This window comes from Carassius gibelio, chromosome B17, assembly GCF_023724105.1.
Source record: "Carassius gibelio isolate Cgi1373 ecotype wild population from Czech Republic chromosome B17, carGib1.2-hapl.c, whole genome shotgun sequence".
Lineage (NCBI taxonomy): Eukaryota > Metazoa > Chordata > Actinopteri > Cypriniformes > Cyprinidae > Carassius > Carassius gibelio.
The window spans coordinates 17,432,965-17,932,944 of NC_068412.1; the positions used below are offsets into that span (position 1 = coordinate 17,432,965).

At 37.5% G+C, this 499,980-nt stretch overlaps 31 protein-coding genes and 3 non-coding genes across 54 annotated transcripts in view; 10 read left to right on the plus strand and 24 right to left on the minus strand.

Annotated features, from left to right (window-relative positions):
* The window catches only part of LOC127976406 (hydroxymethylglutaryl-CoA lyase, mitochondrial-like), a 5,346-nt gene extending 1,460 nt beyond the window's left edge, over positions 1-3,886 (plus strand). For both annotated transcript variants that reach the window (XM_052580803.1, XM_052580804.1), the window contains exons 6-8: positions 1-29; positions 242-367; positions 2,895-3,886. The exon at positions 1-29 is cut by the window's left edge and continues 224 nt beyond it. In XM_052580803.1, the coding sequence (XP_052436763.1) occupies positions 1-29; positions 242-367; positions 2,895-2,996 (257 nt within the window). In that variant the 3' untranslated portion in view covers positions 2,997-3,886. The remainder of the gene's footprint in view (positions 30-241; positions 368-2,894) is intronic.
* A 1,065-nt stretch (positions 3,887-4,951) lies between these two features.
* On the minus strand, positions 4,952-8,154 carry gjb3 (gap junction protein beta 3). Its single transcript, XM_052580805.1, has 2 exons — positions 8,006-8,154; positions 4,952-7,066 (listed from the first exon to the last, which is right to left on the minus strand). The coding sequence occupies exon 2, from the start codon at positions 6,966-6,968 to the stop codon at positions 6,036-6,038; it is 933 nt and encodes a 310-aa protein (XP_052436765.1). The 5' UTR covers positions 6,969-7,066; positions 8,006-8,154; the 3' UTR covers positions 4,952-6,035.
* A 2,066-nt stretch (positions 8,155-10,220) lies between these two features.
* Positions 10,221-14,041, minus strand: gjb10 (gap junction protein beta 10). The gene is made up of 2 exons (XM_052580757.1): positions 13,949-14,041; positions 10,221-13,226 (listed from the first exon to the last, which is right to left on the minus strand). The coding sequence occupies exon 2, from the start codon at positions 13,180-13,182 to the stop codon at positions 12,385-12,387; it is 798 nt and encodes a 265-aa protein (XP_052436717.1). The 5' UTR covers positions 13,183-13,226; positions 13,949-14,041; the 3' UTR covers positions 10,221-12,384.
* Positions 14,042-14,858: 817 nt separating this feature from the next.
* wdr43 (WD repeat domain 43) lies at positions 14,859-22,641 on the minus strand. The gene is made up of 18 exons (XM_052580756.1): positions 22,374-22,641; positions 21,336-21,470; positions 21,017-21,138; positions 20,816-20,936; positions 20,611-20,729; positions 19,834-19,936; positions 19,678-19,742; positions 18,978-19,140; positions 18,812-18,898; positions 17,830-17,955; positions 17,545-17,688; positions 17,331-17,417; positions 16,840-16,871; positions 16,677-16,740; positions 16,414-16,527; positions 16,256-16,325; positions 15,824-15,882; positions 14,859-15,749 (listed from the first exon to the last, which is right to left on the minus strand). Exons 1-18 carry the CDS (start codon positions 22,572-22,574, stop codon positions 15,597-15,599), a joined length of 1,965 nt encoding a protein of 654 aa, XP_052436716.1. The 5' UTR covers positions 22,575-22,641; the 3' UTR covers positions 14,859-15,596.
* Positions 22,642-23,800: 1,159 nt separating this feature from the next.
* On the plus strand, positions 23,801-27,035 carry trmt61b (tRNA methyltransferase 61B). The gene is made up of 7 exons (XM_052581414.1): positions 23,801-24,873; positions 25,602-25,704; positions 25,863-26,053; positions 26,159-26,250; positions 26,376-26,572; positions 26,693-26,776; positions 26,906-27,035. The coding sequence occupies exons 1-7, from the start codon at positions 24,193-24,195 to the stop codon at positions 26,938-26,940; spliced, it is 1,383 nt and encodes a 460-aa protein (XP_052437374.1). The 5' UTR covers positions 23,801-24,192; the 3' UTR covers positions 26,941-27,035.
* A 45-nt stretch (positions 27,036-27,080) lies between these two features.
* On the minus strand, positions 27,081-30,226 carry spdya (speedy/RINGO cell cycle regulator family member A). Its single transcript, XM_052581415.1, has 7 exons — positions 29,861-30,226; positions 29,353-29,579; positions 29,113-29,171; positions 28,908-28,993; positions 28,094-28,265; positions 27,698-27,995; positions 27,081-27,548 (listed from the first exon to the last, which is right to left on the minus strand). The coding sequence occupies exons 2-7, from the start codon at positions 29,555-29,557 to the stop codon at positions 27,487-27,489; spliced, it is 882 nt and encodes a 293-aa protein (XP_052437375.1). The 5' UTR covers positions 29,558-29,579; positions 29,861-30,226; the 3' UTR covers positions 27,081-27,486.
* Positions 30,227-38,608: 8,382 nt separating this feature from the next.
* LOC127975991 (antimicrobial peptide NK-lysin) lies at positions 38,609-39,734 on the minus strand. Its single transcript, XM_052580086.1, has 4 exons — positions 39,666-39,734; positions 39,101-39,204; positions 38,931-39,002; positions 38,609-38,848 (listed from the first exon to the last, which is right to left on the minus strand). The coding sequence occupies exons 1-4, from the start codon at positions 39,712-39,714 to the stop codon at positions 38,675-38,677; spliced, it is 399 nt and encodes a 132-aa protein (XP_052436046.1). The 5' UTR covers positions 39,715-39,734; the 3' UTR covers positions 38,609-38,674.
* Positions 39,735-42,039: 2,305 nt separating this feature from the next.
* stac (SH3 and cysteine rich domain) lies at positions 42,040-65,613 on the minus strand. 3 transcript variants are annotated; one of them, XM_052581152.1, is made up of 13 exons: positions 65,185-65,613; positions 62,467-62,503; positions 61,025-61,379; positions 56,484-56,513; positions 54,011-54,111; positions 49,301-49,382; positions 49,075-49,181; positions 47,883-47,964; positions 47,213-47,280; positions 46,224-46,318; positions 45,239-45,290; positions 43,650-43,787; positions 42,040-43,569 (listed from the first exon to the last, which is right to left on the minus strand). In XM_052581152.1, the coding sequence occupies exons 2-13, from the start codon at positions 62,470-62,472 to the stop codon at positions 43,471-43,473; spliced, it is 1,215 nt and encodes a 404-aa protein (XP_052437112.1). In that variant the 5' UTR covers positions 62,473-62,503; positions 65,185-65,613; the 3' UTR covers positions 42,040-43,470. The 3 variants fall into 3 exon arrangements, with proteins under 3 accessions (XP_052437112.1, XP_052437110.1, XP_052437111.1); XM_052581150.1 differs by lacking the exon at positions 62,467-62,503 and having other exon boundaries at positions 65,185-65,612; XM_052581151.1 differs by lacking the exons at positions 56,484-56,513; positions 62,467-62,503 and having other exon boundaries at positions 65,185-65,612.
* Positions 65,614-75,716: 10,103 nt separating this feature from the next.
* mtfr1l (mitochondrial fission regulator 1-like) lies at positions 75,717-80,447 on the minus strand. Of its 2 annotated transcripts, XM_052581232.1 has the most exons (8): positions 80,279-80,447; positions 79,595-79,724; positions 79,392-79,499; positions 79,036-79,145; positions 78,703-78,914; positions 78,167-78,521; positions 77,468-77,613; positions 75,717-77,331 (listed from the first exon to the last, which is right to left on the minus strand). In XM_052581232.1, the coding sequence occupies exons 2-7, from the start codon at positions 79,607-79,609 to the stop codon at positions 77,502-77,504; spliced, it is 912 nt and encodes a 303-aa protein (XP_052437192.1). In that variant the 5' UTR covers positions 79,610-79,724; positions 80,279-80,447; the 3' UTR covers positions 75,717-77,331; positions 77,468-77,501. The 2 variants fall into 2 exon arrangements, with proteins under 2 accessions (XP_052437192.1, XP_052437191.1); XM_052581231.1 differs by lacking the exon at positions 75,717-77,331 and having other exon boundaries at positions 77,372-77,613.
* A 277-nt stretch (positions 80,448-80,724) lies between these two features.
* Positions 80,725-92,745, plus strand: si:ch211-15d5.11 (oxidation resistance protein 1). Of its 2 annotated transcripts, XM_052580641.1 has the most exons (15): positions 80,725-80,964; positions 81,846-82,069; positions 82,168-82,331; positions 82,842-82,909; positions 84,643-84,795; positions 84,969-85,100; positions 85,202-85,383; positions 85,627-85,946; positions 86,058-86,205; positions 86,345-86,513; positions 90,801-90,911; positions 91,006-91,158; positions 91,345-91,440; positions 91,539-91,612; positions 91,707-92,745. In XM_052580641.1, the coding sequence occupies exons 2-15, from the start codon at positions 82,008-82,010 to the stop codon at positions 91,840-91,842; spliced, it is 1,968 nt and encodes a 655-aa protein (XP_052436601.1). In that variant the 5' UTR covers positions 80,725-80,964; positions 81,846-82,007; the 3' UTR covers positions 91,843-92,745. The 2 variants fall into 2 exon arrangements, with proteins under 2 accessions (XP_052436601.1, XP_052436602.1); XM_052580642.1 differs by lacking the exons at positions 80,725-80,964; positions 81,846-82,069; positions 82,168-82,331; positions 82,842-82,909 and adding an exon at positions 83,037-83,181.
* On the minus strand, positions 92,736-99,322 carry selenon (selenoprotein N). The gene is made up of 12 exons (XM_052580643.1): positions 98,925-99,322; positions 97,739-97,856; positions 97,425-97,555; positions 96,973-97,185; positions 96,626-96,750; positions 96,306-96,443; positions 95,810-95,891; positions 95,440-95,628; positions 94,995-95,100; positions 94,687-94,799; positions 94,482-94,583; positions 92,736-94,397 (listed from the first exon to the last, which is right to left on the minus strand). Exons 1-12 carry the CDS (start codon positions 99,114-99,116, stop codon positions 94,227-94,229), a joined length of 1,680 nt encoding a protein of 559 aa, XP_052436603.1. The 5' UTR covers positions 99,117-99,322; the 3' UTR covers positions 92,736-94,226.
* A 2,548-nt stretch (positions 99,323-101,870) lies between these two features.
* On the minus strand, positions 101,871-104,533 carry znf593 (zinc finger protein 593). Of its 2 annotated transcripts, none has more exons than XM_052580547.1 (4): positions 104,394-104,533; positions 103,644-103,846; positions 103,457-103,519; positions 101,871-102,255 (listed from the first exon to the last, which is right to left on the minus strand). In XM_052580547.1, the coding sequence occupies exons 2-4, from the start codon at positions 103,841-103,843 to the stop codon at positions 102,129-102,131; spliced, it is 390 nt and encodes a 129-aa protein (XP_052436507.1). In that variant the 5' UTR covers positions 103,844-103,846; positions 104,394-104,533; the 3' UTR covers positions 101,871-102,128. The 2 variants fall into 2 exon arrangements, with proteins under 2 accessions (XP_052436507.1, XP_052436508.1); XM_052580548.1 differs by having other exon boundaries at positions 104,399-104,504.
* A 20-nt stretch (positions 104,534-104,553) lies between these two features.
* morn2 (MORN repeat containing 2) lies at positions 104,554-106,444 on the plus strand. The gene is made up of 5 exons (XM_052580553.1): positions 104,554-104,637; positions 104,766-104,816; positions 104,918-105,024; positions 105,402-105,538; positions 105,643-106,444. Exons 1-5 carry the CDS (start codon positions 104,631-104,633, stop codon positions 105,743-105,745), a joined length of 405 nt encoding a protein of 134 aa, XP_052436513.1. The 5' UTR covers positions 104,554-104,630; the 3' UTR covers positions 105,746-106,444.
* A 264-nt stretch (positions 106,445-106,708) lies between these two features.
* On the plus strand, positions 106,709-114,475 carry arhgef33 (Rho guanine nucleotide exchange factor (GEF) 33). The gene is made up of 15 exons (XM_052580552.1): positions 106,709-107,024; positions 107,247-107,281; positions 107,665-107,829; positions 108,454-108,551; positions 108,980-109,086; positions 109,179-109,268; positions 109,387-109,513; positions 109,794-109,926; positions 110,016-110,117; positions 110,427-110,519; positions 110,652-110,863; positions 110,934-110,999; positions 111,366-111,972; positions 112,196-112,332; positions 112,422-114,475. The coding sequence occupies exons 1-15, from the start codon at positions 107,003-107,005 to the stop codon at positions 112,537-112,539; spliced, it is 2,112 nt and encodes a 703-aa protein (XP_052436512.1). The 5' UTR covers positions 106,709-107,002; the 3' UTR covers positions 112,540-114,475.
* Positions 113,018-129,929, minus strand: map4k3b (mitogen-activated protein kinase kinase kinase kinase 3b). 3 transcript variants are annotated; one of them, XM_052580549.1, is made up of 33 exons: positions 129,675-129,929; positions 127,207-127,264; positions 126,859-126,949; positions 125,676-125,740; positions 125,519-125,574; positions 125,376-125,423; positions 125,058-125,100; positions 124,913-124,985; positions 124,687-124,818; positions 124,427-124,489; positions 123,703-123,784; positions 123,488-123,604; positions 123,031-123,109; positions 122,858-122,916; positions 122,733-122,773; positions 121,827-121,865; positions 121,579-121,632; positions 120,694-120,748; positions 120,335-120,608; positions 119,276-119,346; positions 119,087-119,128; positions 118,822-118,906; positions 118,627-118,706; positions 118,289-118,349; positions 118,060-118,177; positions 117,529-117,587; positions 117,277-117,380; positions 117,018-117,189; positions 116,853-116,921; positions 116,228-116,320; positions 116,073-116,143; positions 115,783-115,838; positions 113,018-115,705 (listed from the first exon to the last, which is right to left on the minus strand). In XM_052580549.1, the coding sequence occupies exons 1-33, from the start codon at positions 129,768-129,770 to the stop codon at positions 115,618-115,620; spliced, it is 2,694 nt and encodes an 897-aa protein (XP_052436509.1). In that variant the 5' UTR covers positions 129,771-129,929; the 3' UTR covers positions 113,018-115,617. The 3 variants fall into 3 exon arrangements, with proteins under 3 accessions (XP_052436509.1, XP_052436510.1, XP_052436511.1); XM_052580550.1 differs by having other exon boundaries at positions 120,434-120,608; positions 129,675-129,928; XM_052580551.1 differs by lacking the exon at positions 121,579-121,632 and having other exon boundaries at positions 120,434-120,608; positions 129,675-129,927.
* A 931-nt stretch (positions 129,930-130,860) lies between these two features.
* On the minus strand, positions 130,861-135,828 carry thumpd2 (THUMP domain containing 2). The gene is made up of 10 exons (XM_052580682.1): positions 135,190-135,828; positions 134,871-135,003; positions 134,309-134,526; positions 133,945-134,022; positions 133,708-133,760; positions 133,549-133,636; positions 133,088-133,162; positions 132,876-132,990; positions 131,362-131,482; positions 130,861-131,269 (listed from the first exon to the last, which is right to left on the minus strand). The coding sequence occupies exons 1-10, from the start codon at positions 135,274-135,276 to the stop codon at positions 130,948-130,950; spliced, it is 1,290 nt and encodes a 429-aa protein (XP_052436642.1). The 5' UTR covers positions 135,277-135,828; the 3' UTR covers positions 130,861-130,947.
* A 170-nt stretch (positions 135,829-135,998) lies between these two features.
* On the minus strand, positions 135,999-137,787 carry commd9 (COMM domain containing 9). The gene is made up of 6 exons (XM_052580685.1): positions 137,654-137,787; positions 137,421-137,546; positions 136,956-137,095; positions 136,839-136,873; positions 136,610-136,713; positions 135,999-136,423 (listed from the first exon to the last, which is right to left on the minus strand). The coding sequence occupies exons 1-6, from the start codon at positions 137,702-137,704 to the stop codon at positions 136,286-136,288; spliced, it is 594 nt and encodes a 197-aa protein (XP_052436645.1). The 5' UTR covers positions 137,705-137,787; the 3' UTR covers positions 135,999-136,285.
* A 703-nt stretch (positions 137,788-138,490) lies between these two features.
* On the minus strand, positions 138,491-140,760 carry rpl13a (ribosomal protein L13a). Its single transcript, XM_052580684.1, has 7 exons — positions 140,656-140,760; positions 139,918-139,990; positions 139,702-139,767; positions 139,494-139,595; positions 139,200-139,285; positions 138,967-139,026; positions 138,491-138,742 (listed from the first exon to the last, which is right to left on the minus strand). Exons 1-7 carry the CDS (start codon positions 140,674-140,676, stop codon positions 138,533-138,535), a joined length of 618 nt encoding a protein of 205 aa, XP_052436644.1. The 5' UTR covers positions 140,677-140,760; the 3' UTR covers positions 138,491-138,532.
* LOC127976855 (small nucleolar RNA Z195/SNORD33/SNORD32 family) lies at positions 138,847-138,925 on the minus strand. The gene has a single exon (XR_008157977.1). It is a non-coding gene; the product is annotated as a small nucleolar RNA Z195/SNORD33/SNORD32 family (small nucleolar RNA).
* On the minus strand, positions 139,370-139,445 carry LOC127976856 (small nucleolar RNA SNORD50). The gene has a single exon (XR_008157978.1). It is a non-coding gene; the product is annotated as a small nucleolar RNA SNORD50 (small nucleolar RNA).
* LOC127976854 (small nucleolar RNA Z195/SNORD33/SNORD32 family) lies at positions 140,069-140,156 on the minus strand. Its single transcript, XR_008157976.1, has one exon. It is a non-coding gene; the product is annotated as a small nucleolar RNA Z195/SNORD33/SNORD32 family (small nucleolar RNA).
* Positions 140,761-141,333: 573 nt separating the features above from the next.
* atp5if1b (ATP synthase inhibitory factor subunit 1b) lies at positions 141,334-143,102 on the minus strand. The gene is made up of 3 exons (XM_052580686.1): positions 142,954-143,102; positions 142,341-142,453; positions 141,334-141,706 (listed from the first exon to the last, which is right to left on the minus strand). Exons 1-3 carry the CDS (start codon positions 143,020-143,022, stop codon positions 141,565-141,567), a joined length of 324 nt encoding a protein of 107 aa, XP_052436646.1. The 5' UTR covers positions 143,023-143,102; the 3' UTR covers positions 141,334-141,564.
* A 1,244-nt stretch (positions 143,103-144,346) lies between these two features.
* zmpste24 (zinc metallopeptidase, STE24 homolog) lies at positions 144,347-149,563 on the minus strand. The gene is made up of 10 exons (XM_052580341.1): positions 149,215-149,563; positions 148,836-148,982; positions 148,669-148,755; positions 147,633-147,749; positions 147,384-147,536; positions 147,156-147,297; positions 146,862-147,040; positions 146,677-146,781; positions 146,354-146,497; positions 144,347-145,767 (listed from the first exon to the last, which is right to left on the minus strand). Exons 1-10 carry the CDS (start codon positions 149,320-149,322, stop codon positions 145,543-145,545), a joined length of 1,407 nt encoding a protein of 468 aa, XP_052436301.1. The 5' UTR covers positions 149,323-149,563; the 3' UTR covers positions 144,347-145,542.
* Positions 149,564-149,767: 204 nt separating this feature from the next.
* On the plus strand, positions 149,768-151,188 carry LOC127976140 (dynein light chain Tctex-type 1). Its single transcript, XM_052580342.1, has 5 exons — positions 149,768-150,254; positions 150,378-150,419; positions 150,573-150,696; positions 150,795-150,872; positions 150,986-151,188. Exons 1-5 carry the CDS (start codon positions 150,228-150,230, stop codon positions 151,054-151,056), a joined length of 342 nt encoding a protein of 113 aa, XP_052436302.1. The 5' UTR covers positions 149,768-150,227; the 3' UTR covers positions 151,057-151,188.
* Positions 151,189-151,358: 170 nt separating this feature from the next.
* Positions 151,359-161,465, minus strand: rlf (RLF zinc finger). 2 transcript variants are annotated; one of them, XM_052580340.1, is made up of 9 exons: positions 161,143-161,450; positions 158,840-158,994; positions 158,584-158,665; positions 157,600-157,735; positions 157,126-157,328; positions 156,894-157,030; positions 156,579-156,720; positions 156,401-156,487; positions 151,359-156,310 (listed from the first exon to the last, which is right to left on the minus strand). In XM_052580340.1, exons 1-9 carry the CDS (start codon positions 161,356-161,358, stop codon positions 151,550-151,552), a joined length of 5,919 nt encoding a protein of 1,972 aa, XP_052436300.1. In that variant the 5' UTR covers positions 161,359-161,450; the 3' UTR covers positions 151,359-151,549. The 2 variants fall into 2 exon arrangements, with proteins under 2 accessions (XP_052436300.1, XP_052436299.1); XM_052580339.1 differs by having other exon boundaries at positions 151,359-156,487; positions 161,143-161,465.
* A 3,154-nt stretch (positions 161,466-164,619) lies between these two features.
* Positions 164,620-176,481, plus strand: aftphb (aftiphilin b). Its single transcript, XM_052580647.1, has 9 exons — positions 164,620-164,795; positions 169,132-170,560; positions 170,710-170,870; positions 171,183-171,303; positions 171,616-171,672; positions 171,943-172,041; positions 172,209-172,239; positions 174,948-175,071; positions 175,235-176,481. Exons 2-9 carry the CDS (start codon positions 169,172-169,174, stop codon positions 175,365-175,367), a joined length of 2,115 nt encoding a protein of 704 aa, XP_052436607.1. The 5' UTR covers positions 164,620-164,795; positions 169,132-169,171; the 3' UTR covers positions 175,368-176,481.
* Positions 176,482-176,573: 92 nt separating this feature from the next.
* Positions 176,574-199,740, plus strand: abch1 (ATP-binding cassette, sub-family H, member 1). 2 transcript variants are annotated; one of them, XM_052580644.1, is made up of 20 exons: positions 176,574-176,906; positions 179,368-179,507; positions 180,711-180,870; positions 180,979-181,133; positions 182,720-182,827; positions 184,682-184,775; positions 186,283-186,357; positions 186,452-186,623; positions 186,821-186,917; positions 187,192-187,360; positions 188,004-188,104; positions 189,057-189,127; positions 189,464-189,513; positions 189,603-189,659; positions 189,896-189,966; positions 190,144-190,232; positions 190,650-190,753; positions 193,975-194,134; positions 194,676-194,780; positions 197,968-199,740. In XM_052580644.1, the coding sequence occupies exons 1-20, from the start codon at positions 176,850-176,852 to the stop codon at positions 198,072-198,074; spliced, it is 2,142 nt and encodes a 713-aa protein (XP_052436604.1). In that variant the 5' UTR covers positions 176,574-176,849; the 3' UTR covers positions 198,075-199,740. The 2 variants fall into 2 exon arrangements, with proteins under 2 accessions (XP_052436604.1, XP_052436605.1); XM_052580645.1 differs by lacking the exon at positions 176,574-176,906 and adding an exon at positions 177,998-178,136.
* A 4,869-nt stretch (positions 199,741-204,609) lies between these two features.
* peli1b (pellino E3 ubiquitin protein ligase 1b) lies at positions 204,610-236,156 on the plus strand. Its single transcript, XM_052580532.1, has 7 exons — positions 204,610-204,974; positions 223,208-223,413; positions 226,947-227,076; positions 228,835-228,936; positions 229,183-229,380; positions 229,914-230,102; positions 232,809-236,156. Exons 2-7 carry the CDS (start codon positions 223,334-223,336, stop codon positions 233,385-233,387), a joined length of 1,278 nt encoding a protein of 425 aa, XP_052436492.1. The 5' UTR covers positions 204,610-204,974; positions 223,208-223,333; the 3' UTR covers positions 233,388-236,156.
* Positions 236,157-240,202: 4,046 nt separating this feature from the next.
* ugp2b (UDP-glucose pyrophosphorylase 2b) lies at positions 240,203-262,232 on the minus strand. Of its 2 annotated transcripts, none has more exons than XM_052580811.1 (10): positions 262,070-262,232; positions 256,793-256,926; positions 254,086-254,193; positions 247,658-247,843; positions 245,919-246,052; positions 244,567-244,864; positions 243,970-244,167; positions 241,919-242,161; positions 241,582-241,686; positions 240,203-241,500 (listed from the first exon to the last, which is right to left on the minus strand). In XM_052580811.1, exons 1-10 carry the CDS (start codon positions 262,215-262,217, stop codon positions 241,393-241,395), a joined length of 1,662 nt encoding a protein of 553 aa, XP_052436771.1. In that variant the 5' UTR covers positions 262,218-262,232; the 3' UTR covers positions 240,203-241,392. The 2 variants fall into 2 exon arrangements, with proteins under 2 accessions (XP_052436771.1, XP_052436772.1); XM_052580812.1 differs by lacking the exon at positions 262,070-262,232 and adding an exon at positions 261,289-261,689.
* Positions 262,233-263,173: 941 nt separating this feature from the next.
* mdh1ab (malate dehydrogenase 1Ab, NAD (soluble)) lies at positions 263,174-267,836 on the minus strand. Its single transcript, XM_052579752.1, has 9 exons — positions 267,685-267,836; positions 266,974-267,072; positions 266,672-266,768; positions 265,752-265,927; positions 265,541-265,663; positions 265,274-265,450; positions 264,926-265,039; positions 263,983-264,072; positions 263,174-263,826 (listed from the first exon to the last, which is right to left on the minus strand). The coding sequence occupies exons 1-9, from the start codon at positions 267,685-267,687 to the stop codon at positions 263,704-263,706; spliced, it is 1,002 nt and encodes a 333-aa protein (XP_052435712.1). The 5' UTR covers positions 267,688-267,836; the 3' UTR covers positions 263,174-263,703.
* Positions 267,837-268,452: 616 nt separating this feature from the next.
* Positions 268,453-329,813, plus strand: wdpcp (WD repeat containing planar cell polarity effector). Of its 4 annotated transcripts, none has more exons than XM_052581189.1 (20): positions 268,479-268,601; positions 268,708-268,822; positions 283,366-283,457; positions 288,070-288,152; positions 289,206-289,250; positions 295,460-295,510; positions 297,647-297,717; positions 298,083-298,142; positions 299,308-299,422; positions 301,700-301,836; positions 306,834-307,025; positions 312,007-312,652; positions 317,462-317,650; positions 317,950-318,073; positions 318,226-318,289; positions 323,232-323,334; positions 325,663-325,765; positions 328,498-328,583; positions 329,302-329,330; positions 329,625-329,813. In XM_052581189.1, exons 4-20 carry the CDS (start codon positions 288,092-288,094, stop codon positions 329,670-329,672), a joined length of 2,124 nt encoding a protein of 707 aa, XP_052437149.1. In that variant the 5' UTR covers positions 268,479-268,601; positions 268,708-268,822; positions 283,366-283,457; positions 288,070-288,091; the 3' UTR covers positions 329,673-329,813. The 4 variants fall into 4 exon arrangements, with proteins under 4 accessions (XP_052437146.1, XP_052437148.1, XP_052437149.1 ...); XM_052581190.1 differs by having other exon boundaries at positions 268,570-268,601; positions 268,749-268,822; XM_052581186.1 differs by lacking the exon at positions 283,366-283,457 and having other exon boundaries at positions 268,453-268,601; positions 268,749-268,822.
* Positions 329,814-335,087: 5,274 nt separating this feature from the next.
* otx1 (orthodenticle homeobox 1) lies at positions 335,088-340,679 on the minus strand. The gene is made up of 4 exons (XM_052579897.1): positions 340,337-340,679; positions 338,627-338,818; positions 338,028-338,179; positions 335,088-336,964 (listed from the first exon to the last, which is right to left on the minus strand). Exons 2-4 carry the CDS (start codon positions 338,721-338,723, stop codon positions 336,242-336,244), a joined length of 972 nt encoding a protein of 323 aa, XP_052435857.1. The 5' UTR covers positions 338,724-338,818; positions 340,337-340,679; the 3' UTR covers positions 335,088-336,241.
* Positions 340,680-344,357: 3,678 nt separating this feature from the next.
* On the minus strand, positions 344,358-467,232 carry LOC127976287 (EH domain-binding protein 1-like). Of its 6 annotated transcripts, XM_052580606.1 has the most exons (27): positions 466,832-467,232; positions 465,286-465,748; positions 449,523-449,580; positions 447,613-447,708; positions 446,388-446,441; positions 430,767-430,948; positions 426,844-426,983; positions 425,468-425,560; positions 424,623-424,745; positions 423,934-424,198; positions 422,002-422,248; positions 407,343-407,521; positions 405,847-405,895; positions 398,295-399,173; positions 396,790-396,831; positions 396,564-396,704; positions 387,791-387,829; positions 385,918-386,086; positions 380,617-380,799; positions 377,688-377,839; positions 373,153-373,291; positions 372,680-372,780; positions 370,418-370,541; positions 352,174-352,273; positions 351,135-351,208; positions 345,847-345,961; positions 344,358-345,534 (listed from the first exon to the last, which is right to left on the minus strand). In XM_052580606.1, exons 2-27 carry the CDS (start codon positions 465,387-465,389, stop codon positions 345,444-345,446), a joined length of 3,939 nt encoding a protein of 1,312 aa, XP_052436566.1. In that variant the 5' UTR covers positions 465,390-465,748; positions 466,832-467,232; the 3' UTR covers positions 344,358-345,443. The 6 variants fall into 6 exon arrangements, with proteins under 6 accessions (XP_052436566.1, XP_052436567.1, XP_052436569.1 ...); XM_052580607.1 differs by lacking the exon at positions 387,791-387,829 and having other exon boundaries at positions 370,418-370,544; positions 466,832-467,231; XM_052580609.1 differs by lacking the exon at positions 387,791-387,829 and having other exon boundaries at positions 466,832-467,230.
* Positions 467,233-480,049: 12,817 nt separating this feature from the next.
* LOC127976516 (N-acetyllactosaminide beta-1,3-N-acetylglucosaminyltransferase 2) lies at positions 480,050-493,995 on the minus strand. Of its 2 annotated transcripts, XM_052580976.1 has the most exons (4): positions 493,723-493,995; positions 485,341-485,403; positions 485,099-485,228; positions 480,050-483,849 (listed from the first exon to the last, which is right to left on the minus strand). In XM_052580976.1, exon 4 carries the CDS (start codon positions 483,829-483,831, stop codon positions 482,641-482,643), a length of 1,191 nt encoding a protein of 396 aa, XP_052436936.1. In that variant the 5' UTR covers positions 483,832-483,849; positions 485,099-485,228; positions 485,341-485,403; positions 493,723-493,995; the 3' UTR covers positions 480,050-482,640. The 2 variants fall into 2 exon arrangements, with proteins under 2 accessions (XP_052436936.1, XP_052436935.1); XM_052580975.1 differs by lacking the exon at positions 485,341-485,403.
* Positions 493,996-499,980: the final 5,985 nt, after the last annotated feature.

Consider the following 499,980-nt stretch of genomic DNA (forward strand, 5'->3'; position numbering starts at 1 on the left):
CACTCGCTAACATACTTGTAGCATTACAGGTATGGAAGTGTGTGGAATAAATGCCTCTTACCTCTCTGCCTGCCTGTATTGATTTATATTTTTACTATATTCATATTGGTTTACTGTCACTTTAGTGACACATGCCTTGAGTGCATACTATCCATTCTTGCCTCTTCATTTTTCACATTCTTAAAATGAGCAACCGGTTTTTAAATACAACACACCTTTTTTTTCATGTGTTCTTTTCTAGAATGGGGTAAGTGTTGTGGACTCATCCGTTGCTGGGCTGGGAGGCTGCCCTTATGCCCAAGGGGCTTCTGGGAATGTTGCAACTGAAGATGTGGTCTATATGCTGCATGGACTGGGAATCCATACTGTAAGTACAGGACTGTGTCTGTCACATTTAAATCTTAATCTCACAGTCAAATTTATCGGCAGTCTGGATTCTTTCAGAAGATTCTGATCTGTACATGCATAATCTCACCAGTCTGACCTTAAACAGCTTCCTTTAATGGGGAACGTCACTCATAAATCATGACCGATTTTGCGGGATTATGGTTTAACTTCTCATAAATTCACAGGCTTTCTATAAACTATGCTATTATTAAAATTTTGGGATTGGTAAGAGTTAAAAAGCCTTCTGCTCACTAAGGCTGCATTAATCAGAATAAAAATTCTGGTCCAAGACACTGAATCCCTGCTGTTTTCAAGGCAGAAGTTTCTGAATCTACCAAAGACTGTTAGTAATATTAATAATATTATGTAGTAATAGTGATATTATGAAATAGTACAATATAAAATAACTGTTTTCTACAAACCCGATTCCAAAAAAGTTGGGACACTGTACAAATTGTGAGTAAAAAAGGAATGGAATAATTTACAAATCTAATAAACTTATATTTTACTCACAATAGAATATAGATAACATATCAAATGTTGGAAGTGAGAAATGTTGAAATGTCATGCCAAATATTGGCTCATTTTGGATTTCATGAGAACTACACATTCCAAAAAAGTTGGGACAGGTAGCAATAAGAGGAAAAGATAAATGTACATATAAGGATCAGCTGAAGGACCAATTTGCAACTTCTTTTTGCAACGTTAATTGACAACATGATTGGGAATAAAAAGAGCCTTTCAGAGTGGCAGTGTCTCTCAGAAGTCAAGATGGGCAGAGGATCACCAATTCCCCCAATGCTGCAGTGAAAAATAGTGGAGCAATATCAGAAAGGAGTTTCTCAGAGAAAAATTGCAAAGAGTTTGAAGTTATCATCATCTACAATGCATAATATCATCCAAAGATTCAGAGAATCTGGAACAATCTCTGTGCGTAAGGGTCAAGGCCGGAAAACCATACTGGATGGCTGTGATCTTCGGGCCCTTAAGACAGCACTGCATCACATACAGGAATGCTACTGTAATGGAAATCACAACATGGGCTCAGGAATACTTCCAGAAAACATTGTCGGTGAACACAATCCACCGTGCCATTCGCCGTTGCTGGCTAAAACTCTATAGGTAAAAAAAGAAGCCATATCTAAACATGATCCAGAAGCGCAGGTGTTTTCTCTGGGCCAAGGCTCATTTAAAATGGACTGTGGCAAAGTGGAAAACTGTTCTGTGGTCAGAAGAATCAAAATTTGAAGTTTCACCCATAGAAAACATTTGGCGCATCATAAAGAGGAAGATGCAACAAAGAAGACCTAAGACAGTTGAGCACCTAAAAGCCTGTATTAGACAAGAATGGGACAACATTCCTATTCTTAAACTTGAGGAACTTGTCTCCTCAGTCCCCAGAGGTTTGCAGATTGTTATAAAAAGAAGAGGGGATGCCATACAGTGGTAAACATGGCCTTGACCCAACTTTTTTGAGATGTGTTGATGCCATGAAATATAAAATCAACTTATTTTTCCCTTAAAATGATTAATTTTCTCAGTTTAAACATTTGATACCATAATTCCTCAAATAATAGCCGGGGCCTTTATTTACCTGAACTGCAGAAGGTCACAGGCTTTAATTAGAGGCAGGCCTTTATTTCCAGTTCCATCTGTTTGATAAGTAATGGTTTTAAATAACCTGTTTTAAATTAAATCTTTATTTTTAAAAGATAGCATCCAGTGGACCGAGATCATAACATTTAGCACAGAATCAGTTTAGAATCAATCACCAAAATAATCAGTTCGGTTCAGATGCGCTCTGTGTCAGTCTGCTTCACGCTGAATCACGCATGCGCAGTATCATCAGCTCGGATGCGTCCGACAGAAACTGTTCTCAGTTCAGTGTACTGGTGATCCGAAAAACCGATGCAACCGGTTCTTGACTCGAGAACAAGAAACGCTCCGGCAGTGTTCGTTCGTTATCTGGCTCTGCTGCACAAATTTTCCTCCGGCCTTTATTTGTCCGTGTCGACCATGCCCCCAGCCACTATAAGAGGCCCGGCGTTTATTTGAAACTGGTTTTTATTTGAGGAATTACAGGGTATGTTATCTATGTTGTATTCTGAATAAAATATTGAAATTTGTAACTTCCACATCATTGCATTCTGTTTTTATTCACAATTTGTACAGTGTCCCAACTTATTTGGAGTCAGGTTTGTATTTTAATAGATTTGAAAATGTAAATGTAATAAAATTAAAAATGTAGTTTCTGTGATGCCAAAGCTGAATTTTCAGCAGCCATTACTCCAGTCTTCAGCGTCATATGATTCTTCAGAAATCATTCTGATATGCTGATTTGGTGCTTGAAAAACATGTGGGGTCAGAGAAGGAATGGAAAGTGGTTGTAAAATAAATTTCATAGAAATGTCACAAATACATTACTGGGCTTCAGCATATAAAACTAAATAATCATGTAAAAAAAAGGAGTTATGCCACACATTTAAGCTGTAGTTTCTTTGTTTCAGGGAGTGGATCTGCCCAAACTGTTGGACGCTGGCTCATACATCTGTCATTCACTCAACAAAAAGACAAATTCAAAAGTAGCTCAGGCCTCCTGCAAGCTCTGAACTCTTCTTTCTCTTTATAGAGATTGTAGTCTCTGGTATGATGACATTACTCTTTTGGAGCTCACACTACATTACCCTTTCGTACGCAGTGAAATCTCTTCATTTCTAACATTTTTCAAGTATTTCTAAACACAGCGGAGCTGGACATTGGGGATCAGCGCATCCATACTCTACTGTGAATGTGTGACAAGGGTGCTTGTGAGCTCACATCAACCAATATTCACAGCCACAGACCCAAACTGTTCTCTTGTGTCTTGATTTCTGGCAGGCAATCTTTATATATTTATATTTCTAATTAATTAAATATTTTACATAGTGCTGAAGCAATAAATGCAAGGGACTTAATTTGACTTGGCAGAGTATTAAGAATCTAGAATGAAAATGTTTTTCTGGTTACATTTACTAGCGTCATTGTCTTTCAGAATCAGATGTCACAAATAGTTTTAAATATGACATCCTCATACTTGTGTCTTGTGACTCATTTTGAAGACAGAAATATCTGTCATTATCAGACAAAAGCATTATGCTGGTAATCATAACAAAAAAGACTCACAGAACTTTAGATAACAGAGTAATGTACCATTAGGACTACTGATTAATTTTGTTTCTTTCCAGGAAAAAACATGAATAATACATGCTATTTCCATGCTAAGGAAAATCTCTTACCCTTCAAGTTTGCTGATGCCTGTAAATGACCTTAAATTTATTGTAGAGGCATGTCTTTTCATGTGTGCAACAACTTATTGTTTGTATTTGTATTGTTAACTGACATTGTTTTTTTGTTTTTTTGCTTCACACTTTATCTTTAGTGTGTATGATGTTTAATAGAGGATTATTAATTTGAATGATTAAAGACAAGATCAGGAGAAATGTGAACTTATGCATCCTTATGCAATGTGCCAAACTTCTTTTTTACCGGTTAGGCTGACACCTGAACTTTTCATAAAAGTAACAAACATAAAACTGCATCCTTTTGCCAAAAGGAAAGTAACCATTTTAGTTACATAAAGCACTTCTGTTAGCAGTTGAAGGCTGATCAACAAGTCTACACATTTACGCATTTTGTTTGACGTCACACAGCCACCCTCAAAAACATGTTTTACAAATGTATGCATGAATAAGACAAAAAACAGAGTTATTCAGAAGTGAATAATAGTTTTTGTACACTGATCAGGAAGTGACATCCTGTCTATGCATGTTTATATTTGTATTTAGGGAAAAAATTGTATTTAGTAGTTGTTTTTTAAAGTAGTTCTCAGTATATTAATATGACTTTTTATGAATAAAAGAATTAAGTTTATATGTCAGATGCTAACTGTAATAGCAGGTAAACTGTTTTAAATCAGTCAAAACGAATTAAATGGACGCATGGACAAAGAATCCCACTGTCATTCCAAAGTTTGGGGTCAGTAGGATTGTTTAATGTCTGTGAAAGACATGTCTTGTGCTCATATAGGCCATCAGTCACATGATCCTTCAGAAAACATTCTGATATGCTTATTTGGTGCTCAAGAAATATTTTTCAGTACTGTTGGCAACAATTCAACTGTGCAGTGTTGTTGCATACCATGTAAAATGTTTCTCACAGTATTTTGTATCCATATGAAAGTATTTACTTTGATCCAATTAATGCATCCTTGCTGAATGAAAGTATTAAAAATCTCAGTGACCCCAAACATTTGAATGGTTTTGCAAAGATATGAAATGGATCTGTGAAAATTGATCAGTATTCCACAATTTCCGACAAATGATAGTGAATAATGAATAAAAGAGAATACAAATTTAAGGAAGTGGATAAACAAATTCATTTTGAGAAGGTGGAACATGTTCCATGTTCTCAAAGTTAATTTGTTTATCCACTTCCTTAAATCTGTTTCCTCTTTGATTTAAATCTGTTCATAATTTAAGCTATTCCTTTTTCACATCACGATGATCTTTAAAAATGTAACAAAATGTTTAATTTTTTACTTTATTTGTACAGTATCAGAATGAATAAACTTTAAAAGCTTGTAAAAAAAGTTTAATATTATATTACATACAAAAAAAGAACTCCATTCTGACAATTTTATGAAAATCATGAAAGAAATTCACAAGGTAATTTGTCAGTGTGTAGATTAATTTTTGATACAAAGTCAGGGTGTGCAGTATAATGAGACAGACCCGTGCAAATGGTTGCCAAGTGTAGATCAGATGAGGTTTGTCCACAGTCTACAGTAAAGTTACCACAAATAATGGAAAACAAAAATACCCTGATTGCCCTTATGGACATATATTCTATATACCTCTCATTTTTCCAGTATAAGAATTTAAGTCCAGATAGAGTTTGGCTGTGTTTGCATATAAACATCCACTATGATCTCTATGAAACTCAAAGTTGAAACAGCTTCAACTTTAAAAATGTGTTCTGATCTTTGTAACAAATACCAGGACATTGAGAAATGAGACAGCGTAAACAATGACACCCATGAGGCATTTATGACGTCTTCTAACATACAATGAACTCCACTCTTCCTCCTATCTTTTAGTGTGCTTGTGAAGCTTGAAGTGGGTTTTGTATGCAAGGTGTGTTCTCCATGAATGCATTCTTGGTTACTTGATCACTCTTTAGCTTTTTCATGGGTTTTCACCTTTGTTCTTTTTAAGAAATGTATGAGAGAGCAATGCATTCAGTCCCCATTAATTCTTAGGATCATGGCTGGTACTTTGAGCTGGAGTTGAAGCCTGAAGGAACTAGGCTCTTAATCAAAAGACTCCAGGTTTGGACCCAGGTTCCAGTGACATCACAATCCTGATTGATCTCCACTGCTCCATTAATCAAGACACTTAATCCCTACTGTTTCCCAGGAAAAAGTTTCTGAAATCTGGCATACAGAATGTCACAAACCATCTGCCAAATAACAAACACCCACTAGATCGGCAGTTTTATATGTCTTGATGGACGATGAACTACTTTGAGACTGTTCAGATATTCAAAGCTTGTTTTATGTCCCCCGATCCCTCTGTAAATACTTGATGGAGAATGAAACGTGGAAACATTCTTCAAATTATATCAGACTGCATCTTGTACATGGGAACTGAGAGGTTTGGAGCAGAAGCTATCATGTCTCCACTCGATCTATAGGCTGGCTTAAATGTTGGCTTGAGCTCAGATTTAAACTGTGGTTTAGTCCCAGGTTTATACTCAGGCTTAAAGTCTGGTTTAGACTCAGATTTAAACTCGGATTTTCTGCCCAATTCATGCAAGGGAATGGTGCAGTTGCTGTCCTCGTCTTGGTATCGTCCATTAAGCGGTGTGCTGCTTCTTTGGTGCCTCTTACACTTGTTGGCACATCGAATGACACGTTTTGAGATCAGGTAGATGATCTCACAGACACTGAGCACTATGCAAAGGGCTGAAGCTCCAACCATGAAGTAGGTGAAGACTCTTTTCTCTGTGGGTCGTCCAATGTAACAGTCCACAACGTTGGGACATGGCTGGACCTCACACTTCACCAGCCGTGGCAGGTAGAAACTGTCATAAATGTGATGGAGGATGTACAGGAAGGTGATCTCGATGCCGGTCTTGACAAAAAGGCTGATCAGGTACGTCCACCACAGTCCACCGTGTTTCTTCCCTGTGTTGTCATAGAGCTTGGCTTTTTCGCCGTGCTTCTCTCGGAACTTGCGTTCGCGCTCGTCCCGGTACTTCACGTGCATGACCACCATCAGCGATGGACAGGTGACGAAGATGAGCTGCAGGGCCCACAGTCGGATGTGGGAAATGGGGAAGAAGTAGTCATAGCAGACGTTTGCGCAGCCCGGCTGCTTGGTGTTGCAGTCAAAGTCTTTCTGCTCATCGCCCCAAACTCTCTCAGCCGCTACAACGTAAACCATCACCCTGAACACAAAAACCACTGAGAGCCAGATCCGGCCAAATGCAGTGGAGTATTTATTCACCCCGCTGAGCAGGGCTTGAAAAGTCTTCCAGTCCATGGCTCAGAGCAAGGCCAAGTCACACTTGGTGTCCTCTGATCCTCTTTAACACTGAATATGTCTGATGAAGAATACGGCAGCCTGAAGATGGAAAAAAACTGAAGCAGAAAAAAAAATCACAATGATGGAACTCATTCCAAACAACTTCTATAAGTTTTTATTTTTGAGGATTAAAGTTAATAATTACTTAATTTTCTTTCTGTTAGTCACAGAATACAATCGCCTGAATTCAGAAGACTTGAAGTATATAATAGTCATATGGATCACTTTTATAATAAATTCATGGTTTCTTTTATTTTATTTTGAAGCTAATCAAATCAAACAGATTTAGATGGACATGAAGGTGTGTGAAGGATGACAATTTTATTTAGTTGAGTGTAAACTATACCTTTAAATGCTTTAGAATGGTGTATGCTTAAATAATAAATTGCTAATTGTAAGATAGGCCATCACACCATTCATCATCTCCATCATCAGAAAAGGCAATAATAATAATTGCTCTATAATTTTTATATAAGTTTTAGAGCTTTACCTTTAATACACATCCTCCATATTATTATTATTTATTATTAGTATCTACGTCTGAGTCCTGCTGTTTTGTGTAAACTACAGTGTCAACCAGTGCCTCTCTCTTTCTCGCTACTTTGTCTTCAATTTCTTTGTCCATCGGCGGTTGTCGTTTTTAATTGCCAGTGACAGTTAAGTTGTTCTCCAGCACTGTAATTATCAAATATTTCGATTTCTTTTGTAAAAACAGGCATATTTGTAATAATGTACCATATTAAACAGCGCATAAAATCGCAACTAAATATATATTTCACATTTAAAAACAACCCGCAAGTTTGCTACCTCAGGATATACTTTTAAAAAGTTCAACCACTTGCCTTTAAATACTTATCAGAAAAATCGATTCGATCGAGTAGAAATGACAGCTCAAAGTGAACGGAAACAAGGATGTTCTCATGTAAACATTTCTATAGCGCGAATGTGAATGTGAATCGCTTCTAAAATTGTACAAAACAATGTTTATTACTTACTTTGTATGTATCTTTTCTCTTGTAAATGAGCGGTGTTAATCTCTTTTCCGTAAATAGTTTCTCTGAAGTTGGGTTTCTCTGTGGATCTGGTTTGGTAACACGCCTCAGTGAGGGTGGAGTTCAGTCTCCAGACTAGAGGACAGCTTGGCCATAAACCCCGAACTTTAAGATAGCAAGCTAACAAAATACATATTTGTATGTAAAAAGCTCTCTCAAAATTATCATGCTTTTCTGTGTATTGTCTAAAATGCCCAGTGTAGGGAACAGAGGACTGTTTGGTTTGTAAAGTTACTGTGTAAAATTATTGTAATGTGACTCCATAAAAGTTTTTAGTATAATGTTAATATTATTGTACTGCATTGTCTTTGCAACAAAATAGTAAACCCTTGCCTGTGCAGCCTAGTTACATTCTCCATCTTGTTGTACAATAAATAAGACTCCTTTGTTTGGACAGCTCTGTCAAGTATACACTGTGTGTTAGTGGTCTGTGGTGTTGCCAACGTCTGCAGGCGGCTTCTCCATGTTCAGACTTGTCCTTGAAAGTCTGCACTCCATAGTCACGTAAAAAAGACCACACCTTGTCCTTAACAACAGCTTTAGAAATGTTTTTGTTGCTTAGAAACTTGTTGTGGGTCTCTGTGCTTTAGCCTTTAGTGTTGTGCCAAGAATCCGGTACTAATTATTTTGTGTAATTAAAGTTAATGTGTTCCCAGTAACTCGTGGATTAGTTCTGGGATGCAGGAAATCCTTGTTATAAGCTCTTTGGTGTGGATATGAATCTATGTCAGCTTGATTATGTGCATCAGTTTTAGTTATGGGAATCTAATGGTTAATGATTTGTGCTGGTAATTCTAAAGATATTCGGTTTGATTCCAAGTATCCCAGAAGTAAAGTTTTCCAGAGGAAAAGTCTCTGTGGTTCTTTCTCATCAAAGCTTCAGAAATTGTCGGTCACACGTGTGAAGTCCTATGACTCACTGCCAAAACATCTGCAGGATGATTCATTCTCTGAATCAGGCATTAAAAGAGCTGTGGTTTTATAATTTTCTCTCTATAATGTTGTCATGAGGATCACCAGTCTTCCTCTCAGTGTGTTTTTAAAGTCTTACAGGAACTCATGCTTTAAACTATTCAGGGTATGTGTACTGTCTGAACTTGTTTTTTCAGCAAGAGGAAACATTATGAAACATTGTGGAAGAAACACTGAACCAGATCGGGCAGGTCTGTTGTAAAGTTGTTGTTGTTGTTTTTTTTAACTGGTCTACACTTGTTTATGTGGGGGAATGGTTAACTTCAATCTTCAATCAATCAAACTTTTGCGATAGATTTTTAAACAAAGTGCCTATACAGTACATATGGTTAGGAATTGTAGATGTTGATATTTATGGATTAAAGCAAAGTTAACGATGATGAAAAGAGAGAGAGAGGAAGTAAAAAAACAATGAAGAGGGTGTGGAATGTTGGTTGTGGAAGAAAAGGAAAGGGTACTACTCGTCAGATCGGTTTCCATGCCTTAGGAATGTAGATGTGACTCACAAAACCTGCTTCAACACGAATTAACTGCATCTACCCTTCCTTTTACTGCACAGAGGTTATGGAGATATCACGATACAGAGAGACAGGCAAAACCTTTGATCACGAAACAGGGAGGGATGTTTTTGTTGTCTTGGGGCGCTTTTTTTTTACTGAAAAGAGTGAAGACTGAATAGTGCAACAGAAATACAATCCAGACAAGAACCTGAAATACAATCCAGTTGCAAAGCAGCCCAAGGGTTAGTTTAAGAAAAGTGGTTTATTATTCCACAGTGCAACAGGAATCTGAAAATGTATAGACAGGATTGGCCTAATGCCCCAACATAACCATTGTTATAAATTAAGAGTGTATATATATATATATATATATATATATATATATATATATATATATATATATATACACACACACACATATGTGTATGTTGATTTTTTTTTACTGAAAAGCATTCAAAAATTCAATAAGAACCTTTGTTTTTCCATTTTTTCTTGCATTTTTTCAAACTTGGTGTGAATCCATATAAAATGTCATGCTGACAAAGCACATAATGTTTATCTTTGCTATTTTCATTCTTGTCATTTTCTTGTTCTACAATAACATGCAGAACAAATGGTTTCATAACTAACAGTTTTCATCTGCATCCTGATTTTAACAGACATCACTGATTGAAACGAGCAGCAGATTGTACGAAAATAAAAAGCAGATTTTAATGTATCTCAAAATGTAAACAACTCTAAACACAGTAATTAGGAAAGAATGCTGAAAGGTTAGCGTACAAACAGAGGATTTCTATCCTCGGAGGATGTTTACTTTTCTGGATATGTTTATCAGTGAATGTAAAACTCTCATACACACACACAGTGGCAAAATTGCCTTATTTGAATTTGATCATCTGGCAGTGTTGAGCATTTATCAATAAGTTCTTGATGTTTTAAATACTGCAAATTCTTGGAAGACATTAGATTGGAGCACCAAAGTTTAAGTACACATTAGCACAAAAACACACACACACACATATACACACACACCAGCTAATATACAAAACAGTAACTCAGCAAAAATGATGACAAAATATTGAATAGTAATAAAAAAAATTAAATACAGTACAATCTCTTTTGTACAAAGTTGTAAACAAACAAATTTCAATTTACATTCAAATTGAAGTATAAATTAGGGTTCACTATCTAGGTGGATTTGGGGAGCCTGTTTGTAAAAATGTGTTGATTTTAACAGCATTGACTTAAATATATGGAGAAAAAATATAGAATCTTTGTGTGATGTATCTTTGCATCATGTTTTCACATCCAAAGGAAAGATATCATTTTAAAAGCATAATTTATTTTCCACTATGGAAGCCTGTTTCCACTTCAGCGAAATAATAAAAATTGATTGTCAGATAAAGTTTAATTCAACGAGAACTAAAGCTATATGAAACATAGTCTCATTGCAGGGTTGCAGCAACAAGATGTGTCACACTGCACCATAAAAAGTCACATTGTGAGTCACAATTTTGAAAATTAAATGGACAATTTACCGGAAAAAAAAAAAATTCTTTCATCATTTGCTCACTCTAACATCAGTGCAAACCTGTGAAAGTCCACGTATACCGTGAAAGTCATCAGTGTTGTTTTGCCCCCCAATGACTTTCACTGGGTGGACAAAAACTGTTGAAACATTATTCAGAATATGAAAAGAAAGTTTACAGGTTTGGAAAGACTTGAGGATGAGTAAATGATGACAGAATTTTCATTTTTGTGTGAACTATTTTTTTTTAAGTCACATTGTGAGTTATAAGGTCCCAATTGCTCAGTGTATTTACCCAGAGTTAAAAACAGGCTTCTATAGATAATAGATTCTTCCATCAATTAATTATACTACCTTTGGTTTCTTCTAAAAAATGAAGTATAAAAATGTGAAGCAAAGAGTGATCACGTTTTGCTTGTGCACAACTATGTAATAATTAGTAATTATTTCTAATTACCTGTGCTTATACGATCTGTTTTGTATTTGTTTAGTTTAAAGTGTCCGTTGGTGTTGGTGTTCTGGGTCTTGGCTTAACACAGTGGTTTTCAAACCGGTCCTGCAAGCACCCCAATCACCATTTGTGTATGTCTCCTTATATCTGACACACCCATTTAAAGTGAATAATACAGCCAAGTATGGTCTCCCATGCTAACAATTCGTGCTCTGCATTTAACCCATCCAAAGTGCACGCACACACACACACACACACACAGCAGTGAACACACACCCAAGGCAGTGGGCAGCCATTTATGCTGCAGCGCCGGGGAGCAGTTGGGGGCCAGTGCCTAGCTCAAGGGCACATAAGTCTTGTTATTGCCAGTCAGAGACTCGAACCCACAACATTTGGGTTGGGAGTCAAACTCTCTAACCATTAGGCCACGACTTCCCCATTTCAGGTCTTGCCAGTCTCTACAAATGAGCTGAAGAGTTGAATCATGTGTGATAGAAAATGGAGACACATAAAATGTAGTGCTGGAGGTGCTCGCAGTACAAGTTTGAAAACCACTGCCCTAAAAGAAGCCACACCACACCCAAATCCCTGAGGAGACTTGGTTTAGTCAAACTAAAGACTGCATCATCCTGGATGTTGGCATTCTGACCCCTAAAAACTTTTCAAATATACAATGTTGTTTATCAGGCCACAACTTTCCAGCAAAAAGATCCAGTGGATATAGGGTTAGCATACAAGCTGCTTCCTCTACTGCCAACCGTCCACTGAGTTGGTCATGTTTGAGTTCACATCGTGGTGAATGAACATGAGGAAAATTTTCCATCTCTCCGAGTCCCACTCTGAGTGGAAGTATTTTCCAAGCTCATGTTTTTTAAGATGAGATGACCGTACTGTATGCTGGCGCTGGCTGGCTGGTGCATGCCAGTTTCTTGCTGTTTGAATCTAAATGAGTATTTGAGCTCCTCATGTTAGCGATGGACCTTGCCTTGTTTATCTGCCGTGAGCCCCGCATCCTGTGAATACATTCAAAGCAGCGTTTGCCCACCAGGTAGAGGATTTCGCAGAGGGAGAGCAGGATGCACACCACACTTGTCACCACCATGAAGATGGTGAAGATACGCTTCTCTGTGGGCCGCGAGATGAAGCAATCCACCACATTAGGGCAGGGACTCTCAGAACACTTCACCAGGGTGGGGAAGTCATAGCCCTCATAGATGTGATACAGGAGATACACAAAGGTCGCATCCACTCCCATTTTAAAAACCAGCGAGAGGACGTACGTCCACCAAAGACCACCGCGTTTCTTCCCGGTGTTGGCATACAACCGCTGACAGCCCTCGCCGAATTTGATACGATGCTTCCGTTCACGCTCCTCACGATAGGCCACATGCAGCACCACGAGGAACGATGGACAGGTGACGAAGATGAGCTGCAGAGCCCACAGACGTATGTGGGACACCGGGAAGAAGTGGTCGTAGCAAACGTTATGGCAGCCAGGCTGAGCAGTGTTACATGCAAAGTCTTTCTGCTCGTCACCCCATACCTTCTCCGCAGCTACGACGAAGACCATGACCCTGAACAGGAAGACTATGGACAGCCAGACACGGCCGAATGCGGTGGAGTACTTGTTGACCCCACTCAGGAGACCCTGAAGAAAAGCCCAATTCATGGCACCCGTGAACACTCAGGTTATCACACCTGAACACCTCTCACCTGATAGGGAGGGGAGCAGAGAGACAAAGAGAGAGACAAAAGAAACTTAAAGTTACATAAAAAATCTTTGGGTAGTTTCTGTTATACAGTTCAACTACACACTTCTGTGATGCTTCAAAGTTTTATTAATCTTTATCCCTTTAGAAAGATGGAGAAGGGACCACTGTTATAAAATGTATACAATTTTCAGTCTATCTTACAACATGCAGTGCCTTAATATATTTACAACCATTACGTACAAAGTGTTTTAAAATCGTTAGTGATACACACATTCAATTACATATTATTTTACTAAATACATTTCAATGAGGGATGTATAATTAAGCATTTTGGTTAAAGTTTACGTAACTTTGCATATTTTATCAGTTTTCAAAAGATATAAGTAGCTATGAACAAACATTATTTAGGTCTAGATCAAAGAAGACGATTTAGAATCAAACATAAAAACAACCCTTGTGTTAAAGTTTCCACATTCAGCCAAGTTGTTCTGGTTAAAAAAATATTATAATAATAATAAAAATATTTTTTTTAGGAATGATGTCAAACGGATTAAATATATTTAGAAGCATATTTTATAACGATGTTTTACTAATTCCCGAGCATTTTAAACTGTCAGTTACTAAGCTTAAAAAACACTTACGGAAAGTAAAACATAATCTATATATTTGTACTAAATGTATTCGTCGAACAAGCAAACGTAAGATTATTTAGAGTATACTTACAGTCCGAGAACTCGCAGTTGTCTACAGTGAGATCGGAACGCCGTGATTGTCTCGTTTGTTGCAGTTTGGTGAACTGCGGGCGTTAAACACAACTGACACGTGTGATGAACTGAACACAGCGACGCCACCTGCTGGACAAACTCATAAGAGACGCTTGGACGCCACCTACAGGAGAGCAGCAGTTCTGCTTTGAGCTGAACACTACAGCAAAGTTGTGCTTATTAAAAACTATTATTAACCCATTTAGTCCTTGTATTTATAATCAATACATTTACACAACCTTTGGTTACGCATTTAGAAAACGACAAACATCAATTTCTATCTGATGAAATTGTTTAGTCAATCATAGAGAGAGAAGTCATCTTTCTATTGCAATATAGTTCAGTTGATCAGTTTTAACTATTTGAAAAGTTATCTGAATCTACACTAAAAATAAATGTTACAAATACAGCACAATAAGCAGTAGTTTCCCCTCATGTATTTTCCCCCGTGTGTTTTACTTGTATTTTGAACTGCATTGGGTTGTGCTTTAGGGTTAACAGAAATGTTCATAATATTTATGGATAATGTCCTGACAGAAAACATTCCCAGTACATTGTGCAGTGTTAGTTTGTATTTTATACAGTATTTCAACATTAAGGGAAATAGTTCTAGTAGCAAAATAGATTTAAAAATAATCTTCAAATATTTTTCAGTTAAATAAACACTACTTTAAAAATCAAGTATGGAGAAAGGGTGATTTATGTTTTTTTTAGTATCTAACTGTAGAAGATACTAAATGTATTCAGTCAGCACAGATTTTTGTTGTTTGCTATGGCTGGTTTGCATATGGCTGATATCCATTTTGACTTAATGTTCTGATATTGAAAGCCAGGAAAGAAAATATTAAAGTGTGAATCCAAACAAGAGATGAGAACAAAACAGTATTTATTTCATTTAAACTGTACAACAGTCGCTGATATATTGTTTGCATGAAAAGTTTTGGTTGCCGCTCACCGCAACCACTGTATAATTAAACATATACGCCTCTGGGACTGTGTTTTAAGATTCATGTTGTACTGGGAGAGGTTCACATTTTCTGTTCTCAAGACCGAGAACCGGGTCATGACTGCAGAGGGTGTTTAAAAAAAAAAAAAAAAAAAAGGTACCCTCATCTGAAAATCACACACACAGGACACGGTATCAAACATGAGAAATGACTGCGACAGAGAGTAATGACAACATAAATTAAAGTTGTGATCAGAGGACAGTGCTGAAGGGCATGATCATGATATTGTCATATGCTCAGACCTCAGGGATGTCGGACGCCGGATTATGGATGCAATCGGGCGCAGGGGGGTTGGGTTTGGGAATCAATCCCACAGAATCATATAGAAGCTGGTTGACAACACAGAGGCAGTTTCAAGTCAAAGGAAAGTGACTCGAATGGACCTCAAACGCGGGTGTGTGCTTTCCGCACTAGCTCTCAGTCTGGGTCAAGGGTCACACACCCTTATGACTGTTCCGAAAAAGTCCAGGCCGCAAAGGTTATCAAAATTCTATAAAACATAAACTTTTGTTTTGTTACAATAAAATTCAACAAAATGAAAAATAAAATGAAATCATATATAAAGAGTCCTTATTTTTTATCCTGCGGCCAGATTGGGTTTTATTCTTCCTCACTCTCATTTTCAGGGTCCAGATCTGAATCACCATTGGCTTTAGATTCATCATTCATATCTTCCTCTTCATCGTCCTCCTCGTCTTTGTGGTTCTTTTTGTCTTCCGTCACTTCCATTGCTGCCTCATCCTCCTCCCAGTTCTGAAGAGACAATCAACATGAGAACAACCCCATAACTCCACATTATATAGACAAGAACTGAGAGGATCTCTTACATCCGAGTCATCTTCAGGACGCCCTTCATCTCCTGACCCTTCCTCCTCATCTGAAGACTCTGTAGAAAAACAAAGAATTTATTCATTTATTTTTTGCCACGTCAGCATTTAAGACGATGAGGAAATTAGTTCAAAAACAGGTCAATTAATGAAAGATAAAGGTTAGACGAGATAAATAGTTCACATACAGAACAGTAAAATGTCTTTAGTTCATTACATTTGTGTATTTTGCAGCAATAATTGGTGCTGGTTAGTAAAAAAAAAAAAAATTATATATATATATATATATATATATATATATATATATATATATATATATATATATATATATATATATATATATATATATATATATATATATATATACACACACACACACACACACACACATATATACATATACATATATACTAATTAAAGTCAGTTCTTTACCTTCTTCATAAACCAGCTGTGCTTTGTGAGAAATATTACCAACTTTCACAGCACTGTTGTTTGTCGCCACCTAGAAGAGAAAAAAAAAACAAGGAAATGAGCACACCGAAAAATCAAAGCAGTGATCTGTTCTAGTTGTTTGCGTTTGAGCAGCTCACCTGTGTCATGAGCAGGTACAATTTGCCATGGAGTCGGGTGAGCTGCTGATACAACTTCACCCTGCTCTCAATCATATGGTAGATTGAGCCCAACTGAGACACTAGATCCGGCAGCTGTGGGGAAACAAGATGAAGAGATCGAATGAGGAACCCTAAAATAAAGATCTAATGTGGATTCAAGACTAAAGATGCACTGTCACAACATTAAGAGCTTGATTATGTGTGTGTGTGTGTGTGTGTGTTAAAGATGCACACAGACTTACCGAGGATAAGTATGATGTGTGCTGTGTAAGTACAGCCTTAAACCACTGAACTATAAGCAGAGCCCTGCACAGAGAAAAACAATCATGTTACAAAAGGTTTAATGCCTTTAAAATATTTAAACATTAAAAGTATCAAAAACCAACAGAAGTGAAAAATACTTACGCAAATGGATGCCCCTGCAGCCTTCTGGACAGCTACGAAAACAACCCAAAAATTATACATTTTTTAATTAAAATTAAAATGCCATTCAAAGTTCTGGGGTCAGCAAGGTTTTGAAAGACTTATGCTCACCAAGGCTGAATTTATCAAACACGCACACACACAAAAAAAAAACTGATACAATTGTAATTTATTCCTTTCATGCAATGCTGAATTTGACTAGTATTTTACTAAGTGTTTCAAATCATTGACAAATCATGCTGATTTGGTGCTCAAGAAACATTTCTTATAAAAGTTGAAAATAGCATATAGTTAGAAACACAGCAGTATAAAGAACTGAATTTATATTAAATATATCAGAAATACTATTGACAATATAATGTCTTTACAGTCACTTTTGGTCAATTTAATAAAAAAAATTATCTTACTGATCCTGAACTCTGAATGCTAATATACACACACACTACATATTTAATGTCAAAATGACAAAATACCTCTTCCAGCAATGGCAGGACAGCCGGAGGTGGTAACCGGGCAACTGTGTTCTTTATCAACATTTCTTTTTTGGTTTGAAATATTTTCTGTTAGGAATAATTAAATTACATGATAATGTTAACAACATGCATAGACGAACACTAAATATCATAATCTTCAAACATTCAACAGATGATCATATTTCATAATTCTGTAGCAAGATGTGTGACTTACGGTAAGGATCCGCTCGTCATTGCTCTCCAGTCCCTGCACAAGCAGTACAGCAAAACTGTCTGTCTGCAGAGAGGATGAGCCTTTCCCAGCAGCCCTGCCTTCGACACTCAACTCAATCTGCTCTAACCGCTCCTCGATAGAAATCTACAATAAGATGGAGAAGTTTTTGCATGTATTCGATTGCAGAAATTCTTTAGTTTAACTATTGATGGGGGGGGGGGGGGGGAATCATAGCATGACTTTACACAAAGTTAATGTACTCAGTTGGGAAGTGTTGAGTCTTACCTCTGTGGTACTGTCCGTTTTTTTCCTCTTCTCTGCTTCATTGGGAGTTAATTTGATTGGTGCTTTGTGTCCCGGAAGTCCTGGTACTAAAACCTTGCTCTGTTTATTAACAACCGGTGTCTTCACCTAGAAGATGATGTGCAAATGAATGCATTGAACAGATTTTTAACATCAAGATTTGAGGCTTACTTTTTTTTTTTTTTTTTTAAATATGTACACACACTATTCAAAACTTCGGGGTCAATAACATTTAAGAAATTAATACTTTTTTCAAGGTGGCAGTAATTTAAACAAGTTCTAAAACATTGGCATGGTTACAATATATATATATATATATATATATATATATATATATATATATATATATATATATATATATATATATATATATAAAATGTAATGTAAAGTAATATTTCAAAAGATGCTGTTGTTAAAAAAATTAAGCAGAACAGCTATTTTCAACATTGAGAACAAGAAATAAATGTTTCTTGAGCACTAAATCAGCAAAACGGAATGATTTCTGAAGGACCATGACACTGAGGACTGAAATTTCAGCTTTACGGTCACAGAAATAAATTACATTTAATAATACATTAAAATAGCACAAATATTTTATATTTCTGAACAAATAATGCAGCATTGGTGAACATAACAGACTTTATTCTTTTAAATCTATCTGATCCCAAACTTTTGAACAGTAGTGCATATACACTAAGTTTTTTATTATATATCTTACATGCTGTAACTTGTTTCCATTTTTCTACATATTTCTATATTTTTGTCTACTTAAATGTTCTAACAGTGTCACAAAGAAGTGTTGAAATATCAAATATTCTAGGTAGTCACACAATTTGTGACAAAACCACATTATACAAATATAAGCTGCTTTTAATAGATGCTGCTGGAAACTAAATGTCAAGTGCCTAATACTCAATAAATCAAAAAGGTAAAGTATATATTAAAGATACAGATGAAGTCTTACCTTGGAGACAGCCGTGTCTACAGAGAGAGAAAGAGTGCCATGTACATCTCTGATTAAGCATACGTGTCTCTCTGACGTGTTAAAAGGCTGTGGGAAGAGACGGCATGTCAGTATAACTGATCAACTGAATAACCTAGTAAAATCAATGTGTTTCTGCTGAACTTACAGTTTTCTCCATGACAGGCTGCAGGTGATGTCCGTATGCCAGCATCAGGTTCTGTCTGTCAGCACACAGAGCTGCTGCGAGCAGAGGCACAGGCACAGGCGAGTCTCCCTTCACAGTGGACACCTGCAGGGAACACACTGGGGACAGCGGCTTCTTACACGGCCTGAGAGAGGAAAATATCAACATGAGCTTCACTGAGCTGTTTTAAAGGGGTATCTCACCCAAAAATGAGAAGTCTGTCATTAATTACTCCCCCTCATGTTGTTCCACACCTTCAAACCCTTCGTTCATCTTCAGAACACAAACTGAGATATTTCTGATGAATTTTGAGAGCTCTCTGGCCCTCCCATGTTAAACAAGGATCCTAACGCAATCAAGATCCACAAACGTAGCAAGGAGATATTTTATTATTTTACTGAAAGTTAATATTTTTGCTTCTGCACAAAAAGTTTTTTAATTTTTTAATGAAGCCCTTACTATCTTTCTTGACCTTGATGGTGATAGTATCCTTGCTGTCTATGGGAGGGTCAGAAATCTCTAGGAATTCATCAAAAATATCTCAATTTATGTTCTGAAAACAAATGAAGGTCTTATAGGTGTGGAACGACATGAGGGGGGAGTAATTAATTACAATTTTTTTTTGTGTGTGAACTAAGAATTTAACAAGTCATACTAATTAATACAAGATGGACAAACTCACCCATTGAGAAAGTGCTCAAAGAGATGAAGCTGACCGTCCTTACACACCACTGCTAACCTCACAGCCTGAGAAACACAAAGGCAGGCGTCAGATTTCCATAAACCACAATGACTGATAATTACAGCAGAAGCACAATCCGGCTCAATAAATCCTGACCTCATCTTTGGAGTTGGATGTCTGAAGGTCTATGTGTTGGGGTTCATCTGTCAGAGTAAAAGACACCACAGAGTTCTTGTCTTTGCCGTCAGACCGTACCTGCCTGGTGAACACAGGGGGTAGCAAAGAAGATTTCAGTTTAATCAATTCTCAGATTTCATTTTTTAAAATCAATTCTAATTATGTTTTACAATAAGAAAAAATAGAGTTCAAAATATTAGGCAAAGAAAAGGGAAAACTAAATATGTAGTATGAAAACTAAATAGAATATATAATACACAAGTCACACGCATATAAAAACTGTATGCTCACAAAGACTGCAGTTGAAATATACTTTAAAGATAAGTGATAATTATAAATAAACATTTCAAACAAAATTCATAACCTAGTTAATATGATTTTAAAGAAAGTTTCTTTGCAAATTTGACATCAAAATACTTCATATAAATTCATAAGCCAATAACTAGAAAATAGGTTCTACACAAACTTGCCAAAATGAAGACATTTTGCACAACACTGATAAAAAAAAATTCATTACACAAATTGTTTATTATTCATTATAGCTGTCAGTAAAAATTTAAATAGCAGAGAGATGCTTTGACCGTAATAATCTCAAAACGGACAAATAGCATTCAGACTTTTCTGATATTTACTTGATTCAGGTTCCTTTATGAGATATATATATATATATATATATAGTGTACGGTAATGATAAATAATCATTATAGATTCATTTCTTTCAGCAACTTAAAACTAAAAAAAGACAGTATAACATACCACACACTGAGGAGCCTGTCATGAGCTGCCCCTGACAAGAAGTACATCCCATTACTGTCTGGGGGTCGTGTTGTAGCGAAGCATAGAGTCGTTACCATGGTAGAGTGACCTGTGAATTTCTACAAGTATGGGACATCCCATTGTTAAATCTGAAACTTTTCTGTTTTCATTTATCTGAGGCCAGAAACACAGAGGTCAGACTCACCCTGTACACTTCCTTAGTCTCCAGGTTCCACATCTTGATGGTCATTCCTGCCGAGAGCAGCAGCTTTCCATCTGGACTTATACACAGGCTGCTGACGGCCGATCTGTCTGCCTTCCATTTGCTGAAAAACAGAATGTCATGTTTGTAAAATCACATACAACAACTTCACGAAGTGAAGAAAAATCCGACACAGAGACTCACCAACGAACTTTTCCTGTCTGCAGGTCCCACTCAGCTATGTGTGTGTCATCTGAGCCGCTGTATAACACAGAGTCCTCTGGATGCCACTGAACGCTGTTCACCGGTCCACTGTGACCTCCCTCCTGACAGGTTAAGACATCATTAACATTCCTAATTTCACCTGCATTATCGGAAGTCACTTTAGAAGTGACTTGGTAATGTGTGTCTGTTTGCTTGGCAATTTCAAGTAAACTGTTTTGCAAAAAACTAAAAACCCTTGAATTTTTGAGTTGCATCAGTCGAATATCATAAGAAGCAGCTGTTGGTGATGAATTCTTACCAGAGTGCAATGCAGGTCTCCCTTCACTGTACTGTAGATGAGGACGGACCCAGCAGCAGTGCCCAGAGCCAACAGATCTGACCGCTCAGGTGCCGACCCGGCCTCACATTTCCTCCTCTTCCTCTGTGGCACCTCCTAAAGCACACACATAAAGTAAAATGTATCCTTTTAAAACAATTAAAGTCCTACAGCAGATTCATGAAAAATGTATTATTCAGTTTAAAAAAATGTCAGTAATTTCCATGAACAAGACTTTAATGCACATCACTTATCAAGAGCTATTTTAAAATACTCAAAAACAGAAAAGAATTCCGAGGCAAATTTTTGCTGTTACTAGTAACTATGGAAGAATGACTTGTCAAAGCTGTTTATGCCCTAGCTACTTTATACAACACTATCCAGAATCAACGAAGTTCTGTTTGTTATTAATATTAACCTGATCGAAAGCCTGTAGCTTAAACTTTGAAGGACACTTTACGAAAGAGCAACAAGTTATAGTTGTGTAAGAGTTGAGCAGCCATGACGGGACCATGTGTTTTCTAAAGTAGAGTTAAATATAAATACAAGTGGTTATTAATAAAACTACAAAAATGTGCATCATATTACAGACATGTTGACATGATTTTTGATAAAAAACTTTTTTTTTGTTAACTTCACATCAACTTATTGTTCCTAACTTATGTTATTAGCCACCGACAACCAACAAACGAATATAACAATGTTAACAAACCACAAAACGCGCATGCAGCCGCACTTTTTACATCCGTCTAGTGATTTTACAGGTTTTAATAATGAATTTAGTGTTGGATCAGCGGAACTTGCGGCCTGTGTCTGAACATGTGCCACACGCAACATGTGCGCAGCGCGCTCCACGAGCACAGGTCTAAAACATCCAAAATAGATATTCCTAAACAGTCCGTGTTTAGTTTTATGATCACATTCAGGATAAATGCAGAGCCAAAGCCACCAGTAACCCCTAGAATGATGCACTGCGTTCCCAGGCCGTATCCCCGCCTGCCCCCGAACACTGTGCGCTACCTGAACAGCTCGGCACGGTCCCCATGTCACACAGGTACAGGCTGCGCTCAGGTGCGCGGAAGGCACGTATTCCTGTTGCAGAGTTTTGCTGTCGGTGTTCCAGATGCGCAGTCGCCCGTCCTGTGCGCAGAGAGCCAGGAACTGCTGTGATTTAGCGCTGAAGGAGCACGGTAGCACGGCTCGGCCTCCGTCTGCCGCCATCTTACCATTCCGCGTGCGTCCGTCTGCTCCACGGGAAACACGTGTGAGAGAAAATTGAACAGGGCGCATGCGCAGCTGCACAGACGCATTGGAAACGCTAATTGGCCGCGCTCGATTCAGTGGGCGTGCCATTATTGTTATTAACCAATCACTGATGGATACGGAAGTTTTATGCTCGAGTTTGTTTTCTAGTGGAATTTGAAATTGAAATTTATATTTGGTTATACAATGTATTGCCAGTATCATATACTCTCTGAATAAGAAAGCTGTAAGAACTTTTAAAGTTTGTGAACTTTACAGTATATGTATTTGATTTTATATATGCGTATATGCCTCCCCCTGGCAACTGTTTTTGTTCGTTGTAATTTGTCTTTCTACCTTTTTTCTTTTCCTTTTATTATTATTTTTTTGTTGTTGTTGTTTTGATAACATATTGTTACTTGAATAAAATAATAATAATAACTAAAAAAACTATAACAAGTATGGAAGTTGTCAAATGCAAATCTAAAGTAAAAACGTTACCACAAAATGTTAATTCTGTAACATTTACTGGAAACGGGTGCACTTTTTTTTACCTGTTATTTCTTCAAAGGCCACTGTGGGTCATATATATTTTTGTGTATATTTAAAACTTAAAAAAATATAAATCTCTTCATATAAAAAAATAATTCATTTGTTGTTTTAACACTGGCTTTCTCAGAATTAATACAATTATTAATTGTATTATAAAAGTTAATGTCTATTAAACCTTGTTTAAGTTATTTGGCACACCTTAAAGATGCTTCAAGACTCCCTCATTATTACTCTGATCCCTGATAACATATTTTCTTTTAAAAAGCCTAATTTATTTTATTTAAATATAACAAATGTATTTTTAAAAAGTTCAATCATTAGTTTGTTTTTGCAAACGATTTACATATTTTGATTTGTTATTTTTAATTATGTTTTAATATTGTATAATACAATAATACCCTAGACTAATAATTTAAGCCTCATAAATAGCTATATTTTCTCCTTTAACGATATATATATATATATATATATATATATATATATATATATATATATATATATATATATATATATATATATATATATATATATATATATATATCATAAAGGAACCTGAATCAAGTAAATATCAGAAAAGTCTGAACGCTATTTGTCAAGTTTATTACAGTACTAATGAAAACAAAGAACGAAGCCATCTACCGGTGACCAGGTGGTACTGCATTTGTCAGTGACGTCCTTTCCATTATGGCGGCGCCCAGCGAGTATCATGCTTGTACTGATAAATAGTTTTTCTTCAAACATAAAGGACTCAAGCTAAGTTGCCTCTTAAACTACTATTTAGCCAGTAAATAATTATATCTCGATTTTACTATTATATTACTTTGGTATTATGACAGGTTGTTGAAATAATCTATTTACCATAAAATTTGTTTGACTTTATATTTAACAAAGGTTATTGAATAGAGGTGAATTATATGCATGCTTTATCTGTTTCTACCAATATGTATATTCTGGTCAAGTAGCAGCTGTGTATGTTGTTTTTGATCACTGTGTGGTGATCTTCAAATCTTCACCCCTCCAGTCGTTCTTTGCTGAGCTAAAAACCATGACAGTTCCTCTACATTTGGGTCTCTCATTCATGACCCGTAAATTTGCCAAAGCCTTTGTCATATGTTTGGAGAGACATAATGTGGTTCGCAATAAACCATTTGTCTGTGCTCTGAGGAACTTTGGGACTGGCCCAAATGATTCTGACAGAGAGGACAGTAGTTCAAATGCTCCTGCATCCACTATCCCACAGTTCTCCCGAAGAGCTGCTTTGTTTGGAAGACGTCGACCTCTGTCCCCACTGGAGAGGGTCAGTCAGCTTCTGCCTGAAGACACATTAAATCAAGAGGTTTGGGCTCTACGGGACACTAGAAACACTGAGGTGGAACAGGACAGTCCGAGTCTGGGAAAGGAGCTACAAGAAGCAATAGAGGAACCTCAAGGATCTTTTGCACCACGTCATGTGTGTGTTCCTGGGGAAAGGCCACTATGTTTTGGAGAGACTCTGCTGGCCGAGTTCAGTCGAAAGAGACGTTTAGAGTTTCGGAAGATGTTCCAGCTAAAGGAAGGACTGAAGCTCCATAGCAACTGGGGATTAATAGCTCATAATGACATGGAGGGGCGACCTTCTGGAAGCATCTTACGCACTTCAATGGCAATCCCGATTGTCATTCGTCGACCCAGCCTGGATGAGTTCACACTCTTCATGAAGAGAGGGCCAGCTATTGCATACCCTAAAGTAAGAAATACACATCACAAAACAGCAGTCAGTCAGCCAGTCATCTGCACATCAATGAATTATTAGTATCTGCACTCTTATCATGCAGGTCAATGATGTGATGTTTATTAAATTGATTCGAAAATTAAATTCATACATGCAATGACTTAAACATACCTTTTCTATAATGAACATGCTTTCACTTTCTATATTCAATAAGTTTTGGTATTTGTTTTATTTAGTTCCAGTTGTAAAAAGTCACATGATGGGAAACTCACAAAATATTTTCAGGTATATAAATGAATATTTCATGATATTTGTGAAATAACTTGGAAAATGAATTTAAAAACAATTTAAAAATGATTACACATTTTAGTATTTTAATAATTTTACTCACCAGTGATGTTTATTAAAGCATTTTAAATTTGTACAAAAATATGTTAAATAAATGCCGTTTTGAAGTTTCTATTAAAAAGGCATTATGGTTTTAAGCAGCACAACTGTTTTAACTCTCATGACAAAAAGAAATGTTACTTGAGCATCAAATCAGAATATTAGAATGATCTCTGAAGGATCATGTGACACTCAAGACTGGAGTAATGAATATTTTACATAAATAACATTTTTAAACACATTGAAATAGAAGACAGATCTATTAAATTATAGTTTAATTTCATATTATGAACTTGCATTTAAGGTTTGGGGGGGGGGGGGGGGGATTACTATTAATTTATCTCGTCCCTCTGCAGGATGCTAGTGCGATGTTGACCATGATGGATGTGACTGAAGGAGATTGTGTTCTGGAATCAGGCTCTGGATCTGGAGCAATGAGCCTCTTCCTGTCCAGGGCAGGTGTGTGATTCTTCCACGGTCTTCTATGTATTCATAAACAGCAATATAATGATGAGTCACCTGATTATGAGGTTATGGGAGATATTGTCCTGCACAAGTATGTTACAGATGTGCTATTGTGATAATCACTCCGCATTCATGTATGTCTGTGTCATCAGTGGGTTATAAAGGAAGTGTTTTGAGCGTGGAGATAAGAGAGGACCATCACAGATGTGCTGTATTAAACTACCAGCGTTGGCGGTCCTCATGGAGTCTTCGGCGAGGAGAGGAATGGCCTGATAATGTTCACTTTCACCATGGAGATCTCATATCTGCCGGACCTCTTCTGGCAGGGCGAGGTTTCAACTCGGTGAGGAGCCAAGTCCTGTGACGTTTTTTTTTATTTTTTATTATTATATATAATTATATCAGAATCATTTGCTTGTCTGTATATGAAAGATGTTTTGTGTGTTAGGTTGCTCTGGATATGGTTAATCCACATTTAGCTTTACCTGCTGTGGTTCCTCACCTCCATCCTGGATCTGTGTGTGCCGTTTATCAAGCAAAGTAATGCAAAAATCTGTTCCTTTTGATCAATTTAATGTGCCGTGGCTGAATTAAAAAAATAAAATGTACTGACCACAGCATTTTTGAAGGGTGAATTTTGAATGTTTTCCCGACTTTGTCACCAGTATAACACAGGTTATTGATCTGATGGAGGGTCTGCGATGCTCTGCCCTTCCTCTGGTGTGTGAACGCATTGTTGAGGTTCAGTACAGGGACTGGCTTGTTGGCCCATCACTCAAAAAAGATGGTACATTTAACAAACGAAAAGCTCCCATTGAAGATGATGAAGACGAAGAAAGTGAACCAAATGAAGACACAAAAGGTGACTTTTAACTTTTGATTGGCTTCACAGAGTAGAATCAGATAGTGTTGTTTATTACACAAAAATCCAAGCATCAGTGCGCAAATCATTCAGTTAGATTTAAATCATGCTCTTTTTAAGGGGGTTTGAATTGTCAAGATCCGGTGCCGTTTGGAGATGTCCCATACATTGCACGCCCTCATCCTGAACAGAATGGCCATACAGGTGAGTCAGCTCTTCATTTTTGGATGAACACTAGTAATCCTAAACCCTTTTTAACCACTTTGTATGTAATTGTGCATGGAGATATTTTTAAGAATCCTATTAATGTTTGATTTTAATGTTTCTTTTCAGCCTTCCTCATAAAACTACGAAAGATCTTGAAATAGAGGTTCCACATTTAATGGTATGTGCAGGAAAACGACAAAGCAACTGTGTCTGACGTCTATAAACATGTACAATAAAAAGACAATATATTATTGCACATTTTCCTTTCATGCTTTTGAGTATTTAAGTTCCATTCATGGACTACATTTCATAGGTGTTTATTTTATTTATATCAGCCAAATGTTATGCTTATTTAAGACAGACTTAACCCTGCCATGTTTAACATCTAAAGATTTCATTCACACTTACGTCTAAGATGTAAGAGAGTAACAAAATGCACACCAAAGAAATAGCAAAGTACTTTGTACAACAACAAGGAATAAATAGTGATGAGGATTATGATAGTAAAATACATGTCACATAGTATTTTCTGACATATTCTTTTCAACTTATATGTTAACAATGTACATGACTATTACACAATTCACACCAACCCTGTACATTTCTCATAAGGTCAGTTTAGAGACACTCTCTTCTGGCCCTCAGACAAGTGAAGTGCATTTTATATATCAACGTGCATATATGATCTGTTTAATGTTGTAATCAAGCTACTCCTCACTGATCCAGTCCATTGAATGATCTTGACATGCATCACTTCCTGTAAATGTACCTGTAAAAAAAAAAAAAAAGAAAAAGGAAGAAAAGCCAATGGTTAATATTTCTACAGATTCACTGTTATGTATCATATGAAACTATTTCACCTGAGGCCAAGGTGAAAATTCTTGTAACACCACAAGAGGGCACCACGCACTCATTCACCTGATTTAGTCATACAGTTACAGGTATGCTGAGCTTTGGGCATCTTGGGCCTGTGTGAAGCTTGGGCCTTGTGTGCAGTTGCCTTCAGAGGCACAAATGAAGAGCAGGTTCCAGTAGAGGATGGACGAGGCACAGGAAGAGCAGAGGTCTTGGCACAGAGAAAACAAGGTTCTGGGGAAGCAGAGGGCCCGCGGGGTATGAGGATCTCCTCACGGTTTTGGTACAGTCTCTGAGCTCCACTGTGATGCTCTGCACGCTCACGCTGCCAGATGAAGTGAGATGGCACAATAGCCATAACCTGAAATCATGCATCAAGCACAACTTGACTTCGTGCTATTTTTTCAGAACCAGCCACCTATGAAATGCATTATATTGCATGTTTAGTGAACTGTGTACCTCCTCACAGCATCGTCTGCTGACAGCCGCTCTGTACTCTATGCGTGCCCACAACTGGTCTCTTTGCTTTAGGAATCGTGGGAAATGTTTCCTCCAGCTCTTTCCCAGAGCCCAGGGGAAGATCTCATATTTGGTTTCCTCCTCATCCTCTTCCATAGTGTTTGCCAGATAGCTAGAGTATGAAAAATTGAGCACTTGGACTGTAGAAATTAAGGCAGTATTCACGAATAGGACTTTTTTTGTCACGCTCATAACATATTGCATTTCAACTGAAGAACTTTAAAATCAGCATCTCCAAAACCATGTGCAACCCCTATACATTGTAAATATAGAAAGATTCTGTAAAAATGCAACGGTAAAAACCTGTTCATTGGTTAACTCAAAGTTACTTATTGTAATGTAAATACTACCAGTAGTAGTAGTAGTACAGAATAGTAAAGAATTATGAATTACCATTATATTTAGTGAAAAACTGTAAAAAAGAATAAGTCCTTGCATGACACATTAACATATGATTATATCTTATAAAAAAAATAGTTTTGTTAATTTTTTTTGAACATATCATTTTGAACATTTCTTTTTTTAATTCATTTTTTAGGGTGTTTTGGGTCATTTTATTTTTTTTAGCATTGTGTGTCACATGGTACCCTGATGGTGTTTTTTGTTTGTGTGTGAAGTTGTAAAACATACAGACTGTCAGTTAAACTTGAAACAGTTTTTTCAGTGAATTTCTGGCAACCAGAGCTGCCAGATTTTCACCATAAATGTAACCTTTTTTTTGATGTACAGAACATCCACAGAATGATCGACTCACAGGGCGAGGAAGAAGTTCATTCTGCTGTGTTCAGTGATTCTGAAGCGAGCCCTCCTGAAGTACACGAATGTCATGGCCAACAAATACTATATGAAATAAAGACACAGATTATAGAGGCACAGCTGCCTATATTCAAAATTCAAAACTGACCACGATGAATCATAAAACCACTAAAAATTAAATACTAGAAAGTAAGTCTTGCTACCTTGTCTGTAAGTTTACAGCAGCAGTCCATCCACAGAAAGTCCTGTATTAGATCATCATCTGAGCCACATAACAAATCAAAAAGTTTTTATTCTACAGAATTATATCTAGATATACATCTTGAAATTTCTTAATCAAGCTAGTTAAATAAAAAAGTCGGTATAAAAGTGATCTAGTTTAGTGTTTTGTTATGGGATACATAAGGTGACATTGAGTTTGGCAGCTGTTCTGCTGAACTCACCGAACAGTCTGAAGAAGGCGGCCATCTCCTGCCTCTGGATCAGCAGGGTCGGCCCGGGGTTGTTTCTGCCCGGCTGCTGAGAGGAGTCTGCCTGGTTCCGAGTCGCTGGGGTCGGCCTCGGTCTCCGCTGACCCCGCCGGATCTGCAGACTGTGAGCAGCGCCAGACGGGGCGCTTTCTGCCCATGGTCGGCTCAGTTTAATCATATTTCAATGATTGAATCAGCCACTGTGTACATATTATAATTAAATATTACTGACATGCGTATTTTAACATGTTATTCCTGTTTGTTTATAATTAACGTTAGATATATTCTACCAGATATATTTAAAATACAATTAAACGGAACGTCTTAAAATCTATCAACTAAATAACGATAACAAAAGACTCTAGAACTTCTATATAACTAAACTTTAAGATTAAATGTTTCTATGCTGAACTCCATGTGGTTATGATATTTTTTTAGCCTTATATGAGCGAGTCTTCACTGTAAACAAGATTTAACTTACCTCAGTTTAAAAAAAACCGCGACTTAGTAATTATGACACGCGCATCATTCCACGCGCTCTCCCAAAGGTGTTTAGATCGACTGCTGGAGAACGTAAGATTTAAGTTTCGCTGATGTGTATAACATTAACGATAATTTTAAGGTAACTTAAAATGAAAATGTTAAATATTTCAAACGGGAAGTCACGCTATTCGCGCGAGCGCGCACGTGCACTTCCTCTCCCTTGGGTTGCAGAGCGGGAATTGAGTCAGCAGTCACATGGTCAAATATTCTTCAATCAGAAGTAAAAACACTATATATATACCGGTATATATATGTATATTTATAACAGGGGCAAGATCGGTGTTGGTTACCCCCCCAACCCCGTAATTATAGTAGCCCATAGCACTAATTCCCGCAGAAAAGTATCTGCAAGTCATTGAGCAAAAGCACCTTCACTAACTTAGCTTATGAAGATATGTCTGCATGTCCTACTTAAAAAAAGAATTGCTGTTTTACGTATAAAAATATTTTTTAGCAAATGCTAACAGCACCAACGTTTTATCATTTATGTGTTTAGTGAACAAAATATGCACGTGAGAAACAGTAAATTATCCAATAAACAAATTTATTGCATCTTTGTTGGTTATGATTGTTTACACAGCATATAATGCACAAAGTAAAAATAACCCTGTATTGACTGCATTGAGAAAAAAGAAAAGAAAAAAGCAACATCAAACAGGCCACAGGCTGATTTATTAAAAGTATGTGGAAAATAATTTGGTTCCCACAGCAGAGCAATACATTTATTTACACATGCTCAAATGGTGACAGGTTTGTTCACTATTACCAGGAAACAGTAGATGAATTATCAATAATTGGTATTTGTAAGCATTGTGCTCACAGATGTGTTCAAGAATTTTCATTGCTTTGCACAATGTCTCTATTTCCTGAAAGAAAAACATTTAATTAAAGATTGAGCAGGCCAAATAAAAGCAAAATAAAGAAGAAAGAATTCTAGAAGAATGAGTTTTAGTTCACCTTTTTAATCTCATGAAGAATCACACCCTTGATCTCATGAATTGACTTCTTGCAAACCCAACACAAAATGGCATTCATCTCAGAGTTCTGAGGATAGTTAAAATGTCAAAAATGCAAGGGAAACTTTTTATAATTAACTTTCAATATATTGCATTACATTGTGCATCAATTTACCTCTGTGTCCAATTCATGACTCATTTTGAATTCTTGGGGAAGGTTCAGTTTTTTCCTTTCCAGCATGCTCTTCCATTGTTCCTTGTTAATGCTGCTACACCCAACAAGAACTGAACCACAAGAACAGATAACACTTGTGAACAGAATTTGATGAATATGATTCTAATAATTCAGTAAATGCAAATCAATAAACAAGCCATAGAAAAAAAATCTAACTTGAATTCAATTAGTTCTTCAAACTCACCTGAGCATGTGATAAGCAGTCCGAAATAAACAACATGTGACATTTTCTTCTTTTTTTCTTGCTTAAAGACACTTAACTAACACATATGCTTTCTTCAAGAGTTCAGTTGAAGTGATACGTCTCACACAATATCTCTCTTGTGTTTGTCTGTGCTCCTCTTCTTCACAGTTATGAAGAACACTGAAGATAAATGTCTATGCAAGCGTTTTGGAGTGCTGATGTTCAAGTCACCAAAGCCACGGTGGACAGAAGTGTCAAAGTGTTTTAATGAGAGCTTCTGTCAGCATTTTCTACACTGACTGTCTCTTCCCTAACCATCAGTAATATTGTACCTGAATTCTTAAATTGATTAATTGATTTTTGATGTATTGAATTTAAGTTGGTTTTGAGATATTAAATCACTTAGTGACAGTGTAATATGGATAAAAGGGATAGTCTTGGGAAAACCTTTTTTTTTTTTCTTTTTTTTTGGCAAGCAATTTACATGGTGCCCAGAGAAATGGGTTGGCACGGCATAGCATTTATTTTCTGAGTGAGGAAATAGACAATAAGATGGTTTTAATAAAGTAAACTTAAATCACTACATCATGTACTGTGAACAGTTTCACGGAGACAATTCAAAATAGAACTTTGAATGACTAATAATAACATGATATGATTTTAAAATAAATATATGACTAACTTGCACAAATATTGAGAATCAGAAATTAAAAATGCGAAAAAAGTAAAAATGTACCTTGTCGATTATGGGTAAATATTTTGTTAGCGTATACAACATTTTATGGGCATCTAGAAAGAGAGATTACAGTTAGATGCAAATAAAAATTATAAAAGGTGTTGATCAAGATGAATGTATTTCACACTAATCGTATAGTATACAACATTTTATTTTTTAAGCATGATAAAGACTTAAAAGATGACAACATACTGACAGATAGTATCATCCTCATTTAAATGTGAGGTGACTGCCTAGCTGTAAAGTATCATGAATGGCCTCATATGGAGAACTCTCAGCAGCAGCTGCACAAAATATAATTTCATATAATATAACTACACGATAAATGTTACATTCTGATAAAATGCAATCCTGGTTTAAAAGAACACTACACTTTTTTTTGGAAATATGCTAATTTTCTAACTCGCCCTGAGTTAATAAATTAAGTTTTACTGTTTTTGAATCCATTAAGCCGATCTCCGGGTCTGGGGATAGCACTTTTAGCGTAGCTTTTTGACCATTTTCAGGGACTGCGTAATATCACTGCGCCTGTTGTGACCATGTTATGGCAGCACAGTTCCTTGATTATGACGACGGATTTGAAGTATAGTTCCTAATCATATCGGCTTAGAAAATCACAACTTTTCATTTTTCCGCTGGTCCATGATATTACCACAGAAGAGTCAAGTCTTAAATAGGAAAAATATAGCAACTAATTTTTGAACACAATGCTACTGGTCTAATAGGGTCTATGTTACACATGCTATCCCAGACCCGGAGATCAGCTGACTGGATTCAAAGACAGTTGTAATGATAAAATCTTCCTATTCATCCGGAAGAAGGAGGCGGGAACCGGCGCACAATCAAAACATCATTTTAATAATAACAAAACAAACAAAACAGCGCATCAGCCCCTCACAGACGGCTGATGTGCACAAAATAAAAAGCAAAACATAAAATATGGCCCAGGCCTGGTCCTCTCTCGTCCTTCACTATAGTCGCTCCAGTTTTATATCCTTCCATCTCCTACGTGGGACTCGATACCGGTGGTGGGGCGCAGGTGCAGCTCATCTCCAATCACTACACCTGGCCTCACTCCTCGTTCCCACGCCTCTCGGCCCCGCCCCACTCGCCACAACAGTAAAACTCAAAGTGCTTAAACATTTGTAATATCTTACGAAAGAGAATCATGAATAATCCCAAAATACTGGCTAGATACATTGTAATTCCTTTTTTGTTTTTGTTTATTTCAAAGTGAGTTTTTTTTATTTTTTTTTGTCTTTGGTTTTGCTGATGTGAGCACAGATAAAGCTGTTAAATTTTAGTGTGAAGCAAAGTCAGTTAAACCCACATTTAACCCTGAACCAACACTCCATGTTCTAATGATGTTACAAAGTATTCAGATGCAGAACACTTATTGTATAAGCCTGTTTGCATTCTTAGTCAAATTCTTTGTAGTATAATGTTAAACCTAATTTGCATGAAAACTGTAATCCTGTCTGTTTAGTGCTAAATTTCCAAGGTCAGAAACTTCAACAGTGATAATATGATAATACTATAATTTTACTCAGTGGTGAATCTCTTTTAAATAACTCAACATAAATTCTAAAGTTCAATGCCCAAATTGGATCTATGTGTCTGAGAAGGACGAGTAACAAAAATAATCAAGTTTAAAGTGCAAAACAACTTAAAATGTTTATAAAAAGTCACAGAATTGCATATTTTTTGCATAGATTGTTTTATTTATATATGTACTGTACCCTCTTTATAAATCATTTGGCTAATATGGCATGAATTATTGGAGCGCAAACATGATCTGTTTGTTATGTCTTTACGAAATGAGAGACAACAACTTTTATAAACAACATTTATGAACAAAATGCCTTTTACTAGCAACAGAATACAACCATAATGAGAAAATGACATGAAAATTATTTGTATTTGATGTAAAACACCACAATCATACACCTTACAGAGGACCCCCCAAAACACGATCAATAAACATCCATCTATTGGAACATTTTAAAGGCATTTCTGATTAACTGCATTTTTTGATCTTATCATTTCTGCGCCCACATAACTTCAGCACTCTGCAGGTGCCCATAATAGTACGTCCAATAAAAATCTGCCTCATTATTGCATATTTGTATCTGTTGGCTACAGAATAGCAGAGGGATTGTAAAAACCGTTTCCATTTACTGCATGTTTCATAGACTTTCTGAAAAGCAGAAATAAAAACAGTAAACTCAACATAGCATTCAAAGGACTCATTTTAGGAAACATTAAATCAATGAAAAAAATGTATGCACACTCAAAATACAAATACACATGGCAATGGATTGATATCAGCTAACACTAAAATATTTTCTCCCAAAGATTGAAAAACATCTTTGTTAAAATGAGCTGGTAACAGTCAATGTAAATGTATCCCGTCAACAGCCATTGTCACAGTTGTTATTAACATAACTTTATCTTCAAACATGTGGCTCTTGGATTGCCACCAGGAAAGAGCTTGTGCAGTATGATGTCCCGATAATTCACTGCACGCTGAAGGCAGATCTTTCGAAAAGCGTCTATGAATTTGTAACAGACATGGTTTATCTTCTGTAAAACAACAGGAAAAATGAACAGAATAAATCTTTAGAATTCAGAAATTAGGAAAACAGACTCAACTTTTTGGTTAGCCAATAACTATATTTAAACATTTTCATTGTCTTTTTTATTAAACAATTGTCTTGAACATTGTCTTTCACAAATGTTATTAAAATAATGCCCTTTCGTGACAAGCTGTTGAGTGAATACCTTCACAATGATGTTACTACTTCTCACTATTATAACACTCATTTGCTGTAATACTCAAAGTGGTTAAACACAAACTTTACATCAGATTAAGATTGAGCTTTTTCTCAATTATTGTAAAGTTAGGTTTGTATTGTTGTAAATCGTTATTCTGACTCATTATAACTGTGTAAATGTCATGATGATCCTGCTTTATATTACAATAAACTGTCATTAAAGCCATTAGAAGCATTAGTAGTTAAACAACTGAATGTTACCTGTGTCAGCTTTTGATTGATCGCAGCCCTAGCCCGTTTCATAGCCTCTTGGCACACACAACAGAAGATGATGTTCGGCCGAACTTTCTGAATGTGTGGCATGGGGAATGAGGTCAAAAAATCAGAAAAATTATATTCAGTGATTTGAACGACATTTAAGTCTTATGCTAAATGGCCATATTAATGAATGGGAAAAATGGCACAGTGTGGTACAAACCTGTAGCTCATTTCCAGGGTCGTCCATCAAACCGTCAAAGCTTTCAGAATGTGAAGGAATCTCTGGATCCCACCAAACAGAAAGAGCTTCATTTTCACTCTTTGCTAGGGCTTTTCAAGAAACAAACATTTTAATTCACATAAACTGAGGACAGTATATAAATCAAAGATTTTATGTAGACCTAATATTTTTTTTAGGAATATTGCAATGGTATCTTACCTGAGCAAGAGATCAGAAAAAGAAAATATATTGGGAACATTTTTTCAGATGCTTTTAAAATCATCAGGTACTGATTCTTTCTCACTTTCCTTATCGCTTTCTTTAGCTCACCAGCCCCTCTCTCTCTGTCTCTCTGTCTCTCTCTCACTTCGTCTCTCTCTCTAATCCCTTCTCTAAGAAAAGCCACAAGAACAGCCTGACCATTGTCAAAGAGCTGAGTAAAACAGTGTGAAACTGTTGTAACTGAGTACACATCTTATGAAACTTCATGAAATCATGCCTTTAAAATCACAGTAAAGTGATTAGGATGCCAATTCTTGCATGTGTGACAGTGTTTAGGCCTATATTAAATAGAATACAAGAAAATCTGCACTTTAAATATGCAATTTTTAAAGACTGAAAATTGTAGCTGTTCTTTTCACCTGGAAAGTTAAACTGCTTACTCGTGTCCTGTAAGGTGCTGACAAAAAAGTTAAGCAATCCCACAACACCACAGTGCTAAACAGCTGCATTTTTGTTGCTGTGTTAGACAGACATTTGTTTTTTTTCTTTTAGAATAACTGTATTTTCTGTTTTTCTTTTAGCAAGCAATTAACAAAAGAAAAATGCAGCAGAGCCAACAAATCCACTGGACAAAACAATACAAGAAGTGTATCTGCTGCAGTAACATATAAAACATTAGTCTTTTTCAATTTTAAATTCTAAAAGTTCTAGCAATCATGAAGTGTTACACAACAGCTACAAAGAGCTGCTAACTTAACTCCTGTAACAGTTCTTCTAGTGTAAAGTTGCTGATAAGCGATAAGTTCAATGAGAGCAGATCATTTTCCCATTGGTGTGCAGTTGAGGTGGAAGTGGCTAATGATTTATCATGTAGTTCCTAAACATTTTGGATGACTTAGGATGAATGTTTAGGTTTCTTTCAGGTCTAACTGTAGTATGTTCAGTTGGATACATTCTAAGTTCTGATAAGTTCTGATTTCTCTAATCAAGAGTTTTTTTCTGCTGATTACAAAGCAATTTTTTTTTTTTTTTTTTTTTTTTACAAATACCACAATCTTTTCTACTTTGCAAAATGTTTAGTGTCAATAAATTACAAATATTTAAAGAAATGACTCTCCACATTATTGCTTTACCATCTGTCTGGAATTTGTTAATCTTTTTAATTTTAAAAGACTGGAATTCTGCATATTTTGAACATGTTTTTACCATAGCACATATTTCCTGAAATGTACATGCATTGAACTGATGGTGGAACTGAAGTGATTTTCTCTTGATGAGAAAAATATTTATTTGATCCCCTGATGATATTGTAAGTTCGCCCACTTACAATATCAAGGGTCTGCAATTTTTATGGTAGGTTTATTTTAACATACAGAGGAAGAATATCATCATCAAAAAAAAAAAAAAAAACACATTATGTAAAGGTTAGAAATTGATTTTCATTTCAGTGAGTGAAATAAGATTTCAATCCCCAAGCAAAAAAAACTTAGTGCAGAAACCCTTGTTGATAAGCACAGAATTAAGACGTTTTTTGTAGATTGGTCCACTCCTCTTTAAAGGTTTCTTGGCTGTTATTTGGCAACTCGAGGATTCAGCTCCCTCCACAGACTTTCTATTTGCATGATTATATGGATTGTGTTCTTGAGGTCATAGTCAGCATTTCTCTCCCTCCAAACACGGCGAGTCGAGTTAATGGCAAAATGCTAAATTTTGGTGTCATATTACCACAGAACTTTCTCCCAAGCCTTTTCTAAATCATTTAGATGTTCTATGGCAAACTTTAAACGGGCCTTTACATGTGCCTTGCAAGTGGACAAGTGGACCTTGCGGGCACTGCAGAATTTCAGTCCATTGTGGTATAGTGTGTTACCAATGGTTTGCTTGGTGACTGTGGTCACAACTGCCTTAAATGGGTCAGATTATGCTTTTTTAAAGATCATTATTTTGTGTATTTGGTGTAACAGAATATGTTGACATGCTTTGTTGTATAATAAAAAAAAAAAACATTATTTTTCAAATATTGTACATTATTGTATGTTCTTTATGCCTCGCCCTCTCTCAAACGCGTCATTTTCTACAAAGTTCCTCCTTCTGACAAGTGCAGTCTTCTCTGATTGGCCCACTGACCCAGTGCATTGTGAGCTTCTTCTTTCCAAATAAATGTAATGACAGTTAATAATGTCCTTAGTTTTACCATCAGTTCAAGCCCGTAAGGGGAACAGAGTCACGTGACAGATACAGTGATGAAGCTCGTATTTGTTTGCAGTACACGAGCCACTGACGGTTAAGACAGCTGACTCTCTTTCTCCCTCTCTCTCTCTCTCTCTCTCTCTCTCTCTCGCAAAACTCCTCTCTGGAACATTCAATAGCAAATACTTAAACTAATAACAAAACATTCTTACAGCAGCTAATTGAGAAGTTAGTGAAGTCAGAATTACCTTCTCTCCTATAGGTTCACGAAACGGTTGTCCATAAAATGAGTTGCTGTTCTGTTGTAAGTAATCTTAAAATTTCCTAAATGGATCTACTTTCGGAATGCCAAATAAAGTGCTTTTGCTTTCACCTATACACACAGCATCTCCCTGACATGGCTGCTTCTACTCTAACTGTGGTTACGGAAACCAAGCCTTCTTTCTTTGTGTGAAAATTTGGGTGGCAATATGCAAACATTCCCACATAGTGACATACACATAGAGGCATGTTTAAATGAGCAAATATTTATTTCACTCACTGAAATTCAAATCAGTCTCTAACCTTTAAATAATGTGTTTTCTTTTTCTTTTTGGTATTCTGTTTCTATTCTTTAAAATAATCCTACCATAAAATAACAGACCCTTCATTTCTTTGTAAGTGGGCAAACTTACAAAATCTGCAGGGGATCAAATCAATATTTTCCCCACTGTATTTAATGAATGTGTTCACTGTATCAGTTAAATATGCTAAAACACCCTATATTAACCTACATAAGCACCGTTATAACAATAAAAACAACTTGTTTGATATTTGCTCCCAGAATCACCTGTAGAGGACACTCTTAGTTATTCCAAGAAAACTGAAAAAAAAAAACAATTCACTAGAACTGATTATTATTGAGCTTTAATTTTATTGTCATGTGTAACAAATTATAACATAAATGACAATGCATTTCTATGCTTGAAGCATTCACATTAGGTTTGCATGTCCATCTGTTTGCACAATTGTAATTTGATACAGATGGTCCCTGCCTTGTCTCCAGAGAGCAGATAAGTGACCAGTTTTGTTTTATATTTCTGCAAAAAATTTTTACAACCCCTTATTCTTATTTTTTCACAGATTTTATCAAGCTGCTGATTTATCTTCTCCTGTGAAAAGATGAGAACAAATCAAGAACAGGGGAAAACATTAAACTAGTATGCTTAATGTGTAGAAATATGTTTTACAAACCTTAGAAGCTGTTTTTCCAATATATCCTATCACTTTTCCAAGGATCATCTTACAAACATTGCAAATTATTAACTGAGGGAGAGATAAAGGGAGAAAGTAGAATATTGATCATGGAAAGAAATTTGTATTTTACATTTTTCCTCTGAGTAAGTGAATACACTTTATTTAACCTGTTTGTTCTCCGTTGCTTTGTCATGATAACCGAACTCCATCTCCCTCACAGGATTCAGATGGTCAAAGTGCTGAGACATTCCCATCTGAACATGTGAAATGCCTTGACATCACAATATGTTAAAAGTTTGTTACATAAAAGGAAGTATGACAATTACATTCATATTAGGGAACACTAGATGATTTTTATAGGAATTGGCATTGCAACAATTCAGTTTATTTGCATATAAAATCATCATGTTGTATAATACAATGTACAATGTTTGTAATTGTTGTCTAAATATGAAATGTTTTGTGTAAAAGGATATCAAAATAAGAATGAAATAACAATACCATTTAAAAGAACTGTGGGTATACCACATTTAAAATTTATTCATGCAAATAAACTTGGCAGTTACTCAAGTGAAAACAAAAGTTTACCCTGATTAATAATTTTTTTTTATTACATCTGACTATTATGAATGAGCTCTTCAAGTTTTTTTTTTTTACATTTGGAATTCTGGGTTTTAATGTGTTACTAGGTAAGTGTTAATTTTACACTCCGAATACAAGAGCGAATCTCACCTGAACAGAACAGAAGAGTCGCCAGAAGAAAAATAAGTGATTTTGTCATCTCTGTGTCACAGTCTTCAATAATCAATAGACAACTGCCTGCTGTTATGCCCAAATACTATATTTATATGGGAAATAAAGGGAAGTTATAGAGAGGATGTTCTGGCTGCTAATCTTGATAGACTGTTGTCAGCTTATTTCACATGAAGCAATTTTTCACACTTACACCTCATGCCGCTTTTGAAAAAGTGAGCTTATTTTTTTAAAAATGTGCAGCTGTTGTGTATTTCATATCTTAAAAGTATTATTTTTAAGTTATACTTAGATATGCTTTTAAAAGGCCACTTTATTAGAGAACACATTCATGACCGTTTCTTTAAGTAGGCAATAAATTTTATTCACTTAATTCAGTTATCAAATAAACATTCAAATGGCATAGCAGTTGTTTAACTCTCTTAATCAAATATTATGATAGTGATGAATGCGACTAATCCGTAAGTCTCTCTTCTCACTTTACCACATTCCATTGCTAATTAAATTAAATTTGCATGCTTGCATGATTTAAAGTCATTTAGTTCTGTATCTATTGAACAGGCACTTGTTGTTACCATATTTCGTCTATGCTTTCAAATGCAAGATGTTATATAAAAATCCATGTGGCTCCTAAACACTGGGAAACATCAGTTTATGTATGTTAATATTCTCCCCTGAGCATGAATAATATATTATCTGCACATAAACAAAGCAAAATTACTTTTAAATTAGTGCATTCTCTCCATAGAAACCCCAAATACTGCCTTCGGGGATTTTAATCATGCTTCGATCTCTTTCACCATCCTTTTTTTTTTTTTCTTGGTTTGTAGACAATTGGACCAAAGATGCCCTGGAGAATTTATATTCCAGTGTCAAGACAGAACAGCATAAAGGTGGAACTTGCACAGTACATGTAAACCTGGCATTGTTTTAAACAGCACCAGCGATCCCACGGAGACGTTCTACCAGTCTGTAATGAGCACTGTGTGTTAGCTGGATGAACAACAACAGCTCAGACCTTTCCAGGCATCTGCTCAAACTAATAAAGGAGGCCAACTCTATTACCAGATGCACATCAGTCTCGCTAACGGCAGTGACACAGAACAGGACGATGGCAAAACTGGAGTCAGTGATGTCTGCACTCAGCTCATTTAGCCAATTCCACCTGCTGCCGTCAGATAGTACAGCACCTAGTTTTGTACTGAATCATTGGTGTAATGATGCTGAACATGATTTTATCTAACACAGATTCTGCTCTGGTAGCATACTACCTTATGCACTCATATGATAAACAAATTTTATTTTGATCAGTCACAGCATTCACTTACTGTATTAGTTGTGGTAAAAAAAAAAAAACATTCCAGCATTAATATTATTGTAAAATGTTGTCTTTGTCTCATTGCTAGGCCAATTATTTTTTACACTGTAATTTAACAATTTGTTCTTAGCGGTAGCTTTAAGATTATATATATATATATATATATATATATATATATATAGGTATTTTCAATTAATGTTTCATATCTGTTTGTCTATTAAATGTAGTGGTTTCCAACCCTGGTCCTGGAGGCAACCCAACACTGCATGTTTTGCATGTCTCCTTAATCAAACACCCCTGATTTAGGTCATCAGCTCATTAGTAGAGACTCCAAGACCTGAAACTGGTTTGTCTGAGAAAGGAGACAAGCAAAATGTGCAGTGTTGGGGTGACTCCAAGACCAGGGTTGGGAGCCACTGGTCTATTAAATGACTTATTTTAATTGTTTGAAACCTACCTGCAAAGCTACAGTACTGTTAAAAGTTTTAGGCTCATGTGTAAAAATACTGTAAAATGAGGATGCTGTCAAAAATATTGTCATAAATGGATTTCCTTTATCAGTTAACTTCTATCAACTAAATTAAATCAACATTTGGAATGGCAATTCTTTGCGTTTTAAGCAGCTTTTGCCCTAGGTGCATAGTTTTTCAGGTAGATTTACAGGTAGGTGGGAGAAATTGGCACTGTTCTTCTGGATTTAGTCCGTCTCAGTTTGTTCTGTTTCTTCATGTTTTTTTCAGACAGACTGTATGATGATGAGATCAGATCTCTGTGTGGAGCACCGGCAGACAAAAATCTCTCTGGATTATTACAATTAATGGCAAATGAATGCTTGGGAATGCAAACTGATATTTTCTACTTAGAGACAAATATAGAAATAACTGACTTAAAACCATTTTTAGCTGCTGAAAACACTTGGTTTTTTAATCATTTTGTCCACCATCTTGAATGGCTTGTGGGTGAGCTCATTTTCAACATAAATTTATTTTTTTGGTTGAACAATTCCTTAAATACACAAAGGCACAGGACAAGAAATAGATCAATAAATAAACTTTAATTCTGTACATAAAGTATATACAGCGCAATATCATGCTGTACAATAAGCCAGCTTCAGTGAGCTCAAATTAAAATATCAAAAGACTTAGACATGATGAGTTAAATGATCTTATAAAGAGACAGATATTATGTATCATAAATGGGCACAACATGATGCCTATGCTTCCATGACTAGACTCAAATAAATAATAATAACGATAAGAATAATAAAAACAGTAATTTAATTGTTTTTTACTGTAACCATTTTCTTCAGTCATACCTGCTTTAATGGTGTAAATTTGCTTTATTTAGCACAATGATTCTTTTTCTAAAATAAAATGTCTTAATAATAAAAGATAATTAGAACAGATGACATATAGCACATCTATGTTTGAGAGACATCTGAAGACATAAAAGACAAAAACGATCTGTTTGCATAAACCCTTGTCCACATGCTTTTATCATAGCCCAGAGATTGTGTTTGACCAAGGAATGTGTATTTTCTGCTATGGATTAAAAGTAACATCAGCAGAGATCTGATCATTCCTGTTCTGTTCTCAGAAGCATGAGTGGAAAATACAATTTTGGGACTGCAAGTTTAAAGTAATTGTCAAAGAACAAAATACACCTGCACATTAATTGAAAAGAATGGGTTAAAATAGAACATATATCACACAGCATTAAACATGTATTGGATTGTATAGAAATATATGAAGCATTACATAAGTTGTCTTAACAATTAAGATATTTCAAAACAATGTGAGTTTTGATGCTACAGTATATTGAATAGATGATAGTGAAAAGTGTTGTGGTTGACGACCCCCTACACCAACATTCAATAAATTAAATACAGAAAACACAATTCTCTCGAGACGGAAACATGACACTGACATTCAGCAGTTAATGAAACACACAAACAATGGCCCCAAGAAGTATTTGGACAATTAAGCTCAATGTGAAAATGGTTAGATATCAAAATACCAAACCAAAGGGCATTTATTTGAACCTAATACAAGTTTAGGTTTTAAATGATAACTATCTTTAAAAAAATAAAGAAAAACAGGCACTATGTTTGGATTCATCACCTCAACTTAGCAAGAAACAAGTATTCGATTTCATTCAGCATGTTTGACGGGCTGAAAAAATAGCTTTGAAAAGTAGCGTTAGTTCTCTGGCAGCATTTGTTTGCAGATGGTTTGGTTTTGTTAGTAAATGAGATTAAATATACACATTTTTAGGTCCAACTTAGATGTCCAAATACTCTTTGAAATCATTGTCCATTCTTCTTTCTGTCACTGAGGGAGACACAGAGTCCTGACGAGCCCTCCAGCGTCTGCCCACACTAAAGGTAGATCCATAGATCATTCAAACAGTGCTGGAAAGTCTTTCCTTTTCTCTAAATGAACCATCTCTTCTCTCTGTTCTTTCACTTCATATATTCTCCAGGACATCACAGGGCACGAATCCTCTCTTTTTCCCACTCGCTACTCTGATGAAGCCATTGTGTTCGTCCTCACCGCTGACACAAATCTGAAAGTGTGTCGATACAGCAGCATTATCAAGCTGTCTGTGACGAGAATCCGGGTTTGAAATTATTAGAGGCTACTCACTTGTCCCTCCTTCAGGTTGATCTGCCCTTGCTCCTTACAGCCAATGAAGGTTCGGTTACATCTGAACACCCTGTCGCCCGCCCTCACCTGATGCGCAAAGGATGCTGGGAAATAACCTATTCTATCTTCAATCACACCCTGGAAAATGTTGGCAAAATACACAAGAGCAAAAATCTAAACCCACAGTCACTCGTCTTGAAAAATACTGTCAATAATTTAGACATAAATGTTAGTCTGTTTCTCACACAAAAGCTTTAAACTTTTGGAATATAGCACACACATACCATAAAATACATGTAGACTTCATTTATTTTTTTATGGTGCTTTTGTGTCCTTTTTAAGCATGAAAGTTTCAGTCCTCATGAAATTGTAAATGCTTGGAGAAGAGCACTGAAATGGTTTTTCACATTTTCTGTATTTGACTAATCCATTAGAGTTTCTATGTATTCGGTTTTGAAATATTTTAAAAGAACCAACCAAATCTCAAGTTGCCGATGTATTGGTGGTGAACTCCATATTAAATAGTATTATAGCTCTATTAAAATTACATGATGATTTATGTATTGCTTTTTATGTATTTGTGAGCTTTGCCCAGATTCTTTCCCCGGTTTACAGTTTGGAGGAAGTCAGAGCCAGTTTGCAGATTTTCTAGCTTCAGACTATACTATAGTCTTGTTCAGATTGTCAGTCCAAATCCAATTTTTGAAATCATATCCGTTTGGAATGCGATCTTATTAACAAGTGTGAATACCAAAGAATTAAAATCAAGATCTGTTTCAGTCTGACCGCTCAGATCAGATTTTGTGACTTTCTCGTGCCATGTAAAATGTAAACACATCAGATGTTGTTTGTAGAAAACATGCTGAATGTCCTTGCAGAAACAAGGTTGTGCTGTTGCAAAGTGCAAGTAAAGCAGAAAATGACAATATACTGCTGGTCTACACACCTCTTTGAGATGACAGACAGCAGCATAGAATAAAGCCACACATTCCAGCTTCCTAAGTTTCTGCTGCTGCCTCATAAAACGTAATATAACCCAGTGCGATGGCATCACGTTGTCATTGTTGTTATTGTTGTTATTAGCATAGCCATACCAACACAACATCATTGCTATAGAAATCAATGCAGACACTAAAATAAAAGAGCACCATGGGATAATCATATCTGAACAGTTGCGATACAAAGTGTGGACAGTCAATCAATTAACTCAAATTCACAAAAACAGGATATGGACTGACAGTCTGAACAAAGCTAAAAGATTCCATCCGGTCAGAGAATATCAAATATGTTATATATTTTTCAACCAACACAATGTTTTTACATGAGTTTGCTGTGTTCTGAACAACTTTAAAGTCTGGAAATGTGTGGTCCTCAGTCATTTAGTACTGTATGTGATGCCCAGTGTTTATCTGTAACCATTTGTAAAGTCGGCAAGTGTATAATGCCTAGTAAAATCAGTTCAGATTTGAAAAGTGGTTTAAAAGTTTCCAGCCTTCATTGATGTCGACTGTCACATTTTGGAGACAATCAAGGTTTAACCATTGAAGTCTTTTTTCATCAAATATTCTGCAAATGTGTAATAATTGTACCTTCCACCAGTCATCATTGGAATCATCTGCCAGGATTATTCGATCTCCGGGTCTGTAAAGAGAGAAGTATGCATTAGGACAGACATTAAGACCTAACATCCCTTTCAATAGTAGGAAATAAAATTTGAAATTAATTTATGATTATGAAAGCCTTGATGAGGCTGCACTGAAATTCTGCGATAGCTTCATGCCATTACATAAGGCCAGAATGAAACTATGTTATGAGAAAACATGTTATGTTATGAGAATCAGACCTGAACCTAAAGAAACAAAAGTGCTGCTGTGTGAATGATTGTAAAGAGAAGTGTGTGTGAGCAATCAGAATCAGTCTCACAGCGGTCACAATCAAAGTACCAGAACAAGCTGTTCCTCTGGCAGATCCACAGGTTTAAATGTTCATGGACTTTTAACTTTATAATGCTATTCATTTATAGCACTGTATGTCTAAGTCCACATTCAGCCTGTTATGAAGAACCAAAACAGACTGCATTTATTGCAAATTTACATTGGTAATACTGTGCACCATTCACTTTCATTTATTCATTATCTTTTTATTATTAAAATAGAAAACCTGTTCTATTGCCGTATTCATAACAAAAGCTGAAGCAAGTTTGACTGCACCTTAATCACAAGGTCAGCATCTAAACTTTTAAAACATTTTTTCATCAATATTCATGTTTAAACAAGAGCGTGCAGTGTAGGTAAGCACACAGTATGTGTTCTGCATATTAAGAAATGCTGAGTGAACTGTTATCACCGGGATATTGTCCAGCAGACAGCGCTTTGCCATGACAACTAATTGGGTTGGAAAAGGGAAATGACCACATGATACAGGTGTGAAGACTCAAATCAGCGTGACACTGAATAACTTGGTGCTGCTCTAGTGAGTGTGTATTCGTAATAGCTGTTACTAAATAAAATACTAGCATCTTCTGTTGATACCACAAAATAAATAAAACAGCAGCTAAAAATGTATTCTTCTCACCTCATTTCTAGGTCTTGGTTGTCTTGGGGGGTAAATTCAAACAAAGCCACATAAGTACTGAGCTGCAGAGGGTCCCTCTTCAGCTCTCGGTTTGACTACAGTTTAAACACACAGGGACAAAAACAGGAAGAGACATCACAAATCAACACACTACTTCTGAAAATGTGTGCAGGGGACAGCGGGGCTAGTTACTCTCTTTACAGTGAATATTTCTCAGTCTGATATAAATACAAGCCTTTATGTGCAAAAATGAATTCAGGAGCCAGGAAGATATAGTTATGGTTAAAGATTTATTCCACAATCCAAACATTACTAGGATTTAAATATTGGCTAAGGTTGGGGTGTTACTTAAATTTTGGCTTTTTCCACCAGCTCCTGGGAAATCTTGAGTTCAGATGTCATTAAATCCTCACACAGAATCATGAGTGAATGAAGTGAAGCTAGCTGCTTCATATTAACATCAGAAAGAATCGACACCACACAATTAAAATTCTGACTAAGCATCATTATAAAAAGCATAATTCTCCTCAGGCCCGAAATATCATGACCTCTGTCTCAAGCAATGGTGCTACACAGAAATCTCCATAAAAAATGTTTATTTTAAGAAGGAAACAAACAAGGGACACCAGGACTAGTTGTTAAGACTTCTGTCTAAAGCTCAGTAGCTATTAGGTTTTTGTTTTCTTTGATGAATAGAAAGTTCAGAAGAACAGCATTTATCTGAATTAGAAATCTTTCGTAACATTATAAATGTCTTTATCACTTGTTTAGCATCCTTGCTAAATAAAAGTATTCATTTCTTTTTTTTTTATGGAATAGTGTATAATGTTACAAAAGTTTCATTTAAAAGGCGATCTTTATATCTTTCTATTCATCAATGAATCCCGAAAACTGGTAGTGTAGGCTGATTATAGACACAGGATAATGGCTTAGTAAATGTTATGTATCTTATTCAAAAGTGTTACATAAAGAGATGTTATAATGCTTACAGGTGATTCTTCTGTTTTCCTTTCAGCAATATGAAAATGTTCTGTTCCATTCTCCACTGGTGCAAAAACTAAAACACACAACACAAGAAAAATCAAGGAGTAAAAACTGTTGATCGTGACAGAATAAACCTTGCATGAGGTTAATTTAAATGAATGATGCAGTGGGTCATTTTTCAGAGTGGTGGACTGATTACCCAAAAATACCAGTTTCTCGGTCATGCTGGCACCTATGTGGCACCAGAGATTACATTTCTTTCTCTCTTCCCAGAGCACACAGTCGTGGGCATTCACTGAAGCTGGGGTCAATCTGTGATGAACCAGAGACCACCCGGATCAAGACCATTCATCTCCCTGATACTATCACAGTCCATCCAATTCGGTCTGTTATGTTATATGAAGCACTAATGAGTTGCAACAATGTGTCTGATCAGAAGCTAGCAGTTTGGAGTCAAAAGAAGGATTGTGGGATAGAAGATCAGATTCACAAGAGCTCCGTCTGTTGGGTCAGTTTTATCATAGGTGGGGTTATTTTAGACACACTTTAACAATAAGTAGTGCTTATAAATGAATATAACATGTATTTGATTAGGAAATTGTAGAATTTAATTATTGAATATAATTATTTTACTATGAATCTTTTTTTTTTACATAACTCGAACAGGGATCTTACCGTTGTCACTGGGTTTCCTGGTGAGTTGAGCTCGACTGCTGTGGGCCATCTTTTCTTCTGGCACCTGAGCCACGTCACTGGTCTGAACAAATGATAACAACACATGAATTCTCTCACATACACATGTCCTAAGAAATGTCTTTGTCTGATAAACATGAAAAGATTAATATTAACGGCTTATTATCCAGAGAGTTACATCTATTAAATGCCAAACAAACTTATCTTTATTTTGTAAATAATTTGATTTATTTCATCCTAGCTTCATTCTGTCATGTTGTGTCCTCTGTCTTTTCTCTCTCTCTTTCTTCTTATTCTCTCCCTTTTTTGGTCATATTTGCTTTAGAGGGGCATTATCTGAAGCTGACCATCACTTCCTTCCAGGGTGTGTTTGTGTGCCTGTGTTTGTTTCAAGCAGTAAAACATTACATCTGGGCCCCTTAGATTCCCTTACAACCGTAGTAACTGCATATTAAATGGTTTAAACATTCACATGCACACACAGATAAAATCAATGTGAGTACAAAAAAAAAATGTAAACTTTGTATTAACATACTACAATTGCGAAAAACAAACAAAAAAAGGACCAAATACATTGCTATAAATAAAATAATGGTGACAACATTTTTGTTTTATAACAGAAACTGCGAACTGTGATAATGCCTCTAATAGAAGAACAAAAAAAGTATTGTGTAGAGAGGAAATAATGGACCTGATTCTGAATTAAGACTTGAGCAGAGAGCAGCTCAAGGAGATTAAATTTAATTTTCTTGAGTGTTTTATTGAATGAATCATAATAATCATCACCATTTTTACCACAAGCGCTTCACTCTCTGCACAAGCAGCCAAGCAGAAACACATTTTAAAATGCATTATCAATCTTTTTAAAAGCCTAAACTGAAGCAGATTGCCTGCAGGTAAATGATGGATTCATGTTTACTATGACCAGTCTCTCTCTCTCTCTCACACACACACACACACATACACTATTATATTTATTCAAACTGCCACATGCACAATCAAATAAGAGTATGCAACTTCCAAAAAATACATATTATTTGACTATTTGAAAAATTCAAGTCACAAAAACAGTTTAAAATGATATTTTAAATAATTAATTTAGAAACACTAACTGGAGCGATGTATTTTTTAAAAGGTAAGAAAACTGTGAGAGTCCTGAACAAGCGTTTCTTACAGAGTTTCTCTGTGGTGACTCTGATCCACTGGTCCGCTTGGTCTTTTGTGCCAGAGAGGTTCCAAATCTCAGAGTCTCATACACCGGGTCAACTTTACTGCAACAGGCTAGGACAAAAGATATGTCAAAATACTACAAAATATCAGTGAACAGGATATTCAAGCTGGTGATGCTATGGCATACTGTGCAGAAGTAAAAGAATGAATAAATGTTGCATGTTGCTCACCAATAGGCATCACCTCCCTAATACAGCCAAACTGTTCCTGAATCAGCAGAGGGGAGCTCGAGTATCTCCGGAAACCTTTAGGCTGCAATCACACAAACAGGATCAATGGATTTCATTTACTTTTTTATACCCAGAGTTGATTTCCATGGGAATTTTTGTAACCTCACTGGGAGCATGTAAATCATACAACAGATAAAACACTATCTATTAATGCTAAATAAATACGAGTAAATGTAAAAAGGTCAAATAAAATAAAAATAAAAATTTAAATAAATACGAGTCTGCTTACAGACAGGAGGTTAAAGAGCTGGCTGTCTGGTGCAGTCTTAACACGCTGTGGAGATGATCGTGGACTTGAGGAGGAACCCCCCTGCTCTCCCCCCACTGACCATCATGGACAGCACTGTGGCTGCAGTAGAACTGTTTTCCTATACTTCGATTTCAGTATGTAGTACATTTTTTAATTTCAGGTTGTTATTTTTATCTTATATTAGTGTTTCAGGCTATTCCATACCTATGGTGTTATCCCTATGTATGTCTGCACTATCATGTATGTCAGCACTATGTCTGTACTTTTTTCTACACTGGAAGCTCCTGTCGTCAAGTCAGATTCCTTGTGTGTAAACATCCTTGGTTATAAAGCTCTTCTGATTCTGATTCTAAAGAAGGGAATCAAATATTTAAAACACTAGTTATTCTCAATCTGAAAAATGTTAGCTGTATATTATCATGAAATAAAACTAACATCAAATACAGATGTAAAGTAAACAAGATATGTTTGTTTCTTTCATTGGCACTGTAGACTCTAAAAAATAGTTTCAGGTTAAGTGCCTCTCTTTGTTTAATCTCAGCTAGCATGCTGAAATTTCAAGACGATTCAAACTGAAAGGAGTGAGAATCACATCTGACACAAGCTTCAGACACACACAATACCACATCAAATTTAATGTGCTTTTTGGCCATTGGAATTCATACAGATTGTCAGTAGACAGTTTTGCCATTCAAACACTGTTCATACAGAGATGACTAAACAACTAATGTGTCAGATTAATTTCAAACTGGTCGTTGCAGTTAACTGATTCAAAGTCTTATTTAAAAAATTAATTTGCATCATCACTCATCTCTGCATCTATTAAAGTGCTTTAGCAATAATAGTACATAAATACCGTAGTTTGTAAATATTGCTATTCGTTATGTATTGTCATTGATGCATAATATAAATTAAAATGATTAAATATAACTCTTCATTTGTAAAGAACTGCTGTGATTAAAGTGAAAGTGAAGTAACATTCAGCCAAGTATGGTGACCCATACTCAGAATTTGTGCTCTGCATTTAACCCATCCGAAATGCACACACACAGAGCAGTGAACACACACACACACACACACACCCGGAGCAGTGGGCAGCCATTTATGCTGCGGCGCCCGGGGAGCAGTTGGGGGTTCGATGCCTTGCTCAAGGGCACCTAAGTTGTGGTATTGAAGGTGGAGAGAGAACTGTACATGCACTCCCCCCACCCACAATTCCGTCCGGCCCGAGACTAGAACCCACAACCCTTCGATTGGGAGTCCAACCCTCTAACCATTAGGCCACGACTTCCCCCAAACCATCATATTATGATATGATGTTTTGGTTCCATTTAATAGCAAATACATATATAATAGAAAAAATATTGAGGTGTATTTTTACCTATATATTTCTCAGCCATATACACTAGTATATACACAGATAAATGTCCCTAGTTGTGTTCTCATGTAAGGTCAGGTGTCCTGTTTTACTGCTGCATTACTAGTGTATATTTGATTCAAGTCTGGTCAAACTCCTGCTTTGTCATGCCTTAAGGATAACAACACTTTAATGATGAATACATCATCAGTCTGATAGCAGTCAATAAGTTCATATAAATGACTGGTAATGAGGCAAATGATTTTATACCCTTTAAGATATATTAACACTGGGATTCAGTGGTTCAAATCAATAAAAAAAGAGCTCCTATGGCTTAATTAGCATTCAGGAGCACACATACACACAGCCCTAAGAAAGAAGCCAGGCTCAATATTCCCTTATTTGTATTTGTTGTCTTGAGTCCTGGCAGGGTGTCTACGCCATCAGCATTACAAATCTACTTGAAGACTTCTTCGTTAGGTTGGGGACTAATTTAAGTACCACTCGAACCCAGAGAGAAGCTCTCTAGTGCTGCTACAGTACGTCACATTTCTCCATGAGCTCGCTGAGAAAGCGTGTAAAGAGACATGTTCAGTGCTGAAGTAGATGCTAATAAATGCATTTGACAAGAGTGCACCATGTCTGTGAGCGCCCTAAAATATCAAGTGACTCCACTGAAAAACTTCCATGTGATTAATTTGCTTAACCAACTAAAAGAACAATAATAGCTACACCATGCGATGTTCACTTGCACATAATGGGAGTTGTAACGGTTGACTGACAATCAGGACTCAGCTCATGTCATGCTGGTAGTTAAGCACTCTTTTCTGAAAAGCACTCATAGCTCAATGGTTCTCACTGCTCAGACAAGCCAAGAGAAATAAGCAGAGTTTAAAAATAGCAACTTGTCCACTTTAGAGCAAAAGTGGAATTAGAAGCGAATCCTGTGGGGAGTTGTTCTCTTTTTAATCCTGACCCCCCCAGAGCTAGATTTTCCATCTGTGAGAGCCCACTACATCATTGGGAGACTTGTTGTCTCAACCCACCAAATGGTCTGAAGTGCCATCACAGCATTTTTTTCCACTTCCTGTGTTGATGAGCTCATACTATAGTACTAGAACCAAAAGTGCTGGACTCTAAGAATAAAAAAACGCTGGTCAAAGGCCATTCTACCCACAGCTCTGTTGTGTTCTTCTTTCAAAAATCAATAAAATGATCATAAAAATGCACATTAGAATGATTTCTATAGGACCATGTGATATAAGTAACATTTCAAATATATTAAAAAGTAATTTTTAACTGTTATAACATTTCACAATTAGGGTTTCAAAAATGCAAAAAATAAAAACTTACAGACCCCAAACTTCTGAACAGAGGGGTCAAAACATGAGAAATCAAAATTGTCTTGATCTTTTGCCATATAAGAGATCTTTGTACCAGCAAGACACTGACGAATAGTCACCTTCTCAACATAGGCCCCGCCCACTGGCATTCAGCCTCTCAACGGCTTGACACTTGATTATGCTGAGAGTGTTCGCGTCTTTGTATAGATATCAGAAGAATCCCAACATAAGGAACAAGTGGATAGTAAAGACGGTATACTATACAAAGCACTGTCCTTCAGATGAGACGTTAAACCGAGGTCCTGACTCTCTATGGTCATTAAAAATCACAGGATGTCCTTAGAAAAAGAGTAGACGTGTGACCTCGGCATCCTGGCCAAATTTGCCCAATGGCCTCTGACCATCATGGACTCTTAATCATCCCCATACACTGATTGGCTTCATCCCTCTGTGTCCTCTCCACCAATAAGCACCCTGGATCGTGTCAGAGGACTGATCAGAGCATTTTGTTTTGTTAACGAGGCACAATGTCATAGAGAATTCACAAAGAAACATTTGTTGAAAGATGAAGTGGTACTAGATCTGACTGCAGATGCATCACAAACCACAAGTAAATTATTTCATAATGCATTGTCAGGAAATGACCATTTTATTTTGATCATGATGTCAAAACACCTAAAAGCAATGGGGGGGGGATGGGGGCATTGATACCGCTTCCTATGCAATGACATCAGCCAATCATAAGATTGGTTATTGGTTATTGGCTGATTATTGAGAAGGCTTAAAGGACACGCCCCTTAAAAACAGAGGGTTGAAAATAATCATTTTTACACATTTTTTTTTGCAAAAAAACTATTAACATTGTAAGTAAACAGGTCAAACATCCATGTCATGGCCCCTTTAAACATTTTATTCTGCACATATATAAATATATCTTGATGTCATTATTAATCCAATCTTTTATTTTAGCAATTCTGTCTTTAGCATTATGGCTTCTTTCTACATAGGAATAGGTTTTTGAGAAAGCTGAACTTGTTCTCAAGGTCACTCAGTCCTTCTCTGAGAAACCTGACTCACTCCGGTACTGCACTGAAGCCATGGGAAAAGCAATGGAAATTTTAGCACTTTTTCCTTTTTGCCATTTTTTTCCCTGTGTGTGGAGGGGGCGTGTGAATTTCCCAGAAGAGTCTTGACTTGTGGGTCCCCTGAGCAAAGCACAGAGGTGTTTACTTGATAGATGAATCTTGATATTCTGTATCAACTTTCCCATATTTCTTCTCTCTCACTTTCTCTAGTTCACACCGGAGAATCACTAACATTCATTCTCACACATAAATTCATGGAAGGAAAAGAGACTGATGAATCACACCTTCAAATCACCAAAAATAACACTGTGAAGAGTATCATATCTTAACACTCACACTAAAAATCTTCACCTACTGCCAGAGGAACACCAAGAAAGTGATATTGCAAATTATAAGTATGGACTTGGTTTCTCCATCAGTGGAGACCGGAGAAGTGTGTTTTCATTGCAGCACTATCTGTTATGTAATGTCTTAATTAGCCTCTTCATATGATAAACAAATATTGGACAACCTCATTAACAAACGAACAAACACTGAATACGTTTAGTTCCACATTCAATTTCAAAGTGAGGGAAAAAGCACTCAATTCAAATAAAGTAAAAAAAAATATCTCACCAATTTCCCCATGCATCTCTGCTGTCCAACTCGATCCAGGCACTTGTTGTGGATGCCCATCTTGCAGGCTTTGCACCGGAGGCCCAGCTTAGCATTGGTGCCTAGCAGTTGAGGTCAAATTCAGTTAATATCAGATTTAAATGTCTTTTGAGAGCAAACTTATTGAATATAAAGGTTATTTGTACAAAGCAATGGTATATTACTGCTAAACAACAGATAGTGATCAACAAATACAGGTCAAAGTTTCCACAAGTGCAGTTTTGTTGGGAAATTCTATTATCAAAAGCAATAGTTTGTTTACTATCATCCACAATAAATTCATAAACAGCAGTTTAACATGACATTCCATATAATTCTGTCAGAAGTTCTTAGTGAAGGGTTAGAATATCAAACACTTGGGAAAATGTTCCAAAAGTGCACTTTTTTTCTTAGTGTGAAGAACATTCAAGTTATCTAAAGAGTGTTTTCCCAAAGAAAACTATGGAAAGGTTTAATGGATTTTGAAGGTTTTTCATGGAACATTTATTTTTAAGAGTGTGGGGAGCAATTCTGCAAGTGTTCAGGTTGTTGGTCATCATTCTGGCCTATATTTCCTTTTCCTAAAAAGAAGATTGCTTATAAGAATATTCTTAAATTCCACTTCACAGAAACACTTGCAGAATTCACACTTATTGGTAGTACTGGAAACGGGAAAATGCAGGTGTTAATGCTAAGCTGAACAGAAACAGCTGAAGACAAACGAGAGCAAAGCGAAGATTTGAGAACGAATGTGCAAGACACTATCCAATAAAACCTACTCCAAGAAATCCTACTCTTATATTTGCTCAGTTTCACAATTTGATATCCCAACACCTGATGCTCAGAACATGCATTCAGAGACACGGTTTCATTGATTTAGACACTTAGAGGGAAAAAGAATGTAGAAGGAAGAAAGACAGAAGAAAGCTATATGTGTATGCTTTGCCTGATATCGATATTTGTGCATAACATTTGAGTTCACTTGAATTCAGAGAATGTAGATCTCCACCACAGAAGTCACAATGTGCAAGCTGTAAAACTCTAAGGTTCTGTCAATCATACTGCAAACAAACTGTAAACAAAATAGGGCTGCACGATTAATCAAACATGATTAATTGCGATTGTCATGCTCATTTAGTCAGTAAAGCCGGTTCTGTGATTAGCAGTAAATTTCCATCACCTTCTTTAAGGTGGAGCAGCATTTACTAAACAGTCATAGTTTTCTGACAAGCTATGAAAAATCACATTCATCGAAGATGATTTAATTGTAGGATTATGAAATCAATAAACTCGTTCTCCATAATTACAGCTGTTTGCGTATCTTCGTGAACTACGGCACTGTGTAGTAAATACTGCTCCATCTGAAAACGTGAAAATACCACATTTAAAAATTTTAACTCCAAATTCACTTCATAACTGGCCTTTGGATGGATATTTTCTACTGATCATAGAACCGTGCTTCACTGAAAGATAAGCATGACCATCGCAGCTTCTGCCTAATCATGATTTATTGCCTTTGCTATTTAATTTCGATTCATTGTACAGCCTTAAAAAAAATTGCTAAAATAAATTCACCAAGAGCATGTTATATATAACAATCCATTTTCTGCTCCTTCCAGTAACAACACTCTTGTTCCATAAAATAATAATAAAAACTTCTTTAATCCATAGATGCCTCTGACTCCTCCCATTATGATAACTCAGGGGTGAACTCAAGGTAAAATTGCGTTTATTTCTTACAGATAGAACTGAATGTTTCATTAACCAAAATAAACAGCTTTTCCCATGGCAAATTATGCAACACTTTGATGCATGCTTCTTTGGATGATCTTTGGGTAATGGAGAATTAATCAGGCTTAATTGCTTTCAGAAATTAAAAAACTGCCTTTGTGCAGCAGCAGGATAAACATAAACAGATTTTTTGTTGTGGTAAGACAATAAATACTAATTACTGTATGTTAAAGTCACCTTTCCAGCTGCTTCCCAAAAGCGAGCAGCACTTTATTGAGATTTAAGCCAAATACTGGTAAAAACATCTGTATCTTCCACTATATCCAAGCACACAAAATAGATGTTTTAATTAACATTTAACCACCAGAACAAAGTAAACCATCATCTACAGTATATAACAACAGCATGCATAGCAAAGCTCTGGAAAACAGCACACACAGAGTAACACAATCTATATTCCTGTGACAGTAATGAGAAACAAAAAACAATCCCATCATAGAATAAGGGTATTGATATTGACCACTCTGGGGGAAAATTCTATTAAGCATTGGTCTGGAAAGCATATGAGGAGCCTCTTCATCATATGCATTTCCTAATGGTTGCTGAACAAGTCATTATGAGCACAGAAGCGGGAAGAGGGTGGGTTGGAGGTGGGTGAAGGAAGTTATCTATATTCATTCAGTTTCTAAAGAGTTCAATTCATCATCAAACAGAACAGACTTACCGAACACCTTGCCTGCTCCCCCTTGGCAAGCTAAAAAAAAAAAAAATTACAGGAGAGAATCCCTCTTGCATTACAATTATTTCTTGAAATATAAAAATAAAATGGTGGTCAAACAAGGCAACACGGCATTAGTTACAGCTCATTAAAGGTTTCCATTTTCAAAACACGTATCTCTGAACTCTTTGTTGTAATACTATTTAAAGGATTGTTCACCAAAATTCTGTCATCATTTACACTCCTAGGTCATTCGCTTTACGACTTTCTTTTGTGGAACACAGAAGAAGATATTTTGTGGTGTGTAGTTTTTTTGTCCATTCAATGGAAGTTTATTGGATCTAAATCTGGCCTTTCATTATGAAAAAAGAAAAGGATATTTTGAGAAATAGCTTCTTTTATGTTCTCTCATTTTTGGCTAAAGCAGAATATCTTCTGCAGAACATGTGCAGAAGATAGAATTTACATTTTGGGTGAAATATCCTTTTAACTACACAAGACAAAATCATTGAAAATAATATATTTCTCTTCTGGAGTGACTTTAAGATTTAAAATGATGAATGAAAATGTTGTTTTAAATAATAAAATATGAATGTGAAATGATTAATAGGGTGAAAACATCAGGTCCCGGTGTTGAATCACTGGGCTCATTCGCCCCTGTCTGCTACAACAAGCTGCTTCCAGCCATCCATCGATTAATCAAAGATCACATGCTCGGTCCAGACTCTCTTATGCCTCCCTGTGCTGATCACTTCAGCAAAAAATCTTTAATGTGTTTAATGATTGAGTATTTATGTGTTGAGTACTTTGTCTTGGGTTGAGAGGTGATGCAGGGCAGAACATTTCGAATGAAAACGACATCAACTAAGTTCTAGTTCAGGCAAAGTTTCACTAAAATGCATGAAAGGGCTATTAGAATATTTGATCAAAGTCATAAAATGTTTGGTCTTCATTTTGGACTTGTGTGCCCTAAGGGAAAAAGAGGAAAATGATTGCATCATTCATCAACACTTGCAAAAGCTGCAAAAGATGTTATGTGGACTTCATTTCAATGTTGTTAATGTCATCAGTTGCCCAATGGGATTGAGAATCCACCCACACAGACAGCCAACCATATTCCCAATATGCTAAGCCTCCTTTTATACTTTGAAATACAGCATGGCTTCTGTGTCTTTAGAAATAGATGCCTCTGCTTTAGCCAAACATGAGAGAACATCAGCATGAAAAACGTGTTGCTCTCCGATCCAGAAAATGCTATGTAAATTGCTGACTGACATTTTGAAATGAGCTCAATACGAAGTATTATTAATACAGAACACACTTGTTAAATGTTCATTCTGAATGAAATGCATCTTGCAAATATCTTTACAGCTGCACAAAATGACCATTAAAACATTTCTTAAATTCCTTTAGTTTTTACCCACACAGTTAAGTGGGTGTTTAGTGGGAGTTTCTTTAATTTTGGCATTTTAGAAGAGACACATTTTACACAGACCCTCTACTTAATTTATACACTAAAATTGTGTAAACACATGCAACCAAAATAATTTAAATTTTTGTAAAATATTTTTATTTTATTTTTGGAACTGGAAATGGACACCGATAAGAAAAATATTCGGTAAGCAACTGACTTAAAGAAAGTTAACATTAGTAATAGTGGTGGACCGATATATCGGCCATGGCTAAACTATTACTAAAGTTATTTAATATTTAATCCGATATTTAATCTAATAGAACAGTTAAACAAACATTAAAATTAATGTATACAGTAAGTATTAGAATGATTGCTTTTATATTAGGCCTATTACTAATAGAAAGGCAAACATTATAATATTTTCTCGTTTACAGTCAGCATTAAGCAAAGATGCATTTACATAATTTAAACAAATCTTTGAATGATTAATGAACATTTCATTTCACAAACCTTACAAACTCTAATCCAGGTTTGAGATCTTGTGAAGTGTGCATTTTTATCCAGCATGATCGTGTGTTCTTTGTGTGATGGTCAGTCCATGTGAATTGAATGCTTTAAACTTTAAACTTGTGATTTCAAATTGTGCTGCAGTTTATGCAAATGCATATTCATGTCATTTTCACTGTGTGCTGTATGTAAAATGAGTGCTGTGTTACCCTGGCTTTATATGAAAAATATGATTCCCAGTGCAAACAAACTTCCCAGAATACTGAGTGCCCTGTTGGCTACGGTGTTTACTTACTTTTTAATTATATTTTTATTAATTATTTATTTATGTGTGAAAAACACTGTAATCTAAAGTATAATCATGTTTCTTTTACACATTTATTTTTTAATCCATTGTCAAATTATTTAACATTTCTTAAATATTAATAATAATAATGAAAAAAATCATATTGGCTTTATATCGGCCCCACTGCCATGTCAATTCCAAGATATCGGCATCGGCTGTCAAAAAAACAATATCGGTCGATCTCTATTTAGTAATACTGAAAACTCCAAATGCTAGTTGTAGTGGTTGTGATTCTTTATTTTATAAAATTTTTTGTATATGTATATAAAATATGTATAGTTTTCACAAAATAAATACTGAAATGGTTTATGTTTATTTTACTCTTAAATATATATAGATTTCTATTTAACAATGGATTTTCATAGTTTAAGATTAAAAGTCAAGGAGAGTCTCTGAGACCAGTTAAACAATAAAATCTAAAAGTTAAAGTAAAAACATATATAATCAAAAATAAATGATGCCATGATAAAGAAACAACAACAACAACATAGCAACAGGTCAGGTATCTGTATCACCCCACTACTGGCTATCACAAACAAGCATGGAACAAAGGCACGTGATGCTGAAACCCAGTTCATTCCGGTGTCCTGATATCTGATCCAAAGGCAGAGATTTGGGTCAACAGCACGTGGGCTCATATTTAATCAACCTGTGGAGATTTGGGTCACACACAGGTGTCATGACATCCGATCCATATGAGGAGATTTCACACTTTGTTATTTAGTAATGACCCATTAGTCACAGCAGGAAATTGAGACTCCACACATAAGCAGAAGAACTACAGCTTCAACTCTGTATTTTTTCCAGACAACTGGTGAGATCTCATAAAACTCACCTTCATGCATGGCAGTAATTAGAATGCTGTGGGATAATGAGCCGACAGATCGTTCCTCATCTAATGCTGTGTAAGCTCAGGTTTCTCTAAATTTAGTACAAAGTTTTGAAATGCATGATTTGGCCTCTTGATGTCCTTTTCATAAGGATGTGCCAGGATGGGATCTGGAGCCCTGCCCTCATTAGTGTGCTCTTCTGAGGGAGTGTTAGTGAGGTAAAGAGGTGATGAGGCCTGACAGATCCATATGCCAGTCACAACCAGACACACACTCTTCTTCTTTCTCACACACATTGTACATTCAAAACATAAAACACTATTCAGAATATATTACAGACTAATATGTGCTTTAAGTACTATTAAACAATTTGCATTCTAATAACCAACTAGATAATAGTGAGAACTGGTCCCTAATAAAGTGTTGCCATACATTGTGTGTGTGTGTGTGTGTGTGTGTGTGTGTGTTTGTTTGTTCACCCTTAAGCTATGGGTTAGTATTCGATTAGTTACATTACACCTCAGTTTGATTTACTTCTGTCTTGACTACCCTTTCCAACAATAAAAACACATTTTGGTGACAGACTTTAAAAAAACATTATAACCCATTTAAAAACATTTTCAAAAAATCAGAAAAGAGTTGAGAGGTCCCCATAAATCCTATTTTGATGCACTTGTATTAAGCAGGACTTGTAGGTGGGACTATTCCTTTTTGTTTAAATAGCCACTGCCCACAGAAACATATATTGCTAGAATTTTATTATAACTATGCATTTTTTTTATTTGTTTGATTTGTTTTTTTTACATTTTAATTTAGTTTTCATGTTAAGAAACATATTTCGACAATTCACATTTCAAAAGAAATGTGCAGCATTTTGTCCAAGCAATAATAAAAGGTCACCTTTTAACTTATAAATTGTCTTAAATCTATTTATTTTTTTATGTGAATAAATTGTATCGTGAAATCAGTATTGTGAATCGTATCGTGAGTTGATCATTACAACCCTAATTTTTACTGTATTTGTGAACAATTGACCTTTTTACTTACAGACCACAATCCAGTGAACAGTAGAGTATATGTGCTACAGGTTTTGTAAGCTTTTAGGAGTGCTCTCACATATGGCCTCAAATCTAATTGACCTACAGCCACAATCATTCGATTTTTATCTCATGGAGTCTTTAACTCATTACGTCGTGCCACTCTGTCATTGTTCACCGCTCTCTAAATCCTCAAATCATTGTGTTTTGGCGTCGTCCACAGTAACAAAACTTTAGCGTCTGGAGGCTGGACAACAGATGGGTAATAGAATATTTTAGATTATGCCTTCAGTCATCTAATCTACAATCATTATGTTAGAGATCAAAATAGCCCCCCCTGTCTAAATAAGCATTATCTGTAATGAGATTGCAAAGCTGTCGTCAGTCACATAAAGATAAAAACGTCCGCTTACCTACAATCATGTGGTTGCAGACGTCACAGAAATGGGGCTTTTTGAAGATGTGCTCTAGAAACGTGTGTGCGTTGGGGTCCGCTGGGCGTGGGGCACGGGATGGAGAACAGATTGTGATGGGCAGGTTGCCCGGGATGACGGTGGGCAGTGGAGGGGGTGGTGGAGGAAGTGACATCGCTGGGGATGCTGAGACGGACATGCCGATGGTGCTCAGATGACCTGTGCTGCTGCTGACATCAGAGAGCAGTTCGGTCTGAAACTTCACATCCTCCATCGGCCGCTGGAAAAAATTATCTGCACTTTTGCTGCGAAGACTCTTGGTCTTGAAGGATAGTGATCGCTTTAGCCTCTGCAGCTGAAACAAACATAAAACATTAGCATCTGATTTAGACAAATGCTCAACCCCATATGACGTAAACAGCCCCCGGAGCATTAAACTCTGTGAGTGGGTGATTTTTGACGCTTGGCAGGTGTCAAATGAGGGCATTCTCACTGAAACAACCTCCAGATGATTATACCATCTCTCCAGCAATCAGATGTTAACCTAACTCAGCAAGGCTAAAATTACAGATTATGTATGTTCTGTTAATGAAAGAGAAAAGAGGAAACGAAGAGAAAGATGAGCTGTCATGTCTCTTGGTACGTGACATCTTTGTGCGGTGCACATTACCCATGATATCAGTCATACACTGACAGCCCTCTAAATTAGCTGACAACACCCACCAGGCTCATCCTTGCCTACTAAAAATGTCCTCTAGGCCACAGTAACCTGCACTACTTCCCAAAGTACTGTGCACAGAAATCTTATTCAAATCAGAAAACATATATAAAGTGCCCAATACTAAAGGTTAGACAAGGGTAGACATGCAACTCCACAAATCACATGTGACATAGACAGCTATGAATTCACAAACACACTTTTGCTGAAAAACAGTGACAACATTTTCAACCCCTGCTATCGGTTTTAGTTTGCAAGATATAAAAAACATGTAAAAGAACAACAAATGTAAGGTTTCGTGACACTGCATTACTGGCCTGATCATGCAAGTGATTGTTCTATTAGCTGGCATGATAACTCTCCTTATGGTGGGGGCCCTATATATGTTTTTTTTTTGTGTATGTACTGTATGTGTGTGTTATATATATTGCCCATTTGGACAGTCCTCTGACATTATGTATCCACCAATAAGAGCAGAGGATCAGTGCAGTGTGTTTAGTGAGCTGCATGCCTGTGTATGACGATGACCTATTGATCTCTGATGGCCAATGGAGAGTGATTGATCGATTAGTCCCTCCCTCACCGCTCCTGTCCATCAGTGCTCATAGTTCACTGTCAACTTACAGGCACAAGCAGCTCTTCTGCCTGAAATCCCTGTAAATAACATCAAATGAGTTATTAGGGTGCAAATACTGTTTGTTAAAAAAATATTTTAAGTACTTACTGACATTTACAAGGCACTTGCTTTGTGGCAGAACTAACTGTAAACAACAGAAAGAAACATTGACATTTAGCTCAAGTCTCACTATGACTGACAGTTACAATAAAATTAATCAAACAGGAACTCACACACACACAAAAATCAATACCTGAGACTAATGCTTGAAAATGCATATGTCTAGGATTTCATTTTAAGATTTTGAGGCTAGGTTCCTAACATATTAGAAATGAAGCTATATAACTGTCAACAGATGTTCCCTTTTGCACAGATCCAAATGGTTAATGAGAGAAATATGACCTAAATATGGACATTATAAAAGACCAACTAAATAATTTAAAGAAATTTCACACAGGATATGAAGGTTTAAATTAGAAAGGCACTGAAAGTACCACTTCCAAAAATAATGGGCAGTTCCAGCAGAAAATCGCGAATCTTATACATCTATTAGAATTCAATTCTGCTGCTGTCAGCACCAAATGTGCGTCCTGCTCTACCCTGAAGGACAAATCTGAGATATGGAGCTGATTAAGGTGGAAGTCAGGTCTTTTTCAGCACAAGATTGCTGTCTTTAGAGAAGGAGGGACACATTTTATTAGGCCCGCTTTACTCGAAACACATTTTTATCTAATCAAACACAAATGAATACAGAGCAATAAGTCACACTGGAGACCAGAAACACTGAGAGATTAAAAATTCACTTTGGGTTTTAGTCATAAAAGGTGTTCCTGGATCAGTTCAAGGTGCCATGTGCTCATGAATATGTTAATTGGGACAGATATGGTCTGATTTTAGTAATTTAGCTCTAAGATGGTTGATAGCAAATAAAATCCCTCATAAATAATGATGAAATTCTCTGATTATTGGGACCAAGTTCTTCTCTAGAAGTAACATCTTCATTATTAGTCTAGAAATAGGTTCAAACGAGATGTACAACCCTGCAGGATAGTTTGGCTTCTTACTAAGAGCCTATTGCTTCTTGGAAAACTGTGAAATGCAACCAGCACTGGAGATTAAGTTATGAATATATTTTTTATTTTGCATTAAAGTCTCCCATTAACAAATAACGAGTCATATTCTTTTTAGCAGTCTATTACATCCTTATTTTTGCATATTTTCAAGTGAATACTGCAATGGACATCCAAAAGAACTGACATGAAAACTAGCCTTTGGTCATAAATCAAATATAATGTGGTTTCAGATTCTTTCCATTTCAAAAGGAAATGTCCTTTTTCAAACAACTTATGATCGGATTAAATACATTTCCACAGGGCTTCAGTAAATAACATCAAATTGTAAGTGATCCCACTGCTCAAAGTAACAGCTCTCAATTACACACAAATCCCTCAAGACTCATCCGATGAGTGAAAGCAATATTTAACAACTTAATGCCATGGATAATGTACACATTTAAAACTTTCACACTCAGTGCACACAGTTTGACTGAAACAGCATTTTAGGGAAGGAGGGGAATGACACAAAGTCAATTTAAATAATGAATCTGTTTCTGAATAACTACATTAATAAATAAAGCACTACTTACCGCCTTGCAGAACTTAATCTCTTCTGATTTAAAGACAATAAATGTACAAAAATCCCAACTGGTATAGAGCTCTAAAAGCACAGTGACCGTCCAACATTTGAGGGCTGAATGTAGAACTATGGGCAACAGATGACCCAGAAAAACAGATGAGCTCGAACTCCATGACAAAAAAACCCCACCTGCTATGACCTCACACATCAGATCTTAAAATCACACACAACAAATCAACTGAAACTAAATAATAATTAAAAAAATTACTGCAGTATTACACATTTTTTTATGTGTACATATCTTTTGCAAAGGTAACTTCAACTAGGCCACATATTAGCCCTATTGCAAATAAACAATTTAATATTAATGATAATATCGCCAGTGTATGGGGTGGTTTCTGAATTTAGATTATTTTGGAGATGTGCACAGTGTTATTGGTAGACATAAAGCAACAGATGCATAATTTATAAATATTATCAAAGGTCATTTGAGTCAAATATTTCATTCTACTTTCACAGGATAGGTGAATACCTGACCGAAAACTGGACAGTATGAGTGTCGTTGTAATAACCTACACAGTAAGCTGTAAAAACCATGTATTAACCATAACCATTTAGAAATAAAATACAGGGGTGAACATGACAGCAGAAATGACTCTGTGGAAATAAAAAAAACTGACGTCGCAAAAGAAAAGAAAAGAAATTTCACCTATGTCTAATATGTAAATGACAGAACTGGTCCATCTGTTGCTTTTGTTAGCCTATAGTCTTATGCAGGCCCATAAAACTTGTTTACAATGTAATTTTAATGTTACTGATGTTTGTTCACCTTTTTTTAAATTAACGTACTTTAAATAAAACAAGGTTGAGCAAGGTGATGGGGTGACATAATTATTTGTACAAGTAAATCTGTTTGGCCTGCCATAATAAATGTACTAAACTAAATGTAAAGCGCCCACGTTTACGGTGAATGTTGTTAGTAGTCTACACCTCTCAGTGTTTCAAGATGTGTAACGACGACACTCTTTGTATTTAACACAGAGGTAAGTGCTAGCCTCCAAATAATTCAATTTGCAGTAGACGAGTAAATTAACATCATGTCAAAGTTTAAGACACAGCGGCAAAATCAGACGCTAAAAGGAGTATAATAATCTCTGTGAGTGATGTTTCTATGAGATGTGAGTTTCAAACCTTTGACTCGTGCTGGCTGATGGATGTGGGTGACTGGGGCTCACGGTCCTCCCGTTCGCTCTCCTTGCCCATCATGTCCTCCTGGATCATGTTCGCTGGCGGAATCATGTTGATCACAGTTGAGCAGCACCAGTCTGTGTCTGGGCACCCGTCGCGCTTTACATGTTGAGTTGAGCTGGAAGTTCAGAACTGCCGATGCGCGGAGAATAAACGGTGTACTATTACCGCACTCGTCTATAGACTTTCCATCAGTTTGTATGTTGCATAGTGGAGACGCAGTCAGCTCGAGAGGAACTCACCTCATTAGTCAGATTCGTCCAGCAGACTTACTGGATTTGACTGTCAGGCTGTGGATCAGCCAATCAGAAACCGCTATAGGAGGAGTTCAGATCTGATAAAATTCCAACCTTTTTTTTTTTTTTAATGGATCCAATTTAGATTTTTAGTGAGCGGGCGGGCTGTTGTCACCTCTGTTCCTATCTCCACAATTATCCATTAATTGTGAATCTAAAAATAATACTGTTAATGGTAGTGCTACTGTTTTTGTTTTATTTCTGGATCTAGTGCTGTTTATAGGGGTTTTGGAGAGGATCTGCCTTTGTAGAAAAGAAGAAATTCTAAACAAAATTTGGGGGGTGGAAAAGAGACGTAGATAGGCTGTTCTTTTTACTTATGTAGGATTTATATATGTAGTAGCAGCTGTGGCCTAATGGTTAGAGAGTCTGACTTGTAACGTGAAGATCACAGGTTCAAGTCTTACTGCTGGCAGGAGTTGTAGGTGTGTGTGTGTGTTCCTTATTCACTGATACGTGTGTGCACTGGATGGGTTAAATGCAGAGCACCGATCCTGAATATGGGTTACCAGACTTTTCAAATGTCATGGCTTGCACTTTATAGTCAGGGGTGTTTCAAACAACATTCTGTACATGCTCAAATTAATGTGCATCCCAGTTTATGCACTATTCTTTGTTGTTTTATTGTATAAATAGTGTGAGTAATTTGTTCACATTGAAAAGCCCAAAAAGAAAATGTGCACTTTAAATACCAAGATGATGGGTGAGCAATACACAAGTAGGCCTACATATCGTATAGTGTATATTTGGGATGCAACTTTTGAATACAGGTTTATTCAGAGTAATGTAAATTGAGAATTTGCTTTACTCTATAACAATAAAATAGAAATATTATGCATTCATAAAATGTCAATTTTTGTAACTTTTTTTAAAACAAATATTTCACAAAAAAATTTTATAAAGTCTTTTAGACAATGATATTTGAGTGCCAAAAGTTCACTTTATGAATTTTAAAACATGAAATTAATGAAAAGAAAAATATAATATTACAAAAAAATTAACATGATTTTACTGTATGTAAATGGGCCACAGAGCTGCTCAGAGCAGCCTTAACTCAGCTGTGTAAAGACACCAGATGCAACTGTTTGGAGCATTCTGGAGTTTTGTATATTTCGTAAATATTTGTCAAGTTTGTTGGTCTGATTAATTCCCATCATTATTTAATTAGTCTCACCATATGTGAGAGATTCTTACATCAATATCCTGTGAGCTGTTGGATCCAGGGCTCACAAACATTCTGCCGTTTTCATTCATTCTAGAAATCTCCTGTGTCAAATCCACTTAATCCCACCATTTATTTTCACGGATTTGGCAAAAAAATAAGCAAGAATGACCAATGTGTTACAGTGACATCAGATGTAGAAAAAAATGATCCATCAGTTGTGATGGCAACAGATGGCATCTCATTTATATGAGAGAAAGAATAAGAGAGCAGTGTAGGAGAGTGAGGAAGGGCTGTAATTTTCACCCCCAGCTGCAGAAGAGGAGTGAAGGCCATGGGGAAGGAAAGCAGGGTCTTAATTATAGAGGACAGAAGGGTTTTACTCTATTAGTTAGTTCAAGATCTTGCACAGTGACCCCAGTATTTACCAGCATCATATTCTCCTGGAGATTTCAACTTTAGTCTGTCATGATCTGACTGCTGTTGAATCTCAAATATTTTAATAAGCCACATATGCCAGACACATTTCTATAAGATGATTTGCAATTCTCTAATAGTAACAGGGTTTCAAGTTGAAAGGAGGGTTAAATTATTATTGTACTTACACATCATGGCTCAGCCTCCCCCCATACTGACCATAATATTGTTAATATTTGTATTTTAGGACTTTTAAGGGAGTTAATTAGGTGAGAGTCCTTCTTAGGTTAAACCAATCAAAGCAAGGTCAGATCAATTCCAGAATGATAAGCCCATTTTAGACGAAGGAGGAAATCTAGCACTTCTTCAATCATTTCTCAATCAAACATTACTCAGGGAATCATGATGTACTTTTCAGACTAATGAATTACATCAGCTGTGAACACGCTTCGGTCTCTTTCAGCAAATTCCTCCTCGGTCTAAAATAAGCGCTTCATCTGTTGGTTACAATATGACATATGCAATCACTGCTCAGACATTTTCCCCAGTGCTGAGTCTATACCAAGAAAGTAATCGGAGGCAGATTTGGCATTGCTTTGAAAATAAAATGGCTTCGAATCAATCACATATTCAAGCATAAATAACTGTTTTTTGATCTATGCACTTCCCTCTGAGCCGTTACCTTAAAATAGTGTTGATCCGTCTCTAAATATAACTATGGCTCACGTTATATATGGATTCAACAATATCTTTTCTTGTCATCTGTTTTACCTCTGATCCCTGCTAAGTTTAGCATCTGAATAATGGACTGAGGTAATTGCACTCGCTGCTTGTTTGTCAGATGACTCAACATAAACAGAGAAAGAGAGAGAGACAGAGAGACAGACAGAAAGAAATCCACTAGGACACTGAATATTTAATGGCATCCCACATGAGGTGTGACAGCAGCATCATAAAACAAGAGATGATTGGTACAGTATCTCAATAGTCTGATCAGTAGAGTATCTTCATGTTCTGTTAGCCTAATGAATCATGAATCATGCTTTTGAATATCGTACTTTCTCATCCTCAAATCAGTTTAATGTGACATACGAAATGATGGTCATTTGTTAGATTTCATGCCAGTTCAGTGCACAGCCTCATTGAACCGTCACTCTTCCATCTACCGTTGAAACAAAAACTGTGGGAAATCTTAAACTCTCGGTGCAAGAGTGTGATGAAACTGCTTTCCGTGTTTTCCATCTGTTCTGTTCGAAGCTCCACATGAATCATGGAGTCACAAACATTTGTTAAAATGCCTTCAAGGGAAAACACACACACACACACACACACACCTCTGCCAGTAATGGCATTTTACTCTAATCGTTTTCACCAGGGCTGAGAGATGAAACAGGTCGCCATGCTTCTGCTCTAAACACTTCTGGATGAAACAAAGTACATCAAAGCAGGGAGCAGAAAACAAGAACATTTTAATGTAAACATACTAATATTAAATGCCACATGCATATCCAGATGCCAAGAGAAAACATAAAATGCTAATTCTTTGATGCAGTAGAATAAAAATTAAAGAAAGCATTTAATCTAAAGGTACAGTTAGAAAAAAGAGCGATACTGCAAAAACATTAGCTGCTCATCCACAAACACCTGCAACACAATCCCAACACACAATCCAACGGCCTCAGTGTACAATGCAATTCAATGAACATTAAAAACCTAAACACACAACTAAACAACCCCGACACACATTTAAAGAAGCTGAACACACAATACAACAACCCCAACACATCATATCCTCTAAAACAGGTGAAGGTCTGGCCAGTGTGCATAGATGAGATCCTCAAATCTGAGAAAGACACAGCACAGCAGATATTTCTGGCTCCACCAGAGGGCGCTAGTCCTGTGGACTCATTGACCCACAATCTAAAGATTTGTTGATTTGATTGAACATACACTGACTCCCTTCTCTAATTGTGAAAAATGATTTTGCATAGATTACTGTTTTCAGAGATTAACAAAATAATGACTTCACACATGTGTTTCACAAAGAGCATGAAATTAAACAGTTTAGATGTTAAGCTTGGCTCGATAAGAACCCAAAACAAGACGCCCACACGGTGAACAGGGTCCTCTAGTATCACTAGGGAGTCGGAACAGCAGGAATACTCGGGAATGTGCTAAATGGATTTCCTGAGAAGTTCTCCAAAGCATTAGTACCAATTAAACCGCCCCCTAATGAGGGATTAAAGCCTGCATCCCAGCAGGAAACAGAGCAAGAGAACGGGGGAACGGAGGCTGGGAGTCATGACTAACACTGTAATGATTCTTCAGGTAAAGTTCTTCGCTTTCAACGGCCATCTCTAAATCTCAATATGCTGGGGGTATTCTTTTCATTTTAGGGCAAGTTAATATATTTTCAGATTGCTTGCAGATACGCGTGGGCTTGTGATGTCCTATCATGTAAAATAAGTAAAAAATCCCATTCATCTCTTTTACACTACTTTTATATTATCTATATGTTTAAATTTAAATTTATTAATTTATGTCATTCACAATGCTTCATTTAGGATTTTAGGTCTTTCTCTCATTAAAGCCTTTCTTTGTCTTTTTTTTTTTTTTTTGCTTCAAATCAAAATGTAGGCTATAATGCTGGTTGATTTGATTCATCACTGATAACCCTTAAAATGAAGACTTTTTAAAATCACTGTGGGAAAATTGAATGAGAAAAATATTTCTGGAATCAAAGTAGCTGGAAAAATGGGCAGAATCTATTTTAATTACATTTCTTATATTGTTTATAATTAAGGCTACCTCAAGCCTTCAAGCTGTTACCTTAGTTGTGCAATTTTAATTGTAAAAATAAATGTATGATCTGCTGAACTTGGATGGTTCGCATATGTTTGTTTCTCAACTATTTTGTTATTTGTATCATCAAAGCACCTTAATGAAGCACATCATTTCCTGTTCGGTGGACTGAGTCAGGGAGTAAAGAATGTTTCCTCCTGTCTGGGGAGTATGAGCGCTACTCTGACGCACAATGAACCCCTAAGACCGCTCTGCTTGTTCAGGCCACCGCTAATGAGACTGGAGCTAAAAACAGCACTCTGTGTGTCTACCAGAGGGACATCCTTTCTGTCACACATATGTTCTTGGCAGAGGCTTTTTCACAAACTTGCATCCATGCACATTTGCGACAGCTTGGAACCACCTGTGCAGTATGGATTGCTTTTATCCCACAGTGCACTCTAGCCTTTAGAAGCAAGTTACACTCAGATAGAATCCCAAAGGAGCGGGGATTATTTTTTATTGTGACTTGATGATTCATTTATTTTGTGCATTTGTTATCTAAAATGCTTCTAAAAGGCATGAGCTAATGCGTCAGAATCCAACAGGCCCCTAAAGACTTACTGTAAGATCTATTTGTTTTATTAGCGCAGATAAGAGCAAGACCCACAGCTGGCTCATTAATGGCACAGCATGACTGTAAAGATTATGCATTCAGAATTAGACTCCAATTCCTGGTTGCTTTTTGCTTCCTGTGAAATATTGTGCAGCTCTCAGGGTCTACAGTACAGTTGAATAAAAAGCAAAAAAGATGGACAAGGTTTATCGGTAATGGTTTCTGTTTATTGATTAGAACTGGAATCTTTGATGCTGGTATAATCCATAATCCAGCGAATTTCCAATTGTTATTAACATATTAAAATAATTTAATTCTAATCTATAATGCAAAAAAAAAAAGAATACATACACATAAAATCAAGAAATCCTTATCCTTATCAAACAGCTAAAATCTGTTGTTCCCAGAAACACATTTCCATCTGATTTTCCTATTTTTCCTATTGATTTATCCACCCTTTCTCATAGATGTTTTCCGATTCTGTTTCAACCGGTCTAATGGAAAGATTCTCAGTTACACCATTACAATAATTATACTATGAACATTACGTCACTTCTCAAAATGCATCATTTATTCGAATGAAGTACATCTGTTACGGTTGCCGCAGCAGTTATTGGAAAACTTTATGCAGCCCTGCTGCAGGCTAAACCAATACCATAACAGTGTTAATTAAGTTTGAACTCTTGATCTGGACCGTCTGGCTTCAGAGCAAAAGCACTGCAACAGAGTGTTATGCTGTAGCTCAGCAGAGTTTTAGGTCTTGTATTACTTAACATGCTTGTGAAATTTCTGATTCGGTAAGTCAGTTTGCATTTTAAAGCCTGGTTTACAGTACGCATAATATTTCACAAGAAGATGCCGTGTACAGAGAGTTTTCTAGAATGCACTTAGACATGTAAATATTTCAAATGTTTTGCATTTGTTTCATCACTGGTACATAAATGTAGCATTGAGTACTGCATATGCATGTGTGTACAGTATATGGTGGAAGTGAGTGGGTGACTCTGGGCACAATTACATAATGATTATGACTACTGCTTGAATTGTTTTTTTTTTTTAATTGCATTTCCGTCTGATTTTTTTTTTTTTTTTTTTTTAACAAAGCACAGCTGTCAGCTCTAATGGAAAGACTGACTCACGGCACAGTCTGTGATTTTATAGCAGGTTGGAAAATATATATGTGATGATTAAGTGTCATTTAAAATTAACTGCTTAAACAAATGAACTGACTAAACATTTTATTGCAGTTGTTTCAATCTTACGGAAGACCTTAAATGCTATGGGTTATTATTACTTTTCTTGTGATCACGACTTCAGTTGTTTTTCATTGTCATGACTCAATATTCTTCTGATCTCAACACAACAAAGTTGTTTTCTTGACATGTCCGACCTCTTATCCGACAGCAGCAGTAACTGTAGGCTAACTAAAAATAACATTGAAAATTGAAAATGCACAAATATCATTACGTTTCTGTTTAAGTAAACAAGTAGTTATTTCATCAAATCATGAGTCTGTTGAGAAAATTGGCTTGTAATAATTAGAAAACTATTTTTATGTTGGGAACTTTTTATCTCAAGAACATGCTTCTGTAGAATTTTGACTGTAAACCTGTGTTATGTTCCAATCCCAAATCCAAAATCTCCCATTCCCTCCTTTGCTCTAGAAAAGCAATAACACCCATTGTGAAATGATCCCAATATCTCTCACTCCAATACACTGAAAGAGGGAAGATAAATGTGACACTTTCAGAAGGCATTTGATGATGCCATCCAAAGATCAGATCAGCTTGAAGCTTCATGGCAAGCTTTGATCTTCTAGAGCTGTTTGTCGGTTTCGAAACTTGATCAGGAACAATAAAAATCTCGAAGCCAGTAATTCATAATAACATGCCAAGAAAATCACCTAGTTTGTTTTCACCCTCTCCGTCTGTCTCTCCTTCCTCCTCAGATGCATGGGTGGAGGCAGATGGCTGAATTCAAGGATGAAAGGAGGTTTAATCATGCAACTGACTACAAAAGGTGTGAGAGTCAAATTTAGACGTATGTGTTTATAAGGCAAGCAAAAAAAAAAACAGTATCAAGATCAGAAAACTGTCCAATAAATCACAGACATGTGAAACTAGGACATATAGTATGTTTTCTAAACACTGTCTGGGACTGTTGACGTCTCTTAATATAACACACACCTCCACATCAAACACATATCTGCTAACACACACTTGGAACGCTTTGAAAGCCAAAGTGTTTATCGTTTCTATTTAGTGCACAAGACAAACCCATATGAGACTGTTGATATCTCCCAATGTAACACACACCTCCGCATCAAGCACATATCAGCTGAACAACACTTGGAATGCTTTGAAAGACAAAGAGTGTTTATCGTTCTATTTAGAGCAGCAGACTAACCTCTTTATCCTTATGTCTAGTGATGCATCATGAGAAACAAATACATGACATTTGTACATGGCAACAATTCTCCTCCAGTGCACAAAGAACATGTTTGCACTGATTGTGTTGTTGACGCACCAGCGTCTACAAGGCCATTCACAGTCAGGGAGATAAAACATGTTGGATTCATGCATGCAAGGATTAAACCTTGTGCAGCTATAAGGATGCCGGACTGACAAGTGTGTTTGGTGTGAATGTAAGCAAAGACAATTTTTTGTGTAGGTTACTGTAATCTTACAGTGTATGGATACACACATATTGATTCAGGGTAAAAAAACAAAAAACAGTGGAGTACAAAAATATAAGATGACTAATAATATTTCTTCTGTATGCATTTTTAATATTTTATTTTTATGTATAATATCAGTAAAATAATATTAATAAAAAATGAAAAATAGAAAAAAATTCAATTTAAATAAATATTACAAAGAACATTCAAATGAATTTCAGAATATCTTCTGGTTTGTTTCACTTGATTTAATTACGTTTGTACTCAAACTCCCAAAGTTTTGTGTAAAAAAATTTAATAATGTTCTCCAGCATGATTTGAGATGATCCAAAAAACATTCATCAGTGGAGGAAGTGCATCTGTTTTTACAAAGGAGTTTACGGTGTAAATAAATATATTGATTTGATTATAGATCTAGAAATAGTAAAGAATCTTAGATACTTGCAAATAATCATTAAACTTTGTTTATTTGCAGGGTTAAACTGGATTTTAAATCAAAGATTTTTAACGTGGTCTCAGACCTAACAGAACATAAATCTTTTTGTAATTTCACAGACAATGGAAAATGTATCTGTGTATGATGCAAGCCTTTGAAAAAGAAAACTGGGTAAAAAAATTTAGAAGGAGAGAATCTGATCAAGGTCTCAATCAGGCCATCAATTCACACATATGAGCACACACACATTTGTGTTTCTCTGTAAAGAAACTCTTCTGCTCATGAGGTCTTGCAATGTACAGCCATAAAAGAGCCTTCCTGAACTGTTCAAAAATGCATAATGTATTATTGAAGACTTTTACATTTTTCATACAGAAGGCGCATAGGAAATTGGAGTCTTTTCTTCTGGGCCCATTACACTACTTACATAGGCCTCTATGCCACTACTGGCACATTTAAAAGCATAAAGCCAGCATTCGGACCCCGTTCTGTTACTAAGGAAATGGTTTTATTGGTTTGTATTCTTGGAGCTCCATTTTAAACCATACAGACTCTGTGCTTCATCAATGTTTCAATAAAGGTACCTACCTGCATTGTTGAATCACCAGCTCATTATGGGTGAAAACTACTCCATTGGCAACATGAGACCACAAACTACTCATCTGAATCCAAAGACACACTCTGGTCTTAAAACGGATAAAAAATTAGCTATACTTGTGACTGAAGTAAAGAAAAAAGATGCTTTATTTGTTGTTCTTATCAAATCTGTAGAGATTTATTATATTGTACAGTAATTAATTTTCTTACTAGAAAGTTTTGAGAGAGCTGTTCTGACAAATTCCCTCTTAGCAACATAACAATAACTGAAGTTAATCGAATTTGACCAGTATGTTACATTGTAAAAGTTTCAACATGTAGATTTAGCAGCCGGGAAATGATCTGTGAAACTTTTAAGCAACAGGCTAAATTAGTGTGTCAATGTCACACAAAGGTCAATATTTATAGTCTCAAACAATGCCACTGTGTCACTGGACTCCATTTAACAAAATCTCCACAGACGTCTAAAAATCCTCTCTGATCTAAAATAGACAGAATCTGCTTTCCAGAGGTGAGGTGTAATAAAGTAGGCCAAGGACTGCCACAGAAAATAGACTGAACACTGAAACTGGCCTGAATCAAATCAGGTCTTTGAGAAAAAAATTAAAAAAGGAGGTTAACTAGCATCTTCGAAGTCATGGGTGTCCCTGGAGAGTAATGCGAGGCCCCACGTGCACTGATGAGCGCAGGAGATTCAGTAGTAGAGGTGGAGCGATCTCATCATTTCACCTGACAGAACTCCTAGCTGGCATATTTATCAGTGTCAGTATCACAGAAGAGAAACCGTTTGTCTTAACAACAGGAAATGTGGCGTTTTAGTAACTGTGGTATTCAAGGAAGATCTCGAGACTTGAGAAATCATAAACAATTCATTACAACCTTGAAAATGTCTGACTATACACCTTGTCTGTGAGCATTACCATAAATAATGCAACTTATTACCATGAACTGCAGAACTACAATTACAGTATTGTATCACGTCAAAAATCCTTGGTTGAGTTTTTATAAAAGCATAAATGATTTAATAAAAAATGCAAAATAAGTTTTTGGTTGCAGGTTTGGGCCAGAGACATGATGACACAGAGTTGTGTTGTTTTCTGCTGTGGTCTCGAATGTCACAGACAGAGCATTCGGTGTTTACCTGATGGCAAGAGCTTTTTAATACATCTACGCGGGAAAATGATCTGATTAGATAAAATGGGTCTTTTTAGATGTTTTTGAAAGTAGTCTCTTATGCTCAAGTATGCATTTGTTTCATCAAAAATACAGTATAAACTATTTTAAATATGTATTCTATTTCAATATATTTTAATGCCATTTTTAAAATACTCCAGTAATGTTGTACTCCTGTCTTCAGTGTCACATGATCCTTCAAAGTCCTAAAAGTACTTGCTTAATGCAAGTATTGTAAGGTTGTATAAATGTTTCCCTTTTAATACTGTAGAGAATGTCGCCCCCATGTGGCTGATGATCGTCAATGAGGACAAAGTAAATGCTTTTAAACCATTTATTTCCTCTTGTGCATAAACAGGAGTCAATAGAATTCTCTTATTTGACAATAAGAAAACACAAGTACACAAGTTTCTGTTTTCTAAAAAAACATGGCACTGCAAAACTGGCCTGAATCAAAGCAAACTTGCAGTGTTTTCTATGGTTGAAAATATAAATGAAACCGCAGTCAGAATGGAAGAGCAGCACACACACATTTTACCTGTTACTGACAGGTACACGGACATACCTTAGTATGTGAAGTGTGTGATATATAACAGTTGATATTACAGCTCTATTCACCTATTAGCATTGACTGTAACAAACTTGTTTATTAATGTAACTCTGAAAAAAGCCATTTGTACTGTAAACTAGAAAAAAAAAATTTAGGTAGTCATAGCTTTTATTGATGTTATGAAGGTAACTATAAAAGCATTTCACTGCACTGGAGCATTGTGGAGTTAGAAAAAAACGTTTAAAAACACCAAATTTCTCTTCTAATGCAATGTGTAAGACTGATGGAACCAGGCTGCAGGCATGTCTAAAGAATGTGAAACAAATAAAAAACACATGTTGGGCTTGATTCCCACTTTAGCGAGCAACCGTGGCACAAAGCAACGTATGCATTAAAATAGCTTCTTGTTACACTTTGCAAAAGGAAAAAAAGCATCCTTCATCGTCATATAAAACATGAGGCATCCTCAAAACTGGCTTCTAGTCACACCCAACACCACATCACACATGCTATTCAGATTTTACAGAAACATTTACAACCTGCCTGACAAGCAAAAACCAACAATATTTTATTTCCCCATGTACTTCCTGAACATAAAGCACACACATTATGAATTCAAACTTATGTTGCTAAACCACACCAGTGTTCTGGTACAATATACACTTCAAAGGTCTGTAGGGTAAAAGGGAACATCACAGAGCGCTAATTACAGGTGAACGCAATACAAAGTCTTCAGTGCACATGGACACACCAAAAACCCTTTAAATAGAAGAACCTCTTTTTGTTTAGTCTCTAAATAGAGGCAAACGCATGTCAGTATTGTAACATCAGATCACGCATCAAAATGGTTTCAAGTATTACAGGGTTTATATGAGGGAACGTGTAAGGCAAGAGAAACACTGCTACAGCTCCAACTATACATCTACAAGTAGATACACTGGGACTGGGCACCTCCAGGACTCTTCTGTGGTTTCATGGCTTGAATAGTATAGTGTGGAATTGCACGCTTGTTAAAGGGTCTAAAGATATTACTGTCCTATTGAAATTGACAAAAAAAGATTAAGGGTAAACCAGGAAGTAGTGCTTGGATTTCACAAAGTCTATGATGGAACAAAAAAGGCTCAGTGATCACTGATCAAGGCTATGCTTATGGACCACACACACACACACAAACTCTCCAACTTGCACTGAGTAGCCAACAAATTTCTAATGTGTGTGTGTGTGTGTGTGTGTGTGTGTATGAGCTGACGAGAACTGCTTCTTTTCCTTCCAGACGTGTCACCACAGTGCAGCATTGTGGGAGCGCTGAGGAACACAAAAGTTGTCCATTGGGTTTATTGAGAGGCTTTATGGGGTTTTCACGGCAACGGTCCACAGGCATGGGACTATTGACCCAGTAGGAAAAAAAGATAAGATTCAAGTACATAAAAATTCAAAAGCCATGTTTTATTCTCTTGGATTTGTATCTCAATCTCCAACTTTAAACCAAAGAGAAAAGCATTCCATGCAGTTTAGCCTTACATGGAGAGTCTGCTGTGAGGGTTTGGATGATTGATTATTTCCTCACACTGATGTCATCATCCTTCAGAATGAATTTCTTCCGCAATGCTTCAGATATAAGAGAGGCAGAATCTACCTCCATTAGTGAGGTGCACCCACGGTTATATCTAAAGAAAATACACAAAAATGCAATAACATAATTTACTATATTTATTCATAACAAAGAACATTCATATTAATACACTATGTATATTCATTAAAATTATTATTAGTATTATTATATCAAATGTAATAGATGGTATAACATTAGTTACTATATTAATAATATCAATCAATCATTAATAAAAAAATAATATGCATTAATACACCATTATCATTATTAACACCGCTATTTATTCTATTAATAACAATAATAGATATTAATATATTATTAAAGCCATAACAATACATTATATACATGTTAAAAAAAAACATGTATAATCCACAGAAATTATATTTATCGTATATCAATATATCTTGTTTTGATATCACACAACACAATAACAATTTACTATATTAATAAATAAAGACAATAAAGAATAACAAACTAATAGATAATAGATCATCATTATTCATTTATAATAACATAAATGTTACACTCAAAGAATGAATGAACTTTACAACAACAAAATTTTTTTTTTCAAAAACATTCTAAAGAACAGCACAGAAAACTGCACTCACCGGTCCTTGCTCATCTTCATGCGGTTCATATCTTTCAGGATGTCCATGACATCAGCGAAGCTTGTTGATTTTGAAAGGGACACAGTATCCTCCTCTGGCTCTCGGAAGTCCATAGTAGGACGATCGAGATCAAAAGTTGCAGATGCAGTCATGGAAACTGGTGGCACAGGATCAGGCACTAGCTCTGACACTTCCTCCTCCTCCTCCTCTTCTTCCTCCTCTTCCTCTGTGACATCACTGATGACAAAGGAGGCTGTGGGGGCAGGCTGGTAAGCAGCGGTCTCAAAAGGAGCCATGGAAAAGCCCACACTAGTGTCATCAGGGGACAGCAGGTCAGGGGTAATGGGGTTCGAATCTGAAACGATTCAAACTTTTCATGAGGGACTACAACACAAAACATTTACAAGCAAATACATCAAATTGTCTACATTTCTATTGCCACAGACACATCCTAATTTTAAGACTGAAGGCAAATTCCAATTGTAAACTAATATTTTTTTTTTTAAATGATAGATAATAAATGAGCTTTAGTCAACCTGATTCTGTAGCGACAATCTTGGCGATCTGGGCTCGGAGTCGACTCAGCTCATCTTGTAAAGCTGTTGTCCGGTTAAAAGTGGTTACACCTGGTTTCCTCAGACCCTCGACTCGCCTGCCTTCACGTCTGAAGTTTGGCACAGACGAGTTCCTGTGCATAACCAGCAGCGGCGTTGGCCTCCACTCATGCCTCAGGGGACGCGTGTCACTCCTGACAAATAGCACGACAGCACTGGTTTAAGATTAACTCCCATCTGAGGATCCAATACTGCTTTATATCTTACATAAGACCAAATATAAATTCAGAAGAACCAGCACAACAGACTGCTTACCTGACTCTGGCATATGTCTCCTGCTCGTCATCTGCGATCCAGGCAATATCTGCCAATGTAGGCACCATAGGACCGTCCATAGAACGCATTGGCGGAAGCCCTGGGAGTTCCTGGAGAGCACAAACAAGAAATTCTTGACCAATTTCATTTTTGTCTTTGCTATAGAGAGTGGTTTAAAACTTAGCATTATGTTTCATAAAAAAAAAAAAAATTGCATTTTTAATGTACATGGTCAAGAAAGACCACAGACAGCTAATGTGTTTTGGAAAAGCTTATGAGAACTAATTTACAACATTAACTGTCTTGAGTGCTGTGCATCATGTGTGTTTATATGAATTTTTTTTTTTTTTTCATACCTGGAAACAAGCCCTGGTACAGGGTTTAAGAGGCAGTGTGGAGCCGATTCGTCTAACCACACTACGAGTTGATCCATGTGGTTTATTTTGCCAAATAGGGATTACCTCCTGAAGAGCAAGCAGAAGAAAATAAATATTCGAAAATATACATAAACATTGACAAAACATGATTACAAAGGCTTTTTAGACGTTTATCTACTTACAGCTTCCGTTTCCATTTTGCTGAGAGTGAAGAGAGAAAGCACAGATGCCTTGGATTGTATAGTAGTGTTTCGATTATTATTTTTATTATAGGACACAGAACATGGTCATCTGGGATAAGAGTTCCTTTGCCTTGAAACACGAAAAAGAAAGAAAAATGTAAAATATTCTCTATTTCATGGGCAAAACCACCGTGAATGCTGGTCAAGAAATCATGTAGGCCTATAGTATAAAAGACTACAGTTTATGTTTTTGCAGCTGTTGCACACTAAGTGCTCCCTTTATGGTACAGTTTGTGAATAAAGTAAATAAAATGTTAAGCACAGTGTAACTTAATTTTTTAATGAAGCTAAATCACTATTATACAATTTGTCTATACACATAACGTTAATCAACACTATAAACCAAGAAGTAAATAATCAGATAAAGTAGACTGATACAATTATATACATAAATATAAGATTAAACAAGAAAATTGGCAATTACATGAACAGACGATTATTGTATATAGGCTAGAAAAAAATCAACAGTGCAAACTGGGAACAGAAATACGATAAAACCCTAAACAAGGTAACTAGACCAAAGGCTTTCTGTGACCCTCATTCGTCAATTTAGCATAATAGCTAACAAACGATCTTATAATGGGCAGCTTTTAATTATGCATTTAGAAGAACTATAAGACATACCGTTTGTGGTCAGATTATATCAGTTGTTTACACTAGGGCAGATTACTCTGGTTTACTGTGTGTTGTGAATCGTCCGGCTCTGTTTATCCCTGCTCCGCTAGCTGATTAGCTGTTAGCAGCACAGTCAGCGCGCCCCCGGCTGAATGAGTTCATGAGTCGGAAGTGCATTTGGTAATATCGTCCTCTGATTGGTTCGAATTCTGCATTTATTACCTCACAGTCCAATAAAATTTGGTCTTTAACCAGTATTTAAATACAAAATAAAAGTAAACAAGCACATAAAGTTCAAATATACCGTTTTAAACAAATGTGTTTATATAAATATAAATAGATTTTATGCTTTTAAAATTTTAAAGACGGAAGAGTCTGGTTTATGCATTTTTTAAAATAAATATATACAAATATAATATAATAAAATAAAATAAAAGTCACCTTGCAGATAAAGTTGATATAAATGCTTAGCCATACTACACTGAAACAAATGTAGATATATACATTCAAATAGAGGGGGGACTTTTCTGGCGGTGCATTTTACAACGGCATTTGGCTTATAATGGGAATTCAAGAGAGTTCTGTTATCTAATGGCTGGTGACAGATTCACTACAGCGGCATCAAAACACATGACAGAGCATCATGCGAAGTCTCCCGATCGGCTGGTCGTTATATCGCATTATTAAAGACCGAGGTAAGACAAATGCATATATTTAATGCTTTTTTATATCTTTATAACTCAAGTTTAGTGACAAGTTTAGAGGAATACATAAATGCTTTCGCAGTAAGCGGTCCATCATTAGGATTACTGCTGTGCTGAAGAATTTTAATCAGGACGCATAACAATTATCTATAAAGGATGTGGCAATAGTGGGTGACATCGGACATTAAAGTGTTTATTATTAATGTTTATATGTGTGTTAATGTGGCTGCTAGACACAGAAGTGCGACATTGATTGTGTTGCAGCTCGGGCCTGCAACAGCACATTAGACAATAACAATCCACAAATTGCTTCTGCATTAAATAACAGAAGCTGCTTTAAGCATCTGTTTTTAGAATCTTGTGTATCGTGGATGAACCACATAATTACTGGAACTGGCATTTGCTGTAATTTTGAGCTCAAGTAGGCCAGTATGCATAAATATGCCTACCTGTGCCTTTTGATAGACTGTGGCCCGGTTTCATATAGACAGACATTTAGCTAAAACAGGATTAGGCCTTAGTTCAATTAGGACATTTAAATTATATTTATAAACATGCCATAGAGAAATGCATTACTGGTGTGCATTTTAAGACAAAACAAAGGCACTGACATGTTTTAAGATCAGTCAGTAAAAGTTTCTTGCAGTTGAAACGGCTCAGATTTACATTTAGTCTAGGACTAGGCTTAAGCTTTGTCTGTGAAGCTTGGATATAAATAGAGAATTTCTTTCAGTCAGCATGGCATGGCATGTTTTTTTACCCTTTACCAAATTGCAGATGCATATATATCAACTAAATATTAAAATAGTACATTAAATAAATAAGGTGAAGTAAACCAAATATAAATTTCCCTTCTCCCTCCAATATTGCAGGTTTTCTGTAGAGTTTAGAGAATGCTGATGAGGATGGTGAGAAGAAGGAGGAGCATTTCCAGATGCCGACACAGCAGTGGGCAATCGTTCTGTCACTGATTCTTGCCCTGGAAGGGTAAACATTTTCGACTGGCCATTTTTCAGTTTCAGCAGTCAAACCTCATGGACCACAGAGCTCAGAGAAACAAGAGCAGGGCCAGCTACTTTGGAAATGTTAAGAACAGGTAGGGTTTGGCTTCATCTAAAGGAATAGATGGATAAAATAAATCATCAATATTTAGATCAAGCTCATAAAGAAACCTGTGTCATTATTTTTCTTTAGATTGGGATCAAAGCTGCCGGCTGGAATTTCGCAGCCTCCAGGCTTCATAACTGCTCAGTGTCCCATTGGCACACAGGTTGCACTGGGGAAGAGTGTTGGGCAGGAGTGTGTCACAGGACATCACCAAATCCGGAACCCCAAACTGAGACAGTACTATCTAAAGGGTATGTGAATGACCATTTACAATGATTGGATATTAGCTGATTTGAAAGGCACCTAACCATATTATACCTTAATAGTGTTGATTTTAAAATGATTTTTTTATTATGGCAAACAGAGTTAGGATTAAAGTGTAAGGATTTGCATTACTGTTCAAAGTTTTGGAGTCAGTAAGATTAGTTTCTAAAGAAATTAACACTTTTATTCAGAAACGTTGCATTAACTGATCCAAAGTGACAGTCAAGACATTTATAAGGTTACAAAATATTTCCATTTAATAAAAACATTATATTAAATGAATCCTGAAAAATGTATCGCAGATTCCACAAAAATATTAAGCAACAAAAAAAGTCAACATTGATAATTCAACTGTTACTGTCACACACAGGTTTAAAATGAGTTACTTCTTGCTGTGTGTCTTTAGTTTAAACAGCTGAAGAAACAAACTGAGAAACAAACACATCTGCTTTCACTCAAGTCGATGCAACTTGTGTTTTTGCTTTTTCTCTTCGTAGAGGCTGCGTTTCCTGCTAAAGATCCAACAGCGAAGACTTTGGAGTCATGCAGGGACAATGAAGATGGAGTGAGTAAAGTTTTTAAGCTTATTCACACACTCCATCGCCTTCATATTCCTGTTGATAAATGATAGAAGTCACCATAAATATAACAGCCAACGTTATGTCATACATTACTGTCATCTACAGATAACTTTAGTACAAAGGTTACTGAAACACCCCACGCTGTCTAGTCAAACTGTAAAATAACTCGAGTGGAACTGTCTGAATGGATCTTTCAGGGAGAACATGGAAAGATTACGACAAATATATTGGGAGAATATCGACTGCAAAGAATTTGGTAACTAATATTTTATTAATTAAAATAAATTAATAAACCTAGCACAATAACCTTGGCTAAATCTGATGACCCAACAAATTCTCTTCTCTTCTCTTCTCTTCTCTTCTCTTCTCTTCTCTTCTCTTCTCTTCTCTTCTCTTCTCTTCTCTTCTCTTCTCTTCTCTTCTCTTCTCTTCTCTTCTCTGTCCATTTAGTTTCTTATGTGCGAGATGAAATATTGTATGAATATTTCTGCGTTCCACAGAGATTCAATGTTTAAAAATGTAGTTTATTCTGTCCATGGTTATTGAAGCTCCACCAGATGTGTTGCAACACTCCTCAATTTAATATTCTCAGTTTAACTTTTTTGCCATTTGGATACGAACTGCCCTGTATTATGCTATCAAGTAAGCTGGGTTTAAACAGTTTCAAGTCTAGAAATCATTGTCAAAGTGCTGAAAGTTGTGCTGGAGGTTTAAAGTTAAAATTTGAAGTTAAAGTTGAAACTATGCAAATCATTAGGGACCAGTATAAGAACAACAGACGTTTGTGTCGATTTGTGATTTGCATGTTATCAACAATATTTTGCATGCTTGGATACAGTTGGTCTGTAACAAAGTGACAGAAACTGAAAAAATGTGAGTTTGGATGATCATATATTATTACACTCTGCGCAGAGTTCATTGATCTATGTGACAAAGACCAAAAAGAACTCCACCTTTCCGTTCATGGAAAGAATAAAAACAGAAATATAATAATAATAACTGATTTGCAGACGTTTTATTTATGTTGTCCCTATTAATTTTTTGTTATGCATATTAAATCATATTTTATTATATTTACTTTTATTACACACCACTGTTTTTTTTTAGAAGTTTATTGACACCAAGGTTGTGATTCTTTGATGAAAATACAGTAAAACTTTAATATTATTAAATATTTTGCCTTTACTGTATTATTACTGTTTATTGTAATACATTTAAAAATGAAATGTATTACTGTAGTGGCAAAGATGAATTTTCAACAGCTATTACTCCAGACTTTAGTGTCACAAGATTCTTCAGATATCTTTCTAATATTCTCTCAGTTTAATAAGTCTCCACCACTCAACCTCACAGGCCCATATACTGTCACTACTTTTAATGTTCTTTGAAAAAAGTGACAGTTAAGCCCATATTCATTTTGTGCTTTATTTATGAGATCTGTCAGGACAGTTCTGCTATTTACTTAAATACAAAGGAAGACAATAATCTAGGAAAATTATTTATGACAGGAACTGTCAGCGTTCCTGTGATCCCATTTGCATGAATTCTGCTTCTGTGTGATTGGCTCATAGTTTCTGGTTGCTGTGACTCCATCCAGTCATCTGGTGTCACGGGGCTATGAGTAAGGAAATGTGGGGGTGTACAGTGGTTTGGAAGGAAGGGAAGTTAAACCGTTTTCAGTGTGACTATGTCTTTCCTTATGAACCACCTCAAACAGTTACCCAAGAACAAGGCCTCAACTTCTGCGGAAACTGCTTCTTACCCGTGTTCTAGACAAGAGCACAGCCTCGATCCTGCGCTCGACGCTGGTGTTGTGGGAACCGCAACTCTTGTGTCTCCTTCCACAGATGCAGAATATGACAAGCTGACGGTAAGAGAGTAAAATGTTAAGAAACTGTAAATGTTGTTAATGCATAAGCATGGTAAATCTCAATATAGCTGGTCTGTAGACATTTTATGCTCTTTGTGATGCCATTGTGTGGTGGTTCACAATGGCTTTTTCTGTGAGGTTTGTTTTGTGTGAGGTTTATTCATCTCTCTTAGGATGTGGAGGCGGTTCCTTTACCTGATGGAAATGTATGTCTATTGGCTCTCCCATCTGAATGCTCTCAGGGGGAGGGGCCAGCTGGTTTGTCTTGCCTCAAACTATTCTCTCGTTACATCACAGACAGAAAGGTGAGAATGTTGTGTTTATGTTATGCTCTTCTGTATTCCCAGTACATTTCTTAAAATACAGCATGCTCAACTTCTAACTCTCCGTGCTGTTTGTCTCACAGGGTGTGGTCGCTGGAATATTACTGGTGACGTCCAGTAAGATCTTCTTTGACCCTCAGAAGTCTCAACCACTTGTTCAGGAGAACGGCTGTGAAGAATATGTATTCTCCTGCTCTGTGGATGATCTTACCTCAGTGTCCTTCTACACGGACATCTCTCACATTCACTTCAACAAGACACACAGGTGCTTCCCGCTTTACTGCTTGGATGCGGTTTCCAAAATGAAACAATTGGCTTCCTGCCATTTTATTACAGCACATACTTGAGATTTACTGAGATTATTTCATACTTTTTAACATTTTAACATTACACACACCGATATATTATATATAGCACCCCCAGGCTACATTTTAAAATTCCACACCTTGATTATTTTTTTGTCTTCCCTTCACTGCACAAGCACGTTGATCATCACTTTATTTTCCAGATGTAACCGTTGTAAGCCATCAGAGAGCAAAAAAGAGCACAAGAAAACCCATCAGTCAGCGTTAGAGGCCGTTCTTGCTCCCAAGTCCTCTGTTTCACATGGTCCGACAAAAAATCCTGAGGAAGAAGATGAGGAAGGTGGAGAGGCAGGGGACATGGCTGAAACTGAGAGACAGCTGACTTCATCAGAGTCCGGGGGAATGCTAACAGCGGCTGCTACTTTCTGTTGTGGAGGACAAGACAGCATTATGAGAGGGAACAAAGAATACGGACACATGGAGAAAGCAGAACAGAAATCATATTTGGAAAGGCAATTGTTAGGTAATCATTTTATTCAAAAAATTTGACATTGAACTTGTACTAAGTACAAATAAAAACAAAGATTATCTCTTTTTATCACTTACTATAGTTATAGCTCTTTTTACTCATCAGGTACTTGTGCTGCTACATCTAGCAGTGGTGTAAACGGATCTCTGATGTTTGTGAGAATTCGACAGAAGCTTCAGCATGCAAAGAAAAAGGCTTTCTCTAAACCTAAAATCTTCTCCAGGGATGCCTGGTTCACCATGCAGCAGGAAAGGTACTTAAGCCTTACCAAGGCTACACGGGCCGCCTGGTGAAATGAACAGCAATAAAAGCCAGAAATGTGGTAATAATGTCATAAAGCACAAGCTGCTTCATCTCAACCTCTTTTTTCTGTCTGATATTTTGTGCTCTAGGTCAGATGAGCTCCTCGCCTACCTGAGCCAGCATCGGCCAGACCTGTGCATTCTGGAGGGAGGAGAAGAGGACGAAGCAGATGAAGAGGATTTTGTGCTTCTGGATGAGGAGGAGCAGGAGGAAGAGGAGGGATCTCCACGAGAAGGCCAGGCTGGGGAGGAATGGGAGGTCAGTCATTTACTAAATGTATGAATTGAACAAACAGCTCATACTTTGCACTTTGCAAATTTGCGAATGATGTGTTAATGTCATAATTCACTTGTTGAGCTCCTGAGGTAATTGCTCAAATATGTTCGTGGACCTGTAGTGTTGCTTCTCTGACAATGAAGTCACAAAAAAAAACTGAAATAAAATTACCTTTTAAAAATTTGTAATAATATTTTATTAATATTACTGTTTGATTTATTTTTGATTAAAATGAGTGCAGCCTTGGTGAGTTTAAGAAACGTAAAAAAAAAAATTAATAAAATAAAATCTTACCAACTCTAAGCTTTTGAAAAGTATTTTAAGTCTTTATGTATATAAATGATGTAAATAACTTTAGTTTTAACTCCGCTTTAGATCTTGTGGTTATTAACCAGCAATCTTGAGTTTGCTCCTACATACGTGCTAAACATTTATTTTCACAAAAGTTAGTTAGAAATATTTATATGATAGGAATAAGGAATAAACATTCACACATTCATCTGTAAAATCACAGTTTTGAAATGTTCATCTCTTTAGCTCACTTGTATTTATTAACAACTTGGTGTTGTTTTGGTGGCCTTAAACACAGACTCTATACACTTGAAAATGTCATTTAAAGGTGTAGTCTAGTCATATAAAAAAATTTTTTTAAAGCTGTTTTATACTACAACACCAACAGCCATGAATGTCAAGCACTTAAATCTAAAGTTTGATCTGATATCTTGATTGTTTTTTTAGAGTTGGGTTTGCTTGCAGTATCACTTTCTGTTAGGTGCCTAGAAAGCATACAGGTGCTTCTCAATAAATTAGAATGTCAATGAAAAGTTAATTTATTTCAGTAATTCAACTCAAATTGTGAAACTTGTGTATTAAATAAATTCAGTAAACACAGACTGAAATAGTTTAAGTCTTTGGTTCTTTTTAGGGATGCACCGGTTGACCGGCCATAAATCGGAACCGGCCGGTTTTTGCTTAAAATACGCGATCGGCAATCGGCCGGTTTTTGGTCTTCTTTAGGCTGATTTTTCCGGAAGTGCGGCCGCGTACACAGACTACATTGTAATCGTTCGCTATGTCATTTGTGTGGAAGTATTTCGAAATCTGTGCACAGGACACGGGCAGCCGATCAGTACTGGAAATGCAGAGCTTCATGTCTGAGGCACAGATAGCAGGAAGCGATCAGCCAGATCCCTTTTCTGCGCGCACTAAAGCTGCGCAAGCTTACTGTTACCGGTCCGCGCCCTGAACACGAGTAGACCGTGAAGAGATGTTCAGATCAACTTCTCACGTGTTGGATGAGAAACGAATGGATGTTTTTTCTTTCTTTTTTGTAAAGTGGAACTTGCATACACGTTTGAAAAGCCAGAAGTAAACGACAGTTGATTATTTTTATTTTACCTTAAAATTACATCGACTTAATTTGATTTAAAAATCACCTGCTGTAGCACACTGAGAAAAAGTGTTTCATTCATCCAATTAAAAAAAGGGTAATGATTCACATCTATATTTTTTTTACTTGAGACAATAAGTTATGTATTTTTCATTGGCTCAAGTGAAAAAAATATAGATGTGAATCATTACCCTAATTTTTTTAATTGGATGAATGAAAACACTTTGCATCTTTGTTTTATTCGCACCAAAATTATTTGATTTTAACATTTTGGAATAATCTATTTATATAGCATACATTTATTTAGTCTGTAAATAAAGACACTGGTAAAGACCTTTTTTTTATTTAAAACCAAATTTAAAAACTAAAATACTGAATGCTGATCAAGAAACATCTTATTGAATGTGTGTTGATTGTGTTGTTTGAATTGTAGAACTATGCAGTTATTGCCTTTAATTTCACATGGTTACAGTTAATCTTTAAATTTAAGGCCAGTTCTCTGTAGTTTCAACCCAATTCAAAAACAAAAGCTAAATGCTGATGTCTGTAATGTAGCTGTTAATTTCAGATGGTGGCAGTTATTGTTTTCAATAGCCAAAAGCCAGTTTGGCCTATTAAATAACAAATAAACATCTTGTTTATGCACACTTTCATTCTTTCTTGTTTGTTGCTTAAAGATAAAAAATTAATTAAAAAAGTCGGAAATCGGTATCGGAATCAGCCAGTTTATTTGTAAAAAATCGGTATCGGAATCGGCCATGAAAAATCATGATCGGTGCACCCCTAGTTCTTTTAATTGTGTTGATTTAGGCTCAAATTTAACAAACACCCACCAATTCACAATCTCAACCAATTAGAATATGGTGACATGCCAACCAGCTAATCAACTCAAAACACCTGCAAAGGTTTCCTGGGCCTTCAAAATGGTCTCTGACAATAATTGACACCCTTCACAAGGAATGTAAGTCACAAAAATTCATTTCCAATTAGCTGGCTGTTCACAGAGTGCTGTATCCAAGCATGTTAACAGAAAGTTGAGTTGTCGTATTCCTCTTGTTAAGCCATTCCTGTACAACAGACAATATCATAAGCATCTTACCTGGGCTAAGGAGAAGAAGAACTGGACTGTTGCCCAGTGGTCCAAATTCCTCTTTTCAGATTAGAGCAAGTTTTGTATTTTATTTGGAAAAAAAGGTCCTAGAGTCTGGAGGAAGGATGGAGAAGCTCATAGCCAAAGTTGATTGAAGTCCAGTGTCAAGTTTCCACAGTCTGTGATGATTTGAGGTGCAACGTCATCTGCTGGTGTTGGTCCATTGTGTTTTTTAAAGTCACTGCACCTGTTTACCAAGACATTTTGGAGCACTTCATGCTTCCTTCTGCTGACCAGCTTTTTGAAGATGCTGATTTCATTTTCCAGCAGGATTTCACAACTGCTCAAACTGCCAAAAGCACCAAAAGTTGGTTTTAATTGACCATAGTGTTGGTGTGCTTCACTGGCCAGCACTCACCAGACCTGTACCACATAGAAAATCTTTGGGGTATTGTCAAGAGGAAAATGAGAAACGAGACTAAAAAATGAAGATGAGCTGAAGGCCACTGTCAAAGAAACCTTGGCTTCCATACCACCTCAGCAGTGCCACAAACTGATCACCTCCATGCCACGCCGAATTGTGGCAGTAATTAAAGCAAAAGGAGCCCCTACCAAGTATTGAGTACATGTACAGTAAATAAAGATACTTTCCAGAAGGCCAACAATTCACTAAATGTTTTTTTTTATTATTATTGCTTTTATGAAGTATTCTAATTTGCTGAAATCTCGAATTGGTGGGTTAAATGTGAGCCAAAATCATTACATTTAAAAGTACCAAAGACTTAAACTACTTTAGCCTGTGTGCATTGAAATTATTTAATACATGAGTTTCACAATTTGAGTTGAATTACTGAAATAAATGAACTTTTCCTCGACATTCTAATTTATTGAGAAGCACCTGTATAACTGGATTATGTAAATGTGGGAATATTGAAACAGTAGGTCATGTTTTCTTGGAATTTAGGAAGCGTTATTTTGAAAGAAAGGCATTTTTTTCTAAATTGGGATATCTTGGAGTTTTTTTCTGTTACTTTTTTTGTATACATAAACTGATCTCTGAAGAAGTTAATCAGTTCTTGCATAATACAGGACTATATAAGAATTTAGTTCAAACTTTGACCTGTGGAGGCCAGTAGCGTCTACACTGCCGGAAAGATATAAGAAGAACAATGTCAAACAACTGTAGCGCTGCCAGTGCCTACCATAAACTGTATAAAACATTTTATTTCAAAATGGAAATTTAACGAATGTGCTTATAAGCATCAGCTGTTCTTGTTTCTTTCACACATGGCAGTGTTGAAAGTGCGGCTAAAGGTCATCTTTATAAGAGCAGCACATTTTTGTGCAGGATCTGCAAGATTTTTTTTTAAAGATCAAATTACTGTAAAATATTAAGTATAACAGTTTAAAATGAATGTTTTTATAAATTGTATTCATTCCCAAAGCTGAATTTTCAACAGCCATGACCTCAGTCTTCAGTGTCACATGATCCTTCAGAAATCATTCTAAGATGCTGATTTACTGCTCAAGAAGAATTTCTTATTATTGTTTATGGTTGAATGGAAACATTGATACTTTTTTGGGGAATCTTTGATGAACATAAAATGTAAAAGAACAAAATTTATTTATGTCATTATCACTTTGTTATCGATCAATGTAATGCATCATTACTGAATAAAAGTATTAATGTCTTTCAATAAATAATAAAAAATAACAAAACATACTGACCCCAGACTATTAAACAGTAATGTATGAGTTGGTGAGTCATACACCTGTTGTTCCTGTACAGATGGTGTCAGTGGAGGAGAGTGCGCCGAAAGCTTCTGTCTCTACTGAACCAGAAGGTTTGAGTCACATTCTGAACCAGAGTGTCATCCTGGATGCCCAACAAGTTAGAGAGGTCAGGTCACAATAGCATATATGAACATTAATGCATAGCTAAATTCATGCAGCGTTGACCTGTGTTTAATCAGTAGTAAAATGCTTTCTCTCAGATCTCTAAAGAGCTGCCTCCTCGTACAATCGGATACACATGGCAGCTGTCCTACAGCACGGACAAACACGGGGCCAGCCTCAAGACTCTTTACAGGAAACTCAGCACCACCGACTCGCCTGTGCTGATTCTCATCAAGGACCACAACCAGCAGGTCATACATTTTTTCACAGCCCTAATCAGAATGGACATCTAAAGGTCGATGATCACTGTTCATGTGATGTTAATTTCCCACAATAAATGTATATATTGGATCCACTTGTAATTTTGACCTAAGACAGATGTTTTACTTTTGTAAGTCTGTTTTGGTTAGTTATTAAGTGGTTTTGCTACTACTCAGGTTTTTGGGAGCTTTCTCTCACATCCGCTGCATCCTAGTGAAGCATTTTATGGTACTGGAGAGACCTTCCTGTTCCTGTCTCATCCACGCTTTAAGGTAAATTCCAATAAAGACATATTTATTATCATTGAGGAAAACAGATAAGACTGGTTCACAATGACAATACCTTCAACTTGACATTTGTTTCCTTGAAGTGTTTCCGTTGGACTGGAGAAAACTCATTTTTCATCAAAGGAGATTTGGACTCTTTTGCCATTGGAGGAGGAAGGTACATATTAGTACTCAATGTTAATGTGCAAATCTGAATACTACTTATTCAAAATTTTAGACTCATGAATGGAATTTGTTTCTTTTCATCCCAGTGGTCACTTTGGTTTGTGGGTGGACGAGAGGTTGTTGTTGGGCAGAAGCAGCCCCTGTTTCACCTTTAATAACTGCAGCCTGTCTGAGACCAACGACTTCACAGTTCTGGAGTTGGAAGCCTGGACATTCGGCTGATACTACAAGCATTGAAAATTATCTAAAACATCATGATTTAGTGGAAATATGGCCATTAACAGATAAACTAATTTTCCATTTTACTGACACCTGTAAATCAAAGGAAAGAGACTCTGAACGCTGAATAATCTGCCGGAAGGGAATGAAAGCTCACCTAACATCTTTACCATCATGATGAAAAAAATCAGTTTCATCTTGTGATTAGGATGCATTTGGGTCGTTCATTGTTTAAATGTGTGCACTTCATGTACAAGAAATAATATCTTTAGGTGAATTTTGGGACAGAATGGAGGACATTTATCGGAGCGGTACATGTTTGTACTGGAGAGGTTGATCGTGGATCCTGCAATGTTACTGCAGCTCTGGTTACAGCTTAGATATTATTGTAATAAGGGACTTTTTTTATCTGTGTTACTTCAATGCTCTGACTAAATAGCACTGATTAAAGCCTAGTCCGCTGTTAGTAAGCACAGCATCAGCTATAAACACTGGTTTAGGCATTAGTTTAAACCCACAGCTGTACTTTTACACACGGAAAAGGTTTCTCATCACTCAAGCCAAAACAAAACCAAGACTGAAATGGCTTTGGGTTGAATACCATGCCCATAAACATCACACAAACCCCAGATTTGCATGTTTCAAGTCTTGAGAGGCTTTTGGTCCAACAAACCTTTCCTAAGACATCGACAAAAATTATCAATACCCATGTGGATGCATTCCTAGCCTGTAGGAAAATCTTCTTTCTGTAAATAACTCTTACAATGGTAATAACATCAGTTCACAAAGTCAAAAAAATTACAGTCCAACAAAACAATGCAATATTTATACATGTGAGAATGCAGTCACTTGATACTGAAAGTGTTCATTAAATCATTACCTAATAAAACATCAGATTAACAACAACAGTTTTATTTATATGTAAAATATCACATTGTATTTATTTGACGCCAGTATAGAATTGCATTACACAAACTGCAGTTATAGGGATGGTATTTCATGCACTACCATTCAAAAGTTTGAGGTCAGAACAATACTAATTTTTATTCAGCAAGGACACATTAAATTGATCATAAGTGACAGTAAAGACATTTATAACTTTACAAAAGATTTCTATTGAACATTCTAGTCATCTATTTCACCCATTTAAAATTTATCACGGTGTCTTCAACTATTTTCAACATTGATATGGATGTTTTTGAACAGAAAATCAGCATATTGGAATGATTTCTGTAGGATCATGTGACACTGAGATATTTTCAATTGTAGTAATATTTTAAAATACTTCTGTATTTTAGATCTAATTAATTGTCAGGATAAGGGACTCATTTTTAAAACATTTAAACAAATCTTACAGATCCCAAACTTTTGAACAGTAGTGCAAAAGTTATTTGCTGAAAAGATTAACAACCTATTGCACCATTTAAAGACAATGAACAACATGCCAGCTTACATTTTAAATCTAGTATTCCGTCATGTTTCTACTCTGGTTTCAGCTTAAATGTGGTAGAAAGAATCAGAAGTGAGGGCATGTAAGCTTTTTGCATTGTATTTAATTTATAAAAGACAAAAATGTGATGTTCCTAACTGACCATTGCGTACCTCCACCCTTAGACAAAAGTGGATTTCAGGCGTGATATATTAGAGCCCATGGCAGCTTTCCTGCAGCTGTGTGGTTGAGCTGTAATCCAAAGCTTCACTTTGTGTGTGTTTTAGCATAGTGCCAGTATTCTGTTCAGACACGGAAAAGCAGACGTTGCTTCCACAGACTTAAACAACAACATCAGGTCTGCTCTCACCCTGATTGGGCTTTCAGACCAGACCATCACAAACTGCCTAACCGAGGAAGCGACAGCCAGCAAAGTTCTGTGTCCTACAGGAATATCTGGAATAACAAACAAAAATGATGCAGCAAAAACATAAGTGGCTTTTATGTATGAAACAAAGTATAAAAGTGGTTTTATCAGATCAGTATACAACACATAATGCTGTTTCAGTTCATTAGTCTGAACAATGGATCAGACTAATGACATTCGTCACTCAGGAAGTGTTAAGGTTTGCACAAAATTGGCAAATTTTCTATATAAAAATATGACTAAATTGAGATTTTGTTATTGTGTAGAGTTAAACACCCTTTATGGTTCACTGTGTGACATATCACACTCTTGTTATAACGATGTTATATTGTGCACTTTTTACATGGAATGTGTCACTCTTAAGACGTGGCCACCAGCTGCCTACTCAATTAAGAAATTGTGTCAGCTCCTCCACATTCCGTTCCTAAAATCAGACACGGGGGAACAGAGCTGATATCAGTGCTTCCTTTCTTTCTCCCTCCTATACTCCCCTCATTTATCTCTAATGTGCACCAATGGAGAGAAATAGTTTTATGATTCCAGGTAAGGTCTGGCCTTTTCTAGTCCTTCCTGTAAGAAGCGAATGTATGTGGACGTTGAAGGATCCTCAAAACCTGCTGAGAAACTGATAGCAGGCCCCTCTTCCTCTTCTGGTTTCATGGATGTCTGGTCCAGGAAATTATTAGCGTTGATGTGATGGACCTGGAGAAGTTAGAGTGATATCCATTGAAACAAGCAGTTGGCACAGACTGACTCAGCTGGTTAGGAGAGCTAAAGAAGACTCACCACAGTGCCGTTGGGTAGCGCCACCATCATCTCCACTGGAAAAGTATACTCTTCCAAATGTAAACGGGCCTTTTTACTCAAGTCCAGATTCTTCTGATCACCCTACATTAGGTCAAACAAGGTTAACCACTTAATTAGTCTAAATAAGGACAACTTCTTTTAACTTAACAACATGTGACCACTAAATGCACAAATTCCTCCCCACCTGCAGATCCTCCAGCTCTTTGACTAGAGACCAGCTGCTGATGAAGCTCTGGTTGAGCAAGGTCAAAACGGGCGAACTCTCGAGGACTGTCTCTCGAAGAGTCCGCCCCGAACCTAGCGCAGATAAGGCGGAAGAGAAGTGCACAGAATGCAAATTAGAGAAACATCTAATCTAGCTGAAAGAACCATAGAGTTCTAGCTATAACACTGTCAGCAGATATCAAGATAACGATATACAGACCACTGTGGCCAAACTTGCCTGCTCCAGTAGTTCATATTCTTTGTTATTCCCATTTTTGGGTGTCTTACCTCAGCATGACTGGTCATCCAGGGCGCCCCAGAGCAGGATGGAGTGAACCAGCTTCTTCTCTGCATCAGCTCTGCTAAAGGCCTCACTGAATGGTAAATATGGTACCTTCCAAAAATAGAACCAACTGATGAGATTGATAAATGACAACAACAAAAAAAATGTATATCTTGAAAGAACATCTGTTCACCCTGTTGAAAAATCCAGCATATGCTGGTTAGGTGTGTTGTGAAGCATGGCTGCTGGTTTGCACTGGTATAAACTGGTCCTAAGCAGGAGCTAGTTTCTTAGGATGAGCACATGACCAGCTTAAACCAGCAGCCATGCTTCAAAACATACCTAATCAGCATATTTAATAGGGCAGACTCTTAACAACAAATTTCAAGATGTTTAAGTATGAATCTGTGATACAGAAAAGGTATGTTGATTGATAGTCAGGGGACTCACCTTTTTAAATGGGTACATTGTGACCTCCAGATGTCTGGATGCTTCTTCTCTACTCAGCTCTGCACTCCAGACAATCTCCTCAAAGACAAACTGAATGGGCTCTCCTCCCTCCCCTCGGCTGTCAATCATGTTCCCCTGCTCGTCATAGATCACTGAGGGAGTGGAGGGACCTTCTGCCCTCAGCTCCATCTGTAAACATATACAGCCCATTTACTTTGTGTATTTCAGGTAAGAATACAATGCATGGCTTTGATTTATCAAAAAGCTGACTAAAAAGCGTACAGGAAAAAGTCAGGAGAAGCACTTCTGTATTATGCATACCACAAATCAAAACCCTCAGATGATGTTCTGCATAAACATGAGCACACACCTGAGGCAGGTATCCAATATCCACCTCCATGTTGCTGCTCTCACTGGCCCCATAAAGCCACTCCATGTCCACATTCAGAGACCTGCCACATGAAACACTCAGTCAGCTAGGGCTGCAGAATAATGGTTACATTATTATTTTGCACAAAAGGTTAACTGCAATTATTAAAATCATAAATATTGATCAATTTCCTTTTACATTTTAATCTGAATAGTTATTGCACTTTTACAAATGAAAATGAATGTCAAGTCATATTATATTTGTCATATTATTTAACACTGTCTCTACATTATTAAGAACTAATACAGTTAAATGATGCCAATGTTTTTCTATTTTCTATCAACATGGATGGATTTGGAACCAGAGGGCAAATATTGCAGGCAATTATACTAAAATAGTCTCGAGAAATAGAAATCATAATCACGATTAATTACGCAGCCCTACATTTAGCACCTTAAAAGTGTTTATACTTAGGAATAGTGGAGGGAAGACTGACTTGTCATTTGGGACGTAGAGGTGAAACTCTCGGACATGAGAAGCATCTTTAGAGAGGATGATGTTACCAGCAAACTGCCCAGGAGTGAACCAGAATGGAAAGCCTGGAACATCATTTAGCTGGAACTCAGCATGGATTCTGTAATTAGTGACACAATAAGATAAGATTCAGTTGGAGGCTCAAAATTAAAATAAAGTTACAATCAGATATTCTTTAAGTGACATACAAAGTAAACTTCTACTTGATTTTAAGAAAATCTAATTTATTCTGGATCACAAAAACTTTATTCAAACATGACAGTATGTTTTATTTTAACTCACCTGAAAACAATGTCATAATAGAAATCACTAGCAGCCCGAATACAAGCCACAGCTCCCTGTGGAGCGAAGCGGGATTTCACAAAAGGCCGTGGGTGGAACATACTCAGCAGAGAGTGGATCAGTACCTGCAGGGAAATTAAATAATCACATCATCTATCCACCAACTAAACAGAAATGATATTAGTCTCCTCAAATCAAATAGCTCGACACCCTCAGATCATTCATTTTTCAATAATGTGGTTAAACCAAAGTAATATTAAATGAAAAATGTTTTGTTGATGTGATTCAGCTCAAGCATTGAAACTAATTTGAACTCATTTAAAAGAAATTAAAAGGTATATTTGTACCTCTTTGCCTCGTGGTGTGGGAGGATGATAGCGGTTGTTGGGAAGGTAGCCGGTGAAGATGTTCAGTTCGCTGGGAATGATCCACCAAGTGTCACCTAGGGCCGATTTACCACTGGGTGGCAGGAAGATCTTGAACTGACTGGCATAAAACATGGATGAAGAAACAGCTGGACGTTTCCAAGATCTCAGCCCACTAAGAGAGCTGTGTGAAACCTGATGAGAAAGACACTGCTCTCAATTTACCTTATAAGCTCATTTTGGGTATGCAACTTGTAACAATCCACATTCTATAATTTGTACAATTATTTTAAGCTTAGAAACTTCATGTACATTTAATTTTTTTATTATTGGTATTTGTATTTTTTGTAAAATATTTTTTTTATTCATCACCTTGTGTTTATAACCTTGTTAGCAGTTCAGATTAATTTATTCATTTGTAATGTTTAAATTACCCCTAGAAAGCCATCTTTGCTCTTAGTCATGCTTTCCAGTAGTAACGGCTGCATTTTAGCATGCAGGGTCAGCGTCTCTCCATTCGGGTCATGTGGTATCTCCTCTTCAAACTCTGGGGGAGGTGCCACACCTTCAGGCAACAGAGATGGATATCAGGCATTGCAACAATGCTTTAAAACTCTCAGCAGGAATTCTGTTTTTTACAGTGATTGAGAACATAGCCTTGAAGCATCTTAACTCTGCTTCGATAGACAATATCTACTTGTGAAAAGACGTTAATGCTCTGCAAGTGCACAGACACCAAAAATAATACCTGTGAGTTTTTCTGCAATAGGTTTGAATTCCTCTGGACTGAGATAAAGATCATGATCGGTATCCAGGGATGAGAAGAAAAAGAGTCCGTCTGCTCCCAGCGCCTTCAATCCTGCCTCCTGCAACAGAAAATAAATCATCTGTTATCAGGTTGCTCCAGTGATGAAAAACAGAATCATCTTGGAATTAGTTCTTTTGAACAAAGAAATGGTTCAACAAACAATTCAGCAATTATTTTACCACAGGATGTATTTGTTCCCTAACGTTGTGGCATTTTATTTAATATTAAAAATGTCAAGGACCACGGAATAACAAATACATGATGAGGTAAAATAACTGCCTTAATAAAATGCTTTTTATATGTCTTTGTGTTTTTTTTAATAAATACATTTAATTTGTATGGTTTAATGAAATTGCTATTTACTTACTTTCATAAAAACTGCAAGATTTTAGTACTTTTCATTTTTACCATTTCTGCTATTCGGCTTATCAAAAATAATTTGCTTTAAGAATTATTTTTTCTTCTCGGTTCACGAATCAAACATGTTCGGAAGAGGCGATTCTAGGTTCAAAGTGGCTTGCTGACTTCAGAACTACTCGAATTCAGTCCTATTCGTGAACGAATCATTCAGATAGGTTCTGTGAACCGATTCATCGAAAAGATTCGACTCAAAAGAACGAGTTGTACTCTAGAAAGGACAGCAGGACTTGCCCCAAGGCAGCGGGACACAATGAAGTCTACCGTTTCTATTTTTAACTAGATCCCTGACATACTTTTTATGTTGTGTCTGGGTATATTATCGGTCTGAGTAGGAGGGCAGCCCGGAAAATCTGGTTAATATAGGAAGCGACACAGAAGTAACACAAATATATGAGAAAGAGGGGGGTTGCTGTTCTAACAGTCTTGCCCAGCGGTGGCAATTATACAACCCTAATAAAACAGCGGGCAGCTGGAACACCAGATGTAAGTTTACTGTTCACATATAACAAAAGAAGACGTGGCAAAGACAGTTAAAATGTATCTTAAAAGAGCATTGTTTAAAACTGAATGAACATATTGCATTTTAACAAACTGCAAGGACTACATGTGGCTTGAACAGCTGCAGGATCTCTCACGGCTCTGAGAAGCATCCCTCCTTCACGGGTCAAACTGCGATGAAATTCTGACCAAACTGGTGTTAACTTACATGTCGTTTCACAAGCTGGGTGTCCTGGTAATATTTAATGCAAAAGCCGAAGAAAGGAACAGCAGCGATTAGAAATAAACTGGAGAGCTGCTTGAAACGTGAGCGGGCGCGTCTGCTGGATGGAGTCGCGCAATCTTCACCATGATCATCCTTTGGTTCTCCAGCAGGAGCTTTATCCACGTCTGCGGCCATCCTCTAATAAACGTCTCTATCTGCTCTGTAAATCACTACTGGGCCACAAAAATAGCACAGGGTGATATAAAAACTCTTAAGGGAAGTCACTCTGTAGTCACAGGCTCGTCTCGAGTATAGAGTGAGCCGTTACATCGTAGCAAGGCAAGAGGAAATCACTCCTGCTTCTCCTGCTTGTGGATCACGTCCGTCGCTCTTAAAGGGCCAGTGCGCACATTCATGACTTTGTACTCGATGGGTGTATGTTCAAATCTAGTGAGCTCGTTCGGAACGCGACTAAGTTGGCTAAAATGCTTTCTAGCAAGGCAGCCAAGTAGGTTTTGAAACGGCTTATAATGTACGACCGTAATTACACGTTTCGGGGCCAAAGAATGTACTGGATCTGTCTTCTTGTCCTTCGTGCTAATAGTTAAATATGTGTTATGTCCACGAAAAGGACATTTCAACCACACGCAAACAAGGCGTGTATACTTGATGTACAATTATTTCTGTTAATATTAACTGAGAACGGGATAATTAAGATAAAATATTATTAATGATTAGGAAACGATGAATAAAGGACCAGGGAAAGGATCTATACATTACAACTGTTGTAATTCCAAGCATAAAACCATAATTGAGGGTCCCACACTCTTTACTCAACACATTTTCATGTTTTTCCCATGACATATTACTGGATTAAGTTTTATGCTTTCATATCAATGACAGTTTACTAGCATAGACTTAATTTTAGAATTTACACATATGTGTCATTGTTCCAGAAGTGCACATGACAGAAAAAAAAAAAAAAACAACAACAACAAAAAAAGCTTACAATGCATTGGACATTAAAGAGACCTTTCTACTGATTTAAAAAACACCAGAAGAAGCCCAGGGTCCCTGATCACCTGCATGAACATGCCATGTTTCTGTTGCAGAGAGGCATGAGGACTGCAGATGTGGCCAGAGCAATTAAGTGTAATGTCCCTAATGTAAGAGGCCTACAGCAGTGCTACAAGAAGGACAGCTTATCTTGTAAAACCATGTGTAACCATGTACAGTGCTCAGCATTAATGAGTACACCCCACTACATTTGTCAGAAAACCTTTAGTTTCCTTTCAGAATCAACATTTTCTATGAGATAATATACTACAAAATTGATTGCAAACAAGATTTGTTAATTTGCACACAGAAAAAAGTTATTTTCCTAACAAATTCATTCAAGCCCATGTTGCAAAAATGAGTACACCCAAAATTATAGTCTTAGGAGAAAAGCTACACTTAAGACTACAACACTCTAATTAACAGGCATTCAACCACAGGTGAGTGTAATGATTCATTTAAGAGGTGTCCAGCAGACAGGTGACTTTAAAAGGGCATTACTTAAAGGAAAGCATTTCATGCTGTCAGCAATGGCTCCCCATGGAAAAGAAATTTCACAAAATCTGAGAAGGGAAATAATTTCTTTACACAAAAAAGGTGAGGGCTACAAGAAGATCAGCAAAGCTTTACATATCAGTCAAAATACTGTAGCAAAAGTGATCCAAAAATTTAAGAAAGCTGGATGTGCAACCATCTTACAGAGACGTACAGGCCATCCATGGAAGCTAACATCTCGACAGGAGCGTCTTCTGATGAGAAGGGTTGAAGAAAATCGCCATGCCAATTCACTGCAGTTAGCTAAAGCAGTAGAAAGCCAAACTGGAGTGACCATTTCCCGTGACACCATACGACGCACACTGCAGAGGAATGGCATGCATGGGTATCATCCACGAAGGAAGCCTCTCCTAAAACCCATGCACAAAAAAGCATAGCTAGAATTTGCTAGGGCCCATGCTGAAAAAAATGAATAATACTGGGACTCTATACTCTGGAGTGATGAGACAAAGATCACTGTTTTTGGAACTAATGGTTTAAAAACCGTATGGCATCGTAAAGTTGAGGATTTCAAAGAAAAATGCATGGTGCCTACAGTGAAACATGGTGGTGGCAGTGTCCTTATGTGGGGCTGCATGAGTGCTGCTAATGTTGGGGAACTAAATTTCATTGATGGTATCATGAACTCAACAATGTACTGCTCTATACTGAAGGAGAAGATGCTGCCATCACTCCGTGCACTTGGTCGTCGTGAACTTTTCCAACACGACAATGATCCAAAACGCACATTTAAAGCTACGGTTGCATTTCTGAAGAAGAACCGGGTGAAGGTGATTGAATGGCCAAGTATGTCTCCTGATCTGAACCCAATCAAACACCTGTGGGGAATTCTGAAGCAACAAGTTGAGAATCACTCTCCATCCAGCATCCAGGCTCTAAGAGGTTATTCTTGAAGAATGGAAAAAGATAGATGTTGCAATATGTCGCCAACTTGTTCGTTCCATGCCTAGAAGACTCATACAAAATACTAGATTTCGTAGTTTTTGTTGTGGGGTGTATTCATTTTTGCTTCAACTAATTTGAGTAAAACTGAAGATTTTGTGATCTAAGTTAGATTATTAACCTTTAATTTCATGTTATGGAGTTAAATAAGTGTTCCATAAAACTCAGCCTTGTGAAAAGTTTGGAAATTGTTCTTTTGTTCATTGAGCTACTGATTGAATTTGTACTTTTTAAAGGGGGTGTACTCATTTATGCTGAGCACTGTATCCACGCCGACATGTTCAAATTTTAAGTTTCTTGGTGGAAGAGTGCGGTAACAACTTACAGCAAGAGCTTTCAAATCTGGTACAGTCCACAAGGATGAGATGCATTGTAGTACTTAAAAGCAGCTGGTGGTTATACAGAATATTCAAAGTGACTTTTATTGTTGAAAGCAAACTTTACAAATTTAATTTCACAACAAGAATGAAACCGTAGCCACCTGTTCCAGGACTTCTCCAAAATCAAACAAGTCAGAATTTACAGAGAATTGTCTATGAACATTCATAAAAATAATATCAATTTTATATTTTCAAGAGTGTTTTTTTTTTTTTCTCAAGAGTATATTTTTCCAGAAAATCAAGAGTCTACAGCGAGAGAGGCCAAAGTCCTCTTTCAGTCCATATCTTCCTCGACCTGCTGTGTGTGAACCTCTACAGTTTTGGGTGGGATGTAGGAGCCCATTCCTGCTGCCCGCTCTGCCTCGGCCTGTGTATATGGCTCTTCCTTCAGCTTCTTCAATCTTAAATATATAAAAAAAAAAGCTTTTACAATGACAATTATTTTAAATACACATGGAAATCCCAGACCTATTATTATTTGCATTTATGCAGGTAATGTATTTTATTTTATGCAAAAGCTTTGGCACCCCTCTGAGGCTGGATAATACTTTGTTCTTTCTTTATAAGAAAAGATCGTAGTGATATTCCATTCACTTTCTAGAGAAAGTAGCATAATGTGATTTTTTTCAGACATAAATTCTTAGTGTAGCAGTATTGAGTTGTATGGAATAAAGATGAATATAAAAAAGGGCTGTGCAAAAGTAAATTGTGTTGATTTAATACCTGTAGTCTCTTACTGCTTATTTATTACAACATGATATTGATTTGATTAGCTCAGTGAACCTTAACGCTGCAAACAGTCATGAAAAAGTATTTGTTTAAGGCAGCTAATTGCTAGATTTGCTTTTCTCCACTTAAAATAAACAACATAGGAACCTCTAATGACCTGAAAGCTAGGATAATTCATACATTTGAATTAGAATTATACAAAAATAATATGAAAGGTTTAAAGTCTCTGCCTCCACAGTTAGAAATATAGTTCGAAAATGAAAGGCGACGGGAACGGCACTGGAAACCTTGTCAAGAGTTGATGGTTGCTGATTCCATCCAGTATCAGCAGATTCTCAAGAATAATGTTTAAGAATCAGCCAAGAGGTTGAAGTCATGCCTGGGTTATTTGTTTCAGCAGGACAATGACTCAAAGCATTGTTCCAAATCTACCAAGGAGTTCATGCACAGACTCGGATGCAATGTTCTAGAATGGCCATCCAAGAACCCAGACTTGAACATCATCGAAAATCTATGGAAGAATTTGAAGCTGTCTGTTTTTGCTCAGCAGCCATCAAACCGGACTGAACTAGTGATATTTTGCAAGGACGAATGGTTCTAAATGCCCAAATTTTTGCACCTGTGTGTTTTTGGTATGATTCACATTGCATTGTTGTTGTTGATTCATATTTTTTTATTTCAGAACTGAAAAGGTATTGTCTCCATAAGGTTTAAAATATATCCAAATGAAGTTGCTGCTTTGAAAGCCCAGCAGATTATAAACTAAGATTATGATAATTATCAGGGATCCCCAAACTTTTGCATAAAACTGTGTGATCCAAATATTCAACATTAAGAGAAAAGAGAAAATTATTTAAAAATGTTCAGACTCACCGTTTTTTATGAGGTTTTGACTTGAAATGCTCCTTCAGGGTTTTCAAATTGACAAAATATCTCCTTTAGGAAAGGAAGAAAAAAATTCAAATGAAAAGCTGTATATTCTAAAAAGCTGATATACAAAATGCAAGCAGTTTAAAAAAAAAAAAGTGTCATGTTATTGGGGTGGTGAGGTGTGACTTACGCGCAGTGCAGACAATAATGCTGAGCACATCCTGTAACATCATAATCTACATCTTGCTTTAGTAACTTGACAGCATTCACAGGGATCATGTCTGCATGGATCTGGTCAAGGTCCTTTGTCCTGCGTTTAGTCTTCCATGTCTTGGAAATGTTCTTCTTCTTGCCTTTACTGTGCTTTCCAACCTGTTTGGACTTTCCCATGATCTAAAAACAAAAGGAGAAACTAGTTTCCACAGTTTGTGGACGTATTTTGAACTTAAATATAAATTAAGGTCTTCGACTTCCCCAAAAGTAAACATGCACTAAAAGATGTAACTTTAATGACATCACAACTAAAATATGCTGTCTGAATTATCCCTAAATCTGACAACAGAAAAACTGAGCTGTCAACTCGCACATTATAACATGTAAAACCAGATTCAATTAAATCTCCAGTTGAAAACATGGGAAATGGGGTCTCTTTTAAAATGTCTCAAAGAGAAAATCAGTTACGTTACTATGACACTGATGGTGTGACTCAAAACGAACAGTAAACACATACACACATACATACATACATACATACATACATACATACATACATACATACATACATACATACATACATACATACATACATACATACATATATATATATATATATATATATATACACACACAACATGACGACAAAAGATGTTTAACAATAATATGGTTTCAATCTCACAGTATTACCACTTTAAACAATGTGTAAAGTCTGTACATTTATTACCTTACTCGTGTTAACTCGCAGCTGCCTCGCCACACACACGTTGGGAACCCACTGGAATAACTTCCGGGTCGGCAGAGTGCGCTAGATCCGTGGCGCGTTCACCACCAGATGGCAGTATAACTATAAAGGCCAGACAGCACATGACTCAAAAAGAATCCGACGAAGCGTAGTTGTTGAGCCGTTGCTATGGAGATCCTACAGCAACTTTCCTGAATGACGTGATGTAAACACAGCATCATGTCCGGTAAATATGTTAATAACAATTATTTCTATCATTCATAATATACATTCTAAATATAAATACGTTACTTGTTGAACAACTTAAACTTCCGTTTCTTTTCTCTTTTTGGCTGTCCCAAAATTTTGTTGCAGAGACTACAATTCTTAAAATTTTATATATTTTTCCAAATGGAGACCAATATGGTAAGTTAGTTGCCAGCTTTAAACGTGTCTGTGAATGTTATCGTTTATTTTATTTTATTTAAGCCCATTAAACAGGTGTGTACTCGTGTGTTTGTGTTTAGAGGGCGAATGTTGTCGTACTTCAGATGGTGTGCTGCTGAGGAAAGGGTCAGGCACACACACATCAGCCTCTGGAATTATGTACACTGGAGAATGGGACAATGATAAGGTTTGTGGGATTTTTATTTTTTAAAATAATAATAACTACAATATTTAAGTAAGTAAAAACTTTAGTCACATGTGCACTAAAGCTGTCATCTGATCTCCTTTCATAGACTCACACTGAATTATTCATTCATTGTTAGGTAAAATTTTTTAGCCTGAATGCACTGTAAGTCGCTTTAAATAAAAGCGTCTATTAAATTCATACATTTTATTAATTTTAATTTAATTTTAATGCATTTATCACAGTTTTGAGTGCATTATGCAACAAATGAGATGAAATGTAAATTCAGTCATGTGACAACTACCTTGGATAAATATATTACTTATCTTAATATGGTTCTAGTAATTGTGTCTTGGTTGCTGGTGTTATGTGTCCTGCAGATGAATGGCAGAGGAACTCTAACGCACCCTTCAGGGGCATTTTACAGCGGCCTGTTCCGAGACAACATGTATCATGGCAAAGGAACTTATCGATTTCCTGATGGGACAGAATACACAGGAACTTTTAACAACAACAGGTGATACATTATAATCAGTCCTGCAAACATACGCAAAGCTGGAATTGGCTATATTGTCATACGGAAGGCTTAATTGTCTGAACATAAATTTGCTTTTTTTGCAGATTTGAAGGTGAAGGGGAGTTCACAGATTCACAAGGACTTGTGTGGAGGGGGATGTTCCATAACAAAGCCGCACTGGGACTGAAGCTCAAAGTCAACGTGTGACTTGCACACAAACACACACCATTTAAATGTATACGGAAAAACATTTTCTGTCTTTTTTCTTTATTAGATGGCATTCAGTAAGTGCTCTATTGTTAAGTATCCAATCACTAGACCAAACTGAACTTCAAAAGTTATTCTGAAGCACTGAATTTAGTGAAAATAAGTACAATTTGAGCATTTTATCAAGATTATGAAGCAAGCTTCTGAGTCAACTTGAAGTTAAAAGAATTACCACCCGTGAAACTATTGAAAGAGATCTTAGATACACAGTGATGCATTACCACAGTTAGCAGCCCTGAGGCACTGATGAGCTCCAATGAAATAACTTCAGTTCCAGCAGCATCCACTGAACATCAAGACCACATGTTCCCACACACTGCACTTCTGAAAGAATCACTACTTTGTTTTAGTGCAAAGGGTGAGAGGAATGTGATTCTCTGTGTACGCTTCAGCCATTGGTGGAGCGCATCACCAAAATACACGAGCACGCACAGCAGCAGAGCTCATGACTGCGGTGAAAAGTCAGGAGTTTTTCAAGACCGTAAAGCTCAATTTCCTGTCCTCTGGAGTGAGAACGTGTTTACTGTGGATCAAGAGCACAACTGGAGATCTACCACCCTTCAGTTCACTTGTAAATCTGCATTAAATGAAACTGAAGCTCCAGTGCATGATTCCATTTGAAACTCATTAACTTCTTGAGGGTGTTTTATTTGTTTCATTGTTATAGCTCAATTAAATTGGGTATGACTCAATGTTCACTTTCGAGTTTATGAAAATAATTTTGTGGGTGTTTCTGTTCATATGCCTAGTAGATCCTTTCCAGAGCCCATACAGAGTTCATTGTAAAATAGAAAATTGGTCTTAAAGGTTGAAGAGGAAATTTAATCGTCTGATTCTGAACCATAAATATGCTAACAGACGTCTCTGTCTTTCTCTCTCTCTTCCTTCATCCATCCACTTACTGTAAAACAAGGCCTCTTTTTGTCCTCGACTTCATCAGACTCACATGTTTCAAAGAGGAGGGGAAGAGATAGGTGGGACAGATGAGAGAGAGAGAAAGACAAGTGATAGAAAAACAAAGTCACAGAATCGGAGAGCTCTCCTGTTATTTCTAACCATATCAAAACGTAGAAGTGTCACATTTAATTGTTTTGTAAAATTAATTAGTTTGAGCAAAGAAACTCTACTAGAAAGGATCCAAACCACAGAGGATCTGAAACGACAGTCCTGGATTTGAACCTGGAAGACTGTCGGATCATGGAGAATGGTAAAATAGAGGGTAAACCATCTTTGATTTTAAATCTGCAAAAATTATTATTTTTTAAATGCTTTTTTAATTATATGATTAATTGGTCATTAACAGTGAAGTTAACTTTCAATTAAGAGTTCAATGGATGACTTTTTGGAAACATTTCTTTCTTTCAGGTGCATGTTTCTGTCAAATTTTGTTTGAGAAAGTCTGTATTTCTGCATGAAATTATATTTTTGTGTGTTTTTGCAGGTACAGGTTATGACATAGATGCCATAGACCTTCAGGTAATCTAAATTGCCCTCTCTCTTACTCACTTCCAGTTTGTGAGAGCTTTTTTTCCTTATGATTTTGTATACTTGGTGTGTGTGTGTGTGTGTGTGTGCGCGCGTCTGCGACAAAATAGGTTTTCTGTTTTAAGTTCTCTGTTTCATCAATCTCTAATTACAATCACACACACCCACACAGATTAATGCTATTAGGAAAATAATAGTCATTGAGACACTAAATTGCTAATAGGAAGAGCATGACAGAACTCAGGCCACATTTAGCTTAACCCTCTCTAATGCTATTGAGACTGATCTGAAGCTCCTGTCCTCCTGTTTAACTTTCAACACTCTATGGGTTTGTCTCTTATTGAGTATTGGTGACCTCTTACATGTTGCTTTAGTTGCAGGCGATGTGGGTGGAGCTAAAATCGGGAGTTGGAAGTGTGGTTGAAGATTTTGCCACACTACGGCAAACCTACAGCCGACTAGAGGAGAAAGTCTCTACCTATCAACAAGAAACCAATGAAAAGATCCTGTCTCTCAGAAACACACTTAACACATTACAGGTTCCAACAGTTATATTGTGAGATATAAAATGAGCGGTTAAAAATATATAATTTTAATAATATACACAATCGTTTAATAGTTTGGGGTCAGTATGATTTAAATGATTGAAATTTCTATTCATAAAAGAATCATGAAAAAAGATCAGTTTCCACAACCACAAGTTTTCAAAGTAGATAATAATATTAAATATTTATTGACCACCAAATCAGAATGATATCTGAAGGATCATGTGACACTGGAGACTGGAGGAATGGCTGCTGAAAAATCACCATCACCATCACGGCAATAAATTAAATTTTAAAATATATTAAAATAGGGAAAAGTTATTTTTAACTGCAACAATATTTCACAATATCATAGTTTTTACTGAGCATAACAGACCTATTTCAAAAAAAGTAAAAACATCTTATCAACCCCAAACTATTGAAAGGTATTGTATATTACTCAGAAAGTAAATTATATATATAATATATATACAATAGTATAATATTGCAGTTATCTTCTAAAATTCATGTTTTTTAAATTGTACTTCATGTATTTTTCCATGCATTGTCATTTTGAAATGTTGCTTTTATTCTGATGATATTGTTTTTTTGTTTTTGTTATTGTGTATGTTTATGAAGGAGGACATGAGCACAGCTCTAACGCAGCTCTCTGAGGTTAGGAGTAACCAAAAAGACCTGCAGAGAGACCTGGACCTTATGCAGAGCACACAACACAGGTGATACACTGTGGCTAATAAACTGCTTTTTTTCTTCCTCTTTTCTTTCATTCTTTTATTTATTTTTATTTTTTTTTACATTTTAAAAATCAGGCCCAATTTAACACATTTGGGATTCAGTCTGCACATAACTTCTTTTGAAATAATTTTTTCATTTTCTAACTGCTTATTTTCTTAAAAAAAAGGCATCTAATACCAGATTTCTTTTCCATTCTATCTACTTGTAAATAACATTAAAAACCTTGCTACGTTTACTGCCTTTGGCTAACCAAGACTTATCATGGCCCTTGCATATTATTGATCTTTTGTTTATTTTGATAGCTTCTATTGTCCTCATTTGTAAGTCGCTTTGGATAAAAGCATTTGGTAAATGACTAAATTTAAATGTAAAGTCTGAATATATATACATGTGGTATTATTATTGATAGGAAAGGCTCAAGGGGGGAGGGATCAGTGGATGGCCACGCCTCTCTAAACAGCCAAACAGAACTCAGTCTCATTCAGCATTACATAAGCAGCCTGTCAGCTAATCAGAGTGAGTATTACAGTTTTTCTAAAAACACATGTATGTGGAAATGATATCATGGTAGTGTATAAGATGATAATATGTTGTGTTTTTGCGGTTAGACTCTTATCTTGAGCATGACGGTCAAAAGAAGTTTCCAGTGTGGAGGGAGAGAAAAAACAACCGAGATTTGAAAGAACAAAATAACTCAAGTGAGTGATATGCAGCAGAATAAAAGTGAAAATGGCTTTATTTTTGATTTGTCATGATAATTTAAGTGAAAAGAACTGAAAAATGAATGAGCAGTTTTAAAATCCTGCATTTTTTCAGCTCAGAGGCAGACTGCCGCGCTGGAGCTGTTGGAGTCTGAGAGAGCGTATGTGTCGTATCTCTCACTCCTGTTAAAGGCCAACATCAGTTTTAATGGATCGGAAAACATCAGCCTCAAAGACAAACGGTAAATATGTATCACTCTCACACTCATGTAGTGTTGTCCCAATGTTAAATGTTAACTGGCCTCTACAATAGCGCAGATCATCACACAGGCAACAACAATGATTCAGTTCAGTGCTAAACAGAGACTGTGAATTGTAATAGTCTGCTGTGGAACAGACATAATATAAAGCATATTTTTCATGTAGATCTTAGTAATTATAGATTTTAAGGAAGAAAATGTATTGTAAAACAGTGATTTCAGGCGCATGATGCTGTTTTTTATTCTCTTTTCTAACTCTCAGGCCTTTCCCTCCCTCTCTACGCTTCTTGATTCAGCAGCATCTGGAACTCCTTCACCTCCTTCAGGAGAGAGTTCTTAAGAGCCACTGGCAAGGAATCATGGGAGATGTATTTCTAAGGCTCACTAGCAAAGAAGTAAAATACTATAGAGCGAAAATGAGCTAAACTTAACATCCTACCATACCCTAAAGTGCACAATGTAATCTCAAATGTGTGCTTTGCAGAGTGATTTTCTGGATCATTACGTATCATACCTACGGGACCTGCCAGAATGTTTGACAGTTGTTAGTCTGTTCTCCTCTTCAAAATCAGCCAGCTTACTGGAGGTATACATACACACATTTTATATTTAATAAATGCAAGATTAAAAATGTAATTTGTTTTAATATGCTGATATTTGAGGCATATAGAAAGTGTTATGCAAGATAAATGACAGAAATAGTTTATTATGTTCCTATGAATTAAATTTTCTATTTCATTTAAACCATATTAATAAATAATATTAATTATATCATAATAATATAATACTGAAATCATATTTTTAAATAAACCCAGATCAGTTTAGGTTACTTTGGATAAATTTGAGATGAATCTATATAACGGCTTTGTAATTTGTTGTATGTGTTCAAATCCAGGGTGATATCACAGGGGATGAGACATGTCCATCTCTGCATTCTCTGCTTCTACAACCTGTCCAACGTATCCCAGAATACCATACGCTCCTCCAGGTAGTCAAACACATCAGGCATCTTTATTAGTTGTGCAAGTTTTATACTTGTGATGGTATCACCTTGGTCAAGCTTTGCTACATAAAAGAAAGTGCATATATGTATCCATTTGTATGTTGCTGTGTTTTACAGAGTCTTCTGCAGCAGACAGAGTCAGAGCATCCAGACTATTACCTGTTACTGGTGTCTGTGCAACAGCTCCGAGCTTTCATGTCCCAGTTCAGCCATCTGCTACAGCACAACCAGGAGCTCCTCACACACAGTCATGCCCTGCGAGAACACACACACAGCCTGTGCACACAACAGCATGAGCGGCCCTCACACACCCGAAAAGAGCTAAGCAGGTAATGTCCAATGAACAAATGTGTATGTTTTTGTGTTGTACGATTTACTGGCTCTTGTTTTTAATGTCAGGTCTACAGTTAGACAGCTGTATAAAGTCGACTATGAGAAAAATTACAGCAACACCAGCGCACAAAAGTGAGTGAATAGATACACCAACCAAATATATCACAAAGTGAGCTCTCTATGAATTTATGGGTGTTTCTACTTAAGGCACTATTATGTAATTTTAACCATGATTCATTATGTCCTTTATGGATTTATGGTCATTAAAACTTATATAAGTAAATCAAAATATATATTTATTCCATGTTCCACATTTGTGGTGTTATTTCCAACACACTAACAAATTTCCTACTAAATAGTCTATTTAGTGAGTAGTGTGATTGAGATTAAGTATGAGATACACACAATCATGCAAAAGCTCTCTTCCAAAAACATTAAAAAGTGCCCAGAATAGAAGAAATACCCTTATGCATTTTCTATGTCTTTTTTTATTTTAAGTGATCCCTCTCGACGTAACAAACGCTACCCTGACTATGAAACAGCACCCTATCACTACGACCCAGAAATCCCATCCCCTGTCTCCTTCCTGTCTGACTCTGACTCTCGTCACAAAGCCATCTCAGTTCCTCTGCGCAGCATTCCAGAGTCAGAGGGAGCGGGATCTGTCCTCTCTGATGCTCTGGGTGCGCTCTTTCCCTATGGAGCCGGCGGCTCTCGCTGCTCAAGCCCGTCTCATTCCTCGGACTCCAGCATTGATATTGCCTTTGTGCGTTGTAGTCCTTCTCATAGTCCACCTCGACAGTCCCACAGTAGGGGGAGAAGCGCTGGGGGTGTGGTTTATAGGTCCAACAGAGCCTGTGTGTCACCTGACTCAGCAGATATTGTGAGACCACGCCCTCTACAGGCAGTGCAGAGAAAGAGCAAATCACTGAACGGCCTGCAGATGGACAGTATTGATAGCCACGCCCATCAGTCAAAAACTCCCGCCCACCCGAGGCTAGAGCGCCAGTCAGGTGTCAAATCAAGACTGAGACCGAGCAGTCCAAAGCACAGATATGAGACACACACTGACACAGAGGAGCAGCCACGGCTAATACATCAAAAGGTACACACTCATGCACATTTACATACACACACATATATAAACTGATTATTGGTGGCTATTATTAGCACCTTAGCAACTGTATTGCATAGGGTTGCAAAGAGGCAGAAAATTTAAATTCCTTTAAGATTCCAGAAACATTGCTTTCACACACACTCACATTTAAATAAATTCATACTAAAACAATTTAGCTTTTCACTAAAAGCTCATTGTGCTTGCTCCTCAGGATCCTAGAAGCCTGGTGTGGGAGGAGCTCAAATTGAGGGGTGTGTCGGATGATTATGACCACACCCCCTTGAGTGAACACAGTAGGAAAGAAGGAAAAGGATTTAGGAACTCCTTCAAAAAGCTCTTTAAGAAAAAGTGAGTTAATAAGAGGAGACATACCGCTGCTTTGCACATACAAAATGTCCTCACATTTAAAGCTGTGATACTTTCTGTGTTTGTGTCAGGTCTAGTGGTGATGGAAAGGAGAAGACAACAGTGAAAGCTGAGTGTCAAAGCAGCGGAGAGCATGAGTCCACCAAAGCCCCTCACACAGCAGACATTGACAGAGGAACTGCTGTTTAAAGTGGTTCTCTGCTGGTTTTGCTTCAGGGAGTGAAGTGTTTGCTCTCTAAATATCTCTTGAATGTCCAAGGTTTCATGCATTCAGACATAAAACACTTTACATGATAAATTAATCATATTAGCAATATAATTTTGGGCAGAATTTTGAGAATCGCTGGTTTTTGCATTGTTTAAGCAAATATATACATGCACATATAAAGAAACAGACACACTTATTCATCTTTTGTTCAGTTTATGCTGGGCCACTCTGACAGGATGCATTCTATATCTGATCCAATGTATATTATCCAATGTATGTTAATTACTCATAAATAAATACATGCTGTATACAAATAAAAATGTAAATATATTTGAATGCAAATGTAAATGGTAGCAATTAAAATAATAATAATAAAGCAAATCTTATTTTTAGGTAACATTTCTTTTTATGTGTATAAATGTGTGTATATATATGACACAAATAACAACACCATTCAGATGTATTTGATTTTTTTTTTCACCTTGGTTTAATGTGTTAAATCTCATAAAAGAGTTTCACATTTGAAACAAAATATTGGCTTTATACAGTCTGTAAAACTCAAATTATTTTACACTATATACAAGACATATGCATCACATCACACAAGAAAACGCTGCTGTAGTGAACATGGAGTAGTTTGACACACACTGTACTCAAAGCATCCAATAACACAATTATGAGCTTTCAAACATATAGAGTAAATGTTACTGGAGATTAGGCTCAGACACGGTTTCATTTGGGTCTTGACAAAAATCTAGAGCATGGATCATGTGACAAGCCCAGGGTTTAAAATGCTGCTAGGGAGATACTTAATTTGCATTAGGGTTTTAATGGCGTATGATCTTATGTAGTTTTTAAATGCATGTTAGAGGTAGACACGACATGCTAAATTGGCGCATTCGGCTGAACGAAACATAACTTCGCTATTTTGACACGAAAAAAACAGTTCGTATTCAGATATGTTATTCGAACTGATGAAAATGCTAGCTTCACAGACGGCTACATTCTAAACGTCCCATTTCATATTTACACATACTGCATCCATAAGACGTTATGTTATCTCTAATCTTCAGTTTTCGATGAGCCTGATAAATAGGATTTCTTTATCTGTTCAACTCTTACTACTGACATTACAGCCTGTAAGTGCACACACAGCACACGTGAGCAAATGTAGTTAATAATAGTGCTTGATAAGGAACTAAAACATGACACTTGGCCTTTCTGCATAAATAATGAAATAGAAAAACTCTAAAAATCACTCCATTGCCATTAAGTGACTCAAGATGTTGTTACAGATGTTGTTATTGTGGTATTTTCGTGATTTCTTGGACATTGCACTATGGTAATACCATGGTATTGTTTGAAGCACCTTGAGTACCATGTAAATACCATGGTATGTCACTAGGGTAATCATTCAGAACCATGATATACTGTATATGGTGTTGCCATCTGATACCACTATACCATGATACAGCCACAGTACTTTTTTAATAATAAAAAAGAAGTTAAGGATACCACTACAGTATGAATGAATTAGCATCATTCATGAATAATTATACTTTGATGAAAATATTTATATTGGCTGTAATTAATTTCATACTTCAATGCTTAATCCACTAGATGTGTTAATTAAAAATCCTTCAGGACTTTACCTCAGTTTGAGTAACACGAGTTGCCGAATAATGTCATGATAACATGGCGCCCCCTAGTTTATATTTATGCAATCCAAACAAACATTGTATTTGGCAACTAATTAGCCTGGTAATACCAAACTATGCTACTTCGTTTTGCTTTGTAGGCTTTGTAGAGTACAGAAGCGAACTAAAATTGAGCGGAAGTACAAAGTCTGACGTAGTCAGGCTAGCAACTAATAAGCAAATATCATTAAACCTTAAAAATCATTTATTCGCAAAATCGTTCACTGCAGGAAACATGTTTTTGTATTTCTCTCCACAGCTTATTCATTGTTTTGTGTGTAAACATATGCTAGATTGACTTGACCTTTACTCTTGCACCTCTGGTAGTGTCTTGTAAATGACATTCGGTTCTAAAAATTTGGTTCTCAAGTTAAAAGAAGGTTGATTTTTGTTGATTTCGTAAGTGTCTCTGGACTTTTTTTTTTTTTCAATGCCCTGGGTCGCACATTTTTTTAATGCAAAAATGCATTCTGTTTGAATAGCCTATTAGCTCATTAACACTCATAATTTACAAAACAACAGAAACACCTGTGCTGCTAATAAGGAAACATAAAACTTACTGAAGCCTTAAAGTGCAGTTACATTAACAGATATTTAGCAAATTTCTCATTTGGGTGAAAGATTTTCGCACAAAGATTTCACTTCGGGGTAAAATTAGTCACATTAATTTGCTGCCCTGACCAACAGAAAATTGCCTGGTTTGAAAGTGACATTGAAATGACAATGGACTTTGTTTTGCCCGCAAAATTTCATAGAAATTTTACTAAAACAACATCACCAAAAGCGGACGCCAAAAGAGAGAAATGTAGAGAAAGAGAAGCAGAAGAGTTGTTAGACTTACAGTTGGTTCACACAGAGCGTGCTTTTGCGTTAAATTCTACTAAATGTTTTTCTATGTAAACACATTCTTGTGTTCTTCTATTTTTAAATGCGAGAATGCGTTCCATGTGAACTGTTATTAGCATGACAGAGAGGAGCCGTTTACAAGGCAGTACTGAAAGCTACAAAGCTAACAAGATGGTAAAACACCTGCATATCATGTCTGATATAAAAAGCCATGATATTTTGTACTAGACTGCTGTGTTTTCACATTAGTTATCTCAGTCGCACAGAACTGATGGTTGTGTATCAAGGTCTCTGACACTGAAATGCATCTATATTAATTTCACGCAGTTTGGCAGTACCCAAAAATGACGTTAAACCTGTACGATACCAAAAGATATAATGTATTGAGTTGATTTGCTGTTTTTTTGTTTGTAGTGTTTTGTTCAGTAGCTTCATAAATGAACATGAGGCGTTTAAGTCTCAGGAGCATGTACTTTGTAGCATGCATTATGTAGTGTGTGTTAAGGCAGTGTGTTGTCAGTAGCTGTTCTCGTGGCCCGCGAGGATGTACAGATTACTTTGAGCTGTAGGATCTTCTGTCGGTTTGCTTTCCAACACCACCACTCTGAGAAAGAGAGAAAAATGTTAGTAAGAACAGTGCTGACCCATGGAGGTACAATGTGTGTTCTGGCGAGCTCTCACCTATCCGCACCCAGCAGCCTGTAGATCCGCGAGTTATCAGAGATCTCCTGAGTAATCTAAAGCAGAGAACAGTTGTTGACAAAGGACCTTAACCTTGTTTTGCCCACAAAATATACCTAATGTTACTGAACTTTAAAGCTATGTTACGGGCTATGAATGTATAATCTAGATCAGTGGTACTTCACGTTGGAAGCATTAACCAATCAAAATTCAAGCTATTTTGATCACCTGTTTCCTAAAGCAAAGCTAGTTGAATTTAGAAAACCGAAGACACACCACACACCACACACCTCACTGTTTTTAAAGCTTCTTCCCTGCATTCCATGCTTCCAGAATGCCAAAACACTGTCCTGCAGACATACTGGAAAGAGAGAAAAACGCATTGTTATTAATCAAAGCGCACAATGAAATCCCCACCTCAGGCTTGTATTAATTCAGTTCTTACCTATCGCCTCAATCTGGAAGTTAAATGTGAGTTCAGTTGACAGCTTTCTGTTGGATTTTAACCTGCCCTGTAAATTCACCAACTTTATACACCCTGCAAAATACAGAAAGCAATGATGAGCAATGGCTTCCTAGAGCTGGAACTACTGGATAAAGAAAATGCAAGAGACTGTGCAGATCCTTGAACATGAATCTGCGCTGCAGGTAAAAACAAACACCAACAGAAAAAGATTCTGTGTGAATTACGAAACCATTACAGCTTTATCAGGAGACAGGTTAATGTACACGTGATTTATCATATTGTAGTTAAAAATAGCTATAACTGTGGTTTTGTAAAAATTAAGTGGATTTTTATTTGTATTGTATGCATTATTTATTGTTTATCCTAATAACAATTCACTTATATAATTTAACCTTTCTGTAATATGTATTTATGTACATGATCTATATTTAGAAGAATAGATTATACTATTATAATGATTATAACCAATTGTTCTAAATAATATAGATAAGTGAATATTATTATTTAAACTGTTCTAAAAATTTTATTTTAGCAGAGTATTATATTCAATAGAAACATAATCATATTGTTATAGGATTTATTATATTAAAAAGAAATGACTTACGATCTAGACACACTAGGACGGTATCTCTCTCCAACTGAGTCACATGAATGACACACGTCTGAGGTGTTTCTGGAAAAGCACAACACAACAAAAGTTCCTACAGGTCCCAAGAGCAACACTCTTTTTGAAAATACAAACCAAGTCAAATTTTGAACAGATACTGACCGGGCTCTGTGAACGCTGGGTTGGCGGCATTGGGATCAACTGTGCCAAACGTGACCACCTGATCAGGATGGCTTCCTTTACTGACTGCCACACACACCAGTGGATAATGCTGCTCAGGAACCACCAACATCTCAAAGACTTCTAATGGACACGGCAGGGTGAGGTCTATGCTCTGGACACACACAAAAACCCAGGATTGTCGTCTTGTGCATGGATGCACTTTGTGTTTCTCAGTGTGATTTCTCATTCTCTCACTTACTTTTATTAGCATGAAGCGCTGCATGGCTTCCACCCATTCAAACAGCATTGCGCTGGACTGGAAAGCTCCACATAAGTACTTATGACCGGTGTATGGGTTTCGCACTATACATACACATACAGAAGCATGTTTCATTTTTGACTGCATTTATAATAAATACAATGTATTATTTCATGTGCAAATCCTAAAAACTATGCAGCTTTCTGATCATACAATAGAATATCAAAAACATGTGGTTGCATTTGTACTGACCTACACAACATTTCTGACAACCCCTCGTATCTGGTATTTTATTGGACACAGTAAACTTCCTGAAAGAAAGGCATTAACATGACAAAATGCAAATGATATGATTTAATAGGATTTACAGTAAAAAAAAAACAGTCTTAACTGTCAATCTGAAAGCTGGATAAATATGCTTTCCATTAATGTATGGTTTATTAGGATTGGTCAATATTTGGCAAAAAAATCTAAATACTGAGAAAATCGCCTTTGAAGTTTTCTTTGTATTCTTAGCAATGTATATTCATAATCAGAAATTACGTTTTGATATATTTACAGTAGGAAATTTACAAAATATTTTCATGGAACATGATCTATACTTAATATCCGAAAAATCGATAATTTTGACCCACACAATTTTTTTTCCGCTATTGCTAAAAATATACCCCAGCGACTTAAGATTGCTTTTGTGGTCCAGGGTTACATATATATTTGAAAATACAAATGACGATGGACTAAACAGCTACACATAAATGTAGATAAGATTAGTCTGAATCAAACCGTGGGATGATTTTGTCTGGGAGTTTGTGTGTTGGGATGGCAACAGGTAACTTCTGCATTTGTCGAGCTTGCTCAAAAAGCATCGTCAGGTTGTAAGAGTACAGCTGAGATGCTTTACCTGTGGAAAACAGCCATTTATGCACATAGATTGCATTATGGGAAAGCTAAAACATTAAAATGTACTTCAAATGGTACATGGTAAATCTTTTCCTTCTTGGTTTTTTCTCACCTGATATTGAAAGCAGCCAGTTGTTCATTACATACACCCATGTACACCTCCGTGGAACCAGCTGTATGTGATAAAAGATAAATACATTTCAAATGATGGTTCATTCGATTAATTTTCTTTCAGAGGAAATACATAAAAATTGATTACATATATAAAATACATTTATTATTTTTATTATCCATTATGCCATTTTTCCATATTTTTTGCATTTTGAAATACAGATTTAAAATGCTAAAAATATGATATGATTTTTCATATCTATATTGCCAAGCATGCTTAAATTATTCTTAATTTTGAACCTCAATGCCAAAAAGAAACCATAACAAAAAGGCCCTGACCTGTTCCATTGAGCTCTCATGGATTTCATTCAGATTGAGGGTGTAAATTCCTTCCTCTGCACCAAAAATCAGATACTGATCTGAAAAAGAGGCATAAGGGAAGCTTATAAAGCTGAAAAACATAATTATTATAATTATGTTATTCAGGAGCATGTGATCTGAGAATGCATGAGCTCTACATGAACTGTTTCTTACCTCTGGTGTTTGGGTTTATCCAGGAACAGGCACAGTGAATCTTCAGTGGACAGCCGTTAAACACTTTAGAGAAACAAGCTCCCATCTACAAAGCAGAAACTAAGATCAACACTGTGGCAGCAGAGCTGAGTTTGAACGGTCTAAATTTAGTTGCTATGACATTTGTGTTAATCCAGGTGTGCTGATACATCTTTCAATGTTTGTGTGTATGAAAGAGAAAAAAAAGGAAAAATTGTGAAAGATGAGAGATAAAGAAAAAACTCACGTGTACTTTAGGGGTCGGTGGAAGGCCATTACTAAAGGGAAACTACAGAAAGACAAACCGATCAACGCTGTAATCAAACTATTTTTGCTTTCCCATGTCACATGGCATGGCATATATATATATATCCCATGTCATGTATATATATATATAGAGAGAGAGAGCGATAGAGAAAGCGAGCATTAACCATACCTTTAGATTAGGTGAAGGAAGGGAGGCAAGTTTTTCTTTCTCTCCATTCTCCTGGACAGAAACTCCATTACCTGCACATAAACACTCACAATATATCATCTGTCCTTTGAAAACTGAAACCAAAAAAACAAAGACACACCTATGTAAATTAGGTTCTTTATATGAACCTATTAAAAAAAACACACACAAAAAAAAACATGCTATTTGCTTGATAATGTTTGCACTTATACTACTTGAAGAAAGCAAGCAGTACATAGAATTTGTGTTTTTTTTTAATACAGCTGTTTTTGAGGAAATTTTGTAACTAATTCAGGTGTCCAGAAGTTGCAAGACTTCAGATTCATTTGCTAATAAAACAGTATGCACATGTACATGATAATAAATAAAATTTATGATAATAAATATCATTTTGCAATTACTACCCCACTCAGAGCTGGATGGCTGGTCTTTCAGCCTGGTCACAGATGGTTTTGACAACTTTTGAGCCTGGGAGAACAGCTAAAACCAAACATCAGCTTGGCCAAGCCAGTAGACCAGGCCATCTAAAACCAGCTACTTCCAGCTTTAACCAATCTAGCCAACGAGCTTAAGCATTTTTTAGCATTTTTTTCAGTAGTGCAAGCAAAATAGCTAAAATAACTGGAAGTGAATAAAAACCATAAGCCTTGCAAATTCAAATAAAAAATGTTCATGTCCGTTCTTAAGCTAAAAATAAAATGGATTTTCCCATGTACATCAGACGCAGCTGGCCTGCATCCTAAATAACTAGGCAATGAAAATTACTTGGACTGTACAAAGTGTATTCTGCGCTACAATTCTGGGCACGATAGTTAACTTATTTGCATAAAATATTACGTGAATTAGGTTGTCAAACAACACAATCTTACTACTATATCACACTGATTCATCTACGAGGCTCTCAGCTAACACACAGCTTTCTGTGTTGGGTAACTGAACAAATGGCAATATTATTTTAAAAGCACAAGGAATAGAGGAAGACTGGCGGGGCTGTCTACCAATCACAGAAGAGCACGCTCAAGTTGGCGGTGCTTAGCTTACTTTGTTCTTCCTGTTGTTCATCATGAAGCCATTCCCAGAACCTATAAATCCCATCATCCCCTGCTGGCTCTGTCTGAGCATGCTCAGATGGTTTGTTACCTAAACTACTACGCCGGTGTGGAGGCAGGCGAGGAGGTGGTGGTCTGGGGGGCACACAGGAAGCAGGCCGAACAGGAGGGGTGGAGCTTGCAGAAGCTGGGGAACGTTTAATGGTCCCTTCTCCAGTATTGTCCTCTGAGGTGCTACTGTTCTGACCGGGAGACAGAAGCTTCGGCTAGGAAGTGATAGAGGGAAAAAGAGAGATGTGAGGGGGAGTTACACATTATGTTTTGCATAAGAAAAGTGTGTGTAAGTTTTACCTTGGGTGGCAGAGGAGGTGGCACTCTAGGCCTCATGGTTGAAGTGGAGTTACTGCTGTAGAGGCAAACACACAAAAATCATTGTAATGATTTATATTACTGCTAATCATGACGTGGTGACACAAAACCAGGATGCAAGGATCAACAGCAGTTACTTTGAAAGGTGGAAACACATAAAGGGATACAATCAGATGAAGAAAGAGACCTCATATGCAATGTCAAAAACAGTAAAGAAAGTAAGAAAAAAAGGTCATGTGGACACAAGACACACAAACTGAGTGCTAAATATGCCTACATACACATAATCAAGCTAATTTAGAGCAAAGCCTGAGAATATGTTAAACTTCTTAGAGTCTGAAGTTCCAAGAAACACAATTTGCAATTGTCCTATGTTTGGACTTTGAGCTACAAAGCTTCAAAGCTTTAAACGGACTGAAAATGAAAGTATTACTATATATATTGTGCTCATCACATTAAACAAACCAAAACAATTGTCGGATCAAATTACCACAGCATACACATAATGTTTACACTGGAATTGATTGGCTCATTGTCAAGTTGCTGTAGAGGAGACTTTATTGCCTAGCCTTCGCGCCAAAGCACACTTTAGAGAAGATATTGTTGTTGCGAGGGTGATGGGAGGTTAAAGTTTTCCAATAAAGATTACGACGAGGGCACATGTATTCAAAAATAAGGATGTGCATTTCAATAACGATCATGCATCTGTGCACCAGCAAGCAACTACAAACCAGACACACTACAAAACAAAGCGAGCGCATCGATCTGAGTCTCACATCTGGTTGACACGAACAGACAGGGAGTCACGGATGATCACAGGTGTCTTTGAATGATACACATCTCACATCACATATTCCTCTCACTTACTGCAAATCATCACCTTCATCCTCCTCCTCATCCTCTAAATGTGTCACATGACCCCTGAGAGAGATGAAGAGGGTGAGGCTAAGAAGGTACAGGGGCCAGAGAAGAATACAGAGAACACACACACACACACAGACTCAGCAGTAAGAGCTTCTCAGTGCCAAGCAGAGGAGATGAGACTGACTGAAGAAGCGATTAGATTGCATAGAGGTTTGGCTGACCAATCAAAGAGACAATAGGAGGGGCTGTACCTTTGACTGAGCTCCTCAGCAACAGATTTTAATAGACTCCTACAAAAATAATGAATAAAAGACAGAACAGAACTTGTTTTACACATATATACAAAATACACAAACATATTTGTTATGAAAATAAAACATTCATCCAACTATATATATATATATATATATATATATATATATATATATATATATATATATATATATATAGTTGGACGACTGCCCTGGGATATATATATATATATATATATATATATATATATATATTATATATCCCAGGGCAGTCGGGAAGACTGTAAGCAGTAATCAACTTGACATTAAATGAGAGAGAGAGACAAGAATTAGTTGTTTCCTTAACGGTCCTCTTTGTTGTCTTTTAATACCACCATGTTTATGAATCATTTTGTGATTCAAAGTGTCTTACTGACTCTGAAATACATATATATACACAGTATATATATATATATATATATATATAGACACACACACACACACGTTAATGTGGGTGATTAATTTTTCCAGTTTAATGACATTAAAAATATTTAACACAGTTAACCCAGGGCCGAAGCTATGGTTGGCCAACCCACTCATAACTCCTGCCTCTCTTTTTTTTTTCTTGAAAATAATTGCATTTATTTAGACGCAGAATGTCTTTACGACCACATCGAACAGAAGACTTTTCAAACGCGTACTCCACCTCACCTCAGCACCAGGTGCTAGGAGTCAAACGAGCACAGAAATGGTACAGCTGACGAGGAGCTTCAGTAGATTTTGTTATTTTAAACTAGGAATGGATTCAGACAGATGACTAATGACCTATTCATATATATATCAGCTACCTTGTTGATTAATGAGGTCAAAGCTTTTCCTTATTCATTCCTTATTTTGATAAACTTGCAAGTAAAGAATAACACTTACTTGTTATTTCCCAGAAGGCTTTGGGGCTCTAATGGTAGATCCTACATGAATCAAAAAGGCAGTCAGACACGTCATCCAAACAAACACACTAAATAGCAATAAATCAATTGCATAATGTCACAAACCATCTCATGATGCGGTTCGGTTTCTTTTCTCAAAGGTGGGTCGAACTTCACCTTATCAACTAGGAGAGGGACACATACAGATTTCAGATTTCTCTCTGCGCTTTTAAGTAGGCTGAGAATTCTTGTGCTTATTTCGGTTCAGTGAGTCAAAGGCTAATCGAGACATGACTTACAGTTAATCTCAGACAGAGTCTTTCCATCTCGTGAGCTCCTGCTAGTTGAGCGGATCCGATGCGGAACAGACACGGGAGACTGAAAACACAGAGAGCACAGGTAAAGTTTTTAAACTTGAAAGCAAAAAAGGCTTAGCAACATAAAGTACATACATTTTCTGAATATCTGTTACAAGTCCCTAATCTTCCCTCAAGACACCACTGCAAGCCACTGACATTATGTGTTAAAACCGATAAACTCTCATGCATTCACATACACACACAATCGCAAATGCACACTGCAGCATTGGTAACCGGACACACTTGTACCTGGCAGCTGGCAGAGCCAACTGTCTGCCCTCACTTAGGATCTACATCTAAAGAAACAACCAATTAGAGATCAGTGCTTCAGTGTAAAGCCCTAACATGGTTTCCCACTGGATAAAAGGTAAAGAACGAGTCAGATATATGACATCACCTCTGGATCAATGTCATCCTCCTCTGCATCACTGTGGGTGCTGTGGTCAGGGTTGTTAGCTTTGTCCAGTAGTTCAATGGCAAGAGTCCGGCTGAGCGGTTGGGTAACGAATGGGTGCTGCAGAAAGAGAGAAGCGATGCAATGAAAAATTATTGAACGATGGTGGATAACTGGAGCTAATCATAAATGTTCTCTAAAAGGAGGGTGGATCTTACCTGCAGTAATCTGTCAGCCGTTGGTCTCTTCTTGGGGTTTTTGATCAAAGCCATTTTCACAAAGTGGTGGAAATTATTTGTCCTTCATGAGCCAAAACAAAACAAATGAGCGTGTTTTTCAATCATAAAGTATTTATTTTATTTATATTTATATTTTGTGGTAAATTACATTTTTCCACACATTCTATCAATAGAGCTTAAGCTGCATTGAACCCATCCCACTCAAAATACACAACCATTTATAAGTTTAGGGTCAGTAAAAAAAAACTTAGTTACTTTTATTCAGCAAGGAGGCATTACACTGATTACTGACAAAGACATTTATAATGTTGAAAAAGATTTCAAATGATGTTGCGCCTTCTATTCACAAAAGAATCCTGAAAAAAATGCACCACTTACAGCAACTGTTTTCATCATTAATAATGATAAGAAATGTTTCTTGAACACCAAATCAGCATATTAGAATAATTTCTGAAGAATCATGTGACACTACAGACTGGAGTAATGGCTGCTGGAACTTAATCTTTGCCATCAGAGGATAAATTTTAAAATATATTAACATTTTATTAACGTTGCACAGTATTACTGTATTTACTGTATGTTTGAATAAATAACTGTACCCTCGCTATGTAAAAGACCTCTTTAAAAACCATCTACAACAATCTTACCTTCCCCACACTTTGGAATAAACCATACTTTAAATTAAATACATTTAAATACTTACCACTTTACTTTGTCTTTCAGCTTAGGTGGCTGGAAACTGCTCTTGGTCATTAGGAAAAGTGCTCTGAGAAGGGCAAACACAGCAGAATGGACAAAAAGAACAAATGTTGAAAAGCAGGAGAAAGCGAGAGTGTAAACATACTGACGGTGTCCTGTGTGATATGTATTATTTACTAAACTAATTAATTTTCATGCGCTGCACCAAACTATTCATGATGCAGCATAGTGACATTTAGTCAATACAAGACACAGGACACACACCTCATGGGGTGCAAGTCGAACATTGGCGGCTCTAGCTCTGCCAGCTCAATAGCTGTGATGCCCACGGCCCAGATATCACACAGCTGATTGTATCCACCTTTCCGTTCAACTGCTGCCACCTCAGGTGCCATCCTGCAGACAAAGACATAATGAGAAAGAAATTCATACAGCCCAGTGACTAGAATCAAACTATTAACACACAAAAGACAAAGGAGGACTGACATACCAATATGGAGTTCCAATGAAGGACTTTCTTTTTGCTAAAGTGGCTGATATCTGCGCTGAAACGCCAAAATCAGCTGGAGACAGACAAACAGCAGGTGTGAGAGTGGAAGTCTTATTAAATGCAAGCTCACAAAGTGTTTTCTTACCTAGCTTTACGTAGCCGTTGTCAGTCAACAGTATATTTGCACCCTATAAAGCAAGAGAAGAGCCACAGTGAGCAACTGTGAAAGATAACAACAAATGACAGCAGCTTTGAAACAATCCTGGTCTCAAGAATAGCATTTTCCAAAAAAAAAAAAAAAATCTTAATCTATGTCAGACTTCAGAGAAAAAAAAAACAACAATAAAAAAAAAACTTTTGCATAATATCTGTCAAGTGGGACATGAGTGCTAATTATGTCAACACTGTGTGGAATGGCCTCCTTTAAGTGAGATTTAATTGTGATTTGACGTCCAGTCTGTACCTTTATATCTCGGTGGATCTTGCCTTTGTTATGGAGATAGTAAACACCCTGAAATGAACACCAAAACCCATTTTACCACTTGAATCAATTTAAATGGTCACATATCAGTATTTTTAAACATTAGTAAATGTGTATGTGTATACCTGCAGGGTTTCACGGCATACATAAGCAATTTGGGATTCCGCCAACGGCCCAGTAACTGTTAGAGATAGATATACAAGTATATGAGAGATACTGCTGAACAGCTCAACATGATAAATGCATTATAAACTCCTGTTTTTGGTGACAGTAGTTAGTTACCATGGTAAATATCCTGGAGTGAGCCTCCACCGCAGTATTCCATGCTGATCCATAATTTATCTCTCCTGAAAGAGGGATGTTAAGACATCTATTATCAAGTCTTGTCAGACCAACTCTGGCCACAACAGCTTAAAAGCGGTGCTTGTATTAATTGGGTTGTGGCGTGTACTACAACAGTTAGGAAGAAATATCAACAAAGATGAAGAAAGAGAAATCAAATATTCAAAAGTGTAGGGGTCAGTAAGATATTTTAATATTTTTTTGAAAGAAATCTCTTATGTTTGTCAAGGCTGCATTTATTTAATTGAAAATACAGCAAAAAAAGTAATTGTGTGAGCTATTATTACAATTTAAAGTGACTGTTTTCTATTTTTCCATTTTATATTTTAAAATGTAATTTATTTCTGTGAAGGCAAAGCTGAATTTTCAGTAGCCATTACTCTTGTCCTCATAGTCACATGATGCTTCAGAACTAATTCGAATATTTAATATTTAAGTTAATTTTTGTCGTTGTTGTTGTTATTATCAATGTTGAAAACAATAATTGTTACATTGGAAGTCTGTTAAATATCCTTCTATCTCCCGTTGGCTCAGAGACATCATGTATTTTTTTTAAACTTGAGAAAATGAAATACACGTTGAGAGGATGTAGAGTCAAAATTTTCCATAAATGGCAACCCTTTATTTCCCATTTCACTAATTTAGTGGTACTACCCAATTGAATGTGTGCCTGTTATTGTTGTACTGTTTGTATTGCATATATAACCGTTAATATGTGTGTTGGTCGTGGTGAGCTGAGTCTGGGAGTGGGTGGGGGGTTGTTCATTGTTTAATACACGGTTCTTTGTGATATAATTTAATTATTTTCTCCCACTTTCTTATCAGTGTTTTTATTTTATTCTTAATTTTTTATGTGTATATGCATCTGTGTACATATGCATATATGTTTAAAAGAAAAAAGGAAGGAGGGGGGAAAGAGGAAAAGGGATAAATTGTATTTGTGAATGGAAAAAGTGTTTCTTTTTTTCTTCTCTCAATAAAAAAAGACATAGAAATCTTTTGTAAGATTACAAAATCTTCACTGCGACTAAAAAACGACTGCTGAAATGTACAACCAAAAGCTTGTACTACATTATAAAATGTATAAAACATATTTAAAAAACCTGCATGTGTGTACATGTACCTGAGGTAACTGCCAAAATATGCAACAATGTTTGAGTGTTTACAATCTTTCATCATAATAATCTCCTGCTGCACCACGTCAAAGTCCTCTCCTGCAAAAATCAATTGAAAAAAAAATAATTAGATAAAGAAATAAGTCAAGTGCAAATAGACCCAAACATGGAAACTTTGATTCTGCACTAAAAAGAGTGTGAACATGCTGCCTGTATTTAAAATGCATGCACAGTCAGACCATTACAATGCATCAACACACCACGATTGTAATATTTAACTATTCAGGTACAGATTGACAGTGATAGGGCACTATCTAGAGGTAGTGTGTGTGTGCAGCAGCATTAGGATGGCTTACCTGGCTCTAGTTTGATGACTTTGATAGCAGCCAGTTCTCCAGTGTTGACATTACGCGCCTGGAAATGGAAAGCATAAGAGTTGTGAGTACATAAGCACAAAAGTTGTGCAATAACATGATTATACTTGTTATATAGATCTGACTCACTATAAAGATGTATCTGTTTCAGCCAATCATTAAAGCTAAGAGATATCAAACAGGTTTCCAAAAGCACAGACAGTCTCACCCTAAATGAACACCACTAGTTGGTTAATATTGACCGCAAAAAAAAAACAATGTTGAAAGCAATGTTGTTGTTTAGACTTTTTGGAAAAATTAACCCACGTGCCATATATACAGATGTCTATGCACATTGAGTTGGTAATTACCAGAGTGGACTAATGCTTCAAATGCTACCAATCCAGTGGCTGACATACAAAATTACATGTAAAGACAGCAAATGAGATTGTTTAAACGAAAAAAGCACTTATTTTAGAAAATGTTGACTGCCTCAAAGAACATAGAACAGAAATAGTTCAATATACAATGATATGTCTGTCACAGACTAGTAGAAAGATAAGAAAGATGCCCAAATATATTTCCAGATTAAAGCACATGATCGACATATATCTATTCAATTTAATTACAAAAAAAGAGATATGTTTGTTATATGCAAATACATGCACTACTGTTGTCAGATCAAAGATCAGAAAGATTTTCTTTTTATCCATTAAAGAAATGAATACTTTAATTCAGCAAGTACACATCAAATTAATGAAAAGTGACTAATAAAATGTTACAAACTATTTTTATTTCAAATAAATGCTTTTCTTTCTAATTTTCCACTTTTCCTTCACAGTTTCCAAGATATTAAGACATACCAAATATCATGGAGCACAACTTTGGTGCTCAAGAAAGAAATGTATTTTAAGCATCAAATCAGCATATTAAAATGATTTTTGAAGGATCATGTGACACTGAAGACTAGAGTAATGGCTGCTGAAAATTCAGCTTTCTAGAATTTTCTAGAAACACACTCACACTTACACACACACACACACACGCACACACTATTTTGCATGTTCTCTCACAAGTTAAAGCACAAACACACTCACAAAGGCTTCATCTATAAGACCGAACTGAGAGACATCTGTCTGCCAAACAGAAGTGAGGATGATGTCATCAGAGACACAAAAGAGAAAGAGAAAGATTTCCAACACTTTATCTCAGTTTTATATGGAATTCCATTCAGCATTCCAAGTAATACAGAACAGAAGCAGCTGGTGAAATATGTGCATTGATGTTCACACTGCTGTGATGGCTGTCAAAAGTAGGACAAGGAGAACATCAAATAAATTTCACATGCATGCACACACACACACACACACTCACTCACACAGTGCCTCTCTGATCGCAGTGAGGCATTTCACTGTCCTGTAATAAATAAGCTCAGGGTTGTTTCTACTTTATTAAAATAGCTAACTGATCAATCTAATCAGGAGGACTGTAAGCAATCAAAATTATATTGCAAGAATCAACCAGATTTCATAACTGACTACTACAGAGGTAAACCTGGGCATACGCTGCCAGGGAATTTGTGAAACCACATCATATTTTCACACCTTTGGGTAGAGCTAAGGCCCAACTTCAGGTCTAGTTTCAGTAGAGTTGGCAGAAAAACATTTTGCTTGTTGGTTTAGTTATTAAGGTCCTACATTTCAGACAGGTCAAGATGAACCCATTCAATTCTCCACCTACATCAAGGCTCTGATTGAGTGAACGTGTGTGAATTACATGGCATTCACCCAACACACACTCTCACCCACGCAACACTCCACTAAAACCCCAGGAAGAGGGAACAATTACGAACAAACAGGATGGACATAGCTGTGGGCAAACACGCTCACACAGACACACTTGCAGCTTAAAGTTTAGCCACTTCCTGTCACCAAAGGAAGTAGGACACATTTAATATTTCTTAAGACCATGATTGCAACCTTCCTCCCCCTTAGATACTAAACACCTTGCAACAGCCCTCAGTAGTGACCGTCTGCCAGTGCACAAGCGCTCTACAACATATTGGTCTATTCTTGCCTTTGTTTATGTCACATAAAGAGATGCAGGACTTTGAGTGTGACATCCCTGCTGCACTGGCTCTCTCTGGTGAAACAGATCTGCTAGGCCCTGTGCTGTAAGAAAACAAAGATCTGTACACCCTTTCAGGATATTACACCATATCCGAGTGGCAAACTCGCAGCAAAACATAGATACACTCGGGTTTAGAATAAATATACATCTGTTGTCTCCCGCATTCACTGGTTACATCGTTCAGTTAATTGGCTGTGTCTTAATCCCTAGTGAGATGTCTACCTAGACAGCATTTTTGTACACCATATGCGTATTCTGACGTTTCGAAAAGCCTATGTGATGCTCAAAAATGCAGTCTAGGTAGGTAGCCTGCTAGGTTCTGAGACCCAGTTGATGTTTACCTTGTACACATCCCCATAGGTTCCGCTCCCGATCCTCTGAATCAGCTCAAAATCCTCCTGAGGGTTTCTGCGCGACAGATCCAGGCTTAAATTCATTGTGCCAGTCACCGTTTGAGCACTCCGGTTTATTTACTTGTCCCCGATGTCAAAAACGGGAGGGGAGTGATGATCGCAGAAACATACAGTAACGGAGGGATATGACGGTCCAGTCCCACAGAACTACAACAACATGGCCTCCTGTGCGCACGCGCAATGCGATTACCTGACAACAACAAACACGCTGAGGACCCGAGGATGGAGAAATTACGCATAATATAACAGAAACAGCTTGAAAACGTAAACCACGCTAAAATGTGTCGATTTAATTTCAATAGACGGCAAAAAAAAAAAAAAAAATTAACAAGCTTTCTTTTCAGGCAAAACATTTAAAACAAAACATAACAGTTTGAATTATAATGAAATAGATTTAGCCCGTAGTATAAAATTTGGACGAAAAGTGAGTCCAGAGTTGTCAAGGTAGAGGACTGTTGTTATTTTTAACTAAATTATACATAAATAAAACCAAATAATAATAGTAATTTAAATAAAGATGAAAACAATGTGCAGTAAATATTACATGGAAAAAAACTAAATACTAAACTTCTAAATTAATTAAACCTATATGGAAATGTAAAAAACAATAAAAACTAAATCAAAATCAAATTTATAAAAAAAAGCTAATTTACTTATAAAAGGAAAAGCTAATTCACAATAATAATTAATACTATAGTATATAAATAATGATAAAATAACAGTTTATAAAGTCTACTTATATAAAGACTTTTGATGCTAAATTGATATTGCAATATTATAAACTCAATGGCAATTATTAGAAACAAAGATAAAAAATCAAACTTGTGAAATATAAAGATAATCATCAGCAATGAAAAACAGACTTTTTGAATAACCAATGATCTATAACAATTATGCGTAAAAGCTGCAATGAAGGTGTTTAAAAAGGCACTGTTAATTTTGAAGGAATACGATTTTTGTTAATCATCATCATAACCTCAAAAAAAACTTCACTTGATTAAAGTACAGTGTGAACCAGACTCTCTCATCTATACAAACCACAACCATATCATAATCACTTAAACTTGTAATTTTTATTAATAACAAAGTTATTTTTAATGAAAGACAATATGAGGATCTTTTAAATAGATTTTATTAGCACCTTGCTCATTTGTTGTTAATTCTCTGATTGTCCACAAAAGCGTATCAGGGTTATCTTATTTCAGTGTGAGAGTGTTTGAGTTTTTATTTTGGTGTAGGTGTGTATAAATGCGTCTGTGCTGCCCAGACTAACCCTGTGTGTCCTCTGTGCTTGTAATAAGCTAATTAATAACGGTGAATTTGACATTTCAGAGCTTGATTTGTGAAACATTAAGGGTTTTGGTGTTTCTGTGCTTTCGTTGTGTGTATTTGAGGCGTCAGTGTGAAGATTATTTGTGTCTGAGGAATTTTGTTTGTGTTCGTGTGTGCAAATTGTCTTCTTAAGCTGTGCAGAAAGCTGCAAACTCAGTAACAGAACAAGATGTCCACCAACACGAAGTACCCTGAAAAAAGAAAAACACACTGACTATACAACTACAGCCCAAAAACACGGGTATTTGTAGAGAAGTTATAGACATATGATCATAAAAGAGACCTCTCCATCTCTCTTAGTATGCGTGGCAGTGCAGTTCGCATGTCAGAGCTGCAGCTGAACTTCCTGCCAAAAGGAACATCACACAGCACTGCATCAACTGCCCCATCTGCAAGAGGGATGTCTGAGAAACAGAAAAAGGAGACAAGTCCATTTTAGTTTATATACAGTTACATGCACACATTGGTGTCCCAAAAATGCTGGAAATTTACTCACCCTCATGCCATCCAATATGTAAATGTGTTTGTTTCTTCACTGGAACAGATTTGGAGAAATTTAACATAACATCAATTGCTCACTAATAGATCAGTTTAGCATGAGTGGGTGCCGTCAGAATGAGAGTCCAAACAACTGATGAAAACATCACAATAATCCACAACTTGACTCCAGTCCATCAATTAATGTCTTGTGAAGTGAAAAGCAAAATGTTTGTAATGAACAAATCCATCATTAAGATGTTTTACTGTAACTTCAAACCGGTGTGTCTGGCCAAAACAAGATAACACTGTTTTCTCCAGGGAAAAAGTCATATGTGACCCTGGACCACAAAACCAGTCTTAAACGTAAATTTTTCAAATAAATAAGTTTTCCATTGATGTATGGTTTATTAGGATCGGACAATGTTTGGCTGAGATACAACTATTTGAAAATGTGGAATCTGAGTGAGCAAAAAAATCAAATACTGAGAAAATCACCTTTGAAGTTGTCTAAATGAATTCTTAGCAATGTATATTACTAATCAAAAATTAAGTTTTGATACATTTATGGTAGTCCAAGTTCACATATTGTCTGAATTAAGAGAGAAATACAGATCAAGCACTGTTTACAAGTGAAAACAATACAGAACCATTCTAAATGAATATGAAGGTGGATTTTGATGTGAGAGAACACCAGAGGATGTATTTACACTGGGGGAGGCATTACTAAGGATTATGGACTGGTGTTTCGGCCAGAAGCGAAGGATTAAAATAATGCTCCTTAATGATGGATTTGTTTCTTAGAAATACACAGCTTTTCACTTCACCAGACATAAACTGATGGACTAGAGTTGTGTGGATTACTGGTGGATTATTGTGATGTTTTTTATCAGCTGTTTGGACTCTTATTCTGACTCCACCCATTTACTGCAGAGGAAGCGTCGGTGACCAAGTGATGTAATGCTACATTTCTCCAAATCTGTTCTGATTAATAAAGAAACTTACATACATCTTGGATGGCCTGGAGGTGGGTAAATTTTCATCAAATAATCCCTTTTGGATGAGCTACTCCTTTAAAGCTCTAGTTTTAGTGCAGCTAGGCGGTGCTTTCCTGTTATCCAGACGGCATCAGGATGCAATAGCATGAACATTAACAATATAGTCACACAAATTTCTGAACTGATCACAAAATGTTTTCAAACCTGTTTACAGCTGATTTTATTACTGTTTACATGTGCACAGAACACCTGAAAGCCGACACAAATTTAAGTAGGCTAAACAGGGTCAGAGATGATGAAAGGGGAGAGAATTTGTCCAAACCCATGGCAGAAGACTGAATTAGCTGCACTCTTCCTTCCATTCCAGATGATTTGACGTTATCTGCAGCTTTCTGCAACTGCAACAAGTCTGTATCCATGCCTAGAAATACAGCATTCTGAAGCCAAACACAATGTATAAAGTTAGTCAGATGTGAATGGTGTGTGTGAGAATTTGCATGTGATATTTAGAGTATGTGATTTGTGTTTACATACTGAATACTCCTGAGCTGCTTCTAACAACACAGCACCAACTCCACACATTGGGTCTAAAATCACACAATCATTCAGCTGTGGAGAGAGAGTGAGAGAGAAGAGCACTGAAACTATGAAATGCTAAAGTTTCATAGCTTTAATTCAACAAATCGATTCAACACAAAAGAGATATTCATAATGTTACAAAAGATTTATATTTCAAATAAATACTGTTCTTTTGAAGTTTCCTTTCATCAAAATGTATCATTGTTTCCACAAAAATATTAAGCAGCACAAGTGTTTTGAGCTTTTGAATGGTAATGTATATTCTTAATATGCTAGTCAAGATAAGGACTTGTCAGGTATGAACACATTTCCACTTTCACTCTAAGGAACTAGAGATACTGTGCTAATGCTGCTGATTTAATGATTCTACTGTGTATGTGCGCATTTGCCTACTACAAGTTCATTCTAGACCTCACCTTTTTAGGGCAAAGAGAGCTCATGGCCCAGGCTATCGTAGAACGTAACCCGTTGTGTTTCATATAAGATCGACTAGACAGAGGATGCCTGAAGAAACCACACACTGCATTAGATTTTAAATTGACAGACTTCCAAATGTTATATGGGCAGTTACTTACTTCAAGAGAGGGATGCCTACAATGCAGTGGTCATCGCTTAAATACACATTTACCTAGTTAAACAAAGAGACAACCAAAATAGTAGCATTTAAACCACCACAGCTAAAGTAATTGTAAACATATTAGTGCATATGTAGTATTTGTTTGCATGCATTTATGCATAAACATTTGAATGCCATGGTTCAGTGTGTTTATGCACTTATTGTATTTTATATTTTATTATGTAAGTGTGCATACCTCAAAAACAGGATCTCTTAGGTCCACCTTCCACCCAAGATCTTCTTTGATGGCCATCCCAATGATACGACTCAGTCTCTACACATACACACAGAAACTGAATAAGTCAGGATTATAAATGGATTAATATTTTCATCAATATATAATCAAATTTGAGACCACTGACGAAAATGCTTATTTTTAGCATTTGTTTTTACATTTTATAATTGATATCATTGATATTGCATAACAATTTGCATGTAAAAATTAGCTTAAATCCTTTATGATGTCTGTTTATTACAAGGTTTAAATTAGACTGCATTTTAGATTGCATTATACAGAGCACATTAAAACATACCATGAAAAAATATTACAAAATAAACACCTGAGAGGTATAAGAGCGGGCAATGACTCCACTACATCGGCAGCTCACTCTGAAGGATGGTGTGTTCATACACTCTTCTTCATCCTCTCTCTTTCTCTTCTGTCCACGCTGCTTGCTGCTCTGAAGCTCTTGTTGCAGGGCTGTCCAGGTTAAGAAGGTCTGCCTCCAAATGTCTGGATCTCCCACAACTCTCTGCTTTATAACAGCAGCTGCCTTTGCTATTAAAAGAAGAAAAGGGAAGATCAGTCAGTAAAATGGGCTGCATGTCAGTATAATGTAGTACACTGGTTCTGATCTCTTGAATGCCTACAGTAAATAGGCAAATGATCTACTGAAAGTCTCTCACAACCTGCTGACTGAAGTGTGATTTCCATTAAACAAATAAGACTTAATCGAAGGTTCACAGTACATTCACTAAAATGTTTTCATGACAGCATGGGCAGTGATTATTTGCACAAGTAGATTTTTGTACACTAAATAAAAGTTGCTGGTTTTTTTTTTACTCTTTACTATGTCACCTGTTTTAAACCAATCAGAACAGTGAATTCTCCTTCATTCACACCTGGGTTGTTGGGGAGTGAGAGGGCTTCGGATTTGCGTAGGAGGATAAACAGTCTCTCTGCTGACTTGAGTTGTGTCACGGTTTGTAGATCAGCATTGCTGCAGAAAAAAACTCTACCTGGAATCTGCTCCACCTGACACAAACAAAGCACACGACAAAAACACAAATAACACATCATCATGGGAAAGTTGAGATATAACAGGTGGATGAAAATACACATGCAGAACATCTTTAGAGTAAATTATCTAGTTATTTACTTCTGCATTTCATTCTTGGTGTGAAATAGTGAATAACCTCAATAAAATGCCGTATAACGTACTTGAGTGGCGCAGAGTTTGTGCTGTAGCTCCTCGGCCAGCAGCTCCTCCATCCCCGCTCCTGCAGTGCAGTACAGCCGTCTCATCATCACCACGAGAGCGTTATAGTCACTTTCTTCTTCTTTTTCTGTGGATTTAATTGCGGGTTGAATCTTACAGTCAGTTTTTATAAAAATAACACAATAAATACAAGCGGCATGCGACTGTAAACACTAATTTGCTCTTCCGGGTTCACCCGCGTGTCAAAATTAAACCTCCTGTTCCTGACTTTCTTAATATAGGTATGAAACTTTGACAACAAGCAATATTCTTAACACAATGTAATTTTTCTAAGTGTCTTGATGTTTCAATTCATTTTTCGCTCTTATTATTTAGTTACTTATTTTTTATTGTCCCCACTTGTTTTTTATTTACATTTTATTTATCGTATTTAAAGAATTCAGCCTAGTCTTCATTTCAAAAACAATATTGTGAAGGGTTTTGTGGTATTGCCACCCTACACTTTTATTTTGTCACATTTCTCACTTTCAGGGAAGCTATTAAGTATACAGCGCCTCTCATGGCCATGCACACAGTTATCAGATAACACCGAGAATGACTTCCCATGTCGTAGACTAGATCATCTCTTTTAACTCACATGTAACAGAAACAGTATTTAATGTACCTCGGTGGTAAATATGCTAAAAACACACCAACCTTTCACATATATGCGAACCCACTCAAGCTATTAGCCCCCAGCGGTATGTCGTGCAAGTAAAGTAAAAGAACATAGCAGGTTCATCGAGTAAATTTATTAAACAAAGAAACATGATAAGGATTTTGTTCAGTTTATTGCTGTGAATATTTTCCATGACCATAAAAAGTAGTTTTGCAATGGAAAAATGTCTAGTAGGGACAATTTTCATATAACAATGTTTAATAAATGAAAAACAAACCACAAATCAAAACGAGCAAACTCATTTACATACTGAATCAGTTAACCTAGTATACATTTCTTTTTTTATTTAACGTCCATTTTGTTTTGTTTTGACATCTTTCCCATGTCCATCAGTCTGTATGTCCACAGACAGGTGTCCGGGCAACATCTTTTATTCAGATCTACTTCCTTGCCACTGTACTCAGCTGGTCCCTGATGCGACCCAAACCGTCTATCATGGTGTCCAGTGTCTCTTTGCTCAGCTCCATTGTAACTGTGGACTCACTTGGACCGCCGCTAATGCAAGGAGTGTCCTGGAGCTACACATAAACAGAGTTGTGAGAGTGATTTTGAAGTTTTATTAAAACATTACTTTAAAACTTGAATAAAATATTTAATATCAGTTGAAAAAAACAATATTTTATTCTTATTACAGATAACTATCTTTATACATATCCGATTAGCAATAAATGTAAATTACAGCATATAATATGGCTGTATCTTACTTTCATTTGCAACAGACAAGTTGGCACAGCCATACGACTCAGGGAGTCTGAAGCCGTTTTCATGTCCACTCGCCACTCCAAATCCACCAGCTTTGGCAGTGAAACTATAAAAAAAATACATATGTTATAACTTCACAGCACCAAAATGCTTTCATTATGGATCAGATGCAAAGAATAAATGTCATCAACCATCTTGTGATACGATGAACTGTATTATCATCTCACTCACTTTGACTGGACAAAGCTTCATTTCTCCATGTGACACTAAAAATATTAACACCAAAAATCAGTTAGCAGGGTAAATTACTCAAGCAGATTTCTGTAAAAATATTACAGATATATCCACCTGTTTTCCAAAAGAATTTTGGTGATCAGATTCTTCAGGTTCGAGTGGAATGATTCTGGGAAAATTGGCAAGATCTGTTCTGGAGAGGTTAAATTCTGGTACACAACATGATGCGAGAGCATGTGAAAAGCTGTCAGCAACTGTAGATTAATAAAAATAAAGGAAATATTAGCACAAGCAACATTTAAATGAATTTGTATGCTTTACATTAACATTAATCCATTCAATCCCACCATCAGTAACATTTGTGACTACAATTTACTTTTGAGTTAGGTTAAATTTATGACCAGTAAATATGTTGAATAGATAACTAATTGAGTAACATAAAACACACATACACTTTGATTATGGTACACTTCTTGAACCAAAATACAACCGATAACAATTGTAAACAAACAGAGCTGTTTACTGTTGTCTCGGAGCTGGAATATTTGTAATCAAATAGACTAAATGACACGAACCCACCTGCATCGCTTCACTATTGGACACAGAGAGAGCATTCGCAGTTTTTTCTACTGTAGACTGACACTTGGAGGCTCCGGCTGGGTAGCTCTCTGTGCAGATCTGCCGAACTGCATCTTTAGACGGAGCCTGAATGAAGAGTAAATAATGACAGAATACACTAAAGCTCAGTCTAGTTAACGGACATTTACACAATCTATATGGATAAGTAACTGATAATGTATTATATTGCATACCTTTAAAAGCAGCTGTAAAGCAGTGAACTGATCCTCTGTAAGAAAAGCCATGTTTCCGTCTGAAAGTCGCTGTCACGTGAATTCACGACAGAACCCAGTGTCAAAATAAAAGACCCACTACACGGAAATACCTAGTAATTTGTTGACGCTCATGTCATTACCAATACTAATTTAGAGCTAGATTTTCTGTCAGGCTTTTAAAATATCCTTTCATAGCTTTCTAATGTCCTCGAGGGGCACAAATGCTCCAGAAGTTTCCCCCTGACTGAAAAGATTTTAAAATTAAGTAATAGAAACATTGTTCAACTAGTCGTGACAGCGTAAAAATAAAAACCTTTTTAGTTACAATGCACAAACATACAACACAAATAGAGAGGTGATATTATGAACTAGCACATTCATCATAGGCATTAAATATTTTTATAGTATACACATGCATAGTAATGCCCAAACTCAGTCCTGGAGGGCCGAGGTCCTGCAGAGTTTAGCTCCAACCTGCCTGGAGGTTTCTAGTATGCCTAGTAAGAGCTTGATCAGCTGCTTCAGGTGTCTAACTGCAGATGGATCTAAACTCTGCAGGACAGCAGCCCTCCAGAACAGAGTTTGGGCACCTCTGGTGTAAATAAACCAAATACTCAACATGGATGTTGTATCAACTTTTAGAAGAACAGAATTTGAGTAAATACTGAACCATTTTCAAAGGAATTGATCTTTAAAAAAAATAATAATAATAATCTTTTATAAAGGAGCCACAAATATTTAATCATGACACCAATTTATAGAAAAAAAACAGCACTTCTAGATTGTTAATCCAATGAAACAACCAACTCAAGACAATAGTTTCTATAAACATTTATTTTGACTGACTGCATGGACAGCTCAAACAAGGACACCATACTGTTTAAGAACTTCAGTATATTTTGCAATCTTGCTCTCCACATTCTTTTCAGCCTGCTTGGTTAGCTTGATCTCAACTTTCTTCTTTGTGTAGCGCAGCTTGGCCTTCTCCTTTCTCTTCTCCTCCAGAGTGGCGGTGATGGCCTGGTACTTCCAGCCAACTTCATGGGCCAAACGTCCAAGCACGGCAAACTACAATGAACGAGAGATCAGAAATACAATGTTTTTAAACCAAAAACAATGCAGAAATCTACAGGTTTTAAGCATTCAAGCAGGATAAAAGGAATCTGATGCTTTTTGTCTCAGCTGGTAGTGCATGAAGTGGACTCATGGTCGTTAAACTCATAATTATTGTAGAAAAACATCACTGACAAAAAGCAGTTTCAAATATTGAAGAAAATTCCACAAAGACTCACTCTGCGTGTTGGCTTCAGACGCACAATCTTGAGAGCAGCTGGGACGACCATACGCTTTCTCTGTGGAACACAGATGCAGATGAGATGCAAGAAAAGGACAAGTTCTCAACTCTAGAAGCAAAGAGGTCTCAGTTTTGAATAGAATTTGTTCTCAGCCAACAGTCAAACAAGGCGGTTTATAGTCATCATCGACAGTATTTATTTGTGAAATAAGTAAAGTCAGAATAAGCTACCTTGTCATAAGGAGGAGGGATGCCATCAAACACCTTCAGCCTGTCCAGAGCAGCCTGACCCCTCTTGGTTTTATGTGGAAGCATACCTGCATACCATAAAAAGTCAATATTCAATCATCTACCCATTGGCTGAAAGGGTGAAAATTATAACTGATGATTTGTGACATTCAAACTCAGTAGTCAGATCCGTAGATTGCTATCATCAAACTGGAGTCAGATTCGGGATAACGGTATTCATCATTGTTTAAAGTGTCACCACTGCAAAGTGTGTGATAAACAAAAAAAAGATCTCACCTCTTACGGTCCTCCAGAAGATTCTGCTGGGAGCTCTAAAGTGATACGGTCCACGGGAAGGGTTGGTGTTCATCCTCTTGCGGAGGAAGGCCAAGTACTTCACTGTGCAAACAAAACATCTTGTTTACCACCAATTTTCAATGGTTTCACATTCATAAAGTCAGTGCATTGAAAACACAACATACTTATAGGTGGTCAACAAACTTACGTTTGTTGCGGTAGAAGTTGCCAGAGATGTTGATACCCTCACACCTCACCACCACAATTTTGTGGCCTGTAAGGAGAACATTATAAAAAAAATTAAAAATTCTTAAAACATTCCATCTAATGTTAACCGATTCAAAACAATGATGAACTGTTCTTATTTATGCGATATGGCTTTTTAAACACTAGACCATTAACCTCTTAAAAAGCATAAACTTACCCAGCAGCACTTGCTTGGCCACAATAGCGGCAAGACGACCGAGTAGATGGCCTCTGCCATCAAGGATCAGAACCTAAGAAATAAAACCACATTTCTCTTATTAGTAGGGGTTAAATTCATAACTCCATATGCGTTCATCACAACGTTGCTTTTTGTCTCAGATGGTAGTGCACGTAAAGTATTCTCATGGTCGTTAAACTCGAATACTAAACTGTGGTTGCGAACTCGTCACCGACAAGAAGCACATCTGACATGCGTTATCAATTTAACGCAATCAACAATTTTTTTAAACATTGTGGTAATTTCGTGTTAATACAGCAGGCTGTGAGCTTCGCTCAAAGGTGCAGTAATTCAGCCCACTACGGTAAAACGGGCGTCTATTTAATTAGGCCTAAACGATTTCATGAATCCCTAACGTTACTTAATTAACGTAACATGTTCTGAGGACACACGCAGTTTGTTTTTAGGAGTACCGGAGTATGGACAGCAACTCAAGTGCTGTTTTAGTAGAACCACGAGTGTTACGCTCACTACAGGCCTGTAACTTCCAGCAAGACAGCATGCGCGATTACACACGCATTTCTCTCCCAAAAATAATAGCTCTACCGGGTCTAATGGAGTAACACTATAACGCATATAGCTTCAGGTAACGTTACCTACACATTATCCCTCAAATAGTACATTCCTCACTAAATAAAAGCGAGATATCACAATATAAATCGCACCGCTCGAACGCACCTTATTGAACCGGTCCGCCATGATGTGGGAAAAGAAAGACACGCGGGGCCGCCCGATCTAAAAGTCAGGGGCGTGGGCGGGGCTTCACGCGTCATCGGAAATGACGCAACAGACTCTCTGCTCTTCAGAGGACGTTTGTAATCCGATTATTTATTTCTACTGCCATCAGCTGGATGGCATATGTGCTACAATGGCTCTTCAAATGGAGCAAAATTAAAAAAGGACCAATAATACTGCATGTTTTGGATGTTCCTATAATTTAACACACCTAACTAAGCCTAACTGGCTCATTAGCATAAATACATGATATGGGTCTATCAGAAATACAAATATCTAAAACAGGTGTCACCAAACTTGGCCTTGGAGGGCCAATGTCCTGCGGAGTTTAACTCAAACCCTAATCAAACACCTCTGAACCAGCAAATCTATATCTTACTAGGTACACTTGATGTTTAGGCAGGTGTTGATAAGGTCTGCAGGACACCAGCCCTCCAGGACCGAGTTTGGAGACCCCTGATCTAAAATATATATTGCAGGAGACCTCCAGGAATAGGGGATGAACATTATTTTATTTGGTACAGTTTGCTCTAAATACAGTGTAAACTATAAGTATCTTATATTTATTATTGGTACTTAAATGAATATTTGTTCAGTAAACATTATTCATACCAAAACATATTTCATATGAGACACCATTTCATGTTTATTGTCAAGAGGAGAAAATGTACTGATTTAATACAAATGTATATTTTCAGTGTTCCAGCCATATCTGTATAATAACATGCTTTCATACGTGAGAGCAGAGATCACAAATGCTTAATAAAAATAAAGCATCTATAATTATTTAATCACATTTCAAACATGTGTGGGATATTTGTCTATGAAATGTAATGTAACGATTCGCCGATCTCAGTCGTCTTGTTTAAGTTTTCTGATTTTGCCCTCATGGCGACTGATTTCCTGTTGTAATCTCTCAATTTCCTTTTGGTGGTGGTCGATTTCTTCCCGGTGGTGTTTTCTTAGAGCAGCCAATTGTTCTTGCTCTTTTTTCCTATGAGGGTGATAGAGGGGGGAATAAGACATGCAATAAACTTTTAAGCAGCTTTCAAATTGTTAAATAACTCCAAATAAAACCTTCTTAAGTAAAAAAGTGCATACAACACTGTTTGAGCTTTTTATCTGCACATAGGAGAATCAAATATTGAGGGCTGATTTTGCTAATAGTACGCTGGCCGAGAGAGCTCAACACACTGCAAATAGAAAAAAACACCTGCAAATTAAGAAACTATCTTCATCAATTTGACAACATGTGCACTGCAAATGCTCACAACACAACCAAATAAACCACTTCAAAATACACGTAAAATTTTTTTTTATTTGGTTGTCTTGTGACCATTTGCAGTGCGCATGTTGTCAAATTGATGAAGTTGTTTAATTAATTTGTAGGTGCTTTATTTATTTGCAGTGCATTTCTTTTTTTTATTATTATTGTGAGCGTTTGCAGCGCGTGTGTTGTCAAATTGATAAAGATGTTTTCTTGATTTGCTGGTCCTTTTTCTATTTGCATGTGTTTTCTGAAGTTGCAGCGCTTTGAGCTCTCTCGGCCACCGTAAAATAGCCATATCAGCAGTAGAGATCTAGTATGAGCGATACAATTCACAATGGGCTCAAGCAAAACCACTCACTTGAAGTACATCTCCTCCTCAGCTGCTTGTTTCTTGCCAAACGCACCTCCTGCCTCCCTCACCGCACCTCCACCGCCGCCTCCTTTCCCAGCACCTTTACCCAGTTCTCCTAGCTTCATCAGAGGGAGAGAAATTGCACAAGATAGAATAGTTTATTACTAAATAGTAACTAGTTCATTGATTGACCTTCAGAAATTAATACATTCTTTGAGCTATATTTGTGTGTGTGTGTGTGTGTGTGTGTGTGTGTGTGTGTGTGTGTGTGTGTAAAGTATATGCTGACTCTACTGCTCCAAAAAGTTTGCAAGCTCAAAGAATGGATAATTATCCTGAATGTAAACAGAGGGGTCATAACACAAGGGCATACTGAAAGCGCTCCAGTTGTGTTATTGCGTTAAAACCATAGACTATATTATAAAAACAGGTAAAAACGGTTGATAGCTACTTGTAATCGACGCTGTACGTTAAAAAAACATATAACGTGTTTAAAAACAAACACGTGTGACGAAATACATTGGTAACAGACTGACATTGCGCGGTACAGGTAAAATAATTATATTTTAACTTTCGTAGGCTAAAGAAAGACAAAAATGTTCAAGAAATTCATATCTACCTGGTCGGACGACATCCTGATCTGTGTGGCCAAAAAAGTCCTTACATTACGGTTTAGAAATCTAGCCATTCTCTCTTCAGGCGATCATGCATGTAGTGACATGAGTGTGCGCTCCTGTCACTGTAACTGGCTCAAAACAGGACCGTACCATTATTATGGAAAATAAGTGAACGCTGGGGAAAAACACTAACATACAATGGTATTATGGTGTTATTAATAAGGTTTGTTTATTCTATTTTTTTAATACTGTACAAAATAAGCTTATACATTATATTTATTTACAGGAACTGACAGTGGTACAGTCCATAACCGCTGAATGCGCGCTGACGTGCGCTGACCCTTTCTTTTACTGTCTATGGCGCTGACAGACGAGTACAACCGCAAACAGGAATTTCACATTGTTCTATATGTATATATATATATATATATATATATATATATATATATATATATATATATATATATATAAATAGCAACTGGCAAGCCGTTTTAGCCTAAAATACTCCCAGCGTTACTCGTCGCAATTGCATTAGAGAGATCTGTAATTCAGTTTCTACTAGTAGCAATTATCATATAGAGAGCTCTACTTTACTAGTAATTCCTATTAGAGAGCTCTCTAATTCAGCTGTTAGTAATAATGCAATTGCTGGTAAAAATGCAATTACAAGTGACCCTTGGAATCATTTAAGCAAAAATGGCTTGCCCTATATGTCTATGCAACTTCGCAAGCATGTACAGTTGCAATCAAACATATTCAACCCCTTTGACCTGCAAGACATTCTGCTGGCATGAAAAAAAAAAAAAAATCAAATACAAATAAAAAGTGAAAACAATTTAAACAAGGCATTAGAAAACTATATTAAGAAGTTTATTAATACCATTTGAGTAATTCGGAGTAACCAAAAATATTCAAACACTTACGTACAAATGTATTAATTCCCCGAACATTACATTTTGTATATAATTTTTTATTCTTGATAACCTACAATAAACCATGCCTCCAACCAAATATTTTAATGAGTTTTAAATCTCTGAAGACCTAACAGCCACTCGAAAACATTGACAATATCACTTTTAATATACAACTATGCTGTTATAAATGCAAGAAGAAAAAAAAGGATGATCAGAAAAGCTAAGATTTGTAAAATATTAGTCTCAGGGTTTAATGTTGTATTGCAGTTGTATGTATCTTTCTATGCAGATTAATAAAAAGCAAATATCTCAGTTGAAAAACAAAATTATGTAAATCAACATTCATATTTGCAACGTAAATGTACAAATGTTTTTCTCTTAGATAATTGTGTACCCCTAAAAGATGTGAATAGAGCAATTAAAGAGCCTGCGGATAAAAAAGAAAGATTAAATGGAAACATAAACAAGCTTAAAGCAAAGCTGTTGTGATCTGTTTTATTCATAGTGACAAAAGTTAATCTTTCCAGTCCAAACATTCCATATGTCACAAGACATATTCCTTGTGGAGAAAGTTTGAACATATACAGCCAATATAACTCTCTCTAAGGATTTATTATGGTTTAGGGCATATTTTCAACAGGTGGGCATTCTATGGACTATTCAAGCCACTTCTACTCCACATTAATCCATTTACATATCGGTCACATTAAAAGCTGTGAGAGTTCTACATTTTGACAGGATTGCATGCCAAATGTAACATTCTTAATGTGAAAACTCACAGAATCCTCATGAATGCAGTTTCCGCTAGTAGAACTGTTACTATTAAGGGCTTCAATTCTCTGAGGAAAATGTGACAGTATAATTTTTCTACACATATTCTCATAGCAACATCTTGCACATACAGGCACAGAAATAAAATTAACTAAATTAAACATTTCTAACCACTTATTAAATATTATAACCTGGCCCTTGCATGTTGCTTATATTTCACAAAAATTAATATATACACAAACGTTCAAACACCTTTAATTGGTAAAAAAAAAAGTACAAAATAATTTCAAAAGTTTGAAAGAACTCAAATTGAAATAGACATTTTAATTGGCCTAACTGAGCCAAGTGAGTTCAGAATAGAAGTCTAATTGGGTAGTCCATAACATCTGTCATCTGATCCATTTCACTTCACTATATTCTGGACAGTCTTCATTCCAGTTCCAGACATTAAAGTACACCAGCTGGCACTCAGTATTAAACCTCTTGGTAAGAATCTCTTGGTTTCATACATTACTAAAAGCCCCTCTGAGATGTTTAACCTCCCCTCTCTCACGGTTCAATCGGATGACACAAAATTAAAGTAAAAATGCATGGATCTAAAGAACCGGAGGGGGTAATTCACAGTTAAAATGTATAAACAAATTAAAACAGTCAAAACTATATCAAGAACAACTTCAAAAGACTCAAAAATCATTAACATCTTGATAATCTGAAGCCATCTTAAATCAATTTAGACTTCTTTCCAGGAGATGATAACAAACAAACGGCAAAACCCAAATATTTAAGAAGAGGAATGGAAATAAAAGAGAAAGAAGGAGAGAGCAATAGGCATTGATATCAGAGGGCCATTAGAGGCCGACAGAGACCCTTTCTCGGGGGAGTGAGTGGCGCCCCCTTGTAAAGCCGTCAGTCTTGCTTGGGTCCAGTGAGGGCTCTGAGCCGCTCCAGCAGGGGAGGATGGGAGTAATGCCACATAGAGAAGAGCCAATCTGCTACAGGGAAGCCTAGGTTGTCCTTATTGAGCTTGATGAGAGCAGAGTACAGCTCAGACGATCGGCCCATATTGCGCGCAAATGCATCTGCCTGAAATTCAAACCTCCGGCTCAACACCGTCAAACAGAACGACAGCAGCTGAAGAGGGAAAAAGAAGGTGAATTGGATCAGACACATCTGAATACCCAGAAAAGGGTTGTATTTAGATTTCTTTACATTTATTACCATATCAGCATCACAGCTATTACATGGCAGGCAGATACAGATTGAACAAATGATAAAATAAGTACAGATATTTACTTGGAGGAAAAAAAGACTACATTTTATATATCCATCTTTATCAATTATTCTTTAAATGTACTTGTGATAAATACTTTGTTTTTTTCTGAACCCATTTTAGACAATAAGTACTTCAAAGTTTGTCTTGATAAAATTCTTTGTCTCATGACAAGTTTTACTGACAAGCTAGTGCTACAAAATTATATTTTGTACTTTTAATAAATGCCAATCTCCTAGATTTAATCTAGTATATCTATACGACACCTTGTATACACTACTTGATTACCCTAAACACTGACCGTGTAGTTTGCAAACGTACTGTAATGTCCTGCATGTAATTCTAAGCAAAGATATTCACATAGAAGTTAGAATAAACATTCTTATCAAACAAATCCTCATGCATTTTTCAGAGAGACAGAAGAAAGGACAGAAATGCAAGATGTACCTCATTGTAAGGGGAGAAGATAAACTGAAAGATGATCATCAGCCCGATAAGAGTTGGTTGGGTGTCATGAAAGCCAAATGCAATGAAGAGCTCTTTACGACCAATCAGGACAGCAAAAAGGAAGAAACACAGGAAGGAGTTCATCTGTAAAGAAACAGGGAGCCGTTAACATCCTCAAATTTTGGTCCTCGGATCACGCGCCCTTAAAGTTCTGTGCCTTCGATGTGTTATGTTTTTTATCAGCTACTGTCAACCTGATAAGATTCTACTTGGACAACATTGCAGAAATGTGCGGTGACAAAACTACTGATATAGCAGCTCACCTGGCTGATGACAATGTTCTTGACTGTATGGCCTAGTTTCCAATGCCCCAGTTCATGTCCAAGAACTGCCAGAACCTCAGGGTTACTGCAGCCCTGTTTCTTGATCTGAATACAGACAAAAAATGTAAAAAAATAAATAAAATGTTTAATCTAATTTGTTAGTGTTCTGGCTCTGACCCTCTGACCTTTGGTTTGGACTTGCTCTCATTGCCTGCTGCTTCATTCTCCTCTCCCGTTCCTGGCTCTTTCTCTCCAGATTTATTTAAAGGAGAGTAATCTTCCAAAAGAGTGTCGAATAGCACAATGCGCTTGTTTTTGAAGAAACCATAGAAGTACGCATTACTATGGGAAGATCTCTTTGAACCTAGAAAAAAAAAAAAAGAGCACAGATATATTAGTAAAAGGGTGATTATATTCACATACATTTATAGTTCTATAGAAAGTAATACAAATGAAAAGACGAGTATAGTTTGCTGTACCTTCCACTACATAGATCTTGGTGAGGGGGAAGTAGATGGACTTTGACATGCTCTCAATCTCACTCTTCAACTCTCCATCTGGCAGCGGAGTGAATTTATCAAACAGAGGGGCGATGTAGTCTGCATAGATAGTCACCAGAATCTGTAGAGCAAAATGAGAAGGACAGTGTAAATCTCTTTTAATTTTTCTCACGGATAACACATTCAGCAAAAGCCAGGAGAACTGACCAGGGAGACGATGAGTGTGAAGAGCCAGGCATAGATGAAGAAGTAATCACCACCGATCTTGATGATGTAAAGGAGCAATGATGTCACTGGCAACAAAATACACTGAGTCACAGCAAACTTCTTGAGAGCGTCTTTCAGGAAGAAACCCACTGTCTATAAAGTAGGGACAATAGAGACATTTCAGTACATCTTGCCATTAGTTTTATTCCAGCTATGACAGAAAATATATATGAGCAAGCCTTTATCTACCTGCTGGTTGAATCCATGCTTCTCCTCAATAACAAAAGTGCTGTAGAGACTCCAGGGAAGGCCAGTGAGAGCACTGAAGAGAGTCGCCAACATCAGGAACACCAAAGACTGGGAGATCTGAAGGAAAGAAAACCATCTGAAATAATGCAGTACCTTCTGAAAATGTTCAGAATAGTATGCTAGTATAATACTCCTAAAGTACAGCGAACAATCTATTTTTTTTTTTGACTAATAATTTGATTGGACTGCCAAAAAGCAAGACATTTACACACAAAAGCCTTAAAAATGAAAACAACCACTATTGTTTTCAAAATGTTAACAGGACACCAATCACAAGCTGAATGATGAGGTCATGTGATAATAGGATAATACCTACTGCTTCACAGTGTATACTGTACACTATTCAGCATGTAGTATGATGGGGTTTCATTCCGAAACATACATAACATGACTTTTACCTAGAAGTCAATGCCATTTGCTGAAAATCAGAGCAGGTCTGCAGATTTGGCCTAGACAGAAACCTGCATATTGTATGATTAGCTCCAAACTACGATTCCATCCAGTTGGAGAGTATCAAACATGTTTTGAGCCAGTTTAAGGACACGTTATTTTCATTTGCTATGCATCAGTTAGCAACAAGTCACATGTTTCTGCATGAGTCTGTTGTGTTTGGAATAACTTGAAAGTCTGGAGGTGTGTGATGATGCCTAGATTTTTCTGTCACCATTTGCAAAGTTGACAAGCGTAACATGCATAATGTTTTTAAAGTTGTTCAAAAGTGGTTTAGTGTATTGCAGCCTTCAGTTTCACAGAGTCTAATTTAGCTGAAGTTACATGAAGAGGAGTAAAAGCACCACATAGACATGAGAAAAAAGCATACTGACAATTGAGAACAAAACGGATTACCAGTTAGAACTAGGACATTGAACAGGAAAAATTTGGCTGGCCAAAATTGACACAAATTCTAGATAGATTATCTAAACACACACACAAGAAGAGTATTTTTCACCAAAATGTTTCCAGAGAATAAACATACCTCATACTCTGGACCAAAACCAAAACGAGCGGTGAGAATCCCTGACACTTTCCAGAGGAACGGGATTCCTCCCAGGAGCAAAATCAGCTACAAAACAGAAATAAATTAAACAAGAGGAAGCAACAGTTTAATTTTAATTGAAACATTTAATTTGACATGAAGCTCACCGTGCCCTCTGCCTCGGAGTAGAGTCCAGACCAGAAGCCAAAGTTGCTCTTGTCCAACTGATAGAGGCGAGACTTTTCAAAGGTCTCTGAATCCATTATCTTGCCCAGCTCAGTGGGCACATGCATTGTAGTCCTGTAGATTTTCCTCTGTGAAAAGTGAAATATGTCTGTTTATACAAGAGTATAGTACATAGAGTAGTGCATCATTGCAGTACATTACTCTTCATTTGCAAAAAGCTCTAAGATGAGATGGGTTTTGATATATAAATTTGGATTTTTACAAAAAGTCTACAAATTAGAATAGAAAATCATAAATGAGTATCTGCCTTTAAATGCTTTTCGCAAACACAACCAAGATAAACAATAACGATATTCTCACCTGTCTATATGCGAGGTAGGCCTCCCAAATATACACCGTCCATGAGAAGACCAGGACAGCGTAAAAGATTTTGTCTTCAACTGGTAATTTAAGAATTTCCATCAGCATTATTACGACTTGGTGTTTATTATTTGTTGGCACCGTTAACTAGATCCGGGATATCCAGTGATTCCGCTGTCTGTCATTCAAGGCAACAGATAATCTTCGTACCTATTCTAATCCAATACGAGACTTGAACCTTACGAGACTGTGTATGTGGTAAGTCCATATATTGAACAACTACAAACAGTAATTCACAAATAATGATAACTCATGCTCTATTACTTCCTTTCCCATTCATGGGAAATAAGGTGTAACCAGAAACTGTGTTCGACCGGACACAACATCAGAACGAAACGCGTTCCTGAAATGCACGGTTCAGAGATTTAAAATTCACCTTTTATGAGATACCGGTTATAATTATAGATAAACTCAATTTACACAAGCAAATATTAATCAAATCCTATGTTTATATAATTAAACTATTCTAATACAGTACAAGATTGATAGTCATGGCTAAATAATAAATACACAGAAATTATTAAGAGTAATCATAAAAAGAACATTTCTCAGACACTTTCGAAATATAAATGCACGAGTGTGTTCCTTTTATCTTTGGGCACTTTTATGCAACCAGGTTTTTATACTTATTTTGTTTGTTTTCTTCAACTATCACTAAACTTTGATGCAATTTGTATGAGTTATCTGTTAGTTTACAGTATCATTCATGTACGAAAGCTAAATAAAAGTATTTCCAATATTTTCCAGTTTTGCAATGTGTTGCAAACGTCAAAGCGTTCAGTTCAAAACTGTTGAATTTGCTTCCACATCCTCGACAAAAACGTCGTTGCTTTGTTAGACAAAAACAATGAAGAACAGTGTGAGCAGCGAGTCTGTGGCCGTGATTACTATCCAGGGAGTGACCCTGGTCTGTTTCCATAGACACTACAAAACACTCTGGATAAAACCGAGCAATGGACGAGGATCCGTCTGCTGAGGAGGTAACTCGCACCTAAATTATAATAGTAACTTGTGATTCCTACTTCTAAATGTACGCAGTAGAGATACTCAATTTTTTTCAAACATACTGCAAAGCTGCGACATAAATTACTTTTCATTCACAGACTACATTTGTTGTGGATGAGATTACCACAGTTATCAAAGAAGTAAGAATCTACTACATCACCACATTGTGTAGACATGGAATCAGTCTTCGACAGTAAATTAAATTACTTTAATTTCAGGAGTAAATACTTGTAAATGATCAATATTTTACTTTGCAATAATCACTTTTGTTTTATGGGTTATTTTGACAACAGGCTGTTGAAAGCACCATAGGTAACAGCTCTTACCAGCACAGTCAAATCAACCAGTGGATGTCAAGCATTGTAGAGTCAAGTCTAAGCCAGCTAACTAAATTAGGAAAGCCTTTCAAGTACATAGGTATGGTAAGAGGCCGTTAAAACTACAATAATACTTATGCAAAAGGTACATACCTGTAATTTCCCCCCAGATTTAATCTCTTATGTTTGTTCACCCAGTGACATGCATCATACTCCAAAAAAATGGGGCAGGTTTGCACACTGCCAGCTCGTGTTTCTGGGACAACAGTACAGATGGTAAGACATATTGTAAGACTGGGCAAGTATTTCAGATTTCATTTTCTTACAAAATGGCCCAAATCCAAGCATAATCGAGAAATTGCTTTGAATGAGTGTTTGTTTTTCTACAGGGAGTTGCACGATACGATGGGAGAATAAAACCATATACTGCATAGTTAGTGTTTTCGGGCTTGCCATTTGAGGATGAATATCAGCATGCAGGCCTGTCTCCTGTTCAGTGGTTTCCAAACAATTTTTTTTAAGCCTCATAAACAAGCAATGATGTCGCGGTTTAATTTGAATAAAACTTGAATAAATTTATCTGAAATTCTAATTCTGCATATGCATTTTCTTAGTGTGTGCATGTATATATCTATATCTATATATATATATATATATATGTATATATCTATCTATATCTATATATATATATAACATAGATCTTGTGGTGTCATTTACAGTGATTTCTCTGATGTGTATACAACACAATTAATAGAATATGAATTTTCAAAATCATTTGTCATTTTTTTATTTTACCTTATGTACAGATATAAACATTCACAACTTCACAATCAAGGTACCTAACCCTGGCATCAAAGAACCAAAATTGTATCATCGATATAAAAAAATACTATGAAAGTCTCTCAAATAAAAAAACTGGGCCAGTTTTAACTGCCTTGGCGCAAAGCAGAAGCTTATGCTTTAGTTTCAGAGGGTAAGAGATCGAGAATGGAGGCAAAGGACTTTGGCCTCTCTAGAACAACCACAGGCTTCAAGAACTGAAGTTGTTTTATAGCTTGGTCCCCACAGCCCCCTAAAGCTCTCTCCAAAATCAGACGGAGATTCTGGATAGAGGTACACTCTCCTTTAGAGATCAAGTGCCTCAGAGGGGATGAGTGAAACTTGCGGCTTCGGGAGATTGGGGCTCCTCTTTGAGTATTTTCCTTAACCGAGCAGTTTCGTCGGAAACAATCACGCCGTCGAGGAGGATCAGGTTTATTAACTACAGCAGTCCACGGCTTTTCAATTTGGATCTCATCCTTCTCTTTAATGAACTTCAAGAATGATGACTCAAAGCCCATAGGTTTGTAAGTTGCGAAGTCAAAAGCTCGTGGGGCTAGACTGTGAGTTACAGGATCCTTTGAGATTGGTAAAAGAGGGACAGGAGGTGGTGGTTCAGAGAGTTCATTCTTCCGTCTGAGGGGCTGCCGAGTTGGGGTGGGAGCTGATATGGAAATGGTAGAAGGAATGTTAATAGACTTACTGTCTTTACCAGAGGGTTCAAATGAACTTTCATCCACAGCAATTCTGAGGGTAGATGGTGGAGAGAGGTCCAGCGGTGGAGGGCGAATTAGGGGAGGTGCAGTTGACTCCAACTCTGAACTGTCTTTGTGCCTTTGACTCTCCTCGGTAACTGACTCTTCGGGGTGCCCGCTTGACTTCGGGGAGCCATAGAGCAAATCCTCAGCAGCAATAAGCAAACTTCTGTCAGGGAGTGGCTCCCCAGAAAACTCGATCACTTCCTGCCCCTTTGATTCAGTTTTGATTGAATGGAGGCTCATTGGCAGTGATGGGCCACCTGGGGTCGCAGGCTCAGACTGATACTCCATTTTAAGGACACCATTTGGAATTCGTGTTAAATCAGGGATAGCAGACACAGCAGATTTCTTTTGTATTATCTCCTCTAACTTTTCAGCTGTGTAACATAATTTCTCCTCATGCTCAGTCAACTGTTTGCGTCTTACTTTGTGAACACTAATATAATGTCGATTTAAACTACGCATGCTCATGACTACAGAGTCACAATTTTGTACCATGCAAGGGAAGGCCACAGGAAAGCAGCGGTCCTGGCACATCTGCAAAGCCTCCTCATGCGTTCGGAAGACAATCCTGTCAAATCCTCTTTTTAGTTTGATTTTTGGTTTCTTAGGTACTTCTTCCAGCTCCTCTTCTGCGGTTTCTTCCATTGACTCAAAGTTCTTGTCTGAGCGAGAAATTTCCTGATCTTTGAGGCAGCACCTCAAAGGCAGCTTTTGGGAATCTTTCGACAACTGGGAAGAAGGTGAGATGATTAACTTGGTTTGGCATCCACTATTGGACTCATCTTTTTTAGGTGTACTCTGGAGACGCACCACAAGGGAATCAGATGGATCACAGTGCCTATAGAAAACATGCTTTTTATAGCTTGATTTAAACTCTCTGTTCACAGATGTAGCAACTGGATTCAGGGGAGTCTGGTTCTGGTGAAACTGACTTGTGTGACGCAAGAGGCTGCTGTTGAGATGGTAGGACTCATTGCAGTTCGCATATGTACACTTGAACCTCGGTATGGGCTCCTCTGATGAAGTCATTTGTCTTTTTGCTATGTTCTTAGACTTGCAAGGCATTTTCGATGTGATTTTCTTGTTGTGCTCTCTATGGTAATGTTTAGTAAGACTAGACAAGTTGTTAAACTGCTTATCGCATCCTTTGTGTTCACATGGGAAGCACAACTGTGAGCGGTTATAGTGATGCACCAGCTGAAGATGGCCAACAAGTGCATTCTGAGTATTGAATGCAGCACTACAGTTTTTATGCACGCAATGAAAGGGTTTATTGTATTTACTGAGGATATAGCTCAGATTCCCTTTAGCAACCAAGCGGCGACTTCCCCTTACATCAACATTTGAGTGGTTTACATGCGCATCAGTTTTAGAAGGGACTTGGCTCTTCTCTTCAGCTTGTCCATTTTTTCTATGAAGCTTGCGCTTCCACAACCGATAATCTTGTTTTTGACATTTTTGTTGCCACGGGTGTTTTTCTCGTCTTTGGGTTTTAACATCATCCCTCTTCAAAGACTGCGACTTCTTCCTGGTCCTTACCTTAGATGATGACACCACAGGTGCTTTTTCAGCTAGCTTTCTTTTAAAAGAGCAGCTCATCTGTTCAACAACGGCTTTATTTATGTGATGCATACGTATATAGTGGACCCTCAATGCTTTTTTGTTTTTGTAGCTCTTGGAGCAGAGATGGCACTTGAAAGGCTTGAATTTTTGAGACTGAAACACCTCCATCTCTTTCACCTCTTCCTCAGAGTAAGCATGAATCTTAATATAGTGCTTCATTAAAGCATAACTAGTAACACTCTGGTAGTGGCAACTTTTAGCTTCGCAGGTGTAAGGTTTCGTTGTGGCCTGCACAAGGAACTCGCTGTGTGGTTGATCGTCCTCCAAGACCGAGTTTCCAGTGCTGTCAAGCATTTTGGAAGGTTTGAATGTTTGAGACTGGAACACTTCCATCTGTTTAACCTTTTCCTCAGAGTAGCCATGAATGTTAATGTAGTGCTGCATTAAAGCACAAGTGGTAACACTCTGGTAGCGGCAGCTTTTGGCTTCGCAGGTGTAAGGCTTGGTTGAGAGCTTGCTTTGCAGTTGCTTTTTCTCAGGGTCTTTACTGTTGTCACGTTTTTGTGGTGATTCTGGCTTGTCTGGCAGCTTTTTTGAATCACTACTCGATACACGAGATCTCATCTCATTTTTGTTGTTCGATGCTTTGGCAGGTGACCTTGCTTTCAAGGTAGGCATGCAAGTGCTCTGTGAATTACGTGTAGCATATCTGGTGCTGGGAGAATTAAGGCTTAGTTGACTCAATCCAAGCATGATCTCACTTAGTGCTGCACCAATTTCCACGCTTGAAAGGGTTGTGTCACAGTCTTTGGACTCAGGAGCAGGTGAGGGAGCTTTTTCGTCATTCAATTCCTCCGTTGATGACCTTCTTACGGTGTTATCCTGACCACTTTTACTTAATTCATTGGCTTGAGTCTTAGAATGCTTTGCTTGTACTTTCTTCTTGCATAATTGCTCCTCATTAAATTTGTCTGGATGAGCAATTCTCAAGTGCTTCTGAAGTTCTCTGACAGTAGTAAATGTCCTTCCACACCTTTTTAAACCACACGTAAACTTCCTACCATCAAAGCAGACAGCAACACATGTCAATGAGACCTTAGATTCCCTGTTGGCCAACAGCTGTGAAGAACCTGAACCTTTTTGGACACCATTTTCTACTTCTGCCTTTGACTCAGAGCTTTCCACAACTGGGAGCAAGAGTTTCCTTTTCATTTTTCTCTGTGTCTCAAAGTCTTTCTCTGTAAAGGTGATGTCATGGGTTGCCATGTGCTGAAGAAATTCTTTGCGAGAGTAGAAAAAGTTCTTGCACCCTGGACTGGTGCAAGTGTAAGCAGCATCGCGGAAGTGCTGCGCCTCATGGTGGTAGAGCTGCCCGAGGTCACAATAGGAGAAACTGCAGCCTTTCAGCTCACAGCCATAGGACAAACGGAACCCATGACTATGCTTATGTGCTATAAGTCCATTGGTGGTCTCAAAACGGGCACCGCATCCTGTGACCAGACACATGAAGGGATTATCTCCATAATGGACCCAACGGTGCTGGCGATGGTGAAAGGCAGTCATGAAGGTCTTCCGACAGAATGTGCACTTCTCCCGACGGTCTTTCATCTCCAGATAATGTTTCATGTTGGGATCTTCACTATCATGTTCATTTTTGATGTGCACACCCAAATATTTGAAAAGTTTAAAATTTTTTGAGCAGTTACTGGCTGGACACTGGTAAACATCACGATTCTGTAACTTATAGTGTGTTTTAATGTAGTCAAATGTAATATAGTCATTTTCTACTTGCTTATCTGGCACACTAGCAGCTTTCTCTAATATATGTTCTAATACTACAGGGTCATGGGTGGACTGATAATACATAGCAAGAGAAGGATCTAAAGGAATTTGACCTGGCTCTAACTCATCAATACTATCCTCCTTGAAATACTGTTTTGGGTCCACCTTCTCTTTCACTTTTTTCTTTTTCCAGTGACCCTCTGCAGGAATCTGAATGTGTGTTTTTGTGTGTGTCTCAAATTCCTTTTTACTTTTAAACCTTTGTAGACACACAGGGCATGTCCACACATCATCTTCCATGTGTTTTCTGGCATGGTGACAGATTCGTGTCTCAACCACTTCTTTATGGCATATCTGACAGAAAAATTTATTCTTCTCTTGCTTGTCGAATCTCCTAGAGACATCCACAGAGTCTTTTTTCTTTAAGACTTTTTGGCCCATTTCGGTTTCTGTTTTTTCCACTGTCTGCTCTTGCGCCGTGCTGCTAAATACATTAATTTCACTTTCACCTTCTTCCTCTTTCCAAGCCTCTTCATTCACAACTGCTCCAACATTACACAGCTCCTCTGATACTGCTTCATCTTCTACTTCTTCCTCCGGTTCCAGCCCCAGTAACTGACTGCAGTAGCGCTTCAATGTCTTCCAGTCCCAGAATTCAGGATCAAAGGGCCAATGTGCTTTCAGAGAAAGTAGCAGCTCGCAACGCAGGGAATTTGGTATAATGGCATTTTCCTCATCATATTTTTGATCAGGACGGGTGTAGAGCTCCTCAAGGACATCAAAGGCTTCCTGAGCAGGACATAAGAGGAATTGTGTGAGCTGACAAGCCCGTATAACCTCCAAATCCTCAGGGAGGAGACAGGCAACAGCTTTGCAGACCATTGTTTTTGAGTCTACATCTTGATTTGGAAGCCGAAGAGCCTTCACACACAGTTCAACTGAAACTGCTAAACCAAGCTGCACTGCCTGAAAAAAATTTAAAAGACAAAGTCAGGAACAGCATAGCATACATTAAAAGGACTAAACAAGTAACACAGGAGAAAACAGGTCTATTCACCTCTGTCTGAATTACACGAATGAGGAATAGAAGATGGTAGATAGTCCTGGCAATGGCTCCAAACTGAAGGCACCGTTCAATAAATGATTCAATGGACACATCAATTCTTCTCTGCAGTTTGCTCCAAAGCAGGGTTAACTCCCTGACAAACACAGGAATTAAACCACAGGAAAACAGAAACTTCATTAGAAATGCCATTCACATGGAAATTCAGATCTGGTATTAGCATTATCTCCTGTGATCCCTTCACAAGTGAACAAAGCTAAATACAAGTACAAAGACATCCAGTGTATTTTGAATATAACAGGTCCTCACCAGGAACAATCCAAGTTGTCTTGCTGTAGCTGCTGTGTAAAATACGTTGTGCACAGAATGAAAGCTGTGCTCTCTTCCCCCTCAGCATCCATGTTGCAAATAATGTCCAGGACATCTTTTGCATCTATTCTAGAAATCTAAAAGACAAAGGGAGAGATAGTGAAATAATTTTGTTTATTATTAAAACATAACATGATCAGAGTCAATCACTAGAGAAAACTGGGTACTTTACCTCTAAAATTGCTTCCTCACTAGGCAGCAGCTGGCAAAGTTGGGTGACAAAGGTTTGGCGAAAAGTAGCTTGGTTAGGCAGGAGGCTACAGTTAGCACAGGCTTTGTTGAGGATCAGCGCTTTCTCTACCTCCCCTACTTTCTCCAGGTGTTTGATGCGCATTTCCATGAAACCTTCTCCCTCCAAAGCAAGATAGGCATTCACTGTTCCAAAGAAAGACAATCATAAGTAACCAGCTGAATTTGTTTATCTGCAGATATCAACTCTTTCTTAAGGTCTGACTTTAGATATCACGTTATCTGTCAAAACTTAATTTTACAAAACATAATATATTTTGTAATAAAATGTCAGCCTGTCCACACAGATGAATAACAACAAACTGTTCAACCACTCTCTACATGAAAGCAGTGAAATGCTTGTTTGTTTACATTTATTGTGGGTATAATGGACAAAGTTATATTAATGGAGTGTTACCTTCTTCTTGATCTGTTGACTGGCCGGTCAGAAGCGAAACTAGGACAGGATTATTCCAAGCTCCACCTTCACCTGTAATGTTCAGTAGGGCATGCAAATCTGTACTGCCATACTGCAGCATGGCCTCATGGGCCGCCTGTACAAAGAGTCAAACCACACTAAGTAAAATGATATGTACATCAAAAATCTTATATGTGAAACTGGTCCGCAACACCAGTCATAAGTAGCATGGACATATTTGTAGCAAAAGCCAACAACAATGGGTTAAAATGATAAATGTTTCTTTTATGCCAAAAATCATTAGGATATTAAGTAAAGATCATGTTCAATAAAGACATTTTTTTTATTTCCAACAATAAATATCTCAACATTTTTTAAATAGTAATAGCATTGCTAAGGGATTCATTTGGACAACTCGAAAGGCAATTTTCCTTAATATTTTTTATTTGTTTGCACCCTCAGATTCCAGATTTTCATATATTTGTATCTCAACCAAATATTGTCCTATCCTTACAAACCACACTTCAATGGAAAGCTTATTTATAAAACTGACTGGTTTTGTGTTCCATGGTCACATATATAGAGACACATCTGTATACTGCTTGCATTTCATGTGCAGCAAACACACTGATTGTTAGGCAAAATGCCACTACAGTTTTTCAGTATTGTTTAGAGTGATTGTAAATTTTATTTCACATTGGGAATCTATATAGCATGTCCCTCTTTCTGTTTAATACACCAAGAGTACATGCCTAATCTAATGTCCTTGAACAACAGTACAGACTGACCATCATCTGTGACAAGCGTCTGGCAATTATGGTTTGACCCCTAAAAATAGGTTCCTCTAATCTTCACAATAAAAATTATTTTAGGATCCAGAAAATTTACATTTACCTCTTTTGTTGAGAATTTTTTTTTAACTTTTGTTCTATCTCACACAATAAATTTAGTTTGGAACATAAAAACACAATAATTTGATCTTACCTGAACTGAACCATGGAACTGCAGCCATGCTTCCAAAGGTATTTCATTTTGAGGCACTGATAACAGCAATTCAAGGCAACTCCTGCAGATGATCACAACATTTGGGAAAAAAATCAATATGGATTTAATGCTCTTTGATCAGTTCAGGATTTTAATTGTTTCAATTGAGAAAAGAATGAAGTATCTGCAGAGACAAATTATGGGTATTATGTTATAGGCTACCTTTATATATTAGCATCCTTAAAGTTGCACTTACAATGCAAGTCTTTTGAGCACAAGGGCAACGTTGGGGGAGTCGCCTGTGAGATGTGGCCGGGCAGCAGCAAAACAGTTGATTGACAGACAGTAGACCTCCAAAAGAGGTAATCCGTGTTCCACTGAATTCCTGCTCCCAGCGTAATGCATTAAAGCCTACAAGAATAAGTGAAATGAACAAGATCATTAAAAAACAATACATTAAGCTATTTAAACACCACACAGATACAATTTAAGAGTCAACTGCTCTTCAGATATCTAACATATAGGCCTATTAAAATTCACTAATAACAATAAAAGTCTGTATATCCTAATCCATTTTACAAATTCTGTGCAGGTGCACACAACCATTCAAAATCCTCTTCTTTGAACTTTTCATTCATAAAATCATGACAACGTATCAGTGTTTCCATAAAAATATTAAGCAATATAACTGTGCCATTTTTGGTCAAATAGCCTACATGCAGCTTTTGTGAGAAAAAAAACAAAACTTCTCAACCCTAAACTTCTGAGCGTTAGCGCTTTATGATCAAGAAACAAGACAAAGATCTAAGAGTTTTGACTTCTTCAGAGAGCCAACAAGGGTCTTTGGAGAACCTGGATCCAACACACGGTCTCTACTGCAAACCTACATGTCCACACAAGGGAGGATGTGAGGAGAAACCCCTGATACAACACTTTCACAGCACTCCATCTGTGCTGAGGCGCTCTGATTGGACCGTAGGGATGGAAGCAGGTATAACTGGAGCATAGAGCAACTCCAAATAACATCCTTGTTCTTCATAGTTCATACACATTCAAACAACCCTTTAACAAAACTCAAGCCTATGGGATGTTAAATCCCAGCTAATATTTTATTATAAAGAATGAGTGAGGAAACATGCCATATTTAACCTATAAATCTAAGGTTAGGAGAGCTTCTTCTGGATAACTGGGTATAGCCCTGTTAACCAGACTCACCCCAGACCAACTGGGTGCTTCCTTCTGAGACTTTTCATTATCTTGATGACATCATTAATTTGGGGCTCAGAAAAATTTATCATCATCACTGCTGAAAACAGTTGTGCTGCTTTACCACATTTGTGTTTTTAAGAATTCTTTGATTAATAGAAAGTTCAAAATATATATATTTAAATCGAAATCTTTTTTGAGTTTAAAAGTTTTTACTGTCACTTTTGATCAATTTAATGTGCCTTGTGGAATAAAAGTATACATTTCTTTCAAAATAAAAAAATATTGCTGACCCCAAACTTTTTAACAGTAGTGTAAAAAAAACTATTGTACTACTACACTTATATACAACTCAGTGTGCACCCAGCAGACAAAATGAAGATTTGAGGGTTCAACAGAACTTTGTTGAAATACTCAAAAATTGGAGTAGACTAAAAAAGTATTAATATTTTTGTAGCAAAGAGTTTACAATGCAGCACTGAAATTTGACTCTACATAAACCTAGTTTGTGTAGTTAAATTAAATCAACAATCTTTTGTTGATGCCAACCATATTACTGAAAGCAAACAAGTAGGCCTACTGTTACCTGGCTAAAAACAGCTCTACTCACCATCAATAATAATATATAACAAATATATTCAAGTGGACTGATTCCACAAAAACAGTGTGAAATGGAAATCAAACCAAATCATAACTAAAAATAGATCGGAGTGTGAATGCAAAGAGAACTGGACCTCTTCAAATGGGTCTGAGTTTGAACTCAAGCATGCAAACACTGCCCAGGTTGATTAGAAGTGACACATGACAGAGGTATCAAAGTTATTAGAGACCGAATACATGCATGAGATAAACACAACCGAGCCCCACCTCACTATCGTGCTGGACCCCTCCCAGTTCAAGATAGTTCCCATAATGCATGGAAATGCCGTTCCAAGCAGGCCGTATGGGCCAAATCTCATATATGTAATTTTATAGACCACAGATAAGCAATTTTAAATAAGATTAAATCCGCCGCAAATACCAAGGGAAAGGGGAAGCCGTGCAACACGCTATATGCAGTATCAGCTAGCTAATGTTACCGACAACCGAATACAGCTTGCTACTTGAATTTATTAATTTAAAGCTTGCAACGCCTCCAAATTAGCTAGTTATTGGGCGTGCATGCCAACACAATTAGCTTGTGGTAGTTCTGCGTTTACATGGCTCTCTAAACGGCCCACGCGTTGAGATAGCATCACGCATGGTTGGTTTCAGCCACAACTTGCATCTTGGTCAGCTAATGCTAGCCACCACAGCTATGAAACGTTGCATATAAACAATTCGCATGCATGCAGCGTTTTCGGCAGCGCGTACCTGGCAGAAGTTATTGCAGTACTCCGTGGACGAATCTTCAGAAACGTCTTGCTGCCGAAGCTCGGCTTCGAGTTGCTGAAAGGTGGCTTGCAGAGCCTCCATAGCAAAAAATGTGTCCTCGTCGAGCAGCAGGCTCTGTCGGCCGCTCCAGTCGAGCTCCGCTTCTGCGCTCTCATCCGCCATGTTCACTGGCATCCACGGCGCGTACGCACACATGCAGTCATGTGATAGTGAAGAAGGGCCTTCTGCTCCAGGTGGATTGAAGAGAGGAACTCCCCCTGCAAACGTGCACTCTCACACAACACGCTGACCCCGCTGCTCTGAAGATTTATTCTGCACAAAACAAGTGGATTTATACAAAAGGAGCTGAATTTATATTTACTTTAAGACAAAGGAAGGCATGAATAGACTAACTTCCTCAAACACATTTTTCAGAGTAATTATGAAATTCACAAAAATTAGCAAAATATAAACAATTTTCTGTAAATTTCTGATTTTAGATTCTATCTATCTATCTATCTATCTATCTATCTATCTATCTATCTATCTATCTATCTATCTATCTATCTATCTATCTATCTATCTATCTATCTCTTAAAACAGTAATCAAAATAAAAACGTTTTTGGATTGTTTAGTAGTAGTAGTACACTAAAACATAATTTATTTTACCCAGAATGAGTACATTTAGTAGGATAGGAAATTTGGGGCCAAATGTTGAGGAAAAGTCTTCTCTATCTTGCAGAAATAATTTATTGGACAAAGCAGCAAAGCAGAGAAGACAGCAGACCCATATGAATTGCCCTTGTTCAGAACTCCATCTTTTTCTAATCAATAGCTGACAAATTATTGTATAGCCTGTAGTTTTTTGTAAATTTTACTCCTCATACTTTTCACAATTGAATATCACTCCCATTTGTCTTTAGTTTAATTGTGGAGTTTCATCACTTTTGTCGACTAAAAAAACAGCCTGTATTTTTAAACCTTTACTCAGAGTATTAGTAGACTGTCTGCTTATATAACTTTTTATTGTGATTGTCTCCCAACAGACATTCTACTAAATATAATTTTGCAAGTACATGTGAAACTTCTTCTAACCCTACCATTCTAATACACTTCTAATACTCTGATGTTACTTATAGCTAAGAGAATGTGTTAAAGGGACCATCAAATTGAAAGTGAAACCAATTTTACTTTCACTATCCCCATCACCCATCTGTTGTTGTGTGGGAAATGGAAATCACCTTAAATCACAGTTAGCTACAGTCATGTAGGCTTCCATAATAATTACTTCTATAATTGTTTATTACACAGAAGCATATATTTGGACACTGACACAATTTTCATAATTCTGGTTCTGTATGCCACCAGAACAGAACAACAACAACAAAAATTAATACCATTTCTATACACATTCCCCAGTGTCTGTTTGTGGGTTTTTATGCCTTTAGTTTTGTCTTCAGCAAGTGGAAATAATCCACAACTGGGTTGAGATCAGGAGATTAACCTGGCCATTGCAGAATATTTCACTTTTTACTTTCAAAAACTCTTGGGTTGCTTTTTCATCCATTTTTACTAGGAAGCCAGACAGTATATCCCTATACACATCAAATTAATCCAGCTGCTTCTGACTTCTGTCACATCATCAGTAAACACCAGTAACCCAGTGCCAGAAGCAATGCATGCTCATGCCATTACACTGATCCACCATGTTTCACAGATGATGTTGTATGCTTTGGATCATGAGCCTTTTCTATACTTCTGTCTCAAGCCTTTTCTATACTTTTTTCTTCCCGTCATTCTGATACAAGTTGATTCTAATTTCAGCCATCCAAAGAATGCTTTTCTAGAGGTGATCTTGCTTTTTTAGATGTTTTTTTTTTTTGGCAAAGTCTATTCTTCCCTTGTTTGCACTTTGTGGTGAACCCTCTGTTGCTCTTGTGTAGTCTCTTGATTGTACTAAACTTGTATAAGTAAACTGTATAAATTAACATTCCTGCCTCCTGGAGAGTGTTCTTCACTTGACTGGATGTCGTGAAAGGGTCTTTCTTTACCAGGGAGAGATTTTTCCAATCATCCACTACTGTTGTCCTCCATGGACATCTATGTCTTTTTATGTTGCTGAGTTCACTAGTGCGTTCTTTTTTTCTCAGAATGAATCAAAACAGTTTATTTGGCCACACTATAGTGTTCCTGCTATCTCTCTAGAATTGTTCAATTCAAATATCACACTTATTAGAATAAACTCCAGACCTTTCACCTGCTTAATTGATGTAGAAATAATGTATTAATAGCCCACACCTGTCCATGAAACAGCTTTAGAGTCAACTGTCCAATTATTTATGGTCCCTTAAAAAAGGGAGAGGTACATATTATAGAGTTGTAATTTCTTATGCTATACTCCAAATTTGTGATGAGGATACCCTGAAATTAAACTATGCGCACTTTAAGCCCATATTCATTATATTACTGTAACTTGAATATGTTTTGGTCAACAGCTAAGATAATAAAAAGTGTCACTGCATCTTCCAAATATACAGTATATGGATCTGACTGTATGTTAGACAGAGATCTACCATCATTAACACAGGGTTTGCAATTTTGAGCAATAATCATGGCCTAGTGGTTAGAGAGTTTGACTCCTAACCCTAGGGTTGTAGGTTTGAATCTCGGGCTGGCAATACCATGACTTAGGTGTCCTTGAGTAAGGCACTAAACCTCCCTGCTCCCTGGGCGCTGCAGTGTAAATGGCTGCCCACTGCTCTGGGTTTGTTCACTGCTGTGTGTGCACACATCGGATGGGTTAAATGGAGAGCATGAATTCTAAGTATGGGTCACCAAGTGTAAGGTTGGGGGTTCGATTCCACAGGAACACATGATAGGTAAAAATTGATAGCCTGAATGCACTGTAAGTCGCTTTGGATAAAAGCGTCTGCTAAATGCATTAATTTATTTTAATTTAATTTTACTTGGCTGAATGTCACGTCACTTTCACTTTTTTAAACATTGATGTAACCAGGTTATACACAACATAAAGGACACTGAATATCATGTTTTTGGTGATTAGAAATGAGTGAAAAAATTATTTTGCAACAAGCTCCATTTTTGACAGGCAAAAAATAAATAAATAAATAAATAAAATATATATATTGATATATATTATCGAATTATTGAATTAATATATATAATTCATAAATAAAAAAAATTTTTTGGGTTAATTATCATGCTAAATTCATACTTTACATACTTTAAGGTATTTCTAATGCGACACAAAAGGGCAGCACATTCATTAGATGTCTTTCGAACTCTCTGAGCTTCAACTATCAGCTATGATTTACATATACAAATCTGTATAATGCTATGATAAAGATTTTGTTTCTGTTTTTTTAACCCATACATTCTTTGTTGTCTCGTGTCATGTTGCACCTGCTCCGTACCGACAGGGGTCGGTAGATTACTGTTTGATCTGGCAGAGTGATAATAAAGGTCTGGCTCTCCGGTTGCATATTGTTGGACACGGAACTCCGGATGAACGTAGACACTGGCAGCGAGAGCCGGTTTAACTTTACTTAGACAAGACAACACGGGACTGTGCTTGTCCTCTCGCTGAGCAGGTTCAATGGACGTCCTAATCCTCCATAGCGGATAGGTGAAGGTAAGAATAATGTGCTGCATGCGATGTTATCAAATCACTTAGATCGCAGGACAACAGCGTCTCATAAACAATTCTGTGAACCACGTAGATGGTATAACTAACTTTATTATTACTTTTATAGTTTAGTCCTAATACATGTTATTCTGAGCGATTAAGTGGATTATAAACCACACCGGTTTATGACAGTGTCGTGTCATAATGCCAGAAGAGATGTGACAGCTCGCGCAAAACACTTCCTCTAGTTGAAGTGCACGTTAAAATAATGTTTTATATAAAAATGAAAGATTTTTCATATTTTTTTCGACACTCATATTGTTTAAAACATGTATGACTTTCATGGAAAAATGAATGTCAAAACAAGATGTCAGTCACAGTCACCATTCACTGTCATGAATGGAGAAGAGATGCAATTTGTTTTACCTTTATTGCAATTTTTCCCAATCCGATTAATAGTTTATTATAAATACATTTTAATGTTTATTTCTCTGTATTTAGAAATTAAGCTAGGAGGTCGAAAGATATCTGGTTTGCATTATTATAGTATCTATATGTGTTTTCCAGCCAGATGCACTTAGAGTTAAGGTCTGTTTTCACTGGAATTACTTTAATAAAAATAAATAAATACAAATAACTTAATAAAGTTGGATTAATTTCCCATAGTCATCGACAACCTTGATTTCCAGGTCTGGAATAGTCATGGGAATGAATGAATTTGTAACCATTATTGAAATTGTCATAGTGAATGTAATTGTTTACTGTTTATACAAGAAATTATTTTTTGTGAGTGTATTAACTATAAAAATGTTCTTAATCCTTGAATGAATGAAAAAGTCCTGGAAATTCATTGGTCAATGTAAGGTTTTGGCATCCTGTAACAGGTTCATACTTGACTTCATTGCTTTTTTTAACATCCTTATTTTTAGCATAAACATTTAAATGTTTCTGTTACAAACAAGCATAGACTGATTAATCTCAGTTATGACCACTTCAGCAGTCTTTCATAAGGGTTAAAAAATTCCCTCTAAACTGGTTTTGTGAGTTGTGCTGGACAATACCATTCTAGCTGTTTTCAACTGAAAGTTATTTTTAATGTTGGATTAGGTTAAATCTTGGTTCTTAATGGTTGAAGTCTAAATGGATGGAGTTTTTGTCCCTCGATGTTTGGTCTCTGTCTCTGAGTCTGTGCTGTTTGTCTGAGAGCACAAAGGAAGTGGATTGGGTTTCCTCATCAGTTTACGCTCCCTTCAAAGAGGACATATCAACGTTTACACAGTGAGCATGTGTATAAAAGTGTGTCTGTTTGCATGAGGCAAACTAAATACTGTCGTATGTGGGCTAGTAGGCAAAATATTTCAAATCATAAATGCCCAAACTCACATCAGTCTATTGTGTGCTTGTGTAACTGACTGAAATTTGTAAACTGTGGTTTTCCAGAATCAAAGAGCATCTGTGCAATTTACTTTTTAGGTATGCGTGAACAGAAAAACATGATGTCTCTCTCTCTCACACACACACAAACCACAGTATATGCTACTGTTCAAAAGTTTGGGGTCAGTTAGGTTTAGGTAAATTAGGTTTTTTATTTATTTTTGTTGTAATTGTTTATTGAAGAAAAATTTTATACTTTCATTCAGCAGGGATGAATTAAATTAATCAAAAGTGATGGCAAAGACATGTATAATGTTACAAAATAGTTATATTTCAGACAATTATATTTATTAATCAGAGAGTCCTGAAAAATGTATTAAGGTTTTCACAAATTATTAAGCAGAATGAGTTTTTTCAAAATTGATTCGAAATATTAGAATGATTTCTGAAGGATCATGTGACACTAAAGACTGGAGAAATGACTGCTTAAAATTTTAGCTTTGCAAACAAATAAATAAATAGCATTTTAAAATGGAAAATAATTATTTATAAATTGTATGAATAATTTACAATATTTCTGTTTTACTGTTAATGAATGCATTCTCTGTAAAGAGATTTACAAACCTCAAATGTTTGAATGTTAGTGTACAGTATGTTGGTTAATGTGGGACCTAATTAAGTTTTTCCACAAGTCAGATTACACTGTGTCCATTATCATGCTGACTTTAAAAGTTTTTGCTCCCAGGCCTTTCTTGCTGGAAAAGTAAAACAGGACGAAGGAAGCATAAAGGAGTTGCTGACCTCAACACATGAATTGTTTGAAACACTAATCATGTTGGTCACAGAGGGTTTCAGGGCTTAATCAAATGTAATTGACGGCATTGCATTGATATGGATAAATCATTAATTTCAGTGCTTGGTCTCTGTGAGGTTCATCTTCGAAACACAAATTAAGATATTCTTGATGAAATCGGAGAGCTATCTGACCCTCCATAGACAGCAACGCAACTGAAATGTTCCAAGGTCCATAAACGTAGTAAATACTTCGGTAACGGTCCATGTGACGTCAGTGGCTCAACCTCAGTTTTGCGATGCTACGAGAATATTTTTATTAAAATTGTAATTGTTTGGTATGAGAATACTTGTTTTTGCACAAAGAAAACAAAAATAACATAATTTACTCAACCAATCTTCTCCTCCAAGTGACGATTAGTGCCATTTTCAAGAGTATCTAGACATAATTAGCGTTCTTTACGTTCAGGGGGAAAGCGGGCACATGATCTGTGTAATAAGCATTGTTTATGCTTAGGGGAAAGCATGCATATATGCATTGTTATACTCTCTAAAATGGCAGAAGATGTAACTCGGGGGAGAAGAATGGTTGAGTAAATTGTGTAATTTTTGTTTTCTTTGTGCAAAAAAAAAAAAAAAAGTATTCTCGTAGCATCGCAAAATTTAAATTGAGCCACTGAGGTCACAGGGACTGTTTTACTGTTGTATTTACTACGTTTTTTGGACCTGGGAAATTTCAGTTGCATTGCTGTTTATGGAGGGTAAGATAGCTCTCTGATTCATCAAAAATATCTTAGTTTGTATTCCGAAGATGAAAGGTGTTACGTGTTTGGAACGACATGAGGATGAGTAATTAATGACAGAATTTTCATTTTGGGGTGAACTAAGCCTTTAATGTTTTACAAGTGCTATCTTGAGCTCTAGAATTATTATCCAGCTGTCATCTATTTAGTTTAAACTAAGTGTAGATCAGCTAGCCGTGTAAACTAGGGCCGATTTTTGCAATTTGACAAACTTGCAACTTGCTTTTACTTTTACAATGGTGACCATGTCAGAAACTCGCATAAACAAGGAAACATGAGCCTACTTGAAACTACTGAAAGAGATTTAGCATATGACCACTATTATTACATTTCCTCATTGCACCACCATTTAACTCTACACCAGTCAAGTAATGAGTCTGCAGACAAACTGTTAAATATTTGTAGCTGTTGCTACTTTAGCCGTCATGTGAGACCTGTCAGATCCTTTGAGCTTGGAGGACCTGTCAATACTGTAATTGCAAGTCATCTTACTACACGTACACAAGCTAAAAAGTGTTGTTATTCTTTGCAGCTTTGTTTAAACCGTGCCCTAGATTTAGCCCATGAAAGAAGGGTCACATCTAAAGTGCTGGTAAATAATGAATGGTCTGCTCTCTGATCTAGCAATGCTGACTACTTTAGCCTTAAGCCTTTTTTTTTTTTTTTTTTACTTTTGTGTTATTCCTGCTTTTAGTGCTCAGTCATAAACTATACTACATGACCTAACTTCCAAGCAGTGCACTATTATATTTATTAAAGGTGCAATAGGTGATTGTCTTCAGAATTTTTTTTGTTATGCTGGTTTAAAGTCTCTTCACATCCTGATAGCAATTTCATTTAGTCAAGTGGTCTAAATGTATTTATATATTCTGTGGACGGCGTAGGACCAAGAAATGTTCGTCCAATCAAAATGCTCGGTCCGTGTGTTTTAATTGGCTTTTCTAGCTTTCTGTCAACGTATGTATCTGCATACCTCTGCGCACCCCTTTCGCATAGACAGAATACATCATCAGCAGGAGGAAATCCAATCAAGTTTACTTCACTCCAGAACATGGACTGGAGTTGGGAACCACTGATGTAGCTTGCTGAAGTAATGTGGTCTCTGGTTTTCTTGTCTGTGAGCATATATGGGTTCAGGGGGCGTGGCTTTGGACAGCGATTGCAGGGAGGGTGGGACGTTTGCTTTCAGTGCTTTAAGGCTAAAGTTAGCATTTCCAAGATCTCCTACTGCACCTTTAAATATTAAGTAAAGTGATGTAAAGAAACGTGATGCCAATTGAAGAGAGTTGATCGTTATAGTAATTTAAAATTCATGTCTCAACATCACGCTTTGTGTTTTTGTCTTTCTGTCTTTTCTATTTTTAATTTTCCAGGGGTGTGTGTGCATGTGGCCACAGGTGGCGCAACAGGACCATGGAGCCTGATGTCATCCGTCTGTACTCTTCCTCTCCGCCTCCACTGGATGCGGCTGGAGAGGAAGAAGAGGAGGATGAGTTTGGTGAGTTCGGGGGTTTCGATGGTGGAGGGGTGTCAACCAGTTTCAGCTTCTCAGAGCTTGACACGCCCACAACATTCAACCAGTCAAACGCACTGGAGGACTCCCCACCTGACCTGTACATCAAATCCGTGCAGAATGTCACTGTTTCGGGGAGTGGATGGGATAATGATAATAAAATGGAAGGAGAATCAATCCACAATGTTGAGAAAACAGAGAAGGAATCGTCTGACATCCTCACAGATGGCATTGAATCCTCTGACCTACAGATGGAGATCTCCGTCGAATATGGTCAGAAATCTCACTCAATAATTCCTGATGTCCAAAAGAGCTGTATGGGTGATGGACACGGCCTCAGTAACGGCTACAGTGTGTCTTGTGCAAATTCAGAGCAGGACAGTGCTCTTTCCACCTGCTTACACAGCACAGACACCGAGGAACACTCTGGACTAGACGTAAACATAGCTGATGTGTTTGACAGAAAGCAGTTAATTAACCAAACGGACAACCTGCCAGACTCAAACGGTCAGTCATTGCATGAAGAAGAATCTGAACCTGGAGAGACGGAAACGAGACTGGAGTTATCTGGTGACTCCCAGTCATTTACTACCAGTAGACATGCAAAGGAGGCTGAAGGTGAGCAGGATCAAATAGAGAACTTTGTTGTTTGTGGTGACGCAGGCTGTCTAGACAGGTCAGAGGACTCTGTTGACATAGCCGAAACAGAGAAGGACCCCTCAAAGGATGTGGATCTAATCTCTGACACACAGCTGAGCAGAGACACAAGGGAAATTCATGGATCATCTGTAAAGGCAGGGGTGGAAGTAAATGAGGAAGTTGAGACAAACATAGACCCCACAGCTGATGAGGATTTTGGAGATTTCAGAGATGCAACTCAGGGTTTTGCAGACTTCAGCCGAACTGAATCTATAACCCAGGACGGATTTCCTGAATTTGTCACAGCGATGTCCAGGTGCTCCACGGATGATGAGTTTGATGACATGGACAGCCTGAAGGACTTCAAGGATGACCTTGAGCTGGCTGAGGAAACAACGGACAATGAAGTAGCTTTTTGTTCTGAGTTGCCTCCTAGTGACAGTTTTGCCGACTTCAGTTCAGCTCCGTTTGTAAGTGTGGCGGTGGGAGAGGAGGACAACTGGGCTGCGTTTGGACCACCTGAAGTCACTGAAGAGGGTCAAGGTTCATGGGCCACATTTGGGATCGAACAGAGTACTTCCCTGGGTAAAGAAGTACAAGATTTTGAGACTTCAGCAGCACCCTCTAGTGACAACCTCCAGAGTAGCACTGTGAGTTGTTAGATGTTAAACACCGTAACATACTTTTGTTAAAATGAATTGCAGTGCATTAATACATTTTATTTTGACTAAAATCAAACATTTAATGTGTATGTAAGAAGTTTAGATGAACTGCAACCTATGTTTTGTGTCTCTCTCAGGCTGATTTCAGCTGCAAAACACAGCATCTCTTCAGAACTGCCTTCCCTTCAGAGATCCCTCCTGAGGTCAACGGGGTCACTGAGGTCTTGCCCCTCCACAAATTCCTACAGGCTCAGGATCTTCAGGAGCAAAGGGATCCAAGCAGCTCTTTTGCACAGGAGTAAGAGTTTCATCTTGGCTACAAACCTCTCAACAATCAAGATTCACTGGCTTAATTTGCTTTTAATTGCAAATGTCGTTAAATTCAATTGACATTATATCTCAAAGAGACTTTGTTGTAATTGCATCTTCAGATCTCACATTGCGGATTTTCTTTATGAATTTAAACTTTATTTCACAATTAATTGCTATATTTTTTAACCTGAGGCGACTTCAGTAAATAAACTAATGTTTAAATATATCCTTTGTGTTTAGTTTGTCTGTAGTTTCAGAGAAAGAACTCTTGGTCTTGGTTCTACTTTTATCTGTGCAGGAATGCATTGGCCATGTGGCGCCACCTTCAGGACATCCACGGCAGTCATGGCCTTAAGTACAAGTGGGCTGGTTCGCATAGCAACAGAATACTTCTGGATTGCCTAGGAATCAGGAATATTGTGAGTTCTTCAAAGTACATACTGCACAGACATGCAGTATTGTTAAGTCTGGAATACACCACATGATTTTCCCCCTGATTTCCCAAAGATACACATTGTGAAGAAGTTAATGTTAGTTGCCGAAAGTAAAAGCCAGTCTGCAGATTTGAGTTGACGGATTACATAGAAAAATCGCATTGTGTATGATGGTCACAGACTCAGATTTTTTGCTTCCGACTTTAAATACACCCAGTCCAAGATATTAAATATGTTTGATTACTTTTTTTTTATTGATTTGACTTTTATTGATTTGACTTCTGATTCCTCTCATAGTTGTTCACTGGAGATAAGAAGCAGCCGGTGATCGTGCCTATGTTTGCTGCTGGACTGGTCAGTAAAGTCCTAACATGCACTCCATTCAAAAGTAATAATCTGTATCTATCTGTATTTTTATGCTCTACTGTTATTTGTTATCTGTGTGCACCAAGGGTCTGAGAGTAACACAATTTAAATTCTCAGTATGTATGTGCTGTACATGTGGAAGAATTGACAATTAAGAAGACCTGACTTGACTTTGTGTGCAGGACTTTTTTTTGTTTTGTTTTTTTAACAATAAAATAAATATTTTATTATTAATTTTTTTCTGTCCCTTCTTCTTAGGGAATGCTGGAACCCACCAAAGAGTCTCAAAAATCGCCAGCCTCCCCTGCACTTTCCCTTTCTGATCCTGTGGAGAGTGGAAATATTCTATGCACTCAGGTGAAAAATGCAGAAATGCACATAGATATATGGATACAGATATATTAGTGATCTAACCTTCAGTCTTTAGATTTTCTGTATTTTTTCATATTCTCTTTCTATGTCGATTGAAATAGCACTTTGAATGTTCGCTTTGAATGTTCGCTAACTCCAGTGTTGTCCTGCAGGTGGCATCCTCTTTGGCCATTAGTACTGACGGTATGTCTATTCGCCGTGCCTCCTTCTCTAGAGTTCAAGAAAAAGCCACTCGTCACTCACGGCAGAAATCCTACTCCTGATGCTGCCTCACTTTCCCCTGTCTGAGCACTTCCTTCCTCTCTCATGACACACTTTTCTTCTCTCCATTTTTCAAACTTCCCGTTCCTTCAAAATTCCAATACCACTTAGGAAACTTTCTGTCCTGGTACTTGTTTTATCAGTGTTGATTTAAAACAACATCAAACTAGCATTCGCTGAACAATTTGAGAAGTAGCCATCAAATTCTTGTTTATTATCCAAAGAACAGGAAACTTTTTTTCCCCCAGTTTTTGTCTTTCTTCTTGAAACACTATTAAGTCAGCAAAGATATAAACCCATTCATCTCAGTTTCCTTTTTAAATGTTCATTTATGTTTATATCTTACCTCTCTCCCCTCTTGTTCACTGTTAAAGTCCAGGCTCATGCTGGCTACACACAGAGGCTGAAATATACTACCTCAGACTAGTATGAAGTATGCAGCTTCGACTGTGATTTCTTACCTTGCCATTATATGCAAGACTTGAGATAAAGAGAACTATACCCATTATCAAGTATGTTCTCAGTTGTGTTGTAAAAAAAAAAATACAATCAAATTGGTCCCTGTGCATCAGCTTCTGTCTCAGGTTTGACTAAAAAAGAGATTGCAAATCTTTTTTTTGGAATAGCTGACGTTTTTGCTGGTGCTTACTTGAAGCCATTGTACAGCTTGGCTGCAAATTAAAGGGGAAACACCACCACATTTTACATATAGATGCTACAACATATTGGAATGCTATTTTACAATTGTGAAGGTATAATTAGCTGGTCATTTCTGTAACTCAGTCTATGTAAATGTTTCATTCTGGTTTCATTTATTCTTGCTGTCTCAAAACCCACTGTGACCTGCTTTTGCTTGATCTTAAAGGGATAGTTCACCCAAAAATGAAAATTCTGTCATCATCTACTCACCCTGATGTCGTTCCAAACCTGTATGAGTTGCTTTCTTATATTGAACATAAAAGAAGATATTTTGAAGATTGCTGGTAATCAAACAGTTGGTAGGAAAAAAAAAATACTATGGGAGTCAATGGCAACCACCAACTGTTTGATTATCAGCGATCTTCAAAATATCTTCTTTTATGTTCAACATAAGAGAGCAACTCATACAGGTTTGGAACGACATGAGGGTGAGTAAATGATGACAGAATTTTCATTTTTGGGTGAACTATACATTTAATTGAATGTTCTGGGTTCAATACAAGTAAAAAAAAAAACTAAATTTGCTTCATAATGTTGATTATCACAGAAAATTATTTTGACTTTTCTTCTTCTTTTTCTTAGTTAATTTTTGATAAAAAAGGAAAAAGTTTACAGTTTATGGCTGTATTTTTTTAAACATTGTGTATTTTAAGATTTTTTCCCAGTGCAATTGCCTTGATATTTAGTTTTTTTATTGAGGGATGAGTCAATTCTTTTTAGTGATAATCAGAATTATGCTGCAAATGCTGTCAACGTTAAATTAAGAAATTCAGAATATTCCTTTAACCAAAATTATTGACCTTAATCTCATTTTCTGGATAATTATTTCTTTTCCAGTTTTGTTGCACCAAATTGTCAATAAATATATTATACTACAGTATTCTGTATATCACTTGCTTTTCTATCCTTTCTCATTCTCTTAATTTTTTCTTGCCCTGTCACTACTAATACAAATTCCCTGGTGCTGATCTGTCTTTTTTCTACATGCTTCTTATACATATACACTACCATTCATAAGTTTGGGGTCGGTAAGTTTTATTAATATTATTATTATTATTATTATTTAAAGAAAAATTATTTAAAACAGCTTCAGATTTTTGTGGAAACCATGATAATTGTTTTAGGATACTTTGATAAATAGAAAGTTCAATGGAATAGAAATCCTTTGTAACATTGTATTAGTCTTTAATGTCTCTTTTGATCATTTTAATGCATCCTTGCTGAATAAAAGTAATATTAATAAAAAAAAACTTACAGAAGCTTTGAATGGTAGTGCATTTAATTCTGTTAATATATTGTGGTTACGTTTAACTAACAACATACTAACCCTCCATGTCCTGCTGTCATTGCTGTGGCTCTCATGTGAAGCACAAGATGGAGGAATATCAGAGCTAAATTTGGATTATTTTGGCCCTGTGGATGAATGTAGCTCAGATAGTGGAACTGACACCCCACTACCAGGTTAGAACAGAAAGGGTTTTACTCCGAGAAGTGAGTGGTTTGCTGTGAAACCTTTGTTTTCTTCCTTTTCCCTTGTGTCTGTGATTTCAAAATCAGGCTTTAGAGAAGCTTTTCATCTTTAGCATTTGTTTTTAGTCTAGTGTTCTGTCCCTGGTTTCCTCTCTCTGGACTTTCTTACAGTATCTGCCTCTGTGAGTATCTCTTTTTTTTCTTCCTTTAATCTAATGCACTAGTGATTTGCGTGATTTGCTTCTCCGTTTCTGGGAAATTATCTTTAAATTTCCCTAGGCAAGAGTCTTGCATGACTTTCATACCTCATGTAAGGTTTTTCTACAGTGCTTCTGAGATCCTGTTTACATAGTTTCACTGTCTTTATCATGATGAACTGTAAGTTTTAAGCATGACAAAGAAATGAAAACAACATGTCTGCATATTTGTGTCTCTTTTAATTTTTATTCCTGTTTATTTAGGTGTTGATCCAGAGATATATGAACTGACTACAGCTAAAATGGAAAACAACGCCACTGGGCGCTACATTGCAGATGCATTTACAAAACTCATGGAGTCTATGGAGAGAACCAGAACAACAGCCAGGTTAGACATGTGTGTGCATACTTTTAACATGCATGTTGAGGACATCTACATGCCTACTTTACAGTGAGAGCGGTTTAGAAAGGTCAAATAATGTGTGACTCTGCTGTTATTACTGAAATGTTATGTTATTAAAAAAAATGCTCATTCTTTCTGTGCTTGACAGGAAGCCAGAAAAAGATGAAAAGATGAGCAAAGAAGCAGCAAAGGTGATCTCTCTTCTCCCTGACCTATCCTTCATGCAGTCCAGGGTCCTAATGTTCCCCTCCATCCTAACTCCAGCAGCCAATCACATATAACCGAACACGGCATCAGCCAATCACCTTCCAGCCTCATCATTCACTGGTTTTATAGACAGCTCCAAAAACAATTCAAGTCACCCTTTATTCCATATTTAATATAACAATTTAATATTTTAAAGGCTGCCTATTTCTTCACTTCCTCAGTTGTTCAATGTTTTTAACTGGATTGAATCATACAGCTATATGTGAAAACATCCCTGATGATTTTTTCTTTAGCAGTAAAGACACTTTATCTGATATACACACAGTATTTACAGTATATTCACCCTTTATGTCTGATACATGACTATGGTTTTATTTTTGAGTGCTGTTTGTGAAAATCTAAGTCCTTTTAAATGGCACTTCTCACTCAGTGAGGTGAAATGCAGAATTGCACATTTTACTACTTGAAACCAGAGTCTGTAAATAAAAACTGATCCCTGGTTACTTTATAAATACAAATGTATTAGTATGTGCTTTTTTATGTTATTTGTCTGTATTGTTTTAAATATCATTCAGTTCAGTGCTTCCTTTAACTGATTTATAACTACCTTTTTTTTCTAACCATCCTTAACTTTTTACTTCTAATAGTTGTTTTATTTATTTGTTTTACCACAACTGACAAGCACACAAGAAAAGACTATATTAATAATGTGGTTTTGATAAGGGAGGTTTTATTAAGGGAGCTGCATCTTTTTGCATGTCTGCTTTTTTACTTGTTTGTTGTTTGTTTTATTAATATGTCTTGTCACTGTATTATTTTAAGGTGAAGCTTATGCACAATCAGATATACTATGAATATGACAGCAGTGCTATAACGTCTTAAAGAAAAGATGGTTTGCAGCTACTGTTCCTGTGGGAAAAAATGTATAAAGGATGCTTTGTCTGTCTTATGTTTTAAATTGTATTTTAAAGTTTAACAATAATAATTAAAAAAGGCACAGAATTTAGTCCTATTTCTTTTTGGATGGTTTACAGCATTTAAGATCTCTTCACATACTGTGTGTGGCCTCTGTTTGTGTCTGAAACGTCTAGCTTCTCTGGTGATTTGTTTATCCGAAGGGAGCTGCTGTTTATCTGTTTTCTGTTCTTTTCTCCTGTTTGTTCACATTAGTGCTACTAGCTATATCAGTTTAATCTTTAAATATATGTGACTTTTCTTTTCTCCTCTCTCCTATAGCCTACTTGTTATGCGTATCTATATTTCATTCAGATAAACATGTTTCTACTCCAGAGTGGTTTTCTCTCCCAGATGGAAACGACCTAAGATTGTTGCTCAGCTACACTAATCACACCGGTCTGAATAAAAGACACTCCACTGGTGAAAAGTCCCACAAGTGATCAGAATGCTATGTGATGCTGTTTAAACGTTTATAAGTTGCAGTTCAAATTTGATCTGGAGCAGAATGAGTTAAACGGCTCGTCTGCGCGCACTGAACCGAGCGCAGCTCCTCTCAGCAGCATCTCGATCTCCGGTGTTGTATCACCGGCACGGTAATCATGTCCGGTAATGGAACCAAAGAAGCGCCTGACGACAGCACGGAGATGGAGCAAAAAGTGAGCTGTTGTTTTTATTCTTAATTTGTATGTCTATGCTTTTTAACTGAGCATGCATGAGTGGATACGATACGTCCAATGTGTAAACCATATAATGTACGATATGTTCTGATGGCGGTGTCCTTTTGAGACTCGAAACATAAACCGATTTTTGACAGGCGTTGTGCATGGTTATTACGTTAATATAGATGCGGAGCATAAAAGACGGATTGGTTTTGTACTGCAGTGTCTCTCTATGACGCAGAAGCTGAATGTAACTAGAAATGACCGAGCGAATTGTTCTTTTGAGTCGGATCTTATAATTGAATCGTTTGAACTAGCTTTAAACGACGGTGAAATAAAAAGCAGAAACGACAGCTTACAATGCAGAAACAGTTATAGCATTTTATGACAACGAATAAAAAAATAACCTACTTCAACGAGGTAAATTAATTTTAATATTGCTTTATTTTAAATGCGAATTATATTAGGTTCTAACTGACATTATAGTTTATGCGCTGAATAATGGCTGCAACAAATTGATCAAAAACCCTTACAATTAACACGTAATAAACGGGGTTTTGTGGTTACATATATGAATTATAAATATTATGACTATTGGATTAAGGACGTGTAAATTTGCCACATGGTGGCGTAATTGCGGCAGGACGTAAAATAATGTCTGAATAATGGTTTGAGACAGATATTTAAACGGACTGTTCAAAAGAACCGATTCGCGAAAATGAATCGGACTCTCCATCACTGAAAAGAGGAGAACGATTTCAACAAACCTCTTAAATTAGAAGAAAAAAAAAATTAATTGTAAGTTGTTAACACTTAGGGATTTCTTTCTTTAAGGTGTTTGTTTCATGTGTCTGAAGAAATGCAGCATGCAGACATCGTAATTTCCCACCTGTATTTCGATATAGCTCCTGCCCTTTGCTGTACCACTTTTGCTATGATTGCTATGGCTATTTGAGCGACTTCTCAACTGCCCAATCACAGCCTGCTTCTGTACAGCGTCTCGGAATCGGATTGGTTAGTGAGGGAAGACAAACCACTCAGGAGGCGGGGCTTGTCGTTAAACTGGTAGAAGAGACAAAAAACGCGCAGCTGCTGTCAGCCTGTGGCCGGCGGTTATAAGCGCTGCGCATCGCTGCACCTGTCATGAAATAACGCCGCGACAACCGGACAGCCGGACTGTTAAATTAATCGACGTGGTTTTCCTTCAAGGATTGTAAAGCCGTATTGGTATAAAAACATTTTTTCTTACTAAAGTTTATATAGATAGGTTTTTAACCGTTTAAACAGCTGTGCAGGATATAGATCATTTGAACTTGAATTATAATTTCATTTTATGGTATCTTGTGCTTTGTAAACTGTTGTAATTTATCTTTAAAATTGAATTTATTCGATAAATGATTATCAAAGAATAGATGGTTACACGTAAATAGCCAAGTAGTTGTATAGTTTGTCTGAAGGACCCAAACAGCTCGTGAAGCTCCTGCCAGGTGCAGTGACAGCTAGGGAGGCGCTTCCTCCAAAACAATTAAGAAATAGAAATAGAAAACCAGTTCAGCTGCTCAAAATTGCTGTTGTAACGAAATTGTCAGCTGATTTCCACGTTGTCTCCATCCGACCGGTTCGTGAACAGTTTTCTTTTCACATCAGGACCTTAAATCTCAGAGTGCGATTTAAAGTATACAATAGGTCGATGACAAATCAAAATGTACCGAATGTCCTCCGAAAAGTAATCTCTTAGACTAAATACTAAATAAATAAAAAAATATACTAATATTTTATTTATTGAACCTAAAATTTAAATTATGAAATACTAAGAAACTTAATTCAAAACTTTACTTAAAGTAAGTGCATATTTTAGTTTTATCATACTGATGTTGATGTGTTGATGTAGCTGGCAAGATATTATAAAAAAAAAAAAATATATATATATATATATATATATATATATATATATATATATATATATATATACAATATACTAATTACAAATAATAATAATATTTTAAATAAATAATATACAATGTCAGACTACAGCATTTTAATAAAAAGACTAATCGTTTTTTTTCTTTTCTTTTTTTATTGTTTTTTTTTTAAATCTGTTTTGTGATGAAACATTTGGGATTAAGTGAGCAGAGATTGAGTGACAGAAAGAGATTCTGTGTAAAGAAAGAGATTACAGATTACAGTTCAGATGACCCAGTTTGCTCCTTCAGTAAAGGGGATACTGAGCTTTTGCTAAGAAACCAATATAAGGATCACAAATGAGGCATCATATTTTGTTTAATGTTAACAATGTAAGTCATGTAGTGTATGTTATTATAGACAACGCAACAAAGACATTTCCTTTGCAGTATTTTTTTGTAGCTCATGTGAATGTCTTCTGTTTCATGCTGAATTGGATGCTCATGTTTTTTTTTCTACTTTTATTTTGAGCTGATTTCAGTGTCTTTATATGTAGAGCTTGAAGAGCGGTACAATGAAGACTGACTTGGAGGCTGGGAGTTGCAGCTCTGCAATACACTGTCAAGATGTGTGTCGTTCATATGGGAAACTTAAAGTCCTCAACAATCTCAACCTGACAGTGCCTCAGGGCCAAATGTGAGTCCACGATTTTGGCTTTCTAAATATGTTTTGAATATGTTATCAGGTTACACCAATCTTTAATGCTCACCAAGAAAACATGCCCAAATGCTGACCTGATGTTCACGTGACATGTCACGCACAGGCATGCATATATCTCCCCTACCTCATCCCTTAGATGTTCTGCACAAGTAGCACAACAAACCTCTAAATCTTGTGATGCTACTGCAGTGCACAGTTCACTGACTTTTACATCAACTTACGCCTGACTATCTGTCCTCTTATCCCCTGTTTATGATCTGATAAGTCTTATCAGAACGATATTTTAAAACTTTGTTTCTTTTTTCAAAAATAATGTGTAGTTTCCAGATGTGCAGAAGTGGATCACATTATGTTTGTGAGACTGCAGTTTTTCTGAAAGTCTGTTCAAAGTATTGTGACCAGCTTTTCCCGACAGTAGTTGGAATAATATTTTAGAGAAAAGAAATAGTTTTAAGCCACTTTTAATTCCATATCTGCTGTCTTATTTTGATGATGAGTGTATTGAAAAGCATTTAGTAACTCTTTTGCTGTTCTGAGCTTGACATCTGTGTCTGTATTTAACATTTCTCACTTCCTATTTCTAATTCCTCTCACAGACATCTAAATCACCCACATGTCATTTGATAATTTTTTGTCTGCATTTTAGTTGCTTGTTTAGAACTTTACATGTTAAAAGGTTTGGAGTCCGTACCATGTTTATAAAAAGATGTCTCTTGTGCTTAAAAAGGCTGCATTTTTTTTAAATAAAAAATACAATAAAAACAGTAATACTATAAAACAACAATTTTCTAATTTGATAAATTTAAAGTATAATTTATTCCTGTGATGGCAAAGCTGAATCTTCAGTAGTCATTACTCCAGTCTTCCAATATTCCAGAAATTATTTTAATATGCTGATTTGATTTGATGCTCAAGAAATATTTTTCTATCAATATCAATGAGCTTCTGAAAATATCTGTGAAAGCCGTGTTCCTTTTTACAGGTTTTTAATAGTTAAAATGAACAGCATTTAGTTTGAATGGAAATATTTTTTATATTTCTTTACTGTCACTTTTGATTCAGTTGAATTTATATTGAAATTGAAATTCTGTATTTAAAAAGGATTTGAATTACTCATTGTACTAGATGGGCTGTGGAGGATTGACTGGATCTTTGCTTATGTTTGTTTCCCTTGCTTAGTTATGGGCTGCTAGGGCCAAGTGGCTGTGGGAAGACTACGTTGTTGAAATGCATTGTAGGAACTCTAAAGATCTCACATGGACATATCACAGTACTGGGGAAACCACCTGCTTTCCCAGGACATGAAGTGCCAGGAAGGATGGTGGGATACATGCCACAGGTGAGAGATTGTTAGAGACTGTTGTTTACCCACAAAGCCTATTGTATAATGAATCCTCTTGAGTTTTATATATTTTCCTCTTTCTTTTTTCATTCTTTCTGCCTTCAGGATATAGCTCTGTACAATGAGTTCACTATCTGTAACACACTATGGTTTTACGGTCGGATTCATGGCCTTTCATCTAAAGAAACAGAAGCCAGGATGAATTTCCTTGTTGACTTCCTTGACCTGCCACAAAAAAACAGCCTTGTGAGAAATCTCAGGTAGAATGACATTTCATTTCATTTGTTTTTGTTTTTTTCATTGCAGTGATTTTTTTCAAAGGTGTAGTTTACCTAGAAATGAAAATTCTGTCATCATTTGTTCACTCTTACGCCGGTTCAAACCATGTGAGTATTCCGGAGTGTTACAGTAGCTATTTGTGAGAAACGGACACAAATTTAAGTTTGGTGTTTCACAGAAGAAAGGAAATCAGATTTTGGATGTTTTGAACGTAAAGCATGAAACAAATGAGGCTGAGTAAATGATGACAGAATTCTGAAAGAGACAGAGAGGAGGATAAAACAAAAGGAGGCATCATGTGTGACCCAGTTTTCTTTGTTGACACTTCTGTTAGCAGCGTTTTCATCAGAGCTTCGCTAATGACATTATGCAGTCCAAACATTTGGGAAAACCTGTGTCAGTTTATCTGGCCCCTCTGCTCTGAAACTTCGCACACTTCCTCTGTAGGGGTCTTAAGCGTCAAATGGTCAAATATTCGAAGTGGCTTTTATATGGAGAGAATCTAAAAGATCTGTTTAATAATTAATTGACAATGATTATTGGCATGATTTGTTTGCTGTCTGACATAGATGTCATATTGGCAGATGAAGGTACAGATTATATTTCTACACTACTGTTGTGTGTGCACTGTTCGTAGGACATAAGGTTTTTTATTATTCTTATTCTTATTATTTTATAATGAAACAAAGTGCCTGTCTACAAACCAGATTGTCTTTCACTAAGGCCAAGGAATGTGAAGCATGAGACTTTTATTTCTGTGTAGAAAGGCATCTTATGTCCTGCCGTCCTCTGGATGTAGTCTGTCTGGTTTTGTTTTCACAGTGATGAGCTGGCTTTAGGCAGGGCTCATCTATCTGAAAAGTAAGACAATGGCCCTGAAAGTCTTAAAGATCACATTAGTTTGTTAAGGTCAATTTCTCTTTGACAAGTTAGGTTATTGAATTTGTGGTAAGTCTTGTTTCTCTAATATTCATTTGATTAATTTAAATATTAATGTAATTTTTTTCTTATTTGTTGTATTGTAGTGTAATAGTTGGCTGTTCAATTTGTTAGTAATTAGAATAATTTCTTGTGCCAAATAGTTTATATAAAAAATAATAATTGAAACTGATTTTGCTTTTAGAGTGAACACTATTTACAGTCCATTGCTCCACACATCAGTATTAGCTAAAGAAAATCCTTAGACCTAGCATAAACCTGTTCTGTATCTATACTACAATATGAATGATTTTTTGTTAACTTATTTCTTTTAATAATTTATTTTAATATTTACTATAAATTGGAGCTTGTAGAAAGATTCAAATTTCATTTCATCAGCAAATACAGGTTTTTGTAAATCCCTGATTCCACCACAGGTTAAAAAAATCTCACAATTCAGATTTATATCTCACAATTGTGAGTTTATATCTTGCAACTCTGGACCTTTTTTGTTCACTGGTAAAAAATGGGCTTCCATAGATGTCTGCAATCTTGTTACTCATTTGGCAAATAAAACATTGGGTTAATTTATGTATTTTTATTATTAATTAATTCATTTATTTGATGAATTTTTATTTGCTTTGTTCAGTGGAGGCCAGCGGCGGCGTGTCTCACTTGGAGCTGCTCTTCTTCAGAACCCACAACTTCTGATCCTGGATGAGCCCACTGTAGGAGTGGACCCTGTTTTACGAGCCAAGTATGCACAACGTACCTCTATCTCCAGTATCTATCCGTCTTTACCTTTCATTGTGTTCCCATTACCTTTATTAACCTTCTATGTACCCATACTACTACCAGCACTACCAGTCTGTCTCTCCTGTATGCGCTTGTGGATGAACCTTGTTCTGCATTCTAAAAGGATGAGTTTTTTTTTGCCCTGCACCACTCCTTTCTCTTATTCTCTCTCTCTCTCTCTCTCTCAGACATCTCAACTTAACATTTTAGCTTGCATTCATAACTGTGCAGTTACTTTCCTCTAAAGTTAAAGGCTTTCCTAGTATCTTGTGTTTTCATCACACTTTGAAATCCATTTCATGAACCTATTCCCTTGTTCGTTGTAAATACCATAATTATTCAAGTGGCCTTTTCAAAGATTTGCCTCAATGAATTGGTAGAATCAAGATCTTTCACAAATCCCAGTGAACTCTTTTGCATGCCTTTGTTTGATCTTACCATGTGAGTGCATCCTGAGTATGTGGCTTGCTGAAGATTATACTGCTTTCTATAGACTCAAGATTACAACTCATTATAAACTTTTCAAGAAAAGAAGCTTTATGCTGTAAATTCTGAGTGTAAATCTTAATTTATTCTTGAGTTTGAGTATTTCATGAACAAAAAGGAGATAAGGAACATGTAGAAGGAGCAGTAGCCATGAAAGGAATGAGCCTGTATGGTTGAAAAGAGGGTCACTGTGTCACAGTTTTGCATATGATGCAGCATTTACTAAGCTGAATATAAATGCAGGTTTGTGAAATCTAGAAATATATTATTTTTAACAACAGCCCTCTGTTATTGGTGGTTTTATTACTTCAGAATGTTTTATTGTTTAGAAAAGCTCATATCCAGAGAAACACATTTTCTGCATTCCTATATTTCATTTGTAGGTTAAATTAATTCATTTTTATGCTGAGATCACATAGGTTCCAGTCAGACCTCGTTGAACCCTGCTGAAATCCTCTTACATAACAGACTATGGGCCAAGCCTGTCTAAGCCTTGAAGCATTTTGGGGTGCTTTAATTTGTAAGATACTAACCTATGCATTGTGTTCTATGCTAAAAATGTTAATTGACCAGACCACATACACACCACTGAGCTAAAGTTTGTGGTCAGTAAGACATGCTCACAAAGGCTACATTTATTTATCAAAAATAAAGTAAAAAGAAAATATTATGAAATAATACAATATTTAAAAAACTTGTCTATCTTCACTGTCACAAGAACCTTCAGAAACCATTCAAATATGCTGATTTGGTGCTCAGGAAACATTTCTAATTATTAAAAATGTTGATCAAAAGTTTAATTTTGTGGAAATATACTTTTCCCCCTCTAAATTCTTTAATGAATTGAAAGATAAAAAGAACAGCATTTATTTGAAACAGAAATCTTTTTTAATATAAATGTCTTTACTGTCCCTTTTCATTCGTTTATGTCCTTGAAAAAGTATTAATTTCTTTCTGTCTTTTTTTTTTTTTTTAATCTTACTGACCCCAAACATTTCAGTGGTGGCGTAAATCATTGCAATTTCTGTGACATAAAAGTGTTCATGACATAGTTGTGTTCATAGGAATTTGGGCTCAAATATCACATGATTTTATTTCCTGATCACGTTTCTCCCCCTCTGTCCTGACACTTTACAATTTATAAGAGTTTGTGTTATCCCATGCCACTTGTGGATTCATAGTTTTAATTTCCAATTAATGTTTGTACTAATAATAAGTATATGCACTAAAGGTAGGTTGCATCAGCCAAATGCAAATGTGTAAATCTCATAAAGTCAAAGTTCCATTAAAAAAGCACAGCACTCATGCAACAAACTTTCCACTTCTACAGGATATGGCAGCACCTGGTTGACATTGTAAGAGGAGGACAGGTTTCTGTCATTATTACGACTCATTACATTGAAGAAGCCAGACAAGCCAATACGGTAAGATACCTTCCTGTTCTGACCACAAACCTGTATCAAAATTCACTCCCACTCTTGTTAAAATATAAAGATGCTCAGTTTAAATGTAAAGCTATAGAACAGGACTGCATGATTTAATAGAGTCATTCTTAGGTTTCTTGAACAGACAAACCTCTCAACTCAATACTCATACAGATTTGTTTCTGTAATCCCTTATTATAGTTGTGACTCATTTGCCAAATGTACTTTGTACTGTAGCCTATTACATAACTTTAAATTAGCTTTTGGCAAAAAAATAAAAAAAATACAGGTGAGCTTTCATTTTTGAATTAGCAGACATTTTCTTAAAAATAAATGCTGGAGTTTTAGAGTTTTGATTAGACTATTTCATGGTATTGAGACCACTGACAAACTTATTTCATGCAATAATTAGGGTGTATTACTGTATATTGTGTCAAAAAAGGCACTAGTATACATCAGACGAGAGATTAGGGCTGTAAAATTAAGAAAGATTTAAGTCCAGTGACTCTATTGTTTCATTTTATTTCTCTTCAAAATGTTGTTTTACCAGTTTTTCTTGAAGGCATAATGCCTGTTGTCTTCAAAGTTGCACATAATTTTGTCTGACTGTATAACGTCAACCAGACAGTTGCTACATCCTGTTGATATATTACTCCTGAGTCACATGCACAGAGTGAAACCAAAGACACATTCACAACATGCTTTCTAACAGTACACTCACTGATCCAGAACAGTGACGTGAATTTCTCAAAATGAGCAGTATTCTTTAAACAACAGTACTACGAACTCCTTGCTCTGTCTGCCATCATTCTCTATTTGTAGGTAATGAGATATCTCTTGTTTCTCTTAGACTTAGTTTTGCTTCAGTTTTCAGCTTCTATGATTTTCCCCCCTGAAAAACAGACCTTGGTAATCTCACGTGTCTTCTTTGGAGTTTCAAAAGACTGTTACAAACTGTGCTCACATTTGACAAGTCAGTGGTCTCAAAATGTACTCCAATATCTTTCATCAAATTTCTACAAGACCAAATCATGTGAGCCATGCTGTCCAAATTAAATCATAGTTCTGCTCATGCTTCAAGTCAACAAATGTTTCATTTTTTTCTATTTTTATTTCTCCTTGAGGAAATTTGTAAGTGAATCATCTTAGACTGATTTATACGTGAATAAATAACTAGTAATAGTCCACCCAAAGATTAATATTTGCTGAAAATGTCCTCACCCTCAGGCCGTCCAAGATGTAAAAGCGTTTTTTTTTTTCCCTTCATCAAAACAGATTTGGAGAAAAGTAGCAATAAATCACTTGCTTACCAGTGGAATTTTTGCAGTGTATGGGTGCCGTCAAAATGCCAGTTCAGATGGCTGATAAAAACATCGCAATAATCCATCCCCTATCCATCATGTTTTGGCCAGAAGCTACGGTTTAAAGTTAAATTGCCTTACTGATGGATTTGTTTCTTACAAACACACATCTTTTCACTTCACAACATATAAATCTGTCTCTTTAGGTGGGTTTGATGAGGAATGGTCAATTGTTAGCTGAAGGTCACCCGGATGCTGTTATGAAGCAACACAATGCAGCAGTAAGTGCACACAAACATGCACATGAGATATGAGATACTGTACTGGCACAATGGTTTGGTTAACCTTTCAAATGCATCTATGTGTGTGCATTAGACATTAGAGAGTGCGTTCTTGCAACTTTGTGAGGACTCTGATCAGATGGGCTCCAAACAGAGTCCTCAGGGCCGACTGCTGGACAGCAGCCCATCTCCAGACAGTTTGAGAGATGAGAGCAGAGAGCCCATACTGAGAAAGAGCTCACCAGAGGACATGCACAAATATAAAGGTACAGGGAGAAATTCACTTGCTCTAGAATACTGCATGCAAATGTAAACTAAAATTGAAACAGAAATGCACTTTTTTATTGACATATAATGGCACTGGTTTCATAAACGTACCTAAAAATATGTATTTAGAATAACAGCTTTTGATCACCATTAAGACTGTGATGCTTGCAGTTGAAATGTTCTTGTGTCTCTACAGCTGACTGGAAAGTGCGAGCCAGACACATCATACCAAAATGGCGTAACATTGCAGCGCTGATGATCAAGACGATGGTTCGAATGAGGAGAATGCCAGGGTAATGATGTCTTAAAGTATTTATGGACCCTTTGGATAGACTGTGACTTTTACTAAGTTTTATTTTTTATATTATTTTTTAATATTAAGCAAACTAAATAAATGGAGGACTGCAGTAATAACTAAATTAAACGTAATTACCACTTTCTTAAATGTACATAAATAGCTTACTGTTGTCCTTCACAAACAATCTCTTGCACTGTGCAGATTTCTGCTAATCAAAGCATTTTAACTCAAAACAAAGTTTTGTGTGTGTTCCTCTTGTTTGTGCTCAGGTCCCTTTGTTTCCAGTTCTTGTTGCCTGTAATTCAGATCTGTCTGATGTGCTTGTGTATTGGTGGAGACCCCAAAGGCATTGATGTGGCAGTGGTCAATAATGAAACCAGTCCCAGTGCCTATAGTAGATTACTGCTGTCCTTCCTCGACAACACGAGTGTATACCAGGTAAATTTATAAAATAAAGATTTTGTGTAAATAGTACTAAAATTGTCTTTTGACAATATTTTTTTTCTTTTTTATTCTGTAAAGGAGTGGTTGATCAGATTTTTTCGAAAGCTTGATTGTGTTTATTGGGTGCAGTGTAACGTGTTCATAACATAAAAAAAAAAAAACATTATTTTACAAATGTTTATTTAACTTTATTCTACACAGCTGTTTCCATTATCATCAAAACGGTCTGTTGAGTTCCAGGTTCTATGAAGCCCCTCCCTCAGAATTACTCAGTGGTTCTGATTGGTTGGAGGCCCAGTGTGTTTGTGATTCGCTAACCGGCTAATGCACATTGTCTTGAAATTTCAAGCCCCTTTACCATTATAGGTAGTTGCATGTTCCAGGGGGCAGGGTTTATGTAAACATCGGGTTGATGTCTCAAACCCAAGAAGGAGCTCAATAAAATATCTCGCTTTGCATTGAACTTTGAGCGTCGAAACTTTGTAATTAGCCACCCTCTCTCACTTCCTCTTTCCTTGATTTCACTTCAAAAAATCTGAGAAATGAAAACAGCTTCATAAATAGTCAAGAGAAGAAAATGTACGTTTTCATTGTTAATTTCTAGATCAAAATACAGTTTCCTGTTTCCTTTCTGCAGGTGAGCTTGTCTCATTCTGAAGCATTTGCTGGTATCTATAATGGGGAATACTGGGGCATCATAGAGTTTGGGGAGAATTTCACCAGCTATCTAACCAAAAGGTGAGCTCTTTTGTTTAAAAATGTTTATGAAAATGACCTGAAAGAACATGTTTGGATGTTGTGACCAAAGAATGCCAGCCAAGTTTCATAATCCCTCACCTTGAGAAAGTCACTTATTTGTTCTGTCAAATAAGCTGTCATTTGATCATGGTTGTTTCTAAAAACCTATGTGTACCATGTGACTTGTTTGGCCGGTTCATTTACAACTTCTATTTTAACCAATTAACTCTATTGTTAACCAACACAGCAAGTAGATCTATTTTTGTCCAGTATCTTTTTTGTTCATTAGAGGACAACTTCAGATGAGCTCGTGGTAATGATTTTTCTGCATCTTCTTAAGGTGTCATATATGTTCTTAATGCAATTTTAGACCCATCCCTTGTTTTAAGGGTTCACTTACACCATCTAATCATTCACTCTCAAATATCATACACATAACACAAACACCTGCCTCATAGTCAGACACACATGACTGCATCTCTGCACGCACACACACACAAACACAAGTACATACCAATATGATGGGCAAAAAATGACTGTATGTCAATGTTTTCCCATCTGACATTAAACATTAATCCTGATTATGTCATCAAATACCTGTATGAATACAGCCTAAAACTGCAAGCATTCATTTAAACAACATAACATGTCAGGTGAGAATGAGTGTAGGAGAGCGACTGAAGGGGAGAGTGTTGGGAGAGGCTTCAGGAGTGAATCACAGTGTTCTTAAGGTGAAGAAAAGCAGGTCTGTCCTGCCTTTCTGTGTTAGTCTGTCCATATGTATCATGTTTTGTGCATCTCTGTCCTGACTGGAGCTTTTTGAATATATCACATATATTAATATTCTTCCTATTTGGTATAAAAATGACCCATGTAAGATGTAACATCTGTGGCTTTACATGGAAAATAAGTAAAATGATGTTTAGATGTATGCTTATTTGTGTGTGTGCAGGATGCTGCAGCCCAGAGTCTCCAGAGATGTGGTTGAAGGAGGATCAGTTCATGTTTGGCTGGATCTGACCAGTGAGTTTTATTCACTTTTAGTCCAATCGATATTACTTAGCTTTTGATTTCACTTGACCTCATATTGCTGCCACAAGAGGGTGCCCTTTAAGTCTTGAGGGCATTTATGGATGTGGCTGAATTGAATCTCTGTAGAACTGGTTTGCAGTGAATTTTGCATGAATCTTTGGAAATAAAGTGGGATTCAAATGTCTGAGACCATAAGTAGCTCCGATTTTACATGTTTATAATTAATCAATTTAGATTTTTTTTTAATTACATATATTAGATAAACAATTTTGAGTTAAGCAATTCAGCTCTATTTCAGTATAACAATTGTACTCCTCAACATTTCAGACCGACAAATTGCCCTGATGCTGCAGAAAAAACTCCATGAGGCCTTTGAGGTTAGTTTTAAAGATGTACATTTAAGTTTTTTCCCATTATTTGACCACAACAAGCTGTTTTTCCTTGTCTTATTCTGATCTTTCAAAAGGCTTTTGTCGACAAAAAGCTGGGGAGTTTGTCATACATGGTGGCCGTCCCTATAAAAGTGAGTACGGTTCACTGATGTTCTTTATCAATGGGGAATTTCAAAGCTCGAATGAGTCATACACCTTTGTTCTGAATATTCTTTATGTAACTTTTCCTCTTTTATTTCATTTTTTTTTCTCTGTGTGCCTTTTATAACTATCCTCTCATATATCTGTCTTCCTTTTCTTAATATGTCGCTTTATTCTTCCTTTCCTAAAATACCCTCCTAATTTTTTGTTTCATGTGGTTTCATAGTTTGAAGAACCAATATATGGCAATGAGAACACAGATTTCACAACTTTTGTGACACCAGGAGCTGTTTTGAGGTAAACACACATGCAGTACATTCACATGTATACAATTTATTATATCAATCACACACACACACACACACACACACACACACTTACAGCCATTCAAATATATTAATACACTTTCAGATAATACTACTGCATCATGATGGACTTCTTCCAGTATCATTTATCTTTTCTTTCTCTTTTTAGCATCACATTTTATCTAGCAGTGGGGTTGACCGCTCTGTCCTTTGTGTTAGAGAGAAAGGAGGGTCTGTTGGACAGGTGCTGGGTGGCAGGTGAGACAGCTCACATCAACCAGATGGCCATCATCTGACTTAAGAATACATTCAGTAAAGAATTGTGGCACTTTTGAATGGAGTATTTCAGCATAAACTTCTGTCTTGTTTCCTTACCACACACAAACCAGGTGAATAAAAGCTGTCTCGTTCACAACCCAAAGCTTAGAGCTGTCCTGCAGGATGAGAGATTATGCCTATTTACACAAATAATGTTTAGCTCTAAACTTTTAGATTAGAATAAATGGGCACATTTATTGAATTCAACCCTTACTTTTTCATCAAGACTTCATGAACAAGCAGTTTTAGTGATTTACCAATAGGGGGAGCTGATCACCCACAGCAGCTGAAACACACTTGGTAAGCTTTTCATAGATGTATGTGAATATATGTTTCTTTGTGTGTGTTTCTCTAAAGGCGTAAGTTCTCTGGAGACCATGCTGGCACACCTCTTCTCACAGCTGTTTGTTATCAGTGTTCAGATCATCCTTCTGCTGATCTTCATCCTGCTGGTCTTCAAAGTGAGTGTATGCGTGTGTATGTGTGCGTGTAAGAGAGAGAAAAAGATGTGTGTTTTTCAGCTGTGTGTCTGTCTCTCATTAATACTTTACATATATGTTTCCATCCAAACTAGCATTTTCAAGCATTTTCCATACGTTTCTCATCTACACTGAAATACCAGAAAAAGTTAAATTCGGTTTACTACATGATACAGAGGGAACAGGAATGATACGATTATTCTGGCAGGATAAATTCATTTAGGAAAATATTTCACCATTCACGAACGAGTCCAACTCGCGTTCACTCACGATTGTATGTCTGATCTAAAATCCAACTGCCTTCATGTTTTGCCACAAACAGTAATCGCGAGTAATCATCATCGAGTCATTGATGCAGGACTGTGATGAGTGTACAAAGGAACAGATCTGTAGCAATAGTGTGAAAATTAATAGCATATAACAGACAAATACTAGTATAAACATAGATATCTACCGGTACAATATATGTCACATTACTAAATTTGCGTAATCATTTTCATAAGCCTCCGTTTTCACAGGTCACACTACAACACGAAAACAACATTTTAAAATATATCCACTTCAGACAGCATTTTCAAAAAGTTTAGTTTTGCTTGACAAAAACGCTGTCTCAGTGTGGATGAAAGGCCAAAACGCAGAGAAAACGAAAACGTGTTAGTCCACAGTGAAGTTTGTAGTGTAGTGCAGGACTGTACACAATATTTACAAAAGACCAAAAGCAATCTAAAGCCAAATTTTCAAGCAATCAGATCCTCTCATCTTAGGTTAGGTTTAAGAAGGATATTTAACCAGAATCTCTTTTTCTCCTTTTATTAACAAATAATTAGTCATTTGTGAAAAGGTGTATATTTTTCAAAGTCTCAGCTAGATATATTTATACATTGGCATTCAAAAGTTCATAAGATTTTCATTATTCATGTTTTTGAAAGATGTCTCCGAAGGCTGTATTTATTTAATAAAAAATACAGGGAAAAAAGTACTAAGAAAAGTAATATTACAATTAGAATACTGAAGAAAGAAATTCATACAGGTTTGGAACAACTTAAACGTACATTTTTGGGTGAATTATCTCGTAAAGCGTATGGATTTTAAAAATTATTTGAGATCAATTACTCGCCCTCATGTCATTCCAAACCTTTAAGACCTCAGTTCATCTTTGGAACCCAAATTAAGATATTTTTGATGAAATCCGAGAGCTTTCTGACCCTCCATAGACAAACATAGAAACATTCAAGACCCAAACGTCGTAAGGACAACATAGTACCACAGCGGATGCATTTGATGCTGTTGAAACAGGAGCCAGCCTTGTTTACAACCACAGGAATTCATACACATGTGTCATGGTACTCTTCTAAATAAAGTTACTTTTTGTTTTCTTTGAACATAAAAAGTATTCTTGTCTTCATAAAATTAAAGGGTTAGTTCACCCAAAAATGAAAACGCAATCACAACAGACCTGGAAGAGAAGACAATGCTGAATAAACTCGTAATTTTTTGTATTTTTGGACCAAAATGTATTTTCGGGGCTTCAATAAACTCTAACTGACCCTCTGATGTCACATGGACTACTTTGAAGATGTTTTTCTTACCTTTCGAACCATGAACAGTATACCATACACACAGTTTCAATGGAGGGACTGAGAGCTCTCGGACTAAATCTAAAATATCTTAAACTGTGTTCCGAAGATGAACAGAGGTCCCACGGGTTTGGAACGACATGAGGGTGAGTCATTAATGACATAATTCTCATTTTTGGGTGAACTAACCCTTTAAGGTTGAACCATTGATGTCACATGGACTATTTTAACAATGTCCTTCCTATGTTTTTGGACTTTAAGTGTGGTAGTTGTGTTGCTGTCAAATGGAGGGTCAGAAAGCTTTCATATTTAATCAAAAATATCTTAATTTGTGTTTCTGATGAAAAAGGTCTTTCGTCTCATTTTTGGAGAAACTATCCCTTTAAGTATATCAAGACTGAGCAGGCTGTTGTAGGGGGGAATTAAGGTCTGTGAAATGTCCTGTGCTCTGTGAATGTTAGAAACAGCTCTGGGACTGAGCCATGTAAGTTCATTTATACATAAATAATTCCTTGCTTTGTGTCTAGTGGTTTGTACTTGACCACCGTGGCAACAAAGGGATTGCTTTGGTAACAGACCTAGCTGTAGATAAGCCATTCTATTTCCAATGTGTAACTCTAGCAGTAAAGATGTGACACTGACTAACATGTTCTGTGTAATCAGCCAATAAGAGCTGTGAGCTTCACACAAAATACTTTTCACACTCGCTTATGACACTATAGATTTGAATCACTGTTTAAAAACAACCTATTGTTAAATATTGCACATAAGTATTGTTTTTGCAACATAATGTTAAAATGGTATATTTGACAGTTTATATCAGGGGTGCGAGCTGAAGAACAGCACAGGGACTAAAATAGCACTTCACAGGAAGTGAAGTAGTCATTCTATACTTCTTGAGTACTTTTTTCTCACATATTTTATTCAGTTATACAGTAGTTAATTAACTCTATGATGAAAAAATAAAAAATATGCACATAAAATGATCACTTATATTTTATATTTACACATTATTTTATATCTGAAAGTGCCATCATACCCTGTATGTGTCAGGGTTCTGTCACTTCAGTCTAGTGGTATTCATGGTTTTGTGACAGAGCCCTGATACTCTCCTCATGTCATTGTTTTCATGTGGCTTGCGATTGGTTTGCTGGCCATGTGCTTGTTTTTGTTTTTTGTGAGCACATGGCTTTTGTCTTTGTTCCTATGTGCCATGTGCTCTCGTCGATTGTCTTGACCCCACCCATCTTGTTACCTGATTATTGATGTAATTTTCCCCACATGTGTTCCCTCGTTACCCTCCTCATTAGCTCCCTATTTATTGTCCTTGTGTTTGCAGTCTGGTTGCTAGTTCGTCGTCTAATATTTGTCTGTGCACATCGTGTCTTGCCTTGCCTTGCCAGTCAAGTTTTGTCTGTTTTCCCCTACGGGGTAGTTTTTGTTTGTTTATTTTATTATTATTACTATTAAAGAGCCCTTCTCTCTGCATCATTGAGTCCTCGCCTCATCCCTCTACCCAAACCCTGACAGTATGATTCATATGGATGCTGTGAAGTAGAATACAGCTATTTCATAATATGTTTTATCATTATCACAACATTTTCCATGTCTCTTTCTCTATTACAGATTCCTAATGAAGGATCTCTGGCTTTGGTGATCTCACTGATTGTGCTGCAGGGAGTGACGGGAATCTCCTTTGGACTGGTCATTTCCTCTGCTATCGATGACGAACAGTCGGCCAATCAGGCAGCCCTTGGAATCTTCTACCCCAACCTCATCATTAGCGGTACACTGTTTGATCTCACAGATGTTCAAAAATAAATTAGATAGGATAAAGTTACGCTGTGGCTTATTTTACTTACTATTATTTATATTTAGGTTACCCTTAACCCTCACGTTTTTGTATTGATGCAGCCATGTATGTCATTTCTCCCTCCACCCCAAAATGGTGCAGTCCAGAAAATATAATAAGAGTTATATTAGGGCCATACTATCTGGGTGTGTCCAGTGGGTTAATGGATGTGATTCCACAGCGAGTAAAATTGTGGATTGATAGTGGAGTGGAATAAACAGAGTGAATGATGATTGATGGATGAGATAAAAATGGAAAGGAAATATAAATGATTATTTTAAAGAAATGGAAGGAAATTCTCTTTAGTGAGGACTTGACCCCACTTACCGGTCATAATCCACATGAAAACAAAATGAAAACTAATGGCCTGCTGAAGTAACACAAACACATTAGTAACTACTAAAAATATTCATACGTAGATGATTCTACAGATTAAAGTTTTAAATTAATGAAATGAGTCATCTACCTCCTGCAGGTGTTATCTGGCCGGTTGAGTGTATCCCGTATCCTCTGCGTTATTTGAGTCTAGTCCTGCCCCAGACCTATGCATCTGAAGCCCTGCGCTGTATCATGTACAGAGGTAGAGTATGTGCACTCACGCACGCACACACATTTGATATAGCACCCGTACCAAGAAACTTATGATATAAATCTATTGTTTATACTGTATTATAATAATTATAATAAATATTTATTAGAAATATCTACTTATTTTCACTAATTATTATTATTTTATTTGGTAAGACAACAATAAATGCATCATTTTAATTAAGTTATTTATAATAACATTTAACAAAAGTTTGTCAAAATCTTTTTATTTTATCTAATGTAAAAAATAATACTATTTTATATTAATGCCAACTTGGTATCAAACGTATTTTTGTCATTCTGACATCCCTTTTGGAGACTGTATAATTCACAAACTCAGATGTGTACATAAAGACATGACAAATAGTTGAGTTGCTTATTACGGGTGAGTCTTCTCACAGGAGTGTCTGAAGCATGTCTCTATCATTTCAAATATCACACATTTCAAATAGACTGCCTTACCCGCACACCTCAGATATGTCACATCTCTTGTGTCACACGCACAACAATTCTCTCTGAAATCCCGCTCAGCTAACATTTTCCCTCTGATACAAACGTATTGAGTTTCAGCAGAATTCACAACACCTGACTCCCTTCTCTCTCAATTATTCACGGAGCAGGAGGAGCGTCTGCCTCTTTTCCTAAATTAAACACACAGCTTCAGTGTTGTTTACCTGCTGCCAGCATTGCTCATGAACGGGAACCATTAGTCAGACAGTGAGAGACTCAGATGACGGCACACAAAGTTCCAGTTCAAACGTATTTTTTTATAGTTAATTGACATATAGTTAATTGACTGCTGATTAGTGATACGCAGACGGCGGTTATATCTGCGTACCCTGTGGGTAATTCGCAGCTCGGGTGGGTCGAAAAAATACATTCAAATGAATTATGTGTGGGACGCAAGTGGATGAGATGAATCAATAGTGATCCAAATATTCTCTAAATTATAAACGTGTTTTCAATGCATTGTTTTCAAACAGTCACAAATAAAATTGTGAAACTTTTTGAAGTTCCGAAACGTGCAGCAGCGTGGCTGGTGACGTTAAACACAAGCACTGGCTAGAGTGGAGTGTAACACGCTGCAGATGTATGCTATGATGCACAGATCAGCTCTCATATCACTGAATCTACTCTTAAAAATAAACCATTGAGAAAACCATGGAGAATTTATTTGAAGCAGCGGATTCAGGTGATGTTTTAGCTCATCCACGTATCTCTACTGCTGATACTGTACAGGCTAGATCAGAGCTGAGACTGGTCATGTGACTGGAAATGTACAGACTGTACACAAACCTGGTTTTCCCCTTCATTAATCTACCTGAGCCCGTTGGTTTTTGATTATGACACCACGATGACATTGCTCTGGGGGGGCATTATTGTTAACTAAACCTATTTAAAAAATGTGTTGATTGACATAAAGCTGAAATAAAATCGAAACGTTTGGTGACTTGAACTTGCAAAATATAAATGAACTGTTGCCTTGATAACTAAGTGAAATAAAGTATCCTAAGTTAAAATGGAAGTATTGAAATTGCTAAAACTGGAAAAAAAAGGTTACATAAAAAATTTGACAACATATGTAACCTAGAAAGTATAAAATGTAATGAAAACTGAAAATATAAAAATAAAAGCAAATTTAAACGATTCTCTTATTTCTAGTGCTGTCAATCGATTAAAAAAAATTAACTAATTAATCGCACAATTTTTTAAAATTAATCGCGATTAATCGCGATTAATCGCAATTAAAAGACTGAAACTTTTTGGATATGTAAATGTAAAATGTAAATAATTAATGTAAACTCAAGACAAAGAAACTATTTAAATTCAAAATATGATTGTTTATTGGAATTTTTGTTTAACTTGTAACACAGATTTTCTCATGTAAACAACATACCTGCAATAAACCATCAATATCCTCCAAATTAACTGTTGGCTTGAAAGCCATATTTATTACAGAAATAAAAACACAGGCATGTAAGTACCATTTGAATTTCAAAACAATCAATGCCAATAAAAAACAAAAATGATTTCCATGTTGAATTCTAAGTGGACTGCAAAAAAATTCCAAAGTATAGTCATTGCCAGTGCTTTAAGTGGGCCGGTATGCACCTGTACTCAGTACCGCCACTTCCAAATATAGCTCTTGAGCATACCGCCACCTCTCCGTGCGCCCAGAACGTGCTTTTAGCGTACCGGTACGCTCATTTGGACATCTGTTTTAATAGAGGTTTTAATCTTTTACCTGCACTGCCGATTTTCAGAGCGCCCTTCACAATGCAAGCTTCCTAATTCATCCCACCCAGAGCAGAAACTACATTACCCATTCACCCTTAAGTTATACAAGTGAATAGCGCATGTGTCGCTTTTCCCACTGTTAAGTGTCAACAACTCAACGTGGCCGGAGAAGGTGTGTGAAACTCGTTGTGAGTTATACTAAAGCAAAATCTTGAGTATTTATTGTCTGATAAACATTAAAAACTGTCTGCGGAGGTTGAGTCGTCCTGCAGCCCCCGCTGGCTGTTCATTGGCTGCAGCATCTTTTTTCTAAGTTCTAAAAAAATACCGTAGACGGCAAGGCACAAATTTAGATATTCATTTATCTAATTAATCTATAGCCTATGCACAAAGACAATATGATCTTTTTGTCCCCCTTTTTTTTTTTAAAGCTTGATGAAGAGATAGAGCGCAAGTTGCTGCAGCTGCAAGGAGGACAGTGATGCACGCGTACAGGAGTGATTGACAGTTCGCGGCACTGTGTACAAAAAATACTCCGCTACACAATTATTTCTTTATTTTCGTTTAAGCTTATTAACGTTAGCGTTACAGAAAGGTCTGATTTACGTACTGTTACAGTCATTGTTTTTTTTTTTAAACAATGACATTTGAGTTCATGATTTTAATGTTGCTGTTTCTTGTGGCAGACTAAATGAAGATGTTTCTTGTGGCAGACTGAAGAGTAATCCGGCAGAGTTTTATACTGAAACTTTCCGTCTAAAAGTCCTTCCTTGGTCTTATCCATATTTCTTTGCACGTTGAACACACATAGGCCACAACTGGAAATAAAAAAAACTGCAACCGCGTTAATTGCGTTATTTTTTTTTAACGCGTTAAATATTTCAAATTAATCGAATGCGTTAACGCGCTAATTTTGACAGCACTACTTATTTCACATTCAGGTTGGGATCTGTCCCGTATGATGGTCTGGCGAGGATTTGCAGTCACTCTTGGCTGGAACACATTCTTCCTTATACTGGCAACAGTCATTCTTAAGCTGAGAATGTGAGAGGCTCTGCCAAGGAAAGGTGCTTCAGATTGGGTATAGTGGTGTTCAGCGAAAGCAAAAGATGACTGACACATGGATTTGCCAATCTGAGCCTCTCTCTCCTGGCCTCCCAAGGACCATCAGCGTGAAACTCAGGGCATCCCTCAACCAGCTAAGAGACCTATTCCACGAACAGTTTACTGACAATGTGACATAACACTTCAATTACAACACTTCACGTGGGCTTTAATTATTTAAAAAAATCCATCAACGAAGAAGAAAGCGTGTTGAAGCCAACTGTTGGAACTTTCCATACCCTCTTTCTCCCTGTGGTTTATGTAATGCATCCTGATTTCAAATTCACTGACTAGGTTTTTTAGTGCATGTTCCATATGCCTTGTCTGTGCCAGTAAACCTTAGACTGTGTACAACCAGACACTTAAATTGCTTTAGGGAAACCTACAGTGTTGCCCATCCTTGTACTCCCTCATCCTGAACAGAAAGAGCACTGCTTAGCAAGGATTCTTCACTGGGCACAGTTCACCCTGGCCTATGAGAGTTTTGTTTTCCAAACTGCTGCTTGTTTTTTTTTTTTAATGATAAATGTTTTTAAATGAGCAGTCTGTGTGTTAATAATCCATCAAGTGCCATAAAGAAAATGAAGGAAGGACTGCAATGTTTACATTTGAGCACAAACTAGACCTGCAAGTTGAACTGAAAAGACAAGTATAGTCCTGTCTTTTAATATATATTGTATTTGAGAGACAGCAGCACATACTGCATTACAATGCAAGCCATATGCGTTGTTACTTGTACTATTGAATATAGTTTGATGAATATATTAGCATGCAATATTTGATGAGCAGAATGCATAAAGAATATTTTAAATAGATACTAGGAATTGCTTATTGGTTTGGGTTATAAATCGTATGTGTGTTTCACTGTCCTTCTTAAATGTCAACAAATTGATCATCTGTTCATATTTTCTTCTCTTTGAATCTTAAAGTTCAATATTAGGATACTTGATTTCTACCTTTACCTTCATTGACCAGCTGCAGGTTCAGGTTTAAATTCTCTGAATTCTCTACACCACTGTCAGACTGAACATATCTAGACCCTGCTTAACTCAGTCAAAAGACTTCACATGTTACTAAGAAATAGTTTGTTTAAAACTACATTTACATTTGGTTGACATTATATCCAATATCTGTACTTTGAACAGTTTGAATGTTTCACAAAGTCACAAACATAAAAACTATTTTTTTTTTTCATGTAAATGAAAAATTCAACAGGAAAATGCTGAATTTAAATATTTAAGAATTATGAAACAGGCTTTTCATTGTAGTAATAACGACGCCCACACTGGAATTTCATGGCATGTTTTGATAGGACATAGGCTGACAGTTGATTTTAGGACTAGAGCTTTGTTGGTTCTAGATTTTTTTTGTGTCTGGCTCCAGTTGAGGCTTAGAGACAAATGTTTTGCAAAGGTTTGTTAAGTACTGTGCCATTTTGAAAAGTCATCCTGTGACCTTTACACACACACAAAACCATTATTTGCTACCTCTTGAATTGCTGCATATAAAGCCCTCATAATTGTGCGCATTGACTTACTCTTGGTGTTAAATTATCTTTATGGAATTAATGACATCTTTTTTTCAACAATAAACATTTTTAATAATCTCTTCATATTTGTATATTGACTGTTTTTGTATTTATTCAACAACACCCAACTGCTCCCCTGGCACTGCAGCATAAATGGCTGCCCACTGCTCCGGGTGTGTGTTCACGGTGTGTGTGTGTTCACTGCTGTGTGTGTGCACTTTGGATGGGTTAAATCCAGAGCACTAATTCTGAGTATGGGTCACCATACTTGGACTTTATGTCACTTCACTTCACTTGTCAAAATCCACCACCTGCTCTTTGTGCTCTTGTAAATTTCTTATTCATTACCAGACCATTAGCACATTTCAATATCTGAATTTCAAATCTCTACTAGCTTCAAAAGTTTCTCAATGACAGATATTTTCCTCACAAATTTCATTTGTAAAAGTATTAATGTGAACACATTTCCTGTTTTGTTGAACTAGACGAAATGATTCATCTATGCATCATTCCATGAATGCTAGTCAGAGACAATATCATGGTCAGCTCCAACGTGCTGGAACACACATAAAAACAAAGAAGCTTATTGAATCTGAGAAACTGCTGTTATTAATCTTATCTGATATCCACTGATGTGAATATTGCTGTATTTGAAAGAAAGGTCAGGCAGTCAGATACATCACGTCAGTTTACTATCCATGAGGCAGATGTTATCTTAGTGTAGTTGTCTGAAGTGTTGAACATCACACCATTTGTCAATGTCAACTTCCATCTCTTATGCAACCGGTTCGGAAGATAGTGTTACCTGTTTTGATAACAAATGAGGATTGTTAATTTAATGTTAATTATGTTAAGTAAATGATGTTGTCAAATTGCTCATTTCTACTGAATTGTCTCATTCCACTGTCGGGAACCGAAGATAGTTCTAAGAATAAGCTAAAACTTTACTATGTATTCTTCAGTTCTAGGAACGACTGGAAAAATGCCCATCCTCCCGTATCAGGACACATTTATTAGGAAATCAAACACCACACCCAAGTTACATGATTAGGATTTATAGTTGCTTGAAAAATATAGGCAATCCATTACTGGAAGTCAGCTGATAAAAAATTAAAAAAAAATTGGGAGATTATTCTGATTTTTATTTCTAAGAAAAGTGTTCTTCTCTGGCTTTTAAGTTTGAGAAAAGTTCACAAACCACAGAAATAATTGGGTTATCCAATATTCTGGTTTAATTAACACCACTTCCATCACACCAAAATCACTTTATAATTTTAATAAGAATTGATGCAACTTTTTATAGAAATAAAGGGGTGGAGTAGTTATATCAAGAAGAAAAAACGCATACAGACACAGTATCTAAGTGACTAGATGACATCACCAGCAATTCACCCAGTGAAATCAATGTCTATAAATAGATTTTTGCCAGTGTATCACTGCTGTGTTAGGGCAGGTTTGGAATTAGAAAACAAAATAGCTCATCATTATTCTGTTAAATATATCTGAAAGAGACCTAGATATTTATTTGCACTTTATGTTGATTTTAAGTACTTTTATGCTGCCATTTTGAACATTGAATGATCTTGAACATTAAATAGCATATTGACTCCTGTGCACACGATTCTTCAGATTTGTTTCTCCATATTCTAAACATTCAGAAAATATATACATACATAGTTACAGTCACCATAACAGCTGGGACAACAATCTGAACACCAGCCCCCAAACTGGAGCAAGCTAGTAGGCTATATGTAATATATGGTTAAGCTCTGGTATTTTATCACATGAGGCTGTCAAACTGTCATCTTTCTCCTCAGCTCACTTCTTAACACACCTCTTATGTTTTGAATCTTATCAGCGCAACACTTAACATTGGCACTCAAGTCACCTTTGACATAAAACAATGGACTTTGGTGTCATTTAAAATGTATAATGGCGACTATCATATGACTATCTTTATATTTCTAGATTTATAGAGACTGAATAGGCATGCACAAAGCAAATGGCATCAAATAAATGATTAGTTTGGTGCTGTAGACAAAGCATTTAAAGGGGCAGTTCACATGGAACTTCTTTGTGTTTAAAAATGCTAGACGCAGGGCAGTTGAATGGGAAAAACGAAAACCGTAGAGATTTAAAAAATATATAAAAAATTGACAGTTGCATTTTAGAATTGGTTTTACGTATTAAAATGCAAGATACAACGCAGAGGAGAGAACACAAGCGAGGAGCTCTTGTACTAAATATAAATATAAAAATTAATTTGTGTTAAAGGGATACTACACTCTAAAATTAACATTTTGTCAATAATCATTTACCCCCATGTTGTTCCAAACCCATAAAAGCTTTGTTTGTCTTCGGAACACAATTTAAGATATTTTGGATGAAAACCAGCAGGCTTGTGACTGTCCCATAGACTGCCAAATATAATACACTGTCAAGGTCCAGGAAGTATGAACAGCATCATCATAGTAGTCCATCTGCCATCAGTGGTTCAACCATAACGTTATGAAGTGACAAGAATACTTTTTGTACGCAAATAAAACTAAAATAATGACTTTATGTCTCTCCACATCACCGTAGCATCATTTTGGAGAATATGAGCTGAACGCATAGACAGTAAAAGAAATGGACACAGTGACCCCATTGGAACTCAACTGAGACAAGTGAAGCCCATTTTAAGCTTTTTTTAGCACTTCCGTTTCTGACGCGCAGACTCAAACTAAGCTTGATGACGTCAGCAACCTGTCTGACAGATGTAAATCTTCTAGTAACTGTGCGTGCAAACTGCCATCGTTAATCTTGCAGAGACGGCGAGCTTGAGCGGGGAGTTCTTTGTCGTGAGTGAGCAGGAGTAAGTATTCTGATTAATTATTTTGTATAGTATTTTAAAATGTAAAGCCAGTACGCCATATAAAGTTAATTGCCTGCGAGCTTCTCCTCCTGTCTGTACGGTAATGCGACAGGGAGTCGTGTGGTGATGATGCAATCGTTAGCCTATTTTTACAAAAACTGTTTCTATGGGGCCATAATGTAACATAGAAGGTAATGGAGCCCTTTATACATTGTCATGTATCTTTAGAAATAAGAAACTCATTGATTCACGATTCAAAAATCCATGTTTCAAGTTCGATGCATATGCTTCATCAGGGTTTGTAATTGATGCATTGAGAAAACATCGTTATAACCCTAGTATGAGGTGTCAGTTTCGTTGCCACGATAACATAAACACAGACAACAACTTTAAGCAGATATTAATCAACACCACAGCTCATGATATGTGTGCTTGCAGATGTCTGTGTGCACTGACTAACCTCTAGCCATGCTTATCTCCAAGTTAAGTTTCTACAAATGGATGTGAAATGTGTGCTCGTTATTTTGTTGATCTACCTGAGTTATATTGTTTTTGGTGTGTTATGACTTTATGAGTATTTCAATACATAACTTGTGCCAACATTACACTGTTTTCACAACATTGCTATGAGCTATGAGCAGGCTTGGGCTAGAGCTGAATGATATTACCAGATCATGTCTGAACAGCTCAAAAACTGGGAACCCTTTCCCAAACACTGTTTTGAGTTACATGGCACGGTTAAACCATATTTCTACTGAACATGTTATCTAGTCCAGGACTAGTCATAATGTTTTTTTTTCTTTTAAGTGCAAGGAAAGTCCCATATCATAAAAGAGTGGGTGGAAGAGAGATGATCTGATTGCCTTTAGGTTTATGTAAGCAGGTGATGGAAGTGACATCTATCTCCTGGAAACATGCACAAGTCAAGAACTAAATGTTTTTTGAAAGAGAGAGAATTTTTTGTAGACTCTGAATAACAAGGAAGAATCTGAGCATCTATTTTTCCCGAGTGTAATCACATAATTTATATGATTTCCTTTAGCAGCACTGTCTATATGAAATGGTCTGTGGCTGTGTAGCGTCATTGCACTCAGAATAATCAGATCTACTGATGTCTCTGAATACCTCTATCATCTGGGACAGTTTTGAGATGTTATCTTCCATATCATGTTTATTTTGTCCACATGGCCTCTTTTCTGTTTTTTTTTTTGTTTTTTTCAAAGACAGTACACTTGTATGGGCCTGACAGTAATCTTAATCAGGATGGTTAATGATGAGGCATCATCATGTATTCATAACCCCTAAAAGAACAATACCATAACATTCTTCAGTATTACTCATAAAAAAAATAGCCTAAACTTGTCCTCGCTATACAGGCGTTACAGTCTTGATTGCGGAGTCATGTTTAATTTGCCTTTCCAATAGTACATGCCAAAATAAGGCATTGTTGTGTCAGAAAACAGGAAACCACACAGATGACTTTAATGACTAAGTTAATCAAAGGCTAGCAGCACTCAATTCAGATTTCAGATAGGTTACTCCAACAGTCATACAAATAAAAAATGAATGAATAAATAAATATGACAATAGTAAATAAATAAATAAATAAATAAATAATAACAATGCAGCATACAAATACATAATAAATTAGAAATTAGGTAGCCTAATAAAAATACACTAGTCTGCATTTATGACTAACAATGACAAACAACAAAACTGTTTTCCTGAGAATCCATTATTTAAAAAAAAGATCTCTCTTTCTCACTCTCTCTCTCTCCCTCTCCCTCTTTATGTAGGCTGTTGACAGAGAGATGAATAGCCTACTGGTAGTGTTTAATGAATAATATCTAATAAGGGCCTTACTCCTTTGAACTGTTGTACAGACATCTATTGAATATGGCAATAAATAGTTATTGTTTTCTGTGGGCGTGCCTGCAGCACAAATATGAGATTTGCTGCAAAGACACGTTTGTGATAGACTGTATAACCTAACCCAGAAACATTTGCGAATTCTGACTCCTTCTGAGATTAGAACTACATTACCCAGAATGCTCTTCACCCGATCAGTGACGCGGCAGGTTTTTCTCCGCTCATAGCCACTAAAATACAAAACACCACCACCGTCCGTTTACAGTCTCTCTAGAAGCAGCCGGCGGACAACACCATTTTACAAACGTTATTGTTTGTTCCGACCCTCTATGTTTCTTCCGAGACTGACTGAGATCACGTCGCATTTAACGGGAAAAATATTATTTTTGTTTGAATTTTAAGGATAACTGTCAACACCTGCCTTTGTTAGCAAGTTAGCCTCGCGTGGCTCCTCATCCTTAATTCTCTCTCTCTGTTATATTCTGGTTTGTTTTATTTTCTTTGACCATTTATTCAGTCAAACAGCAGTTGTAGCTACACCCGTGCTAACGGAGCAGCTCTTTGTTCGTGCTTCGGAAAACACCAGCACCGCCGTGAGTACCTCATATTTACTAGAAAAATAAACAACAGGGCTTGTGTTTTATAAAATAACATGAGTCTGGCTTGTTATCACAGTCTTGCATCTTTTGTTATATTTTGTATGTAGACTATATTCTGGCTATCATGTTGACTTTAATTCTAAGAATAATTTTAAGTATAAGTACTCATCTTTTTATGCGTTTTTTACATGGTTTGAGTCTAATGTTATCAGATAAACTGTCATGGGGTTGTTCTGCTTTTCTAAAAGCGAATTAAATGTCTGTAACAGAAGAACATTTATTGTTTAGCAGAGCAAATAAGTGGCATTTATATTTCTCTATGTATTTATGTCACGTACGAATAGGTTTGTTTTGTTAGTTTTTTTGCAATAACATAGCTCTCTACATTATACGTCAAGTCCAGTTATTGACAACAAGCCTTCGTTTTCATGTGTTTGCGAAGACAATGGAGAGTCATACTAACTGAGAAAGCAGTGCACTCCATATACTTTATGAGCAGAATTTGCATTGGCTTTTATGGGCTCGTTACAGACGTGTCATTGTTCTTTGCTTATGTATTTAAACGCTCGGAGTCATTTGCATAGGCAGACCGAGCATCTGGTCCGACCCAATGTGGCCTTTGTCCCGTTCCCGTGCTGACGTCAGGATGTCAATCACATCCCCCCGTTTTTGGTACCAGCCGGTGCTGCTACATCTGAATTATTTATTAGAACAATCAATGGATTAACATGCGTTAATACAGCATTTACTGTCTCTCCATTGTTTCTGCTATCACATGCATGCATGCTGCTAAAAATGGGAAACTTCCAGCTGTCTAATAAATTATTTTAAAGCTTGGAAAATTACTTAATTTGTAGTATTTATTGGATAGAGAGACCATACAAAATTGATTGCTGCATTTTAGGCCTGGCCTGTAAAAACGTGCACAGCAGATTTTAATCTATTTAAATACTTTATGAGCCTTGCATTGCAAAGCAAAAATGGTTATTAGTGATTTTTATGATTTGTCTAAAAATACTTACATTTTACATAAACATTAATCTGAATTGTATATTTGTTTTTGTTTAAAATTAAGTTGTTATTTTTTGTTCACAGTAAAATTTTAATTAAAATAAGTTTGAGATCAATAACCAAAGGGATTTTCTCAGGTTTGTGTGTGGTTTAAACACGTTGAGTGAATTTTGATTTGTGTACTTCAACATGGGTATCTTAGTAGGAGAATTTTGATGCAGAGGATGTTTTTGCAGTTATAAACTGAACTTTCTGAATGCTGGCAATTCAGTGGTGTTGTTTTCTACCTATACAGTTCCTTTTTTGTGGAGTAAAGTTACTGGTAAGAGAGAATATTGTTCCTTCTGAGTTTGTTTTGCCTTGATAAATTACCAGGGAGTCATTTCCTTTAGTTGTTTCACTGCTTTCCTTTAACAAGGGCAAAGGTTACCACCGCTTGACACTTTGTGCCTTGTTTTTTTGCTGTATTGGTGATTTGAGTATGTTGTTTGTCTTTGTGTACACATCACCTTATGTAACGTGTATTACATGTATTCCCTCAAGCATGGTAGCTGCACTGACTCTGCTGTAGTGTAAAATGATCTCAGTCTGTATCACTTTCAGTGACTTAGACTGCAGGTCTAGGATAAATTTTTAGTCTGTGGATCTTATCCAGTGGCATTAACTGTGAAAAACTGTTCCTGGATCAGTGCTATGATGGTGAAATTGGCTGTCTCTGTCCCTGAATTTATCTCAGAGCTCATTGGAGCCATGTTGTCATTCTCTGATAAAGATCGCAATGTTTAGCTCTTTATTTGGTGTTTTGCTTTGCTCAACTTTGATCTTCTCTCAAAGTTAGCTGTCTTTATGATGAATTTTCCATTTATTAAGCGTACATGTTTGAGAATAGATCTTGTAAGGCAATTCAACATAGCATAGTTAAATATTAGTGCAGTGAATCTAATTTACTGATTGTCACCAGTCTTTTTCAATCATGAGAAACACTTTTTGCGGGTTTCACAAGTCTTTGAAGGTTGATAAAACAAGTCGCCCACTTTTGACTGATCACCGCATTTTATATGTTCCAGTGATTTATATTCATTTGAAGAAAAAGCACGGTGCTTTTTTGGAAATTGTGCCATATCTCTGCATTTAAATAGCGCCCCCGGAGACCTTTCACCATATTAACTGCTGATTGTGTCTATTTAATTGAAATTGAGTTATTGACCCAGTTCTACAGTACAGAATCATCTATATCTATGCAACTGTCATGTGATTGATCAGATTTTTTATTTCTCACAAAAGTAAAGATGTACGCTGTCCTTCAAAAAGGGTCAGTAAGATTTTTTCTTTGAAATAAATCAATACTTTTATTCAACATGGACGCATTATAAATGTATTAAAAGCAGTGTTGGGAGTAATGCATTACAGTAATTTATTACTTTTTCCTGTAACGCAGTAGTGTAAGGCATTACTAATTAATTTTCAGTAATATTTTACTCTGTACATTTTCAGCAAAGCGTGCGTTACAAAAAAAAAAAAAAAAAACTTTGCGAGACCGTGAGATTTCATTAATCTCCCTCTTGTTGGTGTAGCTTTGTTATTGCGTGACATAGTCCAGTGAAGGCGGGTTTTACATGAGTGGCGCGAGGCATGATTTCCGCCCCTGCTGTGCTCGCGAGTCGCGCTTGCCAGTGGAAAAGGGGCTAATGAAGAAAGCAGAAGACGACTGTACATTCAAGAGGTGGTAAGCAGTTAGGCTATGTTTAGCCTATATGTTCAGTTCTGTGGACAGAAAAGACTGAGGCTAAGGGGTTGGTCCTCCTACTGCACATTATACTTGAGAAAGCACAGCCTAAGCTATGTTCATCATGTGCACTTTGTGCATGACAGTTCTGTGTTGTGAACCTCTTGAATTCAAAGAGAATAAAGTAAAACAAATGTGCATCTTGTCACGGCATTAGAGTTTACTTATGTTGTGTCTTATATTAATAGACCCAAGCTATTCACGGATATTGCCAGATAATTTTACCTCTACCATACTTTTAACAGACTTTAATCATTTGTGATTTTGTCTGTCATCCTTTTCTTGTCTTGAGCCTTCACTTTGCCAATGATATGCTATATTGTTAGTAGCCTGGATAGCCCAGTCATTATGGAACATCAAATTGCCGCCTTCTGGATTTAAAATTCTCTGTATTACATTTTGTCATTTTAGAATTTTAAGTTCTACCTTGTAGTTATTTTCGTGAAAGTAACTCAAAAGTAATACAGGAGTAATGTAATGTATTACAATTCTGAGACAGTAATATTGTAAGGTAAAGTATTACATTTAAATAACCGTAATAAGTAATCTGTAATGTATTACAGTTTGGAAGTAACTTGCACAACACTGATTAAAAGTGACACTTTTTAAGACACTAAAAATGCAACTAAAAAAAAAAAAAAAAAAACGCCACCCCTTGTGAGCATAAAAAAATCATACAAAACACAACTTTTGGAACAGTTTTGTGCTAGTGAACATACATATAACTATTATATTCTTTAACCACTACTGTCTTGTGGCCACTTTGTTGAGTCTCTACATAATAAAGTTTTTAAGGATGACGTATTGTGGAAACTAGGTCAGACAGTGGGCACCTCAGAGGAAAAGGAAGCAGGAAGAACTCTCTCTTTTTCTCACATGCATGCCTGTGCTGACAGACCACTTCAGTCCTTTGAGTTTGTTTGTAGTTGCAACAGCTGAAAACTAAAGAAATTATGTATATTATATTTTAAATGCCTAGCCTAGAGTTGTCTTTACAGTAAACTAGGAGGTGGAGTTGACGGTAAAGACTTTTACATGTTGGGAAAAAAAAATCATGTGGCACAGAAGACTGGAGTAATGATGTCTGAAAAGGCAACCTTGCCAACACATGCAACATTTCACAATATTTACATTTCTACTGAATTTTTTATCAAATAAATGCATCCTTGGTGAGACTTTTTAAAAAAAAAGAAAAAAAAAGAAAAGAAACAAAATCTTGCAGACCCCAAACTTTTCAATAGTAGCCTGTGTGACCGTAGTCTTCACACTTGATCGGATTGTGTATGTATCTTGATTTATTTCATCTCTGCTCCTGTGTATCTGTTGAACTCTATTTAAATTTCGGCATCTAATGTACCAAATAAAACCTGATTCTGATAATCTGTCCTGCTGAGTCTGACTTTCTGCACGCTTTTTACTCCGAGCAGCTAAATTCCGAGCTGTGTGTGAAAGACGAGACTGGCCATTTGACCTGAAGGACACACCAACCCCCATCTCAGGCCACTGTTCCCCCTTAACTTCCTTTGGGGAGAGCCAGCGCTGATCACTGCGGGCTGTAAATGAGTTATTGTCATGGAGACCGAGAGGTCAGCCTCTGCCAGTCAAAGCTGAAACGGGCAGAAGGATGAGCTCTGGCATAAAGAGTGACTGGTGTTCGCGTCATTAAAAGGCATCCTTTCGAACTGCTAAAAAATAAATCTAAAAACCACCTGATTGTTGTTTAAAGACTTTTTATTAGTGTTAGCATATGACTGCTCTGAAAAATGACTTGTTTCCTGTTTAGACAGCCAAGAGCATCCCCCACCTTACTGGACCATTGGGATCATTTGACAGTTTCTGGGAAGATAGCATTGTGCTCTCCTGGGTAGCAAGCAGAGATGGGGACTCGAGTTTGAGACTCGGACTCGAGTGCGACTTAAGTCGCACAAACAGTGACTTCAGACTCGACTTGAGACTCGTCCTCGAAAGACTTCAGACTCGACTCGGACTCGAGCTCCGGGACTCGTGAACAATGTTAATTTTTAGTAAACGTCAGATGAGCTCGCTGTTAGAGTTGTGACGTTCGCGAACGAACCGATTCTTTTGAACGGCTCATAAACATGAACGATGGGAGCCGAGTCACGGCTGGAGGGGAGCCGTTCTTTCTGTCGCTCTTTTTTCCTATGCGTGTTTCAAAGCGCGTGTTTCACACAGATGCACACAAATGAGCTCCTCCGCGAGACAGAACAGTTATAGGGGGAGGGGCGCACCCAGCGCAGGCCAACCCTTTATAGCGTGATGATATTAGTTATTAGTTGTGCACGCATCCTTCACGTGAGTACTCCAGTGGAAAAAAACCTGCGTGCCTCTGTCATTGGGTAGGAGCGGAGCCATGACGTTTTGCACAGATATTCATTGCAGCCCACTTTGTTATTGTTCATTGACTTGAAGGGGCTGATGTCCTATTTGCAAAGTTTACAGTAGTAATAGTATGTAGACATTTCCATTTTATTTATTCTAATTTTATCTACTTTAAATATTTTTGGTTCTCTATCAAAATGTTCTTGTGTGATAACAATGTTCTTGTGTTGAAGTGTTTGTAGTAAAAGCTGTTTTGCACAGAAATTCATTGCAGCCGGCTTTGTTTTTGATGTTTATTTGTGAGTAGGTATTGTATGAATAACATAAGTCAGCGTAGCTTTGTTCATTCTTAAGCCAGACAAGAGGTGTGCAGCTATACAGCCAGGACAGACAGAAGGCCATTACTGAATCCATAAATGCAAAATACAGATATTAACTTAAAAGTAAAGCATTCTTGGTGTTTTTGTCATGTTGCAATAGCCTATTTACACTGATTATATACCAAAATCAAAGTTGATATTGTATGCTAATAAATAGAGTTGTCATAATAACATATTACATGCTTTGAATTCCTTATATATAACTATGCAGTGTTCTAAGCAGCTTGGATGGGTCGCTGTACGTGATGCAACATTTATTATAACCAGAGACTTAATATAATAAAGAGACTTGAGACTTGACTTGGACTCGAGCTCAGAGACTTGAGACTTGACTTGGACTCGAGCTCAGAGACTTGAGACTTGACTTGGACTCGAGCTCAGAGACTTGTGAGCATCTCTGGTAGCAAGTGCTTCTTTAGATGTGTGTTTGAACGGCTAGCCTTAGTTTCAAACACGCACACATTGCCCCAAGTGCATGGAGACTCAAGATCATGTGTGTTCCACTGTGGTGTTTTTTTACATATCTGTATGTGTCTAAATGGTTAGTTCATTGTCACCATCCAGTCTGTTTGTTTCTCTTAGGTTTCAGTGCTCATGTCATTGAATAATTAAAAAGCCCCTGAAATTGAAGCTCGGCCTGTCCCCTCCTCTCTCCTGTCTTCTCTCCATCTGTCTGTTCCTCACTCGTTTAAGAAAACAAGCCATTTCACTGTCACGTGTTCAGCTTGAGTGTTGTTTGTAACTGTTTCTCGTTCCTAGATGGTTATCTTCAGTTTTATATTGCTTCCTATCTTTGTCTGTAGTATACCATAAGATAAAGTGTGTAAAGAATGCATATTTATTGGTCGTATGCACAGAATGTGTTTGCAGTTCATTATGCCACTGTTCCATTGCTTTCTATGTAAACATACAAACATGTTTGACTGCGTTCACGTCTTTCACGCGTGACACTGTGAATAAAAATGCAGTGATCAAGGAAAAAAGTTTTGACTTTTAAAATCACATCTCTAGACCATGCGTTTTTTGTCCATCCCACTGCCATCTCTTACGTTTTTAAATACAAAAACACAATTTGTGACTGGCCTGTTTTTACATTAAATAACACATAAGGCGAGTAGTAGCATGGGGAAATATATATATATATAATATTTTTTTTATTTTTATTATTTTTTTTAATTAATTTTACCTTGAGCCGAATGCCACATTTTCAGAATGCAGTGTTATGTGCAAGTAACTGCAAAAAGTGCAAGCACAGTGGTCAAAGACATCTGTCAAGCACGTTTACATAGGAAAAGGGATAGAATAGTTGACTCGTTGTTCAGTCTTAAAGTGATGGTCCATGCAAAAATGCTTTTTTTTTTTTTTTTTTTTCAGCCTCATTTTGTCCCAAAACTGCATGACTGACGTTCTTCTGTGAAATGTAAAAGATATTTTGAGAAATTATATATATATATATATATATATATATATATATATATATATATATAAAAATTGTCAGTAAAATGGAATCAGCTTCAGTAATGTTAGGTTCCCTTCAGATTAATCTTCTTTTGTGTTCCATAAGTAGAAGATCAAACCAGTTCAACATTTTCATTTTTGAGTGAATTATCCCTTTAAGGAAGCACTGTGTAATAGGTTGTTTGAGTTCACCTGACCCCGAATTGATGTCCTTTAGTAGGAAACGTTAACAGAGTCATCATTTTGCATCTTTTAATGACAGTTTTATGTGATCATCATGTGATTCCAAGCTGTTGTTGTGTTATGGTAAGGTCAACAGTTTTGACTTATGAAATACTAGCTATTGTTAATACAGATTTGCATTCATAATTGCATTATAGTTCACTTTTTTTTTAGGATTTTTTTTGTGAGTCAGTCTGTTGAGGTGTTCAATATAAATTGTCTATAGATAAGTTACTTTGTCACTACATGAGATGCCTGAGATCTAAACTGCTATTGTGGAACAATTTAGTACTAAAGGACATTCCGTTTTTCCTCACTGTGCATACATGTGTTCCTGTGTGCGCACGGGAGGGTGGGGCATTGCAGAGGTCTCTTCCTTTGTGGTGTAATCGGTACCAGATGGAGGGGTGGGTGGGTGTGTGTGTTAATGCACACTCCTCCTTTTTCCTCACCTCACAAATTAAATCGAAACACAAATCTTTGAGAGCTGGCTGGTGAAACTGTGGTCGTATTCTTGCTGACTTTAATCATGCGACCTCTGGGATGCCCCATGCTCATTTTGTTCTCCGTTTGTTTGTTGTTAAGCTTGAAGCTGAGCGCTTGTTTTTTGTTGATCCTCCATTAAGCAAACACACAGACCAAGCTGAGACTTTATAAATGCGGTTTAAGTCAGAGTCCATGTGCTCTTTGTTGCTCAAAGAAAGCCTAAAGCCAATTAGCCTGCTAGCTCAGTGTTGAGTGAATGACCATGGTGAGGTAGTGTGTGTGTGTGTGTGTGATCCATACGTTACTCTGAAGATTAACCAACCTCAATATGGTCAAACTAAATCTGTTTTTCACCTTTTAGAATTTTTTTTTTTAAAACTCTGACAGTTGATTGGCTAGTTCTGACTCATTGATCATCACTTTCTCAGACATCAAGGTTTGTTTAAGTTTAGCCACAGACCACAGACTTTGTTCCCATGAAGCGGATAACTTTGTCTAATCTTTCATTTCTTAATCTTTCTCGACATCCTCTTTGTAACCTGGTGCCAATAAAAGACACTTGTTGCATGCGGCTTACTGTATCGGTCCAGAAGTAGCACAGTGGTTTAATATTTTGTGTTTAAATTCTTTGATTTGCACAAAACCCAATATGATTTCATGTTCATTGCTGCATGACCTGCAAAGGACCACATTAAAAAAAAAAAAGGCTCCCACTTGCATTTCTAAAGCGTTTATGTAGGGTCGGCAGTTGTCCCTTGCCCTAGAAAAAACTCTGGTTTTAAACATTTCACAGCAGCATGTAGGAAACGTTTGATGTTTCTCTCGCTGCTTCAAAGGCCTGTTGTTCCTAGCTGAAATTTTTTTCTTAAGCTTTGATTTTTGTTTTTCAGCAAGTCTAAAGGGTGACTTTAGGCCACCTTTTGTCAGTGCGTACGTGCCTCTGTTAATTAAAGGCATAATTCAACTAAAAATTCTGTCATTACGTTCTTACCCTTATGTCGTTTCAAACTTTATGACTCCTGTGGAACATAAAAGGAGATATTTTGAGATCTTTTTTTTTTTTCACTGGTAAGCAAAATTGTTTCTTTACCTACATTCTTCAAAAGTTATGTCTTTGAATTTTGCAGAAGAAAAGTCATACAGGTTTGGAATGTATGAGGGTGAGTGAATGCTGACAGAAATAGTTTTTTTGGTTGAACTATCCCTGCAAGATGCTTTGTTTTTCACTTCAGTGCATATGGTGATTCTTGTGCATGTGTGCGTGCAGGCTCCTGGATATCTGATTCATCTCACCATATCTCTTCTTCACCATCTGTGCTTTCATCTTTAGCTTAAATTCATCATTGTGATGATGATGCTGTACAGTCCGTTGTGCAGCTTTCTTCGTCAACCTCGTTAATTTTATTTGAATAGTTTTCAGTATTATATGGTGGGAAAGTGGTGATGTGGTAAGGTCTTGTGTTTCCGCCCAGGTGGAGGTCACCTGCTTTCTTTCAGTCTATATAATGTGATTGACCACATGTGCAGTTCAGTTTCTCATTAGTGGTGGAATCTTTTTGTAATGTGTTCATTAGGATACTTTGTAGTTACTTATAAAGTTTGAAGTGTTCCAAGACCTGTATACCTATGTTAGAAATGCTTTGAACAGTGCTCAGCTGATTATAATCAAGAACTAGAACTGCCAGTTTTATAATATTATGATGTGCATTTTCTATTTTTTTTTGTCTGACACTCAGTTAAAACTTGATAACACTGTTAAAAGTAATCTTTAGCAAATCGCAAAATAAGTATCCATTTTTTTCATACTGTATGTAGGAAGCATCAATACAGTACTTGGTATCGGCTCCAATACTGGCATTTTCTGCCAGATTGGGTATCGGTCAGACAAATCCGAAATTGTGCGTGCGTATACGGTTTTCTTTTTCTTTTCTTTTTTTTTCACATCACCTCGTAATTCAGCATCTCATCAAACCTTCTGACCAAACAAATGCTCTCCGGTTCAGAGACGTGATCGCATGGAGTGGATCATATGCCCAAGTCGGCATTTATTAAACAAATTTAAAACTGCACAGCCTCAGCATGATTATGATCACTATTTGTTTTACTAAGAGTTTCATATTGAATCTAGTAGGGCTACACTAAGCTGTTGTTCACTGACAAGCTGCGCAAAACCACGATCATATTTTGCACATGTTTTGACACAACATGTGTTTCACAAAAATGAGCGTAGCCTATACTTGTTGCACAGTGCACTTCACAGTTTTTTTTCTTTTGTAATTCTATTAATTATATTATAGCCTATTTTGTGTGATCCTATTTATTTTATCCCTTTTATAGACTTAATATTAGGGGTGTAACGGTTCACAAAATTCACGGTTCGGTTCGATACGATACACTGATGTCACGGTTCGGTTCGGTTCGGTTCGATACGTTTTAGATACAGCAAAATGTAAAAACATCTCAACTTTTCAGAATGCCGCAAGCGCACCGCGGGTCATGTGACAAGAACCAACCAATCAGCTTCATCCTTTCCCGTAACAACGTTGAGAGCTCAGCCAAGATGAAGGAACAGCTGATCATAGTTGTATATGGATTGCAATTTTGAAATAAATTCAGTAGCAGAGCTACTGCAAGCGATTTTTAGAGCTGCAAATCCATTTATCCTTCGCTGAAATTTCCGCGTCTCATGGAGAGAGCACGTCATTGTTGCTTAGCAAAGACAGACGCCTCAGGAGAAAGACGCGCTTAGCGTTTTCCATGCGTTTTTAGGCACGATATGTGAACGGCTCCTAAGGCGCTCGCTCACTCAGCACGCGCTGAAGGCTCGTTGCAAAATGTCTAATGCATTTAACAGACCAGAAATATAAGATCCTAAAATAACCAACAGGTCTGGTGTTTGGGTTGGATTCCCTGTAAGCTATAGTGTCTAAATGCTGCAGGGATAGTTTGCTGCGTGCATGTTTCTCCTTTTTTTCGTCTTTTCCCAGATAGTACTGACGCATATATCCCAGATATTCCCGCTGGTTTTTTTTTTTTTTTTTTTTGTAATCCCGCTGGTGTACCCTGTCATGTTGCAGATGCGACATACCGTTGTTTATTTATCCACCACTCTCTTGCCATCACCATTATAGCTTAAAGGGAATCCAAAGTGCACCCAAACACCAGACCTGTTGGTTATTGGAGGATCTTCTCATTTCTAGTCTGTTAAACGCATTGGCTATTTTGCAACGAGCCTTCAGTGCGTACTGAGTGAGCGAGCGCCTGCTGAGTAGCCTAACATAAACATATAAGATGGTGTTTTTTTCTTCTTCGGGAGTGTCAGGGGCGTTGCCTGTTACGTTGTTTGGGTTATTGGGCTACCTTGTTGAACGCATATCATTATATTTCTTTCTCTCTCTCTTTTTTTTTTTTCAAATATAATTAATTACTCCAACGAACCGTTCGGTATACATAATGCGTACCGCGTACCGAACCGAAAGCGTCGTACCGAACGGTTCAATACGAATACGCGTATCGTTACACCCCTACTTAATATCTGTTTTTATTCTTTCATAGAAGCGCAGCAGATGCATATTGTGACGATTGAATCCTCATGGTCTTGTTTACACTGCTGTTCACACACATAAATGTAAAGCCCTGTTTAAAATAAAAAAAATTAATTAATCTTACTTGTTAATGATCCACTAATAAGCTTCGTTTGATCGTCAGGAAAATAAAAATGAACAATGTTGTAATTCCACAGTTCTCCACCAGATTTACTATGCTGCGCACAAGTTCAGATAACTCGCGTACACGAGCAGAGACCAGAAGTGAGATTTCATAATAGCCAACGCTTGCATCCATATTGATAAATTCCAAGTTTTGTGTTGAAACAACCATACTCCCAATTTTCTTTCTTACGTTTGTTTCGTGAAAGGATGTCCAGTGAATTCTATAGTATTTTGTTGAGCTGCTCATGTCTGGTCTAGAGACCGTGTAATTGTATGTTGTAATGCCTAAATTCACTTGTATAATTTAAAATAATAGATGTTTAATTTTTACATATTTACACAAAACAGTACAATTTTCACAGTACTGAATTGTATTTTCCAGAACAGTTTGCAGTTATCCTTTCCTGAGCTTTAAGAAATCTTAATGTCACAAAGACAGGAAGTTTCCTTTAACACTTTTGTGTACAAACCCAGACAGCTTTAATTCGTCTGTGGTTGGCCATGCGTACGGGTGTTCAGCGGGTGTGTATCCCTCGTCTGCTCCTTCTGCTGTGAAGCAGCTGCACACCCAACATGCTCCACTTCAAACTTCCATCGCCCACATGTGGTGCTTGTGTATCCCACGGACCAGATGCCAATGCTGGATGCAGATGTGTCCCTCCCCTCTGGTTCCTAACTTCTCATTTCAACTTCCTTCTCTACTTTTGGATCTATTTTAGACCACAGATGCCACCGATACGTCTCCCTAATTTCTCGGTGGGGATGGTTTAAGCTTCCACATCCTCCTCACTCATGAAAGGAGTTTTCCTCACTGTTGGGCTATAATTCAGACCTCCCCTGACACCAAAATGATGCTAGAACCTGCATTCGTGATTCAGCTGGAGTCTTAAAATTCTCATTTTAATCACAGAGGTGGAAACTTTTTTTGAATCCGAGTGTTTGGTGGTTTTGGCATATGGGAAATTCTATTTTTATTTTATTTTTGAAGTGACTTATTTGCTAATTATTTGATATTGATTGTTTTTTTGTTTTTTTTGGTCACTGTGTGCTTGTGTGTGTGTGTGTGTGTGAATGAAAGATTTGTATGGGAGTTGTCTGTGCTCATTGGTTGCTTCAGGCTGTAAACACACACACATCTGTGAAGTCTGACTTGTTTCCAGTTAATATGTCAGACAAAGGCACATCAGTGTACCTAAACTGTGTGTAAATTTGTAGAGGAATGGTAACGGCTCATCACGTGTTTGCAGTTCACACCAGTATTATGTTCTGGGATCTGTCACTTTTCTCACAATCTGAAACCATGTTCTGTGTGAAAAATGAAGAAAGGAAGGTTTCACACGCTCATTTGGTTGTATATTCAGACAGTTAGCAAAAAATCTAAATCCATTATCTTTTATAGAATATAGCAGTGTTTATTATAAATGTGTACATTTATTCATAAACGTAAGCATCCCTTAACTTGCTTGAGATTGCAGCAGTTAGCAAATAAGAAAGATCCAAATCAAGTTCCCACACTTTTTTATGGGTTTTTTTGTGTGTGTCTAGAACACAAGTTCAGTGTGTATGTAGATTTTAAAATTTTCTGAGTGGTGGTGCATCGCTGTGCCAAGGTGTTGTGGGTGACTGCAAGCGATGTTAAAAATTTTTTGTTGTTGCTAAGGTGCTCTGGGTCATTGTTGGAGCCTTGAAATAAAGTCAGATTCAGTTGTAAAATTTGTTTAGCGCTGCATGACTTGAGGTATCATTCATGTCCATATAGTGCAGAATGAGTTATTGTTAACTAAAACTATTAATATGTTTAAAAAAATCTAAGTAAAGCAGAAATAAAGTAAAATATAAACAGAAGTTTAAATTACTAAAATGACTAAAACTGGAATTATAATCAACAAAAAATATTAAAAATAAAAGCACATGAAAATTACACAAAAAAAAAACAACCTACACATTTATTTAAAAATCATAATAATAACTGCTAAAATATCACTAAGTTTAATAAGTGAGGCATGCATGACATTGCATCAGGTGCCAACTGAATTCAGCTAATATCCCAGCACACTAATTTGTAGAGTCCATATTAGTGTAAGGCTGTGGAAATAAAGCCAATCTGCCATTTGTTACTGGGCCTTAAGCCCAACCTAAGCCTTAGTAATGCATCTCTGTGTGCACTGAAGATTTATTGTGAGCTGGCTCCATGCTTCTCACCAGCACTGAAACAAAAGCTGAACTTTATTCAGTACTTTTGATTTGTGAAAGCCGTGGGCTGAGTCGTGGTTGTTGACATCTCAGAAACAGTTCTAGTTTTGTGGGTGACTTTGTTTTTTCCTTTTTTTTTTTTTTTCTTTTTTTTTTTTTTTTTCTGCTTGTTGATCTGTAGTTTCCATTTCTCATTCTCACTCACATTCCGGTTCAGGTTTAACTCTAACTCAGTCTGTCTCGCTCCTCATGGGGTCGGGTTATTTTTCAGGTCATTATACAGAGAGGGAGTGCGAGACAAATCAGGACAAAAACAGCAGGGGTGTGTGTGTGTGTGTGAAACAGGGTGTGCATCTGTGCTGTACTGTATTTTGGTCCAGTTACTGACTGTAAAATAGATCTCGGAGCTAGTAAGTGTGTGTGTGTGTACAGCAAGGTACCATCATAAAGGTAAAACTATAACCATGTGAACCTTTATGTAACAGTTTCACTCTGTTTCATGAAATAGAAACTCTTCTCTGTGGTAAGATGAGATGTGCTGATATAGAGAAATTGTTGGTTATTTTACTGACTATGTGAGGTGGTTTTGTGTATGAAACTGAGATGGAGAAAACTGAAATATCTAAGAAATCTGCATGCATGAGTGATGCATATACCTGATGACCTTCTAAAAGACTATTTTTTTTCCTCTCATCTCTTTCTCTATCCTTTTGTTTTCTCTCTCCCTCTTTGCATTACTCCAAGTTATTTGAATGGTTTTTAGAATGACCCGTTGTGTAAAATGGTGATAAAGGATGTCATCGAGTGTGTTTTTCTGTGTAAATCTAGTGAGCTGGTTTGTCCTGTTTTAATATTACCAGATTTTCAGGCCTGATGCTAACATACACCGTCAAATACAATCTACCACTGATACAGGTACTCTTTCTTTAAAAGCGTTTGCTTGCAGTTTTAAGTTGCATAACACTCAAGTGAACTAAAGTAACTAAAGTACCTTTTAAGTTTTTAATTTCCTTTTGGCTCTTTTGCTTTCTCACTTTCTAATCTCTTTCTATTCACACTCTCTCACCCTCTCTCTCTCTCTGTTTCAGTATGAGGGTTGTGTGTAAATGGTGTTATATCTAAGGACAGGAAGAACTGCTGTGGTTATTCATGGTACAATAGTGTGACATATGTACTAGTTCTGTGGTGTAGGAAGGGTTGTGAGTAGTGTTGCCACTTAAAACACCCCTTTCTTTTCCTCCGTAACATCAGCACTGACTTCCGCTTTTCTCTCCATTTGCATACTGAGAATAAAGTTAGAAATTGTGCACATTGAAAGATTTTGTTTTTTGTAAGCTGTGTCGTGTGAGATAAGAGCATAAGTCAAACATGTTCACCTAGTGTTTACGTAGAAGGAAAATGAATAGCCTTGCACTTAAAAATAAATGTTACTCTTTTAGTGAATGGCTGCTTAAAGAGTAAGTTCAACCAAAAATTACAATTCTGTCATATATTGACCACCCTTATATCATTATAAACCCGTAAGATCTCCGTTCGCCTTCAGAACACAAATTAATGAAATCTGAGGGCTCTCTGACCCTGTATAGAGAGCAACAGAACTAAATTGTTCACAGACACATAAACATACCGCGGCACATCTGCATACTTTCTCCTGAACATGTCATGATATATTTATACATATATTGATACATATATATTTTTTTGCATGCAAAAAGTATTCTTGTAGCTTTGCAAAATTGAAGTGTAGCCACTGATGTCACATGGACTGTTTTATCGATGTCCTTGCTATGTTTCTGGGTCTAGAAACATTTCAGTTGTGTTGCTCTCTATGCAGGGTCTTGTGGGTTAGGAAACCACACGAGGTTGAGTAATTAATGACAGAATTCTTATTTTGGGGTAACCTAACCCTTTAATTGTCCTGAAAGTCTTTTGCCCTTTTATATAAGAAGTTAACAGCTAAGGCTAACACCTTTTAGCACTTCATGTGCTGTGGATGTCATTTAGACCACTTCCTTTGGTGTTATCAGGATCGTGTGTAAGGGGCAGGTGTTGATTTTGTATGGCTTTAAGGAATTTGAGTGCAGTTTATGCATGGGGCCTATTAAAAATCATAACCCTTGTTAAAGTATTATAGTGGGACTGTATGACCACGTTCCCCACTACACCCATAAATTAATGACTCCGAAGTACAGCAGTTTACGTCCATAGCAACAATCTCCTATGTGGGACAGGGATTGCTGTGGGAGGCTGGAGGGAGGTGTGAATAAAGAAGACTGTCTGGATGGAGGGATGGATGGATGGAAGAGGGTGTGAATCCCCAGAGTAGCTGGCGTTGCTGTTTAGGGACAAAGAATGAGAAGACGGACAAGAAGAGACAGAGCTATTGTGCACAATTTGGTGCTGTTAAAGCCAACTTGGAAAAAACATGAACCCATGTAATTAATTTCATGTTCTTCATCGTATTTGAAAAGATTATGTAGAGCTTGAAATTGGAAAAGATTAATATGGAAACTAGGGTTCAGTGATATGGCAAGAATTATTAGTATTTTTTTTAAATGTAAACATGGACACGTTTGACTGTTACTGTTGCACTTGCGTCTCTTGCAATGTCTCATGGATGAAACATCATTTTAAAAATGCAGAGCTCATGTTAAAATAAGTTTTTCCTATTCCACTGCCCGTGTCTCATCTTTGTCAACAAAAGTGCATTCAGTATTGATGACACCTAACAATATGAGTGCGTCAAATGTGAGTGGTTAATCGTGTGCACTGAGATGTTTGGATCTTTCTTTTCTGTGTTATATCATTGGCATATTGTCAAAGTGTCTAATTCTAACATTTTATAATATTTTTAATCAAAATTTTGATTAATCAATTACTAAAAAATGTAATCGTTACAAAACATTAGTTAAATAAATCGATAAAATCAGAAAAGAAAATATTGCCTATCCCTAATGGAAACATTTTGCTTAATACATGGCCTGAGTGCATGTTTTTCCATAAAAAATAAGTTTGTTTGTGTGGTTTGTAATCTTAAATTAAAATATATTAACTTGCTTTATAATAGCTTCCTCTGAAATGGCTTTCATTTTCTACTGACACCACTTAGGTTGTGCAGGCTAACAGATAGTTCATCAGTAGCCAAATAGCTAGGCTTAGTGTTCTGGCTTCATTGTAGTATGTAACCCTTTTCACCTACCAATCAATTCTTGATGTATAAAATCATGTTCCGTCCTCAATTTATTTAGTATTTTATGGAGCCCCGCACATGACATGCAGGAAAAAATATAAGGCTAAATCCTGTGCACGATTTACTAATTCATTCTCTCAATGTACTAAAACTTGCACACGATTACTATAGCGTTCCCTCGATTTACTATTGCGTTCACTAGATTTATAAATTGTGCGCACGATTTACTAATTCGTTCCCTCGATTTTCTAAATTTTGTGCACGATTTAGCAAATCAGGCGAACGCAATAGTAAATCGAGGGAACGCAATAGTAATTGTATACACGTTTTAGTAAATTGAGGGAACGAATTAGTAAATCGTGCGCGCAATTTATTTTTCTTGCATGTCATGTGCTGGGCTCCGTAGTATAATTTTTTTTTTACGTTTTTAATTTTTTTGGTATTTAGTTATTTTCCCTTTTATATACAATCTTTTGTATCTTTAACCATTTTTAACTTTTATTTGTTTAATTTTATATTTCTTCTTGTTGACTAAAATTTCATGTTGACTTTGAGTCACTGACAGGATGAGATATTTACTGGTTGTTGTACATCCACATCACTGATCGGATGGGACCTCCCTCCATAACGCATGCATACGCTGTCGGTTTCAGTTGCTGTACTGTCTTTCCTGACACCAGTTCCACTGATCTCACATGGTCAGCAGTGCCAGACAGGAAACATCATTCTGAATTTTCAAGGACAAAGCTGTCAAATCATGGTTTAGGGTGAGGGTCATGATAATCATGACTCGACTCTCCTGTTGTATGAGTTATTATACTGTACCTCCATTGTGTAAAATGAAAATTTGGTAAGGTTTCACACGAAATGTCTCCCAGTGCACCAGTAGGGTGGACCTAGAAAGTCTTAATTCTTAATGTCCATTTTCTTTATAGGTAGTAATTTTAAAATCCCTCTTATTTGAGGAAGAGAAAATTTATGATAGACTGAAACCATTCTGACACGCACATAGGCGACACATTGTGATGCAGATACAATATGTGTTTCCTGTGTTTCTGTGTTGAAAAGGTAATTGTGCAAGATCATTCGTTTAGGTGTGTTTAACAGTGATTGTTGGGATATTTTGACCAGTTTTCTAGGTGTTAGGCTGCATGGGTTTGTGTCTGTCTGAATGTTTGGGTCTTTATTAGCTCTTTAGATCTTGTTAGCAACTTTAATCTCATGTCTGAGAGTACAGGCTGTACGGTTAGTCAGGTTACTATGAAGAAGACTGTGGTCAAGACTGTGGAATATAGGCCACTTAACATCACTAAAGCAGTTTATGTGGTGCCTGGTGAAATTTTTATAATTCATTCCTGTCATTTACTAACCTAAATGATATTCCAGCTAAATCATAACTAAAATAGGCATTTACAGTTTTCTTACAAGCATTATTTCTCTGTTTTTCTCAGTTGCAGTGATGATGAGGATAATGATGGTTATGAAGAGGAGACAGAGCTGAGAGCTGAGTGTGTGTGGTTGTGTTGCGTTCACACTGGGAGCAGGAAGAACCCCCCTCCCCCACACACACTGCATCCATGTTCTCCCCCGACCAGGAAAACATCTCCACGTCGTCAACCAAAGTGCCAGTCAAATATGGAGAGCTCATTGTGCTTGGGTAAGACCTTTTGGCCTTTGACCTTGGATCAGCAGGAAGTGGCATCTGTTGTGCCGGAGTTAATAGTTTGTAATTCTTAGTGACAACTTTGCATGTGAGTGTTTGTGTTTCTAAAAATAGAGTCAGATGGCATGAAGGTTTTGTGTGTTTCTTTTGTTGTTGTTGCAAGTCTCATCATTGTTAGCAAACAGGATGATGAGGATGATGCAAGTTTGAGAACAACTGAGCCTTCAGTTAGAAAACAAAGAGGGCTTCAGTGTGGTGTTGGAGTGTCATAATGCACTTCATTGACTTTAATTTGCAGGACAGACTTCTATGTGATTTCCTGCGCTATATCATCACATGACTCACTGGCGTCTAAAAGAGCTTTTTGTTTATTAACTTTGATTTGATGATCTCAAAGGTCATGGATTGGGTTAGATTCTTATTAGTGTTGGGCAATATGGTCATTTTTCAAATCGTCATATCGTTAGCCCGTGAGATCGACGATACACAATATTATCGTGCATGGGTGGAGCAAGAGAGAAAGACTCTTTGTTCTTGTCATAGCATAACTATTTGGTGTTTTAAACTGCGCAGGTGCGCGAGAGAGAGTGCCTATGGAATCACCAATAATCGAAAAAAATATACTTTCAAGCATATTGATAAACTAACGTTAAATATAAAAATACTGTATTTAAAACAGCTAGTTCATCGTGCGTCCTGTGATGAATCTGCCGCATCTGCGCACGGAAGTTATCAGTCTAAATGTTCTGCAAATTCAGTCAACGGTGAAAATCAATAGAAGATTTCTTTGAAAGTCCAAATGAACACATAAACACATATAAAGTATTCAAAACAGGTTAGTTCATATATTTGGAGTAAAGTTCAATGGAACTGATTCATCATTCATACAGCGCTCTGGACCACGCGCCGTCACAGAAACAAGAATGAGATGCATTCTAACATAACTGTAGCATTAAATTCAGTTAGTGAGGGCTCGTTTAAAATATTGCACATATATAGGCCGTTCAGATTACTTGTTAAAGTTCAATTAAATTCCTTATGTCTGGGCAGTTTGATAGCCGAATTATAATAGGCCGCCTATTATTATTTAATACATTAATAGGGGAATGAGCCTAATAATGTCTTGACTATCGACACAGACATCTGCTATCGTCGATATCTCTGAATATCGTTGATACACAATGCTATCGTCTATCGGCACAGCCCTAATTCTCATCCTGAAGTGTATTGAGGGCTCACCTCCATTGTTGTGTTGGGTTACAGCTGATATAAGTGTTTTGTTATTGTTAAACTGCAGTTTTAGCTACCTTGTTAAATAAAACCAAAATCCCAACATGGCTTAATGCTATTCATTAAACTTAATTCAAATGTATTTTTAGTATATGAAGTGTTCTTAAACATGTTTGAAAACAAGCGCTGTTTTGCAGAGGCTCAGTTTATTGTAAATCCAGGTTTTCTGAAGGAATGCAGTAGTAGTTTAGAACATGCTGCTGCGGAAATACCCTGCCCGGTGTGCACATATTTTATGTCCATGAAATTCCCTTTCCGTGCTGACTCACTGTTTGTTAATGTTGTTTTTTCCCTCCGTACATCAGTTCTTGAGATTGTCATGGAAAGTCTTGCTGTAAGGGATATTAGGCTTTTTCACACTTAACTCAAGCTGAAATGTCACCCTGGTGGGAAACTCCAGATGTCTTAATTGCATTTTTCTGATCTCCATATAAAAGAGCATGAAGTTTTATTAGGAACGTCTCAAGAGAAACAAGCACATTGCGATAATGTGGGATTGCCAAAATATGTCGAGAATGCACAGCGTCAATGCATGCCTTCAGCAAACTTGTTAAATCAGAGACTCAATAAAGTGCATTGCTTAGCATCTAAAGCCCGAACCCACACAATACCAAATGCGCATGTTAAACTACACAACTACACTGCAGCCTCTGTGTCTGGGAAGAACACAGCGGTAGTGAGTAACTGGGTGGAGGACGGAGGAAACCTCCACAGAGGAAACCACAAGACATAGCAGGTGTAGTGTTCATAGTGTTCAGTGTTTATGTAGTGTACACAGGCTTCACACTGCTCAAAAAGCAGATTTGTTTTTCAAATGCTGCTTAAACCTTTAGTACTACATGTTCACGTGGCCATTTTATAATTCCTAATATCAGATCCATTTGTTCAGATCTGGTGTATCTTCATTGGTTCTTTTAATAATGAGAATGGACAGCATTACAGCATGAGACAGTAGCTGATGTTGTGGAACAAAAGGATGGCAAACTGAAGAGGATGGCTCTGGTGCACATGAGAGAAGATACGATGTCGTTCAAAGGTTTGGTGTCAGTGAGATCCTAAAAATGTATCAGTTTCCACAAATATGTTAAGCAGCACAACTGTTTTCAATATTTGTTTATAAAAATAAATTCCTTTTCTCATTTCATCAAATCAGTATATTACAATGATTTCCGAAGGATCATGTGATGCAGAAGTCTGGAATAATGACTGCTGAAAATTCAGCTTTGCCATTAGAGGAATACATGTATATTTTATAAATCTTTATTTTTTCATTTTAAGTTGTTAATATTTCACAGTATTATGATTATTATTATTTTTTTTTTATAAAATCTTGGTAAGCATAAGAAACGTCTTTCAAAAATATTTAAAAAGTCTTAAAGATCCCAAACTTTGGAGTCAGTTGTGCTGCATTATGCATTATAAATGTATATAAATTATGCATTTTCACAAGAAATGTATCCAAAGCTGCTTGTCCACCATTTAGTATATACAGTAGTGAATGTCACATGTGCATTTATTAGTGAAATCAGTACGTTGTGGACAATACTGCACTTGTGTATAATGTTACGTCACATCCTCGATAACAAAAGTAACTACTTGACACATGGTCATAAATCCGAATTGACTTTCAGACCACTTATGAATGTGGAATGCCAAATTTCAAGTGACGTGGTTATTACTAACCCTGCTCATCATGGTAATCCTGTCTCTCTGCTCACTGCTCTGGGTGTGTTCACTGCTGTGTGTGTGAACTTCGGATAGGTTAAATGCAGAACACGAGTATGGGTCACCATACTTGGATGTATGTCACTCTCACTCTCTGGATACTGACCACCTGCACATGATTGACCTGTTCATATTAGGCTCCATGAAAAAAGATGATGATATTACAAATTCACAGGCTTTTAACTGTAGAAGCTTGCCATGGATTTGTGTCAGGTTCAGTATGTAATCTTTCCGAAATATATATGTTATAAAGAGTTGATCATAAACTTTGGGACTCTGGAATGGTTTTGTGTGGAATTTGGTTTTGGTTCCAGTTAACAACCTAAATGACTGTCTGCCTTTCCTTAGAAAAGCACTGGATCATATATCTACTATACAGGCTTTGTTTTTGTGTGCTTTTGTAAGCATTTCTGTCTGTTGTTTTCACCACCTGTTGCCTGTGGCTGAATTGGTGGTGGAGAAAGTGTTGAGTGCAGGTGTTTTCAGTTGAATTTCTCACTCTCTTTCTGCAGGTATAATGGCTCTCTACCCAACGGGGACCGCGGCAGAAGGAAGAGCAGGTTTGCACTCTCCAAAAGACCAAAATCCAATGGCGTCAAACCCAGCACTGTACACGTAGCCTGCACTCCACAGGCTGCCAAGGTATACTCACACCCTCCACCATTCATTACACATGACTATCTTAAGGGAATCAGCAGTTACAGTGTCATTTTTGCTTCTGGGGAAATGTAGAGTTCAAAAACTAGGTGGGTTTGAGCTGTAATGGAACAGGGTGTGTCTAGTCACACATCTGGATTCTGTTGAGCTTATGAATGATCTCTCTGTGGCTCCTTCACAAACACACAAACCGCTTCCGGGCTGATTCCACAGTGTGTTAGACTCTATTGTGCTGCCAAATAAACTTTTGCTGGCCAAATGAATGTTTTTTTTTTTTTTTTTAAATGAGCAAATAGTGCTCTTGTGTGTGTGTGTGTGTGTGTGTGTGTGTGTGTGTGTGTGTGTATGTATGTATCATATTCACTAAGAAATAAATTTAAAAAGCCACATTTATGGAAGTAAGATTTAAGCGTGTGTTTAAATTATTTCCTTACTATATTTTTATTTGGTGGTTAAGTGGTGATACACACGTGGTCAGAAGTGTTGGTACCCTTGGTAAATATGCTCAAAGGCGGCTGTGAAAATAAATCTTATTTTATGTTAATCAATAACCTGTTAATCAATTTGATCTTAAATAAATCTAACCTTTCATTGGAGAATAAGAATATAAAATGGGAGGGATTATCATTATGAAATGTTTTTTTCTTAAATACACGTTGGACACAATTACTTGTACCCCTAGAAATTTTTATTTTATTTTTATTTCACGTTTTACAGAACAACCCCCCCCCACCCCATGCCAGCAAATAAGTAACAGATAAATTGTAAATTTATAATGATAAAAAAATTACAAATAAATAAAAATAAAAAAACACCACAACAATTAATTATTTATATGATGATGATATATGTATAAGTGCATATATACACAGAAACATACAATATCCATACATACTTATGTACCAATACACATTATAAACATCTACATACACGTACATTAAAGTCAAATAAAATGCCAATACCAGTGTTTACCCAATTATAGAAAAAAGTGAGTTATTGCACCCTGCAATACGCTATATAATCTACAGTACCACACCCATTAGAGCATAAATTCTTCTGCGTTACTGAAATGTATACCCATTTATAGTCACAATTGTGAGAACACCAGGGTGATTGTTAAAATGAAATTATCCAGCCCTATCAAGAAAATAAAATGCTTTCACCCAAAAATCAACCTGCTGAATATTAATATGTTAGACATGACTGGAAGTTCAAACGAGACTGGCTTCTATGGTTAGATGAAACTAAAAACAAATGAGCTTTTTAGCAGCAGATCCTCACGAAGGGTTTGGTGAACACAGGGATAAAAAGTACCCCTTGTGTACAATGAAATAATGTTGTGGGCCTATATTTTCTGCAGGAGGTCCTGGACATCTTGTTTAGACACATGGTATCTTTGATTCTATCAAATACCAACAGATAAAAACAAAAAGAAATGACATGTTTGGATCTTTAAAACAACACACAAATGGGTCGCTGGGCACAAAACCAAGCTTCTGTTATTGCCATTCCAGTTCCCTTACTTGCACCTTGTAGAAGATAAATGGGGTGAACTGAAGAGGAGATGTTTTGTGAATTTATTTAAATAAAAGATCAAAAGGATTAACAATGCAGATTTAGTTTCATATCCTCCTTTGATCATATTTACCAAGGGTACCAACAATTCTGACCACTTATTTATCTTGGGCATATGTATCTCGACTTCAACGTGTTATTTTAGCATCTCTCTTCCTTTTTTCTTAGGCCATAAGTAACAAGGATCAGCACAGTATTTCCTACACGTTGTCCCGTGTACAGACAGTGGTGGTGGAGTACACTCAAGACAGCAATACAGACATGTTTCAGGTAAAGACTTGATGCTGACTAAGCTGTGCTTTCCTAAAGGATTTCTTCTTGGACTGTGTTCAAAATTGTCGATTAATCTCACTACTCAAAGTGTCAGTCTGAAATAATGCGGTCACTAGGCAGAAACAAGGTGGCATTAGCATCTACTTTATGTATTTCCCACACTGTTTCTATAATTGTGTACTGGTATGCAATCTTACAAATTTCTCTGCAGAGTTTGATGTTTCACCTCTTTCTGCATCTCAGATTGGCCGCTCAACCGAGAGTCCTATAGATTTTGTGGTGACTGACACGGTTCCCGGGAGTCAGAGCAACTCTGATACTCAGTCCGTTCAGAGCACCATATCTCGCTTCGCATGCCGGATCATGTGTCAGCGAACACCCCCTTATACCGCCCGCATCTATGCCGCCGGATTCGACTCCTCCAAGAACATCTTCCTAGGGGTGAGATGCCAAGAACATGTGACTTCATCTTATGTAAAGGCAGTGGATGATTTGACCTGAGAAACTAGCACGGCTTTCGAGAAGCATAAACAAGGCCAAACATGTCCAAATCTGTAATTAAAGCAGATCTGGAATACAGAAAGATTTCCTCTTTTAGAATAAATTGAATGTTGTAACATCTAAAATAGTGATGTCAACATTTATTCAAAGTCATGAGGAATTTAATTAATTAATTTATTTATTTTAAAGGGCTAGTTCATTAATTTTTTTTTCAAAATGTTAATATTTATATAAACCCTATGACTTATTTTCTTCTGTGAAACATTAAGATGACTTGAGGGATGTCTTTTTTCCATACAGTGGAGATCAGTGGGCTCCAGTGTTCTTTAAAATATATCTTCTTTTGTCTTTCAGCAGAAGAACCTCAGTCACTCAGATTTGGAATGTCATAAGTAAATTATGACTGTTTTCATTTTCAGGTGCGCTAAACCTTTAATTATTCAAATAAAATGCATATATTTTTTGGCTCACAGGAGAAAGCCGCAAAGTGGAAGACATCGGATGGCCAGATGGACGGTCTGACTACTAACGGCGTGTTGGTAATGCATCCTCGCCTTGGTTTCACAGAGGACTCCAAACCTGGTGTGTGGAGAGAGATTTCAGTGTGCGGAAACGTGTTCACCCTGAGAGAGACACGCTCTGCTCAGCAGCGAGGGAAAATGGTCAGTTATCCGATGTTACAAATATATAAATATACGTATGCTAACACAAGGACTTATTACTGTATATATTCAACCAGAAATGTATATATTACATAACTATGAAAAATTGCCTGTTTTTGAAAATCTGTTCAGTGAAAGTGGGTTTCTTTAGAGATTATGATGCCCAGCCTTATTAGAGACATACGTTTTTGAAGCAGCATTTGTGGAAGTTGTAATGCAATGTCAGATGGGATTCTGAAATTAAAGCTCTGTTAAACAGTCATATGGCTCCCTGCAAGACGGGACGTTGGAGAATTCTGGTGCCGCTGACCGGTTGCTCTGGGACGCTGTTGCCAGAGTAATGGCCCAGGCGAGACATCTTAACCCTGTCCGGTGTAACACAAAGCTGTAAGATGATCTGGAGTTGATCTGTTAAGTGCGTCAGACAGGAGGTCCAATGAGAACTGCTCTCAACACTTTCCTCCTGTGCTCATAACAAGTCATTATCTTCAGTGGGCGTCTGGACAAATATAGGCCTGTAAAGATTCCTAGATCTGCTCACAGAGCCTGTGATGTGTTCGGCCACATTTTTGCTGCTTATGTATTCTTGTTGCACAAGTCAAACAGTCTCTCTGATACGCATGTACTCACAGTCCAGAGGCTCAGAGGCGCCCCATTAATCTGGGTTGTCACAGGCAGAACAAACACGCTCCTGAATGCTGTTCATGTCCCGCTCCTGAGGAGTCCTGCTGATGGTTCAATGCTGGCTAAGCATGGATCTAATGCTGCCTCAGTGCTGGGCAAACACTGCTCGACTGTGATGCTGTAGAGACGTTCGGCTTTACTGGCTCAGAACAAATCAAGTTAAAGCCCAACTGTTTAGTCACTGGCCTGATGCTGATGAAACAGTCATGTTGTTCAGAAGCTGGGACATGACATTTTATCATTGGGCACTTTTAGTGTTTAACACATGCCACCAGTGTGCACCACTAGATATAATTTTACCATTCAGTTCTCAAGGCAGCAGATTCTAGTGATTTGTTTATTTTATTTTTTACATTGCCAGTATAAGTTACAAATGCATTACTGTGCAAATGTTTTTTACTTTTTAAGAAATTAATAAATTTATTGAGCAATAATGCATTAAGTTGATAAAAAAATTATTTAAAAATGTCAAATAAATGCTGTTCTTTTGAACTTTTAATTTATCAAAGAATACTGAGAAAAATGTAGCATGGTTCCCAAAACATATTAGGCAGAACAACTGTTTTTAACGGTTAAAATAATGCCATAACAGCATATTAAAATGATTTCTGAAGGTTCATGAAACATAAAATAGAAATTTATTATAAATTATTTTAACATTTAAAATTTTACTGAATTCTTTGGAAACACTTTAGAATAGGTAACACCTATTAGTTGCTTATTAGCATGCATATGACTAGATTATTAGCCATGTATTAGTGCTTATTAAGAACACATTAATGCTTTATTCTACTTGACCTTATTCTACATCCCTAATCTTACCTAATACCTAAACCTAACAACTACCTTAATATCTATTAATAAGCAGCCAATTAAGAACTTATTTGAGAGAAATTTCGTTGCTAATAGTTAACAAGTGTTACCAATTCTTTTAATCAACTTTTGAGATTATGGTTCTTGCCAATCCTAAAATAGTGAAATATGAAATTGTTAGTAGTTATGTGTATAAGATATTTAAAACAACATTTAAGCATTTATAATTGCAATAAAAAAAATATTAAAAAAATGTGTATGTGTGTATATATATATATATATATATATATATATATATATATATATATATATATATATATATATATATATATATATATATATATATATATATATATATATATATATATATATATATATATATATATATATATATATATATATATATACACACATTTAATATATATATATATACATTTAATATATATACATTTAATATATATATATATACATTTAATATATATATATATACATTTAATATATATAAGCTTTTTTTTTGTTAGATTTAAGTTTTTTTGATAATACAATAATTTTTTTCTGTCATTTCTACTATTTTTGTTATTTGCTCATTTGTATACATTACGTGATATTCAAGATAATACTGTATATAGAAAATTATGGAATCTTTAAATGTTGAGGGCAAAGAAAACAGTGATCCAACATACACACACTCCCCTATGCATGCTTGCTCGCTCAAATACAGTGTTGTGTTTGCTTTTGCATTTAGTGACCTTCACATAACACAGCGTAGACACAGACACTGTGCAATTCACACACAGTGCCCTTACAAATGTGTGTGTGTGAGTGAGAGAGAGAGAAAATAATGCAGTACGGTGAAGGTCGAACCAAAGGCTGATCAAAATGTCACAACCATTAATTATGTCATTCCAGGGTGAATGCGTGAATCATAGGGTGTGTGTGTGTTTTGCACATTATGTCTGTGTGCATTGCATACTCACTTAAGACAGATAACTCAAGCAGTAAATGGTTATATTATTGTCATTTTTGACTGGTTATAATGAATGAATCATTACTATACAGCGAGTGTTGGGGCTTTACTGCCCCCTGCATGCAAACTTTTATCTACTGAAAAGATCTGCCTTTATTTTGGTTTAATCATGCATAATTTGTGTTAAAAGCAAGAATATTGGCTCTATTTATAGTTAAGTCCTCTTCTCTTTCTCGCTGTAGGTGGAGAATGAGACTCAAGAGTTAGTGGATGGCTCTCTGATCGATCTCTGTGGAGCGACTCTCTTGTGGCGTACTGCAGAAGGGCTTTCCCGCACTCCCACCGTCAAACACTTGGAGGCGCTCCGGCAAGAGCTGAACGCCGCTCGTCCCCAGTGTCCCGTGGGTTTCAACACCCTCGCTTTCCCCAGCATGCGGCGGAAGGACATCGTGGATGAGAAGCAACCCTGGGTCTACCTAAACTGCGGTCACGTTCACGGCTACCACAACTGGGGCAACCGTGACGCAGAGCGAGACGGCAGGGAGGGCCGTGAGCGGGAATGTCCCATGTGCCGAGCTCGTGGGCCGTATGTGCCACTGTGGCTGGGCTGCGAGGCAGGGTTTTATCTGGATGCAGCCCCTCCTACTCACGCATTCAGTCCGTGCGGTCACGTGTGCTCAGAAAAAACAGCAGCTTATTGGAGTCAAATCCCTCTTCCTCACGGAACGCACACCTTCCACGCAGCCTGTCCTTTCTGCGCCCAGCAGCTCAGTGGCGAGCAGGGATTCATCAGACTGATCTTCCAGGGGCCTGTGGATTAAACACACCTGCCCATTTGACAAACATTAGTCAGGCATTTCTGTTTTTACTTAGAATTTGATTTTATAAAGATGACATTTTCTGCACTCTCAGACTGTTCCTCCCTTTCTGGTTTGTAAGTGACCTTTATAATGATTTTCAAATACCGATAAGAAACAAAAGTATATATTTTCAAATAAAATTATTATAAAAGCGAAAAAAAAAAAAAAAAAAAAACATTAGACCTCTGCAGAAGAGAAGAGCACATGCACACCCAGATTTGAGCATTCTGATTGGGTGGCTCTGCGATTCATTTGAAGCAGTGGGCGTGGCCGTTACAGATGGTGACCTGTACAGTGTTTATTTACTACTTAACAGTAATACTCAGCATTAGAGGGGCAATACACCATCCATGTATGTTTATGATGAGCTTACAGACGAGTCTATCTGTACTCTATACAATATTTCACAGCATTTCATAAACCGTAAACCGTTTTCCATATATGTCTATAACTTAAAAAATACGTAATGTTTTTTTATTTATACACTATCAATGTTTATCAAAGATAAAATTTATAGGTGTGTTTTTGGGGAGTTAAGTTCTATGTAGCTGTTTTTTGTTTTCTCTTTATTGTGAGTCTCTTCCATTTGTAGGCTTCACTATAGCATTCAGATTTTTCCTCTCTTGTTCTCATATATGTAGGTAACATGATTGTGTGAGTGAAATCTCTGCAATCGTGGACCAATGAGGTCATGCTCAGAGAAATGTTCTTGCTGAACTCCAGAAAGCTCAAGAGGCCTAAGAATCTTCACCTCCCTTTAAGCACAGGCAAAAACCACATGCCCTGACAATGAGTGGTCACAAAATTGTGTGTGCTTAAGTGTCCTTGTAAGGTCCCTGTTTTCTGTTTGAGTCTTTTCTATGTAGATGACTACCCTTGTTTGGATATTTTGGGGACGCTGGGAAGTAATTTCCATCTGTATAGTGCAAAAAGCAGCACTAACCTCTGGAAAACCCTTTACCTCTTTTATAGGTCAGTTTTAGTCTATCTTAATTTGCAAATTGAGATGTGATTAGTTTTGTACCTAACAGCTACTGGGACTTTGATTGCAGTAGAAAGGGTCATTTTCTCCATGTTAAGTTTAAAACCAATATTAAACAATATTTTCACAATACATGACACTCCCGTGAGCAAGAAACTAAATAGTTAATACTTACAATGCCATTCAAAGTTTGGGGCCAGTAAGACATTTTTATTTTTTTCTCAGTACTTTTATTCAGCAATGATGTTTAATTGTTCAAAAGTGACAGGAAAGAAATTTGTTACAACAGATTTCGATTTCAAATACATGCTATTATCCTTAACCCTAACCCTTTCTATTTAAAAAAAAAAAAAAAAAAAAGAAATCACAAAAATATTAAGCAGTACAAATGTTTTTAACATTCACAATAAGAAATCTTTCCTGGGCACAAAATCAGCATATTAGTATGCTTTCTGAAGGTTCATGTAACACTAAAGACTGGAGTAATGGCAGCTTAGCCATCACAGGAAAAAATTACATTAAAATATTAAAACTATGAAAGTTTAATCACACAAATGCAGCTTTTGTAAGCTTAAGAGATGTCGAAAATCCTGCTGACCTCAAACTTTTGAACGGTAGTGTTTTTCAAAAGCCATATGACCTGTTTATTCTGTGGAAGACGAAAAGGGATTCATATAGCAGTCCACGCTGCTCTTTTCCATACAGCGTGATACAAGCTTAAATGTCAGTCTATTCCTCACAAATCGTATATATATATATATATATATATATATATATATATATATATATATATATATATATATATATATATATATATATATATATATATATATATATATATATACTTTTTTCAGTGAATTTAAGGTCCCCTAGAAAAAATGAACTTTTTTGTGTATGTATATGTGATGAGTATGCTAATATATTTGAATTTGTAATGACATTTTTGACTGTTTGATTTCATGTACATGCTGTGGTATGTACTGTGTGAATGTTAAATGTGCTGTACTGTGTTACATGTAAGAATCTGGAGAGCGTTCGCTGAGTCTGAAGGGTCGAGAATCCCAGGACTGTGTGTGAAGTGGATTCTCTGCCTGAGGAGTCCAAGCTCGACTTCCAGAGATCATTCAGTTCCTGCTGTTCTGAACAGCAACCAGACATGGCATACTGGTGCAGTTTTCACCTCAGGGAGTTTCCTCCATCCTGACCACCAGGGCATGTGTTCATGAAGTATTTCAGATCCAGACAGTTGTTCTGGTCTTTTGTGTGTGGGGAGATCTAGACCACACTCTACTCAAAGTGCTACGAGCGAATATGAAGCTTAATCATGCAACAGACATAACTCTTAACCTTATTTTTTATTTTTTTTTAGGATGCTTCATTAGCTAAATAATTCTCCATGTGCTCGTGTTTGTTCCCCCCCCCCCCCCCCCCCCAAGTATTGAGCAAACACACTAGATTTGTTAAGACACATTTGAGTTTTTAAGGTCATCACTCTTTTGTCTCTGTAGAGACGGCAGATATAAAGGGCTTTTTTATTTTCATTTTCTGTTTGTTTGTTTGAGTTCTTTGACATGTCTCTTGTCACTTTGGTCTAACCAGTCTGCATGATCCTAGTATGTCTGTGTGTGTGTGTGTGTGAAAGGGAGTGCCTGTTCTGGAAAATTAGAAAACATAAAGGCAAATGCTGAGAATGTTTCTGATTTACCATTTTGTACCAACTTTAAACTAATAAAATTTTAAAAAGCATATTGTAAGAGTTTGGGTGTTATTTTTTTTCTTCTCATGGGTACCTGAGGACAAGACAGGCTCTTAAATTTATTTTTATTTAATTTATTTCTGTCTAAAAGAATTATGTTTCCTTTAATATATAATAAAGAGATATGATACATGCAAACATGATCTGTTGGTTAGTGCCCTCTTCTACCAAATTAATTTAGATGAACATGACTGCTAATTAATATATTTATTTTTAAATTCAGTTAGGAAAAATAAAATGGTAAGATTGGTCTAGTTTCAATTTGAAAAGTAAGACTAGTTAGTCAAAATTCTTAAGACAGTCTTAAAATCATGACTAAGTTTATGCAACTGGCCCCTGGAATCAAAAATTAATTGTGATTTATTTATATATCATCATTTAACAATAAAAGCATACAATTGGAAAGAATTTGATCGATCAAGTGGTGTTAATTGCACAAGATGGTTCAGTGTTTGATTAACTTTTTTTTGAATCCATAATTTTTCCCAGCTTCCGGTGTAATCTTCTTCAAGCTATTTTTAGAAATCTTAAAAAAAGAAATCAGAAAGAGCTTTATGGCCAAGCGTGTTTACTAATAAACTGTTCAATAATACAGAGGATAGACCAATGATCTATATAGATCAGTGGGATAGACCATAAATTATAAATAAAAATAGTAATAAAAATATAGAGAAAAATAAAATGTCAATAGACAGAAATGTGAATGCGCATATGTGCTAGGTACAGATGAAGGTTTGAGGAGTTATTTACAGATGTGCATACTGAGGTGTGTTATGTGTTGCTCAGGTGGGACCCACTGCTCCAGGTGTGTGTTCGGTTGCTGTGATTTTGCCAAGTAAGTGAAGTGACATTCAGCCAAGTATGGTGACCCATACTCAGAATTTGTGCTCTGCATTTATCCCATCCAAAGTGCACACACACTCGGAGCAGTGGGCAGCCATTTATGCTGCGGCACCCGGGGAGCAGTTGGGGGTTCAATGCCTTGCTCAAGGGCACCTAAGTCGTGGTATTACCGTCCGAGATTTAAACCCACAACCCTAGGGTTAGGAGTCAAACTCTCTAACCACTAGGCCACAACTTCCCTGGATAAGACATCCTGGATCAACATTATTGTCCAAAATATAGACTTAATCCTATCCCTACCCCTAAACCTAAACCTACCCATAATTTATTCCTAAAATCAGTTTTAAATGATAGCTGCTTAACAAAGCTGTAGAAGCTCCTAACCCTGATTTTAAGCCTAAAACAGATGGCCGGAGGGCAACCGAGTGATTTTCTGAGCCCTTTTCCTCACTCCGGAGATGTAAGGTGTGTCTTACCATATTATTTGAAAGTATTCATTTTAATTATGTACAAACGGTTTAATTATGTAGTGCAAACGGTTTACGACTGCATTTTGTTATTCTTCTGGTTATTTCTCTACAGCGGCTAATGAACCGGAAGTCTCGCACATTCACAGAAAAAAGCTTGCGTTTAATGGGTTTTATTCGTTCTGTCAGTCTGATACGGTTTATAAGGCCGATGGTGACCGATAAATATGTGTAACCTATTATGAGTGAATCATTGATTTATCCATTGAACCGATTCGTTTAAACCAGAAAATAAAGGCCACTGCTGTGTTTTGCGCATGGTTTTGCTCGGAGAATATCGAAGGTTATGTGCTGTGGCGTGGTGTAGAACGATTTTCAGTGGCCCTGCAAAAAACAGACAAACTGTCCTTTTAGTGCAATGTAAGTTACTTAACATTAACTTCTTGTTTATTGAACTGTTGTAACAATACCACACGGTGCGTTTAATACTGCTTCACAGAAATGTAAGAAAAAAATATAAGTAGCTTTGTGAGAATGTAAAATAATACATTCTCACAAAGCTCCTTAAATTTCTTCCTGTACTTTTTGTTGCTGTGTTCTTTCTAATAAAATATATACTTTTAAGACTTTACATTTAAAACATTTATCATTCATTTAATGCTGGAACGATGTTCCCCTTCTATACTTTTTTTGCGGATTATTTTAATTCTGTCAAACATTCAATTAAAGGTCTATTGGTTTGGTGTGTGAAGCGGTGGCCAACAGGGCGGCCACAGGGTGGCACTGCCAGCATAAGACTTTTCCTAATGTCTCGACTTCTTTTTTCTTTGAAACCGTTTAAGATAAGGCCCTAAAAAAAGACTTGTAGCCTAAACGAGACTTAAACTAATCAGTAAGAGATTTGTATGTCAGTACAATAATTCACATTCCCCATCCTAAAATTGTAAAGGGTAGTTTGGCTTGAAGGAAAGTCTATTTCAGTTGACCCCAGATCAGGTGGGGGATATTCTGGCATTATAATCTGTCAAGTCAGAACATAGTCAAGGAAGTCTGGAACAGCAAAGCTTAGCTCAAGTTTCTCACCAATGAGCCTTCTTGTGTGTGTTTTGATAGGTCTGTACTTACATAAGTGGCCTCTCCTTCAGCAGAATGAGGGGAGCAGCCAAAATCAAGTCATGTGATGTCCTTCAGGGATACAGTACTACGACAGCAGAGTGTGTGCTGGATCAGTGCAGATGTGAGTACAGCCCAAATTCCCACCAAACCTTTGATTATGCAACCCTTGATTATCAGACAACCCGTAAAATAAGATTAAAAACAGCACCAATTATTTAATATCTTCCGTTTAAGGAGCCAGCACAGGCAAAACCAAGCTGGATGAGAGTTTGAAACAAGAATGCTTTTCCAAAGCATTTCCAAATCTCCCTCAAACAGGCCTCTGCTTTTCTAAGCACCTTAGGTTAATGAGAAAACTTTAGAGTGCTTAGAAAAGAAGAAAAAGAAGACAGTAACTCGTTACTCACTCTTAATTAAAAAATCAATTTTCTCATTTATTTGCAGGTTATTTCAATTTTGTAAATAGATTAGTAGCAATCTGACAGCAGATGATGCTCTCCAGCTTTCTTAGTCTGTTTAATAATCTCCACACCCTCTTCTTCACTTCCATTTGTTCGTCTTGCTTCGTAAATGAGCCCCTAAAGCAAAATGTGTGTATCAGCATGTCAGCATGGCATTTGAGGTTAATAGTACCCATAACCCTCATTACTGACCTGAAACAACATCATGAAAGCCCCTTATAGTCATGCTGAGTTAACAGTAGGTGTTCAGAGGTGTTCTCAGCTGAAACCGCTATTGATTTCACTCGGATTGTTATTATTGGAGCAGCAAAATGGATTGTGCACAATGACAGTGGCATCAGTGTTTTTAGATTTGATTTATGGTTTGTGGTAGATGCATTTACATGTCAACATCAATAATATTAGCCCATCTGACGAAGCAACACAGTTCACAGAAGTGTGATGCAAAAAGAGACAAATCGCTCCCTGCTGTTGTCAGGGAAATGTATAGATACTTTCTAGATAGTTTGTTTGATATGTTTATGCTTCATTGTTTTTCATCATCAATTTTTTACTTGGATATTTTGAAGCTATATTAAATTACATTTTGCAATAAAATAAAATAAAAGCATTTTCATCTATATTACAGAAACTTTCATTGAGAGATCTAGTATTTCACTAGTGATAGTAATGATTACTGAAACTCCCCAGTGTGTATTGTTAAAAAAACAAAAACAAAGGATGCATTGTGATACATAGAGAATTTATTTGTAATTGAATCATTGCCCTTTAAATCATAATCCAAAGAGTTGAGGCTATTTGATTTTAAGAAGTAAATTTGTGCTACTGAACTAGCAAATTTGCCTCACACATTCCTATGAAATGATTCAAGTGTTTTTCTGGTTAGAGCCTTACTACCACTAATAAATCACAGACTCTGGACAGCAGCTGTGTTCATCATATTGGAGAAGGATGTGTCAGACCTATTTCCTGTTTTTGCTTCTAATGAGTTCATCTTGTGACACTATTACAGTGTTTGGCAAAAAACATTTCATCCCCATGTGGTTCTGTTATGATGGAAAATAAGAAAAGGATATGTGACAGGAACTGTTTTCATTCCAGCACACTGTAGTGTAGAGTAAAGGATCCATCGAGAATGCTGATAACACTGATGGATGTTACAGGTTCTTTATTAACTGCTATTGTACAATGTTGGATATTTAATGGTACATGCTCATTTCCTTATTTATTTATTTTTACATTTAAATTGCTGCCGTTATCTAACGCTCAATTAAAGTTAATCTTAAAAAACACCAGTAAATGAATGACACTGTTACATGGAATCTTTAGCATATCTCAAAATAAATACCAGTTTTTCATATACAGTACTATACATTATAATGTTGTCTAAATTAATTTGGTCAGAGCAGGAGCTGATTGTTAGGCTGTGACAACAATCTCTGGACCTCTTTGATCTAAAATCACCAGTGTGTGTGTGTGTGTGTGTCTTGCTCCGTGTGCAGGTTATTAACAGTGAGTTTAATGCTTGGCTGCTTTCACATTAACAGACCAGTGGAACACACTAACCTCCTGCCTCCAGGGAGTCTGGAAGGACCTTGTATACAGCCTTCATACACTGCTGAAATAGTAGATGCGCTTATCACTTTCTTTCCCTTCCTTGTACGTATACTTGTTCCCTCGCTTTCTTTTTCCTACTGTAGAAGACAAGGAGGAGTGTTTAATTAACGGCGAACTTCTGCTATTGTTCTGTTACATATTGCACTTTATTTAATTCCACAGAACGTTCAGGATCTAGACCAGGTTCTAGAACATAAAGACAGAACTGTCAGCCTTCACTTTTGCAGAACACTTATTGCTTTGCACTCTTTCTTTCACATTTTTAAACAAGTAAAGGACATAGATTTCATAGATACAACGAGAGAAATACTGCAGAGTGAAAAGCTGAAACAATACACGATGAGATTTGTGTAATGTACATACAATTTGAGGACCATTAAAGGACAGGAAACCAAAACACACAAACTACTACCACAAAAATAAAGGTCTCTGGAATGGAATGGAAATTTGATGGTGTTTGGGACGCTGTGTGCTGTGATCAGCACCTCTAATGAAGGCTCTGAGAGTGCCAGGTATGGGTCAGTCATGTGACTTGACATCCAGGTCACATGACACAAGTGTCAGTGCTCTAGGATCCACAAGTTCCCAGACACTTGAACTTTCCTTTGTGGATCTGGTGGGAATGTCGATGGTGTCTCCGTGATTGGTTATGATGATGATGAGGACAGTGATAGGTGTGGGTCAATGATGTAATTCTGCATCCAAGTTACACGACACAAAGACATCAGTGATCCAGGATCCGAAGGTTTCCGGACACTATTTTATTTTCCAACAAAGAGCCGGCTGGAATGTCGATTCGGTCTCCATGGTTGGCTATGATGATGACCGTTCCCTGTCGAGACAAGAGGAATAATCAGACTGTACAACACCCTGCCAAATCTTTTTTTTTTTTTCATTTGTTCCTTGCGCTTACCTTTAGAGAGACGTGCTTTCCGAAGGTCACGTCACCAGACACCGTCAAGTGATCCAGCTCTAGCATGTCTGGAATGCTCTCGAATCGTGTAAGATATTCCTGAACCTGAAGGACAAAAGGAAATTGGATCAAGGCTTCATAAGTATTAGACTGTATATTATTCGTCTGTTCTTTAGGGAAGGATGTCCTTGTTTTCAAATCTTAGTGGGTTTCTGGCTGGCAGATTTGGTTGTCTTGAAACACTGGTGAGATCACTGCATCACACTGTGCAGCGTGAGAGAAACACCATGTGATTTGAATGGATCATTTGTTGGGAATGCTTCATTAGGTGCGGTACCTTGGTGAAGGAGCTGCCCAGTTTGACATGAGGAGTTGTGGGAAACTCGCGCTTCTCGCTCATGGTCAGAGACCCTGCCTCCAGGCTGTACAGATTGGACATAACCAGTAGGAGGTCAGATGTGGTTTTGACAGGCAGGAAGCGGCTGCGTGGCACGTTGATGCCCATGGCATTATCAAAGCACTTGATGGCAGCACCCACTGCAGTCTCCAGCTGAATGACATTCAGACCCCCATCTAGAGTCTGTGAGAGACGGAGAAAATGATTAGAAACAGCAGTTTTCTAGCAACTATATGGACAAACTACCTGAATGTTTGTACTTATAATTATACATAATTATATCAAAGTTAAAGAACTTTAAAATTTTCAGTATAGTCTCAGGCTTTTATATACCCCACTGTATATACAATTATGCCTAAAATGAAACAGAAACTAGATTGAACAGATCTTTTCTTCTGAACTGTTATGTACATCCAATTAAAACAGATTACTGAAAAAGAAAATGTAGGATGGATTTGGTTCTATTCATGGACTGTCGATTGTGTGCAGGCAGATCTGAATGCGAATTTGCAGTTAGTTGAAAGTCAGGTATGTGTCACCAGAGAGAAGTTTGTCATTTCACTGGAAAGTTATTATTATGAGGTGAAATTTCAAAAAGAAAAAAAATAAGCCTATGGCATGATTGCTCACAATATGATCCATAACATGGATTTAGAAAATAGCAAGGGAGAATTTTCATTGCATGCTGACTTTAAATCCATATTTATGTTATCTGTCAACAAGCCATGTATAATTAATCTATGAAGCACGATAATTGATGTTAAGTATTTGTGAGGAAGTTTGAGGCATCACTGAAAGCACTGTATAGTTGGTCTTGGTATCACAGGCAGAAAAAGTATAAAGTTAACAGGAACAGGAACTGGAGGGATTGGATGGGAAGATATCTAGAACAAACTCAAATTTCAGCTTAATATGTCTTGCTGGATGAGAGCCTGGGCCTTAGGGGAAGAAATGGTGCTACAATATGGAGCTCTGCTGAACTGTGTACTACTCTACAGACACAAACACAAACACACACTTACTTACTTACTTGGCTATCTAAATTAGGACATACCAAAAAAAACCTGTTGGATATATCATGGAAAAACATATTGGTTATAATTATCCCATATTTTTATACTGTGTAGACTGTGTACTCATGTGTCGACAGACAAAGTACTTGTCATTTGGAAACTGAAAACCCTTTATTGTGTTTAGTTTGGATACAGTGCTAAAATAAGACAAATCAATTTTTTTTTATATCCAATTGAGGAGAGTCCCTGAATGTTCTTACAGGAAGCTTTTTTGTCTCACTTCTGAGAATTTTGAACTGTCTCAAACAAACACACACACACACACACCTTCATCTTATGGTTACACTTTTATTTTGTGATGGACTGAGAACAGAAGACCCAACAGAAATAGTTTATAAAAGTACTTTTTTGTCAGTTGTTAAGCTCTCCATCAAACTCTCTGATCACACAAGCCTTGAACTAGACCCCAAATGATCTCTACTCAAATGAGCTATTGGGTCTGGTATGAAAAGGACACTCAAACACAGTCTCAACATCAGCTTATTATAGTGCTTGTTTAGAGACTTTTCTAAGTGGGTTTGATTCAGAACTGAACAATCCACAAAGGAGACTCAGGAAGCGCAGTATTACAGGGTCCCACATGGCCTGATGAATGAATCCAGGTCTCAACTAAGGTTTTAGAAGTGATCGTGTAAAGGAGGAGGCGGCCAGGGGAATAAAACCTAGATTTCTAGTGCACAACTAAAAATAGTGCTTTACAGTAAAACAAAGATAGACTGTTGGGGGAAATAAAGACTTAAGAAGGGAAATTAAAACAAGAAATTTAAAAATCAAATGTCTGGTTCCCTGAATGACTAGTTGGCTAATCTTTTTCCAAGTAAAACTGTATAAAGTCAGGTTCATTTGACTGCAATTCTTTGATGCATCTTAAAAGGCAACACTCAAGCTGTGGTTTCTGCAAGCTTTCAGTTTTCCTACCTTAGGGTTGACTATGATTTCCATGTCCATGGCATTCTGTTCCTGTAGTCTCTTTATGGCAGACAGGGAGATCCATAGGTTGTTGGTGTTGAAGATCTTAAACTTGGACACTGATTTAAATTCATCTACGTGAGCTTTGGGAACCTGGGCGATTTCCAGTAACCGAAGCTTACCATCGTACTGAATGAGCGTTCCTCCCTGGACAACACAAACACGCAAAGTTCAATGACAATGCGTACAAACATAAGCCTCATTCTCTACAAATACACTTAATTTATTTATGTGCATGAACAAATCATTGTAATATCTATATGGACATTACTGAATTTGGGCTAAAAGAAAAGACATGATTTGATTTATGCAAATTTCTTGTCAGAGTGCTTTGATCCAGAGTCTACTGTCACTGATTTAAACTAAGACCATGTCTTTATTATTTTATGTAAAACGTATATTATATTTAATATGATTTTTACTGTACTTAAACATTTAAAATACACTTGGCTACAATGGATGTTCGGTTGAAATTATTATTCCTCACATTCCCCTTTTATGTTTTGGACTACTGTAGGATATGCTACACAAATAATATTCTCTCACCTTCACATCTGCTCTGGTCTTGTCTGTGACCTCCATGATGAACTCGCAGCGTTTGCCATTCGGCTGGCTCACAAGGTGGTTCAGTATATACAGGTCTACCGTTGCACCCAGATTATCAATGTTGGAGACAAAAATGTACTCCTTCCCTTCAGCGATGAGCTGCTCCAACAGACCGGAGTTAAAAAAGCTGGCATAAATGTCACCATGACCAGGAGGATACCACACATCTGCATTCTCTCCTGTCATAGCCATGTCCTTAGCGACCGGCAACAATGACTCCTTATTTATCCGTGGATACCTGAAAGATTCAGAAGAGAGAATAGAAGTAGTAAAGAGTAAATAAATCTAACATGCAAACTCAGAATATAAAAATAAAAGCTAATTGAAGTTAATAATACAAGAGTAGCATATAAATAATACTAAAATAAAAAAAGTCTGTAAAATAAAAAAAATTATCACATATCATACTAGCCTAAAATCAGAATGCAAACAATGTGTCCAAGTGTTTCCTCTTTGCAGAAAAAAAGATATTCAAGCTTTGTTTATATGGGCATGAAAAATACACTGCTTATGCAAATGTGTTTTCAGAGAGGCTCTAAAATCTTCTCTCACTCTTGCATTTCGAGCTTATTCAGGTCAGTTGAAGCCAGGGAAAACATCTGACATTCTATGTAGTCTGCATCCTCCTCCTCGTCCTTTCATCACATCACATAGTCTCTTGCACAAGCTTCAGCTTTAACTGGGACTAAATGTGCTGTCTTTTAGCACTGCATTCTTTATGTAACCATATCCCCATGTGTCTTTTGTTAGCTTTGAGATCAATTTCTGCTCTGACAAGTCCATCAAATATTAACATATCCCCATTATTGCTTAGAATCCTTGTCAATCTTTAACTTGTTTTTACAAAGCTTTAAGTGTTTGCAGGCTAAGGGTCACATTATGAAGGTGAAGAAATCCTTTTTTTTTTCTTTTTTTTTTTTTTAAATCAAGCACGGTCTGTGCCAAAACCCTGAATTGCAATCTGTTTGTTAAGATGTATGTGCTTACGTGATGCGTCATCAACTGAGTGATCCATTATACTCAAATTCCATAAATGTTACATTATTCCTATGTATATATCTGTGGTTTGTGTGTTTATTTACCTATATTCAGAATGCTTAAATTGAGAAGTCAGATAAATCGGAGAAAAAAAATGGAATAAATAATGAACTATAAATAAATTGCATATCTATTTTATTAAAAAAATGCATGATGTTAGTTTAGGCTTATTAATTATAATTAGATTAATTTGAAAATAAATGTAAGTCTATTTCATGTCATGTAAATGTGTGTATGTATGTGTGGTTTAATACCTGCTCTGGTTGAAAGTGTGTATCTTGACTCTGTGGTGAGTGTATTTTTGTAGGATCTTCTTAGTGTCTTCATCCGTATTGAAAGAGTTCATGAGCACCAGTGGAACATCAGCATTATATGTTTTATTCAAGTGCTACAAAGATCAAAGAGAAAAATGACTTTATCAAACAAGTTTACCCATGCATTATCTATTAACATTCTAAACAAGCTAACAATGTCCACAGTGTTTCTCATTAACACTGATACTTTTGGCAGGTTTATTACATTCTGCAGCACATTCTGTTTTATCTGAGAGAATTGACTCTAGATAATCCTAAATAACAAAATGTATTGTTTAGACAACAACGCTGTAAACGTAAGATCTTTAATTAAAGAGCCTAGCTGCTAAAACATATCCCCAATGGATGTAGACACCTCTCCTATCTAATCTCTGCATGGTCAATAATTAATCAGAACATAATTATTAGGTGAATTGGCAAGGTGTCAACAGTACTGCAGAAGTAAAAAAAGAAATGGTGTGTATTTTTGGATCAAGTGGATCAAAAGCACTGGTCACCAGTTTCTAAAGTAATCATCTTAAAGTTCAGACAAATTACAGAAACCCCTTTGGAAAAATGCATAAGTGTCCAAACTAATGCAAATAAATTTTTGATGTTGTTGTTGTTCTGAGGTACAAAAAAAACTTCTGTAATTGAAGAAATTACCCATAAATAAATTAAATTTCCCTGTTTTAATGGTTAATAGTACTTTAAATAACTACAAATTTCTCACAAAATTTAGTATGCATCATCCTCTTTCAGAAACTGATGGATGACACATTTAGGTCAATTTCTTTTAATGAATGTATGCCATAAATCTGAACCTAAAGCGAAGCCAAATGGAATAAGCTGGCCTAAGGGCTTGTTAAAGGCCTGCCAACTATAGAAACGACAGCCTGTATTTTTGAGAGAGATGGACAGATTACCCATTTACATGTACTAATGGGCCTTATTCAGTGAGTGGGAAATCTGACGACATGAGGCAGGTAAACGGTCTGTCAAAGAGACACAGAGCTGAGTGTTCTTCAGTGAAGGCATCCCACAGGGCTCAGTATTCGGCCCCTATCTTTTTTTTCCCTCTTGCCCAGAACACAGCCCTCTCTGTTTCAATTTCAACCCAAGTTCCCTTTCATGCTCACTACCTATCTCTCAGTTTATGTTCATAGCATTGTGAAAGATAACTTTGACATAGTCTGTTGCTGCTGGTTTAAAATGATCACTCTGTATAAATTAAGGAATGTGACTGTGTTGTACAGCTGTAGATGAGAAGAGCAAGAAAAGGGGAAGACAGAGGAACATATGTTTGTGATTTAAGACCTATGGGTGGAGGTCTATTTGCTCGCTTTCAAATCTCTCAGACAGCTGCTGTGTTTTTCCCAGCAGGAGGGTTTATATTTCTTTGGGTTCAAATCTGAGAAGTTCTCTTATTTGAGATGCATTTGAAATAGACAATTTTTGTGCATTCCCTACAGATAAAAACACCTGAAGAATATTAGAAAGATATTTTCTTGCAAAATGTGCAATAAAAAAACCCCCCGAATTTTAGTGATGTTAATTTTACAAACAAACATTCCAACCAGAGTGGCAGTTTTTGGCTTATTAGCATGGCCACTTTAGCCCCCACTAAACAACTATCATTGGGATTAACAGGAAAATATTATACACCTTCATGTGTGAAACTATACTGTCATATGACAAACCTCAATCTGCTGGACAGTTAGATCCAGGAATGTGTTCTCATTACGGACGCTAATAAGACTCTTGGGCCCTTTGCAGCCCATGCTGGTTCCCAGACCTCCATTCAGCTTCACCACCACCAGCTTATTCAGACTGTCTGCTATGTTGTCCGGTAGACCCTTCGCCTTAATCTTATCATATGGCTGGATCTGAAACAAAGACAAGAAAAACAAACAACCGTCAGTCAGGACATGCTTACATTTTTTCACCATCTGGAATTTTATATTATATTATAAAGAGTTTTGGATTATATTATACTGGAGTTCATAAATGATCCATCCAGGGACTACAATGAAGTCTCTAAATTTTATCCAGATGTTGTTGCTATTGGTGTGTGTGTGTGTGTGTGTGTGTGTGTCTCATTGGATTATTTTTCTTCAAAAAAAATCTGGCTAAGGGGTCAGAAGTCAAACGTGAGGTTAGTGCACTGTAATGATTGTGTCTGCAATCAATCTTTCAGAATCACTAGGATCATTTTCAAATAAACCAAACAAACACAACACACATTGTGCAAGCACAACATTTCAAATAGAGGCATAAAAAAAAGACCACGTTTAACTGAATAAGCAGCCCAACTGCTCGATCAATAGTACCAGTGGGTGGGAAACAGAAAGATGAGAAGAGTGAGAAGATGGATATGTTTCGGAAAGAAAATATCCTTTTCCTTTACTTCATTCCTCTTGTTTTCCATGAGGGCGTTGGGGCCCCACCATGAGACAATTGATGAGTCAGTTACCAATAAAACATCACCACACATCTGCACTAAAATTGAGAGCCCAATGCCCTACTTTATGATACTACGACATATAAGCACAAGCATGAAAAAAAGGACTAAAACTGTAATATCTCAAATCACACATAGTATTTCCATGACAAACACACAGACAGATGGAGAACATGATGTAACCAAGGTCATAATGTTTGTCAGGAAGAGAGAGAGAAAAATTTGTGTTTGAGAGAAGGAAGTCAAGACAGATGTGTCTATGTAAGAGGGGGGTTGACACATGATTTCCCCCCTTAACTCGTGAAGCACAAACCAAAGTGCAGTCAGTTCTGAAGATTTCATTTGTTGTCAATCACCGTGCTGACTGCCTACAAAATGCTGAAACAAATATTATCCCCTAACCCGAAGCTAAACCCTAATCTCGGTATAGCACATCCTGATAATAGCATCACTCTTTGTCATGATAGTCTCCATCGTGGGAAGTCATGGCATAATGGTTAGAGGGTTGGACTCCCAATCGAAGGGTTGTGGGTTCTAGTCTCGGGCCAGACGGAATTGTGGGTGGGGGGAGTGCATGTACAGTTCTCTCTCCACCTTCAATACCACGACTTAGGTGCCCTTGAGCAAGGCATCGAACCCCCAACTGCTCCCCGGGCGCCGCAGCATAAATGGCTACCCACTGCTCCGGGTGTGTTCTCACAGTGTGTGTGTTCACTGCTCTGTGTGTGTGCATTTCGGATGGGTTAAATGCAGAGCACAAATTCTGAGTATGGGTCACCATACTTGGCTGAATGTCACTTCACTTTTTTTTTCACTTTTATCTATGATACTTCTGAACTCTGAACTGGATCCATGAAATCTGAATATTTCTTAACAAGTAAGTGATTGAGTTGACCAATCAAATAAGAGTTTGTGTTTAACTGATTTGGTGAAGAATATATTCTTCAGTTCAGAATCTGACCACAGAATTTTTTTTAAAAAGTGAAAATACTCTCTGTAAATACCTGGTCATCAAATATAGCCATGTGTAGCCTCAGTGATCAAATGAAAGAAAAACAGGAGTATTTTTATGTTGATTTGTCTAGTATTGTATACATAATTTTGGTTTACAGTGCTCAAACACTGAGGCAGCCAGCAGAGGTTGGTGGCTAAAATCCCAGGGCTGCTCATGACTTGGAGCAAACAATAGCCAGAGAGGCAGCAGTTCTCTCAGCAGTTTCAAAGAGAAAATCCTTTTAATTGGCCAACTGTGTGCTTATGATGCATTTTAAATCCTTAAATGATTCGTCCACAAACTGTTGGGACAATCTTTTAGTGCAAATTCAGTCACATTATTGTAGAATGACAGGTGGAGTTGATTCCCTGACTTTATCAGAGAATGTTATATGACATTCAACACACAGACCATGGTGACAGATGGCAATAACATGGTATGTAATTATTACCATATCCATATACCATGGTATTTACGTGTTAATCCAAAGCATTTCAGAGAAAACCAATTACGGTTTTGTAATTTTGTTTGTTGTTTTGATTGACTTACGGTAAATAAATTCCAGCCTACTGTGCAGTAAAACTAGGTCATCTGTCAACCTTCGAATTAAAAAACAGCCCTGAAAAATATCTTCTCTATACTGACTGCAATTTTATGGCCTACAAACAGACATGCACATTCATAATGCCATCCATTAAAACTCATGACTGAAAATCAATCAGCAATAGCAATGATAACTGATCTGTCACGCTCTTAAATTAATATAATCTGAACATCTGATAACAACTCTTTTAGGATCACTAAAACAAACCTTTTTGCACTAGGGCTGTAATACTATTTACTTGCTTGCATTAATTTGGTACGGTAACATTACCTGTATTGCGTGACTCCTTCAGTTTATTGTTTCTTACATTTTTGAGAAAAGTGCTTGCTAAAAAGTTCTATCAATTTATCAATCTTGCATTTTCTATTTTCTCCTCGTTGTCTATGAGCCTTTTTCATAAAATATACTCAGAACAAATTTCGTGTAAATCATGCATAGCGTTATTCTTGTGTAAACTGTAGTAATTTATTTAGTGTGTTAATATACAAATGAATAGATGTACAATATAAATCGTAACCTGTTTGTTTGTTCCAGCCCCATGTCTTTAATCTATGATCAGGTGTTGTTGTAGTGGTGGTGTGGGTTGAGTCTTTTCATGTGTCTACAGCCGTGGTTCTTTGTGTAATGTCGCTTATCTTGTGTGTGTGTGTGTGTGTGTGTGTCAAATAAAGCAGCAGTCCTCTTTTCATTGCTTTTGAGACATAAAATGTTTCTAGGTAAATACACACAGTCTATTTTTAGAGCCTTTGAATAGTTGCAATGCAGTTTAGGTGGCATTATTGTGGCAATGAAAAGCATTTGACTAAACCTGAGCCCAGTTCCCAACCACCATGACACCGCTTCCCCTAAGGCCCTAAATGAAACGTGGCTGACTGAATTAACTAACCAGTCACCAGAGAACAACATGGATTTCTTAACCTATTTATTTAACCTTATGTATTTTAAACCTATTTTACAGGTTGAATTAGATTGCTGAAACATTATTTCTTGGTCAGCCATATTCCAGTTACTCAAACCTCTTCACACATTCATAATCACACACACCGCATAAATAAAACCCCTCAAAGATCCCCCAGCCACAAGACCAGAATTTCATTAGCTTAGTCAGAAAGCCACAATTCCAAGTCTGTTTGCATCGTAAGCACATAAGAGGAGCTTCATCATCTTACAGAAAGAGAGGCTGATGGCAGTATTTAAAGGTTCATAAAGGTAATACAAGGAATTAAAAGCTGAGAATTACCTTGAGAACATCAATCGGCATGCAGTGCGTTTTTAAAATCTGGATTCTGGAGTATTTATTGTGGTGAACTGAGGCGAGGCGTCTTGAACTAGATTGATTCAAACAGGAATGACAACATTTCCATGTGGAATGTTTCCTACAGATGCATGCTACTTATGAAACACTTTTTATACAGGAATCCTTTTCCAACACATAGCGCTCAACAATAATGATGGCCTGGGGCCAGACAAGCATTCTCAATACCTTCATCGATAATGTGTTTTTATGTCTTACTAATAGTAACTCTTTATTTTTTGATTGAGCAGCACAGTTGTTAGTAATTCTACTGAACTATAAACAAAGTTAATTAATGTTTTTAAATATACATAATTTTGAATGTATAGCTGTTACATAATATTACTGAAAATTGCAATCATAATAAATTAGTTGTACATTTTTATAAAGTAAATACTGGATAACATAAAAATCTAAATGTATTTTTCTGACACTAATGTCAACATTTTATCTGAAAACACATTCTATATAAAATTTATAAAAACAAATAAATGCACACTTTTTAAAATTCTGGAAAAAACATGGCTGTGCTAATTTGGTTTTTATTGTGGGCTTCAGTGGGAGAGAAAGAATGTGAAATCTGAAAGAGTTCATGAGCACTCGACATAATCATGATGAACTCGACATGAAATCTGGGTAAAAAGTTCTGGGTAAAAGTTCCAATAATTACCCCCTTTTTTTTTTTTTTTACTACAGACAAGTCAATTAGCCACTTATCTTGGGTATAATATATCTACTGGGACATCACTGGTCATTATTACAGTAAACACAAGGTGTGACGTTGCAGGATCCAGACATTATGTGGCAACAGATAAGGACTGGTTAGCCTTCGTACACCCAGCAGATGTTAACTGTGAATGAGCATTTTTCTTTTTTGTCAAAGATGGTTTCAAATGGACAAACACACAATGACACACCCTTAAGTTACAATGAGAGAGAGCACAGACAGCCCATCCCTAAGGTCCCCACATCACAAAACAAACATTTTTCAGCATTTACTGTCGTTAAGCAGAACCGGAGGAATTTCTCTTCATTGTAACAACCTCACCTTCTCCAAATATACTACATTTTTCATGCATACATATACACAAAAGTCTGTAAACAACACTCTTTAAGTTTGGAAGGAGTTGGAAGGAGATCGGTTTCTGTGCTTGTCAGGTAAGTGAGTTAAAACAGGAATTTCTGGAGTAAGGCATTTAATATCCTGCTTAGAAAACCTGCCTATATAAACTGCAGACTGTAGTGTCTAACATTTCATACGCAGTTTCATAGTACAGCCTGCATGTGGTTCCTCATGGAACAGAAAGTCTTGCGTGTAGGTTTCTGGCTCTTAGAGAACATTGCATAATCATCACAGACCCAGAGGAACGCAGAATGACACTGGATTCTTTATATGAAACACACACACATACACATTTGTTTTTGTGAAAAGTGGGGACATCCCATAGGCGTAATGGGTTTTTATACTGTACAAACTGTATATTCTATCGCCCTTCACCAACCCTACACCTAACCCGAACCCTCAAAGGAAACTTTGTTCATTTGTACTTTCTCTAAAAAACTCATTCTGTATGATTTATAAGAGTTTTGAAAAAAGGGGACATGGGTTATGTCCTCATAAGTCACCCACTCCTTGTAATACCGGTGTCATACCCATGTCATTATACAGAGTTGTGTCCTGATGTGTCACAAAAACAAGAGCACACACACACACACACACACACTAGAGTCATTACGCTATTTCTGCATCATTGAACATACAGTCCTGTCTGTTTCCGGGTTTAATCCGATCGAGTGTTTGCTCTCAATCATACTGGAAAAGTAATAAACCACCCCCTTCAGTCCGATCAAAATTTAGTTCCGATTGAGTTCAATCAGATCCGTTAAGGTGTTTACATGAAGGCTTTTCAGTCCGATTGAGCCATCAATCCGATTACAAATAGATTATTTGGTTGCATATAAACGTAGCCATTGATCCAACGTGACTAATAAACGACTACAGCTATATACGGTTTATCTGAGCTCTTCTTATTATAATATTCATTATAATAAAGTATATTTATAATGCAATGCCTATATAACTGCTTATAATACTATGAAATATTTTGCGTGCCTTATTCTGTTTAAGAAGCCACATCATCCAACAGAAGAGGATTTATTTCAAACACATGGCTGATGTTATGAAGTGAGTTTGGAGTAAAAACATGTTAGTTATTAAATGTGGTATTTTCACATGCTCTCAAATGGAGCAGCCATAGTTCACAGAGAAGCTACGCAAACAGCTGTCATTATCACGAACAATTTATTTGATTTCATAGTCATATGATTACATCGCCTGCGATTTTTTTGCATCGTCAGAGAACTACGGCTCTGTGTAGTAAATGCTGCTCCACCTGAAAGCAGGTGATGGAGTTTTACTACTAATCACAGAACCGGCTTTACTGACATGATGTGCATGATGATCGCATTCGATTAATTGTGCAGCCCAAAGCAGAAGCGTATGAATGTCATGCAAATTAATTCATGCTGGAATGTGGGCAGTTTTTAATCACAGCTGGCTAATTCCCAGAGCCTGAGGCAACACTAATGCCCACACATGAGTCTCAAAGCAGAGGCTCTGAATTCAGCCTGTCTGGCTTGAAGTGTGTATAGATACATTAGCCTTTACTTTCTCTGCATAGTTTCAGTTGATACTTTAGGTCTAGAATCAAACTAATAATATGTGTGAGTGCAAGAATAAGGCCTGTGTTGCGATCAATCACTTGCTTATCTTACCGAGTCCTCGGGGGGCCTGTTGATTTTTGGCCACTCTACTGAAGGTCCCTTCACCTGCAGAAATCGGTGGAATAACTTCCTAAATCCTTCGAAGTCCTTCTTAGACACCTGAGGAAGAGAGCAGGCAAAAATGTATGAATTATTGAGGAATGTCCTTCATGATTTCTCCTTCTGATATAATAATAATTTTCAGTCATTTAAACTCAACCTCTACATAATTTGGGAGAATATGCATCACTAGGCCGTCCAAGATATTTTCATAGCAGTGGTCAATCAATATGTTTTTTTAATCATCAATACTTTACATGTTTTCCCCCTTAGATTTTTTACATGTAAAACCTTCAAGGGCATTGGCTGTCACTTTCCTCTGCTGGATCACTGATTTGTTATGATTCTAGTCTGCTTATTTAAAAAAAAATCCTTATTTTTTTTCAGAACTAAAAAAACTATTTGCCAGCATAACTTTCTAATCTTGTTTTGTACAATCTGGCAATTAAAACTCCTAAAGGCTTCTGAAATAATTAACACCCTGCTGTGAAAGATCACTGGGTCCTCAGGCCTCTCACTGAGCACATCATTAAAAATAAAACCTGTTTGATGAAAATCCATAAACCTCCTTGTGCCTGCTGAGAATGTGAAGTTCAGTTACTTTGTACTCTTATCAAAGTGTAACCTGGAAAGAAGCTTGTGAGGCAACTGAATTGACTGAAGAGAACAACACACAAGTTAACACTTATAGAGAATAACAAGTTAATACTTAATTAGTATTAAGTAGCGAAATGCATTTGCCAAATAATATAGATTTAGGGCTGCAGGTGAAATTGATTGATTGGTTGATTCAATATAAATATACAAACTAGAAAAGATCTGAAGGATCATGACAGTGAATCTTGAGTAATGGCTGCTGAAAATATGGCCAAAGGAATATATTTCAAAATATACATTAAAGTATATATTGTAATCATATTTCATAAAGATTACTGTTTTAACTGTACTTTTCTTGAGTTTTCTTTTAAAAACATTTATATACCACAAAATTTTGATCAGTATAAAAACAATTGCATTTACACTGTAAAATTTTATTAAATAAATAACAATGTTAAGATTAATCGAGCAATATTTTTTTTTGCTTGATTAATATCAATATTCCAATAATAAAATAGCAACAGGTCTATCAGAATATATTTCACTGCCTAATACACAGATCTAGTATTTTGACATTTGAAATCAACTTAACATACTAAGTTTATATTCAATTCATCGAGCATTTTGACCAGAAAGTTCAACTGATTTGATTCAAATATTAATGTGAGTGAAAATCAGCCGCCTATGATTCAGGATTGGTACAGATGCAGTTGACTTGACAGACTGTAATGTTATTTTAGAAAATCGATGCGTGACTGAAGTAACGGTGCTTTTGACATCCCTACTTAAATGGCAGCTACAATGAATGGCAGAATGACAGTTTGTATGCATACACGTGGATGTCTTCATAAAAGTGTCTCAATCATATAAACTGTAATCTGACTCCTTATCATGCTTTATTTGAGCTAGCTGGGTGTGGGTTTTAATACGTCATTGGCAGTACATGTTTGGGTGGGATCACGTGAGTCTGTGTGAAATGGAGAGGGAGGGACACAAGCGGTCAGTGTGATGGTGGCTAAGCCTGATTATTACCATGTGGTGCTGAAGGAAACACTGGGGTTGATTGCCAGACAGCTCAGAGTTTTGCTATCTGACCTGCTCAAACTGACGCAAAACAGAGTCATCCATTGAAAAAAGGAAAATGAAAGAAGGGAAAAAGAGGCTGAAGAGAGAAGATGCATCATGATGAAGCTAGTCTCATGGTGGGACTAATTAAACATCAGCTCAGCAGTGCAATGATCTCTCTCCTGTCACACTGACACCTCATTCATCAGCTGCTTCACTCAGATGGCACCTAAAGAGGGTCCCTCTCCTTTTTCATCTTTGCTCCCTTCATCATTCTAATGTGCACTGAAACTGTGAGACTATAAAGAATAAGTTAGGATTTCTATTTCTGATTAAAACTGCAGGCAAGTTCTACTCGTCAAGAAATTAGTATACTTTTTAAAAATGTGTTTTAAATGAAAATTCCAGTCATGACAGTAGTCTAATAAGAGCAGATTTTTTTACATGGAGCAGGATTGTCTCCTGATCTGACATGTTGAGATCACATAACCAGCCAAATACTACTCTCTTTATCTCAGAAATCCCCCCCAAGTTCATCCCCTTTTCGCTTGTGAAATAAGTTGTGGAATCTTGGCCGACGATAAATAGAGCATTGGTAATGAAAACTTTAGCATGATGCTGAAACCAACATATGTTCCTGATCACTTCTACACTAGTACCATTCAACGGTTTTAGGTCAGTAAGGGACAAATGCTGTTCCAATTCCAATTCATCAAAGAATCCTCAGTAAGAAACGTTCTTTAGTACCAAATCAGCATATTAGCTTTAAGGATCATGTCACATTGAAGACTGTTCCATTTTAAAATACATTAAAATAGAACATTTTAATTTAAATTGTAATAATATTTCACATAATTACCGTTTCTACTGTATTTTCAAAAACATTTTAAAAACCTGGTAATGCACATAAATTATTCATGTAATAAAAAGGTAAAACAGTTAGCTGAATTAAAAAAGATAAAATGTGTTTAATTAATTAAAAGTGTTTGTATCTCACCTCAGCTTTTGCACCTTTGGCTGTGCCTAAGAGTTTTTCCAGCTCGGCGTGCATCGAGCTCTCCAGCTGCTGCCGCATCACTTCCTGAAACTGAGCCATCTCGTTGCTGTTGCTTGGTAACTCTTTACTCAGACCTACAATTAAAACCAAACACCTTAATGTTAAAGTTCGCACATTAACTTTACAAAGAAAAAAACCTTCCTAAAAGACAGTTTAGTGATTTTTCCTGCAAGCAATCTGCAGCAAGCCGAAGAAAAACCTATCACTTCAGGTCAAAATCAGATGAATTTCTGTTTCTCATAAACATTAAAAACCTTTTTGCTCTAATGTATTGTGTTGAAATACTTAAAGCTACTTGAATACCGGTTTTGTAGACAAATGTAAATTAACATAAAAACTAAGATATATAGGTCCCAGACTCCCCATATAATTTCCATTTTTTTATTTGATAGTTTCAGTGGTATCAATGAAGAATTGAATCAGTGTTAAAATACAGTTCCTTAAAAAATTCTTAAACCAAATTGATTTGTATAAATCTTACTTGCAGACATGCAGTGATAAGGAAACTGATAAGCAATATTAATATTTGTGCTGCTGCCTTGTGGTACATGAATGAAAGACTCCCATCCAAGAAGCCACGGAAGCACATATATGTTTATCAAGAACATTTGCTGAGTGTAACACACACACCATCCACTGGGCTCAGGGTTAATTTGGTGTAAATCAGCCCGTTTACACTGGCTGTAATGTAAGGTGTGACTCAGACTTCCCTGTTCTACCACAAACACGCTCCTTTACCCTTGAGTGAGTGGGTACAAGAGAGAGGTTTAACTACATTCAGTTTAATATGGTTTATTCAATAGTAGATGCTGAGCTTGAGGTATGGGGAAGAGGAAAAGTCTAACTGTATTCCTTTTTATTATTATTATTTGCGGCCCATTTATTTGGTATAAAGTAAGAAAGGGAAGTAGGTGAGATATAAGTGTAACAGGATTCAATCTATTATTCCTTTAAGACATCAAGCAAGTGTGCTACCTTTAGTGCCCCAGCTCTACCTGATTGAATCCTGCTCGACCACATTTCATCAGTATTTTTCATTCTCCTGCCAGTGTGGCAAAAGTTATTCATCTGCTAACATGCTTCCTGGTATGTGACACTTAAAATCCAGTTAAAGCTGGCACTTTAAAAATGAAATCATTTCCGTTTTTCTCAGAATTCAGTTTTTCTCAGAGTTGTCTAATAGAGCAACATTACCCTCACTTCACTTTGATTTATAGTCTATTTATTTAGTAATCGAACAGACACTGTTATTCACAGTGATTCACAATATAGATATGGTCCCTCTGAAGAACCTGAGTTAAAGAAGGCAGTAAAAAAAAATTTACAGTCTGCCAACAGGATAAAAGCAAGTGTTATTTTGCATTAAAGACTGGCTGACTGTACATTGTTCCACTTACACAGCCATTTACCAACTAAATAAATAAAAGGACATGAAATATTGATTTGTGCTTCAATATATGTTACTATTTGAGAAGAAAGAAAATGAAGTGATGTGCCTTAGGGGTATTTTGTAAAGGTACTGTAAAACAAAATTGCCAGAATACCTTAAATGCTTAATTAATTGGTTTATGAAAGTCAAAAATATCTAAAAGTAATAAAATAAAACATTTTGTACTACCGAATCAACCTGATGACATTAGGTTACACCAGCAAAAGTAACTTTAAGGGTGAGTTCAGGTAGAAATGGCAACACAATACATTGGCAACTACAGTGGGGAAAATATTGATTTGATCCCCTGCTGATTTTGTAAGTTTGCCGACTTACAAAAAAAATGAAGGGTCTATAATTTTTATGGTAGGTTTATTTTAATGTATATAGACAGAATATCAACCAAAAAGTCCAGAAAAACACATTATATAAAGGTTAGAAATTGATTTGCATTTCAGTGATTGAAATAAGTATTTGATCTCCAAGCTAAACATGATTTAGTACTTGGTGCAGAACCCACTGTTTGCACACTTCTCAGGAGGGATTTTGATCCACTCCTCTTTACAGATCCTCTCTAAATCCTTAAAGGGTCAGTTCACTCGAAAATTAAAATTAGTTTGTGTTTTACTCACCCTCGAGGCATCCTAGGTGTATTTGACTTTCTTCTTTCGGACGAATACAGTCGGAGTTACATTAAAAAAATGAATAAAGGTCTTGCATGTATGCATTTTTGTGAGAAAAATATCTATATTTCAGATGTAATAAACACTTTTCTCTCACTTCCGTTATCTGTCAAATGTGCAGGGAAGTGAGCTCCCTCCACAGATTTTCTATAGGACTGAGGTCTGGAGACTGGCTAGGCCACTCCATTTGTTACTTTGTTTACTTTGCCACTACTTTGTTGCCTTGGTGGTATGTTTTGGGTCATTCTCATGCTGGAAGACCCATCCATGACCCATCTTCAGTGTTCTGACTGAGGGAAGTAGGTTCTTGTCTAAGATTTTACAGTACATAGCCCCATTCATTTGACCCTCAATACGGTGAAGTCATCCTGTACCCTGCAGAAAAACAGCCCCAAAGCATAATGTTTCCACCTCCGTGCTTGACTGTAGGGATGATGTTACTGAGGTCATAGTCATCATTTCTCTCCCTCCAAACACGGTGAGTCAAGTTAATGCCAAAGAGCTCAATTTTGGTCGAGCTGACATTAGGAGTAACTTCTTAAAGTTTCTAGGACTAATCTGTGTTCCACATTGGCACATAACCAATCTGTGGGAGCCAGAATTCTTGCTGGTTGTTAGTGGATCAAATAGTTATTTCAATCACTGAAATGCAAATTAATTTCTAACCTTTATATAAATGTGGTTTTTTTTCTGGATTTTTTGGTTGATATTCTGTCTCTATCCATTAAAATTAACCTACCATAAAATTTACAGACCCTTAATTTATTTGTAAGTGGGCAAACTTACAAAATCAGCAGGGGATGTAATAAACAGTGCATAAGGGAGTTTGCAGATTGGTCTTTATTTAGTCTGCATCTTTAACTTTCACCTCAAAAAGCATTTTACCGTTTTATTGTTTTGCATTTTCACATCTTGCTGTGTTAAAAGTCTTTCAGAATGGTGCCTTTAGCAGCACTGGATACATATTATACGCCATTTACAAATGATTCTACCAACACATAAACAGATCATTTATATATGTGTGCAGAAAGGAGTTCTTCAACAACAACAACAAAAAAAAAAACTTTCGAAGCATTAACTCTCAAAAAACTTCTGTAATCAAACTCAGCACGTATCAAAGTTCAACTGCACACTGAAATCACTGGTGGAAATGTGTCATGCTTCAATGCTTTCATTAAAAATTATAATAGGAGCATAAAAATTGTATTGTAAATGCACACTTGTATGTCCCTCTTTTTCTTTGATGGTCCAGAAGTTTAAAAGTGTCAAACGTGATGGTCATATTCTTCAGCATGATTTGAGAATGATCAAAAAGCATATTGAGGAAGCAAGAACATCTCACCATCTGTACACTAGGAGTTCACAAGAGCACAACTAGCTTATTTAAAAGTGAGCCATAAAAAAGGCAGAATCTTGTTAATGATTTACACCGTCACTTAGGTCATTAAGGATTTATTTATTTTATTTTTTAAAAATGTATACTTTTATTCAGCTGGAATGCATTAAATTAATAAAAAGTGACAGTGAAGGCATTTATATTATAATGCCTTCGATTTCTAATTAAAACAAAATATATTTTAAATAAATGCTGTTCTTTTACACTTTCTACAATGCAAAGATTCCAGAATAAAAACAGGTATTTTTTTTAAATTTTTAAATAATATTTCACAGTAGTATGTTTTTAAATGTTTTTTTTTTTTTTTACATAAATCGCAGACTATGTGAGCATCAGAAACTTTAAAAACCACTCAAGAATCTTACTTAACCCAAAATCTTTAATAGTGTATGACATAATGTTTTGTTGTATTATTTTCAAAATCCTAAAACCTTTTATTTATTTCCAGGTTTAAATAAGATTTTATATCTTGAATTTTCAATGTGACTTCATACTTTTGGACCCAGCGCCCTACATTGAAACACTGCCAGCGACCGCATACAGTCAATATCCCCTTTAATTTTGTGTTTAATTTCAAATCTCTTTAAATTACAGACAATGTCAGGCCAAATGAATAGCTGTCAAGATAACCAGACCTCTGACAGCCAAACCAAAGCGAGGAATGGACAAAATGACCTCCTATAACCCCTTCCATTTCTTCAACTTTCCCAGTGTATCAGTCAGCACTGACTGAGGAGTCATTCAGCTCTCACTCTCATCAGAATTCATCTGACAGCTTGTACATGGTGCAGTAAGACCCAGGTGATCACTAGATACCAGTAGGTATCATCTAACTAATTACGCAATACCCAGAGAGCCAATACAACCTTTAAAGTACTTAACGAGTAAGTAAGAAAACAGCAAAACCAGGATTTATAAACGTTCTTACCTTCAATGTAAAGCGACATAGTCTCGGTGCTCTAAACTCTATGAAATACAGTTCGGTTAAATATCACAATAATCCTGTTTTCCCCCCACCTAATCCAGTTCAGGTCATGAGAAAAAACAGCCACATAGATAAATCCAGTCGAGATTTGAGAGTTTATTGGTAGTAGTAATAATAAGACAGAAGGTCAGCTGATCGCTTCTCTCATTCTGTTCAAGAGCGTTTTTCTCTGGTGTCCATGCGCTTTTAAATGAACCATCTCTCCCTCCTTTCTCTCCGCCCACTGACTATCGAGTAACGCAGGGTCAATAAACGACCACTACTCGCGCGTGCATGTATTTTTCAAAGGAGACGGTGTGTTGAATTAAAAGATGAAGTGATCTCTTTGTGGAAATGTGGGAATTACATTAGTGCTCAGCCCCTTTGGTCCGTCATGATTCAACGCGTCACATTACAACCCAGCCGCACTTCCTCGATCACGTCCACCCCAAACTGCTTGTGTCTTTAGCATCATTTCTAAGATTTTTAGAGTCAGTTTTGTTTACTTTATCCGGGGGAAATTAAACGTTTTTATTGTACCATATTGTACGAAATATAATGTTGGTGGCTACCGTGGTATTATCTAACTTAGTAGGCTTGGGACGCTTGACATTGTGTTGTGGCGAAAGAAAACGTCGCTTTTTAACGTGATTTAGGAGTTAGGAACGCTGCGAGAAAGTGGTTCCCTGGCGTTATAGTATTATTAATGCAAAGCGAATGTGAAAGTAGATTGGAAATGTCTTACTCTGAAGGCTGTAAGATGCTGGCGGGGAGCTGATGAAGGTTGTTCCGGAACAGTGACGTGATTCCCTCTCTGACCAATCACATTTCTCCTCTCTGAAGCAGCACTGCGGGGTCACTGAAACACTGCTGAAGTGCTTTTCTAAAAACATGATTTTGAAACATCCTGAACATTATACGTTAAATTAAAATAACTTCTTAGAAAACAAAATTATATAGGCCTACTACTTCATTTGTCACCCCCCCCCCCCCGCTTTTAATAGCCATTGTAATATCACTTGATGAATTGTGATTCTGAATAAATGTATCAGTTCACACTGAAATGTTATCATATTTATTATATGATTATCATACTTATGTATTTAGTAAAACAAAAAAAGCAAGGTATTACAAACTTTGCAGTAGATTTAATTCTAAAGGGAACATGTAAACAGAAAATAACCAATAAGAGGGCTGTATTTCAAAGCGGCGCATCTCATTGGCGGAGTGCAGTCGGACTGCTGTGTTGCCATGTCCTCTTATTATAAGTCATTTGTGGATTGCCATTTAATGAAATCACGTATAAATAAAAGTTTTGCTGGGTTGCGATTTGTTAGCTTGTTTGTAGAATACACTTTAATTTGGGACTTCTTATACAGTTATTCGTAGTACAATTACATACCCCAGTAAAACACTTTCTATCAAAAACAGCATCAAAGTCTATGCGTCAAACACACCCACCAATTAACTATTATCTAAGACTAAGTCATTATTAAATATTTCCCCCATTGCTAAAAGGTGTCGATATTTATTAAATTAGAGGGAAAGTTATCTAGTAAAACACGTCAATTATTTTGTAGAAATATATGATTTAAAACATCGCAAATATTGGGCTTATTTTTTATCGAGATTTGGCAACACAGACGGCAAGGCCACGTCTGCAACCTCACACAAATGACCTTGCAGGACAGATTGATCAGCACTTCATTCGTACAGCGCATGTAATGTGATGCAAGATATGTACAATATGCAGTATTTCTAATATTTCTAAGAGTCAGAAAAGAAAAAAAATATACTCACTCTAAACACTACATACTCTAAACACTACAATATAAGTACAATAATGCACTTTAATGTCTGGGTTTTTATTGCGGGATTCTACATATAGACATCTTTTACAGTAACCACACTGCCAAAGGAATATAATTAAAACAAGAAACATTCCTTCATTATTTCTGACTTCTGTCAGATATGTAACAGCTGAAATTTCAGTCTGGACAATGACATAATGACACAGAAAGACCTAATCCATGTACTCTGAGTCCTTTCCAGGCTCTGGTCCTCCTTTATGGAGTTCTGGATTGGAAAGGGCAGTCTAGAAATAATTAAAATCTTGTTTTAGACTACTTTTTCTCTTTACGTGAAAGCTCTGGTGGAAGACCAAAACCAAGAAAGGAAACAACCAAAGTCCCTGTTAGACAGCTGGACTAGATTCCAGTTCTGAATTATCAGACAAAATCCATCTGAAAAGGTATAGGAAATTCAAGTACATACAGTTCTAGTTTTTGTGTAAAAGTTTCAGAGGAAGAAAACGATTTTCAGGAGTGTTTAACAAACATGCTTCTGGAGTTTTCTTGGCATCTAAGAGTGGGTTTCTATTCACACACCCAGGAAAGAGACAGCGGTGTCTCTTTCCTCTACTAATTCAGCTGCTGTTGCATCCATCTTTGCTCTTGAGAAGTCATTGATGGCCAGGCCTTCAACAATCTTCCAGGTCTTATCCTGAAAAAAAAAAGAGAAATAGCTTGCAACGGTTGCTAAAATCCAGCATTATCTAGTTGAGCTAGATAAATAGATGTAAATATGAATTTCATCTCAGCATTGTGAGTGTCAGGAACAGATATCAGGCATATATTTGGGGAATTTTTAATGGCAAACCTTGATTGAAACAGGGAATGAGTAAATGAGATCCTCAGGTACTCCATAAGGGTTTCCAGTGGAATAGACACCCATAGAGATGAACTCACCCTATAAAACAAACACATAAGCAGTTCAGATCAAATCAGAAGTTCTTCATAAATCTGTACAGCATTAGTCCAAATAAAGCTGTTGCATTGTGTGCAACATCACAGAATAAGTAGAGAACACTTACAGCATTCATTAGACACCATCATATTATGCAATCATCATATTGCACATAAAATTACTGAGCAAATCCCATGGTGTTTGTTTGTGATTTCAATGTGCGTTTCTATTTAATATTGCTTGGCTTTTTAGTTCTACAGAGTGGCATCACGCTTCTTCACGACATTTTAAAAGGCAGACCCCCCGTGACTCCCGTTTTATTAATCGATTTGATTTTGAGCCTCCGTTTGCAAAAAAACGACTGGTATGTACAAAATTTATACAAAAGTGGAAATCCTCCACACCTGATGCAATAAAATATCTACAGTAGTTCTGTAAATGACACAGTCTATAAATGACTTAAATATTATATTTAATAAATTAAAAATATATAAATTATTGTTAATATATAAACATTTTAACTCTAAATTATAATATATATATTAAAAAATTAAGACATAAACCTAAATAATCTTTGTTTCCCATCAGTAAATATAGATTTTTATTGAAGAACATATAGTTCTTGAAACAATTTTTTTTTTATTCAATATATCAATACTTTGATTTTACATTCTGAAAAATGGTCTGAAAATAAGTAACTGTCATGAGTACGGCAGAAAATGGAAAATATCTTATATTGTGTTGGACAGTGACAGGCCTTTGAGTAAAAAAGTTTGAGAACACAATGCATATTTTAACCAATAAAGAGAGGCAATATTGGTCTCAGAACAGTCTAAAAACCCCCCAAAATGTTGACCTCGGCAGTGCCTGTCCAGATGTCTCTCATGTGGTCACAGATGGCCTTGGCGGCTGACATGGCACTGGAGAGCTTCCTGGCTTTAATAACTGCAGCACCACGCTGCTGCACTGTCTGAGAAACAGAGAGGAAGAGTGGAATAACCACAGAAATATTTTGATCATATCACACCAATCAGTAGTCATATGCAAAAGTATATTAATAATGTTGCTGCAACAGACCTGTCTTTTTACTTAATATCATACACATGAATGCTGATAAACATGTTCTTCTTTACACAGTGTGGTTTAGTAACTAGGTCAACAGTGACCTCTACAGGAAAAGGAAGCCACAGCAGACAGCACTTACAGAAATAAAATCTCCTTTTAGCCAGGCATCGTCCTTCACTGCATCAAAGGCAGGCACGTCCTTCCCCTGCACATTCACCTTGCAGTGGTGGACATCAGGGTACTGGGTAGATGAATGATTTCCCCAGATTATCATATTCTTTACAACGTTTGCTGAAATGCCACAACGCATTGCCACCTAGCGGACACATTGTGTGGTACAAGTTAGTGTGAAAAGTTGGCATTCATTGAAGTATTTCACCTCTCTGTGAAAAAGACTGGTTTTTACCTGAAAGCAAGCCCTGTTGTGATCCAGTCGTGTCAGACAGGAGAAATTCTCTTTGGGGATGGATGGGGCGGATTTGGCCGCAATCAGACAATTAGTGTTGGCTGGGTTACCAACAACTAGAACCTGCATATTAAAACATATTGCCTTTAAATGAGCTTCACTTCATTATACTGGCTCTTAATTAGGTCAAGGTCATTGTCCTGTTATTCACCTTGACTGTTTTCTTTGCATGCTTGTCAAGGGCCTCCCCCTGGGACTTAAAGATGGCAACGTTAGCCTTCAGTAGATCCTTTCTCTCCATGCCCTCTCTTCTTGGCATGGATCCCACCAGGATGGCAGCATCCAAATCCTTGAATGCAATATCCTCTTTATCAGTGGGGATGACCTCTACAACAAAAGGCACAGACAGTGGTATTAAAATAGATGGAGGGTAAACAGCACCAGCAACATCAGGGAGTCACTAGACAACACACAGGATACTCTGAAAATAAAGAACCTGGGTTATGTGAAAGACTGCTTGACAGGTATTATGATATATTATAAAACATTGTATTATGAAATCATCATAGTATTTCTTAAAAAAAAAAAAAAGTCTTTTAATATATTCGTATTTTAATAGCACATTAATCCTACACAATCCTGCCAATAATTCTTCATTTTCTATAAATGTGAATTTGTGAAATAATAATTTAAATAGTTAAGTTAAATACACATATTATATGTAGATACTACATATAAAACAATTAAAATGTGCATTTGTTTAATAAAAAAAGAGGAAAAATTATTGTCATGAATTTAACCTCACAATGCATACATATATACATATATACAGTGGCTTGGTTTTGTTTATCCATCAAGCTTGGGCCTCCTGAATTTTTGGTTGCTGATTCCATGCACTTGACAGGTCACATACTGTCAACCTTCCCACATCATCCTGGGATGGGAACTACAATCCTAAGTTTAGCTGGCCTTTCAGCTAGGGATCATACAGGCAGCCAATCAGATTGCTCTGTGCCCTTGTCATTTGTGCAGTGAAAACACTGGCCTTTAAGACTGCATGGCTGGCACAAAGCCCACAGGATACAGGGCCTCATGACACTCCATTCTGTACGTATGTGTGTGTATGTGTACCTCTCAGAAGTGGGAGAGCACAGTCCTGCATCTCCATAACGACACCCTCCAGAACAGGCAACATGGGAGTGATGTCCAACAGAAGCAAAACGAGAGGCTGAAAGTGAGAGGGAAAGTGAACATTAATGCATGTCTTGCATAACTGTCATAATATGGTTTTGGTTTTAAAGTAATGTCATCAGCTGTCGAAGAGCCCATCAGCTGGTGGCTTTTCCTGGAATTAGCTAAACAGCATGCTAAATGATACAACAGACTTTAATTGGATGTGACGGGACATTACGTAAGCCAAATCCTGCCCCTACCTGATCTTTACCAAAGACATCTCCCTTTGCAATGCTGTATAGCAGAGAGTATGCAATCTGCCCAGCAGCACCGGTCACCAGGACCCTAATAGGCTCAGCCTACAGCAAAACCAAAGAAATGAAATTATAGACAATAGATGCAAGTTAGCATAGAATATAAAAGTCTTATTACAGCAAACACTCAGGACAGACACGCTCACGAAGTTCACCAAGTTAAAACATATAAATAGTCCTGGCAAACTCTGACAGACCTCAGAATGACTTGCTAAGTGGGATATTTTTAAACCAGGAGACATTTATACATTTCTTCAATGAACTCACTTTCAACACTTGGCATTTCTGCAGAAACATTCGTTTGTTGCAAATTAATGTATCTGTATTATAATCAGAATAGTCTAATCCATTATTTGTTATTTTATTTTACACAGAATAGAGGATTAATTCACCTTAAAATATTCTTAACGGTTTGATATAAGAAATATCACATGTAAACATAAATGCTTGACTTTTTTATTCCAACAGGTGTTTTATTCATCACTTTGCTAGTCTTGGTACTTGCATGTCACAGCATAAGATAAGTTCTGCTGTAAATTAATTCTTAAAGTCTAATTAAACTTCGACACTGATTTTCAAAGCGGTCACCTCGCAATTACATTGTCATATTTTACTTAGTTTCACATCAGTGTAAGTCGGAATAGTAATTTTACTTACCATTTTCAGCTGGTTTTTCAGAATGACAGCTGCTCTCCCTGTACTCGGGTGACTGCGGAGGTCACCCCTACTTTCCTCACGAGGCAACAAGTTGCCGGGGCACCTGCGATTCAAGTGACTTCTGGGAAATGTAGTTTTTAGTGGTGCTACAGGAGTTCACTTTGTTGAAATAAAAACTACAGTTCCTACAAGTCACTATAATAAATCACAAACTAAAAGATCCCTCTTCCATGAGTCGTGTATGGGACGTCCGACTTATTTCAGCGAATCGGTCCTTTTGAACAGTTCGTTTCAAAGAACTGATACGAAAGATTTTGGTCGGGTCATTAAAACAAAGGTTTAACTTAAATATATTTAGCATTTAAAATAAACAATACAAAAATGCATTAAATTAGCTTTAGTACTTTTAATTAATACTACATATTTCAGAATGTTTTATTTATAGCCTTTTTATAGCTATTTATTTTAATTGATTATTTATACCTTTGTTATCCCCGACTCTCAAAAACGATTCATTAGGGCATTTTATTTGAATGATTTATTAATTAATGTGTGTGATAAATATAATTTGCTCACAAAAATAACATAAAGCAGTTAATGCGTAATAAATATAAAAATTGTTTAAGATTTTTTAGTTTAAAGATATGTGTAAGTTCAATTTGGACAGAAAAAAAATAATGGAAAATAACCACAACATTCCTCGTAAAGACAATGTAATATGTTAGGAATCGATCGGGTTTCTGAACTCATGTAAATCTCAATGAACTCATGGGATCTCGATCCTGATCCCGTCTAAAGGAACAACCCGGAAGATATTAGCGTACCGTAATGTTTGGAAAACAACGCGGGAGAAAAGTAAACTGATGGAGAGTTGCGTCCGTTGCCTGGACACTCTTGAAATCATGAACATGTCAATGGTTAGCAACAGCTAACAATCCCTAAACCATATCGTGTGTAATGTTTAAAAGTTACATAAGTGAAAGAGATCGCGACAATTATATTTATGCTTGTGTTTTTATGAAGTTATAAGTTATTAATTTGTAGTCGTCTGACAACAAACATAGACATCATCAACACCCGCGGCATCAATTCAGTCATCTGGAGATCAACCGATTATTAGTGAGCTGACAGTTAACCGGTAAGTTCATGAATTATGAGAGTCGGAGTCTCCTGTGCACTGTAGTAACGTTATTTCAGATTGGTGAATCAAACGTGTATGACCAATTAAATCTATTTGTTTGAGCCGTTGTACAGCGCAAACCAATGGGTGGTTAAATAACGTTAGTATTTTCTTTTATCGCCCGAAAAAAATCTAAAATTTCCGGCGTGAGATGTTTCGGAATCCCGCGGACTTCCCCCGCTTCGGTCTGGTTCAGCTCACCGGATAGGGTTCACTGTTGTCGGGCTTGAGGAAAGACGTTTTCACGAGAGTGTGAAAAGTATTAGTAGCATGGCTATTAGATGGACCACATCCATATTATTATTATTATTACTAGTCGTATTCTAGATAACACAAGTAATGAATATTTGTTAGTTTGATACTAACAAGGAACGTTATATAAATGAAACTGTGTGGAAGTTACAGTCAGAAACTATTAAAACGAGGTTATATTTTATATACCCTCTTTATACAAACTTATGATATCATATTTCCCCATTCTGACAAATATTTTCAGTTAGTAAGGAGAATTGTCAGTTTATTCAGAGCCTAGTATAACATGCATAAAATGTATATGCAAGCTTAGAAAATACAGTCAATAGTAGCTGTTTGATTAACACAGTATATCTTGATATGATAGATGTATCTCGTAGGTTTAGAGGGTGATAAAGGGCCTCTGTATCAGTTCAGTGCTGTAGGGACCCTGCTTTGAGTGAGATAGATGATCTCTCTGCTGCATATTACATGAACTCATTACAGGCTCATTACAAACCGCCTGACAAAGGAGTTGAGGATAATGTTGCTTCTTTATGAGATGAACAACACCAAACACTCTTCTCCAAAACACAGAGAGGAGGTGGCAAGCTTTCAGTTTATGAGTGCTTTTTAATTCTGTTTTATCAGTTGCAGTCAGATTGCTGCATACTGTTTTTTGCCAAACAATTATTTTGGAATAGAATATCATAATATAGAATATTTTATAAGACATTCTTTAAAAAAATGTCTGAGCCTCTCTGTCGTTCTTATATTCTCTTTCTCTTTCCCTCAGGCTCTTTCATTCACACTGTGTATCGTGAGACTGGTGTTTAATAACACCTTCAGTTTTCTGTAAAAAGTGAAGTGTGCTATACCTACACAATGCATATTTTTATTCTGAAATAAATGAAGTCAGATACTGAAGAAACTTGATTTAATAATTTTACATTATGCTGATTTGAAAGATATTGTAGTACTGATGTTGAATAAAATACAATTAATAGTTATCATCAATAATTAAATTCAATTTAGATTGTTAACATGTTGACATTAATAAATTATATGCAATTAAATGCAAATAAAATGTATTAAATATTTGAAAGTTTATTCTTAAACTTATTTAAGATGTATTTACCTTATGTTCATAACAGTTTTAAGTGATTTTATGCATTTTTTAAAACAAACTATTGTAACCTTTTGCTATTTATTTATCAAATCACTTTGGAAAACATATTCAACCTTTAAATAAAAAAAAAACGTTGCTCTTAACCGTGACAGAATTGTCAAACCAGTAAAAACAGTTTTGAAATATTTTAATAGTACAGTATCAGATTGCACACTGTGAAGACTGAAATTCTAGAATAATCCAGACCTGCTTCAACAGGCCCCCATTTCAAACAACTCTTTCCATGTCAGACTGAAAATTAAACCGTAATCAATCAAATAAAATGGTTAATAACAGATGAAGCAATGTTTAGTCAGACTGACTGCCTATATGTTTGTTTTGCACCCCATAAATAGCAGTGAATTTGTGTTCTTATGAAGCACTAATGTCACACATTTTTTAGATGGTTTTGTTGATTAATTTCTCAACCATTAAGACTGGTTGAGCAAAAGGTTATTCAGTTCAGATGAATAATAAGATGACTGATTTCTTTGTGGATTAAAAAGTGATATTATCTCAGCTGTCATGTTTCAGATGTTGTCCCTGATTCAGTGCACCTCTATCAACTCATGCTCTAGTGACTTTAGATGGTTTCTGCAATTTTCCCCCCTTTTTTTAATGTGCTGTTTTTCACAGATTTTGTGACCTGCATTGTTCACATCATGTCGGTGGGAATGTTTGTTATTGTGTCTAATGCACACGCTGTACCTGGTGACACAAGGATATTCATGGTCTGTGCAGAGAGGGAAAATCAAAACACCTGTGAGGGATTTGAGAACATCTGCACTCTGTGACCTCATCAAACTATGCTTCTGAATAAAGAGATGCACTGTGGGATGAGTGCCTGAGAGAGCTAAGAAGAGGGTGAAGGAGGAAAATATTGTAGGTTTAGATGAGAGTAATGTAACCTGAGGTTAGACCAAATAAATAACATTTTGGACAGAGAAGTGAGATATATTTGACTATTTTTTAAGGCATTTTGTTTATATATACTGTGCATACCAGGGCCGATATCTGAATATTCTGAAACATATAAAAAATGTACGTTTTGAGGTCAGATTTTTTTTCTGAAAGCAGTTAATACATTTATTCAGGACGGACACATTAAATAGTAATTTCAAATAATTGCTGTTTTGTTTAAATTTTCTGTTCGTCAAAGAATTTCCACAAAAATATTAACTTTCAGCATTGATACTAAGAAGTGTGACAGTGAAGACTGGAGTCATGGCTGCTGAAAATTCAGCTTAGCTATTACAGTAATAAATTACATTTTAAAATATATTAAAATACAAAATACTTATTTTAAAATGTATTCATGTTTCACAATTTTACTGTTTTTAATGCATTTTTAATCAAATAAATGCAGCCTTGGTGAGCATAAGAGATATGTTTAAATAAAATTAATGAAACTTTTGTATGGTAGTGTACATAAAACATGAAAGAGAACAATGGGGCATTTTTTACCCCATTTTTTAATATCTGTAGCGTTTTTATTTAGTTTTTTTTTTTCAGTTTCAGTGCACTTGGCTTTTTTACTAACTGGTTTCAGCAAGGTCATGGCATGTAAATCCATTGTATTATAGCATCAATGCCACATAGTTGGTGTTTTTTGTTTTTGTTTTTAACTGAAACTACTGTTATTCAGCCATAGAAAAGACAGATCTGGCACTATATCAGCATGAGAGGGCCAAGTATTATGTGTACATGGAGGTTTTGTAATCCATGTTGATTGGATTAAGATTCACATACCCTTATTTTGGTGATTTCTAAATCTTTCTATGACCTCTATATCACAATGATCTGCTTTATTCAAAGGCGGTTGTATCTGTTGGTGATCTACTGGCTGCCGGTGACTCACCAAAATCCTTTAACAGACGACTGTTATCTCTTTTCCATTGTCTGCTAGCTAAATTCATCTTGATAATATGTCATGTCTCAATGGGGTTACATGAGAACTGTGATGTCCATCCTTTAGATGTTTGCTTGCATTCTCATGAGTTTATTTCTTGGCATGATTTTTGAGTTTGAACTGCAGTACTGTTTTCTGAACGTTAGGTGTCAGTGTAGCACTAGTTTTGTAGCGTAATTACTATAACATTCATACCGTATTAACCCAAATAAAAGACGACCCCGTTTTTCCTTTTTGAAAACCAAATCTTGTTGTTGTTGGTTTCTCTCTCTCTCTCTCTGCAAACATTATTTTTTTCTTAAATAATTTTTAATATTGCATATGTTTCCTATTTTGATTTTTGTTTTGAAAGTATGGTAAATACTGGTAAAATCTATCAACAATAATCACATTTAAAAATATACACTTGATAACCCTAATATAAAAAACAGGTAGCCCACTTGAATTATATAACTATCCATCTCATAGCAGTCTACAAAATTGTATTAACAGTAGAAGTGAAATCTTATTGTAGTCTTCACTGTCTTATGTTTTAAAATCACTTAAAGAGAAAGTTTGGTCCCATCAGGCTAATAACAGTCAAGACTCCTGCCGCTGTAAACATTTTCTTTTTCTTTTGTTTTCACTCGCGATCTTTACAACACATTACATTAATTATTTCAAGGCAAACTTGTTTTATACGTTTTTTGGCGCCACCTATTGTTGTGGGTGTATTATTGACATGTCAAAACTCTAGACCCTGAAAATACGACCGCTTTTTTTTCGGATATATTTACCCGTCTTATATTCGGATCAATACGGTAAATGCAAGCCAACAATATACAAGAATCACTTTAAAGAGTTTGGAAATGTATGTTCCACAAATCGATGAATGGTTTATATTTAATTGCTCAAATTTTTAACCTGCACTAGTTTGGACTTTTGAAAGCACTACATTTAGTTCCAGGCCCTTGAAACCTGACTGGAAGTAATCAGTGAGCGTCATTTAGCTTCACTGCCTTCAGGGGTTTTAAAGACAGGCGTATTTCAAGTCATCACATTGTTTTACAAATGTACAGCTGGGTTCTCTTGGCTCCTGATCATTCTAAAGTGCTCTTTGATTTAGCTTCAAACAACAAAGCCCTCAGGAGTATTTACTCAAGAATGCTTTTTCAACCCCAGACTTCCCCATGCCTGTCAACTACACACTCTGTCAGCCTCAAACTTTCCCATGCCTGGCAGCCACACACACACACACTCTGATCAAAGTGAAAGCACACACTTCACCTGCTTATAAAGCAGCCAGTCCTCCAGCTGTCAATCACCCTGCCTTTTCTCTTCAATGTCTCATAAACACGCCATAAAATCCATTTTGAAATCAAAGTGCTGAGATATTGATGTTCATTTAATTTGATACCACATATAATGTGCCTTTTCCTTAGCATAAGGGTACATTTGTTTACTCAAAAATAATGTAAAACAAAATTAGATTAAATAATAAAATTTTTAAAAATGTTGTAAATGCACAGAATTTTTTTTCCAGTGTGATATTTTGTTATTATTAATTATGTTTTGTTTATATGTATGTGTACACATAAGTATACACATACACAAAGGCTATAAGTATGTATATGCAAGAGCTTTGAAAAGAGCTTTAACAAATGATCTGATGATAAAAAAATCTTAAAAAACACAGTATACATTAAATAAACACAATTTTGTTTATATGCCAATCTTTATATGGGTAGTTGACATGAAGGTTCAAGCTGTTTTTGTCCATCTGCATTATAATTAACCAAAAACTCTTGTAAACAAATATTAATTTTATCATATTACAAATTAAGTAACATGTATAGATAGAATGTTTATACTTGCAGGTGTTAATTTGTCACACACCAGATTGCAAACCAAAAATGTAACCCATAAAAACAATGAAATATTTATGCATTTTAAAACTAGAAAAACATGTTCCCTTAATGTTTACGTAAGCATGTCTTAATTTTAACCTACAATGTTGATTTTGAATAGAAAAAAGGTAATCTTATATTTCAGTTCCTCTATATGACAATTTATAATAATATTTTATAATAATATTTTAGTTATATTATAGTAATTATATATCTAGATCTGTATGTTAATAATTATGTGTAATATTAAATTGATAATTAACAGGCCTCAGAACAGTTTTGATCTAGATGATTAACTCATAAGTCTGGTGAACTGGCACTTGCCTAAATGAATCTGATAATTGTAGTTCCCTCTTCAATGCTGTGGAGGGTGCTGATGAGCCACACATGACATGGTCTCTGGCTCCTGTCTTTGTTGTTGTTGTTGTTGCTTGCTTCAACAATGCTCTTCTTAAGAGTCCTACACATCCACTGCACTCATCTAAAGGAGTGAATCATTGCTTTGGGGATCAGAGTGTTGTTGAAGTCGGTCTTTCTGTTTGATTGTAGCTGTCCAGCAATCAAAACATGTTGCTTTAATTCAAATCCCTTAAACTGGACAGGCAGTCCTGGCCTTCACACTCTCTTGCACAATGGTGAGAAATAGAGAGACCGTGAGCAACCTGGACCAGCTCCTGAGTTTGTGGTTTGGTTTTCTGTTCAGTCTCTCTCTTAGTCAGTGTAGGGATTAGGCCTGTTGCCGTGCCCTAAGTTACCGATGTTAGCTGGGATAGCGTTGTCATGCCATCCACGGCGTCTGGTCTGGATTGATGAGGCAGCTTGCTTCCGTGTATGCAGGTGTGTGTGTGTGGTTTGAGATGAGTACAGTATCATTTGTCGGACAAAAAGGCTACTTGATAGTAAAGTACAAACAGTTTAGACTCTTTTAATCTTTTGTGTTGGCTTGTGCTATGTTGTGCCTCTTTTTGTGCTAAAAAATATAGTCATCAAAGTATCTACTGATTTAGCAGTGTTGAAATGTTCAGCTCAAATGTGTGTTTTCTGTTTAAGTAGGTCTTTATGTGTTTGTATAGACAGTGCTTGGCTGGATGGGAGTCGATAGGTTTAAGCTACAACACAATGGTCTGTTTGCCTTTGTGGAAACACTTAAACCAAACATAAAGGGAGGGATTTTTACTTGCCATTAGAAAAATTTCACCAATCACAAAGCCATGAAGCCATAACTGTTTTGGCAGCAGTTTTATGTGTGTATAAAATGTATAAAATATTATATTTTACACAAAGCTTAACGTTTTCATGACACATATATGTACTTACACTGTTCAAACTAGTTTTTAAAGAAATGAATGCTTTTATTCTGCATAGATGCATTCAATTGATGACATATTAAATACATGCCTGAAATGTTTTTTTTTCTTTTTTAGATATCTTGGTTTGCATAAAAATATGAATCAACAAATAATAATAACGAAATCCACTTATCAGACATTTTAAAGGATCATGTGAAAATGAAGTATGAAAATCTGTAATAATATTTCACAAAAAATTGTTTTTTTACTGTATTTTTGATCAAATAAATGCAGCCTTTGTGAGCATAAGAGACTTCATAAAAAATATTTTTCACAAGTTTAATGGTATATTTCTGTAAATAAATAAGAAAATAAGTCCGTCTGATTTGTCAGACAAATTTACCTTGTTTTAAGATGTTTAAATATAATTACTAGGTAAAAAGGACATATACAGAATTAAATGTTTACATTTTTGGCACTCAATAGTTGTTTCCTGGGAATAAATGTTGTGCCATCGTTAGCAATTATACGGTTCTTTGGAAACATTGGTCCCAGTAGCATCATTTTAGGACACCAGAGTGCTGTGATATGCAGCAGATGCTAGACACATTCAAGCGTAAGACTCTGTCCACATCGCAAGCACTGGCTTTTAGTCACACAACTGATTTGGAGAGGACCGACTCGTTTAGTTTGTCAGGAGATGATGTCTGAAATATGAGAGCTCTCAGAACCATTTTAGTACTTTATCTGCAGCTGAAAACTCTCTGAGCTCTGGTCCCGGCCCTGCGGACCCTTGCTCAGGAAAGCTGATATAGGATGTGACGAAATGCCAATGCACTTCCCTGCTTTTGTGTCCACTTACCTTCAGCCAGCCGCTTGCATTTGAGGATTTCTCCATATAAAGAGGAAGAGAGGAAACATGTTTGTGTTGAGTATAATCAGTCAAATACAACAAGCAGGAGTCGTGGATAGAATAGCATGGAGTGTGTGTGCTGAGTTTTAACATCGAGCGGGCATCCCATTAGAATCAAAGTCATTGTGTTTGTGGAGAGGCACTTGAATGGGTGTGTTTTGTGCATGGATGGCTAATCACTCCGGCTGCTTGTCAGATGGAGCTCATCCAGGTGCTGCAGAATTTGGCATTTCCAGTCCAATCCAGCTTTCCTGTTCCGCGTGCTCTCTCTGTTCCTCCTCACCCGCGCACAGACTCACATGATGATGCTCAAACTCAAAGGTCAGAGGTCACGCAGGAAAAGCCGACCTTTATTTTAAATTGAAAATAACTTTGTGTCTCGACTCTGTCAGCGGTGTCGGCTTTAGGGGTCATAGAGAGGGCAAGACTCTTATCCAGAATGCCAAAAACACCTGGAGAAATAGATAACATTTCATTATAAGTAATACTTCGATTGTCAGTGTACTCTGTGTGTGAATTGTGCATTGGTACTATTCCGACAATCTGTACTTAGAAGTGTTTTGGGGTGGGACTACCTTTTTGTTTGTTTGATGAATAGCAAATGTGGGAAAGGTTTAGAAAATTAAATAGTTTAAATCATTCTTTTAAGTTCCTTTCTGTGCCAGAAATTATATATGCAATGTTTTATATAATATTATATATAATATTTATTATATATGCATGACCAAAATATATTTGATAAATAAGTGAATTCTTTAGATGTGGATATAAATATATATTTTTTCTTGTATGGTTTATGATGTACCAAGAGGTACACATCTTTTATTATTGTGTTATATTATATAGTAATTTATATTATTTGTTAATACACTGGAAATAATGTTTTTTTTTTGTTGGTAGGATTTAGTTTGAATCAATTTCCACTCAAATTTACAAAGAATAATAATTGGAGTAATTAATAATAATATTTTAATAATAATATTTAGCTTCACAAAAATATCTATGGCAATGAGATTTAGTTCTTTGTGTGGTCTGATGTAGAAATAACTCTAAAAGGTCTAAACGAAGTTGATCACTCTGGATGTCACCCTGAAGAAAAGAAGAGAGTGAGGGAAAAAGAACGAGAGGAAGGGCAGGTATGTGCTGTGTAGCGGCCACCATGTCAACGTCTGCCTTTCTGGACTGACAGGTTGTCATTTTTTTGTGACAGCATCCTGCAGACTACCTGTAATGAGCTGCTGTGAAGTCCGCAACATTCTCCTGACCTTTCAGCAGCTCACATCATTCCCAGGTCTTCTCCTTCCAAGCATCCTTGTCAAAGGGCCAAACCGCAAAACGCTGGGGGATGAACGCTGGCAGGGACATTAAAGAAACTAAATCCAACAACAAAAACAAAGACACGGACACACTGACACCTGTCTCACCAACAACCACACTGGACAGTGATAGACAGACTCCTAGAACTGCTGTCCCGTCGTTTAGCGGCTCCTTGCAGTTTTGGCCTTTGTTGATGTCGACGTTTACTACTCTTTGGTCACCAGAAATTTATTTCGTAAACAAACTCTAGCCTGTGTTTGAAAGTCACAGAAAAAAGCCCCCACAGTATTCAGACAAAAAATCCCCGACATTTCTTAAATGACGAAAAATTCCTCTGCTCTGAGAAGTGTGACCCAGCCTTGCGCCCCCACTATTTGGCTTTCTGCTCCAAGTCTCTGGGTAAACACCTGCTTAGAAGGCATTGCTCCTTGTTCCCTCCTCTGTTCTTTTCGTGGCCTTCTTTCTCCTGATCATTTTGCTCTAATAACGTTTACAGATGTACTTAGACCTCCTCGTGAGTGTTTTAGTCTCAGGTTATTACCACCCATGTTTACGGCTATGCTAACAAGCATCGCATTACGCCTGGCCTGTCAGAATAGAAGAATTCAAATCAAAGCTCACGCAAAGCTGTCTTTATTTAAATGTTAAGTAAGAAAGCATTCAATTTTAAACTCTCATAAGTGCAATCATAGAAGATTGTGGGTATTAAATTGATGCAAACAGACACACACACACACACACATATTATACATATATATGTGTGTGTGTGTGTTTATATATATATATATATATATATATATATATATATATATATATATATATATATATATATATATATATAGGGTTGCTGTATGCAGTAACTACACATTTTCTCAATTTGACTGATGGGTTTGATTAGACTTTGCTCAGATTTAGATAAAATAATGCAATGGACATTAAATGTAATTTTTTTCCATCAAAAGTATTTTTCAAAATTTTGTTGTTTGTTTTACAGTTTTATGTCAAAATTATCATTGCTAATATAATGGTAACATCATCTAATTTTAAAACTACACTGTATTGCTGCGACTGTTTTTATAAAAAAAAAAAAAAAAGCACAACTGTGAGTGTAATGGCTTTTAATTTGAGAAACATACAATTCAGTCTTTATAGTTTATATTACCATATGTTTTTATTTCATCAAAGAAAATAGTACCTAACTAAGGCACTGGCACTGGAAAATTAACGGTTGCACATCGCCAAGTAAAACATGTTAGCTGTGTTTTGTTCCAGAATGAATCAGTGTTGAATAAATTTACATTTTTATTTTATGCATTTAGCAGACACTTTTATCCAAAGCGACTTACAGTGCATTCAGGCTAACATTTTTTCCCTGGAATCGAACCCACAACCTTTTGGGCTGCTAATGCAATGCTCTACCACTTAGCCACAGGAATACAATAAATAAATTATTAATAATAAATGATTCAATGACACATTGACTCATTGAAAACATTGAAAACATTCCCTGCATCCCAATTTGCATATCATCCACCATAAACAGTATTAAAGAGTACTAATTGCAAGTACTATTTAGGGCAGAAATTGAAGTGCAGGAAGTTTTATTCCTGAATGAATCAGTTTTTTTAAATGAATCCGCTAAATCATTGAGTCAGTGACTCACTTACTGTATAAGACAGTTGCTTGTTGACACCTTCTGACATAATATGCTTAAAAAGAAAAAAACTAAAACTGCCTCAGAAGTCACTAAAGAATCCCTACCACAAATGCACAGATGAGCCACTAATGTGCACGCAAACACACACACACACAAACACTCTGTATTTATTTGATTAAATATAGAGTAAAAGTAGTAATATTGTGAAATTAATTGGAGCTATTTGTAGTATTAAAAACTCTTAGGAATGTGAACGAGGAAAGGAGAGAGAGAAAAAGATAGAGAGAGCTAGGGAGAAATGAAGTGGAAGAATGACCATGCAGCACTGAGATAAGATGACTGGTGACGATGGCATTGTGTGTATGCACGTGTGTGTGTGTGTGTGCGCGCGAGTGTGCTGCTCGGTCAGCTCTACAGCTCTATCCAAACCTGCTGACATTTGCTTTCTCGATTTCTTTCTCTCCCTCCCTCTTTATAGTTCTCCTCTTCTTTTTAACCCACCACTTCTTGAAGAGAGGCTAGTAAATCCTTGGCTAGTCACAGTTAATGCTGCTAACTTTCGTTTGAGATTGAGAGAACTGGCAACTCCTGTACGTGTTTGTGCCGATCTTCACTGTCTCAAAGCTTTTTCCCCTCTGTCTGAACTTTTAAACTCTTGTACTCTTAATGGCCGCGCTTTCCGTCTCTCTGACAACAATTGGAGTAGATTCTTTCTTTTCATCCCGTCGGGGTCTCCCCGTTTTTCACACTTGTTCATTCCTTTCTCCTCTCTTTTGACAGACAGACAGACCTGCCCCCCGGCCACGTCACTCACGCTGGCCAACTTCATTTACAGCCCTGATTGACACCTCTTACACAGACATACTGTAGCTGTCTTCTCACATGAATAGTATTAGCTTTACCTCATTTTGAGCTGCTTGTCTGTCAGTCGCTATTATTTGCCTGCTGAATGTGAATAGAGGACTCTCTCTGACACTGTGTGTGTGTGTGTGTGTGTCATGGCGCCACTCTCCTCATGTCCTCATGTCTCTTCAATGGCACCTTAATGTTACGTAGCACAGCCACATATTTTCTGTCACACTTGACTTGTCTCTCCTGTTATGAGGACCTCAGAAAGTGAAGAAAAGAAATAGATGAGTGGACTGATATGATGCAGTATAAATTGTATAAAGCTATGGTATTTCAACAACTGAAAGCAGACAGATGGGAATATATAGACTTCACATACTTTCAAAATATGCTGTGGTCAAGATCAGGTAATTAAACTTTATTTATTTTAGTTTGGTTATATTTCCTATGACAAGGAAATGAGCCAGAGGCCAGAGTTTTACCATCTTTGGAAAGTTGATTAATGCTGATTTCTGTAATTTTATCGGACAGCACAAAATGTTTTAGAGTGAGAAAAAAACAACTAATACCACAAACTACTTACTAAACTACTTTCTTAATATACCACTTACTGACTTACCAAAATGTCACAAAAATTATTAAAAAGTTGTCAGAAGAAAAGTGAATTTTGAAATTACAAAATAATAAATAAATATTTTTGTTCAAATTCTGCTATGATTATGTTTGTGTAGCCTAGAAAAATGACTAGTAAAATTACAAAAATTACTAGTAAAATTGAAAAATTGCACTGCTCTTCAAAAGTTTGGGGTCATATTTTTTATTTTGAAAGAAAGTAATATTTTTATTATCAAGGGTGCATTAAATTGATCAGAGGTGACAGTAAAACGTAATGTTACAAAAGTTTTCTATTTCAAATAGATGCTGTATTATGGTTTCTGCAAAAATATAAAGCAGCACAACTGTTTTCAACATTGATAAGATTTCTGAGGAATCATGTAACACTGAAGACTGGAGTAATTCGCTTTGCCGGGAGACAAATGATGGGGACATATACTACATAACAGAACTGACCAAGTTCATACTGAGTTAACATGGTCAAGAATCAACTTTTTTTTTTTTTTTTTTGTGGTCCGAGTTGGTTTACCAGTCCTAGCCATCTTGGCCAGAAATATCTGTCCAACATTACTTGGTCCCAGCTGCTCATAGTGAAACTGATTGGCCATCTAGAACAGCCTGTAACCATATATGACAGTAAGAAACCATGTGAAACAAAAGCTTGTTTAGCAAGATTCATCAGTTTATTGTTCCAGTCAGACTGTCTTTTTGAATATTATGACGGACTTAACTCCCACCCTTTTGCTTTCTCTCTCTCCTCCTCTGTTTATTGGCCTACTTATCACTCTTATGGAGATCACTTCCTCTCTCTCTCTCCACATCATCTTCATTCCCCTGTCTTATCACTCTCCCTACAGCACTCCTGGGCATCCTCCAGTATCCCATCATGCCCTTCTGTAATCTGTGACACCATTTTGTCAGCACATCTACTTGTCCGTTTGACTTCCCCATTCCCCTTTTTGTTTCTCTCTCCCAAAGTGTTTTCCATTGTTTTGTGTCTCTTTAATGTTAATTCTGATGGCCGTGGCCAGGCTGTGCCCTAGAGGACTCTGATAAGAGCTGCTGCCTTTTCTGTTTTCTTTTGGATGTACTGTTTTATATTTTCACTTCAGTAACTTCATCTTGAGAGACCAAGGAGAGAGAGAAAGGAAAAACAGAGGTGGTAATGCTGAAACGGGGTCAACACACATACAAAGTATACAGAATTATATTATGGTTATATACATATATTAGACATTATTTATATATTATCTGTATTTTGCTCAACACATGCCTGCCGCCTATGCGTGTGGTGTGTGAAACCTAATAATGTGTAATAAAATCACAGCAAGTGTCAGAGTGAGAGGTGAAGGGTTAAGGTGAAATTAAAATGCCTCTTTAAGGGGTGATTGGTGGGGGTGCAGTTCTTCAGCTGTGGCAGTTTCCATTGTCTGTAATTTCAGCTGTCAGTCCAGGTTAGATGGGACACTTCTACTTGTGTCTGTGACTGAAGAGAGTTCTGAAATGAGAGAGAGAGAGGGAAAGTCAGTAGAGGACATGTCAGCTTTCGCTCACTCATCTCCAGAAATCAGCAGGTGCATCTCTCTCCACTCTCCGTTCTGACCCTGGATAGGTGCGCGGGGTCACCAAGGGTCAATCACTTGCTGATGATTTTCTTTCTGTCTTCCCGCTGCAGTCAGCTAAACTCTGCTGTGGTTATCTGTGCTCTGCACGTGAATTCACCAGCCTGACCTTTTTAATTTCTTCTGACATTTTTTATTATTCAATTTGCCCTGTGTTCTTGTAGGTCCTGTTGCTTTGAAAAAAGTCAAATGAAATAGAATAAAAAAATGTAGAGTTGCTTGATTGCATTAAATAAATCATGGGCTGGCGGTGTGGATGATAATTGACTGTTAAGGGCAGAACTAAAGGTACAGTTAAAGCGAGAGTGCCATAAATGAGGAATGATAAATATAATCTGGGTCTGATTAAATAAGCGAAAAAAGAGGAACAACGTCTCTTTGGGGTCGACCACTGGGCAAACAGAAAGATTGCCTGATGTACTCATCCTTTGCTCAGGTTGAATATTAATGTGAATATGTGTGTGTGAGAGAGAGAGAGAAAGAGTGGGAGAGAACACTGATAAGACTTTGATAAAGATTCGTTTTCCCGGGGATTTAATTATGTTGCTTTTTAAATCTGAGCAGGACCGGAGGGCCAGATGCTCCCTGTCCTTGTTGTAAAACATTCTCAGTACTGTTTGACCTTAATGTTCACCTGCTTTGACAAATCTAATGTGTCATTTAGAGACATACGGCAAACATACAAGTGCAGCATGCTTTTAGGCTTCCTTAATACCTGGCATTAACTTACATTTTCAGTGATTCTATCGCACTTGACCATATTGAAACCAAAGTGTATATATACCCAAGACACATTGGGACTAGTTTCGGATTAATAAACCTCATTTGGAGTTGGTCAATAATGGATTTTAACCCAAAGTTTGTAATTGCTGTCCAATTCAATCCAGTTCCCTATCGGATCACACCGTCAGCACATGTCATAGTCATAGCACAATAAAATGTAGTAATAGAGTAGATCTTTATAGAAATAACCATACGCTTGGTTGGTTTGGCTGATTGACTGTGGTAAAGTCTCAACTGCTGTCTTTCTGTTTGCTTTGAACAGATCTCAGGTCGACTGACTGTGTTCCTCTGCTCAGCCCAGAGTTTAGACGCATTTGGAGACGTCCACCTGAACGGCAGATACAGTTAGAGGAGGTAGGGACATATAAATACACATACAGTATATATTGAAAATATTTACATGTATTTGCATATATATATACATATATTTATATTCTTATAATTAACATTATATGTTAATATATAAACATAACACTTTTTTCTTAAATGTATTTATATATGCATAGTAAATATAAGGGCTGTGCGAAAATGCACAAAAAAAACCTATCACGTTTTTTTATCAATTTTGCAATTTCGATTTTAATCACGATTTTGACAAACACAGACACGCTTTACAGTCATAAATGCATTCAGTATAAATTTGAAACATATTTCCAAGTGAAAACCAATGAGAGCTTTATCAAAAAGTTGTAACATGTCTCTAGAACAGACATAAGTCAAAATAATAAAGTAAAGATGTCAAACAAAATGTCTAGACATATGGCAAAAAATAATAATAAAAAATAAAATAAAACCCGTGTTCAGGGTTTTATTTATTTACTGTAGCGGTGCCTCAGGTGTTATATGTTTTGCCCAATATATCTATCCGCTCACACGCAGATTTTCTTTGCTCTGTTAACAAAACCAGATGCGGGTTCAAACACTAGAGGAGACCTGCACGCAGTTTTTCTGGAGGTCTTGTGATGCTGCCCATAGAAAAGAAAGTAGACTAATTATTTTTGGATTATTCATAAAAGGGTTGCCTCTGCATCACATTCACACCATAGACACAGAAGAGGCCCGTCACAGGCAGATGATGCACTTGTCTGATTTCAAAAAGGAATATTCAAGTGTTTTTCACACATTAAAAAAAAACACATTTACACTTTTCTCTATTTCCATAATGCTGTCTGGTCTCACTGAGATATCCTCTGCGTGGGAAAAAACAACAATTGCAAATGCAGATTTAATCTCATGCGCTGTCACAAAAACTGTCCCTTTCTTCACAAACTATTAACATTGACTATGTTTCCGTCAGCCTGTTTTTATGCGCATTTTGAAGTAGGAAGTCGTGAAGTCGTGGCCTAGTGGTTAGAGAGTATGACTCCTAACCCTAAGGTTGTGGGTTCGAGTCCAGGGCCGACAATTACATGACTGGGGTGCCCTTGAGCAAGGCACCAAACCACCAAACCCTCAGCATAAATGGCTGCCCACTGCTCCGGGTGTGTGTTCACGGTGTGTGTTCAGTTCTGTGTGTGTGCACTTTGGATGGGTTAAATGCAGAGCACAAATTCAGAATATGGGTCACCATACTTGGATGTATGTCACATCACTCACTTTTTAAGTATTGCATCAGAAACAAGTAATGTAAACTTCAAATTTCAAGGAAAAAATAAATCCTTAATTCGCAAAGTTTTTACTCTCACTTGAGGTGGATGCAGAATAAATGCTGTACAGAATAAAGTGACTTTGCATAACTTGACTAACCATTGGAACGATCTTGTTGCTCAGCATCTCAGATATGGGTATTGTCATTCTGAGATGCATGCGCAAAGTCTGCCATCAAATTATTTCTGGATAATTGTCTCCTGGAACACAACAGCATTCCCAAACAGCAGGCATCCAGCTCCGAAAGCAATGACGGTATTTATTGTGTTTCATCTGCTCGTTCCGATGCACAAGTCATTTATTATTATTATTATATGTGACCCTGGAGTTGCTGGGATATATTTTTAGCAATAGCCAAAAAAAACATTGTATGGGTCAAAATTATTGATTTTCCTTTTATGCCAAAAATCATTAGGATATTAATTAAAGATCATGTTCCATGAATATATTTTGTAAGTGTCTTACTATAAATATATAAAAACTTCATTTTTGATTAGTAACATGCTTTGCTAAGAACTCATGATTTTCTCAGTATTTCGATTTTTTTTGCACACTCAGATTCAAGATTTTCAAATAGTTGTATCTCGACCAAATGTTGTCCTATAAATTGTACATCAATGGAAAGATTATGTATTCAGCTTTCAGATGATGTATAAATCTAAATTTTGAAAAATTGACACTTAAGACTGATTTTGTGGTCCAGGGTCACATATATACTCAGTGGCCTCTCCTACTTTTCTTAGTGATATTTATTGCCAGTTAATCAGGAAGTGACATTCTCTTTGACTGGTTGGATGGAAACGGTCCTTATTTGCAAATGTTTTATACGATATTCCAGTTTTGTGCGTAACTATATTTGCTACTTTGGCTGGAAACAAAGCTGTTCTCTGCATGCACACACATGAAGCAAAGCAGTGAAACAACAATTACTAGGAACTCTCAGACAGCCAATTAAACAATCAATCACCATTTCTCGAAAAGCCATTTCAAAAACACTCACGGTTGAAAAACTCAAAGCTGTGCTTCAGTGTGTGGGGTAGAGGGGTTGTGTTTGTCCCACTGGCTGACCTCTCTTTTGTTCTTCCCCAGATCAGTAAATACTGCTTCTTAATTTGCTCTCGCACAGCACAATAAAAGCCCATTAACACATGCAAATGTGTGGTCACTTTAGCAGCTTGCCACGGCCGGCCGGCGCTGCTGTGTTCACGATACTGTGGCATCTGCAGCACAGCATTCTGGGACGTGCCCACTGACTCTGTGAACGAGCGCGCAGGGAACGCTGTGTCTCCAGTGAATGCCAGGAAAGGAAGTGTGCGCTGCGTTTTGATAAGCAGTTTCCCTAATTTGCCATACAGGTCATTCTCATGTCTTAATTTGGGTGGAACAATGAGACCAATTGTCTCTTTTTGTTTCGCTCCAAGTGCTTCTGCCACCTGTGTTATGAAGCACAGCCTTGCATCACCCTGATGCCAAAATAAAGATGCAATTCTGTCTAATTTTCTAGCTTATCGTGGCCGTTTTGAGACAGGGTCATCAAAAATGAGCCTTCCGCCTGACTGTCCATCTCAAAGTGTGAATTGAAGCTTCTTCCCTCTGTGGAGAAATTGGGTTTCTGTCGGGAGAGAGAGAAAGAGCTGACTCGCTCTAAAAGCTAGCGAGAAGATGAAAGAATCCTCTTATGTCAGTAAACTTGTTAAGAGGCTGTGCTGGGGACAGCGGTTTCCCAACACTTTTTTTTTTTTTTGGTTTAGTGTTATTTTATGTTTGTGGTAAATTTTATTTATTTATTTATTTAGGAAAGTGGCAGAATTTTTTGCCCCTCTCTCTTTCTTTTTTTCCCTCTCCCTCTCCCCCTCTGTTAGCCCAGGCCTCGAGATAAGACTTAGCATGCTCAGCGCTAACCCTGTGACACAGACAGAAAGCAGAGATGCTGCTCTTCCTTCAATATGACATTAGATTTAATTTTTTCTGCAACCTTTAGCCATCCAAACAGGTCACATGGATGGATAGACGTCTGGACCAAGGATATCTGAAAGCTGTTCGGTTTCTGTCAAACTCCATGTTTCTGCTGAAGCTGTGCCATAAGCCACGTACTGTGGTGCCACTTTATTATATACTTTTGGTACTGTGCCTAGCTAAATTATTGCCTTTAATTTAGTATCAACAATCTGAATTTACCAATGTTAAAAAAAAATTATTATATTAATTTCACTGGTAAACTGTCTATATTAAAGGCATATTTCATCTTCATTTGGACCTAATTAGCATAGTGTTTTTCCATACTATTTGTTTGTTTAAATAAATAAAAAATAAAAATGCAAAATGAATTTAGGCATCACAGCATTTATATTGTACAATATATATAAAAAAATCTTTATGCAGTTTATAATAACATGTAACAGTGTTATTAAATTATTTGTTTTTTAAAGATTTATTTTAAGTGAGCAAAGGTAATATAAATGTAAAACAATACAGGAAATCAGAGTGCACAATTAAATCAAGATCAATAAATCTAAATTATTCAATATCAACAAATGCAATACATAAAAAAAGATGATTTAAAAAGATTTAATAAGAATTGAATGAGATAAAATTGCCAAATACATAAATGTTATTCTAATTTAGTATTAATAGTATGGACCATAAGTGACAGCCAATAGTTTTTTTTTTGTGCAGTTTTTTAGGCATGTCATTTCTCATTTAATATCATCTGTAGAAGACTGGAATGAATATACAGTTCTTTTTAAATGCCATCTGTCTGAGAAAGAAAGAGTGTGTTGTAGCCCACTGGTCCAGGGAGTTGTCACAGTGTGTGTGTGTGTGTGTGTTTGTGGAGGAGACAGAGGTGTGTTCACCTTGTTGAGATGTGCAGAGGTGTTCCACACTGTGCTGACACCTGGCACAGAGCTCTGGCTCAAACCCAGACACACAGCAGGAGCGAGTGTGTGTGTGTGTGTGTTTGAAGAAAACAGAGAGTGTGTGAGTGGTGTCACATTCTGGTGTGTATGCCAGCATGTTGTGTCAGTAAGCACCCTTGAGATGCATATGTTTATCTGTGTAGAGGATTCATCCTTTTTTCATTTCCTTCAGTTGATGTGTTTTTTTGCATGTGTATGAACTCAAATCACGGCACTTTTATAGTGTGGAGCAAAGGTGCCAAAAACTAGTTACAGTCCGAAAACAATCCTCCCTATCTCTGCAGCTCTCTGAGGTCTCTGTGGTGATATGGAAGACACAGTCAAGGGTTCTTGTTGCATATCTCCGCTATTGTTTTGTTTGCCCTTCCTTTTACTCACTGGCTCTCTCCCTGTTTGGACAGACTCCTGTCCGAGTTCGATCAGATGTCGTTCTGCCTGGCAGAGCTGCACTTGTGGTCCTTCAGGAACAGCCTGCAAGTCCCAGGTAATTAAAACACACCGAAAGTCTCTATTTCACACATTTGGTTGCCTCTTGTTTGTGTTTTCCTGCTATCTTCTTTTTGCTGTCTTCTTTTCTTCTCATTAAATGCACCTGTATGCGTCTGTCTGACTTTGTCATGTGTAATAACGAATATTAGTTCTTTCAGAGCCAGTTAAACTGTCGTGTCACACACTTATGGTGGTTATTATTACACCAGAGCAGTTAGTCATTTTACTAGAGACGTTCTGTGGCCTATAATTAAATTTATAGCACTCTTAATTATAGCTTTTAAGTAGCAGTTGGTGATAAATACTTCATAACACACAACATTTCAATTTGTCGTGCCTTCTTTTTGTTCTTTAATTGTACTTTATTGTTCAAATCCTCACATCCTCAACTCTTTTGGTAACCTTTTTTTGCACGTTTGTTCCTTCTTCAACCCTTTGGTTTTTCTTCTTGGCTGTTCTGATGTACTGTAAGTGTGTGTAAGAGCAATTTGTATTTTCTTTTTCTCACAGACGAGGCCAGTTATCAGTTATTTGGAAATTCCTGTGATAACATGTTGTCGTGGATTACATGCATGCATGTTTGTGTATATGCGTTTTATTGTGTTCTGCAATCTGTGTGTGAGTATTTGTATGTGATTGCAGCTCTATCGCCTGTAGCCAGCCCTCCTGACCCGTATATTGAGTGACAGAGCGAGAGAGGGAATGAAATTAATAAAAACTTTAAAAATGATGCATCAACATAGATGTATGGGTGGATGGAAATGGTGTAGTCCATTTTTATTTGTTATACCATGTCAGAGGAGCACGGACCATGAAGAGTCCAACTGTAAATCTAATGCAAAGTCAAACATTCCAGGTGCTCACAGCTCTCTTAGAAATCCAGTTTTCTTTGACATTGCTTAAAGGACATTTCATCTACTTCAGCCTAAAGTGCAAAACTCCTCACTATATTTTTGTATTAGACAGTAGCTGTTTTTGCTAACAAACTCTGTGTTTTATTTTGTATTCAGATGAAACTCCTTCCTCCTTTTTATTTCCCTTTTCACAGATACAGATATTGGCACATACCAGCTCTATGAAAAAGGAGAACCAGGTATGCATCACCTTGTCTTTATTAAATATATAATGAAGTCCTTCAAATTTCAACTTTTTTTTTTATGTGTCGGATATTTTTTTGTTTATTATAGACCTTATTCAGAGGTAGTGGCTTATTTGATTTTTGACAGGAATTAAAATGAAAAAAAAAAAATAAGGAAATACTTCATTCTTCTTGTCTGAACCACAGTATTTCTGCTCAAATGTATCTTGAATTCTAATAGAAATTCACTACATGACACTTCAGTTTAGGGGTGGGCAATCTGATGATTTTATTTTGTGATCGATCTGAAGACATCAATGATCTGCTTTTCAAGTGAATCGTAGAGATCATGATCATGATGATGATGCAATAGGCCTACTGTTTTTTTTTAATTGTGCGAATAGATAAGTCATAAGGCTTGTTCCTATTCCTGAATATCTCAAAATTGGGAAGACGTGGATCATGACTGTGTGTTATAACTAAGATAATGATATTTTGGGAAGATCGCTCAGCCCTACGTCAGTGTTTTTTACTGCTGTGATTGTTACTCAACTCCAGGCACACATTGAATCTTCGCTCACAAAACTCAACAGAATTGTAACACCCATCATTCACAAATCTCCCCGCCCAGTTTTTGATTTAATTATACTTTCAGCTACCAAAAAGCATGCAATACTATCAGCTATACTTTAATATTTTAATCTTAAGATTTGCCCCTAAAATAAGCTTAGCAAAAGCCTGCAGTTACGTGTCTGCCTGCTCATCACTGTTACAGATGTTCTCTAAACGAATCTGGGCAAATGAAGTGCCACCAGATTTCTTGATGAAGTTTTTTCACATGTCGCAGATTAAATATTTAATAATCCAGACCCCTCATGAGAGGACACAGCCGGCTCTGAAACGCGAAAAGCTTATTGATTTAAACAATAACGAAATTAAGTTATTCATTTTTAATGCTTCAGACTTGAGACTTAAAAGGTTTTGTTTGTTCTGTTGTTTTATCTATGAAAAACTCTTATTATCTTTTTATTATAAAACACAAATGCTTTGATGTTATAAAGACCTTCAGATGGTTAAAGTCTCATTGTCAGGGTTTTGGGTAGAGGGATGAGGCGAGGACTCAAAGATGCAGAGAGAAGGGCTCTTTAATAGCAATAAAAATAAAACAAACAAACAAAAACTACCCCGTGGGGGAAAACAGACTAACTTGACTGGGCAAGGCAAGGCAAGGCAAGGCAAGGCAAGGCAAGGCAAGGCATACACAGACAAAGATTCGACGACGAACTCGCCACCAGACTGCAAACACAAGGGCAATAAATAGGGAGCTAATGAGGAGGTTAACGAGGGAACACGTGTGGGGAAAATTATATCAATAATCAGGTAACAAGATGGGAGGGGTCAAGACAATTGACGAGAGCACATGGCACATAGGAACGAAGACAAAAGCCATGTGCTCACACAAAACAAAAAACACAAGCACATGGCCAGCAAACCAATCGCAAGCCATGTGCTCGAATCGGACACAAACACGCAGCTAATGAGCAAGCTCATAACCCGCGTGTTCACACAAGACAGCACGCAGCCAGTAAAAACTAAGCTGCGTGCGACAGCACAAGACAAAATATAACAAGCACACAGCCGATAACTCGAGCTGTGTGCAACAATGCCACAATAAAACAGAACATGGAGCGCGAGTGCTCGGTCCCCGACACGAAACCGAAACTCAGCAAGACATGAGTGCCGGGATCCGAACACCACGCTCCAACATGAAACAGGACACGCAGACAAGAGCGCACAGCTTGAGCGGTCTCGAAGCCGCGCGCTCACATGAAAACAATAACATGAGGAGAGTATCAGGGCTCTGTCACAAAACCATGAACACTACTAACCTGAAGTGACAGAACCCTGACACTAGCCTCCCTCAAAAGGGACGCCACCTGGCGTCCCTAACATGGAACATCCAAAAACTAGACAGGAACAAGACAGAACAGGCATGGCAATACAAACCTGGTACACAACAGAACACAAGACATGGAAATCAAAATACAAACAAAATAGGGGAGGGAGGGAAGGGGGCCCAGTCAAGCAAAAAGAAAAACCTAATAAGTTAATAAAAGAGACCAGGGAGGGGAGGGAGGGCTGAGCCAAGGAGGCTCAGGCAGTACAGGAGTCCCAGCAGTGGGCCAGGGTGGAACCGGAGAGATGAGCCAGCGAGGATCCGGCCTAACAGGAACCCCGGCAGACCACCAGGGTGGAGCCGGAGGGACGGACCAAGGAGGATCCGGCCAAACAGGAACCCCGGCAGACCACCAGGGCGGAGCCGGAGGGACGAACCAGTGAGGATCCGGCCAAACAGGAACCCCGGCACACCACCAGGGCGGAGCCGGAGGGACGGACCAGCGAGGATCCGGCCAAACAGGAACCCCGGCAGACCACCAGGGCGGAGCCGGAGGGACGAACCAGCGAGGATCCGGCCAAACAGGAACCCCGGCAGACCACCAGGGCGGATCCGGAGGAACGAACCAGCGAGGATCCGGCCAAACAGGAACCCCGGCAGACCACCAGGGCGGAGCCGGAGGGACGAACCAGCGAGGATCTGGCCAAACAGGAACCCCGGCAGACCACCAGGGCGGAGCCGGAGGAACGAACCAGCGAGGATCCGGCCAAACAGGAACCCCGGCAGACCACCAGGGCGGAGCCGGAGGGACGAACCAGCAAGGATCCGGCCAAACAGGAACCCCGGCAGACCACCAGGGTGGAACCAGACGGAGAGACCAGGAGGCCTCCAGCCAAACAGGGACCCCGACGGATAGGGAGGGCAAAGCCGGCAAGGCACTCCTCAGGGGTAGAGCTGGCATCAGGGCAGGGAGCTTAGACAGAGCCGGCATCAGGGCAAGGAGCTTAAACAGAGCCGGCATCAGGGCAAGGAGACTGGGCGGCGCCGGCAGGGCAGGGAGACTGGGCGGCGCCGGCAGGGCAGGGAGACTGGGCGGCGCCGGCAGGGCAGGGAGACTGGGCGGCGCCGGCAGGGCAGGGAGACTGGGCGGCGCCGGCAGGGCAGGGAGACTGGGCGGCGCCGGCAGGGCAAGGAGACTGGGCGGCGCCGGCAGGGCAAGGAGCTTGGGAGGCGCCGGCAGGGCAAGGAGCTTGGGAGGCGCCGGCAGGGCAGAGAGCTTGTGCATAACTGGGATGGCCTCCAGGCCAGCAGTGGGCTCCTGAATGGCCTCCAGGCCATGTGGGATGGGGGAAGTCTTTCTCCTTTTCCTTCTCCTCCGTCTCCGAGACTGGGGCACTGAAATGTCGTCGGCCACTACTGGGGGCGCGGCAGCCTCATCAGGCTCCTCTGGGGGCGCTGCAGCCTCAACAGGCTCCTCTGGGGGCGCTGCAGCCTCAACAGGCTCCTCTGGGGGCGCTGCAGCCTCAACAGGCTCCTCTGGGGGCGCTGCAGCCTCAACAGGCTCCTCTGGGGGCGCTGCAGCCTCAACAGGCTCCTCTGGGGGCGCTGCAGCCTCCATAGCTGGGGAACGTGCCAAGAACTCCACAAATTCCCCAAACGACAGGTGGTCCAGCCCCCTCATACTCCACCAGCTGAGAGGCTCATCAAGGGCGTAATTGAAGAGGTCCTTGAGGGCCGCATCATTGACCTCCAATCCCTCTGCAGTCCCACTGAACTCCAGGGCAAAATCCCTCACACCAGTCCCTTGTTGATGGAGAGAGATCAAAGTCTTGAACTGGAGCATGCGCTGATAGTGGGGGCTGGAGAGAGTGGAGGCTGGTGGACAGTGCAAGCCCTTCTTCCGCTGAGTCCTCATACTGGCGAGTTCGTCCTGTCAGGGTTTTGGGTAGAGGGATGAGGCGAGGACTCAAAGATGCAGAGAGAAGGGCTCTTTAATAGCAATAAAAATAAAACAAACAAACAAAAACTACCCCGTGGGGGAAAACAGACTAACTTGACTGGGCAAGGCAAGGCAAGGCAAGGCAAGGCAAGGCAAGGCAAGGCAAGGCAAGGCAAGGCAAGGCAAGGCAAGGCAAGGCAAGGCAAGGCATACACAGACAAAGATTCGACGACGAACTCGCCACCAGACTGCAAACACAAGGGCAATAAATAGGGAGCTAATGAGGAGGTTAACGAGGGAACACGTGTGGGGAAAATTATATCAATAATCAGGTAACAAGATGGGAGGGGTCAAGACAATTGACGAGAGCACATGGCACATAGGAACGAAGACAAAAGCCATGTGCTCACACAAAACAAAAAACACAAGCACATGGCCAGCAAACCAATCGCAAGCCATGTGCTCGAATCGGACACAAACACGCAGCTAATGAGCAAGCTCATAACCCGCGTGTTCACACAAGACAGCACGCAGCCAGTAAAAACTAAGCTGCGTGCGACAGCACAAGACAAAATATAACAAGCACACAGCCGATAACTCGAGCTGTGTGCAACAATGCCACAATAAAACAGAACATGGAGCGCGAGTGCTCGGTCCCCGACACGAAACCGAAACTCAGCAAGACATGAGTGCCGGGATCCGAACACCACGCTCCAACATGAAACAGGACACGCAGACAAGAGCGCACAGCTCGAGCGGTCTCGAAGCCGCGCGCTCACATGAAAACAATAACATGAGGAGAGTATCAGGGCTCTGTCACAAAACCATGAACACTACTAACCTGAAGTGACAGAACCCTGACACTCATTGATTTGAAGAATCAAGAATTTAGGGGAACGCAATAATGCAGTGTTAGTTTATTTCTCATACCTACTGTTTATTGATAACAGAGATCAAAGTTGCAATGTTAAATCTGTAAAAACAGCATACAAACATGAATAAAATTTATTAATTCACCTGATTTATAACTAAGCTGTAGTTTGTAGTGTAAATATTATGCAGCCACTATAAAATTGAATATTTCCTGAAGTTGAGATTGTTCGATTGTGGTATCTGCTGTTTGTCACGGCCTCCAGCAGAGGGCGAAGGAGACCCATGCTTCTATGAGGAAAGGGGGCTCTTTCCACCCCTCTATCCCGTACCAGATGTGTGTGTCTGGGGCAGGCAGGGGCAGAATGGCCCTTATCTGATTAGCAGCAGTAATCCTGGAGCTGTCCAGCAGGTCCAGGCCTCCAGCAGAGAGAGGCAGGGCTCCTGTAGAGCAAGGCAGGGAAGGGGGTCGTCTGGCTGGGCCGCTGAGGGCTGGAGATCTGGGACTCTGGGGCGAGATGGGGCTTAATGTATGGTACTATAGCACAGTGGAGAGAGAGCATGCTGACAAAGTAGGAGTTTTGTCTTGCCCTCAGTCATTTCCGTCTGTCTTCATACCTATCCCTCTCACTGTATGAGACACTGTTTTTCTCTTTCTGACAAACACACACATTGGGGCGAGATGACAATTGAGTGACCATATGCTGAGAAAGACACTTGAGGGTGTTTACACACACATATGGGTGTTGCTTAAACTATTGGCACTTTTGGCACTTTTACATGGCAAGGATTTAATTTTTTATTTTTTTTTACTTAAAAATGTATCTGAAATGTCTTACCATTCCTTCATTTGTTTTGCTTCTTAAAATAAATAAATTAATTAATTATTTACAGATTTTATAGTTTTAACCTAACCCAGAAACAGACTTTCAATCTTAATGAAAATTCATAGTAAAAATATACTATTACATGTTGAACACTGTAATAATCCCAAATTTGTATATATATTTAATATGTGTTGTGATGTTACAACTGTCCTGCAGTTAAGATGTAATTTTCTCTATAACAGTACTGCCACCAAAGTTTTATTAAAAATGAGTGTACTTGATTGCCAAGTTGACAAAGGTGTCAGTTGAGAGCAATAAGGAGCCATCAAGGAGGTTATTTTGCCAAATTATGCTATGCTATAAAAATTTGCATTAGCAGGATAATTTTATTGCAAAAATATTTATATATTTCTACTGTGGTGGGAGTGAGTTCATGAGTTTCTGTGCTTCTGTGATGTATTCGTCATTGAATATTGTTAGTGTGGATAAATTTAGTAGTTTAACATGTGAAAATTGTTGTATGTATGTTTGTATACATACAATTGTATGTTTTCATTGAGTTTTCTTTCTCCCCAGAGACAAAACATCTACATATGTACATCACTTACTGTACTGTATATGCAACTCATTTTTGCATCCTTTCTAAAGAAAACAAAAATCATAAAAATGTTTTTTTTTCTTCTGTGTGCAGCCCCTTCTACAGATCAGCATTACTACAATGAGAAACAGCAGTTTGCAGACAGTAAGTAATCCATCATCAAACAATTAACCTTTGTGTCACTGATCATATTAGCTCATTATTTAAGAACATTGGTTTGCATGTTACTGAAGCAACACTCATCCGATTCCTAATTTAAACTGTGCTTCAGATTCCGGGGAAGTGAAGTGCCCTATTAGCGCAAATCTGACAATTATTAAACATCACTCCATTTTCCCTCCACCTTTCCCTTCCTTCTTTAACCCTCATGAGTCTGACGCAACATTAATGAATAAGAATGGAATGAAAAAACACTGCATAAAGGCTGCAAGTCACGATGAAGGAAAATGTGATGGTGCTTTATCAAGCTTTATGCGCAGGAAATGTATATTTATAACAATTCTTCAGACCTCATTAAGGTCTTCAACAGTTGTCCCTTACAAAAAGTGTTTTGTTGATGCCATGGTACAGTGTTGTACAGTGTTGAATGATAGCTGCTGTATATCCATGTAACACTTTGAAGAATACAGTGATTTTACCACGGTATGTCCAAAAAAACACACTATTTTCTGGTAAGTTTTTATTGTTTTATGTTTTGATCAAACATTATCTCTGGCTTCACATTTAACCATTGAACAATTACAGCATTTTTCTAGGCTTTTTAGCAGAAGTACAGCTTAATTCTGCCCCTTTTAATGTAGGTTATTATAGGACTGACTCTCTTTTTCAGTTGAGTTATGATGTTGTCAGATGTTCATTGCCAGCATGGCCAGTGTCTTCCCACTGTAATGCCCAGTTACCTCCTACCCGCTCACCCTGCTGGTGGGGTAACTCCCGTCGCCCTCGAGAGAAACACAAACAACCTTATCAGGAGACACAGACCCGTCCCCCTCTCGCCCCCGTCCTGCTCGTCTGCCACCCTCTCTCATTCATTTGCATTCATTTATTTCGGCATCCTCTTACTCCTAAAAGGCAAGAGATGTTTCTTAATGGTGTAGGAATAATAATAAAAAAACTGATTGGATTTGATTGCGGAATCTTTAAGAAAACAAATAACAGACCTCCTCCATTTCCGTGGGTCCCTGTCCCAGATGAACGTATTAATGCATAAATGCAAACGCATACTCACAGATTGAACTCAGCCGAGAATTCTATTAACGTTTCTTTCTCTCTTTTTTTTCCCTCCGCTGGTTTGCTCCAGAGGGAAACAGGGACTGAGATCTAAGCGGAAATTTGGGGGGCTTTGTGAGCGGAACGAGGCATTTTGGAGTGCCGTATTTAATGTGTTTAATATGTTATGGTAACTTTGAGTTCTTCCCTCGGGTGACTGTGCTAACTCAGGGAGCGCTGATTGAATGAGACTGCAGCGTTACACTGAATTTAGCCTCTGTTGCGCTATTAGTTAATATTACGCTTTTAAATCCATTCTGTCTAGAACATGAGAGAAATCATGAAAGTAAATATTTTAGCTAATGAAAATAAAGAAATGTTTTAAACATTAAAAGAAAGAGGAAGTTTTATCTATGCTTTGCATTGTAGATTCAGGGAAAATGTTTATTTTTGAGTTTGCTTTAAAAAGGACTGAAATTTGGAATACTTGAATTCAAATGGAATTTTTTTTTGAGCTTGTTTAATCAAATATTTTACAATGTATATAAATATGTAAAAATTTTTACAAAGTTTTAACAATGTTAATAAAATTTGAATTATTTAAATTAATTAAGTCTTAAATTTTAAAACCACCATACAACTTTAAATCCACCATACTACTGTAGTACTATATATTAATATTAAATATACCTTATCATTTATTATTTAAAAAACTGCAATAGTTTAGAGTTAGGGCTGTCCTTCAACTTGAAGCCAAATGGGATAAGACATTTTTAACAATTTTAACAACTTATTTTCCTATTCATTCCTGTTTGTATGTGTCCCATATGTTTGTACCCAAATCATCGTCAGGATTGAAATGAGTGGATTTAACTCTTGAGCTGTCAGCTCAGATTCATTTGTAGAGTGACCTCAGGTGGAGCTGTATTTCAGGGTCAATCCTCTTCACCCTAAAAAAGCCCCATAAAACACAAAAACACATTCTTTTGGCTGTCTTTTATTACTTTTTTCTGGCCGCAGATGACGTTGCATTTCATACTCATGTTCTCTTCCTCTCTTTCTGTCACTCAGGTCGGGGTTACCCATGGTTCCTTAGTAACCGTCGCCCGGAGAAGCTGCGCGATGCCCTAAAGGAGCTAGAGGTATTTGTTTACATTTCCTGCAGTCCGATTAACAAATAGGAGCATTCTCTGTCTGTCCCTTCTTTCATAAGGAAGGAGAAAATCCCCCGACCTCTCTCGCTGCTTGCTCGCTCTCAGCACCTGTGTGGGTGCCTCTCTGTCATCGTGGGGGATATTTGAGGGGGATGATTGGGACTGTGAGCTGGCTCTCCCTCTCTGCCTCTGGCTCACTCACACAAACCTAGCTTTGTTCAGTCCGACTCGGGCTCATTTTTGTTGCCTCTCCATATCTGAAACTGGAAACATCCTTCTAAACCTGACCCTGAAAACGCTCAGACGGCATCTACTCATTCCTACTGCACATTCTCTGTCTCTCTTTCTCTCAGGAGCTGCTGCAGTCATGCCCGGTCATGAGAGTCAGATGGAGAAGCAAACAGTGCTGTCAGGTACCTTACCCAGCATGCACCAGTACCCAGCAGGCATCAGGCCTTCTTGGCATGAGTTGGCTCGTGTAGCAGAGGTCAGGCAACGAGCATATGCAGACTGTTTGTGTCAAATACTCTAGGGGAATTTATCTCTGGGATCAAAAAGATTCCCTTTCCAAGCACATCACTGCAGCCCAGTGGTTTTCTGGTCAGTGTGGATGGATTCTTCAGCCATGTGCGCATACATTTTTGGCACCTAAGTGCTTGATTTCAGACATTTTAAAAGGTCAGGGAGACCAAACCTTTTTTTTTTTTGGTGTTTTTTTCCTGCACCGCAGCAGAAACAGTGACCTTTATCGCCTGTTGACACGATATAGAGATGAAATTCCCCCTTATTTCAGTCAAAATGTTATAAGCCAGCATTTTTTAAAGGGATATTTAACCTAAGATGTTTTCCATCGTTTATTTTTATGTCATTCCACTTAATTTCTACAGTGGAACACAAAAGAAGATTTATTTCAGCTGTTTTTTTCCGCATTATGGAAAGTTAGAGGGACCCAAAACTTCTAGCCCTAAAAAGTGAAGACACTGAAGTGACTTTAAAAATGTGCTGTAGATCGTTTATAATTAGTTGTGGATTTCTATAGTTAATCATAGTTTAAATTTTTTATCATAATTATATTTTCAAATTGAATCTCCAAACGGATGTGAAAACAATTTGGGAATATTTGATATTTCAGATATTTTTAAAGGCATAATTTTCCCTCTTTTCTGCCTTAATTATTATTAATTTTTTTTCTGGAGATAAAAGGAGTAATTAAAGCCGCTACAGTATTATTTGAAACGCTACATCAAATATGGTGTCCAAACTTCTAATGCACCAATTATTGGTTCTTCATTGATGTTTGAAGTTTGTGTCATCATATTTTATATAGTTTTGTGTGCAAGAGTTGATCAGTGTTTTGATTTGGAGCTTGACATTTTTGACTTTCCTAATGTTGATCCAAAGAACTGAAACTTCCTTTAGAATATCTTCTTGCGTGTTCCACAGAAGAAAGTAAGTTTTGGCAGAATATGAAGCAATATTCATTCGTCAGTGTGAACAGTTATTTTGAATGTAGTTTTCTAGATACTTATAGTCTGAAGCATTGTGACTGTGTCATTGTCTGTTTCTGTGTGTGTGTAGCTGCTGTTGAGATCAGGTGTGTTGGTGACCCTTTTCCTGGGCGGAGCTCAGGTCGAACGGGTGGCTATTGACAGAACGCTGGTGGGGCGACTACCTGCTGACACCATCAGTGACGGTGAGTAAATGCACACTTGCACGCTACCCTTCCTCTCTCTTTTCTTTTCTTTCTCTCCTCTTTTTGTCTCTTCCCCTCTCTTTGCAGTTTTGCTCACTGCTCATTTTCCCAGCATGGGCCTGGGCGGCATGCACACCCACAGGTCACGAAACGCCAGTACCTTCTGTTTCTCCCTCTTCTGTTACTCCCAAAGGAAGTTCGAAAGGCACAGACACAAGCACACACACACGTACACATCAAGGTTCCTTCTGAATCTCAAGGGAATCTGGCATGCCTCCTTGTCTTATTTCTGGTTTGTAAAATTGGACACTATCCCAAATCTGCTAATTATTTTCTCATATCATGTATTGTTTAGAGCTTATATGGCTAATGCTCTCTGTGCCAGGTCTCTAGATACCTGACAAACCTCTCTTGCTCTCTTTCTCTCCCTCACTCTGTCAGCCCACCCCTTCCCTTTTCCTAGTAGCCCCCCATAGAGTGCCATTCAGGCCCCCAGAGCCCCTAATTACCAGAGTAATTATGTGTGTGTGTGAGCGAGAGAGAGAGAGAGAGAGAGAGTGAGTGTAAGGGTGGGGGAGCCAGGAGGGCTTCTGCATCTGTCACTTATTCTGTTAGTTTCACACATGCAGTCCGACCTGTTCTGGCCTTGATGAAGTTACTTTGTGAGTGCTGTAGTACAAAGAGAGAAATCAGAAACTTTGATAGTTCACACATTTTTGACCCACAAATGATCGGTACTGCATCTTTACAGTCACAGGTTAAGATGTTTTAAGATGTAAATGGGCAGCCAAACAATGACAAGAGAGGTGTTTGGGAATATCTGTATAGTATAAGAAACTCTTAACAGTGGTTTAAGGTAAAAACTATGTTGGTATTGAAATGCCCAAAACATAATGACCTACAATTTAAGAACCAAAATACCGCCATTATCCAATATTGTATTATATTTTTCTAGAAATTAATATCACTGCTTGTAAGCATTTTATACAGCGCTGTAAACATGTTTTAAAGGAATAGGGTATTAACTAACTAAGCAGATTTAGAGGAATTTATTGATTTATTCTGGTTTAACCCGCTGCTCACATGTTCCAAAACCTGTTTACTAGCCCCTGGACACAAATTTGGACATTTTTTTGGAAGGATTATCGTGGAATCTTCCTCTTAATTTGGCCGTGATTACTGAACACTAATACATCAGTATGCTTTCTGGAATTTTTATAATCTGTTAAAAGCATGCTGAGTATTCATTTTTGTCTTTATTTTCCAAAGGGAAAATATGTCATTTAAATAATCAGTTTTAATTTGGTAGAGTGTATTTTTTACATTTAGCTTTTCCAAATCACTCTTGAGCCTCTTAAAGTGGCTAAACTAAAATCTTTGGTTTTAAGCAAAAATTATTCTTTTAATTTCCAGAAATACATGACATTTACTAATGCACAGTACTTCAGCAATTTAAGCTTCATTTTTCAAAATATTTAGCAAATGTGCATTTTTTCTTTGTTTGTGAAGACTTGCTAAAGTAAAACTATGGTAAAATTACTGCATTTAACACACTGTTCCTTTGAAATGAGCTCCCTTTTTAAGCTTGAATGTGAGATGATTCATAATTACTGCAGTAGTGCTGATATTCCATCTCTAATTGCTGTTAAGGTTGGAAATTCTAGTCCTGAATATCATCCTCAACTAAACCTGCTTCTCCGAATGGCTTGTATTAATTTTTCTGCCGTTTAATTGGTTTCATAAACAGATTAATTTTTTAGGAAGGGAAGGCTAATTGCTAATCACAGTGTGGAGAGCTTGTCAACAGTTTCCCTGCATATGTCTCTCTTTACCATAAAAAAGCTGCATACCCTACAGGCTTAACAGTCTCTCTTTCTCTCTCTTTTGTGACTCCTTATTAGTCACTTAAACTACTGCCCTGACTCAAACACTTATGGAAATTATTCATTCTGTTCATTTCTTTGTGTGTGAGTCAGACCTTACCTATGTTGTGGGGACTAAATGTCCTCATCATTAAGTTTAGATAAATATTTTTGGACAATAAATATGTCATAGGTATGTATTAAAACAGTACAAGTCAGAGGTAAGTACCCTCCATGAAGTACAAATATTTTGAGAGATTTTGTGGGACGTTATTGTTTGAAAGAAATGATCTCTAGCTATAAATGCAAAATGCTTTTCTACAAGAGAGTTAGCTTTTGAATCAATTTGTAGTCAAGCTGTAGTCTCAGAAGGTCATATGAGTTTTGAACTTTAACCTTTCTCTGCGGTTTTCAGCGGTGATTGGCGATCGCTTCCTGTTGTTCTCACTGATGGAGAGGAGTCAGGTGTGTCAGGTTTACCTGAACAGGAAGAGCCAGAGCTCACCTGAGCTAGCACGACACATGGAGAAACTCACAGCTACAGAGATTAAGGTAACACACATACACATGCACATATCTTTTATGCACACATCTATTGAACACTCGCCCAAAGACATTCACATGCACACTCTTCAATGCACACGCATTAGCACATTTTAGGAAGAAAGGCAGCACAGCCTCTCCTGCTTTCAATTAAAAAGCTTTAATGAGGCTAGTCTGGCTCTTTCCACTGGGCTTTTAGCTCTAATAATTGCTTGGCTTTACTTGCTTTCTTGTACCACTGGGACAGGTAACACTGTGATTACAGGAGCTCCTCTCTAATGCACACCTGTGGGGAACATCAGGTCCAAACATAAAGCTCTCCTCTATTTTATAGAGAGATCACATCCTTTATGACAGTACATCTCTATAAGCCTGACAAATGTGTTCTTCCCCCGTATTTATTTTTGTTAATTCAATCACAGAAACCTTCAAAAATTATAATATATATATATATATATATATATATATATATATATATATATATATATATATATATATATATATATATATATATTTATTTATTTTTATTTTTTTTTTTAATGGGAAGATAGTTGGATATCATTGTCAATGGCTTTTATACTGTAATTGTTATGCATCAAGTAAATATAAAAAAGAAAAAAAAAACTTTTTTGAAAACACAATATCATTTGAAATTTGAGATGCATTAACTACACAAAGCAGTTTTTCAGTGTGCTTATTACACACTGTTTTCCCACATCAAAGGTTTTGCTAGAACCGGAACAGAAAGAACCAAAATCATTTCTCTATTTAGAGATAAGATTTGCATTTGCATTTATTTCTGCATTGTCAGATCAATATCAATAATTTATCAATAAATACATTTTTTTTTTTTTATTAACATTTCATTCTTATATTACATAGGCCTTAAGGTACACTACCATTCAAACGATTGGGGTCAGTCAGGTCACATTAGACACTTTTTTCCAAAGCGATTTACATTGCATTCAGGCTAAAATTTTTTACTTAACGTGTTCCCTGGGAATCGAACCCACAACCTTTGCTCTACTCGGAACACTATATATCTATATCTATATCTATATCTATGTCTATGTATATATATATATATATATATATATATATATATATATATATATATATATATATATACACGCATACACGCATGTACACGCACACACACACACACACACACACACACACATGTTTATTTTTGTGAAAATTGGGGACATCCCATAGGAGTAATGGTTTTTATACTGTAGAAACTGTATATTCTATCGCCCTTCACAAACCCTACCCTCACAGGAAACTTTGTGCATTTTTACTTTCTCAAAAAAACTCATTCTGTATGATTTATAAGCGTTTTGAAAAATGGGGACATGGGTTATGTCCTCACAAGTCACCCTTTCCTTGTAATACCTGTGTCATACCCATGTCATTATACAGAGTTGTCTCCTGATATGTCACAAAAACAAGAACACACACACACACACACACACACACACACACACAGGTGCATCTAAAATATATATATATATTTTTTACTTATTTCAAAATTTTTAACTTGCATATGTACAGTTTTTTTTTAGTTTTGATGATTAGAGCTTACAGCTCATGAAAGTCAAAATTCCAGTGTCTCAAAATATAAAAATATTTCCTAAGATCAATTAAAATAAGGATTTGCAAAAAGTTCTTTGTAGTATGTTCATTTATTCACTCAGTACTTGGTTAGGGCTCCTTAAGCACAAATTAAAGCATCAGTAAAGCATCAAAATATCCCATAGATTTCATATGGCGTTTAGGTCAGGCATGCTGGCTGGCCAATCAAGCACAGTAATATCATGTCAGCAAACCACTTGGAAGTGGTTTTTGTACTGTGGACAGGTGCCACATCCTGCTGGAAAAGGAAATCAGCTTCTCTATAAACCTTGTCAGTAGATGGAACTTAAAGTGATCCAAAATCTCCTGGTAGACGGCTGTATTAATTTGGGACTTGATAAAAGAGGACTTTGGACCAAGTAAAAGTCCAGTATTTTTTCTCTTTTGCCCAGGTAAGATGCTTCTGACGTTGTTTCTGTTTCAGAAGTGGCTTGGTATCTCTTTTCCTGAAGACGTCTGAGTGTGGTGACTCTTGATGCACCGACTCCAGCTTCAGTCCACTCCTTGTGAAGTTCTCCCAAGTGTGTGTTTGAATTGGCTTTACTTGACAGTATTCTCAATCTTGCGGTCATCCCTGTTGCTTGTGCAACTTTCCTACCGAATTTCTTCCTTCCAGGAAATTTTGCATGAAAAAACATATGCTTTGATACAGCACTCTGTGAACAGCCACCGCTTTCAGTAATGACCTTCTGTGACTTACTCTCTTTATGGAGGGAGTCAGTGATCGTCTTCTGGACCATTGGAAAGTCAGCAGTCTTCCCCATTTTTGTGGATTCAAAAAACAAGAGATACCCAGAATATATACTCTAGGGATGCTAATTTAATGAAACTCAAATGTAAATATTCTAATATTTTGAGATACTGGATTTTTGACTTTCATGAGCTGGAAGCTCTAATCATCAAAATAAAAATAAATATTTTTTGTTTTAAAGAAATTAATACTTTTATTTTGCAAAGATCAAATTAAATCGATCAAAAGGTTATTGTTACATAAGATTTCCATTTTAAAATAAATGCTGTACATTTGAACAAAGAATCATTAAATGTATCACAGTCTCTACATAAAATATTAAGCAGCACAGCTGCTTTCAACAATAAGAAATATTTTTTGAGGAAACAAACCAAAATTTAGCCTTCACAGAAAAAAAAAGAAATATTTATTTAATTTATAATAATATTTCACAACGTTACTGTTTTTATTGTATTTTTTTATCAACTAAAACCAGCCTTGCTGAGCATAAGATACTTCCTTTATATTTATTCATTTTTAAAGAACATTGTACAAAATTGTATTATATATAAAAAAGGTGGTGTGTATTATTTCATTAGTTTTTGGATTTCCTGGCAATCAGACCCATGACCTTGGCATGGCTAGCACTACACTCTACTGTCTGAGCCAGAAGAACAGAAGCTGTACTATCTATATTGTAAGATATGAGCATCATTACCCCTCTGTAAAACTGGTCACAGCTATGCAGTTTGTCGCTAGCAGAGCAGTGGTGTAGGGCTTGGAGGGTGAGGTCAAGTCCATCTCCTCCTCTTCAGACGGAGCGAAGGTGATCACTCCATTCTTTATTCTCTATCCCATTCATTCTTTCTCTAGCTTTCCAAAACAACTTGTCTAAAAAAATTCATAACGGAATTTAAGAAAAAAAAAAAACATAAATATTCATTTTCTTTTTGAAAGCATTAACCTCATTTTATTGGGCCGGAGACCAAGTGTTCGGAGATCACAATTTGGATGGGTCTGATTATGGACTAAACACAATACATAAATACATCAGGCTCTTAACACCCTCCGCACCCAAACATTATCGCATTACTGGAGCGCTTTGTTGCGACGGCAGCCTGAGTATGAAAGCAATCTCTCCTGCGGTGTGGCTGGCTCCGGCAGCATGGCTCTGATAAGGGGGGACTGTATGCACCCCCCCACCCCAAACCCTGCCCTCCCTCCCGACACCACCCCTAGCCCACCACACACCCCCCATCCCAGCCCGGCCGGCCCCATCCACTGCCTGCTCCACTGGACTAAGCTTTGAGCCTAATCCTCCAGAAAGAGGGCCTGATTATTGCTGACCAGCAAGCACAGGCGAGATGGGGAATCAGGTTTTGGGGGAGGGCAGAAAGAGACCGAGAGAGATGAATGTTATTTTCCCACAGTCTGTACTGGTTTACTTTGTTTTTGTTTATTTATCTTCTATAAATCATTTTAATGTTTAACGATACTTAACACTCACGATTAGTCTGTACGGGTGCAGTCTGTGAAGGTCAAGGTTAAATGATGAACAGTTTTTGTTGTCATGAACAGACTGTGGTACATTTCTAGTCCTCCCTATTGTGCACAGATAGAGTTGTTGACATAAAGAGAGACTCCGTGTTTGCTCTCTTGATAAGGCCTTTCAGAATGAAGTATATGGAAATGACTGCTATTATGTTGCATGAATAGGCACTGACTCTATAAGAGCCATATCGTATTTTCATGCCATTTATTTGTACTATGGGCTGCATTAAGGGTCTGGAAAAAACCCTACTTTAAAACCTCACCCCAGAACTGCTGAAATAGCACATGATGAGCTGCCGCAGATATGAGATAGAGTTTAATGCAGCGGTGTACGAGAAATATCGCTCCTTACTGAGCTATTATTGCAGTCCCATAAACAGAAAGTGGATTAAATGCCCCTTCAAAGGAACCAGTTTTGAATACCTCAATTATTATGTCTACATTATGGCTAGACAGTCTTGAGTGATTAAAGCTGTTTGTGCATCAGCCAAACGACAGGTGTGTCTCAATCAGGTGCGGCTCATTTTAATGAAATTTGGTAGTCAGACTTAGTCAGCAGCGAAACACTGGCCTGCTTCTTTAGAAACCTGTAATTTTGGGTGGTTTTGGGATTGCTCTGTGCTGGAAATTTGATGATGTATCTTAGAATCCGAGATACTGATTATGGAAATAAATTCACAATTATGAGATATAAAGTCATAATTACAATAAGATATAGAGCAGTTACCTTTTTATTTTCCATAGTATTTTCCTGCAGAATCCAATTCTGGTTCAGTCCTACCATGCTGGAAACGATACAGTACCTGTCCAAATCTAGGGTTTATGAAAGCAAAAGCATCTAGAGATCTTATTAGCAGTCACACAAAACCTTGTTACCTTCAAACACCTCACCAAGTGCAGAACAAATGCGGCTATTTCTAATGAATTTTCTAAAACCCCAACAAAAGATAACAATGCCCTGCTACCCAGAGCAGCTCAGGCCACATTAATAAAGCAGCATGCAGCTGTGTTGTGTTATGCAGAAGAGTTGGGGTCATGTTTTATAGATGTTCTGTGGTCTGATTCCTTTACGGTTGCTGTTCTTCTGCAGGTTTCAATGGTGGATTTACCTGGTGGAGGACGGCGCATGGAGCGCCGCGTGGAGCTGAACCGGACGCAGGATGTGGCCGTGTGCTGGTGGCCTCTCTGTAACGAGGAGGTTAGGCCTTGGTCTCCTGTCCCTAGTGCAGTGGACAGGGCCAACCTAGTGCTGCTCGCCTGCTCTGATACACCAGGGCTTACGGTAAGCAGACACTGACGTTGCTTCAGGGTTAGCCTTTTATCCCTGTCTGAACTAACATTTTTTGGCTGATGAAATTGAATGATGTGAGAGAGACGTGAAGGTCAGATGGTAACCAGGGTGTGACCTCCTAAATAATATAAATACTTTTAATAATGCCCTCGCAATGCTCCGCTGCTCAAGGTTTCGGAAAGATTGTCAATCCCTTTTTCGCCCCAGTCTTTTTGTCCCATTTTACCTTTCTTTTTCTCTTTTGTCATTCTTTACCAATCACCATTGTGTTTCTCAATGAGCTGTTGTAACTCGCAGACTGTTCACTTGAACTTTTTTTTATTTTACATGAACAGCCAACCTTTGACCTTTCAGCCCCCTTCCTTTGTAGCTGACACTTTTTCATTGTAGTATGTATTCTGTTCTCCAGTAAGTCTGCAGTTACGCACCAGCTATGAAGAGGTGCATATATGCAAATATTTTGCATATATAGTATAGAGCTTCAGTACAAACACCCATACATCAAGGTACCGCTCATTTTTTTGCTTACACCACAGTGGACGAAATTACGTCTCGTCATCAACTTAGTATTAATAAGATAGCATTTAGTTTTATTGTTTTAATTTATCCAGTAATAATTTTTCCTTTATTTATATATAAAGAACTAGTATTGATATGGTTATGTGATCAAAACATGGCGACAACCCTATGGAGTGAAACAAAATAAAACAGAAATAAATCATGTAAAATTAAACCCCTTTTATTAGGCTACTGGTTTGACTGGAGTCTACATGTCCAAGGTACTCCTTTTTTGTGTGTGAAACTTTTTTTTAAATGAGGTAAAAATGAGGTGCTTTTAAGAACTGCTTATAACACTGTCTGTCCACTTCTCCATCTCTACTGTACATTCCATTGCCTATAAGCACTGCTTAATGTTGAATGCTGACGATTAAAAAATCAGCAAGCAGTGCTTAAGCTCCCAACGTTGCACTCTGGTTTTAAACATATGCAAAATCTTCACTCGCAGAGCAGGGGATGAGAGAGACGAGTAAACGGAGCTGCGTTTTCAATCGCAAATGCACCAAATGAAAACAAACAAGGGGTGGAAAACTGCTAAATAAAAAAATAAAAGGGGGGCGGCATAAAGCAACGCTGGATTGCTCTGGTTGGAAATGAACCCTGGATTTATCCTGGGCATACACCTATGTATTTTTCTCTCTCTCTCTTTGTCTCTCTCTTCCTCCCTCTCTCTCTCTCTCTCTCTCTCTCATTTTTCTACGGTTAAAAAACATTAAAGTGTCTCTCGCCTTCATCGTTTCTAATTAAAGTGTTTGTTGTCATTTTCAGATCCGTGGTGTGAAATCAAGCTAGCAGTTTATGTAAGACGCGAGCGGTGAATCAAACGGTTCGCTCGGCGCACAGACACACACTTCAATCAATTCTGCCTCATATATATGTTCCCTTTGTTAAGTTTGCTATCTGCATGCTAAACCCATTTTCTGCTTAGTCTTCAGCATTTAAAAAGTACGCTTTCTTTCCCTATGTGGTCTTAATTCTTACCCCTCTCAGATAAGCACTGCCAAGAGACACATGGGGAAAAACACTCATGCACACACACTTTTTTTATGCAAACGCTTAACATTTATAATCAATTCCCCTGTTCCTGCAATTTAATGATTATAATAAAAAATATTTTTATATATACCCTTATTTTGCATGTTGAGTTGGTTATGTTTTATTAAGCATTTGATATTATTTTTTTCTTTTTTTTTCTTTTATTTTTTTTAGTTGTTTTGCATATTGGGGTGTTTGTTGTTATGTTTTCCGTACGCATAAGATGTTGTTGAATACCCTGTTATCTGTCTCAGAACACTTCTCTTTTCATTCGTTTGATCTGCATATTTACCAGGCATCTATTTAAAATTGCCAAATTTCTTGTGTCTTCAACCAAACACGTATTATCCTTTTCACCCAATGAATGAAAGCAGAAATAGTTTGACAGTTTTCAGGCCTGAGTGAAAAGGACTCCAGAATTTACACATAAACCATCAGTGACATTCAGAGACATTCACTTTTTTTCTTGAGGAAATATTATGACCACAATGGTCTCAAACAACCTAAATTGTCAAACTATATCCAAACAAAATAATAGTCTAATGTTGCTGTTACTTTTATGTTCACATATTTTTTATTGAAAACAGTTGTGCTGCTTAAAATTGTAGGATTGTGTTACAGTTTTATCAGGATTCTTTGATTAATTGAAAGTAAAAAAATAGCATTTATTTGAAATAGAAATATATTTGACACATTATATGTGTATTTACAGTAACTTTTAATCAATTTACTACATCTTTGCTGAAGAAAAGTATACAATATACCCCAAACTTTTGAATGCTAGTGTAATGTTTTTTGACACAGACGCCTTTTCTGACTGATGTATTTGTCCTGCTGAATTTATTCCGCTCATTTTTTTGAATGTATTCAGTGATTCTCGATCAGTGTTGATTTGATTTTAGAAGGCTCATGTGGAATGGTTTCAATCTCTGCCATTTTTCTGCGCATGGCTGCTGTTATGATTCCAGACCATGTTATATATGAAGAGAATAGGTCCGAGTGGAATGTGATTTCTCGGGTTAAATTCTTGGGCATGTGCAAGTGCAGTAGAGCGAATGCTTCTGTGTTGATTTCATGCCACAGCGGCCTGACAAGCATCTGAGTAGCACACACACACATGCATTTACACACACCAGAAGAGCAGAGACTCAGCAGCAAGAACTTTCATAGATTGCCTTCATCATCATCTCCCTTTCTCTCTCCCTCTCTCACTGTCCCCCTCTCTCTCGCTTCTCTCTCACTGTTTGCTCTCTGAGCTGGAAAATTGGCTCAAAGAGCTCTACTGCTGTGAACAAGGCCTGCTGCTCAGCTGGACCTCTTTGGGTTTATCTTTCAAGCTGCAAAAGAAAGTCCAGAGAAGAGAAGAAAAGAAAAGAATAGTTTTGACCAGTGACTGAAACCAATAACTAACAGAGACTCACTTACCACTGTTCTCGCTCTCTTTTTCTCGCTCTCCTTTGCATCCCCCGCAAACCTCCCCAACTCACCAAGATGCCGTTTGTGTTTGTGAAATTGAATCTGTCATTGTTTCAGCGGCAGCTGTGGGATTTGCGATGTTTGTGTGTGCATGTGTGTGAATGCAGGTCTTAAGAAGGATCACTCTGTGAAGATGTTAAAACCTTTGTGGCGGGTGGGAGAAAGACACTCGAAATGTCCCCCAGTGTTGAGGCAAACATACTCCCTTTCAACCAGCTCTCATTTATTTTTTCACCTTTTTGTTTTTGTTTAGTGTTACTGTGGCAAAGTTCTTGGCCCTTTCTCTCTGTTGGCTATCCGTTACTACTAAACCGGATAAACAAGCGTGAGGATTGTGCAATTCCTTATGGCTCTTCTAGTCCATGATTTTACACTCAAAACAAAGCACAGTGTTATTCAAGACTTTTAAATGTGTGTATTATTATCCCGAATAATATCTGTAGCGTTGCCTGTAGCATGGTATTATTAGCCTTGTGAGGTCACAAATTCTGGCCTGAGCTGCAAGCTGACCACTTTAAAAAGGCCTGAAAAGGTGTTCAACCTAGCCCTAGCTAGTTTTTGACTAGCTTAGTGCTAGCGGGGTCAACGTTGAGTATTAGCCAAAGCAGTTGGGGCGTTGGTCTTCTGCTAGCGTGGTCAGTGGGGTGTTGGTTCTGAGCCCGGGCCCAGCTGTGGACAGGCCCAGAATGGGGGCCTCTGTGGCTGGGGCAGGTGTGTCTCAGCGGGGCCTGGCTCTGTGGAGATCTGGCACTGTTCCGGATCTCCCCTCTGTGCTGTCAGCAACTCCTCTCCCGCCCTCTCACTAAACCCCTCTCACCCCCTGGGGTGCAGCGGGAGTCGGCCCAGGGGGGATTACAGCTAAAAAAAAGACAAAAAACTCATCCCCTGCTTTCACAGAAACCATCGGCAACCCGCTTAACTCAGTCTCCTACGCTGGCGCACAAGCCACGGTTCTGTGCCAGCCCATCGCTCTCAGTCTCTCTCTCACTACACCATCTGCACCAGAAACACACATACTACAGGTAAACCCCAACTTCCTGTGTGCTGCCGTCTGATAGGATACTTTTTAAGCTGTTTGTGTGCACATTTTGAGGTTAAATCTCCAAACAAATTTGCTCAACATGTGTGTTGGGCCTGTGATTTCTACTTTTGATCTCTCTCAGGGATGGAGGTGCCCATGCTGAATATGTACTTTTACAAAATGTTTGTAACTTTTGGTTTAGCTGTGGTTCTTCAAGACTGCTTGTATCTTTTTCCGTTTTTGTTTTACCTTGCAAAGGGTCGTTACTTTTTTCAATTTCATTTCTAAATATTATTTAGTCAACCACTCTCTGAGAATTGTGGTGTAGCACATGCTTTGACACATTGAGCTGTGGCGCTCAAAGTTTTTTTTTTTTATATTGATTATAATTATTTTAAGATGATTCGTTCTCTATTTCCCTGAAATTACATATTATATATAACTTTTCTAATAATGTTTTAAAATGTTTAGCACACACATTGAGATATAGTTCTCAAATTTGAATCTGGTTCCTTCCTGAATTCTGATTCTCTTCCAGCTATAGTACTACAATATAAATAAAACTGCCAAAACTTTATATTAAATTTGTAATAAAATAAATATTTTACAGTTTAGAAAAAGTACATGAAACTAAAACATGAACTGAAACAAGTACATGAACAAAATTGTATCTGTCTGTTGTGACAAATTGATAGAAAAAAAGTATGTACGGTAAACATTTTCACCAAATATTTCCTGTAATTGTGAACTGGGCATGCACAACCAATTTATAGTTAAACTGAACTGGTAGATGCAATTGTTCACATACTTTTCTGGAAAAAAATTTAATACTTCATTGATTAAATGAAATTCTTTTTTGTCTCCCTGTTTCTTTCTGTGTAGGTTTTGAGCTCTATCCGAACTGATGGGAACCCTATAGACTGCAGATTCAGTTTGACCCAACCCTACCATGTCCTGACCGTGGAGCTGCACCAAGAGGCCAAACTCTCCACGTCTGAGCTGTACGAGGAAGCCCAGCCTCCTGAAGTCCAGACATGTGTATATGAATGTGCTCGTGGATGTCTTCAGCGTCTGTCTAGCTCTCCTCTTCCCCTGACATCCAAACCTATAATCTGTTGTCGTGACCCGTTGGAGCGCTGGGTTCTCCTGGGGCTTCAGGATTGCTCTGTAGTTCTGTTTGACCCTCAGACGGGCCACTCACAGTGGGCCTCCTGCTCCATGGTGCCGGCGGTACTAGCATGGCATCCTTCAGGAGCTCTGCTGATGGTAGGTGGAGGTCAAGGCGAGCTCCAGTGCTTCGATGTGGGACTCACTCCTCTTCCTCTGCGGTTAGTGAGTGAAGAACCGACTCCTGGCTCTACAGGCCCCAGCCTGCAGCTCTCTCATCACATTAAAAACTCTCAGGGGCTAGAGGGGATGCATTGGGCCTACTGTCCAATTTCCCATGGAAACGAGGGTCTGGAGGCACATGACTTACTGCTGCTTCGGTTTCATGGAGGGCCGCTTGCTGCACTGAGGCTAAGACTAGGTCAGTGGGACTTTTGTGTAGATCATCTGAACTGTAGCACTAAAGATTCTTAACATGATTGTATTTATATAGCTAGAAGTCATAAAACACAAACACACAACAATCATGAAAAGAGAATTTACACTTCAGACCTTATTTACCATTCAAAAGTTTGGGATCAGTAAAAAAAAAAAAATCATTCAGCAAAGGTTTCAGTAAATTGAACAAAGATGACTGTAAATAAATGTATAATGTTTAAAAATAAGAATGTTCAATTTCAAATAAATACTGTTTTTAACTATTCAAAAAAAACCTGAAGAAGGTTTCCAAAAAAATGTGAAGCAGCACAACTGTTTTCAGCAATGAAAACAGTATTAAGAAGCATTGAGAAATGCTTCATGAGCACCAAATCAACATATTAGAATTGTTTCTGAAAGATCCAAGACTGGAGTAATGGATGCTGAAAATTTAGTTTAAAAGCAGTCATTTTAAATTGTAATATTTCAGAATATTACTGTTTTTTTATGTACTTTTGATTCAACCTTGATAAACATTAGAGACTAAACGTCCAAAAACAACAAATAACAGGTCTACAGTATGTATAAAACTGATTACTTCAGATGCATAAGAGAACATATTACATAGCTCTGTTATTGGATATGTAGTTTATTTTCTATTAAGAAAATACAATACTTTTTCTTTGGTGAAAATTTGTGCTGTAGGTGTGGTGTAGCAGTCAGTACACATTCTCTAACACATTAAGCTGTGGTGCTCACATGAGTGACACGTTTGAATCTGGCTCATTCCCCTCTTTTTCCCAGTTGCAAGGAAACAGTATATAGATATCTAGTTTTCTTTCTACTAACAGCCCAAAATAAAAGATTTGATGTCACAATCCTTGCACACTTTGGCAAATCCAGTGATTAGTCCTTCCAGAAGTAATCATTGTAGCAACCCACTATCTTGTAAAGGACACACATAAGGCCAGCCAATCAGATTAGAGCTTGTCCGATCGAGAGTGTGTGTGGTGTTATTGTGTGTTATATACTTCAGAGTGTGAGTGTGCCATCTGAGATTGCGTTCATCGTAGAACTATAGAAGCACACAGACATTTGTGGGAATGGCAGATGCCGGTGCCAAGTCTTCTGAGGTCACTCGATACCCACCCTTGGGCTGCCACCTCCAGGTGCATTCTGGGATGCATTTCTCCGATAAATAATTTACAGTGGCTTATGGCCCCCCAGGGCACCAGATAAAGTTTGCCAATCAAAACATGCCCATGCCGAAAGTTTAATTTTGACTTTGGAAGGGAATGTGACTCCCAGCGACTCTGTCAAAGTTTTGGAGAACGTCAGCAAGAGAAAGAGTTTCTATGAGAGAGAGAGGTAGAAAGCAAGGGAGGGTGGAAGGGAGAGAGAGCGAGCGACAGCAGTTCCCTCTCCTCTGATCGCGTGCCAAGGTTTTGATGAAGAAAGCAAACGCACATCCTTTCCGACTGATAATTTGGAGCAGCTATTGAGCAGCGCTTGTTTGCCCGTTTGCCTATTTATTTGTTTGTGAACGTGTTCGTTGGGCTTGTCTTACTCACGCGCCCATATTTATTGACTTATATCTCTAGAACTGCTACATGATGAAGTGAGTGAATCGGACGCGCAGAGGATGAAAGAGTTGGCAGACCTCCAGTCTTTCCTTTTCTTTCACTCACCCTCCCTTCGTTTTTCCCTCTCCTCCCCGAGTTATCTCACGTGGGCACGCGCTCGGCACAGGAGAGCTGCTGAACGGAGTGGATATGGAGGGCAGCTGGCCGGCACACTCTGAGAAAGTGAAAAAAAAGAGAGAGTGAGGGGGAAACAAGATTAATTTAAAGGAGAGGAAATTGCACAGCATTGCAGTTTGAAGCCCTTTGGTTGCATCACTTAGGACACCCTGTTTGTTTTGGTTGTGTCTTTATGCCTGTATATTCATCAAATATTTCAAAGTCTTTTTATACCACAGTTAAGAACAAGATAAACAACTTCAATTAGAGTTCAAATGAATATTTTCCATCACAATCACTATCACAAATTCTCATAAATGAAGGTCACCCAACGGTCAAGGTTTTTCACTAAACAGAACAGGTCAATTTTGAACTTTATTTATTTGAAAGACCGTAGCAATTGAATTTTGTATTTTATTTAATATTTTTTAAGTATCGGTTACATTTTGTACGCCAATTAAAATTTGTTCTCCAATTAATTTTGTTCTCCAAAGTCAAAATTATTTTACAAAATTTAACACAATCAACAATTAATGTAATGAAATGTATGACTTCTTATTAATAAAGGTCACCTAACTGGACTTTAAAGCTTTTTTACTGGACAGAACAGTTTCTTAAACTTATTTAAAAAATGGTAACAATTAAATTTTGTCTTTTATTTATAAAAATAAATGTATAGAAATGCGTAAAAAAAAAAAAACCTGTGTAAACTTCGTCCTCTGCCTTTTCTTTTTCAATTTGGTTTGTTTCTCTCTGCGGCTCTTCTGTGTCTGTGCTGAAGTCTGTCATTTCTCTCCACACTGTTATTAGTCACATTAGTTGCTCTTCAGGGGTTTGTAGGAGGCGACCTGTTAATTTCCCACATGCAGTTTTAATTGGACTCTACTCGACCTCCTTTCCAAATTCACTTGCAAAATATTGTGGCTGTCGTTTTATTTGCCGCAAAATGGCGCCTCCTTCTGCTCCCAACTTCCACAGGAAATGATTTCTGTCTAAGAGGGGAGCTACAATTGGTTTAGATATAGAAAGAGATAACATACGTGGGTCATTTGCTTTACTTTGCTGTGTTATGTGCATGTGCCTTCATGTGTAAGACTTCAGGAATCATGAATACAGAGGGTCCTGAGGGCTTGTTTTATTGATAGGCAACATATTTCTCAGTTTGTGTGGTGTTGGTCAATAATATTATGGTGCGTGTGGTTTTTGTGGCTGTGCTAATGGTCTCCTGTTGAGAAGTGAGCAAGGTTAAGCGTAGCTGCGATTGAGTGTGAGGTTCAGAAGCAGATCCAGTATGGCTGGACTAAGCTCTGTTACATTATTAAAGCCGCCTTTACGGGTGTCAGCCGCCTCAGGTGATTACTGCTCATTGTGATCACAGGCACTAACATCCACAGAAAGTTAGCAAGAGAACAGACGGATGAGAGATCGAAATAGAAAGATGTGTCTGAGAGAGAAAGAAAAATAACCGGAATTAAAGCAAAAGAGAGAGATGGCAGCGGATACAGGAGAGAGAGAGAGAGAGAGAGTGTGTGTGTGTGTGTGTGTGTGTGTGTGAAATGCTAGAGAAAGCTTTAGTGGTTAAATATATGAAATGCTCTTGAGGCACTATGAAATCTTAAATACTGTAAATGTAGCACTCATCTGAAGATATTAAAGATAAAAACTGATAAAGTAACACCAGTAATAAAAACTATGCAGGGCCTATAACATTACAGATTAAAAAAAATATATATAAATACCTGTTTTTCGAAAAATAAGTGTATAAAATCATTTTTTATATAAATATTCACTTTTTTTTAATGAAACATTATTGTCGTAAATCTTTTGTAGTATACTACTGAATTGACTAGAGGACATTATTTTGGTGTTATTTAAGTCACCACAATTTAACCATGTTCAAATCAAAACATTATATAAATGTATAGTGTTAACACACTACTTGTAATTGATAGTAGTATGTAAATACCATGGTACATATATAATAATTAATACCATTACATACACTTCTATTCAAAACTTTGAGATCAGTCAGTTGTTATATTAGAATGATTTCCTAAGTCTCAATTAATGGCTGCTGAAAATTCTGCTTTGCCATCACAGGAATAAATTACATTTGAAGACATTTTCAAATAAGAAACAGTTATTTGGAATTTGTATAATATTTTGTATAATATTCAACAGTAATATTACTTTTGAATGGTAATGTATGTCAGAGTACATCATCCTGATGTAAAATTAGTGTTTATTTTCTTCATCTCATTTGCCTTCAAATATGATACCTGGCATCTATCACCCTTCTCTCTATAAACAACTGTATTAGTATCAGCTGTTAAAAAATCCATATCAGTTGAGCAATCAGTTTTACATTTAGTCCAGTTTGAACAAAACTCATCTGTATGACTCTTTTGTGGTTAAAATAGTGTGTGATTGTCTTTTAGGTGAATGCACATTTGAGAAGCTTTGTAAACAGCTGAAGCTTCATCCATTAGCTCCATTAGCTTAGATGTCCATTCAGCTGCTCATCCCTCTCTGGTTGATTCTCTGCTGTATATGGCATTTTTTTAAAGCATCTGCCATATAGGTAATTCACTAAACTAACTGTCAGCAGTATCCACACCAATGAATATGTTTAACCTGAATCGACTGCATTTGCTGCGTGTCACAGTTCAGTGCTCGCTCTCTTTCTCTCTCACACACACACACACACACACACACACCTCAACAGTGCTTCAGGGGAAGAGCACAGACTGAAGATCGATCCAAATGTCAATGGCAATCTTACAGAGCGTCGCCTCTAAAGATCTCCCACCTCATATGATCCAGAGCTTCCACAACCTCTTTCTCGCCTTCTCCGTTCTGTGGAATTGTGACAATTTCAAATATTATTTTTCTTTATAGAAAAATAGGACAGTAAAGAAAAGGGATTGAGTCGATTACGTCTAGTATGTGATGGAAATACTGTAACTTTTGGACTTTCTAGCAGTATTTGCTTTTTAAGGCTGCTTCAGTCATCATATATGGCATATGTGTCACTTCATAACCGTTCAATAACACCAATAACATTCTATGTGCAGGTGTGTTCAATGGTGCTCAGCTAGGCCCAGGTGATCTGGTACAGCACCGTTTGCGCTGTGAGGAAGTGGGTGCAGCACTGGGAATTCTGGGTAATATGGACTGGGCTATGATGGGAGCAGAGTGTTACAGGTCACTCAGCTCCATCACGGATCACCTGCTGAGAAAACCACTGGACCAGCAAACTGAAGGTAAAGACTGGTGCTGAGAGCGATAACCATGGAGCACAATAAAACATATATGTATGGTTCAGAATGAAAATAAAAAGTAGTTTGACACTTTGAGGTTGTTAAAAGTTTGCATTACATCAATAACATTCCTAGCTAATAGCTTAAGGAAGTCTCTGTGACCACCTTGAAGTTTGTTTTGAGAAATGCTCTAGTATAATTTGTGTACAGGTTCCTGTTGTTTGATATTTTGTATCTAATGCAATGAGAATGGTTTGGGGCCACTGCTTGTACATATTTGATCCTGTTGAGTATGATTGCAGGTCAGTTGGAAGCTGCGCTTGGGATGTTTTATGCCCCCTGCAGACCCCTGTCAAACACTGTCATACTGGAGTACAGAGACCCCATCAGCCGATACGCCCGCCGATTCTTCCATCACCTGCTCAGGTACACACATAACACACACTCTGCATACAGTACACACCACCTCCTGCATCCGATTGAGTCCTCTTCAGCTGAAAACAATAATTAAATAAAAATCAGCAGTCAGTTGGGTGTTCAGAAATGGCTTAGCAATGCTTCTGACTTCTCTCTTCCAGACACCAGAGGTTTGAAAAAGCCTTCTTGCTTGCTGTAGATATCGGTGCAAGAGATCTGTTCATGGTGAGCACACACTTTCAGACATGCACATACAATGGCAAACAAAACAATACAACAAATATCTCAATTTAGTTGATTTTTCAATAACTTAATAACACATTTGCATGTTGACTGTTCTCTGATGTCAGTTAATGGGCACATGAATTGTAGGTTAATATATTTTTTTATATTTTATTATCTTTTTTAGTAAGTGTTTTATTTTTATTATTAAGTTTTATTTCTTTCTTTATTTTATTTTAATTTCATATTACTATTTAATTATTCGATTTTTATCAGCTCATAAACTCTCTACAGATCCACTTTAGAAACCTCTTAGAGTTCACAAACCCTAGATTGGGGTTACCTTCAAAGTATGGGATCAGTAATATTTTATTTTAAAGAAATTATTTTATTCAGCAGAAGCATATTAAATTATTGATATTGAGCAGCAATGTTTTCAACATTGATAATAATAAGATACTTGAGCTACGCAATATCACGATTCATCTTGGATAATGAATGCGATATTGGATACCTTGTCAGTGATCTACAGCTCTGTCTATTAAATGCCACTCCATTTGAAAGCAGGTGATGACGATTTAGCAGTAATCATGGAACCAGATTTACTGACTAGGTGCGCACGATCATATCGTTAGATATATCGCCCAGCCCTATAATCTATGATCATTACAAATATTTATTAATTTAATATTGTGAATGTGTAAATTAAAAATATGTTTTCAAATGACTAAAATGAATTTAATAAATGTTTTGCCATTGTCTGTGACAGTAGTTTAGTTATGTGTACGTTACACATTCAGAGACCTTTGAGTTGGCTCTGTTTTGGACTGAGAGGCTCTGGGCAGGTGCAGCTCGGAGTTGGAGGCCCCTGGCCATGTCACGTCCCCTCTCTCCTATACCATAACAAGAATCCCAGAGACTCCAGAGAGCAACAGTTGCTAAGAGAAAGAGGGAGGGGTGTGGAAGAAAAAGAGCGAGGGAGTCTGTCTTTCACAGCTCTCGTGGCCGGTACACTATCTTTTCTCTCTCTCTCCTTTCTCACTCCTTTAAATGGTCTTGTGTGTGTGACCCCTTTTCTAGGCCTCCTCTCTCCATGCCCGAGTGACACCTTCCCTATTAGCGTTCACACCGGCCGCTCTTTCTCTCTGTCCTTTTTTCATGCAGTTCCTCTCTCTCCCTCCTTCTTTCACGCCGATCGCACTCGTTCCAATTCATTCCCCACTAAGTGCTGCTGCTGAGGGCCCCAATTGAAAAGGTGGAGCTCGAGCCACACAAGCCTGAAAGGGCAGAGAAGAGAGGGAGGGAGGGAGGGAGAGAGAAGGGCAAAGGAAACCTGGATCTGTTATTCTTGGGACATGCACTGGGAAAACGCAAAAGAGAAAGGATGAGAGACGAAAGTGGCAAATTATGAATGGTCCATGAATATCAGTCCTTGTGAATCAACAAAGAGCAGAGGGAGAGCGAGTGAGCTAAAGGCAGAGAAACCGAGAGAGAAGGAGCTAAAGGCAGTGGCGTTTCACCCCGCGGTTTTGGCTCTTGGCTAATTAGCCACAGAAGTTAAATTAAGCCACCCACAGGAGAGAGGGAGAGAGAGAAAGCAAGAGAAAGGCAGAGAACGAGCGGGGGTCCTTGCTCCATCTGATCTGGTCCCCTCCATGTCACAAAGGTCAGCTGAAACAAAACGGACAGAGCCCCACGTAAGAGCACCCAGTATGAGCCGGGCTTGAGACTCTATTGTCTCCGAACCAACAATGGAGCACCGAAAGAATTTCTCTTTCTTTTCTTTTGTAAGGAGCCTTTTGTGAAGTGAAGCACTTTGGTGTTGGAAGAAATTGGAGGGGTTGGAGTCACCCAAAGGGGTAGAGAGGAAGGAAGAGGGAGGGCAGGGTTGCCCCTCCACTCGTTCGCTGGATTTTTTTGCATAATTGTAACATTCTATACTTGTAATTATCCTCTGATGTGAACCCTGATAGCGTCTGCACTAATTTGTTAGCCGTGTTTCGCTGACTTTTCTCGTTCCTGTGCTTTTTTTTTTTTTTTGATCCACTGATTAATTAATTAGATCATAATTGTGATCATGTGTTTGCTTTGTTGGTTAATGGTGCGTGTGTTTGCCAGAAACAGAGGGGGCCAGTGTTAATTTCAACGATTAGACATGATGTGTGGCACTGAGCTGATCTTGGCTGGTTTCTGTGTTGAGATGGATAATGAACTCTGTAAGACCCTCTCGTGAATCTGATAAACACCTTCCTCTAACACTCACGTGGATTACAGGTGTGATCCTCCGGAATTGTTTTCGCACGTGTGTGTGAGCGTAAATGCGCAGTTGTGCATGTAATGGTTCTCTCTCTTGCTCTGCTCCACTGGTGCATGTTAATTTTAAATTCTTTTCTGACGTCGAGCGAATATCAAGCATCATCGCTGGACCAGCTGTTTATCCGGTCTCCATATGCCTCTCCAGTCAAAAATAACACTAAAAGGCCGTTTATCTGCATTTGAGCCCTTAAAGCTCTTAAATAAATAAGATTAGAGCAGATCCTGTGTCCTGTGTAAGCTGTGGTGAATAAGAGGTATAATATCTGATTTATGTACAGAATTATTGTCATCCCTCTTAGATGTCTGGATTCAGTCAGTTTTTCTCTGTCTGGCTCTCTGTTTCTTGGCCTTTTCCTCTTTTTTTTCAATCTGTCTGTCTTTCTGGCCCAGAAAGCATTATGTTCTGCTAAGCTAAAATAGAGGTCTTCAGATGCAGTGCTAATATCCAGTGTTTGCCACTCTTTCTTTTTCCTTCTCTATCTTTATTGTTGCATCTTTTCCTCTTATAGATGTGGTTATAGACATGTAGAAGCTCTTAAAATGCACGTCTTATAAACTAGTTCTTTTCAATGAGTCGCGCAGAAAAAGATTCAAGAAATGGTCTCAAATTCCTATGGTAGTTTGAGATTTGAATCAGATTCATTGAATCGTTTAGAGCTGTTACTGAGTTGAGTTGAATCGGTAAATAAGGAATACATTTTTGGTTATGTCCAATTTAAATGGGCATCATTACTTTTAATTTAATATACATATTCAGAGATTTGTTGCTAAAAATATCGTTTAGCATAAAGAGCTGAGTTTGCAATTTTTAATTGATTGGAAGATAAAATTTGTTTGGGAATAAAACTGTGAGGTTTAATCCTAAACTCAGTATTTGACTTTTTTAAAAAAAGAGGTAAAATATTATACCATCATAATTAATTGATTCTGTATTTTCTCCAAGGTATTTGGCTCCTAAATGTTTATTTAGACTTTTTAATGTCTGGTAGCTTGTGATTGTTTTGTTTAAAAAGAAGAATCATTGTTTGAATCGTGAGGTTATTGGCTCTCGGCCCTGAGCCTGTGAAGAGCTAAATCAAGTCCTGTTTGATGTTTGTAAGTCACTCTTATCCCCCTGCCCTCATTTGATCAGACTTGCAGAGGCCGGTTGACAATACAGGCATTAGTGCTCTGCAGGTCTGACTGTGCTGCATTCACCCTCCCTGCATCTCGCTGCATCTCTGACTGATGTCCCTGAAGCGGAAGGATGGGTTTAGCGTTTAAACGGACAGAAAGAGAGAGGATCTTATTAGTTGGGAGTCAGCACTGAGCTCCTTGCCCAACTTTCACTTTAATTTACCCATGAATGGGCCCCTTCAAGATGGTCAAATGTAGCCTGTCAATTACATTATTATAAGTTCTTCCACCGTGTCTGAACATCTGAGGATCTTCTCGACTGATACATAAGGATATTCGGTTCACTGAGAAAGTTTTGTACCACATGGTACAATATACATACTACATCAGCTTAGTTTCACACAGCTCTGGCTCTTAAATTTGATTGGCTGAGTGATGATTGAATGAGTGAAATGAATGGTATACATGAAAATCTGACTAAATATAAATTATCAGACAAGTTTTCAAGTGTACCAAAATAATTGTACTTATTTTATTTTACTTTATTTTTTAAAAGGACTTATTACATTCCTGATAACTGTTTGGTGAGCTATTACCAATGCAATTAATTAATTAATGCAATTATTTGCCAACATATTGTAACATATTTGCTGTTGCTTCATGATGTGAAAGCAATAAGTCTTTCTACAGTGAATTTACCGCTGTGTTGGTAGGCCTCTCTCTGTAGTTTATTCTGGAATTAACTACTTTGTTAGAACTTTTTTTGATTAAAAAAAAAAAATAGACTTTTTCTGTAATACCCCAAAGATTTCTGTCAGTAAAGCACATCTAGTGTCATTGTTCACACATAGACGTTCTCTGAGCAGTCGGTTGTGCTTTATCTCTGTTGTATGTCTCAATCCGGCATCCATTTTGGTGGGACTAATGGTGTGACATTTAAAAACATGTTTGTGGGTTAATGGAGGTCTCCTGACTGCGTGAGGCTCTATAATAGATATATTATAGTCTATTCTCTGGGATGAGAGGGCTCATATTTAAGAGAGAGAAAGAGCAAGAGCGAGTGTGTGGATGTGGATGTGTGTGCGTCACACACACACCTGCTCGTAATGACAATAGTTTAAACTCTATTCCGACATGAAGAGCATCGCTCCTGCTTTTTAAAAGATGACACATGCCTTTCCCCACATCTTTGTGCCTTTTGAAACCAGTATGATTGCATCCGGTCAGAGTTCAGGGAGAAAGAGAAAAGGAGAGAGGACAACATAAAGGCGACTGAACAAATGAGCAAGACTGATTTTTGAAAGTTTGATACTTTTATCTGTTTTTTCCCTCCTCTGAAACTTCAAACAGGTTATTTAATGTATTCTCTCTCTCTTTTTCTCCTGCAGCCTCTCTTCGCTCCTTCTCTCTCTTCGAGCAGAGCGCAAAAATGAAAAAGGGAAAAAACTGAAGTATTGTCATGTGAGCTGAGATTAATTTTAGATTGCTCTGCTGTTCTGCTTTACCTTCAAAGGACCTCCATTACGTGGCAGCAGATAAGGGTGAGGTGGTGTTAGCCGCTGTAGCCAAGAAGAAGGCTAATGAAATAGACGCAGACGCACAAACATCGGCACCAGGTGAGAGAATTATTCACATAATGTTAGTTACCAAAAAATGCACCAAAATCTCCTATTGAAATGTAATGATTAGTGTTAACAAGTGTAAAATGATCACTGATAAACTCATTATCTCTGTGTTTTCATTTACTCTATTAGAAAAATTCAAATAAATGCTGCAGGGTAAAATCACCTTGGTCACCAGATGGAATTGCAACAGTATTGACTGTTTTCAAACAGGTTTTCCTGGCCTTATCCTCTTCGTCTTCCATTGTATAGACAAGCAAATTAAGCTATGATAGGTACAATCACTTGATAGGTATCCATCTCCAGTGGTTGCATCTGGCATGTCGCAGCAGAATTTACTCTAGCTCTGAAAAAGCATATACACTGTTCATTTTTTTTTCAGTCTTTCATGATATGACGTAAGGCACATGTGACTTTGGTGATGGCACCACTGGGAAATTAAAAAAAGTCATTAGGTTTCGTCATTTTTAATCTCTTATGTAATTATATTTGACTATTTGAAGGTTTCTTTTTTAGAGAACTCTGTGCAGATATAGAGAGAGTTAGATTCATTCATGTTGTTAATTGGCTGAATAGGATGGGTTTAAAGTCCATTGACCTCAGCTCTGATATTCTGTTTCCTGCTGACCTGATGAGGGCATCCCATGTGCTGTTCAACATACATTTCCTCGGCCAGCAGGATGGGCATACGTTCAGTGAAAGAGAGCAGTAGAAAGAAAGGAAAAGCAAGAGGGGGATGAGGGACGAACAGAAGTGGTTTGGCTAACAGGTGTACAGATGAGACAAGGGAGATGTTTAGCTTCTAATAAGGGGGTGAAAACTTGAGGGTGTGTGTGTGTGTTTCCCACCCTGTCTGCCCATAAGCCTCTTAATTATGTCCTTGATGATTTCCCTGCTCTCTCACCCCGAGCAGACCTTAGCCTTGGAAGGAAGTGCTTAAGAGTGTGAATGTGAAGGGAACAGATGGGCAAAATAGTCTGTTTCAGGGCATTTTACCGCTGTTAATAGTTAAAATGTTGCAATTATAAGTCAGTGCCTGAGATTTTTTTTTTAATAGTGAAAGATACCCCTTTTCTCTCTTTTTCTTTTCATTCAGCTCTGTGTCCATTTTCGGGTCAATAGCTTCTTTGAGGTGCTGATATTGTGTGTTTGTGTGCAGGGATTATTGTGGAATAGAGGAATATTTAGAGGAAATTCTGTAGGGCATTGTGGGGGATCATAAATAGGGAATGAGCGCGGTAGGATTCGGCATTGTGCTGTGCATTAAAAAGACAAGGTGTCTTGTTTACATTTGGCCACCCTCAAGCAAAGACGCACTGTCAGCCAACCATGAAGCTAAAAGATACACACACACACAAAGAAATTCAAAAGTGACTTGATATTCACACATTATATGGACATTCTCATAAATAAAACAAAGCTCAGTGTAAAACAGCTTTAAGGGTACTGATCTGCTGTAGCCGCTTCAGGATGATTATTAACTGACAATTTAGCAAGTGTCGTCAATGTAGTTCCTTATATAATAAATGTCATTAAGTTAAATTAATTAATTGCAAATAATTTAATGTAAACAAAAATGGGATTTTCAAGTAAATTTTGCATAAGCCTCTCACAGGCCTACAATCAGTGTGAATAGTTTTAATATATAAAATAAATTATATGTGTGTGTGTGTGTGTGTGTGTGTGTATATAATATAATATTATATATTATTTTATAAAAGTCAAAAACTATTCTTTTAAAACAGCTCTATCACTCCAGAGGTCTGGGAACATGACTAAATTAAATTAATATAATTTTTATGGTGACATTTTCCTGCAACAATTTATACTCAATGAATGAATGAAATGAACGGTCCTAATCATTGAATTTCCCTGCTTAGACTTTATTTAGTCTTTCTCTCTGTCTGTCTCTCTTTCCATCCTTCCACCGTTGCTTTGTTGTCACAGAAGAGGATCAGTGTTCACTGTCTTATTGAGGAGTGTGTTGATTTAGTGAGAGAGTGTCAAGTGTAAAGAAGGAGTCTGAGAAGAGTGTATGATAGGGGTCATCTTATAGCTCATGAAACACAGACACACACACTGCTGTGCTGTAGGGTGTTCCCTGAGATCAAGTCTCACTTATGGTCTCTTGTTATGTGTAACTTTCACTGTCTCTGTCTGGGAGAGTCGTGTATAAGACGCCCATGTATTACACAATATGTCATGTTCTGTCTCTCGCTCTCTCTCTCTCTGCTTCATACAGAAGAGCTTCTACATTTCAAAGGTTCTACATGTTAAACAGTTTCCCTCGGGGCTTGGTGGGAATTTGTGTGTGATTTTCAGATGAGTGTCAGTCAGTGTGTGAAGGGCAGAGTGGAGTCAAACTACCACCATCCATCAGCGAGAGGCATGTTCCTGACCCCAAACACTGGAGCACTGCATCAAGGTGTGTGTGTTTTAAAAATTCATTATTCATATGGTCACACTTAATTTTAATGTCCAATTCTTGCCATTAACAAACCATTAACTATGACTTTTGCCTGAATAAACTAATTTGCTGTTTATTAATAGTTAGTGAGGGAGTTGTTAAGTTTAGGCATTGGGTATGATTAAGGATTCAGAATATGGTCATGCAGAATATGTGCTTTATAAGTACCAATAAACAGTCAATATGTTCATATTATTTCTAATAAGCAACTATTTATTACGGAGAAATCTTCCCTACACTAAAGTGTTACTGAAAAAATTGTTAGCTGATACGTTAGAAATGCCAAAAATGGGTCTGTCTTGCAGCTTGGATAGTTCACCCAAAAATGAAAATTAAGTCATTATTTACCTTCATATCTTTGACAACAATATGCTGTTATTGTATAGATGTTTTTGGAGAATCTTCATGTATTTTGATAAAAGTGATAGTTCCGGTCCTTGATTGTGATTGGCTGAGTCGTGTTCAAGGCAATTGTAAAATACTCTATAAACACACACCTGTGATCTCCTTTCATCAGTATTACTGCTCCTTTGTGTCTGTGTTGCTGTGTATGTGTTTGGCAGTCATTATTTCGGACTTTACTGAAGAATGTATTATTGTTATCAAATATTAGTAAACCATGGCTTCTTGAGGAATATTTCTGTATTATATACAATGACAGTTCATTTCGATGTCAAATTCCTAAGCAAGTCTCTATAAAAGTATTCCATACAACTCGCATGCTATGTGGTAAGAGCTGATAGCTTTGTGAAATTTAACTCATTATTTGTTTATAATCTTAAGAACTGTTTTGACAAGAGCCTTGACTTGAGAACCGTTTGAGAACAAATTGCTCACTTAGATGAACAAGTTTATTAAAAAAGAACTTTCTAAAAAGAATGATTTTGTCGAATATTGAACTGATCCATTTGTCATGGTCAATCATTCAGTGATTAACAATATACATTTGGGTCTGTTACTCACACAAGATGATCATATGGCTTCAGAAGACTTGGAAGATAGTGTGTATGTTATGTGCACTAATATTACGGCAATTTTTGGCCCTTTTGGAGATTGACAGATGTAGTAACTTCAGTCATTATATGGAAAATAACTATGTGAAGATTCTTAGAAGCATACAGCTTTGAGGGATATAAATAATGACTACATTTGAATTCTTGGGTGAACTATACATTTTAACTCATTTCAGCCATATATTTTGAGCAAACACCCAAACTCATACTTCTAGTATGTGTAGTTCAAGGTTGGCCTGGAGCATCACAAGGAGTGTGTGCGTGTGTGTGTGTGTGTGTGTGTTAGTTACATGAAGGTTGTCTTATTCTCTCTCTCTGCTACCATTGCTGTTGGAGGGACCAATGACTCTGTGCTGACTCTTTCTTTCTGTCTCACTTAAGCTCCCTCGATCTTCTTCAAATCCTGCCTCTCCCATCAGCCAGTTCCGAGTGGACGGCCCAAAGAGGATGGGGTGGGATTAAAGGGTTTTTTTAAACATAAAATGAGGAGTTTTGGGTAATTTGGCAGTTGGAATCCCAGTTTTCAGGCCTGTACTGCTACACGGCCGCATACAAGACATCAGAGGGAGATGCTCCCACCCAGATAAATAGCAGTCGAGAGAGAGCAGAAAGCCTCTTCTATTTTTCCTTTTTGTATTTGTTTTTTGGATTTAAAAAAAATTCTATTTAACCAGACTAATCTGGTCTCCGATGAAGTTTTATTGTTTCTTATGCCGAGCCAATAAGGCTTAGAGACACTGATTCGAGCTTCATGCCTGCGTTGTGCTGGCAAAGAAAAAAAAGATCAGGAGAGTGAGCGAGAGGAGGAGTACAATGACTTGGTGGCATCACCGTCGGTTGTGCTAAATCCAGCCCTGCGCAGGGAGAGAGGCAAAGATGTGGATATCTGGAAAACATCCCGACACACATCTGTTGATGTATCCTTTCATTCTCTCACACAGACACACACACACACTCGGCACACTCAGAAAGACGCGTTGCAGCTCTTGGACTCGTGACACTTTTTGCATCTGAGTGCATCTGTACACGTGTAGCGATGTGTATGTGTTTGTTCGCTTGTTTGTATGGTGTGGGCTGCGCCCCGTAGGCCTCTTTTTCTCCTCCTCCCTCGATTCCTTGTAAGCGCCGTGCATCACTAAAGGAAATAGAAAAAGCACAGAAATTGGACCCCGTCTCCATCGCCAGCTGCTGCAGAAAACCCAAATCGCACAGCCCACAATACGACTGATAACATTCACACAGTCTTACACGCTTGCTGGATTTGACGGCACGGCGTTTTGGAATACCCATGAATCACTGGGAAAGGCCTGACTCCCACACGTAGCTTCTCCCTGTTGAGGATCGGCCCTGATATGTGTGTGTGTGTGTGTGTGTGTGTGTGTGTGTGTGTGTGTGTGAAAGAGATCCAGATCCATCTGCAGTAAATGCTAACATTAATATTAGTTTGAACAGGAAAGTAATGCCAGATCCTGTTAAGCATTCATCTTTCTGAATGCAGACGGAAGGAATATTTCCATACAGCAAGGACAGTTAGCAGTGCACATGTAAAACTGCTCGAGTGCTCTTGACCGTACAGGGTTAGAGAGATTTCTTTAGTCTGACCGTACGGGGTTAGAGAGATTTCTTTAGTCAGTCATATATGAAAAACATGATTCCAGTCTGTTTTGTCTGCATCAGGGCTGGAGCAACATCAACCTCCGAGGCTACGGACGAGTTCTCGAACGCCCCGACAAGTCATCGCACCTGGCCTTGGAAACACACAGGTGTGTTCTTTTGAAGTCCATTTGAGTAAATACAATTCTCAAAGTAGATATAAAAGTAACAGGGTTGAATGACTACATTGTTCTCAGTATTGGGATCAAGGCTTACAGCTTGTTTTTCATGTTGAGCTTTATGGTTATAATTTATATTGACTGTGTGTTTTACACAGAGCTCTACTGCTGTAGATAATTCCCTCATTAATGCCCTGAGAGTGATATCTTCCCTTCTGTTTTGCCCTCTCAAAAATAGGTTCAAGTTGACTGCCTTTTTTTCTGCTTGTATTGTACTTAGCTAATCATCCTAAAACATGAATGTTTTATTCTTTTCTGTCCACAGAATAATTAAACTTTTTCCAATACATATTTATTGGACAGTACAGACTGTAGGCTATTACAGACATTTACATCAGAATTTTAATACATGCATAATCCTGAATACTAATGGAACAGTCATAATTTACCATGGAGAAACCCTCCTCCAGTTGAGCTGCAGAGGATGTTTGAACTCAACACTTCCTCCCACTCGTACATACAGTACATTTACAGCAGATTACTGCGTGATTGGCGCTCATCTGTTCACCTGATTCAGGTGTGGATGCAGAAAGGTGACGCTGTGACATGCAAGCAGATGGGTTGAAATAGACCTCAAAACTTTTTAGGAAACTTTTATGTGATTTTTCACTTAAGTAAGTTTTGCTTAATAATTTTTCTCTCTCTTTAGAAATCAACCTTGTTGACCTGAACACCCAGGTAATGAGTTACAATTTTATAATAATAATTTCTTACTGTGTTGTTAACTTTTTGTATGAGCAACATTTACCGTCCTGTAATTGATGCATGTCGACAAATCAGTTCTGCCAGGTGTTATATACATCTAAAATTGAGCAGAATATTTATATTATTATATATGAATATTCTTTTGTCATAATTTAACTTTTAAAATATATAATTATTGTATTAATTTTTTTATGAAATGTATAATATCTGTTACTGCAGTTTTTGCTGAGAGTTGTAATAATAATATTCATATTTTGTGACTTATAGGTGCCTGAGGAGGGGAAACTGAAAGTTATTCATTTTGGTTTAGTGTAAATAAACATTTATTTGTCCAATGAATAGTACTTTTTTTTTACGATAGAAAAAAATGTTGTCTTTTTACTAAAAGAACCAGTGTAACAGATTAAATGTGCTTATACTATAAAAACTACTTTTAAATAAAACATATTTTTGCAATTCTTTTGATTCTGTTTTCATTACTTTTTAGCTTGATGCACAGTGTTTGTTAAAGAATTTCTTGTCACATAATTTGTCACACTCTATCTTGGAAAATGGGTCTTAAAATCCTGTTTATGGCCAGTTTACTGCACAGTCTTGAGGTAAAAAAAAATGTTCTAACCAACTTATCCATGGCTCTTTCTGTTACATATATTCCCTTTCCATTCCAGCTCGTGCCAGCCACTATCACACTATCAGAATGGATGTTTGAGAGTCTGTGCAAACAGCTTTTTTTTTATTTTATTTTTTATTTTAGTAACACTTCACTTTCTTTGAGAATGGTGGCACAGAGGCCGCACTACTATCCCTGTCCTTGATCACAGGATCAGTGGTGCGGCTTGTGGGCTGGGTTTAATTCTCCACCTGTTTGGTGTATGAGATTACATGCAGAAGAAATGCAGAGGGATACGCAGCGCGTGTCTCTAAAGAGAAGGCTGCCGGTTTCCCCCCACAGTCTTCATACACAGCGGCCGTGTCAGAACTGTCGCCGGCCTGCTCTCCGAACTTAATCTGACAGCACCCAGCCATCCATAATCCCTCACTGTATCGTAATCTATTTACTCCGCATTCTAAGAGGATTTTCTTTAAAAAAAAGTATATATACAAGATATATAAATATGAATTGATGCTAGAAATGGAGGAAGGGTCAGGAGAGGAAGATTTTGTGTTGTCACCTCTGTTTTTATGTCCGTCTATTGCCTATTCTTTGCACATTTTAAGGAAAAAATCTGTTAAATTCTATCATCACTGTATCGTTTTAAAGCATATTTATAAAGTGCTCTACATGCAATTGTCCGTTGTAATATATGTTGTAAACTGTGTTAAAACAAGGGTGCTTTAGTGATGTCCTTGAACATCTATCTATGGGTTCTTTATTAGCAAACAGGTTCTTTAGATTATTAAAATGTTCTTCACACTTAAAAAAACTCACCATTATTAATGTGTTAATCTGATTATCTAGCAGTTTTCAAGAGGCATCTGTCTTATTTGAATTATATTCATATTGTTTTTTTAATTAGTCTGGCCTCCAGTCACTGATTGTGTGCCAGGAACCATTTTGAACAGCTCAGACTAAAGCTTAGAAACTTATAATCACACAGGATTATTGAAGAGATCACAGTTTGTCTATGAATGACAACCTTGTAATCCTGTGTTGAGTCAAACTAAGAAAATGTTTTGGATCAAACTGTCTAGGCAAAAATGTTGAGATTTGATTGGCACATAATTGGGTTTGATAGATGATGAGCTTCTTTCATTACATCCAGAAGCATTGTTAAATTCTTTTCACTAATTATGTTAAGAGAGCATAGATGATCTGATCATGTTTGTGTATTTTACAAGTTATGAGGTCATTTTACAAGTTATGAGGTTTATGCAGCTTCTATTATCTTTGAAAATTGAAATAACCTTTTAACTGAAGGTGCCAGTGCAGGTTATACTTTTGCTATGGTAAGTAAAAGTTTAGTGTTCACGACTCTAGTGCTCTACACAGTTCATCAGAGATCTTGACATCTAATTCAAGCAGCTGTCATACTTCACATATCCCACTGATCAGCTATTATCCACGGTTAGTGTTCATTTCCTGGCTGGCTGTGTAAGCAGAGGGCGAGCTGGTTTTAACCGGTGGAGCAGCGGCTGCGCGCGAGGCCTCAGGGCTCGTCAGGCGCCATCTTTCAGACGGTGAGGTGATGTCACAGTCTGGTCGCTCGATGTGAGAAAAATGAACTGGACAAACTGTTCTTTACCTAATTAAGAGTTAATTAACTACTCCCTTTTTAATTGCTGTCATTGAGATCAATTATATCACCACTCTGAGTAGATTGCACTGTTTTGTCATCTATCACTCGGGTAGTAAAATAGTTGGTAGGCCTATATGTTAACGGAGAGATCGTGTGGCTGCCTCGGTCACAGTAAAACTTTGTGTTAATAGTAGCCTAGTTTATTTCATATAAATGAAGTAATTCAATGACACAGTTTTCCATTTTATTTTATTTCGCTCTTTTGACTCAAAAAATGTCAAGTGGTGAAACCATGTATTTAGCCTAAGTTGCATCTTAATTCCTGTGAGAGAAATATATCTTCAAAAACTCTTTCGAACCTTAAGGTTTAAAATTTTTTCAAGGTAATTTCGGTTCAAATATCATGTCTTTTTTCTGCAATAAATGTAATTACGTTTAGGCAACGTACTAGGCCTAATTACTCCACTTGACCCGCGCCTTTCACGTAAAAGGCCAAAATATAAATAAAAAAATTAACATTTATAAATTTCCTCACTGCTTTTTTTTTTTTTTGTTATTTATAAAAAAAAAAAAAAAATCTCGTAGCTATGTTTATATACCCATGGTTACACCGCTTGGACATTTCTGGCTTCTGGACCACAAAAATACATTAATAAATAAACAACCTAATAAAATGCAAACATTAGGTTAATCAAAGAAGAGCTGACTGAGATATATAACAAATAATTTCGCTAATAGGCTACAATAAATCCCCAACAAACCCAATAAATAGTTAATAAATTGACACCAATAACTTAAAAGGTCTACCTAAATGGTGCATGTATGGTCAGCTACTGAGTTGAAGATAAAGCTATATTTGAGCTCAGCAAGTGTCCATCCTGACAGCCATAATGCGCCTGTCATCGGTTCCTAAGACCTCAGCGTCAATACTGGAGGAATAAATCCCTCTGGTGCTTTTCCCACCCTCAGCGTTTCTGGAACTCACAGAGGCCTGGAGTCAGCATCTCACCATCTCAGCAAACCCTTCGCTCATCACACTTCCGTTTTCCCATTAATGGTTTTGGTCCGTAATCTCTTTTACACTTTTCACATGTAATAATATGGTGCCAATTGTGGACGAGCAGTCCCACTCGGGTGACATTTGGACACATGAGCATATCAGCAAGGCAAGAGTGGATTGCCTCGTACATACAGTAGCCTAGAAAACTATGTTTGGAGGACAGTTCATAATAAAAATAAAAATCTTGACTGCAGGGAAGTTAGCTTCTCGTGCTTTTTGGTGTAATAATTCGCTTTCTTTAATTTTATTCGTTTAGTTTGAATAATTTAACACCGTTTTTATTTTAATAACAGGACCAAATAAATAATAGACCTAATAATAGGCTAATAACATTTAAAAAGAACAATCTAAAACTAACGTAAAGCTTTCTCAATAGACTAAATTGTATTCGAGTTGTGGCCTGGAACTCAAACTTCTGTCAAAGGCAAATGCCCCCCAGGTGAAAACTGATTAAACAACATCTTCTGGTTGAGTAAATGACAAATATAATAGCCGAGCTAGTTCTCAGAACGGAAATGTAAAATGAAAGCACGGCTTTTTTTTATGACAAATGTAGGCCACGGGAAATATCCGATCAATAACCTAGGTTAATCATCTTTATCGTTATGTCTAAATAGACAACTTTTACTATTTTTTTTATTCCTTTTTTTTTTTTATTAAAAAGTTTAAGCTAAATTTGTATAAGAACGTTCCTCTTACCTGTATCCATAACATTCAACTCGACTTGAAATTAAAATAATGGTTTTCCATGCAAGGCTTTACATTTCGAAAATAATTAGATTTCAGAATATGAAGCTAAACGTTGGCAGTTGATGAGTGCTTAAATCATTGATGACATAAGAGGCTGTTATTAAAGGCGTTACATTTTACAACCCCCCTGAAATAGCCTAGGTATTATCATAAATAGCCTATGTTGCCTATTAGCCGGACACCTCGTTTTTTTGCCTTGCCAAAAAGTGCAGACTATGTGATATATCTGAAGATTGCAGTGTGATTTACTCCGGTAGCATTACATCCTAAAAAAGTAGGCTGTTACTATTAGAGAGTGTAAAATAAATGTCAGACTTAATGGACATGGATTCAACTCGGCAGAATGATATGCCAGCTTGAGTTGAAAGTGTTAGTACGAACAGGCCCTATAATGTTTTGTCTCACACACCCCTCGGGCTTCAGCAGGTGCTCCACGCGAGGGCGTGTCCGAGCTCCTCGAATGATTCCCCAGGAAGACGGGACGCAAAGGTTTGTTTGATGCAAATCGTACAAATCCATTCATGTTTATGTAATGTCGCTGAGCTGCGGTGGAGTCTCAACGCGAGCACAGTAAAACAAATACGCGCAGTGTTCTCCCGAGCGAGGTGTTGATTCAGCTGCCAGGCCAACACAATCAGTAATTAGCACACAACAACACTGAAGCTGATTAAAGTCGTGCGGATGGGTTGTTATTTTCTTATTAGCAATACGCGGTCTATTATATTGTTCTGAAAACATGCAAAACGTGATATTCATTCAACAGAGTAGGTGCATTCAGTTAAGACATGTCAAAGTAGCCTATGCGCATGTACTATTTGTCTTATAACATTTTAAAATTAATATAAAACATAGCCTAACTGATGTTTGTCATAAATTAGGACGTACAAAATGCATGCCTTCCTGTGTGTTGACAAGCTTATAAACAATTTACCTGTGCACATTCTTTCTATCCGCTGCTTAATCGACTAAAAAGAAACTTCTGTCCGAACACGTTCATCTAAACAGCTTTGCCGAGCCCTTGCTTTTCTCCAGCTATTTCTTTAATGGCCCGGTGCCTGACGGCTGCCTCCCTCCCGCTTTTGACCCATTAACCCAGACCCACCCACGTCATTACCGAATCAGAAGAGGCGATATCGCTCCGGGTTATTTTGGCGGAACGCTCTTGTGCTCCAGAGCGCGCGGAGATTCTGCTGGGAGGCAATTATCGCGAGCGCATTCAATTACGACCTGATCAGACGCGTTAATAAATATTTAAGAAATTTTGCGGTGCCGTGGCCTTTACCAGTATTCACAAAAAAAACCTTCAAACGATTGTGGGTTTTCTAAAGACCAAATGAATATAATTCAAGTCCACGGTTCGAGTTTTAATCAGTTTTTACACCCATGCGCGCGCACACACACACTTACTACAGCATCCACGTCCATAGCAAATAACCGGTTTATTAAGGAGGAGCAAAAACTAAATCCTTTCCACATAAACGAAAAATTCAATCAGTGGCATGCGATTTCACACACGCCCTTTAAAATCCTCACAGTCCGATGGAAATAAACCAATGAATTGCTTCAAGTTTAGTGCAGATAATCATTCAGCTCTTGATATGGTGCAAAGGTAAAAAATAAATGGCATTATGCATGTAAAATTCGTTCTAAATCCAAACTTAATCCAGCATCTCACCAAATAAATAAAATTGAGGTGCGTTTATTGTATTTGTAATTTATTTATTCGTTGAAAACATTACACGAAAGTAAATTCTGGATGTTAAAACTTGTCATACCCCAGTCAGAAATCATGTGAAATTTTGGTAGTTAATTTATCTTTATTACGGACATGAATGTAATGATCTGCGCCTGCAGTAGCTACATTCAGCATTTCACTGGCATTTGGGCATTCTTCCTTAAACCACATTTCACTTTCTTTCGGTTAGAGCAATTAAGTCAAGTGCTGTTAAATGCATCCAACAATTTTAATCTTGCCCGTTCTCCTTCACCGCAACAAATCTTCAAATGCTAGTTTACCTAATGGAATATCACAGCCAAATATCCCCCAGCTCTAAACATTTCCAACGTATAATTAAGAATCTTTTTTTCTCGCTCGCTCTCTCTCTTTTTTTTTTTTTTTTTTTTTTTGAAATTTCCACACGGTGTTCTCAATATAAAATCCTATTTATTATTTTTTTTTCAGGGTAACAAAAATTGGTTTTCAGTATATCAAATAAATTCAGCGGCCAATTCTTGATCTTTGGATTATTTGGGAAAAGATTTAGTACATAAAGTAGTTTCAAAGTCTTATTAAACCATTTGAAATCCAGTAACACCAACTAAATATGGTCAATGTAACTGACCCAAATACATATGTACAGAATTCAGCTCCGTTAAGCTGACTAGAATCTGTCATCCTAAAAAATAACCATATTTAGAAAACGAAACAGCTGTACAGGGTTTGAGAGGTGGAGGTAAAGCGGTCGCTGAGCGTTCAGTGTCCCGTGTAAAAACGGTAATCCAGATCAGGCAGGAGAGTGACGTGAGTCCGGCAGAACACTTCAGAACCAGAACTCAGGGCCGTCGAGGAAATCGAATTAAGTCTCTTCATGAACCAAAAAGAAGGGGGAAAACTATAGCTTTAATTTCCTTCCACAACTTTGCCGCTTTCCCCCTTTCTTTTCTCTCTAAAAAGAGGGGTGAGGGGGGAGGAGTAACTTTTAAAAATGTGAAGAACATCTAACTATTTTGTTAAAATCTGCAAGTCCATATATATTTTCTTCATTAAACTCAGCACACTATTAAAACAGAGAGATGGTGAAAATGGAGGGCATAAAAAATTATAATAATAAATCAGATCACAAGACTTGGAACCTCCAGGACGCTTGGTCTTTGTAGTCCAAACAGTCTGTAGTGTTGAAGTTGAGCTTCCAGGAGGAGGCTGTTTGCTCCTTGTAATCCAGGCAGTCAGAGGAATTGAAGGCCAGGCCAGTGCCACTGTAGGCCTGGTGATGATGGTGGTGGTGATGTCCTGAGGACTGACTGATGTGGTGGTGGGGGTGCGTGGGCATGGACGACGCTGTCATGGGGCTGAGCTGATGAGGGTGGTGGTGAGAGTGCATGGGGGCAAGATAGGAACCACAGTCCACTCCGCTGAAGTAAGAACTGGAAGGAGTCGGGTAGCCCTGGCTGTAGCCGGTGGTCTGGTTGTATGGCATGGGGTAAGAGGAACTGGCCGTGCCCGAGACGGAGCGCTGCATGCAGGAGGCGTTTGAGGGAGCGACGGGCTCCGGCAGGGAGACAGAAGGGGGTGCAGAGCCTGGAGAAATGGCAGGGCTCCAGATTGATGAGACCGTACTGATAGAGGTAGAGGTGCTATTGATGCCTGTGTTATTGGTTGAGGAGGAGGAGGAGGAAGAAGAGCCAGCGCTTGAGACAGCAGGAGGGGTAAACTGGCCACTGCTCTCTGAACCCGTGCTCTCCCGGGTGGGTGAGGATTTCTTCTTAGCGGGCCGAGCTTTTGTGCTGCTGCCACTTTGTTGCTGCTGACGACATTTAGCACGACGGTTCTTAAACCACACCTGAAGGACAGAGAGAGGAAATGAACACTTAAAATACGCTTGGAAATTCTGGTCGAACAACAGCTTAAAAAAAAAATAGAGACACACCAAATACGATAGCACAGAGTCCATTACACCCAGTACACAAACACGCATGCACACAGAGCTCCATTAAATGATTATGGAGACCTTCCGTGCATGTCTGAAGGACATGTTGGAGAGCCATTGTGCAATATCAGAGTGGAAAAAGCTAGTTATTAGCAGTTCCTGGCTTTAATTTGCATGCAGGGCCTTTCTGCTTTACTGTGTGGATCTAATTTCAGTGCTTGTAGACGGCTGGGTGATAGTAGCCTATTGAGTTTCTCCGCAGAGATGGTAATTCAATAGTGGAAGGAGGGTCTGACCGTGTAAAGCGTTTTGTTTCATGTGCTTATTAAGAGCAAATAAAATTGCTCGGGAAATTGACAGAGGGCTGCTCCTTTAGGCCTCGGATCACTTTAGAAAAAGCATTATTTACATGAAAAATCCACAGTAGTAGACTGTGGGAATTTTACATTTCCTCATCTCTGATATTTACATTAACTTCAATGTAGGGTAAGTCTTATTCACAGTGATCATCTGTGTACAGTTCCTTTATATATTTGGTCTAAATAAACCACATTTCTTCAGTGCAGTTAAATCAGTTTGGTATGCACAATCAAATGCATCTAACACTACTTTGGTTTGGAGAGTACCAATTATTCTAAAATAATTAGGCTATTACATTCTGTCATGCTGCACAATTCATAAAAAAAAATAAAAAATATATAAATCAAACAGAGGAATCACCTGGCACTTAACCCTAGATTAAATTGGCTGTAGGCCTATCTAGGCTGACAATCAAGATGTTAAAACCCATCGAGTCTATAAAAATAATTGCAACAACTGTAATAATAATTACAAACGACTACGAACTTTTATGGAAATCAGTAGGGGGAGCAGCTGAGCATAACGTAGCTACATTTAGAAATGTTTTTGTAAAGTTATTTAGAGAAAAAGCCCATTTTTAAAAATACATTTTCAAACATTCAGTGGTCACATGTACCTGAACTCTGGACTCGGGAAGGTTGATCTTCAGTGCCACCTCCTCTCTCATAAATATGTCCGGGTAACGAGTTTTGGCAAAGAGCGCTTCGAGAATGTCAAGCTGTGAGCGCGTAAACGTCGTTCTTTCCCGCCTCTGCTTTCTGGGAGTTGCTGTAAATAATAAGCAAAAATGTCATAATGGTATTTACAATAGCAATACTGCTCTTTATAGAAAGTGTGAGATGTGTAGATGTGTATGAAAAAAAATCTGTTTAGATGTGAAATAGCAAATAGCTTCTGGACATTTTAAAGTCGGCCTACTATTGTCGGAAATAAAAAATAATTGGTTTACCTCAAAGCGGTTTTAAAATTATAGCGCTCTAATTTACAGAGGCTTTGTGGATTATATTTTACAAACATGTTGCAACGACTATGCAATGAGCTTGTTAGAACCAATGATTTATATTTAAACATCGAGAGAGAGAGAAATCACACAAAAGGCTATGTCAAGACTAATTTTCCCTTATCTGAAGTGCCTGAAACAATTTCTAACAACTTAAAGCCCACATATAACGCTGTTAAACATGTATAATGTCCTAGAACGTGTTCTGCACGTACCTGGGTATCCGACGGACGGGTGCAGTAGGTCCATGGCTGCGCCGCTCAGCCCCAGGCCGTTCATGGCGTAGGGGGGCTGTTTGAGGTATGACATCATGCTAGAGGCAGTCACGGGTCCCCCCAGATCTTGCCAATAGTTCGATTTCCCCCGATGTTGCAGTTTGACGAAGGACGGACCCAATTTAAGTTACTGAAATGCAATTGCAATAATACAAATAATATTATTAGCTGATATGCGTAACCACATGAAGCATGCCACGTGAATTAAATACAAATCGAGAAAATAAGTTGGGTGGTTGCATCCTCTGAAGAATTATTAGAGACGAGGAAGTAGCCTATAAATAGCCGACAGACAAACGGATTGTTTTAAAAAAATATATCTTTAAGGATTTCTCTCTTAGCCTGCCTTTTTCGATTATGATTAGAATTATATTATTAATGACTACGAATCTTGTTTCTTTTTTTGTAATATTATTATTATTGTTATTATTATTATTGACGACAACGACTGGCACAGTGGTGAAAACTGCATGCCATGCGCGAATTAAAAGTATAATTGTATTCCATAATAGACTATTTCTACAATTGTGCATGTCTATAATTTTATAGCTGTAATCGTATTTTTTATATTTTCTATAGTATAGAAGCATATTTAAAATATTTTGCAAACATTAGCTACATTTATTTTACATTAGCCTACTTTTAAATGACCGATTTAAATTTCAAAAACTAAAGCACAAACCTGTGCGGTTTCAAAGTCTACTTATCAAAAGAATTACAAAACGTGCAGACTTGCAGCTTTATGTAAAATAATAAAATAAAAAATAAATATTATATATACACAAATAATTATATATAAATAATTTTAAATAATTAACATCTTAGAACAGATAGCAGACTATAGGGCATATTGAGAGTTAGGCTAATTCTAGAATAATTTATTACTATGCTATATATTATTATTTTTATTATTATTATTATTACTACTACACACACACACCAAAGAGAAAAAAGGTGAAAAAATTATATTAATCTTTATTAACGCTTTGTATTGGTTTTCTTGGTCATTCAATTTTTAACCAAATTTAGGAGCTGACTGGTTACCTAGAGGAAATTAATGTGGATGGGCCCCGTGCTGAGAGAACTGAACGATTAGAGTTCTGTGTATTCCAATCTATTCCTTGCTTATTCTTCACTCTGTAAAGACTGGTTTACGTGCAAATTAACTCAATTACAATGCATATTAGACCTCTGGGGAAACACCTTCATTTCTTTGCCTTATCACCAAAATAAATTAACAAAACCAAAACACGCCTCTCCAATTACTTCTCCAAGTGAGCTGGTTTACTCTACGGTGATGAGTTGATTTTTGCGAAACTACTAGCGCTCCCTATTTTTAGTTTAAATACATTCTGAAACATTTTCTTCTAAGCAATTATGACAATTAACAGACTGTTTACTGCATGCCTTAAAAACAATACTGACGTCGGTACAGAAGAGGGCGAAACAAAAAAGTAATTGTAAAAAAAACTTTTACAAAATCATTAGAAGACCAAATTTATCTCCATATAATTTTTTTTTCTAATATTAAAACAAGACATTGTACCACTGAAACTTGTATTAGTTCCGTTTTGTGAAAGTGCTGAACGTTAACAATAAAATTAGGGGAAATAAAAAAACCTACATTAAAATAGGCATTTTTTTTTTACCTTTTTTTTCCAGAACCCTCCGTCCTTCTCCTCTTCTGATATTTTTGCAGTCTGAACAGACGATAGAAAATATCCACCAATGCAAGATTTCAGGAAGGCAAACCGACTGCGAAACCTCACCAAATAAATGTCGTCTAAAACTCTCCTCAAAGCTGCAGATAAGCAGCAATGTTGATATGGCGCACGTGTCTGGCCTTTAGCTGGACTTCTTGTAGTCTATTCAGAGCGTGTTCCCGGGGTTTAAAACCAAATACAATAAACTCATCTGCTTTGGCTTTCGCGTTCGTGTCTGTCACTAGTTTAAGGTGATTGCTAATGTAGACGGATGGAGATTGATCACCTTCTCCTAACCCTGCCTCTCTAAGAGCGTAGGACACCTGCAGATCCGCCCACTCCAGCCAATCGCTGCGCAGTCTCTGCTTGATTGACAGCTCGAGTAACCAGTCTATAGGTAGAACGTCCTTGAAGCCCCACCCCGCGCTGACTAAAGACATCAAGAACATGCAACGTACAAATAAATCTTTAGAATTTCGTGAAGACCTCAAATATAAAGAAAAGTGCAGACAATGCAGATTTAACATTTAATAAAACTGAAGACAAAATATTACAATGGGATTCACATATGCAAAAGTCGTTATAAAATTAAGGTAAGCTATAGTACAGGCTAGGCTTTAAAAATATTTAAATAATTTAAATTATATTTTACTGAAAGAATTTAGAATTGCGATGTAGACCGAGGAATTTGATTAAGAAGTCCTGTCATATAAACAAAATAGGCATATTCTCTAAATGCTTAATAAAAATGATGACCGTTTTGCGTCTTGAAATGTAACTAGTAGCTATTTAATTTAGAGGTAGCCTACAGCTTAACTCGGACACATCAACGCATATGAATAGTACTATTAATAATTTATCTAAAAGCAAAATTTATCAACGTGGATTAAACAGTGTAATATAATTAAAGCCATCCAAAATCTAAGCTGTAAAGGACATCAAGGCCTTTCTCAAATGTCTGACATCACGCAAAAAAACAAAACAAAAAAAAAAAACACCACAAATCCACACAAAGTAGACTACCGTCTAATTCAGAATATAAGACTCCCTTAAGCGATTGATTCATGTAGTCCATCGATTTAAAGCGTTGTAAAATGCAGCAAAAAAGTTTAATTTATCCACTTTATCTATTTTCATTTTTATTGTTACCCCGCCTCATGAATATTAATGAGTGGCTAATCCCCACTTAGAATTACATTTCAGAATAGTGTGCGTAAAGTTTAATAGGCACACGGAGAGGAAACGTGAAAGGGAGTGAAGAAAAACTCGGCCCTTCCAGAAAAGAAATGAAATCAGCACATAGAGAGAGTCTGAGCTTCAGAAAATCAAAGAAAGCACCTTTCAAGCCTCACTTTCCCAAAGAAATGCCAATAAAATACGGTAACAGAATATCACGGAGGGCGCGGTGTTTCCTTAACTGTTTCTGAAAGGCTCAGAAGATCTTAATAAGGCTTCGCTCGGTCCTTTTGTTGATCTCACAAAATCAACTCATTCTAATTGAGGCCTGAGCTGAAAGCGACCTAATGTTCAAAGCAAGTGACCGCCGGAGGAACGAAATTACATTTTTACTATATGGGGCATCCAATCAAAGACCAGACGGCTTTACACGTTCTTCTATACCTAGATCAACAAAGTCATCGACAAAAGTACTCTTGCAGTAACAGAGATGCTGCTGTAAGCCGTCAATAGACGCGGTAAAACTAAAGGGAAAGTTACTGGATACTGCTTAGAAGAAGGGTGACAGGGAATGCGCAAATTAAATGTTTATACTGCGTGTTCAAAGCTCAAGTGTTGGCCCCAGGCCCCCCGAAACGGTAGATTCCACCTGGCCTTAAACTATCTCCACGGATAATAACAACAATAAAATGTGATCCTCAAACACGCACACAATAGAAATATACAATTCCTGCATTTTTGTACGTTTGTTAATTTATTCTCTCAGCCCTGATGTTGCTAAGACCTCGTGATAAACCAAGAACAAGTATCAAGTTATCAGGTTTCAAGAAGCTTTTGTAATAAGAGTATTTTGTCTAATCCCAAATTGCAGTCGAATTTTCTAAATGCTGAGCTCGTAAATCTCGGGATTAGAGGAGGCGAGAAGAGGAGGGGGAAAAGTTTGGTTTCTTTAGCCGGCAGGATGGGAGAGGGTCGGCGATGTTGTCGGTCCTTATTAAAACGATGATGCATAAAATACGATATTGAAGCTCGTACAGAAGGCTCGGTACCGATTCCCCCGGTGTATTTTAGGACGAGGAAAGTATTTTCGGCGGTTGAGGGGCTTCGTGAAGTCCAACAGCTCAACACCTGAAGTCGGGCCGTGGACTTCAAAGCAGCTGGATCCACAGAACGCGCTCTGGGACGCGCGCGGAGATGCTCTCTACGTCTCGCTACGCCGTTTTGGAGAGCTCTTTTTTTGCCTCTATAAGAATATATACTTTTAAAAGATTTTTCAAAACGTTTTTTTTTTCTTTCTTCCACTAAACACAGTGTTGTTTTGAGCCTAAAAACAATAGTTGGCAAAACGGACAACAATCAGGTAAGATAATTAATTGTGCATTTTGACAAAGCCACTGCATGTGAATTTGTGAACGACCCAGAGGACATGTTTAATTTTTATTCAATCTTTATATCTGTGTGTGTGAAATGCAGAGAACATGCCAGAGGTAGGCTATCTAGCCTAAACTTTCTGATAGTTGCGTAGCTGAAACAGAACATTATAGCTATAAGAAAGCACAAATTCATGACATATAGGCCTATTCATCATGAAATATAATTTATATAAGCCTATTTATTAATTTATACAAAAAGTTTAAGCGCCTTGAACAGATATGCCTATTTGTAAGAAGTGCAATCATAAAAAAAAAAAAAGTTTCTTTAGCCTATTCCAAAAGTAAAATATTTAAATTCCATCCCAAAAAAAATCAGATGTATAGAAACACATCTTGTATTAAATTAGGCATCTGAATGGACTGCAAAACAGTTCAAAGCGGTCATTTAGATATGAACACCACGCTACCGTCTCATCGGGATTACACGGACCTCGCCACAGGTCTAATGCATAAAATTATGACATGCTTTTGAAGCGACTCGCAGGCTTAAACTCTCCGATTAGTTAAGGCAACAAACAAACGTCCTTTCCGCCGATGTGAAATGGTTTGTGAGCGCCAATAAGTGTTTCCTATTCAGAAGATTACAGTCATCTGTGATAACTGCAAAATAATAAAAACAAAACGCCTGGGAGAAACGGAGGTAGGCTGCACTCGGACCCAGCCATCAGCAAATTAACGTGAAAGTATTAGAAGGACTAAGGGAGGACGTCAGCTGTCAAAAGTTATTTTGCTCGTTAAACGGAGGATGCGAGGCTGTGGTGATGGCTGTTTGGCTGAGAGTGAAGTGTCTGAGGGAAAACAGATGCTCTGGACGAAGTGATTCTGCCTTAATCTGCCTCCGAGGAACGACCTCAAACAAAACAAAACGCAAACATTCATTTAGAAATAACCGTAAAGCGCAAGGGAATTTTTCGCACTCCCTCTTGAGTGCCTGTGAATCGTTTAATTAAATGAAAAAAAAAAAAAAAATAGAAAAAGGAAGAATAGGAAATCTGTAGTGATACGTCATAGTGCGACTTCATAAGGTTTTATTAAAAGAAACTATTGTTTGAAACGTCAGTCCAATCAGAACTTAAGAAAAACATCAGTTCAAGTGATTATTAAATCAGTAGGCCAAAATAATAAAGATTGGAATATTTATGTAATAATGACAGGGGGAAAAATCTATATAAATAAACAACGAACAGAACTGCATAAACTACGTAATGAAATAAATGTATAAAAAAATAATTCTAAGTTAATTCAGTATCAGCTAAAAAAAAAAAAAAGAAAAAAAAAAAAAAAAGGAAAAATGGCACACAACATTTGCAGTAGGAACACAAGGCCAAATCCATTAGTAACACCCAAAAACACACGAACTGTTTGATTCGAGTATGAAATCATTTGGATTTTATTGAGCAGTGATATTTATAGTACAATGGAATAAATAAACCGGTGATGCTCATACAATAAAGACGTGGAACTGAAATATGCGGACAAGAAAAGCCTCCCTTCTAACTATACAATAAATATTAAAGTCCTTGAGCAAATGTACAGGAATGTGAAGATGGTTACTTTAAAAACGTGTCAAACAGTAATAAAAGCAAACAGTAATAAATTACACTGATCGTTACTGCTTCTGAAAATAAAGTAGTTTTTTTCAAGATTTTTTAAGCCTCCAGCAGCAAAATGAAATGTACAACATGACCGTTTATTTATTTTTTATATGCACTCGCAGTATTTTACTTTTCTCTCACTAAAGCAAGCTCTAAAATCTTTAGTAAACATATTAAACATAAAAAAACACGAAATATATTTTTAAACGCAACAAGTCCCCCATCTCAAATATTCTACACTTAGAAAGTTGAGTAATTAAAACATTTCAGCTCTTGTTAGAGAAGAACATGTTGACAGATTTTCTTAAAACTGAAATGTGATATGATTTTGAAACCCAATCCTATTCACAAACAAAACATGTCCCAGGTTAAAAGTGTGTACCGAAACTTTGAGTAATAATTTCCTGTAAGAAAGAGAAACACATTGGGAAGGCTTTGAATGCCTCAGTGTTCAGATTAATCTGTATTATAATGCATTAACCATTTAGTCAAAGTTTTGGAAATTGTACAGCTTTGCATCTCCTCAAATATTAGTTCCTTAAGTACCTTGTTTGTGAAATCCAACAAACCAAACCTTATAATAATAATAATAATAATAATAATAATAATAATAATACAGGTTTTGTATTTGTGTATGTGAAATAACAAATCTCAGGTATTAATAAAACAGGATGCATCTCTGGGCATTCAGCGGTTCTTAAGCCCTTAGTGATAGCAAAAAGATCTACATATGAAGATTTAAAACAACAATAATAAGGTGTATGCTGTGGTCTCTAAGACACAAATACATTTCCAGATTTTGTAGTGTATATGTCATCTTGCTCCTTTTCTTTTGCCTGGGAAATGACCGTCACTGAAGAACGCACTTCTCCTCTTTCTTTGCCATCTTGCCTTTGTTTTGTTCCAGGGTTCTCTCCAGGTGCTCGTCTTCCTCCTCAGCCCTGCCGACACACACACACACACACACACACACACAGGATCAAAGGTCACAGACGGGGACACAGGAGAATGCCACCTGCACATCCACCACCTATGACCTGTACTTCAGAGTCATTTTAGCTCTTGAAATATTCACAAGGCCTCTCTGCCTGACTCCATCCCCGCCACAAAACACCTAACACACTTTGAGGCAAAGAGAACACCGGTGACTGCAAACTTTGGCCTTTAAAACCCTCTCTGAACCACGCTATAGAGCCTGGAGGACTAATCCTGGCATCGACAATCCCACAATGCCTTGCAGCTGGAGGACTTACTCTTTCTCCTGGGCGTCTAGGTCTCGGACCAGTGCATCACGTTTGTTGACCAGTATGACCAGCTCATCCAGCAGCAGCTGCTCTCGGCGCTTCTGCGCCTCTGTCTTCTGCCAGTCTAGAACGTGGAAAGGAAACATGGAAGAAAGTTAGAGAAAAAGCTGAGACTGACCATTAATCACCTTACAGCACCTTCCAACATAACCCAGGAAACAAGACTTTAGGGGATAGTTCATCCAAAAACGAAATTTGAAATATATCTGTTCATACAATGAAAGTCTTTAGGCTCCAAATTTGTTTTAGACACCAATACATTTCAAAAGTTAGTGTTCCACAGAGGAAACAAAGTCATATGGGTTTGGAAATGATATGAGGGTGTGGAAATGATGTCAGAATGTCATTTTTGGTTGAATTATCCTTTTAAAAAGACAAAGTCATATACTGGCTTTTAGTGAGAAAGATATAACTGTCCTGTGATAAAATATTCAGAAAATGTATCTGTCCTGTTGTTGAATTCTTGTGAAGTTGTACCAGGGCGCCCACAGGTCCCCGTACGGAGAGCAGCCACACGGTGGAATTCAGACAGAAAGGATCTGATAAGGACCGTACATTGAGTACACCAACTGCCTTCAGACACCTCAAAACAACTCCCAAAGAGACGCACTGACGCCATTTCTAAGACCCAGTTGCAAAAAATCTGTCCATACATACAACAGAATTTAGATTTTTAATACTTTAACACAGAGTTCTGTAATCTGGAAAAAGCACTTAAATGTTTTATTCCATATTTGACTTTTGAAAACAAATGACATTATAGGGAAGGTCTCTATGAGGTGACCCACTCCTGTCCCACTGCCAACAACAGGTCTGAAATATCAGCCAGGCAGACGAGATCAGGCCTTACTGATACCAGTGCAGATTAGGGCCGTGCTCACAGCCAAGGGGAAGTTATCTTACCGGGCCTATTCTTCAGCCCGCTGTAAGAACAGACTGTATTAGTGTCTTTACACTGCTTTATTAGTGCTCCCTCATGCACACAGACTCACAAAAACGCACACAAAAATCAAATGCTCTTGCTATAGAGAGACCAAAAAAAAAGACAACTGCACATTCAACCTTCTAAAAATTCTATACTTAAAATAATTATACTTCATTAAAAAAATAATATTTCTGCTGCGGTTGTGTGAAATTGCAGTGTGTTGCTGAGAGCGCCGTTGGTCCCAAAAGGCCTGCTCCTTGCTCCCGTTTAACCTCTGTGCCTTTGAAGTGAAGCGCAGTGGCAAAATGAACACAGTTTCAATATTTGAAAGTTATTTGGCCTCTAGCAGCTAAATGAAAGTCTTTGGTGTTCTGACATTAGGCTTCAGAGAAGCTAACGCTAAATATTTGAGAGGATTTGTCTCCGCTTTAACGAGTTTGCAGAATTTGAACAAAAGCTGCAGGAAGGAAAACGAAAAAGGGGGATGTTGTTCTTTAAAAAGCAATTTAGTGAAAAACAAACAAATATGGAGTTGAAATTTCTGTTAAGCTAGCAATTCAACACGGGCCGGTCGTTGCCTGTGCTCCCAAGAGTGCTGACTGCATTTAACATCCTACAGGCCGGACTGTTTATGCTGCATTGCTCTCCATATGTTCTCTGTCTTTCACGACCCTCCTCTTTAATTCGCTCTGTCGTTTCTGCTACCCCTCCGTCAAAAACGACAATGCCTACTTCACAAAGACCTGCCTGGAGGGAAGGCTACCACCAACAAAAACTTCTCTTGCATGTCCCAAAGAGGTAGAGAGAGAGAAAAAGCCCCTCGACTCTTTACCTCCTCCTCCTGTTCCCCTTCAGCATTCTCAGCCAAAAAGCCACAGATCCTCCCCTGCACCTCCGGCAGAGGCCGCATGCAGCTGTCAATCAAGCGGGAGCGGCACCGCCCCCCTCATTAAGAAGGTAAACAATGAATATGGACGCAGAGGGACACGGCAGAGTAAACGAGTGATGGTGACTCGCCAAAAAACACGAACAGAAGCTGCTGCCTCCTTCTCCTTTTTAACCTCTTTCGAAGAAGAGATGGTTGAAGACTATTTGGAGGAGGAGGTGGTGGTGGTGGGGGTTGGGGTTCAATCCTTTTTGGATTACTCCCCTCTTTCTCTCTCTCTCATCGCCCTGGGCAATCACGTTAAAACTCACATGGCTGGTGCTTATTCAGATAACCCTAACAATGCACACCAATGGTAACCATGTGAGCACTCACAACCCACAGAAGAATGCGCTGGTTCAAATCCCCATGACCCTCCTCCAACAGCAAAATTTATTCAAGAGCGCAACCTGCTCGGCAGCTTCAGGAGGCACAGAGCTTCTTCTGAGAGTTCTGCTGAAAGATCACTAAACACAAACTTCACACACACGCTCTACTTGCATTAGTGAACGGACACGTGAAGCAAACTTTTGGACAGAATGGAGGTATTTTTTGGGGGGTTAGAACTTTTTTAGGAGGAAATGAGAGGAAATAAGTAGTGTTGGAGGATCCAGGGAAAAATGCATTATCTTATTACAGCAGATTTGGGCAAGTGCTGGGCAGTCTGGGAGCTCCGGCGTAAGATGGAGCTGGAAAGAAGCCAGCTGGGAATGAGACAAAGACCAACATGGAAAACCATGACAAGGAGGATGACGGGACAACAGTCCCAGGATTCTTACCACGCTATTCCATCTCCCATCTGCTTTATCAGATACAAATAAAGTGACAAACCAAATACACAATGTCTTTGAATAAACATTTGAATCACTAATCTGCATCTTGTGTTTTTGTGCATGCATATGAGTGATGTAACTAATTCGGGTTTTGTGAATAGGAAAAAAAAAGGTTAAAATGCTGAAGACAACCTGTAAATCAGTTCAGTAAAATTTAACAGGACATTACTGCCTACTAAAGAATATTATCACTTAAATTAAAACAAATTGGTTAAAAAAAAAAAGAAAAGATTCTGAAAGATTCCATTTCTAAATGCACGAGGATAAACACAGCCGACTACACAAATACAAACCTCTATTAGGTGCAGTTATATAAAAGTGGACACAGAGTCAAATGCAGAAAGCAATGGCTAAATGGAAATGAACACAGATTCGAGTGAATAGTGTAGAATGAGGAAGTGTCATCTCGCCTTATCTCCAGTTCCAGTCAACTAGCAATCTTGAAAGAGTTTGCAACATCATCAAAGCCGGCCATTTGATAGGATTCTCACACTGCACCCAATCAATCCGAGGAATACGGCAACCCAGACATGTAACAAAGCTCAAATAGATTTACAAATGGGGTTGTAGGGGGATAAGCCCTTGCACAGGATTACATATTGATTTTAAACATATAAAAAAGCTTATCATATAAAACCGTAACAACAAAACTGGGGGACCTATGCAGAAATCCCTCGGCAAAAAGGCACGTCCACTTTCAAATATAACGCCCCGGAGTGCACCGCATTTGAGGAAAGAAAGAAATGGGGAGAGGGGAGGGGAAAAAAGACGAATTTGAGAGAAAGCGTGTGTGCATGGCAGGCAGATAAAAAGGGCAAAAAGGATCAATTTAGAGGCAGAGAAATAGGAGTCATGGCATATTGTGGAAGGCCTTGCCACTTTTCTTTGCCTCCCCACAGCGGAGCACAGACTGAAGGGGTTATCGTTTAGCTGACATTAACACTCACCCTGTCTGCTCTACACCTTTAACCAAATCCTTCCCGTCTTTTCAACCTGCCTTTAAAATTTCTGAAATATTTCCTTTCCCTTTCTGGTGTCAACAGGCTTCAGATTTAATAGTGTGTAATGCAACAGGCAACAAGTGTACCCGAATTTAAGTCAGTGAGTAATGATATCTACAGTATTAATATTTATTGGAAATAAGTATTACTCATCTCCAGGTCACACTGACTGTAGATTCTCCTCTGCACAGTCGTGGGGTCGAGGAGGGTGAGTATTTTTCTGTATCAGCGAGAGAGTGTGCGCTGATACGAGAGAAAGTGTGTGTGTGTGTGTGTGTGTGCCCGTCTGAACGCCTCAGCCGCTACACTTCCAATGTCATCAGCTGACCAAGCAAATCAGCAATTACCTGTCTGCATTGGCTGGGCGCGAAAGCCCGTCGGGGCTCCAAATAAGAAACTGATGCACGAACCTCCTCACCAGCAGCTCAGAACTATCTCTGACTCGCTTCAGAAACACCCTGACTCTGAATGCCAAGTGCTGAGCCTCATGGAAGAGAGAGAGAGAGAGAGAGAAAGAGAGAGCAAGGCAGATAAAGTGAGAGAGAGAGAAAATAACTGGAGTGATAATTCAACAGGTAGCAGTGTGTGGACTGATAGGGTTGTTACAAGCAGCAGAGACTGAATTACCACTGCTGTGGATGGACCCGGTCACCCTTGCACACCCAGACCAATATTTGGAACTCACTCCATGTTCACTGATAAGTGGACACAAGGCTGAGGCACTTCAACATCTGAACGTTATTAGCTTAAATTCCAGCTATCGGGCTCAGCATTTAGCATTCAGTATCACGCCAGCTCTGAGCGTGGAGGAATCTTTCAGAAACAAGACAGAAGCATGTCAAAATATTGAGATGAAGCGTGTTGATCTGCCTCGGCGAAGCCCTGGAGGTGAGAAAGCGTGTTGGCGAATACGGGGAGCGTCACAATACGGATATGCTCTCTGCTTGGCTATTCATGTCCACTGTCAACCTCTCCAAGCTAATTAGAATTGATTTATGATGGATCAGCTAGCTTATCAGGTGCAGAAAGAAATTACCATGGCTAGCCAAGGGGTGAGAGGGTCACCATCGAATTGTAAAATCAATTTGCATTGATTGCAAAAGGTTCATTTTGCGAGAGAGGACACAGTCAAAGGGATTAAACTTAACCAGACAACTTTGATACCACACAATAGGCTTTATTTTTTTGACTTACCTTACCAGTCTGTATAACACGCACTCAAAAAGCTTATAAACATGAGTGCGTACTTTGATGCCCCGAGGCACATCACAGAGATTTAATATTGACGTGGAAGTGACATCTGCACTATGGCTTTAATACCTGTGGTTTTGAGAGTACATCATATATATTGTGTCCAAATCCAAGGGTGAATATGTAAGATCTACATTAATAAAAGGAGCTAAAGAATTGGCAGTGTTATCAAATCAGGGCTGGGTGGGCGGAGCCACGTCTGAGGTGTCAAAGAGCAGGTTTAATTAAGCAGGAGAGGATCTTTGTCTTTTACAGAGCGCCTCTCAAATTCAACCCCAAATCCCTCTTTCAGTCCCTCTTACCTTCAATCGCCAGCATTGCCCTTAATTCTCGGTTCAGCAGCTCAAAGCGTCTCTCCAGATCGTGTTCCTTCTCCCTGGGCAAGTTGTAAAAGTTCATCAATATGTTAATTACTAAATCATTAAACACTTAAAGAAACCTTTAATAAACATTGATTCGTGAACTCGCCAACACCTTCCCTACCTCACATTAATCTACTGCAAATAAGCGATACACAAACAGGAACAGAGGGGGCCGAGAGCGGCGAAATGGCAGTGGTGGGTGGGGGGGGGGGACGGGCTTGGGCGGGTGGTTGGAGTATCACACGGCAAATTAAATTTGGCCACTTTCAAATGTATTGGAAATGAGCTAACTCTGTCCCTAATAGAATTTGTCCTTCACAGCCTGTTCGGTGACTAAAAAGAAATGAAAGAAAGAGAAATTATCAAGGCCCTTTTAATTGAGCACTTAAAAAGCCCTTTTCCAGTGATATAATGTGATTAGAATACTTCAATCTGTCATTTGTGAGAGCTCTGAAACTCTGTCTCTTTCTTCTTCTTCTCTCTCTCTTGCTCTTTATGCAAAATGAACAGCCGCCCAGATTTCTGTACGTCTCACTCTCACTTTTAAAGAAAAGGATGAAAGGTTTAAAAAATGAACATTATCATCTTTTGAGGCAAGAAATAACTGTAGAAAGTAGTTAAAAAAGAGGGTAAATATGTGGGTTATTGTCATAATGACTTCATCTTCTAGGTGAATGAAGTCATTTTTTTTTTTTTTTGGTCGATCCAATTCTCATAATGGCTGGAATAATACAGTCTTTGAAATCACATTATTGCAGACGCGTCCGTTCTGATATGCCGTTTTGTCTGCTTTACCGTGGAGGGCCACCGGGGGAGGGGTGGAAGTGAATGAGGGGCCCGACCTTCTGACTGGGCTCAGGTCTCCTGGGAAAATCATTTCAAGTGTGGGTCTCAACATATTATAGGTGTGTGTGCTCAGAGACCACCGCTTCCATTGGTAAGGGATGGAGAAAGAGAGAAAGGGTAAACATGAACTCACAGCAGAGAGAGCTGGTTCTGTCGGCGAATCAGAGCATTCTTCTTGTTGACCAACGTAAACCATTCCTGCATCATGGACTCTTCCTCTTCTTTATTATTGCCTGGAGACACACATACACATACATAAAAAACCTGAGCATGTAAAACCTTATTATAATGTTATTGCCATATTAAAAATCATTGCTGTGGTGCAGGGGGTTTTATAACTAGGCCTGGGGTCCCCCAGTGGGTGGAAATAAAATAAAACACATATCTTTAAAAAAAAAAAAGTTAATTATTTTAAAATAAAATATATTTAAAAAAAATACAGAAATTAACATTTTATCCTTTCATTCTGGTTTGTAAACTCTGGTTAGAAATCATAAGATTAAATTAATTATTTTTGTAAAAAATTCCCACGAATTACTGACATTCAAAATATTATCTTCAAACACTTAACCAATAACTAGACAATAAGACAAATTCCTGCTAGTTACAGCAAATCTCCATTTCAAACCTCAATAAAACTATTAAATCACTAAAGTCTCACCTGTTCTTTAAACCGACACCTTTACAGAGAGAAACACACACACAGACTTTTGACCGACTTTCTCTGGCACAGATAAGTTTAGCACTTTTCTCACACCTCCAACGAGTATAAAGTGCATCAAATGAGATTATCTGACAGGCTTTTCTCAACAGCGCAGACTGACACGCACGTTAGGAAGCCATCCAGATGTGTGTTCACTACCTACATATTAGACACCATTCACAAGGAACTGCCATTGTCAGTAAAACAGAGATGGCTCTGGATTAGAGCAGGATTAACGCAGGCTGGTTACTTTCCTCCGCTGACTGGGATTAAAGCCTCAGCTCTGGTTCTTTGTGAAGCCTCAGAGCTTCAGATCCGATGTACATCCAAAAGCACATGTCCTGTGCCCGAGGCCTACATGTACGGATGCCAAACTTACATAGTCGGAAACAACAGGTGGGGGCCCGCCCATGCTCAAAGGCCGGATGCGTGACAGTTAAGAAACTCAATTACTCTTATAATTCTCATGGTAAAAATGAGCTATTAAAATTCAATGACTCATGAGTGAATGTAACTGAACATCTGGAGTGCAATGTACATGCAATGTTTTATTTGTTTTTTAAGAAATACAGCAGGGATGAAATAAACTGACAGCAAAAACTTATGTTACAAAAAATCTATTTCAAATAAATGCTCTTCTTTTGAACTTTATATTCCAAGTATGTATCATGGTTTCCACAAAAACCACATTAATAATAAAAAATGCTGCTTGAGCACCAAACTACCTTATAAGTATGACTTCTGAAGTATCATGTGAAATGGAGAACACTAGTAACGGCTTTATTACAGCAAATAATTCATACATTTTAAAACATATTTAATTACAAACCAGTTATTTTAAATGGTAAACCTATTTGACAACATTAGTTTTTGTACTGTAATTTTGATCAAATAAAAGCAGCCATGATGAGCATAAGAAACTTCTTTCAGAAACATAAAAATTCGTACCCACCCCAAACACTTGTTTTAGCTTTAGTAGTTTCATGGCAGAACGTTAATTATGTCACGAGAGACAAGATTTCACATTTTGTTGGATTTGTCTGACCAAATGACGCCATCCCAATTCAAAATTTGATTTGCCCCCAGAAAGTCTCAAAGGAAAGCAGACACTATAGAGTTTGGTACTTTGGGCCGTGGGGTAAACCAGTTAAGTGGGTTCAGGAAGAATGACTCCGATGTCGGTTTTCTGAGCATTTTTGTGACACTAATTATGTCTTTGAAGAGGGATGAAAGAGGAGAAAAGATGAAAGATCCTTTAAGCTTATGTAATCACATCACCTACTCTATGTCCCTGTGATACCTGTCTGTTCCTGACAGCATCAACAACAGAATTAGCATCTGTACATAAACACGCTCGCACATGCTTTTTACAAATGTGAGGACTTAAAGATCAACTTTTGTAGATCTCAAGATGAGAATTACAGTGTCACACCATTATATAAAAATGTGCGTATGCGTGATCTTGGATGCCCTTGATTTGCATTTAACCTTCGGATAACAGTCAAACACAAAGACAATTATACGTAATATTTCCAGTCATATTATAATGTCAAATTAGATTATATAGTGCAGCAGAGTACTTGTAATTTCTTTAGTCATGACTATATTTGATTATAGCAATTGTTTTTATTGCTTTTAAAACATTATTAATGGGCATCTTTTGACTGGACGATAAAGTTACTATTCAATAAAAACAATGGGTAGAGTGAAATGAAACGGCGAATGTCATAGGTGCTAATATATTGTGGATTTGAGCACAACTAGAATGCCGTAGTGACCAATCAGAAGCCAGGACTGGATCCATTTAAAAAACAAGCAGTATGACAGTGTGTGCACAGAGCCATTACGAGGAAGAGGTGAGGGTGACAAAGGGCAGATCTTCAATATGAGTCTGATGTGGGAACTTGTGCCTCGGATCTTTTTTCCATCATGCTGTTGCTTGGCACCATGTGACTGTGACGCTGGTCATGTGAGAGAGACAAATCCGCTAGCCACAACAAAGCCAGCGGCAGCCCCCGGTGAGACGACGGCCCTGTCACTCACCCCCACCAAAACACCCCGGCCCTCCACCAGGGGAGCCGCTCTCATGTCTGCCACTGCCAGATGTGTGAAATTTTGAATTTGACGACGACGCAGAGTAGAAGGGAGGGGGAAAAAAGAGGGGGTCCGGGATTTAGGAATCAAGCCTGGATTATTGTAGTCAACTTTTAAATAGTGCAGCTCGGAAGGGATAAAGTGTGCAGTGACAGGTCATTGTAGCGACGCACAGTCAAATGAAACAAGCAAATAATAAATGGTAATATTAAGCTTGTGTGACATTGTAAGGGAATGACGGATTAGCAGCCGCAACCCAGAGGCCAATGCCTGAGCTTCAGCACTGACAGAGCCCTGACAGCATGAAAGAAGCCCTCGCTTTAACACTAAAACAAATAACACGCACACAAACACACTCCTCCATACACATTCTACAGTGCCAACACTTAAACTATGACCTTTGATGGGGACGACCCAAATAACTGATGCCTTGACATTTTAAAAATAACCAATTGAAAACAAACAGACTCATAATTTAATTTAGATTTATCTGATTTAAGATCATGTTAATTATCAGAGTTATTTTAGTATCAGTGAGATACTATTATGGTGTTTATTAATATTTTCAATGTTTAATTTTTGTTTTCCATCTTTATTTGAATTAAGTTTTAGTTAATTTTCTGAACGTTTTTGTTATTCTTAGTAGTTCAGTTTTAGTTATAATTATTCTCAAGATCACAGTTAAAAATTCCACAATACAGTTTACACAGACAATATTTTTCTATTTAAAATAAATTAAAATATTATCACACTACTATAGTGTCACAGATATACTCAATGTATTAAATTTTTAACCCAAAAACATGGAACTATGGATGTCTGGCTGCATCTCTTTGGTGGTTAAACACTTTTGTGTATGTATGTATGTATACATGTATGTATGTATACATGTATATATATATATATATATATATATATATATATATATATATATATATATTCAATTCAAGTTTATTTGTATAGCTCTTTTTACGATACAAATCATTGTAAAGCAATATTTAGTAGTAGTTTATGTGACTGTCAGTTTATGTGCATATATCTGTACTAAAGTAATACAATATAATATTACAATGGTTTTGTGCCGTTCTGCATTATGTAACTAGAAGACTTCTATATTACACCGAAATTGGCATTTGTAAAATACAAATAATTAAAATTTGCGAATAAATAACACTTTAAACTTTTAACAATTGTAATCATTTATCTCCAACATTTCATTAACTTTTTTTTCCCCCACATGATTTTGTTTTCTTTCGAGCACTGAATATAATCTAACTAAAAATGAATAGAACCTGCTTCTCTAGCCTGGCTGATCTTTCCCAATAGCATTCACTTTGGAATGACGAAAGGTAAAACTCAAGAGATACCGTCACACGAGCATGAGGGTCCATGCTCGTCTGGTAGGCCCGAGGGCCTGTGTCCATGGCGGGGTGATCTGGCCTCAATAGCCAAATCAGATTAAGATAGTCATCTCAGCCACTGTTGCATTCAAAACAGATAGCATTAATGATATCCTCACACATTTCACAGTCTGCCCCTCTTTCCTGCTAACATTTACTGATTATTTACGGCTACAGCACCCACACAGACAAAACAAACCACAAGTCACCCAAATGTGAAGTTATATATATATATATATATATATATATATATATATATATATATATATATATATATATATATATATTATTTATATACACGCACACACACCTGTTAAATTACAAATACACCCCACATAGCCCCAGACATGACTCCAAAATACAAATTAAATATCTGAGTTGCTTTAGCAACGGTTATAAAAACCGCACCTTGATATTTGGAAAACATTAGTGTACACAATATTTCTGATATATCTTATATAGGCCAGAATGCCTAAATAAGATTGTTTTTCATTTTCAACGCAATTAGGCCAAATGCTGTGAATAGAAAATTAATCATGTGAATTGAAGCTTCTATTTTTTTAAATTAGAACCTTATTTAGATATTTACAGAATGATAAAAACCAAATAACTCTGAAGTAAACCTCCACAACAGGGGGATTGTTTTGCTTGGCATTTTGCTTAATTACAAAATTCCTCTTCATTTGATTTAGATAACAATCTTTCTAAAGCATTAAGAAACCAGAACAATTACAAATTAATCCTGAGTCCTGCTAAGAGCTGGGTGTCTTTACTGAAGAAAAAAAAAACGGCTGGGGGTGGAGAGAGGAGGCCATAAAGAAAAGAAAAAGAAAAGAAATATATTAAACCCTGTGATCACAGCAAGCTCTTCTCATTTCTTATCCACCCGTTTTCTGTTTAATCCAATACCCAGTAATCCAATTTGTCTATCGGAGTTTGAAGGGGAAGATCTCCACTCCTCTACCACTCAGTCACTTTTTGAACATTTACTATTTATTTTAAGTGGGCTGATTCTCCTCACTCATTCATTTTGAGCGTCTGACTGCCGTTTCCCTCTTTGTTGTCAGGAGTTAAAATGCATGAAAAAGAGAGGGACAAATATATATATATATATATATATATATATATATATATATATAAAATGTAAAATAATAAATAAATAAAATAAATAAGAAGAGGAAAAAGAACAAGATGGACAAGGTTTTGTGCGACTGAGAGGAAGCTCATTAAGGCCCAGTCAGGGAGTCTTTCTGAATATGCATGAAGGCAATAATCAGATCTTCACTTGTCACTGAAGGAGAGAGCGGTGAGTACAAAAGGATTGATTTAATTACTTTGAGTGTGTCTGCAATGTGGAGAAGTCTTGTTAGCGTGGGCTGAAAGGGCCGTGCTCGCCTTGCGCCGCTCTGATGGAAGGTAGTTTAGCTTGAACCACAATACCTAATCTCAGGATAAAGCCCCAGCCATTGTGCTTTTAAGACGCCTATCACTAGTTTCAAAATGGACCGAACACATTTTCTCTTGTTTAAGCCAACCTAGTTAACCGCTAACCTTTTCCCCTGTTTGCTATTTATCCGGGTATCGTCCTCTTTAGGTGACCAAGACACTGAAAAAAAACTAAACAAAAAAAAAACATAGGAAATATTTAAAATCTTAAAAGGTTATTTCATGACATTAAAATCAAATCAAATGACTTTAAAATATCTAAAAAATTATTTTAAAAAAATAATGTTAAATCTCTTAAGGAAACATTATCACTTATGATCATATGATGACAAAGCAACATATTTCCACTAATGGAACATGAGCAGCCAAAGTGCATTACCATTTAATTCCTGTCCCTGTCACTAGGTTTTCAATTGCCACCAGTATTATTGACCTTCAATTGCTTGCTTTGCTGCTTATGAGGAAGGGTTCATAAGCAGAGTGGCCTTACATCGAGGATAGAAGATCCGCAGGAGGAAAACAGGATCGCTTAAGTCGCCCTTAATGACAGAAAAGTCTTGGCTATACATACACCGTTATCATACATCCTTTCATGTAATTGTTTGAACGTTCAGTGAGGGGCTGACAGAAGATAGGCTGTACCTTAATACTCGTCTCTCACCCGCCCCTCAGCGCTGTTAACACAAACAGCTCCTCTGCAAACACTGCAGTCCCCCGGCTAATAGCAGACACCTCTCACTTTATGCCGAGTTCGGCAGGGGCAAAGCAAACAAATTGCAGCTAATAGATTTTTTTCTTTTTCCTCCATATACACAAATTCTCCTTTTTTATGTAATATTTAAGCAACTCTACCACAATTATGGTTCTATTACTTTAAAGCGTTTTTTGACATGGAGAGTAACAGTGGAGACTATATGAATTTAGGGCTGGCTGTCTGAGTTAAGCACAGTGAATCACAAATATGTCCATCTCTGTCCGCAGCTCCCTACTCTATTAAACTGTGTTTTATATTCTCCCCTTCTTTTTAATCAATAAACATTATCACAGACTGATCTGCTAGTGTTGGTCGTTTCTTGCTCCTTAATCCCTGGGCCGCCTGTCCACTATCGCAGCTTCACGATGAGCGTAACAGCCAAGACAGCCAGTTTACATTACAAAACAACAATTACAGCTTTCTTCACAACAGCCATTGTGATAAATAATGATGCAAAATGACACAAGGGTGGAAAACAGATGAAAAGACGCTCAATGGATAAAACAGTTTGAGTTTTTGTCTTCACATATATGCATTTGATAGATATCATTTTGATATCCAAAGCATCTTCCACTGCTTTCAAGGTATATATTTGATCGAGGTTCTGGGAATGAAACACAAGATTTTGCAATTGCATCATTCTCTAGTTGTTGAGCTACAGAAATAATAAAATATTTGATAAATGTTTATTACTGTAGTCCAATCAAATGCACATTTGTTGAATATAAAATCAGGACATGATTAGATGCACAGTAATTTGTTGGAATATATGCAACGAATAAACCTGTGAATTTAGAATAAGGATGGCAATATAAATATAAATATTAAGGGGTAGACACTGAAAGTAAATATATATATTGCATATAAGTTATTGGAAATTAAGTTAGTTATAGAATAGATATTATAATTTTAAAAAAATTCGCCAACCAAGTTAACCCTAAAATGCAAGCGTGGACCATTGAACCATAAAAACAGATTTTATAATATGACCTTCAGGGTGAAACCCTGCAGCCAGAGGTCCTTTCCTCCTTTCCTTGGGGAAGTCGTGGCCTAATGGTTAGAGGGTTGGACTCCCAATCAAAGGGTTGTGGGTTCTAGTCTCGGGCCGGAAGGAATTGTGGGTGGGGGGAGTGCATGTACAGTTCTCTCTCCACCTTCAATACCACGACTTAGGTGCCCTTGAGCAAGGCATCGAACCCCCAACTGCTCCCCGGGCGCCGCAGCATAAATGGCTGCCCACTGCTCCGGGTGTGTGCACACAGTGTGTGTGTGTGTGTTCACTGCTCTGTGTGTGTGCATTTCGGATGGGTTAAATGCAGAGCACAAATTCTGAGTATGGGTCACCATACTTGGCTGAATGTCACTTCACTTTCACTTTCACTTTCACTTTCACTTTCACTTTCTTTCTTATTTTGACAAATACTATCATTTCATTCGATCACCCACTTTAAGCCTGCTTTTGGGAGTGCTGAACACAGGGGCAGAATCAAGGGCCTTTGGAAAAAGCCGAGTACTTCAGGTAATTAAAGCTGGGTGAGTGGCAGACGAGAGCAGTAAAAAAAAGATCACCTGGTGAAGCCCTCCGAAAAGGTGTTTCATTAAAAGCCTTTTACCATACAAGCACGGCACAATGTGTGGATGCCGTATTTTACCACTTGTGCTCAACAGGCCCTCAGAGCAGCGGCTCAGATGAGAGCAGAAACCTATCCCGGTTAATAATCTCATAACAAAAGCTAAAAGACATCATCCTATTAAGTAGTGGTCCCAAGCGCTAATGCGAGGTACTGCCCTGTGCCTCTGTATAGAGAACGCAGCTATTAAAAAGGAGTGTGTGAACAGCCGGCAGGAGACTCCGTCAAACCCGGGGCCCTCTTTCTCCCTTTATCTGTCCCCTCTTGTTCGGGAGCCTGTCAGTGATATCATGAAGCTGGAGGAAATTGTTGACGACATTTATCAAAAAAAAAAAGTTTCATTTTGGGTGTTGTGTTTTAACAGAAATGTTCGAAACGAGAAGACCAAAGTCTACGTCATTTCTGTTTCGCGATTTAGATATCGTTCAATTCTTGGCGATAACTCAGAAGAGGAATGCTAGTGACACCTCCCCCTTTCCCTCCAGCACCTCCAACTCCTTGTTGCACATTTTACCTTTTTTCTTTTCTTCTTTCCTCTGTCCTTTCTTTCTCTGGGGGAATATTAAATGAGTGAGCTGGCTGAAAGGCACCGAGTCGCTGACACAAAAAGCGTTAAAAATTCTCATTTGGTTGTCTTTATTTTGCTAGCGCCATGTGGTCCTTGAAGATGTTGAAAACACGGGAAGCAGAGGAAAGATCAGAGCCGGCTCATTAGCATTGGGACAGAACTGGAGAGGCAGCGGTGTATAGTGGGCCCTACTCCAGAGCTCCAGTGAGAGCGGTTGGTGGTAAGCTCCCTGTTTCATTGTGCTTTTGTCTTTCCTCCGGGTCTACCTCACAGCGGGGAGCAACACTAGCCCCAGGTTACACAAGGGAATTATGGGAAAAAATGATTTTGACCAAGGTGGAGAGGACTCAGACATTGTCCGACATAGGCTTCGTGTGCAAATATGATGTGAACTTGCAGAAAAGGTAGAAATGAAGATTCTTCTTCATATTCTCATTGAATCCATTCTAGATAGTTTAATCTACTCGTATAGTCTGGAAAGACCAACAGTGTACTCTAAAAATCATACATCAGTATAAACCTGCAACAGTTACGCAGAAAATATTAGACTTAAGCTATGCATGCAATTTAAAAAGACTGTTTATTAGTGAATTATCCTACATATTTTAGCCCAAGGGTTCGTTCGTGATGACAGCATCCACACTGGAAGACTGAAAGCCTCGTGTTTTGATGGAAAGAGGAAAACATCAGTTCTAACCCGTCTCCATCTCACCCCTGCCTTCCCCAGTCGTAGTGAAATGGATAAAGGTCTAGTTGGATGGGTTTATCGGGTAAATCCTGCTGGTTGGCCTGCTATCTTGGATGATGACCCTGAAGAATGTCAACAGCTCATTTCCCCAAAGCTGGAAGGAGTCACCATGGAAGTCATAATCTGCTCCTCCGCAAAGCTCTTGATTCAAATGCCGAATCTCTCCATCTTTTCAAATATATATTAACAGGAATCGTCCACTCCTGCGCACCCATAACACTTATACGTTTTGAGAAGGAAATGTTTGGTATCAAATAGTCCAGCTTTCAAGTTTATACAATTGTTTAATTTAATCTTTAATTTAATGCCTTAACATTGTGGTTACGTTAATTGACTCGAGGAGGTCTGACTACAAACACTGGGCTCTTTTAAAAATGATTACTAATGCAAGATTCTTAGTATAAAATACTAATATTTTTAGAGTTTGACTGTACATTAAAGTAAATAATGATGCTAGAAGAGGAATGCTGATGAAATATATAAATTAGATGTTACTTTGGATAAAATAATTGTTAAGTTTTTACCTACTATAATTGCTGGTTTCTGATTGGTTTATATACTTGAATACTTCTTGGCCAACATATTCATGCTCACTCCCTGCGTCTTCTGTTCCTACCAACAGGACGACAGCAACACCACGAGACACCAGAGTGATTTTTTTTGGCCATGTTGTCGGGGGTCGGCTGGTTGACACTAGCTGGCCACCAAAAAGAGCCCAGGACCAGATGTTACAGAAATGATCAACAACCACAGCAACAATAGCTGTGGGGGAGGGAGAGAGCAGCATAGATTAATGGCTGATTTCTCTGGCTTTGATGGAATTAGCAGTACTTCTTTTCTCAATGTGCCATGTGAATGTCCTTGCGTTAAACGTTTTTTTTCCCCCTATTCTCTTTCTCTCTCTCTACCCTTTTTGACAAGTAAGGCCACCCAGCAGAAAGCAACTGATGCAAAACCCCCAAGTAATCCCTGTGTTTATCTCTCCACTGTGGTAAGTCTGAACACAGACCCCATTATCTCACGGATTTGAGCAAACTTTCATTTATTTGTCGGCCTTGGGTATTCTCTCTCTTCAACTTCGATGCCTGAGTTTAGGATCCCCTGATTCCCCTATTCCAATGTAAATAGATTTGCATAGTGTCACAATGCATCTAGCTGAGGTACTGATTAGCTGACAGAGGGGAGGCCTGTTTGCAAGGGTGGGGGGACCCCAGCAGACATGTACATGTAAAAAGGTGCCTTCCAGGAGGGAGCAGTGAGCACATACATATGTATCTGTGACTGCATGAAGCTACTCAAAATCTCCACACAGCCAAATGGAAAAGGGCTGCTTGGATTCCTGCCCCCATCTCTTGCTCTTAAACCAAAACCAATGGTGTCAACTGAACCTGATTTAACTACTAAACCAACACACAAATGGAAAATTTCTTCAGAATTTTCCCACAAAAAAAAAAGCCAAATAAAATGCCATTTAGATTATATGAACTAAAAGGATAGGTTACCCAAAAATGAAAATTCTGTCACCATTAAATCATCTTCATGTTGACCCAAACCGGAATGACCTTCTTCCGTGAAACACAAAGAATGATATATTGAAGAAATGTTGTTGTTCATACAATGAAAGTCAACACGGTGTTTTTTGGATATTAACATTTATCAACATTGTATGCTCAAAAACAGTTCTTATAAATATCTTTGTGTGTTCCACATTTTAGGGTGAATTATCAGCATTTCGGCATTTAAATTTAATTAGTGCTTATTTAAATGGTCTATCGTAATAATATGTAGCATGAACATAATGCTAAGGAGGACACTATACAGTAGATGCTTTTGACAGTCATCTGAAAGACTGCAAATCCTGTGGGCCAGCAAGTGTCAATCATCTGGAGTTACAATTACAAACTACCAGAACGCAGGAGCTATAGAAGATATTTAAACTAGCATTAACAAAAGATTGCATTCCTGGCCCCACCTATTTGAAACGCAAGAATTTTGGTACGACATTAGTGTGTGTTAAGGACAGGTTGTAGCCATTTAGGAGTATCTCTGTTATCTCATCGATTTAAGACCTGCCCTAGCACTCTGTTTACATACTTGAGGTGTGAAATTCTGGGGGGTTATCAGAGTTTGAGCAACACTCCATTTAGATTCACGCCGAACCTTGAGAGATGCTGAAATGGCTACCTGTAGAGATGACAAATTAGCACAAGCAGCAAGGACCTGTCAACACCTGCAGAATGTTTTTCTTACTAATATATGATTTGCTTTTATTTGCTTAATCTGCTTTCCAAGTAAACGTCTGAGCAAACGATTGCAGAGGGTGAAACATCTGCTGGCCCCCGAGATGTTAAGCCTTTCAGATGACTGTCAAAAGCATTTAAAAGTTGTTGTAAGCATTATTTAACAGACAAACTGGCTTGTGATATAATAATATTACAGTGTACCATGTAAATGTAAGAGATATTTTGAAGTATGTCTCAACTCCACAATAACACTTTCATTGTATGGGGAAAAACACTGAGACATGTTCCAAAGAAAAAAGTAATTCATACAGTTAAAGATCAACATGAGGGTAAGTAATCAAACTGTAATTTTTGGGTGAATTATTCCTTTTAGGCCAAAAGGTACAACAAAGAGAGAGAAGAAAGAATATGGCAAGGCTTGGTTTGAAGCAAAATAGGCTAGATGAGTGTGGAGGTGCTACTCCCTCTGCGTTGTAGTCATTTCCCTCCTGCAGTGTGCCTTTGCATAATTTGCCCCTCCTCCCCCATTAGAGCGGTCGACTCGTCTCCCCGGGCCATGTGTTAGAACAAATTTGAGCAGTGTCATATTGCACGTATTTCAACAAGGCCAATACGGTTCCCGCCCAATTTGCTTAATGAATTAAGCTGAGGAGAGTAATGGATGTGCTAACACTATTAGCCGGCCTCCACACATCTGCATTGTGGATTCTAGCGTTTTCTTTTCTCCCCCCATACCCCCACCTTCTCTCCTTCGGTTTGCTTAAGGACAAATTGATAATGAGTCTCCTCCCTACAGTAACTATAAAAGTCGCTTCCCGCCCTATCTTTCCATCTCTACTAAGCAGCTAACAGCAGAACAATAGCATTTAAATGGTCATTTCCATTAGCTCAAATGAGCTGTTTTGGGTGTCGTTAGCGTGTTTTAGCATGCTAAAGGTGGGCTGGGGAGAGCAGCCGTGTGCTGATAAGGTTCAGGTAGTACGTTAGAGGAATGTGTAGCCTAGAGAGGCCCATACAAAGGGAAATGAACAACAACTGAGCTAGCATAGCAGGGCTGTTAGCACGTGAATGCCCCTAATTACAGGCCAACCCCACATCATTACACTTAATTGTAAAGTGTGTCTTAATCAGTTTCCATATGAAAAGGTCTATTAATTAAGTGCATGACTGAAATTCAATTATGTTGTCAGGAGACAATTTGTAAACCAAATAATGATCAATTATGCAAACAGAGTCCAGTGCACCCAAACTGTTCCGCTAAGCCTTTTTCTAGTTGAGAACTTCTAGGAAAAATCGAATTGATTTAAATTAAAAACTATTTTAGCAAATGCACATAGAGAATGATATTCAAAACCGCAACTTAAAGAAATATTTTAACCATCAAATCTGTCGGTGTGTTCATCACAAACCTAAACATGTATTTCTCAAAGAAATTGTCATTTAAAAATAATGCACAAGCTTGCAAAAAAGTGGGGTGTTGCGCACATGGGATGCAAGTTCAAATCCAGCCTGTTTCAAACAAATCCAATCCCATCTCCTCTCTACTGTCCTCTACACTAAAGACAAAAATCCCATAAAAAAGAAAAAAGACAGTCACGCACACCAGTGCCACAAAAACACACACACAAAAAAGCCCAGCAGATCATTGAGGTCTTGGCTGGCGTTGGAGCGGCTCTCTATTTTTCTGTGCGTATGGAGCCACAGTGGCACGGCACTAGCTGCTCTTGGCTGGGTCTTACTGGAATGGCAGTCAAAGGGGGGGAAAGATGAAAAGGCCTCAAGATGCTTCAATAAAGGGGAGATTATAATAAGCGCCATCATTGTGCCCCTTTTGAAAATGTTAATCAGGCATATCACTGCCTGCCTGCAATGCCACATGTAGCAGCATTTAACTTAACTTCACACCAACCATTTAGAGGACAGCAAGGCCACTGCAAAACACATGGGGGGGATGAAAGGGAGGGATAGAGGGAAAAGGAAAACAAACAGGGATGGAGGGAGAGAGTGCTACAACGCCAACTGGTCGTAATTTCTGCGTTGTTATAAAAATCTAAATTACATGTTTCTCAATGCAACCAACAAACCCTTCCCCCCGACACCCTCCTCAGCAGACACTATCCACCCCGTGCGCTTTATCTTAAGATTCTCAGACAATGCCTGGAGGATCCCCTTCTCTAATCTTCCTTAAAATCCCCTTTCATCCAACTGTTAAAGAATGTTTGAAAGCCTGACACCAGACCAAAAAAAAACCCTCTTCACATCTGGGAAAAGCTTTCGGAGGGAGGGATTGCTGGTTGGGGGTTTCAATGCAAAGTCAATGCAACTTAACTAATTAAATTGTTTTTGCCTCTCGAGCATTCAAACAGCCTCGGAGATTAAAAGGGGCTGATGTGAGGCGTTTTCCTTCTCACTTCCAGAGACCATTGCAACAAACTGGACAAACGCAAGAGTTGTGCTAATGTCTTACAACATGCATTAATTTAGGCTAAAGGTCTAACCTGTTTATATTAGGTAGCGAGAATACATGACTTCACAAAGGCAATCAACGCTGCGTGCGTAACGGTCCGGTGAGAATTAAAACCAGCGGGAAGAACAAAGGCCGCAAAAGCCAGTAGCTGAAAATGGACCATTCTGATGTTAACCAGCTCTTGAAGTCGAGCACATAGTCCAGCACTAAACCTGAATAGGCGGTCACCTCCTGATCCAGCGCTGGCCTTTGGTCGTGCCGATAAAAGCCATCCTTATGAGCCGAATTCCTGCGTTTGTCTCCAGGCTTACTTTCCCGCTACTCACGGCGAACGCTTAGCAGGAAGGCTAAACGAGGTCTTTGGTCTTTAAAATTAGAGTGGACAAGCTAGCGAACTAGCATGCTAATCCCATGGAGGAGAAAGAATAGGACAGAGGGAGAAGAGAGGAAAAAAGAGAATTGAAAGAGAGACAACAGAAGAAAGAGATCAGCAGAGAGGGAGAGAAAAAGAGTTTGCGATTATGCCGATAGAGCCCGGTGCGTGCCGATTGCGAGAGACATCACAAAACCCGTCTCGTCCCCAGAACCGGGGCGAGTATTATGCTCTAAACACTTTTCCTTCTCTTACTGTGGAAAGATTATACTGGTTATCCTATTAATGCAGCTGAAATGCCATTCTAGTGTCTTTAAGCTCTTGCATAGGAGGTCAAGAGGACTATGCCACCGCTTACAAGCATGCTGTGGATGTAATCTTCCCAAAGTTACAATAATTAATGTTAAGCTTCTTTAGCAATACGTTTCTGAAAGAACTTGCCTGATAATATACTTAAAGCTGTGTTAGCTGTTAGCTGTTGTCTGAGCTTGGAGACCATTTCCCAATGCGACTCACGTAGCCAAGCTTAAATCTTTAGTCAAACTAAGGGGCTGGTTACAAGCATGTTGCCTTAGCCACACAAGCAATTCCATTTCGGTCTTGGCGGAGCTGAGATCTATAAACGCAGACACTCAAGCAATTATTTCTGCATGGCCAACACTGCCTTGGAATGTGGGCACGGTGAATTAATGTGGGAAAACTGAGGGGGAAAGGCAAAAAAAAAAAAAGGACTGACGTTTTGAGACTGAAATATAAAAAGGTGCACATCCGTTAAGAAGCCCAGAAGAAGACGGCTACGTCTCCGTGAATAAAACAAACATAACGGGCCTCTTCTGACAACGTTCTGCGTCTGTTTTTCCAGCACAGACTACTGTGATGACTTGTCTGTAAACTGCATTAAGCTGACGATATCCGTCTTGTATGAATTTCTGTGACCGCGGCGGAGAAAAAGAGAACGGATTAGCATGCAATAAAACCTGTGTCAATCTTATCAGAGTCAAGTGCAATTTTTAAACATATGTTAATCTCACCTAAAACTCATTCTTTTCCTCTGTGCTTTTTTAAAAATCTCTTATCGAGAACTCTGTAGGTGTGTGGGCTTTAGAGCGCCTTTAAATGCCATTATTTTCATAATTGCGTTCATTGTTGCAGGTTATAAAGCAATTTGAAAATCATATGTGTGCATAAATGCATGCTGAGCAGATGTCAGGGAGATGCATTCAGGGGCTTGCTGAATATCAAAAGCCGTGCAGATAACATTTACACACATTTCAATGCTGCATGCTCAAAAAATTCTATGTGATTCGGGACGGTATTGTGCTCGGACAGAATGGCGCGAGAGCGAATGGCTCTCCTCTCGCTTTTGATTTCGCCAAATGTTCAAAATTGATATGTTTAGAAAATCAGGTGAACATAACATATTTAGACGTAATTCCAGGGATTTGGCTAACTGAGGGGTAATGGTTGAGCTGCTGGTGTGTGTGTGTGTGTGCTCCCTCTGGTGTGGGAATAACAAGTTCATTAGGCAGGAGCCACCGCAGGCCTTTGCGTTCCCCCCCGAGCACTCTGCTTCCGTTTACGGCCTCCTAGCCCATCAGCGGCTGCATCATTAGGGCTCTGCCATAATTAAGAGCTGTTAGAAAGTGAATTCTCCAACTGCAGATTAGAAAATTAAACTATTTACTGATTACATATTAATAGAAGACAACAATGGCAGTCGCCATAAGCTTGGAAGGCAACCAAGGAATACATCTGTGTACTTAATTACCATAAACAATGGTTGCATGGAAATAGAGTTTTATACGCATTCCCTTCTGTAATACGCCTGATATCAGAAGACACTTGACAATTCGTGTTCAATTATCTTCATTCTTTAATGTGCTGTGAACTGCACACAGTAAATAAATTAACCAGCCCAATTACTGTGAATTCATCTGGGAAGCAAACGCAAAAAACCAGCAGACTACGGCAGAGCGTATAATGAGAGGGGGAGGGGTATCAGGGATCACGAGTAGTTCTTAATACAGTTTTTATATGTATATAAATATAACTTTATACGTGTGTGTACAGATATGCGGACACATTTAATTATCTTTTGCTTATTTGTTTTCAGTCATCATTGAATGCTTGTTGTGAATATATTTTCTAAATATGTGACCCTGGACCACAAAATCAGATCATGTTCCATGAAGATATTTTGTACATTTCCTACCGAAAATATATCAAAGCTTAATTTTTGATTACTAATATGCATTGCTAAGGACATAATTTGAACAACTTTAAAAGGTAATTTTCTCAATATTTTGATTTTTTTTGCACCCTCAGATTCCATTTTTTCAAACAGTTGTATTTCGGCCAAATATTGTCTGATCCTAATTAACCATACACCAATGGAAAACTTATTTATTCCGCTTTTAGATGTTTTCAGAAATCTCAGTTTCATAAAAAAGACCCTTATGACTGGTTTTGTGGTCCAGGGTATAGTTCATATTCTTTTTCTCTGTCTACACACACACACACACATACACACACACAAACACACACACAATAACAGTTATATATTACTATTATATTGGGGGCAACCCTAACTGTACATATCACATATATATTTATGTCATATTTTTCTGAATAATTTCTAGTTACATAAAAAATAATGACATGCTATAAAAAATTTGAAATATGTAGTCAAAAAACGTATGACAATAAACAATACTCATTTATAATACTTGTATTGATACAGTGCAACACAGCTAAGCATGATTATATTCAATATGTGTATTCTGAGGATAACATATGTTTTGTGTATATTTAGCTATAGAGACTGTTTCTGGCAGACTATGTTGTCTGTGAACCTGAGAGCGGCATGGGTGCACCTGTTCGCAGTGCTGAAATGCATGCCCTAGCTCAGTCAGGTAAGCACATTAAGGTGAGACTTAATGTGGTCTGGTGTGTAACTGCGCCTCTTATTTCTGTGTGTGAGTGTGTAAATCTTGCCGAAATGTCTGGTTTGGTTCTCCACCTGCTAGGGCATTCAAGCCATCTATCATTCAGAGCGAGAAAAAAAACCCTTCAAACGGACACAGCAGCTTTGACTTCAACAGGGTCCAGGTGAGTGTGAAGAGAGCGAGCGAGCGAGGGAGGGATGGAAGGTTGGGCAAACACAAAACTCTGATAGTCATGATATCATCCTCAATGTGATGGAGAAGCATAAAAATTCAACCGTCTACTTTCCCCTCCTTTTTTCAACCCCGCTTCCTGACACTACTCTTGTGAGAAATGATTGTTTCGTATCAGCATCTGGATGGAAGGAAGCTTTTCGTAAATTTTAGTTATTGAGGCACTGGAGTCTCAGAACGGAGTTCCATGTTGTAACAAAGGCTCCGCAGCTCCTTTTCCCTGCTATACACACCCGAAAGATCGCCCCACATCCTTTCATATGTGTATATGCGAGGAGAAGAGAGAGCGATAGAGGGAGAGAGAGAGAGAGGGAGGAGGAGAGCAAGAGCATGTATCTATTAATATGTGTCTTTCATTATTTCAACATTTCCTTTTCGGTCCAGCCCCCAAACAGCAGCCCTCCCCATTTCTTTTCCTCCCCTCTTCACCCTTTACCCCTCTGCCGTATCCCCCTCTCTCCCTCCTTCTCTCTCTCTCTCTCTCTTCTACAGCATATCATTGAAGGCCAGATATGGGGTTCTGTTGCGCATGGCTGCACGGTACTGTTCAATAGTGGCTGGCTGGCGGACGCTATCAGCACTAGTTATCAGCTCCCATGAAGGCTCTCTTATCACTGCGGCCCAGAGAGCCTCCCTGCATCCTCACCGCCCCTTTTCATATCCCCGCTGCCGCCCCAACACCCCGGCTTCAAAGATTCACACTTCCCAAACTCCATAAGAGTTTGTGAACGCTCAATTTGCCAAAACTGTTTACAGTGTAATTGGGCGGCGTACCTGTGTCCATGAGATAGCGCAGACGCTTCTCCACACGCGAGGCCCGCGTGTCGATCTGCCTCTGCTCGCTCTCCAGCGCCGCCAGTTCTCCCACCACGTACTGACTGGTGTCTTTGAACGCTTTCTGCTGGGCAAGAACAAACGAGAGGAAGGGGGAGTGATGAGTGGTTCCAAATGAAGCATCACATCCTGGGTTTATATAGCTTTTTAATACCAGGGGAACAGTGGTCATAATGATGACTGGTGAATACTGCTTTAATTAATTAAGCAAATTAAAATGTTCTTTTTTCCTGCCTTTCTTTTTTTTTTTTGGAGATGACGTACCACTGTCAATTTTTTAAAGTGATAAAAATGACATACAAACATTCCTAAATTAGGCTAATCGTTAAGATTATATATATATATATATATATATATATATATATATATATATATATAAGATTGGATATATTAACAAAAGTATTGTGTCAAAAATGGAGTACATGTATATAAAATCAAATCAAAAAGAGCTACTCCGAGCTACTGTACCATAATCTTAAAAGCTTTTTATTCTATATTTATTGCCTTAATTCTTGGCATAATAATATCTGCTTCTGGAGTTATGGACTGTAGATTTAAATGCAGAGAAATGAGTATGTGCATGAATTTATTACATTAACACATTATACATGTATGAAAGTGTTCTACTGTACGATACATTTTCTGAAGATTTATTTAAATTTATTTATTGCCTTAGTTCCTGCTGTAATAATATCTGTTTCTGTATATAATAACTGTAGCTTTAAATGCTGTGGTTTGACTTCATACGTAAAGCCTCAGGCAGGAGGGTGCACTTACACACCAATACAAACACGCTAAATGATCTCAGAGAGAATCCAGTATTACAGCAGTCTGGAGACTGACACACAGAGAGACAAAATTGAAATATACGGGAGAGGTGGGTCAGTGCCTAAGGGCCTATCAGCAGGGATCTAAGAGGTCTACGCAGCACACGCGTGTGCTCAGATTCACTCATGTACACATTTGGAAACACGCTCCCTTTCTCTCACACACGTGGCCCTGGTGGCAGCAGCAGCCTCTGGCTCGTGGGAAACACTGGAGTGAGGGATGAGACAGTGATTAGGGAGAAATAGAGTAATTAAACTGCACGCTTATTTCTGAGTGTGTGATAGTGACAAGCACCCCCCCCCCTTTATTCCACTCGTTTATCGCCCCCTTCGGTCCTCTCCTCCTTCCTTCCTTCCTAATATTCTGAGATAGAGGGGGAGGGGAAAAAGAGTGCTAATTTAAATTCACGTCCTAAAGATTGCTGCAAAAATATACATATATTTAGTGCTGATGCACCTTATTTCATAATAGGAACGAGGGAAATGGGGAAGAAAGTTTTTATTTTTATTTTTTTATCCAAGACAGCACTTTTTCTGCCTGAGTCCTCCTGCTGTCCATCAAACTCTACCTTCCTTTTCCTTGCTGCTCTATCAAATACTTCTCCCACAAATCAATTTTACACATGATCAGCCCCCTCCCCTCTGCTCTCGCCTCTCTGCCATAATTAAGTGTTGAAATTTCCATATATATTATATTAATGCAAACATCATTCGCTGGATAATTCAGCTTGAGCTGGGTAATGGGCAAGTTCAACACCCATTAACCCCTACACAGAGAGGGGCAAAGCTGGTCTCTACTGACCTTCCCTCTCTCTCTTTCTGTGTCTCTATCTATCTCACTCTTCCCAGGGTATGTTTCCCTGTGCTCTATATATATATATACACACACACACACACACACACACACACACACACATTATATACACATTTTTTTATGTGCACAATATATTATTTTACTTTTAAACTTTTAAACATTTTTTAAATACTTTAAATTATATTTTAAATTACTGAAATTAATAAAATATTCCAAATTAATAAATTCCATTTGAACTATTTAAAAATGTAAACATTCAGAACTAATTAAAAAGGTTTGGAGAAAGGGACATACAGGAGGAGTGAAAGAGGAATATCTACTGCTCTGTCCATTTCCTTTTTTCCTAATCTTACAATTATCAGGGAACTGCAGTCTAATTTGGCTGGTCTCTTCAGCTTTAGGGAAGAACAGATTGGCATCAGTGTTAAAAAACCTCTCCGGCCCTCAGACGGATGTGAGCGACTGTGCGCAGGTTTGACGTCCAACTATGACCTGGTGTCACAGACAACATCAGTAAGAAAGAACAGCTCTGACTGAGAATGGAAATATGCATTTAAGTACTTCATCTTCAGTTGGCTTTCGTCCTTCTGTCTCTGTCAAAGCTCCTCTCTCCTCGGCTGCCCGCTTTAGATCTTCAGGCACTGATCTCTGCCTTTTAACCTCTGAAACGAGAGAAAGAGAGATATTAAACGATGATAGAGTACATTCTCACCTGGGCACGATCACAAACTCACTATAACTGAATATGAAGATATTTCTCTTTATCAGATGAACTTTTAAACCATTCAGACAGATCTAACATCTTCATTAAATATATCACAAAGTGTATAGAAACACCTTATACTGCTGTTATTAAACTTCAGTGAAGACTTCAAGATAGTCTTCACATTAAGCCTAATTAACTAGAAAAATAAACCTGACTGCAACAGGCTTATCCATCAGATACATTCATTTAATGATTATTAATTAAATGTTATTATTAAATACTCCATAAACTTCATGCAGTCAGAGGCAACGGAAGTAAAAGACCTCACCTGGCCTGGTCTCTACGTATTGGCTGAATGATTTGAGCTGTGTTTTCCTAACGGCAGACTCCTTGTGGAAAACAACGGGACTGCGCAGACGTTCGGTTGCCCTGCGAAGACGCTCTGCATGCAGTTCATCAACATTAGTCTATAAAACATAAAAAAAGAGGGAGGGATGGGGGCAGAAGAGTAAAAGAGCAGTTAACTTAAAAGTAGAGCAGAGTCATTTGAATAAAAGTTGTTTCTGATGCGGGTCGACATTAAAGAAAAGAACAAATTAGATACACATGGCCAAGAAATGTTTAACGATGGAGCACCGCGCCTGAAGAACGGCCGAGAAAAGGTTCTGCAGCATTTGGTACATCTCCGAGTCCCACATTAACTCACAAGCACAAAGGAAATAAGGCAATTAAGTCTACTTTCAACAAAACCTGAGCCAGAAAATGTATTCAGATTATGCAAATTAAAAGCACTATTGTCTTGGAAGCGAACACGTGTTAGCAGCTTCCAATCACCTCAATATTGAAATGTGTTATTATGTGCTGGGCCCAATAAGCCAAGCAGACTGGAAAGCGAAACGGCAGCGTTCAGAATAACATTTGCAACGTCAATAATAATAGGAAACGTCTAATAAAGTTCGCAATTAGCGAACACGTTCCACTGCTTGAGACTGAGAGGGAGAAACATTGTTATTGTAGACGCTAGCTCACTGGTGTGTGTACGGAAACTGCACAGCTAATAAAGACAAGCGTGTACAAACAGACACACACACACACAGCGCCTCTGGCCTGTTTATTCGTAAATTATAACTTTTGAAAACAAATCTGCAATTAGCGTGTCCCTAGAGTAGATGTTCGGCATCTCTGTGTGTGAATATTAACAGTTATAGCTGTTTATCCAACTGACCGACATGTTTAAACGAACAAAATCAGCTGTCAAAAGCCCTAATTTGCAGCTCCTCATCAGCCATCTTAAAAGATTGTAACTTCACTTTCAGAGACTCCTACAAGCTGGATGAGACACTTATCTGTATGTGGGTCAATGACATATTAAAGCAAGTCCCACTTTATAGCAAGTGGCCTTAACTATTATGTACTTACATAAAAATTCAATAATAATAATTACTTAATTATTGTGTTTATACTGTATTGCAAAGCACTTTTGCTGCTATTCAGGTGGAATAGGGGAAAGTTTAGGGACAGGTTTGGTGGTATGGGTATGTTTAACAGTGTGTTCAAGTGTAAGGGATTACTCAACAGTGTAATTATTATGTATTTACAGAATTAATTACAGATTTAATTACATGCTGTTTTTAAAAAAGTATAGCCTATAAGCACGTTAAAACAAGTATGTACAGTACACAATAAGTGCACTGCATCAAAAGATTCATTTTAATTTAAGCACAGTTATAAATATGAAGTGGGGCCTAAAAGCATATACGATAAAGAAATATCAACATGAACAAATGAACAATACTTCTACTGCCTTTATTAATATTAATCTCAACATTTTACTGAGAACATTAAGAAAGGTTAATAAATGCTGTAAAATATATTGATTATTGTTGTTAATGTTTTAGTTTGTTAGTTAATGCATTAATATTAACAAACGAGATAGCAAAGTGCTCTAGAAGAATTTTTTTTTTAAATATCATGAATAATTAATTCATAAATATGACTAAGAGTCAAAAAACACCCCCCCCAAACATGCATAAAAAAACAATCAGTTTGCAGTAAGAAATGAAAAAGCATGCTTCTCATAAAACAGGTCTATTCAAATCATTGTATGTACAAATTTTTTTGGAAACAGAGTGGAGGAAATGAGCAATACATCACAACCCACATAAACATTCGTTGGCAATCTGGGGGTGAAAAAGAATTTCACCTTAAATCCACCTTTATAAGTGGTTAATGACAAAAACCAAAGGCGTGAGCTTGTTACATGTTAAAACGACACATTCAACAGCCTGGATCTCTAGAGACAGCTCAACAAAGCCCTTTAACCCCGTCTGATTCCTCTCATGTTAAAGTCCAAAGAAAACAAACAGGATTCAAACCCAAAGCCCCGCTAGAATCCTCGTTTCCCAGAGGACCAGAGGCCTCCAACCTTCGCTAACAACCCCTTCCTTGAAACACCTGCCCCCACGGCCCCTCGGTCCCCCTGGCTGGGGCAGATATCAGAGCTATCCTCACATCACGATCTGCGCTTTTTAATCTGTTATCGTCCCGATCATTACTGTGGTGCTGGGTATTATTTTGGCAGAGGTGTGTGAATGTTTCTGGGATGCGTGACTAATGTTGCGGTCTGCTGTTCATTGCAGGCGGTTATCGTGTGCCACCACGGCAGCAGGCTCACAGTGCATAGAGACAATTGCTAATGAGACACAACCGGCAGCACTGGGGGACTGCAATGTGTGTGCTGGGGGTATTCTGTCCAGGACGGTTCTACTGCAGCCTCAGGGATAAAGATGGGGATGGGAGAATCCTCCGGGGATGGAGCGGTGTAAAAAAATACACCATTCAAAAGTTTGTGGTCAGCTACATTTTCTCTTCTTTAAAGAAATTAATATACATAAAAAATTTTTTTTAGCAAGGATGAATTAAACTGATCAAAAGTTAAAGACATTTATAATATTACAAAAGATTAATATTTCAAATAAATGCTGTTCTTTTGAACTTTCTATTCAGCAAAAACTACTGAGAGAAAAAAAAAACTATTAAGGTTTAAACTAAAATATTAAAGCAGCACGACTGTTTCCAACATTGACAATAAGACATACATGTTTCTTAAGCACCAGACCAGCAGTTCATCATCATGAGTTCTTCATCATGTGACACTTATGCCTAAAATTCAGCTTTGCCACCACAGGAATAAATTACATTATAAATATACATTAAAAGAAACAAGTTATTTTCAATTATAATAACATATCATAATATTACTGTTTTTACTGAATTTTTTTTAAATCAAATAAATGGAGCCTTAGTGAGAGTAAGAGACTTTACAAAGACATTAATTAAATGAACTGACCCCAAACTTTCAAAAATAACTGTATGTGAAAGAAAATGCAGAAAACTAATGTTTTGTCATAGCGGTTTTCAATAAAAAAAAATGTTCTCTCTCAAAGGTTTTCATGAATTAAACAAAAAAATTATTGAATTGCATGTACAGATTATGCTATTATTATTTCATCAATACCAATAATATAGTTGGATCGATATTATTCTTCTCTGACCCAAATCAATTGCTTTTTGAGCAACGGTTTTGCATCATCTTCATCAGGTTTGTAAATCAGTCTCTGGAATCTAACCTATCTGTGGCTAGGCCTTGGGAAATCTCAGCCAATCATTTCACACCTGCTGCAGTGCACTGAGTGAGGCCTGTCGACCCAAACAAACACATCACTGCAGTTATTGTGCAGAGACCCTGCTAACATCTGCTCACAGGAAATCCCCTCTGTCAGCAGAGAGAAAGAGAGAGAGAGGGAGAGAGGGGCGAACAGGTGCAGGAAGGTAGTCACCAGCATCTCTGAACATGCCCTGCATTCACCACCTGGGGGCTCTGAATACAACAGCCAGATAGGAGGTCATCCCATACACACACGTACATATAAACACCTCTGTGTCAGCGGTACACAGGTATGCATGTTCCTACACACACAACGCTGGTTTTTAATAAACACGGCAAATCAATCAAATGCATGTCAGCGTCACGAGCCACACGCTGCTGTCGGTGCTTCCAAAGCTCTTTACTCTGTCAGAAAAGGTCAGGTGTGACATGAGGTAATTACTATAATGTCGTTCTGACTCGTTCATGTGTTCTGGCTTAATATATATATAAACACACGATGTTCCTCAGATGAATAATAAGAGAAAGCTTTTTACCTCACCCACGGAAATGATAGATCCAAGCAAATCATTTCATATTGTTAAACAACCAAAACATCAAGTCAAGTCAAGTCGAGCTTTCTGCTACATGTGGGACATACAGTGGAATGAAATGTCGTGCCTCACAGGACCAAGGTGCTCTGATGGTATGGTAGTACCATACTATTGGCTTTTCTGGAGCATCGTGTAAGGAAAATGTCCAGGATGGAGGGGAGAGGGGCACCGATGTTGTTGTTGTTGATAACAACAACAACAAATACAAATAAAACTTCCAAATCTCCTTTTGGAATGTTTAGATGGGTATATTTTTGCATTTCATGCAAAAGGCTTTTTTGTGAGAGTCATGTTGTTGTTAGAGCTTTACTAAAGTATTCTGGGCGGCTGTTTACAAGCCACGTGATATTCTGGTCTCTAAATATGCCTTGGGTCCTTACTTCAATGTAGAACTATGGGAGTTTTTGCTTATTCTATCCTAAAATGTAGGTATTTTAAGCTACAAGCCACACAATTCGCAATAAAGAAGTGTGGAATGTGTTACTCAGCAATGTTTAATAATTATGATTTAGTTTGTTCACAATAAATCTGTAAGTGTGAGGATTAATAACTGTAAAGACACAGTTAGAGACGGTTAGAGCCGGTGTTTGTAAATGTGGCTACCTGCATGCCGCCTGATTCAGGGCTGAGGGGTGAAGTGCTGGATGCCGTCAGCGATGAGGAAGATGATGAAGATGAAGGAGAGCTGCCACCCTGTGGCCGGATCTCTGTGAGCTTCTTGAGCTTCAGGTCCACATGCCTGCTGTTCATCACACCTAAAGAGAGCGAGAGAAAGGAAGAGTTATATGCACTAGGCCACTCGTCTCCAAGACACAGATAAGCAGAGGACATGACAATGTTTGCCCTTAAGCAAACCGGCCCTCTCAAGCTTTCTCTCTCACACACACACACACGAGAGATAGCAAGATGCTGAGAGCTTGACACACCTGAATGTCTCCCCTGACATTCATATACACCTCATGTGAATTAAAAGACCTCTACTGAGATTGTACAGTAGTTAATAATTTGACATTCATAATTCATAATTTATTATTTAATTACAGATTAAGTAAAAAAGTACGTTATTTACTAATTTAAAATTATATATAATAATAAATATATTATAATTTATTACTATTTCAAATATGATAAAAATAGTAATAAATATTATCATTAGTAATGTTTAAAGAACATTATTATTATTACTTTTTTTAGTTGTTCTCTAAAAAAAGAAATAAAAAAAAAACCTAGAACTTGCTTTTTGAGAACAAAAAACAAGAAAACAAATATTGCATGCTCTTCATGAGACTGTGTATGTGCCACAATGAAGTTTGTACTGTACTGTTTGTGAATTAACCCTCCGGGGAATTAATCAGGGCTGTATATTTCCACCACACAAGATTTCTCACAGCTTCAGCTGCATACTGGAGAAAAGGAAAAAAAATCAATGGACACTCGGATAGACTCCACTTTAAACTCCTACCATTAATTTAGCTCTTATTCAACAAGCTCTATCTCTTCCCCATCTGTTTTCTTTTTAACATCAGTGAGGGAACAATGTCAGATGAGCAGCCAAACATGCTTTGAGGGAACAGTGCTTGTGATTACTTGAACATAACGTCTCTTTCTCTTTTAATGAACAATGCCTTATAATTTACAGGTTATATGCAAACCTGTCTTTCAAAAGTGTTGGTCTTTTTTTTATGTCTGCCTTTATATACTCCAAGTCTATCGTCTCCAATAACCTTTCACTAGCAGGTTTAGCCTTGCCCTCTCTCTCTCTCTCTCTCTCACACTCTTTCTCTCATCTGGGCTACAGATGAAAGTGAGGTGAGGAAGCTTTTCATGTGGGTCCTGTTCTCGTCTCCCAGCATCCCTCTCTCTCCCTAAAAAAACACCACAGGAGTCATTTATCAGGCCTCAGCACAACCTGGATAAAGGTGCAGGTGTGTGTGCATTGCCCAACAGTTCTCCCAAACACAAGAACCACATCCTCAATCTAATTAAAGTGTGCACCGTGATGGGTATCTATATGATCTTTTGTGTTTGGATCGGTAAGGTTTTTTCCCCGGCAGTCCATTTTGTTGTTAGAAACAATAACAAAACTTAAAAAGTCCAACTGTAGACACAAAATCCTGGGTCCAAACCACTGATTGACAGACATATAATTCACATGGAAATCAGAGGATGTTCCTTACTTTCAGGAATGGGTAGAACTAACTAGAGTGGCTGCATTCGAAAAAATGTCTTGGAAGCAGAATCTATTTTATTTATTCATTTTATTTCATTTACTTAGTTTTCTCATTATATTCTTAAGGAGTTTTTAATTGTATTTAATCATAGCCAATCTGTGACCTTTAAAGGCATATTTAGGGACTAGTTTGGGATGGGTTTGTCAATGGGCAAAATGTTGATTCTGTACAGAGTTACCATCTATTATGAAATTCGCCTGAGAATCAGTAAAACTGTTAATCACTAAAAAAGGTCCAACTGTGCCACTCTTTGAGAGCTGAAATGTGATAAAAAAAACTCATTTCATTAAGAGATTCTTTCATCAAAAGAATTCTGTGTAATAATACATAGACCTCCTTTTCACAATAACAGACAACAACACAAACCAAACAAAGAAACAATGTAGATACTACACAGAAGTAAACAAAAGAGAAAGAATAATTCAGGTTTCCTCCAGATATTTCATAAGACTTCCTTAGAAAGACAAAAAGCTAATTATTAACAACTTCACATCTCTTTGGCAGATATAAATGTGTTTGTCTTGAGAATATGTTCAAGTACTTTTTAATTAAACTAAGGCACAACACATTAAACACATCAATAAAAATAAATACAAATTATATATATATAAAAAAATTAAATCTCAGACAAACAAATTTCTTAACAGGTACAAACCTCTCTTAAAGAAACCTAATTTTGTTCTTAATGTTTAATTGAATTAAAAGATAAATGAATTCTAGAAGGTGTTTAAAATAGGAAATAATGTGACAAGAAAGAAATACAAAATTATAGGTCTGCACAATTTATTTATTTTTTTTTTATTTTTTTTATTGCAATATTTCGGATTTAAAACACTTATTAATATCAAAGAAATAATACTACTGTAATTTAATTGCAATTGCATTATTTCATTTTTAAATTATAGTATAGCTGTAAAATTGCAATAACAATATTGCATAAGCCCTTATGCACTTCCCATTAAAAGTTTAGGAAGATTTTTGGTCCATATATTCCCAAAATGTTATAGGCAATCCAATGCATTTATTGTGAACTGAGCCACTCAAAGACACAGACAACACTGCATCCTGAGCAGCTGGTGTGCACCATTTTACTATGAAACATGCACTGCATGTATTTGATAGTCACATTAAACCAATTTTGGTTTGATTCAGATTAATTATGCAGCCCTACTAAATTAAGCCCTACAAAAAAAGTAGTTACGCACAGATTAATCACTGCACACTACTGCTCAAACTTAGGTATGTAGTGTTGCGTGCACACACATTCACACACGGGCAGAGAACATGCAGTGTTGGGTTACCCAGAGCGGCCAGGTCACTAGCAGAGTTAGTAAAATCATCCTCCATTAGACATGAAGACGACAGTTCCTCCTCGGGGTTAGTATGAGTGACATCATCAGCATGAGACACCGCTGCTGCTGCTGCCTTAGTATCACTCCTGATCTCCTCATCTTCACCCTCCACACTCATCCCATCCACCACGTCTGCCAGCAAACAAACAAACAAACAGGCACACCCCAAAAAAAGAGAGAAGAGGAGGTTAGTGAAGCGTGGAGTGTTAGTTCAGTATTCCAGCGGGAAAGGAAACTTTGCATGCAAGTGAAGAGTCAGAAAAGCATTTGTTTAGAACCATTAAGACAGTATTTCCTTAACAAAAAAGTTTGCTGCTGTCACATTGGGGTGTGTGTGTTTGAGCTGAGAGAAATCAGGCAGATGGCTGAGAGTGTCTGGCAGAGAGCTGAGCTTTATATGTGTGTGTGTTGCATGGCAGATTTGGCCTTGACGGCAAAATCTCCTCCAGAGTTCCTCTTCCGCATCCACAGATCTGAATCCCACAGAGCCCTTGACAATACACACTCAATCCAAACACATCGATCTCATTCAGTTATATGGTAACCAGAGCAGAGCCGCACACACACGTGGCAGTTCGAACTTAAATAAGAGACAAAAAGAGGGAAAAAGGGCCTAATTAAAATTTTTGTGATGAATATTAAAAATATTGTGCTATGGTTGCATAAACAACACACTGTCTTAAGAACTAGTTTGAGTAAACAGCAGCTAACCAAGTGATCAGTCTAACTTCTCATATTCAAATTAGATCAAACTACATTTTTATCTAACAGACTTAAAAAAAATTATGACCAGTCTTAAAGGAAAAAAAAAAGGTTTTAGTAACTTTCTAGACTAGTCTACGCAGTTTATGCAACCAGCCACTGGTTTTGCTGTGCTTATTTGTACAGCTGCACAATTTGTCTCAAAATCTTGTGTTTACAATATGACTATAAATTAATAATAATAACAACAACAATTAATATGACTATTATTATTATTATTCAAAATATTGCTAACACTTCATTTTAAGGATCAATTCTCACTATTATATATTGCATATTTAGCTTGCATATTAATAGCATATTGGGTGTTTATTAGTACTTATAAACGTACCCCATAGCTAAACTTTGCAACTACTGTACCTTAATAACTATTAATAAGCAAAAAATTAGGAGTTTGTTCAGGGAAATGCTTAGTTAACAGTTAAAATATGTTCCCTATTCTAAAGTGTTACCAAAATATTAAACTAAGAAACATTACTATTGTAATATTTCAATGTAAAATAACAAATAATGTATTTTAAAAACAAAAAAAACAAAAAAAAAAACAATGTAATTATTTTATTGTGCAGCACGACCGTAAAATTACAACTAGAAATTAATTTTTCATACCATTTAATTTCTTCATTTTCAGACAAAAATTTTCAGTTGGAAAAAAACCCAACAATTGCATGATACATGACTTTCATACAGTGCATGTCGTCTATCCCTCACGGTCTCATTTTTATCAGTGTTAAATTAAATATGAAGTCTAACCTGATTAAGGTCTACAGGTGCATCTCAATAAATTAGAATGTAGTGGAAAAGTTAATTTATTTCAGTAATTCAACTCAAATTATGAAACTTGTGTATTAAATAAATTCAGTGCACACATACTGAAGTAGTTTAAGTCTTTGGTTCTTTTAATTGTGATTATTTTGGCTCACATTTAACAAAAACCCACCAATTCACTATCTCAACAAATTAGAATATGAACATGCCAATCAGCTAATCAACTCAAAACACCTGCAAATGTTTCCTGAGCCTTCAAAATGGTCTCTCAGTTTGGTTCACTAGGCTACACAATCATGGGGAAGACTGCTGGTGACTGCCAGTGACAATCATTGACGCCCTTCACAAGGAGGGTAAGCCACAAACATTCATTGCCAAAGAGACTGGCTGTTCACAGAGTGCTGTATCCAAGCATATTAACAGAAAGTTGATTAGAAGGAAATAGTGTGGAAAAAGATGCACAACCAACCGAGAGAACCACAGCCTTATGAGGATTGTCAAGCAAAATCGATTCAAGAATTTGGGTGAACATCACATGGAATGGACTGAGGCTTGGGTCAAGGAATCAAGAGCCACCACACACAGATGTGTAAATGAATTTGGCTACAGTTGTCTTATTCCTCTTGTTAAGCCACTCCTGAACCACAGACAATGTCGAAGGTGGCATAACTGGGCTAAGGAGAAGAAGAACTGGACTGTTGCCCAGTGGTCCAATGTCCTCTTTTCAGATGAGAGCAAGTTTTGCATTTCATTTGGAAACAAGTCCTAGAGTCTGGAGGAAGAATGGAGAAGCTCATAGCCCAAGTTGATTGAAGTCTAGTGTTAAGTTTCCACAGTCGGTGATGATTTGGGGTGTAATATCATCTGCTGGTGTTGGACAATTGTGTTTTTTTTTTTTTTACCAAGTTTACCAAGAAATTTTGGAGCAATTCATGCTTCCTTCTGCTGACCAGCTTTTTGAAGATGCTGATTTCATTTTCCAGCAGGATTTGGCAACTGCCCACACTGCCAAAGGCACCAAAAGTTGGTTAAATGACCATGGTGTTGGTCATTGTGACCATGGTGTTGGTGTGCTTGACTGGCCAGCACTCACCAGACCTGAACCCCATAAAGAATCTATGAGGTATTGTCAAGAGGAAAATGAGAAACAAGAGACCAAAAAATTCAGTTGAGCTGAAGGCCACTGTCAAAGAAACCTGGGCTTCCACACCACCTCAGCAGTGCCACAAACTGATCACCTCCATGCCACACCGAATTGTGGCAGTAATTAAAGCAAAAGGAGCCCCTACCAAGTATTGAGTTACATGTACAGTAAATAAACATACTTTCCAGAAGGCCAACAATTCACCCCAATTTTTTTTTTCCCTATTGGTCTCATGAAGTATTCCAATTTGTTGAGATTTGTTGTTTTTGTTAAATGTGAGCCAAAATCTTCAAAATTAAAAGAACCAAGAACACAGACTGCATGTAATAATGTAATTAAATCATACCCTTCGCAATTTGAAAATTGCGTTTCAGAAAAGAAAGAGACTGTATGGTTTTATCCCTTTCTCCCCGATGCTTTAAAAAATATATATATTTCATTGATACTGTAACACATACACTGGGCAGTGCTAAGCTAATTAACAGAACAAGTGCTGCTGGAGTTGGTAAAAGTTTTGCTGGTGAATGTTTTGCTCTACTCAGCACGAGCTCTCTTAGAATTAGAGTTGAGTGTTTGTGTTTGTGTTGGTGGGATTATGCGTTCTGCACGATAGGCCTTGTGCATCAAGCCTATAGCATTTCCCTTCAACTTGATTTTTAATGAGTTCTACAATTAGCAGAGTTCAACAGCCCAAAAGGCCATATAAACTGTTTTTTTCCAATGTTTTTAAACATTGTCTTTCTTCCTCTCCCTCCCTCTGACCCGTTTTTCCCTTCGCTCTGTCAATACATGGGCTTGTCTGTCTCTGTGCACCGCGAGAGGTGTTCTGCAGCGTTTCTGAGCCACGGTAAACGCGTGATTGCAGAGGAAGGAACACTATTAGTCGGACAGGGAGAGGATGAAGAGAAAATGGAGGGCGTCAAAGTGTGCGAGATGAAAGAGATAAAAGGAGAGGAATATTGTATCTCCCCTTGAGCTTTGAAATGGTACACACGGACATGAGCCGGCACAGAATTAGGCACAGCGGCTAGCCCGCTATGTTAACACCTCACGTATTAAACAAAACCTTGACGCGCCGCTAACACCACTCTCGCTCGGCGTGCACGCGCACATTTAATTATACGCAGTGGCTAGCCACAACGCTTACACCCCTTGGCGTAAACACGTTTAATAACACGCCACAGCTGCCCGCTATGCTAATGCCCCACTGTTTCCACACGGGCCTCCCAGCGGTTAGGGCTACAGTAACGTGTCGTCTCATTGTCCTGTAATGTGAAATAAAAGGAGAAATGGTGGCTGATGATAACACAGGACACGGCGGGAAAGCCGAGCTGAAGGAGACGCGGTCTATAGGAGTCCTCCATGGACAATGAGATACTGATTACCTGGCATGGGTGTGTGTTATAATGACGTGATGATGATTTGGGCTGTGTGGACTGGTGTGTATGTGTGCGTGTTAGGGCACAGGGCAACTTTGGCTATCATCAGAGTTTTCATGATGTATTTCCGAAGGATTATGTGGGAAGCGACTGGCTGAACAAATGGAAGTGAAGCCCTCTGTGAACACCTCAAATTAGAGTTCAGAGTGTGTGGGTGTGTTGGTGTGTTTCTTAATGTAATGCTCCTTTGGGCCTTGAAAGCAGACATGTCGGTTGCCATTATGAAGTGAGCAACAAAATCGCTTTTTAAGGGCTGAAAGCCACTAATGGACACACACACATACATACACGCACATACTGCTCTTAATGGATACACACACACACGCACACAATGAAGCTTCATGAACAAATTAAAAATCTCAGAAGCCAAACTCTAGTACTTGGCCTTAATGTTCTGAACATTTTGTGAACAATGTTCTGAGGGGAGCCAAGACAGAAAACAGAAAGCAAGTGCATATTCAGCTTCTAAATCAGTGTTTGGCATTGCCATCATATTTCGCAAAATTCAGTTTAGTGTTACTGTAAGCTAAAACTATGAAAAATTATTTTAGTAAATTGAAATAAAGCTGAAATACAATTTGGATTAAAAAACCTAAAAACGTTAAGTGAAATAAGTAAAGTTGAAGTATTAAAATTAATAAAACAAAAATAAAACAAAGTTTATATATACACACACACATATATATATAAAATATTTGATTCATTTATGCTAACTTTGACAAATTCCGTGACTGTCCATATTAAAATGTACGTTTCATTTTCATGACTTGATTTTGAGATTCCGTCTTTGCTTTTAAGCCTCAAAATGTGCATAGCACACACAAAACATTGGGAAAATTGCACACATTGGGTGAAACAGCCCATGCTTTTAGGCTCTGAATGAATTATAAGCAACATTCTCTTGCTTCATACCATCTCCCAACAAGCATGATACAATGTATTATGGAATTACCTTATTTATGAAGGCTGATTTTTGTTTTGGAACAGAGCTTATGTCTGTGGTATTTCAAAGTGAACGCATGTAGATTTGCGTGTGCGTTCGCATGCTTATGAGAAAATGTGCATGCATGTATGTATGCGTTTATGCATTATCTGTGTATGTGTGTGTTCGGCCTATAAAAGCCCCCCTGCACTCACCTCCAGCTGTCTTTGACCTTCCTTTTAAGTTGTTCCCAGCTGCACTACAGGCTATAGAGGTGGAGTCAGTATAGAGAGGCAGTTCAGCCATCTTTACTCCAGATCGAGCCTCCGCTATCAGCTGCCTGGCTCTCTCTCGCAGCTGCCTGCGCCGTTCTTCATCACGCTCCTGACACACACACACACACACACACACACACACACAGAAGCAGAGGGAGAGGGGGGTTATTGAACGGGTGCCATCTCAAGTAATTGACAGAAATGCCATTTTCACTCCTCTCTCTCCCATCAGATCAGACTGATAGCAGCTTTTTTTAACAGTCAGGATGGAGGGTCTCTGGCAAAGAGGGAGAGAGCGAGAGAGTTATTCACTGCATGGTTTATTTGTCATTGATTCTGTATAGGTCCAGACATACTGTAATAAACCTGAGATATTTGCTTGTGTGTAATTTTTTTTTTTTTGGCCTGACTATATGTTTAAGAGTGTTTTGTGTGCATCAACAAGAGCTAGAGATAGAAATGTATGCATCAACTACTTAAGCATGAATAGACAGATGAGGAGAGAGTGACTGAGAAATATCTCTCGATCCGAACTTGAATTACATTTAATTGCAACATCTCATCACTAGAAAAAGCGCCTGACATGTATAACCTTTTCACTAAGAAATACTGCTAATTAATAACACATTACAGAAATTAGACCTGAAGTTATTTTAAGAAAGACTGATTCACTGAACTATGTTGGTAATGGCAAAATTAGTGACCACAGCTGGGTAACAATGCTTTTGAGAAAATGCATTATACTGGATGGTTAACCTAACAATTTTATGTAATATTCACAAAGTTATTGTGCCGCCACCACCACATTAGAATTAAGGTCTGCTTAGCATGATGGGTACCTTAGGCCCACCAACAGTCACATGAACACACACACATGCACATATTTTCAAGGTGGTAACAGGTTTCTGGAGCAGAAGTGCAGAGAGTGAATTAGCCCAACTGGTTACAAAAGTGTTAAGTTAATTAACCCCATTTCACCCGTTTCTGTGGACACTGTTTGTCTGAAGCCATTGTTCAGAAGGACAATAAGCAGTGAGATGTAGATGAGGGAATCCCAGGAGCACTTTTCAGGGGTCCAGCCCGGGGGCACTTGAGTCTCAGGGTAATTTGAACATGCAAGACAAAGCTAAGGCCAGGTTACACCTGAAAACACAGGAGCTCCCCTGCCAAAGCTGAATTGGGCACGTTTAGTATGAGTGTGTGTCTGCTGTGTTCTCGCAAAATGAATATATCTGCTCTAATTGGAGGATGATTTGGAATAGCCAATGATGTGAAAGCGAATAAATTAAGCAATCAACAAAAACAAATAGAACCACGTTTCTGTGAGCATGTCTACATCTACTGTATAATAATGTATGTTTCATTTTAGCTGTGAGACTTTTGCCCTGTGCTTCTTGTACAGTTTAACGTAATATAATTGTCATTCTTTCTGCAGCTGAAGTCTAAAATGCCAAATGATCTACTCAACCTTGGAGGTATCATCACACACAACCTTCGACACACTGTTTTACATACAGCAATTCAGGACTAGGCTAGCCATTAGCACAGAAAATGAGATTCCTTGTGTGTGTGTGCCCAAAGGGCAGGATTAGCACCAGGCCCAGTGTAAACTGCTTTTAGGCAACTCTGGAAATGTTCTATAATACTGTAGTCAAGGAAAATTAACAAGAGATGAAGAACAGCAGCAGACAGAGGAAAGGAAAGATGCGTCAATCCACACAGACTGTGCTGGAACATTTATCAGAAGCTTGAATTGGCCAAATCTGTAAAGGTGCAGACAGACGCTTTATGAAGTTGGAAATGCATGGTATACCTGGAATAAATGCTGAGTCACACGAAATGGATGAAAACACTGATGGTGAAAAAAAGACATACATTTGAATGCAGCTCTGTAAGTTTTTGCTTAACTTTCCAAAAAAAAAAAAAAAAACACATTGTATCACATTTTTGATTAAAATTCAAGCCTGTACTTTCATCATATTTCACAAACAAAAACTAATTTAATTGCAATGGACTGAAAAAGAGAGTGTTTTTTTTTTTTACTTTACTATAAGGTTTTGGATGTATATTAATACAATAACATCAAATAACAACAAGCAATACTTTTATAAGACTTACTAAACTAAATAATTGATCATTTTTACATGATCTCCTGTACTGTTTACAGTTTAAATGTATAAATAACATTAAACTAGACTAATAAATGCTGTAAAAAAACTACAACATTCTTTCCTGAAAAATCTTTATTTATGGTTAAATGGTATCTAACTGATTATTATAATATAACATAACAAAAATAACTATTGTTGAAGAATTTGACATTATTTTAATGTCATGTTTAAAAAAAATCATGCCAATAAAGAATTGAAAATCTTGAGACCCTGAAAGGGACAGTTATGAAAGTGTGAAGTCAAAATGCTTGGATGAAAACAATCACTGAGAGATACAACTGGACTCTCCAAATGAAGCGGCCTTGCACGCTGTGCAGAAGAACCACTGTGGAACGATCCATTTCTACAGCAGCAATGAGGTGTGAAACTGTCTGTCCTCTTATGAAGAGATTTCTTTAATGACTCTCTCTTCAAATGAACTTCAAGTGGCTCTTCTTCAGCTACACTGAAGCTTGACCGTTCAGTCTGGACTCTCCAACTGGGCTGTGCTTGGAATGACAGAAAGAGGAAGAAAAAGGAAGAGGAAGGGTGGGGAGAGAGATCAGTGGCCCATCCAACCTCCCAGCTGCAGATCTCCAAGGATAATGAGGGGATCCACAAGAACGAGTGAAGAAAAAAAAAGAAAAACATCAGGGGTGGCAGAAACGATGACAAAGTCATAGTTAAAGGTGGAAAAAGAAAGCATGGTGTGTGGGAAGACTTCAAAAAAGTGAGGGAGAGAGATGCAAAGCAGATAATGGAGGGCTGTCGCCCTCATTCTGGACAGGACAGGAGATCCAGGGAGAGAGGGGGTGGGCGGCAGAGCTGAGCCCCAGACAGAAGCACTCACAGTGGGCATGGGGTCCGGGTGGCTGCCCCAGTCTGGCTGCTCTTTTAGAGGGAGCTGTAGGGTGGGTGGGGGCTGTGAGGGTGCAGCGAGCCATGGAAGGAGTCGCTCGGCTGGGCACACACACAGGCTCAGGGCCCTGGCGCTAACACAGCCGTGCCAGCCAGCCAGAGACGGTGCCAGCCAGTGAAGCACAAACAGATATATTTGTCATGACACACTGAGTGTGCAGAGAAGGGGAGGGCCATGTGCGCACACACACACACACACACACACACACACACACACACACACACACACACACACACACATAGAACAGGCAAGCAGTGCAGAAGAAGAGAAGGTTTGGATCTTTAGCCCATCCAAAAGGCACACACACAAACGTGTGTACGGATGGAAATCATTAGCTTCTTATCAATTCTGCTTCTGATTCCATCAATGATGATTCTTCATTTTGAGGAAAAAGAATTGAATATAATCAGAAAACAATGGCGTTAAAATTGACAAGGCTGTGATGATGTCACCGGTTATAATAAAGAACCAGTTTTCGATTCCCAACCCTACTTGCCTATCAACTCTTCCAAACAGTAGACAAATAACCAAACCCAAATATTCAGAAGCAATCAAATATGAACGCAATGTTTGAGACACATTCAAGAAAATGAAAACACTGCCACGTCTCATGCTCATCAACCCTCTCTCTCCGTCCTTTAGAAAGTGACCTGTGAAATAAAGAGACTTCCTTGTCCTCTTCACCTCCCTCTCTCTGCACTGTCTATCAAACCCTCCTCTCTTTTATTCTTCCTTCTCTCCCATTTCTGTCCTCTTTAAATGGAAAATACAGATCGTCTATGATCTGTCCCCTGGCTTCGTGGTCTGTAATGAGAAAACTTCACCTTGTGTCCCCGGCCATTCTAAAGGAAGCATTCTGCTGATCCCGTTCACAAATCCAATTATATGTAGTCAAGAGAGAGAGGGAGAAAGAGAGCGTGTGAGCGTACAGAAGGGGAAGCGTTGGGTGGACGGACGGGGCAGCTTTTCCTCTGTAATGTGGCCTCTGCTTGGTGTTGAGGTGTCAACTTAAAATGCAAGTAGTTGAGCATCAGCTAATCCTACAGCAGGCTGCTTTAGCCCCCAGCCAAACGAGAGCGAGAGAGAGAGATGCCACCGTGGCCTTATCGCTGGGCTGCAGATGTGGTTCCTGGATCAATGCACATACACCACGATCAATGCATTTGATAAAGAATTAAGAAGAAAACTGTACATGCTATCAAAGGCCGTTGTACATGGCATAATTATGCTTCTGCATGTGTGTAGATGATACTGGTGCGGTGTGGTGCGAGGGTGAACAGATAAATAAAGAGATAGAGGTAGATGTCTTGCGGGCTACACAGACTGCCCTTAGCACCCGGTTCACACACACACTCACTCACACACACAAAAAACATGTCAAACAGTTACCAACCCATTGGTCAGGATGGAAGGATAAAAGCTGTTGGCCAGATTTGTCCTCAGAAAGACATCTGGCATTTAATGCACAACTCATGAGGGCATTTGAGACATTCCCATTACATTTAATGGGCGTGAACAAAAATGACAATGTGAAGAGCAAAATTACTACCAAACAAAACATGCTTATTTTAATATACGACTGCAGAGAGCCAGAGGCAAGATGTTAGAGAGATGGAGGGAGAGCTGTGTGTCAATACTACTCACACAAACTGATGAATATGGGCTGTTGGAAAGACAAACCCTTGATGCTGGTGAAAGAGTAGTAGATGAACAGGTTGAGCAGGCACTTTGTGTGTGAGTAGGAAGAAAACTTTGTCCTTTACATGACAGCATAATTACCAGGTAGAAAAAGCCATTCACCGCAAGCTGTTCTTTACTGAATACAAACAACACACACCTGCTTCAGTCAACATGGAAGCCAGGTCGCTTCCGTAATGTGACATGTTTCCTAGTAAAAGAAGATCATTTGTGAGAAAAAAGATAAGGCTGATCAGAAATTGGATGGATTGAGAGATGAGGGGAGGAGGTTGAAAAATTAGAGAGCTTGATGACATCAACTGAAATGTTTATGACAATACTGACTTTTTAATCTACACCAATGATTTTTTCAGAATAACAACTATAACAAGTATTAAAGTGAACATGAAATCGACAGATTGCGCTCCCACTTACTTATAAAAACTAACTTTCAAGTGATGTCAGCAGAAATGTAATAAGTAATTTTAGAAGAAGAGCTAACTATTTTGGAATAACTTTTTGTTATTCCAAAAACATGTCCTTTATAACCTGCAATCAGATATATTCTGATTCAGATTTTTTTTTCTGCTGACATCGCTTGAAAGTAGTAATCAAAAATATTACAACTTCAAATGTACGTTTTCTGTTTTAATATATTTTAAAATATGATGGCAGAATTGAATTTTCAGCAGCCATTACTCTAGTCTTTATTGTCACAAGATCCTTCAGAAAAACTTTCAATATACTGATTTAGTGCACAATAAATATTTGTATTATTTATGTTGAAAACAGTTGTGCAGATTTATATTTTGGTGAAAACTGTGATTATTATTATTTTTATCAGCATTTTTTGATGACTAGAAAGTTCAAAAGAACAACATTTATTTGCAAAAGAATTTAATGCATCCTTCATGAATTAAAATATTTTATTTCAACACTTTTTAATATTAAACAAATGGTTAACCAACTACTTGTGCACTATTTTAGCAAACTATTATTATCAAGAATCAGATTTTCACTACATGTCTAGTGAATATCTAGTCTTGCTCAGAAATACATCAGATTACGGATGTAAAATAGGTTGCGGACAGCAATGCACATTCAAGAAAGTAAATAAGGTCAATTTTTAAATGTATGGTTAACTTTAAAAAGTTTGATGTCTTTCAGTCTTTAGAAAGACTTGGAGCATGACCATTAAAAATGTATTAATGCGACAGAAAATCAACAAGTTATTGAAAAACGTATTAATGCTTGTACTTACTTTCTTTAATTAAAGTGTTCAGACAGACACACAAACCCTCTTAGCACTCTCTCTCTCTCTAAACAAACACTTTTCAGTCTAACTGAAATAACTGGATTAAACAATTGCAATTTCATATCAAAATAAACTTTATGCATTTATCCTTCATATTTTATTCATAGGAGACCGACTTATGAATTAAGTTAAAAACTGAAGGGCGGTAGAAAAAAGAGAGAAAGGAATGAGGTAGTGGAAGAGAAGAAAGGAGAGGTTATTGTGGTGGAAAGAGAGAGAGACAAGGAAAAAAAAAAAGAGGAGACAGCCCCACTGAGAAATGACTGTGTGTGCGTAATGCTGGAGAGAGCAAGTGGCTTGATCACAACTCATGAAGAGATTGGAGGGGCGTCTCTCTCTCTCTCTCCGTTTAACAGTTTCTCTGTTCCAACCAGCCGCTTTGATCTCCACATACACAGCCCTTCAACTACCTTCTATCCATTCTGTTTCATTAGACGAGAATCCACCGGAAAAAGAAAGGTTTCCAAACTAAAAAGACAATCGGAATGCAGCGCCAGAGAGCCAGTGTAGTCACGTCAGCATGTTAAAATGCATATGGAAGGCGCTGCCACGGTTCCTTTGAAAGTCTGAGAGAATCGTTTGAGGGCGTCAGACCCAAAGAACAGAGAACAGGAGGACGACTGTGGCCTAATTGGCCCAATTAACTCTGAGTCTCTGGTGCTTGCTGGGACAATTGGTCTTCCCTGGGCCTTCCCACTGACTCTCACGCATCAGAGGCGGGCCGACACTAACGACTGTGGACTACAGAGAGATCGTGAGAGATCACTGCAGTACATGGTGTGTTAGTACTGACAACAGATTTACATAGGGAAAGCAACATATTTGATAACACGTTTAACGTTGCAGTTAAACGAGGCTGAAAAATGAGCATGACAGAGGTAGCGGTTTGCCTTAAAACACACACACACACTCAATCACACACACACACACACACAAGCACACAGGGAGGCCGCCATGAGTTCAAAGGTTTGCTCCGTCTCTCTCTGAGAGGGAGGGTCATGGGCGGCTCTGAAAAGTCACCGCACTGTCACACAGAGAGGACGGAGAAGAGAGTCAGGAGGGTGAAGCAGGGCCTCGTCGGTAAAAATCAAACACAGTCCAATTAAACTAATCATAACGAGCCAGTGAACACGAGGAAGCTCACCTGGAATCTTTTCCCTCCCCCTCTCCCGCTCTCTTTTTCTCTCTCTCGCCGTACCCTCCATAATTACCCTGGCCAAAGCGCTGTGAAATTACTGCACTGATCAACTAATGCTTGAGAAAATCTGAAGAAACGCACTGTCCCCTTTTTCTGCCTACCTCCCTCCCTTTTATGATTTAAAGGTCTACATAAATAAAAATTATTTCCCCTCACTATCGCACTAACTCCCCCACTTTCTCTTTATCGACGACTGAAAAAGAGGAAATGGAAACAGAGGGGAGATTTGATTCACTTTATTTTAAAGGTTTTGTCTATGAAGGAGTGAAATTAAGTGAGGGAGAAATGTTCTGGGTTCAGTATATGTTAAGATGTATTGAAGCAACTGTGGCATAATGTAACTGCCACAAAATGCATTTTGAGTCAAGCATCAGTTTAAAAATCCAGAGTTCAACAGGGCCAGGCAGTAAAAATTGCAACAAACCAAGCCTGGTGTAAAAGAAACACTTTAAAAAGGAAACTTAGACCAGATTTTTTCAACGGTTTGCATGAGAACATAATTCCACTAATCCAAAAAGGACGCATGGTTTGGATGGTGCTAAAACTATTAAAATCATTTTTCATTAACTGAAATAAAGCTGAAATAATCTAAAATATAAAAGTTGGATAAAGTTTTAAAGTACTAAAATTACTTTAAAATATTTACAAATGTAAAAATGTATTAAAAAAAATTAAACAACACAATTACTAATATATATATATATATATATATATATATATATATATATATATATATATATATATATATATATATAGCCAATTCAAAATGCTAAAAATGCAGAAATGTTACCAAAATAACAATCCACCCACGGGAATAACAAGAAGTTCAATCACACAGAAAAGTATCTCCGCTTCAAGAAAGATAATGTACGTGACTTTTCAATTGAAAATGAAATTATGCATGTGCTTTTATTTAAAAAAAAAAAAAAAATACATAAATGAGATTCACACTGCATCTTTTAAAACTTCTGGAATCACTCTGTAAGTGTGTTACTAGCCTTATATTTGCCTTTGTTAAGAAATGAGGATGAGACTGAATTATTTTGCTGCAGTCAACACTATGCCACAAATGTTGTCAATAGCACTTAACTTAAACCTTGAACATTCATTTAAGAGTGTATGTGAATACTAGCATGAAGGGGGTGTTGTGCCGCTGTGCTTTTTCTAATTGTTCATTAATTAGCGATTTGCTCTCACCAGGGGGTGAAGAACATGAGAGCGACTCAGTGGTTTGGTTCTAATGGATTGTGAAGGCCACCTACCCATAGTACAATGGCCACTACTAAACAATTTATACCGTTATCCTACTATCAAAGGCCTAAACACACACATACACAGAGTTAGCAAAGAGTAGGCGAGCAGGAGACAGAAAGTGAAGCAGAGAGAAAGATAGAGGGAGAGACAGTGGTGGCAAAGATCAAAACAAGAGAGCCACTGCAGCACAATGGAGCACAATTAACATGGCATGTAAAAGAACAAGAGAAACACACGCACGCACGCACACACACACACACACACACAGAGCAGTTCTGAGGAGAGGGGTGGGCTCACTGATGGGCCTGCTGAAACACACCACTGGCCAAGGACAATGACTGGCCCACTGGGCATCCTACACACTCACACACAATCAAGTCTGTATGCTAACTGCTAACAATATTGTACACATGGAGAATTTGTGCTTTTATTTCAAATAGTCCTTTATGACAATTATCCAGTTGAAAGTTGGGGCAGGATATTGAAGGGCTAGTTGCACCAAGGCTGCATTTATTCATTTAAAATCACACTAAATACCTTAATATCAAGCTGAATATTAACTGTAAGATGATTCAAATCTTCCCTGTTTTTCTATAGATCATCTAAACGACAGGATCATTTAGCCACTGGCAGTAAAAAAAGCACATTTTTAAGTATTTCAGCCAATGCTAAAGTGTGCAACTGAAAAGCTCACTCCACCCCAATGACTTGACTCTCTCTCTCTCTTTCTCATCCATCCTCGCTTTCACCCCTCCATCTCTATCTCCGCTTTGAAAGAATGGAGCAAGTCTTAATTTAATTAAAATATTCCCTCTGCATGCTAAAGCATAAAGTCTCTTAGTGGAGGAGCTTCATGCAGAGGCCAGTGATAAGATAACAGGGCCTACTAATCAAAACAAGACATCAACTAATCTAATCTAAATCACTAACAATTACCAGCGTGCCAAGCCACGCTCCCTTTTGATCAATGTTTTCTATTAAAAAGTGAAACAATTCAATATTTCGGCACGCTAATGCACTGAAGCCTCATTAGCACATCGTCCTTGGGATGGAGGCGTTGTGAACGCACACACAGACGCTAATTCGTGGGTAATTTACGGGACGAGGACCATCTCCCCTTCATCAGAGCGCAGAGGACTTTTGCAGACGAGAGAGACTATGAGGAAATAAAATATTTTTCTTAAAAAATAAAAAAAAAAACTAATTTATGACAGCATCACACTGAGGTGCCTTCTTGTTCCCGTTCTTTGCTTTCTTATGCATTTCATTCAAGGGCATCTCATTTCCTTTTAAAATTCATACAGCAAAACGTCTGAATAAATCCGCCACACGCCAGATATTTCATCATGTCCTGAAAACCCCCTCCTCCGTGGTTCTGTATGTTTATGCCATTGCGTTCACACTATTCTTCCTCTAAAACAGGATGTCAGGAGAACTGAAATGTTATTCGGATGTGGCCTGAGCTTTTCGACATCAAGTGTCAGCCACCCTGCAGTACTGAGCTCAGGAGAGCATGTTTATTTAGCGTTTGATGTTCTCTGACTGGTCACTTCCTACATCACTACCTGGAGTCCTCGAGTAACTCTTAAAGACCTGTCCTGTGTGAAATGAGAGACTCTAGCATGCAGGCTCTCGGCTAAAAATCATATTACTCTCTATTATTTCCTGTCTGATGGGAGCATCCTGAGAGGAGTTGGAAATAGTGGTAAGAACTTATGTTAGTGTGTATATGCACTTATAAATATGTATAAGGAAGAGCTTGCCACAAGAATTGTTATATTTGGGGGGGGGGGGACTATTTTGGTAAAATCCACAACTAAAACATACAAAAATACTGAAAGGTTAACATTTACAGGAGAGTTTGAGTTTTAGTCATAACTATAAATACCTGTATATGCACTACCATTCAAAAGTTTAAATACTCTTAATAAGCAAAGACACATTAAATTAAATTAAATGGAACCTTATTTTAAAGTATTTCCAAGAAATGCTTTTTGAGCACCGAATAATTTGACTTGAGTAATGACTATTAATGTTCTAAGCTAAAGTGTAAATGTGTGTGTGTGAACTCACATCAATTATCTGTGGAGTGTGTGTTGGAGACTGTGCATTAGTGCTGCTTTTGTTTCCAGCCTTCATGGCAGCATCTCTACGGGCCTGTTCCAGTAGAAGCCTGGCCCTCTCTTTCAGCTCCTCTTGACGAGACAGGACCTTCTGCAATCCACAGAAACAGGTTTCATTCAATTCATTTCAAGTTTTACCTTGTATAACCACTTTGCATAAGCATGATCCGATTCACCTTCTCTTCACTGGTGTTAGACACTGGGGCGGGTACGACTTCCTGAAAAAACATGGGAAAAAACATAACATAAGAAGAAATCTGTGGATGCCCTATCACCCTATATTTTGTGCGAGTTAGATCAACATCTCTTCCTAACACTATCAAGCTCTGCATTCTCATTACGGGCTCCAGCAGGCAGCTGATTGGCTGATTGGTATGGTGGTGATTCTGATGGCTGAGAGAAGATAGAGTGACGTTTGCTCCTGATCATGGTTAACATCACGGGTGTAAAACAACCAAAAAAAGTGGCAAAAAATAAATACAAATGGTACACTATGGTAACGCACCTCTCATGTCACAGCTGAGGCTTTGATGACATGTCAAAACAAAATCAGGACAAATCTAAGGCAGAAAGTTATTCAGTGGAAGGAATGACAGTGATACATGGCGAGAGTGTGATAAAAGTGGGTTGTGCAGCAATACCTGCAAGTGTGTGTGTGTGAATGTGTGTGTGAGTATGCTGTATAGATGAGGAGAGGCTCTCATGCGGAACATGCTATAACCCGTGTCAGTATTAGAGCTGCAGGCGGGACGGCCCGAACATAATGACATGCCACTCCGAGTGACACGCGGCTGCTGTCTGTGCCGATCAGGCGTCTCACAAAATGGTAAAAATATCAAACATGTAAAAAGCTTCAAACAGTTTTATGTGCTTTGATTTTATATGGCAGCTTTTCTCGTTTAAGCTGTAACTGCTGTTCTGTTGGTAGTGTTCAGGATATTATTCATTTAACGTGCATTCATATCTACCTGAGTTCGTTACCTAACATTGTGTGTCTGTGTATGCATGTTTGCTTGTTTTGGACAATAGTCCTGTGCAGTTTGGCCATTTTGAATGCTCAACAGGATTCTCACACTTTTTGACCAATTAATTTCCATAATGTTTCCATGACTTTTCCAGTCGTTTGTGACTTTTAAATAATTTTTACATGACACATACAAAGTGTCATTTCAGTTAAACACTCTGGTATGGAGTAGAAATATGGTAGAAATTATTTCCATGACTTTCCTAGTAAATTTAGAAATTCCTTGATATTTCCAGATTATTGAGAATCTTGGGAAGGAGGGTTATGTGTGACATTAAAAACTGATGATTCTAACTCAACTAAAATTTTATTCAAATTAAAACAACTCAATTAAACTTTAGTAGTATACAGGATGCAGAATTACAATTCTGTTTAAAGTGAAATAAAACTGAACTTGAAATTCAAAGAAATTCATAATGGGATGAAAAATGTTGAAACGATTCTCAGATGTTAAGGTTTATTGACCTTAGGGAGAAAGAAAGATTTAATAGAATGACAAAGAATAATATATAGAATCGTAGTTGGATAGAAAGAATGATAGAACACAAGAATGATAAAAAAAATATACAGAATTATAAAATGACAGAACGATACTGCAATGATATAATGACAAAACAACAGTATGACAGACAGACAGATAGATAGATGGACATTTACCTGTGTGAGTTTAGCAGGTGTGTGTGTGTGGTTGGTCTGGGCACTGCTGTCTGAGGTGCTGTCAGATTCAGAGTGGCGCAAACTCGCTCTCTTCTTCTTGATAAGATCAGTGTCTCTGTTATACGTGAAGCCCAGTTTGTGTGCACTTGTTAGAGAATTCTCGGTCTGCCACGTGGGTGACCCAGATTGAGTTTGTCTTTCACCAGGGCGTGGGGTCTTGTGCTGCTCCCTGGAGTCTCTGGTGTCAGCAGCGGTCAACCCACCCAACTGCCCTCTCTCCTTTTCTTTTTCCAGCCTGTAAGACAGATCACCCATGTCCAGTGTATCGGCTTTGAGGAGTTTTTTCTGTTCTGCAGCGGGAGGTTGGCTGGTGGAGGTCTCCAGGCTGGTTCTGGTACTTTGGGCGGGTCGTGGGTGAGGTTCAGAGGGCGTTGTAGCTGCTGGAGAGTCACGGTCTGCTGTAGTCGCCCGTAAAGATGGAGCTACATCTTTTAAAACTTCCCCTGGGGAGGCGGATAGAGAACCACATCTCTCAACTGTCATGACTGACTTCACTTCCTGCTCTTCTTTAACACCATGCCCACCATTGGTCGCTGTGGCACCCTGATTGGTGGGCTCTCTGTTAATATCGTTAAGTTCTGCGTAGAATTTGTCTTGGTCGATAGAACTGTTTGTATCTGTTTCAAAGTCTCCAACTTTGTATGTGCTCCGACTGCTGTTGGCTTCGATCTGCACAACATTGAGTTCCTCTCCGCTGAAATGCGCCCGGATCTGATACAGGTACGTCATCACCGTCAGCTTATCTGGGATCGCCAGTAGAACCATGTCAGACGGCTCCAGAAGCCGCGAGATTCCCAGACTGGCAAAGCCATCATATGCCTGCAAACACAAAATACAGATGATGTTTCAAATAAAGTATAGAAAATAAAGGCATAAAATTAAAATTGATTTAAAAAAAGAAGGATTGATTGAAGGGGAAAAAAGTACTGATTTCATTTCGGTTGTGTCAGTCCTTCGCAGAGCCATTGGCACGGTTGCTGAAGGGTAAATAGCTGAATATAGGGTGCAAAATGTACTTTATTTTTCTAAGATAAACTAATCTAAACTAGAATTAATCTGTCAAACCAAATGTATCAAAATTCATCAAAACTAAAGTAAGTCTGGGTAAAATAATAATTCTTCAAAATTATAAAGCTGAAATCTGAATTCTGTAATATAAATAATTGTTCTATAAAATAAATAAATAAACAAATAATAAAGTATAAATGAATAAACAATAGAATGTGTAATAGAACATGACAGAATTATTGACAGAAAATAAATGAGATAAATAATCTTCAAAATAAAATTTGCCAAATCATTCATCAAATTAAATTAAATTCTATCAAATTAAAAGTGAATACTTAAAGAATCTGGGTTAGTCTATGTGGCTTTATACATAAATTAAAATAACATTAACACTGCTTTAAAAAAGAAAAAAGAAAAAAAGAAGACCTTTATAGATTTATCAAAACAAATTTCTACTCTTATTTGGAGTATAGTGGGTGTTAATTAAGGTTGAAAGGGTGGGTTGGTGTCGTGGGAAAGGTGAAGGTGAAATAAATATGAGTTGTGATGGGTAGTGTATACGTTGAAAGCTAAGGAGGAAATGGTGGCATAAAGGTGAAACAAGGACAAACATGGTGGAGTGTGAAGGCTGAAAATGAATGGTAGGGTGTTGGGTTTAAAGGGTAAACTAAAGGGGTGTGATGGAAGACCAAGCTAAAGGATGAAGGGAAAAGGGGAATGCCAGGGTAAAGGGTAAAAGGGAAGAAGAGAGTTTGTAGGGTGATGGGGGGGAGAGGCAGTTAGGGTGTAGGGTGCATGCAGGAATTAGATTTGGGATAAGACAAGCTGGGATCAGTAGGATGCGGCAGGCGGTGACAGCTAATGTCAAGGATGGTTCTCCATGATAAGAGAGCACGATACCAAGAAACACTAAACTAATCCTGCCTCAGTCTTATCGCATACATCTCCCACTCGCCCTCCTTCCATCTCTCTCTCTTTCTCCCCCTTTCCGTCACTCTCTCTCTCTCTCTCGGCAGCGAGTATAATTGCACTGATTTGTCCGGTTGAGGAGAACAGGCAGATAATCAAACAGCCAAACTCAATCCCTGATCAGGAGATAGAGGAAGAGAGACAGAAACGCAAGGAAGAAGTGAAAGTAAACTGGCTGACATTATCGCCGTAATCCACCGACCGAATGAAAGAAAAGTTACTTTCTCTTTCTCGTAAGAATCTGAGAATACAGCAGTATAAAGAAAAGCCTACAAATTAGCCTTCTGTCTCGCCCCTGATTCAATTGATCAGAACCACTATCAGAGCTGAACTGATGGCGAGAGAATTTCACCCTGCTGACGAGTGTTGACTATTGTCTCAAACTCTGTCGTTTACTCATTTACTGACTTTATCAGGTTTGTTCCCTTTATTTGCGTGAGTAAGAGAGAGAAAGCAAGAGAAAGGAAGGGGAGGTATAATCAAAGATAAGCTGATTCTCAATTTACAATTAATCACATCTTTCTTTCTTGTCCCTTCTCTTTTTCCTGTTTGCTGGACGCCAACAATAGCGATGGTGATGCAGACCTTTGCAGAGCAAGGGAAATGTAAGGTACAGACAGCTGAATAGAAAAGAGGGAGAATGAATACGGGGGGGGGGGGGGGGTCTGCAGGTATGTGTTGTTTGGGTATTAACTCTAAAGAAAAAATGTACAATTGGTAGAATGAACGAAACTAAAAGTGTCTGATGGAGATTCTTGAACTACATTCACACTCAGCCGAATGTGGAACAAATCGAAATACTTTTCCCCTACCCCTAAATGCCCCTATTATGGATTTTTGAAAATAACCTTTCATGCAGTGTGTAACACAGCAAGTGAATGAAAACATCCTGCAAAGTTTTAAATCTGAAAGTGCACTGTGTATAAAGTTATAGTCTCTCAAAATCAAATTTTTAAAGAGTTTTTAAAACGAACCGCAAACCATTTCATGTTGATGTCAACATGACACATTAGGATATTGCCTGCCCACTTGTTGGTCTTTTCGTGTTGGTCTGAATGAAAATTCAAATGAATTCTTTCCCACTAGGTGCCACTTTTGGTAAAACAGCGGTTTCCCCAGTAACGGCTGTAAACAAAGTAGCACTCACAAATGCAACTTTTATTATGAAATGGAAATGAAATCGACCAGTCGATCCAATCACAGCAGATTACAGAACGCAAAGGAGGGGTTTGGAAAAATGTATCGTTTGGCAGTCGTTGAGTAAAAATAAATACATATTATAAGATAATGAAAATGTTATTTGGCCTTGCATGCATGTTAACTCCCAAAACCAAAGTTTTAAGCTTTCATTACCCATAAAAACGTATTTTTTTAACGTTTATTTTTGGTGTTTTTGCCTTTATTAGGACATTACAGTCACTTAGACAGGAAGCGAAGTGGGATGGGGGAGGGTGGGATGTGGGGATGAGCGAGATTGAGAAAGGTCCATGAGCTGGGACTCAATCTTGGGACGCCCGAAAGTGAGATTTTTATGAATGTCAAAAGAATTTCAAAATAATTAAGACATTATAAACATCTATACTGTCAACTTTGATCAATTTAATGCATCATCACTGATTAAAAGCATTAATTTATTTAAACGTATATTTATCCCAAACTTTTTATTGGTTGTGTATAAAACACATAAAAATAATAAAGGATATGGAAAAGAATTTGATTAATAAAAATAATAAAAACTAAAATTATTATATTATAATTATTATTTTCTATTAAATTACATATATTATAAAGAGTGTATGCATAAAGCATAAAAAACATGCTTAAAAAACATGTTTACAAACTGGTTCAAAAAATTATTTTGGTCTATATAGCTAATTTTGCCCTTCATGACAACTGTGAGGGGGGTGAATTTTTTTTATAACTCATCCGTTTAAATTATGTTAAGCCTTAAAGTCCTGCATAATTAAGGGCACGGACACTTGAGTGACAGGTAGATTGCCGCTGCTGTCACTTTTGTCGAGCTAGATGGGCGTGGCTTCAGCAACTAGCTCCCACCTTTTTGGCAAACAAGAAAGGTGTCTCTCAGTCTCATTACTTTAGTCTTCAAAACAACAAATCATGCTTGATTAAAATAAATACACCATGTAAACAGCATTCTGTGTGACCAAACGAGACGTTCAGATGATACAAGCCTAAAAACAAGCTTCTGATGTACTGCGTTAATAACTAAAAAAGCCATTTATTCAACTAACAGAAGTGTTCTGTTTGCTCTCTATGTGTATGAATGATGCAGCAGCACTAATAACCCGTGTGAACTGTGTAATTGTGTGTTTAAGACTTTCCCTTCCTGCTCCATCACTCAGCCCCTCCCCCGTGCTAAATGGACAATGAAAAGCATTTTGTTTTGTGAATGGCATCGCTGAATGATTGACAGGTATCCATCGCTGTCAGTCACAAACACAGCCAGAGGGGCTTTTCCCCCCTGTCCACACATTTATCAAGGAATACAGGAACACATACACGCACGCGCACATGTGCGCGCACAGATCAGATATCATGGGAAATTACTGCTAGTCTCTCTCTAGACACACACAGAGAAAATAATTCTTTTCACTGCCTGTATGACCAAACCGTCCTCTCCTCTCCCCTCTGCTATTGATTGCTCTTATCTGTCATATTTCAGTGGAGATTATTGCAATCACGGCTGGGCCAGAGAGGGTCGCGCTGATTCTATCACATGGAAATGAATGCAGTTTATATAAATGTGTGTGTTTGGGGCTGTATAGAGAGTGCTCTTAACCTCCTCAGCTTGGGATAGTCATTTATTGTTGAAAGAGAGCGAGAGGACGCACTCTTCGCTGTGTCACAGAGAGAAAAACTGAGTATATGATAGTCCCAGAATGAGAGAGAGCAGGAAATGAAGTCAGGAAACGACTGCAGGTATTGAGTGTAGGGATAAAGTGATGACAGATGAAAGGAATGGAGGGAAAGGAGAGAGCGAGGAGCACATTAAATACACCTAATAAAGTCTAAATGGAGTTAATCTGAGGGCTGAAATAAGAGTTAATCTGCAGCTCTCCAGAATACAGTGATCGTTCAATGGAGCGGAATTACAAAGGAATTAAGTTTTATACATCCACAAATCCGAATAGATTCCAAACAAATCCAGGAAGCAACTCCTCAGCAAATATACATTTGCTTCGTATCGTGCATTGTGTGTGCGTGTTTTGAGAGAGAGGAAGAGAGATGCTTGGAGTAATCCTTGTTGGCACAGCCACCTGGCGGTTTATTTAAACAGGCATTTTGAGAGCTGACAGCAATATCCACACCTTCCTCACGCTCTTAAAAAAAGCTTTGTTGTGCACATCCCACTGAAAATTCCTGAATGGATGGAACAAAGTATAATGTAAAACAATACAGAGAGAAAGAGAGAAGAAAGTGACTAAAAAACGTGAAAGAAAAAATGAGGAATGAGAGTGGTGTAAAGCAACAGATTATATCTTTTTTAAGGTTCCATCATGCTTGTGAAGATCAACTGAATTTATATCGTTCCAAACCTGTAAGACGTTCGTTCATCTTCAGAGAACAAATTTAGATATTTCTGATGCATTCTGAGAGCTTGGTAATGACTACAGACCTGTCACTCTCATGTCTGTGGTCTCATGTCATGTCTGGCCTACCTGAAGGACATCACTGGACCCTAGCTGGATCCTCTCCAGTCAACATGGGACTGCATTACATCCTTCAACACCTCAACAAAACTGGGAATTATGCAAAGATCTTATTACTGGACTTCAGTTCGGCCTTCAGTAGCATCATGCCTGACCTTCTCCCAGCTCTCCGTGCCCACCTCCATCTGTCAGTGGATCATCAGCTTCCTGACAGACAGGCAGCAACCAGTGAGGCTGGGCAAACTCACATCCAGGACTATCACAATCTCTCCCCATTGCCCCTCAACACAACCTCCAAGAACTTTCCATAAACTCTGGAATAACCTACCTAACATTGTTCGGGAGGCAAACACACTCTTGCAGTTTAAATCTAGATTAAAGACCCATCTCTTTAAACTGGCTTACACATAACATACTAATATGCTTTTAATATCCAAATCCGTTAAAGGATTTTTAGGCTGCATTAATTAGGTAAACCGGAACCGGAAACACTTCACATAACATGTACCGTCTACATCATTAGAAGAATGGCATCTACACTAATATTTATCTGTTTCTCTCTTGTTCCGAGGTCACTGTGGCCACCAGATCCAGTCTGTGTCCAGATCAGAGGGTCACTGCAGTCACCCATATCCAGTACCTATCCAGACATGATGGTGGATCAGCACCTAGAAAGGACCTCTATTGCCCTGAAAGACAGCGGAGACCAGGATAACTAGAGCCCCAGACACAGATCCCCTGTAAAGACCTTGTCTCAGAGGACCACCAGGACAAGACCACAGGAAACAGATGATTCTTCTGCACAATCTGACTTTTCTGCAGCCTGGAATTGAACTACTGGTTTCGTCTGGTCAGAGGAGAACTGGCCCCCCAACTGAGCCTGGTTTCTCCCAAGGTTTTTTTCTCCATTCTGTCACCGATGGAGTTTCGGTTCCTTGCCGCTGTCGCCTCTGGCTTGCTTAGTTGGGATCACTTCATCTACAGCGATATCATTGACTTGATTGCAAATAAATGCACAGACACTATTTAAACTGAACAGAGATGACATCACTGAATTCAATGATGAACTGCCTTTAACTATCATTTTGCATTATTGACACACTGTTTTCCTAATGAATTTTGTTCAGTGCTTTGATGCAATGTATTTTGTTTAAAGCACTATATAAATATATATATAAATAAAGGTGATTGATTGATATCCAGAGAAAAGAAAATCACTCTTGTCCTCTCACACCCAGCCCACTCTCTCTTTGAAAAGTTGCTGAGCCCCAAAACAGTTTTTCCCACAGCCCATATCCCATCTGAACAACACATAACACCCCTCAGTACTGCACATCTGTAAATAACTCATCAAACCTTCTTCTGTAAATAGCACAAATGCGCATTCACAGTGCTGTCTATGGAAATTTTTCCATTATTATTACTATTGGTATTTATAATTTATTGTCTATTCTCTCAATTTATATATGTCTGCACTCTGTTTGAATTTTCTGTACTGGAAGCTCCAAACACCAAGACAAATTCCTTGTTTGTGCAAACTCACTTGGCAATAAAGCTCTTTCTGATTCTGATCGTCTCTATCCTGCTCTCTCTGTAGCCTGTAAAGTTTATCTATAGCATGTTTATGAATTATGAAGCTATCTTACGACTCCCAGGTGACTCACTCCATCCACACAAACACATACACTCTTTCCATCAGTGTCGGCAGGGGGAGCCGAATTCTGAAAGTGGCAATTAGAGCACGCTGGGTGGGAGTGAATCAGACTTATAACAAAATAAATCACCTACGAGGAGGATTACTGATGCACAAACAAACAGAGTGCAAGAGAGTGTGTAGCATTTACCTTTTTGTTGTTTTCTTTAATATCTTGAGGATTGAGAGCCTTGTAGTCACTAAGAGGGAGGAAAGAATAGCGAGAGAGAGAGAGAGAGAGAGAGAGAGAGTTAGCTTTAAATATGCATCTCATGTAATGGCTGTAACATGCAATTTCACAGCTCTGCAATCAACACAACTAATAGAGTGTGTGTGAGTGCAAGCAAAATTAGACACACACACACACACTTTTACTCAACCACTCAACACATTTAACGTTTCATCTCTCACTCTCCACCCCACCCACTGTGTCCCTGGGGTTTTTACTCTTCAGCAGGGGAAACAGTAGTGGGCTACTCTAAAAATTGACATTAACTGCAAATTTAGCTAGTAATAATGTACATTTTATTCAATGGGATTTGTGAGAAAAATTGGGAAAAGTATATTGCAATAATATTAGGTAATATTTCGGTCTTAATTCTTGGTTACATCAACAGAAAAATCATAAAAGAGGAATTAATTTACTATTTTTGGAATAATGGTCATTGAACAGTCATACAAAATGAGACAATTCATGAAGTAAACAGCAGGTTGTCTCTTATCTTGTGTGAAAATGTTTACTTGGCACATGTTAAATCAATGCAAATATTTCGTACAAACATCAAAGATAATAAATCAGTCGATATCTTCCTTAAATAGATGGCAGGCAGATTTCTGGTACTTTAGCGTATGCTAAACTCAGAGGGTGGTTGGCCGTGGCGCTGTCAGCACTGTGATGAATCTGCTGTAAGTGTAGTAATTAAGGAGGATTTGAGTCATTCCTGATGAGACCAGACACAGAAATGTTCAGAAATAAGACAGAGGGATTAAAAACTCTCCATCAGAAACCATATTAGACCCCCCACACAAAGTGAGATTCTCACAGAGGGGGAGAGCGAGGTGAATTTAGAGAGTTGTGTATACATAGAGTTTAGGCCTGTCGCTATTAATCATATAGAGGTTTATGAGTCATCTGATGATTATTTATATCAAAGGCAACAGCTGAAAATAGCCTAACAATAAAATGAATGATCAATAATAACTAAACAGTGAATCTCCAGTGTCATGAGGCTAATTCAAGAAGTTAATTTTAATTTTTGACTTGTAATTTTTTTGTTCAATGCGATTGAGAGATCACATGAGCAGAGTGATTTTTTTTTTAATGCTACTGCATGTCAAAGTGAATTTTTCACATGGCAGGTAAAATCTGTTTTATTTCAAGGGAAATTTACCCAAGATTAAAAAAATATTATTAATTTAATTGGCATGGCATAATATGGCATTTAATTGGTTTCATCATGTCACCGTGTGAAACATAAGACGATATGACATTTTTCATTTTTGGGGGAGCTATCTCTAATGTGGGGTAAATTGTGTCAGCACCCCAAGTGCTTAACATGGGTACTGCTGACTGAACCACCTCCAGATACACTTCCTGTGTTAAGTCTTATGTATAAAAGTGTGTTTTCGGAATTGTGCATGGCTTACATTAAGGCCGGTCTGAAGTGGTGTAAGAGGGCACAGAATGCCAGTCCATTCCTCCAGGAAGTGGTGAAGTTGGTGATTTTGACACCTCTGTAGTTTTTCGTGACCTCACGGCACCAGGCCAACAGGGACTGACTTGCATTCGGCCTCCCACCAAGAACAGGACTAGGAATTGGACTTGGCTGTAGGAAAGGAGAAAGATAGGAAAGGGTGTAGAAAAGAGAGATTAATATGTACTACTGACATTCAAATTATTGACAAAATTAATGTCATTTCAGCTTTGACATCTGAACAGACATCTGGATCAACACATCTCACAGTCTATTTATCAATCAAAACACTAATAGAAATAATGTTCTAAAATGTATTAAATATGTTAAAATAATTAAACAAAGAAAGAAACTTATTTTTATTTTCATTATACACAAAAGGAATGTGTAGCATGATGCGTGCAGAAAAGGGAAACAAATTAGAGAAACACAACTCTTATTATAATTATATGGAAACATGAACTGTACACCAAATTACGCACAACTCATTTAGACCAAACTTTGACCATTTTTCAAATACACACTGATTTTCTCTATCCCACACACATATATAACCCTCTTATTGTCCCTCTTTTCTTAAATTCCAATCAAGAACATCAGATCCAATCCATCTCTCTCCAATTAGCTTTGTAAGCTCAGCTTTGTTAAAAGTAGCCTCTGTTGAAATCCTCTTTCTAATTTAAACAAACACATACACACACACACACACACACACATAGAAAAACACACACAAAGACTTGCATGCTCGTTCTAATGAGAGCCTTGGTCTGTAAGGAGTGTATGACCATGGATAATGTAAACACATGATTAATAAAGACCAGCCTTTGAAGCCGTATCAGTCTGGATTAAGAGTCCAACTAAACGGAGGAACGAGAATTCTAATCCCGCAAATCCAGGAACACAAAGCAGCAGAACCCCTTCGCACCAGGAGTCTGGCCACTTTCGGACATAATCCCGTTAAAAACGGAGCCGCCGTGTTACGGATATTGTATCGCTCTGAATTCATATTCTGTGGTGCATGCGCTCGCATTTCCCCCCCTCACAATAACTTTTTAATAACGATAATCAAATAGCCTGAGACAAAACTTGCAGCTATCTGATGAATGCAGCCCTGATAGATTCCACATCTAAATACAAATCTAACATGTTATAAAAGAGTGCTCATCCTGCAGAAATACATTATCATAGGACAGGTATCTGTATGGATCTGTGTGTGCAAAGGAAGAGAGATGCTGCCTTTCCCCTGATAAGAGCGCTATACATCACCCATGTACGGCAGCTTAACAACGCCCCCTTTTGGACAGAATCTGCTACGGCAGGAGGATTCAAGGACGCACAGACCTTAAAAAAAATGCTTGTGAGGGGCCCAGAACACACTTATGTAAATCACAGACCAAAACTCAAAAACTAGAAAAAGAACAATATTATTATAAGGGGAAGCGTGACATCCTAAAGGTGTGGTTTGAGTAGACTGGCTAGACACCAAAGCTGTAACTTCCTTTAAATTCTTCGAATGCTTGCCTCTTAAATTATGACAATTAAATGCTAAGATCCGAACGAATGCCACTAAGGGAAAGTGTGTTATTTGTGCATTTATAAACCTGTCTGCACAATTTGAAAGGTTAAGGTTGAAAGAGCAGGAGGGAAAAGTCAAGTGAGGGGCCCTTGGGGCTCCGAGAGCCTTTCTGCTCTAAAGACACATGCACACACACAAACAGACTGATAACAATGCTCAAGATGCTGCCACAACAGTAAGCACTCACGAAGGAAAATAGCTGTATAATGTTATGAAATGTATTTTCACAGTCATCTACATTCACATTTAATGTACAACATCTCATTTTGTTTCATTCTTCTTTTGTTCCTTTTCGGTTAAGTGACCTCAAACTAGAAAAAAGCCCTTTTCCCCTTATTATTAAAGGGTCTCATATTCAATCAGAGATCAACTACAGTGATTCACCCAGAGCAGAAACTAAGTGTGATGGACTGAACGGACTACACAAGTATTCTCTGCATACGCTCACATGCTACAGTACATGGGGGTGGGGGAAAACACATTAAGCTCCACACGAATACAAACCCGCAACCACTTTTCCATGTCACTTTTCCGGCATGCATGATAAGAGAGCTGCAAGTTCCTGAGGCAGTTTTTGCTCCTTTTAAGAGATGTTTGAAGTAGCTGTCTAATTTCAGCTCAATAATTACCTGGGATTACCGGCCAGGTGCTATTAAAGCAATTAGAAGACAACAGCCGTTTAGGGGCACTCAGCTCTTTAGGCTAACAGTACCCTGTGGCACCTTTGTGGCAGGAGGAAAACAGTAACATTGACACACCAAGACACGTTTTAACTCCCAGGAACCATGGCTGTTATTTAATTCATCCTACACCTCTGTGAGGTGGGTTGATCCTAAAGCGTCTATCTGTTTTACTGTCAATGACTGAAATGACCCATTTGCTAAAATGCCACATGTGCTGAAGTATTCACTGTAAACTACTGAGATCTTCCCTTGTGATGGTCAAATATATAATATTACTGCTGAACTGTTCTATTCAGATATACTGAGCTGTTGCATTTCAAACGCAAACTGCTAAAAATATAAACAAACTGAGTGTTTCAGATATAAACCGCTGAAAGGTTTAAATTTTAAAAAAAATACTTTAAAACTGTTCTCTTTTAAACCATGTTTTTCAAATATAAACTACTTAATATATAAACTGAACTCTTCTTTTTAAAAATAACAGCTGAACTTTAAAACTACTGAATTAAATGTGCTTAATTTTTTCAGAATGTAAACGGTTAAACTGTTCTAATTTAAACTATAATGTTTCACTTTAAAATAACAGGGTTCAGGGGTGAACTATACTGAGCACTTCTCCTGTCAATCACTGAACTCTTCCACAACAAAACATCAGAACTTCTCTCTAATTATATTAATATATATATAATATATATATCATTCCATTTTTTTTTACACATTAATGGTTAAATCCAATGCCATAAATAATATTAATAGTAAAATATTGTATCATGTGCATTCACAAAATGACAGTGATTTCTGTAAGATGTTCAGGCAGTACTTCATTGTTCAAAATGAACAAAAAAACAGTTCTCTGGAAACTGCGTAAAAGTTCTTCCTTCATTCACAAGCTCACAGCACTGAGTGCACGTTCTTACTAAACTGCACGTATCTACTGAAACAACACTGACAGGAATTTCTGGTGTCATATAGAGCGCATGTACTTATCAAACGCTGCGCTGTCTTGCCCGGAGCAGCGGTCGAGGGGGGAGGGGGGGTGTATAGGAGGAGAAAAATAAACGATTGGCAGCGGCGTGTTTCTGTGCTTGAGGACAGGATTACAGTGCCGTTTCTTCCCACAAACAGAACATATTAAAATGAAGCTGCATTCATCACTATCCAACACACACACACACACACACACACAAAGGAAGGAAAAACAAAACAGCAAAAAAAAAAAAATCATGCAGCACATTTCAACATCTGCCAAAAATAAGATGGACACAGAAAAGATATTCATTATTCATGATGGCAGCAAATGTACACACACACCTGACACATGGTGGAGAACAGGGGCTAGGAGGGAGGAGAAGGTAAAAAGAGATGAGGAGGGGGAAAACTTAATCTGTGTTGAATGAGACAAGGAAAGATGAAGGGTGAGAGAGAAGATGGGGAGAAAGAGTTTGGCAGAGAAACTAGGAGAGGTCATGTGATCAGAATGGCAGTCTTATGCTCAAAGCTAAAGATCTGAGAGTGTGATCCAGCAATAAAAAAAAAACCTTAATCGACTGTCATTGCTTGCACATTTCATTAATGTGCTCTTAAAAATTAAATTTCATGCAGTCACACTAAACATTTTAACCTTGAAACATCTAGGACCAAAACATATTCTGTAAAATTGACATCTGAAATGCAAGAAAAATGAAAGTTATTTAAACTGATGCAATCACACATACAAACAATAAGGTACCAAAAACAGAGGAAGCTTTGAATCACACATACTCTTTAAAAGTTGTAATCACCTTAAGAAGCCTGTGGCAAAATCTTTCTATGGTGTATACACACACACACACACACACACACTCACAAGGTCAGCACTCTCATAACTCTTTTAAACACACAGCATACAATGGTCTTCAAGAGTTGACCCACTGCATCAGTTCAGATTTGGGACTGTCATTTGATTCGTCAAGTGGCGCTGCAATTAGTTAAATTATTTACTGTCTTGTACCAATGTGTTAGTTTCCTGTAATAGCTTTTCAATTATTAAATTAATCCTTAAATCGAATAACAAAGTTGTCCCTAAATGTGCGTCTCTGTATCTGGCTTTCCTTTTGTTTCTGATTATCTTGGATATTCAATTGTGAACAATTCACTGAACAGCTTTGAACCAAATCAAAAGCTCCATTATAAAAATGTGAACTCGTACGAAACATGACGCCACAGAAACGCATAAAGTAATATCAAATCACTATTATAATTAAACAGTGTCATTTTAAAACGGCAAACACTGAAGCCCAAACGGAAATTCAATCACAAAGCAGCGGCCTCTCCAATATGCAACGTTTTGAAGTGGAAGAGATTGTGCTATCTGACAAAGATCAAAATAAGGAAGGATTCAGGAAGTGGTTAACACAATACAATCTTCCAGATCAGAAATGTATGAATTTAGCAAAAAAAAAAAGAAAAAAAAAAAAGATTGTTACTTTAAAAGTATTCATATCTTTTGCTTCCTTAAAGACAAAGAAAGATGTTTTCACCTCTACTCAAACGACCACACTTTCATATGAATTTCATCATTTTGCATTACAAACTCACCAAGTTTTCTTAAAGAAACAAGTGAAGTTCATTTGCCTAAGCTTGAGGCTGAGGGGGAGTTTTTTGGGCCTTGTACAAAACCGCAAAATATGCGAGCATGACTAAATCACATTTCCGGGGCCTGTTTCCAATGCTAAGCTACAAGGCTTTTAAAATTTAAACACAACAGCACTCGCTAAAACATAAGGAAATTTGGGAGGATACGAGCAAGAGCAAATCTCCCGCACGAGCTTGTGTGCTATACATGTGTAATGTGGTGTAATCTAACATTAGAGGCGGTGAAAACACTGCCGAAGAGGCATAGCCTAAAACTCTGAACTGTGTAAATGAGCTTTATCTAGTGAGGCCTGCACACGCGCGCACACACAAAAAAACTGTATTGAAAAGCAAAAAAGGCGACTGGCACGCTGTTACCTCTCTGATGGGGGAAGGCAGGCATTCACGAAACATACCGAAATACTCAAATCAATGTAACACTAAACATCATCAGCATGCAAACATTTCTGGCAAAGCACACTAAACTTAACAACAACCTTCAAATTACCGCCACGCTAAACAAACCCTAAAAAAAACATGTGATTTACTGAGGCGAATGTAGACATGAGAAACAAAGGCAAACAAACATACAAAAGACTTTTTTTGTGTTAAAAAGCGACGTTGTTAGTTAAAGCAGGGATGAGAGGGCGTGTAGAGCAGGAAAAACTAAATCTATACAGCGTTAATCTGCTTTAGACAACACTCCTCTACAAAACAAATTACAGGAGGCGAAGTTCAGCGATCTGCTCTGATAAAGCTGTCATTTATCAATGAATTCGCAATGCACACGGAAACTCATTAAGAGCAGAGCGGCAGTAATACTGTGAGAAGAAGGAGGGAGAGAGGGATGAGGAGAGGAAGAGAGGGAAACATCAGGTGTGCTTTGGCGTCAGATCGTTGTCCGCGGCGGTATGGTCTCGTTGGCAGATGAGAGCCCTGATAAGCGAAAGCAATTAAAACGAATATAATTACAAAGTCACCCCTATCTGAACGAGGCCTTGATCAAAACACACCCACGTCAATACGTCGGCCGGAGTGTGAAGCGGGATCGATGGAGTCAGGAAGGAAGGCTTTTACTGTGGCATGTTTCACACCATCAAACGGCATCACGCATGAGAGATGAGACGAGACGCACACTTAAGCTAATGAAAGACACAAAAACACAACCAGTGACAGAACGATAAACTCTCTGACAAATGCCATGTTTTCTTCACATTAAATGCAGTGATTCACAACCACAGGTGCATCCAGGGGGATTTTGAAACCACAAAAAAAGATTACAATAATAGTAATGCCTTCACTTTTTTATAGGCTTGTTTCTAAGGAAAGAAAAATTGGTGTGTAATGTAGCCAGGACAGCTCACAAAAAAACTTGTGATTTATGATTTACTCAAGCTTTTGTTATTTCACACCTGTGTAATATATATTTTTTTTCCTGTAGAAGACTAAAGAAAATATCATGAAGATTGTGTTGTTTTGTTCATGCAATGAACATTTGGTTGCATTGTTCAAAATAATTTTTTTGTGTTTTGTTAACAATCAATACCACTCAAACATTTGGGATCTGTAGGCATTTAAAAATACATATATTTTTAAAGAATTAATTAATTCTTAGTAATATTGTGAAAAATATTTTTGAAAAACTATATTCTATTTTAATACATTAAAAAATATAATTAATATGACTGCAAAGTCTTCAGTGTCACTGCATGATCCTTCAGAAATCACTGTAATATGCTGATTTTGTGCTCAAGAAACATTTCTTCCTATTATTATTATTAATGTCAAAAACAGTTGTGCTGGTTAATATTTTTGTGGAAACAGTAATACATTTCCTTTGATGAATAGAAAGTCACAAAAGAACATAATTCATTTAAAATACAAACATTCTGTAATAATGTAAAAGCCTTTATTGTTACTTTTGATCCATTTAATGCATCACTGCTGAATAAAATACACACACACACACACGCGCGCGCACACACACACACACACACTCACTGGCTACTTTATTAGGTACACCTGTTCAAATGCTCAGTAACACAAATGGCCAATCACATGACAGCAACTCAATGCATTTAAGCATCTAGATGTGTTGAAGACGACTTTAAGTTCAAACCGAGCATCAGAATGGGTAAGAAAGAGGATTTAAGTGACTGAACGTGGAATGGACTAGCTTCTTGAACATGACAATAAGTTCACTTTACTCAAATGGCCTCCACGGTCACCAGATCTCATAGGGGTGTAATAACGGTACGTGTATTCGTACCGGACCGTTTCGGTACAGGGCTTTCGGTACGGTGCACGTGTGTACCGAATGACGGAATGCAATATTTTGTGCGTGGAACATAAGTACATAAGCATTTTCGTGTTTCCAAACGAACATATTAAGTGGCAGAAGTCTCCGCGTTCAGCGCAAATCCTGCCCTGCAGATGATTCGCCGGCGACACACTGGATGCGCGCGTGTGCACTTCGGATAGGTTAAATGCAGAGCACGAATTCTGAGTATGGGTCAGCATACTTGGCTGAATGTCACATCACTTTTTTTTTTTATTATTATTACATATTAATTCATGACACTTTGATGTTTGAAAGTCTATAGGTTGACAAATTCAGATATAAATGTAATTTAAAAAGTAAATTAATAATTATCGATTTTCAAATATTGCACCTGTCAAACATAGTCTATTTTGCCATCAATACTGTTGACGGTGCCCTTAATCAGTAGGCTTTATATTTATGCTCTTTAGTATTTAGTATTTTATGTATGTATCCAAACAAAAGTAGACCCTTTACAGATTCGATTGATGTATTGCTCTTATCTGTACGATTAAAACTGAAAGAGTAATTTAAGTTCTTTTAGGGGTTATCAGGAGAAAACGACTCATAACGTTAATCGACTCCAGATGTACAAATGAATTCTGAAAAGAAATATACATTTCCTTTTAGAATGATTTTTTTTGTGTGTATTTTCTTTACTATACTATTACTGTAGCTGTTTTATTAGAGTAATATTTAACAAGTCTTATTATACCTACACTGAATATACTCGTTTATAATCCATATTCCATATATTTAGTTTACTAAAAACATCAGAATTCTGGAACCCAGATTATTTTGACAATATTTTTGGTGAGTTTATAATGTTTTATAAGATTTTATTACGTTTTGAAAAAATTATATAATAATAATAATTGGGGTGGAGCCTGATTCGACTAGCAATCTAACATTCAAATATTCATGGGATGTTATTGATTATGCCATTTTGACTGTATGTGAGCGCTCAAATGTCTGATTTCACACAGAACTACAGTTTTTCTCCCAATAAGTTAATATACAGCCTATTATGATAAAGCTGTAAGAATCTGAAAAGAAAGAAGCTTCAAATTATTATTTTAAAGTCTTAAATTCTAAAAAAAATTTATGTTTCACTTTCCATAATCCGTGAACGACAGAGGAGCATCTTGGCCCTAGGGATTTAAAACTACCAAGACTCATACTGATACAGTATTATATATATATATATATAGCTCATACATATTCATCCATCCTGTATGCCAGGGTTAAACCAAATACAACAGGGTTTTTTACAAGCAAAAGTTGTAAAGGATACAGTACAAGAGAGTCTACATCCCAGAGAAAAGGTGGAAAACAGTCATTTAAAATTAAATTATGACGCTAAACTAACCTTTACGAATGGGCTCAAAAATAATGCATAAATAAAAAATATAGACAATGTCAAGTTTGACCTCTTTAAGAGCTCCACATTCCATCACAATAAGGGGTATAATGTGTATGTGTGTGTGTGTGTGATGGTTTTAGAGGATGAAAGGCAGTGGGGGCCAGTAATCAGGCTCTTATTGATCAGTGCTGGGTGGTATGCAGAGGACTGTGGGTAAAATGTTCTCCCAGTTGAAATGGGTTTAAGGCCACACACCTTCAGGAGAAGAGAGACCAGGTGAAGATTAATCTAAAGTTACTTTCTCCATCTCCACCATGTCATTCAAACTGCCCTCGGCCTTAAAACCTCTCACTCGCACACACACAGCCCTCATCAGCTCTCTCAAACACACACACACACACACACACACACTCCTGATTCTCGCGTACACAAAAGAACACACAAACTCATTCCCATACACATACAATCATCAAACGTGCACACACCTGCCTCGTTCACATCAAACATGCAGAATAAGGCGATTTGGCCAATCTGCGGACAGCCAACTTCCCCACTCAAACAGGTATTCTTTCTAGAGATTACACTAAAGATTTGTTTTCATTTCTCCGCAGCCTTTTTTCTCATTCTCTCCCTCTCGTGCTCCCTCTCTCTTTCTCTGAAGCCAGAAGTGTAATCCCTGGCAGATAAAACTAAGGACTTACAACAGGAAGATTACCGAGAGCTTTGTAGCCTGTGTGTAGCAAGTCAACGTGGGTATTGGAGAGCTCTTCAAGTGCTTAACTCATGAACTGAGCTCATACACACACACACACACACACACATGCAGGAGAGGAGGATAATGATAGTAGTATTTCAGTACCAGGCTCAAAACACTCAAACACACCTGGTCTGACGGCTTGAGGACTCTCTAAGCAGTAAAATCCTAACTGCTGTGCTGTGAACTGCTACAGATCCGATGATGGGGATGTGGAGGCCATTTAAGAGGTAAATGAGGTCCGTCCAAAACCTTCTGGATGGGGAACAAGTTCTGCGTTTGCCCAGAATCTGATCAGGGTAGGTACACGGAGCCAAAACACACACCTGGGCAAAGTTATCTTGAGGTAAAGCTAGTACACTGATGCTTGTGACATTCTTAGAGCACAAACATCGTTCAGAGATGCTTTGAGAAGGAAGATGAGCTCTCTCTCTGCCCAAATAGCCCTCACTTTATTTATATTTTCATCAAATGGAGAGATTTCAAAGATAAAAGCTCTAAGAGTTTTCTCTCTCTGTCCTGAGGCCTTAAGGTCTTAAAGCGTCTCAGATTCTCAGGTTCTGTCCTGCATCACTCAGCGGTAGACGGCCGGCTGAGGGAGATTATTCTGGTAGAGTTTCACAGATTATGAGGGCAGTACTGGGGTCTTACTGCCCCTCTGTCAGTAGTGGTTTCATGGCCTCTCTGAGGGGACGGGCGGTCCATGCGCAGGAGCGGAACCGGGCCTCAAGCAGGGCTTAACTGTGTTACCCCAGCCTTGGCCCAGGGTTCAGAGGGGTAACTGGATCGGGGTGAAATATGGAACAGGAAAAACGAGCTTGGCAGCGTTTTTTTGTAAACTGAAGCCACCTTTTTGAAACGATTAAGAAAAGTGGTGTCATTTACAGTAGAGGAAGAGGAAAAAATAATCAATTTAGTTTACAAGAAAGAATTATGATTAAAAAAAAAAAAAATCACAGCAAAATTGTAATCATAATCTGAAAATCTGATGATAGATATATGATAAATTATGCTTTTTATATAAAATATATACATATTTACAGTATATATACTGTAAAATGTACTTTATTCTTATATATATTACTAGCAGACCAATCACAGCACTTGTGGTCTGCGTAGAATTGATGCACTGTTGAGATTTTTGGAGAGGTGCACGTCAGGCTATGACGTAAGGGAGTGCATCTATGCATCTATGCTACGGTGTAGGTCTGATGCAGAAGTATAAATCAGCTTTTAATACTGTGTTCTTACCTGAATGGACTTTTTTTTTAGATAGTTGCTCATGAGACGCTTGTTTGTCATGAACAGTTAAACTGTCTGAAACTAAAAAATCCTTCTGGTCCCACAAATTATTTGGTTTTCCAGCATTTTGTGTATTTGAACCCTTTCCAACAATGACCAGTATCAGGTGTACATTTTTTTAAATTGAGATGTATATATCATCTGAAAGCTGAATAAATACGATTTCCATTTATGTAATGGTTTATAAGGATCTGACAATATTTGTCTGAGATACAACTATTTGAAAATCTGGAATCTGAGTGTGCAAAAAAATCTAAATACTGAGAAAAATCACCTTTGAAGTTGTCTAAATAAATTCTTAGCAATGCATATTACTAATCAAAAATGAAGATTTGATATATTAAAAGTAGGAAATTTAAAAAATATCTAATAACATGATCTTTACTTAATATCCTAATGATTTAAAAGAATAATCGATAATTTTGACCCATACAATGTTTTTTGGCTACTGCTAAAAATATACCCCAGCGACTTAAGACTAGTTTTGTGGTCCAGGGTCACATATAAATACAGACACACACACACACACACACACAAATATAAAATATTTCATTTAATGGAAAATATACAATTCAAGACCACAACTTTAATTCCTTATTGTTAAACGTCTCATCCATGTTTGAAACACTGAAACGAGGGATGCTACAGTACATCAGAGAAAAAGAACCAGAAGAACCAAAATGACCATGTGGAGTCAAAACCCACCAGTGTCCTCACAAACTAATTAAAAATGCCACTGCCATCTGCGAACTCAATTAAATAATGTTAATTTACTTTAATTTAAATTGATCTATCTCGCAGTCTGAATCAGACAGAGAGACTGGAAAACAAAGAAGTATAACAAAAGAGTGTAACCTGGCCCTGTCCCTGTCCCTCCCACTGTGGGCTCTCAGGTCATGAACACCATCATTTAATTTGGTCTTCTGATTAGTTCTACTAACTCAGAACCTTTTCATAAACTTAAATTATACCGCTAAATTATTTAGTCATGATTTCTTGAGGGGGAAAAAGAGAGATAAAGTAAAACCGCAATAAAAAGTGAACATGATCGCACAAAGTTACTAACATCTTTCTCAAAACTTTTGTTGAGATTTTAGCCTGGGTTGTGAGAGAACTAGCCCTAAAGATGGCCCCGCCTCACCCCGGAGGGCTTTATGTAAATCTAAAGAGCTTTGCAGTGACTGCGTTTGCCGTTTCTTTATATTAAAATACAGACCATAATTTATGAAGCGTGAACTGATGAAAATCCTCAGATCAGTGCGTCCCTGTGTGGAAGACTGCTGTTAAACGACAGAGGAGAGAGGGGTGAGCAGGGAGGTGTAAAATCGTTTCGCTGGAAAAGACAAATGACGACAGAGGACCGAGGGAGATAAAAAAAGAGGAGAAAAAGATGTACTAGTGATTCAGAACATCCCTTTCTACTTTCGCAGCCCAAGACATCCTATTCCACTCTTCCTCGATTCATCCAGATTAATTCTTCACCCTTTTCAAAAACAGCATCTTCAAATGCTAATATTTCAAAGTTCTTGAGAGCCAAGTACGTTTGTCTAGATTTCGCCATCCCTGAAAATCGAATGTGAAAATTATTCAAAATTACTGATGCTTTTACAATTTAAAGAGGCAGTTATGCGACAAAAAGCAAAATCATGTCATATTAAAAAACATTCAGTTAAATACATTACATTATAATGTTCCATATGAAAAACGGATAGTAATTTGTTGATTCACTAATTTTACCAAATGATTTAATTATTTCTGTTTTTAACTTTCCATGAAAAAAATGGCTGATAAAACGTAATACTACAGCAGCCATTTTAAGAGTGTACTTCTCGATGAAAAAGCTCAAAGATCAGGCCGTGTTAGCGAAATGACGATAAACCAAAGGGAGCGCCCTTTAGAGAATATTCAAAACTATTCCAGATTGTGTTTACAAGACCATGATGACATTACCATGTGCCCCACAGATTCGCTCAGTGAATGGGAGGGGCTGCTCTAATCCATGCACTACGGCAATTTCAACATTTCCATTTCTTTTGTGTTTTCAGAGATTATCACAGCGTCCTTTTCATTTGTTTTTCCAACCTGCATCTTCTGCCTCACCTCATGTCTTCAAGCATGCAAAAGGGGGTTCTTCTAACAACAACATAAATGTATATATCAAAGCCTTTGGGCTTCCCTGTAACTTCATTCTGAATATGTAGCCATAGTGCATGTGTCTCCAGCTAATCCCATTTGACTATTCATGCTAAGGTCATCTTATACGCCACACTCAGAGGAAACAACCTCAGCATACAGCAAGAGAATGAAATCATAATCCGTTCGAAGTGTGTGTGGGAGAAAGATCGAGGGAGCACATGATCAGAATAAATAGGGTTCTGCTGGAAAATGATATCTCCGATCACTGTGGGTTGAATCGGACTGATGTGGTGTGAGTCAAGCGGTGTACTAACTGGGCATTTCGTAGCACAAATCCAACGTATCCAAGAGGTGAAGCTTGGACACCACTTGCTGTTTCTGAGGAAAATTTACTTATTTGCCTGATGTGTGTGTGTGTGTGTGCCCTCACAGGCCACTGAATTTGGGTAATTAAATGTTTAAGTTGGGCAGGACTTCTCAGGCGCGAACACACACAAGTGCTGCGCTGTGATAAAACCCTCGCTATAATTAAATATGGACTACATTATAACGCACACACTCGCAAGCGTAAATAAAAACACTCGGCCTGTAGGGATTTAATCTGACCATGTATAAGCCCCTCTGCAGCGGCCCGACGCCTCGCTCTCATTCACACTCGGTGGGCTTCCGTTCGCCCCCTACACTGCACACCCTCAGCCAGTGAGGGACCGCAGAGCCAGTTAATTAGACTCACTAAAGCATTGAGTGAAGAGAATCATAATGCATATATAACGATTCTACAGAGCAGCTAATACATGCCTGTATTCAAATGCTCGGAGTGGAGCGTGCAGGAAGAGGACAGAAAGAAGATGAGAGTGATGGAGTGGTAAAGGGAAAGAAGGTAAAGGGGAAAATTAGAAATGCGGCACTGTTGGAAACCATGTGTCACTGAAAGACCCTGTAAAGATGACAGTGTAGGATATACCAGAACGACACACCCAAATTATGATTCACTTTTCATTAAAAACATGTGATCTGGAAGTTTGAAAGAAATCACGTACCAAAACCCAATGTTCTAAAGTCAATGTTCTGATTTTTTTTTATTTTGAAAGAAATTATAACTTTTATTCAGAGAGGACACAACAAATTGATCAAAAGTGACAAGCAATGGATTTTTTTTACATTTCAGTTTTGAGCGTGATTATTATAATGTTAAAAACAACAACAGTAGAATACTATAGTTTGTGTTCTCTTGTTAATTATAACCTTTAATATTACAGTTATGTATCAAATGAGAGGGTTCCCTGTAGAGCTTAAACCAGCATTAGTTGGGAGAGATTTTCTTCCTTAAGAAAACCAAACTAAATGTATCCGTATCGATAATGGCATCATCAGATGTTATTATGAATAATGAGTTATCGGTTGAGAAGTGTAGTATCAGTGCATCCCTAGTAACAAATATAAAGCTTACAAAAATACAGGCAACCCAAAGACTAGTATCCATCTACCAAAAAAGATCAATTCTTAGCTGTGTTTCAAACCTAATGAGCTGCATGAAAACATATGAAGGCATCACAGCTTCATTTCCAACACAAGGCCTTGACCAATAGGTATCTGGCTTGTAATCAAAAATCCAAGGCTGCACTGCATCACAATGCATTGTGACAAGCTCAGTAAAAATGTAAGATAGCTAATCAGTTGAAAAATACCAAATTCAATACCATGAGTCTAAAGACCATGAGTCTAAAGACATGCATTTTTTTTTTTTTGTCTATTTTAGTCGATTTTGTTCTTGACACCAATTAAAGCAATTATTGTCAGCACAACAACGCACTAAGTCATACTCTATTGGAAATAAGAGTCATAATGTGGTGAGGAAGATTTACCTTGGGTGAGGACGAGGTCAACTCTCTACCTATGACAGCTGAGACAGCAGAGGGTGCCGGGGCCGGTAGAGTGGGTGTTCCTTCAGGAGCTGAGGTCTTTGGTACAGGGCCTCGAGGGGCCACAACAGGGTTGGGTCCAGCACTGGGAGGCAGAGGGGCCCGGTGTTTGGTGCTCTTCTCTGAGATGCTGCTGTCTATCTCGGATGTGACTGCACCACAGGATCCAGGCTCAAAGAATGGGTTTGATCTAAGAGTGGGAGAAAAACCACCATATCAGCAAAAGAACAATTTGATGAAATCACAGTAGAAATGGCACATCTGTGTTTTTGTTTACACTACTGCTGACTGACAATTTAGCATACTTAGCCAGTTTAAAGCATTAACATTTTCTGCACCTTGCTACTTGTCTGTATATTACACTGACAAATCTGTGTGTGTTGATGTCTTCAGGTAAAGAAGGCATCAGCAAACATTATTAGCCAATAAAACGCTCCACTGACTATGAGAAGGACCAGGTGCTCCAGAGGTCACACCTCATGAACTTTAACCTATGGCCTTGTCGGAGAGCTCACTGACAGATGGACACAGACGTCCGCTGGCATCAATACACACTGCTGTGTAAAGACCCATCACTCATCACAGGCACACACATGTACATGAATACACACACACACTCACACACACACAATGAGGAGACAGAGCTGAGAAAAGACTGAACAGGTATTCAGCTGAAAGACAAGGTTAAAGACACAAAGTATCCCAAGCTCCCAAGCTTACGGACAAAGACAGAGAGCGAAAGAGAGAGAGAGGGAGAGAGAGAGAGAAAGGAGGGAGGAAAGAGCTGACCGCAATGCAAATAAGTTAAGAAAAGAAAGAAGTGGAAAGTGCAGTCAAAACAAATGGAGGTGAAAGAGAGGATGAGAGACAGAGAGAGAGAAAGAGAGTGAAAGCAAAGCAGACAGAGAAGGTAAGGTAGAGGGAGAACAGTGGCCAATTTTTTAAATATGTCTTATGTATCGTGTGACTAAGCAACAATGATAATTGAGAAATAATGATTGTTTTAAAACGGTAAATAACTAGATTATTTTTGTAAAGAAAAACATTGAAAACATTGATCCTTAAAGCATTTGAGGATCAATAACTTTTATTAAATATAAATATACAGCTTTCATTTATTATAAATATATCATTCAAAGGTTTAAGCTCAGTACGCTCCGTTTTTAAAGAATCCATACTTTTATTTGGGAAGGATGCATTGATCAAAACTCTAAAGTCACTCATAATGTCACAAAAGGTTTTGAATAAATGCTGATCCTTACAACTTTTTATTCATCAAGGGAATCTAAAAATGCATTGCAGTTTTCATAAAACATCAAGCAGCACAACTGTTTTTAGCATTAATAAGCAAATCAGCATATTAGAATGATTTCTGTAGGATCATAAGACAATGAAGACTGGATTAATGGCTTATGAAAAATCAGCTATGCAATCACAGAAATATATATATGCTGTAGTAGGAAGTGACATATTTAAAATTGGAAAAAAACATTTCAGCTTTAAAATGTTACCCTCCTCTGCTCTCAAGTTCGCTACATAACGTCAGGTTTGGAAACGTGTGTCCCTGCTGGAGCACTGTGAGTGAGTGCGAGAAATGCAGAGATGAACAGACAAGGCCAAAGAATGTGGGGAACAACAGAAGCCTTGTTCCTGCTGAAAGAACTCGCTCACCACTTTCTTCTCCTCCGACAAGTGCTTTTCTCCTTCGCTCAAACACGCGCACACACACTCACATACTACTAATGAACAGTAGAAGAGCAAACAGAGATTTTGTGTGTTCCAGAACTGTTTTGATAACTCTAAAATAACCACTTAAAATGTTCTGCTCTAACCCAAATCCCCTCCAACAGAATATCCCAGAATTCCTGGACTCACTCATCTAGCTCCTCCTCCTCTGTCTTGGTTGTGTTGGCGTACAGGTATTTGCTCATGTCCACCGGCCGGACATTCTTCCTTTTGCTGCTTCTGGTTGGAGAAACTTTAGGCTGGGGTTCAGGTTCATCAAATGGGTTGCCAAGTTGAGAAGAATCCATTTCTGTGTCAGCCTCATCAAATGGGTTTGAGGGATAAGCGGTGTTCTGATCATATACAGGCTCCTGATCTTTGATAGTGGACCGCACATGGGGCTTAGGTGATGGTTCTAGAAATACAAAAAAAAAAAAAAAAATGCACATCCACATCTCTATTATATAAATTAAAATTACCATTACATTAAAATTACAATGAATGGATTCTGTAATATTTTTTTTGTATACTTTAAATAAAATACATACATGGATCTATCGTTCACAATAAGGTCTTTAACATGCATTTAGAAAATAGATTTTCATCTCATGTCAGTTTTATAACCGACTAGTTAATTAGTTGTTTTTGAAAATAGTTTTTATACATCCCTGGTATCAAATGCATTAACATAATTAAATATCTTAAGAATGTTTTCCAAAATTCAGCTGCAGTAAACATTCCCTTTTCATCAAGCATCTCAGATTTTGTTAATGAGTACAACCTACCCTGTTGATAAAAGGGCAAAAGGGTCATACAAAGGTTCAAGGGTCACTCCTTACCGTCATCCGGGTCACCAAAGGGGTTAAGGTCAACCGGGTCATTAGGATCATCGAAGGGGTTAGAGCTCATGTTGCTCTGGTCTTGGTCCTCCTGATCCAGGAAGTTCAACTTACTGATCAGCTCTAAACCATCAATATCCATCCACAGTGATAACAGAAAAGGAAGGAAGAGAGAAGAGAACATCACTCGTCAGTCCAAAACAATCAGCGAGGAAAATCGTTAAATTATCGAGTGAAGCTTTGAATGAAAACAAAACTGTGGCAAAAACAACCATAAAATAAATAGTTGGCATCTGCATTTTGAAGTGAACCATACCAAGATCCTTAAGGTCCAAAGAGGCGTATGTTCCAGAAGAGCTGATGCAGTGTTTCATTCTAGACTACTACTCTCAACATGAGCCAGTGGGCCAAAAAAAAACAGTGTGTGTGCCGGGTGACAGAGTGAAGTGCTTTCTGAGGTGATAAGAAAGGTGTGACGTCTCTGTTCGCTCCACCACCATGTCACCCTGACCCATATTAGGCCGTCAGAGTACTCATGACCAGTGGTGTCTGTAAGGACATGTGTTCCAGGATCATCAACTCCATGGTCACAGAAACAAAGCTTTTTGGGGGTAGTTGGGTTCACTGCAAACTGCAGAAGGTGGAACGAGTACACAAGATCACAAATGAAGAGCATCACAAATAAAAAATAATACCAATGAATGGATGCTCTATAACACATCACAACCACAGGGATGGAAAAAAAGAGGAAGAGAAGGAGAAAGACGGAGATAGTGAATGAAAGTGAGAGTGAGAAAGTAAGAGAGTTTGAATTAAAGAATGAAAGAAGGTGAAAGCTGAAAGACCTTCAGAAGAGGAGGCAGGTTTATTTGCTTGCTTTAGGCAGTCATCTGGATCTCCATCTATAGAGCTGAGAGCATTCAGCTGCCTCACAATCTCTGCAAACAGCACAACATACAATCAATGAACACACACACACACACACACGCTTGCACACACGCTAACCTGTATAATGCAAAGAGAGGTATGCAATACATACAGACAATATCTGTGTGTGTGTGTGTGTGTGTGTGTGTGTGTGCTGAGGTGCGTCTCTCTGAAAAGAGCCAGAACTGCGTATTCGCTCTAACAAACTGAAAAACTGATCAGACGTCATCTCTATGGCAACAAAGGGATTCCTAAACCCATACGATGAATAAACAACTCAAGCATTTCCATAGGAGCTCCATACATACACTTATAAAGGGATAAAAGCACATGGGCTTAATGTTAAGACTCCACTATCTGGGGGGTAACGGGAGGCTGGATTATATCACAATGTACCAATGTAACACAATGCACATACAAACACAAACATACACTCAAAGGATATGTATTGGGTGGACATTCCTTATCATACACAGCGATCAAGCAGTGCACTGTGTATGAAAGCCTAGAAAAAGCTAATAACCTATGACCAAAAACAGAACAAATGTAAACAAGCACAGCAATATGCCTCTATATGCATAAGTAAATGGACACAAAAAAAAAACTAAACCACTAAAGAAAAATGTTACTGTCACTCAAATGAAACTGAACTGAGACTGGACAGAAATCCTGAAGAGAACAACAAAAACGACATGCTGAAATTTACAAGAGACCAAAACTCCACAAACATCTATTCTTGTTCTTTATACACTACATACAAATGTATCATGCAGCCCTCATAAACCATCCCAAAAAATTACCTAAAAAAATAATAGAATAGAAAAAATAGAACCGAATAGAATAAAATAAGAATGAGAAAAAGAACAGAAACAACAGAATAAGAAACAAAAAAGAACAGAAGAAAACAGAATGAAACAAACAAAACAGAATAGGTCATGAAACAGAATAAAAATAAAATGAGAAACAAAATAAAAAGAATAAAATAAATAATAATAATAATAATAGATAAAACTGAAAAAAGAATAACAAAATAACAGAATAAAACATAAAATATTTAATAAAAAAGAACCAAAATAATATTTTTTTATATATATAAAATAGAACCAACTATAACACAAGAATCAAATAACTGAAAAAAATAAATCTAAATAAAGTAAAATAGAACAGATCAAGAAACCGAACCAATTACAAACAGACATTACAAACTACTGCAGCCCTGTGGTGGTCTTATGTGTGAATAGAAACACCAGATTCACTAGCAAAGGGTCTTCAGAAGAAATTGAGCAAGTCTCACCTGTGATCTTGGCCGCCTTCTCCTCCTGGTTCACTCTGTTCTCCTCGTCTTCCTCATTCTCTTCCTCGAAATCATCCAGATTACCAATATCAGCCTGCTTCATGCTCATCAGACTGGCCAGACTCTGCATATCTTCATCACTACACACAGAATGAGAACAAAATAAAAGCACAATATTTTTTATGAAATCATTCATAGATGAGACACAGTACCGTTTTTGCATTCTCTGCACTCATTTTAAAAAATGGGTTTGAAATGAATTGAAATACAGTAAAATTGAGAATGGATCACTGATAAAACCTTCCCCAGATTTGAATAAAACACTGGCAACTGTTGGTTAAGAGTGAATATGGCCTTCTATTCACTGCGCTGTTGTGTAAAAAGCATTTTGTTACACTGAAGGAGATGGACGGAAGATGAGAAGAAAGCCAGCTTGACAGAGAGAGTGAGCAAAAGATGAACGTGTAAACGTAATGCCCTTCATGGTCCTGCTCATAAGAGGCAGTGCAATACGGACATGCATTCCAGCCAGGGCATTCACAAGCACAGTGAGATAACGCTCCAGGATTAACTCCCTCTCTCCCTCCCAATGTCCCCGTCTTCTCCTTCTCTCTGTCTATCTCACACTTCTTCATGAATGCGGTCCAGTCTTTCTTTGGCAGGCATGGAGCTTATTTGAACTTATGTAATGGGGTTTATTTGTGTGCTGTTGACATCATTCCCATGGGTTAAGAGCGGTTACACTTCCGCCGCGTAACCTCTGTCACACACACGCCACAAAAGCCACACAAACACACACACGTATCTCTTATAGCACAACGGTGAAATCACATACACTCACACACGCTTCTTGCTTCCTTTATTTAGAGGCAGGCAGAGATCAGAAAGAAAAAAAAAAGTGAGGGAAACGTGGATATTGCAAGACAAGTGAAGGAAAGATATTTACACTCTCAGGGCCAGTGGCTGGAAATATTCCAGTTTGTTGTGATGTGCATGTCAAAAAGCAACAGCTCACGTCTGGGGCGACAGGTTTTGATTTATTTTCGTGTTTACGCCAGTAGAACGTGAGGTACAGCCTTAAATGTGTGTTTCCTGACATTTTCTGAACAACAGGGTACAAAATCTGCATTCTGGCAGGCAAAGAGAATAGAAATAATAGAAAACATTCAGATGGAAATAATTTACATATTATATTCTATTTTCTATAATGATAGGAAAATATTCATTTATAGTAATCGAAATTTGATTGCCACAATTTCTTCTGACCAATGAACTGTATTTTAATGACAAACTAAAAGAAGATCACTCAAAGTGTCAAGCGCAGAATCAGATTATATCTTGGATTGTTGTGAATACTCTTTAGTGAACACTACCACTTCATTCTACATCAGCCATGTTGACCATGTGACCTACTACATTAGTCATTATCCCCAATGGATAGTCAGGGAACTACACTAACCTTTTCCAGTACACACAGTGCATTGCTCCGTCTTGGCAGCTTAACCCAGGGCCGCAGCTGGGGTTAGAGGGGCCCTGGTGCAGGTTGTACAGTGGGCCCTGCTTGAAATGGCTTAATTTTAACTTTATGTTCGTTCTTTTATTTATTTGTGCTATTTACACAATGTTTCCTTTTTTTTTTTTTTTTTTAAGTAGGTGCCCAGAAACTAATTTAAAATAACACTGCATAGTCTTCACTGTAAAATAAAATACACAAACCAAAATGTATTCAGACACCTTCAACATTTCTCACATTATCACAGTTTTATTTGTTATAGTTTAGAAATTGGTAATAAATTATGACAAGAACTCAAGAGTTAAACTGTGTCAGAACAAATTCCTCTTGAAAATGTCAGATAACTTTGATGGAAAAATATGTAATGGAATCAACCAAAACTTCAGACAACTGCCAGTATGACAATATTTACACAACTATCCATACTTTGCTGAACAATTACCAAGCAATGGTTAATTTTGTTCAGTCTGTGGTTTGAAAAGGTTGCATTAGCAATAAACACTTAAGTCAACACATGGTCAGGTCCCTAATTTAATATATATATATATATGTATTTTGCTATACTCACTTACATAAATTAACTAGTGTCCTGCACCCATCAGTAAAACAATATAATCAATTATATCTGATTGTGAATAAATTCTTGTTAAAACTGCAAAGTAATTCAATCAAGAGCAGAGAGTGATTTACTTTCATTTTCTTGGATTAACATTATAGACACAGACAGCAGAGCTAGTAAATTAGGTGCGGTCACTTTAAGAGACAATGCATCCATTATAAGGATACACGTTCGATTTCTTTCCAACTCTTTACTTTCACTTAAGACATAACCACAGACTTTTTTGAACACACTTTCCAAGACTGGTATTTTGACATGTTTAGTATGTATTTGTCGGTACAAAAGCAAGAAGACTTTGAGACGCGTCTCTGCGTGCGCCCTGAACACCATACTTTTCTGATTGTTTAAACTGCGATTTGTATTTGTTCATTTGGGTGCAGGAGGACGCGAACGTCCTGAAGGAGAGCTCGGTTCAGTGTTGCTGTCCGTGAGACTCGGCTCTCTCGCACGCACCGAACAGAGAGCACGAGTAACCAGCTACTCAGTTCAGCTTTAGTGCATCGCGGGGCTGAAGCCAACTTAATGTGTTGAATGCTCAGAGCACGGTATTAAATGTATTTTACACATTTCTGTTTTAATAAATGCTCATAGTAAATCATAGCATATTGCCTAAAACATAAGGTAGGTACAAAAATAATCAGTGATACATTTGCGACCTCAAAAAATTAGGGTCGCAATGTAATTTCAAAAGGTCGCGTATGCGACCATTTTGGTCACAGTGTAGTTCCCTGATAGTAATGCATCCACTGAAAGCACACCTACAAAACAAAGCAGAGTATTTAAGCCACAGTCACACTAGACTTTGAGCATGCAAAATTTCTTTGAACAATGCAACCGTCGTGATGTGACATCACACTCCACAGCATCTTTTTCAAAGCTTCAATTCAACATGTAACATGATAATACAACTATAATGTAAAAACGTACAATCTACTTCACATTTCTGCAGTAATGCAGTTTTAAATTTATGTTTGTTTAATTGCACTATTAGGTCATGCTTTGACATATCGATATGCTGTTGGTCATACAGTTTCACATTAGTAAACTCAAACAAGTCAAATGTAAACTTAGGAATGCAACAAAATGCGGAATTTTTTTGCACGAGCTTGCATTTCCAGTCTGATGCATTCACATGCATATGAATGGAAACAAAAAGTGCAGTGTGACCGCTGCTTTAGCTATACTACTCCTTTGATGTATTGCTTTTTGCATACTCTTAGTAGAGAAGTAGGATTATTCATACTAAAAAAGTGCATATTTGCACTAAATGAATAGCATCAGGCTCTCTCTGTGAAACTCTAGCTGTCAAAATCTTAAAGATCAAGATTTTTTTTTGGGGGGGGGGGGGGTAATTTTTGTCAAGTTCTTCAAAAAAAAAAAGAAATGTTTTCTATATCAAAGATAAAGCTCTTATATTATTTAGCGAAATACTTAATTATACCAATTCAGATCAAGTGGCAGAACTAATGAGAATATATATGTGTAAAAGGCCTCTAATTCCCACACTGGCAAGAACATTCCAGAGAGCGAAAGAGAGAACGACCTCACTGGGGTGCGTATGAAGACAAGATGAAATCATAGGGGGAGAAAAAGAGAGGAAGGGATGAAAGGGGGAGAGATCCAGGGAAAGACATTCTGGGAATGTCAGGTATTATCTCTCCCTGTCACGAAGGCAAAAAAAGAAAGAAATGCACAGAGAGTAAAGGAATACGAGCGTAATGTAAAGTGGCAGCAATCCTTCAGGGTGGGTGCAGTCAGCTGGTTTCAGATGGTGTAGTGGGCTGCTCTTACGTGGCTTTGCCCTCTCGCAGAAAGATGCAGGACAGGGAGAACTGCAGTGTTGCTGAAACCACTTTCTTGGACAGCGGCTTGAACTTGAGCTTGACGTCTGTCTGTGTGGGCATGGCACTGGCGTACTGCTTCATGTTAATGCAGCTGGTGGCCAGCGCTTTCCGACGGCCCGACGGAGATTCCTAAAATAACACACACACAAAAAAAACAAAGAGATCCTTAAATACTTATTAAGCTGCAAAAATAAAAAAAAGTTACTCATTTAATACAATTGCTCATTTAACACAATACAAAAAAACAAAAAAAAACACATCAGTATGTTTTTAACAGTTTCAAACTCTAAGAATTTGCATATAACAAAACAGCCCTATGGTGCTTTACTTAAAAAGAAAAGAAAACAATCAAAAAGAATGAATGAATGTAGCTAATCCTTACACATATGGGTAAAATCAACACCTGTTTTAACATGTTCAAAGCAAACACACACACACACGCCGGAGGAAACCGGCACTCCTAGAACATGTGCATACAAGTTTATATAGACGGTCTCAATGGAGTATAAACTCTGAACAGAAGGATAAAAATGACAGCAAACAGAGCGACACGGAATTGTCTTTGGTGAGATAAAGCTTCACTTTGATAACACCATGTCAACAACCTTTCAAACAAAGAAAGGTCACATTGAAAGTTAAAGACTTTAATTTGCCTAAATCATTTCAATAACCAAACTGGGTATTAGTTCATCACCTCTAAGACCAGCAGAGTAAACATACCCAGTCATAATGGTCAATGGCGCCCCCTGTAGGTAAAAGGGCTGGAATATTCTAAAGGGATTAGAACGGAAATCTGACCTGGCCATTACTCTGCTCTCCAATTCACTGGATTTATTTATGGTTAGTAAAGTGTAGTAAAAAATTTATTCTGATATATCAGGTTATGTAAAAAAAAAATAATAATAACAATAATAATGGTTTAAAAAAACTAATGAGAGGAAAAGGGTTTGACACCAGCAATTTGTTAAAATGACTTTAGGGCGACAACATCTAAGAAAAACAAAACAAAACAAAACACTGGCCCACCTGCACACTTTCCATTTGCCAGATAGGTCGGAAACACAGTTGGAGACATTTCCTGACCTGCCTCCTCTTATTTAACAAAGCCAAATAAATATCATCACTTTTATTGTTTGTTCTCGAGGCATTTTCTCAGCTTGCTGACTAAGTATCAGCAATTTCCTCCCGGATGAAAGTACCACGCTCAACCTGTGAAACATGTTTTGACACCATCACACAGTGCAGGGAGAGGCAATACAGAAAAAATATACATAAACATCTCTCCATATTCTTCAGCCCTTTGATAATAATCAATACATATCTAAATATTTAGAGGAAAATTTTAATAAAACAGCCAGTATAGTTGTGATTGTATGATTAATGCAAGTTTAATGCAAGAAGCATAATACTGTAAAAGTTCAAGATCATCAGTTTTCCAGTTAATTTCACCAATTTTAATACCTATTAATAAATAGAAATTTAGCAAAATGATTCTACAAATTGCTACGAAATCATTTGCCACTAATACATTCACTTGTTAACATCTAAATTAGATTACAGAGAGAGAAAGGGAGGGAAAGAGAACACTTTTAAATCCATTTAGAAAATTAATAATCATATAAAAGCTATTTATAATCTATCAATTAATTATTTTTGATAATTGAATCATTTAATTAGTATACAAAAATGTTTAATATAGAGCATTCTTTTATGAACATATCTGAGTCATGAACTGGTTAAAAAATCAATTCACATAACCTGAACACTGGAAATGACTCAAACAAGAAATGTAGAGGTCTAATTATTTATTTTCATTTACATTTTTACACATTTATACTATGTACAAGTTTCTTCTCTCGCTGGAAGCCATTATTTGGCCTTCTTTTCAGCAAGCACCTTTAATTTCAAGCTTTCTCTATAGGTGAGATATATTTATCTCATCAGGCCTGTTTAATCCAAACAAAATGAGCAGAGAGAGAAATGAAGGCCTGTGTATAACTTCTCAAAGAGCCCGCATTCATACACCTGTCTGTGCGCATATGTGGAGCGACTACATATAGATCTCCAGATAGAAATCTGGCTTGCAGGCGCACGAGTGTGTGTTTGCATGTATCAGTGTTCCCACAAGGTAAAAAGGAGCCCTTATCAGAGCAGTCTCAGGAAGATTGAGACGCAGAGAGCTGAAGAGTGACAATTTTCGCCTCAGAATTGGCTCAATACAGCTCCATATATAGGACACAAGGTCAGCACACACGAACCCTTCTTCCGGTTTGTTGAAGATGATCAATCTGACCGAACGGCACCGCCGATGAATACTCCATGAGCTGGCGACTGAAACACAGACAGAGACGTAAAGTGCCTGAGTGCTGACCCAATCAAAACAACAGTGCCGCCTGCCAATCTCGCACCCAGACAAATTACCCACAATCCCCCACTCCAGCTGGGACGGGAGATGGTCCTTTGCGACTCCTTCAGTAAATGAAAATGATAAAAGGGAGAAAAAAACCTGCGTCTAAGATTCAGAACCGCTCGCCGACGAAGCCACTTGACATTTGTGTTGACATTTGAGCCCCTGTTGAATCGGTCGGAAATACAGCATGTCATCCCTGAAGAATCCAGCGCTCCAAAGCGTGTCTTATCGCTGAGATTATGCACTGGCATTATACCGAGCTAATAGTGCATGTAGGTCCTTTATGAATGAATTTCAAAATGCATCAAACACTTAAGAAGGATTTAGTCCTTCTCCGAAAAAAAATACTTAAGAATATGCAAATATGCAGGGAAGAATTAGGTTTAACAGATTTGACGAGGGCAAACAATGAGGGTGTTCTTTTCCCTGGCTGCCAGTGTCAATCAAAACCCCAGATTACCGTCCAGGGTTATGACAATGTGTAAAATGAAAAGAGACAATAAGACACTTTTAATTTATCACAGGGATATGACTATCAATACGCAGCTATTGTACCCACAGAATTGCTAAATACCTGCGGAGAGGGGAGATGAAGGTGCCAGGGTGGCTTACTGCTGCCCCCTGCTGCTCCCTTAAGGAGCATATCACTCTATACACACACACACACACACACACACACACACAGAGAGAGACACACACCAACACAGACTCTTCTCTTTCTGAGAGAAGAGTGTCAAACTGAAGTGTTTAAAAACTGTTTGTTTGTGTTTAAAGACTGATACATAATGTGGAAAACTTTAACTTTACATATGTTTTATTAAAGTTTTGTGTATATTCTGCAAAATATCTTTAAACCACTGTCACCATTCAATCCCAAAGAAGAGACACTTTATACAAAATGTCAGAAAGTGTTTTGCTGATTACATAATTAGCATTGTGCTATTGTATTAAGTTAAAAACACACTGTATTAGTTAACTAAAGTTAGGTAACAGTATTAGTTATTGTTAGCAAAAACTAAACTAGTATTAATCATTCTTGGGAATTAAAATGAAACCTAAATAAGATTAAAGCCTAGACACAAAATGTAAGCCTCATTTAGGAAATTATATAAAGTATATATAGGTAATTTTAAAAAGTACTAAAATCTATAAAATATATATATATTTTAAAATAAAGCTAAATAGAAATATTGAAAACGAATAAAACTGACAAATCACTTTATCAACTTTTTCAAATTTAAACAAATAAAATACTATAATGCTATACTAATAATACTATACTATGAACTGCATACTATCTGTGCAGTTCAATGTCTACATTGAAATTCTGTATACAAATTCAAAATGGCAAGGCTATAGAAATTATATATACATTGCAACTATTCACAACAATGATTTTTTTTTTTGCCCAACTCCAGTTGACATGTGTGCCCTTTTCTGAAAACACAACACCATTAACTGTAAAACAAGATGTTTTGCAGTAATAAGTGATTATCACATTACTCTGGGTGACGTCCAGGTGCCGTGGCATGTTTGGGTTGTCTACAGTTTTCCCAGTGTATCATGGACATGTTTGCCTGTGACCTGTGCTGAAATCTTTGTTTTGTTAACTCAATGATAATCCAACACCACGACTGAGAGGATGGCATACATAATACTTCAAATGACGACTATATTCAAGATTTCCCATCTGCATGTATGAGTGTGTGTTGTGTATTTGTGTGTTCCTGTTAGAGGAGAACACCACCAAACCCCTGCAGGCTCTCACACCTAAAGTGAACCTCAAACTTCCTTCGACTGACATTTCCAGAAAGCCTGAGGAAGAAAGGGGTGCGACCGGGAGCTTCATCCACTTTAGGGTGTGTGTGTGTATACGGTTTAGGCAGGTGGAAGTCCCAGCTGTCCCAGTATTGATCCACAGCTGGTGCCAGTATGGGGGGTGTGGGTCAGGGCTGTGGGGTTTCCTTCCCAACACACACACACACACACACACACACACACACACACACAGAGCAGTGGAAGAGGACGCAAAGAAAGAGTGATGCTAGGTAAAAAAAAAAAAAAAAAAAAAAAAATTTTAAGAGGGACAACTTTTGTTTCCAAATCAAGTCAGAATTTGTTTAGTATTTTAACTTTTGACTGTTTCATTCCCAAATATTGGCTCACAGAACCGGTTCTCGGTTCTCAACCAGAGATGATCCCTGAGGGGATCAGAAATGTAGCTCTATAAAAAAAAAAGATGCATCAACACTGAGGGTGTTTGTCAAAGAAATGGGCCACAATAGGCTTTTCCATCAATAAATGCCAGTTGCGAGTTTCTGCATGAACGCAGAGCCGAATATAAATATATGAAGGAAAAGACAAAGAGGGAGAGAACGGATGACACATTTTCAGTTGGCATCACTCAAGGCATGTTTCTGTCTGTCATCACTCATCTGTTGTGATTCAAATGTGATTTCCCCAAATTGTCATTGAGTGGCGCTCACACACACACAGATTAGGGGTAGTGTCATTATTTGTGGGAATTGTTATTGAGGGTAGGGCCGGTGGCTGGGGGATTGCCATTGTTCCAGCTGAACATAAAAGACGAGCAAAGCCAACAGACCAAGACTTATGGAAATCAAAAATAATACCAGCCACCAAAATAATAAAAGAGCCCAAAACAATACCAGCCTATTATAAAAGAGAGGAAGAGAAGATGCCAGCTTAATACCTTCAGAGAGAGATGAGAGAGAGTGAAATCACAAAAAGCTGTGCTCAAATACTGGAGATGTTGTTTCTGCAGCATACCCACACTGGGACACCGCCTGGTGCCTATGAACGCACAAAACAACAACAGAAAATAAATCTCTCCCCGCAACCCACCAAACCCTGTGACCTACAGTCTCTTTCAGGCTCTCTGATGAAGGACAAGCATCCGCTGCCAAAAATTACTCTTAAAAATCACATACACCAGGCCCATGAAAGATCGGAAAACTCAACTTAAGAGGTTCAAAAACAGTGTGAAGTTTTCATATTAAAAAAAAGACTTTAGCAGCCTGTCTATATACTTTCTCTGTTTATTGGCATGACAATATTACATTTGTATGCAAAGATAGTAGCGAACAGAAAAGTAAAAATTAAGCAAACTGAGTAAATAAGCAATTAAAATAAAGTAAGGATAAGTAAAATTAAGTATTTTAAAAAGCAATATAATGATAAGGTAACAGGGACCAATTCTCACTATTAACTAGTTGCTTATGAGCATGCATATTACTAGCATATTGGCTGTTTATATGAGTGGGGTAGGACCTCAGAGAGCTCCCGGATTTCATCAAATATAACATAATATAATATAAAATATCTTAATTTGTGTTTTGAAGATGAACAAAGGTCTCACGGGTTTGGAACAACATGATGGTCAGTAATTAATGACAATAAAAATGAAATGGCCACATTTGAAAGTCGCAAAGCCCGTTCCTAAAATGATAATTATTAATTATTTATTTTGCTCTGTGTATCTCGCTTCCATCCTCTCAGTTATCAAATGTGGGCCAAAAAAATACTGCTCTGTAAACATCTCCAACACTGCAGCATTTCAGCACACACACAAATGTACACCAGAGGGACAGGTAAGCACACATACACACACCAGAGAGACAGATTTATTGGATTAACACCCAACATCCCATTTTAAAAGGTGCCGGCTCATCAGTTTCCACCTCATATGACCACACACACACACACAGCTGTAATTATATCGACAGCACTAACTTAAATTAATGCTCAGTGAGTCCATCACTGGTATAAAGGAGACCGTTATCAGTACTGGGTGGAAAAGCGCTGAGTGTGTGTGCCTTCTGAGACAGTGGACAGTTAGCCAGAAGAAATCCATCATAATCAGTTATTTTATGTGCAGCACTTGCAGACTTTAGCCCACGAACTAACCACTGGATAACACTATTTTAGCGGATAAGTGAAATTATAGGTGTGTTTGTAAGCCACTTGCCACAACTCTAAAGCAAGTGACAGTTACATTCTACAACAGGTTTATCATGACCAGCTAAGCTCTCACTGTCAGACTGGGAGATGAAAAATGAATGGGAGAAAAATCACAATATGCATTGCTGAGTGAATTGATGAAGCGACTTTTTTTGTTTTTGTTCAACGCACAACATTCAGAGTCTTTAATAATCAATCTGCGAACGCTCCAAGTCTGAAGGAATCTCAGGATCAGAGCTGCTAGAAGAGCTTCTGTCATGCTGTCGTAAAGCAGGTTCGATGGCAGTACCGTCCCACAGGCTTTGAGGGTCGTATCTGTGTTGGCTATTAAGTTTTAAGCCGTTTAAGACTGACATAATAGGTTTAATCCATCACACAGAGTCTATGGTTTTAAAAGAGTTTACGTAACAAAAGATACTTTACAGAGAGTACCTGCCTGAATCAAATTATTCAAAAACAGAATGTTAATTAAACAGACGTCATCCCTCTTTTCTTGCATATACACTAGTGTTAAAAAAAAATTTGGGTTGTTTTTTATATTTGTTCACCAAGGCTGCATTTATTTGAACAAAAATACAGTAAAACAGTATAATTGTAACTTGTTTATATTTAAATAAATCTTAAAGAGTAATTTATTCCTTTGACGGCAAAGCTGAATTTTTTTAGCAGCAATTACTCCATGTTTAACTGGGTTTCCATCACACTGCTTTTAATGTGCATTTTGAAGTATCGCATCAGAATCGAGTGACAGAAATGATGAATTTGGCATACAAAAATTCCTTAATTCACCTGTGGGAAAAAGGGTTAGTGCGAATAATGTGAGATGGAAATGCATTTTGCAAATAAATTCCTCCAAGCACTTCAAAAAAGTCATGTGACATAAATCCCGACTGATCAATGGACTGATCTTGTCCCACAGAATTTGAAATGTTGTTATATTGTCATTCCGCAATGTCCAAACAAAGTCTGTCATCAAAGTATTTCAGTATAATTGCCTCCCAGAACTGTTAAGCGACTGTGTTCCCAAACAGCAGCATCTACCTCCGAAATCAATTACCGCATTCATTGGTTTTTCGTCTGCTCATTCTGAGGTGCAAGCAGTTTATTGAATTAAAATGATTATATTCAGTAGCTTCTCCTATTTTTCTTAATGATGTATAGAGCCAGTTTATCGGGAAGTGACGATTTTGTTCTCTTTGAATCGTTGGACGGAAATGGTGCATGTTCTCAAATGTTGCCCACAAGTTAATTTCGCAACTTTGGATGGAAACCCAGCTATTGTCAAATGATCCTTGAGATTTTTTTCTAATATGCTGGTTCGACACCAGAAAGACTTCTTATCAATGTTGAAAACAGATGAGCAACTTTTTGCTCTAAATTTTTGTGGAAACTTTGATACATTTAATTCAGAATTCCTTGATTAATAAAAAATTTTAATATAACAGCATTTTTTTTTTTTCAAATAATTTTTGTAACAATGCAAAAGTCTATACTGGTCCAGCTTTGATCAATTTATTGTGTCCTAGCTGAATAAAAGTATTCATTCATTTATTAAAAACTCTCACAGACCGCAAAACCTTTAAATGATGCAATATATTAGTATTTATACAAAAAACAAAATCCATATTATATGGACAAAAAGAGCAATTAGTCTGCTGTGCATATTTCCATTTCTGAACCTATTACAAATTCAACTCATACACTCCCAGATTTGTATGAACGATTACATGTTCTCTCTCCTGTTTTTTATTTTCCTAATCCCATTTTTGTTTTCAGATGTCCATACAAGATACTGGATGAGCGTTGTGTGTTTGCATTTCCTGTACATGTTTCTTGAAGGCGAACAACAGTGCGATTGTTCCACAAATCTAATTCACTTTATCATACTAGGCGTCCGTTTTTCAAGAACCGAAACAAGCAAAACAAAAACAGACAGATGAATTGATGGTAGCTGAGAACCTGCCCAAAAAAAAACAGAGGGATTAAGAAGATTTAAAAATCACTTTTTTTCAACTGCATCGACCGAAACATTCAACGGCCATGAATCACTCGCAGATGTTTAATACACTCCAGTGCTTTAAACCCTAAAAGAGCGGATTACATTTGGGAAAGTATGCAAAGAGAGATCGGACGTTTTAGACCACATTAGCATCATGTTTCCAGTGTTGATATCATTTAATCTAACTATACTAATGATCTGACTGGTATCTGACTATAACCATGCAGTTGGGGATGGGTATGGTATTGTAAGTGATGTCTGAGATGGCAATCTGGAGAAAGAGAGAGGGGGAACACCTACGTCAAGCTTGTGGATAAATATTTGGCTTTGAGGAATATTTTTCAGAGCCACTAAGATCTGTCTCCATCAGCAGGCACCATCTTGAAAAGAAAGAGAAAAATAAATATGGCAGAGATGCGGGGGAAGAGATAGAGAGTGAGGGATGGACGCAGAATGAAGGGAGATAAAAAGAATGTGAAGGCAGGCAGGTGAGGAAGGATGGACAACGGTCTTAAAAGAAAATGAAAGACAAAACTGTACAAAGAATAAAGGACCAGTGACATACAAACACAAGCACTGAAGAAAAGCATGTGTGCGCCCATCTGATGTTACAGCTCTAAGCTCAAATAATAACAAATCAGTACAGAAACACACACACACACACACACACACACACACACACACACACACACACAGAGTGTCCTGAGAGAGAGAATGCGTGCAGCAGTCAGTGTGACCTCAGAACTGAGAAACAGATTAACACATGTGTGAATGTTTATTCCTACTTCCATCTCACAGTAGAGGGGCAAAATAAAAAGAGTGTTTCTGTTTTGGATATCTTTGCTTGTGTACGTGTGTGAGATGGGCTTAGAGTCGACTGTGACCTTGCCTTACATCTGATCTCCATCCCTGTTAAGAATCCCGTTAATCTGACTGTCAAACACACACATACAGACTTTAACTCTCACAACTGCCAATGCCGAGTGAATTGAAAACATTTACCAGCCATAAAAAATTATAGACTGCAGTAATGGTTGCTGATAATTCATATTACATTATAAAATATATTAAAATGGCAAAACAAATATTTGAAAATGTAGTATGTAACAACATTACTTTTACAGTACATTTGATCAAATAAATTCAGTCTTTTTGAAGAATGAAGACTGCTGCCTTTCAAAAACATTAAACCATACCGACCCCAAACTTTTGAACATTAGTGTATAAAATACAAAACACTGAAAATACAACTTGCTTTTCCCCTTTTAAACTTGAGCATAGTATAGTACACACACACACACACACACAGAATTCTGTATACATACACACATACCATGAAAGATCAATATCTGTACATAATGCTCTCAGTGTCGCTGTTGGTCGTTGATATTGTATAAACAAAGTTTGTTTTACTCTGCATCAACATGAAACCAGCAGACTTTCTTTAAAAGTCCAGAAGAACATTGGAATTGAGAGAGGGTCACTCAGTCCTGGAAAACTTTTAAAATCATACTTTTCTTTTAAAATCATCGGTTTATTAGCAAACTCTCTATTGTTAGTTGAGGACACAATAACCATCATAAATGGGACTTCCACTTTTCCACATCTCCCACCAAAAAATGATATGACTGAAAAAATTTATAGGACCATTTAGCACTTACAAAAACTTTTGCATCCCTATTTTATATTTAGATTACCTCATTCAACAACACTACACTACAATTAATATTTAAAAGCACTAACAATCTGCTATTTATTAGTTAGCATTCACAACATGGAATCAAATGTTGGCGCATACCTGGATTTCACCAAAATGAAAATTCGACTCAAACTTCAACCACAGACAATCTTGAGCACACTAAATGGGGACACATTCACTAAAAATAAATAAAATAAATTCCCTATAAGAGCGCCCAGGTTAATATCCCATTTAAAGTGAAATCCGTGTGCATCTGAGGCTCTGATCTGACAAAATTACACAAAGCAAAGCAGCAATAAAAGTTGAGAACCAGTTACATTCAGTTCAGATTAATCCCTAGAGAGGCTCACACAAACTTTTCTATTTCATTCTCCACACCAGCTTTGCTCCTTATGCCTGGCTGGGTGGGTGAATTATTCTGTGTGGTCTCCAGAGAAGCGCAGGACCAGGGGCAGCGCGAGGACCAGTAGCCCACGTAATGTGCTCCTGACACAGACGCAGATGCGGTGAGGACCCCTGCACAGAACACAACTGATGTGGAAATGACTTTAAATGTTTTGGACGAAGTCCACAAAAGGCGGCAGATCATCAGAAAAAGAGAGACGGAAAGAAAATAATTGTAAAAAATAATAACGGAATGATAGAACAGAAACTTGAACAATCAATGTTTGAACAACAGGAAGTGAATCATTCTGCTTTGACAAAGTGTCTTATTTTATCTGAAATGTACACATTTACTTCACATTGTTTAATCTTTCCTCTTATTCCTGCTTTCTATTTCAGGACATGGGAACATAACCTATTTGCAGTCAGTCACGTGCTGCCCTCTAGTGGCTAGAGGAGGAAATGAGCAAGAAATTGTTCATCCAAAAATAAAAAAATTGGAGGACTCTTCAACACTTTTCCATAAATCAACAATTAACAGAATAAATGATGACAGAATTTTGGTATACTCCTCTGCTTTTCCATTATCCCTTTTCCCATTATGCACCTTATAATAAACTACACAGATAAGTAGAGATTCAGAATGAGACTACATTTTTGCTAGTCTTCAATTTTGTAAAGTAGCATGACTCCAGTTGGGGAAACAAAGGAAAACAACAATTTCCACAAATGCAAAACTACAGAAACAAACTACAGACAGAACTGCAGGTTTAAACCCAGAGTTAAACAGAACACAAGACTGATATGAGGAATAAAGCCTGAAATGGCTGGAAATGCTGCCACTGTTCTCTCTCAAACACACACACACAAATACACACACAGAAATGTGGTGCCAAATAGGGCAGCTCAAGGGGCTTTGATGTCAGGCTCTCTTGGAATGCTTTCTTCTCCCCTCCCACCTTTATACTCCTCTCTCTCTATCCCTCTCTCTTTCTTTCTTCTGTTCTCCTTCATTTCTCACAGCAGGCAGGAGCACAGGGCAGAATGAACCAGTGTGTAGAGCAAAATTATTATGTTTTTATATATTGTCAAATAGGGCTGCAACTAACGATTATTTTGATAATCGATTAATCTGTCGATTATTTTTACGATTAATCGATTAATCGGTTTATGTACTTATATTTTAGTTTTTTCCATTTTTTCCCCAAGTAAATTATTAATAAAGGGTCTTTATCATTCAGCATAGATCTTGAAGAGATTTTAACCATTTTGCATTGTCATATCCTCATCAAAAATATACCTGGAGTTGTTTTATTATGTTAGTAATCCTTTGTCGAACTCTTCTGCAATCAAAACACTGACCCATACTCTAGCAAAATTCACAAGGAGATTTCAAATATTGTTTTCACCATGGCAGTCCTTAGAGCTCCTAAAGTAGTTTAACATCCCAAACAAAGCTTAAGGAATCTTTGAGAACATATTTCAAGAATAAAACAGAATAAAATTGCAGTGCATTGTATTTTATTATTTACTGGGAAAAAGCTTTATAGCTTATGCTGTGAAATTGTAAACAATCCTTTGAAAAAAAGTGCCAATGGCATGAAACCTGAATGGAACTCCCAATTTAAAGTAAAATCCATCAGAAGGTTGTCCAGAAAAAAAAAATTGGGACACACACAAAAAAACCTGCTGTGTGAAAAAGAGCAGTGAATACTTAGAAAAGAAGTGCATTTTAAATATACTCAAACATTTACCTCTCTCATTCAGTCATAATTAGGCTGCAAGTCTGAATTATGAACTGGTAAACGACAAACTGATCACATAACATGTTTGTAAAGCTTTAAATGTTAACTGTTAAAAAGCAATGTTATCAGCTTTTACGACTAAACATTTGCAAACAACCTTGTACTGGAGAATCTGCACAAATAAAATTCTTAGGGGCCGTTCACATATCGCACCTAAAAACGCGTGGAAAACACTAGTCGCGCCGCTTTCTCCTTCTTTCCAAAGGGCTCGGGCAGAAGCGCCGCTGAGGCGTCTGCCTTTGCTAAGCAACCATGACGTGCTCTCTCCATGACGTGCCCTCTCCATGAAGACCCGGAAATTTCAGCAAAGGATAAATGGATGCGGTGTGGACGCGCCTGGAAAAACGGGCGCATCGCACCGCGTGCGTGTCGCGACCGCGTCGCTTCCATTATGAGAGTGCATACTGCGCGCCTACATAGGAAATACGAACTTGAGCACGGAAAAGACACGATATGTGAACGGCCCCTTAAACAGTTCAGTAGTGCAGAGTTTACAGGTTACCCTTCATTTTGAAGGCTCAAAGTAAAGTACTCCCACTTCCCGCTGAATGCTGCAGAGACGCTGTTCGGGAAGCACGTGACATAAAACGAGGCCAGCTATTGGCTATTCGCTACTTCACCTGCTGTACTGGCTGAGTAAAACCTCCGGTGGCTCATTACTGCCACACTTTGGTCACCGCAGATTTGAAATATGCACCGCTTATGGCAAATAAAATTTATTTAGCGACGAATCGATTACTAAATTAGTTGACAACTATTTTAATAATCGATTTTAATCGATTAAATCGATTCGTTGTTTCAGCTCTATTGTCAAAGCTCAGAAAAAAAAATACATCATGACGATAATTACAGAATTTTACTTCAAACTTGATATAAAATAAAAATATGATATTTAAGTATGCTATGACTTTTATATGTGTGGGAAAAAATGTGTACATCAAAATGAAAAATTCTGTCATCATTTACTCCTCAAAACTATGCATTTCTTCTGTGGAACAAAAACTGAGTTTAAAAAGATTTTGAAACCTGTCTCATTTTCAAAACTCAAAAACTGGTTGGTTATCAGCATTCTTCAAAATATATTTTGTATCCCACAGAAGAAAAAAATACAGTTTGGAACAGAATTATGAGGAACTATCCATTAATTGTTTAAACATTTTTCAAAATGTCTGTGACGGTCTGACATTTTCTATAATTTTTCTGTCACTTTGTACTCTTATTATCAATTAAAGTGTCAGAGTAAAATGGTTTGAAATTAATGAATTATGGGAAACATGTATCAACTGATTAAAAAAATGAACTAAACAACTGCAAAAATGCAAGTTAAAGAGAGAGAGAGAGAGAGAGTCAGTGGGAGAAGGGAGTGTTTATGTTTGTGGAAGGAGGAATCCAGTAAGTTTGTGGGAACCTGGTGTATGTGGATCTCTTCTAATCTCACTGCTGGTGTCAGATGACAGGCATGTCTTTGATCAGTCTGTTATTAGTGAGGTGTGTATGGACAAGAGGAATTCAGATATTACGCTTTGTGTTCTCACTTTCCCCTCGACCTCTCCCCATCTGCCTGCACACAACCCAAACACAAAGGAATACCATTTCATCTATTAATCTCAAATCACTAATGTGGTCATCACACACACAGAAAGGACATCTCAAGTGTGTGTAGAAGTCTCTCATGAGAACAGAGACATTAACAAGCGCTTGCCAGCGGAGACATTTACAATGGAGCTGTGATGGGAGTTATTATTGTGTTGATGTTTGAGCATGTGTCTGCTGAGCAGACAGATGGATAGGACAGCGCTGTCTGGACCGATGCCCATGTTTGTGGATCCAAACAGCCTCTCTCCAGAGACACAGACAGATGCCATGTTAAGAATGGAAAATTAGTGTAGTGCAAAATATATACGGCATAACAGTTTCAATAAATAAATAAAAGATTAATCTGCAATTGTAAAAATACATTTGAAACCATTCGAAAGTCTCTTATGCTCAACAAAACTGCATTAATTTAATCAAAACAATAACATTTTGAAATAGTAATACTATATTAATAGATTTTAAAAATGTAATTGATTCATGTGATGGCAAGGCTGAATCATTCTAATATGCTTTTTCGTTGCTCAAATCAGTTGCACTGGTTTGTGGATATATGAACTTTTTTATGATTCTTTGATAAACGTGATGAAAGTTCAAATGAACATGTAATGAAACAAGAAGAAATTTACTGTCACTTTTTTGATCAGTTGAATGCATCTTTGCTAAATACAGTAGATGCATTTTTGTTAAAAAAAATCTCCCTCACACAAACCTTTTGAACAGTAGTGTATTTAATTAATATGCCATTCTGAATATGTGAAAAAGAGAAATTGAAGTTGTAATAAAACTGGAGGAAAAGGTGTATTTTTAGCTTATATTTTTAGAATATGATATTCTTCTTCAGCAAAGGAAACCACAAAACACAGCTCAGACAAGACCACTGAACAGCTTGTGATGTTTCCTGATCTCTAATAATCAGAGGCCTGCTAAAAGAGAGAGAAAGCAGCAATATCATACGAAGATAACATCCCTAACTGACATGTTTGGCTCTGCACGTGTCCTTCAGAGCCCTGTGTCTGTGTCTTTGAGGATGCAGAGAGATTCCAATCACTGTAAAATATCTACTCCTTCAGTATAAAAGATCAGTCAAAAGCAGTCATATTTATTTTTTTCCTGTCATAAAATTGTGGTCCAACAAGCTGCAAGATAACTAGCTGACCAAGACGCCAAGCTTTACCATATATTTGGCAAAGCGCTGATCATTCACTATTCACACTATTCACAATTCCCTGCCGGCCCTGAGACTCAAACCCACGACCTCTGGTTTAAAAGTCCTACACTCTAACCATTAGCATAAAAGCTTCTAGAAGGCAAAGGTGAATTTGTTGTATTTGCATTCAAATAAGTTGTGTTTTCATAAAAATTGTGTGCATTGATGAAATAACAGCTAGATCAGGTTATGAAAAAAAAAAAAACAGCCAGACAAATAACCTGCTTTTAAACTAAGAGACAAAACAAATTAATCCAAATTCTGAGTGTTGCAGTTCAGCCAAACTACATAATCACTTGTCAAACCACATGAACAACTAAGGGTGAACAGACACTAAGTGACACAAACATATTCTGCCTCAAATCAGTCATTCTTTATTCTTGCACTCTGAAACTGCAACATTAGTGTGATTACTGTGTTTGAGCACTAGGTGTCAGGCTGCACACAGAACTCAACAGAACAACAGGAGTGGAATAAAAGCACTCACATTTTCAATGACAAAGGTCCACTCTTTGTCTTCAAACTCCTCTGCATGGGGATCCTGAAAAAATTTAATGTGGAGATGAATTAATGTCACACAAACTGAGATGAGGCTAGTTAAAGAAGTCTCATAATAAAGCATGTTTTTAGTGTCTTTTGTAGCATAGATTCTGGGCAAAAGCAACTCCACAGATCATATCAATCTCCATTTACTGATCAACAATAGGATTTAAAGCAATATCTGCATTTCGTGAGGGAAATAAAATGTAAAACATATAAAGGATGTAGAGATGTTTCAATAAAGCTTCATCTGGCTACATCAGTATTATAATGGCCAGTTGCAGTGCAATAGGTCACAAGACAAAGTGATTTGTCAAGTCACACTTCTCTCACACTGCCTATTTCAAAGCTGAATCAGGTTTATCAGTATGGTAAATGAGCATATGAGGATGCAAAAACACACGGGTTCACTTGAACTGCTGTTGTGTTGTTCTAGAACTGTCCCGGTCAGCTGACCGCAGGGTTGACGGTACACAAATGAAACATTCATGAACTCATGAATGCCAAACTGACCCACTGCAATGAACTCTGGGAGATGTAGTCGTAGATGACACATTTGTGAACACAATGCGGAGGATATTCTGCTAGAGGATATTCAACACCAGGTCAGCCTGTCAGCGTTAGCTCGTAACTTGCATGTGTTGTGTGTGTGTGGTTTTAAGTCAGTTCTTTTGCCCCTCTGAGGACATCAAAGCTGATGAAATGATGAATGAATTCTAAACTTATTATGAACATCTAAACATGTTCATAATTATTACATGTGTGCGGTTAACAGGAGCAACCTCAGACAAATCTATCTCTCTTTCTTTGTCTAAAATATGTACTTCCTCTATGGCTACGCATGGGTCTAACAATCCAGGATGTAAAGTCTCACTTCACTTGTGCCAGGTCTGCTGACCGACATCTCAAAAAGACTAAAATACCAAGCACAGACTTCCTGCTGCCGTGTCAGGTTCTTCTGCACACACACTTGAGAAGGGGGTTAAAACTTGGACTGTGGCAGTTAAATTAGAGTGGAATCAAGATGTCTAGACACCAGTAGACCTGCAGATCCCAACCAATCAGCTTCTGGGAAAAAGCCAACTGCTGCAACTGGCCCCAATAGCATCTAGGCCTTCTTGGCCCCTAGATGAGAGTCTTTTTTTTATGTGTGTGTAAATGCATGTGTTTACCTTAAATAGTGTGACAGTGATCTCTATGTTCTCTGGGACAGGCCACACCACCACTCCTCTATAGGGATTCTTGATGCCAGGCTGCCAGCTATGAGACTGCAAAGAATAGAAATATATGAAAAAGTTGCATTATTAGACTTATTAAAACTAACAGCATTACTCAAACAAAATAAACAGAAAATATATACAATAATCTAGTCATTGCTACAATAAAAAACAATGGAAAATAATTAAAAAAAAATTCTAACCTCACTGGCAGAACTTTTTAAATGTTTAAAGCACGAAGCATAAAACAAGACTATAAGTAAGGAAAACAAGATTTTTTTTTGCAGTGAACTTGAAGTGGCGAGTTGTCACATAAAGCTTTAATGATTCATTAAAATTAATGTGCATAATGTTTGAGCTAATATCAGCACCAGAAGCAGAATCCAAACTCACATCAATAGCTCAATCGTTAAATACATTTAAATGCACATTTAAAAGTTCATTTCAGTTGGACTACAACTAAAAATTTCACAAACACTTCAGTCAGACTGCTCTTACTATACTCTGTTTTTTGTTAAGTCAGGCTTACAGACCTAGATAATGTAATTGCAGCTCAAAATCATCTAGCATGTTGTATACATGCTAATTGGGCTAATACAACAGTCTTCAGAATTGTGCTTGCTCCAAAATGTGATCTGTGATGTGTATTTAATGTATTTAAAAGGGGTCATATGGTGTGATTTCAAATTTTCCTTTCTCTTTGGAATGTTACAACCTGTTTGTGAATAGATAAGATCCCTAGAGTTGCAAAGACTAAAGTCTCAAACCCAAAGAAATATTCTTTATAAAGGTTAAGACTCATCCAAGCCCTCCTAAAACACCTTGTTTAAACACACCCCCACGTCTACGTCATTCTGTGGGAGGATTTGCATAACACTGCCCAAATGTTCATGCAAAGATAGAAGGCGTAACCTTTATTTTCGCTGTAGTATTGTTGACCGCCACCATGTCGAGGTGTCGAGGATGCTGTGTGTTTCCTTGTGAAAGCAAAATTACTTGGCCTTCCAAAAGAGGACACAACTAGAAATCAGCAGTTAAGTTGTATTTACAACACTGTTTCAGAACAGTTCAATCCAAATATTCAGATGTATGCAACACATTTTACAGAGGACAAGGACTATTTCCTGTGGGAGTAGCCTATAATTCCAGAGTAATGACAAATAATGCTGACTCACAGCCTGTAAGCACGCTTTCATATTTAAAAAATCTGCCACTGATGATTCAAACATGAGTTTTGAGCAGTGTAGAGTAGCGCTTGTTGTTGTAGTGTGGTTGTCGTTTCTCCGATAACAAATACACGGTGCAGAAATGGTTTTATGCTAACGCGGCACGTTGAAACGCATAAAAAAGACAGTATAAGTCATTATAATCAATTATGTCCCCACTGGAAGCTATAAATGCCTTGTTTGTAATGGGTTTTATTGTTTTCTGTCTCGTCGCACCGGGACACACAGCATCACAGTATGTTAAGGGGCATAACATTTCCGTTTTGTATTACACGCTTGAGGTATTCTGCCAATCACAATGCACTGGATAATGGGCAATCAGAGCACTCCTCCCATTTCAGAACGATGAGCTTTTGCATTTCAGAAAGGTGGGGCATAGAGAAGATACAATAATGTACATTATGTGGAAAATAAAGTGTTTTTTTAACCTTAAACCATTACACCAAATACACAAAATAATGTTATTTTTTAGCAACGTCATATGACCCGTTTAAGAATGTAGCTCAATTATAGTAACTTACTAGTTACTGCACATGTAAACACACTTAAGGCACTGTTTGCAACTGCATTTGGAAAAAAAAAAAGAGAAAAAAAGAGAAAGAAATCTAAGTTTAAAAAAAGAAAAGTAATATTACCCACCTTGGATGATTTCCTTCGGCTCCTGCGTGTCCAGACAACAACTAGCTTGTCCGGTTGCCTAAAAAAAAAAAAAAAGATTAAAAAAATTAAACAATCAGCACTAATGATGATATAAAACAAGCACAATAGCTAAAAAAAACACCACCAAAGCTTCAGATTTCAGTTCTGCTGTAAACTAGCTAAACTACAGCAAAATTTAGTCTAAATGACACAAGGCCCAACATTGAACAAGATCAGATGAGAAATAAAAAAGAAAGATGCAGATCAGACTCCTCTGCGAAGAGCTCAAAGTCCAACTGATGCTGCAAATCAATTCATACACATATCACATACAGCCTAACCCAGCAGTAAACTACCTCACTGCTTTGCCTTTGAGAGGCAAGGGTGTGTGCACTAGACGTATGTGTTAATAGGGTTTAATTCATCCCACAGACTAAAGCACAAATACACCTTACAGTACAACATTCACAACATCAAACTGAAGTCTCACGGATAGACCTACAGGTTTAAAGATAAACGGACTGCTAAAATAGAAGGAAAAAGGTTTCAGGACATCTGAGCATGACTGAGAGAGAGAACACACACAGGAACCAGGACTCGCAATCTTGAATTGGATTACCAGCAGTAAGAGGCTTGACCGCAATCTGACAGGTGTGTGTTTATGCATGGGTGCTGTGTGTGTCTCATTTTCAGAAAATCACTGTCCTCAATAAACCGTTCCAAACATGGTAGGACAGACAGAAGGATAAACGATCTCCTGCTGTGTGTCTGGATTATTCTAGATTACTATATGCATCAGTTCTGAGGAGAACCACCACTGATAAAGCATTTCATCCAGTGACTCTGCTTAAACTGTGCCCGGGAAACTAGCAAGACAACATCACAGAAGCAATACACAGATGCTCCATTGTGTCTCTACGTTTCTAGAACACACACACACACACTGCTTCCTGCCCTACAGCATCATGCTGTGTTTGACATGGAGCATTGAAGACAATCTGTTTTCAGTCATCTCTCGCGCTGAAATACCAAAACTCTCTCTTTATCCTCTCTTCTATATTTCCATTCCTACTTGGACTTGTGCGTTTTCCCAAGGCTAGTAGACATGCTCTACTGCAATTCTCTTTTCACATGATCTTATCAAAGTATTCCATAATGGCTTTATGTTTCCTCATGGATGGGTCACAATGTTTCTTGAAATAACTTTTATTCAGCAAGGCTTCATAAATCGATCAGAAGACACAAATGTTACAAAAGATTTCCATTTTAAATAAATGATGTTCTTTCTAATTCTTCCCATTCATCAGAGTCATTAAAAATATAATAGGCTACATATGATTATACAATAAGTATCAATGTATCATTATGTATATTATTAATTCTAACTGAATTTACAGTTTTAATTAAAAAACATATGACACACATATTATATATATATATATATATATATATATATATATATATATATATATATAGAGAGAGAGAGAGAGAGAGAGAGAGAGAGAGAGAGAGAGAGAGAGAGAGAGAGAGAGAGAGAGAGAGAGAGAGAGAGAGAGAGAGAGAGAGAGAGAGAGAGAGAGACTAGAATTTCAAAAGAGCTGTGGCAACGTCTCCCAGATGCTTCAAAAGACTTACCTGAAAAACAGTGTAAGTGGGCCTAGGTCAAAAGCTGCTTTAAACACAAAGGTTATTTTTAAGATCAAGATTTTTATTTGGTTAACAGAAGTTAATTGCTAAAGAAAATCTATTATGACATTATTTTTGACAGCATCTTAAATTTTACAGCATTTTTACACAAGTGACTTTTAACAGCACAGCTTTGCAGGTAGGTTCATTGGAGCATCTTTGAGACACTGCCACAGTTCCTCTAGAGAGAGAGATATATATATATACTGCTGGTTGACAAAGGCCAATGAACCAAAGACCTGTTCTGTGTTTCTACAGTGAATGCCAGCAGACACATACAATTATATAATTATATAATTACTGCACTTCACAATCACTGAAACCATCTTAACCTTATACACAAGTGGTATATGTTCAACAGAGCTACATTATGTGTTTCCTGCTGCAATCCCAACAGCATCCTGCCAGAAACAGAAAGAATCACACCTGTAACTCATTTTTTATATTTCATATGTGCACTCTGTGTTCCATAGGGTACAGTTCATTCCTCAGACCCATTACCACACAGATCCTTAAAGTCGGTCAGTTGTTTTAGCTCAGATTTGTGGCTGCAGCTCATGCAGCTCTAGATACATTAAGATTTACTTTGCCTGCCAAAGTCTTTTGACTGTGCTTTCAAGGTCCATCTTAACTAATGTTCTCTACAAAAACCCTAATATGACATTTTTCCATGATTGGCGTTCTTTGTAAATCTGGCAGGTGTCTGCTGATAGAAACCTGTCAACAACTGCAATGTGATTAATGAAGCCAAGCCTGTCGAACCCTGCTCTGGACAGGCTGCAGGTCTGCATTTGTGTTATACAGAACTGTATAGCATGCAATGTTTTTTTTTTTTTAAGAAATAATGAGTCAAAAGTGAACTGAATAACACTTAAGTGTTTAGCAGCACTCGTTAGGCCTAATGATGTACAGATTGCACGACTGTAGCTGTTTAAATGTTGTTTGAATAAGCAATCCTTCAGAGACATGTTTATTAGTTGAGTAAATGTAAGCAGCCCCATGAACTACACTACTTGTAAAGGGTTTGGTGTCAATAAGATTGAATGTTCAATTTGCTCAAGTTGAGCTATGTTTTCAGTTGATAACATTTTTGTTATTTTAGCATTTAGTGGATAACACAGTAAAACCAGCAACATTGTAAAATAGTACTGCAATTTAAAACAAGTTATATTTTTTGTATAATGCAAATTAAATTAAAATAAACAGCTGCTAAGCCAATTAAATGTTAAATTTTAGGAAACCATGATCTAAAATAGGGTTAGCTCTAAAGGTCTTAACAATTTGGAAACTGGGCTTGTCTGTAGGATTAAAAAGGACCTGAATGTTTTCTTTCTAGCTAGTAAATATAGATCTACAACATTCATTAATAGACTATAAACAACTCCATAAAAACAGTGGAAAATGCTGTGGGCGTGAGAGAGAGTTTTATACTCCTCGAGCTATTCTTTCTCTATTACAGAAAGAGACAAAGGCAAAAGTCTTTAAAATACATCAATGCAACACGACTAATTGGGAGACACAGTACCTCAAGATGCTATTCACACTTCTGATTACAGCAAAACAAAAGCTGCAGATTTGAGGAGTGCTGACATAAATAAATAAAGAGAAAAAGAGTGACAAAGTGGGTCATCACACAGCAGGAGATGTTATCAGCAGGAAGTGGAGCAGGGTACAGAGGGCACACACACAGACTGGCAAATCCAGGAGGAAAATCCTTCACTGGGCACCAGAAACACAGCAGCCCCAACAGAAACGCTAAAGCTCACACACAGAGAAAACAGAGTGCACAAGAAAGAGGGAGGCATGTCTTTAGGCTTGGAATTAAGATTACAAGTCTTCCACCAAAACATTCAGCTGATAAATTGCATCTCCTATGGCCACTTGTGATCAGATTGAGAGGATAAATTTGATGGCTCCTTTATGGACTGGCATTCAAACTATGTTATGTGGTTACATGCATTTTAACTACATACATACAGTAGGTGTTTTTTGTTTGCTTTAAAATGTCTGAATCACTAAGAGAACCAGGCAAGTCCCTCTGTAACTGAATCAGACTTGAGGATTGTATAGACTGATTATTGACTCAATGAATCACATGTGATGATTGTAGTGAATCACAAATCGTTGCTGGTGCTGTCCACTGTTTTCAAATCAGTTTACTAAGACCTTTTTGTTTCTGGCTAAATTAAGTTAAACCACAAGGGATAGTGTAAAAATAAGTTTTGATAACTAACAGTTCATTTGGGGACATGTGTTTACTAAAAATAAATATCATACATTTATGCATAATGTCTATTAAAAGTCATTTACGGAGGAATGCTGTTGTAATCTGGGAGCTTACTGCCTCACACCCCACAGGGAAAGGGAGGGAGAGGAAGGGATGAGACGCCACGAGAGGAGGAGTTGACAGACTGAACCACATCCTGACTCAGAACGGATAGACATAAAAATAACTGTAATACAGATTTCCACAACCATCTCTAGGTTATGAACAGCTCCATCATTAAAAAAAGGAACACTTGTGACAGACGCACACAGTAATGCTGTCAATCAGAAACCCTCCTTCTGATCTGATCTGTGTACGTCTGAATCAAGAAAGAGAGAGCAGCTAGTGGAACAGAGTGATATTAAGATTAACATGCTAAAGAGCCTGTAACGGGAGACCAGGAACACACATTACACTACTGCCACACGATACGCCTAAGAGAGAGATGCAGACGAGAAGGTTATTGATTCGGCTATCTGTGTAGCCATGTTTTTAAATTATTTATTAGAATAAAATGAAAGCGTAAACATGTCTTTAGAAATCTCTTACACATGTAAAAAAAAACAAATGTGAAAGCTTAAGCAATATCTGATTGACCATCATGAAATTCACTGCATTCATAAGACAGTTCACCCAAGAAGTGTCCTTCAAAACATGAGTTAGCCCATATCTGTGACTAGATATATTGTATGAGTTATTCATTCCAGCCAATATGACAATATAGAAGAAAATAAATCACAACTACCATTTCATCATGACTTTTTTTAACCCATACATTTTTTTAATATCTTAAATAATAGACTTGAATTTGCAAATTTGGAATTGAATGACAGATTAATATATATATTTTTAAAATGTTTGTTTCAGCAGATATTTATTAGATCTATCTGCTACCTTCTAGTTTTTAGAAATATTTCAGAAACATCTTACCTCAGATTTATCTGACTCAATTTATTACATGTACAGTAGTTTCTTCAAAACATAGCATAGTTAACTGAGTGGCGGATGTTTCATACACACACATCCTTCAGCACTATATCGTAATGGAAATATTCCTTTAAGTTTATGAGTCAGTTCTAAAACCAGTTTTATAGAAGCCATTATGAAAAACTGCAATCAGTCATGCGATCATCCAGTGAAACAACACACAACAAAAAGAAAAAGAGAAAAACAGTGAAGGTCGATTGGTACCCTTATAAGGAAATAAACCAAAAATGTGCCTGCACTGGGGTGTAACGGTATGCAAAAATCATGGTTCGGTACGTACCTCGGTTTTAAAGTCACGGTTCGGTTCATTTTCGGTACATTAAGGGAAAGAAATACAAACATTAAACTGCAGGTTGTTTATTACTATACACTTTTTTTTAAATACTTTTTAATAAAATATATATAAAATAAAAAAAGAATAAGAAATAAAATACTGCTGCAAAGTTCTCCACTAAATAAAATTATTTTAAGTCTCAAACCAATATCATATAATAAAATATAATGAAAAATATAAATAAATAACTATGATTACAGTGCAGCATTACCAATCCCAGCTTGTAGGCCTGCTTCACCAGAGCCGTGCTGTGCCTGCTGCTGTAGGTGACAGGGAGACCGCCGACAGACCAGGCTCTTGTCTTCATGACAACAATATCTATACTTCATGTTGAGCATAAATATAAAGCCTACTGATAAAGGACACCATCAATAGTATTGACGGCAAAATAGACTATGTATGTTTGACAGGTGCAATATATGAAAATCGATAATTATAAAAAAAAATTTAATTACATTTATATCTGAATTTATTTCAACCTATAGGGCCCTATCTTGCACCCAGCGCAATTGACTTTGTACACCGACGCATGTGTCATTCCTATTTTGCACCCGCGCAAAGCGCGCTTTTCCCTCCACAGAAGCACGTCGCTAAACTAGTGAATGAACTTGCGCTCCCTGGGCGGTTCAGCGCAAAAAAGGAGGCGTGTTCCGGCGCAAACAATCCCTGGTGCTATTTTGCTGTTCCATTAAACAATTGCGCCACTGACCAGAAAAAACCTGGTCTAAAGTCAGTGGCGCGTTGCGCGTTGTTCATTATGCTATTTTAAGGGCGCATGCTTGACCATAATGTATAGCGTGCACAACGCGCATACACTTTGCTCATGTAATCTACACAGATGCAACAGTTATTTTTGCAAATCATAAATTGTTACACTAAAAAAATATTAACACATGAGATGACGGAAATCATTGTGGTGTGACACGAAGATTGTGAAAAAAATTGGCATAAATCTAGCTTACAAATTATTCAGGCTAATTATTCTCCCATCCCCATACAACACAACTTCTCTGTCTTTCACTGCTCTTACAAGAACATCAGTCTCCTCGGCTGTGAACCGCTCCTGGCGTGCGCCTGGTAAATACGCCATAATAATAGCAATCCATAATGGAACTTGTGCACCTGCTTTTAAAGGGAATGTTGGATGACGCTCTGATTGGTTTATTTCATGTTACGCCCAAACCACACCTATGAATAATGAAGCTACTTCAGACCAACCCATTTTAGATTTGCGCCGGGCGCAAGAGCCATTTATCCCGCCGGGAAAATAGCAACAGCGCCGAGACCCGCCCACAAACTTACTTGCGCTTCGCGCTTTGACACTTGCGTTTCAGATCGTTAAAATAGGGCCTATAGACTTTCAAACATCAAAGTGTCATGAATTAATATGTATTTTTTGTACAAAATGACATATAAACATATTTTCCTATTCTATTTTGCCTGGAAACGCTTCCAACGTGATTGCGTGTCGCGTGAAAAATAGGCGTCGGTTCTATTTCAAGCATGCACGCGTTTTCCGCGCGGCTCAATCTGCGCCTGAGATGCGCAGGCAGTCTGCAAGCTCTAACCTGTAACATTGGGGGCCGCACGCAGCTGAGACGCTTGTGCCGCGCATCCAGTGTGTTGCCGGCATTAGAGTCAGCTGCAGGACGGGGTGCGCTGAACGCGGAGACTTCCGCCACTTAATATGTTCGTTTGGCAACACGTAAATGTACTTATTTTCCGCTCACAAAATATTGCATTTCGTCATCCGGTAGACACCTGCACCGAACCGAAAGCCCTGTACCGAAACGGTCCGGTACGAATACACCCCTAGCCTGCACTAAATAAACTGGTGTCATAAGTATGAACAGTTTTGTTACAGTCATTAATGCATGCTTTTTAACATAAAATAAATAATTATAAATAATTCCAGTGACCCAAAATTATTTTTGTTCCTTGCTTCTTGAGACAACTGAAGATAATTGAATAACGTAATATATATATATATATATATATATATATATATATATATATATATATATATATATATATATAAATAATCATCATCATGATATAGAGCAGTCAGAAAATGGTTGTGTAAACAAAAAAAAAAACTGATTTTTGCTTTTTTGATGCATGAAACCTTGAAAAACATTTTAAGTGGATTTCAGAAAAAAAACATGTGTAGAATATGACACTGCATATAATGCAAACGGAGCTGCATAAGATCACTGAAGGCTACAAACTAATTATTTCCTCAAAGTCATTTCAAGTTGCTGAAAATCTCCCCTTATCTGGTCCTGCTAGCAAGAAAGGCTTTAATTTGAGCCAGAGAGCACACAAACATACACACCCAGTGTCATGAGGCACATGAAAGGACTTGGAGTCCATTAACTCAAACTGACTGATACATAAAGCCATGAATCCTTCATTATAAGAGCTGACTGCATCCAGATGACAGGAATCCAAACTCAAGCACTGAGAGAGAGAAAAAAAGAAACACCAATCATCTCAGTAGCTATGTTTCCATCCACCTATTTTTAAGATTCTAACACATAAAATAAAGCAAATATAAAAAATAAAAAAAAAACAGTGATGGAAACATATTTAACAAAATAAATTAATCGATGTTCAGTTATGTGACATTGTATAAAATGATTTGTTATAATCACCTCCCATAACATCAGGCAACATGACAACGTGTCTTATTGCACGTGTTGTCTGCAAGATCTGAGGCGCAACTCATTTATTATGAGGGAAAAAAAGAGCTACTGGCTTCCCCAGTTGCAGCAACTTTTATTTTTATTATTGATACTTTGCTGAAGTTTCCCAAGAAGTAAAATTTTATTCTATTGAACGCAACTGTGCTTTACTTGCAAATGTTTTATGCAATATTTTACTTTTATGCACAAGTTAAATTCACCTGGATTAAATGGAAACATGGTGCAGTGATCAATGAAACCTGAGCTATACATCATGTCCCCCCTGATTCCCTGATCACTTACATGACCTTATTAAACCCATCAGCATGTGTAATCAAACACACACACACACACACACACCGTTCTGCTTCTTCACAGCCTCCTACACAGCATCAGTCAAGACTGTGGGATGGTGTAATACTTGCACCGAGGCACTAAACAAATGATTAAAGGAACATTCTGGATCAATACAACTTAAACTCCATCGACAGCATCCGTAGCATTATGCCAATTTCTGCAAAGATAATTTAGGAGCATTACATTAAACCATTTACAATCACATTGAAATACACTCCATTTTAAAAGTACAGAAATAAGACAAGACTACTGTGACAGAATCACTTACTTTATTTTAATACTGGTCATTTTTTCTAGCAATCAGCCTTGGGGTAAAAATGCTGTCGAGTAACTTGCTTTAAGCTTTTCTTTAAAAGTCAAAAACTGAAACAAACACAACCTGCCAAGCACCAGCACCCATTCATATGAGAAATGACAAATGAGGGTCCGTTTCATTCACCCTGAATGGCTTAACTCACAGTGACAGGGAGTGAGGCATCTGTGTGTGTTGTGGACAAGAGAGTGATTTATTGTGACAGACAGCAATGGAAGCATTAAATTGCCTTTTTCAGGCCAAAGGCAGGGCTCAATGCTAAAAAATATTTTGCACTCTCCCTGCTTAAATGTTCATTCATTCCACAACACAAAATTATTCTAAAATAATATTAAATAAACAAAAAATAAAATGATAAATAAAATAACTTTAAAAATATAAGTTTTTTACCTAGGTAACCTTATATTTGAATGAATAAGACTGTTTTGACCACATCCACCATGGTCTTGATCCACGGTTGTTGACCCATCAGACAGTCCTTACTTTCAAGCCCCGCTAAAGGTGGATAAACCAAGCGAAGAGGAGAAATAATAATTTCTTATAATGAACAGATGGATGAACACATGGACAACACAGCTGGAAAAAAAGAATCTGCTTTTACTGACAAAAGAAAGTGTGTGAATTCAAGTCTGCACTCCATCTCACTAAACACCTTGCCCAGAAGCATTCACTATAGCACAAATGGTCTGTGATGTTTTGTATTTGCTCTAATAAAGTTGCACCAAAATGAAAATTGTTGGCCGAAGGCCGGACAACATGAAACACTGGTCTTTCCGTGGTTTCACCCCCTGAAGTATTTTGGCAATTTTTTTTCATAAAATAAATAACCAAAATGTGTTTTTTACTATTTTGTCTTGCTTTTTTTAAAGAAAAAATAAATTACAAAACAACAATTTAAAAATATTAACTTAAGACTGTACAGATAGCTCCCAGAGCTCATGCAGCAATTAGTGCGTGTATTAGAAAACACAACATTCTTCAGTTTATTTACTAATTGTTTAAGATCATTTCGCGATTTCAATAATCGTACAGTAACCAGCAACAACCACCCCTTCCACTACTCATCAGAGACATGCAATGCAGTACTAAAAAGTCTCTCGCTGTCGGTACTTGTCAGGATTGTGTGTCTTTTTCGGACAGTTTTAAATACTTCCACACTGCAGACATGTTTTCTGCATAAGTGCGCACCTCTTTTGGTCGCACCATGTCATTATTCAGTACAATTTATTTAGTCTTTTAGCTTATTCAGTTGCCGAACATTTGGTGCACCCCTAATCTAAACCCAGTTTAGCATTCTGGATCACATTTGAGCTGAATGGATATGCTGAACCTTGAGCCTACAGACAGAGGAATCAAAGGACTCACATCAGAAAGTGCAAAAGAGTACAACTTAAGAGATCTACTTAAACATGTATCTCTGGTCAATTTCCCTCTATTTCTAAGACACATTCTCTCTCCCCCTCACTTCAATTATCTTCTCCTTTTCTCAACCCCTCTAAACAAAAAAAAACAACAAGAAAACAACAAGAAAACGGCATGAAAAAAGGTGTGGAAGTGAAGAAAGTCTTAAAGTCTTGGGTTTGATTTTTATCTATCTTTCACCTAACGTTTTTAAGCTGAAACTGAAAATATGGAGTGTGCTGTAAGTCACTATGCAATTCTTGTATATACATCCAAGTTCATTCCAGACTCGGTGTCAGTGGGCCCCTGAGTCAAATATAATTCACCAATAAAGATGAGATTCTTGGCAGCCTTGAACTATATGAAGTTAAGTGAAATCCCACATGAAGCGTGCTGGGATTTTAAAGGTCTGAGTTTAGGCTTGGCTGCTGTAGCACTTAAAAGGATTTCACTTCCTCATTCCAGTCAGACTGACCCATGGCACCAGGCCTGAACGCAAAGCAGCTGGCTGCCCCGGCCAATACTCTAAAGCAACCAATCATTACTGCTGCAAAACGAATTAATTAACTAATATTATAAAGCCAGTGTTTCCAAAATTATACAAATATTATCTCGCAAATTGTACACACTTTTAGAGTTAGATGTTTAAACATGGAAAAAAGAACGCCTTTAAGCTTCATGCCTGTAAGTGAATAATGCTCTTTCATCAGCGCCCGCGCCAATCTGACTCTGCATTGGTCCACACATCACCATGCAGACAACAGTCTGTGCATCCAAAACACACATATAATGAGAGGGAAGGAATGTTTGGCCTTTAAGCCAATTAAGAAATAATTAAGAGTTTAGCTCCAAACGATTAATTTGCGTAAAAATGTATTTTCTTTACCAAGAAAGTGTCAAGATGGAAATGTGGAAGTGTCACAACAACAGACTGGTGTGTAAAGCTCTAAGACTTTGATATATCCAGCGTTTAGTTGATCCTGATAAGCAGTCGTCATTTCATTTGTAAACACAAGCTTTCTTCTTTCGTGAGGGGGTTTGACACCACAGCATTTTTGCTTCCAGGCTGAACGTTAAAGAATGCGACACACATGTCTCCAGGAAATCCTGTATAATTCTAAAAATCTGATGACGACTTCGACACTTCTGAAGTGTTTCCTCTCTTGTGTCCTATATGCATCAGACGTTTGGCCAACGGTCCATGGTCGTGACATATGGGGCTGAGACTAGCTCAACCCTAGTGACAATATAAATGTTAAATGTCATTTTAATACATCCTTGCTTAATAAAAGTATGATTTTCTTTAAAAAAATAAAAATCTTTAAATTTTTAAACAGTAGTGAATATTTTAAACATTTTCTTTTCTCCTTGCAATTTTTGAATTACTACTGCATTACATTAATGCAGCAATTCTCCACAGCAATTAAACAACACCATGGCCTTGCTGTAGAGGCGTGGGAATCGGCAGGATTACAAAACAGCACATTACACCAGAGATGCTGAAAGATTCAACTAATAAACCTTTGATGTTGCCAAGGGACAAGAGAACTGCAAAGGCCAACATTCTAGAAGGCACTGAATCAACAGGTGGGGATACCCAATCAGGCCATGGAGTGTCCCGTATCCTAGCATCATGCTTCTGGAACACTGCCCAAGGTGCTGGCTGCAGTCTGACTGGACGTTGCTCCTGCAGTATGTGTCCGGCGGAGCTGTTGTTCTTGGCTTATCTGGCTACACATAAATCATATCACAGGATAGTCTCTGGATATCAGTGATCTAATGATATATGTACACACAAAAACAACACTAGGGAAGTTAATGATTGAAATACTAGAACCCATCTTTCAGCCTGAGGAATCAGAGCTGATGGCCATGCCAAATCTCCTACATGAACCTATTCCATCCACTTTAACATCCACAGAATGCTTTGATTTCATCTTTCATACACCCTACACAACCACATTATCCAAATGGGATCAGAACCAGTGGAGGTGTTATGCTATGTTTAAACTTCAAAAATGATTTTTTTTTTATTCAAATGATTTCTTCATTTGATTGCTGGCTCACACATCCTTTCATTGCTCCCACTAACACATTTTCCTTCTCCCCTGCATTCCAGAACAAATGCTTGTGGTTTTTCTACGTAAAAAGTGAAGAAAAGTGAAGTTTTTACTCAAGCTTAGAGAACTGTTCCCACTTGAGACCAAATGTGGAAAACTTTCCATCAGAACAATGGCACACTGGACAGATGAAGCACAAAGCACAGAGATCACGTAGCAGACACACATGCAAGCAGCTGAGGCACTAACATCTCCCTGGTATAAACGCCTTTGAGCTTTATGCCTGTAAGTGAATAATGCTCTTTCATCAGCGCCCGCGCCAATCTGACTCTGCATTGGTCCACACATCACCATGCAGACAACAGTCTGTGCATCCAAAACACACATATAAGGAGAGGGAAGGAATGTTTGGCCTTTAAGCCAATTAAGAAAATAAGAGTTTGGTTCCAAACGCTATAAATCCATTTTGATTAATTTGCGTACAAATTTATTTTCTTTACCAAGAAAGTCTCAAGATGAAAACCACTATTTTCTGTTTCAAACTTTCACATAGCATTTCAGGTCATAATAACATTATAAAATCTAATCCAGATTTAGATTTTCAAAGATTTATTATAAAATGTTATTATTTTTCCCCCAAAATGCAATAAATCCATTAAATTAATATAAAAGTTATTTTTCCTATTGAAACTGCTGAAAATACACAACATGGTTAATCCACATATGACAGCCTCTGCACTTGGTCAATACTAATCTTATATATAGACACTGGACTAAAAACAAATTAAATCAGTCATCGCTCCCAAAATGAAATCAGTGGGTCATCTTATTAATGTAATAAATTAATTACAGCAATAAAAGAAAATTTAATCATGAAAAACATCACATTAGAAATTCCAAAATTACATTTCCCTTACATTCAACTTCCAAAAGTGCATTCATCTTTGCCGTGTTACATTCATATAGTTGACTTGTGCTATAAACTGTATTAAAAAAAACATAAATGGCATTAATAAAAACACTTACTGACAAGCTATACAATATCACGTTCATAATCTATTTAATTTTCGAATGCGACTCATCTGTGATTATGAACGTGATATTGTATATAGCCTGTCAGTGATCTACAGCTTCTTGTATCTATCTGAAAACATGTCATGGAGATTTACTATTAATCATAGAACCGGCAATACTAACGATATACGCATGACAATCACATGCGATTTATCGTGCAGCCCTAAGTTTGTTTGTTGATCACAAATTACAAAGTAGATGAGGAAAACTAGGATGCTGAGTGTATTCAAAGCACCGCCATTACCGTTTGGGTGCATAAAAATGGTGCACTGTGATTGGTTGAGCGGATATATCACATTCTGCAGAGAAGGGAGAATGGCATTTGTCGCAAATAGCCTGCTTATTCATTCAAGTCTGTTTCTGTTTATTTGTAGTCACAGTAGCCTATATACATCACATTTAGAAATGTTTTTAATTTTTCTATATTTTTATAAAAGCTCCAGAACAAAAAACATAATATTTTTATGACATGGGCTAGGTGGAGCTAAATTTTCAAGACGAGACTTATGACAGATAAAATATGTTACTAAATAAATACACGATTGTAATAGAGAATAAGAAGCTGACATCTGATTTCATCAAGTGGTTGCATTTACCATGTTTAGTTTTTTTTATGGTAACGTTAGTCTTTTGAATCACTTATAAATATTTCTGCCTTGTATGGTGACTGGCCCTGGCACACACTAGCACACCCACTTTTGGCCCGACAGTGGAAACACGGCTAATTAGACACATGCCTCCAGGCCCCAGAAACAATCCTGCCGCACCTGAAGTCCTCAGACTTTGAGCCGAGTAAATATGAGTCACGTTTCCCCTGTGGAGAACTAAACGTTTTGCCAACTGCCATGACTGCAGAACTAAACCTTTTTGGAAATCTACAAGAAACTATAAAATCCAACACTCCTATGGCAATATAGGAGAGAAAACAGATAAAAACTTGAGAAATTGCTGGGTACTTGACCCCAAATACAGCATAATCCACAATCTGACCTTAACATCTAAGCAGCATTCCACTGCGAACATACCTTGCAGCAAGGATGTAACCAAGACTGAGACAAATGTTGAATATTAAAGTCGTGATGCAACGGAAAAAGCCACAGATATTTTCTTTGGTATTCTGATATAAATTCAAAAGAAAGAAGATTATAGAGGTTCTATCCATCAGTTGTTGATTGGATGAAGGTAGATCTGAAAGCAAGTTTGCATCGATGATACAAAAGGGGTTTTTGTGGACAAAATTATTGGAGAAATCTGGTATAAGTCAGCAGAGAAAAGTCTTGTGGTTTCTTCAGAAGAACGAATTATAATATTTTGACTCACACGGGTGAATTGTTCAAAGTAAGGTCAACAATATGCATTTAACAGATCTTTTAAAAAGTAATCCACAGAAAGACTATTCTTTTTCCAAAAAAGTTAAAAGGGGTGACCAAAAAAGCCATTGAGATGGAGGCACCTCATGACCCACATGAGTCTGTTCACTAGAAGTTTAATAAATTACTGTGCAAAATGTAATAAAAAAATATTAAATAATTGGCATGGGTGCAGATCTCCAGTAAAAAGAATATCTTAGTTTATGTTGACTACAAGCATACTGAAATATTTCTATAGCTGAGAGACCTGTAAACCTAGTTTACTGCCATTTATTTAATATTTTTTTAATAACTTAAAAAAATAGAACTTACGCAGAAAACAAAATGTGCATTTAAACACGATAAATGATCTGAATGAGAGGACAACCAAGTGTGTATATAAAACACGTAATTGTTCAAAATAACATGTTTTTTTATATGCTTAATTTTTTTTACATTTTATTTTAGGACACACAGAAAACAGAAAACATAAATCAAAATATCTACCACAAGACACCCATGGTACAGATACAAGTTGAGGAGCACTTTGAAGTGTAGCCATTGCTTGTTCACAGTATATAACAATCCCATTTCCTCCAATAATTCACCTTTATTCTTCTCCCAGAGGGAGAAGGAGAGTTTTCCATAGAACATATTTGCCTGACAAGACTTAGATGAAGATCCATATCGTAAGGACTTCTCTTAAGCCAACATTTAGTAACTGCTTTTCTTACATGCAACTGAAAAATCTTTAAGAGATAACCATCACATTTGTTCAAACGCTCCGTGACTGTGACCCCTAGAAACATAGTGAGAAATGACACATCTATGTTAAAGCCTATTACCCTAGATATTAATTGCCCTCCCCTTCCCCAATATAATAAAATGTGTTTAACATCTCACTACATCCAATTTGATCTACATCTTCTCTGCTGAAATATGGGAAGGAGACCTCAGGCTTCATTGCATCTAATCTCATACAACTCATCATGCACAACTCCTAAACAGAGAAAAGAGAAAATAAACAAACTGATGTAGAAAGTATAGTTGCATAGTCCCAGCCTCTCCCTACACACAGGGACTCCCGGGGAATGGATAAATCCTCATCGTTAGATACGTCACAGGCCAACTCAGCATTCCAAAAACTGGTGCTCATGCTCTCTCTCTCACACACACACACACACACACACACACAAGCTGGGCTGGATATGAGTAGCAGCACGCGCAAGACATGCAAGCAGTGACAACTGACCATTTCTTTGTGCATTCCACCACAAGTTCCTGGTAAGAGGCGACGAACTGGAATTTGGAAGCATGTTTCCCAACACGCTGCAGTCTCTTCCACACTGAAGCCATGGTTTTGTCCTCTTTATAGAGCTGACAGTTTGTTTAGAATACTGTCGCGTTCTGACGCCACCCCCTCACAAATCCTTTCCTTGTAAAAGTTCTCAAAAGTATCCAAAATTGGCTTTTGTGCATTCACTAATGTTTAAGGGGTTTAAAATCAGGTAGAGGAAAGGAAAAAAACACGTAGATCCTTTGCCATCAAAACATTAGTGTGGATGATCGCAGATCAAGCATGATGGCACGACATGTTAAATCCAACGGGGTGATTGACAGCTCTCAAAGATCTCATTCCGTGCAGCAAATCCCTCAAAATAAATGTAAGCAGTGCATGGTAATCCAATATTCCTCATTTCCATGTGTCAATAAACCTACAGAGACAAAGAGGGAGGTGGTTAGATCTTAGTGATAAAGGTTGTTGCACCAAAAGATATCAATTAACTCATCTGTCAATCTTTGATTACCAGATTTTTGCATTCAATATTTGTTAGTTTTAGCTTAATTAATTTACCAATACCACCCCTAAATTAAAGCACTGATGCATACCAGTAACAAAAACTTCCCTATCAGTTAACTGCGCAATGCAATGGAAAGTGATGGTATCAGGAAACCTATTTCATAGGTTTTGTACCTTTTTTATATGATTTTACATTTTTGGTTTTAATCAAAGTTTGCAATGTTGTCATTCACCTTGCAGGAAGCTGGATTGGTTCATGCTTTGTAAAAAACATTTTTTTTACTTATTTTTTTAATCCCTATGGGGGGAAATTATATAAAAAAAAAAAACAAGGCTGATGAAAAAGTGGTGTTGTAGAAAAAGGATGGCATGTCAGATTTTGCATAATGAAATAATGTTTAAAAAAAAAAGGCTGTGAAGAATGTAGTCGTGTGCCAAGCAGTAATATACACTTTTAGCCTTTATTATATTGACAGTTGTGCCAATATTCAGTACAACAGCACGTTGTCTATTGTGTTATTGCAGAAATATCAAGAAAGCTGACAACCAGTTTGTTTGTTTGTTTGTTCCATGCTGTCAGAATTTACATGGTAAGGTAACACGTTAAAAGTTCAAAAGTTATCATGGACTGTCTAAAATAACAACTGTTGCTGTTCAAACATTCACGAGATCACAGTTTTATATTGATGCAAGACTTCTTCAAACAACTTACATACACATACTACAAACTGATAAACTGTCGGTGCTGTCAAACTGACTAAAGAGACTTAAGACAGATATTTTTCCAGTGTTTTATTATATATATATATATATATATATATATATATATATATATATATATATATATATATATATATATATATATTTATAATTACCTGTTTAGCAAGATATCTTAAGAGATTATTAATAATAAATATTGAAACCCCTGCAACTACAGAGACTCTTTCACAGATATTATTCATAACCCTCCTGGTCATGGTCGCATTCCTGTACTCACCGCGTGAATAATGCAGACGCAGTAGCGGCTGAACGCGCCCGATGCGGCGGGAGGCGCGTGGATGCATTCAGTCCGCTAGCGAGCTAAAGAGCCGCTCCGGCTGGAGATTCCCATAGAGCTCCGCTAGCAGCCGATGCTAACCTTAGCCAGGCAGGCTATCCCAGGGTAAATAGCGGCAGCGGAACAGAAATCCCTTGGATACTCAGACGTATAAAAGGCAACGACCAAACTTGAGGAGCTTGAAGCCGAGAAGCAGTGGCGGTTTTTCCGGTCGAAAGGAGGAAATTCCAGCGCTGTTTTCGTATTCACACACAAACTCAACGCATCAAGACTCCATAATTTTCCTCCCCAATCCCACATTCAGTCAAACATCTGTGCGGAGTCGGCAAGAAACGCCCTCACGCGTCTCTCATTGGCTGACGGGCTGCAAATATTTACATATTCATGACACTCTTTAAAGCTTTTGTTGCCAGTGAGAGCTCCTATTGGTCGATAGAGACATCTTTCAGAGATCTTTAACCCGCCTGTGTGAGCAAGCACAGTTCAGTAGGAACTAGTAATGTAAACCGTCTTCTGTGTGTTTAAGTATAAAGTGTATTAATTATGAGTCTTGTGACTCAGAGAAAGAAGAACACTCCAAAATCTGATGGACCGAGGCAATTCATTTATCTGGAATATTTATTATTATGGTAGGACAATCTGTGGATAACTAGAAATGCTGGAACTAAACAAAACTATATTTTAGAACTATGATTATGAAAGAGATATTTTAGAACAAAATATTTGTGATTTAATGATGTCTTAATATCTGATATAATGTAAGTGATAGAAACATGGAGAGAGTTTGTGAAAGAAACACTCTGATTCCACTGCCAGATGGCCAAAAAATATTTTTTTGTGCCTGAATAATCTGAAGAAAAAACACAGGCCATATTCTAACCAGATTAGATTTCATTATTTACATTTAAATGTGAAACGTATTTAATTTTTTTTATTAAACTAAAGTTCTGACCACTGGAAGGAATTGTTTATCAGAAGCCTTTTGATGCCTGCACAGCAGTCTTTGATATTACAGTGAGACATGTGTCAGAAACTCATTTGAAGCTGCCAGCATTCTTGAAAAGGCACATATGTCTGCGAGTATTTGGAGAGAGATGCTCAAACAGATTATATCTGCCACTTCCCCAGCCTCTCGAATCTTATCTTTTGAGTGCGTGAGACAGGTTTCCTCCCTGATGAACGGGTGTGTGTGTATTTTGGAAGATGTGGGTACAGAGGGCAGAGGGGGGTGTGATCTCTTCTCAAAAGCAGTCACGGTGTCTACAAACAGTTGTAACATCATGACTGCAGTGTCACAGTGCCAAGTGCACTTTGAAAGACAGCCAATCAGACACCTTTGCCATGTGTCAGACAATGACTCTGTAGATCAGATCCTGCTTTTTATGGGCTGCCAACACTTTAGGACATGTGTTAGGCAACATTAAACCTCTCAAGCCACTGCTCTGGAAGCTCAGGGGCTGCCAACACCATTTTGTAACAGATAAGATGTTAAAGAAGCTCTGAATTTATCCGTTTTCTTTTTTTTTTTCTATGATAAAACAGGCATTTTGTATGGAAAAAAAAGCAGCCAGTGATTTTACAATGCAATAACAATACATTACTCAAAAAAAAAATTTATTTTCCACGGTTTAATCAATGAAATCTTCACAAAGCCAGATTTGACTTGGTGGGAGACATGAGTCTGCAGTTTGTCTGTGTATCGACTTTACTTTCTCTGTCTTCCTGTGTGTGTCCCAGCGGTAATGTGAGTGCGTTTGCTGGCAGTGAGATAAGCACGCTTACTGTAAGTGAATCACTCCCCTCATGCACTGGCACAGACACATGATGGGCTCAACCGTGGGTGAAGACCAAGAAAGGGAGAACAGTGATGTCACACACAATAGAAGCTTTAGCAAGCTTTCTGCTGCAAGAAACTGTGATGCGCCTCATTATGGCTAATTAAATGCTCTATACTGTTGCTTCTGAACCATATGTGCATCATTATGAGGAAATCAGTGTTCAACCATGAGATTCAGTGTCCTTATAAATAACTAACTCCAGCTGAATGTCCTCAAATAAACACAAGGAAGTGCAGACTGCAACCTCAACATACAAATGATGGTTTATTCAACAATATTTACAGAAGAGTAAAACATCACAAACATTAACAAAGTTGAAAAATGTGAACTCTAGAAGTATAAAGTTAATGCTAAATACTGTGATATTTGACTTTATGGAGGATCACTTAATAGTGATTGTGCATGCAAGGCCATGCCATCCCTAGTAAAAAATATGATGCCTTTATTTCAAACTAAGTATAATTTAAATCTATTAACATATTTACTGGCATATCGCTCAAGAGTTACTGATATAAAAAATTATAATTAAACTTTATTTGGAGTACTACATGTGCACAATGCATGTCTTAATTTTTAGCCTAAGATGTGTTTTAAGGTCACTATTATTGATGAGGGTTATATCATCTTTGATATTAAAAGTCTTTAAATGCAATATAATTAAAGTGTACCTAAAGTATACTTGCAATAGTTCCACTTTAGCACAATCAAATATACTTCAGTACATCTAGCTCCACACAATTAAAGTGCATTAAGTAAAAAAATTAGTTGTTCCAACTGAGCACACTTGAAGTATACCTGTTTAATATACTAAAAGTACAACTGAAAGGTATTATCAAGAACCTAAATATGTACATTTATTCATAGTATACTTTTTGTATGAAATAAGTTTATTTCAAATAGTATATTTATTTTTCACTGTAAGCAAACGTAAAAAAGAAGTAATTACTGACATATTTGTATTCTATTGAATTTTATAGTAATACTAATATTAATAATACATTTCAGAAAATGTTAATTTTATTTTATTAATAGTGCTTTATAAATATTTATTAAAATAAATTATTTTATCTGAATAAGAATAAAGCATTTAGTCATAAATGGATCTGAATAGGCCTTAACACTGGCTAAAGATTCATTTGATTCCTAATGTTTTGCTGTCTGTAAGTAGGTAAGAGTGTGACACCACCTCCTGCTGTTTGGCACTTCAGGTCACACAGGCCTCTTGAGACCGACAAAGGGTTTCCAGCGGTTCCCAGGGGCCAGCAAGGCCTGAAAGGGTTGATCCATCACCGCACCTCTGAGATTTCATGCTGCTGGGTCACCTCTGGAGAGGGACACACAAACCTGTGTGTTAGTTCTTGCTACAGATTACAGTCGAGTTTGTTTGTGATTTCTTGTAGATCTTCTGATTCTGTGGTATATTTTCTCTCTTGTGCTCTAGCGCTGGATAATGGAGAACAGATGGGACTGTTAATTCAATGCAGAAATGGCAGCGTTATCTTTTTTGTGCTCTCTGATGAGAAAGCAACCCAAAATGCTAAGCTGCATGAGTGCTACAATTTTACAGTTTTAATGTCATCATATTACAGATCATCTGTGACTACCAGTGTTAGCAATGAAGATAATGAAGGTTTATGGAAAAGAAGTGAAGATTCGGCATAGATCATGAGTTCTCTGATTTTCTCTTTGGAACACAAAAGGAGATATTATGAAAACAGAGCAGCGTCTTCCATATAATAGAAGTAAATGAGGATCTCGGCAGTTAAGCTCCGAAATGGTTTGTACCAATAATTTATTATATAAAATCTTAATCATTTCATAAAATCATAATCATCTCAATCTTAATCATTTAAAAACTGGCATTCCACTGCATGCATCCATGAATTTATGCAACATGTCAAGTTTGACAATCAGGATAAGGATGATAAAAAAAAAAAAGATGTTATTTTTTTGGGTGATCTATCTTATTAAAATGACCATAAACTGACCTGAGATACAAAAAAACTTACAACAACAAAATGTATACTCAGCAATAAATGTGTAGAAAATCCATCACACACATAGTGTATATAGGCCTACACATACAGTATGCACTCACACACAGCTGCTGAGTCAGACTGCTCTATGGCTGAAATCATAAAGGTCACATTCTAATTGAGTTTGCATAATTTCTGTATGTGCAAAATACATTAACCAGAAAAAAATGGCATAAATTACAAATTTTGAAATGACATGGCAACATGTCTGCAGTTAAACATCTTTATGGGTCATATAGCATCATCCATGCCTTATAAAACCCATATGGAGTCAATGCATGACCCATATAAAACAACTTTCATCTACAGGGTTTCTTGTAATAGTTACACTGCCGTCTGATATCACATTTATCTTCAGCAGTAGTGCGTTCAATCTGTTGGCATTATTTTAGGATGAGAGAGCAAGCTGTTATCTGCCATGAGCAACTCACACACACACTTGCACATATACTCCAGTACTTGCCAACAGCCACACAATGAGCTTTGGCAATTTTCTCTGCCCACAATGCAAAAGTGCAGAAGAATGAAATTCTGGGAAGAAAATTTGAAGAGGAGTGAACAGAGAGTGTGATGTAGTGTTTATAAAGAGACTTTTTACTCTGGAGAGCAGGGATGTAGGCAGGATCTGGCTCTATAGTATTGGAGGGGCTTAAAGGCAAAATTAAAATTATTAGTGGGAATAAAAAAAAAATTTTCTCTCTCGCTCTTTTGCAAGACCACAGCTATTAGCTTACACTATTATTAGTGTACCTATGAACCAGCATCTTTAAAACAGACTCTCTGCTGAAAAACGATGAAGATGAATAACTTTAAAGAGGAGATCAATAAAAATGAAGCAACAGAGAAAAAGCAAAAGAGGGATTTTTACTTATTTATAGGCAGCTGACTTGAGAGGAAAACCAAAAGGGGGGGAGGGCAAAATGATCTTCCTGCTGATTCTGAGTGTAGTTAGGCTCTCATTGCTGGCAGGTGAAATAATAAAGGCGTCTGTGGAACTGCTGGAGGGTCAGAACTTTGGAGTTGGTTAGTTTAAGGGGATAAAATGAACTCCCTACAGCAGGGGAAACGCAGTGTCAGCTTATTCAGTTATATTGGTGTCATATATGGAACAAGTGTCTGACACAGATCCTGAAGGGTGTTTATGGACTTGTAAAGATGCGTGCGTGTGTGTGAGAGAGAGAGAGGAACTCAACACTAAAGTATGAAGAACATGTAAGTGGGGAGAAAGCAGCTACATGTCCACCCACACACACATTCTCTCTTGTGAAGAAAGCTCACTGCCTGAAGCGAATCCACAGAAACTGAAAAACTTCCCATCAGTCACTCTCTTTTTCTTACTCACTTCCTGCTTTACATTTTGGGTTCAGCGTTAAATCAAATGCTAAATCGATTCATAAATGCATTGGCTGCTTCCATCTGAACCACATACTGATTACAAACAGGATTGTCCACATCAAACATGTATTTGTGTTTATGTGCATGTGGTTCAGGTAAACCTTACATAACGGACATAATGTCCCCACAAAGATGGCAACATTCAAAATCCTTGTCCTAGTGGACATTGTTTTAGGTCCCCATGACAATTATACAGAATGATCTTTTAAAGATCTAAAACAGAAAGTTTTGTGTGAGGAGTATGGTTTGGACAAGGGGATAGAAAATACAGTATAAAAAATATCTATTTAGGGCACCCGTAAACAACATATGCAAGAATGTGTGTGTGTGTGTGTGTGTGTGATTAATCTCCTCTTAAAGTAACTAAACTAGCCATAAGCTTACAAAAGTCTTAATTCATGTCAGCTAATTGTTTCATGCCTGTGTAATGTACATTTATCTGCTGTGAAAACACAGTATATATATGTTTTTTATGTGGTAAATTCATTATGCAAAAGTAGCAAACTAAAATACATTTTCAATAATTCAATTGATAGTAATAAAACAAATAAGTAATAAAGTAACTAAATACATGCATACACACAAAAGTATTCTGAACTGTTGTATCTTCCTAAAATATGAGAGATGGACATGAGAGTCGACATCTCACACAAGCTCAGCTGCTAATAGAGTCCATTTGTCTTTGTCTGAATGACTACACAAATCATAAAGCTATAAAAACATTCACTATGAAAGTGGCTGTATTAATTTACAGGAATGCTGGCTGAATATTAACACCCTGTAAGATAACTCTTCAAGGGAATGCCAAGGACAGAGACATTTCCAAGTCCTGTTGAGTTTCCAGTCTGGCCACATGGAAATACTGAGTGACTCCTGCCATTAGAATGAATGCTGCCATTACAGCAGACACACAGAGAGAGAGACTGAGAGAGAGAGAGAGAGAGAGAGAGAAAGTGTGTGCAAATACAGGTCACAGAGGCTGTTACAGAAACTCAGCCTTGCAGACAAAATTATCATACTCAGTGAATAATGAATGCTTTCGGATTTGAGACCCTCCATGCAGGCTTTTGTCATTTTCCATTGGCTTAAGTTAAAGCGACTGTCTTTACCAGGCCATGTGAACATCTGTTACTGTATGTAACAATTAGTGTTATTCAGTAGCTTCTTTTTCCAATGGTCTGCTGTGTCTGAGGAAGAAGGGGCTGATAATTGTATTACACTGAGCAAACAAAGGTCACTCTGGAAGGTTTAATAACTCTGATGAATGTTACTTCCTCTCTTGCTCTTTCCATTTATTGTCATCACTTTAGTCCCGTCTCCATTCACACAGACAATCACATCTGTATCTCTAGAAAATTACTGGAGAAACTATAAATATATTATACTGTGTACAGTATAATGTCCATCTATAATATCTGTAAAGCTGATTTGATATGGGCACCCACCTGAATCACTCAAATGAAATCAGATCACAAACACACTGCGCACGTCAGATAATTATTAAATGTCACACACTTCATTATACATGTCAGAAACATCATGTCAGGTTACTTCAAGCTTTTTTCAAATAGACGTTTCACCATTTTTTAGTATGCATTTACTCTATTTTACCCTGAAATGTCAATACATGAGGATGAATGCAGCTGTCAAACTAATTTTAATCCAGGGTCCTGAGGTGGACACATTGTCCTCTTTAGCACCTTCTCTAGCCGTGCCTGCTCCTCAGATCTCCAGCTGCTGTCTTAACACAAAGAAGACGAGAGACGCATCAGATATGTTCAAAGGAAGTTGAAACACTAGATCTGTTACATAGATATGAGTATATTGGCCATGACTGCATCTTTTTTCAATTGTTTTACCATTGACCATTAAGATTTCTTTCTCCTGCCTTGGAGGAACACTATGTGCACCACAGCAGGTGAGGAGATATCTGTGTCAAAAGAGGGGTATGCATAAAGGTATCATTAGCTTACTATAAAAACAATAGAAGTCAAATGGAAAGTTACCATCATGATAGAAAAGCAAACATGCATGTTTAAAGAAGGATGAAGGCCGAGAATGTAATATCTCCCTGTGGTGGTCTCTGTTATCCTGAGATCCAATTCTCTTAAACACACATTCCTCGAGGGCTCAAGGGCTTATTATGACGAAAATCAGAATTCATAGGTCAATCAAGGGTTTTTTTTTTTTTTATGTTGAAATGCTGCATGTCCCTCTGCAGCAGTTATTCCAGGTAAGTGATACTGTCTCTTTATAACAAACTCTATAACAAAGTTATACCAACCGACTGTTGCTATGCAGTTGCTTAGGTGTTCTTTTAGGGGCCATGAACACAGAAGGAGTCTTAGAAATGTGCACCAATGAATCTAAAAGAACAGAAGGTCGCAAAATACACATGATGCTCTTTCTAAACACAAAAAGCAGAAAGAAGCAACGCTACTGTCAAAGGGGGGTTTTCTACTGGTGCAGTAACAGGTACCTTGTACTTTTTTCAGAAACACCTCAGCTGGGGTTCCAAGTGAACCGTTCCATTACCAAAATGTGACGACCCTGCTGATAAATGATTTACAGGAGAGAATTGTCACTACCTGTGTCACTAAACTTGCGACAACAGATCTGTAAGATTTAGATCAGCACAGCCAGCAAAAGATCGAGCACACCTTTTTTTTTTTACAATCAAAATAGAGCTGTTTTGTGGTCTGCTGAGAAAGTACAGACCCTCCTCTCAATGATAGCCAAGGATCGGATCCAACGAGAGCTTGATGGGGCAATGTGTATAATCCCACCCACTCTAAAACTGTACTAAACTGCAATGCAAGATGAGACGAGTTGTACCAGCGGAAAGCGCCAAAAAGACCTCAGTACAGTTAATGTTTACATTGAAAACAAATTAAAAAGCAGCTTAGTAGAAAGCAAAAATGTTGTTTAAACCAACCGACGGTGCTTCTATGTAGTTGCTAGATTGTTAAATATTAGTTTACCCAAAAATGTAAAATACTGTCATACTCACCCCCAGGTTGTTCCACATCTGTAGTTTCTTAATTCTGTTGAACACAAAAGAAGATATTTTAAACAAACAGTTGATAGCCATTGACTTTTATAGTATGTAACTGTAAATATCTTTTGTATTTTTTGGGTGAGCTATTCCTTTAAGTCCAAGTGATTTTAGCATTTTTTGCCACTCACTGATTGCTTAGAAAGTAAAATTAGATCTCTCATAGAACAAACTGAGCAGGCCAAGCTACACATCGAAGTAAAATAGTTAACACTTTATTTTGATATATTCTACTAACATTAAGTAACTCTGTAAAAACATTTCAACTAGCATCATTAAAGTTTAGTAGACTGTCTGCTTAATATCTTCTAACACATCTTCTAATATAACATACTGACTATGAGAATCTTTGCAAGTATTTGTCAGCTTATTCTACTAACCCTAAACCTAACCTAACAGTCTTCTCTAAGAGTTAGACATGTAATTACAAAATAATGAGAATTAGTTGACATGTAGCTGCAAACTTACTTATAGTTAGTAGAATGTCTAAAGTTGACTATCAAATAAAGTGTAAACTTAAAATATGTATAAGGTTAGGGATTTTTTTCATGTCCTTGTATTTCTAGTATGTGTACTAGCAACAGATGTCTTAGCAAGCATCACTATGTATTTATAAAGAGTATATAATAGGCCTATATACTGTAGTAAGGGGCTGTTCACACACAACATGTGGCATTCTGTGCTGTTAAAAGAAGTTCAGCTTTTTTTGAAGATTTTTAAATTTGTCTTACATTTGAAATGCAAAAATGAGTTCTGTATATATGGCCACTAAAATCCAGTAAATACAGTAGGTGTACATTTTGGTGTATTTGCGATCTATTGCAAACATGAGCAGAAGAAAGTGTGAAAAAAACAGCTCCTAAATTCCAACGTTTCCAATGAGTGCCAAAGAAATTAGCTCACACTGCACGCCAAGAGAAATGCCTGAGGGTGGGGGGCATGTCTGGAGAACACTCTGAAGAAACACATGTGCATGAAAGGACTCTGTGCATGAAAGGACTCTGTCTGTTCTGAAATCTCCATCGAATCCTGTCAAGGGTATCAGACACAAGGGCACAGAGCCATAAAGATTAAATACAGACCCGATTCTTCTTTTACAGTCCACTATAATGTGAATCTCCGTACAGAGACATCCTTCAGAATAAGATCATTTGAAAGCAGAGAGCAGAAGGAAACCATGAGGAGATGATGCTGGCTGCTTTTAAGACTTGGCAGAGCTGGATTCAACAGAATTCAGCACATGCTTCTCTATCATCTAGGTTTCTTTTATGTCTCATTTCTGCTTTCTCATATCCATACATGGCCGCAAATGCTCGCTTTTTGTGAGGAGGAGAGGGAAAGTAAAAGGTGATGATGTTATACTCCCTACATGCTCAGACATCTCATCGTTCTGCATCTGCTATTGTCACACAAACACATGTATCCTATTGCACACACACTAGTTTCACTCATTTCCTGAAGCGATGAGACTGTAAAAATACATTGTTACTCCACTACCCTGACCACCACAGTACAGCACAGCTGAAATACTGTCCTGTAAAACACACAAAAACACAAGCCTGATTAGACCATCATCTGGTCTCCGAAACACTCCATACAAAATCTCTCACTCACACATTTACACTCATTCTCTCCTGATTCTAAACCTACAGAAGTGAGCACCTCTCCATCCCTAGAGAGAAAGTCTCTATAGCAACTCCTCACCTGTCCTCTAGCTCCATGTCTTCAGGGACAAGATGTCAGGAAAGAGTGTTGTAGTACATTTTTTTATTTACAATACACACATATTGAGATTTCCTGCTTAAAAGCATCCCTCCACAAGATAATATATACATATTAATAAGCGGGTGGATTCAGCTGTGGCGGGTAACACTGCCTAAACTACTAGCAACTTCGGCAGGTTGAATTTCATATACAGTAACAGAGCACAACATTAATGCTTTGTGGATATTTTGAAGGGGCAAGTGAAAGAAAATGTTACTTGCCCGACCAGACAACAGACGTGATTAAAACATCTAATTAGGGAAGCGCAGAAATTTCAGCGAGAATGATTCTGATTTTGTTACATTTGATGCAAATGGCAATTTTATTTATAAATACAACCGACAGTGACAAGGTTAGCATTGCCCACGTAGCCTGTCTGTGTGAACGAATCTCGTGAAGAAATCAAAACAAACATGCAACTGCACACAAAAGAAACATACTGTTTTTTTTTTGTTTTTTTTTATAAAAACAGGCACTTGGTTCATTCTTGAATCGTTTGAATGAACAACTCACTCAATAGGACATTCTTCTGAATTTTCTATTTTCTAGAGAAAACTGAAAAACACAATTTCCACAAAATTCGTAATGCTCCCAACTGTTTCTTGTGGACTAAATCAGCATTTTAGCAGACATCCCACCCTGCAAAAACTCATTTCAGGGAGATAGCACCACCCTGAACAGCGCTGTCTCAAATGGTTCAAATAAATGGAAATGCAACTCTTATGCATGAAGCTCATTAACTTTACTTGTTCTGTGATGTGGCTTGCTTTACTGGATGGCTCAAAGTCATAGCAGTTTGTGTCAATGACTTTATTAATTTTGCATAAAATAAGAGCTAACTGTTTGGTCTACTTGGCACATATATGACCAATCATCAGAGGATGCTCATTCTGTTGCAATTCAAAACTTACTATCATGGCAGTAGCCAGGGTGTGAAAATTAGTGAGGTGACACTGAGATGTAGATGTTTGTGAAAGATGTTTTTGATTTTAAAAGGATGGACACTGTAAAAATATACCTTAGTCTTTTAGCATTGTTAACACTTACTATAGATTAGGGGTGGATAATTTTATCAGTTGTTTTTTTACTTGTGCAACAATCCATATTACTGTTATAGTTTTCATTAATTATTATTGCTCTCTGATGGCTCTTATAGATGTTTTTTGAATGACTTTGTGAAAATGTAACGACTACTAAATAAAACAGCATAGTCTTCTTCATGGCTAGTGTTTGTGTATTTCGTTCTGTAACCTACTTGTTCTAACGTTACAGATCTGTGTACTAGTGTTGTATGCAAGTTTTGCAAGTGTAAATCTGCAATTTATGGGTTACCATTTAAAGGCATTTCAACAGGTAAAATGGACTGCATGAAGTATAATCTGTCAAATATAACCCTCGAATGCAATGAAGTCATTTAGCTCATGCAATTCTTTTTACCTGTGTAGAAATAACCATAAAATGCAGTTTTACACCTGCCAAAAAGTGATTACAGTCTCTACTTATTGAATTAACTGTTCTTTCTGCCTCAAATGACTTTTTGGCAAGTGTAAAACGGCATTTTATGGGTTTTATTGTCCATTTAAAGATATTTCAACTGGTAAAGAGGACTAAATGAGGTATAATATATCAAATATAACAACCATGAATGAAATCAAGTCATTTTGAGGCAGAAAGAACAGTTCACTCAATAAGCAGAGTCTGTAATCACTTTTTGGCAAGTGTAAAACTGTAAAACTGAGCCAATCAGTTTTCGGCATGACACCGGCAATACAGTGCTGCCAGATATTGCTATTAAAACAAATAAAAACTGAAATATACAAAATAAACTTAAATTATTTCAAATATTTTGCAACGAAGATAAAATAAGAATAAAGTGTCGAATTAAGTGGAAAACACAAGTCCAAAAAAGCCTACAATCGCTGGATCTGGCAACACAACAGAGGCTGCGCCCGCGCCCTGGAGATTTGTTTTCATACCACAGACACTAAACATCCTTGCAAACGGTCTAAACTGAATTATACATGCAGACACTCATATGGTGATCTCATAGCTGGCTACAGTTATGATTATATATCACATGTGTCTCTCTCTCGCTTAAATCGTTCTCTTTACTCTTGCTCGTTCTCTCCCTTCCCTCCACAATTTCCGGGATATTGTATCTCATTTGCGGGTACAGGGAGCTTCTGGGAGAGGTGGGTGACTGTATTAGAATAATTTCTGAAGGATCATGTGACACTGAAGACAGAAGTAATGGCTGAAGAAGTTCTGCTTTGCCAAAAAAAAAAAAAAAAGTAATTTTAATTAGTAATCATTCAAAATATTTTTTCATTAATCTACCCCAAACCTTTAAACTGTAAAGTCATTTGATATTATCTGCAAATCAGTTTGAGTGAAAAGCAAAAAATATACATACATTTGGTCTCCTTCATGCTTTAGTGACTTAAGCGGAGATTAACTCAAGTTAAAAAAATACAATATCCTAAAATCATAATGTTAGAAGAAATGTCCAACACATGTTTTTTCCCCTCTTTCTAAGCAACCGACAAGAAAGAGCATGTACTGCATTGTTATCTGAGCAGGTAGTAAATGACACCAAGAAGTGTGAAGATTTAGGGCTTTTTGCAGTATAGAGAACAAGTTAAGTGCAGTTAAGTATGAAAATTCAGTGTTTAGCTGAGCCCTAAATAGATGATTTGTGAACACTGCTATAATTAAATGTCAGAGGAGAACTTAACGATCTTGTTCCAACATGCAGCGTTTCACAGAACAGATCATGACAAAGTACCTTAGTCAATCAAAGAAAGGGTGACATCCAGCTTTAAGAAACTGCTGAATGTATGTGTCAGACAAAATGGAGTGACAAAAATGATCCACAGGAGGAGAACTCCGCATACTGATACTAAAACACAAAGAACAAAGATGCCCTCTGCTGGTAAATCTTTACCAGATATACACACACAAGCTGGTTCATTTTTCAACACAAACAGTCATTTATCAAGTTTTAATAAGATTAAATCGAACCGCAGAACTGCACAGAGATTAAATAGTAGTACAAACACTCAGACAGGAATGACAGAGGGTCAAGAAATCCGTTTATTCCACTTATTACAAGAATTACATTTTAAAAAGGCAGTCATAAACATGAGAAAATAAATGTGCATATCCAATTACAAAAGAGACCATGATTAAAAATCATATTAACAGGCACATTTTGGTAATAACATTTGTGCAGTTTACAATGTGTTTTTTTTTGGTAAGAGGTGTCAGAAAATAATCTGCATATAAAGTGGCAAAAAAACTCATTTGACTGTTCAAAAAATATTTGTGTGGGAAAAGTGAAAAAAGAAAAAAAAAAAATTAAGGTTTAGGTATAGACATGACCGAGTTATAATCCAAAAATACAAACAGAATAATGATTTCATTTTTAGAACTGGATTTTCATCATCATACACCTCAGCATATACATACACGTCAACAAATACACAAATATACATCCATGGACGACTAAAGCCACGTTCAAGGCATCATATTAACATTCAAATATCTTATGATGGAAATAAAGAATTATTTTCAAGGCAGTAACAAAATAAACTAATTGCTTTTTAAAAGTATTCTAATACATGAACATCACAGTTGTGAACTATATACGACAAGTTTGTTTTCTTCAATGTTATGCACGGATGCAAGAGCAACAACAAGGGCCTGAAGAGTTTGACAACTCTCAGGAGTACAGTAAATACCAGTGTATAAAAACTTGCATACTTAACTTTGTCATGGATAAAATTGTAGTTTATAAATACAAGCTTTTTGTACGGTTCATGAACCCATGTAAACACTTTGTTCCTCCCAACAAACACTACATCAGGCTTCTGAACGGTGTGCTTGTCTTTCTATTAGCAGAGAGACAATATAAATCACACATTCTTAGCCCTCATTCCTCATACCTGGGTGGACAACGTAATATTAAACATTTCAAATTGTGAGACTATATAAATACTACATGACACAAGTTTGATTTAGCTCTTCAGCAAGCAACCAATGAAGCAGTACGAAGAGTAACAGATTGTTTATAGAGCGGATGTAGTTTCCTAGGGTGTGCTGACTACGAGGCCTAAATGTCTTTAATAGGAGACACAGCTGATGGTGAACAGTCACAGAAGAAATTAAATATTTGTAGTTAACTGGCAGGCCATAGACATGATTTAAACTATTCAATAAAGCTTAAGACAAATTTGAAAAAAGGTCCAGTGTTCATTTAAAAAAGAAAAACATATGCAGACCAGCAGGGGTCACTGTAACTTAGTTGGGGGCCACTGTGTAAAATTCTGTAATTAAGTCATCCAGCTGAGTCTCCATTTCCTGGCCTCTTTATAAGAAGGGAAAAAGCAAGGACAGCATGATCACAACAGCGACAGGCTTCATTTAGGTCTGGAAAACTGCTTGCAAAGTTTCATTCATTTGAAAAAGAAACCCATAGCTCTGAACTTTATCTCTGATTTGCAAGCTTGACCAAAACTCTCGCTCTCAAAAAACAAAACAAAAAAAAAAACACCCTGAGAATCAGATCTGATAGGGGAGCAAGCATATCATCTAGTTTTTCACCAAAAAAAGAGTTAATGATTTTGTTCATTTTAAACATTTCTTTGACACAATGACCCAGTTTTGGCTCTGTTAATTCAAAGCTTTATGAGTTGCAACTGATTGTCTGCTCCTGAAAGAAAAAATATATATATTCTAGAAGGAAAAGAGCCAGTAATGCACGGCAAAAGCATACATGTGGAGGTCTGGGAATTCAATCTATATTCAGTTGGTATGCAAAACTGCTGTTGCCACAAATAGGGCTCTAAAATTAGCCAACTCTTCATTTGATCTAAACCAGCATGGGCTGTGGTAATATGACATAATATAAACAGGAAGGCAATGTGTTCTTACATTAAAAATAACTAGAGCAGCAAGTTTGGATTAGCCTTGTGATGGCTGCATAGAGTGTTCAAACACATCTGTTTACTGTAGCATAATGCAATGGAATCCTCCTATAGAAAATGAAACCACATTCAAAATGATTGACATTTATGTTCAGGTGTGCGGTGTATCGCCTGTGCCATGTTCAGACCAGCTGAACTGCATTTCCCACAATTCTCAGCACCGTTGATCTCAACCACAGAGAACGGTATAAATACTTGTAACATTATCAGCAGAGTTTTTGACACCGAAACTCAAGCCATTGAAATACTGTGCGTGTGGCAATTTAGAGCTACATTTGAAATATATACACATCTAAAGAGCTCACCATCGCTTCTGACCTTTGACATGAAATTGAGTACATAAAGATGATAAATAAAATCACATTTAGAACAAATGGTAAAAATGTTAAAGAGCTAGTCCACCCAAAAATGACAATTTTGTCATCATTTACTCAATCTCATGTTGTTCCAAACTGCAGAACACAAAAGACGTCCATATGATGAAAGTCAATGGGGACGAAATAAATAAATAAAAAGTGATCAGTGACAGTTTTTTCTGGTTCAACAAATGAAAAAAAAAAAAAAAAAAAATTAATCATACAGTTCTAAAATGTCATGAGGATGTGTAAATTATGACCAAATTAGCACTTTTGGGTGAACTATCCCTTTAAAGCAGCCAAAACCCTGGACCAACAGTTCAATGACAGTTCAAAGCTGGGTTATTCAGCCAGGCCCAGATTTTAATCATATGTTGAGGACTTCTGGGATGGACCAGCATCAGGACGTTATAGACACAGGCATTATCGCGATATTTCTCCTCAATATCAAAGGTCCTGAAGCCTTTGTTCTTCTCAGGAGCAAGGCCCAGTTTCTTAAGGCACATACCTGTGTAGACATCATCAATGGGGTAGAGTGGCACCAACCTCGAGACGTTACGAAGCTTCTGGACCAGCTGTCCCGAGAACAAATAACCGCCCCCACCCGCATAAGCAGGGTACGTACCAACGAACATGCTTTCCGGGATAAAATACTTGACCTTTTTGTCCCGTTGTGGACCAGCGTTGGTAATCACATCTCCTACAAACAGTTCCTTGGCTTTGGCATGAGAAAGATTGCTTAGGAAGTCTATAATGCGGATGGTGTTAACAAAAACATCGTCATCGCCCTTGAAGACGTAACTGACTCCAGGACAGCGGGTGTTCAGCCATTCCAGGAAAAGCACTTCCTTGATGGTGAGGTTGAAGAAGGTGTCCCTAAAGTCCCATTGGAGAATATCTCCATGTATGGAGCTCTCATGGAGAAGCATCTTTGAGAGATCAGGAAAGTGGTCCTCCATGGCTGCATTCCCAAGAAGGAACACTGTAACGACCGTTCGGTTTGCAAGGAGGCCAGCTTTGCCCCACGACTCACGGATGGCCTGACGTCGATCAAAGTGCGGGACTAAAGATTTGATAGCTAGGAGGAGGAACGGTGGGTCTTTGCATATGTTTGGCTGATCCATCACGATGGGATAGGACCTGCAGCGCATGAAAAGCAGAAAGTCCTTGAAGCGATCCGGTAGAGAGTTGTAATCCTTGACTTCGGTGGTCACCCTGAAGTCAGGCTCACAGGAGTCCAAACTAACTGTGTCGTTTAACCAGTCTGGAAGCTTAATCGTGAAGTTGAGCTTTTCTAGGTTGCGATTGTTGATGTAGTTCAGCTGTTGCTGTCGGCGATTCCAGTAGGCGTCACTGGGGAGATCTTTTGCCCAGAAACGCTTCGTGGGAACCAGCTGCTTATTTTTGTTGCTGTCTCCCTTCCCAGCATTGAGAGAGACCTCCACCACTATGAAAATGAACACCATTGTCATCATCACCATGACCTTCACCTTCCTCCGAGGTCCCTGCATGGTGTCGAGACTCACCACCTAAACAGCAGAGAAAAAAAATAACAGATAAGGACATGTTTAGGACTACATTCAGCACTACAGATTAAAAAAATAACTAGGAAGTAATTGGTTCTTAAACTTTTTTGAGACAGAGCTGAATACAGATCTCAATAAGTGCTGTCACTGTAGTGATACTGACTGTATGTGTGGCATATGCATTTTTAAAATACTTTTATTCAGCAAGCATGCAATAATTCTGATGATAATTAATCAAAAGTGACAATAAAGACGCATGGAAGGAAACACTAGAACACTAAAGATGTGATCGACCAAGACCACTTCACAAGATAATATTGATTATTTGTGCATGTGTTGGCAACTAAAGTGTTTGAGTACTGCATGCTAATACGAAGTACAGATCGAGAAGACAAACTAGCGGTGGATACAAAGCTCATTTACTTGAAGGACTTGGCCCATTTCACGTCTGGCTGTTTTAATTTTAGAACGGCATCCTAAAATTAATCCACGTGAACCTCTTTACGTTTAACTCTTTATGAGAGTCAACCCACAAATGATTAAAGAAAACTTCATTTGGGAAAACTTGGAATCATTTTGCCATTTTAAATTCCAACACTATGAGAAAGGTTTAATTTCGGACAATTCACACTTTTTGAAGACTAATATTACTTTTTTTTTTTTCACCTGAACATGTCATCTTCTCATCCATCTGTTGCTTCTCTTTCACAATATCCTCCCTCTTTTCTTGGTTCGTTGCTTTTGTCTCCCAGCAACCCCTCTGCTCTGTTGCACATGGTTTCTCCCATTTATTAAACTCCACATTCTTCAGTTCAGCTTCCTTTTTCCATTCCCTTTCTGTTCTATCCTAGCCCACTTTTCACTCACTCCCATCTTATTCTTTGTATAACCCACACCCTTCACTATAACTCTCTAAGGGATATCAATATAAGGCCTTGTATTTTCTATGGAACAGAGCTGAATGAGAGTCTAGCGTTGCAGGTACGACACAAAGGACTAAATTTAGAGTGGCCTCATGGGCCAGCTGGCCTCTGGGAACAGTAGTGATTTAAAGACTACATATGAGCCAGTCAATGACAGGGTCACTGATTTCCAACAAAAAACGGCATTATCTTTATTTTGGCTTGAAAAATGCATGTCTCCATATTCCTGAATTGTATTGTATTGAATTGTAAACATTGTATACAACAAATGATACAATAAGAATGGTTTCATCTCAGCTGAAATAATTACTCTATGTGTCCCCGTTTACCTGCACAGGTGAGACTGTGGTGGGTCCAGGTGTATGGTGCGCAGGTGCTAGCAATGGTTTTTAGCCCATCCTGACACACTAACAGAGCGAATTCACAGAAACGGGGATGATTTGTAGAGGATATCCAGATCTGGAAAAAAAAGCAAAACATGTTGTTGTGCTGCTGCTATAATAGTGGATACATGGAAGATCTGAGGGAACATAAGAGCCTGAAACAGCAAGAAGGAACCGAGTCTGCTCACATTTGAGGATTAGTCCAGGTGGTCTGAGCTTAATTATTTGTTGGCCTTGCTTGAAATGATTCGCTTTAAAAAAAAAAATAACACTTATGTTTGAGCGACTGAAGACTGACAAAGTGAAAAATTTTATTAAATTATACAAACTACTAAAAACACATATCAGGCTCATAATTTTTCATAAAAAAAAGAAACTGTTGCAAATTAAAAGAAAAAAAACATACCGTATTTTTCGTGCTATAAGTCGCAACTGAGTATAAGTCGCAGCAGTCCAAAAATACATCATGATGAAAAAAAAAAATAATAATAATAATAAGTCGCACTGGACTATAAGGCTGCATTTACACTGTAGGTCTTGATGCCCAAATCAGATTTTCTGACTATATCCGATTTTTTTGACGACCGACTTACATCATCTTTTAAAAGTGACCCGTATCTGATTTTTGCATTTACACTATACACTGCTGAAACTACCAAACGTAGACGTTCTGACCCAGAAAATGAAGTAAAACAGCATGCAATACAATGGATGCAGATGTAAATAAAATTATACAGTAGGGCTGCACGATATTGGGAAAGAATGACATTGCAATATTTTATTTTTCTGCGATATATATTGCGATATGAAATCTAATCGAATTTTTTCTTACAAACAAAAATGGGGTGAGCAGATTTACATTCTCATTTTAAATGATTATGACACCATCGTGTCAATTGATTAATATGCGCGAGGGAGAGAGAGCAAGACAGCACTCGTGTTGTTTGAAGATGGTGAGCGTGCAGCCGGGGCTCGTTCTCTCTCTCTCGCTGTCTCTCACGCGCACTCATCTTTCTATCTCGCTGACCTGTCAAAACTTTCACTCCTTGCAATTAATCCGCGATTTACATACGTCAAGGGCCGGGGAGCAGCTGGCCCGTACAGTTAATGAATAACAGATCAACTACGACAGCCTACATCGCAAATCCTGTGATGTGACTATTGTGGATTCATACATTGCGATATCGATGCTTAAACAACACATCGTGCAGCTCTATTATACAGTGTTTTGCTTTCCACAATATTTTGAAAAGTCAAAAAAAAAATAAATAAATAAATAAATAAAAAAAATCAGCAAAACATTGGTCTCGTATGGCGGAGAAAAAAAGGAGAGCCCTTTATTTCTGTAACAACCCTGCATTTTTGCCCCATCTCTTCGCCCCAAAGACTTAAAAGACATGAAACCTCGGCATTGCTCCACTGCGTGTATCCTTCGTCCTCCATCACGCCTATAATAAGTCATGTGATCTCAGTTGGTGGTGTCCACCTGAGTTGACGTCACTTTTTTAATGATGTACGGCTCGCTTTTACTGGGGAATAACCGATTTGTCTGCTTACATGGCACACGCAAATGCACGTATCCGATTCATATCCGATTTATTACCACAAATGAATGAGGCCTGAATCCGATCTGAGAACATCGGAATCCATGCGGTTTTTTCCTGCTTACACGTTCACCGGTCATATCCGATCTGTGCCACATGAGAGCAAAAAAATAAATAAATCGGATTTGGGTCACTTGAACCATGCAGTGTAAATGGGGCCTAAGTCTCATTTGTTTAGAACCGAGAACCAAGAGAAAACATTACCGTCTACAGCCACGAGAGGGCGCTCTATGTTTTCAGTGTAGACTACAGGAGCACAGAGCAGCATAGATCGCCCTCTCACGGCTGCAGACAGTAATGTTTTCTCTCGGTTCATTTCTCTTGGTTCATGTCAAATTAATTTTGATAAACAGGTTGCACCTGACTATAAGTCGCAGGACCAGCCAAACTATGAAAAAAAAGTGCGACTTATAGTCCGGAAAATACGGTACATATACACACGCACATAAAACACACAAATAGTTTTTCATCATAATATATAAACAAATTATTTTTTGATATAAAATAAACCTACAATTTCAATATTTTGCTGGAAAAAAAAGTTTAATTGTCAAACTACAAATGAACAACAAACAATGTCTAAACGTTATACACATTTCAGAGCCATGTCCAGGATATAAAGTACTTTTGAGGACACTGATGAGTACAATCAAGACATTTAGTGCATTTGTTCCTCTTCTCTCTGACCGTAAGTGCTCCAAGTAGCTAAAGAGTCCCCAGGAGGTGAAGTCTCTTATTAATAATTAACACTACATTTGCTGTGCAAACAGTGAACTGAATCGCTCTCCATCCTCATGTCAACAGACTAAAGACTCACACAGATCTTTTCACTAGCCCTTTACAAACCATTATGCCATTATGTTTCTAGGGGTCACTCCAGAGTCCGGAGGGTTTGAATAAATGTAATCTCTTTAAGATGTTTTTAATTGCATGTAAGAGAGCAGTAGATGTTGGCTCAAAAGAAGCCCTCCAAAAATGGAATTTTTAAGTATTGTAAGTCAAATATGCTCTATGGAAAAACTGACCTTCTCTCTCTGGTTACAGAAGAACAAAGGGAGGAAATGGGATTGTAAAATACTTCAAACAAGCAATGGCTAGACTTCCAAAGTGGACCTCAACTTCTATCTGTACCATGCAGCTCCTAATTTCTTGTAAGACCTCATTTAACAGTTTTTCTTTTTTTATTCTATTACTGCAGTCTTTTTTATCTGTGAATGTCTCCTTGTAGATATTTTGGTTTATGTTCTCTATATGGGTGTACTAAATGTTAAAATGTAAAAAAAAAAAAAAAAAAAACTAAAATGATTGAGAAAGAACTTTCCTGGTTTATAAAACCAACAAACTTATTGCTCATCTTGCTGTGGGTCCGAAAAGAAACTTAAGCAATAGTGTGCAAAATCCAAAGCAGAAACAACAGCAATTAGGCAATGGCAAAAACAAAAAAAAATTATAATACAACATGCGTTGGGAAATATTTAATGCTACTGCTGTAGAAGCATGTGTGTGTAAAGAGAATTTATTTGTATTCTTGCACCGCTATCAGCCGGCAGGATGGATTTAGATTTTTACAAGTGAGAAAAGGTGAACGAAAAAGTCATGAGAATTTAGAGCATCCTCGACATGCCCAGAACAAGTCAAGACAAGGAAGAATCAATCATTCTGTCTTTAGGCAAAATGCAAAGCAGAGCAAAGTTGACTATAGCTGTCAAGCAACATAACTTGTGTTCATATATGCAGTCAAACAGAATTCAACTGATGTGTGGTTAAAGGTCTATATGTGGTTGTTTTACAATTTCATAGATGGAAATAGTCACTTTTCCACTGTCGGGCCACTGCTTGCAAGTGCTTTAAAAGGGCCGGGCAGGGCTGATCGCCTCTGACCTGTAGCACAGAGGCTAAAATAGTGCTCGTGTTTCCACCTTCAGGCCAGAAGTTCTGCTGCTCTTCACTAAAACCCGCCCTTTACACGCCAACAGCCAGGGCTTTTTGGTCTGACGAAAACCTTGGGCTAAAGTGACAAGGCAGAAACAAGGCAGAAATATTTATAAGCGATGTAAAAAAAAAAAAAAAAAACTATGCACGCTAAACATTAACGTTACCATAGTAAACATGGTAAATGAAACCACTTGGGAGAAATCAGATGTCAGCTTCTTATTCTTGATCACAATGGTCTATTTAGTAACATTTTATCGGTCATATGTCTTCGAGAGTTTAGCTCCACGTAGCCTATCATAAAAATATAATAATGTTTTTTGTTCGAGAGCTTTTATAAAAATAGAGATATGATTCATTCTAAATGTGACGTATAGGCTACTGTGGCTACAATTAAACAGAAATGGACTTGGCTGAATAAGCAGGCTATTTTCATAAGCGTTAAAAATATATAAATGATTTATAGAATAATAGAAGAGGACGAGGTTGCGTGACATTGTTCCTGAGAGGCGTGTAAAGGGCGGGTTTTAGTAAAGCACATTGGTGCTTCAGGCTCGACTGTGGAAACACGGCGCTTCTTGCCTGAGTCCGAGGCTATTAGCCCCGACCGACCGGCCCGCTTTAAGCTCTGGCTCACAGTGGCCCAACAGTGGAAATGTGGCTAATGAGAACAGATCATGCTATATATAGCTCCAGTTAATATTAAAAGCACTGTCTATATACACACACACACACACCCACTCACTGATGATCACTTCTGTGTGACTTCAAGTCTACTGCTGTTGTAAGAGATAAACAATACGTTTGGGGTTAAACAAAAAGCAAGCCACTCTGTGATGAACTACCTGGGCGCAGGTGCATGATGACTGCAAGCCATTTATGTGTATAATAAAAAAAAATACAAATTAAAAAAAAAACCTGTCCAAATGACTAAGCATTATAGAATTTAAAAGTCTAGGGTCAGTGAGGCAAATACTATGATGCTGAAGACTGCATTTATTTGATCAAAAATACTATATTTTGAAATAAATTGAAATAATTGTTCTCCATTTTAATATATTTTAAAATGTAATTTATTCCTGAGAGTCTTCAGTCTTTTATAATCCTTCATTTTAATATCCTGATTTCCTGCTCATGAAACCTTCTTATCATTATCAATGATGAAAACAGATGTGATTAAAGTATTTTTGTGGAATTTTAATTTTTTTTTATGAATAAAAAGTTTCTCAGATACATCTGAACAACTTGCTAATGCTTTTTTAACTTGTGAATTGTGTTGTATTTGTGAAGGAAGAAAAGTGAACAAAAATTATTTATGCTCATCTTTTACATACAGCTTGGCAATGTGACACAAAAAAGGCCATTACCAGCCTATCATCTCCTCTTTAACAGTATAATGTGTCTGAAGTCCCTTCAGGCATAGGTTTCCTGGAAAAGGGAGAATTCTCCATCACTGAAACTAATTATCTTGGGTGGAGTTGGGTGGAGTTTTCCCATGTGGCACAAATGGAATACAAGTGACCAAAACAATCACAGACAGTGACATGAAAGAGTGTGAGAGATCTTAAAGGGGTCATATTTTGCTTTTTTAAAAGATCATTATTTGTTTTATTTGGTGTAATAGAATACGTTGGCATGCTTTAATGTTAAAAAAACATTATTGTAGGTCCTCTATGCCCTGCCTCTCTCAAACGAGTCGGTTTCTACAAACTCCCTCCTTCCGACAAGCGCAGTCTGCTCTGATTGGCCAACTGACCCAGTTCATTGTGATGGGGCCAAACACCACAAAGCACTCGTCGGAAATATAACACTCCTTTCCTTAATCATGAGCTTCATCCTTCAAAATAAATGTAAAAGACAGTTAACAATGTCCTTAGTTTTACCATTAGTTAAAGCCCAAAAGAGGAACAGAGTGGCCTGACAGACACCGTGATGAAGCTCGTATGTGTTTGCAGTACACAAGCCACAGACGGTTAAGAGAGCGGACTCCACCGTGTGACCCTGTCACTCTCTCTCACACAGGTATGCCAAACTCCTCTTTTGAACGGTCAATAACAAATACTTCAACTAATAACCAAACATACTTGCAGTTAGATGCACATGATCATATGATTAGATATATCACCCAGGCCTACTTACAGTAACTGATTTAGAAGCACCAGTTTGTTGTGGCAAAGTGAGAATTACCTCCTCTCCTAGGTTCATGAAACGCTGATCCATAAAATGTGTTAATGTTCTGTTGTAAGTAATCTTAAAGATTCCTAAATTCCTCTACTTTCAGAGCCAAATAAAGAGCTTTTGCCTTCACCTAGATACACACAGCATCTCCCTGACATGGCTGCTTCAACAGTTACTGCGGTTACTAAAACCATGCCTTCTTTCTTAGCGTGAACATTTGGGGCGGCATTACACAAATATTTCCACAGTGATGTAGACATGTGGGGGCATGTTTAATCAAGCAGTTTTAGGGGTGTGTGGCAGAGTCTTAACTTTGATAAAGAATATCTCTTTGGATTTGAGACTTTAGTCTTTGCGACTTTACAGATCTTCCATTACGCACCAAGAGCTTGTTACACTCCAAAGAGAAAGGAAAAATTGGAATCGCATCATATGACCCCTTTAAAAGAGCAATTCTGAGGAATGGCCCTACAAGCAGGAAGCCCCCCCAACTCCCTGTAAGAAACTGACTGATTGCAGCCTCTAAACCTTTAACACATTCTGTAGTTAACTTTAAAAATAAATACTTGCGTTTAAATGGGTAAAATTAGACCGAAACCTTGGGGGCACAAGCTTACACTGAAGGACATTTCCTGAGTCATCATGGAAATGTATAATGAGTCTAACTCCAAGGGATTTACCCTAGTTAGTCAAAAACCCCACTGATGCACACTATGCATACACTATCTGGTCTTCCTACTCCTGTTCAGCACAATGACTTCAGAAGTTCAAGAATAAACATTATTTGTTCCTTCATTTATTTAAAAATGTTTTGCCCAACCGGTTTCACAGACAAGGCTTAATCTAGTCCTGGACTAAAATGCATGATTGAGCCGTTTTAACAAAGCCAGTTTCACTGACATATCTTAAAATTTGTCAGTGTTATTGTTTTGTATGAAGACGCACACCAGTATTGTTTTTTTTTTTTTTTTTCTAAAATCACATTTATAAAAGCTACTTAAATTCCATAATTGAACAAAGAATTGATCCTGGCTTAGTATAAGCCCTGTCTGTGAAACCGGGCCTTGGATTGCTAAAATGTAAGCACCATTTAATATACAAAGGAAAGCACTGATGCAAGAAACTGTACTTTGATTTGTCCAAGCCAAATGCACCACCACAACCTAAAAAACCTAATCTGGGGGTTGTTCTAAACTCAAACACATACTCGAAGACTGTAGGCAACATTCCCTAAGAGCTTGCAATCTCTCCGTAATGAGGCTAACATTCTACATGCTAGTGAAACACAGGCAGGAATGAAACCCGTTAGGACTCCACAGTTAAAACTGTTTGTAAATAAGGGAGGTTAAAGCAACATTTGGGGTCTTTCTCAATGTTCAAGCATCATGCATTTTAATTGATCGAAAAAATGAAAATTCCTGTAACAACATGCTAAAAAAACATGGATGGATGCATAAAGAATTTACAACAATTATGAAAAAATAATAAATAACCTTCACATTATAATGTATAGAACAGATTGGCACAGCACATACTGCATTTAACTCTAATTGAAAAATCTAATGAAATTAATGCACAAAGTTTCACATTAGTTTGGCATGGCATGCTCACCCAACAGCAAGCAAACGTGCCACCATAACAAATCATAAAAATTACAAATATATTTTGACAACTGGTCATTAGTGTTAATTCCTAGTACACGGTTACTCATGTTAATCCATAAGGATGACTTTCTTTTTTCCAGGATCTCTTTCGCCTTCTCTGAAAAAGGGCATTCAGAATCAAACTGGTCTTAAGAAACATTCCTGGAAGTGGCCACTGATCTAATCTTCGTCTCCACTTTCAATCCCTTTAGGGAACAACAGTCTGAATACATTTAGGTTACAAAGTGACGCTGATGAAAGCAAACACTTCATATAAGGTCTAATTTACAACTGTAACAACAAATTACCCTTAGGAGGAAAAATCTTATGTTACATTATGAAATCTTGTTTAGGCTGGATTCATAGAGCTGGAACTGGAAGTTTAAAGGTCATTTAATGCATTTTCTCTGGACAGCTGTCATTCGAATTACTCCAGACATTTCGCTTCCTCTTTTAACTGGTGCAAAAATCAAAACCAAACTACATGCAAACAACAAGGAACACACACCATAAAACTGTGCAATGTGCTTAGTTAAAAGGCAATTAAGATGTGATATTTATGACAGTAAATGATACACTTTGAGAAGAATGCTCGTGTTCATAGGCCTACTATGAATTCATTGTGCTGTAGCTGTACGAAACCCGCAGTTACACCATAGCAACTGTCAAAGTAAGTGCACCCATTGTACAGACATGATCGGGCAGGTCACAACCTGATAAAGACCACAAGTACAATCTAATGATTCAATCAAATTACAGAATGTGAAAATGAACATTGGGAACTGCTGATATCCGTTAATTAATCTACGATTAACACCAATCTTACGTTATTAGTGTACACACTAGAGTAGATACACGTAAGCGTTCATATAAAATTCGTTTCCAATTACACGAACAATGGCAGCGACTGAATTTAGGCTGTTTTGGAGTAATGTAGCCTAGTTATTTCTGTGAATTAGCCTACCGGTTTCATGTAGCCTATTTCCCGAAGCGGTTTGATATGCAATCTGTGACTGCACCTCTCACCCAGGTGACGCCGCCGAACAAACTAACTTTACTTTTGACCGGTAAAATGAAGAAAAGACACCCACCAGACACATCAACTTTGGCTGAAACAGCAGATGTAAAGAACCGGTTTACACCATTATTTAAACAAAGCTGTAAAGCAAATAAAAAGGACTGTTTTAGCAGAACTGCTAACGTCAAAACTCACCCGCACGCGAACGACTCCGTGTCGCGCTCCTCGTCACAAAACATGAAAGTTAATGCGGACTTCTTGATATCAAAATTCAGCGGACACCGACTGGAACCAAACTGATCTAAAACCAAACTTCTGCCTTTATCTTATTCAAAGTCATTATTGCCTTTCAGCTCCAGCTGCGCGAGAGCGTGTTCACATCCTGCCTGTCTCCAGCTCTGCTTAAGATGGATCCATTCCTAGGGCGGGGTAAAACCCTCCTTATTTAATGCACTATTTACCAAAAATTCACTTTGTTTACAGTACGTCCTTCGTCACTGGAATGAAAACTGCCTAGTGCTTTCTTTAACGTTTCCTGGAAAAACTCATGACAATTCGTTGTACTTCGACTAGTTGATTTATTTTGGGTTTACATTGGTTGTTAGGGTTATAGGCTACTGCCGAATTCAAGTATAAAATGTAAGTTCTATATTTAATCATACTTTTAATTACTTGAGCTCATTCTAAACATTCGATTGAGGAGGAACAGGTATAATGCTGTAAAATATGTTTCTATCTAGTCCAATAAATCACATTGGCTACCAGCTGGCTATATATGGAGGTTTAAAGAGCAGCAAATGAGTTGGACCAGCAAAACAACCGCCCTCAAAACCCACTTAAAACCAAGCCTGGAAGACCAGTAAACTAATGAGTAGTCTTTCACCAGGGAAGAGTTGAAATTCACAGGTTTCTGATGGATTTGACTGAAATGTGGTCAGATGTAGGCTAAAGCACGACTCTTTGTGATCCGTCACTGGAGGAAATAAGTCATATCTTTTTTTAATGAATCTTAGTTTTCATTGTTTGGTCAGCTCAGACAAAGCTCTTTCTGCTGCATCTGCATCCCAGTGTTTAAAAAGTGTATTTTTATTTGTATATTGGTTCATATTAACATGTAAGTTTGTCCCGTCAGTCAGGAACAATGGGTATATTTGAAAGGTGTGAGCTGAGCGAGATCATATGTCCTTATTGGTTATGTTCTGTATTGTTTTGATCTGAATGGACAGGTGAGGCTTTACTTGTGACTTCACAACTCAACCGGGGATGTAACCCTCCTTACAGAGGTTTCAGGAGGAGCATGTTTATATGAATCCACCAATCACAATCCTGAGGAAGTATAAACAGCTCGTACAGTACATCATTCCTTACAATAAATCTTGTGGCATTCTTGCTCACCCCGACTTTTTTTCAGCATGCTGAGTTTTTAATTCAAGACAGTCCTGTATGGACAGCGAACCATACCTATCCACATTCTTTCACATCTATTTTTGCAGAGAAAATGGAATACTATATATATATTCACTATATATACATCAGGTTGTGACCTGCCTGGTACTGTCTGAACAAGTGGTGCATTTACTTTGACAGTTGGTTTAGTGTAACTGTGGGTTTAGTACAGCTACAGCTCATTGAATTCATAGTAGGGATTGTAATACTTTTTTATAGATTTATATTTCAAATAAATGCTTCTCTTTTGAATTTACTTTGAGAATCCAGAAAAAAACAACAACTGCATCATATTTACCACAAAAATATTAAGTAGCGAAACTAAAAATTAGTCCTAAAGTTTTAAACAGTAGTGTATAAAAAGAAAACAATCTGAAAGAAAAAATAGTTAAAAGAAGAAGAAAAAAAACATGAATACTGAACTGAATTTAATTAATCGCCATTATTGTCATCATATTTTTCTGCACACAACGAAATTAGGAGCACTGCTTCTGACTGGTGTTAGAAAAACAAACATATAACCACAGACAATAAATTAGACTATAAGACTGTAAAGAACAATTTTACAAAAAAAATACAACAAGTGACTGCGTTGTGATATTCACATTGAGCAATCTGAGTAAAGTAACCATTTATACGTAGTATTGCATGTTGGCCTTCACATTGATAGCCTATACACAGTATGTTTAAACAAAGGTACAGTTTAAATGGAGTGAGTCCCTGTACAGATTTAGTGACTAGATATAGTATCGCACAATTGACATATAGTGTATATTATTGCACCTTACTGCAGATATAGTTTTACACATTTAGAAACCAGATATGGTTGTTTCACTTGATATTATTTAGTGCATTTGTTTGAAGTTTTGATAAAGTGCACAGACAGTGCCATTGCAGATTGACATCCTGCACATTGTATTTGAGGAAGTGCAGCCATTGTTGTGCCTTTTTGATGGTTGCTAAGGTGTTAGCAGACGAAGACATGTCCTTGGAGTCCCAAGAATTTGAAGGTGTGGTGCCTTTCGACACATTCCCCATTGATGTAGAATGGGGCTGGTTCAGTTTGACGCCTCCTGAAGTCCAGAATGAGCTCTTTTGTCTTAGAGGTGTTCAGGGACAAGTTATTTACAGAATACCACTTCTCTAGTTTCTGGACTTCATCTCTGCAGGCTGATTCATCATCTCCTGAGATGAGTCCAATCACTGTGGTATCATCTGAAAATTTGATGATGGTGTTGGTGGAACGAGTGGGAGTACAGTCATATGTGTACAAGGAGTAGAGTAGGGCTCAGTACACAGAGAATGTCTTATCTAGTTTGCGTTACTTGAGGTGCATGACCTCCACAAGTTTGCACAGGACCTGATCATCATGTTCTCAAGCTTGATTTGAGATGTTCCAAACAGTAAGAACATCTGACCATCTGTAAATCACATGGTCAATGTCACAGACTTACTTAGTTAATTAGTGACCCAGAATCTACTACATTTCTTATTCATTTAGTTTCACTTACATTTCTCAAAAATGGTAAAACTTTCAGTTTTAAATCAGAGTTTGATTTGGATGCTGCTCTGTACGAACATGTGAAATGAAAGCCGAAGACAAAGCTCTCTTTTAACACCTCTGACTTAAAATAGACATTCATATACTGACACACATATGAACGCCTAACATCTGTTAGTCATGTCTGCAGCATCATTTCAGGATGGTTTGCATGCCAGTCATGGTAGCAGCAACTCTAGATCCATAGTTATGCAAAGACTGAACAAATTATAGCATTTGGTATGTGCATGGGTCAGAACAGGGATCACAGACTCAAAAACATCCTCATCAAAGATCTATAAAAAGACCCAGTTCGCATTCTGCTCAAATCACTCACACGCAGACCACTCCATATGCAAGAAAATGGAGATGAGATTAAAACAGATAATACTGCATTGCTTTGGCAGATGAGAGGAACAGAATTTCTTATTAATGGGTGATAAAAGAATGATATCAAGAGCACTCTTTGTTAGTGTGATTAGATTAGTTAGAGAGCATTTCAGACCTTTTGAAACAGACCCTCACAATGTCCACAGCTCTAATCTCATTGAGTTTATTCTTAGAGCCTTTTTTCTGATACACAAATTAAGGCTTCGGGACAAAACAAGTTGTTTTTCATAGAAGATGTATCATTTAGAAGATTTTATTAATTTAGGATAAGACATTTCTGTTTAATGGATTACATTTACATTGAAAGTCTGTGGGATCCAGTGTTGTTTTGGACTTTAATTGTAAGGACAGTTACAAAACAGTTTTTCAAAATATCTTCTTTTGTGTTCCACAAAAATTTATTAATTCCTTTAATATACAGGTTGGGAATATGATCCACATGCAGATATTCAAGTATGTGAGGTCATGTGAAAGGATATGCTCAGATATTTTGTGTGTATACAAACATCTTATTGTATGGAAACTCAAATGTTGTGGCATCATTATAGATGTTGGAAGCTATGTTACATCTATATTGGAAGGTATAGATTTAAGTCAAAATTTAGTACATTGAGTATCAAATGCATTAAAGAAACTGTTGTTTCTTGGAGCAGTGTAAACAACAGTTTATCACAATATCATAGTAAACTACAGTTTCTACCTCATGATATTGTGATTAATAAACAGTTTACACTTTTCACTTTTTAATTAATGGCCCTTAACACAACTCAGGTTAAAACAACAACAACAACAAAAACGGCAACAAACTGATAAGAAAAATAAAAGGACCCTTCCTTTAAAAATATGTTTTACAAATATTAGTAATAGAAAAAGAAAGTGCTTCTCAGACCAGGCCAATGTACTGTATTTCTGTAAAAGTTGTTTCTTTTTCTGTAAAAGAATATTTGATTACTAATAGCTATAATTCTGAAAATGTCACTTGTGTGTTGCATACAGTTGTAAATTAATTAAGTTATAAATAATTTCGAAGCAGCTCATCATACAGCTCAATATCATAAGTAAGTCAAACCTGTTCAGGTGTGGGTTTTGATTTCTGTGGAACTCCAGAGTGGTTTGAAGGAAATACCCTTCACGTGACTTCAAAGCTTGCGTGCATTTTTAAATTTCAAAGTCTACACCAAAAAGACAATGCTTGTCATGTCAAAACGTTTTTTTAGTATGTATTCTCTATTTTGCTTCACAATCCACTGCTACATTATTACAGATTATAGAGTGCGCAAGGTTAGGATGACTGACATTAAGATGTTAATCCACCAAGACACGCTGAGAAGAACAATATGTGCTTTGTTCTGTAGTCTTGTGGTCAGCTGTGCTCAAAGGCCATTAAGGACTGTTTATTTGCTTGCTTACAAGTCCTCAGTACAGTAGAATTCGAAATGTTTTCAGTTCTATGGAACTCTGTAACCAAAGAGATGGTAAGGGAGAGATCATTATCATCTCCAGGGGAGAAAGAACCACAGACTCATGAGTATTGTCTGCACACAAGGCCCCTCCTTGAGTATTTTTCAAAGAAAACCCTGTTGTCTCCTTCTCATTACTGCTTTGAAATGATGTCACATTGTTCCAAGACACGCGCATAGACAGACCTTCTGTCACCTCAGAAGTGTGAAGCGGTTTGTTCAAGTTGTTCTTGTCACATGTTGTTTTTCATGAGTGCTCGAAGCGTGTGAAAAAAGCCTTCAAATACACAGATTCACAGAGGAAAAGACAAGACTACAGTTTTCCATTTGAGACCATTAGCTCTGTGTCCCCCTGAGGGCTGTCTTCTAAACAGACATTAAGCAGACTATTAGGCTTAATTTCCTGCAGAATCTTCATGACCTATAAAGCTCATAATCTAGGCTGTCCGTAGTCATACAGCATGTCACATGTGTGCAAAGTGAGGATTGTGGGATCAATTTTTTGCTTTAAATTGTAAAGTTAGTTTATGCAGGCTGTTCATATGTTATAATATTTTTGTTTTTGAAAAAGGTCTCTTAAAGGATCCATATCATGAAAATCTGACTTTTTCCATGTTTAAGTGATCGTGTTCCTGGTGCATCTAACAACTTAGAAAACATTAAAAAGAATAACACAATATATATTTTTTGGTAAGCCTTTCTCAGCAAGCTTGTGAAAAAATTAGCCACTCAGATTTTGCTTCCCCCATGACGTAGAAAAGGGATCTTATTAATATAACCACCCCTTAAGTTTCCACCCACGGCAGTGCCATTTTGTTTTTGGAAGCATAAGTGTTGTACTAGGTCTCATGCCATGGTGAAAGTTCCAGCAAAGCATGATAACTGTTCTGTCTTTTGGCTGCACTGACTTCAGAGTCTCAGCCTCAGAGAAGACCAGAGCAGTGGATTTATTGATTTATTAACTCTATATTACGCTGCTGCCACACAGATTTAATTTGAACTTGTCATTTTCTTTCCCAGCAGAACCACAGCATTGTGGCACCAAAGAGGGAGATGAAAAGATCAATCAGAAGAAGAGAACAGAAAAAATTAGATTAAGAGATGGGAACTACTGAATCAAAGAGCCAATTATATCCTAATGTAGCATCAAGACATCAACATATAGAGGTGAAATATCTACCATCTTGGTAATTCAGTTTGAGCATCTTGCCATGTAGCAGATGCCTCTTATGCAAAGCCAATTACAAATGTGGAACCACCTACAGTACCTGCAGGAACCGGACATTGCTAAAAAGCACAATAGATCAGGTGACCTGAAGTTCACCCTGACTTTTAACTGAACTGGTTACCACCAGCATCCATGCCATTATTTCTGCTTTTGCCATTCTTAATTGTTAACTTAGGATATGACCTCACTCTGACCCAGGGTCAGTACTTCATTGTCTTTTGTAATATCAAACCACCAGATCTGCCAGATCTTTATACTGCTGACTATGGAGTAAAAAAGAGCTTGTCTTTCAGCCCAGTCATTGAATCCAAGTGAATCTCAGTTCTTTCTGACACAGAGGACCAGCTGTTCTCAATGGAAACAGTTACCTTTACCTACAGGATTAGATG

Coding starts and splice junctions, on each gene's coding strand:
- gjb3 (XM_052580805.1), bottom strand. CDS start 6,968: ATGGACTGGAAGACTTTTCAAGCCCTGCTCAGCGGGGTGAATAAATAC.
- gjb10 (XM_052580757.1), bottom strand. CDS start 13,182: ATGAATTGGGCTTTTCTTCAGGGTCTCCTGAGTGGGGTCAACAAGTAC.
- wdr43 (XM_052580756.1), bottom strand. CDS start 22,574: ATGGCGGCAGACGGAGGCCGAGCCGTGCTACCGTGCTCCTTCAGCGCT. Junction 21,471..22,373: donor GACCGTGCCGAGCTGTTCAG/GTAGCGCACAGT, acceptor TGTGTGCTTTAG/GAGGTGCCACAGAGGAAGAG. Junction 19,743..19,833: donor CATCCAACTCCAAAGATGAG/GTCAGGATTTAT, acceptor TGTGTTTCTCAG/GCTGTGAGGTTAGCAGTGGT.
- trmt61b (XM_052581414.1), top strand. CDS start 24,193: ATGACAGTTCCTCTACATTTGGGTCTCTCATTCATGACCCGTAAATTT. Junction 26,054..26,158: donor CAGGGCGAGGTTTCAACTCG/GTGAGGAGCCAA, acceptor TTTGTGTGTTAG/GTTGCTCTGGATATGGTTAA. Junction 26,251..26,375: donor TGTGCCGTTTATCAAGCAAA/GTAATGCAAAAA, acceptor CTTTGTCACCAG/TATAACACAGGTTATTGATC.
- spdya (XM_052581415.1), bottom strand. CDS start 29,557: ATGATTAAACTGAGCCGACCATGGGCAGAAAGCGCCCCGTCTGGCGCT. Junction 29,172..29,352: donor CGCCTTCTTCAGACTGTTCG/GTGAGTTCAGCA, acceptor TATGTGGCTCAG/ATGATGATCTAATACAGGAC. Junction 27,996..28,093: donor GCAGACGATGCTGTGAGGAG/GTACACAGTTCA, acceptor GCATGATTTCAG/GTTATGGCTATTGTGCCATC.
- LOC127975991 (XM_052580086.1), bottom strand. CDS start 39,714: ATGACAAAATCACTTATTTTTCTTCTGGCGACTCTTCTGTTCTGTTCA. Junction 39,003..39,100: donor AAGCAACGGAGAACAAACAG/GTTAAATAAAGT, acceptor TCTCTCCCTCAG/TTAATAATTTGCAATGTTTG. Junction 38,849..38,930: donor TTGGAAAAACAGCTTCTAAG/GTTTGTAAAACA, acceptor ATCTTTTCACAG/GAGAAGATAAATCAGCAGCT.
- stac (XM_052581150.1), bottom strand. CDS start 65,292: ATGATTCCGCCAGCGAACATGATCCAGGAGGACATGATGGGCAAGGAG. Junction 61,380..65,184: donor TCAGCCAGCACGAGTCAAAG/GTTTGAAACTCA, acceptor TGTTTGTTTCAG/CTGCAGAGGCTAAAGCGATC. Junction 43,570..43,649: donor TCAACCTGAAGGAGGGACAA/GTGAGTAGCCTC, acceptor ACACACTTTCAG/ATTTGTGTCAGCGGTGAGGA.
- mtfr1l (XM_052581232.1), bottom strand. Junction 79,146..79,391: donor GTACCAGGGCTTGTTTCCAG/GTATGAAAAAAA, acceptor TGTGCTCTCCAG/GAACTCCCAGGGCTTCCGCC. Junction 78,522..78,702: donor GATTGTCGCTACAGAATCAG/GTTGACTAAAGC, acceptor GAATCGTTTCAG/ATTCGAACCCCATTACCCCT.
- si:ch211-15d5.11 (XM_052580641.1), top strand. CDS start 82,008: ATGGACCACAGAGCTCAGAGAAACAAGAGCAGGGCCAGCTACTTTGGA. Junction 85,101..85,201: donor GTTACATCACAGACAGAAAG/GTGAGAATGTTG, acceptor TTTGTCTCACAG/GGTGTGGTCGCTGGAATATT. Junction 91,613..91,706: donor TTTGCCATTGGAGGAGGAAG/GTACATATTAGT, acceptor TTTTCATCCCAG/TGGTCACTTTGGTTTGTGGG.
- znf593 (XM_052580547.1), bottom strand. CDS start 103,843: ATGGGAAAGTCCAAACAGGTTGGAAAGCACAGTAAAGGCAAGAAGAAG. Junction 103,520..103,643: donor CATTATTGTCTGCACTGCGC/GTAAGTCACACC, acceptor CCTTTCCTAAAG/GAGATATTTTGTCAATTTGA. Junction 102,256..103,456: donor TCAAAACCTCATAAAAAACG/GTGAGTCTGAAC, acceptor TATATATTTAAG/ATTGAAGAAGCTGAAGGAAG.
- morn2 (XM_052580553.1), top strand. Junction 105,025..105,401: donor GAGAATGGGACAATGATAAG/GTTTGTGGGATT, acceptor TGTGTCCTGCAG/ATGAATGGCAGAGGAACTCT. Junction 105,539..105,642: donor GGAACTTTTAACAACAACAG/GTGATACATTAT, acceptor CTTTTTTTGCAG/ATTTGAAGGTGAAGGGGAGT.
- arhgef33 (XM_052580552.1), top strand. CDS start 107,003: ATGGAGAATGGTAAAATAGAGG. Junction 107,025..107,246: donor GGAGAATGGTAAAATAGAGG/GTAAACCATCTT, acceptor GTGTTTTTGCAG/GTACAGGTTATGACATAGAT. Junction 110,118..110,426: donor AATCAGCCAGCTTACTGGAG/GTATACATACAC, acceptor GTTCAAATCCAG/GGTGATATCACAGGGGATGA.
- map4k3b (XM_052580549.1), bottom strand. CDS start 129,770: ATGAATTTAAGCCTGGATCTGTCGCGCAGAAACCCTCAGGAGGATTTT. Junction 125,575..125,675: donor ACTCCAGGATATTTACCATG/GTAACTAACTAC, acceptor TATCTCTAACAG/TTACTGGGCCGTTGGCGGAA. Junction 118,707..118,821: donor GATAAACCCAAACACCAGAG/GTAAGAAACAGT, acceptor CCTCTTTTTCAG/ATCAGTATCTGATTTTTGGT.
- thumpd2 (XM_052580682.1), bottom strand. CDS start 135,276: ATGATGAGACGGCTGTACTGCACTGCAGGAGCGGGGATGGAGGAGCTG. Junction 133,163..133,548: donor GCTCTCTTTGCCCTAAAAAG/GTGAGGTCTAGA, acceptor CTCTCTCCACAG/CTGAATGATTGTGTGATTTT. Junction 131,270..131,361: donor ATACTAAGAGAGATGGAGAG/GTCTCTTTTATG, acceptor TTCTTTTTTCAG/GGTACTTCGTGTTGGTGGAC.
- commd9 (XM_052580685.1), bottom strand. CDS start 137,704: ATGGCTTTTCTTACAGAGGATCAGTTCACTGCTTTACAGCTGCTTTTA. Junction 137,547..137,653: donor CTTTACAGCTGCTTTTAAAG/GTATGCAATATA, acceptor CTCTTCATTCAG/GCTCCGTCTAAAGATGCAGT. Junction 137,096..137,420: donor CCAATAGTGAAGCGATGCAG/GTGGGTTCGTGT, acceptor ATTAATCTACAG/TTGCTGACAGCTTTTCACAT.
- rpl13a (XM_052580684.1), bottom strand. CDS start 140,676: ATGGCGGACCGGTTCAATAAG. Junction 139,596..139,701: donor CAACTTCTACCGCAACAAAC/GTAAGTTTGTTG, acceptor TTGTTTGCACAG/TGAAGTACTTGGCCTTCCTC. Junction 139,027..139,199: donor TCCCTCCTCCTTATGACAAG/GTAGCTTATTCT, acceptor TGTGTTCCACAG/AGAAAGCGTATGGTCGTCCC.
- atp5if1b (XM_052580686.1), bottom strand. CDS start 143,022: ATGGCTAGATTTCTAAACCGTAATGTAAGGACTTTTTTGGCCACACAG. Junction 142,454..142,953: donor TCAGGATGTCGTCCGACCAG/GTAGATATGAAT, acceptor CCTCTGATGAAG/CTAGGAGAACTGGGTAAAGG. Junction 141,707..142,340: donor GAGGAGGAGATGTACTTCAA/GTGAGTGGTTTT, acceptor TCACCCTCATAG/GAAAAAAGAGCAAGAACAAT.
- zmpste24 (XM_052580341.1), bottom strand. CDS start 149,322: ATGCTGATGGAAATTCTTAAATTACCAGTTGAAGACAAAATCTTTTAC. Junction 148,756..148,835: donor ACTCCGAGGCAGAGGGCACG/GTGAGCTTCATG, acceptor TCTGTTTTGTAG/CTGATTTTGCTCCTGGGAGG. Junction 147,537..147,632: donor AGCATGGATTCAACCAGCAG/GTAGATAAAGGC, acceptor CCTACTTTATAG/ACAGTGGGTTTCTTCCTGAA.
- LOC127976140 (XM_052580342.1), top strand. CDS start 150,228: ATGGACGAGGATCCGTCTGCTGAGGAG. Junction 150,420..150,572: donor TTACCACAGTTATCAAAGAA/GTAAGAATCTAC, acceptor TTTTGACAACAG/GCTGTTGAAAGCACCATAGG. Junction 150,873..150,985: donor CTGGGACAACAGTACAGATG/GTAAGACATATT, acceptor GTTTTTCTACAG/GGAGTTGCACGATACGATGG.
- rlf (XM_052580339.1), bottom strand. CDS start 161,358: ATGTGTGCGTACGCGCCGTGGATGCCAGTGAACATGGCGGATGAGAGC. Junction 158,995..161,142: donor ACTGCAATAACTTCTGCCAG/GTACGCGCTGCC, acceptor TTATTCTTGTAG/GCTTTAATGCATTACGCTGG. Junction 156,721..156,893: donor GACAACTTGGATTGTTCCTG/GTGAGGACCTGT, acceptor TGTGTTTGTCAG/GGAGTTAACCCTGCTTTGGA.
- aftphb (XM_052580647.1), top strand. CDS start 169,172: ATGGAGCCTGATGTCATCCGTCTGTACTCTTCCTCTCCGCCTCCACTG. Junction 170,561..170,709: donor ACAACCTCCAGAGTAGCACT/GTGAGTTGTTAG, acceptor TGTCTCTCTCAG/GCTGATTTCAGCTGCAAAAC. Junction 172,042..172,208: donor GAAATATTCTATGCACTCAG/GTGAAAAATGCA, acceptor GTTGTCCTGCAG/GTGGCATCCTCTTTGGCCAT.
- abch1 (XM_052580644.1), top strand. CDS start 176,850: ATGTCCGGTAATGGAACCAAAGAAGCGCCTGACGACAGCACGGAGATG. Junction 176,907..179,367: donor GCACGGAGATGGAGCAAAAA/GTGAGCTGTTGT, acceptor CTTTATATGTAG/AGCTTGAAGAGCGGTACAAT. Junction 189,967..190,143: donor ACACCAGGAGCTGTTTTGAG/GTAAACACACAT, acceptor TTCTCTTTTTAG/CATCACATTTTATCTAGCAG.
- peli1b (XM_052580532.1), top strand. CDS start 223,334: ATGTTCTCCCCCGACCAGGAAAACATCTCCACGTCGTCAACCAAAGTG. Junction 223,414..226,946: donor GGAGAGCTCATTGTGCTTGG/GTAAGACCTTTT, acceptor CTCTTTCTGCAG/GTATAATGGCTCTCTACCCA. Junction 230,103..232,808: donor CTCAGCAGCGAGGGAAAATG/GTCAGTTATCCG, acceptor TTCTCGCTGTAG/GTGGAGAATGAGACTCAAGA.
- ugp2b (XM_052580811.1), bottom strand. CDS start 262,217: ATGTTTTTAGAAAAGCACTTCAGCAGTGTTTCAGTGACCCCGCAGTGC. Junction 244,865..245,918: donor CACACTTTCAACCAGAGCAG/GTATTAAACCAC, acceptor TGAATCTTTCAG/GTATCCACGGATAAATAAGG. Junction 244,168..244,566: donor AGACCAGAGCAGATGTGAAG/GTGAGAGAATAT, acceptor TGTGTTGTCCAG/GGAGGAACGCTCATTCAGTA.
- mdh1ab (XM_052579752.1), bottom strand. Junction 265,451..265,540: donor ACAACAGGGCTTGCTTTCAG/GTAAAAACCAGT, acceptor TGTGTCCGCTAG/GTGGCAATGCGTTGTGGCAT. Junction 263,827..263,982: donor CATTCCCTGTTTCAATCAAG/GTTTGCCATTAA, acceptor TTTTTTTTTCAG/GATAAGACCTGGAAGATTGT.
- wdpcp (XM_052581186.1), top strand. CDS start 268,548: ATGGAGAGTTGCGTCCGTTGCCTGGACACTCTTGAAATCATGAACATG. Junction 289,251..295,459: donor CTATGAAAAAGGAGAACCAG/GTATGCATCACC, acceptor TTCTGTGTGCAG/CCCCTTCTACAGATCAGCAT. Junction 297,718..298,082: donor ATGCCCTAAAGGAGCTAGAG/GTATTTGTTTAC, acceptor TCTTTCTCTCAG/GAGCTGCTGCAGTCATGCCC.
- otx1 (XM_052579897.1), bottom strand. CDS start 338,723: ATGATGTCATACCTCAAACAGCCCCCCTACGCCATGAACGGCCTGGGG. Junction 338,180..338,626: donor CCCGTCCGTCGGATACCCAG/GTACGTGCAGAA, acceptor TATTATTTACAG/CAACTCCCAGAAAGCAGAGG. Junction 336,965..338,027: donor TTCCCGAGTCCAGAGTTCAG/GTACATGTGACC, acceptor TCTGTCCTTCAG/GTGTGGTTTAAGAACCGTCG.
- LOC127976287 (XM_052580606.1), bottom strand. CDS start 465,389: ATGGCTTCAGTGTGGAAGAGACTGCAGCGTGTTGGGAAACATGCTTCC. Junction 422,249..423,933: donor GAGGAGGAGGAGCTAGATGA/GTGAGTCCAGGA, acceptor TCCCACTCTTAG/ATCAAACCCATTCTTTGAGC. Junction 377,840..380,616: donor TAGTGACCTGGCCGCTCTGG/GTAACCCAACAC, acceptor CGCTCTCTTTAG/GTGTGATGAACAGCAGGCAT.
- LOC127976516 (XM_052580975.1), bottom strand. CDS start 483,831: ATGCAGGGACCTCGGAGGAAGGTGAAGGTCATGGTGATGATGACAATG.